This window comes from Ranitomeya variabilis, chromosome 2 (genome assembly GCF_051348905.1).
Source record: "Ranitomeya variabilis isolate aRanVar5 chromosome 2, aRanVar5.hap1, whole genome shotgun sequence".
Lineage (NCBI taxonomy): Eukaryota > Metazoa > Chordata > Amphibia > Anura > Dendrobatidae > Ranitomeya > Ranitomeya variabilis.
Window position 1 is genome coordinate 455394867 of NC_135233.1, and position 576716 is coordinate 455971582.

At 44.6% G+C, this 576716-nt stretch overlaps 1 long non-coding RNA gene across 1 annotated transcript in view; it reads right to left on the reverse strand.

Annotated features, from left to right (window-relative positions):
• The window catches only part of LOC143809582 (uncharacterized), a 22988-nt gene extending 18503 nt beyond the window's left edge, over positions 1–4485 (reverse strand). Inside the window, exon 1 of the long non-coding RNA XR_013222348.1 lies at positions 3957–4485. This is a non-coding gene — a long non-coding RNA (uncharacterized LOC143809582). The remainder of the gene's footprint in view (positions 1–3956) is intronic.
• Between the last annotated feature and the right edge of the window lie 572231 nt (positions 4486–576716).

Sequence of the window (576716 nt, forward strand, 5' to 3'; positions counted from 1 at the left end):
AAGAATGTGAAGGCTGATGCCCTTTCTAGGAGTTTTTTGCCTGATTCTCCGGGAGTCCTTAAGCCGGTTGGTATTCTCAAGGAGGGGGTGATTCTTTCTGCCATCTCCCCTGATTTGCGGCGGGTGCTTCGGGAGTTTCAGGCTGATAAACCTGACCGCTGTCCAGTGGGGAAACTGTTTGTTCCTGATAGATGGACTAGTATGGTAATTTCTGAGGTTCATTGTTCAGTGTTGGCTGGTCATCCTGGGATTTTTGGTACCAGAGATTTGGTTGCTAGGTCCTTTTGGTGGCCTTCCTTGTCGCGGGATGTGCGTTGTTTTGTGCAGTCCTGTGGGACTTGTGCTCGGGCCAAGCCTTGCTGTTCCCGTGCTAGTGGGTTGCTTTTGCCTTTGCCGGTCCCTGAGAGGCCCTGGACGCATATTTCCATGGATTTTATTTCAGATCTTCCTGTTTCCCAGAAGATGTCTGTTATCTGGGTGGTTTGTGACCGGTTTTCTAAGATGGTCCATTTGGTACCTTTGCCTAAGTTGCCTTCCTCCTCTGATTTGGTTCCATTATTTTTTCAGCATGTGGTTCGTTTGCATGGCATTCCGGAGAATATTGTGTCTGACAGAGGTTCCAAGTTTGTTTCTAGGTTTTGGCGGTCCTTTTGTGCTAGAATGGGCATTGATTTGTCTTTTGCTTCAGCATTTCATCCTCAGACAAATGGCCAAACTGAGCAAACCAATCAGACCTTGGAAACCTATTTGAGATGCTTTGTGTCTGCTGATCAGGATAATTGGGTGACCTTCTTGCCGTTGGCCGAGTTTGCCCTTAATAATCGGGCTAGTTCGGCTACCTTGGTTTCGCCTTTTTTTTGTAATTTTGGTTTTCATCCTCGTTTTTCTTCAGGGCAGGTTGAGCCTTCTGACTGTCCTGGTGTGGATTCTGTGGTGGACAGGTTACAGCAGATTTGGACTCATGTGGTGGACAATTTGACGTTGTCTCAGGAAAAGGCTCAACGTTTTGCTAACCGTCGTCGGTGTGTTGGTCCCCGGCTTCGTGTTGGGGATTTAGTCTGGTTATCTTCTCGTCATGTTCCTATGAAGGTTTCTTCCCCTAAGTTCAAGCCTCGCTTTATTGGTCCTTATAAGATTTCTGAAATTATCAATCCGGTATCTTTTCGTTTGGCCCTTCCAGCTTCTTTTTCCATCCATAATGTTTTCCATAGATCTTTGTTGCGGAGATATGTGGTGCCCGTGGTTCCCTCTGTTGATCCTCCTGCTCCTGTGTTGGTTGAGGGGGAGTTGGAATATGTGGTGGAGAAGATTTTGGATTCTCGTTTTTTGAGGCGGAAGCTTCAGTATCTGGTCAAGTTGAAGGGTTATGGCCAGGAGGATAATTCTTGGGTTGTTGCCTCCGATGTCCATGCTGCCGATTTGGTTCATGCTTTTCACTTGGCTCGTCCTGATCGGCCTGGGGGCTCTGGTGAGGGTTCGGTGACCCCTCCTCAAGGGGGGAATACTGTTGTGAATTCCGTTCTTGGGCTCCCTCCGGTGGTTGTAAATGGCACTTTTGTGAATTCTGCCCTTGGGCTCCCTCTGGTGGTTTTGAGTGGAACTGCTGCTCCTTGGGTTTAGCATTAGCAGCTGCTTCCACTGATCGTCTCTCCTGGCTTTGCTATTTAGCCTGGCTCTGGTCTTCAGCCAGTGCCAGCTGTCAATGTTTCTTGGTTGGATTCAGATCTCTCCTTGGATTTCTCTGATAGCCTGTCCATTTCAGCAAAAGATAAGTCATTGCTTTTCTTTTGGTTGTCCACTTGCTGTGGACTTAATCGTTCAGCTCATGTTATGTTTTTTCTTGTCCAGCTTGTCAGTATGATATATTCAGCTTAGCTGGGAGCTCTGGGGAAGCAGATTTGCCCCTCCACACCGTGAGTCGGTGTGGAGTTTTTTTGTAAACTCTGTGTGGATTTTTAGCTTTTAATACTGACCGCACAGTATCCTTTTCTATCCTGTGTATCTAGTTAGAATTGGCCTCCTTTGCTAAATCTTGTTTTCATTCTGTGTATGTCATTTCCCTCTCCACTCACAGTCAATATTTGTGGGGGGCTCTCTTTCCTTTGGGGTTTTCTCTGAGGCAAGATAGCTTTCTGTTTCCATCTTTAGGGGTAGTTAGTTCTCAGGCTGTGACGAGGTGTCTAGGGAGTGACAGGAACATCCCACGGCTACTTCTAGTGTTGGTGTTAGGATTAGGAACTGCGGTCAGTACAGATACAACCTCCTCAGAGCTCGTCCCATGTTGCTTCTTAACCACCAGGTCATGACAGGTTCCCTCATATAAGGTACGGCCTGCACATTTTTAGCATTCTAGTACATTCTAGTATGCAGTACGTCTGTCTCCAATCCCCTATGCAAGGCACAAAAATAGTTCTTTTTTTATAGTCACAGACGGTGCGGTTCGGTCCAGTGGGCATCTCTGTTCTTCGCCCCTTGTGATCTCTGCCCTCCTTCATGTGGATGACATGTCCTACATCATCCACACAGTGATCCTATGATGCTCCTACACAGGCACACTTTCACTTGCCCTGCCAAGGGTTGAGCAAAGCACTGTAGTTCCCATGCACTGGCTTTCTCTACGGGTCATTTGCGCTCTTTGGCCTTTCCTCGCGCATGCGCACTACAGTACTTTGCATTCCTGTCAACAGGCCAGGGAGAAGTATGCCTATGCAGGAGTGCGATGGAGGACATTGTGTGGATGATATAGGAAGCGTCTTCAACATGAAGCAGGGAAGAAGGACGTTAACTATAAGAATTGTGTATGTATAACGTGGCACAGCTGTAAAGGTGCTCAAAAAATGGTTCCCACACCAGATTAATAATAAAGTAATTTTTTGGCACTCAACTTGTAGTATATACTATAGATGAATTTTTATTAGCAGTCTCTGGTATAAACGTTTAAGTCAAACAGCTGACCTTCTTCAGTACACCAATTGCTCATGGGGTGTCTGAGTAGATGAGGCACTAAGAATGTGCAGAGTTTTATGTTTCATGGCATGGACACAGACATGATCCTAAATGGGTCCAATGGTCAATATTGATCAGAGGTGGCTCATAATATGAGTCCAATCTTATTTTTGCATAGGCTGTAAATTTCTGGTCCTCAAAAGGAATCTGGTTCTGTTAGCAGAAGTAGATGAATCTGTGTGTCAAACTGCTGTGCATGGGACCTGTGGGATATAACCACATAATTTACAGCCTATGCAAAAATAAGATTGGACTCACATTATGAGCCACCTCTGATCAATATTGACCATAGGACCCATTTAGGATCATGTTTGTGTCCATGGCATCAAACATAAAACTCTCTGCACATTAGTGCCTCATCTGCTCAGACACCCCATGAGCAGTTGGTGTACTGAAGAAGGTCAGCTGTTTGACCGAAACATTTATACCAGAGACTGCTAATAAAAATTCATCTATACTACAAGTTGAGTGCCAAAAAATTACTTTATTGTTAACTATAAGAAGACCAGGGACACCCATCGGACCAGATCCGAGTGAGCCGTATGTGAGTATAATGAACGCTTATATTCCACTACAAACAACATCTGCAAGGAGTTTACATGTTCTCCTTGTGTTTGCGTGGGTTTCCTCCAGGTTTTCCAGTTTCCTCCCACACTCCAAGGACATACCCATTAAGATTTAGATTTGTGAGACCCAATGGGGACAGAAATGATAATGTCTGTAAAGCCCTGCGGAATCAATAGTACTACATAAGTGGAGCGCCCCCACTGCCGCAGGGCCGAGGGGTACCCGGTACCGGGCCTCTCTGTCTCAGTTCTGGGGTTGTCACGGTAGCTAGACCCGGCCCGTGACCCTGCTGAGGGGCGTCCAATGAAGGTGGAGAGTGATGTTGTTGTGGTGTGGTGCAGGTCGCGGTGAATAACGAGGACACCAGGTTGAAGTCTCTTTACCTCTTTACTGAAGGCTTCAGGATCCTCAGTCCGGAATACGGTTAACCAGGCTACCTGAGTCCGGCCGGTCCGATGGCACCTCCAGAGTTCCCTTTGCAGGTGGAAATCTGTGCTTACCTTCTAGCGCTTGTGTGTTGTGGTCCTCCCCTGCTGTGCTTACGGGATAGTCCCCACAACTGTTTGTGTCTGTTTCTGAAGTTCCCTCACAACCTCGATTATGATGTTCTTCTTCGTCCCCCCAGATGATATGGCTAGGACGCACCCGTATGACGGGTAGGCTTGGAGCTCTTCCAGGACCCTAGTGTCGCCCCTCTCCAAATGTTGCCCCCTATGTCGTCTTAGGTGATTTGAGTGAGACAGCTCGCCTATAACTGACTGTCCTGCCATAGGTTTGAAGTAAGGCCTGGAGCTCAATACTTCCTCGGCGTTTCCGGCCACCGGCTACGCGCCTCAGTAGGATGTTGCCTCGTCTTACAGCACGACTCCTACTGGTATTTCTCCTTGTTGCGTTGATCTCATTTCTCACTCAGCACAATAAACCTCTCTTCTTGTCCTTTCTTGGGGTACTGCCGCGATGAAGTGCAGGCGCGGTCCCGTAACGTTCTTTCTGTTCGCTAGGCCTCTGTCAGGATCCCACCCCTGACAGGGACCCCCCTGAATCTTCCCCTGCAACACCCTCTGCCACAGGATGTTGCCTGGTTCCAACCCAGTCAGCTTCTGACTAACTTCCTATCTAACCCCCAGTTTTACCAGATTGTGAGGAGTGGCCTAATACATAGCACCCTTAGCTCCCCCTGGAGGCCAGACTGTGAAGTGTATTGGTGTCTGTGATACCTGGTCAGGTGAACTCCTTCAGTGCCATCAGACGTACCATAGCCCCCCTTAGCGGCGGAGCATCAGTACTGCAACGACCAGGACTCTGGGGCGCTGCATAAGCAAAAAAAAAAAAGGAAATAAGTGATTGGGAAATAAGTCTGTAAAATTGTGATCTTTATCATTTTATTTACAGTGAATAGATAAGTGCAATACGTTTTTAATCACAAAAAAAGAGAAAATTGAAAGGCATAAAGACAAAAAATCGACTTACTGGTGGAGATGGTGATTTCTGAATCAACGACACCCTTCACGGTATATTCACGGTGTGTGGAGGTGCTTGCTGAAAAACACATATGAAGTAATCCAATAATAAGAAGAAAACAGCCGCACAACTCAAATCTTCCGTGGAATAAAAAACCTTTGTCCTTTATTTCATTTGCACAAAGTGGACAAGGTTATAAGGGAGGGATGTTAGCAGAACACACAGAAAAAGGAGACTACCGCCGTTTCGCGTCTTGCACGCTTCAACGGGTCCTCACATGGACGGTAAGTGATGGAAGATAATTTCACATCATGTCATCTGAGCAGTCAAATCGTCCAGGAATCCCATAAGATTACAAATGGTCAAAGAGAAGCCATGCTGAGTAAATATTTCTATTAAAACCTTGTGAATAAAATGAATTTCATTGAGGTCATCAGATCAGTAATACTATGTATATGCTTCACCTCTCGTTGCATCAAATTCTGCTTTGTTAATGACTTTCATAAAGAAATATTTGCTACATAAGCTGTACAGTGTGTTTCCTTGCAGTACAAAGATGTCTTCATAAATGTATCAAGAACTCCCCTGAGGCAAGGTCACCTCGTCTATGCTTTCATGAATGTTCTTTTCAGCAACCTCACGTAAAAGCCTATAGATTTACATAAGCCTTGGCATCTTGTACATTATATATGAAACTTTACACAACATTAAATGCAATGCATAAAAGAAAAATAAACAGTCATGATCCAGAAATATATCACATGCATGTCAAAAGGTACACAAACTGACAAGTTGGAAAACGATAATTAGTTTAGGTAATTATTTGATTTGTTCATCATGAGGGTTTAGTTCATATTTGCTGACAACCATAGCATAGTATAATCCAAAAATCACCTCAAATAGAAATACTAGAAAAAATAATGCTATAGAAATAACTATGTACAAAAACTTGTGTAGACCCCCTGATGAAGTTAATATGCAAAACGCGCGCCGGGGTACTGGGCACTTTAATGATGGCGAGTGTTGGTGCTACTGGACATTAAACTTTATTTTGAAGCTCTGGTCGGGGTCATCTCTTCTGTATATTAATTATCTTATATCTTATCATCCAGTCTGGTTGTGGTTTCATTGAAGGCTCTATATATGAATTGAGGTTTTTTTTTTATAATAACTATAATAATATAATCATGTTTATGGCCCCTTGACTATTTTTATGTGTCTGATTTTGTGCAAGCATTTTAAAAAACTAATTGTTTTTATTTATTACTGATTTATTTATTTTATTGCCATGTTATGATATACTATTGACCCACTATGCCTTTCCTTTTCTTGGGTTTCATCTGGGTCTTTTTAAGTTTTTATTACTCAAATTTTTTTATTGCCATGTTATGATATACTATTGACCACTATGCCTTTCCTTTTCTTGGGTTTCATCTGGGTCTTTTTAAGTTTTTATTATTCAAATTTTTTTTATTGCCATGTTATAATATACTATTGACCCACTATGCCTTTCCTTTTCTTGGGCTTCATCTGGGTCTTTTTAAGTTTTTATTATTCAAATTTTTTTTATTGCCATGTTATGATATACTATTGACCCACTATGCCTTTCCTTTTCTTGGGTTTCATCTGGGTCTTTTTAAGTTTTTATTATTCCAATTTTTTTTATTGCCATGTTATGATATACTATTGACCACTATGCCTTTCCTTTTCTTGGGTTTCATCTGGGTCTTTTTAAGTTATTATTGTTATTCAAATTTTTGTGTGTTGATAAGTAATTGTGATTAATACAATTATTTTTGCATAGTTTTTTCTATAGCATTATTTTTTCTAGTATTCCTTTGGTGAGTTGATTATTGGTTTATAATGCTTTGTTTGGGAAACACTACTAATAATTTCTATTAGCATGGGTCTTTGGATCAATTATTGGTCATTAACCATAGCATAGTAACATAACAGCTTGTAGGGCTGGAAAAAAAATCTATCCAAATAAACTAAAACAAAGATGTAGAAGAAATAACTGACATTGTGGCTACCTAACCAAATGCCAAAGATCTAAAACCATCCTATTCCTTTTATCTAATCGCGAGTAGAAGACAGTTCTAGAAACCTGTGATAAGATACTTTTTGATTTTAAAAGGCTTAAAAAATAGATTTAAAATAAAAAAATAGAAATGTTAAAACGTTGCTAGAATCCTTGAAAACACAGTTGTCAATCAGGATATTGTAATGATAAGTGGAGACGGAGGGAAAGATTGTTCTTATGGATTAGCGTTAGTATGCCAAAGAATCATTCAGGAATGTATTAGATGAAATTTGAGGCTAGATGAGGATGCAAGGAAAATCTTTAAGCAAAAATTAACATGAAAATTACAGTATACTAAGTATGCAAATTGCCTCTTCTGAGAAAAAGAGGACTTTACTCTATAGCGCCACCTATTGGAAGTAGCGATCCTACAAGTCACAATCAACCCTTTAACGAGTCGTGCAATATGACTTAGGATAAAAGCCAAATCAGTATCTCTGCGAATTGAGATACTGATTTGGCTTTTATCCTAAGTCATATTGCACGACTCGTTAAAGGGTTGATTGTGACTTGTAGGATCGCTACTTCCAATAGGTGGCGCTATAGAGTAAAGTCCTCTTTTTCTCAGAAGAGGCAATTTGCATATTTAAATTCCCAGAGGAGCATTGCACGGCGAATAAGCCTCCTTACCTTGACAAGCCAGAGATGGTATGTCACTCTCCATAAGGAGAAACGTTACCCCTTAGACCCCACTCCAGAGCCTCTCACCTAGCCAAATCAGTTCTCATGCTTCGCACTGACGAGGGCCAATAGCCCGAAACACCGTGTCTGCGAATTGAGATACTGATTTGGCTTTTATCCTAAGTCATATTGCACGACTCGTTAAAGGGTTGATTGTGACTTGTAGGATCGCTACTTCCAATAGGTGGCGCTATAGAGTAAAGTCCTCTTTTTCTCAGAAGAGGCAATTTGCATATTTAAATTCCCAGAGGAGCATTGCACGGCGAATAAGCCTCCTTACCTTGACAAGCCAGAGATGGTATGTCACTCTCCATAAGGAGAAACGTTACCCCTTAGACCCCACTCCAGAGCCTCTCACCTAGCCAAATCAGTTCTCATGCTTCGCACTGACGAGGGCCAATAGCCCGAAACACCGTGTCTGCGAATTGAGATACTGATTTGGCTTTTATCCTAAGTCATATTGCACGACTCGTTAAAGGGTTGATTGTGACTTGTAGGATCGCTACTTCCAATAGGTGGCGCTATAGAGTAAAGTCCTCTTTTTCTCAGAAGAGGCAATTTGCATATTTAAATTCCCAGAGGAGCATTGCACGGCGAATAAGCCTCCTTACCCTGACAAGCCAGAGATGGTATGTCACTCTCCATAAGGAGAAACGCTACCCCTTAGACCCCAGTATACTAAGTAGGATGTATAATAAAAAAATTTAAGAGATGAGAGTCCTCAGTGTTTGATACCTTTTAATGGCTAACTGAAAGATGGTAAATTGAAAGCATTCGAGACTACTCAGGTCTCTTCATCAGGGATAGAACAACAAAATCTGAAGTCACATTTATGTACAAGAGGACACAGGAATAATGCAATAGATAAGACAAGTGATGTGAAGCAGAACTATTAATATGGGACAGTGAGAAAACAGTTGTGGCCATAAATACTGGAGCAGTTCATAGATAAGGAGTGTGAAAACGTTATAATCTGAGGTCTGATCCATGGTTGTGATGCCCCCAAATGGTCTGAAGACCACATTCCTTAGTTGATGTAGAAAGACAAATCCTTGTGACTAGGGTTGAACGAAACGGATCGTTCATTTTCATAAGTCGCCGACTTTTGGCAAAGTCGGCGTCTCATGAAACCCGACCTGATCCCTGTGTGGGGTCGGCCATGCGGTACGCGACTTTCGCGCCAAAGTCGCATTTCAATGACGCTAAAAGCGCCATTTCTCAGCCAATGAAGGTGGACGCAGAGTGTGGGCAGCGTGATGACATAGATCTCAGTCCCCACCATGTTAGAGAAGGGCATTGCAGTGATTGGCTTGCTTTCTGCGGCGTCACAGGGGCTATAAAGGGGCGTTCCCGCCGACCGCCATCTTACTGCTGCTGATCTGAGCGTAGGGAGAGGTGCCGCTTCGTCAGAAGCAGGGATAGTGTCAGGCAGGGTACATAAAGCCACAAACCGCTTGTGCTGCAGCGATTTCCACTGTCCAACACCACCTTTTGTTTGCAGGGACAGTGGAAGCTACATTTTTTTTTCCTCAGCGCTGTAGCTCATTGGGCTGCCCTAGAAGGCTCCCTGACCCTGATAGCTGCGTTGCTGTGTGTGTACGCCGCTGTGCAAACCAAGTGCTTTTTTCAAAGCACAAATCCTGTTGTTCCTTCCTTTCTGCACAGCTATCTTGTGTGTTTGTCCACACTTTTGTGTGCAGCAGTCCTTTTTATAGCTGCCTGCCATACTTTTCTGAGATTACTGCAGGGAGATAAAGATTGGCAAGTCTGCCTCTGTGCCAGTCCTGTGTGTGGCATCTGTCTCATTGTGTGCCACCGAAAACCACTGTGTAATACTGGGCCATTCTTTTTTTGGGGGGTAAATTCTCCCTGTAAAAAAAAAAATAATAGTGGGAGTCTGGGAGATAAAGATTGGCAAGTCTGCCTCTGTGCCAGTCCTGTGTGTGGCATCTGTCTCATTGTGTGCCACCGAAAACCACTGTGTAATACTGGGCCATTCTTTTTTTGGGGGGTAAATTCTCCCTGTAAAAAAAAAAATTAATAGTGGGAGTCTGGGAGATAAAGATTGGCAAGTCTGCCTCTGTGCCATTGCTGTGTGTGGCATCTGTCTCATTGTGTGCCACCGAAAACCACTGTGTAATACTGGGCCATTCTTTTTTTGGGGGGGTAAATTCTCCCTGTAAAAAAAAAAATAATAGTGGGAGTCCGGGAGATAAAGATTGGCAAGTCTGCCTCTGTGCCAGTCCTGTGTGTGGCATCTGTCTCTCATTGTTTGCCACCGAAAACCACTGTGTAATACTGGGCCATTTTTTTTTTCTAAATTCTCCCTGTAAAAAAAAAATAGTTAGTGGGAGATAAAGATTGGCAAGTCTGCCTCTGTGCCATTGCTGTGTGTGGCATCTGTCCCTCATTGTGTGCCACCGAAAACCACTGTGTAATACTGGGCCATTCTTTTTTTTTTGGGTAAATTCTCCCTGTAAAAAAAAAAAATTAATAGTGGGAGTTTGGGAGATAAAGATTGGCAAGTCTGCCTCTGTGCCAGTCCTGTGTGTGGCATCTGTCTCTCATTGTGTGCCACCGAAAACCACTGTGTAATACTGGGCCATTTTTTTTTTTTTCTAAATTCTCCCTGTAAAAAAAAAATAATTAGTGGGAGATAAAGATTGGCAAGTCTGCCTCTGTGCCAGTCCTGTGTGTGGCATCTGTCTCTCATTGTGTGCCACCGAAAACCACTGTGTAATACTGGGCCATTTTTTTTTTCTAAATTCTCCCTGTAAAAAAATAAATAAATAGTGGGAGATAAAGATTGGCAAGTCTGCCTCTGTGCCATTGCTGTGTGTGGCATCTGTCTCTCATTGTGTGCCACCGAAAACCACTGTGTAATACTGGGCCATTCTTTTTTTTGGGGGTAAATTCTCCCTGTAAAAAAAAAAAATAGTGGGAGTCTGGGAGATAAAGATTGGCAAGTCTGCCTCTGTGCCAGTCCTGTGTGTGGCATCTGTCTCTCGTTGTGTGCCACCGAAAACCACTGTGTAATACTGGGCCATTTTTTTTTTTTTCTAAATTCTCCCTGTAAAAAAAAAATAATTAGTGGGAGATAAAGATTGGCAAGTCTGCCTCTGTGCCATTGCTGTGTGTGGCATCTGTCTCTCATTGTGTGCCACCAAAAACCACTGTGTAATACTGGGCCTTTTTTTTGGGGGGGGGGTAAATTCTCCCTGTAAAAAAAAAAATTAATAGTGGGAGTCTGGGAGATAAAGATTGGCAAGTCTGCCTCTGTGCCATTGCTGTGTGTGGCATCTGTCTCATTGTGTGCCACCGAAAACCACTGTGTAATACTGGGCCATTCTTTTTTTGGGGGGTAAATTCTCCCTGTAAAAAAAAAAATAATAGTGGGAGTCTGGGAGATAAAGATTGGCAAGTCTGCCTCTGTGCCAGTCCTGTGTGTGGCATCTGTCTCTCATTGTGTGCCACCGAAAACCACTGTGTAATACTGGGCCATTTATTTGGGGGGGGTAAATTCTCCCTGTAAAAAAAAAAATAATAGTGGGAGTCTGAGAGATAAAGATTGGCAAGTCTGCCTCTGTGCCAGTCCTGTGTGTGGCATCTGTCTCATTGTGTGCCACCGAAAACCACTGTGTAATACTGGGCCATTCTTTTTTTGGGGGGGTAAATTCTCCCTGTAAAAAAAAAAAATAATAGTGGGAGTCTGTGAGATAAAGATTGGCAAGTCTGCCCCTGTGCCAGTCCTGTGTGTGGCATCTGTCTCTCATTGTGTGCCACCGAAAACCACTGTGTAATACTGGGCCATTTTTTTTTTCTAAATTCTCCCTGTAAAAAAAAAAAAAATTAGTGGGAGATAAAGATTGGCAAGTCTGCCTCTGTGCCATTGCTGTGTGTGGCATCTGTCTCTCATTGTGTGCCACAGAAAACCTAGTGTGTATTATTGTTTTGTTTTTTTTTTTTTGTTTTTTTTTTAATTCTCCCAGAAAAAAAAAAAATAATGGGAGATTAAGATTGGCATTTCTGCTTGAGTGCTGGTCCTGTGTGTGCCATCTGTCTCAAATTATTGGGGCACAGAAAACCAAGTGTGTAACATTGGGCCTGATTTTCCTTTCAGTGTCAGGCACCTATAAAGGTATATATAAATCCAACAGAAGTTTTAGTTCACCTTATAAGTTGTTTTACAGTAACAAATACCGTTACTTTGGTTACGTTTTGCAAACAATGAGGAAGTCTAGTGGAAGAGGTCGTGGCCGTGGGCGGTCATTGTCAGCTGGTAATGATGGTAGTGGTGGGGGAGCATCAGGTGGTCATGGTAAAAGCAGTACAGCACCTAAGTGTCGAGTTGTTGAGCCAGGTTCGTTGTCTGGCTACACAAGGCCTCAAACGCTCTCTTTTCTGGGAGTAGGAAAACCACTTTTGAAGCCGGAGCAGGAGGAACAAGTATTGGCTTTCATTGCTGACTCTGCCTCTAGCTCTTTCGCCTCCTCCTCGGAAAGTGCCAAATGTCAGAGCAGTGCATCGTCAGTGGATGCTCCCGGTCAGGAACAAGTCGCTTCCTTGTGTCCTTCACCCGGAAAAACAGAGAAGGATGCGTCAGTCGACACAACAGGTTACTCCATGGAGCTCTTTACACATACCGTTCCTGGGTTAGACAGTGAAACAGTTAACAGGCCATGCCCATTAGAAGTTGAATCGGACATGGAGTGCACAGATGCACAGCCACAGCCAGATTACTATGCTGTTCCTTTGACTCAGACCAGAACATTGCCCTCGCAGTGTACTGAGGCAGAATCAAACCCAGCGGAGACTATGGTGCCCCGTTACGAACGCTATACCACCGGCTTACACGGTGACACAGACGAAGTTGCACATGACATAGAAGAGGAGGTCATAGATGACCCAGTTGTTGACCCCGATTGGCAGCCATTGGGGGAACAGGGTGCAGGCGGCAGTAGTTCTGAAGCGGAGGAGGAGGAGCCACAGCAGGCATCAACATCACAACAGGTTCCATCTGCCGGGCCCGTATCTGGCCAAAAACACGTGGCAAAACCAAAACCAGTTGGAGGACAGCATGGCCATCCGGTTAAAGAAGCTCAGTCTGCAATGCCTGAAAAGGTATCCGATAGTAGAAAGAGTGCAGTCTGGCATTTTTTTAAACAACATCCAAATGATCAGCGCAAAGTCATCTGTCAAAAATGTTCAACTACCTTAAGCAGAGGTCAGAATCTTAAAAGTCTAAATATAAGTTGCATGCATAGACATTTATCCACCATGCATTTGCAAGCCTGGACTAACTACCAAACGTCCCTAAAGGTTGCAGCTCCCTCGGCCAATGAAGCTAGTCGGCAATGCTACATCCCTTCCCTCACTGTAAACCCACCATTTCCCGCACCACCTGCAGTATCTGTGCAGCTTTCGTCGCCAGGCCAAAGCAGTCAGGGAATCACCAGGTTTGCAGTAGGAAACACTGCATGTAGGGCACCGGCAAGAATACCATCTCCAACCCTCTCTCACTCACCCATGTCCACCGGCACCACCGCTAGTTCCAGCTCTCCAGTCCAGCTCACCCTACATGAGACTCTTGTTAGGAAAAGGAAGTACTCATCCTCGCATCCGCGTACACAGGGTTTGAACGCCCACATTGCTAGACTAATCTCATTAGAGATGATGCCCTACCGGTTAGTTGAAAGCAAAGCTTTCAAAGCGCTGATGGACTATGCTGTACCACGCTACGAGCTACCCAGTCGACACTTCTTTTCTAGAAAAGCCATCCCAGCCCTCCAACAGCATGTTAAAGACCGCATCGTCCATGCACTCAGGCAGTCTGTGACTACAAAGGTGCACCTGACAACAGATGCATGGACCAGTAGGCATGGCCAGGGATGTTACGTGTCCATCACGGCACACTGGGTGAATGTGGTGGATGCAGGGTCCACAGGGGACAGCAATATTGGGACAGTTATGCCTAGCCCACGGTCAAGGAAAGAGTTGGCTGTAGGCGTTCGCCCCCCCTCCTCCTCTTCCTCGTCCTCCTGCAGAAGCGAGAGCTCGTCCACAGACCGCAGTCGCACATCCACTCCATCCGCAGCTGCCACTGTTGCACACCAGGTGTGCCATTATGGGACAGCTAGTGGCAAGCGTCAGCAGGCTGTATTGGCAATGAAGTGTTTGGGCGACAACAGACACACCGCGGAAGTTCTGTCCGAGTTCTTGCAGAAAGAAACTCAGTCATGGCTGGGCACTGTACATCTTGAGGCAGGCAAGGTAGTGAGTGATAACGGAAGGAATTTCATGGCTGCCATAGCCCTTTCCCAACTGAAACACTTTCCTTGCCTGGCTCACACCTTAAACCTGGTGGTGCAGTGCTTCCTGAAAAGTTATCCGGGGTTACCCGACCTACTCCTCAAAGTGCGCAGACTTTGCTCGCATATCCGCCGTTCGCCCGTACACTCCAGCCGTATGCAGAACTATCAGCGGTCTTTGAACCTTCCTCAGCATCGCCTAATCATCGACGTTGCAACAAGGTGGAACTCCACACTGCACATGCTTCAGAGACTGTGCGAACAGAGGCGTGCTGTTATGTTTTTGTGGGAGGATACACATACACGGGCAGGCAGTTGGATGGCAGACATGGAGTTGTCAGGTGTGCAGTGGTCGAAGCTACAAGACCTGTGTCAAGTCCTTCAGTGTTTTGAGGAATGCACACGGCTGGTTAGTGCAGACAACGCCATAATAAGCATGAGCATCCCCCTAATGCGTCTGCTGCTGCAAAGTTTGACGCACATAAAGGAGCAGGCGTCTGCAGCCGAGGAAGAGGAAAGCCTTGATGACAGTCAGCCATTATCTGGTCAGGGCCGTGTAGAGGACGCGGTAGCGGGCGAAGAGGAGGAGGAGGAGGACGAGGAGGATGATGGGGATGAGTACTTTTTTAATGAGGAAGCTTCTCCTGGGCCAACAGAAATTAGTGGCGTTGCAAGGCCGGGTTCTGTTTTTTTAAGGGAGACAAGTGACGTAGATTTGCCTGTAACTGCCCCTCAAACCAGCACAACCGCAGATTTGACAACTGGAACTTTGGCCCACATGGCAGATTATGCCTTACGTATCCTCAAAAGGGACCCACGCATTTTTAAAATGATGAGCGATGACGTTTACTGGTTGGCCTGCATCCTTGACCCTCGCTATAAAGGCAAATTGCAAAATATTATGCCACATGAGAACCTCGAACAAATATTAGCAACCAAACAAGCTACTCTTGTAGACCGTTTGATTCGGGCATTCCCAGCACACAGCGCCGGTGATGGTTCTCACACGAGCTGCAGGGGGCTACAGGGCAGAGGTGTTAGAGGTGCACAGATCAGAAGTGGCATTGGACAGAGGGGTTTTCTGACCAGGTTGTGGAGTGATTTTGCAATGACCGCAGACAGGACAGGTACTGCAGCATCTATTCAAAGTGACAGGAGACAACATTTGTCCAGTATGGTTACTAACTATTTTTCATCCCTTATCGATGTTCTCCCTCAACCGTCATTCCCATTTGATTACTGGGCATCCAAATTAGACATCTGGCCTGAATTGGCAGAATATGCATTGCAGGAGCTTGCTTGCCCAGCAGCTAGTGTGCTATCAGAAAGAGTATTCAGTGCTGCTGGTTCAATATTAACTGAAAAGGACTCGTCTGGCTACCCAAAATGTGGATGATCTAACCTTCATTAAAATGAACCACTCCTGGATTTCAAATTATTTTGCCCCACCTTTCCCGGCTGACACCTAGCTTTCCTATAAAAAGGTCTTGATTGTTGACTGGTCTTACTGAGTGTTCCAATCTCTTAATTTGCAGCAGCTGTTTGTCCAGCATACGACATGTTTACACCTCCCTCAATGGGAAAACTCCCCCCACGGGGCCGTGGTCTCGCCACTTGGCGCAAGCACCCGTTAGAGTGCCGTTTGTCTGAAGAGGTGGGTGTGCCCGCTTTTGGTCGACGGCACTGCCACTGGGTCCCTCATAGTACAATAAAGTGTCTCTGGCGGTGGTGGCACGCACCCAACGTCAGACACACCGTTGTAACATGAGGGGCCCTGGGACGGTACCGCCGGCCACAAGAGAGTTCCCCCCCCAGCTCAAACTGTGCTCTACCACGTGCAAAATTATCTCGCACAGCTCCACCAATGTTTAGTCTATGCGCTGACATCATTCAATGCCTGGCACTGACAATACCAATTTGTTGACATCTATGATGCTAGTTAAAGTAGTCTGGGTCAGTGTCCTATATTGACACGAGTAAATACTTACTGCCAAATTACTTTGTCAGAAACTCAGCAGATGAGCCCACCCCTGTACCTAAGTATGCCACACTTTTTTGTTGTTGTTGTTTTGCGAGACATTAACATCTATTTATTTTTTGTGAGTACTAACTGTGTCAGACACTCCTTGCAATCCTCCTCCTCCGCTGACCACAATGCTGCCTGTGTATCCATGTAACCGATTTAAAACTGCCTTGAGCCTATTTTTTGTTATTTTAGGCCTTCGTTAGCCTGTCTGCGGTCCCTCGCAATCCTCATCCACTGACCTCAATGCTGCCTGTGTATCCATATAACCGATTTAAAACTGCCTTGAGCCTATTTTTTGTTATTTTAGGCCTTCGTTAGCCTGTCTGCGGTCCCTCCTTGCAATCCTCATCCACTGACCACAATGCTGCCTGTGTATCCATGTAACCGATTTAAAACTGCCTTGAGCCTATTTTTTGTTATTTTAGGCCTTCGTTAGCCTGTCTGCGGTCCCTCCTTGCAATCCTCATCCACTGACCACAATGCTGCCTGTGTATCCATGTAACCGATTTAAAACTGCCTTGAGCCTATTTTTTGTTATTTTAGGCCTTCGTTAGCCTGTCTGCGGTCCCTCGCCATCCTCATCCACTGACCACAATGCTGCCTGTGTATCCATATAACCGATTTAAAACTGCCTTGAGCCTATTTTTTGTTATTTTAGGCCTTCGTTAGCCTGTCTGCGGTCCCTCCTTGCAATCCTCATCCACTGACCACAATGCTGCCTGTGTATCCATGTAACCGATTTAAAACTGCCTTGAGCCTATTTTTTGTTATTTTAGGCCTTCGTTAGCCTGTCTGCGGTCCCTCCTTGCAATCCTCATCCACTGACCACAATGCTGCCTGTGTAACCATGTAACCAATTTAAAACTGCCTTGAGCCTATTTTTTTTTATTTTAGGCCTTCGTTAGCCTGTCTGCGGTCCCTCCTTGCAATCCTCATCCACTGACCACAATGTTGCCTGTGTATCCATGTAACCGATTTAAAACTGCCTTGAGCCTATTTTTTGTTATTTTAGGCCTTCGTTAGCCTGTCTGCGGTCCCTCCTTGCAATCCTCATCCACTGACCACAATGCTGCCTGTGTATCCATGTAACCGATTTAAAACTGCCTTGAGCCTATTTTTTGTTATTTTGGGCCTTCTGTTGTGAACTCTGTGTTCAGGCTCCCTCTTGTGGTCACTGGTGGTATGGTGTGACTTTTGCTTTGGGCTCCCCCTGGTGGCTTTGTCTGTTATCCTGCTGGTCTCTGGCTATCAGCTGGTTCGTTATCCTCTGGGAGGTTCCTATATAGCTCTGTTTTACTTCCACTCGTTGCCGGCTGTCGATGTAATCAGTGCTACTCAGATTCCTTCTGACTACCTTGCTCCCAGTCCATCCAGCTCAAGCTAAGTTTTGTTTGCTCATTTTTTGATCAGCAGTGTTTTTCATGTTTTCTGTTCCAGCTTGCTAAAATGTAATTCCCTCGCTTGCTGGTTGCTCTAGTGGGCTGAGTTTCTCCCCACACACCGTTAGTTGGTGTGTGGGTTCTTGAAATCTCAGGATGGATATTTTGTAAGGGTTTTTTTATTGATCGCATAGACCCCTGCTCTGTTTTCTGCTTTCTAGTACTAGTGGGCCTCTTTTGCTGAATCTGATTTCATCCCTATGTATGTGCCTTCTTCTTACTTCACTGTTAATATTTGTTGGGGGCTTCTATATCTTTGGGGATTATTTCTCTGGAGGCAAGCGAGGTCTTTCTTTCTCTTTAGGGGTAGCTAGTTCCTCAGGCTGGCTCGAGACGTCTAGGAATTTTTTAGGCACGTTCACCGGCTACCTCTAGTTGTTTTGGATAGGTTCAGATTTGCGATCAGTCCAGTTACCATCTCCCTAGAGCTCGTCCTTAGTTTATTCACTTGCTGGTCTATTTGTGATCCTCAGCCATTAAGGATCATAACAGCCTTCGTTAGCCTGTCTGTGGTCCCTCGCAATCCACTGACCACAATGCTGCCTGTGTATCCATATAACCGATTTAAAACTGCCTTGAGCCTATTTTTTAGTTATTTTAGGCCTACGTTAGCCTGTCTGCGGTCCCTCCTTGCAATCCTCCTCCACTGACCACAATGCTGCCTGTGTATCCATGTAACCTATTTAAAACTGCATTGAGCCTATTTATATATTTTATTTAATATTAATAAAGCCATGATGGACTACGCTGTACCACGCTACAAGCTAACCAGTCGACACTTCTTTTGCGAGAAAAGCCATCCCAACCCTCCACCAGCATGTAAAAGACCGCATTGTCAATGCACTCTGGCAATCTGTGAGTACAAAGGTGCACCTGACAACAGACGCATGGACCTGTAGGCATGGCCACGGAAGGTTACGTGTCCATTACGGCGCAATGGGTTAATGTGGTGGATGCATGGTCCACAGGGGACAGCCTACTAAGTCTGTCTGCAGTCCCTAATTCAAATTGTCCTCCACTGTCTAAATCGGAGCTTCAACCTTCTGGCTCTCATTAAGTGCTTTTTTTTAAAAAATTGGTGGTTGGGGCCTAATAACTCTGTTTGCCGCTCCCTGGTGTTGTCCTCAACTGTATAAAGCTGAGCTTCAGTCTTTAGGCTTTCGGCCTAAAGTATCAGATATTAAACTGCATTTGGCCTTCAACTTTGGTTACGGCCTACTAACGGTGTCTGCCGCTCCCTGGTGTTGTCCTCAACTGAATAAATCTGAGCTTCAACCTTCTGGCTCTCATTAAGTGCTTTTTTTAAAAAAATTGGTGGTTGGGGCCTAATAACTCTATTTGCCGCTCCCTGGTGTTGTCCTCCTCCTGAGTTTTCGCCTCCTCCTTGGTGTTCTCCTCCAGGTTGCCTTGTCTGAGCTTCAACCTTCTGGCTCTCATTAAGTGCTTTTTTAACAAAAAATTGGTGGTTACGGCCTACTAACGGTGTCTGCCGCTCCCTGGTGTTGTCCTCAACTGTATAAAGCTGAGCTTCAACCTTCTGGCTCTCATTAAGTGCTTTTTTAACAAAAAATTGGTGGTTACGGCCTACTAACGGTGTCTGCCGCTCCATGGTGTTGTCCTCCACTGTATAAAGCTGAGCTTCAGTCTTTAGGCTTTTGGCCTATAGTAGCAGATATTAAACTGCATTTGGCCTACTAGTGTGGTTGGGCCCTTAAAACAGTGTCTGCTGCTCCTGGGTTTGCTACTCCACTGAACAAAGCAATGCTGCCTGTTTAGTCCTGTTACCAATTTTGAACTGCATTTAGCCTACTTTATTCTTTGGCTCTATATCTGTGTTTCCTCCTCATCCTGCCCATTGCCCAGCCACTGCTAGATGAGTCTGCTGGTACATTGACCTAGACCACTACATTCCCCTTGCACTCTACACAGCCAGAATCTGACCCTGCTGAAAGTAAGGTTCCCCTTCCCGCATGTTATACCACCTTACACAGGGACAAAGAGGAAGGTGCAGATGAAAGTGCAGGTTCCTTCATCAGGTGGGGGGGCATACTCGTTGGCAACGTCACTGGCACAGGGCCCCTCAGAGTACGCAAAAGTGTCGCTGCTGGTGGGAGGCGCCCCCGCCGTGCAAACACACCGCTGTACTTTGAGGGGCCCTGTGCCAGTGCCAATGCCAACGAGTGGGCCCCCCTGCTTGCTTAGGATCACAGCACTTGCAAATTTGACATACTTACCTCTCACTGCTCCACCGCCGTAACGTAGTCCACGTTTCCTGGGCCCACTAAAACCTTGAACCAGCCCTACCCCCCACAACTTTTGCCAAATGACCCCAAATTTCCAATGCCCAACTATTATTATAAAGTTAATTAAGATTGACAAGCTTCAGAAACAAGAATGGATGTTTTGGGCATTAAAATGGGCACTGTAGGTGTTTTCCTGGCCTCCACTCACTGCCGACTATGCTTCCCCATTGACTTGCATTGGGTTTCGTGTTTCGGTCGATCCCCGACTTTTAGCGATAATCGGCCGACTGCACTCGACTCGACTCTGGACAAAGTCGGGTTTCGCAAAACCCGACTCGATCTTAAAAAAATGAAATTCGCTCAACCCTTCTTGTGACACCTTAATTCCTGCTTTGAGTGTGTCAAAGGTTGTCATAAGTTTGCACTCCAAAATTTTTCTGTCTCTCTGAGATTTGAAGTTACCTTTTAATAGCAGTAATTTCATGTCCGTGGTGCTGTGATCAGGGACACAAAAATGTTTGGCCACATGTAGATCCATTATTTTTTCTTTTCATATGAGGCGATAAGATTTCATCCTTGGTCTAAGTTTTTGTCCTGTCTCCCCCACATACAGACCCCCAGCTGGACATCTGGTACATATAATTAAATATAATACATTAGATGTGATGCAGCTGAAAGTATCTGGGATCTTGTAGTCCTGATGTGAGTTGGGGATCTATATCTTGCCCGTGGTCATTAGAAATGGACAGGTTTGCTATTTTTTCGGGTTGCAGGAAAAGGTTCCTGTAGATGTTGGAGAGGACAGGGAGCTTCTGATAATGATGCTTCTTGGATTTATGGGCTGCCTAAAACACAGAAGTAGGGGGTCTAGAAATATGGATTGTAATCAGGCATTATTTTAGTAAAGGTTGTAGTTTCTGTGCAGCTTCCCTTAGCAACTCCAGATTTAGACTGTATGTGATTACTAGAGGCACCCGTTTGCTTTCTTGTTTAGTTTTGTAATGTAGGACATGATTCCTTGATATTCTTGTGGCTCTTGCAATCTGGTTTTCAATTTTTCTTGGGTGGTAGCCCTGATTCGAAAAGGTCTTTCTGATGCCACTAAGGTGTTTGTCTCTATCCATAGGGTTCAAATATATCTGATTGCGTGTGGCTTGGCTGTAGACAATTTATTTTTTTTTTTATTTGTTTTAGATGAAAACTGTCACATTTAAAAGGTTTGTTTAGAGGAACTCTCTATTTCATCATTCTGAAGCTTAATGATGGTGTCCAAAAGTTTATTTAAGTACAGGAGTAGTTTAGTGTTAAGTTGATGGTGGGATGAAATTGATTAACCCCTTTCTGACCTTGGACGGAATAGTACGTCCAAGGTCAGAAGCCCCGCTTTGATGCGGGCTCCGGCGGTGAGCCCGCATCAAAGCCGGGACATGTCAGCTGTTTCTAACAGCTGACATGTGCCCGTAATAGGCGCGGGCAGAATCGCGATCTGCCCACGCCTATTAACTAGTTAAATGCCGCTGTCAAATGCAGACAGCGGCATTTAACTACAGCTTCTGGCTGGGCGGCCGGAAATGAGTGCATCGCCGACCCCCGTCACATGATCGGAGGTCGGCGATGCTTCTCCATTGTAACCATAGAGGTCCTTGAGACCTCTATGGTTACTGATCGCCGGTAGCTGTGAGCGCCACCCTGTGGTCGGCGCTCACAGCACACCTGCAATTCTGCTACATAGCAGCGAACATCAGATCGCTGCTATGTAGCAGAGGTGATCGGGTTGTGCCTGCTTCTAGCCTCCTATGGAGGCTATTGAAGCATGGCAAAAGTAAAAAAAAAAAAGTAAAAAAAAATGTGAAAAAAAAAAATATAAAAGTTTAAATCACCCCCCTTTTGCCCCATTCAAAATAAATCAATTAAAAAAAATCAAATCTACACATATTTGGTATCGCCGGGTTCAGAATCGCCCGATCTATCAATAAAAAAAAGCATTAACTTGATCGCTAAACAGCGTAGCGAGAAAAAATTTGAAACGCCAGAATTACTTTTTTTGGTCGTCGCGACATTGCATTAAAATGCAATAACAGGCGATCAAAAGAATGTATCTGCACCGAAATGGTATCATTAAAAATGCCAGCTAGGCACACAAAAAATAAGCCGTCAACCGACCCCAGATCATGAAAAATGGAACCGCTAATGATATCGAAAAATGGCGCATTTTTTTATTTATTTTTTTTTTTAGCAAAGTTTGGAATTTTTTTTCACCACTTAGATAAAAAAGAACCTAGTCATGTTAGGTGTCTTTGAACTTGTACTGACCTGGAGAATCATAATGGCAGGTCAGTTTTAGCATTTAGTGAACCTAGCAAAAAAGCCAAACAAAAAACAAGTGTGAGATTGCACTGTTTTTGCAATTTCACCGCACTTGGAATTTTTTTCCCGTTTTCTAGTACACGACATGCTAAAACCAATGATGTCGTTCAAAAGTACAACTCGTCCCGCAAAAAATAAGCCCTCACATGGCCATATGGACGGAGAAATAAAAAAGTTATGGCTCTGGGAAGGAGGGAAGCGAAAAATGAGCACGGAAAAACGGAAAATCCCAAGGTCATGAAGGGGTTAAAGTGTTCATGGAACATTAGCTGTTGCTCAGATGATTAAAATATTGTCAATGCAATGGTAGTAGGTCAGGAGACTGATGAGACATGAGGACAAAAAGTTACTTTCAAGTTTGGCCATGAAAACATTTGCATACAGTGGAGCCATTTTACTTTCCATAGCTGTACCGGTCTCATGCAGATATATGTTCTTATCAAGTTCAAAGTAATTGTGGGTGTGGATGAATTTTCACCACAGAATCAGCATCAATTCCTGAATTTTCCATGAAGACTTTGCAGGCATTTAATCCATCCTGGTGTGGTTCTGGTAGAGGACCTATTTATCTAGACCTTATATAGAGCTTATCTATGACCATTTGGAGGCATCACAACCATGGACCAGACCTCAATCACAGGAAAATAAAACTTTCACATTCATCTATTAACTGCTCCAATATTTACAGTCACAACTGTTTTCTCCCTGTCCCACATTGATACTTGTCTTATCCATTTCATTATTCATGTGCCCTGTTGTACATAAATATGTGGCTCTTCATATTTTGTATTATTCTATGCCTGATGAAGAGACCTGAGTAGTCTCGAGAGCTTGCAATTTTTTTATCTTTTCAGTTAGGCATTAAAAGGTGTCAACCACTGAAAACCCTTAAATCGTAATATTTTTCTATTTACTGGCTAACACGGTACAAAGATATATATTTTCAGTAATAAAAATACATACCGTATATATTTTCTATTAAAACCCAAGTGCAATATTTTCTACAAAAATCCCTGAAATGGCCTCTAGAAAAAAAAAAAGATCAGTGCGAAGGTTGATTCATTGACTAGGAATTGAAAGGTGGATAGTTCAAACCAATGTGAAGAATTTGCTAGCTTACCTGAAAGATACGAGACTGACAATAAACAGATCAATAGACCTTGCCGCAACTTCCACAATACTATTTAAAAGACTGTTCAATTTATTTTGACACATTAACTCCCTTGTTCTGACAGAGAGCCTGTAAAACTTATCTGGATTTTGTTTAGCTCCTCTTATTTGGTTTATGTGAGTAACCAAATTGAAGTTTATCTCAACTTTTATTGTGGTCTGAGGTCATATATGAGTCAAAAGTTTTATGCACCCACAGTTCCCCCACACATTATAAAGTCTCTACAGTGAGCCCCCAGAAAATTTTGCAATCCCACAGTGTCATCTTCCACAATATTATTTCCCTACACAGAATGATGCTTTAACAGTTACCCCCCCACACACACAATATCTCCTCTCTATTGCGATGGCACCACAGTCCCACTCATTCAGTTTGATGCCCTACAGTGACCCCTCTTACACAATATGCTCCCACAGTGACCCTTTCACATGATGCCCCCAAAGTTCATAATTACACAGTATGATGCTGTCACAGCCATTCGACACACATTGTAATGCCCCCACAACCACCACACAATACAATACTGCCGCAATACTTCCGCACAGTATGATTCCTCTCAGTCCAGCCCTCAAGAATTACTGACTGACACATAACCCTATTCTTTTGATGCCCAGTCTGTGTTGTGTGTAAACCAAGGCTCCGTGTAGTAGGTGTAATCTTATGTCAATTGTTACACCTACATCTCTGTGACACAGATGTATTGGCTCAATAGAGAAGCACGGAGCTGATGGCTCCTTGTTCCACCATTGCAATCAACTATACCTGCATCTTGAGGATGCAGATACCATTGAAGTTGAGATGGTGGGTGTGTTGGGGAGATGCTGTTTGGCCCATAGTGGCCTTGTAATCTTCTGCTATTAGCCGTAGGCCAATGGGTATAGGTATTATTTGCTTGCCTTTTGCAACATTGATCAACATTCTTTGTGGTGAGGAAGTTATGACTAGAGTTGAGCGAATATGTTCAGAATCGGTTGCTGAATATGTTCAGAATCTGTCACCGAATCTGAATTTGCCATATTGGTACCCTATTCGTGCCGAATATATGTTTGACGATTGATTCCGAACATACTCATTTCTTTTCCCATTGTCTCCAATGACGTTTGGCTGTGTTTGGTGAGTATTGCAAATACAATATTGGCCGCCGATCGTAATCGGAACCGAATTTTAAAAAATGTGCTCAACTCTAGTTAGGACCCCTTTGTCTTCATCTGGAGGTAGGTATGTAGGAGAAATGTTCTTATAGCTGCTTATCTGAAAACTATAAATATGGTTTTCTCAAGGTGTATGTGCACTTGATTTACTTATCAGTTGACATTGTTTTCATAGCAAACAGATTAACAGAAAGGTGATTCATGTACCAGGAGAAGATAGCCAATTTTATATCCAATTACATTCAGATTGCCTTTCCCGTTTCACCATTTACATTATTATATGTCCTTGTAAGTTGATTTTCTTAAAGGTCGCCCTACGATTACACTATGTAAAAGAGTGAACAAACACTGCTCTAACGTTAACAGTAGCTACCAGAAACATAAAAAGCCTTTCAATAAATTCACCATGACAACTTCTCAGGCAGAGAATTTCACGGCATCACTGCTCATACAATAAAGGCTGTTCTTCTATGTTGATGAAGATACCGCTGGCATAACTACTGTCACTGTTCTCAGATCCTCTAGTTCACATGTATTATCACTTGCAATATTTTTACAGGTGAAATAGCAAGCCATGAATACAAACAAAGGCAAAGACTTGTCTGCTGCTAATTGTACCCTACCATGGTCCAATCATCTATAATCAACAAGTCCCTTCTCTTTGTCTGTATTCTTTTTTGTATTCATTGCCCAAAATTTTTCAAAATGGCGCACAAGGTTCATGCATTTAACCTTGACTGCATTCTATGGATGAAAATAGTCTCATGTTCTGCTAAAATATAGCACAATTTTCGAAAAACTTTTTCATACAAAAATAAAAATCACTCCTGCAGAGAATCGTGGTACAAAAATTTTTTTTTTTAAAGTTAAATAAAAATAATACAGTTATAGTTAAATAAAGTTATATTTGTTGAATCAGCAAATAACATCTCTACCATAAAAAAAGAGGTTAGATTATACTCACCCAGGGGCGGTCCCGCTGCGGTCCGGTCCGATGGGCGTCGTGGTCCGGTCCGGGGCCTCCCATCTTCATAGGATGACGTCCTCTACTTATCTTCACGTTGCAGCCGGGAAAGGTCAGAGAGGCCCGGCGCCTGCGCACTGCGGTACTTTGCTCTGCCCTCAACAGGACAGACAAAGTACGCCTGCGCCGCAGCGTGAAGACAAGAAGAGGACATCATTGTAAGAAGATGGGAGGGCCCAGACCGGACAGCGATGCCCATCGGATCGGACCGCCCCCGCAGGTGAGTATAATCTAACCTCTTTTCTCATCTTTCAGGATACATCGGGGGCTTATCTACACTATGTTCCAAATTATTATGCAAATTACATTTTTATCAGATTTTCCTAAACGGTTGGTGCAAATGACAGTCTGTCTAATAAAAGTCATCACCCGTTAGATTATACATCGAATTTTATTGAAGAAACCTCCCAATGATAACAGTATAATCTCCAAAATGAATAAAAACTCAAAATGCACTGTTCCAAATTATTATGCACAGTAGAATTTCTAAATATTTGATATGTTTTAAAGAACTGAAAATGCTCATTTGTGGAATTTGCAGCATTAGGAGGTCACATTCACTGAACAAAAAAGCTATTTAACTCCAAAACCTCCTAACAGGCCAAGTTACATGTTAACATAGGACCCCTTCTTTGATATCACCTTCACAATTCTTGCATCCATTGAACTTGTGAGTTTTTGGAGAGTTTCTGCTTGTATTTCTTTGCATGAAGTTGGAATAGCCTCCCAGAGCTGCTGTTTTGATGTGAACGGCCTCCCACCCTCATAGATCTTTTGCTTGATGATCCTCTAAAGGTTCTCTATAGGGTTGAGGTCAGGGGAAGATGGTGGCCACACCATGAGTTTATCTCCTTTTATGCCCATAGCAGCCAATGACTCAGAGGTATTCTTTGCAGCATGAGATGGGGCATTGTCAGCATGAAGATGATTTTGCTCCTGAAGGCACGTTTCTGCTTCTTAGACCATAGAAGTAAGTTGTCAGTCAGAAACTCTATATACTTTGCAGAGGTCATTTTCACACCTTACCAGCTGTTTCCCATGATTCTGGCCCAAAACATGACTCCTCCACCTCCTTGCTGACGTTGCAGCCTTGTTGGGACATGGTGGCCATCCACCAACCATCCACTACTCCATCCATCTGGACCATCCAGGGTTGCTCAACACTTATCAGTAAACAAGACTGTTTGGAAATTAGTCTTCATTGTATGTGTGGGCCCAATACAACCATTTCTGCTTGTGAACACTGTTTAAGGGTGGCCGAATAGTAGGTTTATGCACCACAGCAAGCCTTTTGAAGGAGCCTACATCTTGAGGTTCGAGGGACTCCAGAGGCACCAGCAGCTTCAAATATCTGTTTGCTGCTTTGTAATGGCTTTTTAGTATCTGCTCTCTTAATCCGATGAACTTGCCTGGCAGAAATCTTCCTCATTATGCCTTTATCAGCACAAACACATATGTGCTCAGATACAGCCACAAATCTCTTAACAGTACGATGATCACGCTTATGTTTTTGGAAAATTTCTAATGTTTTCATCCCTTCACCAAGGCATTGCACTATTTGATGATTTTCAGCAGCAGAGAGATCCTTTTTCTTTCCCATGTTACTTGAAAACTGTGACCTGCTTAATAATGTGGAACATCATTTTTAAGTAGTTTTCATTTAAATAGAATCACCTGGAAAACCAATTATCACATGCGTTTAAGATTGATTTCAGTGATCCATTGAGCCCTGAGACACAATATCATCCATGAGTTTATTTGAAAAACAAAACAATTAAATCTTTATGACACTTAAATCCAATTTGCATAATAATTTGGAACACAGTGTACAGTATTACAGAATGCTGTAGATAAGCCCCTGATGCCGGTGGGCTTAGCTCAACTTCGATTTTAGAGGTGACTAAATTGGTAAAACCAATAAATCCCAACAATCAGTATAAATCATTTTGAAGGAGATATTTTTTTTTAGATGGCAGGGACCCGCAAAGAGCAGACCGTTCCACATATAGGTTGGTGTTCCTGGATCAAATGTCTTCCGTGCACCGACAGGTATCTGGTTTCCCAAGCAGACATTAGGACAATAGAGATGTAGTTCAGCACTCGAGCAAATCTTATAAAAACATTTCTTCTTTAACCATTTAATTCACAAAAAGCACATCACAAGAAAAAAAAGGTTAAAAAAACGAACTTCAAGTGGACAGACCACCCTAAGGGTATGTGCACACGTTGCGGATTTTGCTGCGGATCAGCAGCAGATTGGCCACTGCGGATTCGCAGCAGTTTTCCCTGAGTTTACAGTACCATGCTGCGGAAAAAAACGCGCGGAAACGTAGCGTTGTTTATTCCGCAGCATGTCAATGGTTTGTGTGGATTCCGCAGTGGTTTTTCACCTGCTCCATAATAGGAATCCGCAGGTGTAAAACCGCAGGTGGAATCCGCACAAAAAAAATAAAAAATTGTGGTAAATCCGCGGTAATTCTGCAGTCTGGAAAAATCTGCACCTCTTTCCGCAACGTGTGCACGAGGCCTTAATCTTAAATATGCATTTAACCATGAGTAATGCTGGTCTATCCACTCTATCCACTTGAAACGCGTTGGTTTTTCTTGGATTTTAGCCTTTTACTTGCAATGTGCTGTTATCCTAAGTTCTTGAAATACTGAAGACATGAGCTGAGGTATTCTACTCTATTTATACAAAAAGTAATAAAAAAATGGCAGATTCATCAGCACCACATGGGAGAAACCGAATACAGTGCACATCATATAAGGAAAAGTGACCATCAAAATATTATCCCTTACAGTGGTGGAGAAAGTCATGCCATTACTGGCTCTTACCCGTATTCATGGGTGAGGGTGTAACACTCGCCCCTACGCACATTTTGCGTCGGCTTCCTCAGGGGGTGAAGAGAACAGAAAATAGCAGAAGCCATTCAAGGTCTCTCTGTCCTGTCAAGAGAAGAGCAAAATACTATAATGCACATGCACAGGGAAAAGGTAAAAAGCGCCAATGCATGCGCACTAAAATACTTTGCTATGCCCTAGCCAGGGGTGAGACAAGTGTGCCTGCGAAGGAGCGTGATGGAAGACTGCAGCATAAGAAAGTTTAATAAAAAGGTTTTTTTTGTTCTGCAGAGTGAATTGGGTACCTATATACAGCAATTTAGAATGCTGTATATAAGGGTGCACAGGTGTTAGCCCTACTTTATGTGGGAAAAACCAGGTGACACGTTTCCTTTAATACATTGGATAAAATGAAGATGTGAGTGTAGTAGTCAAAATAATACAGCTATTCAATTGAGAGGGGAAGTGAGATGGGAGGGGTAGCAACTGCAGTGAGACCGATTGTCCAGTAATATGGTGTTGCCGGCATCTGTCTTGCTGCATTTGAATTACAATAACTTTTTTTCTTCATTCTTTATGCACTATAAAGCAACAAGGCAGCGCAATATTTTTTATAGAAAAAATAATCTGAAATCAGTGTAAGACTGTATATGCTAGTTAATTTTTTGCATTGTTTAATGAAGATACAAAAGAAAATTGCAACTGAATGTCTGACTCAAAATTGTGCAGGCTAACTTTTTGGACAGTTTTTTCTTTTATTCTATTGTGTTATTATATGGCCTGATGGTTACTACTGAGCCGCCCGCTAGGGCCTGGGGGTACTCAGTACCGGGTCCGGCACTTAAAGGGGGATGTCACAATGGCGGCGACCCGGTCCGTGGCCCTGGGTGCACATGTTAAAAAGAATGTCATTAAAGGGGTTTTGAATAAAGTTTGTGTTCGTGATGCCACCTGTGGTATTCGGTCAGTGGGGACTGATGCTGCTTAAATGGGTCCATTGGGTTGATGTTATGGCAGCTGAGATGGTATAACTTCCCACAGGTGAAGTAGGTCCCCAGGGCTCCCGGTATGTAGGTGAAGATGGTGAGCGGTGTAGTAAAGAACAGAGGACACAGGTTTGCTGTCTCTTTACCTGGTTTACTGAAGACTTCAGGCAGCCACAGTCCAGGACACCAGATCACAGGTAGAGGCAGGGTCCGGCCGGTTTGGAAGCGAGTTCAGAGTCCCTTTTACCAGGTGGAGTTAAAAGCCTTCCAACTAGCTGTGCTGTAGGCTCCTACTGCCTATGGCTTATGGCAATATCCTCACAGTTCTCTCAGTCCTCCATAAAGGTGGGACACAGACCCGTATGACAGGTGGCTCGAGCCTTTTTACAGGGTCTCTATCATGACCCGGGCTTTATGCGCCACTGTGTCTTCTGGGTATTAGGAGAACACGTTACGTGTAGTTCAGCTGTCCTGCGAGTTTCTGCTGTAAGTCTTGGAGTTCCTCACAACCTCAGTCTTCCGTGCTACCCTTATCTGCGCTTCGCAGGGAGATAGCCCAATCGCAGTTGTCCTCCCTAGTTGTCACTCGTCTGTGCTGCGCTCTCCTGCACGCTCACTACAAATTTGTTCGTCTTTCTGTGTTATCTCTGTCCAGGAGCTGCAGCTCTTTCTCGTGGCTGCACGGCCCCTTAGTCCTTTATCTCTCTATCTGCCATGTCTGCTCAGCTATACTCCTCTTTTACCAGCTCCACCTAGCTGAAGTTCCGTGACAAGCTCCTCTCTGGCTTCCTCTGACTCACTTACTTTGCTTTGTCCCTCTGACAGACTGACTGCTTTCCCTCCAAGCCAGAATATATATCGTATAGGGGAGCCACCCACAAACTGGGTCAAGGCTCCCCCTTCTTGCCTGGAGTGTGAACATGTTGTGTGCTTTGTGGTAACCTAATGAAAGATCTTCCTTCGCTTCCAAGCGTGACATCACTGTCCCGATGAGGAAAACAATGCCACTGTGACAACCAGGACCCTGGGGTGTCACACTACCAGGTTACCCTCCATTTCTATGGTGAGGTCACTGACACTGCTATGACTGTTTGTGTTAAAGAATTTGAAAGAAAGGGGTTGGATACAGTCTTCGGTAACCTCAGAGTGTTACATACGTAGTTTCATGGCAATTGGAGAGTTTTCACTATTGCAATTCACTGCAAATAGATTAGCCAAGAATGATAAAAAGGAAATGTTGGCAAACCTGGAAAATTGAAATTTCCTAAAATAACTTTCATCTTTATAAATTTCATGAACTGCATGTTCAAAAAACATATAAAGAATGATGATTTACATCACAGACAGGCCAAGATAATTATTAACTAGAAGCAACTTAATAGGGAGAACACGTGATTGTCAGGAAATAAATCACACAAAAGTTCAAAAGTTGACAAGATAAATTGTTTTGATTACATAGATTTGCACAAATTCAGCAAAGTCACAGGGGTTTGCCTCTTTCCTCTGACCTTGAACGTCTTATAGTTGTACCATGCTGTCCCGATTAGCTGTCATCACTGTCCGATGTTTTAGTTGGTTTTATTTGTTGTCTTAAAGTGTTGTTTATTTACTGCTTTTATCTCTTTTTTGCATTTGTAGTGATTATATGTAATACATTGATGTACCCTTCCCCGTTTTCTATACCGGTGGTCTCGTGTGGAGGAGCTATGCCCATCGCTCTTCTTGCATCTATCCATAAGTAACTGCCTGCATATCCTCGTTTTAACTTTTATGGAAGATATTCAGCATCCAGAGAAAGAGGAAGAGAGAGAGAAAAAATGTGACTTTGTGACATATATGGAAAATCTTTTCTACCCTCTTGGGTGGATGTTGACCAGGTCTAAGACTTTATACTTGCTGATTTTTAGCATAATGTATACTGTAGTGATTGTGTATATTTTGCGTGCATGTTATTTGTGCGTTTTGGTGCCTATACGGTGATTGCTCTCTATATAATGCACTTTGTAGTATTTGTTTACGTTTTGGCTGTATATATCAATCACTGTGCAGGCACTAATGCATTTGGCGATCTATATCCCCATAGTTTATGTATGCCCTTGCTATCATGTGTCTTGATGGTCTGTCTGCAGCGGTGACCTGGCGCCGGCCGCTGTCTGTTGGATTGACCGCAGGACCTAGATATGTCAGGGGCATCCTTCCTATTGGGCAGAGTCTATTACGCCCACAAACCTGTATGCTATGTACCATGTACTTTTTGGTTATCCATTGAATATTATTTTTGTAAATGTGTTGTTTGCTATTCTTAGAAGTATATTGTATCATCCGCATATGCCACTGTATATATTTATAGCTTTGTCATCTCCCCCTCTGGGCTACTTATGCGCCTGTGTCCTTGTTATACCAGATGATCGCTCCTGTTCCGATGCCCCTCCTGCTGTGTCTTGCTGCGTGTGTGAGCTGGCGCCGGCCGCGTCACGTGACTATCACTGGGAGGTGGGGCTATGGAGGGGACTTTGCGATCTGGACATCGGCAGGAGCGCTTGCGCCAGGGGCTCTTCCCCACTGGTATAGTTATGTCAGGTGATTCATTACACCTGACATATAAGGAGGGTACTTCCTACAAGTAAAACCACGCCCCCTGAAGAAGGTGATCCCGCACCGAAACGTGCGTAGGGGTGAGAGCACGGTCGCGCCGGTCCATTACTTACCATGGGTAAATATTTATTTTAGGCTGTGTGTACTTCACTTTATTGTATATCATTGTTCAACCTTGGCACTCAGGGGATTACTCAGCAGCTACGACTTGTATTGAATGTAGATCTGTGGCCAGTGCTTTCATCTGGCTGTTACCAGCAGGTGTTAGGTTACTATCACATGTGATCAATTAGTATATTGTCTTACAGTTTAGCCTGCCCCTTATACCACTATTTACTAATTCTATGTAGCGCCCTATCAATCTTGTGTGCCTTAAGGTCGATACACATATATATACAGAAGCCATATATACAATAGAACCCATATATACTGACTAGGTGTACCGTTTGCTCTCTTATCCTTGGAGTGTCATTTCTATCACTTTATTGGTGTTACATTGTTACTATTTTGCTCACGGCTGTGTGCACATTGTGTGCACAATATTGATTTTATGTTTGTATCAACTATTTAATAAAGTTTCTACTAAATTTTGTAATTATTGGTATTTTGACTCTATTTTTCTCCATTTTTGTAAATTCAGCAAAGTATTGAATGGCTTGGGCTACAAAAAAAAGGTTTACTCCTCTTCTCAGCCTTAAGTTTTTCAAAACCAGTCTTAACAGCTTCAGTCCAATCTTCAGTCACAGTAAATCTTCTTCACCAGTCTGCACCCTTCCAGCAATGACTAGGCTTCTCAATATCATTATGTCATGGGCTGGAACACATCATTACTTCACGTGAGGCCTAGTCACCATCCATTCCTTGCCCTCACAGTTTTAGTCCTTTCTTTAGTCACAGCAGGTCTTTGGTCATTTTCACAAGCCCTGTGCAGTCTTCAACACCTCCATTGCTGACTAGGAAGACTGGACCAGAAGTGAAGACCAATTGGGAGCTTTTATTTTTAACCTACTTTTTTATGCCCTGAGGTCTACCGAGACCAAGGTTTGCTAGACTCCCCAACAGATCATGTTTTCAGCATTTCCTTAGTGTTACACAGTTTCTGATGTCTTGATGATAATTCCATCCCCTGTGCAATCCTGAGGAAATCCTGAAAACCCAATCTATCGGGGGCAGAGAGGACTGGGGTTTAGGAAACACTGACCCAAAATAAGACAAATTTGATTCACATTGATTAAAATAGATACAAATCAAATATCTTGGACAAATTCAATAGAATCTGCAAATTAAAATTTTTGAAGATTTTTGGATTTTGTGCAAAGAAAAAAGGGAAGTAATTTTTCTGGCTGATGCTTTCACTTTAGCTGAAAACAAAGGTTTTCTTTTCTCCATCAATGACCATTCTTTGACGTTATTTTTTTTGATGAGTGTCCCCACCTCCCAATAACAAAAGATATATCAAACATCATTTTTCGCAAAATTGTGTCTTCATGGGTGACATGACAGGAGAAAAAATGCCATGTGCAGTTAAAAATAAATATAAGAAAAAAGTACAGACAGAACAATTTAGATGTTGTAAGAGCCCGATGTTACTGATAATACAACGATTTCATAAAATCACCACTGCCAGTGTGAAGAATGAGAACCCTTGAGGAAATGCTACCTACAATACATGCGGAATGATTAACTTGTGGTAACCTTTACAAATATAAATGTTCCTGGGCCTATACAGGGAAAGAATATTACACATGAAAGACAGCCACACAACTCAACAAACTACCTGCTCGAGTTTGGGCCTAGAATTTTGTACAATCAGTTCAAGAAACATTTTGCTGTATGCAAAAATAACCGACAAACTCAACTTACAACTGCTTACAGTCTGTTCACACCCGAGTCAGAGGTTCCTTCAGAAGCCGTTGTTGCGAGTTACCACATTTGATTAGAACAATACTTGAAATTGTTTAGGGATGCATTTTCAAGAAGATACTGAAAAGTTTTTCCTCCCTCAAATTTTTTCTTTCATGCTTCATCCTCATGCTTTAAAACCTCTTTCACAACCTCCAAATGTGCATTTGTTTGCTTGGGCTTCTTCTGGAAGGACCACTTTTGAAGAGACATCGGAAGACTAAGGCCACAGGAGTAGGGATGGGCGTATCCATGGATATTTGGGTTCGTAGGGTTCAAACGAACTTTAGTCCACAGTTCGGTTTGGGTACTGGAACTCTACCTGTACTTGAACTCTAGCCCCATAGAACTCAATGGGGACCCGAACTTTGGTGCTGTAAAATGGTCATAGTAAGGGCTCTCGCTTCTCCTGGAACTCTGAACACTAAAACAGGGAAGTCTGTTTTCAGAATTCCGCACCAGATGCTAGGTGTCTGGTACGAACCCTAAACTTTACAATTCGGGTTCACTAATCTCTACTCAAGAGCTTTGTCAACTCTTCTGGAACTTTGAAAAGTTTCCCCATTTTCTGGTAGCCACCTGTATATTCCAAGAGAGTTAGGAAGTATGGGAAAGAACAGTGCAGCTTGCAGCAATATCCTTTCCATCAAAACAATGGACACCATGATCGGCTCTGGTATTCATTGTGCGATAGATTGAGCATTACATAATGGTTTGCATTTATAACTAAAACTACATAGCAAATGTACACAGAATCTCATACAGTCGCTTTAGGTAAATCCTTAATGTACTATAGAGATTGTCATCAGTCACAGTCTTGAAGGATGCAAATTGCTTTAGCCTCAAATTACACAAAAATTCATATTAAAAGAAGTTTATCTTATCAGATATGCACGAATTCCACAAAGTGGTGAACAGCTGAGATTAAAAAAATTCTACTGTTCTTATAGCTCTATCTTATGGCCATAATGGTATATAATTTTTCTTACCCTTAAAATCCCTTCTACTCTATTGTAGTATGCTTTACACATATACACCGATGTGTCCAGCCTTTTTGTCCTAAAACTCCTTTTTGGCTCCATTGATAGGGCTAGAAGGGATAGCCGTCGAGGAGCAAGTGCAACAATTGCACAGATTGTAGGGTGCCAACCTCCGCTGCAAAGCACGGAAAGTATAGCAAGCTGAACAGGATCAGGCACTGGCCAAAGGATTTTTTCTGTGTGCTGTGTATTTGGCTGATGGTGGTTCTATTCTGGTCTATTCACTTTTTGTCTGGTTGAAGATTTTAAGAAAATCATTAAAAGTTACATTTTATTATATGTTTAAGTACAGAGATGCACGGTCATTGAATACCAATCTGAGTGAGATCAGATTTTTTTCATGGACAGCACTCGGACTAAAAATACAGTTATTAGCATGAGCCCTTTAGGAAACGCAGCAGGGAAAGGTTTCTATACAGTTTTCTACAGCATGAGGACGTGAGAAAATCTCTTTGGGGCGAAAATCAACACGAATAAAAAATAAGGGTAGGATAGAAGCTGTGCTGAAACATAAGCTAGTGAATACACACAGTGTTAGGGCTAGCAGAACGCACCGAGTAAATATAGAGATTTTATTATAATAGATGCGTTCGCAGCCCGGGGTCCACCGTGCAGGAGAACCTGCTGCTAGCAAACGGCGGAACTATATGGCGGTATGAGCTAACCCTGTTACTTCACAGAGTAGCCGAAACTCAAAGCACTGTGCCCTGTTAGACTTCACAGAGGCACAGACTAACTGCCTAAACAAGAGCAGTCAGTGGTCATGCATGCACACAAACTCCTCGCTGGAGGTGCCAGCATTCTAGGGGCTTATTTCAGCCAGGTCCCTGAATACATTCACACCAAATCTCCTCGCCGGAGGTGCCAGCATTCTAGGGGCTTATTTCAGCTGGGTCCCTGAACACAAACTCACATGACCACACTGGCGCAAAGCACATAACATAGAACAATACTAGTGCATGGCCGTGCGGCCATGCGAGCCTTAAATAGTTGCAGCACGTACAGGACCTTCCTAGAAGGACGAATGAGAGGCTGCCACAGAGCGTGAGCACCTACAGGACCTTCCTGGAGGACCAATGGGCTTTGCTGCAGTATCTGATCATGTGACCCTCGATCTCCACTGAGAGATCTTACTCTGGGCATGCTCAGAACGAGAAAAGCAGGACTTAGTCCCAGAAGCATCTGCTCGCCGCTGCCCAGCACTGACTTCAATGGCAGAAGCAGGAAAGGCAGCAGTAACCCTTTGTACAGAGTCAGACTGAGTGAGACGCTGGGACCAACGTCTCCACTGAGCAGGCTCCAATGCGGCAGGAGAAGAATGGGAGACCACAGCGGAGATGAGCCGAGATTCCCCCTGAGCAGAGGCGGGAACTCGACCCCTAACATTCAGCCCTCAAATTCAGCCTATATTTCTGGGAGAAACACTCCCACAAGAAAAAAATTCTGAAGCTTGGATCAAGCTGAAAACTGCACATCAGGGAGACTAAAAATGAATAAAGGAATGAAGAGTGCTGACTGAAACTCGGTGCAACTAAAGTTATCCAGTTAAAAACTAAACCAGCTATAAACTAAAATTAACTAGCATGAAAAAAACTATTTTTTTCCGTATCAAAGGTGTCCGCCATGGGGATTTTAGGTCTTTTAAAGAGTTTATTTGAAGGTGCAAAATGTGGAAAAAACTGTCATACTTACCTAACCAATAATGTTTGTTCTTTCACTATTCCTCCTTTTCAGCAGTGCCAGTAGTAACAGTCCACTGCATTTGATTAAGCCAGTTAATGAAAATAATGAGCAGATAGGAAACAGTTTGCATGGTTTTCGTCCCAAAAGCCACCAATTTATTTGATTTGAGCAAAAAAAATAAAAAATTAAAGATGGTGAATTTATATTTTTTTGTGGGTGAAATTTCAAAGCAGATTTGATTCACCTCAAATCAATTCACTCATCTCTATTTACCAACACAGGACTATAAAACATTTTTATTACATCTTTATTATTATTACTTGACTATTGACCCTTGCATTTCTATACCAAAAAGGCCCTGTGGTTTCCCGAGACGTCCTACTCTCTAAACTTCGATTTATTATTTAGGAAAAGAGATGAGCAAACCCAAACTTAAAAGTTCAGAAGTTCGTTACTGGACAGTGAGAGAGTATTTTCCAGATCAGTTTGGGTAACCATTGTTTTTAATGGGATTCAGGTTCAAGTTTCAAGTTCGGGTACAGCTTTGAAATAAAGTTTGGGTCACTTACTAGAACCCCAACTACCATGATCTGCTCATCCCTATTTTGGAACTTTGCCAGCATTTAATAATTATTCACTTGTTCTAATTTTGATACTTTTATGTTTTTCTTTTTATGTTGATGCGTTTTTATCACGCTTTATATGTTATTATATGCTATATGATGGATTATACTTGAAGTGTGATTTTAGCAGGATGCATGTTTACGGTGTGACTTAGTAGAGAAGCTATTTTATTGTGACTATGAATTGTATATTAAATTGCTATAAACATTTAGAGCAGGAGCTTTTACTACATCTATTTCTGCACAGGATAATCAATTTCTATATAGGTTATTTACGTTTACAAAGGCATAAGAGAATCAAAGCGATTTCCTGGTATGTTGCGGAATATCCATTTAACTCTATGTTGAAAAGCCATAATGGGACAATAACAAAAGCACTGATTACGGGATTGTGATTTTTGCTCATTTTTGTTATGTAACCTTATTCCAAGTCTCCCTGGCAATCAGTAAGATAATGGTCCTCGTTCTTGAGGTTTTAACATCTAATGCTACGGCCCATTTCATCCTCAGATCGTCAGTCATGAAGGGTGACTAATTAGGCCGCCGAGGAAATCATTCTCCTTCAGATTTGTCCACTCTGTCAATATCTGAAAAGTCAAACCCTGACGGGTTATTGTTGCAGTCATAAAACATCACAGTCTCCTATAGTTAATCGGTGAACATCTTTGTATCTGTCACATTTCCATTTTTTCTTGTAATACTAAAAATATTTATTTGCTTAGAAAATGCAGTAACAAGTATGTAAAGTCTCCCTTGGTGCTTTACGATTCTCTTCCAATGCGTCCAGTTCCATGATTAGACACACATGCCTAGATCCTCTTTTCATACCTGGGGCAGTGATTTAAGGGAAAAATAACATCGAAATTAACCTTTCTCATCTCTGTTATACTTATTTACAACCCTAAATTCTGATACAGCATCTGCCATTACTATTTCTTGCTATATTATGTTGAACCGTAAAGAACCCGTTGCTATATTTTCTTGCCCCAAATCTTTATTACTCAGTCAACATACACTTTTACCAGGCTTGGTAGTTATTCGTAAATTCAGAAATAGAGAAATAGATTGATAAAATAAAGAACTAGTTTCCCTAATTAAAAAAATATTGTGTCCTTGATATTTTTTATATGTGAATTCTACAAAATTTGCATAAATCAATGGTACAAGCAAATAAAAAAAACTTGCAGAAAATGATTCTTCATTCTGAACATGAGACACTCATCCCCCCTCCCCCCCCCCCCCCGTTCCCTTTACTCAGTCTTGCTCAAGATAAGATCGGACTGTAACAGGATGTTAAGGTACCTTCACACTAAACGATATCGCTAGCGATCCGTGACGTTGCAGCGTCCTGGCTAGCGATATCGTTTAGTTTGACACGCAGCAGTGATCTGGATCCTGCTGTGATATCGCTGGTCGTTGAACAAAGTTCAGAACTTTATTTGGTCATCAGACCGGCGTGTATAGTCGTGTTTGACACCAAAAGCAACGATACCAGCGATGTTTTACACTGGTAACCAGGGTAAACATCGGGTTACTAAGCACAGGGCCGCGCTTAGTAACCCGATGTTTACCCTGGTTGCCAGTGTAAAATGTAAAAAAAACAAACAGTACATACTCACCTTCGCGTCCCCCAGCGTCCGCTTCCCACACTGACTGAGCGCCGTAAAGTGAAAGTGAAAGCACAGCGGTGATGTCACCGCTCTGCTGTTAGGGCCGGTTACCCGGGGACCTCGGCATCGTTGGTCGCTGGAGAGCGGTCTGTGTGTGCAGCGATCGGCATCGTTGTCGCTATCGCTGCAGCGTCGCTTAATGTGAAGGTACCTTTAAGCTAATCAGGGGAACGACTTTGGCATCGTTGAAACTGTCTTCAACTATGCCGAAGTCCCCCTGCAGCACCCGGGTAACCAGGGTAAACATCGGGTTACTAAGTGCAGGGCAGCGCTTAGTAACCCGATATTTACCCTGGTTACCATTATAAAAGAAAAAAAAAAAAAAACACTACATACTCAGGGTATGTGCACACGTCAGGATTTCTTGCAGAAATTTCCTGAAGAAACCGGAAATTTTCTGCAAGAAATCCGCATTTTTTTTTTTTTGCGTTTTTTTCCCGTTTTTTTCGCGTTTTTTTTAGCATTTTGCAAGCGAAATTAGCTTGCAGAATGCTAAAGTTTTCCAAGCGATCTGTAGCATCGCTTGGAAAACTGATTGACAGGTTGGTCACACTTGTCAAACATACTGATTGACAAGTGCGACCAACTTTTTACTATAGATGCTGCTTATGCAGCAGCAATAGTAAAATGATATCATGCTAAAAATAATAATAATAAAAAAAATGGTTATACTCACCCTCTGCAGACAGCCGATCTCCTCAGCGGCGTCCGTTCCTATAGATGGTGTGTGCAGGACCTTCGATGACGTCGCGGTCAAGTGACCGCGACATCATCGCGGTCATGTGACCGCGACGTCATCGCAGGTCCTTCACGCACACCATCTATAGGAACGGAAGCGGCAGCATGCACCGCTGAGAGGCGGGAAGACTCCGGGGCCATCGAAGGTGAGTATATGATTATTTTTTATTTTAATTCTAATTCCAATTATACGGTGCCCAGTCCATGGAGGAGAGTCTCCTCTCCTCCACCCTGGGTACCAACCGCACATGATCTGCTTACTTCCCGCATGGTGGGCACAGCCACATGCGGAAAGTAAGCAGATCAATGCATTCTTAGGTGTGCGGAATCCCCGCAATTCCGCAAATTTAATGAACATGTTGCTTTTTTTTTCCGCGATGCGATTTTTTCGCGGAAAAAAATGCAACATTTGCACAAGAAATGCGGAATACACTTAAAATAATGGGAGGCATATGTAAGCGTTTTTTTCACGTTTTTTTCACGTTTTTATAGCGAAAAAACGCGAAAAAAACGTGAAAAATGCTGACCGTGTGCACATGGCCTCACATTCTGATGTCTGTCACGTCCCCCGCCGGCGTCCACAGGGTTAAAACTGCTTTCGGCAGGAGCGCTGCTAATGCACGCGCTGCTGCCGAGAGCTTCCCTGCACTGAATGTGTCAGCGCCGGCAGTAACAGCGGTGACGTCACCGCTGTGCTCTGCTTTACTGTCATGTCGGACGCTGTTCAGACCAGGTTGTCCGACAGACAGCGGTAATTCCGCTTTTGACCACTATTTGCTCATTGGCGTCTGCTAGATTTTATCTAGCTGTTCCGGGGTTAATTTATCTAATCCTCAGATTGGAAGCTGGGCCATTCCCATGGCCTTTAAATAGTTCTCCTGTTAATTGGGCGTTGCCGATTATAGCTTCTGTCTTGTGCGTTGTTATCTCGGTCTGGAGAGGAGAGCTGGTTGTTGGAGATTCGTTGCTGGTGGTGTATTTCCCTTTGTCTTATTTACTCCTTCCTATATTTGTATTTATTTTGCCCTGCACATTTATAGTGTGTTCCTGAGTGACTGCGGCGTGGTGTATATTTTCCTTTATCCTTGTCTGTGCTAACTGTGGGTATTGGAATATTACCTCTTCACTGGGTGGAGGGCGGAGGTATCAGCCTAGTGTTAAAACAGGAGTGAGGGTGAGGTTCGAGGCCTGGACATGCACACCATCAGTGTAAACTCCAGGTAGAGGGTCAGTCAGGATTTCCCTAGTCTGAGGGAAACTGCAGGGGTACGGGTTTTTAGCTCTCGCTCACCTAGTCTCCCCGTGACATTATAATCGGCCCAAAAAAAAAAAGGGGTTTCTTTTTTTTGGTTTTGTCATGGATCCCATGACTTCCATAACCCGCCAGTTGGAGGCGCTGTCCCTACAGGTCACTGAGTTGAGGGGGGCAGTGCAGCAACAGGGACTAGCAGTATCTAATGTGCAGGCTGGAGCGACAGGAAGAGTTGCTGAGCCTAAATTTCCTTTGCCTGAAAGATTTACTGGGGAACGCAGTAAATTTGTTTCTTTTCGTGAAGCTTGCAAACTATATTTCCGCATGCGCCCGATCTCCTCGGGTAATGGGGCTCAGCGTGTGGGCCTGGTGTTGTCATTGTTAAGCGGGGATCCCCAAGCATGGGCGTTTTCTTTGCCATCTGATTCTGTTGCATTTGACTCTGTGGAGAGTATTTATCAAGGATTTTTCCATCATTGCTAAACCTCTAACTGATATGACTAAAAAGGGTACCAATTTCTCCGTTTGGCCTGAGGCTGCTGTGCGCCCATTTGAATTTCTTAAGAACAGTTTTGTTTCAGCCCCCATTCTTGTGCAGCCAGATGTATCTAAACCCTTTGTTGTGGATGTCGATGCGTCTGAGGTTGGTGTGGGGGTGGTACTATCTCAAGGCTCATCTTTGAGTGGTTTACGTCCGTGCGCCTATTTCTCCAAGAAACTGTCGTCCGCCGAACGTAACTATGATATTGGCAACAGGGAGTTGTTGGCAATTAAGTTGGCCTTTGAGGAATGGCGACACTTCTTGGAGGGGTCGGTACATCAGGTTACTGTTATTACCGATCATAAGAATCTGCTGTATTTGGAGTCAGCCAAGCATCTGTCCCCCAGGCAGGCTCGCTGGGCATTGTTTTTCACGCAGTTCAATTTTGTGGTCACTTACAGACCGGGGTCTAAAAACACTAAGGCGGATGCTCTGTCCAGGTGTTTTCCGGGGGGAGAACCTCGGGAGGATCCAGTACCCATCCTCTAATAGGGTGTTGTGGTTTCGGCTCTCACTATCGAGGTTGAGGCTGAGATTGCCGAGGCTCAGGAGGAGGTACCATCTGAGCTTCCCATCAACAAATCTTTTGTACCGCTTCATCTCCGCCTAAAGGTTTTGGCGGAGCATCATGATGCTGTCCTGGCTGGCCACCCAGGGGTTAGAGGTACCTTGGAGTTGGTGTCACGTCGGTTTTGGTGGCCCAAGATCCGACAGGACGTGGTCTCATACGTGTCAGCTTGTACCACGTGTGCTAGGGCTAAGACGCCTCGCTCCCGTCCTGTTGGCACACTACTTCCTCTTGAGGTACCTAGTAAGCCTTGGACGGAAATCTCCAAGGATTTCATCACTGATTTGCCCTCATCAGCTGGGAACACGGTCATCTTGGTGATTGTTGATCGGTTTTCTAAAATGTCGCACTTTGTGTCTTTGCCTTCGTTGCCTAACGCTAAGACTCTGGCCCAGGTATTTGTGCAGGAGGTGGTCAGACTTCATGGGGTTCCGTCTGACATCGTGCCTGATAGGGGGTCTCAGTTTGTGGCAAAATTTTGGAGAGCATTTTGCTCATGGCTGTGGATCAAGTTGTCTCATTCTTCGGCGTTCCATCCTCAGTCAAATGGTCAGACTGAGCGTATGAACCAAAATTTGGAACAGTACTTAGGCTGCTTTGTCTCTGATAACCAGGAGGAGTGGTCTACCTTTCTTCCTTTGGCTGAGTTTGCCATCAATAATCACCGCCAGGAGTCGTCTGGAGAGTCTCCGTTTTTTTGTGTTTACGGGCTACATCCTCAATTTTGTACCTTGAGTCATAGGGGCTCTTCCGGCATTCCGGAGGAGGACCAGTTGGGGACACAATTGTCATCAGTCTGGAGGAGAGTTAAGCAGCGCCTGTTGAGTGTGGGTGCTAGGTACAAGCGTGTGGCTGACAGTAGGCATGTGCCAGGTCCGGACCTGAGTGTGGATGACTGGGTGTGGTTATCCACAAAAAACATAAGACTCAAGATACCGTCCCTTAAATTGGGTCCACGGTTTATTGGTCCATTTAGGGTCACCGCCGTCATTAACCCAGTAGCGTACCGATTGGAGCTCCCTACGGTGTATAAGATACACAACGTGTTCCACAGGTCTCTTCTAAAGAAGGTGGTGGGTTCTGTGGACGCGGCGCCTATGCCACCTCCAGTCTTGGTGGATGGTAATTTGGAGTTTGAAGTCTCCAAGGTGGTTGACTCTCGTGTAGTGCGTCGCACTTTACAGTACTTGGTACACTGGCGTAGTTATGGGCCTGAGGAGAGGTCCTGGGTACCAGCCTCGGACATCCATGCGGATTGGCTGGTCAGGTTTTTTCATCGTCGCCATCCAGACAAGCCGGGTCCTATAAGCCGTGAGGGCCCTGGGGTCCCTCGTAGAAGGCGGGGTACTGTCATGTCGGACACTGTTCAGACCAGGTCGTCCGACAGACAGCGGTAATTCCGCTTTTGACCACTATTTGCTCATTGGCGTCTGCTAGATTTTATCTAGCTGTTCCGGGGTTAATTTACCTAATCCTCGGATTGGAAGCTGGGCCATTTCCATGGCCTTTAAATAGTTCTCCTGTTCATTGGGCGTCGCCGATTATAGCTTCTGTCTTGTGCGTTGTTATCTCGGTCTGGAGAGGAGAGCTGGTTGTTGGAGATTCGTTGCTGGTGGTGTATTTCCCTTTGTCTTATTTACTCCTTCCTATATTTGTATTTATTTTGCCCTGCACATTTATAGTGTGTTCCTGAGTGACTGCGGCGTGGTGTATATTTTCCTTTATCCTTGTCTGTGCTAACTGTGGGTATTGGAATATTACTCTTCACTGGGTGGAGGGCAGAGGTATCAGCCTAGGGTTAAAACAGGAGTGAGGGTGAGGTTCGAGGCCTGGACATACACACCATCAGTGTAAACTCCAGGTAGAGGGTCAGTCAGGATTTCCCTAGTCTGAGGGAAACTGCAGGGGCCCGGGTTTTTAGCTCTCGCTCACCTAGTCTCCCTGTGACATTTAAGGCCGGCGCTGACACAGTCAGTGCAGGGAAGCTCTCGGCCGGAGCGCGTGCATTAGCAGCGCTCCTGCCGAAAGCAGTTTTAACCCTGTGGACGCCCGGGGGACGTGACAGACATCAGAATGCGAGTATGCACTTTTTTTTTTTACTTTTACAATGGTAACCAGGGTAAATATCGGCCCTGCGCTTAGTAACCCGATATTTACCCTGGTTACAAGTGAACACATCGCTGGATCGGCGTCACACACGCCGATCCAGCGATGACAGCGGGTGATCAGCGACCAAAAAATGGTCCTGATCATTCCCCAACGACCAACCATCTCCCAGCAGGGGCCTGATCGTTGGTCGCTGTCACACATAACGAGATCGTTAGCGGGATCGTTGCTACGTCACCAAAAGCGTGACATTGCAACGATATCGTTAACGATATTGTTATGTGTGACTCAGCCTTTACTCTTTACCAAGGGCAGGCAAAAGGAATAGTGCAGAGTAGATTACGAAAACAAGCAGAGGCAGATAAAGATTGTGTTGAGATTTTTATCAAGTCTTAGTTTACTCAGACCTGGATTCACATCTACACTGCTCAGTGCAATGTATAATACCCATGCTGCTGTTACTTCTGTGTGCTAAGGCATGAAGAGCATCCCCTGTGTTCTAGGATGAGAAGAGGGGAGAATTGAGGAGCAGAGTGAGAAAACAAGCAGAGGGTGACAGATTATGCTGAGCTTTTTAACAAGTTTTACCTCACCTATATCTGGATTCATATCTACACTGCTCAGTACTGCTGTATAGTATCATCCATGCTTGTGGAATGTACTTGTTATACTCAAAGTACCATTTCCATAGTAGTCTGTTTCTAAATCGGTCCTCAATCGTGCAGCCCAGCTCCTGTCCAGTTGTTTACTTTAGTCAAGTCAGTTGTCCATCTTTAGGGTCAAGGTGCCTAGTCAGTTCAGGAGACACCAAAGACGGCCCAGAAAGACCACATCAGTGACCAGACCAAGGAAAATGGCTAGGTGAGTATTATTGTCACAATTCCTCTGCTCAGTGTGTCTGGGACTCAGTGATGGACAGCACTGGCATTCTATCCTGTGGGGCATGCTATGCGGTTGGTGCTTTGATTGACAGCTCAGTTGATCTGAGACTGGGAGGTGCAGAGATCTCTCCAGATGCTCCCTGTTTTTAGTAATTTCCCTGCTATTTAGGTGAGCTGTGTGGCCCAAATCACTGCCAATCAAAAGATTCATCTCTCAGTGTGTGTTTGCCCGATTCCTGTGCTGTGAATTCTGCTCTACTGCTGCCTGACCTTTGGACCGTGTACTGACCTCACGTTTGTTATTGCACCTTTGCTTATTCGCTGGTTCTCTGGTATTCTGACTCCCGACTGACCTGACTTCTGTCTTCATCTTTTCTCTTAGTTTACTATGTGCTCTCTTGGTACTGACCCCGACATGTCTGACTTATCTGCCTCATGACTTGTCAGTGAGTAATGACTAGTAGTCCATTTTGTTTAGTTTTTTTAACCCCTTCTAGGTCCTTTAAGATGCCACTGTGCTGGATTCACATGAATTGAAAAGCAAAAATATTCTGGCAAATCTGATTTACTTTGTATTAATTTATTTTGGTTTGCCTTGAAGCCACTTAACTATATACTATTTTAAAAAAAGAAAAATACACAACTCAAACAAAGAAGCCACTATATTACTAAGTTATCAGAGACAAAAAAAATGAAAAAAAAGTTTTAAATTATAAGAGTACAGAGATTTTGAAAAAATAAAAGGTCTTGTCCTTTGAGCCCAGTAGAGATGCATCCTTAGGGGCAATGGCAGACACAGACACTAGAGGGCCCGAATGCAAGAAGAGTTGATGGCCCCATTGCAATCCAATTGATCAGAATGCACAATTCTATGTGCTTTGGAGCAGGATGTGGCCCCCTTTACCTTTTGGGCTCCTGTGTGGCTGCACCAATATGTCCATGTTACGAGTGTGCCAGATGCTACAGACAGTCCCTCTGCATCTGGCTGCAGAAGGTCTCTGCACTTGGCATTGCAGATGCCTTCTTAATCCTTCTGACTTTTGGACCCAATGGTACCCTCCCTCCAACTCTAGTTGACAAACCTGGATGACCTGGGTGTTTATAGACTCCCAGTCAGCTTCAGGGAGTCACGGGTGATATTTGCATTTTGCTTTGTGAAGGCTTGGAGCAGTTGGCTGTTTAATATTAATTATTATAGTGCTTTGGAACAAAGCACTATACTGTTATTCCACCGTGGTAAACTTCTTCTTATTCTTATTATTCAGTCCGCACGTAATGCGGCCCGAACCGCTAAACTCACAGACTCCAGTGAGGTGTCATTTCGAAGCCAGCGTTCCTGAGAGGTGTGCTAAGTATTTTTCGTGTCGATCGGATTTGTAGTTTTTGCGCAATTTGTGTTTGAAAAAAGTCTTTCAATGCGTTTCAATGGAGAAATTTTCCTATACGTTTATAATGGGCTGGTTTCTGAGGCAATTTCTAAAAATAACTGCCACCTGGCTGATTAGCTCATTGATATGCGCAGTCAGACCCAGTTACTATGCCAACTCCTATGAAATCTACATCAGCTCACCAGGTCACAAGTTTTGTCAGATAATATCAGCTCTTAAAGTGACAGTACAGCACAATTCCAAACCACTATCCGTAGTCTTATGATTATTAGACTGTGGCCCGATTCTAACTCATCGGGTATTCTAGAATATGTATGTCCACGTAGTATATTGCACAGCCACGCAGTATACAGTGCAGAGCCGTGCAGTACACAGCGCAGAGCCGCGCAGTACACAGCGCAGAGCCGCGCAGTACACAGCGCAGAGCCGCGCAGTACAAAGCGCAGAGCCGCGCAGTACACAGCGCAGAGCCGCGCAGTACACAGCGCAGAGCCGCACAGTACACAGCGCAGAGCCGCGCAGTATAAAGCGCAGAGCCGCGCAGTACACAGCGCAGAGCCGCGCAGTACACAGCGCAGAGCCGTGCAGTACACAGCGCAGAGCCGCGCAGTATAAAGCGCAGAGCCGTGCAGTACACAGCGCAGAGCCGCGCAGTACACAGCGCAGAGCCGTGCAGTACACAGCGCAGAGCCGCGCAGTATAAAGCGCAGAGCCGTGCAGTACACAGCGCAGAGCCGCGCAGTACACAGCGCAGAGCCGCGCAGTACACAGCGCAGAGCCGCGCAGTATAAAGCGCAGAGCCGCGCAGTACACAGCGCAGAGCCGCGCAGTACACAGCGCAGAGCCGTGCAGTACACAGCGCAGAGCCGCGCAGTTTAAAGCGCAGAGCCGTGCAGTACACAGCGCAGAGCCGTGCAGTACACAGCGCAGAGCCGCGCAGTATAAAGCGCAGAGCCGTGCAGTACACAGCGCAGAGCCGCGCAGTACACAGTGCAGAGCCGCGCAGTACACAGCGCAGAGCCGCGCAGTATAAAGCGCAGAGCCGCGCAGTATAAAGCGCAGAGCCGCGCAGTACACAGCGCAGAGCCGCGCAGTACACAGCGCAGAGCCGCGCAGTACACAGCGCAGAGCCGTGCAGTACACAGCGCAGAGCCGCGCAGTATAAAGCGCAGAGCCGTGCAGTACACAGCGCAGAGCCGCGCAGTACACAGCGCAGAGCCGTGCAGTACACAGCGCAGAGCCGCGCAGTACACAGCGCAGAGCCGTGCAGTACACAGCGCAGAGCCGCGCAGTATAAAGCGCAGAGCCGTGCAGTACACAGCGCAGAGCCGCGCAGTACACAGCGCAGAGCCGTGCAGTACACAGCGCAGAGCCGCGCAGTATAAAGCGCAGAGCCGTGCAGTACACAGCGCAGAGCCGTGCAGTACACAGCGCAGAGCCGTGCAGTACACAGCGCAGAGCCGCGCAGTACACAGCGCAGAGCCATGCAGTACACAGCGCAAAGCCGCGCAGTATAAAGCGCAGAGCCGCGCAGTATAAAGCGGAGAGCCGCGCAGTACACAGCGCAGAGCCGAGCAGTACACAGCGCAGAGCCGCGCAGTAGACAGCGCAGAGCCGTGCAGTACAGAGCGCAGAGCCGCACAGTATAAAGCGCAGAGCCGCGCAGTATACCGCGCAGAGCAGTGCAGTACACAGCGCAGAGCCGCGCAGTACACAGCGCAGAGCCGCGCAGTACACAGCGCAGAGCCGCGCAGTACACAGCGCAGAGCCGCGCAGTATACAGCGCAGAGCTGCGCAGTACACAGCGCAGAGCCGCGCAGTACACAGCGCAGAGCCGCGCAGTACACAGCGCAGAGCCGCGCAGTATACAGCGCAGAGCTGCGCAGTACACAGCGCAGAGCCGCGCAGTACAGAGCGCAGAGCCGTGCAGTACACAGCGCAGAGCCGCGCAGTACACAGCGCAGAGCCGCGCAGTACACAGCGCAGAGCCGCGCAGTACACAGCGCAGAGCCGCGCAGTATACAGCGCAGAGCTGCGCAGTACACAGCGCAGAGCCGCGCAGTACAGAGCGCAGAGCCGCACAGTATAAAGCGCAGAGCCGCGCAGTACACAGCGCAGAGCCGCGCAGTACACAGCGCAGAGCCGCGCAGTACACAGTGCAGAGCCGCACAGTACACAGCACAGAGCCGCGCAGTACACAGCGCAGAGCCACCCAGTATACAGCGCAGAGCCGCGCAGTACGCAGCGTAGAGCCACGCAGTATGCAGCGCAGAGCCGCGCAGTATACAGCGCTGAGCCGCGTAGTATACAGCGCAGAGCCCCGCAGTATACAGTGCAGAGCCCCGCAGTATACAGCGCAGACACGCGCAGTACACAGCACGGACACGCGCAGTACACAGCGCAGAGCCGCGCAGTACACAGCGCAGAGCCGCGTAGTATACAGCGAAGAGCCACGCAGTATATAGCACAGAGCCGCGCAGTACAAAGCGCAGAGCTGCGCAGAGCTGCGCAGTATACAGCGCAGAGCCGCGCAGTATACAGCGCAGAACGCGCAGTACACAGTGCAGAGCCGTGCAGTACACAGCGCAGAGCCGTGCAGTACACAGCGCAGAGCCGCGCAGTACACAGCGCAGAGCCACGCAGTATACAGCGCAGAGCCGCGTAGTATACAGCGCAGAGCCGCGTAGTATACAGCGCAGAGCCACGCAGTATACAGCACAGAGCCACGCAGTATACAGCGCAGAGCCACGTAGTTATACTGCCCAGTCACGTAGTATATTGTCCAGTCACATAGTATACTGCATATCCCTGTTAAAAAAAAAAAGAATTAAAATAAAAAAGTTACATACTCACCTCCTGGAGCGGCCGGTATCTGATGGTTGTTGCACCTCCTAGAGCGGCCGGTACACGATGCTTGTTGCACCTGGAGTGGCCGGTACCCGATGCTTGTTGCGCGCTCCGGTCCCAAGAGTGCATTGCGGTCTCACGAGATGATGACGTAGCGGTGTTGTGAGACAGAAAGACGGAAGTGCCCTTAGATAATTAGATAGTAGATTACCCCGCTCACCAATTCGGAACCCGAGAGGCCCGGCCCACCAAATCGGACCCCGAGGGGCCCGGCCCACCAAATCGGACCCAGAGTGACCCCGCCCCCTAAATCAGACCCAGAGTGACCCCGCCCACCAAATCGGACCCAGAGTGGCTCCGCCCACCAAATCGGACCCAGAGTGACCCCTTCCACCAAATCAGACCCAGAGTGACCCCTTCCACCAAATCGGACCCAGAGTGACCCCTTCCACCAAATCGGGCCCAGAGTGACCCCGCCCACCAAATCGGACCCAGAGTGACCCCACCCACCAAATCGGACCCTGAGGTGCCCAGCCCACCAAATCAGACCCTGAGGTGCCCAGCCCACCAAATCGGACCGAGTGACCCCACCCACCAAATTGGTCCCTAAGGTGCCCCGCCCACCAAATCGGACCCAGAGTGGCTCCGCCCACCGAATCGGACCCAGAGTGGCCGCGCCCACAGAATCGGACCAAAAGTGACCCCGCCCACCGAATCGGACCTAGATTTACCCCGCCCACAAAATCAGACCCAGATTGACCCAACCCACCAAATTGGACCGCCTGAGGGGCACCCAAGTGTGAAAGTCTTGCAGGGGCAGCCCGGGCACCATTCCAAAGCACTATCTGTAGTTCCTTCAGGAAATACCCATCTAGTTTATTATTGAATTATTATTACACTCAATTCTGTACTGAACCTCGTGGGATGTTTCACTGACATTACATTAGCTATTCCTGTATATTTAGCTCAGAGTAAAAGTTAACACCATATAGTGAGAACACGTGCCCTATGGGACATATATAATCACGGCTCATAGGAGGGTGGCGGGCTGTCATTTGGGCCTTCTCCTTCGCTCTCTACGGACTTCAGACTCCACACAGATGGAATGAACAGCTGGTGTGTGAGTTAACAATGATGACTTCTACCATACTCTATGACAGAGACAGTAACTATTTCACCTATTTTATGTTTTGCTACAATGATGTTTTTTGGTGGACAATCCAATAAACCATGAGGCATCTGGTAAAGAGTCCTGATTAAATAAATATACGAAATAAGCATACTTAACATTGGCTACCTTCCTCTCTGGTGCTGTTGGAGGATGTTTGGTGTTACCGCTCAGTCTGCTCAAGATAAGTTACTTCCCCCTTGTTTGTCTCCCTTCTCTTTAGTGTGCAGTGGGGACTGACCAGTGTTCATCCCCCCTTCCCTCTTCAGGGCCTAGCTCTAGGGATATACAGGGCTTAGGTTCCTGCTCGGCGATTGGTGTGGAACCAATATAGGGATGATAGGGGAGGCAGGGGGCTATTAGATCTGCCTAGGGGTCTCCACTCCACCTTTCCCCAGGGTTTTGGCTTCCTTCCCCTCATATTGCACTTAGTCTTCCCACAATGTGCGTGACAGTACACCACTGCTTAGGGGATTAACATTCACATAAGGCCATAATTTATGTCTTGCCTGAATGCAAGAAGAGTGGATGGCCCCTTTGCAATCCAATTGATCAGAATGCACAATTCCACATGCTTTGGAGCTGGATGTGTCCTATTTTAGCTCTTGGGCCCCTGCGTAGCTGCACCAATAATATGTCCATGTCACGAGTGTGTCAGATGCTACAGACAGTCGCTCTGCATCTGGCTGCAGAAGGTCTCTGCCTTTGGCATTGCAGACGCCTTCTTAATGCTTCTGACTTATGGACCCAGTGGTACTCTACACCACTGTTTAGGGGATTAACATTCGCATAAGGCCTTAATTTATGTCAACTACTTAACTGTTTAAAAGGGGAATATACAGTGTATATACACCCTGCACCCACAAGGTTAATAATCTATAGACTGGCACATTTTTAACATCAGTAATGAGCCCTTACACAAACGAAAATGTATAGAGGGGATTCAGCAAGTGAAATAATCACATCATTTATAGGACAGAGTTCCTATTCCAAATTCTTACATGTCTAATATCCCCAAATTTTTATCGCCCATCTCGCGGATTTTCAGTAAAGATTTCCTCTCTAATTTGCACATAACATCACTGCACATTTTCTCTTGTACATATAAATTTGGTACCAATTCAATTTTACTTCATTTTGATGGCCCTATGCTTCCATTGCCAAATCCATTACAAGGCTATAAAGTTAACCGCCTGCATAAAATATGACTTCGTTACATCTAAAATGAGCTATCGCTTATTGATTTGAAAGGCTAATCTCCTGTCAAAAAAAAAAAAGCAAGTCTTTTTAAACTCAACCATAAAATGATTATGCATAGTTCAATTGAACTCCACTTAGCAAATCCACATCATCATCAAAATGAGATAAAAGTCCCCGGCCACGTAACCCCATATATCCAGATTGTCTTAAGGACTTCTGTACAATGTCGGAAAGGCGGAAAGGTGTAACACTGTCAAATTCAACTCTACAATGGTAAATTTTTAATAGAAATTCATTTCGTCTGAACTGTCCACATCTCCTGCACCAGGGGACCTGAGTCGCGATGTCACTAAGTGCAGCCTTATGACATTCACCAACAAAGCACCCAAGTATTGACCCAATGAACATTTTTTTGCATCTTCTAAAACCTTTTAGCTCCTTTTTTCCCCAAAGAGTCAGTTTTATTTTTTTTTGTTTGTCTTCCACTGAAACTTGTGATATTGATTCTTAGCAGAACGTGTTAATCGATGGAATTTGCATCGATAGAGTAGAGTGTACGGCGCATAAATATAGGACTAAGAGAACTGGGCAGCAGAATGGGAAACAGCAACAGTTATTAAAAATACCAGAATGGAGAGTCAAGATAAAGCCTTGTAAATAGACTGCAGCCAGCATTCCGACAAAGGACATGTTACGAGTCCTACATGATAAGGTGACTGGAGTCACCTTATATTAGTAGCCTTCATATTAAAGAAGCACTCCTCCTCCCTTCAAAGTAGTTTTTATACTCTTTATGTATTGCAATCATCATATTATACAGCACTGTGTACTTACAATTTCTCATTTTGCCTTTCTACCCAGATAATTCTTCTCTTTTCCATTAGGTCTACAACATCACGTGATTAAAAACTGATAAGCTGAATCCTTCTAAGCTCTATGTAGAAACAGGAGGTTAAATTTCTGTGTACAAGTCATGACAGTGATTGGCTTGCTTTCTGCGGCGTCACAGGGGATATAAAGGGGGCGTGCATGCCGAACGCCCTCTTACTTCTGCCGATCTGAGCGTAGGGAGAGGTTGCTGCAGCTTCGTCAGAAGAAGGGATATACTTAGGGAGGGAAGATTAACCCCCAAACTGCTTGTGCTGTAGCGATTTCCACTGTCCAACACCACCTTTTCTTTGCAGGGACAGTGGAGGCTAGATTTCTGTGCATCAACTCTATAGCTTATAAGGCTGCCTTATAAGGCTCCCTGATAGCTGCATTGCTGTTTGTACGCCGCTGTGCAAACCAACTGCTTTTTTAAAAGCAAAAGTCCTGTTGCTTCTTTCTGCACAGTTCTATTGTTTATTTGTCCACACTTTTGTGTGCAGCAGTCCTTTTTATTGCTGGCTGCCATACTTGTCCTGAGATCATTGTAAGGAGATTGTTATTGTAGTACAGTCCCTTTTTTTTATATATTTCCAGCCACTTTCTGCCACTTATACTGTGTAGTGTAATACAGTGGGCTTAAATTTTGCAGCAGTCTCCCACACATAAAAAGGGAGATTTATATTGCCACTAAGTGCATCTGCGTCAGTCCTGTTTGGCGTATATCTGCCAGCCACTTTCTGCCACTTATACTGTGTAGAGTAATACAGTGGGCCTGTTTTTTTTTGCTGCAGTGTCCCACACATAAAAAGGGAGATTTATATTGCCACTAAGTGCATCTGCGTCAGTTCTGTTTGGCATATATCTGCCAGCCACTTTCTGCCACTTATACTGTTTAGTGTAATACAGTGGGCCTGATTTTTGCAGCAGTCTCCCACACATATAGAAAGGGAGATTTAAATTCACAACAAGATTACATACACCTTCTGCCTTGTTTTACAGTACCATATAACGGTTGTTAGTTTGGTTACATTTTCCCAAGAATGAGGAAGTCTGGTGGAAGAGGTCGTGGCCGTGGGCGGTCATTGCCAGCTGGAAATGATGGTGGTGGTGGTGGACCATCTGGTGGTAGTGGGAAAAGCAAAATAGCACCTAAGGCTCGAGTTGTTGAGCCAGCGTCATCGTCTGGCTACACAAGGCCTTGAAAGCTCCCTTTTCTAGGAAAACCGCTTTTAAAGCCGGAGCAGCAGGAAAAAGTTTTGGCTTTCCTTGCTGACTCAGCCTCTAGCTCTTTCGCCTCCTCTTCGGAAAGTTCAAAATTTAAAAGAAGTGAGTCGTCAGTGGATGCTCCCGGTCAGGAACAAGTTGCTTCCTTGTGTCCTTCACCCAGAATAACAGTGAAGGATGCGTCAGGCGACACAACAGGTTACTCCATGGAGCTCTTTACACATACCGTGCGTGGGTTAGAAAGGGAAATTGTTAACAGGCCATTACAAGATGAATCGGACATGGAGTGCACAGATGCACAGCAACAGCTAGATTATTATGCTGTTCCATTGACTCAGATCACAACATTGCCCTCGCAATGTACTGAGCCAGAATCTGACCCTGATGAGACTATGGTGCCCCGTCCCGAATGCTATAGCACCTTACACGGTGACACAGAGGAAGGTGCACAGGACATTGAAGAGGAGGTGATAGATGACCCAGTTGTTGACCCAGATTGGCAGCCATTGGGGGAACAGGGTGCTGCTGGCAGTAGCTCTGAAGCGGAGGAGTATGAACCACAACAGGCATCAACATCGCAACAGCTTTCATCTGTCAGTCCCGTATCTGGCCAAAACTGTGTGTCAAAACCAAAAACAGTTTTAGGACAGCGTGGCCATCCAGTGAAAGTAGCACAGCGTGCAATGCCTGAAAAGGTATTCGATAGTAGGAAGAGTGCAGTCTGGCAATTTTTTAACCAAGATCCGAATGATCAGTGCAAAGTTATCTGTAAGAAATGCTCAAGGACCTTTAGCAGAGGGCAGAATGTCAAAAATTTAAATACAATGTGCATGCGTAGACATTTAACCAGCATGCACTTGCAAGCCTGGACTAACTACCAAACGTCCTGTAACGTAAGTACACCCGCTCAGAATGAAGCTAGTCAGCAACGCTACATTGCTTCCCTCACTGTAAGCCCACCGTTTAGGACACCACCTGCAGCAAATGTGGAGGTATCGTCGCAAGGCCAAAGCAGTCAGGGAATCACCAGGTTGTTGGTAGGAAACACTGTATTTAGGCCAACAGCCAGAATACCCTCACCAACCCTCTCTCAATCTGCCATGTCCACCACCACCCCCGCTAGTTCCACCATATGCAGCTCTCCAGTCCAGCTCACCCTACAAGAGACTCTCGTTAGGAAAAGGAAGTACTCATCCTCTCATCCGCGTACACAGGGTTTGAACTCCCACATAGCTAGACTAATCTCGTTAGAGATGATGCCCTACCATTTAGTTGAAAGCGAAGCTTTCAAAGCCCTGATGGCCTACGCAGTACCACGCTATGACCTACCCAGTCGCCACTTCTTTGCGAGAAAAGCCATCCCAGCCCTTCACCAGCATGTCAAAGACCGCATTGTCCATGCACTCAGGCAATCAGTCAGTAGAAAGGTGCACCTCACAACAGATGCATGGACCAGTAGGCATGGCCAGGGATGTTACGTGTCCATCACGGCACACTGGGTTAATGTGGTGGATGCAGGGTCAAAAGGGGACAGCCATAGTGGGACAGTTCTGCCTAGCCCACGGTCTTGAAAACAGTTGGCTGTAGGTGTTCGCCACCCCTCCTCCTCCTCCTCCACAGAGCGCAGTCGCACGACCACTCCATCCGCAGCTGCCAGTGTTGCACACAAGGTGTCCCATTATGGAACAGCTAGTGGTAAGCGTCAGCAGGCTGTGTTGGAAATGAAGTGTTTGGGCGACAACAGAGACACCGCGGACGTTCTGGCCGAGTTCTTGCAGCAAGAAACTCATTCATGGCTGGGCAGTGTACATCTTGAAGCAGGCAAGGTAGTCAGTGATAACGGAAGGAATTTTATGGCTGCCATAGCCCTTTCACAACTGAAACACATACCTTGTCTGGCTCACACCTTGAACCTGGTGGTGCAGTGCTTCCTGAAAAGTTATCCGGGGTTACCAGCCCTGCTCCTGAAGGTGCAAAGACTTTGCTCGCACATCCGCCGGTAACCCGTACACTCCAGCCGTATGCAGAACCATCAGCGATCGTTGAAGCTTCCCCAGCACCGCCTAATAATCGACGTTGCAACAAGGTGGAACTCCACACTACACATGCTTCAGAGGCTGTGTGAACAGAGGCATGCTGTAATGTATTTGTGGGAGGATACACATACACGGGCAGGCAGTTGAATGGCAGACATGGAGTTGTCAGGTGTGCAGTGGTCGAAGCTACAAGACCTCTGTCAAGTCCTTCAGTGTTTTGAGGAATGCACACAGCTGGTAAGTGCAGACGACGCCATCATAAGCATGAGCATTACACTATTTTATTCACATATTTTAATGTATAAATATATGAGGGGACAGTACAAAGACCTTTCTGATGATCTTTTTAATCATAGACCTGAGACAGGGACAAGGGGGCATCCTCTACGTCTGGAGGAAAGAAGGTTTAAGCATAATAACAGACGCGGATTCTTTACTGTAAGAGCAGTGAGACTATGGAACTCTCTGCCGTATGATGTTGTAATGAGTGATTCATTACTTAAATTTAAGAGGGGACTGGATGCCTTTCTTGAAAAGTATAATGTTACAGGGTATATACAGTAGATTCCTTGATAGGGCGTTGATCCAGGGAACTAGTCTGTTATGGACCTGCTGGTTATGAGCACCCGAAATGACCTGGTGGTTAAAACCGAAACCTGGGACAAGCTCTGAGGAGGTGGAAACTCTACTGACCGCAATCCCTAATCCTATCACAAACACTAGAAATAGCCGTGGAGCGTGCCTAACTCTCCCTAGACGCCTCTTCACAGCCTAAGAGCTAACTACACCTAAAGATAGAAATAGCAGCCTACCTTGCCTCAGAGAAATTCCCCAAAGTAAAGGTAGCCCCCCACAAATATTGACTGTGAGTTAAGAGGGAAGTAACAAACACAGGAATGAAACAGATTTTAGCAAAGGAGGCCGAATCTTCTCTAGAAAGACAGAGGATAGGAAAGGGAACTATGCGGTCAGTATTAAAAACTACAAAAACCACGCAGAGTGTGCAAAAAGACCTCCACACCGACTCACGGTGTGGAGGTGCAGCTCTGCACCCCCAGAGCTTCCAGCTAGCAAGGAAATATCATAATAGCAAGCTGGACAAGAAAAATAGCAGGTACTGAGAAATATATTCAAACACCAATAAACAGCAAATGAACTAGCAGGGACTTAGCTTCTGCTGGAGTAGACAGGTCATCTGAGAAATCCAAGAGAGATCTGAACCAGTACTGAGACATTGACAGCTGGCATGAACTAACGACCTGGGCAGAGTTAAATAGGGAAGCCAGCAGAAGCAATAAGCGAGGGCAGCTGAGAAAGCCAACCTCAAAGATCAGCAGTTCCACTCAAAGCCACCAGAGGGTGTCCAAGAACAGAACTCACCAAAGTACCATTCACGACCACAGGAGGGAGCCCGAGAACGGAATTCACAACACTAGTCTGACTGCCGTATGTGTACTCTTTGCCACATGGGTTTTTTTTTTGCCTTCCTCTGGATCAACATGTTAGGGCATGTTAGGTTAGGCTATGAGTTGAACTAGATGGACTTAAAGTCTTCCTTCAACCTTAATAACTATGTAACTATGTAACTAATGCGTCTGCTGATGCAAAGTTTGACGCACATTAAGGAGCAGGCGTCTGCAGCCGAGGATGAGGGAAGCCGTGATGACAGTCAGCCATTGTCTGCTCAGGGAATTCTCCTGGACGAGGTGGCGGACGAAGAGGAGGAGGAGGAGGAAGAGGATGATGGGGATGAATATTTATGGGAGGAGGAAGCTTCTCAGGGGGCAATAGAAACTGGTGGCATTGCAAGGTCAGGTACAGGGTTTTTGCTGGAGACAAGTGATGTTGATTTGCCAGAAAGTGCTCCTCAACCCAGCACAAGCAGTGATTTGACACCTGGAACATTGGCCCACATGGCTGATTATGCCTTGCATATCCTAAAAAGGGACCCCCGCATTATCAAAATAATGACCGATGACGATTACTGGTTGGCCTGCCTCCTGGATCCACGCTATAAAGGGAAATTGCAAAATATCATGCCACATGAGAACCTTGAACAAATATTGGCTACTTAAAAAGCAACTCTTGTAGACCGTTTGGTTCAGGCATTCCCAGCACACAGCGGCAGTGATGGTTCTCACACGAGCTGCAGGGGGCAACATGGCAGAGGTGTTAGAGGTGCACAAATCAGAAGTGGCGTTGGACAGAGGGGTTTTATGACCAGGTTGTGGAGTGATTTCACAATGACCGCAGACACGACAGGTACTGCTGCATCAATTCAAAGTGACAGGAGACAACATTTGTCCAGTATGGTTACAAGCTATTTTTCCTCCCTTATCGATGTTCTCCCTCACACGTCATTCCCCTTTGATTACTGGGCATCTAAAATAGACACCTGGCCTGAATTGGCACAATATGCATTACAGGAGCTCGCTTGCCCAGCTGCTAGTGTGCTATCAGAAAGAGTCTTCAGTGCTGCTGGTTCAATATTGACCGAAAAAAGGACTCGTCTGGCTACCCAAAATGTTGATGATCTAACCTTCATTAAAATGAACCAATCATGGATTTCTAATTATTTTGCCCCACCTTCCCCTGCTGACACGTAGCTTTCCTGTAAAAAGGTCTTGCTTTTGGACTCCTCTTACTGACTGCTCCAATTCCTTCATTTGCAGCTGTTGAATGTCCACCATAGGCCATTTTTACACCTCCCTAAATGGGCTGACTCCCCCACCGGGCCGTGGTCACCACTTGGCGCAAGCACCCGTGCGAGTGCCGTTTGCCTGGACAGGTGGGTGTGCCCACTTTTGGCCGACGGCACTGGCACAGGGTCCCTCATAGTTAAATGAAGTGTCTGTGGCGGTGGTGGTGCACACCCAACGTCAGACACACCGTCATAATATGAGGGGCCCTGGGCCAGTACCGCCGCCCACGAGAGAGTGTTCCCCCCCAGCTCAAACAGTGCTCTACCACTTGCAAACCTTACCTCTCACTGCTCCACCACTGTTTAGTCTGTGCTGTTAAATCCTTCAATGGCACTGCCAATACAAATTTGTTGGAAATGATAGATGATAGTAAAAATATACAGGGGCCCTGCCCTCCATTTAGACCTGTGAATACTGCGCGCGAACTACCACTGTCTGCTACTCAGCAGAGGAACCCACCCCTGTACCTAGCTTTGCCACCTGTTTATTTAGGAACATTTTTTTTGCAGACATTTAGCCCACTTTACTATTTTGGCCAACTTACTGTGTCAGCCACTTCTTCCAGTTGTCCTCCACTGAACAAAGCAGTGCCGCCAGTTTACTCCTGTTACCAGTTTAGAACTGCATAGAGCCTACTTTTTTATTTTAGGCCTAGTAAGTCTGCGCCACTCCTTGCAATCGTCCTCCGCTGACCAAACCAATGCTGCCTGTGTACCCCTGTAACCCATTTTAAACTGCATTGAGCCTACTTTTTTAGTTTAGGCCTTGTAAGTCTGCGCCACTCCTTGCAATCGTCCTCCGCTGACCAAACCAATGCTGCCTGTGTACCCCTGTAACCTATTTTAAACTGCATTCAGCCTACTTTTCTATTTTAGGCCTAGTAAGTCTACGCCACTCCTTGCAATCGTCCTCCCTTGACCAAACCAATGCTGCCTGTGTACCCCTTTAACCCATTTTAAACTGCATTGAGCCTACTTTTTTATTTTAGGCCTAGTAAGTCTGCACCACTCCTTGCAATCATCCTCCGCTGACCAAACCAATGCTGCCTGTGTACCCCTCTAACCTATTTTAAACTGCATTGAGCCTACTTTTCTATTTTAGGCCTACTACCTGTGTCTGTCTGCGCCACGCAATACAGCTGTCCTCCACTGAACAAAGCTGAGCTTCAATCTTTAGGCTTTCGGCCTATAGGAAATTTTAAACTGCATTTGGCCTACTAGTTTGGTTGGGCCCTACTAACGTTGTCTGCCGCTCCTTGGTGTTCTCCTCAACTTGAACAAAGCTGAGCTTCAATCTTCAGTCTTTCGGCCTATATTTTGAATATGAAACTGCATATGGCCTACTAGTTTGGTTGGGCCCTACTAACGGTGTCTGCCGCTGCTTGTTGTTGTCCTCCACTGAAAAAAGCTGAGCTTCAATTTTCAGGCTTTCGGCACAGATCAGATATTAAACTGCATTTGGCCTACTTGTTTGGTTGGGCCCTACTAACGGTGTCTGCCGCTCCTTGCTTTTCTCCTCCACTGAACAAAGCTGAGCTTCAATCTTCAGGCTTTCGGCCTATAGGAAATTTTAAACTGCATTTGGCCTACTAGTTTGGTTGGGCCCTATTAACGTTGTCTGTCGCTCCTTGGTGTTCTCCTCCACTGAACAAAGCTGAGCTTCAATCTTCAGGCTTTCGGCCTAGATCAGATATTAAACTGCATTTGGCCTACTTGTTTGGTTGGGCCCTACTAACGGTGTCTGCCGCTCCTTGCTTTTCTCCTCCACTGAACAAAGCTGAGCTTCAATCTTCAGGCTTTCGGCCTATAGGAAATTTTAAACTGCATTTTGCCTACTAGTTTGGTTGGGCCCTACTAACGGTGTCTGCCGCTCCTTGTTGTTTTTCTTCACTGAACAAAGCTGAGCTTCAATCTTCAGGCTTTCGGCTTATATTTTGAATATGAAACTGCATTTGGTCTACTAGTTTGGTTGGGCCTACTAATGGTGTCTGAAGCTCCTTGGTGTTCTCCTGTGCTTTAATCTTCAGGCTTTCGGCCTATATTTACAATATGAAACTGCATTTGGGCTACTTGTTTGATTGGGCCTACTAACGGTGTCTGCCGCTGCTTGTTGTTGTCCTCCACTGAAAAAAGCTGAGCTTCAATTTTCAGGCTTTCAGCCTATAGGAACTTTTAAACTGCATTTGGGCTACTTGTTTGGTTGGGCCTACTAACAGTGTCTGCTGCTGCTTGTTGTTGTCCTCCACTGAAAAAAGCTGAGCTTCAATTTTCAGGCTTTCAGCCTATAGGAAATTTTAAACTGCATTTGGGCTATTTGCTTGGTTGGGCCTACTAACAGTGTCTGCCACTCCTTGCTTTTCTCCTCCACTGAACAAAGCAGTGCCGCCTGTTTACTCCTGTTACCAATTTTGAACTTCATTTGGCCCACTTTATTATTTGGGCCTACTAAATGTGTCTGCCACTCAATACAGTTGTCCTCCACTGAACAAAGCAATGCCGCCTGGTTAGTCCTGTTACCAATTTTGAACTGCATTTAGCCTACTTTATTCTTTGGGCCTATATCTGTGTTTCCTCCTCATCCTGCCCATTGTCCAGCCACTGCTAGATGAGTCTGCTGGTACATTGACCCAGACCACTACATTCCCCTTGCACTCTACATAGCCAGTATCTGACCCTGCTGAAAGTCTGGTTCCCCTTCCAGCATACTATACCACCTTACACGGGGACAAAGAGGAAGGTGCAGATGAAAGTGCAGGTTCCTTCATCAGGTGGGGGGGCATACTCGTTGGCGACGTCACTGGTACAGGGCCCCTCATAGTACGCAAAAGTGTCTCTGCCGGTGGGAGGCACCCCCGCCGTCAAACACACCGCCGTACTTTGAGGGGCCCTGTGCCAGTGCCAATGCGAACGAGTGTGCCCCCCTGCTTGCTCAGGATCACAGCACTTGCAAAGTTGAAATACTTACCTCTCCCTGCTCCACCGCGGTGACGTAGTCCGCGTTTCCTGGGCCCACGAAAAACTTGAGCCAGCCCTACCCCCCCACAACTTTAGCCAAATGACCCCCAATTTTTAATGCCTAACTATTATTATAAGGTAAATTAAGATTGACAAGCTTAAGTAACAAGAATTGATGTTTTTGGCATTAAAATGGGCACTGTAGGTGTTTTCCTGTCCTCCACTCACTGCCGACTTTGCTTCCCCATTGACTTGCATTGGGTTTCGAGTTTCAGTCGGATCCCCGACTTTTCGATATAATCGGACGATTTCACCCGACCTGACTTTTGACAAAGTCGGGTTTCGCGAAACCCGACTCGATCCTAAAAAAGTAAAAGCCGCTCAACTCTACTGATAAGTCAATTTACAGGATTCATGAATTCATGTTATTCCTTCCCATCCTCCCTCTGGCACTACTTCTCACTAGAACTTTTATCAGGTAATTCGCTGATAGTAATTAGGTTTGGAGAGATTCCTCCACTTTATCAGTAATTAAATGTCCACATTTCAGTGATATTTTAATTATACCGTATGTGATGGTGACTCTGAGAATGGTTTCCATACCAAATGAGTTCTTTTACCTCCATTTTCATGTGTTTTAGCTAAGGTTTTAGTAAATAAAATGTATGAGTTTATGATATGTTTGGCTTGTGTAAACCATTTTTTGTATAGGTAGCATATTCAAGACAATACAGGGTGGGCCATGTATATGGATGCACCTAAATAAAATGGGAATGGTTGGTGATATCAACTTCCTGTTTGTGGCACATTAGTATAAGGGAGGGGGAAAACTATTCAAGATGAGTGGTGACCATGGCGGCCATTTTGAAGTCTGTCATTTTGGATCCAACTTTATTTTTTCCAATTTGAAGAGGGTCATGTGACACATCATACTTATTGAGAATTTCACAAGAAAAACAATGGTTTGCTTGGTTTTAATGTAACTTTATTCTTTCATGAGTTATTTACAAGTTTCTCTTTGCTTACAGCCATTGACATGTCGCAGAGGTTAACACGTGAGGAGCGGATTGAAATTGTGTTGATGTCTGGTGAACGCAGTTTCCCGGGTGGGTCATTGCAGCAAATTTCAATTCAATGCAAGACACCCTATGCAGGAAAACTGTCACCATTCCCATGTTATTTAGGAGTATCCTTATAAATGGGCCACCCAAAAAAGTTTGCCTCACCACTGAACATAATGTTCTGTGTAAACTGAGGGTCCTGTTCCAATTTTTGTTTTGCCAATTCTGCAAATTCAGCGTGCCGATCTGGCATCAGTCAAACATCCCTTTGGCGGCTTTTAGCTACTCACAAATGGCACCCTTACAAAATTCAGCTGCTGCAGCATCTCATCGAGGATGACCCAGTTCGGCGTGCTGAATTTGCAGAACGGGCAAAACAAAAATTGGAACAGGACCCTCAATTTACACATTATGTTCAGTGATGAGGCAATCATTTTTGGGTGGGCCATTTATATGGATACACTTAAATAGCATGGGAATGGTGACAGTTTTCTTGTGTAGGATGTCTTTCATTGAAATCTGCTGCAATGAGCCGGGTTATGCGTTCACCAGACATCAACACAATTTCTATCTGCTCCTCACATGTTTACAGCCATTGACAGGTCCCAGAGGTTAAAAAAGGGAAACTTGTAAATATCTCATAAAAGAATAAAGTTACGTTAAAACGTATTGATTTATATAATCAGTTTAGAGTCTATCAAACCATATTGGCGTGCCCATATTGCAAAAACTTAGAAACACAGATCGATGGCGACATAATGAACACTGGACAAGGAGTAGAACAATAACAATAGCAATAGAGAGTTCAAACTTACCAATGCCCTGGTGATGGTGCCACTGCATCTACGCGCGTTTCGGCTGCGTGCCTTCATCAGGGAGAGTGGCATCATGACAAAATCATGATTTTTTTTAGCTTTTTTTCCTGTTTTTCTCGCTTTGCTTTTCAGGATCCCAAAGTTTAGCTTTGCTTCCACCAAACAAGCATAAACAATGCAAGGTGCTAAGCCACCAATTATTTAGTGTCAAAAGATTTTTATGTCTGAAAAATAATGACTATTCTGATCAAAAAAAATGTATGCTTTCATGAAAAAATACATAATTACAAATGAAGCAGCAGCAGGGTGGACACTGGTAACTTTCACACATTGGTCAGCCATTGTGTTGGTCAGGCATTGTTCAATTTCACACATTGGTCAAGCAAAGTTTAGTTTTACACCTTGGTTAGCCATTGAATTGCTCAGGCAATTGTTTGCATTAAAATATCAATAATTTAGTTAATCTGTACTAATCCTAAAAGCCATTCTCAGGTGCAGAGACCAAGACATTATGGTTTAAACATGAGAAAATCACAAAAATAAAGGGGTGTAATATCCTGCTGTACCTGCTTTTTTCACTAAAAATGCAGCAAAAACTGATGGCAACAATTTTTTGCTGCGTTTTTGCTTATTGCTTTCTATGCATGAAAAAAATGCTGCAAAAACCCTAAGGCTATGTTCACAAGTGGCGATTTTACGGCTTTTACTGCAGGAAAACCTACTCTCTTGGCAGTAAAGAACCTGCAGAAAAAAGCTGGTTTTTCTTGTGTTTTTGCTGCATTTTTGTAATACCACATTTGACTCTTGTGCAGGCTGATAAAGTTTAGTGACAAAAAAAAATCATTCTACTTCATAAAGTTTGGCACAAAAAAATGCAACAAAACCTATTTTCACCACCTATTACTTTCAATGGGTAAAAATGCTGAAAAAAACACTGAAAGAAGTGACATGCAGCAGTTTTCCAATTCAGACAGGAAAAAAAATGTGTGCGCAGGAGATTTCTGAAATCTCAGCTTTTGCTGGAACTCTAAAAAGGAGCTTTTAATTTGCATAAAAAAAAGCACAGCAAAAATGTGTGAACATAGCCTAATAGTCTAAGGTGTATGAGGGCCTCCAAAATCTCCCTGAACAGAAGATGTTGTGGAGTGAAGGATCTGAGCTACTGAATTTAAGAGACCGATCCTGTTTAGCAGTGAGGGCTTCTTGCTCCATCCATTAGAGATGAGTGGGATCTGACAAGATTTGAATTCACCAAATTGTGTAAATGTTACTACAAAATTCAATTTGTAGCAAATTTATCTTCAATAAATTGAACGTCCCTTATTATACTCTAAGGACTGGAGAGATAAAGATTCTCTTCTTTTGATTTATTGACTGCAGAACAGTTTTCCATTTTGCCTCGGTCCATTATGACCTTATCAATGAGCTTCGGTCCAGAGAAGACGGCAGCGTTTCTGGATTGTGATGATATATCGCTTTTTCTTTGATTCATAGAGCGCTAACCTGCATTTCTGGATTGCAGGGCAAACTGTGTTCATAATGATTTCTGGAAATATTTCTGAGCCCATGCAACGATTTCCATGACCGATTCATGCCCGTTTATAATTATGTGTCGCCTTACTGCACAGAGATCGCGAGCATCCAATGTTGACTATTGGTCTTCTCCTGTGCACATGGATTTCTCCAGAATTGAAATCTTTTTATATTATGTACTGTAGAGGGTGGAATATAAAAAGTATTTCCAGTTTTACAATTAGGAACATAATTCTGAAACTAATCCACAATTTTTTTCAGATGCAGTTGTTTACAAATTGGTGTACCTCCGACAATATTCGCTTCTGAGAGACTCTGCCTCTCTGACATACTCCTTTCATACAGTATCATGTGACTAGTTGACAGCGGCATTTAACGAGTGCCAGCAGGGTGATCACGTGTTCCCATAAATGAGTCGCCCGACAGGGCAGTGGGGTACTCAGTACCAAGTCTGGTACTTAAAGGGACGAGTCACGGCGTCGGCAACCCAGTTCGTGGCCCTAGGCACCCATGTTAACCCCTTTCTGACCTCGGACGGGATAGTACGTCCGAGGTCAGAAGCCCCGCTTTGATGCGGGCTCCGGCGGTGAGCCCGCAACAAAGCCGGGACATGTCAGCTGTTTAACTAGTTAAATGCCGCTGTCAAATGCAGACAGCGGCATTTAACTATTGCATCCGGCCGGGCGGCCAGAAATGACGGCATCGCCGACCCCCGTCACATGATCGGAGGTCGGCGATGCTTCAGTATTGTAACCATAGAGGTCCTTGAGATCTCTATGGTTACTGATCCCCGGCAGCTGTGAGCGCCACCCTGTGGTCGGCGCTCACAGCACACCTGCAATTCTGCTACATAGCAGCGAACATCAGATCGCTGCTATGTAGCAGAGCCGATCGTACTGTACCTGCTTCTAGCCTCCCATGGAGGCTATTGAAGCATGGCAAAAGTAAAAAAAAAAGTTAAAAAAATGTGAAAAAAATAAAAAAAATATAAAAGTTTAAATCACCCCCCTTTCGCCCCAATCAAAATAAATTAAAAAAAATCAAATCTACACATATTTGGTATCGCCGCGTTCAGAATCGCCCGATCTATCAATAAAAAAAGCATTAACCTGATCGCTAAACAGCGTAGCGAGAAAAAAATTCAAAACGCCAGAATTACGTTTTTTTGGTCGTCGCGACATTGCATTAAAATGCAATAACGGGCGATCAAAAGAACGTATCTGCACCAAAGTGCTATCATTAAAAAGTAATCTCGGCACGCAAAAAATAAGCCCTCAACGGACACCAGATCATGAAAAATGGAGACGCTACAAATATCGGAAAATGGCGCAATTTTTTTTTTTAGCAAAGTTTGGATTTCTTTTCACCACTTAGGTAAAAAATAACCTAGTCATGTTAGGTGTCTATGAACTCGTACTGACCTCCTAGAGAATCATAATGTCAGGTCAGTTTTAGCATTTAGTGAACCTAGCAAAAAAGCCAAACAAAAAACAAGTGTGGGGCTGCACTTTTTTTTTGCAATTTCACTGCACTTTGAATTTTTTTCCCATTTTCTAGTACACGACATGCTAAAACCAATGATGTCGTTCAAAAGTACAACTTGTCCCGCAAAAAATAAGCCCTCACATGGCCAAATTGACAGAAAAATAAAAAAGTTATGGCTCTGGGAAGGAGGGGAGCGAAAAACGAACACGGAAAAATGAAAAATCCCAAGGTCACGAAGGTGTTAAAGGGGTTATTTTTAAAGAAAGTTTGTGATGCCACCTGTGGTATTCGGTCAGGGATGACCGACACTGCTTAAAGGGGTCCTCTGGGGTGATGTTATGGCAGCCAGAGTGTATAACTTCCCACAGGTGAAGTAGGTCCCCAGGGCTCCAGGTGAATAGATGGAGGATGGTGAGTGGTGCAGTAAAGAACGAAGGACACAGTTGTGCAGTCTTTTTACCTGGTTAATGATGGTAGCAGGTAGCCACAGTCCAGGGCACCAAATCACAGGTACAGGCAGGGTCCGGCCGACTTGGAAGCGAGTTCAGAGTCCAGCTTTATCAGGTGGAGTTAAAAGCCTTCCTTCTAGAGCTGTGTTAATATAGTCCCTTTCTGCCTATGGCTTTGTAGCAAGGTCCTCTCAGTTCTTTCTGTCCTTTGTTGAAGTGGGACACAAACCCGTATGACAGGTGACTCGAGCCTTATCTCTATCATGACCGTGGCTCTATGTGTCACTGTGTCTCCTGGGTGTTAGGGCAGACAGGTTATGTGTAGTTTAGCTGTCTTACCGGTTTCTGCTGTACCTCCTAGAGTATGACACAGCCTCGGGGTTCCGGTTACCGGTATCTGTGCTCAATCAGGGAAGTAGCCCAGTTCCCGCTATTCTCCCCTGTTATCTCTCTCCTGTGCTTCACTCTCCTGAACTTTTGCTAAAGGCTGTTCTTCCTTCTGTATCTCGCTATCTAGGAGCTAAAGCACCTCAGGCTGTACGGCCCCTCACCCATCCTTCTGCCTCAGACTGCTCCAGTCAGCTATCTGGCACCAACTGTCTAATTCTTCCCAACTGCCTAGCAACTAACTCCTCCTCCCAATCAGAGAGAGCAGCTCCCCTGAAGTCGGGTGTAGAGCTCCCCCTTCTGGCCTGGAGTCAGAACGGTGTTGTATGTGCTGATTACCTGTCAAAAAGAATCCTCCATCGCTTCCAAGCAAGACATCACTCTCCATGAGGAAAGCAATGCCACTGTAACAACCAGGACCCTGGGGCGTCACACACTTCCATCGGCACCCCCGTGACGTGACTGCGGAGCTCCTATGAGTTGCCATGAGAGCTGTGGGTCTGCTTAAGACCCCCATGTCTGTCATTACTGAGCTCCTGTGAAAGCCAGCCTGTAACTGGTGCTCATAGAAGATTGTAATTTTCTCTACAAATAGTGCTGAACCATTGCTACATATAGCAAAAGCTGGAGAAAAAAAGTTTAATAAAAAAAAAAACAGGATCAAATCAATCCCATTTTTTGCCCCATTAAAAATAAAAATTAAAAATATCACATTTTTAGTATTGCTGTGTATATAAACGTCTGATCTATTAAAATATAAAGTAAATTAATCTGATTGGTAAACGGCGTAATGTGAAAAAAAATAAAAATGCCAAAAATTACGTTGTTTTGGTGGCTACAACATTGCATTAAAATGTAATAAAAGGCAATTAAAACCTTGTATGTATCCCAAAATGGTACCAGTAAAAACATCAGTCCAAATGTTATGGGTCTCTGAAAATGTCGACAAAAGCAAAATTAATTTTAATTTTATTTTTTTCTTTTTACAAATTTTCAAATTTATTTTCACCACTTCAATAAAAAAAAAATATGTTTGTTATTTGTGTACCTGGAGAAATTTATTGTCAAGTTAGTTTTACCGTATAGTGAACATGGCAAATAAACAAAAATAATTTTGCCATTGCAGTATTTTTGCAATTTCAATGACCTTTGAATTTTTCTCCCATTTTTCGTGTAATTCAAAAGTACAACTATGGGTGCAGAAAAATAAAGTTATGGCCCTTGGAAGAAGGGGAGAAGAAAATGAGAAAAAAAAAAAGAAAAATCGCCATGTCATGTAGGGGTTAATCCAGTGCAATTTAAAGTAGTAAATGTGGGCCGCTGTGGTTATCCTTCACCTTTTTCCTTGCCCCCGATACTATCTTATATTCTTTGCTGATTTACTTCCATCGCCTTTCATGCTTCTCTGTGGCAAGAAAAGCTTTAGAATTCTTTGCCCCTTAATGCGATTAGATGGCTACAGTTTTGCAGTCTTCGCACGATATTCGGCACCAGTGAAATTTATAGATAACGCTATGAAATAGATGGGCCTTCTAAAGAGCGAATGATCAAGCTGATGTCACATATATAAGAGATCCGAGCTCACTTTGTGATTGTTCCCATTTATCCATTACTCCGAATGAAATATTATTCTGCGTGTTCTCATCTAACTAATTAAAACTCCATTGCAAATGACATGAATAATCAAAATATTTATTCAACTCCAAATTGGGAGATAATTAAAGATGCTAATATACAGTAAAGCATGAGCTAAACGCTATAATCTCCATTGTGTAAGCCTCTTATGTTAATGACTTCATGCGTGAAAGATTTTAGGTTTAAAAACGGAAATCTATTTATTCCAGATCTAGGGGAAAAAAATGAATCTCGTAGAAGAATGGCGGAACAGCTGGTCAGGGGGAGATGATGGCTTCTGTATCGCATTGTATAGAACGCCGTTTCGAACACGTCAGCGTTAAAGCCTGATGGAAGCATTGTGTAACTAATGCCGGTTGTGAATTTATTATTACAGCTTTGATGTTCTATACATTTTTCTTTATTTGAAAAGCGCACAAGTGGACAAACTGGTAGATGAAGCTTCTACGGGATATCAGCACCAAGGACAGCGCGGCATAGCGGCTCACTGGTAAGACTCTTCACACCTTTGAGATTAGTTCTCCAACATGTCTTGAACAACCTTCCTGCCGAGTGCCTTCAATAGCCGTATGCAACCAAGCCTTGAAGGAAAAGGGTGGTCACGAGTGATGAGCGCAAGTGTTCGTTACTCAAGTTTGGACCGAATATCGCGAATGCTCGAGTGTCATGTTCAACTCCCCACGGCCGTATGTTTCGGGGCTGTTTAATAGCCATAAAACATGCGGGGACTTCCTAACATACAAGGGCAATCCCAGTATGTTTTGTGCTTGTCTAACAGCCCTGAAACATGCGGCCGCATTTACTCTAACATGTCACTCGAGCAGTCGCGATACTCTGTGCATACCCGAGCACCTTGGGCAAACTTTAGTAATGATCACTTGTGCTCATCACTAGCGGTCACACCAAATATCTGATTTATAGATTTCTCTTTTGTTCAGTTAATGGCATTGTATTAGTTGATAAAAAAACTATTTCCACTTCTATTATGAAAGTATTTTTGCTTTACATCCTCCCATCCCACCTGCTTAAAATTTTGCACAATGCTGTAGAGTCACAAATAAGGGGTGCTAAAATCTCCTTTAAATGGAATTAATCAGCTGCTTAGTGCTATGCAATCCGGCAGCAGCGTGGTGTGTGGCCACAGTCCCAATTCCAGCTGTGGTGATAGAGTCAATTTTCTCTAGCAGTGCTCTGAATGCCAAGCTCTGCATAACCCCGCCCACACCACTAATTGGCAGCTTTCTGTGTACACTGTGCATAGGCAGAAAGCTGATAATAAGTGGTGGGGGAGAAGTTGGACCAGGAGGCAGGAGACACCTAGTTCTGTATTAATAATCTCCTGCTGATTAAACACTGATTATATTGAAAAAGCATCGTAAACTCTAAAAATGTTACTATTAGAGGTGCAGTAATACAGAACTGTCCTCTGCCTCTTCATTTATATTCAATAAAACCACTTTTAATTTCCTTTAAGAACATTAATAGGTTTTTTTATTCCCAGTAGAAACATTTTACAGAATATAATCATTCCATATATGGACAAAGTGCCGTAATCCTTTTTGTTCCTTCGCTTAAATGATTCAATAGGGTTTTAACAGCAGTTGAATGATTTTGTAGAGAATTACCGTAGGTTTTAAAGTTAATTTGGAAAAGTCTGGCATTTTACCAACTGGCAGTTTTATTTTTTACTTCAACTGAAAACTTCCTAAAATATCAGATTATTTTGTTATTTGTTTAGATGTTCATTTTTTAGTCTAGCTCAAAAAAATTGGGAATTATCATTGCAAAAAGTGGAAAAAAAAATTCTGGAATTTAAGATCCCTTTCTAGGCATCATTTTAAGAATTAAACCTGTTTCTCTTCCCATGATTTTATGTGTTCCATTTGATATTCACATTATATTTCATGGTGCTGTTTTTTATGGTTGCCTCTGTTAGAGAGGACTGAATAATCGGATAGTTCTATACACTCCACCCTAAACCTCTAAATTATTTCCCTTTTTCTGGTAGCCAAATTCTATGATTCTACCATTCTATGAATGGTTTAGTGGCAGTCCCGACAAGGACAGAACAATCTCTCGCGAAGCTTTGGTGAGGGGAGAGCCTCTGATCACTGATTTTTACAGGGCTTTGTGGTTTGAAAATACAGATTTATTACACGCCTTCTCTGATTTTACAGTGTGTTATGGACCACAGTCTAGAGGATTTTCTGAAAAACTCCTCACGTTATTAGAACTAGTATTAGTATTAGTATTAGTATTAGTATTAGTATTAGTATTAGCACTTGAGTAAAACAATTTTGAGCTTTCTAAAGACTGGTTTTATCTACTGATCGGCTTCTCAGGATTGACATAACTGATTTATGTTTCAAAGCTCTTTAGATGGATTGGCATTATCTGACGATAACCACATAAAAGTGGTACTAGAGAAGATTCCCTTCCTTTTGGGTTTGGATCTATTTTGCATATTTTAAGAGAACATTGTAGTGAAAAGCGCAGGATATTTTATCAGCATCGTAGTATACATTTTATAGAAGGAGTAAGAATTACCCAGCATCTGGGCTTTCATCAATAAAAAAAAAAGGGAACTATTACTGCCATGTACGTGTAATATAGCCAGATTGTCACGAACGCAGGTGGCGCACGTGGTCCGTGGACCCACTGGGCCTTGCTTACATAGGAGGGGTTAGCTAAGTGACTGCCTGGTATCCACTGGAGCTCCTGATGGAGGAGTCAGGCTTGAGCTGTAGGTAGCCCCCAGGTACCACACTTAGGCAGTCCCCGGGACTGCAGCTGATGACCCCAAGGGTCATGCATGCAGACATGGACTTGGGCTCGTGCTCAATTTAGACTATGCAGCTTCTGCGTTCTCAGGCAGAGTGACACTGACACGGAATCACAGACAGCACTGGGTTCGGAGACTGGTTTTAGCAGTTTGAATATAGGGAGCACACGTTCAGGCACTGGCCATACACAGACCAGGGGACGAGGTCCAGGAACTCCCCACACACAGACTAGGGAATGAGGTCCAGGCGCTGGCCACACACAGACCAGGGGTTTGTGCTCAAGCATTGGCCACACATGGACCAAGGGTTGGGGTTCAAACACTGGCCACACATGGACCAAGGGTTCGGGTTCAGGACCTAGCCACACAAGAACCAGGGGACGTAGCATCTCAATAGTAGCACACTTCACTCACTAATGACTCAATGTTGCTTAGGCTGGGTGCCTTTTATCCAAGGTGCCTCACAGTAATTGGCTGAGGGCACCTTAGCAGGTACATGCTGCCCCTTTATGAGCATGGTAGCACACGCGTCCTAGGTGCACCTCCGGGTCACAGCCACAGGAAGCAGGATAGAACTCCGAGAAATATGCCTCATGGCTAGGGCGGTGAGTAAGGAGGGGGGTGGGCATGAGTGTTACACAGATGTATGCCCAAAAGTGTCTTTTTATATAGAGTATACTATTCAATGCAAAGGTACACACACAAAAAAAATTTAACAGGATGCTACACACTGCCCTGCGAAGGAGAGATGAGTGGATAAATTCAAGTAGAAATGCGGATCTTTTGTAATTCCCTTCCATGTGGCTTCAGCCAAATGGCGACGGCTGGCAGTCTGCTCGTTGTCTTATCTTCTGATTCACACTGTGAGCGCTCAAACCCCTAGGTCTCTCACATTGAGCTGTACTTCTCTCTCTGATAAGGCCCCTGATTCTGCCCATCCTGATGTTATTCTCAGAACCCTCCCAGGCCTTATAAGAGCTGGAAGTCTCAGCTCAATGTATGGGGCCCAGGGATTCCAGCGTGAGCAGCGGAGATCAAAAGTTGCGAGGAGAACCGGACAGGTGACCTAGAAGCAGAGGGGCTGGAGAGGTGAGTGGTTAGGCAAATATGAAGAATTTTTGACATTTTACGGTAATTATGCTTTTAGGTCTGGAGAGATCCTGAAGCATAATAAGGGACATTAAATTTGCTGAAAATATTCAAAACCCAAATTTCTTGGGAAAATCAACTTGGATGGTCAAATTCGAATTTTGCCGGATCAACTCCTCTCTGCAGCCAAACAAATAATGGCTCATTGTTTGGGCCTGTTTCAGTAAAGCTTTTTCTCCAGAAAGCTTTTATAAAACCTTTGAAAAATTGCAAAAATTTTATAACTTTTGGCGTTTTCTTTCACCAGTTTGACTCCGCAGTGGCCTTGCATCACCTACATCTGATTCATCCTAAAATGTCAGTGCTTTGCAGGCCAGAAATGCTACTCCAGTCAATGACAGGCGTTGTGTTTTTGTTGTGCAGAGCACAGAGCCGCGTGCCATTTAGAAGGGACGCTGAATTCATTAAGTGTGCCTCTTAACGAATTCAGTACCTTGTATTTTGGCAATGCTGTGCTAGTTTTGATGAATCGGCCCCTTTATGTTATATGGTAGAAATATTGGTGTGTTTTTGAAGCTTGGTCATGCATGGCATGACCGGATATTGATGACTTTCCCAGCAATGGCTGCAGTAAATATGCCTTTATTATCTTGTATCTCTCACAAATATGGGTTTAAATTATACTTGTTTAGAGGATTGTAAAAATATAATACATTAGACTTTTATAACAAAGAACTTACATTATTATTTTAGTATAGAGACAGCTGTGCCTTAGAAGATAGTGATATAAAACAATTCCCTGGATACAATGTGTCAGAGTATGTCAATCTAATTTAAGAGTTTATCCATAATACAATATACTGTAAGAACACCGGGGGATCCATTCAATAAGAAACAGATGTGTGTGTATGAGAGTAATCCTATTTACCCTGAATATCTCATCTGATTATCCCCCTCCGTATGTGCAAGAATAAAAGAATGCCGAAAGTGCCATTGTTATCTCTAGAAATATTAAGGTCTTCATGAGATATTCTGCAGAGTCAGTGGGGTACAGAACGGCCTATTCCCCAACGTCTAGTTTTCTTTACAACCGTTCGGTGTTGATTCAGTAGTTAAAATAAATCTGCAGTTTTCATTTGCTTCTTGACTTTCTACTCCATAAATTAATCCATTTAATATCCTTGTTTATACTTCCCCTCTTCTAATGAGACTCGTTAATTATCCTGGATGTGGATTAGCAGCCATGGAAGATGACAAGAGACTAAAGCAGGCGCATTGTGAAAAGGCAGACTTTTCAATGTTTGCCGAAATAATTCCATTATGGTGTAAAATATTAACTTAGAAAATTACTAATTTCAAGAGTTAGACGTTTAATAGACTACTCCCAGGAGCATTAATTATACACTTAAGGATTCTAAGCTACCATTAAAGAGTGAAGAACTCAAACTTCTCTAATGTAAATCCAGTGCTTCATAGAAAACCAATGTGATTCAGAATAGGAAGAAAATATGGCAGCTCCGAGGTAGTGATGGACCTCCCAACTGGGTAGTTTGGCTATTTGCACTATGCTACTCTCCTTTTTTTCATCTGCAAGCTTCCATAGCTCCTTCTTTATTACCTTTTTTTGTATTATTCAACATCAACACATAGGAAGCATGAGCTTTGCCTACTGAAGTGAGCAGAGAAGAGTCCCCAGTGCATAAGGGATGTTAATTTATTTTTTAAATCTGACCAGTGTCACTTTACGAGATAACTCTGGAACGCTTCAACGGATCCCACTGATTCTGAGACTCTTTTTTCGTCACATAGTGTACTCATAATTGTCCTAACACTTTTTCGATATGACGCGTTTATTTGTGAAAATATTGGTAATTTGGTGAAAACTTACCCAATTTTCATACTTTTACTTCTTATGCTCTTAAAACAGTTATGTCACACAAAATAATTAACAACATTTCCAACTTATCCACTTTACATCTGCATCATTTTTTAAACATTTTTTTTGTTGGAAGGTTATAAGGGTTAAAAGTTGATCAACAATTTTTCATTTTTCCATCAAAATTTACAAAACTAATTTTTTTACGAACCACATCATATTAGACTTTGGGGGGACTTTATGAAAGGAAATACCCAAAAGTGACATTCTAAAAACTGCACTCCTCAAGGTGCTCAAAACCACATTCAAGAAGTGTATTGACCCTTTAGGTGCTTCACAGGAACTAAAGGAATGTGGAAAGAAAGAAATGAACATTTTACCTTTTTTTTTTAAGAAAAATTTTACTCTAGCCAAAAAAAAATTCTTTTCACAGGAGAAAATGGACCCCAAAACTTGTTGAGTAATTTCTCCTAAGTTCACCGATACCTAATATGAGCAAATCTAGAAGTGGGAAACAGTACAATAGGGCAATACCATAGGGAGGTAGAGTAGGAGAGTGCTGGTAGTGGTTATTCTCACCTGATGGAGTTGTGACAGGCACAACTTCTATGTAGGCATGAAGAAAAATAACTGCTGCCTCGTGGCTGGTGGATAAATCCTCCAGGAGATATTGGATCCAGTTGGATAAACACATGGGTGGGCTGCGCTGCTGGAGTGAATCAATTCAAGGATGATGAGAAAACTTTATTCACAATGCGTTTCAATGCCGTAACAGTGTCTTTTTCAAGTGAATAAAAACAACAAATACCCAATGCTAGAGGTAAAAGTTCTGTTTGAGCGCACAGCAGGGCTCAGAAGGGAAGGCGCACCATTTAACCTTTTTGAATGCAAAAATGTCTGAAATCGAGAGCGGATGTCATGTCGCGTTTGGAGAGCCTGTGATGTGACAGTGGAAACCCCCCACAATTGACCCCATTATGGAAACTAGATCCCTTAGGGAACTTATCTAGATGTGTGGTGGCATCTTGAACCCCCCAGGTGCTTCACAGAAGTTTATAATGTTGAGCTGTGAAAATAAATTCCCAGGGTTGGTTGGTGTTCACTATTGCAGGTCCACACTTGGGTACTGCCTTTGTTATGGCGGGTGCCCTGCATTTGGGCATGACAGGGGCAATAGAGACCAAACTATATTACTCATCCCTGTCTCCCATGCTGCCTTCCGAGGGTGATCTCCAGTGAAACGGATGAGATCCCCCCCCAATTTTTAACTTCACTGGTTCATTGTGAGCACTTTTGTATGACAATGTCATACACTTGTTTATTGGTGCTTTAAGTTTTTATCCTTCAGACATTAAAAGTTAAGTTTTATGGTTCCTATGTTACACACCATTGATCTGGGAAAAGTTCAGAGTGACCATATTAGCTCCATTTATTTTGCTGCTATCACACAGTTTTTTTTTAATAAAAAGTTGTTTTTTTCATCATCAAATTCTGACAGCTGTAACTTTTTATTTTTGGCGAATAGAGCTTTATGAGGGCTGATTTTATGTGGGACAAGTTGCAGATATTTTTTAGAAGTAATGCAAATTTGAAAAACAAGTCAGCTCACCTGTCTAGGCTACTCCTCACCTGATCTTTACGTATTCAATGGAATGTGACTTTTGGCTTGCAAACAGTGAATAAGTCCAATTCTCTTGCCAAAGTGACCTATCATCACAGAAGGGAAAGGAAGGAGAGAAGTGCATGCTAAGAACTAACCATCTTCAGAAAAATTGTGAATGACATACATACGATCTCAAACTTTGGATTTACATAGGAAAAATCAATTAGGCGATTTACTTTTCAAAGCTAGTAAAAATATACTGATAAACCTTTTTAGTGACAGAAAAACCCCTGAAAATTAAACTTGCAAATTGTTTAAGAGAAACTATATGCACATAATGAAAGTGTTAACATTGTACCATCTGTCACCTGCTTAACACATTCCTCTCCAGTATGAGCCTGCAGTAGTTGTGTACTCCAATTAAAATAAGTCTAAAAGTCTAAAAGTTAAGAATAAAAGGACTTCTGCAATATAGGGGTTGGAACCTTATAACCACACCATGATGCACCAAGCAAGACCTCCTGGCAAAACTGTAGAGACTGTGAAACGTGCGTCGAGGTGTGGTAAACATTCCCTGAATCCTTTCCATCATGGCAACAGATAATAAATCTCGGCATTAATCCATTTATTCACCATGATCCACTTGTGCATTACTTGTATGGCAATCTAGCCATTACAACTCTAAATACACGATACCTGTGCAACCATAATAGTGTTGTGAACATCTAGCATTACTTAGATCTATGAACCTATTATGATTTACCTGTGCAAATATATGTTTTGATACCAGGTTCAATAATTTCATACCTACAGGTCATATCTACACTGGATGTTCATGTGGTATTTATTCCAGATTTAACCTTACAGGATGTATTGGTTTGTCCTTTTTGGTTTCTGTATATATGTTCCATGTTGACAGTGAGCATACTACTCCTGTAGTTAATATATTTTGCATTATATTTTTATGAATATTTAATAATATTTTAAGCTACTATATTAGATCATGCTGCTCCTTCAATGATGCTTTAGGTATATCATGCACCAAGCGCCTGTACTTGGTTTGAACAGTCATTATGTGTTGACACAGTCCCTTTGCATTTTCTCTTGAGCAGCACAAAGCTTTTCAGTCTTTCACTTTCTGTTTTTTTGGCAGGGTGGGCTCTCCTTCTCTGAGTGACAGTTTTGGTGAGTATCAGAGGTTTAGTATTAGAAGACCTTGTGCTAAGTTTTACTATCAATGGTTTGTGCAACTACAGTGATAGTAGTGTAAACTCAAAAAAGAGATAACTGGGTATTTGAACGAGCACACAGTTAAGGTACCGTCACATTAAGCGATGCTGCAGCGATATAGACAACGATGCCGATCGCTGCAGCGTCGCTGTTTCGTCATTGTGTGGTCGCTGGAGAGCTGTCACACAGACAGCTCTCCAGCGACCAACGATGCCGAAGTCCCCGGGTAACCAGGGTAAACATCGAGTTACTAAGCGCAGGGCCGCGCTTAGTAATCCGATGTTTACCCTGGTTACCAGTGTAAATGTAAAAAAAAACAAACACTACATACTTACATTCCGGTGTCTGTCGCGTCCCCCGGCATCCGCTTCCCTGCACTGTGTCAGCGCCGGCCCTAAAGCAGAGCGGTGACGTCACCGCTGTGCTCTGCTTTACGGCCGGCCGGCGCTGACACAGTGCAGGGAAGCGGACGCCGGGGGACGCGACAGACACCGGAATGTAAGTATGTAGTGTTTGGGTTTTTTTACATTTACAATGGTAACCAGGGTAAATATCGGGTTACTAAGCGTGGCCCTGCGCTTAGTAACCTGATGTTTACCCTGGTTACCAGTGAAGACATCGCTGAATCCGCGTCACACACACCGATCCAGCGATGTCAGTGGGTGATCCAGCGACTAAATAAGGTGCTGGCCTTCTAGCTCCGACCAACGATGTCACAGCAGGATCCTGATCGCTGCTGCGTGTCAAACACAAAGATATCGCTATCCAGGACGCTGCAACATCACGGATCGCTATCGTTATCGTTGTTAAGTTGTTCAGTGTGAAGGTACCTTTATGGCCATTGAGAGCCATGATTAGGATAACTGATCTCAAAGCAGTCAATGCTGCGGACTGATGATTTTGCAAGATTTAAAACAGGAGCTAAGAGGGAGCGGGAGGGAGGACAGCAGCTAACTGCTGTATAGAAATCAAAGGTCAGGTGAAAGGTGGCTGATCTATGCACTATTGGCCAATCTCCATGGAAAACAATCTGTACACTATGTAAAATAAAAGCTGTCACTGCATGAGAGCCAAAGCAGATAAAAAAGCAAGTCAATTGCAAGCTTGCTTATTTTTATGTTGTTTAACAAATGCAATTCAATAACTTGATAATAGCCCTTAAAGGGAATCTGTCACCCCCAAAATCGAGGGTGAGGTAAACCCACCGGTATCAGGGGCTTATCTACAGCATTCTGTAATGCTGTAGATAAGCCCCAGATGTATCCTGAAAGATGAGAAAAAGAGATTATATTATACTCACCCAGGGGCGGTCCCGCTGTTGGTTCGGCGCCTCCTATTTTCATCAGATGACGTACTCTTCTTGTCTTCAGGCTGCGGCTCCAGTGCATGTGTACTTTGTCTGCCCTGCTGAGGGCAGAGAAGAGTACTGCAGTGCGCAGGCGCTGGGCCTCACTGACCTTTCCCGGTGCCTGCGCACTGCAGTACTTTGCTCTGCCCTCAACAGGGCAGACAAAGTACGCCTGCGCCAGAGCCGCAGCATGAAGACCAGAAGGGGACGTCATCGTAAGAAGATGGGAGGCCCCGGACCAGCAGCGGGACCGCCCCTGGGTGAGTATAATCTAACCTCTTTTTCTCATCTTTTAGGATACATCGGGGGCTCATCTACAGCATTACAGAATGCTGTAGATAAGCCCCGATGCCGGTGGGCTTAGCTCACCCTCGATTTTGGGGGTGACAGATTCCCTTTAATATATCCAATGCCTGACCAAAATATTGTTTATGCTTTACACTTGTGTGATTTTGGTTAATTGGCGTGAGGGCTTTTCCTTAGTTATATTTTTAGGCTTCTCATATTAACCCTTGTGTGGATTTTTCCTATAATGAAAAGCATTTTTTCATATTTTTTTGCAAGATTTTTAGGTGTTGTGTTATCATTAGTGTTGAGCAATACCTTCCGATATCGGAAAGTATCGATATCGGATTGGATCAGCCGATATTAAAAAAATATCGGCTATCGCCGATACCGATGCCCAATACCCATGCAAGTCAATGGGACCAAAATATCGGAATTAAAATAAACCCTTTCTTTCCTTGTAGGTTCATTCTACATGAAGGAAAACAACTAAGAATAATCTAGGATGTATTGGGAGAGGTGGCGGAGACATTAAAGGCATAGAGGTTTAGCCCAATCAAATAGAATAGCAGGAATTTTAATTTTGTTTTTTAAGACATTCGGAGTTACAAAGATATTGACTATGTTAAGATTTTTTTTATTTTGTCAGACATTGATGTTTCACTACTTCCATGTCCTTCACCTTCTTTTTTACTTCTCCGACACTTTCTTCTTCATCATCCTCAGCAGCAGCATCTTTGACATCAACTTCTTCTTCACCTTATTCATCTTCTTCTTCATCTTCTACCTATTATTTTTTTTGTTACATTCTTCATATTCTTTTTATTAAACTATTATTCTTCTTCATATTCTACTTCTTCATCATATTCTTATTTGTGACAGGCATTCCTGTAGTTGTTATCTATAACCGTTGGAAGATTACACCTTCCATTCTGCCTGTCACAAAAGAGTTACAACAGGATTTGTCCGCGTTCAGTTAGGCCTGCAGCAGCAGGCTTTTTCCAGGGGCACCACGAGGAGGAATGGACTCACCCCCATACACTGCTTAGTCTTCTTCTGCTTATAATTTAGATAATATCTTTTGATCTGATGTTTAGTCTTGTGCTTAATGTTCTTCTGCTCTTTGTTCTGCAGCCTCTTGTTCTTCTGCTTCTCGGTCTTCCGAGTCGTCGTCTTTAGGGTCTTGAACTTGGAAATGTAGCAGAAGGTACAAGAAGGCTGAGAAAATGCCGATAACCAGCTGATGGAACTGGAACTCAGATGGCTACCCGAAGGTCCAAGAGCCAATGGAACTACCGAGGACCAGCTGATGTTACTGGAACCCGGTTACTAAACAGGAGGTACCCGTGCCAGAAAGCACTACCAAGGACCACCTGACGTTGGTGGAACTCGGATACCCAGAAAGAGGCACCTAAGCCAAAGGCTCTGCCCGGAACCAGCTGACAGTACTGGAACCAGGGGGACCTATTCAAGATTGTCTTCCTAGAGCCCCAACTAGCAGTGTTGGAGCCAAGGGTCAGCAGGGGGAGCAGAGTGTAGGCCGAAGCCTGCACTGGAGGCAGCTTATTGTCTGTTGTGTCTGTGTGGCGTTTGCAGGACAAGTTGCCGGCTACACAGCAGGGGAACAGCTGGTGTTACTGAACCCCACTGACACAGTGGCGGGTGTTTTTCTCTGTGCAGCCAGCACTTCCGAGCACCACCTGGTGTTGTTAGAGCCCAGGGACAGCAGGAGGAGCAGAGTGTAGGCCGAAGCCTGCACTGGAGGCAGCTTAGTGTCTGTTGTGTCTGCGCGGCATTTGCAGGACACGTTGCCAGCTACACAGCAGGGGAACAGCTGGCGTTGCTGAACCCCACTGACACAGTGGCGAGGCGAGTGTTTTTCTCTGTGTAGCCAGCACTTCCGAGCACCAACTGGCAGTGTTAGAGCCCAGGGAATCAAGGAGGAGCAGAGGAGCAGAGTGTAGGCCGAAGCCTACACTGCAGGCAGCTTATTGTCTGTTGTGTCTGCGCGGCGTTTGCAGGACACGTTGCCGGCTACACAGCAGGGGAACAGCTGGCGTTACTGAACCCCACTGACACAGTGGCGGGTGTTTTTCTCTGTGCAGCCAGCACTTCCGAGCACCAACTGGCGGTGTTAGAGCCCAGGGTCAGCAGGAGGAGCAGAGTGTAGGCCGAAGCCTAATTGGAGCAAATTGAAAGGGAACCTTTAAACCCCCCAGGCATTAGTAAGTAGAAGAGCCACCTTGTGCAGCAGTAATGCTGCACAAGGAAAAGGTGGCTCTTTTAATTATGTTCCTTGCACACGCTGAATGAAATACTTCTAAAATTTTGCCCCTCATACCGTGAAACCGTCTAGGAGGCACAGCTGTAAAAAATACCCCCTTGGTGCTGGGCGCAGCCTCCTGAGCGTTGTTTTTTTTTTGTGTTCCGGAGTCTGCGCTGTTGTGTTATCCCTTGGCCATGCGCTGTTACTGCGCATGCCCATGAATCCCAGTCCCGCAGTGTCTTCTGATTTATTCACACTGCCGGGCTGGGATTCATGGCCTTGTGCAGTAAATATCTTCGCCTGTCACTCACGTCCTTACGCCTGCTTTAGACTGTGCGGCGTCAGCTGATCCCTTATCGCATGCCATGGCCGTGAAGCCGCACAGTCTGAAGAAGGCGGAAGGAGATGAGTGACGTGCGAAGATATGCACTGCGCATGCCCATGAATCCCAGCCCCGCAGTTTCTTCTGATATATTCACACTGCGGGGCTGGGATTCACGGCCTTGCGCAGTTAATATCTTCGCCTCTCACTCATGTCCTTACACCTGCTTTAGACTGTGCGGCGTCAGCTGATCCCTTATCCGAAGCCTGCACTGGAGGGAGCTTAGTGTCTGTTGTGTCTGCGTGGCGTTTGGAGGACACATTGCTGGCTACACAGCAGGGGAACAGCTGACGTTACTGAACCCCACTGACACAGTGGCGAGTGTTTTTCTCTGTGCAGCCAGCACTTCCGAGCACCAACTGGCGGTGTTAGAGCCCAGGGAATCAAGGAGGAGCAGAGTGTAGGCCGAAGCCAGCACTGGAGGCAGCTTATTGTCTGTTGTGTCTGCGTGACGTTTGCAGGACACGTTGCCGGCTACACAGCAGGGGAACAGCTGACGTTACTGAACCCCACTGACACAGTGGCGAGTGTTTTTCTCTGTGCAGCCAGCACTTCCGAGCACCAACTGGCGGTGTTAGAGCCCAGGGATTCAAGGAGGAGCAGAGGAGCAGAGTGTAGGCCGAAGCCTGCACTGGAGGCAGCTTATTGTCTGTTGTGTCTGCATGGCGTTTGCAGGACACGTTGCTGGCTACACAGCAGGGGAACAGCTGACGTTACTGAACCCCACTGACACAGTGGCGAGGCGAGTGTTTTTTCTCTGTGTAGCCAGCACTTCCGAGCACCAACTGGCAGTGTTAGAGCCCAGGGAATCAAGGAGGAGTGGAGTGTAGGCCGAGGCCTAATTGGAGCAAATTGAAAGGGAACCCCCCCAGGCGTTTGTAGCTGAAAGAGCCATCTTGTACAGCACTAATGCTGCAAAAGGAAAAGGTGGCTCTTTTATTATGTTCCTTGCAAACGCAAAACTAGACACTTATGTAGTGTGTCCCCTCACACCGTGAGACCGTCCCGGAGGTGGGACTTTCTTTCGTAATGGGACACAGCACAGCCGTCATTCCTCCCCCCTTGGCAACGTGCGCCGCCACCTCAGCATTGTTTTATTCTGTCCCGGAGCCTGCGCTGTTATGTTATCCCTTGGCCATGTGCAGTTAGCGCTGCCCGTCTTCTGACATCATTTGGTGTCAGGCTGGCTGCGCCTGTGCGGCCGCGCTGCCCGAGATCCCACCTCGCAGTGTCGTCTAATGTACTCACACTGCGGGCCTGGGTGTTATGAACTGGTGGTTTAGGAGCAACATGGGACAAGCTCTGGAGGAGGTGGTACCTGTACTAACCGCAGTTCCTGAGCTTATCACAACACTAGAAGTAGCCGTGGGATGTTCCTGTCACTCCCTAGACACCTCGTCACAGCCGGAGGACTAACTACCCCTAAAGATGGAAACAGGAAAGCTATCTTGCCTCAGAGAAAATTCCCAAAGGAAAGGCAGCCCCCACAAATATTGACTGTGAGTGGAGAGGGAAATGACATACGCAGAATGAAACCAGAATCTAGCAAAGGAGGCCAGTCTAGCTAGATAGATAGAACAGGACAGAATGCTGTGCGGTCAGTATAAAAAAAACTAGAAAAATCCACCTCAGAGTTTACAAAAATCTCCACACCTGACTAAAGGTGTGGAGGGTAAATCTGCTTCCCCAGAGCTTCCAGCTTAACTGAATAAATCCATATTGACAAGCTGGACAAGAAAAAACATAGAAAGAGCTGAACGATTAAGTCCACAATATGTGGACAGCAAAAGAACAAGCAAGGACTTATCTTTGCTGAACTAGTCAGAATATCAGGGAAATCCAAGCAGAGATGTGAATCCAACCAGGAACCATTGACAACTGGCCCAGGCTGAAGGATAGAGCCAGGATAAATAGCCGAGCCAGAAAGACAATCAGTGGAAGCAGCTGCTGACTGCTAAATCCAAGGAGCAGAAGTTCCACTTAAAACCACCGGAGGGAGCCCAAGAGCAGAACTCACAAAAGTGCCACTTACAACCACCGGAGGGAGCCCAAGAGCGGAATTCACAACAGTACCCCCCCTTGAGGAGGGGTCACCGAACCCTCACCAGAGCCCCGAGGCCGATCAGGGCGAGCCAAGTGAAAGGCACGAACCAAATCGGTGGCATGGACATCGGAGGCAACAACCCAAGAATTATCCTCCTGGCCATAACCCTTCCACTTGACAAGATACTGAAGCCTCCGCCTCGAAAAACGAGAATCCAACATTTTCTCCACCAAATATTCCAACTCCCCCTCAACCAACACCGGGGCAGGAGGATCAACCGAGGGAACAACGGGCACCACATATCTCCGCAACAAAGATCTATGGAAAACATTATGGATGGCAAAAGAGGCTGGAAGGGCCAAACGAAAAGACACCAGATTGATAATCTCAGAAATCTTATAAGGACCAATAAACCGAGGCTTGAACTTAGGGGAAGAAACCTTCATAGGAACATGACGAGAAGATAACCAGACTAAATCCCCCACCCGAAGCCGGGGACTGTTGTGAGTTTGGTTTTTGGGCTCCCCCGGTGGTCACTGGTGGTACTGGACTTGTGTGCTTCACTTTCTCTGTTCACCTGTTTCCATCAGGATATGGGTGTATCCTATTTAGCCTTGCTGCTCAGTTATTCTAGTGCCGGCCATCAATGTAACCAGAGCCTTTCTGTTGCATGTTCCTGCTTCTAGACTACTATCAGCTAAGTTGGACTCTTAGTCCTAAGTTTGTTTTGCATTTTTGTTCCAGTTCACAGTTATGTTATTTTTCTGTAGCTGGAAGCTCTTGTGGGCCGAAATTGCCACTCCGGTGTCATGAGTTGACACATGAGTCTTAAAGTAATTTCGGGATGGTATTTTAATAGGGTTTTCAGCTGACCGTGAAGTTCCCTATTGTATCTTCTTGCTATCTAGTAAGCGGACCTCGCTTTGCTGAACCTACCTTCATACTGCGTATGTCTTTTCCTCTGAACTCACCGTCAATATATGTGGGGGGCTTCTGTCTCCTTTTTGGGGGAATTTCCCTAGAGGTAAGCCAGGTCTGTCTTTTCCTCTATTAGGGTTAGTTAGTCCTCCGGCTGGCGCTAGGCGTCTAGGGATAAAACGTAGGTACGCCACCCGGCCACTGTTAGTTGTGTGGTAGGTTTAGCTCACGGTCAGTTCGAGATTCCATCATCCAAGAGATGTTCTGTTATTTATGTTCTCTGACATTCCCTTGCCATTGGGAACCATGACAGTATGGCCGGCCAAGGGTTAAAACCGTTGGCAGAAGAAAGGAGAGAAAAAGAAGTCTGCAGATTTTTTTTTTTTTTTTTCCTTCTGAGATTGCTTTTTAGTTGACTCAGTTGCATTTCTGCTCTAATTGCAGCCTTTGTCTCTCTCTCTCTCTCTCTCCTTCTAATCCTTGAATGGCTCTGATCTCACCTGATTAAAATGGATCCTCAGAGTTTGGCTACAGGTTTGAATAATCTTGCTACGAAGGTTCAAAATTTACAGGATTTTGTTATTCATGCTCCTATATCTGAACCTAGAATTCCTATACCAGAATTTTTCTCCGGGGATAGATCTCGTTTCCTGAATTTCAAAAATAATTGTAAATTATTTCTTTCCCTGAGATCTCGCTCCGCTGGAGATCCCGCACAGCAGGTTAAGAAAGTAATTTCCTTGCTGCGGGGTGACCCTCAAAACTGGGCATTTGCATTGGCACCCGGGGATCCTGCGTTGCTCAATGTGGATGCGTTTTTTCTGGCTTTGGGGTTGCTTTATGAGGAACCTAACTTAGAGATTCAGGCTGAAAAAGCCTTGATGGCCCTATCTCAAGGGCAAGATGAAGCTGAAATATACTGCCAAAAATTTCGTAAATGGTCTGTGCTTACTCAGTGGAATGAGTGCGCCCTGGCGGCGAATTTCAGAGAGGGTCTCTCTGATGCCATTAAAGATGTTATGGTGGGGTTCCCTGCACCTACAGGTCTGAATGAGTCCATGACAATGGCTATTCAGATTGATCGGCGTTTGCGGGAGCGCAAACCTGTGCACCATTTGGCGGTGTCTTCTGAGAAGGCTCCAGAAAATATGCAATGTGATAGAATTCTGTCCAGAAGCGAACGGCAGAATTTTAGGCGAAAAAATGGGTTGTGCTTCTATTGTGGTGATTCAACTCATGTTATATCAGCATGCTCTAAACGTACAAAAAAGGTTGATAAGTCTATTTCAATTGGCACTTTACAGTCTAAGTTTATTCTGTCTGTGACCTTGATTTGTTCATTATCGTCAATTACCGCGGATGCCTATGTCGACTCTGGCGCCGCTTTGAGTCTAATGGATTGGTCCTTTGCCAGGCGCTGTGGGTTTGATCTAGAGCCTCTGGAAGTTCCTATACCTCTGAAGGGTATTGACTCTACACCATTGGCTAGTAATAAACCACAATACTGGACACAAGTGACTATGCGTATGAATCCAGACCATCAGGAGATGATTCGCTTCCTTGTGTTGTACAATCTACGTGACGTTTTGGTGCTCGGATTACCATGGTTACCATCTCATAACCCAGTCCTTGACTGGAAAGCAATGTCTGTGTTAAGCTGGGGATGTCAGGGGGCTCATGGGGACGTACCTTTGGTTTCCATTTCATCATCTATTCCCTCTGAGATTCCGGAATTTTTATCTGATTATCGTGATGTTTTTGAGGAGCCTAAGCTTGGTTCACTACCTCCTCACAGAGATTGCGATTGTACCATAGATCTGATTCCGGGCAGTAAATTTCCAAAGGGTCGTTTATTTAATCTGTCTGTACCTGAACATGCTGCTATGCGAGAATATATTAAGGAGTCCCTGGAAAAGGGACATATTCGTCCTTCTTCATCTCCCTTAGGAGCCGGTTTTTTCTTTGTATCTAAAAAAGATGGCTCTTTGAGGCCGTGTATTGATTATCGACTCTTGAATAAAATTACAGTCAAATATCAGTATCCTCTGCCACTGCTGACTGATTTGTTTGCTCGAATAAAAGGGGCTAAGTGGTTCTCTAAGATTGATCTCCGTGGGGCGTATAATTTGGTGCGAATTAAGCAGGGGGATGAGTGGAAAACCGCATTTAATACGCCCGAGGGCCATTTTGAGTATTTAGTAATGCCTTTTGGTCTTTCAAATGCCCCTTCAGTCTTTCAGTCCTTTATGCATGACATTTTCCGTGAATATTTGGATAAATTTATGATCGTGTATCTGGATGATATTTTGATTTTTTCGGATGACTGGGATTCTCATGTCCAACAGGTCAGGAGGGTTTTTCAGGTTTTGCGGGCTAATTCCTTGTGTGTGAAGGGTTCTAAGTGTATTTTTGGGGTTCAAAAGATTTCTTTTTTGGGGTACATTTTTCCCCCTCTTCCATTGAGATGGATCCTGTCAAGGTTCGGGCTATTTGTGATTGGACGCAACCTTCTTCTCTTAAGAGCCTTCAAACATTTTTGGGATTTGCTAATTTTTATCGTCGATTTATAACTGGTTTTTCTGATGTTGCTAAACCTTTGACTGATTTGACCAAAAAGGGTGCTGATGTTGCTGATTGGTCCCCTGCTGCTGTGGAGGCCTTTCGGGAGCTTAAGCGCCGCTTTACTTCTGCCCCTGTGTTGCGTCAGCCTGATGTTACTCTTCCTTTTCAGGTTGAGGTCGATGCTTCCGAGATCGGAGCTGGGGCGGTCTTGTCGCAGAAAAGTTCCGACTGCTCCGTGATGAGACCTTGTGCGTTCTTTTCTCGAAAATTTTCGCCCGCCGAGCGAAATTATGATATTGGTAATCGGGAGCTTTTGGCTATGAAGTGGGCTTTTGAGGAGTGGCGTCATTGGCTTGAGGGGGCTAGACATCAGGTGGTGGTATTGACCGATCACAAGAATTTGATTTATCTTGAGTCTGCCAGGTGCCTGAATCCTAGACAGGCGCGCTGGTCGTTGTTTTTCTCTCGGTTTAATTTTGTGGTCTCATACTTACCAGGTTCTAAAAATGTGAAGGCGGATGCCCTTTCTAGGAGTTTTGAGCCTGATTCCCCTGGTGATTCTGAACCTACAGGTATCCTTAAGGATGGGGTGATATTATCTGCTGTTTCCCCAGACCTGCGACGGGCTTTGCAGGAGTTTCAGGCGGATAGACCTGATCGTTGCCCGCCTGGTAGACTGTTTGTTCCTGATGATTGGACCAGTAGAGTCATCTCGGAGGTTCATTCTTCTGTGTTGGCAGGTCATCCCGGGATCTTTGGTACCAGGGATTTGGTGGCTAGGTCCTTCTGGTGGCCTTCCCTGTCTCGAGATGTACGAGTTTTTGTGCAGTCTTGTGATGTTTGTGCTCGGGCCAAACCTTGTTGTTCTCGGGCCAGCGGATTGTTGTTATCTTTGCCTATTCCGAAGAGGCCTTGGACTCACATCTCTATGGATTTTATTTCTGATCTTCCTGTTTCTCGGAAAATGTCTGTCATCTGGGTGGTGTGTGACCGTTTTTCAAAGATGGTTCATTTGGTGCCCTTGCCTAAGTTGCCTTCCTCATCCGAGTTGGTTCCTCTGTTTTTTCAAAATGTGGTTCGCTTGCATGGTATTCCGGAGAATATCGTTTCTGACAGGGGGACCCAGTTCATGTCTAGATTTTGGCGGGCGTTCTGTGCTAGGATGGGCATTGATTTGTCTTTTTCGTCTGCGTTCCATCCTCAGACTAATGGCCAGACTGAGCGAGCTAATCAGACCTTGGAGACTTATTTGAGGTGTTTTGTGTCTGCGGATCAGGATGACTGGGTTGCCTTTTTGCCATTGGCGGAGTTTGCCCTCAATAATCGGGCTAGTTCTGCCACTTTGGTTTCTCCTTTCTTTTGCAATTCGGGGTTTCATCCTCGTTTTTCTTCCGGTCAGGTGGAGTCTTCGGATTGTCCTGGAGTGGATACTGTGGTGGATACTTTGCATCGGATTTGGGGACAGGTGGTGGACAATTTGGAGTTGTCCCAGGAGAAGACTCGGCATTTTGCTAACCGCCGTCGTCGTGTTGGTCCTCGTCTTCGTGTTGGGGACTTGGTGTGGTTGTCTTCTCGTTTTGTCCCTATGAGGGTTTCTTCTCCTAAGTTTAAGCCTCGGTTCATCGGCCCGTATAAGATTTTGGAGATTCTTAACCCCGTGTCCTTTCGATTGGACCTCCCGGCATCTTTTTCTATCCATAATGTCTTCCATCGGTCATTATTGCGCAGGTATGAGGTACCGGTTGTGCCTTCCGTTGAGCCTCTCGCTCCGGTGTTGGTTGAGGGTGAATTGGAGTACGTTGTGGAGAAGATCTTGGACTCCCGTGTTTCCAGACGGAAACTTCAGTATCTGGTCAAGTGGAAGGGCTACGGTCAAGAGGATAATTCTTGGGTGACAGCCTCTGATGTTCATGCCTCTGATTTGGTCCGTGCCTTTCATAGGGCTCATCCTGATCGCCCTGGTGGTTCTTGTGAGGGTTCGGTGCCCCCTCCTTGAGGGGGGGGTACTGTTGTGAGTTTGGTTTTTGGGCTCCCCCGGTGGTCACTGGTGGTACTGGACTTGTGTGCTTCACTTTCTCTGTTCACCTGTTTCCATCAGGATATGGGTGTATCCTATTTAGCCTTGCTGCTCAGTTATTCTAGTGCCGGCCATCAATGTAACCAGAGCCTTTCTGTTGCATGTTCCTGCTTCTAGACTACTATCAGCTAAGTTGGACTCTTAGTCCTAAGTTTGTTTTGCATTTTTGTTCCAGTTCACAGTTATGTTATTTTTCTGTAGCTGGAAGCTCTTGTGGGCCGAAATTGCCACTCCGGTGTCATGAGTTGACACATGAGTCTTAAAGTAATTTCGGGATGGTATTTTAATAGGGTTTTCAGCTGACCGTGAAGTTCCCTATTGTATCTTCTTGCTATCTAGTAAGCGGACCTCGCTTTGCTGAACCTACCTTCATACTGCGTATGTCTTTTCCTCTGAACTCACCGTCAATATATGTGGGGGGCTTCTGTCTCCTTTTTGGGGGAATTTCCCTAGAGGTAAGCCAGGTCTGTCTTTTCCTCTATTAGGGTTAGTTAGTCCTCTGGCTGGCGCTAGGCGTCTAGGGATAAAACGTAGGTACGCCACCCGGCCACTGTTAGTTGTGTGGTAGGTTTAGCTCACGGTCAGTTCGAGATTCCATCACCCAAGAGCTGTTCTGTTATTTATGTTCTCTGACGTTCCCTTGCCATTGGGAACCATGACAGGGGACCAACACACCGAAGGTTAGCAAAACGTTGAGCCTTTTCCTGAGACAACATCAAATTGTCTACCACATGAGTCCAAATCTGCTGTAACCTGTCCACCACAGAATCCACACCAGGACAATCAGAAGGCTCAACCTGCCCCGAAGAAAAACGAGGATGAAAACCAAAATTACAAAAGAAAGGCGAAACCAAAGTAGCCGAACTAGCCCGATTATTAAGGGCAAACTCGGCTAACGGCAAGAAAGCCACCCAATCATCCTGATCAGCAGACACAAAGCATCTCAAATAGGTTTCCAAGGTCTGATTAATTTGCTCAGTTTGGCCATTTGACTGAGGATGGAACGCCGAAGAAAAAGACAAATCAATGCCCATCCTAGCACAAAAGGCCTGCCAAAGCCTAGAAACAAACTGGGAACCTCTGTCAGACACAATATTCTCCGGAATGCCATGCAAACGAACCACATGCTGAAAAAACAATGGAACCAAATCAGAGGAGGAAGGAAATTTAGGCAAAGGTACCAAATGGACCATTTTAGAGAACCGGTCACAAACCACCCAGATAACAGACATCTTCTGGGAAACAGGAAGATCCGAAATAAAATCCATGGAAATATGCGTCCAGGGCCTCTCAGGGACCGGCAAAGGCAAAAGCGACCCTCTAGCGCGGGAACAGCAAGGCTTGGCCCGGGCACAAGTCCCACAGGACTGCACAAAAGAACGCACATCCCGCGACAAGGAAGGCCACCAAAAGAACCTAGCAACCAAATCTCTGGTACCAAAAATCCCAGGATGACCAGCCAACACTGAAGAATGAACCTCAGAAATTACCTTACTAGTCCATCTATCAGGAACAAACAGCTTCCCCACTGGACAGCGGTCAGGTTTATCAGCCTGAAATTCCTGAAGCACCCGCCGCAAATCAGGGGAGATGGCAGAAAGAATCCCCCCTTCCTTAAGAATGCCAACCGGCTCAAGGACTCCAGGAGAATCAGGCAAAAAACTCCTAGAGAGGGCATCAGCCTTAACATTCTTAGATCCCGAAAGATACGAGACCACAAAATCAAAACGGGAGAAAAACAGGGACCATCGAGCCTGTCTAGGGCTCAGCCACTTGGCCGACTCGAGGTAAATCAGATTCTTATGATCGGTCAAGACCACAACGCGGTGCTTGGCTCCCTCAAGCCAATGTCGCACACCTCAAATGCCCACTTCATAGCCAACAACTCCCGATTGCAAACGTCATAATTGTGCTCCGCAGGCGAAAATTTTCTGGAAAAAAAGGCACACGGTTTCATCAAACAACCAACAGAATTCCTCTGAGACAAAACGGCCCCTGCTCCAATCTCAGAAGCGTCAACCTCAACCTGAAAAGGAAGAGAAACATCCGGCTGACGCAACACAGGGGCAGAAGTAAATCGGCGTTTAAGCTCCTGAAAGGCCTCAACCGCCGCAGAGGACCAATTCGTCACATCAGCGCCTTTCTTCGTCAAATCGGTCAGGGGCTTAACCACACTGGAAAAGTTGGCAATGAAACGGCGATAAAAATTAGCAAAGCCCCAAAATTTCTGAAGGCTCTTCACCGATGTGGGTTGAATCCAGTCATGAATGGCTTGGACCTTAACAGGATCCATTTCTATAGACGAGGAAGAAAAAATAAAACCCAAAAAAGAGACCTTCTGAACTCCAAATAGGCACTTAGACCCCTTCACAAATAAAGCATTATCACGAAGGATCTGGAATACCATCCTGACCTGCTTCACATGAGACTCCCAATCATCGGAAAAAATCAAAATATCATCCAAATACACAATCATGAATTTATCAAGATAATTGCGGAAAATATCATGCATGAAGGACTGAAATACAGAAGGAGCATTAGAAAGCCCGAAAGGCATCACAAGGTATTCAAAATGGCCTTCGGGCGTATTAAATGCAGTTTTCCATTCGTCACCCTGTTTAATACAAACAAGATTATATGCCCCTCGAAGGTCAATTTTAGTAAACCAACTAGCCCCCTTAATCCGAGCAAACAAATCAGAAAGCAAAGGTAAAGGGTATTGGAATTTGACCGTGATCTTATTAAGAAGGCGATAATCAATACAGGGTCTCAAGGAGCCATCCTTCTTGGCAACAAAAAAGAATCCCGCTCCCAATGGTGACGAAGACGGCCGAATATGCCCCTTTTCCAAAGACTCCTTGACATAACTCCGCATGGCGGCATGCTCTGGCACAGACAGATTGAAAAGTCGGCCCTTAGGGAACTTACAGCCAGGAATCAAGTTAATAGCACAATCACAGTCCCTATGTGGAGGAAGGGAACTGGACTTGGGCTCATCAAATACATCCTGGAAATCTGACAAAAACTAAGGGACTTCAGAAGAGGGGAAGAGGAAATTGACATCAAAGGAACGTCACAATGTACCCCTTGACAACCCCAACTAGTCACAGACATAGATTTCCAATCCAGCACCGGATTATGTTCCTGTAACCATGGAAAACCCAGTACAACAACATCATGCAAGTTATGCAACACCAGAAAACGGCAATCTTCCTGATGTGCTGGAGCCATACACATGGTCAGCTGAGTCCAATCCTGAGGTTTATTCTTGGCCAATGGTGTAGCATCAATGCCCCTCAAAGGAATAGGGCTCTGCAAAGGCTGCAAGGAAAAACCACAGCGCCTGGCGAATTCCAAGTCCATTAAGTTCAGGGCAGTGCCTGAATCCACAAATGCCATGACAGAAAAGGACGTTAATGAGCAAATCAGGGTCACATATAAGAGAAATTTAGGCTGTACAGTACTGATGGTAACAGACCTAGCGACCCTCTTAGTACGCTTAGGGCAATCAGAAATAACATGAGCAGAATCACCACAGTAAAAACACAGCTTATTCTGACGTCTGAATCCCTGCCGTTCTGCTCTAGTCAAAATCCTATCACATTGCATAGGCTCAGGACTCCGCTCAGAGGACACTGCCATATGGTGCACAACTTTGCGCTCGCGCAGGCGACGATCAATCTGAATGGCTAGAGACATAGATTCGCTCAAACCAGTGGGTGTGGGGAACCCCACCATAACATCTTTAAGGGCTTCAGAAAGACCCTTTCTGAAAATTGCTGCCAGAGCATCCTCATTCCATTTAGTAAGCACAGACCATTTTCTAAATTTCTGGCAGTATAATTCTGCCGCTTCCTGACCCTGACATAGGGCCAACAAGGTTTTTTCTGCATGATCCACAGAATTAGGTTCGTCATACAATAATCCGAGCGCTTGAAAAAATGCGTCTACATTAAGCAATGCCGGATTCCCTGATTCAAGGGAGAATGCCCAGTCCTGAGGGTCACCACGCAGCAGAGAGATGACAATCTTAACCTGCTGACTGGGATCACCAGAGGAACGGGGTTTCAAAGCAAAAAACAATTTGCAGTTATTTTTAAAGTTCAAAAACTTGGATCTGTCCCCAAAAAACAAATCAGGAGTAGGAATTTTAGGCTCTAAAGCCGGAGTCTGGACAACATAATCTTGATTACTCTGTACTCTTGCAGCAAGTTGATCCACACGAGAAAACAAACCCTGAACATCCATGCCAGCGCCAAAATCCTGAACCACCCAGAGATTAAGAGGAAAAAAAAGACAAAACAGACTGCAAAAAAAAAAAAAATGGCTCAGAACTTTTTTTTCCTTATTTTGAGATGCATTTAATTCATTAGAGGCCAGTTGTACTGTTAAGAACTGGTGGTTTAGGAGCAACATGGGACGAGCTCTGGAGGAGGTGGTACCTGTACTAACCGCAGTTCCTGAGCTTATCACAACACTAGAAGTAGCCGTGGGATGTTCCTGTCACTCCCTAGACACCTCGTCACAGCCGGAGGACTAACTACCCCTAAAGATGGAGACAGGAAAGCTATCTTGCCTCAGAGAAAATTCCCAAAGGAAAGGCAGCCCCCCACAAATATTGACTGTGAGTGGAGAGGGAAATGACATACGCAGAATGAAATCAGAATCTAGCAAAGGAGGCCAGTCTAGCTAGATAGATAGAACAGGACAGAATGCTGTGCGGTCAGTATAAAAAAACTAGAAAAATCCACCACAGAGTTTACAAAAATCTCCACACCTGACTAAAGGTGTGGAGGGTAAATCTGCTTCCCCAGAGCTTCCAGCTTAACTGAATAAATCCATATTGACAAGCTGGACAAGAAAAAACATAGAAAGAGCTGAACGATTAAGTCCACAATATGTGGACAGCAAAAGAACAAGCAAGGACTTATCTTTGCTGAACTGGTCAGAATATCAGGGAAATCCAAGCAGAGATGTGAATCCAACCAGGAACCATTGACAACTGGCCCAGGCTGAAGGATAGAGCCAGGATAAATAGCCGAGCCAGAAAGACGATCAGTGGAAGCAGCTGCTGACTGCTAAATCCAAGGAGCAGCAGTTCCACTCAAAACCACCGGAGGGAGCCCAAGAGCAGAACTCACAAAAGTGCCACTTACAACCACCGGAGGGAGCCCAAGAGCGGAATTCACAACTTCAATTCATGCGCAGTGCATATCTTCGCCTCTCACTCCCCTCCTTCTGGCTTCTTCAGACTGTGCGGCGTCACGGCCGTGGCATGCTATTAGGGATCAGCTGACGGCGCACAGTCTAAAGAAGGCGGAGGGAGATGAGTGAGAGCCTGAGGTGAAGATACGCACTGCGCATGCCCATGGATCCCAGGCCCGCAGTGTGATTAAAGCAGAAGAGACTGCGAGGCGGAATCTCAGGCAGCGCGTCTGCACAGGCGCAGGCAGCCTGACAACAAATTATATCAGAAGATGGGCAGCGGTAAGTGCGCAAGGCCAATGGATTACATAACAGCGCTGGCTATGGGACAGATTCAAACAACGCTGAGGAGGCGGCGCACGGCACCAAAGGGGTAGGAATGACGGCTGTGCTGCGTCCCATTACGAAGGAAAGTCCCACCTCTGGGACGGTCTCACGGTGTGAGGGGACACATTTTATAAGTGTTAAGTTCTGCATGTGCAAGGAGCTAAACTAAAAGAGCTACCATTTCCTTGTGCAGCATTACTGCTGCACAAGGTGGCTCTTTCAGTAACAAACGCCTGGGGGGGACAGGTTCCCTTAAATTTCAGTAGTTGTGTCAGCGTGGCGGTCGCAGGACACATTGCCGGCTACACAGCTGGGGATCAGCTGACGTTACTGAAACCCAATAACACTGGGTCATGTGTTTTGACTGTGCAGCCTGCACTTCTAGGCATCAACTGGTGGTGTTGGAGCCCAGGGATTACAGTTCAGGTGGTAGAAACATGAACGCAACAGGAGACATGGATGCTGTAGCCAACCTATTATTTACTCTGGAAGAGGAGTGGCAAATTCCTGCAAGATCCAGGCCTTGTTCATTTTCAGAAAAGTAAGCCGGTCAACGATATCGGAGGATAGTCGCATGTGACGGTCTGTTAGTACACCACCTGCGGCACTAAAGACGCGTTCCGATAATACACTAGAAGCAGGGCAAGCCAGCACCTCCAATGCATACTGGCTTAGCTCTGGCCATGTATCCAGCTTAGAGACCCAAAATTTGAACGGGGAAGAGCCGTCTGGGAGTACAGTAAGAGGGCAAGACATGTAGTCTGTCACCATCTGACGGAAACGTTGCCTCCTGCTGACTGGAGCCGTCTGTGATGGTGTAGGCATGTGTGGCGGGCACACAAAACTGTGCCACAGTTGGGCCATACTGGTCTTGCCTTGTGCTGAGGCACTGATTTTGCTCCCTCTTTGTGCAGAGCTTCCTCCACTGCCTCAACGCACTGAGCTGCTTTGTAAAGCACTAGCAGCACTGCTCTCACTTGGACTGGAGAAGATGATGGAATTCACCAGTGTGTCTTGGTACTCCCGCATTTTACGCTCCGGTTCAACGGTGTTATGAGGCTTTGTAAGTTGTCCCGGCAGCGAGGATCTAGGAGGGTGTACACTCAATAATCAGCTGTGTTCAGAATGTGGGCGATGCGGCGGTCGTTTCTCAGGCATTGCAGCATGTAATCAGCCATGTGCTGCAGACTGCCAACTGGCCAAGAAATGCTGTCCCCTGCTTGAGGCGTGATCTCTGCCTGCTCTGCATCACCCCACCCTCGCTTTACATACTGACTACTGGAGAATTGTGTAACTCCCTCCTCTGGACCGATGTCTTCCTCCTCCATTGACTCCTCCTCATCCTCCTCACAAAGTGTCCCCTGCCTAGGCCTTTGTGACGAACCACGTAGCGCTGACTGTCCAGAAGCTGATGGAATTGGTGACTCATCCTCCACCTCTTCCACAACATCCTCCCTTAGCGCTTGCAGTGTTTGTTGAAGCAGGCAGATAAGGGGGACAGTCATGGTGACTAGTGCATCATCTGCACTCGCCATTTGCGTGGAATCATCGAAGGAACGCAAAACCTGGCAGAAGTCCTTCATAGTGGCCCACTCAGTGGTTGTGAAGTCTGAACGGCGCGGAGTGCGACTTCTTTGCGCCTGATGCAGCTGGTACTCCATTACTGCTGGCTGCTGCTCACACAACCGCTCCAACATATGTAACGTGGAATTCCTCCTGGTGGGTAGGTCACATATGATGCGATGTTCGGGAAGGCGGAATCGGCGCTGCAGAGATGCAATGCGCGATCTTGCCATGCTGGAATGCCGCAAGTGAGCACACTCTAGGCGGACCTTGTGCGGCAGTGCATCAAGATCCGGATAGGCCTTCAAAAAACTCTGCAAGTTGAGCACATCTGTCAGACATGGGATGTGAGTGAGGTTGCCTAGGGCCAGAGCTGCCACCAGATTTCGGCCATTGTCACACACTGCCATGCCTGGCTGGAGATTCGCTGGCACAAACCACACGTCGCTCTCCTGCTTGATGGCATTCCAGAGCTCCTGCGCTGTGTGGCTTTGATTCCCCAAAGAAATTAATTTCAAGACGGCCTGTTGACGTTTGGCCACAGCTGTGCTCATGTTGGTTGTAACAGGTAAACGTTCACGGGTCCATGTGGAGGTGGACTGTGATGGCTCCTGCAGCGATGATTCTTAGGAACTTGTGTATGAGGAGGAGTCAATGCAGACAGACTGGATTCCTGAAATCCTTGGAGTTGGCAGAACACGTCCTGCGCCACTCGCACGATCTGTACCCGGCTCAACAACATTAACCCAATGGGCAGTGAGGGAAAGTGCCCCTTTCCATGGTGACTGGTCCACGCATCGGTGGTGAACCTTGCTACTGACGGCGTTCAGTAGCGCGTGTTTTATGTGTCACTCCACATGCTTGTGCAGGGCAGGGACGGCTTGCCTGCTGAAATAAAAGCGGCTGGGCACATTGTATTGTGGGACTGCCAATGCCATCAAGTTACGGAAGCTGTCAGTCTCCACCAGCCTGAATGACAGCATTTCAAGGGACAGTAGTTTTGCAATGCCAGCATTCAAAGCCTGTGCTCGGGGGTGGTTTGCCGAGAATGGCCGCCTTTTCTCCCATGCCTGTGCTACTGATGGCTGTAGACTGGGCTGGGAGTGTGAGGATGACTGGGAACGTGGTGCTGCGGGTGGAATTACCGTGGGTCTCTGGACAACAGTGCCAGAAGTTCTTCCATGGCGATCCTGGGAGGAAGCCGAACCAGCTGTGTGTGAGCTGGAGGAAGAGGCAACAACACGAGCTGAAGAGGTGGTAGGTGCCACAGCTGGTTGGCCTAGGTCTTCAGTGTGTTTTTGTAACTCCACCGCGTGCTTGGTCCGCACATGTTTCCACATATTTGTGGTATTGAGGTTGCTGACATTTTTCCCTCTTTTGACTTTCTGATTACATACCTTGCATTTGACAAAGCAAATGTCATCTGCAACTGTGTCAAAAAAGGACCAGGCACTGCAAGTCTTGGGAGCGCCCGTTTTGGCTTTTGGAAGAGGCATGCTCCTAACGGGTGCCGAAGTGGAGGCTACAGGAACCGCAGTCTTCCCCCTCCCTCTCTCTTTGGCCCGTTCGGGGAATCTCTTCCTCAGAGCTGCTCCCACCACCTTCCTGTACCTCACGCCACGATGGGTCAAGGACCTCATCATCTACACTACCCTCTGCCACCAACTGCTCCTCCTGGGTAGTCTCGGCAGCACAGTATGCACCAGAAAGTGGCACCTGAGTCTCATCATCAGATGTGTACTGCGGTGCGGTGACCGGAGGCACTGGCCCACCCGCCTCTTCAGAGTCAGAGAAACAAAACTGTTGGGCATTACTGCACACTGCCTCTTCTTCCATTTCTCCAATGCTGCTTGGCTGGCCCCCTGTTTCCAAGCCAAGAGATTCAGAGAACAGAAGTAGAGATGGCTCCTGTCCTGGGTTCTCTGACTGCCTGGGCAATTTGGCAGGTGGTGAAGAGACAGATGGGTGCTCTCCAGTGCTCTGTGCCTGAGAGCATGTGGCACTAATTGAAGTCGATGCATTAGCTGCCATCCATCTGACAACGGCTTCAATTTGTTCTTCACGCAGCAGAAGTACGGCGATCTCCTACAAAGCTGCACATGAAGGACTGTTCCCTGCTGAAACTGGGTGATGATGAGTCACCGGTGCCCGCAGCAGGCACAGAATCCCCACGTCCTCCCCCTGCTCCGCGCCCACGCCCTCGCCCACGTGCCTTACTCCCTGCCCTCTTCATCTTGGTTGACTGATAAAGATAAGCAGAAAAGTACTAAGGGCTTAGTGTGCTTATTCCTGAACAGCTCCTAACAGGTATAAGAAACACTAATTTTCTAAAGTGTGGACTAGACTTTAATATGAGCTAATGTGGCCTACACAACTGTAAAGTGGTGTGTTTGGTGAACTTTATTTTTTTAATTTTTTTTTTTTTTGCAGAAATGACTACAGAGCGATGTGCACTCACACAGAGACCGTGCAGACAGCCGTAAATGACTCTGCAAGGCCAAAAAATGCTCCTCAGTGTAATCCTATGTAGTGTTTTTCCACAAGTTAGCTGGATACGAGTGGAAAGCCACTAATAGGAAATATTTAAAAAAATGTGAAGCAGGCTGCACTAATTGCAAAAAAGGACAATGGATTTAACGGTATGAGGCAGTGACGCACCCTGAGCTTACTGCAACCGGCTGTGGCTGCGGACAGACTACAGAGCGATGTGCACTCACACGGAGATCGTGCAGACAGCCGTAAACGGCGCTGCAAGGCCAAAAAAAGCTCCTCTATGTAATCCTATGTAGTGTTTTTCCACAATTTAGCTGGATACGGGTGGAAAGCCACTAATAGGAAATATTTGAAAAAAAGTGCAGCAGGCTGCACTAATAGCAAAAAAGGACAATGGATAGAACGGTATGAGGCAGTGATGCACCCTGAGCTGAATACAACCGGCTGTGGCTGCACACAGACTACAGAGCGATGTGCACTCACACAGAGACCTTGCAGACAGCTGTGAACTGCGCTACAAGGCAAAAGCAAGGTTCTCACACAGCGGTTGCTAAATTAGCCTGGGTAAAGCACAATGAAGCAAATCGCTATATCTATACTGGCCCTCAGTCAGAACACAGCGTCCTGTCCCTAACTGAATTCAGAGCAGAGTGAGCCCTAAATTGCGGCAGCGACTTTTATAGTGCATCATGACATCATTTCAGCAGCCAATCACAGCCATGCCAGTACTTCCATGCCCACCATGCAGAACAGGATGTGCCCACACTTCTAATCAGACCTCATTGGCTGAATTCGGGCAGTTTGAATTCTGGGAACTTCCGATTCCGGTATCCGATATACGGAAAATATTGGAACTCGGTATCGGAATTCCGATCCCGCAAATATCGACCGATACCCGATACTTGCGGTTTCGGAATGCTCAACACTAGTTATCATTTCTTATTGTATTTTTATTTGTAATTTTCATTTTTTTCACGGTATTTTTAAATCTTTAGGAAAGACTTAAAAAATTACCTCTGACATGCAGAATATTATTTTTCTGTATGTTTTTTTTTTACTATGGTTATGCCACTATTTTTTTGTAAAACACCAACTACTTGAATTTTGCTAAGCCACCTAAATGATCTGTTATATTTCCACACTGCAGTTACTTGCGATGAAACATTCCAAAAAGACAAGATAAAATAAATTAAACCATTAGAAGTGTATTCAGTTGTATCTCATTATAGAAAAAAAAAAAACTACTGAGGTTAAGATAAAAGCAAATCTATTATACTGCCAGCAAAGTTAAGTATGGTACACTATGTTTTCCTTTGCACTTTCCATTGCATCCAACCAGTTACAAAGTGCATACAATTATACCTCTCATATCATGCTGATGCAGGCTGTGTTCATAAGAACACCACAGGAGCATTCTCACTTTATCTTCACCGTTATAAGAAGCACCTGTGAGAGTGTGATACAATATAATGAGAAGAGATAAGAGGAGCAGCCTTCTATGAAATAAGTAGGCTAGAGTTATCAGACTGTATCTGCTAAAGAGATAAGGTGAAGTTAAATTAGTAAAGGAACACAGGAAAGGAAGCCAGTCGTGTAAAAATAAGCTACTGCACAAAAAGCATGATCTATGGTGAATAATTATGTTTTCTAGTACAACATTTTTGTTACATATGTAGCATTCCTTTAACATATTGAGGATCAGTTCTGTAATTTATTTTTCTTTCAATTTTTGTAGCCGATAAGGTTCTGTGAATTTTTTTGTTGGCAGAGTTGTACTTTCTTTAGGTGACATTTCTTGGCGTATATGCTTTAGTGCTTAACCCCTTCACCCCGAAGCCTGTTTTTACCTTCGTGACCGGGCCAATTTTTCTTCAATTCTGACCAGTGTAACTTTATGAGAACTCTGGAAAGGTTCAACTGATCCTACCAATTCCGAGAATGTTTTCTCGTGACATATTATACTCCAAGATAGTGGTAAAATTAGTTGGATATTTTTTGCGTTTATTTGCGAAAATATTGGAAATTTGGTGAAAGTTTTCAATTTTCAAACCTTTCATTTTTATGCCCTCTAACCAGAGAAGTATATAACACAAAATTGTTAATAAACATTTCCCACATGTCTACATCATATCAGAACAACTTTTGAAACAATTTTTTCTTGTTTGGAAGTTGGAAGGGTTAAAAGTTGACCAGCGATTTCTCATTCTTTTAACATTTTTTTGTTTGTAAGGACCACATCACATTGGAAGTGACTTTGAGGGGTCTGCATGACAGAAAATACCCAAAAGTGACACAATTCTAAAAACTACACCCCTCAAGGTGTTCAAAACCACATTCAAGAAGTTTATTATTAGCAATTCAGGTGCTTCACAGGAAATGAAGCAATGTTGATTGAAAAAAAATGAACATTAAACTTTTCATAAAAATTTTACTTTAGACCCAATTTTTTTTATTTCCACAAGAGTAACAGGAGAAAATGGACCCCAAAATTTGTTGTGCAATTTCTCCCGAGTACGCAGATAGAGGGAAAACCCCTGTTTGGGAAGATGGGTGTCTCAATATGGAAACTGCTGGTGGTACCAGCCTCTTGCACGGGACCACCAGCGGAAAACCATCACACCACACACACTGTATACTCTGTACGCATCACACACAAACACACTGTATATCCCGTATGCACCACACACACTGTATACGCTGTGCGCAGCCTCTTGCGCGATACCACCAGCGGAACACCGTCGAGAACACGCCGTTGCTGGGATCAGCCGAATGATTCACTGACCGACGCCATCTTTGTACAGGAGGAGCGCATGCGCAGTTTTAATGTGACCGCCGCTATCTGTCTGCACAAAGATGGCAGAGTTCTGATTTACTGCGCCTGCACAAATTACGCGAAGGCGCAGTTAATCATTCGGCTGATGCCGGCGGCAGATGCGTGACGTGTGTACAGGCAGAGGAAGCCGGTCACATTAAAGGGGTTTTCCCACGAACAAAAGTTCATTTTAAAAATTGTCTGACCATGTACGGAGCATACCACACTTCCTGGGCAGGGGAGGAAGAAAAAGACAGTACTAACATTACAGCAGGGAATCACAGAGGATTGATTTTGTCAGGTAAAATATTTCACTGACTGTTTTTATACTATATTTTACCTCACAAAATGTATCCTCTGCTGTATTGTCTTTTGTCCATCATGACAATACCGCATCGCATCGGGCCTCCATCTAGTCAGATTATAAGTGTGTTGTGTCAACAGGGTAAAAGCAATGTTATTCATTTGTGGGCATGTAGTATGCTTTGAAGCAATCCTTAATGCAAAGGCCAGGTTTCTCAATGGTGAATTGTGTTTTTTCGGATTCCTCTGTTAGAGCATACTCTGCACTTTTTTTGTGATCTTCCATTCTTCCCTGTTTGAGGTACCTATGATGGAATTACATGGGCACTATCATTTTCAGAAGTCCTGGGACCCTCACCTCCCCGAGTGCCAAACATTAGGGCCTTGATGACTTCCTGTTAGGGGGTCAAGTTCCCGCCTCTGAACAGGGGGAATCTCGGGCCATCTCCACTGCGGCCTCCCATTCTTCTCTTGCCGCAGTGGAGCCTGCTCAGTGGAGACGTCGGTCCCAGTGTCTCGCTCAGTCTGACTCTGTACAGAGAGTTACTGCTGCTTTTCCTGCTTCTGCCATTGATGTTAGTGCTGTGCAGCGGCGAGCAGACGCTTCTGGGACTAAGTCCTGCTTTTCTCGTCCTGAGCATGCCCAGAGTAAGATCTCTCAGTGGAGATCGAGGGTCACATGATCAGACACTGCAGCTAAGGCCATTGGTCCTTCAGGAAGGTCCTGTAGGTGCTTACGCTCTGTGGCAGCCTCTCATTGGTCCTTCTAGGAAGGTCCTGTATGTGCTGTAACTATTTAAGGCTCGCATGGCCGCACGGCCATGCGCTGGTATTGTTCTATGTTGTACTTTGCGCCAGTGTGGTCACATATGATTGTGTTCAGGGACCCAGCTGAAATAAGCCCCTAGAATGCTGGCACCTCCGGCGAGGAGTTTGTGTGTTTGAGTATTCAGGGACCTGGCTGAAATAGGCCCTAGCATGCTGGCACCTCCGGCGAGGAGCTTTGTGTGCATGCATGACCACTGACTGCTCTTGTTTGGGTAGTTAGCCTGTGCCACTGTGAAGGTTAACAGGGCGCAGTGCTTTGAGTTCACGGCTATTCTGTGAAGTAACAGAGGTAGCTCATACCACCATTTAGTTCCACCATTTGCTAGCAGCAGGTTCTCCTGCACGGTGGACCCCGGGCTGCGAACGCATATATTATAATAAAGTCTCTATATCCATTTGGTGCGTTCCGCTAGCCCTAAACATAATACTAGCGCCAGGGTCTGGCTAGTAAATGGCGGACATTCAGCAATCTTTGCGGTATATCCAGCAGCTGGAGGGTAGGTTGGCGGCTCTCGAGAGTTCAACCTCAGCTGTGGATGTAACCGCAGTTGCTGTACAGGCTGCTAGCGTGGCTGCAGCAACCTTGTCCACTGCCACCCCTGTTCCGACATTATCTCGCCTTCCGCTGCCAGAGAAATTTTCTGGAGACAGCAAGTCCTGTAGGGGATTCATGAGTCAGTGCTCTATCCACCTCGAGCTCCTGGCTGCAAGTTTTCCCACAGAGCGAGCTAAGGGGGATTTATTGTGTCCCTCTTGTCGGACAGGGCATTGGAGTGGGCTACACCGCTGTGGGAGCGTGGCGATCATGTGGTGCAGAGTGCTCCGCTGTTCCTGAGCACTCTGAAACAGGTCTTTTTAGGACCTTGAGTCACCCATGACACGGCGCTCCAACTGCTGACATTAACTCAGGGTGAGTCCTTGGTCAGCCAATTTGCCGTCCACTTCCGTACTTTAGCTTCTGAGCTGGAGTGGTCGGATAAAGCCCTTATTCCCATATTTTAGAGAAGGCTGGCTGGTCACGTTAAGGACGCTCTGGCCACTAGGGAGATTCCTGCCACACTGGAGGAGTTAATATCTGTCTCTACTTGTATTGACCTCCGTTTTAATGAGCAGAGGTTAGAGCGAGCTCAGTGTAGGCAGAGGTTTCGGCTGGCTCCCACCTTTGCCAAACCTCTGGAATCTCCGGTCCTGGTTCCTGAGTCACATGAGGCCATGGAAGTGTCACATGAGGGATCTAAGTCCCGGACCGCTTGTGCACACAAGGTCTGTCATGTTTGCCAGCAGTCAGGACATCTTGCCACCAGATGTCCCCAGCGGTCGAGGAAACATCAGCGTCTAGTGGTAGTAGGTGGAGGTACACTAGACACGGCGACGTTTGCCTCCAAATTGTCCTTTAAGGGGACAATAATTATTGGCTCATCCTCCCACTCGGTAGACCTCTGCGTGGATTCTGGGGCGGAGGGCAATTTTATGTCTTCAGCCTTCGCCCAATGTCACGCAATACCCCTGGTTATGCTAGCTCAACCAGTAATGGTATGAGTGGTGAATGGGTCGACACTGCCCTCACAGATAACACACCAGACCATCCCACTTACTCTGTCCATGTCGCCATCCCATCAGGAGATTATATCTCTGCTCGTCATTCCTCAGGGAATTGATGAGGTCCTGTTGGGGATACCATGGCTACGGTACCACTCTCCTCATATCGAGTGGTCCTCAGGCAGAATTTTGGGTTGGGGTGAATCTTGTGGGGGTAGGTGTCAGAGGGAGTGCGTTCAGGTTGCTACAACAGAGGTATCCGCAGATCTATCCTCTCTCCCCAAGCAATATTGGTCTTATGCAGGCGTGTTCGTTAAAAAGGCGGCAGAGACCATTCTGCCCCATCGCCCCTATGACTGTCCTATTGATCTCTTGCCTGGTGCTCAGCCTCCCTGGGGTCGAGTTTATCCGTTATCTCTCCCGGAGATGGAGGCAATGTCTCAGTACATTCAAGAGAATCTGGCAAGAGGGTTCATCAGGAAGTCAGTGTCACCTGCTGGGGCTGGGTTCTTCTTCGTGCAGAAGAAGAGTGGGGAACTGCGTCCATGCATAGACTACAGGGGTCTTAACGCCATCACCGTTAAAAATAAGTATCCTTTGCCCTTGATATCTGAGCTCTTCTATAGGCTTCGTGGAGCAAGGGTGTTTACTAAACTAGATCTGCGGGGTGCTTACAACCTGATTCACATCCGTGAGGGGGACGAATGGAAGACGGCTTTTAACACCAGGGATAGGCACTATGAATATCTGGTGATGCCCTTCGGGCTCTGTAATGCCCCAGCCGTTTTCTAAGACTTTGTGAACGACATCTTCCGGGATATGCTCACCACCTCGGTCGTAGTCTATCTGGATGATATTCTCATCTACTCTCCAGATATTGACTCCCACCGGAGAGATGTTTGCAAAGTCTTCGACCTCCTACGGGCAAACTCCTTCTATGCCAAGTTGGAGAAGTGTATGTTCGAGCACGAGTCCTTACCTTTCCTAGGCTATATCATCTCCGCCCAGGGATTTGCTATGGATCCTGCCAAACTACAGTCTGTGATGGACTGGCAGGAACCTCATTCTCTTAAAGCGGTGCAGCGCTTTATGGGGTTCATTAATTATTATCGCCAGTTCATTAAGCACTTCTCAACTTTGGTAGCTCCCTTGGTTGCCCTCACCAAGAAGGGGGCAAATCCCAAATTGTGGTCTGAGGAGGTCTCCAAGGCCTTAAACTCCATAAAGTCACACTTTGCTAGCGCTCCCATCCTACATCGCCCCGATGTGGATAAGCCATTTATCATGGAGGTGGATGCCTCATCTGTTGGTGCTGGAGCAGTCCTCTTCCAAAAGGATGCTCAAGGTCGGAAGCATCCTTGCTTCTTCTTTTCTAAGACCTTCTCACCAGCAGAGAGGAATTATTCCATCGGGGACAGGGAGTTGCTAGCCATGAAGTTGGCCTTCTCGGAGTGGAGACATCTCTTGGAGGGAGCTCGTTTTCCTTTCCAAGTCTTCACAGATCATAAAAATTTGGTGTACCTGCAGACAGCCCAGTGGTTAAATTCTCGCCAGGCCAGATGGTCCTTGTTCTTCTCCTGCTTTCATTTCACCCTCCACATTTTCTTTCTGGGGAGAAGAACATTCATGCCGACGTTCTCTCTCGCTCCGTTGTGTCATCTGTGGAGGAAGAAGAGGAGCCTCGGCTTATTGTCCCCACTGAGAGCCTGAGAACCATGGCCCCGGTTTCGCTAGAGTCTGTGCCTCCGGGCAAGACTTTTGTACGATCCAGTTTGCGACCGGAGGTTCTCTCATGGGCATACTCGTCCAGGGTGGGTGGACATTTTGGTTCCAAAAGGACATCTGAGTTACTGGCGAGGACATACTGGTGGCCGCATATGGCTCATGATGTCGCAGACTATGTTCGGGGGTGTGTCTCTTGCGCCAAGAACAAGTCCCCTCGGCAACGGCCAGCTGGGTTGCTTTATCCTCTGCCGGTGGCGGACAGGCCCTGGGAGATGGTCGGGATGGACTTTGTGGTGGGCTTACCCAAGTCTCGTAACTGCACCATTATCTGGGTGATCACCGACCATTTTTCCAAAATGGTTCATTTGGTGCCTCTTCCACGGCTACCGTCTGCACGGGCTCTGGCAGCCTTGTTCATCAAGCTTATCTTTCATTTAGATGGTATGCCAGACAAGATTGTCAGTGACCGGGGTCCCCAGTTTGCGTCTCGATTCTGGAGGGAGCTTTGTCGTCTACTCAGTATTGAGTTAAATCTCTCCTCGGCTTATCATCCCGAGACGAATGGGTTGGTTGAGAGGGCCAATCAGACTCTGGTCACTTATTTGCGACATTTTGTTTCTGCCAGGCAGGATGACTGGGCATCCTTGTTACCGTGGGCTGAGTTTGCCCTTAACAACGCTGTAGCCGACTCCACCGGTCAGACTCCTTTCTTCCTTAATTACAGCCAACATCCGCGGGTTCCTGTGCCTATGCCCGTGTCCTCTGCTGATTCCAGGGTGGCAGACTGGGCAGTGGAGGCACGAGACATTTGGGACCGCACTCAGGATGCTATCCAGGCCTCCAAGGAGAGAATGAGGTCCTCCGCCGATGCACATCGGCGCCCTGCCCCGACCTTTGCTCCTGGCGACTTAGTGTGGCTCTCCGCCCGTAACATCAGGCTGCGTGTTGAGTCCACTAAGTTTGCACCTCGCTACTTAGGTCCCTTCAAGGTCCTCGAACAGGTTAACCCTGTGGTCTACCATCTAGCCCTTCCTCCACACCTAGGTATCACCGTCACCTTTCATGTGTCCCTCCTTAAGCCCGTATACATGTCCCGGTTTTCTGAGTCATCTGCCAGGACATCGGGTTCGTCTATGGACGATTGCAAGGTGAACACTATTTTGGGGTGTAAGGTGGTTCGTGGCAAAAAATTTTATTTGGTGGACTGGAAGGGTTACGGTCCTGAGAGCCTGCTGAGCACATTCGGGCTCCACAGCTCATTGCTGCCTTCAAACGTAGCGAGGCCCAAGGGGGGGGGCCCTAGGGAGGGGGGTAATGTTAGGGGTCGAGTTCCCACCTCTGCACAGGGGGAATCTCGGGCCATCTCCGCTGCGGTCTCCCATTCTTCTCCTGCCGCAGTGCAGCCTGCTCAGCAGAGACGTCGGTCCCAGCGTCTTGCTCACTCTGACTCTGTACAGAGAGTTACTGCTGCTTTTCCTGCTTCTGCCATTGGAGTCAGTGCTGGGCAGCGGCGAGCAGACGCTTCTGACTAAGTCCTGCTTTTCTCGTTCTGAGCATGGCCAGAGTAAGATCTCTCAGTGGAGATCAAGGGTCACATGATCAGACACTGCAGCTAAGGCCATTGGTCCTTCAGGAAGGTCCTGTAGGTGCTCACGCTCTGTGGCAGCCTCTCATTGTCCTTCTAGGAAGGTCCTGTACATGCTGCAACTATTTAAGGCTCGCATGGCCGCACGGCCATGCGCTAGTATTGTTCTATGTTGTACTTTGCACCACTGTGGTCACGTATGATTGTGTTCAGGGACCCGGCTGAAATAAGCCCCTAGAATGCTGGCACCTTCGGCGAGGAGTTTGTGTGTTTGAGTATTCAGGGACCTGGCTGAAATAGGCCCTAGCATGCTGGCACCTCCGGCGAGGAGCTTTGTGTGCATGCATGACCACTGACTGCTCTCGTTTGGGTAGTTAGCCTGTGCCACTGTGAAGGTTAACAGGGCGCAGTGCTTTGAGTTCACGGCTACTTTGTGAAGTAACAGAGGTAGGTCATACCACCATTTAGTTCCGCCATTTGCTAGCAGCAGGTTCTCCTGCACGGTGGACCCCGGGCTGCGAACGCATATATTAGAATAAAGTCTCTATATCCATTTGGTGCGTTCCGCTAGCCCTAACACTTCCTCCTGAAACTGAAGGAAGGTCCCTGTATTGCCGGCAGATCAAAACAGCACAAAAGCATTGTACAGTGCCATCTGTACAATGTGCATGACCCATTTTTTATACCATGCTTTAGCTTTTCACATGACACTGTATAGTTTGAGGACCTGATCTGGGAGATCTACACTCCCATGTACGTATTGTAATCCAAAATACAATCTGGTTTTGGGACTTGTGTTGTGGTACCTTGGACAGCGACATGGGAGCTGTTGTCACGTGTATGGTGGTCAAGATAAGGACATCCACCAGCATGTTGTCATTTCATCACAGCGACTGCAGTGAAAGTGGGTAATTTATACTACAATCAGTAAACAAATTAAACAATTCCTAGGTTTTAAAACATTTTTTAAAAATTGGTAACAAAAATGTTTTAAACAATAGTTGTTTTTTTTGAGGACACATCACCTATAGGAACGAAGATACTTTTTAACTAGTAAATTGCAAAGATGATTGTTTTAAAAGTGCTTTGAAATTTTAACCATTTGTTATTAGAGTAACTTTGATTTACGTAACTTATGACCAAAGTTGATAAAATTTTTCATGTCTACCTCCATAAAATTAATTGCAAGTTCTTCTGAGAAAGTCAAGAGAGCTCAGCCTCCTCTAACCCTGTGCTCCTTTCAATATGTTAGAAGGCCATTATTTCTAAAATTGGCATTGGCCATATTTCAGCAAGCAATGGGAAAGGTCATGAGGTCTAAAAGAGAATGTACAGCTGGGTATTTAATGACATTGTGGTTTCCAGTGTGGACTGATATAGTCACTTAAAGGAAATCGGTCATCATGTTAGCTTCTGCTGCCGGAGGGATCTCTGAGGATAGCAAACAATAATGACAGATATACTGATTTCAGTGGTATATTGATTATGTACCTTTAATCTAGTCTTCATGTTGCTTTATTAGTTGCAGCACGATGCTAGTAATGAGAACTAAGAGTCTGGAATATTGATTAGTTTCGGTTCCCCCCTCCCTCTTCACAATGATTGACAGCTTTCTCCTTACTCACAGTAATAGGGAGAAAGCTGTGAATCATTAGTGGGTGGACGAAGGAGAATGTGAATAATTCAACTCTTAGGGCTCATTCAGCCATCAATTTTTTCACATACGAGAACAACAGATGGCGTTTGGCCAGGAGTTTTGTAAGGAGTAGTTTTTAGCAATGAGAGATAAAGTTCCCCTACCTTATTCTATCTAAGGGCTCATTCACATGACTATTTTTGTCCAAATGTTGTACATGAAAAAAATGGACCAAACTCGGACCAATGTCATTCAATAGGGCTGTGCTGATGAGAGTTTTTTACTGAGAAATTCAGCTTGTGAAAAAAAAATGGCAGCATTACATAGCTACGTAGGTTGAATAAAGACCTAGGTCCATCAAGATCAACCTTTCTGAGTTTCTTTAGTAAATCGGATGAGACTCACCCATTTACTTCTATTGGTGCTTTAAAAATAAAAATAAAACGAAAACGCCATATGGAGCTACAGTACAGCATCCGACTTACGGATACATTGCAGTTCTGTAATATCGGAAACGGTAAATGATTAATAGCTGCTGGTCAAAAGCAGATTACACGTGGACGACAAGTCAGGAAATGTCAGGACATCTGTCTGGAAACCCTGTACCACATATATGTAGCTCTGTAGTCTATTTTTGCAGTCAGAAAATTTAGTACATATATCGAAGAAGTAAATTTCCATGATTAAACTGAACATCTTGAACCATTTTGCTTTGGTTAAGAAAGGAGGAATCAGAAGACTTTTCTCTCAATATTGAGAAGCTAAAAATACCTGTGTAGGTAATGAAAAGAGGAATAAGCCTCAGGGGATGAGAAACCCTCATCTTCAAAGCAAAAACGGTAAAAATAAAGTCTCCTTTCTTATGTGGTAATGATTGATAATGTCAAGAATATTTCTGTGTTTGCTTTATAACAAAGTCTGCTACATTTTTCTTTTTTAACTGGTTAATTTATATTAGATCCTATTATCACGATATATACATACAGGCACCATGACTTTCCATATCATTGGTAGGGATGAGCGGAACCGTGGAAGTTCGGGTTCTGGTACCTGACCCAAAACCTTATTCCAAAGTTCCATTCTGGTACCAGAATTGTACCCAAACTTGAACCAGAATACAAACCCCTTTGAAAACAATGGGGAACCAAACTTTTGATCTGGAAAATTCTCTCTCTCTCCTCCCGAACTTCCCTTGTAGCTCCAAACATTGCAACAGACGTCCATGTTCGGTAATTAGCACCGGACACGAACTGTCCGGTATGAACCCCGAATTTTTAAGCTCAGGTTCGCTCATCTCTAGTGATGAGCGAGTGTGCTCGTTACTCGAGTTTTCCAAGCATACATGGGTGTTCTCTGAGTATCTTGGGTGTGCTCGTAGATTATGTTTTTGTCTCCGCAGCTGCATGATTTGCGGCTACTAGACAGCCTGAATACATGTGGGGATTCCCTAACAAACAGGGAATCCCTGCATGTGTTCAGGTTGTCTAACAGCCACAAATGATGCAGCTGCAAAAACAAAAACAATCTACGAGCACACCCAAAATACTCGGAGAACACCCGAGCATGCTCGCAAAACTCAACGAGCACACTCGCTCATCACTACTCATATCTAATCATTAGCTCAACCTGGACCAAGGACTCCCAACGGGTAACATTAAGTGCAGACAATGTAACTTTTGCACGTATCATATTATGGGTAAAACCCTTCAGATTGGCCCCGTTAGTACCACAGTCAGAGATTTTATCTCCTGCAGAACGAAGTTTGTGGTATACGTTTTACTTTGCCCGTGTGGACTATTTTATATAGGTAAAACTATTCGTCCCTTATTTGTTAGGATCAGAGAACATTTTAGGTCTATTAGTACGGGGAAAGGAGTTCCAAAATTGATCAATCATATTCGTACAGTCCATGAGGGGGATGCCACGTTTACGTTTCGCAGGCATAGAAAAAGTCACTCTACCTGAACAGGGAGGAGACCATCATAGGTTGCTTTTACAAAGAGAGGGGAGGTGGATTATGAAGGTTAATGCCACAGGACCTTTAGGGTTAAATGAACGTATGGACATGTCTATTTTCTTGTAAACCTTTTTGTCTATTTTCCTGTAATCTTTTTACATCTATATTAGCGTTGTGTATATGTGCTAGTTTTATCTCTTTCTATTTATAGTTGCTCCATGTGCTTTATTTGTTTTTATTGTATTTTATACTAGTAGGAGTATTTTATTGGTAATGTGGTCAGGTGGGTGAACACTCCCATAGCGGATGTTATCGAATAAATTAGATTACTCACCTGTGGTTACCATCGGACCCGTAGAAGCGCAGGAGCGCGAAACGGCCGTCGTCCTCTTCCACAACTTCTCCCTGCAATGCTCCGCTATTTTATTGTAATGCCACTTGAATAAAAGGATTCTGCACGGACGGTGAGTGCTCCTTTTTCTTCTTCTTTATCATTGTTGGACACTGTTTTTTCCGAGAGAGCACCCTGATCCGTAGTGGCGGATATACGCTTCTTATCTGAAGAGGGGTGAATCAGGAAGATCAGGCTGTATGTGCGCCCATCTGTTTTTCTATTAGTGGATTGTATTGGTCTTATTGGAGCAGCACACAGCTTTTTCCTTCCCCCAAAAAAAACATAAAGTTTTTTAAAAACAAGTTGGAAATTTCCTTAAATTGGACATTTGTATATACTATGGATACTGAAGCGTTGCCACTATCCCATGGCTTACAAGCGGGCAGGGAGAATGTGGACTCCTACTTTTTGGAGGTGGAGCAACAAGATGAGATTTTTTCTTTAAGCACAAAAACTTTAGAACATAAACTGTTTAATCTGGCAGAAAGGGAGGTCAATTTATTTTGGACTAATAAATCGTTGCAGTCCTATGCAGACAATGGCCGAGTCCCTCAGAGTCTATAAGGACATGTCCCAGTTCAAAGAAAACGAAAATTTTGTAAAAGAGTGGGAAAAAATTTTATTAAAATGTTCCCAAGACCTTCTGCAACTAGTTCTACGTCAGAACATCAGTAATTATGAGACAGTGAAAATGGATTTAATAAAAACAAAAGAAGAAATTAAGACACGTCTTACGGAATCACAACGGTCTTCCATGGACAAAAAAATTGGATAATAAATTAGTCATACTTCACTTAGAGATAAAACAAAGGAAACGAGACAAATTCATTCGAGACAAACTTGATTTCGACAATGGTCAGGTTTTCTCCTGGAATAAGAACAAACCTAATGTTCATAGCTTCCGCAGATTTCCTAGATCTAAGGGTAACAGAAATAGAAACTTCAGAAAAACCAGGAGAGATTATTTGACCACGGACTCTGATTCAAGTATGAATGAAGATCCCCCTTCATTAGATCCCTCTTTACCATTATCTTCGATCAGTTTACCCATGAATGAGTCTTCATCGTTGGAGTCTATCCCTTTAGAAGAAAGACGCGGCGGGGCGGCAGGAGATCCAGATTTGGAAAATCGACGCAAAAGGAAGCAGGTGTCCTGGAAACAATCTGCTCCACAGCCACAACGCCGACCCCAATAATAAATTTGTCTTCACGCAGCTTGCATGATGATCATATTGCAGTACTATCTAAAGGTCTAAGTTACTGTTTACCAGCACCTTTCAATATAATTGACTTTAAAATTGATTTATTTAAAGCTACGAGAAAAATACATTTGTCTAAGTTCTTTTCCTCTACAGGGAATGACAATACACGATCTACAGATGATGTGCGGTGTTCTGTTGGCCCATTGGGCTTTATGGTTGACCCCGTTATGGATATAGAAGCACATAATGACGCTCTTTTGTTACTCAGCCTCACGGATTCAGATGTATCTAATGTAACAACAGTTAGACCGCAGAATGGCCCGTTTTTAGGAGGAATAAAATCTACCTTTATGCCACCGACTACATCGGGAAATGTTATCGATATTTTTGAGAGACAAGTAACAAAGGACATTGAATCCTTAGTTTATCGCCAGTTACCTGCTAATCTTTCTGAGTCAGAGAAACGTGCTTTGTATGAGATAAAGGGTTGGCATGATGTTGTAGTTCGGCCCGCAGATAAGGGGGGCAATTTGGTTTTGTTGGCAAAAGACTATTACGTACAGGAAGCTTTGAGACAATTGAATAAATCAGAGACCTATCTGTGGTTGAAATCTGATCCCACGCCTAGATATAAGAACGAGTTACGGTCTTTACTAAGACCGGCAGTGGAAAAAGGTATTATGTCTGCCAAACAAGCAGAAAAATTGTTTCCAGCATTCCCACGTAAACCAGTGTGGTACCACGTACCAAAGGTACATAAATCATTAACAGCCCCCCCAGGTCGTCCTATAGTGTCAGGGGTGGGGGCACTAACAGAACCCTTGTCACGTTACCTAGATTGGCTATTACACCCCCTTCTTTTGGACATTCCATCATACATACGTGACACTAAACATTTTTTAAAAACATTAAAAAGTTTTGATTGGCAGGAAGGTTGTTCCTTCACATCCATAGATGTAGAAAGCCTCTACACTCGCATTCCACAACAATGCGGGGTGGAGGCTGTTAGAGAGATACTTTCTTTCACTCCCACAGATCATAATACAATAGATTTCGTTTGTAATGGCCTTAAATTCATTCTTACTCATAATGCCTTCCAATTTGACTCTATGTGGTTCCTTCAAACCGAAGGTACAGCAATGGGTACACCCGTTGCATGTACCTTCGCAAATTTGTATTTAGCTGCCTTTGAAAAAAGATATCTGCATACAGTTGAAAATCCATTTTTGAAACACATTAGATTTTACGTCAGATTTGTGGACGATATTTTGATTGTCTGGGACGGAGACCAATCGGAGTTTCAGTCTTTTGTAGCGTATTTGGATGCCACAAATAATATGAATATGAAATTTACTTCAGTATTTGGAGGCACCAGCATCGAGTTCTTAGATGTCAAAATATGGGTCAATGAAACAGGTATTCAAACGGAAATCTTTCGTAAACCGTCAGCCACTAACTCCCTGTTACATTTCCACAGTGCACATCCCCACTACACTAAGAGATCACTCCCCTACAGTCAATTTCTTAGAGTCAAGAGGGTTAACAGTAGTGAGGAGGGATTTGTACGGCAGGCACGTGAATTGCATGATAGATTCAGAAATAGAGGCTACCCTTCTTCAATTCTAACACAAGCACTGGCTAGGGTTAATAGTGATAACACTCTGGATAAAACAGAGATTAATACAGTGGGATCCATTAATAAAAACGAAAATAACAGGAGATTTGTCTTTAGTTTTCAGTACGGTCCAATGGACAGCCAGATTAGAACGGCTATACGAAGGAATTGGCATATATTAGAAGGTGATCCATTATTAAAAGATCGAGTTAGGGAAGGTCCATTATTTGCCTGCCGTCAAGGACAGAATTTAAAAGACATTTTAGTTCATAATAGAATAAAATCTCAAAATGATAATTGGTTAACCAAAGGACTCCCAACGGGTAACATTAAGTGCAGACAATGTAACTTTTGCACGTATCATATTACGGGTAAAACCCTTCAGATTGGCCCCGTTAGTACCACAGTCAGAGATTTTATCTCCTGCAGAACGAAGTTTGTGGTATACGTTTTACTTTGCCCGTGTGGACTATTTTATATAGGTAAAACTATTCATCCCTTATTTGTTAGGATCAGAGAACATTTTAGGTCTATTAGTACGGGGAAAGGAGTTCCAAAATTGATCAATCATATTCGTACAGTCCATGAGGGGGATGCCACGTTTACGTTTCGCAGGCATAGAAAAAGTCACTCTACCTGAACAGGGAGGAGACCATCATAGGTTGCTTTTACAAAGAGAGGGGAGGTGGATTATGAAGGTTAATGCCACAGGACCTTTAGGGTTAAATGAACGTATGGACATGTCTATTTTCTTGTAAACCTTTTTGTCTATTTTCCTGTAATCTTTTTACATCTATATTAGCGTTGTGTATATGTGCTAGTTTTATCTCTTTCTATTTATAGTTGCTCCATGTGCTTTATTTGTTTTTATTGTATTTTATACTAGTAGGAGTATTTTATTGGTAATGTGGTCAGGTGGGTGAACACTCCCATAGCGGATGTTATTGAATAAATTAGATTACTCACCTGTGGTTACCATCGGACCCGTAGAAGCGCAGAAGCGCGAAACGGCCGTCGTCCTCTTCCACAACTTCTCCCTGCAATGCTCCGCTATTTTATTGTAATGCCACTTGAATAAAAGGATTCTGCACGGACGGTGAGTGCTCCTTTTTCTTCTTCTTTATCATTAGCTCAACCTGTGCTACCAAACAGGGGCCCAAGGGATAAAGGAGTCACTACCCCTCTCCGATGCAGGTGATATTGTGTATTATGAGGAGTTATTGGACTGCAATGGGCCATATATTGTTCATGCATAAGGGCCTTTTTCTGTGTGTCTACCAGTGTTTTCCATACATGTAGAGATGAGCAGATCACTAAGCGCAACCCCGGTCCATGCTCTAGGTCAGTGCTCTTTGGCCATGAATTTCCTGACCTTCTGGGCTTCTTGGTGCGGCAATTGATTTGGTGGCCTGGTGTGACATCATCTGTGCTTCGTGCAGGAGATGACACTCAAGCACAGCAAAAGACGAGTCGGGTATCTTGGAGGTCCAACCAGTGGCGCTCCCAAACAGTCCTAAGATTGGAGTTCTGAAATTCCAAGAATGGGGCTCTGCAGTAGCCTGAATGGAGCAGAGGTCCACTAATCATTATCTATGGGACTGCTAGAAATAGATACTAGCTGTACTCCGCAGCCCCACAGAATGAATGGAGCAGAGATCATCCATACGTGCCTTTGTTTGTTCCATTCAGTACATGGTCAAAACCTCAAGGGTTGATCCCCACTAAATAAACCTCCCTCTACAGATGAGGCAAATATTGCATATGTAAAATTCAGTCATCCAGTACATGTCCCCCCAAAATGTTTCACTAGTGGATCGGTGTCTTCAGGGGATGGGACATTAGCATTAATGTCTCATCCCCTGATGACGCTTATATATCGGCGAAACATGTTGGGGGGTGGGGACATGTGCTGCATGAATGAATTTAACATATGCAAAATTTGCCCCATGATCTGCTGATGGTACCTTGGGCTGCCACCTTAATATAAGGAGATAAGCTATTGCCACCCAGTATATTGTACACAATGAAATAGCAAGTATAAATTATTATAACCTTCACCTCCTCATATGAACTTTTATATACGAGTATAATAAAGGTTAAATTTTAGTGTCCTACTAGAAAGGGTTTTATATTTAATGGGTTCTTTCCTTTAGGTTGTCTATAGAGTATGCCCTTCCTAGGCCAACCAACATGTTTGCGTTTATAAAGCTCATTCAGTACATGGTTCCCAAGCCCTGACTTCAGGATTGTAGGGGCTTGCAGTGTTCGTAACCCCTGTGAACAGCATATTATCTCCTATCCATTTTATCTGGACTGTCTAGTACTTTACAACTTTCTGAGATTCCCAGAGCCATATTTCCTTTGAATGGTATCCTCCTGTATTCTACCTACTATCCCCCTCCCACCTTCCAAATGGTTTTACATCCATAGCTCCATAAAACTCCCCTGTGGACCCTATATTTTGTCTAGAACCCCCAACTTTTTAATATTCCTTGCATGATTGAGGAGAATTTATCAAACGGACACCAAAAAGTCAAGGTTTTTTGCAATTGGGATTTTGACCAAAATTTTGTGACTTCCATTTTAAAAATGTTCTTAGCCAAGTCGTGCATTGATCAGTGTCCGTCAGAGCAGATTTACTATAATATATGGCAGGCATAACTGAGATGAAATCTTCTCTAGACCATATCTGGTGTAGATTTTCTAGTGCATTGGCATTTACTAATACTCAAATTGCCCCTTCAGAACTCTAATACCACTTTGTGGAAGTAGCAAACCTAAAAGTCAATATTAACCCTTTAACGAGGCTTACCGCATTATATAGGCGTACAACTCAATACATTTGGTGCAAAGTACGCCAATGGGCTGTAGGTACAAACAAAACTGGCATACGAAACACCAAACTATAAAATCTCTCCATAGTTTCAAACTTCTTTTCCTTCTGTACCAGCTAATTGTATGGAACGTTTAAAGGATTATTTGCTCATTTTTTTTTAGTTTAGGAATAGATTTCATTTAGCACTTTGCAACATTGGATGAAAAACAGAGAATTGTATGCTGTATAAAAGAGGGCTTCCATTGGAAAAGGTGGTACCACTTTTTCAGTGACTTCAATGAAATATTTGGGCAGCACGGTGGCTCAGTGGTTAGCACTGCAGTCTTGCAGCGCTGGGGTCCTGGGTTCAAATCCCACCAAGGACAACATCTGCAAGGAGTTTGTATGTTCTCCCCATGTTTGCATCAAATCCCACCAAGGACAACATCTGCAAAGAGTTTGTATGTTCTCCCCGTGTTTGCGTGGGTTTCCTCTGGATTCTCCAGATTGTGAGCCCCATTGGGGACAGTGATGATAATGTGTGCAAACTGTGTGCTGCAGAATATGTTGGCGCTATATAAAAATAAAGATTATTATTATTAAATGTTTAGTTAATGTGATGCCATATTCGCACTGAAACTAAAGAATGAAATAGTGATTGTTGATCAATAAAGTAAGTAAATCAATCAACACAAGCAAATAAGAAACTTTCTATTTTATCTTAAAGAAATATGCTATTTAAATGTTCCAAGACTTTTCCTGCCCCCAGTTTACTTTGAAAAATAGCAGACATATCTCTTGCTCAAGACAAGACAGAGAGCTACCTCACTGAGGGATCAGATTACTATTGCAAGTTTACATCCATTGAGAAAGAGGAAGAAATGGATTATGCAGAGAGAAAGTGCTGCAGCTTTGTAGTCAATGTTTTGTCTCACCACAATGATGGATTCACAGCTACACTGCTCAGTAATGCTGTGTAACATTCTTCAGCAGCTGCTGCTGCTTCTGAACATGTGCTACTTAATGACAAGAGCTGGAGTCCCTCTGTGCAAGGTAAGGAAGACATAACAGCTAGAACTTACCCAGTAGCTCAGACAACTGAAAATTGGAGATAGAGGCTGCAGAGGGGAAAAGTGGTAAAAATGGAGGATACAAGCCAATAAAATGGCCATGATGTAATTCCTCATGTATACACAGGACAATTTATTCTGTAGAGACAGTTTTGCTTTAAAAAAGTATTTTGTTACATCCTCATTAGTTTTATTATTTTACACTATTTATGTTTCATCAAGATTAAATAAGTTACAGTAAAAATTGAGCTTTGAATCCCGGTGCTGTCTACGCTTTGCCTTTCTGTTTTGCAGCTAGATGTAGCAGATTGCCCTAGATTGTAGATCCCAATAATCCATCATTTCACACAATATTTATTGTCAGGCTTCAAAGAAAGTAATAATTTTTTTACTGAAACATGTCTGCAATGTCCATTATTTGTGCTCGCGTAGATTGTTTTGTGCTGCGATGACAGTCAGTGAAGCTTCTAGACTAAGTTCCTAGTCTTTTCTACAATTGGCATGCTATCTAAGTTTGGACCAAACCTCTTATCAATTCACAGGTATATTTTCCCGTTCGTAATAACCACATAATGTAGAATACCGTGTTTTTTTTTATCGATTTATCAATTTAATTCCAGCTGATTTTTATTCCATACACTCAATGTACAGCCGCTCATTACATAAAATTGAGACATTTACAATAATTTTACAACTGTACATCTTCCCATAGCAAATTATATTTATTCCATAAAAGAGCATTGTGGTCAACTCTGCCCTTTTATTAAAAGCGTTGCTGTTTTTATGTTTTATCTTTCGAAGCACACTGATCCTCTGACTCCCAGATTCTTGCTTGCCAGAGGGGAGAAGGGGTGCACTCCTGTAGATTGACAGCTTGCGCCAGCGGCATGGTTGACCATGGTTTCAAACTGTACACACCACAATGCTACTCGCAGTATCATTAGAGGTGCCCAGCCTAAGAGGGGGCTCAGCCTAAGAGGGGGCCCAGCCTAAGAGGGGGCATTCAAACATCCTTAAAAATCGGTCAGAGTTCGAATTGCAATGCACGGACCGGCCGAGAGACTCCCAACAAGAGCGTGAGCTTCATAGAAATATATATGTAGCTCTCTCACTTGGGTTGGGAGACTCGCGGCCAGTCCGTTTATTGAAGTCCGATCTCGTACTGATCGGTACAGACTTCTGAACATGCCCAAAGGAGGTGCGGATCATCGGAGGAGCAGAGGGGCATTGAATATGGCCCGATCCAGTAAAGCGGCCAGCTTCATATCAGTGATTGCAAGCTCTATAGCCAAGAGCTTGCAAGCACGCACTGCTTGCTTAGGAAAGAGGCCCCGGAGGCTGCCACAATAGGCATCTAGCATCAAACTATAGAATTAAAAATCTCTCTGTCATAACAGAGGATTTTTAATAAGAGGTAAACTACAAAGTTCAATTTGCCATTTTAGATGAGAAAACCCTTTTAAATAACTTTGTGGCTGATGAATCAGATTTCAGCTCAGTCTTCTCAGTATTCTTTTTTTATCATTCACATGAGTATTCTCTTTCTGATTGCATTATTCAGTACCAATACTACAAGGATTCCTGAATTCCTGCAATATTATCAGATGCGGCTTATCTTACATTACTATTAGCGTTAGAAGTAGAATGGATTTATTACATTTTATATTATATTCATCAAAAATGAATAAAGAAAAATCAGTCTTCCTCTGATGCCTAGCCCCATTTAACATTACAACCATTGTCATCGATGCCAAGGCCATGCAGCTCTCACAGTCTATTCACGTCAGCATGAGGCATAACGATACATCTTCCAGTCTGCATTCAGCCTTTCCACCATCATAAAATTACTTGCGATTATAGATGAATTTCCCAAAATTTGCTTAGGGATTGAATTGTCCGATTCGGCTGGAATATTTGATTTGGACCGAAATGATTCAGCACTATCCAAAAGTTCTCCAAAGCCACCAATCATCCTAAAAACACCTGTATGACACACTGAGGAATCCTAAGATTGTTTCCAAACCCCTTCAAGCTCTTTAATGCAAAGACAGCCTTGGAAATGTCAAAGTCACCTCAGCATTTTGGCTAACTGTGGTAACAGCATGCTTAATAACATTCTACACAATCTAACTCTTTATGCTTTTTAAAACAAAAAAATGAACCAGAGCCTGCACTGGATATTGAGTGTGGTGCTTCAATAAATAGTTCCAAACTGAAGTAGAATTAACAGCAGTGTTTAAATGCTCATTTGAGGTAGAAAATATAAATTGCAATATTGGGTGCGGCAGACTAACACTGCATAATAACAGATGCAAAAAAAAAAATATATAGTGCCATGATACAAATTTCTAGCAGACAAACAATTAATGGTAGTGTTTAATTCTGCTATTAGTTTGACGCAGAAGGTATAAATAGAAATATTGGGTGCAGCAGTTCAACACCACACATTTAACAGGTTCGGCACTGTTAGCAGCAGATTTCTGTCCCTACCTAACTGTCCCCACCTAAATGTCCCCACCTAACCGTCCCCACCTAACTGTTCCCACCTAACTGTTCCCACCAAACTGTCCCCACCTAACTGTCCCCACCTAACTTACATACACATTAGACTAATGTTGGCTGAACTTGATGAAATATATTTTTTCAACAGACAGTCCAATATGTATGGTGGCCCAGGACAGTTAATTGCTGAGGAAGTCAAGGATCCAGTATGTGATTTTTTTCACTGCAGCTTCTTTTGTTCTTCAAGAGATGTCAGCCTTATATTTCTGATGGCAGCTCTCAGAGAACACAAAAGCTCTGCCGAAGAAAGCACCTCTGTGCAAGCGAGACAATAGATAGCTGCTGGCTTAATGATTGATTAAACCAACAGTTGGGCCTATATCCATGTAATGGTGGGCTTTAAACAGTGTGACACCTCTCCCAACCCAACAACCTCTCGTACTAGCAATCACTTATTTAAATCCATCTATTCTCTTCTCACATTATCTGTATTCTATGTACTATGTCTCTGTGACTGAGCTCTAAGGTCCTCTTTTCTTATCCTCATTCCCCACAAAATGACAGCATCTCCTACATGTGTTGTTATAGTGACTGAGTCCCCAGTGACTTATGAACTACTACAGCTTCTCATGATTGGCTATGTTATAAAAAAAAAGATTGTTCCCCGCAAGTCATCATGGGGAAGTCCGCCAGAGATCATGTCATCCTTCTGTCTTAAGCAATGTGTAACATGGTGGCAGTCATTTTAGGCAACTCATCTGAAATTAATCGCAAATTATTCAGATTTGCAAACAAAAAATTTTTCTATGAAGTTCATTAAAATCGTCCAATCCTGAATAGTGTTGAGCATTCCGATACCGCAAGTATCGGGTATCGGCCGATACTTGCGGGTATCGGAGTTCCGATACCGAGATCCGATACTTTTGTGGTATCGGGAATCGGTATCGGGATTAATATCAATGTGTAAAAGAAAGAATTAAAATAAAAAATAGGGATATACTCACCTCTCCGACGCAGCCTGGACTTTACCGCCGTAACCGGGAGCCGTTGTACCTAAAAATGCACGCTTGAAGGGCCTTAGATGATGTCACTGCGCTCTGATTGGTCCGTAGCGGTCGCGTGACCGCTACTCTACCAATCACAAAGCAGTGACGTCACCTAAGGTCTTTCAAACGCTTGAAAGACCTTAGGTGACGTCACTGCTTTGTGATTGGTCGCGTAGCGGTCACGCGACCGCTACGCGACCAATCAGAAGCTGCGGACGTCTTCTATGGTATTTCAAGCGCTTGAAAGACCTTAGGTGAAGTCACTGCTTTGTGATTGGTTGCGTAGCGGTCACGCGACCACTACGGACCAATCAGAGCGCCGTGATGTCATCTAAGGCCCTTCAAGCGCGCATTCTTAGGTACAACGGCTCCCGGTTACGGCAGTAAAGTCCAGGCTGCGTCGGAGGGTGAGTATATCCCTATTTTTTATTTTAATTCTTTCTTTTACACATTGATATGGATCCCAGGGCCTGAAGGAGAGTTTCCTCTCCTTCAGACCCTGGGAACCATACAGGATACCGTCCGATACTTGGTGTCCCATTGACTTGTATTGGTATCGGGTATCGGTATCGGATTAGATCCGATACTTTGCCGGTATCGGCCGATACTTTCCGATACCGATACTTTCAAGTATCGGACGGTATCGCTCAACACTAATCCTGAATCAATTGCTCATCTCTAGTTGCCATTGATTTTTTGGCTTCCAGTTTCTTCATTTTGTGTTCAACGCCTACAATTACAACTGAAGATTATAAAATTTAACAGGTTTAAAAATGTGCATTATTCAAAGTCAAAATGTAATTGACATTTGTGAGTTGGCAGCCATGGTAAATTATGGTCTTTGTGTGCAATGGCCTCCAAATGTTTTATAATTTCAGTAGTGAAATTAAATGGTCTTCTATATTCACTTCTTGAACCCACTATGCCATAGGGCCAGAACTGCCCAGGAAGGCGCACAGCTAGGCAGCTACCTAGTGTTCACTGGAGCTCCTGATGGTGGAAACAAACTGCGCTACAGGCAGCAGCCAGTTACCACTCCTGGGCAGAGCCGGTATGGCAGCTGCTGACCCCAGGGATCAGGTATGCCGACACCGATAAGGGCTAGGTCGCCGTTCAGTCAAGTTCTAGCACCTCTATAGAATGGTTACTGACATGGATTCGGGCTCAGTCCAAATACTCCAGTCTAGGATACTGGAACAGGCCCTGGCTGCTCTGGGACAAGGGGATAAGGTTCAGGCCCTGGCCGCTTGGGGATCAGGGGACTATGTATACTGAACTGGCTGCTCTGGGACCATGGGACTATGGATACAGGACTTGCCACACCAGGAACAGGTTCAGTACACTGGCCACACTGGGACCAGGGGACCTCACAACTCACTAGTAGTACACCTTACTCACTAATGATTACACATTGCTTGTGTGACGCCCGGGAGACCGAGGTACCCAGCACCAGATCAATGAGGTCCGTCTCTTGAGGGGGATGTCACTAGTGGCTTGACCCGGTGCTGTGGCCTCAGGCGATGCACAATGTAAGGGATATCATGAAGGAACAGACACTTACTTGATCAGCAGCAGGTCCTCTCAGCTGTGATGACCCCGATCCTGGATCGATGGCTATTGTCCAAATGAAAGACTGAGGCGCTGAAACGTTTAACCAGTTTACTTCAACAAAGAGGGATTTGCAACCAATACTGTCACCGTAGTCTGTATGAGCACTCTGAATTACTTTGATCCTGTCAGGATTTCCACCTCTTATTATGCGCAGTTTCTGTATGGCCCTTCTGCTGTGTGTGAACTGGCTGCCGACCCAATCTGTCTCTTCTGTGCTCTGGTTCGACGGACAACCCGAGTCCTTTTTTGTCGGCTTACCCCCTCTGGGAGTACCGCTGAACTCTGTGTCTGTTGCTGCGTCTTACCCTGGTGAAGCTGATATCACCTCACTTCCTTCCGGTTGCTGTATTATATATAATGAATATAGCCACGGATCCGGTATCCGTCTCTGCGCCTATTCTGGGTAGAGGTTATTGCTACCCGGTTCTCACGATGTCCTTTTTCTCTATTCCTCTTTTCCTACTATGGGTATTATGGGCCTATAATCCGTCATAGGGCTGTTAGGAGTTCAGTTATACGACCTCTCACTTTCAGCTCCTCAACCCAACTGCCAGTCCTTTTCTCAGACCAGAATGGATCAAGGGGAGTCTCTGGAGCTCCCCCTTCTGGCCGGAGATGGTAGTGCAATCTTGCTATTTTAGTATTTGTATTTGGTGTTAATAACTATTTTTGTGGCAAGTACCCCTAGGGGCGCCACATTCCCCCTTAGTTAAGAACAGTACTCCGGGACTGTGGGACGATAACATTTTGAAATAACAATTGATATGTACAGAGTCTTAAAAATGAAAAGTTACAAAAACCACTCAAAGAAACAAAAAAAATGGAATTCTGTAAAAAGTCACTTCAAATAGCGTCCATTAATACAGTTCTATCCTTGAAGGTACTAGGAAGCAAAGTTCACAAAGCAGTCTTTCCGGAGCTTTGATTTAGTGTTTCCGGGCTGATAAAAAGTTCAAGTATATGCAAGAAGTTCATACAGGTAAGTCTCTGTAGGTACTGGGCTTAAACGTTACAGAACGATAACAATGACTATAGTCTTATAGTTGGTAATCCACATACCTGGCCGGTAATTGACCCTGGGTACTACGCTGGGATCTACGTAATAGCGGTGTCTCTTTATGTGGTGTACTACTGTCTACTGCGGATATAGTATCTGCCCTCTCTGCTAAAGATAATTCCACCACTATGGGGTTGGCAAGTCCACCGTGAATGGGATCACTCTGATCAGGAATCTGTTCTTCCTGACCTGGAACCTCTTGTAGTACGGGGTCAGCCTCTTCCTGTCTTGGGACTTCTAATATTGGATTCGATGTTGGATAAAAGGCCACCATGGGAACCACTACTGCACCATGGTATGTTAGTAGGGTTTTGGGAAAGTCTCCTATACAGGTGTGATACATTTCCTCCTCTTTTTCCTTTACTGGTTGAACCTGTATAGGTTGAATAACTTCTGATTCTGGCTGGACAACTTCTGGCTCTTTCAACGTTTCCGGACATAATTTAAGATTGTCTCTTGACACTAGTACAGATGTTAAACCTCCGTTTTTGCTAATGAGACACATTTTAGGATTATCCATTCTTGTTGGTAAAACTGTGTAGGGTACGGCTTCCCATTGATTATCCAGTTTATTGGTTTGACGATTCCTCTTGAGTACTTGGTCACCCGGTCTTAATGGAGTTGCTAGAGCATTCTGGTTGAAAGTTCGCTCTTGTCTTTCTCTGGTTTGCTGGAGGCTTCTTTCCACACTCTCTTGCACTTGGCGATACTGCTTTTGCCGTACGACATCCCAATTGGAGTCTTGAACCTCTGCGTCTGGTTTCAGAATTCCCATTTCTAGATCGATTGGCAATTGGCCGGGTCTTGCACGCATAAGATAAGCTGGGGTGCAGTTGGTAGAGCTCACCGGGACATGATTATACAGATCCACCAAGTCAGGCAATTTCTCTGGCCATTGATTCCTTTCCGTTTCAGGTAAAGTCTTTAGTAGGTCTATCACAATATGGTTCATCTTCTCACATAAGCCGTTGCGGATGATAGGCCGTTGTCCGGACCTTTTTGCAACCATACATATTACAGAATTCTCTGAAGATTTCTGATTCAAAGGCTGTACCCTGGTCAGTGAGAACCTGTTCCGGATATCCATGGGGTCTACAAAAGTACGCTTGGAATGCTTTGGCTGCTGTTTTTGCAGTCAGATCTTTTACAGGTACTACTACCAAGAAGCGCGAATAATGATCCACGATGGTCAAGGCATAGACGTAACCGGACCGGCTCGGTGTCAACTTCACGTGATCCATAGCTACCAGTTCAAGTGGTTGTTTGGTGATTATGGGCTGCAGTGGTGCTCTTTGGCTCGTTTGATCGTTCCTTCTGAGGTTGCACGGGCCACAGTTTCTACACCACTGTTAGATTGATTTTCTCATCCCGACCCAATAAAATCTTTCTCTCAGAAGTACTTCTAGCTTTTTCCAACCAAAGTGACCAGCACCATTGTGGTAAGCCTCGAGGACCATCCTCACATCTTGTTTAGGCACGATAATCTGCCAAACCAATTCATGTGTTTTCGGATTGGTGTATCTTCTACAGAGTTTCCCTTGATACAGGAACATTTTGCCTCTCTCTTTCCAGAGTTGATGCGTCTCTTCTGGGGCATCCTCATCGGGATATGCACTTTGCTCAGTCAATAGTTCCTTCACTAGCTTCACAGCCGGATTGCTATCTTGGGTGTCAGCCCATCTATGGTGTGCTAACGGATTAAAATTCACTTCTTGTTGTTTCTGATAGGTATTTGACTGACGATGTTTTACCTTGGGCTGATGAAAGGCTGGTAGTTCGATTTCTTCAAGCTCCCCCGTTTCTTCTTCTACATCTCTCAAGTGTGGCATCCGGGATAGGGCATCGGCATTTCCATTCTTGCGACCTGCTCGATACTTGATCACGAAATTGTAATTAGATAACCGGGCTATCCATCGCTGTTCTAACGCACCTAATTTAGCCGTGTCTAGGTGGGTCAATGGATTGTTGTCAGTATAGACAATAAATTCTGCACCAGTCAAATAGTGTTTGAAACGTTCAGTCACAGCCCAAACTACTGCCAGTAGCTCCAATTTGAAGGAGCTATAATTTTCAGAATTTCTTTCAGTAGGCCGGAGTTTTCTACTTGCAAAGGCGATGACTTTCTCCCGACCTTCTTGCTTTTGTGCCAGCACCGCTCCCAATCCCACATTACTGGCATCGGTGTAGAGGATGAAAGGTTGATGGTAATCCGGGTACGCCAGAACTTCTTCTCCGGTTAGTGCCTTCTTTAGTTGTTCAAAGGAGTCTTCTCTTTCGTCGTTCCACTGAAAAGGAGGGTTTCGGTTTGAAGGTTTCTTCGTCTGCCCTATCAAAGCATCTTGCAAGGGCGCTGCCAATTTGGTAAATCCTTTTATAAATCTACAATAGTAACCCACTAATCCCAAGAATTGCCTCACTTCTTTTGCGTTGGTAGGTCTTGGCCAATCCCTTATGGCAGTTATTTTCTCGGGATCCGGTGCTACTCCCTCCGAACTCACGATGTGCCCTAAGTATTGTACCTTTGGCTTGAGAAGGTGACATTTGGATGGTTTGATTTTCATACCATACTTGGATAAGGCTTCGAACACCTCTGCCAGGTCTGTTAAGTGCTGTTCGTAAGTCTTTGAGTAGACGATCACATCATCTAGGTACAGGAGGACGGTCTCGAAGTTCTTGTGTCCGAGGCAACATTCCATCAGTTGCTGGAAAGTACCGGACGCATTGCAGAGTCCGAACGGCATGCGATTAAATTCGCTTAGACCCATTGGTGTGGTGAATGCCGTTTTTTCTTTATCTCTCTCAGCCACAGGGACTTGCCAATACCCGCTTGTTAAGTCTAAGGTGGAAAAATAATTAGCAGATTTCAAAGCAGTCAAGGACTCTTCTATCCTAGGCAAGGGATAGGCGTCTTTATGGGTGATGTTATTAATCCGCCAGTAGTCTACGCACATTCTCATGGTTCCGTCCTTTTTTTGACAATCACCAGAGGGGCCGCCCAAGGGCTACAACTATCTCTTATTACCCTGGCCTGTTTCATCTCTCTCAGCATGTCCTTCGCGCATTGATAGTGAGCGGGCGGTATGGGTCTATATCTTTCTTTTATCGGGGGATGGTCACCGGTGGGGATTGTATGTTCCACCCCTTCTATCCGTCCGAAGTCCAATGGGTGTTTACTGAAGACCTGTTCATATTCCGTCACTAATCTATACACCCCTTGTCTTTGATGGGTAGGTGTTGAATCTACACCCACGTCTAGCTGTTGGCACCAATCCTCCGATTCTCCATCTGAGCCGTTATTTTCCACCTGACAGGTCGATTCTAAGGGCTCAACGGTTGTGATGGCATTGTTGTCAACAGTATATAACTTTGCCACTGTAGCGTACCTTGGCAAAGTGACCTCTTCCTCTCCACAGTTCAAAAGTCGTACCGGCACCCGTCCCCGGTGTACCTCGACCACCCCTCGTGCCGTGAGTATAGTGGGCCTGCTGTCGGTGTATGCTGGTTCTATTAAGGCTTGATAGTCTCGTCCTTTAGTACCAATGGCCGCTCTACACCATACCAGCATTTCTGTTTTTGGTGGGATTACAATAGACGTTGGATCACTCACCCTCACACTGCCGATTTCTCCACCTGCAACTTCTATCTGTTGCCTTAACATTAATACTTTTATTTCCCTCCGGAGAACTCTCTGCTGGCAGGATCGGGCAGTTTCAGCAATTTGTTGTAAGACAGAAATAACTTCGGAAAAGCCGTTCTCTAACACATTCATTCCTATCAATACAGTTGGTTCACAGTTCTGTCGGTCAACATCAACGACAATTATACCCTGTTTCTTCAATTCTGCTTTACCAATCTTTATGGTCATCTCCCTGAATCCTAGTTTCGGTACCAACTTACCATTACTGGCCCATATATCTAGTTCAACATCATAGGGCCCTTTATCAATATCTACATCAGCCCAGTACCTCTTATAAAGGATATATGGTATAGATGAAATCTGGGAACCTGTATCCAGCAAAGCGTTGAGGGGAATTCCGTCCAGCACGATAGGGATGATGGGTCGTCCTCCGATGTACCTGTCGTGCCAGGGTGTTGGGCCTTGAAAATTCATTCCTGCGAAGCGGCCCGCATTCCCAGGGGATTCCTGTTTAAATCACAATTTCGTGCAAAGTGGCCTGGCTGCTGGCAACGGCGGCAAATGGGCTGTCCATCCGGTTGGTAGCGGTCACGGGGTCGTCCTCTCCATGTCGGGTATCTCCGGGACCTCATCCATGGAACATCCTCTCTACGGTTTGCCAACTCCATCTTGGGTTCTCTCATCTCCTGCATGGTTTTAGCCATTGAAGCAACAACATCAGTTAAAGAGTCAAGCTTTTGCTGAAGAGCCTCATTAGTAATGGGCCCCAGGGACTTAGCACTGGCACCGGACGTAGCTGATGTCACTGGCATTCCCCGTTGCTGAAGTGCATCTGCCATGGGTTGTGTGAGATCCTGATCCCGAGGTGCCTCTGCCAGCTGGAGACGTATAGCGCTCTCCTTTAATTGGGCAAATGTCAATTCAGGGTTCTTAAAAACAAGCATGCTCACATGCCCCCGGTGAGAAGGGGTGTAGAGTCCTTCAATAAATTGGTCTCTTAGCAGTTTATCGGCTCCTGTGTTAAAAATGGGTTCAGCCAGTGTAAGTGATTTAAGGGCTTCCTGCAGGTTTAAGGCAAAATCTCTCACACCCTCATTAGCTTTTTGTTTGCAATTAAAGAATCGTACTTTAGCTTTGCTGCTGGCAGTGGTTTCAAATGTAGCTTTTAATCCAGCAAATATGCGTTGAACAGTACCTTTTAGATCAGTTGCCCATGCCGTGACTTCTCGCTTAGCATGGCCACTTAACTGCATCATCAGGAGACCAACACGCTGAGCTTCACCCACGGGGAACATATCAAAATGAGCCAGCATCTTTTCCCTGAAACCGTCAAGGGTATTAGGTTCACCTTCATACATTGGAAGCCACGGGCCACCCGGGGTATATGGCATCAACACCGGCATGATGGGCGCCACTCCTTGCACTGCTGTGCTGCCAGGCTCTCTATCGACACTCTGTCTTTCAGCTGCATTAGCATCGCCGGGTGCTGCGGCGTCTCCGTGCTGCGACATACTGTACCCCCTTAGTTAATCCAGACCCCTCCGGTCCCAGCTTCCGTCTAGATAATGTAGATTCGTTCCTCCGTGCAGCAGGATGACAATGACGCCCCCTGCTGCCTCTAACTGCCGCACGCTCTGTGATGGTGGATTTTGAAGTTTTTCAGTTAGACTGGGGCTTGGGTAATAACGTAGCTCAATTAACAGTTTTGTGCCTAACGGTTATGAGATGATTACATCAGGGGATGGCGGCCATTTTTACCCCATTATAACCAATGGAGAAAAGTCACTTTCAATAGTTTTCAATGGGGAACGGGATTTTCTTTAATAAAGTCAATTTCCAAGATTTTTCATCCAAATTTTCAAAGTTTCAGACTCCAATTACGGCACACAATACCCAATGTACGGGCTGGCCCAATCCTGTTCGTGACGCCAGTTGTGACGCCCGGGAGACCGAGGTACCCAGCACCAGATCAATGAGGTCCGTCTCTTGAGGGGGATGTCACTAGTGGCTTGACCCGGTGCTGTGGCCTCAGGCGATGCACAATGTAAGGGATATCATGAAGGAACAGACACTTACTTGATCAGCAGCATGTCCTCTCAGCTGTGATGACCCCGATCCTGGATTGATGGCTATTGTCCAAATGAAAGACTGAGGCGCTGAAACGTTTAACCAGTCTACTTCAACAAAGAGGGATTTGCAACCAATACTGTCACCGTAGTCTGTATGAGCACTCTGAATTACTTTGATCCTGTCAGGATTTCCACCTCTTATTATGCGCAGTTTCTGTATGGCCCTGCTGCTGTGTGTGAACTGGCTGCTGACCAAATCTGTCTCTTCTGTGCTCTGGTTCGACGGACAACCCGAGTCCTTTTTTGTCGGCTTACCCCCTCTGGGAGTACCGCTGAACTCTGTGTCTGTTGCTGCGTCTTACCCTGGTGAAGCTGATATCACCTCACTTCCTTCCGGTTGCTGTATTATATATAATGAATATAGCCATGGATCCGGTATCCATCTCTGCGCCTATTCTGGGTAGAGGTTATTGCTACCCGGTTCTCACAATGTCCTTTTTCTCTATTCCTCTTTTCCTACTATGGGTATTATGGGCCTATAATCCGTCATAGGGCTGTTAGGAGTTCAGTTATACGACCTCTCACTTTCAGCTCCTCAACCCAACTGCCAGTCCTTTTCTCAGACCAGAATGGATCAAGGGGAGTCTCTGGAGCTCCCCCTTCTGGCCGGAGATGGTAGTGCAATCTTGCTATTTTAGTATTTGTATTTGGTGTTAATAACTATTTTTGTGGCAAATACCCCTAGGGGCGCCACACTTGGCTATTTCCTAGGGGAGAGGGAGTCTTATACAGGTTCTCCTCTTCTGTCTTTTTAGTGTAGCCTACCTCAAATACTGTATGGTTCTTCTATCCACAAAATAGCCATTCATAGAGGATTTTGTGGCCAGACCTGTCCATCAGAACAGTTCATATGTGAAAGTTTCTCCATTGGAGGCTGAAGGACCAGTCTGGTCACAAACTCTTTCAACATCAGTAATTGTGAGAAGAGGAACACTGTAGTCTGAAAAAGGCTGAACTAAGAAGGAGAACTTGTAAATAACAATTACCACAAAATCATGACCCCAATGCAGTTAAAGTAGCAAAACCCTTTAAATTAAGAATTAATGGCTTTCTATTAGGGTTGAGCGAAACGGGTCGACCATTTTCAGAAGTCGCCGACTTTTGGCAAAGTCGGGTTTCATGAAACCCGACCCCTGTGTGGGGTCGGCCATGAGGTCGGCGATCTTCTGAATCTGGTATCGGAATTCCGATACTGAGTTCCGATATGTTTGTGATATCGGAACTCGGTATCGGAATCCACATTTAAGTGTAAAATAAAGAATTAAAATAAAAAATATTGATATACTCACCTCTCCGACGAGCCCTGGTAGTAATCGGCATCTTCCGTTCCTAAGAATGAGCGCGTCCAGGGCCTTAGAAGACATCACGGCTTTGTGATTGGTCGCGGCGGCCCACGTGACCGCTCAGCGACCAATCACAAGCCGTGACGTAATTCTCTCAGGTCCTAAATTCCTCATTCTAGGAATTTAGGCCATGAGAATTACGTCACGGCTTGTGATTGGTCGCTGAGCGGTCACGTGGGCCGCCGCGACCAATCACAAAGCCGTGACGTCATCTAAGGCCCTGAACGCGCTCATTCTTAAGAAGAAAGGCTGCCGGAAAGAAGCCGAGGGTGAGTATATTCCTATTAGGTATATACTCACCCTCGTACGTGCCCTGCTTCTTTCCGGCAGCCTTCCTTCTTAAGAATGAGCGTGTTCAGGGCCTTAGATGATGTCACTGCTTTGTGATTGGTCGCGGCGGCCCACGTGACCGCTCAGCGACCAATCACAAGCCGTGACGTAATTCTCATGGCCTAAATTCCTAGAATGAGGAATTTAGGACCTGAGAGAATTACGTCACGGCTTGTGATTGGTCGCTGAGCGGTCACGTGGGCCGCCGCGACCAATCACAAAGCCGTGACGTCATCTAAGGCCCTGAACGCGCTCATTCTTAGGAACGGAAGATGCCGATTACTACCAGGGCTCGTCAGAGGGTGAGTATATCAATATTTTTTATTTTAATTCTTTATTTTACACTTAAATATGGATCCCAGGGCCTGAAGGAGAGTTTCCTCTACTTCAGACCCTGGGAACCATAGTATCCCATTGCACTGCATTGGGTTTCGCGTTTCGGCCGACCCCGACCCCGACTTTTTTATAGGATCGGCCAATTTCACTCGACCCGACTTTTGAGAAAGTCGAGTTTCGTGAAACCCGACCCGATCCTATAAAAATAAAAGTCGCTCAACCCTACTTTCTATAGTTTTATGGCCTAGAAAAAGTAAAAAAAAATTGTAATTTTGTATGAAATTTGCAACTGTTCAAAATTGAAAAGGAAAAGGTTCCGCTGTAAGCCGCGTGGTCAACCAAATTCCAACAGATTTACTAAAATTGACACCAGAAATTAAATTATAGCATGAATCTAAGTTTACTCATAGTTGGGAGGATTTCAAATTCTGACAAAGATATACCCAAAATTGTGAGAAGTTTATCAAGTGGTGAGCAATTATTAGTAAATTTCTATCACACATCGGTATTAGACTGGCCTACAAAACATCAAAGTAAATCTTTCTCACTGCGTGTATGACTGAAATCTACAGCTAAGCGTGATGGATAGAACTGGTCGTCATTGCTTTGTAATGTGTTACAAACCCTTGGGTCCTGCTAGAAAGAAGCTCGTCTGAGACAATTACAGTGTATATCTGGAAGACTCAAGCTTTGCTTTAAATGAATCCTTCAAGAAGATAAATGAACTGATTTATACAGACAGCAGCAGATATAACTTGGTGCATTACAGTATGAAAAAGCTAAGGAGCCAAAAGGAGAAGTTTGACAAGATGACCCGCACTAACAAAGCTTTTATATCTGACGAAGCTACACTAGGTGGCAGCTCAACTGGTAGCGTTTCTTTTTCCACAGCTCAATGATACCATCCTCATTAATTCAGTACTTGGTTTTCTCACTTTCACAGTATGGTTTGTCCCTCCCTGGGTGGGGGGGTATCTTGTTATAATAATTACACCTTTATAACCATTTATTAATCATAATTTTGTATGTTTTCTCATAGCTCTATACTAGGTTTGAGAAAGGAGACTCAACAGAAGTTGGTAGGAATTGCCACTTCCAATAGGTGACACTAGAGTTCAAGTCTTCCTCTCTGAAGAGATCATTTGCATATTTAATTTCATAGGGGAGCATGAAAAGCATTCAAGTCTCCTCATATTGGTTTGTCAGACCTAGCATGTCAGTCTCCATAAGGAGAAAACTTACCCCTTAGATCCTAGGAGACTAGCTTGAAATTCCAGTTGGTAAGAGCACAGCAGCTTTTCAAAAAGGTGCACCAAGATAGTATCCAAAAGCATGCAATAGCTGAAAAGGGACAGGATATGGCATTTAATATAGTGCCAACAGAGTCGATTTGGTTGATGAATCCAACCTTTGATTGGTGTCTTTAATGGCTCCAGTGATCGATTACTGGCTCCAGTGATTGGTTGGTTAGGTAGACCATCTAAGTGGCCTTTGGAACAGTCATACACACTGTCCTGACAAAGGTCATCAAAGCTGAAGTGAGGGCAGGTGAGATCTTTATACTGTTGTGTAAAAAATCCCTGGCACATGCCCCCTTTAGCAACATTTTGGAGGTCTAGATGTTAATGAAGACTTTGGATCACGGGGACAAGTTTATGAGTCTGAACTAGCTAATAAAGACATCTCCAAAACAAAGTTTCCTCAAGGCAATGAAGTGGAAAGGCCATTTCATTAGATGGTAAGCATGACTGAAACCCACTGCTTAATGGAAGGCCTAGAGCTGGGTGAAGAGACACCAGATGTTCGGACAGATGACATTTCAGCCATTAAGCCTGTTTAATCAGAGAGATCAGTGGCAATGCACATCTGTTAAGCTTTCTCAAAGGTATTTTCAATGGATTTACTTCTGTCTATAACAGGGGAATTAAAGAACTCTTTCCAGGTTTAAGTATCACAACAATTGTTACTTCTTGCAGGGATAGAGATTATTTCCATTTCCTTGAAGACAAATAAAGTAGAGACAGCCGGGTGGGCCAAATAGTTCACTTTGTTTTTTATGCATGATCTTTCCTACTATTAAGTCCTGACATGTAAATGGATCACCCCCAGTGTAGGGCAATGGGGTACTCGGCACCGGGTCCTGCGGTTCAGGGGATGTCACGGTGGCTGACCCGGTCTGTGGTCCTCAGGGGTGTCCAGTAATAGAGTTTATATATGGGCAAGGTGCAATAAAGAACGAGGAGACAGGTTTGCAGTCTTTTACCTTGTTTACTGAAAACTTCAGATGGTATCCTCAGCCCGGAGCGCCAGATGACAGGGCAGGCAGGGTCCGGTCGGTCTGAAGGCAATTCCAGAGTCCCCTTATCCAGGTGGAAATCAGTAGCCTTCCTACTAGTGCCTGTGTGTTGTAGTACCTCCCTGCTGAGCACCACGGGATAGTCCTCACAACTTTCGTGGATGTTTCTGATGTTCTCTCTCTCTCTGTCCCCCAGATGGTATGGATAGGACAACCCGTATGACGGGGTAAGCCTAGAGCTTATTTATAGGGACCCTAGTGACGCCCCTCTCCCACAATTTGCCTCCGTGTCTTCTTAGGTATTAAGGTCGGGCAGCCAACTTGGAATTGACTGTCCTGCCGGTCTCTGGAGCAAGGCTTGGAGACAGTTACTCCCTCGGTGTTTCTGGCTACTGGCTTCTGCCCCTCAGAAAGGAGCAGCTTGTTCCTAGCTGTTCTCCCTCTGGTATTTCTCTCCTATGCTCCTCTTTCCTGCACTTTCTCTGCAGTATATTCACCTTTTAGTGTTTTTTCCCAGGAGTTGCAGCACGTCATGCCAGCAGAGCTCCTCTCCTTCTCTCTCCTGACAGGAACTGAACTCTTTTTCTCCAAATCAGGATGTAAATAGGGGAGTTCACCCTAAAAAGGCTTAGAGCTCCCCCTTCTGGTCTGGAGTGTGAACATGTTGCATGTGTGTGATACCTGAATGTGGTTGTTTTTCATTGCCTTCAGACATGACATCACTTCTCCCCTGAAAGGATAATGACATCACTGCGACGACCAGGACACTGGGGCGCCGCATGAATTTGAAATGTAAAAAGTTGTGATTAGTACAAGTTCAAACATTGGGCCACTCCGCAGGTCACTGCATCAAGTCAACAAACTAACCAATGTTAGTCATCAGGATTAATTTTCCACATGGATCATAGTTCTTTCGGGGGGGAAAAATGCATCACCCAATATTCTCTTCCTTTTTAAAGGGAACCTGTGGGCAGGATTGTGCACAGTAAACTACAGACAGTGTCAGGTTGGTACCGTGGTGCCGTGATACCTGGTTGATTAAATCCATCTTGTGGTTGTTTAATCTTTATTTTCAGTTTTGAGTTAATGACATGCTCGTGCTCCGAGGTGGCCCGTGGGGAGGAGGGTCTTCACCACATGTGATGCTCTGATTAGCTCTATTCTTAATGCAGACTGCTGACAGGTCACTGATCCCTCATTGACCTGCCCCCTAGTTTACATAATGAATATATATATATATATATATATATCAACTTGCAACAGGCAGGCGCCTGCGCTTCAGCATGATCGTATGTTTACTATCCTAATCATAAATGTGCTTGATGTTATTCAGATAGAACAAAAAAAATAATGCTAAAATGGCGCCCACCTCGCCTGCGCAATAGCAGCTATTGTTGTCTATAGAGGTGATCCAATAGCTGCTATTCCATCACATAAAGACCCCCTTCCAGACTGCCCCAGAGCTTGAGTATATCATTAACTCACAACTGAAAATAAAGATTAAACAACCACAAGACTGATTTAATCAACCAAGATATCATTGTGATCAGTATAACGACACCAACCTGACACTGTCTGTAGGTTACTGTGCACAATCCTGCTGACAGGTTCCCTTTATGGGAAATAACAGTGCATGTAATTATAGAAAGCTCCAGTTCCAATCCTCTTTTCAGAAGAGTAGAGGGAACTGAATGGACCATGGCAGATGTGACTATCCTGATTTCAATGATCACCTTAACCCAACCATGATAGTTGAGTAATTATGTGACACTATTGTTTCAATAGCATGGCATGATTAGCAGTTCCGGAAAACAGAAGAATTAAAAAGCCAAACAGAAGACATCACATATGATTCCTTTCCTGCTACTGTGTCTACAACATTTCCTCCAGTAGATTGTTTTATTCTCATATTCTAAGGATTATTAACACCACATTCATGAAACCTCTGCACTCAATGGCTAAGGCTAAGGCTACATTTACACTGAAATATTTTCACACGCAAACATTCTTAAGAATACTTGTTTCTTTATAATCTTTCCATGTAAAGAGGCAATCGATCACCCTCTAAATTAGCAAAATGCTCATTCATTTGGTGAAATTATAATTCACGCAATGCGGAAAAAGATGGTGGAGCATTGTCAAGTGTAAACAAGACTCACTGTGAAGAGCAATGGCAACCTATGCTCCCTAGTGGATCTTGTTATGGGTTGTTAGTGACCCATCCAAAACAAAGCCGACTCCCTGCTGGGAATGATGAGCGCTTCCACCCCATTTAGAACTACTAAAGTCTCTGAATGTCTCTCCCTGAGGGTTAAATTAGTGTTCAATGGCAAATCCAGTCCCACCCAAAATAATCTCTACCCATTCACCAATTTCAGTCTCTGGCTACAAGTAGGCAGGCTTTCTGTTGCATTAATTTAGTTTGAAATGCCTGTTCACCTATGGTAAACACATTTGCTAACGATCCGTTGAGGATCCAAAAGAGTAGACTCTGATGAGAAGATCTAAGTGATCCAGATCACAAAAGAGAGCTGGATTGTCCATCACTACAGGGGTCGATTGCAGATCGCTCAGTGCTCATCATTCACTTGGGTTTACCTTTGTAAACAGGCTGTTGAATGAACCATAATCTGTAAAAGTTTACCAATTGGTGGTCGTTTGATGCTGCCGGTTGGTCCATTTAAAGGAACACATACATATTATATGCATGTATTACATGCAACTTAGGGCAAATTTAGTTCATAGAATTACCATCATGAATAGATGCTTTCACTCCAACTCAGTGGTCACAACTTGCTTTGTTATCTCTACACATTGCAAAGGAAGTCCTACAAAAAAAATCAAATCCTAGGCCGTCTAGCCACCAACAGTGTTTGCTACCCTATAAATTAAAACAATAAAATTCAGTAGATTAGACTTCCCGATCAATTTAACAAGATTTCCTTGTAGCTCCTAGCATGGATTCCAGTCTTTATATTGTCTATTAATGAGCCCAGCGACTTCATCTAAGATGATTGAGTGTGTCCATAAAACCTGCTTTGGCAGGTAGGCAAGTCCCATTACCAACCTCCCTGACACTTTTTACAAAGCCAGGTGTCACGCTCATGCCCTGACTGGTGGGCGTGAGCTCGGGGGGTTTGTGGCCCCACTGTGCCACAAACCAGACTACCCTGGAAGGGGCATGACTATGACAGCTGCCTGGGTTGTCACTGGAGCCTCTGATGGTGAGGTCAGGCTTATGCAGCAGGCAGCTGCCAGGTGCTACTCCAGGGTGATGTCTGGCTGTGGCTGCTGATCCCACTTGGGAGACAGGAACACCAGGATTAGTGTGGGCATCAGGCAGGACTGGCAGAAGAGCACGGCTGAAACTCAGACGAGTAGGCTGGCACGGCTGAAACACAGGGCTGGCAGAGACATGGCAAAGAACACAGGGCTGGCAGGCACGGCAGAGAACACAGGGCAGGTTGATGTGGGGTATGAAGGAACAGGTAGGGACCTGTTCACACTGGAGGTGCAGTTACAGCTATGTAGTATGGAGGAACAGGTAGGGACCTGTTCACACAGGAGGTGTAGGAATGGATATGAAGTATGGAGGAACAGGTAGGGACCTGTTCACACAGGAGGTGCAGGAAAGGAAACAAGCAGAAAGGAATGAGGAAGGAAGGAACAGGTTGGGACCTGTTCACACAGGAGTTGCAGGTACGGAAACAAGCCAGAAGAAAAGGAGAATGAAGGAACAGGTTGGGACCTGTTCACACAGGAAGAGAACCGCAAGGCTGCGGATAGGAGTGGTAGAGCAGCAAGAGATAGCGCAGCAATAAAAGCTAAGCAGAGCAGAACCACAAGGAATGTGTAGAGGAGCTGCAGCAAGAGATTACTGCAGCTGCAGAAGCTAAGCAGAGCAAAGCCACAAGGAATGTGGAGAGGAGCTGCAGCAAGAGGTTTCTGTAGCAGCAAAGCAGAGTAGAAAGGAGCAGAACCGCAGGAGTGCAGAGCAGAGGTAAAGCCACAAAGGTACAGAGCAGGCAGAGCCGCAAGAGTGCGGAGTGTTAGCAGACTGAGAACACGAGGAAAGACACAGCAGGGAAGGAAGCCACAGACAAGGAGACCGAGATAAGACTAAGTTCAGACAAGGAAATGGAACAAGACAAGAAACAAGAACAAAGACACAGGGACCAGGATATTCTGCCTCCTGGAGGGCGGACAACAAGATCAAGGCAAGAATACAGAGTAAAGCCTCCAGAAAGGGAGTAACGCAGAGCAAGGCCTGGCAAACTCAGAAGCTAAACATAAACTGAGCTAACACATTGCACAGGCCCAGTCCACTGGGTGGAACTGCACTAAATACTGGAGGCCTCCTGGCAATTGGTCAGGAACAGATTAGACAGATGCACCTGATTCCTATAAGAACCAGAGAGTTCAGGCGCCGCCCCCCTATGCACACAGCCAGGAAGCATGCAGAGAAGAGAGACACAGAATATGGAGCTGGTGAGAAACAGAAACCGCAACATGACCTGGAGCAGTGGGTAAGAGTGTGAGAGATGAGAGGCCATGCCGTGAGGCCAGCAGAGTTGTTACACCAGGTCAGTAAAGCTGTGAAACCTAGCTTTCCTGTATTGCACATTTACATATTTATACAGGCAACCAATATTACCCACCTCTCAAAAAAGGACAATCAATGTAATGAAATGAAAATAAGTTGAAAAATTGTATAGTTGTATTTTGTAATACCAGTTAGGTGGCACTATTATATGGCCCACTTGTTATTCAATACTGGTGATGTGGAATGCTTGCACATTCTGGAACATATCTTGAATATAAAAAATCAATGGTTTAAAATAACTTAGGACAAGCCACTGAGCAGTGTTGCCTCCACAGGACTCTCCGCAACTTCACACAATAAGAGTGATAACTAGTGTTGAGCATTCCGATACCGCAAGTATCGGGTATCGGCCGATACTTGCGGGTATCGGAATTCCGATACCGAGATCCGATACTTTTGTGGTATCGGGTATCGGTATCGAAACAACATTAATGTAATAATGTGTAAAAGAGAGAATTAAAATAAAAAATATTGCTATACTCACCTCTCCGACGCAGCCTGGACCTCACCGAGGGAACCGGCAGCGTTCTTTGCTTAAAATTCGCGCGTTTACTTCCTTACGTGAAGTCCCAACTTGTGATTGGTCGCGTGCCGCCCATGTGGCCGCGACGCGACCAATCACAGCAAGCCGTGACGTAATTTCAGGTCCTTCAGGATTTTAAAATTACGTTCTGGCTTGTGATTGGTCGCGTCGCGGCCACATGGGCGGCACGCGACCAATCACAAGTTGGGACTTCACGTAAGGAAGTAAACGCGCGAATTTTAAGCAAAGAACGCTGCCGGTTCCCTCGGTGAGGTCCAGGCTGCGTCGGAGAGGTGAGTATAGCAATATTTTTTATTTTAATTCTTTCTTTTACACATTAATATGGATCCCAGGGCCTGAAGGAGAGTTTCCTCTCCTTCAGACCCTGGGAACCATCAGGGATACCGTCCGATACTTGAGTCCCATTGACTTGTATTGGTATCGGGTATCGGTATCGGATTGGATCCGATACTTTGCCGGTATCGGCCGATACTTTCCGATACCGATACTTTCAAGTATCGGACGGTATCACTCAACACTAGTGATAACCTACAATATCATGCTGAACCCAACTTAAACCCATTTATAAGGTGAGTGTTACTTTAACACTTGTCCCTAGTACTAGAAACTATTCTTTAACCATATCCTCCAACTCTTTCCACTCAGTCCACTACACAACAGGGCTAAAATATATAGCCTACCTCTCAGGGCTGTCCAGCTCTTGTACCTCTAGTAACTCTTGCCTGTTTGTCCAAGGTTGCAAACCTCATGACCCACCAAGGTTTCAGAGACTTCTTGTCACTCACACTGACCCCCAGTCGACCAGCTTTCTCTTGCCATAAAAAAGTTGCTGTGGCCTTCAGCTCAAACACTTTCGCATAGAAGCAGCTCTGGTCTTCAGCTTACCAATGCACCAGAGATAGAAATGCCAAGGCCTAAAGATCAGATAGGCCAATCATGGGTCTTCCATACACAAAATGCAGACCATACACCTTCTTCCCTTTGATGCAATACTATCTATTCTAATCTATTTAATCACCCTCCTCTCTGCCTTTCCTACCATGGATCAGTGTTGAAACAGCACACTCCCAAGTCAACATTAGGTTCTTCCCTGGGCCTACATGACTGCTGGCACTTTCTTCGGTAGTTGACGAAAGGACACTTAATTTGGATTACATATTGTAGTCCCGCCACTGTGTCCAAGGCCAACCATAACATAAAACCAAGGACCTTAAGGCAAGGACCTTTGGCTAGAAATTCAATGCAAATCAAATACATCTTATTCCACTCTGCAGTCTCTCAGCGCCACAAGAGTCACAAAGGCTGAAAATTCCCGTAAAAAGGAAGATGAAGATATCTGTCACCACACCTGAATAAAAAAGAAAATGGAACTGCAGGGAGAAATCAGATGACTGGGAGGCAGGCGGAGGTGTTGGGACATGTGAATAGGGAGAAAAGTACCCTTAAGTTTTCTTAAGCCTTTTCTGTTCTATAGGAGGCTAACAAAATTGTGGCCATTCCCCTAGATTTTTCCAAAGCGAATTGCAAAAATTTCAAATTTGGGAAAAACCTTTTTTGTAAAATTGGAGAGGACTTTGATTAACTTCTGTTAGGTGTCAAGTTCCCGCTTCTGAACAGGGGGAATCTCGAGCAGTCTCCACTGAGGTCTCCCATTCTTTTCCAGCCGCAGTGGAACCTGCTTAGCAGAGACATCAGTCCCATCACCTGGATCAGGCACATACTGTGCATTTGGTTACTGCTGCCTTTCCAGGCTCAGCCATTGTAACCACCACTGATCAGCGGCGAGCAGGCGCTCCTAGGACTAAGTACTGCTTTTCTTCTTTTGAGCATGCCCAAGGGATGACCTCTCATTGGAGGTCGGGGGTCACATGCTCAGGTCCTGTGGCAGCTCCTATTGGACCACCAGGAAGGTCCCGGAGAGCTACAGCTATAAGAGGTTTGCATGGCTACACGGCCATGCGCTAGTATAAACCTTTCATCATGTGTGTGGTGTATGCATGTTTCTGGTGAATGCTCCTAATCATACCCATTCCTAGTGATGTTGAATGTTCGCGAATGATGGAGCTACCTAGCACCTGACAGTGCTATCCAAGCACAAGAGCACGATCCTTACTGTGTCAAACCAGCAGCGACCGCCAGTGGTGGTAAGTGGCATCTGCCAGAGCGGCGCTGTACGCACTCTCGTGCGGTAAATGTTTATTTAGTTTTTCCCTGGCACCGCAGTAGCGCCGCTGAGCACTTGTGGTCTGAGGGACTCTTCCCCCAGTCCTTGGGGCAGAGTTCTGTGACCTCGTCCTAGTGCTCACTTTACGGTTCGGCGACCCTGTGAGGCAACAGAGTTCGTCTCCTTTTTCATACCGGGTGAAGCTATCCTGTGTGTGATCACGTTATACTGCCATATAGTGTCCGCCATTACCGAGCAGCAGGAGTTTCTCTGCACGGTGGACCCCGGGCAGCAAACGCACCTTATACCTTTCATATTATTATTAGGTGCGTTCCGCTAGCCCTAACAACTTCAAATTGATTCACTGATCTCCAATATACAGAACAGCAACTAGATAATGCAATGAATCAGTCTTAATCCAGCGCTGCAGAATAGGACCGGTTATCATCAGGCAACATGCGAATGCTGCTCCCATGTCCTGTCTCTATGTAATATGTTCAGAAGTAGGAACAGCACAGAGTACATTAAAGAGCAGTATTGAGCAGAGTAGCTGTGAATTCAGCATTGTGGTTAGAAACATTTACTAGAATAAAGCAGCAGCATTTGTCTGTAGTGTCGGTGCCTTTTCCAACTCAGCTACAGATCCCATCTTCCAACGACCACCTTCCCTCTCTCAAAACTCCAAAAGGCTGCTGTAATCTGATACCTCAGTAAACTGTTTTAACCAACTTGTTTTGCCAGAAATTTTAGATGTTTTTAAGAATGTACAAATTAAAGAAGAACTCTCGTCAAAGTATTTATCCTGCTAATATATTTCAATCATAGTACATAGCACTGTGTAATTACAATTGCTCATTTGCCTTTCTACCCAGTTAATTCTTCTCTTTTCCATTAGGTCTATGACTAACCGTGATTAAGGTAATTAACAGACTAGCTGAGTCCTTCTAAGCTCTATGTAGAAAGAGGAAGTCTTTTTCCTGCATGAGTTATAATAACTAGAATTATACATCACTGCAAAGCCCCTGGAAGCCCAGCACCACCTTCTCTTCAATTCCTGACCCAGCTGCTTCGCTCCTCCCCCGTTAGGGACATTTTAGTGATGTAGAATTGTAGTTCTAATGATGACCCATGCAGGGAAAAGAGACTTTCTGTATCTAGAGAGCTTAGAAGGATTCATCTAGTCTGTTTTTAATCATGTCATGTCAGACCTAATGGAAAAGAAGAATTAGCTGGGTAGAAAGGCAAAATGAGCAATTGTAAGTACACAGTGCTATACAATATGGTGACTGCAATATATTAAGATAAAAACTTCAATAAGGGGAAAAAAAGAGGCTGATAAGTTGAAAAAGAAGCATATTTTTCTGAGAAGATGTATTTGCAAACTTTCTTAGATTCCCTTGTACTATTGATTAATTCAAAAATTGCTGAATCAACAGTGTCCATAGGAAAGGTTCCTACATGTGTATGAAAAGAATTCAATTAATTGGACATGCTTTAGAAAGGCGCACAAATCTGTAGGTCCCACAGTTAGCTTTATTTTTGCTCTTAAAAAAACTGTATCTGCTGCTGGGAAAATGTAAAATGTGATGTAGGTTGATAGAAGAAAATTAAACACTACAAAACAGTTCATTCTTTGTGGCAGTATTTCACATTTGGTGCATTTTTGGACCCTTAGATTTTCTTCTTTAAATGTATCATCCTTAAAAGGGTTGTCCAGTCTTTTGAAAAAGATTTGCAGTCAGATGTGTAAACTCTGAAAGGATACTTTGCTATAAGTAGTAACTGGCAATGCTGGTGAGAGCGGGCGGTCACAGGACCCAGAGCATACAATTTGCATACTTCTGGCCACATTCCGACTAGACATGCCTTGTTTCTCTGAATAAAAATGAACTGAGAAAAGCTGAGCACATTTACAGTAGTTGTCATATGGCATGCTTGGATTCATGGGACTAACCTGTTTCTCTGGCAATAAAGCTGAATCCTTACACTTTTCGCACCACACAATGCTAGGATTCAGAAGTCTACAGTCACTGAGTGATTGCAGACATTCCGGAAGACCGGACAATACTTTGAAATATAGATAACAATTACTGACGTCTCGGAATCACAGAGTATATTGTCCACACTCCGGGACCCATGGAGCAACTCCCAAAAAATCAATTGATCCTACATGAACAAGGGAGTAATAAACCTCAAAGCAGATTATATACACTGAGGCTACATGCAGAGGTAAAGTGAAAAAGATCTTTATTATTTAGGCGTGTACAACTGCCTACCGTTCCCCTTCCCCACATGGGTAAGCATTAGGTCTTTGGCACTATGGGTGGCACTTTAATCCCTGAAGGGTAGGAGCATATTTAGTGGCAACATACTGACTTGTCCATAAGAACTGGTAGAGGAATTTATTAACCCCTTCATGACCCAGCCTATTTTGACCTTAATGACCTGGCCATTTTTTGCAATTCTGACCAGTGTCCCTTTGAGGTAATAACTCAGGAACGCTTCAACGGATCCTAGCGATTCTGAGAATGTTTTTTCGTGACATATTGGGCTTCATGTTAGTGGTAAATTTAGGTCAATAATTTCTGCGTTTGTTTGTGAAAAAAATGGAAATTTGGCGTAAATTTTGAAAATTTCGCAATTTTCACATTTTGAATTTTTATTCTGTTAAATCAGAGTTATGTGGCACAAAATAGTTAATAAATAACATTTCCCACATGTCTACTTTACATCGGCACAATTTTGGAAACAAAATTTTTTTTAGCTAGGAAGTTATAAGGGATAAAATTTGACCAGTGATTTCTCATTTTTACAACAAAATTTACAAAACCATTTTTTTTAGGGACCACTGTTATGATCCCAATGGCAGAGGATCTCTGATATTCCGGCAAGATAGCAAAAATATAAATACTGCTCTAGGGAGGTGGAAACTGGACTAACCGCATACCTGATCCTGACACAAACAACTAAAAGTAGCCGGTGAATGTGCCTACGTTGGTTCTAGACGTCTCGAGCCAGCCGGAGAACTGACTACCCCTAGAGGGAAAAAATAAGACCTCGCTTGCCTCCAGAGAAATTGAACCCCAAAGATATAGAAAGCCCCCAACAAATAATAACGGTGAGGCAAGAGGAAAACACAAACGTAGAGATGAACTAGATTCAGCAAAGTGAGGCCCAATAGTCTAGATAGCAGAAAATAGATAGTGGACTATGCGGTTAGCAGAAAACCCTACAAAACATCCACGCTGAACATTCAAGAACCCCCACACCGACTGACGGTGTGGAGGGAGAATATCAGCTCCCTAGAGCTTCCAGCGAGTCAAAAATCAAATGTAAAGCAAGCTGGACAAAAACACTGAATAATGCAAACGATCCAAATTGTACAAAACAGACTTAGCTTTTCTTGCATGAGGCAGACTGAAAGGAATCCGGAGGAGACCAAATAGGTCTGGATACAACGATGCCAGGCAAGAGACTGAGTCCAGAGGAGACTCAAATAGGAAACACCCGCTGCTTAATGACACAGCTGGAGCTCAGGCCTGCAACAAGACATACCTAACACAATACCGTTAGTGACCACCAGAGGGAGCCCAGAAACACAGTTCACAACAGTACCCCCCCTTGAGGAGGGGTCACCGAACCCTCACCAAGACCCCCAGGGCGATCAGGATGAGCAGCGTGAAAGGCATGAACCAAATCAGCCGCATGAACATCAGAGGTGACAACCCAGGAATTATCATCCTGACCATAGCCTTTCCACTTAACTAATTACTGGAGTTTCCGTCTAGAGATACGAGAATCCAGAATCTTCTCCACCACGTACTCCAACTCGCCCTCAACCAAAACCGGGGCAGGAGGCTCAACAGCAGGAACCATAGGCACCACGTACCGCCGCGACAAGGACCTATGGAACACATTATGAATAGCAAAAGACGCTGGAAGGTCCAAGCGAAAAGACACCGGGTTAAGGATTTCCAAAATCTTATAAGGACCGATAAAGCGAGGCTTGAACTTAGGAGAGGAGACTTTCAAAGGAACATGCCGAGAAGACAACCAAACCAAATCCCCAACACGAAGTCGGGGACCCACACCGCGGTGGCGGTTGGCAAACCGTTGGGCCTTGTCTTGTGACAATTTCAAATTGTCCACCACATGGTTCCAAATCCGCTGCAACCTATCCACCACAGAATCAACCCCAGGACAGTCAGAAGATTCAACCTGACCCGAGGAGAAACGAGGATGAAAACCAGAGTTGCAGAAAAAGGGTGAAACCAAGGTGGCAGAACTAGCCCGATTATTAAGGGCAAACTCGGCCAGTGGCAAAAAGGTAACCCAGTCGTCCTGATCAGCAGAAACAAAACATCTCAAATAAGTCTCTAACGTCTGATTAGTTTGCTCGGTCTGGCCATTAGTCTGAGGATGAAAAGCCGATGAAAAAGACAAATCAATACCCATCTTAGCACAAAAGGATCGCCAGAATCTGGACACAAACTGGGATCCTCTGTCAGATACAATATTCTCAGGGATGCCATGCAAACGAATCACATTCTGAAAGAACAAAGGAACCAAATCAGAGGAGGAAGGCACACAAAATTTATTTCAGCTCCAATTTGTTTTATTTTACCAAGGGTAACAGGAGAAAATGGACCCCAAAAGTTGTTGTCCAGTTTCTCCTGAGTACGCTGGTACCCCATATGTGGGGGTAAACCACTGTTTGGGCACACGTCGGGGCTCGGAAGAGAGAGAGCACCATTTGACTTTTTCAACGCAAGATTGGCTGGAATCAATGGTGGTGCCATGTCGCGTTTGGTGACCCCCTGATGTGCCTAAACAGTGGAAACCCCTCAATTCTATCTCCAACACTAACCCCAACACACCCCTAACCCTAATCCCAACCCTAACCGCAACACACCCCTAACCCTAGTCTTAACCCTAACCCTAAGGCTATGTGCCCACATTGCGGATTTGTGTGCAGATTTTTCCGCACCATTTTTGAAAATTCTGCAGGTAAAATGCACTGCTCTTTACCTGCGGATTTACAGCGGATTTCCAGTGTTTTTTGTGTGGATTTCACCTGTGGATTCCTATTATGGAGCAGGTGTAAAATGCTGTGGAATCCGCACAAAGAATTGACATGCTGTGGAAAATACAATGCAGCGTTTCCGTGCTGTATTTTCCGCACCATGGGCACAGCGGATTTGGTTTTGCATAGGTTTATGTGGTACTGTAAACGTGATGGAAAACTGCTACGAATCCGCAGCGACCAATCCACTGCGGATCCGTAGCCAAATCCGCACCGTGTGCACATAGCCTAATTCTAACCCTAATTCCAACCCTAGTCCTAATTCTAACCCTAACCCTAATTCTAACCCTAATTCTAACCCTAACCCTAATTCTAGCCCTATCCCTAAGTGCAACCCTATCCCTAAGTGCAACCCTATCCCTAAGTGCAACCCTATCCCTAAGTGCAACCCTATCCCTAAGTGCAACCCTAAGTGCAACCCTACCCCTACCCCTAACCCTACCCCTAACCCTAACTCTACCCCTAACCCTAAAGGAAAAACAAAAATAAATATATTTTCTGTATTTTATTATTGTCCCTACCTATGGGGGTGATAAAGGGGGGGTTTATTTACTATTTCTTTTATTTTGATCGCTGTGATAGAACCTATCACAGCGATCAAAATGTACAGGGAATGAATCTGCCGGCCGGCAGATTCGGCGGGCGCACTGCGCATGCGCCCGCCATTTTCCAAGATGGCGGCACCCATGCGAGAAGACCGAGGACACCGGGAGGGACACCGGGACTAGGTAAGTATGGGGGGGTGCGATCGGACAGCGGGGGGGCGGAGGGGAGGATGGGGGAGAGTCGGAGGGGAGAGGAAGGCGCTTAGGACAGGGCAGAGGGGTTGGGAACAATGACGGCGGCTGCAGATCACCGCCGTCAGTCGGTGGGGGGGCCAGATCGGGGTCTCCAGCCATGGCCGATGCTATTGCAGCATCGGCCATGTCTGGATTGTAATATTTCACCAATTTTCATAGGTGAAATATTACAGATTGCTCTGATTGGCTGTTTCACTTTCAACAGCCAATCAGAGCGATCGTAGCCCCGGGGGTCGAAGCCACCCCCCCCTAGGCTGTAGTACCACTCCCCCTGTCCCTGCAGGTCGGGTGAAATTGGAGTTAACCCTTTCAGCCGATCTGCAGGGACGCGATCATTCTGTGACACAGCATATGCATCACAGGTCGGATTGGCACCAACTTTCATGACGCATACGCTGTGTCACAGGTCGGGAAGGGGTTAAATATGCCCTGCCTGAGGCTTTTCACTGTGTGCAGAATTATTAGACAAGTTGTATTTTAGAGGATTATTTTTATTATTGATCAACAACTATGTTCTCAATCAACCCAAAAGACTCAAATATCAAAGCTTAATATCTTTGGAAGTTGGAGTTGGTTTTTTTTAGATTTGGCTATCTTAGGAGGATATTTGTTTGTGCAGGTAACTATTTCTGTGCAGAATTATTAGGCAACTTAATAAAACCCAAATATATTAACATCTCACTTGTTTATTTTCACTGGGTAAACCAATATAACTGCACAAAATGTAGAAATAAACATTTCTGACATGCAAAAACAAAACCCCAAAAAAATTGTGACCAATATAGCCACCTTTCTTTATGATGACACTCAGCAGCCTTCCATCCATAGATTCTGTCAGTTGCTTGATCTGTTTACGATCAACATTGCATGCAGCAGCCACCACAGCCTCCCAGACACTGTTCCGAGAGGTGTACTGTTTTCCCTCCCTGTAGATCTCACATTTTATGAGGGACCACAGGTTCTCTATGGGGTTCAGATCAGGTGAACAAGGGGGCCATGTCATTATTTTTTCTTCTTTGAGACCTTTACTGGCCAGTAGGGTTGAGCGACTTTCATTTTTTTAAGATCGAGTAGGGTTTTGGGAAACCCGATTTTGTCCAGAGTCGAGTCGAGTGCAGTCGGCCGATTATCGCTAAAAGTCGGGGATCGACCGAAACACGAAACCCAATGCAAGTCAATGGGGAAGCATAGTCGGCAGTGAGTGGAGGCCAGGAAAACACCTACAGTGCCCATTTTAATGCCAAAAACATCCATTCTTGTTTCTGAAGCTTGCCAATCTTAATTAACTGTATAATAATAGTTGGGCATAGGGAATTGGGGGAAAGTTGTGGGGGGAGTAGGGCTGGCTCAAGTTTTTCGTGGGCCCAGGAAATGCGGACTACGTCACGGCGGTGTTGCAGGGAAAGGTAAGTATTTAAAAGTTGCAAGTGCTGTGATCCTGAGCAAGCAGGGGGGGGCCCACTCGTTCGCATTGCCACTGGCACAGGGCCCCTCAAAGTACGGCGGTGTGTTTGCATGGCGGGGGCGCCTCCCACCAGCAGCGACACTTTTGCGTACTCTGAGGGGCCCTGTGCCAGTGACGTCGCCAACGAGTATGCCCCCCCACCTGATGAAGGAACCTGCACTTTCATCTGCACCTTCCTCTTTGTCCCTGTGTAAGGTGGTATAACATGCGGGAAGGGGAACCTTACTTTCAGCAGGGTCAGATTCTGGCTGTGTAGAGTACAAGGAGAATGTAGTGGTCTAGGTCAATGTACCAGCAGACTCATTTAGCAGTGGCTGGGCAATGGGCAGGATGAGGAGGAAACAGATATAGGGCCAAAGAATAAAGTAGGCTACATGCAGTTCAAAATTGGTAACAGGACTAAACAGGCGGCATTGCTTTGTTCAGTGGAGTAGCAAACCCAAGAGCAGCAGACACTGTTTCAAGGGCCTAACCACACTAGTAGGCCAAATGCAGTTTAATATCTGATAGTATAGGGCGAAAGCCAGAATGTGGAAGCTCAGCTTTGTTCAGTTGAGGACAACACCAGGGAGGGGCAGACACCTTTAGTAGGCCGGAAAAGCCTATTGCATTTTTTAAAATGGTAATTTGGAGCAGAAGGTTGAAGCTCAGCTTTATTTAGTTGAGGGCAACACCAGGGAGGGGCAGAAGCCGTTAGTAGGCCCTAACCACCATTTTTTTTTTTTTAAACCACTTAATGAGAGCCGGAAGGTTGAAGCTCAGCTTTATTTAGTTGAGGACAACACCAGGCAGGGGCACACAGACAGACACCTTTAGTAGGCCGGAAAAGCCTATTGCATTTTTTAAAATGGTAATTTGGAGCAGAAGGTTGAAGCTCAGCTTTATTTAGTTGAGGGCAACACCAGGGAGGGGCAGAAGCCGTTAGTAGGCCCTAACCACCATTTTTTTTTTTTAAAACCACTTAATGAGAGCCGGAAGGTTGAAGCTCAGCTTTATTTAGTTGAGGACAACACCAGGCAGGGGCACACAGACAGACACCTTTAGTAGGCCGGAAAAGCCTATTTCATTTTTTAAAATGGTAATTTGGAGCAGAAGGTTGAAGCTCAGCTTTATTTAGTTGAGGACAACACCAGGCAGGGGCACACAGACAGACACCTTTAGTAGGCCGGAAAAGCCTATTGCATTTTTTAAAATGGTAATTTGGAGCAGAAGGTTGAAGCTCAGCTTTATTTAGTTGAGGACAACACCAGGCAGGGGCACACAGACAGACACCTTTAGTAGGCCGGAAAAGCCTATTGCATTTTTTAAAATGGTAATTTGGAGCAGAAGGTTGAAGCTCAGCTTTATTTAGTTGAGGACAACACCAGGCAGGGGCACACAGACAGACACCTTTAGTAGGCCGGAAAAGCCTATTGCATTTTTTAAAATGGTAATTTGGAGCAGAAGGTTGAAGCTCAGCTTTATTTAGTTGAGGACAACACCAGGCAGGGGCACACAGACAGACACCTTTAGTAGGCCGGAAAAGCCTATTGCATTTTTTAAAATGGTAATTTGGAGCAGAAGGTTGAAGCTCAGCTTTATTTACTTGAGGACAACACCAGGCAGGGGCACACAGACAGACACCTTTAGTAGGCCGGAAAAGCCTATTGCATTTTTTAAAATGGTAATTTGGAGCAGAAGGTTGAAGCTCAGCTTTATTTAGTTGAGGGCAACACCAGGGAGGGGCAGAAGCCGTTAGTAGGCCCTAACCACCATTTTTTTTTTTTAAAACCACTTAATGAGAGCCGGAAGGTTGAAGCTCAGCTTTATTTAGTTGAGGACAACACCAGGCAGGGGCACACAGACAGACACCTTTAGTAGGCCGGAAAAGCCTATTGCATTTTTTAAAATGGTAATTTGGAGCAGAAGGTTGAAGCTCAGCTTTATTTAGTTGAGGGCAACACCAGGGAGGGGCAGAAGCCGTTAGTAGGCCCTAACCACCCTTTTTTTTTTTTAAAACCACTTAATGAGAGCCGGAAGGTTGAAGCTCAGCTTTATTTAGTTGAGGACAACACCAGGCAGGGGCACACAGACAGACACCTTTAGTAGGCCGGAAAAGCCTATTGCATTTTTTAAAATGGTAATTTGGAGCAGAAGGTTGAAGCTCAGCTTTATTTAGTTTAGGGCAACACCAGGGAGGGGCAGAAGCCGTTAGTAGGCCCTAACCACCATTTTTTTTTTTTTAAACCACTTAATGAGAGCCGGAAGGTTGAAGCTCAGCTTTATTTAGTTGAGGACAACACCAGGCAGGGGCACACAGACAGACACCTTTAGTAGGCCGGAAAAGCCTATTGCATTTTTTAAAATGGTAATTTGGAGCAGAAGGTTGAAGCTCAGCTTTATTTAGTTGAGGGCAACACCAGGGAGGGGCAGAAGCCGTTAGTAGGCCCTAACCACCATTTTTTTTTATTAAAACCACTTAATGAGAGCCGGAAGGTTGAAGCTCAGCTTTATTTAGTTGAGGACAACACCAGGCAGGGGCACACAGACAGACACCTTTAGTAGGCCGGAAAAGCCTATTGCATTTTTTAAAATGGTAATTTGGAGCAGAAGGTTGAAGCTCAGCTTTATTTAGTTGAGGACAACACCAGGCAGGGGCACACAGACAGACACCTTTAGTAGGCCGGAAAAGCCTATTGCATTTTTTAAAATGGTAATTTGGAGCAGAAGGTTGAAGCTCAGCTTTATTTAGTTGAGGGCAACACCAGGGAGGGGCAGAAGCCGTTAGTAGGCCCTAACCACCCTTTTTTTTTTTTAAAACCACTTAATGAGAGCCGGAAGGTTGAAGCTCAGCTTTATTTAGTTGAGGACAACACCAGGCAGGGGCACACAGACAGACACCTTTAGTAGGCCGGAAAAGCCTATTGCATTTTTTAAAATGGTAATTTGGAGCAGAAGGTTGAAGCTCAGCTTTATTTAGTTGAGGGCAACACCAGGGAGGGGCAGAAGCCGTTAGTAGGCCCTAACCACCATTTTTTTTTTTTAAAACCACTTAATGAGAGCCGGAAGGTTGAAGCTCAGCTTTATTTAGTTGAGGACAACACCAGGCAGGGGCACACAGACAGACACCTTTAGTAGGCCGGAAAAGCCTATTGCATTTTTTAAAATGGTAATTTGGAGCAGAAGGTTGAAGCTCAGCTTTATTTAGTTGAGGGCAACACCAGGGAGGGGCAGAAGCCGTTAGTAGGCCCTAACCACCCTTTTTTTTTTAAAAAACCACTTAATGAGAGCCGGAAGGTTGAAGCTCAGCTTTATTTAGTTGAGGACAACACCAGGCAGGGGCACACAGACAGACACCTTTAGTAGGCCGGAAAAGCCTATTGCATTTTTTAAAATGGTAATTTGGAGCAGAAGGTTGAAGCTCAGCTTTATTTAGTTGAGGGCAACACCAGGGAGGGGCAGAAGCCGTTAGTAGGCCCTAACCAAAGTTGAAGGCCAAATGCAGTTTAATTTCTGATACTATAGGCCGAAAGCCAGAAGGTGGAAGCTCCGATTTAGACAGTGGAGGACAATTTGAATTAGGGACTGCAGACAGACTTAGTAGGCTGTCCCCTGTGGACCATGCATCCAACACATTAACCCATTGCGCCGTAATGGACACGTAATCTTCCGTGGCCATGCCTACAGGTCCATGCGTCTGTTGTCAGGTGCACCTTTGTACTCACAGATTGCCAGAGTGCATGGACAATGCGGTCTTCTACATGCTGGTGGAGGGTTGGGATGGCTTTTCTCGCAAAAGAAGTGTCGACTGGTTAGCTTGTAGCGTGGTACAGCGTAGTCCATCATGGCCTTATTAATAGTAAATAAAATATATAACTAGGCTCTATGAACTTTTAAATAGGTTCCAGGGGTACACGGGCAGCATTGGTGTGGTCAGTGGAGGAGTATTGCAAGTAGGGGCTGCAGACAGGCTATCAAAGGCCTAAAATAACAAACAGTAGGCAGTCATGGCAGTTTTACATCGGTTACATGGATACACAGGCAGGCACTCCAGGCAGCATTGTGGTCAGTGGAGGAGTATTGCAAGTAGGGGCCGCAGACAGGCTATCAAAGGCCTAAAATAACAAACAATAGGTTCATTGCAGTTTTACAGCGGTTACATGGATAGACGGGCAGGCAGCTTGGTGGTGAGTGGAGGAGTATTTAAAGTAGGGACCGCAGACAGGCTATCAAAGGCCTAACATAACAAACAATAGGCTCATGGCAGTTTTACAGCGGTTACATGGATACACGGGCAGGCAGCTTGGTGGTCAGTGGAGGAGTATTTAAAGTAGGGACCGCAGACAGGCTTCAAAGGCCTAACATAAGAAAATGGGCTGGCTGTAGGCACTTTATAATTGGTTCCAGGGGTACACGGGCAGCAGTGGTCTGGCCAGTGGAGGACTAGTGGAAGGAGGGACCGCAGACAGGCTTCAAAGGCCTAACATAAGAAAATGGGCTGGCTGTAGGCACTTTATAATTGGTTCCAGGGGTACACGGGCAGCAGTGGTCTGGCCAGTGGAGGACTAGTGGAAGGAGGGACCGCAGACAGGCTTCAAAGGCCTAAAATAACAAACAATAGGCTCATGGCAGTTTTACAGCGGTTACATGGATACACGGGCAGGCAGCTTGGTGGTCAGTGGAGGAGTATTTAAAGTAGGGACCGCAGACAGGCTTCAAAGGCCTAACATAAGAAAATGGGCTGGCTGTAGGCACTTTATAATTGGTTCCAGGGGTACACGGGCAGCAGTGGTCTGGTCAGTGGAGGACTAGTGGAAGGAGGGACCGCAGACAGGCTTCAAAGGCCTAACATAAAAAAATGGGCTGGCTGTAGGCACTTTATAATTGGTTCCAGGGGTACACGGGCAGCAGTGGTCTGGTCAGTGGAGGACTAGTGGAAGGAGGGACCGCAGACAGGCTTCAAAGGCCTAAAATAACAAACAATAGGCTCATGGCAGTTTTACAGCGGTTACATGGATACACGGGCAGGCAGCTTGGTGGTCAGTGGAGGAGTATTTAAAGTAGGGACCGCAGACAGGCTTCAAAGGCCTAACATAAGAAAATGGGCTGGCTGTAGGCACTTTATAATTGGTTCCAGGGGTACACGGGCAGCAGTGGTCTGGTCAGTGGAGGACTAGTGGAAGGAGGGACCGCAGACAGGCTTCAAAGGCCTAACATAAAAAAATGGGCTGGCTGTAGGCACTTTATAATTGGTTCCAGGGGTACACGGGCAGCAGTGGTCTGGCCAGTGGAGGACTAGTGGAAGGAGGGACCGCAGACAGGCTTCAAAGGCCTAACATAAAAAAATGGGCTGGCTGTAGGCACTTTATAATTGGTTCCAGGGGTACACGGGCAGCAGTGGTCTGGTCAGTGGAGGACTAGTGGAAGGAGGGACCGCAGACAGGCTTCAAAGGCCTAAAATAACAAACAATAGGCTCATGGCAGTTTTACAGCGGTTACATGGATACACGGGCAGGCAGCTTGGTGGTCAGTGGAGGAGTATTTAAAGTAGGGACCGCAGACAGGCTTCAAAGGCCTAACATAAGAAAATGGGCTGGCTGTAGGCACTTTATAATTGGTTCCAGGGGTACACGGGCAGCAGTGGTCTGGTCAGTGGAGGACTAGTGGAAGGAGGGGACCGCAGACAGGCTTCAAAGGCCTAACATAAAAAAATGGGCTGGCTGTAGGCACTTTATAATTGGTTCCAGGGGTACACGGGCAGCAGTGGTCTGGCCAGTGGAGGACTAGTGGAAGGAGGGACCGCAGACAGGCTTCAAAGGCCTAACATAAAAAAATGGGCTGGCTGTAGGCACTTTATAATTGGTTCCAGGGGTACACGGGCAGCAGTGGTCTGGTCAGTGGAGGACTAGTGGAAGGAGGGACCGCAGACAGGCTTCAAAGGCCTAAAATAACAAACAATAGGCTCATGGCAGTTTTACAGCGGTTACATGGATACACGGGCAGCTTGGTGGTGAGTGGAGGAGTAGTGCAAGGAGTGTCTGTCCCAGTACTCCCAAAATATAAATAGATGTTAATGTCTCGCAAAACAACCAAAACAAAAAAAAAGGTGGCATACTTAGGTACAGGGGTGGGCTCATCTGCTGAGTTTCTGACATAGTAATTTAGCAGTAACTATTTAATGGTGCCAATATAGGACACAGACACAGACTACTTTAAGTTGCATCGTAGATGTCTACAAATTTGTATTGTCAGTGCCAGACATTGAATGATGTCAGCGAATAGACTAAAGATTGGTGGAGCTGTGCGACATAATTTTGCATGTGGTAGAGCACATTTTGAGCTGGGGTAGGGGGGAACTCTCTAGAGGCCGGCGGGACCGCCCCAGGGCCCCTCATGTTACAACGGTGTGTCTGACGTTGGGTGTGCACCACCACCGCCAGAGACACTACATTGTACTATGAGGGACCCAGTAGCAATGCCGTCAACCAAAAGCGAGCACACCCACCTCTTCAGACAAACAGCAGTCTCACGGGTGCTTGCGCCAAGTCGCGATACCACGGCCCCGTGTGGGGAGTTTGGCCATTTAGGGAGGTGTAAACATGTCGTATGCTGTACAATCAGCTGCAGCAAATTAGACATTAGAAAAGTAATTCACAGGCAAGAGCCTTTCATAGGAAAGCTAGGTGTCGGCCGGGCAAGGTGGGGCAAAAGATTTCGAAATCCAGTTGTGGTTCATTTTAATGAATGTTAGATCGTCAACATTTTGGGTAGCCAGACGAGTCCTTTTTTCGGTTAATATTGAACCTGCAGCACTGAATACTCTTTCTGATAGGACACTTGCTGCCGGGCAAGCAAGCTCCTGCAATGCATATTCTGCCAATTCTGGCCAGGTGTCTAATTTGGAGGCCCAGTAATCAAATGGGAATGACGGTTGAGGGAGAACATCGATAAGGGATGAAAAATAGTTAGTAACCATACTGGACAAATGTTGTCTCCTGTCACTTTCAATTGATGCAGCAGTACCTGTCCTGTCTGCGGTCATAGCAAAATCACTCCACAACCTGGTCAGAAAACCCCTCTGTCCAACGCCACTTCTGATGTGTGCACCCCTAACACTCCTAGTCTGCTGCCCCCTGGAGCTCGTGTGAGAACGATCACGTGCGCTGTGTGCTGGGAATGCCTGAAGCAAACGGTCAACAAGAGTTGATTGTTTGGTTGCTAATATTAGTTCCAAGTTCTCATGTGGCATAATATTTTGCAATTTGCCTTTATAGCGTGGATCAAGGAGGCAGGCCAACCAGTAATCGTCATCGTTCATCATTTTCGTAATGCGTGTGTCCCTTTTTAGTATACGTAAGGCATAATCCGCCATGTGGGCCAAAGTTCCAGTTGTCAAATCTCCGGTTGTGATTGGTTGAGGGGCAGTTGCAGGCAAATCTACGTCACTTGTGTCCCTCAAAAAACCAGAACCCGGCCGTGACACGCAACCAATTTCCTGTGCCCCCGGGAAAGGTTCGGCATTAAAAATATACTCATCCCCATCATCCTCCTCGTCCTCCACCTCCTCTTCGCCCGCTACCTCGTCCTGTACACTGCCCTGACCAGACAATGGCTGACTGTCATCAAGGCTTTCCTCTTCCTCTGGTGCAGACGCCTGCTCCTTTATGTGCGTCAAACTTTGCATCAGCAGACGCATTAGGGGGATGCTCATGCTTATTACGGCGTTGTCTGCACTAACCAGCCGTGTGCATTCCTCAAAACACTGAAGGACTTGACACATGTCTTGTATCTTAGACCACTGCACACCTGACAACTCCATGTCTGCCATCCTACTGCCTGCCCGTGTATCCTCCCACAAATAAATAACAGCACGCCTCTGTTCGCACAGTCTCTGAAGCATGTGCAGTGTTGAGTTCCACCTTGTTGCAACGTCTATGATTAGGCGATGCTGGGGAAGGTTCAAAGACCGCTGATAGGTCTGCATACGGCTGGCGTGTACAGGCGAACGTCGGATATGTGAGCAAAGTGCACGCACTTTGAGGAGCAGGTCGGAGAACCCAGGATAAGTTTTCAATAAGCACTGCACCACCAGGTTTAAGGTGTGAGCCAGGCAAGGAATGTGTTTCAGTTGGGAAAGGGAGATGGCAGCCATGAAATTCCTTCCGTTATCACTCACTACCTTGCCTGCCTCAAGATCTACTGTGCCCAGCCACGACTGCGTTTCTTGTTGCAAGAACTCGGACAGAACTTCCGCGGTGTGTCTGTTGTCGCCCAAGCACTTCATAGCCAATACAGCCTGCTGACGCTTGGCAGTAGCTGGCCCATAATGGGACAACTGGTGTGCAACAGTGTCATCTGCCGATGGAGTGGTTGGCAGACTGCGTTCTGTGGAAGAGCTGTAGCTTCTGCAGGAGGACGAGGAGGAGGAGGAGGAGGGGGTGCGAACGCCTACAGCCAACTGTTTCCTAGATACCGAGATCCGATACTTTTGTGGTATCGGGTATCGGTATCGAAACAACATTAATGTAATAATGTGTAAAAGAGAGAATTAAAATAAAAAATATTGCTATACTCACCTCTCCGACGCAGCCTGGACCTCACCGAGGGAACCGGCAGCGTTCTTTGCTTAAAATTCGCGCGTTTACTTCCTTACGTGAAGTCCCGGCTTGTGATTGGTCGCGTGCCGCCCATGTGGCCGCGACGCGACCAATCACAGCAAGCCGTGACGTAATTTCAGGTCCTTCAGGATTTTAAAATTACGTTCTGGCTTGTGATTGGTCGTGTCGCGGCCACATGGGCGACGCGACCAATCACAAGCTGTGACGTCACGGGAGGCTGGACACGCGCGCATTTTAAAATGCGCGCGTGTCCTGCCTCCCGTGACGTCCCGGCTTGTGATTGGTCGCGTCGCCCATGTGGCCGCGACGCGACCAATCACAGCAAGCCGTGACGTAATTTCAGGTCCTTCAGGATTTTAAAATTACGTTCTGGCTTGTGATTGGTCGCGTCGCGGTCACATGGGCGACGCGACCAATCACAAGCCATGACGTCACGGGAGGCTGGACACGCGCGCATTTTAAAATGCGCACGTGTCCAGCCTCCCGTGACGTCACGGCTTGTGATTGGTCGCGTCGCCCATGTGGCCGCGACGCGACCAATCACAAGCCAGAACGTAATTTTAAAATCCTGAAGGACCTGAAATTACGTCACGGCTTGCTGTGATTGGTCGCGTCGCGGCCACATGGGCGGCATGCGACCAATCACAAGTTGGGACTTCACGTAAGGAAGTAAACGCGCGAATTTTAAGCAAAGAACGCTGCCGGTTCCCTCGGTGAGGTCCAGGCTGCGTCGGAGAGGTGAGTATAGCAATATTTTTTATTTTAATTCTTTCTTTTACACATTAATATGGATCCCAGGGCCTGAAGGAGAGTTTCCTCTCCTTCAGACCCTGGGAACCATTAGGGATACCGTCCGATACTTTAGTCCCATTGACTTGTATTGGTATCGGGTATTGGTATCGGATTGGATCCGATACTTTGCCGGTATCGGCCGATACTTTCCGATACCGATACTTTCAAGTATCGGACGGTATCACTCAACACTAGTGATAACCTACAATATCATGCTGAACCCAACTTAAACCCATTTATAAGGTGAGTGTTACTTTAACACTTGTCCCTAGTACTAGAAACTATTCTTTAACCATATCCTCCAACTCTTTCCACTCAGTCCACTACACAACAGGGCTAAAATATATAGCCTACCTCTCAGGGCTGTCCAGCTCTTGTACCTCTAGTAACTCTTGCCTGTTTGTCCAAGGTTGCAAACCTCATGACTAGTGTTGAGCGATACCGTCCGATACTTGAAAGTATCGGTATCGGAAAGTATCGGCCGATACCGGCAAAGTATCGGATCCAATCCGATACCGATACCCGATACCAATACAAGTCAATGGGACTCAAGTATCGGACGGTATCCCTGATGGTTCCCAGGGTCTGAAGGAGAGGAAACTCTCCTTCAGGCCCTGGGATCCATATAAATGTGTAAAAGAAAGAATTAAAATAAAAAATATCGCTATACTCACCCTCCGACGCAGCCTGGACCTCAGCGAGGGAACCGGCAGCGTTGTTTGTTTAAAATTCGCGCTTTTACTTGGTTACGTGAAGTCCCGGCTTGTGATTGGTCAGGGCGGCCATGTTGCCGGGACGCGGACCAATCACAGCAAGCCGTGACGAAATTACGTCACGGCTTGCTGTGATTGGTCCGCGTCCCGGCAACATGGCCGCGTGTCCAGCCTCCCGTGACGTCACGGCTTGTGATTGGTTAATGGCGGCCATGTTGCCGGGACGCGGACCAATCACAATGCCGGGACGTAATTTTAAAATCCTTAAGGACCTGAAATTACGTCACGGCTTGCTGTGATTGGTTGCGTCTCCCATGTGACTGCGACGCAACCAATCACAACGCCGGAACGTAATTTTAAAATCCTGAAGGACCTGAAATTACGTCACGGCTTGCTGTGATTGGTTGCGTCCCGGTCACATGGGCGGCACGCAACCAATCACAAGCCGGGACTCACGTAAAGGAAAGAAAAGCGCGAATTTTAAACAAAGAACGCTGCCGCTTCCCTCGGTAAGGTGCAGGCTGCGTCGGAGAGGTGAGTATAGCAATATTTTTTATTTTAATTCTCTCTTTTACACATTTTTACATTAATGTTGTTTCGATACCGATACCCGATATCACAAAAATATCGGATCTCGGTATCGGAATTCCGATACAGCAAGTATCGGCCGATACCCGATACTTGCAGTATCGGAATGCTCAACACTACTCATGACCCACCAAGGTTTCAGAGACTTCTTGTCACTCACACTGACCCCCAGTCGACCAGCTTTCTCTTGCCATAAAAAAGTTGCTGTGGCCTTCAGCTCAAACACTTTCGCATAGAAGCAGCTCTGGTCTTCAGCTTACCAATGCACCAGAGATAGAAATGCCAAGGCCTAAAGATCAGATAGGCCAATCATGGGTCTTCCATACACAAAATGCAGACCATACACCTTCTTCCCTTTGATGCAATACTATCTATTCTAATCTATTTAATCACCCTCCTCTCTGCCTTTCCTACCATGGATCAGTGTTGAAACAGCACACTCCCAAGTCAACATTAGGTTCTTCCCTGGGCCTACATGACTGCTGGCACTTTCTTCGGTAGTTGACGAAAGGACACTTAATTTGGATTACATATTGTAGTCCCGCCACTGTGTCCAAGGCCAACCATAACATAAAACCAAGGACCTTAAGGCAAGGACCTTTGGCTAGAAATTCAATGCAAATCAAATACATCTTATTCCACTCTGCAGTCTCTCAGCGCCACAAGAGTCACAAAGGCTGAAAATTCCCGTAAAAAGGAAGATGAAGATATCTGTCACCACACCTGAATAAAAAAGAAAATGGAACTGCAGGGAGAAATCAGATGACTGGGAGGCAGGCGGAGGTGTTGGGACATGTGAATAGGGAGAAAAGTACCCTTAAGTTTTCTTAAGCCTTTTCTGTTCTATAGGAGGCTAACAAAATTGTGGCCATTCCCCTAGATTTTTCCAAAGCGAATTGCAAAAATTTCAAATTTGGGAAAAACCTTTTTTGTAAAATTGGTGAGGACTTTGATTAACTTCTGTTAGGTGTCAAGTTCCCGCCTCTGAACAGGGGGAATCTCGAGCAGTCTCCACTGAGGTCTCCCATTCTTTTCCAGCCGCAGTGGAACCTGCTCAGCAGAGACATCAGTCCCATCACCTGGATCAGGCAGATACTGTGCATTTGGTTACTGCTGCCTTTCCAGGCTCAGCCATTGTAACCACCACTGATCAGCGGCGAGCAGGCGCTCCTAGGACTAAGTACTGCTTTTCTTCTTTTGAGCATGCCCAAGGGATGACCTCTCATTGGAGGTCGGGGGTCACATGCTCAGGTCCTGTGGCAGCTCCTATTGGACCACCAGGAAGGTCCCGGAGAGCTACAGCTATAAGAGGTTCGCATGGCTACACGGCCATGCGCTAGTATAAACCTTTCATCATGTGTGTGGTGTATGCATGTTTCTGGTGAATGCTCCTAATCATACCCATTCCTAGTGATGTTGAATGTTCGCGAATGATGGAGCTACCTAGCACCTGACAGTGCTATCCAAGCACAAGAGCACGATCCTTACTGTGTCAAACCAGCAGCGACCGCCAGTGGTGGTAAGTGGCATCTGCCAGAGCGGCGCTGTACGCACTCTCGTGCGGTAAATGTTTATTTAGTTTTTCCCTGGCACCGCAGTAGCGCCGCTGAGCACTTGTGGTCTGAGGGACTCTTCCCCCAGTCCTTGGGGCAGAGTTCTGTGACCTCGTCCTAGTGCTCACTTTACGGTTCGGCGACCCTGTGAGGCAACAGAGTTCGTCTCCTTTTTCATACCGGGTGAAGCTATCCTGTGTGTGATCACGTTATACTGCCATATAGTGTCCGCCATTACCGAGCAGCAGGAGTTTCTCTGCACGGTGGACCCCGGGCACCGCACCTTATACCTTTCATATTATTAGGTGCGTTCCGCTAGCCCTAACAACTTCAAATTGATTCACTGATCTCCAATATACAGAACAGCAACTAGATAATGCAATGAATCAGTCTTAATCCAGCGCTGCAGAATAGGACCGGTTATCATCAGGCAACATGCGAATGCTGCTCCCATGTCCTGTCTCTATGTAATATGTTCAGAAGTAGGAACAGCACAGAGTACATTAAAGAGCAGTATTGAGCAGAGTAGCTGTGAATTCAGCATTGTGGTTAGAAACATTTACTAGAAAAAAGCAGCAGCATTTGTCTGTAGTGTCGGTGCCTTTTCCAACTCAGCTACAGATCCCATCTTCCAACGACCACCTTCCCTCTCTCAAAACTCCAAAAGGCTGCTGTAATCTGATACCTCAGTAAACTGTTTTAACCAACTTGTTTTGCCAGAAATTTTAGATGTTTTTAAGAATGTACAAATTAAAGAAGAACTCTCGTCAAAGTATTTATCCTGCTAATATATTTCAATCATAGTACATAGCACTGTGTAATTACAATTGCTCATTTGCCTTTCTACCCAGTTAATTCTTCTCTTTTCCATTAGGTCTATGACTAACCGTGATTAAGGTAATTAACAGACTAGCTGAGTCCTTCTAAGCTCTATGTAGAAAGAGGAAGTCTTTTTCCTGCATGAGTTATAACTAGAATTATACATCACTGCAAAGCCCCTGGAAGCCCAGCACCACCTTCTCTTCAATTCCTGACCCAGCTGCTTCGCTCCTCCCCCGTTAGGGACATTTTAGTGATGTAGAATTGTAGTTCTAATGATGACCCATGCAGGGAAAAGAGACTTTCTGTATCTAGAGAGCTTAGAAGGATTCATCTAGTCTGTTTTTAATCATGTCATGTCAGACCTAATGGAAAAGAAGAATTAGCTGGGTAGAAAGGCAAAATGAGCAATTGTAAGTACACAGTGCTATACAATATGGTGACTGCAATATATTAAGATAAAAACTTCAATAAGGGGAAAAAAAGAGGCTGATAAGTTGAAAAAGAAGCATATTTTTCTGAGAAGATGTATTTGCAAACTTTCTTAGATTCCCTTGTACTATTGATTAATTCAAAAATTGCTGAATCAACAGTGTCCATAGGAAAGGTTCCTACATGTGTATGAAAAGAATTCAATTAATTGGACATGCTTTAGAAAGGCGCACAAATCTGTAGGTCCCACAGTTAGCTTTATTTTTGCTCTTAAAAAAACTGTATCTGCTGCTGGGAAAATGTAAAATGTGATGTAGGTTGATAGAAGAAAATTAAACACTACAAAACAGTTCATTCTTTGTGGCAGTATTTCACATTTGGTGCATTTTTGGACCCTTAGATTTTCTTCTTTAAATGTATCATCCTTAAAAGGGTTGTCCAGTCTTTTGAAAAAGATTTGCAGTCAGATGTGTAAACTCTGAAAGGATACTTTGCTATAAGTAGTAACTGGCAATGCTGGTGAGAGCGGGCGGTCACAGGACCCAGAGCATACAATTTGCATACTTCTGGCCACATTCCGACTAGACATGCCTTGTTTCTCTGAATAAAAATGAACTGAGAAAAGCTGAGCACATTTACAGTAGTTGTCATATGGCATGCTTGGATTCATGGGACTAACCTGTTTCTCTGGCAATAAAGCTGAATCCTTACACTTTTCGCACCACACAATGCTAGGATTCAGAAGTCTACAGTCACTGAGTGATTGCAGACATTCCGGAAGACCGGACAATACTTTGAAATATAGATAACAATTACTGACGTCTCGGAATCACAGAGTATATTGTCCACACTCCGGGACCCATGGAGCAACTCCCAAAAAATCAATTGATCCTACATGAACAAGGGAGTAATAAACCTCAAAGCAGATTATATAAACTGAGGCTACATGCAGAGGTAAAGTGAAAAAGATCTTTATTATTTAGGCGTGTACAACTGCCTACCGTTCCCCTTCCCCACATGGGTAAGCATTAGGTCTTTGGCACTATGGGTGGCACTTTAATCCCTGAAGGGTAGGAGCATATTTAGTGGCAACATACTGACTTGTCCATAAGAACTGGTAGAGGAATTTATTAACCCCTTCATGACCCAGCCTATTTTGACCTTAATGACCTGGCCATTTTTTGCAATTCTGACCAGTGTCCCTTTGAGGTAATAACTCAGGAACGCTTCAACGGATCCTAGCGATTCTGAGAATGTTTTTTCGTGACATATTGGGCTTCATGTTAGTGGTAAATTTAGGTCAATAATTTCTGCGTTTATTTGTGAAAAAAATGGAAATTTGGCGTAAATTTTGAAAATTTCGCAATTTTCACATTTTGAATTTCTATTCTGTTAAATCAGAGTTATGTGGCACAAAATAGTTAATAAATAACATTTCCCACATGTCTACTTTACATCGGCACAATTTTGGAAACAAAATTTTTTTTAGCTAGGAAGTTATAAGGGATAAAATTTGACCAGTGATTTCTCATTTTTACAACAAAATTTACAAAACCATTTTTTTTAGGGACCACTGTTATGATCCCAATGGCAGAGGATCTCTGATATTCCGGCAAGATAGCAAAAATATAAATACTGCTCTAGGGAGGTGGAAACTGGACTAACCGCATACCTGATCCTGACACAAACAACTAAAAGTAGCCGGTGAATGTGCCTACGTTGGTTCTAGACGTCTCGAGCCAGCCGGAGAACTGACTACCCCTAGAGGGAAAAAATAAGACCTCGCTTGCCTCCAGAGAAATTGAACCCCAAAGATATAGAAAGCCCCCAACAAATAATAACGGTGAGGCAAGAGGAAAACACAAACGTAGAGATGAACTAGATTCAGCAAAGTGAGGCCCAATAGTCTAGATAGCAGAAAATAGATAGTGGACTATGCGGTTAGCAGAAAACCCTACAAAACATCCACGCTGAACATTCAAGAACCCCCACACCGACTGACGGTGTAGAGGGAGAATATCAGCTCCCTAGAGCTTCCAGCGAGTCAAAAATCAAATGTAAAGCAAGCTGGACAAAAACACTGAATAATGCAAACGATCCAAATTGTACAAAACAGACTTAGCTTTTCTTGCATGAGGCAGACTGAAAGGAATCCGGAGGAGACCAAATAGGTCTGGATACAACGATGCCAGGCAAGAGACTGAGTCCAGAGGAGACTCAAATAGGAAACACCCGCTGCTTAATGACACAGCTGGAGCTCAGGCCTGCAACAAGACATACCTAACACAATACCGTTAGTGACCACCAGAGGGAGCCCAGAAACACAGTTCACAACAGTACCCCCCCTTGAGGAGGGGTCACCGAACCCTCACCAAGACCCCCAGGGCGATCAGGATGAGCAGCGTGAAAGGCATGAACCAAATCAGCCGCATGAACATCAGAGGTGACAACCCAGGAATTATCCTCCTGACCATAGCCTTTCCACTTAACTAATTACTGGAGTTTCCGTCTAGAGATACGAGAATCCAGAATCTTCTCCACCACGTACTCCAACTCGCCCTCAACCAAAACCGGGGCAGGAGGCTCAACAGCAGGAACCATAGGCACCACGTACCGCCGCGACAAGGACCTATGGAACACATTATGAATAGCAAAAGACGCTGGAAGGTCCAAGCGAAAAGACACCGGGTTAAGGATTTCCAAAATCTTATAAGGACCGATAAAGCGAGGCTTGAACTTAGGAGAGGAGACTTTCAAAGGAACATGCCGAGAAGACAACCAAACCAAATCCCCAACACGAAGTCGGGGACCCACACCGCGGTGGCGGTTGGCAAACCGTTGGGCCTTGTCTTGTGACAATTTCAAATTGTCCACCACATGGTTCCAAATCCGCTGCAACCTATCCACCACAGAATCAACCCCAGGACAGTCAGAAGATTCAACCTGACCCGAGGAGAAACGAGGATGAAAACCAGAGTTGCAGAAAAAGGGTGAAACCAAGGTGGCAGAACTAGCCCGATTATTAAGGGCAAACTCGGCCAGTGGCAAAAAGGTAACCCAGTCGTCCTGATCAGCAGAAACAAAACATCTCAAATAAGTCTCTAACGTCTGATTAGTTTGCTCGGTCTGGCCATTAGTCTGAGGATGAAAAGCCGATGAAAAAGACAAATCAATACCCATCTTAGCACAAAAGGATCGCCAGAATCTGGACACAAACTGGGATCCTCTGTCAGATACAATATTCTCAGGGATGCCATGCAAACGAATCACATTCTGAAAGAACAAAGGAACCAAATCAGAGGAGGAAGGCACACAAAATTTATTTCAGCTCCAATTTGTTTTATTTTACCAAGGGTAACAGGAGAAAATGGACCCCAAAAGTTGTTGTCCAGTTTCTCCTGAGTACGCTGGTACCCCATATGTGGGGGTAAACCACTGTTTGGGCACACGTCGGGGCTCGGAAGAGAGAGAGCACCATTTGACTTTTTCAACGCAAGATTGGCTGGAATCAATGGTGGTGCCATGTCGCGTTTGGTGACCCCCTGATGTGCCTAAACAGTGGAAACCCCTCAATTCTATCTCCAGCACTAACCCCAACACACCCCTAACCCTAATCCCAACCCTAACCGCAACACACCCCTAACCCTAGTCTTAACCCTAACCCTAAGGCTATGTGCCCACATTGCGGATTTGTGTGCAGATTTTTCCGCACCATTTTTGAAAATTCTGCAGGTAAAATGCACTGCTCTTTACCTGCGGATTTACAGCGGATTTCCAGTGTTTTTTGTGTGGATTTCACCTGCGGATTCCTATTATGGAGCAGGTGTAAAATGCTGTGGAATCCGCACAAAGAATTGACATGCTGTGGAAAATACAATGCAGCGTTTCCGTGCTGTATTTTCCGCACCATGGGCACAGCGGATTTGGTTTTGCATAGGTTTATGTGGTACTGTAAACGTGATGGAAAACTGCTACGAATCCGCAGCGACCAATCCACTGCGGATCCGTAGCCAAATCCGCACCGTGTGCACATAGCCTAATTCTAACCCTAATTCCAACCCTAGTCCTAATTCTAACCCTAACCCTAATTCTAACCCTAATTCTAACCCTAACCCTAATTCTAGCCCTATCCCTAAGTGCAACCCTATCCCTAAGTGCAACCCTATCCCTAAGTGCAACCCTATCCCTAAGTGCAACCCTATCCCTAAGTGCAACCCTAAGTGCAACCCTACCCCTACCCCTAACCCTACCCCTAACCCTAACTCTACCCCTAACCCTAAAGGAAAAACAAAAATAAATATATTTTCTGTATTTTATTATTGTCCCTACCTATGGGGGTGATAAAGGGGGGGTTTATTTACTATTTCTTTTATTTTGATCGCTGTGATAGAACCTATCACAGCGATCAAAATGTACAGGGAATGAATCTGCCGGCCGGCAGATTCGGCGGGCGCACTGCGCATGCGCCCGCCATTTTCCAAGATGGCGGCACCCATGCGAGAAGACCGAGGACACCGGGAGGGACACCGGGACTAGGTAAGTATGGGGGGGTGCGATCGGACAGCGGGGGGGCGGAGGGGAGGATGGGGGAGAGTCGGAGGGGAGAGGAAGGCGCTTAGGACAGGGCAGAGGGGTTGGGAACAATGACGGCGGCTGCAGATCACCGCCGTCAGTCGGTGGGGGGGCCAGATCGGGGTCTCCAGCCATGGCCGATGCTATTGCAGCATCGGCCATGTCTGGATTGTAATATTTCACCAATTTTCATAGGTGAAATATTACAGATTGCTCTGATTGGCTGTTTCACTTTCAACAGCCAATCAGAGCGATCGTAGCCCCGGGGGTCGAAGCCACCCCCCCCTAGGCTGTAGTACCACTCCCCCTGTCCCTGCAGGTCGGGTGAAATTGGAGTTAACCCTTTCAGCCGATCTGCAGGGACGCGATCATTCTGTGACACAGCATATGCATCACAGGTCGGATTGGCACCAACTTTCATGACGCATACGCTGTGTCACAGGTCGGGAAGGGGTTAAATATGCCCTGCCTGAGGCTTTTCACTGTGTGCAGAATTATTAGACAAGTTGTATTTTAGAGGATTATTTTTATTATTGATCAACAACTATGTTCTCAATCAACCCAAAAGACTCAAATATCAAAGCTTAATATCTTTGGAAGTTGGAGTTGGTTTTTTTTAGATTTGGCTATCTTAGGAGGATATTTGTTTGTGCAGGTAACTATTTCTGTGCAGAATTATTAGGCAACTTAATAAAACCCAAATATATTAACATCTCACTTGTTTATTTTCACTGGGTAAACCAATATAACTGCACAAAATGTAGAAATAAACATTTCTGACATGCAAAAACAAAACCCCAAAAAAATTGTGACCAATATAGCCACCTTTCTTTATGATGACACTCAGCAGCCTTCCATCCATAGATTCTGTCAGTTGCTTGATCTGTTTACGATCAACATTGCATGCAGCAGCCACCACAGCCTCCCAGACACTGTTCCGAGAGGTGTACTGTTTTCCCTCCCTGTAGATCTCACATTTTATGAGGGACCACAGGTTCTCTATGGGGTTCAGATCAGGTGAACAAGGGGGCCATGTCATTATTTTTTCTTCTTTGAGACCTTTACTGGCCAGTAGGGTTGAGCGACTTTCATTTTTTTAAGATCGAGTAGGGTTTTGGGAAACCCGATTTTGTCCAGAGTCGAGTCGAGTGCAGTCGGCCGATTATCGCTAAAAGTCGGGGATCGACCGAAACACGAAACCCAATGCAAGTCAATGGGGAAGCATAGTCGGCAGTGAGTGGAGGCCAGGAAAACACCTACAGTGCCCATTTTAATGCCAAAAACATCCATTCTTGTTTCTGAAGCTTGCCAATCTTAATTAACTGTATAATAATAGTTGGGCATAGGGAATTGGGGGAAAGTTGTGGGGGGAGTAGGGCTGGCTCAAGTTTTTCGTGGGCCCAGGAAATGCGGACTACGTCACGGCGGTGTTGCAGGGAAAGGTAAGTATTTAAAAGTTGCAAGTGCTGTGATCCTGAGCAAGCAGGGGGGGGCCCACTCGTTCGCATTGCCACTGGCACAGGGCCCCTCAAAGTACGGCGGTGTGTTTGCATGGCGGGGGCGCCTCCCACCAGCAGCGACACTTTTGCGTACTCTGAGGGGCCCTGTGCCAGTGACGTCGCCAACGAGTATGCCCCCCCACCTGATGAAGGAACCTGCACTTTCATCTGCACCTTCCTCTTTGTCCCTGTGTAAGGTGGTATAACATGCGGGAAGGGGAACCTTACTTTCAGCAGGGTCAGATTCTGGCTGTGTAGAGTACAAGGAGAATGTAGTGGTCTAGGTCAATGTACCAGCAGACTCATTTAGCAGTGGCTGGGCAATGGGCAGGATGAGGAGGAAACAGATATAGGGCCAAAGAATAAAGTAGGCTACATGCAGTTCAAAATTGGTAACAGGACTAAACAGGCGGCATTGCTTTGTTCAGTGGAGTAGCAAACCCAAGAGCAGCAGACACTGTTTCAAGGGCCTAACCACACTAGTAGGCCAAATGCAGTTTAATATCTGATAGTATAGGGCGAAAGCCAGAATGTGGAAGCTCAGCTTTGTTCAGTTGAGGACAACACCAGGGAGGGGCAGACACCTTTAGTAGGCCGGAAAAGCCTATTGCATTTTTTAAAATGGTAATTTGGAGCAGAAGGTTGAAGCTCAGCTTTATTTAGTTGAGGGCAACACCAGGGAGGGGCAGAAGCCGTTAGTAGGCCCTAACCACCATTTTTTTTTTTTTAAACCACTTAATGAGAGCCGGAAGGTTGAAGCTCAGCTTTATTTAGTTGAGGACAACACCAGGCAGGGGCACACAGACAGACACCTTTAGTAGGCCGGAAAAGCCTATTGCATTTTTTAAAATGGTAATTTGGAGCAGAAGGTTGAAGCTCAGCTTTATTTAGTTGAGGGCAACACCAGGGAGGGGCAGAAGCCGTTAGTAGGCCCTAACCACCATTTTTTTTTTTTAAAACCACTTAATGAGAGCCGGAAGGTTGAAGCTCAGCTTTATTTAGTTGAGGACAACACCAGGCAGGGGCACACAGACAGACACCTTTAGTAGGCCGGAAAAGCCTATTTCATTTTTTAAAATGGTAATTTGGAGCAGAAGGTTGAAGCTCAGCTTTATTTAGTTGAGGACAACACCAGGCAGGGGCACACAGACAGACACCTTTAGTAGGCCGGAAAAGCCTATTGCATTTTTTAAAATGGTAATTTGGAGCAGAAGGTTGAAGCTCAGCTTTATTTAGTTGAGGACAACACCAGGCAGGGGCACACAGACAGACACCTTTAGTAGGCCGGAAAAGCCTATTGCATTTTTTAAAATGGTAATTTGGAGCAGAAGGTTGAAGCTCAGCTTTATTTAGTTGAGGACAACACCAGGCAGGGGCACACAGACAGACACCTTTAGTAGGCCGGAAAAGCCTATTGCATTTTTTAAAATGGTAATTTGGAGCAGAAGGTTGAAGCTCAGCTTTATTTAGTTGAGGACAACACCAGGCAGGGGCACACAGACAGACACCTTTAGTAGGCCGGAAAAGCCTATTGCATTTTTTAAAATGGTAATTTGGAGCAGAAGGTTGAAGCTCAGCTTTATTTACTTGAGGACAACACCAGGCAGGGGCACACAGACAGACACTTTTAGTAGGCCGGAAAAGCCTATTGCATTTTTTAAAATGGTAATTTGGAGCAGAAGGTTGAAGCTCAGCTTTATTTAGTTGAGGGCAACACCAGGGAGGGGCAGAAGCCGTTAGTAGGCCCTAACCACCCTTTTTTTTTTTTAAAACCACTTAATGAGAGCCGGAAGGTTGAAGCTCAGCTTTATTTAGTTGAGGACAACACCAGGCAGGGGCACACAGACAGACACCTTTAGTAGGCCGGAAAAGCCTATTGCATTTTTTAAAATGGTAATTTGGAGCAGAAGGTTGAAGCTCAGCTTTATTTAGTTTAGGGCAACACCAGGGAGGGGCAGAAGCCGTTAGTAGGCCCTAACCACCATTTTTTTTTTTTTAAACCACTTAATGAGAGCCGGAAGGTTGAAGCTCAGCTTTATTTAGTTGAGGACAACACCAGGCAGGGGCACACAGACAGACACCTTTAGTAGGCCGGAAAAGCCTATTGCATTTTTTAAAATGGTAATTTGGAGCAGAAGGTTGAAGCTCAGCTTTATTTAGTTGAGGGCAACACCAGGGAGGGGCAGAAGCCGTTAGTAGGCCCTAACCACCATTTTTTTTTTTTAAAACCACTTAATGAGAGCCGGAAGGTTGAAGCTCAGCTTTATTTAGTTGAGGACAACACCAGGCAGGGGCACACAGACAGACACCTTTAGTAGGCCGGAAAAGCCTATTGCATTTTTTAAAATGGTAATTTGGAGCAGAAGGTTGAAGCTCAGCTTTATTTAGTTGAGGACAACACCAGGCAGGGGCACACAGACAGACACCTTTAGTAGGCCGGAAAAGCCTATTGCATTTTTTAAAATGGTAATTTGGAGCAGAAGGTTGAAGCTCAGCTTTATTTAGTTGAGGGCAACACCAGGGAGGGGCAGAAGCCGTTAGTAGGCCCTAACCAAAGTTGAAGGCCAAATGCAGTTTAATTTCTGATACTATAGGCCGAAAGCCAGAAGGTGGAAGCTCCGATTTAGACAGTGGAGGACAATTTGAATTAGGGACTGCAGACAGACTTAGTAGGCTGTCCCCTGTGGACCATGCATCCAACACATTAACCCATTGCGCCGTAATGGACACGTAATCTTCCGTGGCCATGCCTACAGGTCCATGCGTCTGTTGTCAGGTGCACCTTTGTACTCACAGATTGCCAGAGTGCATGGACAATGCGGTCTTCTACATGCTGGTGGAGGGTTGGGATGGCTTTTCTCGCAAAAGAAGTGTCGACTGGTTAGCTTGTAGCGTGGTACAGCGTAGTCCATCATGGCCTTATTAATAGTAAATAAAATATATAACTAGGCTCTATGAACTTTTAAATAGGTTCCAGGGGTACACGGGCAGCATTGGTGTGGTCAGTGGAGGAGTATTGCAAGTAGGGGCTGCAGACAGGCTATCAAAGGCCTAAAATAACAAACAGTAGGCAGTCATGGCAGTTTTACATCGGTTACATGGATACACAGGCAGGCACTCCAGGCAGCATTGTGGTCAGTGGAGGAGTATTGCAAGTAGGGGCCGCAGACAGGCTATCAAAGGCCTAAAATAACAAACAATAGGCTCATTGCAGTTTTACAGCGGTTACATGGATAGACGGGCAGGCAGCTTGGTGGTGAGTGGAGGAGTATTTAAAGTAGGGACCGCAGACAGGCTATCAAAGGCCTAACATAACAAACAATAGGCTCATGGCAGTTTTACAGCGGTTACATGGATACACGGGCAGGCAGCTTGGTGGTCAGTGGAGGAGTATTTAAAGTAGGGACCGCAGACAGGCTTCAAAGGCCTAACATAAGAAAATGGGCTGGCTGTAGGCACTTTATAATTGGTTCCAGGGGTACACGGGCAGCAGTGGTCTGGCCAGTGGAGGACTAGTGGAAGGAGGGACCGCAGACAGGCTTCAAAGGCCTAACATAAGAAAATGGGCTGGCTGTAGGCACTTTATAATTGGTTCCAGGGGTACACGGGCAGCAGTGGTCTGGCCAGTGGAGGACTAGTGGAAGGAGGGACCGCAGACAGGCTTCAAAGGCCTAAAATAACAAACAATAGGCTCATGGCAGTTTTACAGCGGTTACATGGATACACGGGCAGGCAGCTTGGTGGTCAGTGGAGGAGTATTTAAAGTAGGGACCGCAGACAGGCTTCAAAGGCCTAACATAAGAAAATGGGCTGGCTGTAGGCACTTTATAATTGGTTCCAGGGGTACACGGGCAGCAGTGGTCTGGTCAGTGGAGGACTAGTGGAAGGAGGGACCGCAGACAGGCTTCAAAGGCCTAACATAAAAAAATGGGCTGGCTGTAGGCACTTTATAATTGGTTCCAGGGGTACACGGGCAGCAGTGGTCTGGTCAGTGGAGGACTAGTGGAAGGAGGGACCGCAGACAGGCTTCAAAGGCCTAAAATAACAAACAATAGGCTCATGGCAGTTTTACAGCGGTTACATGGATACACGGGCAGGCAGCTTGGTGGTCAGTGGAGGAGTATTTAAAGTAGGGACCGCAGACAGGCTTCAAAGGCCTAACATAAGAAAATGGGCTGGCTGTAGGCACTTTATAATTGGTTCCAGGGGTACACGGGCAGCAGTGGTCTGGTCAGTGGAGGACTAGTGGAAGGAGGGACCGCAGACAGGCTTCAAAGGCCTAACATAAAAAAATGGGCTGGCTGTAGGCACTTTATAATTGGTTCCAGGGGTACACGGGCAGCAGTGGTCTGGCCAGTGGAGGACTAGTGGAAGGAGGGACCGCAGACAGGCTTCAAAGGCCTAACATAAAAAAATGGGCTGGCTGTAGGCACTTTATAATTGGTTCCAGGGGTACACGGGCAGCAGTGGTCTGGTCAGTGGAGGACTAGTGGAAGGAGGGACCGCAGACAGGCTTCAAAGGCCTAAAATAACAAACAATAGGCTCATGGCAGTTTTACAGCGGTTACATGGATACACGGGCAGGCAGCTTGGTGGTCAGTGGAGGAGTATTTAAAGTAGGGACCGCAGACAGGCTTCAAAGGCCTAACATAAGAAAATGGGCTGGCTGTAGGCACTTTATAATTGGTTCCAGGGGTACACGGGCAGCAGTGGTCTGGTCAGTGGAGGACTAGTGGAAGGAGGGGACCGCAGACAGGCTTCAAAGGCCTAACATAAAAAAATGGGCTGGCTGTAGGCACTTTATAATTGGTTCCAGGGGTACACGGGCAGCAGTGGTCTGGCCAGTGGAGGACTAGTGGAAGGAGGGACCGCAGACAGGCTTCAAAGGCCTAACATAAAAAAATGGGCTGGCTGTAGGCACTTTATAATTGGTTCCAGGGGTACACGGGCAGCAGTGGTCTGGTCAGTGGAGGACTAGTGGAAGGAGGGACCGCAGACAGGCTTCAAAGGCCTAAAATAACAAACAATAGGCTCATGGCAGTTTTACAGCGGTTACATGGATACACGGGCAGCTTGGTGGTGAGTGGAGGAGTAGTGCAAGGAGTGTCTGTCCCAGTACTCCCAAAATATAAATAGATGTTAATGTCTCGCAAAACAACCAAAACAAAAAAAAAGGTGGCATACTTAGGTACAGGGGTGGGCTCATCTGCTGAGTTTCTGACATAGTAATTTAGCAGTAACTATTTAATGGTGCCAATATAGGACACAGACACAGACTACTTTAAGTTGCATCGTAGATGTCTACAAATTTGTATTGTCAGTGCCAGACATTGAATGATGTCAGCGAATAGACTAAAGATTGGTGGAGCTGTGCGACATAATTTTGCATGTGGTAGAGCACATTTTGAGCTGGGGTAGGGGGGAACTCTCTAGAGGCCGGCGGGACCGCCCCAGGGCCCCTCATGTTACAACGGTGTGTCTGACGTTGGGTGTGCACCACCACCGCCAGAGACACTACATTGTACTATGAGGGACCCAGTAGCAATGCCGTCAACCAAAAGCGAGCACACCCACCTCTTCAGACAAACAGCAGTCTCACGGGTGCTTGCGCCAAGTCGCGATACCACGGCCCCGTGTGGGGAGTTTGGCCATTTAGGGAGGTGTAAACATGTCGTATGCTGTACAATCAGCTGCAGCAAATTAGACATTAGAAAAGTAATTCACAGGCAAGAGCCTTTCATAGGAAAGCTAGGTGTCGGCCGGGCAAGGTGGGGCAAAAGATTTCGAAATCCAGTTGTGGTTCATTTTAATGAATGTTAGATCGTCAACATTTTGGGTAGCCAGACGAGTCCTTTTTTCGGTTAATATTGAACCTGCAGCACTGAATACTCTTTCTGATAGGACACTTGCTGCCGGGCAAGCAAGCTCCTGCAATGCATATTCTGCCAATTCTGGCCAGGTGTCTAATTTGGAGGCCCAGTAATCAAATGGGAATGACGGTTGAGGGAGAACATCGATAAGGGATGAAAAATAGTTAGTAACCATACTGGACAAATGTTGTCTCCTGTCACTTTCAATTGATGCAGCAGTACCTGTCCTGTCTGCGGTCATAGCAAAATCACTCCACAACCTGGTCAGAAAACCCCTCTGTCCAACGCCACTTCTGATGTGTGCACCCCTAACACTCCTAGTCTGCTGCCCCCTGGAGCTCGTGTGAGAACGATCACGTGCGCTGTGTGCTGGGAATGCCTGAAGCAAACGGTCAACAAGAGTTGATTGTTTGGTTGCTAATATTAGTTCCAAGTTCTCATGTGGCATAATATTTTGCAATTTGCCTTTATAGCGTGGATCAAGGAGGCAGGCCAACCAGTAATCGTCATCGTTCATCATTTTCGTAATGCGTGTGTCCCTTTTTAGTATACGTAAGGCATAATCCGCCATGTGGGCCAAAGTTCCAGTTGTCAAATCTCCGGTTGTGATTGGTTGAGGGGCAGTTGCAGGCAAATCTACGTCACTTGTGTCCCTCAAAAAACCAGAACCCGGCCGTGACACGCAACCAATTTCCTGTGCCCCCGGGAAAGGTTCGGCATTAAAAATATACTCATCCCCATCATCCTCCTCGTCCTCCACCTCCTCTTCGCCCGCTACCTCGTCCTGTACACTGCCCTGACCAGACAATGGCTGACTGTCATCAAGGCTTTCCTCTTCCTCTGGTGCAGACGCCTGCTCCTTTATGTGCGTCAAACTTTGCATCAGCAGACGCATTAGGGGGATGCTCATGCTTATTACGGCGTTGTCTGCACTAACCAGCCGTGTGCATTCCTCAAAACACTGAAGGACTTGACACATGTCTTGTATCTTAGACCACTGCACACCTGACAACTCCATGTCTGCCATCCTACTGCCTGCCCGTGTATCCTCCCACAAATAAATAACAGCACGCCTCTGTTCGCACAGTCTCTGAAGCATGTGCAGTGTTGAGTTCCACCTTGTTGCAACGTCTATGATTAGGCGATGCTGGGGAAGGTTCAAAGACCGCTGATAGGTCTGCATACGGCTGGCGTGTACAGGCGAACGTCGGATATGTGAGCAAAGTGCACGCACTTTGAGGAGCAGGTCGGAGAACCCAGGATAAGTTTTCAATAAGCACTGCACCACCAGGTTTAAGGTGTGAGCCAGGCAAGGAATGTGTTTCAGTTGGGAAAGGGAGATGGCAGCCATGAAATTCCTTCCGTTATCACTCACTACCTTGCCTGCCTCAAGATCTACTGTGCCCAGCCACGACTGCGTTTCTTGTTGCAAGAACTCGGACAGAACTTCCGCGGTGTGTCTGTTGTCGCCCAAGCACTTCATAGCCAATACAGCCTGCTGACGCTTGGCAGTAGCTGGCCCATAATGGGACAACTGGTGTGCAACAGTGTCATCTGCCGATGGAGTGGTTGGCAGACTGCGTTCTGTGGAAGAGCTGTAGCTTCTGCAGGAGGACGAGGAGGAGGAGGAGGAGGGGGTGCGAACGCCTACAGCCAACTGTTTCCTAGACCGTGGGCTAGGCACAACTGTCCCTAAATTGATGTCGCCTGTGGACCCTGCATCCACCACATTCACCCAGTGTGCCGTGATGGACACATAACGTCCCTGGCCATGCCTACTGGTCCATGCATCTGTAGTCAGGTGCACCTTTGTACTCACAGATTGCCTGAGTGCATGGACGATGCGCTGTTTAACATGCTGGTGCAGGGCTGGGATGGCTTTTCTGGAAAAAAAGTGTCGACTGGGTAGCTCGTATCGTGGTTCAGCATACTCCATCAGGGCTTTGAAAGCTTCGCTTTCAACTAACCGGTAGGGCATCATCTCTAACGAGATTAGTCTAGCTATGTGGGCGTTAAAACACTGTGTACGCGGATGCGAGGATAAGTACTTCCTTTTTCTAACCAGAGTCTCATGTAGGGTGAGCTGGACTGGAGAGCTGGAGATCGTGGAACTTTCGGGTGTGCCGGTGTACATGGCAGACTGAGAGACGGTTGGAGACGGTATTGTTTCCGCCGGTGCCCTAGATGCAATATTTCCTCCTACAAAACTGGTGATTCCCTGACCCTGACTGCTTTTGGCTGGCAAAGAAACCTGCACAGATACTGCCGGTGGTGCGGAAAATGGTGGCCTTACAGTGACGGAAGGGATGTTGCGTTGCTGACTAGCTTCATTGGCCGAGGGTGCTACAACCTTGAGGGACGTTTGGTAGTTAGTCCAGGCTTGAAAATGCATGGTGGTTAAGTGTCTATGCATGCAACTAGTATTTAGACTTTTCAGATTCTGACCTCTGCTTAAGCTAGTTGAACATTTTTGACAGATGACTTTGCGCTGATCAGTTGGATGTTGTTTAAAAAAATGCCAGACTGCACTCTTCCTAGACTCGGATCCCTTTTCAGGGATTGCAGACTGAGCTTTAACCGGATGGCAACGCTGTGCTCCAACAGGTTTTGGCTTTGACACGCGTTTTGGGCCAGATACGGGCCCGGCAGATGGAACCTGTTGCGATGTTGATGCCTGCTGCGGCCCCTCCTCCACCTCCGCTTCTGAACTACTGCCGCCTGCACCCTGTTCCCCCAATGGCTGCCAATCGGGGTCAATAACTGGGTCATCTATTACCTCCTCTTCGAGCTCGTGTGCAACTTCGTCTGTGTCACTGTGTCGGTCGGTGGTATAGCGTTCGTGGCGGGGCAACATAGTCTCATCAGGGTCTGATTGTGGATCTGTACCCTGAGAGGGCAATGTGGTGGTCTGAGTCAAAGGAGCAGCATAGTACTCTGGCTGTGGCTGTGCATCAGTGCACTCCATGTCAGAATATACTTGTAATGGGCATGGCCTGTTAAATGTTTCACTTTCTAAGCCAGGGACGGTATGTGTAAAGAGCTCCATGGAGTGACCCGTTGTGTCGCCTGCTGCATCCTTCTCTCTTGTTGTAGTTTTTGCTGAGGAGGACAAGGAAGCGACTTGTCCCTGACCGTGAACATCCACAAGCGACGCGCTGCTTTTACATTTACCAGTTTCGGAAGAGGAGGCAAAAGAGCTAGAGGCTGAGTCTGCAATGTAAGCCAAAACTTGCTGTTGCTGCTCCGCCTTTAAAAGCGGTTTTCCTACTCCCAGAAAAGAGAGCGTTCGAGGCCTTGTGTAGCCTGACGACGAAACTGGCTCCACAGCTCCAGACTTAGGTGGAATATTTTTATCCCCACGACCACCTGATGCTCCACTACCACTACCATCATTACCAGCTGACAATGAACGCCCACGACGACCTCTTGCACCAGACTTCCTCATTGTTTTAAAATCTTAACCAAAGTAACTTTATTTGTTGCTGTCAAACAACTTACACGGTGAGCTATAACTTCAGTATGATTTCAATATCCCTTAACAGGTTGGTGAGACCACAAGGAAAATCAGGCACAATGTTACACACTCTGTTTTCTGTGGCACAAAATCACAGAGATGACACACACGCAGGACTGTCACTCAAGCACTAATGTCAATATTAATCTCCCACCTAATTTATTTTTTTTTTTTTCTCAGGGAGACTTTAGAAACCAAATAATATTAAAAAAAAAACAAAAAAAAAAAGGCTTTCTATGGCCCACAATTAGAGAGAGAGAGGTGGCACACCCAGGAGTCAAGACTGGCACACAAGCTGAAAGGGCAATATTACTCTCCCACTGTTTTTTTATGTTTTTTTTTTTTTTTTCAGGGAGACTTTAGAAACCAAATAATAAGAAAATAAATAAATAAATAAATAGGCTTTCTATAGCCCACTGAATGAGAGATAGCACACACAGCAGTGGCACACAAGCCCTGACTGAGGCCAATATTTTTCTCCCACTGATTGATGTAGTGTTTTTGTGTTGAGGTAGATTTTAGAACACAAATCAAGGAAAAAAAAAAAAAAAATGCTTTCTATGGCCCACTGAATGAGAGAGAGGTGGCACACCCAGGAGTCAAGACTGGCACACAAGCTGAAAGGGCAATATTACTCTCCCACTGTTTTTTTTATGTATTTTTTGTTTTTTAAGGGAGACTGTAGAAACCCAATAATATTTAAAAAAAAAAATAAATAGGCTTTCTATGGCCCACTGAATGAGAGGGAGAGAGGTGGCACACCCAGGAGTCAAGCCTGGCACACAAGCTGAAAGGGCAATATTACTCTCCCACTGTTTTTTTATGTATTTTTTGTTTTTTAAGGGAGACTTTAGAAACCCAATAATATTTAAAAAAAAAAATAAATAGGCTTTCTATGGCCCACTGAATGAGAGGGAGAGAGGTGGCACACCCAGGAGTCAAGACTGGCACACAAGCTGAAAGGGCAATATTACTCTCCCACTGTTTTTTTTTTTTAGGTATTTTTTTTTTTTCAGGGAGACTTTAGAAACCAAATAATATTTAAAAAAAAAAAAAAAAAATAGGCTTTCTATAGCCCACTGAATGAGAGATAGCACACACAGCAGTGGCACACAAGCCCTGACTGAGGCCAATATTTTTCTCCCACTGATTGATGTAGTGTTTTTGTGTTGAGGTAGATTTTAGAACACAAATCAAGGAAAAAAAAAAAAATGCTTTCTATGGCCCACTGAATGAGAGAGAGGTGGCACACCCAGGAGTCAAGACTGGCACACAAGCTGAAAGGGCAATATTACTCTCCCACTGTTTTTTTATGTTTTTTTTTTTTTTTAAGGGAGACTTTAGAAACCCAATAATATTTTTTTAAAAAAATAAATAGGCTTTCTATGGCCCACTGAATGAGAGGGAGAGAGGTGGCACACCCAGGAGTCAAGACTGGCACACAAGCTGAAAGGGCAATATTACTCTCCCACTGTTTTTTTATGTATTTTTTGTTTTTTAAGGGAGACTTTAGAAACCCAATAATATTTAAAAAAATAAATAAATAGGCTTTCTATGGCCCACTGAATGAGAGGGAGAGAGGTGGCACACCCAGGAGTCAAGACTGGCACACAAGCTGAAAGGGCAATATTACTCTCCCACTGTTTTTTTAGGTATTTTTTTTTTTTCAGGAAGACTTTAGAAACCAAATAATATTAAAAAAAAAAAAAAAAAAAATAGGCTTGCTATAGCCCACTGAATGAGAGATAGCACACACAGCAGTGGCACACAAGCCCTGACTGAGGCCAATATTTTTCTCCCACTGATTGATGTAGTGTTTTTGTGTTGAGGTAGAATTTAGAACACAAATCACGGAAAAAATAAATAGGCTTTCTATGGCCCACTCAGTGAGATGGCACACACAGGGATGGCACTGTAGCAGAAATGCCAATCTTAATCTCCCACAAAAAAAACAAAAAAAAAACAGGGACTGTCCTACAATTACTATCTCCCTGCAGTAATGTAAGCCAGGTATGGCAGGCAGCAATAGGAGTGGACTGATGCACAAATTAAATAAAAAGTGTGGACAAACAAAAAAGATAGCTGTGCAGAAAGGAAGGAACAAGAGGATATGTGCTTTGAAAAAAGCAGTTGGTTTCCACAGTGGCGTACACACAGCAATACAGCTATCACGGAGCCTTCTAGGGCAGCCCAATGAGCTACAGCGCTGAGGGGGAAAAAAAAAAAAAAATAGCTTCCACAGTCCCTGCACACCGAAGGTGGTGTTGGACAGTGGAAATCGCTGCAGCACAAGCGGTTTGGTGGTTAGTGGACCCTGCCTAACGCTCTCCCTGCTTCTGACGAAGATCAGCAGCAGTAAGATGGCGGTCGGCGGGAACGCCCCTTTATAGCCCCTGTGACGCCGCAGACAGCAAGCCAATCACTGCAATGCCCTTCTCTAAGATGGTGGGGACCAGGATCTATGTCATCACGCTGCCCACACTCTGCGTTCACCTTCATTGGCTGAGAAATGGCGCTTTTCGCGTCATTGAAACGCGACTTTGGCGCGAAAGTCGCGTACCGCATGGCCGACAAGCACAGGGGTCGGATCGGGTTTCATGAGACGCCGACTTAGCCAAAAGTCGGCGACTTTTGAAAATGATCGACCCGTTTCGCTCAACCCTACTGGCCAGCCACGCTGTGGAGTAGTTGGAGGTATGTGATGGAGCATTAACCTGCATGAAAATCATGTTTTTCTTGAACGATACTGACTTCTTCCTGTACCACTGCTTGAAGAAGTTGTCTTCCAGAAACTGGCAGTAGGTCTGAGAGTTGAGCTTCACTCCATCCTCAACCCGAAAAGGCCCCACAAGTTCATCTTTGATGATACCATCCCATACCAGTACCCCACCTCCACCTTGCTGGCGTCTGAGTCGGAGTGGAGCTCTCTGCCCTTTACTGATCCAGCCTCTGGCCCATCAAGAGTCACTCTCATTTCATCAGTCCATAAAACCTTTGAAAAGGCAGTCTTAAGATATTTCTTGGCCCAGTCTTGACGTTTGATCTTATGTTTCTTGTTCAAAGGTGGTCGTTTTTCAGCCTTCCTTACCTTGCCCATGTCCCTGAGTATCGCACACCTTGTGCTTTTTGTTACTCCTGTAACATTGCAGATCTGAAATATGGCAAAACTGGTGGCAAATGGCATCTTGTCGCTTGATTTTCCTCAATTCAAGGGCAGTTATTTTGCACCTTTTTTGCCCAACACGCTTCTTGCGACCCTGTTGGCTATTTGCCATGTAAAGCTTGATTGTTCGGTGATCACGCTTCAAAAGTTTGGCAATTTCAAGACTGCTGCATCCCTCTGCAAGACATCTCACAATTTTATACTTTTCAGAGCCCATCAAATCTCTTCTGACCCATTTTGCCAAAGGAAAGGAAGTTGCCTAATAATTAAGCACACCTTATATAGGGTTTTGATGTTATTAGACAACACCCTTCCTCATTACAGAGATGCACATCACCTGATTTACTTAATTGGTAGTTGGCTCTCAAGCCTGAACAGCTTGGAGTAGTACAACATGTATAAAAAGTATCATGTGATCAAAATACAACTTGCTGAATAATTCTGCACACAGTGTATATATATCAATTATTTATCTATTCTGTGCTCAGTGCAATATGGTATTATGTCACCACCATAGTTAAGTTGGGGGTCAGTAGTGTTCATACGTCCTGGTTCTTTTTCCCTCTCTCAAGCTTTATGTTGTGCTATTGTAATTTTGTGTGATTTTATATTGGGGCTTTTAGGCCCATATTACTTTTTGTGATGTTATTGAATTAATAAAGATCTTTTTCACTTTACCTCTGCATGTAGCCTCAGATTATATAATCTGCTTTGAGGTTTATTATTCCGTTGTTTCATTTCATTTGAAATATATCAGAATCGTGGTTATTTTACAATCCTTAAAAACCCTAACAAGGAAGGAAGCTTACTAATGTACTTATCGGGGAATGAAGGAACATGTGATATTAACACTTTCCCATGATAAAAAGCAAAGAAATCACCAAAAACTGAGAAAACAAATAAATTTAGTAAAAAATGTGTTCAGCTGTATCCAGCCTTCCTCAGGTGTCTAGGAGCTTGACACCTGAGGAAGGTTGGATATAGCTGAAACATGTTGTGGTTTTAATAAATTTTATTTAAAAAAATTTGGGGGTTATTTCTTCACTTTTTATCTATGTGGAAGCGCTTATCACCTCATCTTTCACTCCCAATTATGCTCTGCAAGAATTCTTTTTGGAGAAAATTCCAGGTTAGTTGCACCCATTTGATTAGCTTCTCACAATGCGCATAGGCAGTTGTGCCCTACTTGCACAACCCTACCAAGTGAAAAGTTTATTTTTATCGTTTCATTTATTTAAATCTTTCTACTTTCAGAAAGTGCTACTGTGTCTCTTTTTTCCTTAGGGAAATCCATATATAATGTACTTATCGGGTTTTAGAGTGTTTATACCATGTATGTGTGATCACTCATATCCATAAATTTGCTGCAAGCCTGAGCTTTTTACCTTTTAAAGATTTCTTATTGTCTGGAAAAATATTCTAACCTGATACTCACAAAAATATCAATAAATAGATTTTTTTATCACATAACATTGAACATGAAGTGATTTGACCCAATGTGCTGAACCTTCTAATGAACAGATATAACTTAAAATTATAACATGCATGCATGGCCAAGTTTCGTATATATCTATCTACAATTGTGCTCAAAAGATTACATAGCCCAGCAGAATTTGGCCTTTTTTCAGAGAATATGAATTATAACATCAAAACTTTTTCTCCACTCATGGATAGTGGTTGGGTGAAGCCATTTATTGTCAAACTATCGTTTTCTCTTTTTAAATCATAATGACAACCCAAAACATCCAAATGACCCTGATCAAAAGTTTACATACCCTGGTGATTTTGGCCTGATAACATGCACAGAGTGCAGTGCAGTGTGTGTGCATAACAGCTGAGTGAGTTTCTGGGATCCAGACAGACACACTGATGTTCCTGGATTGTGATAGGAACAAGGTTACACGGCACTCTATAGAGTTATAGAGTTGTGAGTAAAGGTGCTCAAGTAGGGTCTCCAGCTCCAGTTCCTGGATTGTGAGTCATGGGGAAAGCAAAAGATTTATCAACAGATCTAAGGAAAAGGGTAGTTGAACTGTATAAAACAGGAAAGGGATACAAAAAGATATCCAAGGAATTGTCAATGACAGTCAGCAGCATTCAAACTGTGATTAACACATGGAAAATCAGGGGCTCTGTAAGAGCAAAACCACGGTCAGGTAGACCAACAAAAATGTCCACAACTGCCAGAAAAATTGTTCAGGATGCAAAAAAAAAACCACAAGCAATATCAGCTGAAATACAGGACTCTGAAAATTAGCAGTGTGGCTGTTTCAAGATGCACAATAAGGAGGCACTTGAAGAAAAATGGGCTACATGGTCAAGCCATTACTGCACAAATGCCACAAAGTATCTAGCATTCAATATGCAAAACAGCACAGAGACAAGCCTCAAAACTTCTGGAACAAGGTAATTCGGAGTGATGAGAACAAAATTAAACTTTTTGGACACAACCATAAACGTTACATTTGGAGATAGGTCAACAAGGCCTATGATGAAAGGATCACGATTTCTACTGTAAAGCACGGAGGTGTGTCACTTATGTTTTGGGATGTGTGAGCTACAAAGGCACAGGAAACTTGGGCAAAATTGAAGGAAAGATTAAAGCAGCACGTTATCAGCAAATACTGGAAACAAATTTGCACTCATCAGCACGGAAGCTGCGCATGGGAAATACTTGGATGTTGCAACATGATAACGATCCAAAACACAAGGCCAAGTCTTGGCCTACAATTGGCTACAGCAGAACAAAGTTTCTGGAGTAGCCATCTCAGTCCCCTGACCTCACTATCATTGAGCAACTATGGGGAGATCTCAAGTGTGCAAATCATGCTAGACAGCCCAGGAATTTACAGGAACTGGAGGCTTTTTGCCAAGAAGAGTGGGCAGCTTTATCATCTGAGAAAATAATGAACCTCATCCACAGCTACCACAAAAGACTTCAAGCTGTTATTGAAATTAGAAGGGGCAATGCACGGTATTAAAAAATGGGGTATGTGAACTTTTGATCAGGGTCATTTGGATGTTTTTGGTTGTCACTAGGATTTAAAAAGAGAAAGCACAGTAGTTTGACAATAAATGGCTTCACCCAACCACTAACCATGAGTGGAGAAAAAGTTTTGATGTTATTCATATTCTCTGAAAAAAAGCAAGAAAGCAAAAATTCTGCCGGGGTATGTAAACTTTTGAGCACAACTGTATCTACCTATCTCCGAGTTGAAGCAATTGGCTACATTTTGGTCTTCTTGGACCTTATAAAAAGTAAAAACAGGCAAAATGGAAGCTTACCAAAAATAACTATGTAAGTAATAGAGATGAGCAAACTTGTTTGTAAAAAGTTTGCCAATCTCAAATTCGGTACAAACATAGCACTTTTGGATTCGTGTTCGGTTTCAAGAGCATCTTTCCTCAAAGTCAGCAAAATTTGGTCATAGTTCAATAAATGATTGCATTTCCACTAATGCTTTTATTTTGACTTTATCTAGGATAGTGTTCTCTATGATAAGCGGGGGGACATGTTGTATGAGGGGAGGGGGTGTATAGGTAAGAGGAGCTGCGCAGTGTTATTTTTTATAACTTAATATTTGTACATTCTGGCAGCCAATCAGGGCACAGAAACCATGTCATGACATAAGGGCTTCTGTCATTGGCTGCCGTAGTAACATGTCCCTCTCCATATAAAAAACAAACATGTTTTGATGCCACCATTTTCTCAGTTTAACAGCACAGGGAGGCCGATCATGCTGCAAGTTCTCATATAGTTAGCTAGGATCCTGTCCTGTGTGAAATCGACCTTTAAGCATTTAACTAGTTTGGGCAAATTCTGTGCTGCAGTCAGGACTCAGGAGGCCCCATTTGCTAATCTAAACCATTAGGACTAATACTGGGGTGCAGCCAGGAGGCCCCATTTGCTAATCAAAATTGTTAGTTATTAGTGTTGTGCAGGCAGTAGTCCACATTTCCAACTCAAAATCGTTAGGGCTAATATTGCTGTTCAGGAACACTATCTTAGAAAATAAATACTGATTATTCATTTAGTGACAGGTGATTGACAGGTCTGGGTCTAAGGATGTGAAATGACTGGCTAAAAGAGGGGAAGGGTACACACAACATACAGTAAGTTGGAAAAAACGAGGTTGTGGTGGAAGGGGGAATAGGCTTGGTGCTCGATGTGTACATGGGTTAGGTGGTAATGTTAATGAAAGCTCTACTGAACAAACATCATCTCGTTCTATCCAAAGACAGCTGACAACATCTGTTACTGGACAGGTTACTGAATTCCTTTACTTTGGCAGCCGCAAGGCTGTATGCCTTGTAGATGAAGGTGAGAAAGAGCATGTGCTCCAGTGGATGGCAAGCGCTGCATCAAGTGGCCTATCCTCCTCTTCCTCCACCTTAACACACAGTACAATCCTCAGAGGTGTCACCTTAATCACCCTTGTTTCCTCCCACATCACAACTTTCCAACTGCCCAACTGACTGTGGGTAACCACAGATGGGCAAGTCTGCAGAGTTGTTCACACATTCCATTCTATGGGTATCAGAGGTTTTCGCCAAAGACTCATAGAATCCAGATGAGGAACCCATCTGCACCAATGCCCACATTTTTTTCCCCTATTGGCCAGATGAAGTATCCAGTCATCACCAGACGTTAACCCCCGGGAGTGCAGGTGATACTGATGAGACTCAAATACTTGAGACACATGCGGACTGTACTGTACTGTCAGGGCAGGAAGATGAGCAGGATGACTCTCAGAGTGAAGAATGGGAGAACATAGAGGATGACAATGAGGTTGCAGATCCAACTTAGTGTTAAACCAGAAGCATGCAACCGAGTAGCTCAGCAGAGGAGGTTGAGGAGGAAGAAGACGAGGAGGCTACGTTGTGGCTTGCCACACAGACACGGAGTGATGGAACCATGACAAGCATTGCAACCTCAGCCACAACTCTGTCTGTGGCCAGCACTAATAGCAAGTCTGCAGTTCGCAGGGGTGGCAAGGGTTGCCTAACCTGGTCTTTTTTTGAGACTGGAAAGGATTACCCAACCCAATTTGGCTACTACATCTACTACATGCTAGAATCAGAACATGCGCGATCAACATGCCTTAGTCTGGGTGGGGGCAGGCGGTCAAGAGGCAGCTCCAAAAGTCTTGGAATCCCCAAGGATTTCATGGCAAACCTCTACCACTTCCTCTACTGCTTCTGGATCCTCCACATCTGCTCTCAACCCCTACCTTAATGAGACACACGTTTCAACAGTGCAAAGTGAATCCCCCCCCATCTCCATAGTGCAGAGCCAAGGCTCACGGCAATCAAACAGTGTTTGAATTAATATGCCTTGGAGATTGCAGTGACAGCTCAAGATTTGTTGACAGCTATACATGAAAGGTTCGCTCACCTCTAGTAGGCAATTATGGCAATACCACAAATATACATAGTTCAGTGTAACATTCAGAATACTGACCAGTTAAGTGAATACTATTGATTATCTTGTTATTATAGTAACACTTAAGCAAATAATACATTACTGAATATTTCTTATAGATCGGATGCTGATATAATTCAGACCACAAAGATATATACTATATATATATATATATATATATATATATATATATATATATATATATATATATATATATATATATATATATATTTTATGTCAACACAACAGTCTTGTGTAGATGACGTATCAAGAAGTCATGAAATACTTAATACCTGAAAGAAGTTCAAGCTGAAAAAATGAATATGCAGCAGTTGCTTAATGGGTTTGTCCAGGCTTAGCGGTCAAGTCTGCAGTCACTCCTTCTTCTGACTGCAGGCTTGTGAATACTCACAGCGAGCACAGTGCGTGCTGTCAAGATTCTCTGGTGCCGGGAGTTGGCAGTCATGTGACATTCCAACCTCGCTCAATTCACTTGTATTAAGCGAAACTGTGCATGTCTAGTTGGCACGTGACCAATGGCTTTCTATAGGCGTCTTCTTCAGGACCAAATCCAGTTGGCTAAAAAGACTAGATTTATATACAGGGAAGGTAGGGCCATATCTCAGGAACAGGAACAAAAGGAAAACAATGTTGGATTCAGGAGAACAGCATTTACTCCACATAGAAAATTATGTTTATGTATACTGACAGGTCCTTTTTAGAATGGTAGCGTGTACTGGGGAGAACCGCAACACTATGAAATTGCACTATATACAGACACCTTGAACTTTGTTAAATATTATGAAGGTAATGTAAGACATTTATGTAGACATTAACATAAAAGCGCTATTTAGATGTTACTTTCTACGTTTTCTCTATTTCTATATGTTAATAATGCATGCAGTTAATAGCAGAAAATAAAGAACATATAGAATATTGCTATGGCACAAGACATAACTAATCTAATAAAATACTGATCTGGGTTGTAATCCACTTGTATCACTATGGGGAATCTAATTTTGAAAATTGAGATAAATGCATTAGTGATTTGTGAACATAATTTGAACTTTACTGTGAAAGGAATAATGAGACCAGATGTGTGAGCGCAGAGCCCACATGTCGCAGTTACAATAGGACTGCATTGCGTTACCTAGCACAAAATTGGATAAAAACAGCTTAAGTTGAACCCTCCTGTTTGCTTCTACCATTCATGGATCACTGTTGGCCGACAATCCCTGCTATATCTTCACCTCAAAACAGTTCCTCTGCTCTGCACAATATGGGGACCATGTGTATCAGGGTATGTGTACACAATGCGGATTTCCTGCGGATCCACAGCGTTTTTTTCCGCTGCAGATCTGCAAGTGATTTACAGTACAATGTAAATGAATGGGGGAAAAAAATGCTGTGCTAATGGTGCGGAAAAATCCGCACTGAAAACGCAGCAGATTCAAAAAAGGACCATGTCATTTCTTTTTGCGGATCTGCAGCATTTCTGCACCCATTGACTTCCATTAATTCAGTCAAATCTGCAACAGATTGTGTCCATTGGCCGACCGATGATGTGGGTTACTATAGCAGCTGGTCATCTGTTGAAGACCTAAATGCCTGCCATGCCAGCCTGTCTCTGGGCTTCAAAGAAGACCAAGATTTACACTATATACTGTGTTATTACGGTATATATTATAGGCAGATGATCGTAGGTTTGAGTCCCCTAAGGAAAAAATATGAAAACATTTAAAAGCCCAAAAATTTGAATTACACCCCTTCATCCCTCATTAAAAATAGACAAAAAAACCTAATTACCGTAACTGGACTCAAATTCCATAAAGAGAAAAATTCTAAATTTGAAAGGTGAGGTTTTTTTTGTTACCGCAATACTGAAAAAAAAATGCAGTAAAAGGAGATCAGAATGTAAGATCGGTCTCTAAATGGTATATTAAAAAAAAAAATGGCCAGCTCCATAAAAAAAAAAAACAAGCCCGCAAACAGCTCCAGCGGTCCGAAAATGAAAACTTTATGGGTCTCAGAAAACGGACACAATCCCAATTTTTATTATTATTTTTTTTAAATATAAAGTTACGGCTCTTGGAAGATGGGGAGGAAAAGCACAATCATAAAAATGACCATGTTGAAAAGGGATTAAAATCCTTGTAAAGGAGCAGAATGTGTTATGGTTACTACTCCGCTTGTAGTACATGACTTTTCCCAGTTTGACAAAACTTGTGTGAATGCTTTATATTTCCTACTTTTCTCATTAGGACGGACACCTAACGCTCTAGCTTCCTCTTTCTCTGTCTGGACACAATGTACCAAAGCCAAGAAAAATCCTTACAGCAATAGGTTTAAATAATAACGTTTGTGTGTCGCACATGCCCTCACCTGCACTGCTCTGACTCCTTTAGGCCGGTTTCACACGTCAGTGGCTCCGGTACGTGAGGTGACAGTTTCCTCCCGTACCGGAGACACTGACACACGTAGACCCATAAAAATCAATGCATCTGTGCAGATGTCATTGATTTTTTGCGGACCGTGTCTCCGTGTGCCAAACACGAAGACATGTCAGTGTTCGTGGGAGCGCACGGATTACACGGACCCAATAGAGTCAATGGATGCTGTCCGTGTAAAAAACGGACCTCACACGGACATTCTCCGTCTGGGGTCCGTGTGGCGTGCCGGAGACAGCGCTACAGTAAGCCACCAGTGGGGGACTGGTGCTGAAGCCGCGATTCATATGTTCCCTGTAGCAGCGTTTGCTGCAGAGAAAATATGAATAATAGTGTTTAAAATAAAGATCTATCTGTCCGCCGCCCCCCCACCCCCTGTGCTCCCCCCGCTGTCCTGAAAATACTCACCCGCTCCCTCGTTGGCTGTTGCTCCTTCCTGGTCTGGCCGCGGCTTCCACTGTATGCGGTCACGTGGGGCCGATCATTTACAGTCATGGCCCCACGTGACCGCATACACTAGAAGCCGCGGCCAGACCAGGAAGCAGCGAGGGAGGCGGGTAAGTATTTTCAGGACAGCGGGGGGGGGGGGCGCACAGGGGGTGGGGGGGCGGCGCACACATAGATCTTTATTTTAAACACTATTATTCATATTTTCTCTGCAGCAAACGCTGCTGCAGGGAACATATGAATCGCAGCTTCAGCACCAGATGCAGGGGACCAGACGCGTGGGTACCACACGCTCCGTGTGGTACCCACTCGCCATACGGGCGGCACACGTGTGCCGCACGTATGGCCTACGTGAGTTCCCAGGCACACGGACACGGATAACTCCGGTACCGATTTATTCCGGTACCGGAATTATCTGGACGTGTGGGACAGCCCTTAGGGAACAACCAGCCGCCCCTCCGGGGTTTTATAACGAGTTCTGCAAGGGATTGTGGGAGTTTCCATGTGCATAAAAAGCCAGATATCAGTCTTGTGTGGGGAAACAAATGTAACATAATAAAAGTTAAAAAAAAAGCAAAAAAAAAAAACGTAAATTCGCAGCTCAAACCGTAACCCTGGAGGTATTTTCATTTTTGCGTTTTCGTTTTTTTTGCTCCCCTTTTTTCCAGAGCCATAACTTTTTATTTTTCCATCAATATGGCCATGTGAGGGTTTGTTTTTTGCAGAACAAGTTGAAATTTTGAACGACACCATTGGTTTTAACATATCATGTACTGGAAAATGGGAGAAAAATTCCAAGTGCGTTGAAATTGAAAAAAAAGTGCAAACCCACAATTGTTTTCTGTTTGGCTTTTTTATTATGTTCAATAAATGCTAAAACTGACCTGATGTTATAATTCTCCAGGTCATTACGAGTTCATAGACACCAAACATGTCTAGGTTCTTTTTTTATCTAAGTGGAGAAAAAAATCCAAACTTTGTTGAAAACAATAAATACATTTGCTCCATTTTCCTATACCCGTAGCGTCTTCATTTTTTTTCATGATCTGGGGTTGGGTGAGGGCCGAGGTGACGCTTTTAATAAAACCACTTTGGTTCAGGTACGATCTTTTTATTGCTTGTTATTACATTTTAATGCAATGTCGCAGCGACCAATAAAATGTAATTCTGGCGTTTTGACTTTTTTCTCACTATGCCGTTTAGCGATCAGTTTAATCCTTTTTTTATTAATAGATCGGGCGATTCTGAATTTCGGGAACACCAAATATGTGCAGGTTTGATTTTTTTATAATTGATTTAATTTGAATGGGGCAAAAGGGAGGTGATTTGAACTTTTTTTTATATATATATATTTAAAAACATTTGTTTTTACTTTTGGCATGCTTCAATAGACTAGAAGTTGCCATAACCCGATTGGCTTTGCTACATGCAGGCGATGATCAGATTGCCTGTATGTAGCAGAATTACTCACTTGCTATGAGTGCCGATCACTGGGCGGCGCTCATAGCAATCCAACAGTGACAACCATAGAAGTCTGCAGGAGACCTCTGGTTGTCATGCCAAAGCATCGGTGACCCGCGATCACATGATGGGGGTCACCAGTGCATGGATTTACGGCACAATTGCTGGAAGTGCATGTTAAATGCTGCTGTCAGAGTTTGATAGCGGCATCTAACGGGTTAAAAGCTACGGGTGGATACGCCGCAGGGTGCACATATGATGTCACACCAGGATGGCGACTCAAATGCCACTTCGGGCTACCTGGAACCTCAGAACATTCGCACAGTTTGTGTCCACGGCCAGAGAGCACTGACCGGGACCATGGACCTAGGTCATCTCTATATGGGATGGGAGCCATAAATTTCACATTTTCTGCTGACGGAGTTGAGTGCGGACAATTTGTAGTTTTCACTAGATACATACAACATTTTTATCATATATTACTGCATCTATTCTGAGCCAAGATTAATATAAAACAGCAATTCTGTATTTTTTTCTTAGTTTTTATGGTTTGGGCAGTGAAATTAATCCTTTTTTTCCATTTTTCTTTTTGAGCAGCTAAAAAATGATTCACTGGTCGGCTCAGTTTCTGTGTGATGCAAAGGACCGCAGAGATCACACACTGCATATATGTATCAGAGCTGTAACCTCCACCACCTGATCTGAGAAAACAATCTATATATACACCGCGTTCTCTTCACGCAATGCTGTCTGCCCGTTAGCTATAATATTACAAGGAGAACTCACAAGTCGCAAAGAACAGTTCTCACTTATTAGTCTGAAGCTTTCAAAAATCGGATATTTTTTTCTCATACCCCTTATTTTCAGTTCTCTATCATCTGCTTATTTTATATCTCACGCCATTTATCATCTAGGCTATTAGGAAGGTAGAACGACATTCAACATCACGAGCATCCTCTTGCCATTCTACGGCCTTGAAATATGCATACAGGTAATTATTTTGCTAATTAATGATCAAACGTAACTTTTAAACTTTTATAATGTAACCAATGTTACAAGGCAGATTGAGGTTATTACAACAGCATAGCTAGGAAGCAATATCCCAGACCCTAGATGCATAGCAGGGAAGTAAGTCTACCTTTAACCCCTTCACCTACGGGCTATTTTGGAATTTCTGGTTTTCGCTCCCCTTCTTGCCAGAGGCATAACTTTTTACTTTTCCGTCAATATGGCCATGTGAGGGCTTTTTTTTTAGCGGGACGAGTTGTACTTTTGAACGACACCATTGGTTTTACCATATACTGTACCGCAAAGCAGGAACAAAATTCCAAGTGCGGTGAAATTGCAAAAAAAAATTGCAATTCCCCAACTGTTTTTTTCGAATTTTTTTTACCATGTTCACCAAATACTAAAACTGACTTGTCATTATGATTCTCCAGGTCATTACAAGTTTGTAGATACCAAACATGTATATGATCTTTTTAATTTAAGTCAGGGGTAGGGAATCTTTTTTCTGCCAAGGGCCATTTGGATATTTATACCATCCTTCAGGGGCCGTACAAACTCCGCCCACAAAGTACATCCTGACTCTGGCACTGTTGTCAGGATGTAATCTTTCATTGCATGCCCTTCAGTGTTCAGTAGTGAGTACTGTGTGTGTGTGCTAACAGAGCAAGAAGAAATGAATGAGCTGGTTGTAATCAAAAGACACCTCCCTGCCCAAGAATGTGGTCCCTGAGCATCTGCTCGGGGGCCTGATAAAAGGTCATTGAAGGCCTTAAATGGCCCTGAGGTTCCCCACCCCTGATTTAAGTGGTGGAAAAAAATCCAAAGTTTGTTAAAAAAAAAATTGTGTCATTTTCCGAAACCCGTAGTGTCTCCATTATTCCGGATCTGAGGCTGGGTGAGGGCTTATTTTTTTCACACAATATTACAAAAAAATAAAGTGAACTTTAAACAGCCCATATGGCATGGAGACGTTTCGGTTCCAATGAACCTTTCTCAAGCTATATATCTATATATGTAGATATATATCTATATATACAGTATATGTATGTAGATATACAGTACAGACCGAAAGTTTGGACACACCTTCTCATTTAAAGATTTTTCTGTATTTTCATGACTATGAAAATTGTACATTCACACTGAAGGCATCAAAACTATGAATTAACACATGTGGAATTATATACTTAACAAAAAAGAGTGAAACAACTGAAAATGTCTTATATTCTAGGTTCTTCAAAGTAGCCACCTTTTGCTTTGATGACTGCTTTGCACCCTCTTGGCATTCTCTTGATGAGCTTCAAGAGGCAGTCACCGGAAATGGTCTTCCAACAATCTTGAAGGAGTTCCCAGAGATGCTTAGCACTTTTTGGCCCTTTTGCCTTCACTCTGCGGTCCAGCTCACCCCAAACCATCTCGATTGGGTTCAGGTCTGGTGACTGTGGAGGCCAGGTCATCTGGTGTAGCACCCCATCACTCTCCTTCTTGGTCAAATAGCCCTTACACAGCCTGGAGGTGTGTTTGGGGTCATTGTCCTGTTGAAAAATAAATGATGGTCCAACTAAACGCAAACCGGATGGAATAGCATGCCGCTGCAAGATGCTGTGGTAGCCATGCTGGTTCAGTATGCCTTCAATTTTGAATAAATCCTCAACACTGTCACCAGCAAAGCACACCATCACACCTCCTCCTCCATGCTTCACGGTGGGAACCAGGCATGTAGAGTCCATCCGTTCACCTTTTCTGCGTCGCACAAAGACACGGTGGTTGGAACCAAAGATCTCAAATTTGGACTCATCAGACCAAAGCACAGATTTCCACTGGTGTAATGTCCATTCCTTATGTTCTTTAGCCCAAACAAGTCTCTTCTGCTTGTTGCCTGTCCTTAGAAGTGGTTTCCTAGCAGCTATTTTACCATGAAGGCCTGCTGCACAAAGTCTCCTCTTAACAGTTGTTGTAGAGATGTGTCTGCTGCTAGAACTCTGTGTGGCATTGACCTGGTCTCTAATCTGAGCTGCTGTTAACCTGCAATTTCTGAGGCTGGTGACTTGTTTAAACTTATCCTCAGAAGCAGAGGTGACTCTTGGTCTTCGTTTCCTTGAGCGGTCTTCATGTGAGCCAGTTTCTTTGTAGCGCTTGATGGTTTTTGCAACTGCACTTGGGGACACTTTCAAAGTTTTCCCAATTGTTCGGACTGACTGACCTTCATTTCTTAAAGTAATGATGGCTAGGGTTGAGCGACCTTTAGTTTTTTAGGGTCGAGTCGGGTTTTGTGAAACCCGACTGTCTTAAAAGTCGAGTCGAGTGAAATCGGCCGACCACCGTGAAAAGTCGGGTTTATTTTTTTTTTCTCTCTCTCTCTCTCTCTCTCCCCCCTCCGTCCCAGCACTGAAAATTTCCTATTGCACATTCCAAATCCCTACTGCGCACAAACGATAACATGACGATAGGCGTTCACTCCCCTAAGACCTATGTCATCACTCTGCCCACGCTCATTCATTGGCTGAAAAAATGGCGCTAAACGCGTCATACGAAACGCGACTTTAGCGCCAAGATCGCGTACCGCATGGCCGACCCCGCACAGGGATCGGGTCGGGTTTCATGAGACGCCGACTTTGCCAAAAGTCGGCGACTTATGAAAATGCACGACCCGTTTCGCTCAACCCTAATGATGGCCACTTGTTTTTCTTTACTTAGCTGCTTTTTTCTTGCCATAATACAAATTCTAACAGTCTATTCAGTAGGACTATCAGCTGTGTATCCACCAGACTTCTGCTCAACACAACTGATGGTCCCAACCCTATTTATAAGGCAAGAAATCCCACTTATTAAACCTGACAGGGCACACCTGTGAAGTGAAAACCATTTCCGGTGACTACCTCTTGAAGCTCATCAAGAGAAGCCAAGAGTGTGCAAAGCAGTCATCAAAGCAAAAGGTGGCTACTTTGAAGAACATATACATAATAGACATATTTTCAGTTGTTTCACACTTTTTTGTTAAGTATATAATTCCACATGTGTTAATTCATAGTTTTGATGTCTTCAGTGTGAATTTACAATTTTCATAGTCATGAAAATACAGAAAAATATAAAAATGAGAAGGTGTGTCCAAACTTTTGGTCTGTACTGTATACGGTATATATATATATATATATATATATATATATATATATATATATATATATATATATATATATATATATATATATATATATATATTTATTTTTTTTTTAATAATCTTTATTAATTAATGATGAATATACAATCCAAATTTTTTTTTTACAAGACCATAGACAATAATTCATTTTTTTAAATATTCTCTCTATACTTTATGTATGTGTATACTGTATTTATATGTACATATGTGTAGATACACATGGATGTACTGTATATATACAGTATATATACATATATATACATATATATATATATATACTGTATACTGTATATATACAGTACATATATACAGTGATATATAATATACACACACTGCTCAACTTTGAAATTGCAACACATACAAGGAAAAATTGTGAATTTATGCAAAATTTTGAACAGACATGAGTGCAAGCATGCATTTCATATTTTTTAAATATTAAGGCCTTCAAAAACTTACATCCCTATTTTGTCCTATACACCGTGGCGCATTCTTTATGGTCCCAATTATAGCCATTGTTTTCCGACATTCGCCTTTGGTGTCCGGCATGTGACAGATCTGGCGCTGTTGTACTTTTCATGTTTTTGTTCTTATCTCAGGAAATAGAAACAGAAATGTGAGCGCTGCTGTGAACCCAACCTAACCTCTAGTACTAGACATCCACGTTTGATAGGAAAAACAGACATTCCCATTACATCGTGTAGCTGAGAATCACCTCGCCGTAGCCCTACTCTATTTTAACTTTTTTTGTACCGGCTAGACAAAAAAGGAAAAAAGAAAAATTAAAATAATAGAAAAGTAAAAAGTATAGTAATGGATCTATTCTTTTTTATATCTTTTACAACTTGGCCTGTTTGAGGTCACTTGCACTTAATCTACCGACCCAAGTTGTATTTATTGTGCGGCTCCCGCTTTGTGGTCCTCAATTCAGAAGATGACCTTCCTGCTACCTAAACTCATCACATAAAAAATCCAAGACCTTTAAATTGAGAGGAAAATAGGCAGTGAATCTAATGTCTTTTAGGGAATAGGAGAATTGTGAAACCATTAAACGCAACGGCCAAGCTCCGCATAGACTTATATACGTGATAAGAAGCCACACGTTAATTAACTTCACCTAAACGGTTTGGAGCGCGGTGTTAAACATGGCAGGAATAAAATGATTCAAGAAAAGGATATACATTTTCAACATGAGTAGGTATGAATTATTTAAAGAAATTAAGTCTCTGTGGGCAAATAACTAAAAACAGAACAGCTTAAAGCTTTAATTTAAGACAAATATATAGTGAATGTCCACACTGGAACATAATTATTTTTTTGTAATGTTACACAGCTACCGATTATGTGCTACATAATCTCTAAATAAATCTTAATTTGCTTTGGAACTCCATTTTTAAAAAAAATAGAGCTCTGAATAGCAAAGGATTTTTTTTTTGTTAAATGGAATCTGTCACCCCAAAATTCAAGTATGAGCTTCAGCCACCGGCATCAGGGGCTTATCTATAGTATTCTGTAATGCTGTAGATAAGCCCCCGATATACCCTGAAAGATAAGAAAAACATGTTAGATTATACTGACCCAGGGGCGGTCCCGGTTCGGTTCGGGTCTGATGGGTGTCGCGGTCCGGGTACGGCGCCTCCCATCTTCATGCGATGACGTCTTATTCTTTTCTTCCTGCAAAGGCGTACCTTGTCTGCCCTGTTTAGGGCAGAGCAAAGTACTGTAGTACAGGCACCAGGAAAGGTCAGAGAGGCTCAGCGCCTGTGCACTGCAGTACTTTGCTCTGCCCTCAACCGGGCAGACAAAGTACGCCTGCGCAGGAGCCACGACAGGAAGAAAAGAAGAGGATGTCATCGCATGAAGATGGGAGGTGCTGGACCCAGATCGCGACACCCATCGGACCCGAACCGAACCAGGACCGCCCCTGGGTGAGTATAATCTAACGTGTTTTTCTTATCTTTTCAGGGTACATCGGGGGCTTATCTACAGCATTACTGAATACTATAGATAAGTCCCTGATGCCAGAGGCCGCAGCTCATTCTCAAATTTTGGGGTGACAGATTCCCTTTAAACTCTTTCGCTCCAGAGCCTGTTTTCACCTTCCTGACCAGGCCAATTTTTTTCAATTCTGACCAGTCACTTTATGTGGAATGCAAATTGCCTCTTCAGAGAGGTAGGGGATTTGAACTCTATAGCGCCACCTGTTGGAAGCTATAGAGTTCAAGTCCTCTTCCTCTCTGAAATTGCAATTTCCATATTAAATTTCCCAGAGGAGCATTGCATGGTGAATAAGTCTCCTTATCTTGGCATGCCAGAGCTGGTATGTCACTCTCCCTAATGTAAAAAAGACAAAAAACACAAGGCGCCCCCAATGTGTCACACTGTATATAAATAAATACAGACTTTGTAGGGAATGTGCTCACCTATTGCAGTTGTGAAAATAGGTCACAACTCCCATGCAGGTGTAACCGTAGCAGCAGGTCTCCACAGAAATCCGAAAGGATGTTGGGGGTAGTAGTCTTAGGCAAAATGAAGACCGCGCTCACGGAATATATTTTAGATAGTTTATTTGAGCCTACGCGTTTCAAGAGCGTTCTTGCTCTCTTCCTCATGTGGCATGCCCTGAGGAAGAGAGCAAGAACGCTCTTGAAACGCGTAGGCTCAAATAAACTATCTAAAATATATTCCGTGAGCGCGGTCTTCATTTTGCCTAAGACTACTCTCCCTAATGTGAAACGTTACCTTTTAGATTTTATGTGGTAGTAATTCAAGAATGCTTAAACAAGACCTAGTGATTCTGAGAATATTGTACTTCATAACTTAGGTCAATATTTTTTACATTTATTTGTGAAAATATCAGAATTTTGGTGAAAATTTCGCAATTTTCAAAATCTTAATTTTTATGCCCTTAAACCAGATGATTATATCACACAAAATAGTTAATAAATAACATTTCCCATATCTCTATTTTACAGCAGCAATGTTTTTTAAACATAATTTTTGTTTTGTTAGAAAGTTAGAAGGGTTCATTTTTTTCCAACAAATTTTACAAAACAAATTTATTTATGGACCACATCACATATGAAGTGATTTTGAGGGGCCTATGTGACAGAAAATACCAAAAAGTGACACCATTTTAAAAACTGCACCCCTCAAAGTACTCAAAACCACATTCAACAAGATTATTAACCCTTCAGGTGTTACACAGGATTTAAAGCAACATGGGAAGAAAAAGTGAACATTTTACTTTTACCATAAAAATGTTACTTTAGCCCCAAATTTTGCATTTTCACAAGGGTAACAGAGGAGAATGGATTGTACAATTAGTTGTGCAATTTCTCCTGAGTGTCACGCCGCTGCCGCCGCCGCTTACCGCGTCCTCTCATACTTACCTGTCCTCAGCGTCCCGGCGCGACTCCTCTTCTGCAGCATCTCCCCTTCGGCGTCCGCTCCCGCCTCCTGCTGCTCGTCGAGTTCGCGCGCACGACAGGTTCAGCTCTGCGCGCGCGCACTTCTGACCTTTCTCCTGCACCTTCCTGTACTATCCTCTCTACTATCCTGGAGGACCTTCACCCGGAGGTAATGTGCAGCGCCCTCTCAAATATCAGCCTCTTCCCTGTGCCTATGGTCATTTGTACATTCTAGTGCCCTAGACTGCCCTTTGTCTCTGTGCGTGCTCGTGCTCTCTGACTTTTGGTTTCTGTCTCCGTCTCTCCAGTACTCTGCCCGTTCCTGCATCCCTGTGTTGTTCCTGCCAGTCTCTCCGTCTCCGCAGTACCTTGCCGGTTCCTGTGTCTCTACAGTACCCTGCCCGTTCCTGTGTCCCTGCGTTGTTCCTGCCAGCCTCTCCATCTCTCTAGTACCCTGCCTGTTCCTGTGTTCCTGCGTTGTTCCTGCCAGTCCCTGCGTCTCTGCAGTACTCTGCCGGTTCCTGTGTCCCTGCGGTGTTCCTGACAGCTCCTGTGTCTCTGCGGTACTCCTGCCAGTCTCTGTGTCCTTGCATTCCCTGTGTTTCCTGTTGTATCCTTGCCACTTCCCTAGCCTCTGTCGCTCTCGCCAGCCTAGTGTCCCTTCTTTTCCATCTTGGTCCCCCAGCTCCTGTGGCGATAGTCCCTCATGGGCCTGCCCCTAACTCTCCCTGTATAGGGCGTGGTCCATCTGGTTAGCTCGTCCGTGAGGGGTTCGTTGTCGCGGTCCAGAGGGTCCACTTTTTCACCCTAAAGCGTCACACTGAGTAAACAGACACCTCATATGTTGTAGAAAACTACTGTTTGGGTGCACGGCAGGGCTCAGAAGGGAAGCAGCACCATTTGACCTTTGGAACCCCAAATTGGCTGGAATAGATAGCGGACACCATATCATGTTTGGAGAGTCCCTGTTTTGCCTAAACAGTGAAAATCCCCCACAAATGACCCCATTTTGGAAACTGTGGTGAGCTCCTTAAACCCAGAGGTGCTTCACAGAATTTTAAAACGTTGATCAAGAAAATAAGAAAGTCACATTTTTCTTACAAAAAACTTTGAATGCAGAAATAGGCATCAGGACCTGAAATTACATCACGGCTTGCTGTGATTGGTTGCGTCGCGGTCACATGGGCGGCACGCAACCAATCACAAACCGTGACGTCACGGAAGGAAGTAAAAGTGCGCATTTTAAGCAAACAACGCTGCCGGTTCCCTCGGTGAGGTCCAGGCTGCGTCGGAGAGGTGAGTATAGCAATATTTTTTATTTTAATTCTTTATTTTACACATTAATGTTGTTTCGATACCGATACCACAAAAGTATCGGATCTCGGTATCGGAATTCCGATACCCGCAAGTATCGGCCGATACCCGCAAGTATCGGCCGATACCCGATACTTGCGGTATCGGAATGCTCAACACTACTCCTGACATGCCAAAAGAGCATAAACCCCCACAAATGACCACTTTTTGGAAAATACATCTCTTGAGGAATTCATCTAAGGGAGTAGTGAGCATTTTTAATCCTCAGGCAAATTGTATAAGTTTGGGCTGAGTAAATGATATATTACCATGTTTTCTACTGAAATGTTTCTTTGGCCCCAAGTTTGTAAATTTCAAAAGGAGAAAACAAATAGTACAATTTGTTATACAATTTCTCGTGAGTACACATTGGTACACATTGTACTCCTGAGTAAAAATTCCTTTATTGAAGTAAATTAATAAAATTTGACAAGGAGATGAAATATCGCACACCAACCAACACCAACCATTTTGAGGTTCATTCAAACCAAGTCTAAGATCACAGGTAGCATTCGAAATGCGTCTGGTGATGAAACCCCCAAGTCACCCCATCTCACCTTTGATTGTTGGTGTTAGGAGTCGAGTTTCCTCTGCTGCACAGGGGAAATCTCGATCCGTGTCTGCTGCGGTCTCCCATTCTCCATCGGCCTGTTATGGTTCTCAATGGCAAGAGAACATAGCCCAGCAAACATAAGAACTAGCTCTTGGAAGGATGGAAACTAAACTGACCATGAACTAAACCTGCCGCACAACTAACAGTAGCCGGGTAGCGTTGCCTACGTTTTTTATCCCTAGACGCCCAGCGCCAGCCGGAGGACTAACTAATCCTGGCAGAGGAAAATATAGTCCTGGCTCACCTCTAGAGAAATTTCCCCGAAAGGCAGACAGAGGCCCCCACATATATTGGCGGTGATTTTAGATGAAAATGACACACGTAGTATGAAAATAGGTTTAGCAAAATTGAGGTCCGCTTACTAGATAGCAGGAAGACAGAAAGGGCACTTTCATGGTCAGCTGAAAACCCTATCAAAACACCATCCTGAAATTACTTTAAGACTCTAGTATTAACTCATAACATCAGAGTGGCAATTTCAGATCACAAGAGCTTTCCAGACACAGAAACGAAACTACAGCTGTGAACTGGAACAAAATGCAAAAACAAACGAGGACAAAGTCCACTTAGCTGGGAGTTGTCTAGCAGCAGGAACATGCACAGAAAGGTGTTGTGAAGTTGGATTCTGGGCTCCCCCGGTGGCCACTTGTGGAATTGAACTTGTGTGCATCATCCCCTCTGTTCACCTGCTCCTATCAGGATGTGGGAGTCGCTATATAACCTTGCTCCTCTGTCAGTTTCATGCCGGTCAACAATGTAATCAGAAGCCTTCTGTGCTTGTTCCTGCTACTAGACAACCCCCAGCTAAGTTGGACTTTTGTCCCTGTGTGTTTTTGCATTTTGTTCCTGTTCACAGCTGCTGTTTCGTTACTGTGTCTGGAAAGCTCTTGTGATCGGAAATTGCCACTCTGGTGTTATGAGTTAATGCTAGAGTCTTAAAGTAATTTCTGGATGGTGTTTTGATAGGGTTTTCTGCTGACCATGAAAGTGCCCTTTCTGTCTTCCTGCTATCTAGTAAGCGGACCTCGATTTTGCTAAAACTATTTTCATACTACGTTTGTCATTTCATCTAAAATCACTGCCAATATATGTGGGGGCCTCTGTCTGCCGTTTGGGAAAATTTCTCTAGAGGTGAGCCAGGACTGTCTTTTCCTCTGCTAGGATTAGGTAGTTCTCCGGCTGGCGCTGGGCATCTAGGGATAAAAAAACGTAGGCATGCTACCCGGCCACTTCTAGTTGTGCGGCAGGTTTAGTTCATGGTCAGTATAGTTTCCATCTTCCAAGAGCTAGTTCTCATATATGCTGGGCTATGTTCTCTCGCCATTGAGAATCATGACAGTTTGACCGGCCCAAAAAAGGGTTAAATTACTGGCTGAGAAAGGAGAGAAAAAAGAAGTCTGCTACAATTTTTTTTTTTTTTTTTTTTCCTCTAGTTCTGAGTGTGCTCTTAATTGAATCACTTGCTAGTCTGCCTATACTGCAGCCTTCCTCTCTTTCTCTCCTTCTAATCCTTGAATGGCTCTGTGTTCACCTGTTTGAAATGGATCTTCAGAGTGTAGCTACAGGTTTGAGTAATCTCGCCACAAAGGTACAAAATTTGCAAGATTTTGTTGTTCATGCACCTATGTCTGAGCCTAGAATTCCTTTGCCTGAATTCTTCTCGGGGAATAGATCTCACTTTCAAAATTTTAAAAATAATTGCAAATTGTTTTTGTCCCTGAAGTCTCGCTCTGCCGGAGACCCTGCACAGCAGGTCAGGATTGTAATTTCCTTGCTCCGGGGCGACCCTCAAGACTGGGCTTTTGCATTGGCACCAGGGGATCCTGCGTTGCTCAATGTGGATGCGTTTTTTCTGGCCTTGGGGTTGCTTTATGAGGAACCTCATTTAGAGCTTCAGGCGGAAAAGGCCTTGATGTCCTTGTCTCAGGGGCAAGATGAAGCTGAAATATACTGCCAAAAATTCCGCAAATGGTCTGTGCTTACTCAGTGGAATGAGTGCGCCCTGGCGGCGATTTTCAGAGAAGGTCTCTCTGATGCCATTAAGGATGTTATGGTGGGGTTCCCTGTGCCTGCAAGTCTGAATGAGTCCATGACGATGGCTATTCAGATCGATAGGCGTCTGCGGGAGCGCAAACCTGTGCACCATTTGGCGGTGTCTACTGAGAAAACGCCAGAAAATATGCAATGTGATAGAATTCTGTCCAGAAGCGAGCGGCAGAATTTTAGACGAAAAAATGGGTTGTGCTTCTATTGTGGTGATTCAACTCATGTTATATCAGCATGCTTTAAGCGTACTAAGAAGCCTGACAAGTCTGTTTCAATTAGCACTTTACAGTCTAAGTTTATTCTATCTGTGACCCTGATTTGTTCTTTGTCATCTATTACCGCGGACGCCTATGTCGACTCTGGCGCTGCTTTGAGTCTTATGGATTGGTCCTTTGCCAAACGCTGTGGGTATGATTTGGAGCCATTGGAGGCTCCGATACCTCTGAAAGGGATTGACTCCACCCCATTGGCTAGTAATAAACCACAATACTGGACACAAGTGACTATGCGTGTTAATCCGGATCACCAGGAGGTTATTCGCTTTCTGGTGCTGTATAATCTACATGATGTTTTGGTGCTGAGATTGCCATGGCTGCAATCTCATAACCCAGTCCTCGACTGGAGAGCTATGTCTGTGTTAAGCTGGGGATGTAAAGGAACTCATGGGGACGTACCTTTGGTTTCCATTTCATCATCTATTCCCTCTGAGATTCCTGAATTCTTGTCTGACTTTCGTGACGTTTTTGAAGAACCCAAGGTTGGTTCACTACCTCCGCACCGGGAGTGCGATTGTGCCATAGACTTGATTCCGGGTAGTAAATACCCTAAGGGGCGTTTATTTAATCTGTCTGTGCCTGAACACGCTGCTATGCGAGAATATATAAAGGAGTCCTTGGAAAAGGGACATATTCGTCCTTCGTCATCTCCCTTAGGAGCCGGTTTTTTCTTTGTGTCTAAGAAAGACGGCTCTTTGAGGCCGTGTATTGATTATCGACTTTTGAATAAAATCACGGTTAAATATCAATATCCGTTACCACTGCTTACTGATTTGTTTGCTCGTATAAAGGGGGCCAAGTGGTTCTCTAAGATTGATCTCCGTGGGGCGTATAATTTGGTGCGAATCAAGCAGGGGGATGAGTGGAAAACCGCATTTAATACGCCCGAGGGCCATTTTGAGTATTTGGTGATGCCTTTTGGTCTTTCAAATGCCCCTTCAGTCTTCCAGTCCTTTATGCATGACATTTTCCGCGATTATTTGGATAAATTTATGATTGTGTATCTGGATGATATTCTGATTTTTTCGGATGACTGGGACTCTCATGTCCAGCAGGTCAGGAGGGTTTTTCAGGTTTTGCGGTCTAATTCCTTGTGTGTGAAGGGTTCTAAGTGTGTTTTTGGGGTTCAGAAGATTTCCTTCTTGGGATACATTTTTTCCCCCTCTTCCATCGAGATGGATCCTGTCAAGGTTCAGGCTATTGGTGATTGGACGCAACCCTCTTCTCTTAAGAGTCTTCAGAAATTTTTGGGCTTTGCTAACTTTTATCGTCGATTTATTGCTGGTTTTTCTGATGTTGTAAAACCATTGACTGATTTGACTAAGAAGGGTGCTGATGTTGCTGATTGGTCCCCTGATGCTGTGGAGGCCTTTCGGGAGCTCAAGCGCCGCTTTTCTTCCGCCCCAGTGTTGCGTCAGCCTGATGTTGCTCTTCCTTTTCAGGTTGAGGTCGACGCTTCTGAAATCGGAGCTGGGGCGGTGTTGTCGCAGAGAAGTTCCGACTGCTCCGTGATGAGACCTTGTGCTTTTTTTTCCCGTAAATTTTCGCCCGCCGAGCGGAATTATGATATTGGGAATCGGGAGCTTTTGGCCATGAAGTGGGCTTTTGAGGAGTGGCGTCACTGGCTTGAGGGGGCCAGACATCAGGTGGTGGTATTGACTGAAAACAAAAATTTAATTTACCTTGAGTCTGCCAGGCGCCTGGATCCTAGACAGGCGCGCTGGTCGTTGTTTTTCTCTCGGTTTAATTTTGTGGTGTCTTACCTACCGGGTTCTAAGAATGTTAAGGCGGATGCCCTTTCTAGGAGTTTTGAGCCTGACTCCCCTGGTAATTCTGAGCCCACAGGTATCCTTAAAGATGGAGTGATATTGTCTGCCATTTCTCCAGACCTGCGGCGAGCCTTGCAGGAGTTTCAGGCGGATAGACCTGATCGTTGCCCACCTGGTAGACTGTTTGTTCCTGATGATTGGACCAGTAGAGTCATCTCTGAGGTTCATTCTTCTGCGTTGGCAGGTCATCCTGGAATCTTTGGTACCAGGGATTTGGTGGCAAGGTCCTTCTGGTGGCCTTCCCTGTCACGAGATGTGCGAGGCTTTGTGCAGTCTTGTGACGTTTGTGCTCGGGCCAAGCCTTGTTGCTCTCGGGCTAGTGGATTGTTGTTACCCTTGCCTATCCCGAAGAGGCCTTGGACGCACATCTCGATGGATTTTATTTCGGATCTGCCTGTTTCTCAGAAGATGTCTGTCATCTGGGTGGTGTGTGACCGTTTCTCTAAGATGGTCCATCTGGTTCCCTTGCCTAAGTTGCCTTCTTCTTCCGAGTTGGTTCCTCTGTTTTTTCAAAATGTTGTTCGTTTGCATGGTATTCCGGAGAATATCATTTCTGACAGAGGGACCCAATTCGTGTCTAGATTTTGGCGGGCATTCTGTGCTAGGATGGGCATAGATTTGTCTTTTTCGTCTGCTTTCCATCCTCAGACTAATGGCCAGACCGAGCGGACTAATCAGACCTTGGAGACATATTTGAGGTGTTTTGTGGCTGCGGATCAGAATGATTGGGTTGCTTTTTTGCCTTTGGCGGAGTTCGCCCTCAATAATCGGGCCAGCTCTGCCACCTTGGTGTCCCCGTTTTTCTGTAATTCGGGGTTTCATCCTCGATTTTCCTCCGGTCAAGTGGAATCTTCGGATTGTCCTGGAGTGGATGCTGTGGTGGAGAGGTTGCATCAGATTTGGGGGCAGGTGGTGGACAATTTGAAGTTGTCCCAGGAGAAGACTCAGCTTTTTGCCAACCGCCGTCGTCGTGTTGGTCCTCGGCTTTGTGTTGGGGACTTGGTGTGGTTGTCTTCTCGTTTTGTCCCTATGAGGGTTTCTTCTCCTAAATTTAAGCCTCGGTTCATCACCAGTGTTGGTTGAGGGTGAGTTGGAGTACGTTGTGGAAAAGATCTTAGACTCTCTTGTTTCCAGACGGAAACTCCAGTATCTGGTCAAATGGAAGGGATACGGTCAGGAGGATAATTCTTGGGTCACTGCCTCTGATGTTCATGCCTCCGATCTTGTCCGTGCCTTTCATAGGGCTCATCCTGATCGCCCTGGTGGTTCTGGTGAGGGTTCGGTGCCCCCTCCTTGAGGGGGGGGTACTGTTGTGAAGTTGGATTCTGGGCTCCCCCGGTGGCCACTTGTGGAATTGAACTTGTGTGCATCATCCCCTCTGTTCACCTGCTCCTATCAGGATGTGGGAGTCGCTATATAACCTTGCTCCTCTGTCAGTTTCATGCCGGTCAACAATGTAATCAGAAGCCTTCTGTGCTTGTTCCTGCTACTAGACAACCCCCAGCTAAGTTGGACTTTTGTCCTTGTGTGTTTTTGCATTTTGTTCCTGTTCACAGCTGCTGTTTCTTTACTGTGTCTGGAAAGCTCTTGTGATCGGAAATTGCCACTCTGGTGTTATGAGTTAATGCTAGAGTCTTAAAGTAATTTCTGGATGGTGTTTTGATAGGGTTTTCTGCTGACCATGAAAGTGCCCTTTCTGTCTTCCTGCTATCTAGTAAGCGGACCTCGATTTTGCTAAAACTATTTTCATACTACGTTTGTCATTTCATCTAAAATCACTGCCAATATATGTGGGGGCCTCTGTCTGCCGTTTGGGAAAATTTCTCTAGAGGTGAGCCAGGACTGTCTTTTCCTCTGCTAGGATTAGGTAGTTCTCCGGCTGGCGCTGGGCATCTAGGGATAAAAAAACGTAGGCATGCTACCCGGCCACTTCTAGTTGTGCGGCAGGTTTAGTTCATGGTCAGTATAGTTTCCATCTTCCAAGAGCTAGTTCTCATATATGCTGGGCTATGTTCTCTCGCCATTGAGAATCATGACAGAAAGGCTTCTGATTACAATGTTGACCGGCATGGAAGTGACAGAGGAGCAAGGCTAAATAGCGACTCCCACATCCTGATGGGAACAGGTGAACAGAGGGGATGATGCACACAAGTTCAATTCCACCAGTGGCCACCGGGGGAGCCCAAAATCCAATTTCACAACACGGCCGCAGTGGAGCCTGCTCAGCGGAGATGTCGGTCCCAGCGTCTCACTCAGTCTGATTCTGTGCAAAGGGTTACTGCTACGAACCCTCACCAGAACCACCAGGGCGATCAGGATGAGCCCTATGAAAGGCACGGACCAGATCGGAGGCATGAACATCAGAGGCAGTCACCCAAGAATTATCCTCCTGACCGTATCCCTTCCATTTGACCAGATACTGGAGTTTCCATCTGGAAACACGGGAGTCCAAGATTTTTTCCACAACGTACTCCAACTCGCCCTCAACCAACACCGGAGCAGGAGGCTCAACGGAAGGCACAACCGGTACCTCATACCTGCGCAATAATGACCGATGAAAAACATTATGAATAGAAAAAGATGCAGGGAGGTCCAAACGGAAGGACACAGGGTTAAGAATCTCCAATATCTTGTACGGGCCGATGAACCGAGGCTTAAACTTAGGAGAAGAAACCCTCATAGGGACAAAACGAGAAGACAACCACACCAAGTCCCCAACACAAAGCCGAGGACCAACCCGACGCCGGCGGTTGGCAAAAAGCTGAGTCTTCTCCTGGGACAACTTCAAATTGTCCACTACCTGCCCCCAAATCTGATGCAACCTCTCCACCACAGCATCCACTCCAGGACAATCCGAAGATTCCACCTGACCAGAAGAAAATCGAGGATGAAACCCCGAATTACAGAAAAAAGGAGACACCAAGGTGGCAGAGCTGGCCCGATTATTGAGGGCAAACTCCGCTAAAGGCAAAAAAGCAACCCAATCATCCTGATCTGCAGACACAAAACACCTCAAATATGTCTCCAAGGTCTGATTCGTCCGCTCGGTCTGGCCATTAGTCTGGGGATGGAAAGCAGACGAGAAAGACAAATCTATGCCCATCCTAGCACAGAATGCTCGCCAAAATCTAGACACGAATTGGGTTCCTCTGTCAGAAACGATATTCTCCGGAATACCATGCAAACGGACCACATTTTGAAAAAACAGAGGAACCAACTCGGAAGAAGAAGGCAACTTAGGCAGGGGAACCAAATGGACCATCTTAGAGAAACGGTCACACACCACCCAGATGACAGACATCTTCTGAGAAACAGGAAGATCCGAAATAAAATCCATCGAGATGTGCGTCCAGGGCCTCTTCGGGATAGGCAAGGGCAACAACAATCCACTAGCCCGAGAACAACAAGGCTTGGCCCGAGCACAAACGTCACAAGACTGCACAAAGCCTCGCACATCTCGAGACAGGGAAGGCCACCAGAAGGACCTTGCCACCAAATCCCTGGTACCAAAGATTCCAGGATGACCTGCCAACGCAGAAGAATGAACCTCAGAAATGACTTTACTGGTCCAATCATCAGGAACAAACAGTCTACCAGGTGGGCAACGATCAGGTCTATCCGCCTGAAACTCCTGCAAGGCCCGCCGCAGGTCTGGAGAAACGGCAGACAATATCACTCCATCCTTAAGGATACCTGTAGGTTCAGAATTACCAGGGGAGTCAGGCTCAAAACTCCTAGAAAGGGCATCCGCCTTAACATTCTTAGAACCCGGCAGGTAGGACACCACAAAATTAAACCGAGAGAAAAACAACGACCAGCGCGCCTGTCTAGGATTCAGGCGTCTGGCGGACTCAAGATAAATTAGATTTTTGTGGTCAGTCAATACCACCACCTGATGTCTAGCCCCCTCAAGCCAATGACACCACTCCTCAAAAGCCCACTTCATGGCCAAAAGCTCCCGATTCCCAACATCATAATTCTGCTCGGCGGGCGAAAATTTACGCGAGAAAAAAGCACAAGGTCTCATCACGGAGCAATCGGAACTTCTCTGCGACAAAACCGCCCCAGCTCCGATTTCAGAAGCGTCGACCTCAACCTGAAAAGGAAGAGCAACATCAGGCTGACGCAACACAGGGGCGGAAGAAAAGCGGCGCTTAAGCTCCCAAAAGGCCTCCACAGCAGCAGGGGACCAATCAGCAACATCAGCACCCTTCTTAGTCAAATCAGTCAATGGTTTAACAACATCAGAAAAACCAGCAATAAATCGACGATAAAAGTTAGCAAAGCCCAAAAATTTCTGAAGACTCTTAAGAGAAGAGGGTTGCGTCCAATCACAAATAGCCTGAACCTTGACAGGATCCATCTCGATGGAAGATGGGGAAAAAATATATCCCAAAAAGGAAATCTTTTGAACCCCAAAAACGCACTTAGAACCCTTCACACACAAGGAATTAGACCGCAAAACCTGAAAAACCCTCCTGACCTGCTGGACATGAGAGTCCCAGTCATCCGAAAAAATCAAAATATCATCCAGATACACAATCATAAATTTATCCAAATAATCACGGAAAATGTCATGCATAAAGGACTGAAAGACTGAAGGGGCATTTGAAAGACCAAAAGGCATCACCAAATACTCAAAGTGGCCCTCGGGCGTATTAAATGCGGTTTTCCCCTGCTTAATTCGCATAGTTACTTGTGTCCAGTACTGTGGTTTATTACTAGCCAATGGGGTGGAGTCAATCCCCTTCAGGGGTATAGGAGTTTCAAGAGGCTCCAAATCATACCCACAGCGTTTGGCAAAGGACCAATCCATAAGACTCAAAGCGGCGCCAGAGTCGACATAGGCATCCGCGGTAATAGATGATAAAGAACAAATCAGGGTCACAGATAGAATAAACTTAGACTGTAAAGTGCCAATTGAAACAGACTTATCAAGCTTCTTAGTACGCTTAGAGCATGCTGATATAACATGAGTTGAATCACCGCAATAGAAGCACAACCCATTTTTTCGTCTAAAATTCTGCCGTTCACTTCTGGACAGAATTCTATCACATTGCATATTCTCTGGCGTCTTCTCAGTAGACACCGCCAAATGGTGCACAGGTTTGCGCTCCCGCAGACGCCTATCGATCTGGATAGCCATTGTCATGGACTCATTCAGACCCGCAGGCACAGGGAACCCCACCATAACATCCTTAATGGCATCAGAGAGACCCTCTCTGAAATTCGCCGCCAGGGCGCACTCATTCCACTGAGTAAGCACAGCCCATTTACGGAATTTCTGGCAGTATATTTCAGCTTCGTCTTGCCCCTGAGATAGGGACATCAAGGCCTTTTCCGCCTGAAGCTCTAACTGAGGTTCCTCATAAAGCAACCCCAAGGCCAGAAAAAACGCATCCACATTGAGCAACGCAGGATCCCCTGGAGCCAATGCAAAAGCCCAATCCTGAGGGTCGCCCCGGAGCAAGGAAATCACAATCCTGACCTGCTGAGCAGGATCTCCAACAGAGCGAGATTTCAGGGACAAAAACAACTTGCAATTATTTTTGAAATTTTGAAAGCAAGATCTATTCCCCGAGAAAAATTCAGGCAAAGGAATTCTAGGTTCAGATATAGGAACATGAACAACAAAATCTTGTAAATTTTGAACTTTCGTGGTGAGATTATTCAAACCTGCAGCTAAACTCTGAATATCCATTTTAAACAGGTGAACACAGAGCCATTCCAGGATTAGAAGGAGAGAGAGAGAGAGAAAGGCTGCAATATAGGCAGACTTGCAAGAGATTCAATTACAAGCACACTCAGAACTAAAGGAAAAAAAAAATAAAAATCTTCAGCAGACTTCTCTTTTCTCTCCTTTCTCTGTCAATTAACTTAACCCTTTGTGGCCGGTCAAAACTGTTGTGAAATTGGATTTTGGGCTCCCCCGGTGGCCACTGGTGGAATTGAACTTGTGTGCATCATCCCCTCTGTTCACCTGTTCCCATCAGGATGTGGGAGTCGCTATTTAGCCTTGCTCCTCTGTCACTTCCATGGCCGGTCAAACTGTTATGGTTCTCAATGGCAAGAGAACATAGCCCAGCAAACATAAGAACTAGCTCTTGGAAGGATGGAAACTAAACTGACCATGAACTAAACCTGCCGCACAACTAACAGTAGCCGGGTAGCGTTGCCTACGTTTTTTATCCCTAGACGCCCAGCGCCAGCCGGAGGACTAACTAATCCTGGCAGAGGAAAATATAGTCCTGGCTCACCTCTAGAGAAATTTCCCCGAAAGGCAGACAGAGGCCCCCACATATATTGGCGGTGATTTTAGATGAAAATGACACACGTAGTATGAAAATAGGTTTAGCAAAATTGAGGTCCGCTTACTAGATAGCAGGAAGACAGAAAGGGCACTTTCATGGTCAGCTGAAAACCCTATCAAAACACCATCCTGAAATTACTTTAAGACTCTAGTATTAACTCATAACATCAGAGTGGCAATTTCAGATCACAAGAGCTTTCCAGACACAGAAACGAAACTACAGCTGTGAACTGGAACAAAATGCAAAAACAAACGAGGACAAAGTCCACTTAGCTGGGAGTTGTCTAGCAGCAGGAACATGCACAGAAAGGCTTCTGATTACAATGTTGACCGGCATGGAAGTGACAGAGGAGCAAGGCTAAATAGCGACTCCCACATCCTGATGGGAACAGGTGAACAGAGGGGATGATGCACACAAGTTCAATTCCACCAGTGGCCACCGGGGGAGCCCAAAATCCAATTTCACAACACGGCCGCAGTGGAGCCTGCTCAGCGGAGATGTCGGTCCCAGCGTCTCACTCAGTCTGATTCTGTGCAAAGGGTTACTGCTGCCTCTCCAGGCTCTGCTATTGTACCCTGCACTGATCTGCGGTGAGCAGGCTTTTCTGGGACTAAGTCCTGCTTTGCTCACACTGAGCATGCCCAGGGTAAGATCTCAGTGGAGATCAAGGGTCACATGCTCAGGTACTGCAGCCAAATCTATTGGTCCTTCTAGGAAGGTCCTGTAGGTACGCAGGCTCTGTAGCAGTCTCTCATTGGTCCCTTTTAGGAAGGTCCTGTACGTGCTGCAGCTATTTAAGGCTCGCATGGCCGCACGGCCATGTGCTAGTATCTTCCAAAGTTACATGCTTTGCGCCACTGTGGTCATGTGCTTGAATGTGTTCAGGGACCCAGCTGAAATAAGCCCCTAGAATGCTGGCACCTCCGGCGAGGAGATTGTGTATGAGTGTATTCAGGGACCTGGCTGAAATAAGCCCCTAGAATGCTGGCACCTCCGGCGAGGAGTGTTGTGTGCATGCATGACCACTGACTGCTCTCATCTGGGTAGTTAGCCTATGCCTCTGTGAGAGTCTAACAGGGCACATAGCTTTGCTTTCTCAGTCGCTCTGTGAAGTTAACAGAGCTGGTTCTTACCGCCATATTGTGCCGCCATTCACTTAGCAGCAGGATCTTTCCTGCACGGTGGATCCTGGGTTGCGAGCGCACCAATCCCATCAATAAATATATTCAGTGCATTCCGCAAACCCTAACAGTATACTAGCACCAGGATCTGGCTAAGTAATGGCGGGTGAACAGCGGTTGCAGGGGTACATCCAGCTGCTGGAGGGTCGGTTGACGTCTCTTGAGCATGCAACCTCGGCGGTGGATGTTACCGCAATAGCTGTTCAGGCTGCTAGCATGGCTGCAGCAGCTTTACCCACTGCCACCTCTGTTCCGACCGTATCTCACCTCCCATTGCCTGAGAGATACTCTGGTGACAGTAAGTCCTGTAGGGGTTTCGTGAGCCAGTGAGGTATACACCTCGAGCTCCTGGCTGCACGTTTTCCCACAGAGCGGGCAAAGGTGGGATTCATAATCTCTCTCTTGTCGGACAGGGCGTTGGAGTAGGCTACACCGCTGTGGGAGCGCAACGATCATGTGGTGCGGAGTGTTCCTCGGTTTCTGGACACTCTGAAACAGGTCTTTGTAGGACCTCAAGTCACCCATGATGCAGCGCTCCAGCTGCTGGCTTTGACTCAGGGTTCAGACATGGTCAGCCATTTTGCGGTTACCTTCCGGACGTTAGCGTCTGAGTTGGAATGGCCAGATAAAACCCTCATTCCCGTATTTTGGAGGGGGCTGGCTGACCATGTGAAGGACGCTTTGGCTACTAGGGAGATTCCCGCCACACTGGAGGAGCTCATAGCTGTATCAACTCGCATAGACCTTCGTTTTCACGAGCGAGGGTTGGAGCGAGCCCAGTGTAGGCAGAGGTTTCGGCTGGCTCCCACCTTCGCCAGACTTCTGGAATCTCCAGTCCAGGCGTCCGAGTCACATGAGGCCTTAGAGGTGACACGAGCGGGACCCAAGTCCCAGTCCGCTCGTGCACATAAGGTCTGTCATGTTTGCCGGCAGTCAGGACATCTTGCCTCCAAGTGTCCTCAGTGGTCGGGGAAACGTCAGCCTCTAGTGGCAGTAGGAGGAGGTACACTAGACACGGCGAAGTTTGCCTCAAAGTTGTCCTTCAAGGGGACAATTACCTTTGGCCTATCCACTCTTATGGTAGAGCTATGCGTGGACTCTGGGGCGGAGGGTAATTTTATGTCATCTGCTTTCGCCCAGCGTCACGCAATACCCCTGGTTATGCTCGCCAAACCAGTAACCATTCGAGTGGTAAATGGGTCGACACTACCCTCTCAGATTACCCACCAAACCATTCCTATCATGCTTTCTGTGTCTCCATCACATCAGGAGATTATCTCCCTATTAGTCATTCCTGAGGGAATTGATGAGGTCCTGTTGGGGATACCATGGCTACCCTACCATTCTTCTCATATAGAGTGGTCCTCAGGGAGAATTTTGGGATGGAGTAAATCCTGTGAGGGTAGATGTCAGAGGGAGTGCATTCAGGTTGCTACAACTCAGGTACCCGCAGATCTTTCCTCTCTCCCCAAACACTAATGGCCCTATGCAGACGTGTTCTCCAAAAGGGCTGCGGAGACCCTTCCGCCTCACCGCCCCTATGACTATCCTATTGACCTCTTGCCTGGTGCTGAGCCTCCCCGGGGTCGAGTTTATCCGTTATCTCTCCCGGAGACAGAGGCAATGTCTCAGTATATCAAGAGAATCTGGCAAGAGGATTCATTAGGAAGTCAGTGTCACCAGCAGGGGCAGGGTTCTTCTTCGTACAGAAGAAGACAGGAGACTTACGTCCATGCATAGATTACAGGGGTCTTAACGCTATCACCGTTAAGAACAAGTACCCATTACCCCTGATTTCTGAGCTTTTTGATAGGCTACGGGGAGCAAGGGTATTTACAAAATTAGATCTGCGGGGTGCCTATAACCTGATTCGCATCCGTGAGGGGGACGAATGGAAGACGGCTTTTAACACCAGGGATGCGCATTATGAATACCTGGTGATGCCCTTCGGGCTCTGTAATGCGCCAGCCGTTTTCCAAGACTTTGTGAACGACATTTTCCGGGATATGCTCACCACCTCAGTCGTAGTCTATCTGGATGATATTCTCATCTACTCTCCAGATATTGACTCCCATCGGAGAGATGTTCGCAAAGTCTTCGACCTCTTACGGGCAAACTCCCTCTATGCCAAGTTGGAGAAGTGTGTGTTTGAGCAGGAGTCCTTGCCTTTCCTTGGTTATATCATCTCTGCCCAGGGTTTGGCTATGGATCCTGCCAAGCTACAGGCTGTGATGGACTGGCAGGAACCCCATTCTCTTAAAGCGGTGCAGCGCTTTATGGGGTTCATTAATTACTATCGCCAGTTCATTCCACACTTCTCAACTTTGGTAGCTCCCTTGGTTGCCCTCACCAAGAAGGGAGCAAATCCCAAGTTGTGGTCAGAGGAGGTCTCCAAGGCCTTTCTCTCGATTAAGACACACTTTGCTAGCGCTCCCATCCTACATCGCCCCGATGTAGATAAGCCATTTATCATGGAGGTGGATGCCTCATCCGTTGGTGGTGGAGCAGTCCTTTTCCAAAAGGATGCTCAAGGTCGGAAGCATCCTTGCTTCTTTTTCTCCAAGACCTTCACACCAGCGGAGAGGAATTATTCCATCGGGGACAGGGAGTTGCTAGCCATGAAGTTGGCTTCATCTCTCCATTTTCTCTCCGGGGAGAAGAACACTAGTGCCGATGCTCTCTCCCGCTCCGTAGTGTCATCTGAGGAGGAGGAGGAGGAGCCTCGGCTTATTCTCCCTTCTGAGAGCCTGAGAACTGTGGCTCCGGTTTCGCTTGAGTCTGTACCCCCGGGCAAGACTTTCGTACCAGCGAATTTGCGACCGGAGGTTCTCTCTTGGGCTCACTCGTCCAGAGTCGGTGGACATTTTGGGACCAAGAGGACATCTGAGCTTTTGGCGAGGACGCACTGGTGGCCGCATATGGCTCGAGACGTCGGGGACTATATTCGGGCGTGTGTCTCCTGCACCCAGAATTGGTCTCCTCGGCAACGGCCTGCTGGGTTACTTTACCCCATGCCGGAGGCAGACAGGCCCTGGGAAATGGTCGGGATGGACTTCGTGGTGGGCTTACCCAAGTCTCGTAGCTGCACCGTTATCTGAGTAGTCACCGATCATTTTTCCAAGATGGTGCATTTGGTGCCGCTTCCACGGTTACCTTCTGCACGGGCCTTGGCGGCATTGTTCATTAAACATATTTTCCGCCTACATGGAATGCCTGGTAAAATTGTCAGCGACCGGGGTCCCCAGTTTGCGTCTCGGTTTTGGAGAGAGCTCTGCCGTTTACTCAGCATAGAGCTGAATCTCTCCTCTGCATATCATCCTGAGACGAATGGGTTGGTAGAGAGAATCAACCAGACTCTGGTGACATACTTGGGACATTTTGTCTCTGCTAGGCAGGATGACTGGGCATCTTTGCTACCTTGGGTGGAATTTGCCTTGAACAATGCCGTAGCCGATTCCACTGGTCAGACTCCTTTTCTCCTCAATTACGGCCAGCATCCACGTGTCCCTGTGCCCATGCCCGTTTCATCCACCGATTCTAGGGTGGCAGACTGGGTGGTGGAGGCACGTGACATTTGGGATCGCACACAGGATGCCATCGGGGCCTCCAAGGAGAGAATGAGGGTTTCGGCCGATACACACCGGCGCCCCGCTCCGACCTTTGCTCCTGGCGACTTAGTGTGGCTCTCCGCCCGTAACATCAGGCTGCGAGTTGAGTCCACTAAATTTGCACCTCGCTACATTGGCCCGTTCAAGGTTCTGGAACAGGTCAACCCTGTGGTCTACCGTTTGGCTATTCCTCCACGCTTTGGTATCACCGATACTTTTCACGTTTCCCTCTTAAAGCCCGTTCATTTGTCCCGGTTTTCTGAGTCATCTGCTGGGACATCGGTTTCATCCACGGATGAGTTTGAGGTGAAAGCTATCATGGGGTGCAAGGCGGTACATGGCAAGAAATTTTATCTGGTGGATTGGAAGGGTCACGGTCCAGAGGATAGAACCTGGGAGCCTGTGGAGCACATTCGGGCTCCGCTGCTCATTGCAGCTTTTGAGCATAGCGAGGCTCAAGGAGGGGGGGGGCCCTGGGAGGGGGGGTAATGTTAGGAGTCGAGTTTCCTCTGCTGCACAGGGGGAATCTCGATCTATGTCTGCTGCGGTCTCCCATTCTCCATTGGCCGCAGTGGAGCCTGCTCAGCAAAGACGTCGGTCCCAGCGTCTCACTCAGTCTGATTCTGTGCAAAGGGTTACTGCTGCCTCTCCAGGCTCTGCTATTGTACCCTGCACTGATCTGCGGCGAGCAGGCTTTTCTGGGACTAAGTCCTGCTTTGCTCACACTGAGCATGCCCAGGGTAAGATCTCTCAGTGGAGATCAAGGGGCAAATGCTCAGGTACTGCAGCCAAATCTATTGGTCCTTCTAGGAAGGTCCTGTAGGTACGCAGGCTCTGTAGCAGTCTCTCATTGGTCCTTTTTAGAAAGGTCCTGTATGTGCTGCATCTATTTAAGTCTCGCATGGCCGCACGGCCATGCGCTAGTATCTTCCAAAGTTACGTGCTTTGCGCCACTGTGGTCATGTGCTTGAATGTGTTCAGGGACCCAGCTGAAATAAGCCCCTAGAATGCTGGCACCTCCGGCGAGGAGTGTTGTGTGCATGCATGACCACTGACTGCTCTCATCTGGGTAGTTAGCCTGTGCCTCTGTGAGAGTCTAACAGGGCACAGAGCTTTGCTTTCTCGGCCGCTCTGTGAAGTTAACAGAGCTGGTTGTTACCGCCATATTGTGCCGCCATTCACTTAGCAGCAGGATCTTTCCTGCACGGTGGATCCCGGGTTGCGAACGCACCAATCCCATCAATAAATATATTCGGTGCGTTCCGCAAACCCTAACAGTTGGTGTGCAATATTTAATCTTGTCAAATATTTTAAATTTTTTACAATAAAGGAATTTGCTTTATATACACCTTGATCGGAAGATTGATCTTTCCTTCTCCTCCTATAGAATTTTATACCATTAGGGGTGAAGAAAAAATTATTAAATTTTTACCACAAAAATTTTTTTTAACCCCAGATTTTATACTTTCATAAGGGGAAATGGGTAAAAATGGCACCAAAATTTATCACATAATGCCAGCTGAATGTGGCAATACTCCATATGTGGCTATACACTACAGCTTAGCTGCACCGCGAGACTCGGGAGGGATGGAACACTATTTGACTCTTGGAGAAAAAATTTACGTAGAACGGTTTGTGGAGCCCCTAAGTGCCAGAAGATCAGAATCCCCTGCAAATGACCCCATTTTGGAAATTATACCCCTCTGGGAATTTATCTACAAGTGTAGTGACAATTTTGGCTCCATGGGTGATTTCCAAAAACAAGCAGCTATTGATGTTGTTTATCCATTATGTTGCAGAGCCCAGTACATTATAATGCCCATACATTATGCCTAGCTCTTGCTTCTGGACACACACACCACATAAATTAAGCGGGTTTTCACCACTATTGAAATGCCAAACATGTGGCAGCTAAATGTGGTTCAGGTACACTGTGGGGCTCAGAAGGAGGGGGCATTTGGATTTGAGAGAGCAGAATTTGCTGGATTTATTGTGTTTTTGGAAGGGGGAGCTGTAGTGTCTTTATGCTATCAGTAACGTGAAAGCCCTCTATATTTCCATTGATAGATGATGGACTCGAGTGGGAAGTTGTGCATTGAGTTTAAGCTTTTATTGGGAATATTTTACATAACATTTTGAATCACATTAGTCCTGCTGTGGACTTACATCAGGGTTTCCATCTTAGGCCGGGGTCACACTTGCAAGTGCAATGTGAGAATGTCACCTCAATACCTGGCACTGCCGCAGGAACTCGGTACTGGAACGTTCCGCTGCATAGAAATATATGCAGCCGCATGCTCCGGTCCCGAGTGCAGGCGGCAGTGCCGGGTATTGAGGCGAGAGACTCGCGCAAGTTTGTCGCATTGCACTCGCAAGTGTGACCCCGACCATAATCTCTGAATTATGTGATTCTGAAGAAACCCATGAGGGATCCATTCACTATAATGTGGCTGCAGAGTTACTTTAGTCTCAGTCTGGCCTCTGTTCTGCGTTGTCCTTTTTTTTTCAGAGGTACACAAAACTGTTATGGACCGCACTTTTATGCACACTTAAAAAAAAGGACACTGCCAAATCACAGGCCCTATCGCATCCATAGTGCCTCCATCAACCTCATTATAGGGAATCGTCTGATGGTGAACCATCTAAATCACGTATTTACATGGAAACCTCGGTGTAAGCGCTCAGTGTAGAGTGCAGGATAAATGTGGGCTGAGCCTTACTGCGATCTTTGGGGGCAAAATAAACAAATCAACAACAGGTGAAGAATTGGTTTTATTTATTTTTTACGCCATACGTCATGGAGTACATGTGATTAGGCGACTTTATTCTTCTGGTCGGTGCGATTACAGCGATATCAGATTTATACATTTTTTATATTTGGCTACTATCACACAATAAAAGTAAAAAAAAAAAGTTTGTGCACCTCTCTTTTGAGAGCTATAATTTTTTATAGATTTCTGCCCATAGTCATGTAAGGGCTTGTTTTTTGTGGGATGAGTTGCACCCCTATTTACCATGTGATATAACTTTAAAATGGAGGGGCATAGAAAAAAAAAACTGTTGTAGGATCATTGGATCAGGGGCAATTATAGGAACTCTATTTAAAAAATTCAGTCAAAGGTCTTCTTTAAATAATAAAACTTTGGATGCCTGCACTAAGGGCAGGTATGAATTAAAAGGAACTTGTAATCACAATTTAGTATGTTAAAATAATAACTGTATTTTGTTTTAAACTTAAGCTAAGTGCCTCCTCCAATTGCATCTTCTCCACTGATTCTGGAACAGTATTTCTTTTTCTTCTGTCCTCCTCCATTCCAGAGTTATGGAAATAAAGATGCAAATTTTACCGTTAATTAATTGGGTGTATACTACTGAACTTCTCCAGAAGTTTTCCAGAATTTGTGGAACAGCATCAGAACCAATTGGAAGAGGTAACCAGTTTAAAAATTAAATCCAGCAAAATTGGACACATTTCTATGAGCTCCTACGACGGTAAAACTACTAAGCGGCTCGATGCACAACCACCGCATTTCCACAACCTTATCTTGACTCCTGTAGCAATATTGAAGACTTGAGCCAAGTGTGCAACACCAAGAAAACTCACCAACTTCTCCTTCTACGAACAGGACACTTCACAAGATCGCACCACAACATGTTGCTCTTCTTCCTCTAACTCTACGGACTCAAAAACCCATATGTAGCCCCGTTGTTTTTTTTCCAAGATACCACAATAACTTTGTTGAATCAGATCATGCTAATAATGAGGATTAATCATTGTCGTTAGTTATTCTGTCCCTGTTTTTCTTCATGGATCCAACGGGCAACTTCTGAATTGTTGTTTATGACATAAATTGCGAACCCTTAACATTTATTAATATATATTTTCTTAGAAAAGCAATGTAGATGTTTCTTCCAACATTTAAATAGAAAAAAATAACAAAGTAGAGAAAATAAAAACAAAACACACCTTAATTTAATCCTTGGTAGTGACTTTTCAATTATAGATCCTTCTCTTGACTTCTTTGCCCGATCCCCTTGAGTAAATAACTTCCACGATGAATAAAAGAGATTTATATGATGCTTGACGCTATCTTCATGGATCTGAGAGGGATAACGAGGTCTTATCTCAACCTCATTTATCCAAAATGCAAGTTGACAGAGTTTTTTTCCTGGACTGTAGGATGTTACAGGAGGCGATAAGGACCGAGATTGAGAATATACATGTTCTGACCATGCCCCTTTCACTCAACTAAGCCATATATCACACTTCTCCTAGGAGAATTAATGAATAGACGATCTTCTCTAGAATGCAAATGTACATTTCCAACTGAAATAGGATCATTCTTTGATATCAATGATCACGCAGTGATTTTATGGTTTGGAATGTGCGTAAGGTGTTCATGAGGGGTTTGTTTCTAAAAACGGTGTGCTCACACTAAGAGGAAAAGGGAACTATAATTTACCTGTCTGACCTCAGAAATTGACTTGGAGAAATCTCAGAACAAATGTAGTCAATTTGCTCACATAGCAAAACAAATTGAATAAAACAAGAACTGTTCTTCAAAGTTTGCTTTCAGGAAACTTAAGGAAAACTTTTTTGCGCAAGACAATAGGGCATGCATCTTGTTTGCCGAACAACTAGATGTGCATAGATCCAAAGAGAAAATATATTTTTTTCAGATAAGATTCCTATCCCATTCCTTCATTTTTTAGACAGAATTTATCTCCATCATTTGTCCACCGCAGCACAGCCGCTGGGTTTAGAGATTATCTTCAAGACTGTTGTGTGCTATCGGCATGACGTGTCGGCTGCAGCCAACACACTTAGACCCAAGCAGTGGCGGGGAGCTGGCGCTGGACCTAAAGAGGGTGATTACCTGTTCTCTTGGTTATTTTAGGTATTTTTAGTGCATTTGGGCTCCACTTTCCTGAAAGTGGAAAACTCCTTTAACACAATATAATCCTTCAAACATCTCAGATCCACCGCATGGTTGGTCTCTACAGCTGATATAATAAATATCCTGCCACTATGGTGCCTCTTTTAACCTGAGGCACCATGACCTCCTTTGCACGTCAATATTTATGCCAAATTGTTTTAAACAATCCTCTGTGAGTTAATTTACCCAGATTGGGTTGGTATTATTTCACAGAAATTGATTTCTGCTGGCATAAGAAGGTTCTTCATCAGGGGCAGAGGCTGCAATCGCTGCCGGCCCATGTGGAAGGGGGGCTCTCAGACCCAGCTTTTACTTCAACTGGATGTGCGTACAAGAATGCACATTCAGTAGAAGTGTATTGCAGAGTAGGAACCCACTGGCTCCCTGCTCTGCAATACACGCCAAGGCCAATCAGAGGCCGGCAGCTGATGTTGGCGTGCCAGGTATTGACGTCGCATGGCAGTGATGTCATGCGTCCATAGAGCAGGCACACCTATATCAACTGCTACAGAAGAAGACACTGCAAGGTGAGGAAACAAAGGAAGGTGAGTAAAATGTTTTTTGTTTTTTTTTCATATACAAAAACAGTTCATGGAGCATATATACCAGAAAGGGGCCCATGATGGAGGACATATATACCAAAATAGAGGGCATTTATACCAGGACGGGCCCGGGATGGGGGACATGTATACGAGGATGAGGGACATATATTCCAAGATGGTCCCAGGATGAGGGAAATATGTACCAGAATGGGAGACATACATACCAGAATCGGCCAAGGATAAGAGACTTATGACCAGGATGGGGGACATATATAAAAGGATAGGGGACATATATACCAGAATGGGGGACATATATACTAGGATGAATGACATATACAGTGCCTACAAGTAGTATTCAACCCCCTGCAGATTTAGCAGGTTTACACATTTGGAATTAACTTGGCATTGTGACATTTGGACTGTAGATCAGCCTGGAAGTGTGAAATGCACTGCAGCAAAAAAGAATGTTATTTCTTTGTTTATTTTTCTTTTAAATTGGGAAAAGTATTTTCAGAGGGTCATTTATTATTCAACCCCTCAACCCACCAGAATTCTGTTTGGTTCCCCTAAAGTATTAAGAAGTAGTTCAGGCACAAAGAACAATGAGCTTCACATGTTTGGATTAATTATCTCTTTTTCCAGCCTTTTCTGACTATTTAAGACCCTCCCCAAACTTGTGAACAGCACTCATACATGGTCAACATGGGGAAGACAAAGGAGCATTCCAAGGCCATCAGAGACAAGATCGTGGAGGGTCACAAGGCTGGCAAGGGGTACAAAACCCTTTCCAAGGAGTTGGGCCTACCTGTCTTCACTGTTGGGAGCATCATCCGGAAGTGGAAGGCTTATGGAACTACTGTTAGCCTTCCACGGCCTGGACAGCCTTTGAAAGTTTCCTCCCGTGCCGAGGCCAGGCTTGTCCGAAGAGTCAAGGCTAACCCAAGGACAACAAGGAAGGAGCTCCGGGAAGATCTCATGGCAGTGGGGACATTGGTTTCAGTCAATACCATAAGTAACGTACTCCACCGCAATGGTCTCCATTCCAGACGAGCCCGTAAGGTACCTTTACTTTCAAAGCGTCATGTCAAGGCTCGTCTACAGTTTGCTCATGATCACTTGGAGGACTCTGAGACTGACTCTGGTTCAAGGTTCTCTGGTCTGATGAGACCAAGATCGAGATCTTTGGTGCCAACCACACACGTGATGTTTGGAGACTGGATGGCACTGCATACGACCCCAAGAATACCATCCCTACAGTCAAGCATGGTGGTGGCAGCATCATGCTGTGGGGCTGTTTCTCAGCCAAGGGGCCTGGCCATCTGGTCCGCATCCATGGGGAGATGGATAGCACGGCCTACCTGGAGATTTTGGCCAAGAACCTCCGCTCCTCCATCAAGGATCTTAAGATGGGTCGTCATTTCATCTTCCACCAAGACAACGACCCAAAGCACACAGCCAAGAAAACCAAGGCCTGGTTCAAGAGGCACAAAATCAAGGTGTTGCAGTGGCCTAGTCAGTCTCCTGACCTTAACCCAATTGAAAACTTGTGGAAGGAGCTCAAGATTAAAGTCCACATGAGACACCCAAAGAACCTAGATAACTTGGAGAAGATCTGCATGGAGGAGTGGGCCAAGATAACTCCAGAGACCTGTGCCGGCCTGATCAGGTCTTATAAAAGACGATTATTAGCTGTAATTGCAAACAAAGGTTATTCCACAAAATATTAAACCTAGGGGTTGAATAATAATTGACCCACACTTTTATGTTTAAAATTTATAAAAATTTAACTGAGCAACAAAACTTTTTGGTTTGTAAGATTTAAGCATCTGTTAATAAATCCTGCTCTTGTTTGAAGTTTGAAGGCTCTAACTTATTTGCATCTTATTAAACCTGCTAAATCTGCAGGGGGTTGAATACTACTTGTAGGCACTGTATACCTGGAATGGGCCCAGGGTTGGAGACATAAATTCCAAGAATGGGCCCAGGATGGGGAACATACAGTATATACCAAAATGGAAGACATATACACTCACCGGCCACTTTATTAGGTACACCATGCTAGTAACGGGTTGGACCCCCTTTTGCCTTCAGAACTGCCTCAATTCTTCGTGGCATAGATTCAACAAGGTGCTGGAAGCATTCCTCAGAGATTTTGGTCCATATTGACATGATGGCATCACACAGTTGCCGCAGATTTGTCTGCTGCACATCCCAAAGATGCTCCATACAAGGCAGGATGGATCCTGTTGTGAATTTGGTTTCTGGGCTCCCCCGGTGGTCACTGGTGGTACTGAACTTGTGTGCTTCATCTCCTCTGTTCACCTGTTTCCATCAGGATGTGGGAGTTTTCTATTTAGCCTTGCTCCTCAGTCATTTCTATGCCGGCCAACAATGTTACCAGAAGCCTTTCTGTTGCATGTTCCTGCTCCTAGACTACTATCAGCTAAGTTGGACTTGTAGTCCTAAGTTTGTTTTGCATTTTTGTTCCAGTTCTCTGTGATTGAATATTTCTGAGGCTGGAAGCTCTTGTGAGCTGAAATTGCCACTCTGGTGTCATGAGTTGATATTAGAGTCTTAAAGTAATTTCAGGATGGTGTTTTGAAAGGGTTTTCAGCTGACTGTGAAGTTCCCTTTTCTGTCTTCCTACTATCTAGTAAGCGGACCTCAATTTGCTAAACCTATCTTCATACTTCGTATGTCAATTTCCTCTGAAATCACCGACAATATATGTGGGGGCTACTGTCTGCCTTTTGGGGAAAATTTCTCTAGAGGTAAGCCAGGTCTGTATTTTCCTCTGCTAGGGTCAGTCAGTCCTCCGGCTGGCGCTGGGCGTCTAGGGATAAAACGTAGGCACGCTACCCGGCCACTGTTAGTTGTGCGGTAGGTTTAGCTCACGGTCAGCTCGAGTTCCCATCTTCCAAGAGCTAGTCCTTTTGTATGCTTTACTACGTTCTCTTGCCATTGAGAACCATGACAGGATCCATGCTTTCATGTTGTTTACACCAAATTCTGACCCTACCATCTGAATGTCGCAGCAGAAATCGAGACTCATCAGACCAAGCAACGTTTTTCCAATCTTCTACTGTCCAATTTCGATGAGCTTGTACAAATTGTAGCCTCAGTTTCCTGTTCTTAGCTGAAAGGAGTGGTACCCGGTGTGGTCTTCTGCTGCTGTAGCCCATCTGCCTCAAAGTTCGACGCACTGTGCGTTCAGAGATGCTCTTAGGCCTACCTTGGTTGTAACGGGTGGCGATTTGAGTCACTGTTGCCTTTCTATCAGCTCGAACCAGTCTGCCCATTCTCCTCTGACCTCTGGCATCAACAAGGCATTTCCGCCCACAGAACTGCCGCTCACTGGATTTTTTTTCTTTTTCGGACCATTCTCTGTAAACCCTAGAGATGGTTGTGCGTGAAAATCCCAGTAGATCAGCAGTTTCTGAAATACTCAGACCAGCCCTTCTGGCACCAACAACCATGCCACGTTCAAAGGCACTCAAATCACCTTTCTTCCCCATACTGATGCTCGGTTTGAACTGCAGGAGATTGTCTTGACCATGTCTACATGCCTAAATGCACTGAGTTGCCGCCATGTGATTGGCTGATTAGAAATTAAGTGTTAACAAGAAGTTGGACAGGTGTACCTAATAAAGTGGCCGGTGAGTGTATACCAGAAAGGGGCCCGTGATGGGGGACATATATACAACGATTGGGGACATATTGACAAGGATGGGACATATATACCAGGATGGGGCACATACCATATATACAGTACCTATAATACCTAGAAGGGAAACATATATAACATGAGGAGCATACTACTTTATGAAGGAGAGGGGTGAACACTTGTCTTTATAGGATTTAGAATGCAACAAGGGCCCATACATCTGACCAACATGCAGGGAGGGGGCCAGGTCCAAATTTTGCACTGGGGCCCATCAGACTCTAATTACACCACTGTTCTTAAACCTTATTAGACTTGCTTATAATGCGGAGTAAGCATTTGATTGAATTCTTTGAAAATATCTTTAAACCACTTTAACTAAATATGAACTCTCTGCTTCTATTACATCTGATATTTTGTCCTTTACCTAACTCCATCCAATAGATTGTTTACATGTTGTTGCATATCTCAATCTTTTAGGAAACATTTTTAATTAACTGTAAATCAAAATTTTAATTCCTACTTTTACTTTTGTCCAAATTTAATGCTTTTTTTTTTGTAACTTACCTTTATAACGAATTGTATATGTTTAGTATATTTATCCAGATTGTCGTGTTCATCTCTATCCTGCCCTTCCCCTAATTCTTCTTCATTTTTTGGCTATTTTCATTTTCTTTTTACATTTTTAAAGTAAAATTATACTTTGTGTATAATTACGGCTGCAACATTTTTAATAAAAGTTGATTTTGAAAGAAATATATATAGACATTCTGGTTCATATACTCTTTTGCTGTTCAGACTGCAATATTGGAATTTAATAAAATATTTAAGCATAGGACTTAAAGTCATTATCTCTCGGTGACTCAGAAAGAGGTAGATCCTTAGCTGTAGTAAAGGGAATATGCTCTATAGACGAAAACCTCAAATCTCTTGCACAAAACTAATAACAACATAGAGCTATTATTGATTATTGGAAAATCTTGAACAGATGTGTAAGGAGCCATTGCACTGGAAATAAAATACTTTGAAAACAAAACAAAATAACATCAAAGTTTAAGATTAATGCTGCTTTCACACTAGCGTCGTCTGGCGGCCATCACAATGCGTCGGTACGACGTATCGACTGATGCATCAAAAATAGTGAAAAACGGATGCAACGCATACAGTATTTCGACGGATCCATCGTAGATCCGCTAGACGGTTCCGTCGAAACACTGGATCCGTTGCATCCGTTGTGTCCGTTTTTACCATCCGTTTCATCCGTTTTTATGACGGATCCGTTTTCCCTGCCTAAAAATGGGAGTCTCCTAAATGTGATTGGCTGCTGGAAAATAGGGAAAACTATATATTGACTGTTTTTACAGCCCATCTTTGAAAGGATTTAGAGAAAGTGGCAGCGATGGAAGGAGTACTTGTGAGGATTGCAAACGTAGTTACTGATGTGATTTTTGAGACCAATCGGCTGGATATAATAGTTTGGGAGAAGGAGGTGGCAGCAGCAAGACAGAGGATGCTTCTGCAGCGTTGTTGCAGAATATGGATTCATCCCATTAACGCACTGTGGATGACCCGGGGCATCTATTCTACTCTCTACATGGAGTTGCAGCAGAACCCGGAGAAATTTTTAAATTATGTTCGGATGAGGCAGGAGCACTTTGATTTGTTGCTGGAACAAGTTGGGGATGTCATCCAAAGGCAGGACACACGCATGAGGCTTTCCATTACACTGGCGGAGCGGCTGATGGTAACCCTGCGGTAAGCTTATTTTTTTTATTTTTATTTCTTTAATCATTGTTCATATTTAATGCCATGTAAACATGTTTTAACCTATGGAAAACCACATCAGCAGTGAACATGCTGCAGAAAATACTGCGCTGAAACACTGCGTTGCATTTTCTGCAGCATGTTATTTTTTTATTGTTTGGGGCCATTCCACATTTTTTTAACACCTGCTCCATAATAGGAATGCACAGATGTAAAAATGCTGTTTTTAATGTGCACTACAACAGAACAAAAACTTCCGCAGTGCCATGTAATATTTGTGTACATTGCTTAAAAATTTTATGTGGGTCTTTGCAATTTTTACTAATATTTTTATTTGTTTTTCACAGAATCCCTAACTTCCCTACATTACCAGTTCCGCCTTGGAGTATCAACTATTTCCGGAATTGTGAAAGTGACCTGCCTGGCTATATGGGATACCTTGCACACGGAGTACATTCCACATCCGACAAAGGACATCTGGCTTTCAAGTGCAGAACTGTTTGAGAAACTGTGCCATTTCCCAAACTGCTTGGGTGCCGTAGATGGCAAACACATCAGTATTGCAAAACCGGCAGGATCAGGCTCAGAGTACTTCAATTACAAGAAGTACTTTTCAATAGTACTCATGACCATTGCAGATGCCAACTGTAAATTTCTGGCTGTGGACATTGGAGCCTATGGCCGGTCCAACGACTCCCAAGTCTTCAAAACTTCACCGATGGGCCGTTGTTTGTATGGAGACACGTATCATTTCCCACCAGCCAGACTACTCCCGCCATATGTCTGTGTTGGTGATGAGGCATTCTAGTTTTGTGTAATAAACCAAATGTTATACCTTCTAACGTGTGGTGTGTAATTTTTTTTTACATTTAGTTAGCATACTTAAATGAAGGCACTTCACAAAAACTTTGTTTTTAAACCAAACCAAATTTTATTTTAGATATTACAATATAATAAACTTTTGTCATACCTTTTTTTAAAAAAAAAAAAAAAAAATTTTTGGTAAACCTTTTTTTTTTTTTTGGTAAACCTTTTTTTTAGGTAAACTTTTTTTTTTGGGGGTAAACCTTTTTTTTTTTTGGTAAACCTTTTTTTTGTAAACTTTTTTTTGTTAAACTTTATTTTGCTTGGTTACACCCTTTTTTTTAATAAAAATATAACAGCACAAATTTTTTATAAAACATTACAAATCTGTAAAGTGTGGGGTGGAGATACTAGCGGAGGGGCTTGAAGGTTGGACCACGTCGATAGGTGGGGAAAGCCTACTGGGTTGGGGTGTAGTGGAAGGGGGGAACAAACAGGAAGCTGAGCAGGGGGGGTGGTGTTGGGGTAGGTGGAATACTAAATGGGGAAGGTAAGGTGGACAAGGAAGAAAACATTGGGGAAGACATAGGGATTTGGGGCCGGGATGGGAATTGGGACTGGGTTGGGTATTGGGACTGGGCTGGAAATTGGGACTGGGCTGGATATTGGGACTGGGCTGGATATTGGGACTGGGCTGGATATTGGGACTGGGCTGGGAATTGGGACTGGGCTGGGAATTGGGACTGGGTTGGGAATTGGGACTGGGTTGGGAATTGGGACTGGGCTGGGAATTGAGACTGGGCTGGGAATTGGGACTGGGTTGGGAATTGGGACTGGGCTGGGAATTGGGCCTGGGCTGGGAATTGGGCCTGGGCTGGGAATTGGGACTGGGCTGGGAATTGGGACTGGGCTGGGAATTGGGACTGGGCTGGGAATTGGGACTGGGCTGGGAATTGGGACTGGGCTGGGAATTGGGCCTGGGCTGGGAATTGGGACGGGGCTGGGAATTGGGACGGGGCTGGGAATTGGGACGGGGCTGGGAATTGGGACGGGGCTGGGAATTGGGACGGGGCTGGGAATTGGGACTGGGCTGGGAATTGGGACTGGGCTGGGAAAGTTGTAGTGGCTGTGTGGGGAGGTGTGGGAGTTTAGGTTTCGGACATGACCTGCACTAGACCAGCATGGCAGGCTTGCATTACCCGCATCTGCTGGTCAAGAGTGAGCTTTTCCATGCTCCTTCTGAGCATGGATTGAAAAAAAGGTTGCTTGGAGATTGACTTGCATCTGAATGCAGCCTATCCAAGCGACTGCTGTGTTCACTGATGCGTGTTTGCACCATGTTGAACCCAGCAGTCACTTGCTCTCCCAAAATTTTGAAAGAGCTTTGGAAGGCTGCATTCAGATGCAAGAACTCAGGAGCATAGCTCCTTTCCGGACCCCTCTGTCACTGCCGCCACGAACCTAATGGTGGTCTAGAGGTGGCAGGATCAGAGGGGTGTGGTAAAGGGAACGCTAAGTCTTGACCAGCAGCTTCAATTTACGAAGGCTGCGATGATGCTCCAGTGCTTGCGGCGGTGGAAGTGGATGTGGCAGAGGCTCCTGGAAGGGCCAGACGAGGGGTCAGAGGGGTTGGGTCTACTGACGTGGCCCTCGGCGGCAGACTCCTGAGAGATAGCTCCAGAGGGATCCAAGGTAGATGCAGGCTCCCGATGGCTACAGATGGTGCTGTGAAATAAAAATACAATTAATATATTGATAGGAAAAAGCCCTGCCTGAAACCAAAAAAGTTATACAGGTAAACATGGTGATTTATTCAATGGCCTGTTGAATACTTACGTTCGACTCAGCATTGTTTCCCGGAGGAAGGACAGGGTCCGGCCATACTTATACCGAGTCCTTCTACGTCCTCTAGAGCCACTCAGGGCCTGCATCTCCTTGTTAAACTCCCTCTTGAAGCGATTCCCTGAGTGACCGCCACCGCTTCCTAACCCTTTCACCTGTAAAGACAAGAATGAAAATAAAACAAGTGTTAATTACAACACATTCCGTTCAGCTCAAAACATAACTGAAAAGTGAATACTTACATTCTTGAGTCTGCTGCCTTGGCTGAAGGTCCTCCCACCTCGGCAAAACGTTTTGGCCGGCTTCCTCCCAGAGCCGACGGGTCACATGTGTATAAGCATGCCTGCGGTCACCCATGTTCCACAGCGCCCCCCGCTCGCGGACTGCCTCAATGAGGCAGTCCACATCGATGCCGATGTCCTCACCGTCTGAGTCAGGAGCACGCTGTGAATACTTTGAAAAGAAAAAAAAAAATTAATACAATGAAACACAAAACTAACAAGAGAAAGAAAAAAAACTTCACTGCTTGATGACTGCGGCCGCGATTACGCCGCCTCTGGGAGCGGCTGGGAGGATCTTCCTGGCTTTGGCCAGAATGTGCAGCAGACTAAAAAAAAAAAGAATTATGTTTGATGTAGGCATATGTTGAATGCGTACTGTGATGTATGATGAAGTGTTTTGTATGTGTTGGGTGCTCTGTGATGTGTGAAGCGACTGTTTCGGCACAACTTATACTCTGTGCGCCCGCTCCTCCTCCACCCATCTCGTCTTCTTCTGAGAGGCCCTCGGCTGCTTCAGCTTCTTGTGAAAACATAATTAATGCATATAGTAATTAACAGAAATTTTAACTATAGCAACAAAAACTTAAAAAATGTAAAATTACCGCAACACACTGTCGCTGTGGAGGAGGGCTCTCAGAAGAAGACGACATTCTTAATTGCCTTTAGTCCGGGCAGGCGGCTGTGGTCCCTGGTGGCTCTGCAAGTATAAAAACCCTTGTAATCTACTATACACATACATACTTACATCACCAAAGCGGCTGTGGTCCCTGGGGCCTTTTGTCTGGGCAGGCGGCTGTGGTCCCTGGTGGCTGCGGCTGTGGTCCCTAGTGCCTTTTGTCCCTGCAGGCGGCTGTGGTCCCTGGTGGCTCTGCAAGTATGAAGAATTTATCGTTAGAACAACCCCCCAAACTAGCTAATGTCAAAGATTTAATAACCACCCTGCTGAAATGATGTGAGCAATGTTCATGCAGGCCAACAGCAAAAGTTTTGAGAAATAAACCCCCCAAAAAATATACCTAAGGCACACCAGTCTGAGCTGGATTCCCTACTTCAATAGTATGTGTAAGCTGTAAAACCATTTCCCCCAACCCCCCAAAAATAAAAAAAATACCCTCTTGTAAAATTTAAATGCCTGCACACCAGTTGAAAATGTATTGATCACATAAGTGATTTGAAAAGATCCCTTTAAAAATGAATTCAAAAAATTAAATTTACCTTTTACACATTTTTGATTACCTTTTATCTTAAACAATACACCCTAAACCAACTAAGTATTGCATGTGTGGCCATTTGTACATACACCAGGTTAAAATTTACCTTTGTGAAATGATACTACGGACATTTTTAAGAAAATTTTTATTAATTATTTTTTAATTTTCTTTTTTTTTAACATCACAATTAGGAGCTACAATGCTTAAATACTAGTAGTAGTAGGTTTTAAAAAAATAAATAAATAAATTGAAAGAAAAAAACAAAACACACACGCAAGACACATGCTCCCACACTGAAACCACATGCTGCACAGACCACACTAATTGGTAAATACATCACATTAAAAAAAAAAATGCACGTGCACTCACCCAGTCGTATGGACGCATGCATCCGCAATCACCCAGACGCATGCATGAAAGCAAACAGGCGCATGCACAACGAATGCACACGCACAAAAGCACACAGGCGCAGGCATAACGCACGCACACACAGAAAAGCACACAGCCGTACGCAAACACACACAGATGCACACACACAAGCACACAGGCTTATGCAAACACACACAGATGCACAAAAGCACATAGGCGGACAAAACCACAAAGCCACAGACACGCACACACACATATGCATGCATGCACCCACAGACGCACGCAAAAATGGCAGGACACACTCTGTCTGGATGCTGGCAGGCCTGAGGCTGGAGCTGGACGCTCGCTGGATTCACAGTGGCAGGACTCTGGCTGTATTCAGGTTTAGCTCTGGCTGTATTCAGTACGTCATACAGACACAAACACATGCACACGCACACACAGACATGCACACACATGCACACAGACACACACAAAAATGGCAGTACTCACACTGGTTGGAAGGCTGGAGCGTGATGCTGGCTTCTGGCAGCACAGTCAGGCCTCTGGGTAGGTTTTATAGCTGGCTGGCTTTATGCTGGCTGGCTGTATGCTGGCTGGAGTCTTGCTGGCTGGAGTCTTGCTGGCTGGAGTCTTGCTGGCTGGAGTCTTGCTGGCTCATGTCGGGGTGACGCCCCAGGCCAGGTTTATATAGATTTGGGGGTGTCTGGTGAATTTGCTACAAAATCCTGATTCTGAGCATGCTCAGTGCAAAATAACGTATTGCAGCGCTGCATTCCGCCATATGACGTGTCACGACAGATCCTGCGTCCACAGGCTTCCATTCTAGCCAACGACGAATGCCGAAGGATGCGTCGCGACACGTTTTCCCGACGCAGACAAAAAAATGTTATAATCAATGTTTTTCCAGACGACGGGCCGCCAAATTTCGACACATCCGTCGCACGATGTACACGACGCGTGACAATCCAGCGCGATGCGTCACCAATACAAGTCTATGGGAAAAAAACGCATCCTGCGGGAGATTTTGCAGGATGCATTTTTTTCACAAAACGACGCATTGTAACGTCCGCCGAACAACGCTATTGTGAAAGTATGGTTAACAGTAACTGACATGTTGGAAACACATTAGTAGTATTGGTCCTAAACTTGGGACCTAAAGATGAGAGCGCAACCGCAACTCCAAACTGATATATTAAACCTACAAAGAACCAGGAGTGTATACTCTCATGGGTACTAGTTAAGTAAAAAAAAAACAAAATGGTTTAAATATAATATGAAAAAGTCTTTATTACACAAAACTCACTTACAATAAATAGCGGCTGTCTGCCAAAGTACAAAGATACATGACGAAAAGTGAAGGGGGGGAAAAAGATAAAATCACAACAAAATAGCCAATCAAGATGCCTCCATAATGGTTATGGCCAAGAGCAAGTAGAAAAGGTAACATGAGCACCCCTACATACTGGCCAGTTTGTCTATCAATAGGGAACCCACACCGGCTATTGCCGGTCTAATGTAAACAATGTTACATTGCTCATGAACCCAAACCAAGCACGTGCTTACCCATGTGGGAGGGAGAGACCTCGACAGGCTGATTATACAAACCCCGACGTGCGTTTCACGTAGCTGGCTTCCTTGGGGGGCTGTATACTTCACCCAAAAATGCCCAGTATATATACTGTGGGAAATAATGCCCTAATGCAGCTGATCGCCGCGCTCGGTCCGGCGCATGCGCAGTGCGCCTCCCCATGCCCAGGCGTCACATCCGGCCATCCGGGCCACAGCGTGGGTCAAGGAAAATACTCCCTGTGATGTCAAATACCCGCACCGGGTCCTAAGGATGCCTTCGGCAACGCAAGCACAATTGGAGACGCACCGCGCAAGTGCACAACGCGGCGGCCATCTTGGAAACTGGACAAGGTGTGGGCAACAATCCTGAGCATTCCGGTCAGGACAAATTTTGCGGTATGAGACCAATACAACAAATAATAAAGCGCATAAAAACAAAGAGAAAAGAAGACGGAAGAGAGAAGAGGGGAGAGGAAAACACTGAGGGAAAACATAAAGGAGCACAAATAAAGACGATTGTGGAACTGAAGTTGCCTTCATGTAGTCCATTTTGGAGTATGTGGATCCACACACGTCCTCCCATATGCTCCATGAATCATGTCAATGCCAAAAGGAGATGTCATTAAATATCCCTCCATGGTGACTAGCAAGGGTCCCACAGAAGTAGATAGACCTTCAGACCCTCTTATCACTGTACCAATATTAAAAACACCAAACTAGAAAAAAATAATAAATAATTGGAATACATACAACACAACTGAAGGAAACAAAGTGATGTAAATAAACAACAAATAAATATGTAACTAAACAAAAAAACACACAAAACCAAAACCGAACAATATACAGTATATTGTTGTGAATTGCTTTTTGCTCCCTCTAGTGGTTACTAGTTTTTTGACTCTGGTTTTTCTGTCATTCCTTTTATCCGCACCTGGGTCGTTAGTTAGGGGTGTTGCTATTTAAGCTCCCTGGACCTTCAGTTCTATGCCTGGCAACGTAGTTATCAGAGCTAGTCTGCTGTGCTCTTGTCTACTGATCCTGGTTCCAGTTATATCAGCTAAGTCTGCCTTTTGCTTTTGCTATTTGTTTTGGTTTTGTATTTTTGTCCAGCTTGTTCCAAATCTATATCCTGACCTTTGCTGGAAGCTCTAGGGGGCTGGTGTTCTCCCCCCGGACCGTTAGACGGTTCGGGGGTTCTTGAATTTCCAGTGTGGATTTTGATAGGGTTTTTGTTGACCATATAAGTTACCTTTCTTTATTCTGCTATTAGTAAGCGGGCCTCTCTGTGCTAAACCTGGTTCATTTCTGTGTTTGTCATTTCCTCTTACCTCACCGTCATTATTTGTGGGGGGCTTCTATCCAGCTTTGGGGTCCCCTTCTCTGGAGGCAAGAAAGGTCTTTGTTTTCCTCTACTAGGGGTAGCTAGATTCTCCGGCTGGCGCGTGTCATCTAGAATCAACGTAGGAATGATCCCCGGCTACTTCTAGTGTTGGCGTTAGGAGTAGATATATGGTCAACCCAGTTACCACTGCCCTATGAGCTGGATTTTTGTATTCTGCAGACTTCCACGTTCCTCTGAGACCCTCGCCATTGGGGTCATAACAGTTTGCCAGGCCAGTATTAAATGTTTAATGCATTGCAGAAGAGGGATTATAAGAAAGAAGATTCTGAGTTTTTTTTTTATTTTTTCCCCTTCTGCTGTGGAGATGGACCCAGTCTAGGTCCGAGCTATTCTTGATTGGACTCAGCCCTCGTCAGTTAAGAGTCTTCAGAAGTTCTTGGGCTTCGCTAACTTCTACCGTCGTTTTATCGCTAATTTTTCTAGCATTGTGAAACCTTTGACGGATATGACCAAGAAGGGCTCCGATGTAGCTAACTGGGCTCCTGCTGCCGTGGAGGCTTTCCAGGAGTTGAAACGCCGGTTTACTTCGGCGCCTGTTTTGTGCCAGCCTGACGTCTCACTTCCCTTTCAGGTTGAGGTGGATGCTTCGGAGATTGGGGCAGGGGCCGTTTTGTCGCAGAGAGGCCCTGGTTGCTCTGTTATGAAACCTTGTGCCTTTTTCTCTAGGAAGTTTTCGCCTGCCGAGCGAAATTATGATGTGGGCAATCGGGAGTTGTTGGCCATGAAATGGGCATTTGAGGAGTGGCGTCATTGGCTCGAGGGTGCTAAGCATCGTGTGGTGGTCTTGACTGATCACAAAAATCTGATGTATCTCGAGTCTGCTAAACGCCTTAATCCGAGACAGGCCCGCTGGTCATTGTTTTTCTCCCGCTTTGATTTTGTTGTCTCGTATTTACCAGGTTCAAAGAATGTGAAGGCCGATGCTCTTTCTAGGAGCTTTGTGCCTGATGCTCCTGGAGTCGCTGATCCTGTTGGTATTCTTAAAGATGGAGTTATCTTGTCAGCTATTTCTCCGGATCTGCGACGTGTGTTGCAGAGATTTCAGGCTGATAGGCCTGAGTCTTGTCCACCTGACAGACTGTTTGTCCCGGATAAGTGGACCAGCAGAGTCATTTCCGAGGTTCATTCCTCGGTGTTGGCAGGTCACCCGGGAATTTTTGGCACCAGAGATCTGGTGGCCAGGTCCTTTTGGTGGCCTTCCTTGTCAAGGGATGTGCGGTCATTTGTGCAGTCCTGTGGGACTTGTGCTCGAGCTAAGCCTTGCTGTTCTCGTGCCAGCGGTTTGCTCTTGCCCTTGCCTGTCCCGAAGAGACCTTGGACACATCTCCATGGATTTCATTTCTGATCTTCCGCTATCTCAGGGCATGTCCGTTATCTGGGTGATATGTGATCGCTTTTCCAAGATGGTCCATTTGGTTCCTTTGCCTAAGCTGCCTTCCTCTTCCGATCTGGTTCCTGTGTTTTTCCAGAACGTGGTTCGTTTGCACGGCATCCCTGAGAATATTGTGTCAGACAGAGGATCCCAGTTCGTTTCCAGGTTCTGGCGATCCTTTTGTAGTAGGATGGGCATTGATTTGTCGTTTTCGTCTGCTTTCCATCCTCAGACTAATGGACAGACGGAGCGAACTAATCAGACTTTGGAGGCTTATTTGAGGTGTTTTGTCTCTGCTGATCAGGACGATTGGGTGACATTCTTGCCGTTGGCTGAGTTTGCCCTTAATAATCGGGCTAGTTCCGCCACCTTGGTTTCGCCTTTTTTCTGCAACTCTGGTTTCCATCCTCGTTTTTCTTCGGGTCATGTGGAGCCTTCTGACTGTCCTGGGGTGGATTCTGTGGTGGATAGGTTGCAGCAGATCTGGAATCATGTGGTGGACAACTTGAAGTTGTCACAGGAGAAGGCTCAGCGCTTTGCCAACCGCCGCCGCGGTGTGGGTCCCCGACTACGCGTTGGGGATTTGGTATGGCTTTCTTCCCGCTTTGTTCCTATGAAGGTCTCCTCTCCCAAATTTAAACCTCGTTTTATTGGGCCTTACAAGATATTGGAAATCCTTAATCCTGTATCTTTTCGTCTGGATCTTCCTGTGTCGTTTGCTATTCACAATGTATTTCATAGGTCCTTGTTGCGGCGGTACATTGTGCCTGTAGTTCCTTCTGCTGAGCCTCCTGCTCCGGTGTTGGTTGAGGGCGAGTTGGAGTACGTGGTGGAGAAGATCTTGGATTCTCGCCTCTCCAGGCGGAGGCTTCAGTACCTGGTCAAGTGGAAGGGCTATGGTCAGGAGGATAATTCCTGGGTGGTCGCCTCTGATGTTCATGCGGCCGATTTAGTTCGTGCCTTTCATGCCGCTCATCCTGATCGCCCTGGTGGTCGTGGTGAGGGTTCGGTGACCCCTCACTAAGGGGGGGGTACTGTTGTGAATTGCTTTTTGCTCCCTCTAGTGGTTACTAGTTTTTTGACTCTGGTTTTTCTGTCATTCCTTTTATCCGCACCTGGGTCGTTAGTTAGGGGTGTTGCTATTTAAGCTCCCTGGACCTTCAGTTCTATGCCTGGCAACGTAGTTATCAGAGCTAGTCTGCTGTGCTCTTGTCTACTGATCCTGGTTCCAGTTATATCAGCTAAGTCTGCCTTTTGCTTTTGCTATTTGTTTTGGTTTTGTATTTTTGTCCAGCTTGTTCCAAATCTATATCCTGACCTTTGCTGGAAGCTCTAGGGGGCTGGTGTTCTCCCCCCGGACCGTTAGACGGTTCGGGGGTTCTTGAATTTCCAGTGTGGATTTTGATAGGGTTTTTGTTGACCATATAAGTTACCTTTCTTTATTCTGCTATTAGTAAGCGGGCCTCTCTGTGCTAAACCTGGTTCATTTCTGTGTTTGTCATTTCCTCTTACCTCACCGTCATTATTTGTGGGGGGCTTCTATCCAGCTTTGGGGTCCCCTTCTCTGGAGGCAAGAAAGGTCTTTGTTTTCCTCTACTAGGGGTAGCTAGATTCTCCGGCTGGCGCGTGTCATCTAGAATCAACGTAGGAATGATCCCCGGCTACTTCTAGTGTTGGCGTTAGGAGTAGATATATGGTCAACCCAGTTACCACTGCCCTATGAGCTGGATTTTTGTATTCTGCAGACTTCCACGTTCCTCTGAGACCCTCGCCATTGGGGTCATAACAGTATATACTCACAGGGTTAAATAAAGTAGCCATGAAGGAAACTCCACTATCAACAAAAACTAAAGAAACGGGGCAAAGGACAATTTTTCATTGAGCCCGTGCGGAGACATCGAGCCCAAAGTTACGATCCATCGGCACTCCATCTGCGCCAATATAATATATATTTATGATCACCCCCTCTAATGCCACAATGAACTTTGTCTATCCCACAAACTTTAAAAGAGGTGGGATCAGAGCCATGGCGCAGCTTAAAGTGAAGGGGGATCGTTTTTAACTCGGCATTTTCATCCACAAATTTTGCGGCCACGATGTCATGCACGTGCTCTTGTGTCCTTACCCTGAGCTCACGCGATGTGAGTCCAATGTAGATCAGGTTGCAGGCACAGACAACATAGTACACCGCATGGGTAGTATTGCAAGTGATGTAGCTGGTAATACGGTATTCTTTATCCCCACTTGCCGATGACAAGGATGTTGCTCTTACAAAATTGTGACAGACTGCACAAGAGCCGCAAGGAAAAAAGCCCCATTTCTGTTTGCCCATTCCAAAGAGGGTAGGAGGTTTAGCCACATAGTGGCTTCTTGTTAGGATGTCCTTTCAATTTCTACCTCTCCTTGCTGTTAAAAGTGGGCGATCTGGAATCAACCATTTCAGCTTAGGTTCCGTCTTAAAAACTGGCCAGTGTTTCAATAGGATATTACGAATAGACCCCCATTGATCATTAAATGTGGTAATAAAACGAACAGGCTGTTCTTTTTGGGCTCCGATCTTTGTTGTACAGAGGAGTTGTTCTCTCGGTACCCTTTTGGCACGTTGATAACCTTGTTTAATGTTCCTGTTGCTGTACCCCCTCTCCAGGAAACTGCTGGAGAGAGATCACGAGCCTGGGCCTCAAACATTCCATCCAATGAACAACTCCTTTTCATACGCAGAAACTGACCAATCGGGACAGCTCGTATAGTTGAGGAAATATGTGCACTTGATGCATGTAATAATGCATTGACCGACGTCTCTTTACGGAAGACGTCGGTCTGCAGCATACCCAGGTCATCTACTAGAATCCTGATATCCAAAAAAATCTATTGTTTTAGATGCAATCCTGTGCGTCAATTTGATATTATATTGATTCTGATTAAGTTCATGGATGAAATGATGGAGCCCAGACTCGCCCCCCTGCCAAATTATAAGGACATCATCTATGTACCGATACCAGCACTGCGCCTGGGACGCGGCGCATGCGCCATCACCGAAAACCTCCCTCTCCCAGAATCTGAGAAAGAGGTTTGCATAAGATGGCGCACACGTGGCGCCCATCGCAGTGCCACATTGTTGTAAAAAGAAACAATCTTTGAAGGTAAAAAAGTTATGTCAGTACAAATTCAGGCAGTTCAAGGATGAGGGAGCACAGAGCAGGATCCAAATTACTTGATTCCAAATAGAATTTAGTAGCCCTAATACCATCTGCATGGCCAATGCTCGTGTAGAGCGATTCCACATCAATTGTAGCAAGTAACATATCAGGTTCCATCACCAGGCCATTAAGTTTCCTCAGGACGTCCGTTGTGTCCCTGACATAGGAGGGCAGAGTCTCAACTAACGGATGTAAATAGTATTCAATACATTTACAGGCTGGATCACAAAGCCCTCCCATGCCAGAAACAATCGGACGCCCTGGAGGAGTGATGGGGTCCTTATGGACCTTGGGCAAGAGGTACAAAGTTGGTATCACCGGCGTTTTTACACATAATCCATCAAAGACTTTTTTGGGGATGGTACCTTGTTGAAATGCCCTTTCCAATATTTCATAAAGTGCTTTTAAAAATGTTACTACTGGATTCCTAGGCAACAAAGTATATCCCTCCTTATCCCTAAGTTGACGAAAGGCTTCCCTCTCGTACATATCCGCCGGCCAGATGACCACGTTCCCCCCCCTTATTTGCCAGCTTAATAACCACATCTTGCATAGATCTCAATTCTTTCAAAGCACAACATTGGGACCTAGTTAGATTGTCTCTCCCTCTGCTTTGTGAAATAGCCTTAAAATCAGCCAGCACCAATTTGTTAAAAATTTCAATTTGTGGACAAAGGGAAAAGGGGGGGAACGTGGAAGACCTAGGCACGACGGAAGTAGGAAAGGTACCTTGGGTAGGAGTCATACTCTCATTTTCAAGTTCTTCTAAAATGGCCAATGTTTCTCGGTCCATAGTGGTGTCCAGGCCGTCTGCGCCCGCTGACCTGGCGTGGAGTTTACGGAGTGTCACCTTCCGTAAAAAAAAGTTGCAAATCCTTCATGTATACAAAATAATTAAAATTATTAGTTGGAACAAATGTTAAACCTAAATTTAAAACTTCCTCCTGGGATTTTGATAATACATGCCCTGAGAGGTTAATTACCTCCAAATTTGTAGTTGTTTTAGACTTCTTCTCCAACGATTGTGGAGGAGTCAGTTTCCTTTTATTGTAGTTTGATCCTTTCTTATAGGCATGTTTACCAAGTCCCAAGCGTACATTCTGTTGAATAGTAGAGTAACTGCCCGTAGGCACCTCTTCATCCATTGATGAGGCTGAGGAGAAGGAATTACGATGGGGTCTAGACATCATTGTAGGTACCCCTTGCTTCTTCCTCCACCTATATACCCGATTATTAGAGAAGTCTGATACATCACGTTGGTATTTTTTTGTTTTTGAAGATACTATTTCTTTTTCCCATTTGGCAAAATCACCTTCCAATTCCTTATTGAGTTTCGTCAATGCCTCAGCAGACAGTTTGCTCATCAAATCACTCTGTACAGTATTAATGTCTGTTTCTAATTTTCTCAAAGAGATCTAATTTGATTTAATGAGCAGTACCATGAATCCCCTTGAGCAATTTGTAGAAAATTCCTCCCATTCTTTCTTAAAATTTTCATTGTCAATAGAGAAGGATGGGAACACCTGGACTCTTAAGCCTCTAGGTATCAGTCCCTTGGCTATATATCGTTCTAGAAAGGACTTGTTCCACCAAATTCATGTCTTTTTGTTGTATAAATTCTTAAGTTTAGCAATCACATCACCAGTTTCCCTCGTATTAAAAACCACGGGTGGTTCCTCCCCAAACACCTCGTCAAGTTTCGTCAGCCACGTTTTCTCACGTGCTTTATGATCCATAGAGTCAGTAAAAGATGCTGTGAAAATACACAGAATAAATATATGGTTAACAGTAACTGACATGTTGGAAACACATTAGTAGTATTGGTCCTAAACTTGGGACCTAAAGATGAGAGCGCAACCGCTACTCCAAACCAATATATTAAACCTACAAAGAACCAGGAGTGTATACTCTCATGGGTACTAGTTAAGTAAAAAAAAACAAAATGGTTTAAATATAATATGAAAAAGTCTTTATTACACAAAACTCACTTACAATAAATAGCGGCTGTCTGCCAAAGTACAAAGATACATGACGAAAAGTGAAGGGGGGGAAAAAGATAAAATCACAACAAAATAGCCAATCAAGATGCCTCCATAATGGTTATGGCCAAGAGCAAGTAAAAAAGGTAACATGAGCACCCCTACATACTGGCCAGTTTGCCTATCAATAGGGAACCCACACGGGCTATTGCCGGTCTAATGTAAACAATGTAACATTGCTCATGAACGCAAACCAAGCATGTGCTTTGCCATGTGGGAGGGAGAGACCTTGACAGGCTGGATTATACAAACCTGACGTGCGTTTCGCGCAGCTGGCTACCTCGGGGGGCCGTATACTTCACCCAAAAATGCCCAGTATATATACTGTGGGAAATAATGCCCTAATGCAGCTGATCGCCGCGCTCGGTCCGGCGCATGCGCAGTGCGCCTCCCCATACCCGGGCGTCACATCCGGCCATCCATGTGAAAGTAGCCTTATTGTTAGTGTTGAGCATTCCGATACCGCAAGTATCGGGTATCGGAATTCCGATACCGAGATCCGATACTTTTGTGGTATCGGGTATCGGTATCGAAACAACATTAATGTGTAAAAGAGAGAATTAAAATAAAAAATATTGCTATACTCACCTCTCCGACGCAGCCTGGACCTCAGCGAGGGAACCGGCAGCGTTGTTTGCTTAAAATTCGCGCGTTTACTTCCTTACGTGAAGTCCCGGCTTGTGATTGGTCGCGTGCCGCCCATGTGGCCGCGACGCGACCAATCACAGCAAGCCGTGACGTAATTTTAGGTCCTTCAGGATTTTAAAATTACGTTCTGGCTTGTGATTGGTCGCGTCGCGGTCACATGGGCGACGCGACCAATCACAAGCCGTGACGTCACGGGAGGCAGGACACGCGCGCATTTTAAAATGCGCGCGTGTCCTGCCTCCCGTGACGTCCCGGCTTGTGATTGGTCGCGTCGCCCATGTGGCCGCGACGCGACCAATCACAGCAAGCCGTGACGTAATTTTAGGTCCTTCAGGATTTTAAAATTACGTTCTGGCTTGTGATTGGTCGCGTCGCGGTCACATGGGCGACGCGACCAATCACAAGCCGGGACTTCACGTAAGGAAGTAAACGCGCGAATTTTAAGCAAACAACGCTGCCGGTTCCCTCGCTGAGGTCCAGGCTGCGTCGGAGAGGTGAGTATAGCAATATTTTTTATTTTAATTCTTTCTTTTACACATTAATATGGATCCCAGGGCCTGAAGGAGAGTTTCCTCTCCTTCAGACCCTGGGAACCATCAGGGATACCGTCCGATACTTGAGTCCCATTGACTTGTATTGGGATCGGGTATCGGTATCGGATTGGATCCGATACTTTGCCGGTATCAGCCGATACTTTCCGATACCGATACTTTCAAGTATCGGACGGTATCGCTCAACACTACTTATTGTACTTCTCCAACCATAAAAAAAAAAAAATCATCACATGTAAAATCAAAATGGCAATGTAAATTGCTTTGTAAAGTTTGTATTCATTAAAGATTAAAGGGGTTTTCAATTTTTCAATTCATATTGCTAATACTTCAGGGAGAATGAATGAAAAGCTGCATGTACGACTGTCGCCAGGTATTATTTACTCTGAAATATCCCGGCATTTTGCAGTATGTACTGTATATTTTGAAAAGTCGGCTGAGAGCTATGGGGACAATTTATCAAAGCTTTTTTGCTAGGTTTCGCCAAAAAATGCCACTTCTGCCGTTTTCAAGGAATACTTGCCACAGTTCCGACAAATGAAGCTGAGGCAGAACAGAAGCGTGATGACCCCTGCTCATCAAATTCATGATGGTGGCGGCCTTCGCTACTGTGTAGCAGTACATGCCACTAAGAACCTCCCCTGATTCTTTAAGAAGTTTAAGCCTCTTAGTGAATCAGGGGCATCCTCACTCAAACTCCCCAGTCATCAAGACTGATGAGAGAATTGCCTATTTTGATGAATCACAGTGACTCAGCTGACTAGTCCGATTCAGTGGCTTCTCCTCACTTTGACCAATAGATCTCCCCCTATATTCATATGTTGGGAGATACCTGTAAATGAACTGGAGAATTGCGTTGAGAAGCAGAATGGAGACTACATCGAATTAGTCAGCTGAGACACAGTCTCTGATTGGCTTTTTAAAGGATGTTTCCCCCGAAACCCTGAGGCGTTTTATAGCAAATAATACCCAGCGGCAATCACACAGCCAGCCTCAGATTCATGCTGCCCATGGTTCTGGTAGCATGAATCTGATGACAGACTCATCTTCTTTGTTGACAGGCTACAGCAGTGTCATCATGATTACAGCATGCGGGTGTTAGGTGTCGAGTTCCCGCATCTGCACAGGGGGAATCTCGAACCATTTCCGCTGCAGTCTCCCATTCTTCTCCAGCCGCAGTGGAGTCAGCGGAGACGTCGGTCCCAGCGTCTAGCTCAGGCTGATACTGGACAACTGGTTAATACTTCCCTTCCAGGCTCTGTCCTTGTAGCCAGCAATGTTCAGCAGCGAACAGGTCTTTCTGGGACTAAGTCCTGCATTTCATCTTCTGAGCATGCCCAAAGGAAGACCTCTCAGTGGAGGTCTGGGGTCACAAGCTCAGGTACTGCAGTAGCTCCTATTGGTCCTCTAGGAAGGTCCTGAAGTTGCTTAGTTACTGTAGAAGTTCTCATTGGTCCTCTAGGAACGTCCTGAACTTGCTGCAGCTATAAAAGGTTTGCATGGCCGCACGGCCATGCGCTAGTGTATACTTGAAATCGTGTGTGTGTTGATGTGTGAAACTCGCTCATTAATCATCCCCTCCCTTGTGTATGACTGCTCGTACAAGGTGGATGTTTGCTATCTAGCGGCTGACAGAGCCATCAGTACTAAACACACGATACAGCATCAATTGCTGTGACCGTCAGTGCGGCGCTGTGCGCTATTAGAGCGCTTTCCTATCCCAAGTCTGGGTGGTTAGTGGCATCCGCCAAAAAGCGGCACAGCACGCACTCTTGTGCATTTAAATTATATTTTCAGTTACTCTGACACCCCAGTTGCGGTGTCGAGCGCAAGTGGTCTGAACGTACACTAATCCTGTGTCTTGTGATAGAGTCCTGACACTCCTTGCTTGTGCCCTTGGTGCGGGACCGCGGCACTGTGACACAACAGGGTTTGCTTCTTTCACACAGGGTGAAGTTAACCCGTATGTGTATCCACATTGTACCGCCATATAGTCCATCATTACTCAGCAACAGGTTCCATCTCTGCACGGTGGACCCCGGGCTGCGAACGCACCTTATACCATCTCTTATAATTTGGTGCATTCCGCTAGCCCTAACAGTGGGACTACTGCAGCCAATCACCGGACTCCATGGTAATACAGAAATCGCGTCACAAGACCACGGTGCCCAGCTGTAGTTGTGACGTCACCACTGCATCAAAGACTGAAGACAGTAGTGAAGAAGCATTGTGAAGAAGTTGAGGTTGTGCTAAGTTAATTTTCTTATTTCTGAACTCCGCAACCTCAGTTGTCTAGCCATCTCAATTTTGGCCTTGTGAAACTTGTTCAGATTCTTTCAGTTGCCCATTTTTTCTCCACCTTCTAACATATCAATTCAAGAACTGACTTTTTAATTGTTGGCTAAAGTAACCCCACTCTTAGAAAGTGCCATTGTAACATGATAATCAATGCAGTTCATTTCTAATGTCAGAGGTTTTAATATCGTAGCTGATTGATTTATTTCTCTAGTTCGATTGTATAAGGAGCAAAGTAGGATTAAAGGAAAAGAGAGATTAATCCCTTACCATGGAATGGCAGCATGCATTTCCTTTTATAAAAATTTGTAAAAGCTAATTAGTAAATTATGACCCAACACTGTGCCACTGAAAAAAACACTTGTTCCACCAAAAAAAGAATGCCAAACATCTACATCAACAAAAATTAAAGAGTTGACTCTTAGAATAAGCCAATGAAAAAAATCAAAAAAGAAAAGATGCTCAAGGGAGCATCAGGAATAATTTAAGAGCAAAAATATGGCCACTTTTTTATCAGGTGACTGGTCCTCTTTAAGACCCAGTTACCCTGATACTGAGTTAGGGAGGAAGTTTTTTTGCTGTATTTTTTGTGAATGTTTATTGCTTTAAAAAGAAAAAAGTTTGAGAGCCATCTATCCTGGTCAATAGAGATAAGAGAATTTGTTTGAGGTGAATTGAAATCACCATAAATGAAAAAAAAGTTATTCTCCGGAATCTGATTTTTTTGGTCATTCATTTCCTAGATATTTTGTTGAATTGTAAAATGCTGGGAACAGAGTTAAAAAAAAAATAGTACATCTACCGCTACATCAGCTGACCGCCCCGTCCTCTGCTCTGTCCAGTCTTTTCTTTCCTCCATAATCTTCACTTTGTATGAGGGCTTCCCACAGTGACTAGGCTTCTGACAGTCATGATGCATGTTGTTTGAGTTGTTCGGTGTTTGCATTTAGAGAGTTGTTCAGGAGATGTCAGCTTGGAGTTTGTTTGCGTGTTCGTCCTCATCCTCTTCTATTTGATTTCACCTACCTTACCCTCTCCTGTGTTCCACTCTGTTGTTTGGTGAGTGTATTCTGTATGATTGCTGTTTTCATTTATCCCTGTTTGTCTTCCCTTGTCTGCCTGGTTAATACAGTATAATCCTATACACTTCGGCCTCACACCATTCTGGGTGGAAGAGGGAATAGATAAAGGTAAGTCAGGAGCATAGCAAGGCACGTGACCACGGTGTCTCCACCTTCTGGGGTAATTGGGGGACAGGGATAGACTAGGGCACCCTTTAGCGTGAGGGATAGGTAAAGAGCCCCTTTCCCCAAAAATCCTACAACAGTACTGCGACACTTATCAATGTTCCCAGTGGGAAAACATGGAGGACAATCTGTTTTCAAACTATTGCAAGCAATCAAACTATTCTGAAAGTGCAAGCAAATATAGAAATAATACTGAAGGCATAATGATAATAGAGTTCTTACAGCTACTGAAGAACTAAGCCAAGAAAGGACCATGGGCAAGGGCGGACATACCATTGGTGCAACCTATGCAGGGGCACAGGGGCCAAAAAGTTAGGGGCATCTTCTACCTCCAACGTAGGTGGAATTGTGCATTATGATGAGCTATTGGACTGGAAAGAGTGCATAAATTGTTCTTCGATCTGTTTTTGCTTCTGGCCATGGGAATATGCTATTGTTAGCATGCTGGCTTCAATCATGACATATAATGTTTGACACACACTTTGATGATCCTGAATAAACCCTCAGATTACAATGAACTACAAATAAAGTTACTCTGTATGCCTATTACATGATCTAGATTCTGGATGTGATTTTTTTTTCTGAGCTTTGCCTCATCAGAAGCTTGTGCGTTGTGCGTGCAGGAGGTCTTTGTTATAATTCACCACCTGTTACTGTAGTTTTGTAGATGTTAAGCTACAAATTGAATTCTAATTTTCCTAAGGGCAATAAGAAGACCTATCATGGAGATATTTTACGTGAATAAAGCAAACTAGCAAATGCATTGGAACCGCTGTGAGTCCATAAATATTGTAATTAAATGACCCTCAGTGTTTGGTTGGAAACATTTGCCAATAAGTTCAGCTCCTGTGGTGAATGTTAAAAGGTTTCTCTCTAAGATCTGACTGGAACCGACCACTAATGTTTTGTAATAACTTATCGCAGAGTTCACCCAGGAATTAAAATATCTCAATTCTGATTTCTAAAAAGTAACATAGGAGAGGCATAATGCGGACTGAATATTCAACATGATAAATTCGTATAAAGGAAAATAAGTATGAATCACTCTAACTCTCTCACTCAGTGAATAAGCAAATACATACTTCAATAAATTAGCTTTGTTTCCTTAAAATTACATTACATTACAAATTAAATTTCTTCTTTACAGAATCCTTAATTGCCAATCACAAAGTTATGATAATTTTACTACATAGTGGTAGTTTTACCTCCCAATTCCTTAGCCCCGTTTTGTTTTGTACCCATACAATTAATAGTGCACCCCTTGTACCTCCACATAGCTGTATATAGTGTCCCCTCAGTGCTTCCACACAGTAATAGTGGCACTTTTGTGACCTCATGGAAGTTATGTCCCCTTAGTGGCCCCATACAATAATTGTGTTCCATTTTGCAATTACATACCACTTTCTTTATCTCTATACAATAATTATCCTTTCCCTAGTGTTTCCAATAATTAGTCCCCCTCTTTGTTTCTTCATACAATAATTATGACCCCATTATGATAATTAGGTGACCGATATTCTCTCATACCCAATAATTTGGTCCTTCCTTTTCCCAATGCAAAAATTATTTCTTCCTTTGTGCCTCCATACAATAAATAGGTCACCTTTGTGCCACCTTATACTAATGATTACATTCTTTGAGTCCTCCCGTGCTCCGATAGTTAATGAAAAAAAAAGTCAATCTCCCTTCACCCTAAAGGGGCTTGTGATTTGGCTCCCAGCTCAATCATAGTTTTAACTAACTCTTTTTTGAAAATTAACCAAAAGCACAACGGAAATCAGCATGATAAAGACAAATGTCCATTCAGATGTGCCTGAAACTACGTACATATATCATATGCTGATAGAAGAGAAAAGGACTGAATAAGCAGACTAGTCGCTAATAAAGCTATAACAGAACATGGATCACAAGGACCCAGAAAAAACGACCTCTAAGTCCATGTAGAACAATACATCAATAATCTTTATTAACCATTAAAAGTATAAAGGGTACAAAACAGGTAAGGTAGGGTACCACATGGTGTACACAAACACCGCACCGACGTGTAGAATACCAGAGGCACACGGAACCAGGGAAAGAAAATACCTGCATATATCATGCATGCCCCTGAAGAAGGTGTGTGACCGAAATGCGCGTCGGGGTGGGCGCACGGACCCGGGGGAAGCTTATACACTGCACTCTACTAAGAGGTAATGTATACCCTTTATCTTATCTTTGTTGAATGTGAGACTTAGCTTTATTGCCATGTTGTATGCAGGGCTATGGTTGATAATTGTATCTAGCACTGTGCACCTAATACTCCTGTTACAGATGGCATTGCTATATGCATAGATTGTTTGCAATTTGGATATCTGTCCTGGGTAAGCTTTAGTCTTTTTATAAGAAATTGATATATGCGGGTATTTTCATTCCCTGGTTCCGTGTGCCTCTGGTATTCTACACGTCGGTGCGGTGTTTGTGTACACCATGTGGTACCCTACCTTACCTGTTTTGTACCGTTTATACTTTTAATGGTTAATAAAGATTATTGATGTATTGTTCTACATGGACTTAGAGGTCGTTTTTTCTGCATCCTTGTGATCCATGTTCTGTTATATCTTTTTTGAAAATGCAGATAAAGTTAAAAGCAATATCTGCCACGGAATCCTTCGGGAATTTGCCAGTTATAGCTTTGTGCTTCCCTGGTTAAGTATGTGTCTTTCGCTCCTGATTGGTTTTAGTTTTTTCCTGTTTTGATTTCTGCTTATTTTTCTGATACTTATGATTTTGTCCCACCTCTCGGCTTGGCGACCTTTCTTGCCTCTGGATAGCTGCCAGATATAGCTTTGAGCTTCCCTGGTTAAGTATGTGTCTTCTGCTTCTGTTTGCTTTTAGTATTTTCCTGTTTCGATCTCTGTTTATTTTTCTGATTCTTCTGATTTTGTCCTTTACGTGACCTCTCAGTTTGGCAACCTTTCTTGCCTCTGGACAGCAGCCCTTCCATGATTACATTTGTTTTGATTGTGTTTTGAACTTTCATAAAGTCTTATGGAAGCATTCTGACATGAACCTTCAAAGTAAGTACACCGGCTTTATCAAGTCTACAAGATTTTTATATAATGTATCCTGTTGGTGTTATGAAACCTGGTGACAAGCCAAAGCAATAATTAAAAGAAAAACACCAGACTTTACCAGTAGCACGCCGAATGTTATTGTACCTTCAGTGCATCATATGTTTGCATCATAAGAAGGAGGATCGGGCTACAAAATAGAAATGCGTTTGGATTATTAAGGTTGTAAACTTTAATCGCTGCCTCGGAATAACAAGGCGAGTTGACATTTAAGTCGTTTACATGGCTCATAGATCCAGAAGTAACATTTTGTAGCACAAGTGTCTGGACAAATGAAGAAGGATTTAAGGATTTACAAGTCTGTTGGATCAATATAATGAATGCCCTTGTTTGTAGCAGGCTGATCTTTCAAATAAATAACCAAGCACAAATGAAGTTTGTGAACTACAGTGTTTGCATTCTCCAACTCTTTGCCCGATTGACCCAAATAGTTTACTGCACAAAAATCCTTGTGATGAGGGTAAAAAATAAAAAATGTAAAATTGTTGTGGACTGTGGAGGGGTATTTATTATTTTTGTTCCTGAACTTTACGTCTTATAGATTTGTATTTATTTGGTCTGGTCAGTTGCATTGTACATCAATTGGCTGTCGTCGGGGTGACATTCATCGGAGTCAGAAGAGAGTATCTCCTTGCTCTTTTCTCCAGCTTGAATGGAACATCATCACTGCAACCAATCAGCTGTGGCTGATTGACTGCAGTGGTCATGTGACATTCTCTTCTGGAAGAGGAAGTAAGAAGATCAATAGGGGACACAGGCAGTGGTGTGATATTTTTAAATTTATTTATTTTTAATTGTAACACCAGCATGAGGATATTATTAAAGTAAAATGTAACAGGTGAACAACCCTTATAATAAAACTGCTAATTGCCAGCCCTATGATCCAGGTTATAAAAGGGATTCCTAAGTACTGAACTCCTCCAATACTTCTACAATGGGGGCATGTAGGCAGGAGATATCTTCATGAGACAATCCCTTTAAAAAGTATTAATTCTGTTTTCTCATCTGAGAGAATTGGGCCGATTATGGTAATCATACTCTGATTAGAGTTCAATCAGAGTGTAATCATACTGTGATCCGATTTTCTCAGAAGAGGAGAAGATTTTAAAAAACCTTCTGAAAATCAGACGGCACTCAGGTGTGATTTGAGTGCAGTCAGATGTTTTCCATGCACCCATTGACTTTCATGGCCGGATGAAATCTGATAATCACATCCAACTTTTGCATACTGCAATTTTTTCTCGGACCGGTTTGGTCTTGTCGGATTGCATTCGGACTGATAATGCGGTCATGTGCACAAGCCCTTATATAGATACATCTACAGTTATTTTCATGGAAATTATAAGAATGCCTTCCTCTGTTCTTCCACAAAAAGCTGAAGAATACCAAACATAATGTGAGAATAGCACCATGAGCAACTTCTTCTTATGGTATATCACTTGGCACAATTCATTCTGTAACCTTACAAAATGCTCTTTGAAAATATAATTGCTCATTATAGTTAATTCTTTGCTACACTTGATAAACAGCTAATTGTTAATACATGCAAATATATATAAATACACAGATATGTGTATATATATATATATATACAGTGGGTAAGGAAAGTATTCATACCCCTTTAAATTGTTCCCTCTTTGTTTCATTGCAGCCATTTGGTAAATTCAAAAAAGTTCATTTTTTTCACATTACTGTACACTCTGCACCCCATCTTGACTGAAAAAACACAGAAATGTAGAAATTTTTGCATATTTATCAAAAAAGAAAAACTGAAATATCACATGGTCATAAGTAGGGTTGAGCGACCTTTACTTTTATAGGATCGGGTCGGGTTTCACGAAACCCGACTTTTTCAAAAGTCGGGTCGAGTGAAATCGGCCGATCCTATAAAAAAGTCGGGGTCGGCCGAAACACGAAACCCAATGCAGTGCATTGGGTTTCCAATGGTTCCCAGGGTCTGAAGGAGCGGAAACTCTCCTTCAGGCCCTGGGATCAATATTTAAGTGTAAAATAAAGAATTAAAATAAAAAATATCGCTATACTTACCGTCTGACGGGCCCTGGTACTAACCGGGAACCTTCCTTCCTTAGAATCAACCTTCCAGGACCTTGCGGTGACGTCACGGTGACGTCGCGGCTTGTGATTGGTCGCGCGGCCGCCCATGTGACCGCTCGCGCGACCAATCACAAGCCGCAACGTCACCGTGATGTCACCGAAGGTCCTGGAAGGGCTGATTCTTAGGAAGGAAGGCTGCCGGAAAGAAGCAGGGCGTGTCCGAGGGTGAGTATATACCTAATAGGAATATACTCACCCTCGGCTTCGTTCCGGCAGTAGAGAGATGGGAGAAAGTCCCACAAAGTCAACTATCACTGCAGCCCTCCACCAGGCGGGCCTTTATGGCAGAGTGGCCCAACGGAAGACTCTCCTCAGTGCAGGACATATGAAAGTCCACATTTAGTTTCCTAAAAAACACATGAAGGGCTCCCAGACTATGAGAAATAAGATTCTCTGGTCTGATGAGATGAAGATAGACCTTTTTGGTGATAATTCTAAGTGGTATGTGTGGAGAAAACCAGGCACTGCTCATCACCTGCCCAATACAATCCCAACAGTGTAACATGGTGGTGGAAGCATCATGCTATGGGGGTGTTTTACAGCTGCAGGGACAGGACGGCTGGTTGACATTGAAGGAAACATGAATGTGGCCAAGTACAGAGATATCCTGGATGAAAACCTCTTCCAAAGTGCTCTGGACCTCAGACTTGGCTGAAGATTCGCCTTCCAACAAGACAATGGCCCTAAGCACACAGCTAAAATAACAAAGGAGTGGCTTCAGAACAACTCTGTGACCATTCTTGACTGGCCCAGCCAGACCTAAACCCAATTGAGCATCTCTGGAGAGACCTGAAAATGGCTGTCCACCAACAGAGGACGGGGAGACTGCGCATGCGTGCCTGCCAAGTGGTCTTTACCCGAAGTGAATGCCATGCTGATAGATCGATAGTACCAAAACAACCGCATACTTAAGCAAAAAGTGCTCAGGAGAAGGAATATTGTGAATTGATAAATAAATATAATCTATTAATGCTTAAAGTGCATAACTAAAGTCCATTTTATACCTAATATATAAATATAAAAGTAAAATTGAAAATATATGTGATAAAAGCACATAAAGTGCTTAAGTGCAAATCTCAACAAGTATATACTGTATATTGATCAATAGTGATATAAGTGCAGATTTTTAAAATATAAGTGAAAACCTACAATGCTGTGCACAATATGAATGGATATAAATCTAATTATAAAATAGCTAAATGAAGAACATAGTTGTATACCTATTTGTATAAATATAGAAATAACAATATATGTGAACTGAAGCACATAAAGTGCTTGAGTGCAATTCCCAATGAGTATGATATGGATAAATAATAAATCAAGTGCCCATTGTTAATATATACAGTATAAGGTGAATTTGTTCAATACTGTGCACAATACAAATAACAGAATAAGAGACATAAAGTGCCTAAGTGCAAATCTCAATATATTAATTAAATATTGAGAACAGTGCAATTGGTAAATGTATATATATACAGGGTGGAGCGCGGTAATTTGCTTTTTTGCACTGCATGCTGTGGCGGCACTGTCGGTCGAAGAGAGGGGAGAGTGGGTGTGGCTTACAGTGGCTGATGGGAGATTTGTATTCCTCCGCCTTTCAGTTGCCATCATGCAGTGGACACGTGAGGAGAGGTCATTTTGTGTTGAAGCGTATTTTTCAAATGCCCACTCGATCATTGCAGTGCAGCGTGCTTTTCTTTACAATTCGCTGTTCCTCCACGCAGACGTGTTCCTGGACGGCAATCAATTGTAAATTGGGTGAATGCATTCAGAACAGCAGGGAATGTGTCATGTGTACGAAGGGGACCTGAGAGAAGGATTACAACACCACAAAACATCGAGAGAGTTAGAGCAGCAGTACTGCAATCTCCGAAACGCTCTGCTCGGAAGCAATCATTTGCTCTTGGCATTTCAAGACGTTCTCTCCACCGGATTCTTCATGATGAACTGAATTTTCACCCGTATAAAATGTGCGTGGTCCAACAATTGTCAGCACGGGACTATTTGACACGGCGGACCTCTTGTGAAGACATGTTAGCAACGATACCCCGTGACGCAATTGTGTTTTTTTCTGATGAGGCACATTTTCACCTCAGTGGGTGTGTAAACAAACAAAATATGCGTTACTGGAGTGAAACAAACCCCAGAGAAGTTCACGAGAGACCTCTGCATTCGGACCGCGTCACTGTGTGGTGCGCCATATCACGAGTAGGCATCATTGGTCTTTACTTTTTTCAGGATAACGGTCGTGCCATAACTGTGAACTCCGAACGGTACTTGTCTATGATACAGGATTATTTTCAGCCGGCTCTTGAGGCAATGGAACTAGAGGATACATGGTTCCAACAGGATGGTGCCACTGCACACACAGCGAGGGTTACCATGAATTGTTTGAGGCAAATGTTTCCTGGACGGCTTATCTCTTTGAGGGGAGATGTGAACTGGCCAGCACGCTCACCAGATTTAGCCCCATGCGATTTTTTCCTTTGGGGTTACCTGAAGTCTAAGGTGTATATCAACCGTCCCAACACCTTGGAAGACCTAAGGAACAATATTGAAGCTGAAATTGGTAGAATACCAGTGGACATGCTTGTTAGAGTTCATGAAAACTTCAGAAAACGTATGCAGCAGTGTGTGGATAGCGAAGGTCGACATTTGCCAGATACACTATTTAAAACCATGTAATTTAAAAATTCCATTACTGTTCAGTATAATTAAAATATAAAATAAATGTTTCTAATGATCATAATTTTTTTTTCATTCCCAAATCAGCAAATTACCGCGCTCCACCCTGTACAAGTAAAAACCTGCGGTACTATACATAATATAAATAAACATGATTATGAATATAAAATGACAACGAATTAATACCAATAACTACTAAAACCCCCCATTTTGCAATCCTGATAAGGTGAACCTAAAACCACATCTATGAAATAACAGTTGCTCATCTAATAAAATATTTTCAAGATTTTCTGTGGAGTCATCAAAACAGGACCTCAGAGCCAAAAGCTTCAGGGAAGACGTCTCAGGTACATGTAAAGACACGGTTTCATGTTATACCGTAATCCCAAACTGGACAGTCATTTCTAAATACAAAGAAAAAAGTAATTAAAAACAATTAAAAATAGATAGAAGAAATACATAAGCCCCCCTCTAACCCATTAAAAACATGACAATTCCAAAAATGTAGAGAAACCCATGCTTTCATTAAGTCCTGCCGGGCTAAGAGTACCCAGTCGATATATCCAGCGGCACTCCAATGGTGCCAAAGCTCTTCCCATGTCTCCACCTCTCACTCCTGAGTCCCACTGATCAATGGCCTTAACTCGTAGACCCCGAGACTGGCATCCATGATATTTTTTTAAATGCCGTGGTATCGTTTTTAAGAGAACATCATTATCTACCGTAATGGCTTTCTCAATGTCTAAAACGTGTTCTCTTACTCTGACTTTTAATTCCCTGGTAGTGAGACCCACATATATTTTTCCACATGGGCATGTAGCGTGGTAAATTACACCCTTGGAAGTACATGAGAGGTGCGTCCCGATCTCATATGTGCGGGAACCATCCCAATTCACAAATTTTTTTGATTTGTCTAAATTTAGACAGGCCTTACACAGGCCACGAGGAAAAAAGCCTGAGTGTAGTTGTTTGCTTGTAAAGTTTTTTTGGGGGTCATAATGACTGTGCACTAGCAAATCTTTAAAATTAGCTGAGCGATGGGCCACACACTGTGGAAGAGGCGGTAATGTTTGTCTCAACAATGGATCCATTAAAAGAACTTTCCAGTGTTTATTGATAGATTCCTTGAGGTTATTCCATTGCCCATTAAATGTGGAAATAAAACATACCTGTTTATCATCATACTTTGATTGGACCGTTTTGCCATATAACAATTCGTTTCTTGTAACAGAAGTTGCTCGTTTGTATCCCCTTCTGATCATTTTTCGGCTATAGCCTCTGTCCTCAAATCTTCTGGTAAATCATCACATTGCCTCTCAAATTAAACTGAATCAGAACAGATTCTCTTGGCCCGTAAAAATTGCCCTATGGGGATGCCACGGATGGTACTTGTTGGATGAGCCGAGTTGGCATGTAAATAAGAATTTGTAGCTGTCTGTTTTCTAAATACATCCATACAGATCATTCCTTTTTCAGGTACTTCTATCCAGAAGTCCAGGAATTCCAAGCTTCTGCCAGATTTAAATGTTAATTTCACATTAATGTCATTGTTATTGAGCTTCTCCATTAGGATTCCCAATTCTCTATCCGTACCTTCCCAGACAAAAACATTGTCTATATATCTCATCCAACTGTGTACGTTCCCCATTTCTTCAATTCCATCTCCCATAAAGATATCTCTCTCCCACGTTCCCAAAAATAAATTTGCGTACGAGGGGGCACATGAGGCCCCCATCGCCATACCTTGAAGTTGGAGATAAATCTTGATGTTGAAAATAAAGGTATTGTGTCTTAGGATGAATTCCAATAGAACCAGAATGAGGTTTGCCAGTGGACCATCAATATTGCTGGAACGTAGATACCATGCTGCTGCCGCTAGGTAGTCAATATTTTTAAACCAATAATATCCAGTATGTATTTAGGGAAAAAGAGGCATAGGCTATAGATTTCAAATTCATAAAAAAACATATTTTTAATGGATCAACTTTAAAATACAGCAAAGTATGTAAAACAGGAAGAAACTCAAAGTACATATAGCTGGAAACAGTATTCGCACCAGGTAATGTAATAATTGGTAATCTTATATATCAGCAGCATGCAAGCAACAAAATGATGTTCTATATAACCTCATCAAAACACAGTAAAATATATTGCACAATATCAATTGTCATGGAACCTTAGTTCCTAAGGTGCTAAATCCAATTAAGCCTCAGTTATAACATCCTCTGTAGCCTGCTAAATAATATAAAGTGCATAGTGCATGTCCATAAGCTGACATCTAGAGTATAAACTGCAATTTTGATAAAATTAGGTAGTCAATATGTTTGATAGACGTGTACAAGGCTTCTATATCTGCTGTAACTAATACCTGATGGTCTTCCAGTTGAAGTTGATCAATATGTTGTAAAGCTTGATTTGTGTCCCTAATAAAAGAAGGAAGAGTGGAGACAATGGGCTTCAAAAAATAATCCACAAACCCCTGAGATGATTTCACACAATCCTCCATTACCGTCCACAATGGGTCGGCCGGGAGGTTCTAAAGCATTTTTATGAACTTTAGGAATGAGGTATAATATAAGGCAGTCATCATATTATGCAACCTTGTGTCCCTACAATTGCTCATTTTGCCTTTCTATCCAGCAAATTCTTCTCTTTTCTCTGCTCTGTTTAGAAACAGGAAGTCTCTTATCACTGCATGAGTCATCACTCTCTTCAACTCCTGACCCAGCTGCCCCCTCCTATCCCCCCCTACTGACTGATGACAGGGAAAATTGACCTCCTGTTTCTACATAGAGCTTAGAAGAATTCAGCTAGTTGATTTAAAATCACGTAATGTCATAGACCTAATGGAAAAGAGAAGAATTAGCTGGGTAGAAATGGAAATGAGCAATTGTAAGTGCACAGTGCTATATAATATGATGATTGCAATCTATTAAGAAGATAAAAATGGGAGGAGCAAAGCTGATTTAAGTTCACTGCAAAAAAATAATTCTGTCTCTGAAAGTTAAAACAAATGATAAAAATGATAATTACAATAACTGAAAATATAAACAACACTATGGAGAAACATGAACACCTATATGTATGAAAAATGCCCTGTAGTAATATTTTTTGGTCTGGTCATCTGGACAGCTCTTAATGATACAAATTTAGAAAAACACAATTTTCATGTTGCAGCCATTTATTGAATTTGCTGGAACAGATCGCGACGTAGGTTCAGATTAGTGATGTTCCGCTACTCTGACAAGCACCTCGGTGATAAGGTGGCTGAAAGTTGAAGCCTGAAGGGAAATTTGTTTACATTTTCCTCTATTATAACTCTATTGATTTAATGTGTTTCTTAGAAAACATAACACGAAAAATAAGAACAAAAGTTGGCGGCATTTTTAACAAATAATAGTTGCCTTTAGGTGATATCTGCTTTGGCATGAAGGGCAATTTGTAATAATAGGTGACATTGACAAGAAGCTTATCATGGGTGAAACATTAGATTAATGGTTCCACCCTCAGGTATCTTCAGCAAGAAGAGAATGTGGCTGTAAATTAGCCACCCTTAGCATTTGTGGATTTCAAAGGAAATCCGTTTTTATGTTCCTCAAATCCAAATCCGTTTAGCTCCAGGTCTTATAAGTTTACACCGTGAAGATATGTCTCGGTGACATTAAACAGGTATTACACATTCGGAGGTCAAGCCAGTCAATAAATCCACATTTTCAGGCTCATGACAGTCACATATGACATTTGCAGAACAAATGCCATGAACCTCAAGAACAATAACTGTGAATCTGTCATCATCATATCGTTTTAAAAGGAAGGTGTTATCTGAAAATGACCTATTGTTTAAATCAGGTTTTTATGTTAAATATATATTTTTAAGTTTTTATATATTTTGTACATTGTGAGCCCTCTCGGATAAATGCCTGTGAGGTGCAAGAAGTAGCCACACCACAGGAGTTTATAAGCAACTAGATCCTCAAAGACCAATGTCTGAGTAGGCACCCGGGCCATAGGAATCGGTGCAGTAGGCAGCTGGGACACATGGGAAACAGGTAGCAGAGATATGGAAATCTGCAAACAGACAGGAGTCCTGAAACAGGTAGCAAAGGTCTGTAAGACTGGTAAAACATAGCAGAGTCCGGGAAATCTCAGGCGGACAGGAGACATCGTGAAAGCTGCAGGCAAACAGGAGACATCCTGGAAGCTGCAGGCAAACAGGAGTCGTTCAGGAAGCCGCAGGAGTACAGGAGACTGGGAAAAGGTAGCAATGTCCTGGAAGACCGAGAACAGGTAGCAGAGGTCCTGGAAAACCGATGACATGTAGCAGACGTCCAGGAAGCCGCAAGCCGACAGGAGAAATCCTGAAAGCCGCAGTTGTATACTTAGCAGAGATCTTAAAAGAACAGGAACAGGTAGCAGAGGTCCTGAAAGATGGGGAACAGGTAGAAGAGGTCCTGTAAGATAGGGAACAGGTAGCAAAGGTCCTTGAAGACCAGAGACAGGTAACAGACAGAACTCCAGAGCAACTAGAAAATCTTACTAGAAAGATTTAATATCAAGACCCAGGTGTATGTCTTGGTAAGCCTTATATAAACCCAGGCAGATGATCACATGGGATCACGCTGGGTCAAATGCAAAGCCTGACATGTAACATAATAGAGTACAGCGGACCGGGGTAAGCAGAACTTGGATGTGGGGCAGGTGCGTAACACTCATAAAGTATAAATTAAAAAATAATTGTAACCTGTTCAACGAGTAAATATTAAGCTGCCATTTCCTATCAATAGCTAAACACCATCCAGGGTTTTTAGCAGCTAGTTCCAGTAGTTGTAATTTTTGCACATTTCTGTTGTCAGTGTATTGTTTTATTTTTTTTCTTTTTGCCTAAAGCTGAATCCGGTTCTGTGGCTGAGACTGTAAATTTAATGAACAGACTTTGAAGGATTATGTAAGCTGAAAGTGCCAAAATACATTATCCTTTTAGAATTAAACTATACTCTACTTGTATTTTCACTTAATGTTACACTAAAGGTTTAGAGATGTATGGTGACAGTGATAATACAGCAAATGGAGAGGATTACTCTGCATATTTAAAGCCCTAATGTGACTATGAACAGTAGATTTACATTTTTTCCCATTTCTTCTTATCAATGCACAAGAATTTTACTATTCAAATTTTGGATTCGATTTGCCTGAAAGATTATGTAATTAGACAGAGAACATAAATCTAGAATTTAGCATCTTCTCATTATAAAGTTTTTATTCCACTACAGTTTTACGTTCAGAGTTTCAGTTCTCTCTAAATTCACTCAAAATCTTTAAGAACATACAGATGATTCAGGAGATCAGAAAGTGGCCGTTGCTGTTTCTTTCATTTTCTGCTAGCAATGACTTTCTGCCTATTCAAAACAAAAAGTATTTACTTGCATTAACCCCTTAACGATTGCCGATATGCCTTTTAATGGCCGCAGTTAAGGGTACTTAAACCGCAGCGCCGTTAATTAATGGCGCTGTGGAAAAAGTAAATAGCGCCCCCAAGAGTCGGATTTTCTCTGGGGTCTCAGTTGCCGGGGGTTTGCGGAGACACCCTAGAGAACATGATTCGGGGTTTTTTCACCAACCCCCAGGTTGCGATCGCCGGTAATTAACCGTTTACCGGCGGTCGCAAAAAAAATGTGATTTCCCATTTAATTTCTCTGTCCTCCAATGTGATCGCACATCAGAGGACAGAGAAATGGGGTCCCCGATCACCCCCCGACACTCACCTGTCTCCCTCGGTGCTCCTCGTGGCTCCCGATGGGCGCCACCATCTTGTTCCGGCCAAAAAATGGAGGGCGCATGCGCAGTGCGCCCGCCGGCCGGCACCCAGAAGATCTTTGGGGTCTCGGCTGCCGGGGGTAGCTGAGACCCCAAAGAACATGATCGGAGTCTGTTTTTACCAACCCCTGTTTTGCGATCGCCAGTAATTAACTGCTTACCGGCAGCCGCAAAAAAAAAGCGATGTGTCATTCTCTGTCATCTGATGTGATCGCACATCAGAGGACAGAGAAATAGGGGGATTCGGGGACCCTGTTATACTTACCGGTGTCCCTGGGTCCTCCTGCATCCCCTTCTGGCCGCCAGCTTCTTCATCTGGTAAGAAAATGGCGGGCGCATGCACAGGGTCCCCGCCATGATCTGCCGGCCGGCAGCTAGAGAAGTTGGGCTAAAGCTAGGGTTAGGGTTAGGGCTAGGATTAGGGTTGGAGCTAAAGTTAGGGTTAGGGTTAGGGCTAGGGTTAGGGTTGGGGCTAAAGTTAGGGTTAGGGCTAGGGTTAGGGTTAGGGCTAGGGTTAGGGTTGGGGCTAAAGTTAGGGCTAGGGTTAGGGTTAGGGCTAGGGTTAGGGCTAAAGTTAGGGCTAGGGTTAGGGTTAGGGTTGGGGCTAAAGTTAGGGCTAGGGTTGCGGCTAAAGTTAGGGTTAGAGTTGGGATTAGGGTTAGGGTTTTGATTAGGATTGGTATTAGGGTTAGGGTTGGCATTAGGGTTACGTTTGGGATTAGGGTTAGGTTTGAGATTAGGGTTAAAGTTAGGGTTGGGATTAGAGTTAGGAGTGTATTGGGATTAGGGTTAGGTTTGAGGTTAGGGTTGAGATTAGGATTAGGGGTGTGTTGGATTTAGGGTTTTGATTAGGGTTATGGTTTGGGTTGGGATTAGGGTTGTTTTGGGGTTAGGGTTGTGATTGTTAGGGTTGTGATTAGGATTATGAATCGGGTTGGGATTAGGGTTAGGGGTGTGTTGGGGTTAGGGTTGGAGTTAGAATTGGGGGGTTTCCACTGTTTAGGTACATCAGGGGTCTCCAAACGCGACAGCCAATTTTGCGCTCAAAAAGTCAAATGGTGCTCCCTCCCTTCTGAGCTCTGCCGTGCGCCCAAACAGTGGTTTACCCCCACATATGAGGCATCAGCATACTCGGGATAAATTGGACAACAACTTTTGGGGTCCAATTCCAACTGTTACCCTTGTGAAAATAAAAACTTGGGGGCTAAAAAATCTTTTTTGTGGAAACATTTTTTTTTAATTTTCACTCTATATTATAAACTTCTGTTTAGCACTTGGGCATTGAAAGTTCTCACCACACATCTAGAAAAGTTCCTTGGGGGTCTAGTTTCCCAAATGGGGTCACTTGTGGGGGGTTTCTACTGTTTAGGTACATCAGTGGCTCTGCAAATGCAACATAACGCCCGCAGACCATTCTATCAAAGTCTGCATTCCAAAATGGCGCTCCTTCCCTTCTAAGCTCTGCCGTGCGCCCAAACAGTGGTCCCCCCACACATGGGGTATCCGTGTACTCAGGACAAATTGGACAACAACTTTTGGGGTCCAATTTCTCTTGTTACCCTTGTGAAAATAAAAACTTGGGGGCTAAAAAATCTTTTTTGTGGAAAAAAAAATATTTTTTATTTTCACGACTCTGCATTATAAACTTCTGTGAAGCACTTGGGCATTCAAAGTTCTCACCACATATCTAGATAAGTTCCTTGGGGGGTCTAGTTTCCAAAATGGGGTCACTTGTGGGGGGTTACTACTGTTTAGGTACATCAGGGGCTCTGCAAATGCAACATAATGCCTGCAGACCATTCTATCAAAGTCTGCATTCCAAAACGGCGCTCCTTCCCTTCTGAGCTCTGCCGTGCGCCCAAACAGTGGCCCCCCCACACATGGGGTATCAGTGTACTCAGGACAAATTGGACAACAACTTTTGGGGTACAATTTCTCTTGTTACCCTTGTGAAAATAAAAATTTGGGGGCTAAAAAAATCATTTTTGAGGGAAAAAAGGATTTTTTATTTTCACGGCTCTACTTTATACATTTCTGTGAAGCACTTGGGGGTTCAAAGTGCTCACCACACATCTAGATAAGTTCCTTAATGGGTCTAGTTTTCAAAGTGGTGTCACTTGTGGGGGGTTTCCACTGTTTAGGCACATCAGGGGCTCTCCAAAAGTGACATGGCGTCCGATCTCAATTCCAGCCAATTCTGCATTGAAAAAGTCAAACGGCACTCCTTCTCTTCCAATCTCTGCGGTGCGCCCAAACAGTGGTTTACCCCCACATATGGGGTGTCGACGTACTTAGGAGAAATTGCACAACAACTTTTGTGGTCTAATTTCTCCTGTTACCCTTGTGAAAATAAGAATTTGTGGGCAAAAAGATCATTTTTGTGTAAAAAAAATGCGATTTTTTATTTTCACGGCTCTACGTTATAAACTTCTGTGAAGCACCTGGGGGTTTAAAGTGCTCACCACACATCTAGATAAGTTCCTTAAGGGGTCTAGTTTCCAAAATGGTGTCACTTGTGGAGCGTTTCCACTGTTTAGGCACATCAGGGGCTCTCTAAACGTGACATGGCGTCCAATCTCAATTCCAGCCAATTCTGCATTGAAAAAGTCAAACGGCACTCCTTCTCTTCCAAGCTCTGCGGTGTGCCCAAACAGTGGTTTACCCCCACATATGGGGTATCAGCGTATTCAGGAGAAATTGCACAACAACATTTATGGTTAAAATTCTGTTTTTACACTTGTGAAAATAAAAAAAAAATGGTTCTGAAGTAAAATGTTTGCAAAAAAAAGTTAATTGTTCATTTTTTCCTTCCACATTGTTTCAGTTCCTGTAAAGCACGTAAAGGGTTAATAAACTTCTTGAATGTGGTTTTGAGCACCATGAAGGGTGCAGTTTTTAGAATGGTGTCACACTTGGTTATTTTCTATCATATAGACCCCTCAAAATGACTTCAAATGTGATGTGGTCCCTAAAAAAAAAATGATGTTGTAAAAATGAGAAATTGTATAAATATATAAGGTGAGGGGGCACCACGGTCAGTGGGATACACACCAAGACCTATATAGTAGCCAATAGCAGAAAAGAGACAGAATAGGTCATAGACACGGGGATCACCACACAGTATGATATAGCAAAACAGTATAAGCAGCTTTATTGGTATGAAAATTTACAAACAGAAGGCAAAACACAAACATTTAAAAACATTTAAAAAGGGAACATTAAGATACCTTGTACATACAGCCCTTAATGAGGCTTAAACCTGCACTCTACTCAAAGGTACAATAGATAGATCCCCTAAAATAAGGTGCCTATATAGACAGCATGGCCCCCCCAAAAAAATTGTGAATATATAAAGGCAGCCAACACACCTATACATGAATTGGATATATGGTAACTAATAGATACCCTGGCTGAAAAACTAAAGAGGTACGCCGATAATTCCACCTGGTATGATAACAAGATAGAAAAGTAGTGTGATGGATTAACAGTATACAACCATAATACCACTCATAATGAGAGACAAAAACTGCTTGTTGATCAATGAACAGCAGTTAGTAAAAAATCCACCACAAGCCTCAATAAAACCGAGGACTAGAGAAGATAATGAGGCACCATATCCACCTCAAACAAACAACCCTCCATAGTAATTACCCCTGACGAAGCCACCAGATGGTGACGATACGCGTTGGGTAGCCGCTTCTCCTGCATTAGGCTCTGCAAGTCTCTATATATTTCATGGCATCCTATGTGGCTCATTACTATGGAGGGTTGTTTGTTTGAGGTGGAATACTCCTTTAGTTTTTTTTAGTCTTATGTGTACTTTTTTAGTGGGACAAGTAGTATTTTTTTAATTATACCATTTTGGGGTACATAAACTATAATGGGTTAGAAAATGTTTGTTATGGGAAAAAAGAAATTCTCCATTTGTTTAGTTCAATTTTGGGGGTTTCTTTTTCTGGCTTCTACTGTGTGGTATACATAAGGTTAGGTTTTTTCTTTGAGTGATCAGAATTGTAAAATTTATTCTTCTCTTTTGTATAGCCTCAGCCAAATTTCAACAATTGCCATTAATTCCTCTTTAAATTGTGTTATCAGGATCAGACAACTGAACAACTGGGGGGCTGGAGAATCTCCCTTGGGCCTCCAAACTAAGACTGGTCTCTCTGCTTCTCATTCCCAGAACTCTCTTTATTTAGGTGCTGCTAGGTGCATTGGGTCCTGGTGCAATAAATTGTTATGATATAATGTGTGGTGGTACATACACTATCCAGATGCCGACTGACAACCAGACTCATCGTGTGCCGGCCAGCATCTGGAGCAGTCGGATCCTGCCAACAGTCTTTTCCAATCTTTTATGATTTTAATTATGAATCCATGTAAATTGTCACTTGAGGCAGTGCTGATGGAGACTACCGACAAGATGATCTAATTTGATGCTTTATTTAACAGGTTTTTAAAGTCAACGCATTTCGAGGTTACGCAGGAACTCATCCTCAGGACAAAATCCTAATCACAACTGTCCAAACTGTTTGACTTTTACGCAGTCTTTTTTTCAATTTACGCTCTTTTGTTCCCCAGTTTCTTCATCATGATTTTAATTATGTTGCTGCCATTATGGAAATCAATATCTTGGACATATCAACCCTTGAAAGCGCTGATCATAAGTTCTTCCTGCACTAATAAAATGTGTATGAGTGATGTTTTGGGAACATTCACTGAGTTGGCTGAGTGGCTAGGGGCAGTTTTCCTGTCTGTGTAGGTAGCTCAAAGTAGTAGTAATGCCCAAAGTAGTAGTACACCTTTTGTGCTTTTCGGTAGTGGGTAGTGAGCTGATGCAACACGTGATTAATACAGACAAAACAGTGCATGTGGGGAAGAATAAGAATTCTCCCAGCATGTAGGAAGTCATAAAGGTCAATGTTTGCCTCCATGTGGGATCAGTCACAGATGGTATGAACAGTAGATCGGAGCTCTGTATCCTGAATAGCAAACTGACTGTAAGTAGAGTACATTAGTAAATATGCTGTGCCACCCCAGGGTGCAACATAGAGAAGAGATGGCCTATCTGACTGACCCATCAAGGAAGACCTGCTGTCCATGAGTAGAAAGTGACTTTTATACTTTAACAGAGATGTTAGTCTAAGTAAGTCCCACAGAGAACGTTAATTACCTGTGGAAAAGTGGCAAAACCCCTCTATAAGGGGTATAACTCACCTGTCCAGGTTGTGCCTCCTTCCTCTATGGATGACTTCCTCTGTGCTAGTCTGTACCGGGTTAATATGGTATCCTGGCGTCTGGCAAGCACTTGTCGTCACAAACTGGCTTTTAAGGACAGCTCAGGCACCTATGTCTGCCTGAGTATTTAGGAAACAATGTTCTGAGCTATCACGTTTGTTATTATCTCACTTCACTTGGCTCATCTCCAGACAGGTTAATTATCTCTTCAACTACTCCTGACATCAAATTTACTACCAGTGTTACTTCCAAACACATTTCAGCTTATCTTGGTGCAATCCACAACTATTATTCTGCAATAAAAATTTCAGATTACCAATTTCTCACAACTGTTCTAGGTGCTATTCACACATTAGTCTCTGCTACCAAGGTAATACATGCAGTGCCCCAGAGTCCTGGTCGTTGCAGTACTGATGCTCCGCCGCTAAGGGGGCTATGGTACGTCTGATGGCACTGAAGGAGTTCACCTGACCAGGTATCACAGACACCAATACACTTCACAGTCTGGCCTCCAGGGGGAGCTAAGTGTGCTATGTATTAGGCCACTCCTCACAATCTGGTAAAACTGGGGGTTAGGTAGGAAGTTAGGGAGAAGCTGACTGGGTTGGAACCAGGCAACAGGGACCTAGATGCTGCTAGGTGCATTGGGTCCTGGTGCAATAAATTGTTATGATATAATGTGTGGTGGTACATACACTATCCAGATGCCGACTGACAACCAGACTCATCGTGTGCCGGCCAGCATCTGGAGCAGTCGGATCCTGCCAACAGTCTTTTCCAATCTTTTATGATTTTAATTATGAATCCATGTAAATTGTCACTTGAGGCAGTGCTGATGGAGACTACCGACAAGATGATCTAATTTGATGCTTTATTTAACAGGTTTTTAAAGTCAACGCATTTCGAGGTTACGCAGGAACTCATCCTCAGGACAAAATCCTAATCACAACTGTCCAAACTGTTTGACTTTTACGCAGTCTTTTTTTCAATTTGCGCTCTTTTGTTCCCCAGTTTCTTCATCATGATTTTAATTATGTTGCTGCCATTTTGGAAATCAATATCTTGGACATATCAACCCTTGAAAGCGCTGATCATAAGTTCTTCCTGCACTAATAAAATGTGTATGAGTGATGTTTTGGGAACATTCACTGAGTTGGCTGAGTGGCTAGGGGCAGTTTTCCTGTCTGTGTAGGTAGCTCAAAGTAGTAGTAATGCCCAAAGTAGTAGTACACCTTTTGTGCTTTTCGGTAGTGGGTAGTGAGCTGATGCAACACGTGATTAATACAGACAAAACAGTGCATGTGGGGAAGAATAAGAATTCTCCCAGCATGTAGGAAGTCATAAAGGTCAATGTTTGCCTCCATGTGGGATCAGTCACAGATGGTATGAACAGTAGATCGGAGCTCTGTATCCTGAATAGCAAACTTACTGTAAGTAGAGTACATTAGTAAATATGCTGTGCCACCCCAGGGTGCAACATAGAGAAGAGATGGCCTATCTGACTGACCCATCAAGGAAGACCTGCTGTCCATGAGTAGAAAGTGACTTTTATACTTTAACAGAGATGTTAGGCTAAGTAAGTCCCACAGAGAACGTTAATTACCTGTGGAAAAGTGGCAAAACCCCTCTATAAGGGGTATAACTCACCTGTCCAGGTTGTGCCTCCTTCCTCTATGGATGACTTCCTCTGTGCTAGTCTGTACCGGGTTAATATGGTATCCTGGCATCTGGCAAGCACTTGTCGTCACAAACTGGCTTTTAAGGACAGCTCAGGCACCTATGTCTGCCTGAGTATTTAGGAAACAATGTTCTGAGCTATCACGTTTGTTATTATCTCACTTCACTTGGCTCATCTCCAGACAGGTTAATTATCTCTTCAACTACTCCTGACATCAAATTTACTACCAGTGTTACTTCCAAACACATTTCAGCTTATCTTGGTGCAATCCACAACTATTATTCTGCAATAAAAATTTCAGATTACCAATTTCTCACAACTGTTCTAGGTGCTATTCACACATTAGTCTCTGCTACCAAGGTAATACATGCAGTGCCCCAGAGTCCTGGTCGTTGCAGTACTGATGCTCCGCCGCTAAGGGGGCTATGGTACGTCTGATGGCACTGAAGGAGTTCACCTGACCAGGTATCACAGACACCAATACACTTCACAGTCTGGCCTCCAGGGGGAGCTAAGTGTGCTATGTATTAGGCCACTCCTCACAATCTGGTAAAACTGGGGGTTAGGTAGGAAGTTAGGGAGAAGCTGACTGGGTTGGAACCAGGCAACATCCTGTGGCAGAGGGTGTTGCAGGGGAAGATTCAGGGGGTCCCTGTCAGGGGTGGGATCCTGACAGAGGCCTAGCGAACAGGAAAGAACGTTACGGGACCGCGCCTGCACTTCATCGCGGCGGTACCCCAAGAAAGGAGAAGAAGAGAGGTTTATTGTGCTGAGTGAGAAACGAGATCAACGCAACAAGGAGAAACACCAGTAGGAGTCGTGCTGTAAGACGAGGCAACATCCTACTGAGGCGCGTAGCCGGAGGCCGGAAATGCCGAGGAAGTATTGAGCTCCAGGCCTTACTTCAAACCTATGGCAGGACAGTCAGTTATAGGCGGGCTGTCTCACTCAAATCACCTAAGAAGACATAGGGGGCAACAGTTGGAGAGGGGCGACACTAGGGTCCCAGAAGAGCTCCGAGCCTACCCATCATACGGGTGCGTCCTAGCCATATCATCTGGGGGGACGAAGAAGAACATCAAAATCGAGTTGTGAGGGAACTTCAGAAACAGACACAACAGTTGTGGGGACTATCCCGTAAGCACAGCAGGGGAGGACCACAATACACAAGCGCTAGAAGGTAGGCACAGATTTCCACCTGCAAAGGGAACTCTGGAGGTGCCATCGGACCGGCCGGACTCACGCAGCCCGGTTAACCGTATTCCGGACTGAGGATCCTGAAGCCTTCAGTAAAGAGATAAAGAGACTGCAACTTGGTGTCCTCGTTATTTACTGCGACCGGCACCGCACCACAACCTCATCACATTCTCAACTTTCACTGGACGCCCCTCAGCAGGGTCACGGACCGGGCCCAGCCACCGTGACAACCCCAGAACTGATGTAAAGTAAGCTGCGGAGACACCATCACGTGTTTCTCAACGCAAGCAATGAATAGCCAGGCCTTTCTCCGGGAAGGAACAACCACGGGAAGGGCAGCATCCAATAAAGGAGAATATCCAATAAAGGAAGACCACCTATGCCAAGCATGGTATCCATCCACAAATGGATGGATACCATGCTTGGCATAGGTGGTCTTCCTTTATTGGATATTCTCCTTTATTGGATGCTGCCCTTCCCGTGGTTGTTCCTTCCCGGAGAAAGGCCTGGCTATTCATTGCTTGCGTTGAGAAACACGTGATGGTGTCTCCGCAGCTTACTTTACATGCGTTTGCATATTTCCCATAAGGGATGGGGGCAGTGTTCTGGATCACTGCGTTGATTAACACGTGATGGTGTCTCCGCAGTGTTGGATGTTTTGGTCTCCCCGAGGTCATTCATCTGTTCCTTCATAGCCTTTCACCAGGCACTGCTCCTAATAGCCAGTTTCCTACTCCACACTGATGAGGGGCAAAAACCCCGAAACAGCTGTTTGTGGATGGATACCATGCTTGGCATAGGTGGTCTTCCTTTATTGGATATTCTCCTTTATTGGATGCTGCCCTTCCCGTGGTTGTTCCTTCCCGGAGAAAGGCCTGGCTATTCATTGCTTGCGTTGAGAAACACGTGATGGTGTCTCCGCAGCTTACTTTACATGCGTTTGCATATTTCCCATAAGGGATGGGGGCAGTGTTCTGGATCACTGCGTTGAGAAACACGTGATGGTGTCTCCGCAGTGTTGGATGTTTTGGTCTCCCCGAGGTCATTCATCTGTTCCTTCATAACCCCAGAACTGAGACAGAGAGGGCCGGTACCGGGTACCCCTCGGCCCTGCGGCAGTGGGGGCGCTCCAATACATACCTCTTCTACCAAGTTACAAGTTGGCCAATACATTTTGCTAGAGTTTCCTTTTTTTTTTCTCACATCCCATTTTATTAGCCACAACAGTAGTCTGTAGCCGCTGGTTAAGAAAGAGAGTATCACCTCTTACCTTGTGGCGTCTGTTATGACCCCAATGGCGAGGGTCTCAGAGGAACGTGGAAGTCTGCAGAATACAAAAATCCAGCTCATAGGGCAGTGGTAACTGGGTTGACCATATATCTACTCCTAACGCCAACACTAGAAGTAGCCGGGGATCATTCCTACGTTGATTCTAGATGACACGCGCCAGCCGGAGAATCTAGCTACCCCTAGTAGAGGAAAACAAAGACCTTTCTTGCCTCCAGAGAAGGGGACCCCAAAGCTGGATAGAAGCCCCCCACAAATAATGACGGTGAGGTAAGAGGAAATGACAAACACAGAAATGAACCAGGTTTAGCACAGAGAGGCCCGCTTACTGATAGCAGAATAAAGAAAGGTAACTTATATGGTCAACAAAAACCCTATCAAAATCCACACTGGAAATTCAAGAACCCCCGAACCGTCTAACGGTCCGGGGGGAGAACACCAGCCCCCTAGAGCTTCCAGCAAAGGTCAGGATATAGATTTGGAACAAGCTGGACAAAAATACAAAACCAAAACAAATAGCAAAAAGCAAAAGGCAGACTTAGCTGATATAACTGGAACCAGGATCAGTAGACAAGAGCACAGCAGACTAGCTCTGATAACTACGTTGCCAGGCATTGAACTGAAGGTCCAGGGAGCTTATATAGCAACACCCCTAACTAACGACCCAGGTGCGGATAAAAGGAATGACAGAAAAACCAGAGTCAAAAAACTAGTAACCACTAGAGGGAGCAAAAAGCAAATTCACAACAGTACCCCCCCCTTAGTGAGGGGTCACCGAACCCTCACCACGACCACCAGGGCGATCAGGATGAGCGGCATGAAAGGCACGAACTAAATCGGCCGCATGAACATCAGAGGCGACCACCCAGGAATTATCCTCCTGACCATAGCCCTTCCACTTGACCAGGTACTGAAGCCTCCGCCTGGAGAGGCGAGAATCCAAGATCTTCTCCACCACGTACTCCAACTCGCCCTCAACCAACACCGGAGCAGGAGGCTCAGCAGAAGGAACTACAGGCACAATGTACCGCCGCAACAAGGACCTATGAAATACATTGTGAATAGCAAACGACACAGGAAGATCCAGACGAAAAGATACAGGATTAAGGATTTCCAATATCTTGTAAGGCCCAATAAAATGAGGTTTAAATTTGGGAGAGGAGACCTTCATAGGAACAAAGCGGGAAGAAAGCCACACCAAATCCCCAACGCGTAGTCGGGGACCCACACCGCGGCGGCGGTTGGCAAAGCGCTGAGCCTTCTCCTGTGACAACTTCAAGTTGTCCACCACATGATTCCAGATCTGCTGCAACCTATCCACCACAGAATCCACCCCAGGACAGTCAGAAGGCTCCACATGACCCGAAGAAAAGCGAGGATGGAAACCAGAGTTGCAGAAAAAAGGCGAAACCAAGGTGGCGGAACTAGCCCGATTATTAAGGGCAAACTCAGCCAACGGCAAGAATGTCACCCAATCGTCCTGATCAGCAGAGACAAAACACCTCAAATAAGCCTCCAAAGTCTGATTGGTTCGCTCCGTCTGTCCATTAGTCTGAGGATGGAAAGCAGACGAAAACGACAAATCAATGCCCATCCTACTACAAAAGGATCGCCAGAACCTGGAAACGAACTGGGATCCTCTGTCTGACACAATATTCTCAGGGATGCCGTGCAAACGAACCACGTTCTGGAAAAACACAGGAACCAGATCGGAAGAGGAAGGCAGCTTAGGCAAAGGAACCAAATGGACCATCTTGGAGAAGCGATCACATATCACCCAGATAACGGACATGCCCTGAGATAGCGGAAGATCAGAAATGAAATCCATGGAGATATGTGTCCAAGGTCTTTTCGGGACAGGCAAGGGCAAGAGCAAACCGCTGGCACGAGAACAGCAAGGCTTAGCTCGAGCACAAGTCCCACAGGACTGCACAAATGACCGCACATCCCTTGACAAGGAAGGCCACCAAAAGGACCTGGCCACCAGATCTCTGGTGCCAAAAATTCCCGGGTGACCTGCCAACACCGAGGAATGAACCTCGGAAATGACTCTGCTGGTCCACTTATCCGGGACAAACAGTCTGTCAGGTGGACAAGACTCAGGCCTATCAGCCTGAAATCTCTGCAACACACGTCGCAGATCCGGAGAAATAGCTGACAAGATAACTCCATCTTTAAGAATACCAACAGGATCAGCGACTCCAGGAGCATCAGGCACAAAGCTCCTAGAAAGAGCATCGGCCTTCACATTCTTTGAACCTGGTAAATACGAGACAACAAAATCAAAGCGGGAGAAAAACAATGACCAGCGGGCCTGTCTCGGATTAAGGCGTTTAGCAGACTCGAGATACATCAGATTCTTGTGATCAGTCAAGACCACCACACGATGCTTAGCACCCTCGAGCCAATGACGCCACTCCTCAAATGCCCATTTCATGGCCAACAACTCCCGATTGCCCACATCATAATTTCGCTCGGCAGGCGAAAACTTCCTAGAGAAAAAGGCACAAGGTTTCATAACAGAGCAACCAGGGCCTCTCTGCGACAAAACGGCCCCTGCCCCAATCTCCGAAGCATCCACCTCAACCTGAAAGGGAAGTGAGACGTCAGGCTGGCACAAAACAGGCGCCGAAGTAAACCGGCGTTTCAACTCCTGGAAAGCCTTCACGGCAGCAGGAGCCCAGTTAGCTACATCGGAGCCCTTCTTGGTCGTATCCGTCAAAGGTTTCACAATGCTAGAAAAATTAGCGATAAAACGACGGTAGAAGTTAGCGAAGCCCAAGAACTTCTGAAGACTCTTAACTGACGAGGGCTGAGTCCAATCAAGAATAGCTCGGACCTTGACTGGGTCCATCTCCACAGCAGAAGGGGAAAAAATGAACCCCAAAAAGGGAACCTTCTGTACACCAAAGAGACACTTTGAGCCCTTGACAAACAAAGAATTTTCACGCAAAATTTTAAAGACCAACCTGACCTGCTCCACATGCGAATCCCAATTATCAGAAAAAACCAAAATATCATCCAGATAAACAATCAAAAATTTATCCAGATACTTCCGGAAAATGTCATGCATAAAGGACTGAAAAACTGAAGGCGCATTGGAGAGCCCAAAAGGCATCACCAAGTACTCAAAATGACCTTCGGGCGTATTGAATGCGGTTTTCCATTCATCACCTTGCTTAATGCGCACAAGGTTGTACGCACCACGAAGGTCTATCTTGGTGAACCACTTGGCACCCTTAATCCGGGCAAACAAGTCAGACAACAGCGGTAAAGGATACTGAAATTTGACAGTGATCTTATTTAAAAGCCGATAATCAATACAAGGTCTCAAAGATCCGTCCTTTTTTGCCACAAAAAAGAATCCCGCACCAAGAGGGGAAGAAGACGGACGAATATGTCCTTTTTCCAGAGACTCCTTGATATATGAACGCATAGCGGTATGTTCAGGTACCGACAGATTAAACAGTCTTCCCTTAGGAAATTTACTGCCTGGGATCAAATCTATAGCACAGTCACAGTCCCTATGAGGAGGCAGTGCACTGGACTCAGACTCACTGAAGACATCCTGATAATCAGACAAATACTCCGGAACTTCCGAAGGCGTAGAAGAAGCAATAGACACAGGCAGGGAATCCTCATGAATACCACGACAGCCCCAACTTGAGACTGACATAGCCTTCCAGTCCAGGACTGGATTATGGGTCTGTAACCATGGCAGCCCTAAAACGACCAAATCATGCATTTTATGTAAAACCAGGAAACGTATCACCTCGCGGTGTTCAGGAGTCATGCACATGGTAACCTGAGTCCAATACTGCGGTTTATTTGCTGCCAATGGTGTAGCATCAATACCCCTAAGAGTAGGATTTTCTAATGGTTCAAGAGTAAATCCACAGCGCTTAGCAAATGAGAGATCCATGAGACTCAGGGCAGCACCTGAATCTACAAACGCCATGACAGGATAAGATGACAGTGAGCAAATCAAAGTTACAGACAGAATAAATTTAGGTTGCAAATTACCAACGGTGACAGGACTAACAACCTTAGCTATACGTTTAGAGCATGCTGAGATAACATGTGTAGAATCACCACAGTAGTAGCACAAGCCATTCCGGCGTCTATGAATTTTCCGCTCATTTCTAGTCAGGATTCTATCACATTGCATTAAATCAGGTGTCTGTTCAGACAACACCATGAGGGAATTTGCGGTTTTGCGCTCCCGCAACCGCCGGTCAATTTGAATAGCCAGTGCCATAGTATCATTCAGACCTGTGGGAATGGGAAAACCCACCATAACATTCTTAATGGCTTCAGAAAGGCCATTTCTAAAATTAGCGGCCAGTGCACACTCGTTCCAATGTGTCAGCACGGACCATTTCCGAAATTTTTGGCAATACACTTCAGCCTCGTCCTGCCCCTGAGACATAGCCAGCAAGGCCTTTTCTGCCTGAATCTCAAGATTGGGTTCCTCATAAAGTAAACCGAGCGCCAGAAAAAACGCATCAAGATCAGCCAATGCCGGATCTCCTGGCGCCAGCGAAAAAGCCCAATCCTGAGGGTCGCCCCGTAAGAACGAAATAACAATTTTTACTTGCTGAGCAGAATCTCCAGATGAACAGGGTCTCAGGGACAAAAACAATTTACAATTATTCACGAAATTCCTAAACTTAAACCTGTCTCCGGAAAACAGTTCAGGAATCGGTATTTTAGGTTCTGACTTAGGATTTCTGATAACATAGTCTTGTATGCCCTGCACACGAGTAGCCAGCTGGTCCACACTTGTAATCAAGGTCTGGACATTCATGTCTGCAGCAAGCATAGCCACTCTGAGGTAAAGGGGAAGGAGAGAAAAAAAAAAAAAACTCAGAATCTTCTTTCTTATAATCCCTCTTCTGCAATGCATTAAACATTTAATACTGGCCTGGCAAACTGTTATGACCCCAATGGCGAGGGTCTCAGAGGAACGTGGAAGTCTGCAGAATACAAAAATCCAGCTCATAGGGCAGTGGTAACTGGGTTGACCATATATCTACTCCTAACGCCAACACTAGAAGTAGCCGGGGATCATTCCTACGTTGATTCTAGATGACACGCGCCAGCCGGAGAATCTAGCTACCCCTAGTAGAGGAAAACAAAGACCTTTCTTGCCTCCAGAGAAGGGGACCCCAAAGCTGGATAGAAGCCCCCCACAAATAATGACGGTGAGGTAAGAGGAAATGACAAACACAGAAATGAACCAGGTTTAGCACAGAGAGGCCCGCTTACTGATAGCAGAATAAAGAAAGGTAACTTATATGGTCAACAAAAACCCTATCAAAATCCACACTGGAAATTCAAGAACCCCCGAACCGTCTAACGGTCCGGGGGGAGAACACCAGCCCCCTAGAGCTTCCAGCAAAGGTCAGGATATAGATTTGGAACAAGCTGGACAAAAATACAAAACCAAAACAAATAGCAAAAAGCAAAAGGCAGACTTAGCTGATATAACTGGAACCAGGATCAGTAGACAAGAGCACAGCAGACTAGCTCTGATAACTACGTTGCCAGGCATTGAACTGAAGGTCCAGGGAGCTTATATAGCAACACCCCTAACTAACGACCCAGGTGCGGATAAAAGGAATGACAGAAAAACCAGAGTCAAAAAACTAGTAACCACTAGAGGGAGCAAAAAGCAAATTCACAACAGGCGTCCACAGCTCTCTTTTTGATTAGCCTACCTGGCTTGATTTCACCTATGCATTAAGCCGCAATTACAACATCGCACCAGGCCAGGTACTCAAAAAAGAAGCCGAAGATGCCACCAGGTAAGAGGTGGTAGTCTGTTATGATCATAGTGGCAAGGATCGCAAGTTTGACTAGCTAAGTAACTAAACCGACGACCAGCTCTGGGGAAGTGGTATCTGGATTGACCGCAACCTGATCCTATCCGCAAACAACTATAGGCAGCCGTGGAACATTACCTGGAAATCCTAGACGTCTCTTCACGGCCTGAGAAACTACCTATTCCTAGAGGGAAAGTAAAGTCCTTACTTGCCTCAGAGAAATGACCCCAAAGATATAGAAAAGTCCCCCACAAATATTAACGGTGAGTTAAGGGGAAAGCACAAATGCAGAGATGAAATAGATTTAGCAAATGAGGCCCGCTAACACTAGATAGCAGAAAATAGGAAGGGAGCTGTGCGGTCAATAGAAAACCCTAAGCAAAATATCCACGCAGAGATTGCTCGAGCCCCCGCACCAACTAACGGTGCGGGGGAAGCAACTCCGTACCCCAGAGCTTACCAGCAGCAAGAACTCACATATTAGCAAGCTGGACTAAACTCATCATACACTGAAATCATATTGCAGACTGGTGAGCAAAAAATAATCAAACAGAAACTTAGCTTCTCCAGAAGAGACTGAAAACGAAGATAATCAGGGGAGATCAGAATAGCACTGAATACATCGACAGCCAGCAACAAGTGGAGGTGAAGCAGAGCTAAATAGGAAACTCCCTAGTGCATAACGAGGCAGCTGATCCAGCCACAGATCCGCAGGATAACAAACAAAGCCACCAGGGGGAGCCCAAAAACAAAACTCACACAATACCACCTGTGACCACAGGAGGGAGCCCGAAAACAGAGTTCACAACAGTACCCCCCCCTTGAGGAGGGGTCACCGAACCCTCATCAAAAACCCCCAGGGCGATCAGGGTGAGCCACATGGAAGGCACGAGCCAAATCAGCCGCATGAACATCAGAGGCGACAACCCAGAAATTATCCTCCTGACCATAGCCCTTCCACTTAACCAAATACTGAAGCCTCCATCTAGAAATACGAGAATCCAAGATCTTCTCCACCACGTATTCCAATTCTCCCTCAACCAGCACAGGGGCAGGAGGCTCAACCGAAGGAACCACAGGCACCACATACCTCCGCAACAACGACCGATGGAACACATTATGAATAGCAAACGATGCTGGGAGGTCCAAACGAAATGACACAGGGTTAAGGACTTCCAAAATCTTATAAGGACCGATAAACCGAGGCTTGAACTTGGGAGAGGAGACCTTCATAGGAACAAAGCGAGAAGACAACCACACCAAGTCCCCAACGCGAAGTCGGGGACCCACACAGCGACGGCGGTTGGCAAAGCGCTGAGCCTTCTCTTGAGACAGCTTCAAATTGTCCACCACATGATCCCAAATCTGATGCAACCTATCCACCACAAGATCCACTCCAGGACAGTCAGAAGGCTCCACCTGACCCGAGGAAAAACGAGGATGAAACCCCGAATTACAAAAAAAAGGCGAAACCAAAGTAGCAGAACTAGCCCGATTATTAAGGGCAAATTCGGCCAATGGCAAAAAAGCCACCCAGTCGTCCTGATCAGCAGAAACAAAACATCTTAAATAGGTTTCCAAGGTCTGATTAGTTCGCTCGGTCTGGCCATTCGTCTGAGGATGGAAGGCCGACGAAAAAGACAAATCAATGCCCATCTTAGCACAAAAGGTCCGCCAAAATCTAGACACAAACTGAGATCCTCTGTCGGAAACAATATTCTCAGGGATCCCGTGCAAACGAACCACATTTTGAAAAAACAGCGGAACCAACTCGGAGGAGGAAGGCAACTTAGGCAAGGGCACCAAATGGACCATCTTAGAAAAACGATCACACACACCACCCAGATGACAGACATTCTCTGACAGACAGGGAGATCTGAAATAAAATCCATGGAAATGTGCGTCCAAGGCCTCTTCGGGACAGGCAAAGGTAGCAGCAGCAAACCACTGGCACGAGAACAGCAAGGCTTAGCCCGAGCACAAATTCCACAAGACTGCACAAAGGAACGCACATCCCGCGACAAGGAAGGCCACCTGTCATGATCTCCATGGCCAGAGAACTAGCATAAGCCTCAATAGGAACAAGCTCTTGGAAGATGTAACTATACTGACCATGAACTAAACCTACCGCATCATCTAGAAGTAGCCAGGTAGCATGTCCTACTTTTTATCCCTATATGCCCAGCGCCGGCCGGAGAACTAAATAATGCTAGCAGAGGGAAATATAAGACCTGACTCACCTCTAGAGAAATGCCCAAAAAGGAGACAGAGGCCCCCCACATATATTGGCGGTGATATGAGATGAAACAACAAACGCAGCAGGAAAATAGTTTTAGCAAATTTGAGGTCCGCTTTCTAGATAGCAGAAGACAGAAAGCATACTTTCATGGTCAGTAGAAAACCCTAACAAAACACATCCAGAAATTACTTTAGGACTCTGGCATTAACTCATAATACCAGAGTGGCAATTCCTGATCAACAAGAGCTTTCCAGACACAGTAACGAAACTGCAGCTGTGAACTGGAACCAAAATACAAAAACAAAACATGGACGAATGTCCAACTTATCTAGTAGATGTCTGGGAGCAGGAACAAGCACAGAGAGGCTTCTGATAACATTGTTGACCGGCAAGCATCTAACAGAGAAGCCAGGTTATATAGCGACACCCAGATCTAATCAGAACAGGTGAACAGGGAAGATGATGTCACAAGTTCAATTCCACCAGTAGCCACCGGGGGAGCCCAGAATCCAAATTCACAACAGTACCCCCCCCTCAAGGAGGGGGCACCGAACCCTCACCAGAACCACCAGGGCGATCAGGATGGGCCCTATGAAAGGCACGAACCAGATCAGAGGCATGAACATCAGATGCAGTGACCCAAGAATTATCCTCCTGGCCGTATCCCTTCCACTTGACCAGATACTGGAGTCTCCGTCTGGAAACACGGGAGTCTAGGATTTTTTCCACAACGTACTCCAACTCACCCTCAACCAACACCGGAGCAGGAGGCTCAACGGAAGGCACAACCGGTGCCTCATACCTGCGCAATAACGACCGATGAAAAACGTTATGAATAGAAAAGGATGCAGGGAGGTCCAAACGGAAGGAAACAGGGTTAAGAATCTCCAATATTTTATACGGACCGATGAACCGAGGCTTAAACTTAGGAGATGAGACCCTCATAGGGACAAAACGAGAAGACAACCACACCAAATCTCCAACACAAAGCCGAGGACCAACACGACGGTGACGGTTGGCAAAAAGCTGAGTCTTCTCCTGGGACAACTTTAAATTGTCCATCACCTGCCCCCAGATATGATGCAATCTCTCCACCACCGCATCCACTCCAGGACAATCCGAGGATTCCATCTGACCGGAGGAAAATCGAGGGTGGAACCCCGAATTACAGAAAAACGGGGACACCAAAGTGGCAGAGCTGGCCCGATTATTGAGGGCGAACTCCGCCAATGGCAAAAAAGCAACCCAATCATCCTGGTCAGCAGACACAAAACACCTCAGATATGTCTCCAGGGTCTGATTAGTCCGCTCGGTCTGGCCATTAGTCTGAGGGTGAAAAGCAGACGAAAAAGACAAATCTATGCCCATCCTAGCACAGAATGCCCGCCAAAATCTAGACACAAATTGGGTTCCTCTGTCAGAAACGATATTCTCAGGAATACCATGCAAACGAACAACATTTTGAAAAAACAGGGGCACCAACTCGGAAGAAGAAGGCAATTTGGGCAGGGGAACCAAATGGACCATCTTAGAAAAACGGTCACACACCACCCAGATGACAGACATCTTCTGAGAAACAGGCAGATCTGAAATAAAATCCATCGAGATGTGTGTCCAAGGCCTCTTAGGAATAGGCAAGGGCAACAATAATCCACTAGCCCGAGAACAACAAGGCTTGGCCCGAGCACAAACGTCACAAGACTGCACAAAGCCTCGCACATCTCGTGACAGGGAAGGCCACCAGAAGGATCTTGCCACCAAATCCCTGGTACCAAAAATTCCAGGATGACCTGCCAATGCAGAAGAATGTACCTCAGAGATGACTCTACTGGTCCAATCATCAGGAACAAACAACCTATCAGGCGGACAACGATCCGGTCTATCCGCCTGAAACTCCTGCAAGGCCCGCCGCAGGTCTGGAGAAACGGCTGACAAGATAACTCCCTCCTTAAGAATACCTGTGGGGTCAGAGTTGCCGGGTGAATCAGGCTCAAAACTCCTAGAAAGGGCATCCGCCTTAACATTCTTAGAACCCGGTAGGTACGATACCACAAAATTAAACCGAGAGAAAAATAATGACCAGCGCGCCTGTCTAGGATTCAGGCGCCTGGCGGTCTCAAGATAGATCAAATTTTTGTGGTCAGTCAATACCACCACCTGATGTCTGGCCCCCTCGAGCCAATGGCGCCACTCCTCAAACGCCCACTTCATGGCCAAAAGCTCCCGATTCCCAACATCATAATTCCGCTCAGCGGGCGAAAATTTACGGGAAAAGAAGGCACAAGGCCTCATCACGGCGCAGTCAGAACTTTTCTGCGACAACACTGCCCCAGCCCCGATCTCAGAAGCGTCGATCTCAACCTGAAAAGGAAGAGTCACATCAGGCTGACGCAACACAGGGGCAGAAGAAAAACGGCGCTTAAGCTCCTGAAAGGCCTCCACAGCATCAGGGGACCAATTAGCAACATCAGCACCCTGTCTAGTCAAATCGGTCAATGGCTTAACGACATCCGAAAAACCAGAAATAAATCGACGATAAAAGTTGGCAAAGCCCAAAAATTTCTGAAGACTTTTAAGAGAAGAGGGCTGCGTCCAATCACAAATAGCTTGAACCTTGACAGGATCCATCTCAATGGAAGAGGGAGAAAAAATATATCCCAAAAAGGAAATTCTCTGAACCCCAAAAACGCACTTAGAACCCTTGACACACAGAGAATTAGACCGCAAAACCTGAAAAACCCTCTTAACTTGCCGGACATGAGAGTCCCAATCATCCGAAAAAATCAGAATATCATCCAGATACACTATCATAAATTTATCCAAAAAATCGCGGAAAATATCATGCATAAAGGACTGGAAGACTGAAGGGGCATTAGAAAGACCAAAAGGCATCACCAAATACTCAAAGTGGCCCTCGGGCGTATTAAATGCGGTTTTCCACTCATCCCCCTGCCTGATCCGCACCAAATTATACGCCCCACGGAGATCAATCTTAGAGAACCACTTGGCCCCCTTTATGCGAGCAAACAAATCAGTCAGCAACGGCAATGGGTATTGATATTTAACCGTGATTTTATTCAAAAGCCGATAATCAATACATGGTCTCAAAGAGCCGTCTTTTTTTGACACAAAGAAAAAACCGGCTCCTAAGGGAGATGACGATGGACGAATATGTCCCTTTTCCAAGGACTCCTTTATATATTCTCGCATAGCAGTATGTTCAGGCACAGACAGATTAAATAAACGACCCTTTGGGTATTTACTACCCGGAATTAAATCTATAGCACAATCGCACTCACGGTGCGGAGGTAGTGAACCCAGCTTGGGTTCTTCAAAGACGTCACGATAATCAGACAGGAACTCAGGGATTTCAGAGGGAATAGATGATGAAATGGACACCAAAGGTACGTCCCCATGAGTCCCCTTACATCCCCAGCTCAACACAGACATAGCTCTCCAGTCAAGGACTGGGTTGTGAGACTGCAGCCATGGCAATCCCAGCACCAAATCATCATGTAGATTATACAGCACCAGAAAACGAATAGTCTCCTGGTGATCCGGATTAATACACATAGTCACTTGTGTCCAGTATTGTGGTTTATTATTAGCCAATGGGGTGGAGTCAATCCCCTTCAGAGGAATAAGAGTCTCCAAAGGCTCTAAATCATACCCACAACGATTGGCAAAGGACCAATCCATAAGACTCAAAGCGGCGCCAGAGTCGATATAGGCGTCCGTAGTAATAGATGACAAAGAGCAAATCAGGGTCACAGACAAAATAAATTTAGACTGTAAAGTGCCAATGGGAACGGATTTATCAAGCTTTTTAGTACGCTTAAAGCATGCTGATATAACATGAGTAGAATCCCCACAATAGAAACACAACCCATTTTTCCGTCTAAAATTCTGCCGCTCGCTTCTGGACAGAATTCTATCACACTGCATGTTTTCTGGCGTCTTCTCAGTGGACACCGCCAGATGGTGCACTGGTTTGCGCTCCCGCAGACGCCTATCGATCTGAATGGCCATTGTCATGGACTCATTCAGACTTGCAGGCACAGGGAACCCCACCATAACATCCTTAATGGCATCAGAAAGACCCTCTCTGAAAGTAGCCGCCAAGGCACACTCATTCCACTGAGTAAGCACAGACCATTTACGGAATTTTTGGCAGTAAATTTCAGCTTCATCTTGCCCCTGCGATAGGGACATCAAAGTTTTTTCTGCCTGAAGTTCCAAATGAGGTTCCTCATACAGCAAGCCCAAGGCCAGAAAAAACGCATCCACATTGCGCAACGCAGGATCCCCTGGTGCCAATGCAAAAGCCCAATCTTGAGGGTCGCCGCGGAGCAAGGAAATCACAATCCCAACCTGCTGTGCAGGGTCTCCAGCAGAACGAGATTTCAGGGACAAAAATAACTTACAATTATTTCTAAAATTCTGAAAGCTAGATCTATTCCCTGAGAAGAATTCCGGCAAAGGAATTCTCGGCTCTGATACCGGAGCATGAACAACAAAATCTTGCAAACTTTGTACTTTCGTGGCGAGATTATTCAAACCTGCAGTTACACTCTGTAGATCCATTATAGACAGGTGAACATAGAGCCATTCAAAGATTAGAAGGAGAGAGAAAAAAAAGAAAGACTGCAGCATAGACAGACTGGCAAGTGATCCAATTAAGAGCACACTAACTACTAGAGGAAAAAAAAAAAAAAAAAAAAAAAATTTTCAGCAGACTTCTTATTTCTCTCCTTTCTCAGCCAAGGATTTTAACCCTTTAGTGGGCCGGTCAAACTGTCATGATCTCCATGGCCAGAGAACTAGCATAAGCCTCAATAGGAACAAGCTCTTGGAAGATGTAACTATACTGACCATGAACTAAACCTACCGCATCATCTAGAAGTAGCCAGGTAGCATGTCCTACTTTTTATCCCTATATGCCCAGCGCCGGCCGGAGAACTAAATAATGCTAGCAGAGGGAAATATAAGACCTGACTCACCTCTAGAGAAATGCCCAAAAAGGAGACAGAGGCCCCCCACATATATTGGCGGTGATATGAGATGAAACAACAAACGCAGCAGGAAAATAGTTTTAGCAAATTTGAGGTCCGCTTTCTAGATAGCAGAAGACAGAAAGCATACTTTCATGGTCAGTAGAAAACCCTAACAAAACACATCCAGAAATTACTTTAGGACTCTGGCATTAACTCATAATACCAGAGTGGCAATTCCTGATCAACAAGAGCTTTCCAGACACAGTAACGAAACTGCAGCTGTGAACTGGAACCAAAATACAAAAACAAAACATGGACGAATGTCCAACTTATCTAGTAGATGTCTGGGAGCAGGAACAAGCACAGAGAGGCTTCTGATAACATTGTTGACCGGCAAGCATCTAACAGAGAAGCCAGGTTATATAGCGACACCCAGATCTAATCAGAACAGGTGAACAGGGAAGATGATGTCACAAGTTCAATTCCACCAGTAGCCACCGGGGGAGCCCAGAATCCAAATTCACAACAGCCACCAAAAGGACCTGGCCACCAAATCTCTAGTACCAAATATTCCAGGATGGCCTGCCAACACCGAAGAATGAACCTCGGAAATAACTCTGTTGGTCCATCTATCTGGGACAAACAGTCTCTCCGGTGGACAACGGTCAGGTCTATCCGCCTGAAACTCCTGCAGCACTCGCCGCAAATCTGGGGAGATGGCAGACAAAATCACCCCTTCTCTGAGGATACCAGCCGGCTCAGAATCTCCAGGAGAGTCAGGCACAAAACTCCTAGAAAGAGCATCAGCCTTCACATTCTTCGAACCAGGCAGGTACGAAACCACGAAATCAAAACGAGAGAAAAACAACGACCAACGAGCCTGTCTAGGATTCAGCCGCTTGGCCGACTCGAGATAAATCAGATTTTTGTGATCAGTCAAGACCACCACACGATGCTTAGCTCCCTCGAGCCAATGTCGCCACTCCTCAAATGCCCACTTTATAGCCAACAACTCCCGATTACCGACATCATAATTCCACTCGGCAGGCGAAAACTTTCTTGAAAAGAAAGCACATGGCTTCATCACAGAGCCATCAGAGCTTCTCTGCGACAAAACAGCCCCCGCTCCAATCTCAGAAGCATCAACCTCGACCTGGAAAGGAAGAGAGACATCTGGCTGACATAAGACCGGAGCTGAGGAAAACCGGCGCTTCAGCTCCCGAAAGGCCTCCACAGCCGCAGGAGACCAATTAGTAACATCAGAACCCTTCATGGTCAAATCCGTCAAAGGCTTAACAACACCAGAAAAATTAGCGATGAAGCGACGGTAAAAATTAGCAAAACCCAAGAACTTCTGAAGACTCTTAACAGATGTAGGCTGAGTCCAGTCATGAATAGCCTGAACCTTGACTGGGTCCATCTCAATAGTAGAAGGGGAAAAAATGAAACCCAAAAAAGAAACCTTCTGGACTCCAAAAAGACATTTTGAGCCCTTCACAAATAAAGCATTGGCACGCAGGACCTGAAACACCATCCTGACCTGCTTAACATGGGACTCCCAATCATCAGAAAAAAACAGAATATCATCCAGATACACAATCATAAATTTATCCAGATACTCGCGGAAGATGTCGTGCATGAAGGACTGAAAGACAGAAGGAGCGTTAGAAAGTCCAAAAGGCATCACCAAGTACTCGAAATGGCCTTCGGGCGTATTAAATGCAGTTTTCCATTCATCACCCTGCTTAATATGCACAAGGTTATACGCACCACGAAGATCTATCTTGGTGAACCAACTAGACCCCCTAATGCGAGCAAACAGATCAGATAACAATGGCAAAGGATACTGAAATTTGACCGTGATTTTATTTAGAAGGCGATAATCAATACAAGGTCTCAGGGAACCATCCTTCTTAGCCACAAAAAAGAATCCCGCACCCAGAGGGGAGGAGGAGGGGCGAATAAGTCCTTTCTCCAAAGACTCCTTTATATAACTCCGCATAGCAGCATGCTCCGGCACTGACAAATTGAAAAGTCGTCCCTTAGGAAACTTACTACCAGGAATCAAATTTATAGCACAATCACAATCCCTATGAGGAGGTAGAGAACTGAGTTTGGGCTCATCAAATACATCCTGGTAGTCCGACAAAAACGCAGGGACTTCAGAAGGAGTGGATGAAGCAATTGACACCACAGGAGCGTCGCCATGAATTCCCTGGCAACCCCAACTTGACACAGACATTGCTTTCCAATCCAGGACTGGATTATGAGTCTGCAACCATGGCAGACCCAACACGACGACATCATGCAAATTATGCAGAACAAGAAAGCGAATCACCTCCTGATGAACAGGAGTCATGCACATGGTCACTTGCGTCCAGTACTGAGGTTTATTCATAGCCAATGGTGTAGCATCAATACCCCTTAGTGGAATAGGGAATTTTAAAGGCTCCAGAACAAAACCACAGCGCCGGGCAAATGACAAATCCATCAGGCTCAGGGCAGCACCTGAATCTACAAAAGCCATAACCGGGTAAGATGACAGGGAACAAATCAGGGTAACAGACAAAATGAACTTAGGCTGTAAAGTACCAATGGTGACAGATTTATCAACCTTTTTTTTGCACTTAGAGCATGCTGAGATAACATGAGCTGAGTCACCACAGTAAAAGCACAACCCATTTTGCCGTCTATAATTTTGCCGTTCACTTCTGGTCAGAATTCTATCACATTGCATAGACTCAGGTGTCTGTTCAGAAGACACCGCCAAATGGTGCGCAGGTTTGCGCTCCCGCAAACGCCGATCAATCTGAATGGCCAGAGTCATTGACTCATTCAGACCTGCAGGCGTAGGGAACCCCACCATGACATTCTTAATGGCTTCAGAAAGACCCTTTCTGAAATTTGCAGCCAGGGCACACTCATTCCATTGAGTAAGCACCGACCATTTCCGAAATTTCTGGCAATACACCTCTGCTTCATCTTGCCCCTGAGAGAGGGCCAACAAAGCTTTTTCAGCCTGGTTCTCAAGATTAGGTTCCTCATAGAGCAATCCAAGGGCCAGAAAAAACGCATCCACACTGAGCAGTGCAGGATCCCCTGGTGCCAATGCGAAGGCCCAATCTTGAGGGTCGCCGCGCAAGAAAGAAATAATAATCTTAACTTGCTGAACGGAATCACCAGAGGAACGAGGTTTCAAAGAAAGAAACAATTTGCAATTGTTCTTAAAATTCAGGAACCTAGATCTATCTCCAGAAAACAACTCCGGAATAGGTATTCTAGGCTCTGACATAGGACTGTGAACAACAAAATCCTGAATACTTTGTACCCTTGCAGCAAGATGATCTACACTGGAGGCCAAACTCTGGATATCCATGTCAGCAGCTGAACTCAGAGCCACACCAAGATTAAGAGGAGGAGAGAAACTAGACACACAGCAGCTAGACACACGGCAGCAAAAAAAAAAAAAAAAAAATTCCTCAAGGCTTCTCTTCTCCTGCTTCTGCCATGCAATTAACACTTTATGGGCCGGCTGTACTGTTATGATCCTAGTGGCAAGGATCGCAAGTTTGACTAGCTAAGTAACTAAACCGATGACCAGCTCTGGGGAAGTGGTATCTGGATTGACCGCAACCTGATCCTATCCGCAAACAACTATAGGCAGCCGTGGAACATTACCTGGAAATCCTAGACGTCTCTTCACGGCCTGAGAAACTACCTATTCCTAGAGGGAAAGTAAAGTCCTTACTTGCCTCAGAGAAATGACCCCAAAGATATAGAAAAGCCCCCCACAAATATTAACGGTGAGTTAAGGGGAAAGCACAAACGCAGAGATGAAATAGATTTAGCAAATGAGGCCCGCTAACACTAGATAGCAGAAAATAGGAAGGGAGCTGTGCGGTCAATAGAAAACCCTAAGCAAAATATCCACGCAGAGATTGCTCGAGCCCCCGCACCAACTAACGGTGCGGGGGAAGCAACTCCATACCCCAGAGCTTACCAGCAGCAAGAACTCACATATTAGCAAGCTGGACTAAACTCATCATACACTGAAATCATATTGCAGACTGATGAGCAAAAAATAATCAAACAGAAACTTAGCTTCTCCAGAAGAGACTGAAAACGAAGATAATCAGGGGAGATCAGAATAGCACTGAATACATCGACAGCCGGCAACAAGTGGAGGTGAAGCAGAGCTAAATAGGAAACTCCCTAGTGCATAACGAGGCAGCTGATCCAGCCACAGATCCGCAGGATAACAAACAAAGCCACCAGGGGGAGCCCAAAAACAAAACTCACACAATACCACCTGTGACCACAAGAGGGAGCCCGAAAACAGAGTTCACAACAGTAGTCCCTCTCCCATCCAGTGGCCCCAATGACTGTCTTGGCCAATTGAATGGGACAAGCAAATCAATTCACACCAACTGTAATTTCTTCTATTTTACAAGCAAATTCCTACTTTTCCAATACATCACTGCTATCCTGCGGTTATTGTAGTTCTGGACTGCATGTACTTCTATACTGTTTTTCTATACTGTTTCTGTGTTTGACTGCCCTCCAGCATTATCTGTTACTTCTAGGTTTGCTCTCCCATCTGTAGTCATGAACTTTAGTGATCCACTTGCTGTCCTTTTCTGTCGCATCATACCTTCTGATATGTGGGAACAACTGTCAAATTATAAAAAAAAATACATATCTCTGCATGTTATACTTTACCTTGCTCTTGGGCACTACTGCACACTACTTAACTCAAATGAAAAGTAAAACATTGTTGTCAGGTACAATTCACCTACTAACTCATGCCTAGGTCTCAAGTAAAGAAAGGTGGTAGTTACTTGCTCTGCAGACTGCAATCTGAAGCATTACACAGTGTTTTATGTCTGACTCTTGATTGAACATGTTCAAATTGTTTCACCCATTTCAGGTTTTGCTGGTATACAAATCAAACACAAGTTGTTAACAATATGCGGGCCACTAAGATGAGCTTGTGATTGTATTAAATTTGCCTTACTAAATGTAAACATTATCAGAACATTTTTATTTAAATACTTTTTTATGTTTGTTACAATGATCAAACTCATGGTTATTTACTTTAGAAAAAAAAAAGAAAATCTGGTCAGTAGTCAGTACAGAGATGCATACAAAGATCTTGTTATACCTAGATCCATGAATGTATCATTATCCACAGCACTTGGAGATGGAGAACTCTACATAACCATGAATGGGGATTCTTTACTGTAAAAGTAGTAAAGCTAAGGAACTGTCTGCCACAGTGGTAAATTGATTGAACGGGTTTTGAAAGGGTCTGGAAGTCTTTTTTAAAGCAAGTCTGGCACATTCAAAGCTCAATTTAAACCATTCATATTGCCATATAGGGGACTAGTTCCTATAGAAAACATGCCTGTAGTATAATTTTAACTGTCTTTTTTGTGCAGAAAACAAGATTTATTATTAAACAAATGTTTGTGCTATGTGCACCCTTGTAGTGTCACATACCGCCCCTCGGCACCTCCCCATATGAAGATTGAGAGCGCTCGCTTGCCCAGGGTGAGATTTGCCTAAGTTGAAATCTTGAAAATGTGTGCGCACAGGCAGTGTCATTCCGGAAAACAATCAGACACAGTAGATATTCCTCTCTCCTGTCTGCTGCTGGCCTAAACCGACAACTTGGCCCATTGTGTGTGCACAATGACAAGGCAGGACCCGAGTGCACACAGTGTAAGTCTAGAATCCGAGCGGCAGCATAAGACGTTCCTCTCTCTTGTCTGCTGCACCAGCTCAACTTTCGGACTGACCCTATGTGTGCAAACAGATGACCACATTCTTAGGTCAGGGAGCACTCACTCTAGGCTGCTGATTAAATTAATATAATTTGGGGGTAAATAGGATGATTGTTTTTTGTTGCATTTTTTGAAGGAGGTGTAATGACAAAAAAACTGAATTCTGGCATTTTAATTTTTTCTTCTTTATAATATAGGTTAATTAATTTTATATTTTGATAGAGCACATTGTAACCCATGCATGCACAGGCAATTTCTTAATTTATTTGACGCTGTCAGAAATTGACAGTAACATTTAAATGGTTAACAACCGCATCTCCGCCTCTGCTGTTGGACACAGATGCTTGCTATGTAAAATAACCAGCACCAATCTTGCATGGTGGAAGCTAGTTACCTCTCATTAGTAAAATGCATATTTCAGTCTACAATCTTAAATCCTTCATTAATTTTCAGACCCACTGATATGCAGTTTGCTGCCGGATCCAATTTCAGATTTTTCTCTTGTGGGAGTATCTCTTCCTGTAATAAAGACTGAATTGGAGGTCCGTGTAAAACCAGGGTCTGATGGCTTCACTTGCTTTAATGAAACATCACAGTTCCAGAACTGCTATTACATTATCTCAATGTTCTTTCATCAATGCCTATAGTCCATATTCTCTGCTCTCCATAACTGTGTACAACCCTCTTCTCCTTACTGCTATTTTTGCAGCCTCATTTTCACCTACACAAAAATTTGACCAATTTTTATCAGTGTTTTGGATCTGATTTTCATCAGTGCTTGGACAGTTTTTCCCATCAATGTGTCATCAGTTTTTCATATATGTTTCTACTAGCTGATGGTGCCTTCTGAAGCTTTGCCTTAGACCATGTTCCCATGTTCAGTTTTTGGTCACTATTTTACATCAGTATTTGTAAGCCAAAACCAGGAGTGGGTGATAAATACAGAAGTGGTGACGAGTTTCTATTATACTTTTCCTCTGATTGCTCCACTTCTGATTTTGTCTTACAAATACTGATGTAAAACAATGACCAAAAGCTGAACATGTGAACATGGCCTTACAAATTGGGACGGGAAAACCTGTGGTCCATACCGAACACTTAGTGTCCATGCACATACTCTGAATACGAACTTCTCCAGGAAGTCTGTTCTTCTCTTCGGGTTCGGCAGACTGAGCAAAGTTTGTTGAAAGGTTGCAGATTGCCTCTCCGGAATAGAAATTTGGTTCTCCTTTACAAATGCAACCCCACCTATGGGTGGTTTGAGATTGGATGGCTGAGAGTGCCTTCAGGTTCTTCACTTTGTGTTCCACTTGGACCCCTCTTAATCATGGCCCCAGTTCGAACAAACAAAAAACTAGAGACAGAGTACAATTCCATTACCCCTAGCTGAAGTATTCATGCGTGGTTGCCTGCTTTGAACAATAATTTTTTTCAAAGGAAATACTTTGGGCCCCAAAGACCCTAAGGCAACAGCATTGGAAGGGTATCCCAAGGCAAAGTGGGCATCATACTGTGTGAAGGGGCTGTGAGGGAGCATTCATACTATGTTGGGGCCCATCATACTGTGTGGGTTGCTGTAGTGAGTTATGGTGGCCATATGCTAGTGTGTCTTATGGAGGCTTCATACTGTATTGAGGCCATCATTCTGTGTGAGGGGCTGTGGAGACATCATCTTGTGTAGGGGGGACTGTGGGCCATCATACTGTGTGGATGGATGTGAGGGGCCATCATACTGTGTTTATAGATGTGAGGGGCCATCATACTGTGTTTATAGATGTGAGGGGCTATCATACTGTGTGGATAGATGTGAGGGGCCATCATACTGACACTGTGGGGCCATGGAGGAGGATAAATATATGAGCACACTAAGTGTCTTCAATAGGGGCAAAATTATTGTGTACATGTTGCAATATATGTCCCTCTCCATGTCTTTAGAAGTTGGGAGGTATGCCCTTCTATTACTTGGTTCCATCAATTTCTATGTATGCTCCTTGGTTTTGCCTTTATGTTGAAATATGCAGGGTATAAGGAGCTCAGATACCAAATAAATTACATGACCAGCTTCATCATTTTGCTGTTCAGTTTTTTAAAAATCATCTACATTTCTATGTAAGTAAGGGTTAAAAATCTGTTTTTCTACATTACCAAGAATATACCCCACAACTCTCGTTTCCTTTTACTAATCTCTGTGTGTAAAACACATCTAAATGTTTCAATTCTTGGGGTCAGGGACAAATCAAGGTCTTGTTTTTCATAGAAGAAGATAGCAATGTGTGAAAAGCCCTCCTCCTGACGCAGCCCACTGCTTTTAATGAAAACTATTACAAAAGTAAAGGCTGTTTACATGTTTGTGAAAAAGAGAAGCAATAAACCGGCAATGATATACCCTTCATTGAAGAAAGGCCACGTATTTATTGCTTTCAATTTAGGAATTGTGGAGCTTAAAGGTATGTTTGACCTACTCTATCTATTAAACAATTCATAGATTAGAATTTATAAATATAATGTTAGACATAAATTACAATAGATTTCATAAATCCATCTAATGAAAGCATCAATTACAACCAGTGGTGTAACGAGCTAGAACGAGCTAAGTGGACAGGATGCCCGTGTCCCACTCATATGGGTGGTCAACCAGCAAATCGGCAAGCTGGTGAATCCAATGCTCTGCTTCTTCATTTATGTAATGTCACATCTCTGAGCCCCTCCTCCTCAATCCCACAGCCCAGGGTCCTGCCTCCTCAATGTCAAAACTTCCCATCTTCTCAATGTCTCAGCCCATGACACCACCTCCTCAATGTTACACGTCAGAACAGCCTGTTATCTTTTAGCTCCTTACTGCCTGACAGTTCAAGCATCACATACCCACTGCCAAAGACACACAGCCAGAGGGTCACACAGATCCACTCACTGTTACCTTTTTGTCAGGGAACGCAACTCCGCTGTCTCCAATCATCAGGACTATTACCCAATTGTCTGACGATTGATGGATAAGACCACAGCTGCTTCCACTAATAGGCCGGTTATTGGGGAAATTGCAGTGAGTGTATGGTATGTACACCTCCGATTCCATTGCATGGAATATATATATATTCTCTGGTAGGTCACTGCCAACCCCACAATAACCAAATAAACTACTTGATGCCTACACCAATCATTTATAATCATTGGACACCCATTAAAGGTAGCATATAGCTTCGGGGTGTCATGCTTCTGAATTCGAAGCCTTGATCCTGTTCTGTGGTGTCTTTCTGCTGAGCCACAACAGATACACCTTTTCTTTGGGTGTTTTAGTTCTGTTATCTTTGTTTCTGTTGGTTTTGGGTAACAGGTGTTTTTCATTTACTCTGTCTGTCCAATCACCTTTTGGGTGCAGCTTTAAATACTTCCCTTACTGGTGTTTGCTGCTGGTGATAGACTTTGTTGGATTAGTTCACTATGCTGTAGTTTGTGTTGGTTGCAATTGTTTTGTGTGTGATTCCCTTAATCCTCAGGGAACTGTTACTCAAGTGATCCTAGGAGCCGCTAATGACATGCCATTTTGAAATATCACCTGAAATGACAGGTACACTTTAATCATCATTTTCACCTAATTTAAGTTGACATTTTGGGAGATTTGGGAACAGTTTCTAGCTTTTTTTAGTGTTAGTTTGTCAAGTATTCACCAGCTACAATTGTTGTCTTTAGTAGAAATTAACATTGCAACTTGAGGGAGAACTGATGTTACGGAAGTAGCTGCACCGACATTGTGGAGGTTGCTTATAGCTGCGGGAAACCAAGCAGCAGAGCACTTGAATTGTTTTTTCAAGGGGAAGGAAGAAATGTCCATTTACATGGTGGAAAATAAAAGACGAGTAGTAGAGAGGATCTAGAGACAAGAAAAGACCTAGATGAGTCAGGAAGTCACATTCAAACATTTAAAACTTTTTTTTTATTTGTCCAGGGAAATATATAGTATTTAGAAGCTATATTTTCTTTACTATAGTATTTCTGAAGGGAGATAGCAATATTTTCACTAAGTGTCAAGAATAAAAAAAAAAAGCTACCAATTCAATGTTCAAAAAAAAAATTAAATGGAAGGTTCATGCAATTTCTGGAGCTCTATGTGTAGTAGTACCTGGCAGAAGAGGACTCTGATGCATAAACAGTATTTGGGAACCTCTCTAATGTTTTTATATTTTGATCTCATCATGAAATACAACATATTTACCAATCCTGGACGAAAAACAAAAGACTCCTAATAAAACACCAAAATATTAAAAAGAAATAAAAAATAGAAAATGTCTATAAATTTCTCAAAAAATGTTGCACACAATAACTATATGCAAATAGATAAATTATATGAAATAGCAAAAAACAAAACAAACAAAAAAAATCAATGGTAAGTCCTTCAATAGCATAGCTGAATGAAACAGTAAGGGTACAATAGGTAGGGACAATTTTAACAAACATGATACAGAGGTTTAGATTATAATCGATTTTGATTATAAACGTTAGAAATGCATGATTAATGTAAATATGTCTTATATTGACAATATCACAAAAAAAACTTTTTAGGCTTTGTTCTATTGTGATGATGTCATAGTTGTGTTTGTGTTTACTTCTTTGTGTTGTGCTGTGTTCTGTATTGCTTTTAGGAAAATGGTTTATTTGGAAACGTGTATTATTATATTGTTGCTTATTATATATATTTTGATGTCACAATGATATTTCAGATTATCCTATCCTGGGAAAACTACAGAAAGTGCTAGATGTTATCAGAAGCACATCACAATGATCTATTTTATTAGTTAATAGCAAAACTTGTTGGGTGAAGAATTAAGCTCCAGATGATCTGAATCTACAGGCTCATAAATAGTAATTCCATTGCTTGATGTCTTAAGAGGTGTTTCTTTATTCCTCTGTTATGTTCTATGTTTATAATATCACAATGGACTGTGCATTAATTTATATAATGTGCTGCAATGTGATAATGTCAGAATTTTCCATTTATGAGTCATCTCGATGATGACACAAAGCACAATGTACTGCGTTATACTCTGACACATTAATGGCTTTGTTTAGTCCTAAGCTGTGCTCTTTTGTACTAATGTAATTCTCTGTTTTTATGCTGTATTTTATCTTGTTGTGACTGATTATGTCACAGTAATATTTACTATTAGATATTTATAGAGCAAATAAGAATAGATCACCTAATAAAACGAGCCAATATATATTATAGTATCATGGTAAAATGGCAATACACTTTCCTTAAAGGGGTTGTCCAGGCTTGGGGTTCAAGTTTGCAGTCACTTTATGTTACTGCAGACTTGTTAATCCTCACAGTGTGCAGTGCGCACACTATCAGGATTCTCCAGCCCCTGGAGGGGGGAGATTTGCATGCATGTTGTTACGTGTCAACTAGTCGTGAGCGGCCTTGCTCAATACAAGTGAGTTAAGCAATACCAGACACTTCTAGTTGTAATGTGGCAGGAAGTATGCAAATCACATGCTTGTGCTCACATGACCGCCTGTTCCCAGCGATGGCACCAAGGAAGCCTTACAACCAGCACTGTGCACGCTCGGAGGATTCACAAGTCTGCAGTTATTTAGAGTGACAGCAGACTTGAGCCCCATGCCTGGACAACCCCTTTAACCCCTTCACCCCGGGAGCTTTTTTCGTTTTTGTTTTTCGCTCCCCTCCTTCCCAGAGCCATAACTTTTTTATTTTTTCGTCCATATGGCCATGTGAGGGCTTATTTTTTGCGGAACGAGATGTACTTTTGAACAATACCATTGGTTTTACCATGACGTGTAACAGAAAACAGGAAAAAAATTCCAAGTGTGATGAAATTGCAAAAAAAGTGCAGTCCCACACTTGTTTTTTGTTTGGCTTTTTTGCTAGGTTCACCAAATGCTAAAACTGACCTGCCATTATGATTCTCCAGGTCATTACGAGTTCTTAGACACCTAACATGTCTAGATTATTTTTTATCTTAAGTGGTGAAAAAAAATTCCAAATTTTGCTAAAAAAAAAAAAAAAAATTGCGCAATTTTCCGATACCCGTAGCGTCTCCAATTTTCATGATCTGGGGTCAGGTGAGGGCTTATTTTTTGCGTGCCAAGCTGGCGTTTTTAATGATACCATTTTGGTGTAGATACGTTCTTTTGATCGCCCGTTATTGCATTTTAATGCAGTGTTGCGGCGACCAAAAAAACGTAATTTTGGCGTTTTGATTTTTTTTCTCGCTACGCCATTTAGCGGTCAGGTTAATCCTTTGTTTTTATTGATAGATCGGGCGATTCTGAACGCGGCGATACCAAATATGTGTAGGTTTGATTTTTTTTTAATAGTTTTATTTTGATTGGGGCGAAAGGGGTTTGAACTTTTATATATTTTTTATTTTTTTTATATTTTTAACCACTTTTTTTTTTTTATTTTTGGCATGCTTCATGCACAACTCGATCGGCTCTGCTACATAGAGGTGACATACAGATCACCTCTATGTAGCAGAAAGGCAGGTGTACTTTGAGCGCCGACCACTGGGTGGCGCTCAAAGCAATCGGCCATCAACAACCATAGAGGTCTCAAGGAGACCTCTGGTTGTTATGACGATGCACTGCTGACCCCCGATCATGTGACGGGGTCAGCAGTGCGAGCACTTCCGGCCGCGCGGCTGGGAGCGCTAGTTAAATGCCGCTGTCAGCGCTTGACGGCGGAATTTAACTAGTTAATGGGCGCGGGCGGATCGCGATTCCGCTCGCGCTCATTGCGCGCACATGTCAGCTGTACAAAACAGCTGACATGTCGCGGCTTTAAGCTGGGCTCGCCGCTGGAGCCCACCTTAAAGCAGGGGATCTGCCAGCTGACGTACTATTCCGTCAGCTGGCAGAAAGGGGTTAAATGGTAAATTTCATTTCAACAAACTTTTGCTTAAATGAATAGTAAAGTCAAATAAAAGAAACATTGTAATATATATTACAAGGACATTAGCTTCATTTTCCATCTATGAGCTATTACTTCTCTTCTTCATGGGTGTTTGAGCTCATTTTCCACTCCCAATAAAACAGTTCATATTTGTCTTTGTCAAAGCAAGTCAGACTACCAGTGATATGTCAGGTTACAGAGCATATTGAAGTATATGGAGAGGAGATGAGGGGAGAAGAAATAGTAAGTGCTCATCGCCTTACAGAGAGACAGGCAGATCAAGCAGCAGTTTGTAACTAATTAATTTTATTTCCCTGCTGGATTCACAGCTACAAAGCTCAGTATTACTGCGTCTGTCTGTATGCTACAGAGAAATAGAAGCAGGAATCCCCTCATGTCTGCGTGTGGTCTGTGTAAGACTTTATAGCAGCTCTCTACCCACTAGCTCAGAGAGAATTGAAAATTAGAGCCCACAGAGGACTGATGAAAAATGCAGGATACAAAGTCACACAATGACCGAAAAAAGTGATATTTCTTACTTAGACACATGACACACGTATACTTTAAAGGAGTTGTTCACATTTTTTTCAGTCTACACCCCTGTCAAATCCTACCTGTGATGCTAGTCACTACACAAGGACAAGTCGTGTTTTTGGGTAGTCAAGAGGTTTGAGGTCAAAAGCCAGGAGGGTATGTCATAGACAGAGGGATAAGACAAAGGCATAGTCAAGGCACAATCTGGGGTCAGAATTCCAAGAAGGTAGCAGATCACAACAAAAGGGCTAGGCAAACTGATGGTCAAGGCAAATCCAAGGTCAAGCAACAAAGAGCAAAATACCAGACTAGGAGCACAGAGAACACACTCATCTCTTGAGCAAATCTACAATAATTAGCAATCAGAAAGCTGGTTAACTAGTCAGGTAATTACTCTGAACAGGAGACACATGGATGAAGCTTCAGCACACCCTAGTCCTGAATGGATGGCTAAACCGTCACTCAAGGCACTGACAGCTCAGCATGCCCCAGCATTAGATTGGTGGCTGAGCTGTCCATCGCCATACTGACAGCTCAGCACGCCTCTGTCAAGACTGGACAGCAGAGCTGTCATTCCTTGTGTCCAGACACATTGAATGAAAGACACTACCAAGGTCTAAGTCTGGTTAGAGTTTGTATTTCTTCCCACGTTTGTAGCGGATTTCTCCCATACTCCAAAGACATACTGGTAAGAAATTTAGATTGTGAGCCCCAATGGGGACAATGATGGCAATGTAGCATAAGTGCTGCCAATTATATTGGCCTTATGTAATCAAGCATAACTATTTAGTTATTTTTTTCAGGTGAAAAACATTTAGCATACCCGATTCTTCTACAACATGGAATTACCTGTCACAACAAGAACTTGAAGTTTATCTTTTATGTTAGAAACTATTATTCTCTCACTTTGTATTTCTGACATTTTGCACGTTAATGACCGGGCCAATTTTTACAATTCTGACCACTGTCCCTTTATGAGGTTATAACTCTGGAACGCTTCAACGGATCCTAATGATTCTGACATTGTTTTCTCATGACATATTGTACTTCATGATAGTGGTAAAATTTCTTCGATAAGACTTGCATATATTTGTGAAAAAAACGGAAATTTGGCGAATATTTTGAAAATTTCGCAATTTTCCAACTTTGAATTTTTATGCCCTTAAATCACGGAGATATGTCACACAAAATACTTAATAAGTAACGTTTCCCACATGTTTATTTTACATCAGCACAATTTTGGAACCAAAATTTTTATTGTTAGGGAGTTATAAGGGTTAAAAGTTGACCACCAATTTCTCATTTTAACAACACCATTGTTTTTAGGGACCACATCTCATTTGAAGTCATTTTAAGGGGTCTATATGATAGAAAATAACCAAGTGTGACACCATTCTAAAAACTGCACCCCTCAAGGTGCTCAAAACCACATTCAAAAAATTTATTAAGGTGTTTCACAGGAATTTTTTGAATGTTTAAATAAAAATGAACATTTAACTTTTTTTCACCTAAAATTTACTTCAGCTCCAATTTGTTTTATTTTACCAAGGGTAACAGGAGAAAATGGACCCCAAAAGTTGTTGTACAATTTGTCCTGAGTACGCCGCTACCCCATATGTGGGGGTAAACCACTGTTTGAGCGCATGGCAGAGCTCGGAAGGGAAGGAGCGCTATTTGACTTTTCAATGCAAAATTGACAGGAATTGAGATGGAACGCCATGTTGCGTTTGGAGAGCCACTGATGTGCCTAAACATTGAAACCCCCCACAAGTGACACCATTTTGGAAAGTAGAAACCCCAGGGAACTTATCTAGATGTGTTGTAAGAACTTTGAACCCCCAAGTATTTCACTACAGTTTATAACGCAGAGCCGTGAAAATAAAAAATCATTTTTTTCCCAAAAAATGTTTTTTTAGCCCCCAAATTTTTATTTTCCCAAGGGTAACAAGAGAAATTGGACCCCAACTCTAGCCCTAACCCTAGCCCTAACCCTAGCCTTAACCTTACCCCTAACCCTAACCCTAGCCCTAGCCCTAACCCTAGCCCTAACCCTAGCCCTAACCCTAGCCCTAACCCTAACCTTAGCCCTAACCCTAATGGGAAAATGGAAATAAATACATTTTTTTAATTTTATTATTTTTCCCTAACTAAGGGGGTGTTGAAGAGGGGTTTGATTTACTATTTATAGTGGTTTTATTAGCGGATTTTTATGATTGACAGCCGTCACACACTAAAAGATGCTTTTTATTGCAAAAAACAGTTTTTGCGTCTCCACATTTTGAGAGCTATAATTTTTCCATATTTTGGTCCACAGAGTCATGTGAGGTCTTGTTTTTGTGGGACGAGTTGGTTTTTTTATTGGTAACATTTTCAGGCATGTGACATTTTTTGATCGGTTTTTATTCCGATTTTTGTGAGGCAGAATGACCAAAAACCAGCTATTCATGAATTTCTTTTAGGGGGGCGTTTATATCGTTCCACGTTTGGTAAAATTGATAAAGCAGTTTTATTCTTCAGGTCAGTACGATTACAGCGATACCTCATTTATATCATTTTTTTATGTTTTGGCGCTTTTATACGATAAAAACTATTTTATAGAAAAAATAATTCTTTTTGCAACGCTTTATTCTGAGGACTATAACTTTTTAATTTTTTTTACTGATAATTAGTGTTGAGCGATACTTGAAAGTATCGGTATCGGAAAGTATCGGCCGATACCGGCAAAGTATCGGATCTAATCCGATACCGATACCCGATACCAATACAAGTCAATGGGACTCATGTATCGGACGGTATCCCTGATGGTTCCCAGGGTCTGAAGGAGAGGAAACTCTCCTTCAGGCCCTGGGAACCATATTAATGTGTAAAATAAAGAATTAAAATAAAAAATATTGCTATACTCACCTCTCCGACGCAGCCTGGACCTCACCGAGGGAACCGGCAGCGTTCTTTGCTTAAAATGCGCGCTTTTCCTTCCTTCCGTGACGTCACGGCTTCTGATTGGTCGCGTGCCGCCCATGTGGCCGCGACGCGACCAATCACAGCAAGCCGTGACGTAATTTTCAGGTCCTTCTAGGCATTCAGTATTTTAAAATTACGTTCCGGCTTTGTGATTGGTCGCGTCGCGGTCACATGGGCGACGCGACCAATCACAAGCCGTGACGTCACGGGAGGCAGGAAACGCGCGCATTTTTAAAATTACGTCACGGCTTGTGATTGGTTGCGTGCCGCCCATGTGACCGCGACGCGACCAATCACAGCAAGCCGTGACGTAATTTCAGGTCCTGATGCCTATTTCTGCATTGAGGACCTGAAATTACGTCACGGCTTGCTGTGATTGGTCGCGTCGCGGTCACATGGGCGGCACGCAACCAATCACAAGCCGCGACGTAATTTTAAAAATGCGCGCGTTTCCTGCCTCCCGTGACGTCACGGCTTGTGATTGGTCGCGTCGCCCATGTGACCGCGACGCGACCAATCACAAAGCCGGAACGTAATTTTAAAATACTGAATGCCTAGAAGGACCTGAAAATTACGTCACGGCTTGCTGTGATTGGTCGCGTCGCGGCCACATGGGCGGCACGCGACCAATCAGAAGCCGTGACGTCACGGAAGGAAGGAAAAGCGCGCATTTTAAGCAAAGAACGCTGCCGGTTCCCTCGGTGAGGTCCAGGCTGCGTCGGAGAGGTGAGTATAGCAATATTTTTTATTTTAATTCTTTATTTTACACATTAATGTTGTATTTTACACATTAATGTTGTTTCGATACCGATACCCGATACCACAAAAGTATCGGATCTCGGTATCGGAATTCCGATACAGCAAATATCGGCCGATACCCGATACTTGCGGTATCGGAATGCTCAACACTACTGATAATGCTGTATTGCAGCTCATTTTTTGCGGGACAAGATGACGTTTTCAGCAGTACCATGGTTATTTATATCCGTCTTTATGATCGCATGTTATTCCACTTTTTGTTCGGCGGTATGATAATAAAGCATTGCTTTTTACCTCGGTTTTTGTTTTTTTTTAACCGCGTCCACTGAAGGGGTTAACTAGCGGGCAAGTTTTATAGGTGGGGTCGTTACGGACGCGGCGATACTAAATATGTGTACTTTTATTTTTTTTTATTATTTAGATAAAGAAATGTATTTATGGGAACAATACTTTTTTTTTCTTTATTTAGGACTTATTTTTTATTTTTTTACACATGTGAATTTTTTTTTTTTACTTTATAACATTGCCCTGGGGGGGGCATCATTTTATAGGGTCAGATCGCTGATCTGACACTTTGCACAGCACTGGGTCAGATCAGCGATCTGACATGCAGGGCTGCAGGCTTACCAGTGCTTGCTCTGAGCAGGCGCTGGTAAGCCACTTCCCTGCAGGACCCGGATGTAGCCCCACGGCCATTTTGGATCCGGGGCCTGCAGGGAGGAGACGCTCGGTACAAGGTAAGCAAATCGACTTGTACCGAGGGTCTCAGGGAAGCCCGCAGGGAGCCCCCTCCCTGGGCGATGCTTCCTTGTACCGCCGTAACGCTGCGATCATGTTTGATCGCAGTGTTCCGGGGGTTAATGTGTCAGGAGCGGTCCGTGACTGCTCCTGGTACATAGTGCCAGATGTCAGCTGTGATAGTCAGCTGACACCCGGCCACGCTACCCCCGTGAGCACGGCCGATCGCCTATGACGTACTATCCTGTCCCTGGGAATTAAGTCCCAGGTCACCTCGACGGGATAGTATGTCATATGGGATTACGGGGTTAAACTTTTGATGCCTATGGGCATTTGTTTCTGCACAGCTCATTTGAGATGCTAATGGAGAATCCCCTTGAGGTTGAGATCTGGACTTTGACTTAGCCATCCAAAATCTTGTTTTTAACTACTGTAAGATTGTAGTAGCATTGTACGCAGTGAAGAGGCAGTGACCCACAAAGTTCCAACACAAAAGTCTCTTTAATGTGTTTCTTCACAGCATTAAAGTCCAATTCACACAAATGCATATAACTTCAGTGTATATTATCAGTGTTCAGTTCACACCAGTTCATAGCAATACATATCACATGGCTTTAGATTTGCGGTCCCTAAACAGGCCAGACTTCCCTTGTCCAGTTTCCCTGGGCTACCGCATGCCATATTACAGTCTCCATATACACAGCCTCATATGTTGCAGACACTAACCAACCAGCCCCCTCTAACTAGTTCCCACGGGTGTCCTGCATCACTGTATCACAGTCTCTTATAGTCTCTTTACTCACACAGCCTCACACAACCCAGAATATCTACTGAATAGTAGCCTGGCACCATATCCACCTATTTGCAATCGTTACACATGCTGGTCCTCTTTCGGGCACAGGACATCTGCCTCCGGGCACAGGAATGTCCACATCAGACTCCTTCGGGCACAGGACATCCACCTCCGGTCACGGGACTGTTCACATCTGACTCCTTCGGGCACAGGACATCCACCTCCGGGCACAGGACTGTCCACATCCGAAACCAGTACCATGGACGACTTGCATCGCTGTGTACGCTGTGGGTGCCAGGCTATTCAGCTGCCCTCAGTGCTGGCTCCGCTGGCTTGTGCCTCCATGCACTCAGCCAGTGCTCTGCAGGCCTCTGCTCTGCACACCAGCACACTGACATACACCTGACACCAGATGTGCACCTGACACACCCATACTGCTTACTGCAGGGCTTTTAAACACACACAAACCTGTGGCCTTCAGCCACATGGAAAACCCAGACTGGAAATCCATGACTCTCATGCACACCTATGGACTTCATCCGTCTGCCTGCACAACCTGGGAAGAACACACAGCAACCCCTACCTGTGACATGAGTCACTGCCTCACATTGCAATCACAGCTACACCTGCGACTGCCATGCACACCTATGGCCTTCATACGCCTCTGTGCTCATTCTAGGGACCACATACAGCGCCCCTAGCTGTAACAGGGGTCACAGCCTCACACTACTAAAATGTTGGTTTGCTGGAGTGCTTCACCCACTGCCCAAGGGGCTCCATGGTCAGTATACTAGGTCTTCTCATCTCATTTGGGTGAGATCTAAACATTTATTACTGGCACTGTTACTATATTGCACTTTATCACTTGGTAACCATGTGATATCTGTTGTATACCTACAGTGACATGTAAAAGTTTGGGCACCCCTTGTCAAAATTACTGTTATTGTGAACAGTTAAGCAAACATGCATGCTCAGGGTCAGTTCCTGCATCAAAGAGGGGGAGTCAACCTATGAAGTACATATACTTCACGGGTTGTAAAGGGGTTAATGGTTGACGAGATGTTCTTTTCCTGAATTGCATCACTAAAAACACAGTGGGTACAGTTTAGATGCTAAAAATGACATGACAGGTTCCCTTTAATGGTTAGCAAGAATTTTTTTCCTTGAAATTCTGTTCAAAGATTTCCTGCGCTTCAACGGTTCCTAATGACTATTGGTGTCTCTGAATTATAGGGATTTCAAAGCTTCAGCTAAATTTCTGTAGTCACTCCATATGATTGTAGATTACAGAATCCTAATCTTCTACAGGGTTGGATAAAGTCCCAGGAGGTACTTGCAATAGATGAGTCCTGTGCACCACTCTGTTGTCCATGTACACTTAGTGCAACCGTCCACAAGGTTGTTGCAATACAGATAAATCCAGAAACCAGGACACCTTATGACCTCCTTTTGTTAGTACAGAAAAATCACAGTGTTTCAGCCACGCAGGACCTTTATCAAGCCATATCTCTCTTTGCTAAAGCATGATAAAGGCCCTGTATGGCCGAACCGTTGTGATTTTTCTGTACTAATAAAGTTAGCAAAAGGAGAACCCTGGCACCCTGCTTTCTGGATATCTCAATCCTAGGAGATCTCACAATGTCATCCATGTTTTTTTCAGGGCAGTTAGTCTTCAAATCATTTTTTTATTGTGCTAAATCAATTGGGTCGAAATCGAATGCTTTGTCTTGTTCGAAATAATTGAAACCAAAATGAGTTTCAGGAAATTCCTCTCTAATCAGAAGTTATCGCTGTATATGTAATTTTTTTCTTGACCAATTGTGAATTGTTTGGTCTTTCTTGACAAACACATTTGTTCTTTTCTTTATATTTCTTTTTGATTCTAACATTTTCTAAAATAGCAAATCAGCAAAGCTAGCGCTTCATAAATTAAAGAAGACTTAGCATCCGACCTGCATTATTACTTTTCTTTTATAGCGGAAATATGGAAATTTTATTTAATAAGGAGCTGCTTCATCTGTATTATAGCATCAATCTTGGATCTCATAACACATCTCATTCAGGTAAACCCATATAACACATAAACAGCCAATACTAACACTTTCAAACTATTTATTTTATAGAGATATTGAAAAGGCCAAGATTTTTCTCACTTAATTAAAATGGAAATATACCCTAAAGACAAAGATTTAGCATTTAATTTATAAACAGGACTCATGAGCACAGCCAGAATTTTAATGAATCATGACATTTTCCCCAGAACACTATTTTTGTCAAATGCTCAGTGGTGACTGGAACAAGTCAATAATCCAAGCAGAAATTGATAGAAATTAGGCAAAAATTTAAGCTGAAGTCTGGATCTGTCGACTAAATTTTACTTGGCAACTTTATAAAGTGTTACTTCAAAAAGTCCTGTTTTGTTCTTGGCCTTAGATTTCTCATTAATTTGTGATTTCCACTATTGTATTTATCCACTTAATTGATGATGGCTACATTTTATTTTTTGTTCTTTCATCGTCACATTCCAAGAGTCGTAATATTTTAATTTTTTCGTTGCTGTAGCTGTATGAGTTTGATTCTTGTAGGATGAGTTGTATTTCTCAGTGGCAAAATTTTGAGACACATATAACGTGTTGTCTAACTTTTATTAACTTCTTATGGGGAGAAATAGATAAGAACATCAATTCTGCTGTTTTTTAAATCAGGAGAGCAGACTGTCAGTCATTACATGTCTCACACTGGTAACGCTCCACTGTCATTTAACCCCTTCACCCCCAAGGGTGGTTTGCACGTTAATGACCGGGCCAATTTTTACAATTCTGACCACTGTCCCTTTATGAGGTTATAACTCTGGAACGCTTCAACTGATCTTGGCGATTCTGACATTGTTTTCTCGTGACATATTGTACTTCATGATAGTGGTAAAATTTCTTTGATATAACTTGCGTTTATTTGTGAAAAAAACGAATATTTGGCGAAAATTTTGAAAATTTCGCAATTTTCCAACTTTGAATTTTTATGCCCTTAAATCACAGACATATGTCACGTAAAATACTTAATAAGTAACATTTCCCACATGTCTACTTTACATCAGCACAATTTTGGAACCAAAATTTTTTTTTTGTGATGGAGTTATAAGGGTTAAAAGTTGACCAGCAATTTCTCATTTTTACAACACCATTTTTTTTTTTAGGGACCACATCTCATTTGAAGTCATTTTGAGGGGTCTATATGATAGAAAATACCCAAGTGTGACACCATTCTAAAAACTGCACCCCTCAAGGTACTCAAAACCACTTTCAAAAAATTTATTAACCCTTCAGGTGTTTCACAGGAATTTTTGGAATATTTAAATAAAAATAAACATTTAACTTTTTTCACACAAAATTTATTTCAGCTCCAATTTGTTTTATTTTACCAAGGGTAACAGGAGAAAATAGACCCCAAAAGTTGTTGTACAATTTGTCCTGAGTACGCTGATACCCCATATGTGGGGGTAAACCACTGTTTGGGCGCATGGCAGAGCTCGGAAGGAAAGGAGCGCCATTTGACTTTTCAATGCAAAATTGACTGGAATTGAGATGGGACGCCATGTTGCATTTGGAGAGCCCCTGATGTGCCTAAACATTGAAACCCCCCACAAGTGACACCATTTTGGAAAGTAGACCCCCTAAGGATCTTATCTAGATGTGTGGTGAGCACTTTGACCCAACAAGTGCTTCACAGAAGTTTATAATGCAGAGTCGTAAAAATAAAAAATCATATTTTTTCACAAAAATGATCTTTTCGCCCCCAATTTTTTATTTTCCCAAGGGTAAGAGAAGAAATTGGACCCGAAAAATTGTTGTGCAATTTGTCCTGAGTACGCTGATACCCCATATGTGGGTGTAAACCATTGTTTGGGCGCAGGGCAGAGCTCGGAAGGGAAGGAGCGCCATTTGACTTTTCAATGCAAAATTGACTGGAATTGAGATGGGACGCCATGTTGCGTTTGGAGAGCCCCTGTGTTGTGAATTGCTTTTTGCTCCCTCTAGTGGTTGCTAGTTTTTTGACTCTGGTTTTTCTGTCATTCCTTTTATCCGCACCTGGGTCGTTAGTTAGGGGTGTTGCTATATAAGCTCCCTGGACCTTCAGTTCAATGCCTGGCAACGTAGTTATCAGAGCTAGTCTGCTGTGCTCTTGTCTACTGATCCTGGTTCCAGTTATATCAGCTAAGTCTGCCTTTTGCTTTTTGCTATTTGTTTTGGTTTTGTATTTTTGTCCAGCTTGTTCCAAATCTATATCCTGACCTTTGCTGGAAGCTCTAGGGGGGCTGGTGTTCTCCCCCCGGACCGTTAGACGGTTCGGGGGTTCTTGAATTTCCAGTGTGGATTTTGATAGGGTTTTTGTTGACCATATAAGTTACCTTTCTTTATTCTGCTATCAGTAAGCGGGCCTCTCTGTGCTAAACCTGGTTCATTTCTGTGTTTGTCATTTCCTCTTACCTAACCGTCATTATTTGTGGGGGGCTTCTATCCAGCTTTGGGGTCCCCTTCTCTGGAGGCAAGAAAGGTCTTTGTTTTCCTCTACTAGGGGTAGCTAGATTCTCCGGCTGGCGCGTGTCATCTAGAATCAACGTAGGAATGATCCCCGGCTACTTCTAGTGTTGGCGTTAGGAGTAGATATATGGTCAACCCAGTTACCACTGCCCTATGAGCTGGATTTTTGTACTCTGCAGACTACCACGTTCCTCTGAGACCCTCGCCATTGGGGTCATAACAGTCTTAATGGCTTCTTCTACGCCTTCGGAAGTTCCGGAGTATTTGTCTGATTATCAGGATGTCTTCAGTGAGTCTGAGTCCAGTGCACTGCCTCCTCATAGGGACTGTGACTGTGCTATAGATTTGATCCCAGGCAGTAAATTTCCTAAGGGAAGACTGTTTAATCTGTCGGTACCTGAACATACCGCTATGCGTTCATATATCAAGGAGTCTCTGGAGAAAGGACATATTCGTCCGTCTTCTTCCCCTCTTGGTGCGGGATTCTTTTTTGTGGCAAAAAAGGACGGATCTTTGAGACCTTGTATTGATTATCGGCTTTTAAATAAGATCACTGTCAAATTTCAGTATCCTTTACCGCTGTTGTCTGACTTGTTTGCCCGGATTAAGGGTGCCAAGTGGTTCACCAAGATAGACCTTCGTGGTGCGTACAACCTTGTGCGCATTAAGCAAGGTGATGAATGGAAAACCGCATTCAATACGCCCGAAGGTCATTTTGAGTACTTGGTGATGCCTTTTGGGCTCTCCAATGCGCCTTCAGTTTTTCAGTCCTTTATGCATGACATTTTCCGGAAGTATCTGGATAAATTTTTGATTGTTTATCTGGATGATATTTTGGTTTTTTCTGATAATTGGGATTCGCATGTGGAGCAGGTCAGGTTGGTCTTTAAAATTTTGCGTGAAAATTCTTTGTTTGTCAAGGGCTCAAAGTGTCTCTTTGGTGTACAGAAGGTTCCCTTTTTGGGGTTTATTTTTTCCCCTTCTGCTGTGGAGATGGACCCAGTCAAGGTCCGAGCTATTCTTGATTGGACTCAGCCCTCGTCAGTTAAGAGTCTTCAGAAGTTCTTGGGCTTCGCTAACTTCTACCGTCGTTTTATCGCTAATTTTTCTAGCATTGTGAAACCTTTGACGGATATGACCAAGAAGGGCTCCGATGTAGCTAACTGGGCTCCTGCTGCCGTGGAGGCTTTCCAGGAGTTGAAACGCCGGTTTACTTCGGCGCCTGTTTTGTGCCAGCCTGACGTCTCACTTCCCTTTCAGGTTGAGGTGGATGCTTCGGAGATTGGGGCAGGGGCCGTTTTGTCGCAGAGAGGCCCTGGTTGCTCTGTTATGAAACCTTGTGCCTTTTTCTCTAGGAAGTTTTCGCCTGCCGAGCGAAATTATTATGTGGGCAATCGGGAGTTGTTGGCCATGAAATGGGCATTTGAGGAGTGGCGTCATTGGCTCGAGGGTGCTAAGCATCGTGTGGTGGTCTTGACTGATCACAAAAATCTGATGTATCTCGAGTCTGCTAAACGCCTTAATCCGAGACAGGCCCGCTGGTCATTGTTTTTCTCCCGCTTTGATTTTGTTGTCTCGTATTTACCAGGTTCAAAGAATGTGAAGGCCGATGCTCTTTCTAGGAGCTTTGTGCCTGATGCTCCTGGAGTCGCTGATCCTGTTGGTATTCTTAAAGATGGAGTTATCTTGTCAGCTATTTCTCCGGATCTGCGACGTGTGTTGCAGAGATTTCAGGCTGATAGGCCTGAGTCTTGTCCACCTGACAGACTGTTTGTCCCGGATAAGTGGACCAGCAGAGTCATTTCCGAGGTTCATTCCTCGGTGTTGGCAGGTCACCCGGGAATTTTTGGCACCAGAGATCTGGTGGCCAGGTCCTTTTGGTGGCCTTCCTTGTCAAGGGATGTGCGGTCATTTGTGCAGTCCTGTGGGACTTGTGCTCGAGCTAAGCCTTGCTGTTCTCGTGCCAGCGGTTTGCTCTTGCCCTTGCCTGTCCCGAAGAGACCTTGGACACATATCTCCATGGATTTCATTTCTGATCTTCCGCTATCTCAGGGCATGTCCGTTATCTGGGTGATATGTGATCGCTTCTCCAAGATGGTCCATTTGGTTCCTTTGCCTAAGCTGCCTTCCTCTTCCGATCTGGTTCCTGTGTTTTTCCAGAACGTGGTTCGTTTGCACGGCATCCCTGAGAATATTGTGTCAGACAGAGGATCCCAGTTCGTTTCCAGGTTCTGGCGATCCTTTTGTAGTAAGATGGGCATTGATTTGTCGTTTTCGTCTGCTTTCCATCCTCAGACTAATGGACAGACGGAGCGAACCAATCAGACTTTGGAGGCTTATTTGAGGTGTTTTGTCTCTGCTGATCAGGACGATTGGGTGACATTCTTGCCGTTGGCTGAGTTTGCCCTTAATAATCGGGCTAGTTCCGCCACCTTGGTTTCGCCTTTTTTCTGCAACTCTGGTTTCCATCCTCGCTTTTCTTCGGGTCATGTGGAGCCTTCTGACTGTCCTGGGGTGGATTCTGTGGTGGATAGGTTGCAGCAGATCTGGAATCATGTGGTGGACAACTTGAAGTTGTCACAGGAGAAGGCTCAGCGCTTTGCCAACCGCCGCCGCGGTGTGGGTCCCCGACTACGCGTTGGGGATTTGGTATGGCTTTCTTCCCGCTTTGTTCCTATGAAGGTCTCCTCTCCCAAATTTAAACCTCGTTTTATTGGGCCTTACAAGATATTGGAAATCCTTAATCCTGTATCTTTTCATCTGGATCTTCCTGTGTCGTTTGCTATTCACAATGTATTTCATAGGTCCTTGTTGCGGCGGTACATTGTGCCTGTAGTTCCTTCTGTTGAGCCTCCTGCTCCGGTGTTGGTTGAGGGCGAGTTGGAGTACGTGGTGGAGAAGATCTTGGATTCTCGCCTCTCCAGGCGGAGGCTTCAGTACCTGGTCAAGTGGAAGGGCTATGGTCAGGAGGATAATTCCTGGGTGGTCGCCTCTGATGTTCATGCGGCCGATTTAGTTCGTGCCTTTCATGCCGCTCATCCTGATCGCCCTGGTGGTCGTGGTGAGGGTTCGGTGACCCCTCACTAAGGGGGGGGTACTGTTGTGAATTGCTTTTTGCTCCCTCTAGTGGTTGCTAGTTTTTTGACTCTGGTTTTTCTGTCATTCCTTTTATCCGCACCTGGGTCGTTAGTTAGGGGTGTTGCTATATAAGCTCCCTGGACCTTCAGTTCAATGCCTGGCAACGTAGTTATCAGAGCTAGTCTGCTGTGCTCTTGTCTACTGATCCTGGTTCCAGTTATATCAGCTAAGTCTGCCTTTTGCTTTTTGCTATTTGTTTTGGTTTTGTATTTTTGTCCAGCTTGTTCCAAATCTATATCCTGACCTTTGCTGGAAGCTCTAGGGGGGCTGGTGTTCTCCCCCCGGACCGTTAGACGGTTCGGGGGTTCTTGAATTTCCAGTGTGGATTTTGATAGGGTTTTTGTTGACCATATAAGTTACCTTTCTTTATTCTGCTATCAGTAAGCGGGCCTCTCTGTGCTAAACCTGGTTCATTTCTGTGTTTGTCATTTCCTCTTACCTAACCGTCATTATTTGTGGGGGGCTTCTATCCAGCTTTGGGGTCCCCTTCTCTGGAGGCAAGAAAGGTCTTTGTTTTCCTCTACTAGGGGTAGCTAGATTCTCCGGCTGGCGCGTGTCATCTAGAATCAACGTAGGAATGATCCCCGGCTACTTCTAGTGTTGGCGTTAGGAGTAGATATATGGTCAACCCAGTTACCACTGCCCTATGAGCTGGATTTTTGTACTCTGCAGACTACCACGTTCCTCTGAGACCCTCGCCATTGGGGTCATAACACCCCTGATGTGCCTAAACATTGAAACCCTTTACAAGTGACACCATTTTGGAAAGTAGACCCCTTAAGGAACTTATCTAGATGTGTGTTGAGCACTTTGACCCAACAAGTGCTTCACAGAAGTTTATAATGCAGAGCCGTAAAAATAAAAAATCATATTTTTTCACAAAAATGATCTTTTCGCCCCCATTTTTTTATTTCCCCAAGGGTAAGAGAAGAAATTAGACCACAAATGTTGTTGTGCAATTTGTCCTGAGTACGACGATACCCCATATGTGGGGGTAAACCACTGTTTGGGCGCATAGCAGAGCTCGGAAGGGAAGGAGCGCTATTTTACTTTTCAATGCAAAATTGACTGGAATTAAGATGGGATGCCATGTTGCGTTTGGAGAGCCCCTGATGTGCCTAAACATTAAAAACCCCCACAAGTGACACCATTTTGGAAAGTAGACCCCCTAACGAACTTATCTAGATGTGTTTTGATAGCTTTGAACCCCCAAGTGTTTCACTACAGTTTATAACGCAGAGCCGTGAAAATAAAAATTCTTTTTTTTTTCACAAAAATGATTTTTAGCCCCCAGTTTTGTATTTTCACAAGGGTATCAGGATAAATTGGACCCCAAAAGTTGTTGTCCAATTTGTCCTGAGTACGCTGATACCCCATATGTGGGGGGGAACCACTGTTTGGGCGCATGACAGAGCTTGGAAGGGAAGGAGCGCCATTTGGAATGCAGACTTAAATGAATTGGTCTGCAGGCGTCACGTTGCATTTGCAGAGCCCCTGATGTACCCAAACAGTACAAACCCCCCACAAGTGACCCCATATTGGAAACTAGACCCCCCAAGGAACTTATCTAGATGTGTTGTGAGAACTTTGAACCCCCAAGTGTTTCACTACAGTTTATAACGCAGAGCCGTGAAAATAAAAATTCTTTTTTTTTTCACAAAAATGATTTTTAGCCCCCAGTTTTGTATTTTCACAAGGGTATCAGGATAAATTGGACCCCAAAAGTTGTTGTCCAATTGGTCCTGAGTACGCTGATACCCCATATGTGGGGGGGGAACCACTGTTTGGGCGCATGACAGAGCTCGGAAGGGAAGGAGCGCCATTTGGAATGCAGACTTAAATGGATTGGTCTGCAGGCGTCACGTTGCATTTGCGGAGCCCCTGATGTACCCAAACAGTACAAACCCCCCACAAGTGACCCCATATCGGAAACTAGACCCCCCAAGGAACTTATCTAGATGTGTTGTGAGAACTTTGAACCCCCAAGTGTTTCACTACAGTTTACAACGCAGAGCCGTGAAAATAAAAAATCCTTTTTTTCCCACAAAACTTATTTTTTGGCCCCCAGTTTTGTATTTTCCCAAGGGTAGCAGGAGAACTTGGACCCCAAAAGATGATGTCCAATTTGTCCTGAGTATGCTGATACCCCATATGTTGGGGTAAACCCCTGTTTGGGCACACGGGAGAGCTCTGAAGGGAAGGAGCACTGTTTTCCTTTTTCAACGCAGAATTGGCTGGAATTCAGATCGGATGCCATGTCCCGTTTGGAGAGCCCCTGATGTGCCTAAACAGTGGAAACCCCCAATTATAACTGAAACCCTAATCCAAACACACCCCTTACCCTAATCCCAACAGTAACCCTAACCACTCCTCTAACCCAGACACACCCAACCCTATTCCCAACCGTAAATGTAATCCCAAACCCTAACCCTATCTTTAGCCCCAACCCTAACTGTAGCCCTAACCCTAGCCCCAACCCTAGCCCTAACCCTAGCCCTAACCCTAGCAATAACCCTAGCCCTAACACTAGCCATAACCCTAGCCCTAACCCTAGCCCCAACCCTAGCCCTAACCCTAGCCCCAACCCTAGCCCCAACCCTAGCCCCAACCCTAACCCTAGCCCTAACCCTAGCCCTAACCCTAGCCCTAACCCTAGCCCTAACCCTAGCCCTAACCCTAGCCCTAACTCTAGCCCTAACTCTAGCCCTAACTCTAGCCCTAACTCTAGTCCTAACTCTAGTCCTAACTCTAGTCCTAACTCTAGCCCTAATGGGAAAATGGAAATAAATACATTTTTTAATTTTTCCCTAACTAAGGGGGTGATGAAGGGGGGTTTGATTTACTTTTATAGCGTTTTTTTTTAGCGGATTTTTATGATTGGCAGCCGTCACACACTGAAAGACGCTTTTCATTGCAAAAAATATTTTTTGTGTTACCACATTTTGAGAGCTGTAATTTTTCCATATTTGAGTCCACAGAGTCATGTGAGATCTTGTTTTTTGTGGGACGAGTTGACGTTTTTATTCGTAACATTTTCGGACACGTGACATTTTTTGATCACTTTTTATTCCGATTTTTGTGAGGCAGAGTGATCAAAAACCAGCTATTCATGAATTTCTTTTGGGGGAGGCGTTTATACCGTTCCGCGTTTGGTAAAATTGATAAAGCAGTTTTATTCGTCGGGTCAGTACGATTACAGCGATATCTCATTTATATCATTTTTTTAATGTTTTGGCGCTTTTATACGATAAAAACTATTTTATAGAAAAAATAATTATTTTGGTATCGCTTTATTCTCAGGACTATAACTTTTTTATTTTTTTGCTGATGATGCTGTATGGTGGCTCGTTTTTTGCGGGACAAGATGACGTTTTCAGCGGTATCATGGTTATTTATATCAGTCTTTTTGATCGCGTGTTATTCCACTTTTTGTTCGGCGGTATGATAATAAAGCGTTGTTTTTTGCCTCGTTTTTTTTTTATTTTTCTTACGGTGTTTACTGAAGGGGTTAACTAGTGGGGCAGTTTTATAGGTTGGGTCGTTACGGACGCGGCGATACTAAATATGTGTACTTTTATTGTTTTTTTGGTTTTATTTAGCAAAAGAAATGTATTTATGGGAATAATATATATATTTTTTTTCTTTATTTAGGATATTTTTTTTATTTATTTTTTTACACATGTGGGGAATTTTTTTTTTACTTTTTTACTTTGTCCCAGGGGGGGACATCACAGATCATTGATCTGGCAGTGTGCACAGCACTCTGCCAGATCTGCGATCTGCTGTGCAGGGCTGCAGGCTTACCAAGTGTCTGCTCTAAGCAGGCACTCGGTAAGCCACCTCCCTCCCTGCAGGACCCGGATGCCGCGGCCATCTTGGATCCGGGACCTGCGGCGAGGAGGGAGGTAGGAGACCCTCGGAGCAACGCGATCACATCGCGTTGCTCCGGGGGTCTCAGGGAAGCCCGCAGGGAGCCCACTCCCTGCGCGATGCTTCCCTATACCGCCGGTACACCGCGATCATGTTTGATCGCGGTGTGCCGGGGGTTAATGTGCCGAGGGCGGTCCGTGACCGCTCCTGGCACATAGTGCCGGATGTCAGCTGCGATATGCAGCTGACACCCGGCCGCGATCGGCCGCGCTCCCCCCGTGAGCGCGGCCGATCGCGTATGACGTACTATCCCGTCGGTGGTCATACGGGCCCACCCCACCTCGACGGGATAGTACGTCAGATGTCAGGAAGGGGTTAAAATAAGCTCTGGAGGCAGATTCTCAAGGAGATCTATGTTCGGCTCTTAGATCTTATCAGTTAATTTATAATTTAAAGGGGTCATGCAGGACTTTAACATTGATGGCCTATTTTTAGGATAGGTCGTCAATTTTGTGATTATCGTGAGGGTGCGACACCCAGTACCCCCACCAATAAGCTGCTCCAAGTCTCGGCAGCTCAGTCAGCTCCGTCAATGGAATAGTGGCTGCAGCCAGGCACTGCACATCCATCCTCTATTGCTTTGAATAGTTGGCGGATGTGCAGTACCTGGCCGCGGCCACTATCCAGTAATGGAGCTGTGCACCTTCATAACTGAGCAGCTTTAGCTGCCGATACCAGGAACAGCTGATAGGTAGGTGGTATCGGGTGTCGCGAATCCACCAATTAGACATTGATGGCGTATCCTAAGGATAGGCCATCAATGTTAAAGTCCCGAACAACTCCGTTAAGAAAAACATGGTTTCTCTGGAAGACAATAGATGGCAGATATCAAAGTATAATTTTATTCAACTTTCTATGACCTGCATGTCCATATAGATGGCTTCGGAGGGTTGATCCTACTGACAGATTTCCTTTCAGTGAGCTGGCAATAATTGTTCCTTTGACCAATGTTGATTTTAGCTTTTTTTTAGACTAAATGATGAATTCAGGAGTAAAAAAGTAGCTCATAAATGGAGAAAAAAGAGCAGAACTTTTAGTTATATCAAAGTTTAATATATTTGCTAGTACTATTGATTTATGAAAAATGTGTTGAAACAATAGTGATTAGTGCAGGTTCACACAATGTAGTTTGGTGCAATTTTTCATGCATAATTTTTAGCGGAAAAAGAAAAATGACTACATGAAGGCTGATAAATTCCCATTAGTTCCCTTTCTTATTTTGGGAAAAAGATAAATATCAATATTTTTCTACAAGTTCTTTTAACGAATTGAAGCTAAGTTTCCAATTACCGAGTCTAATGGTTCCAGGACATACACTTCAGGGATTCATTTATCTCCATCTCTACCTGCCACATAATGTGGCTCTAAATACACCTAGGTGAAATTTTCAAGTACTGGGCAGCAATAAATAAACATTATTAAAATAAAAAATGTCGGTGGTACAATGGAATTCATATCCAGGAGAAAAGAACAGAAAAGTATCCTTTAAGTTTTGTATTTGCTTTTACTGTCTAATGTGTTTGCTCGCTGATGCGTTTTATAAGAGTTTAATGCATGTCTGCTCCCTAATCCATTTTTTATTTGCTGTGACAGGGTAATGCGTGTTTGTTTATTGTACGATGTGTTCTTGCCTGATATTAATACCACTTATTGACATTTTTAGCCAGGCGTGCCATGGAGGTAGTCAAAGCAATCACCAAATATAATGAGAACACTTATAAAATATTATAGTTTAAAGATAAATCTGGAGGTTCGTTGTCAAACCCAATTGCTTTATGTTTTCTTCCGAGATGGCACAGTAAATAACAATAATAATATAATCTCCTGTGTGCTCCTTCATGGCCCCTTCATGATGTGAAAGATCAGCAGTAACCGGAAGGTTCAACACATTCTAATCCTGCAGCTAAAATGTTATCTTTACAGCTTGCTCTACATTGTGTTTATTCTCATAGAAATTAGTGCCATTTATCCAGCATTTTTTTAATTTGTACCCATTAGGCTCTTACATAAACTCTAGTCAGCCAGTAACACATGGAGTAAATATTCTATTTTCTTTTGTATGTGATAAAGCGAATCTGTCAGCAGGTTTTTGTCACCTTATCTGAGATCATCATGATGTGAAGACAGAGACCCTGGTTCCAGGGATGTGTCACTTAAGGTACCATCACATTAAGCGACGCTGCAGCGATATAGACAATGATGCCGATCGCTGCAGCGTCACTGTGTGGTCGCTGGAGAGCTGTCACACAGACAGCTCTCCAGCGACCCATGATGCCGAAGTCCCCGGGTAACCAGGGTAAACATCGGGTTACTAAGCGCAGGGCCGCGCTTAGTAACCCGATGTTTACCCTGGTTACCAGTGTAAATGTAAAAAAAACCAAACACTACATACTTACATTCCGGTGTCTGTCGGGTCCCCCGGCATCCGCTTCCCTGCACTGTGTCAGCGCCGGCCCTAAAGCAGAGCGGTGACGTCACCGCTGTGCTATGCTTTACAGCTGGCCGGCGCTGACACAGTGCAGGGAAGCGGACGCCGGGGAACGCGACAGACACCGGAATGTAAGTATGTAGTGTTTGTTTTTTTTTACATTTACACTGGTAACCAGGGTAAACATCGGGTTACTAAGCGCGGCCCTGCGCTTAGTAACCCGATGTTTACCCTGGTTACCAGTGAAGACATCGCGGAATCCGCATCACACGCGCCGATTCTGCGATGTCAGCGGGTGATCCAGCGACGAAATAAGGTGCTGGCCTTCGAGCTCCAACCAGCGATGTCACAGCAGGATCCTGATCGCTGCTGCGTGTCAAACAAAACGATATCGCTATCCAGGACGCTGCAACGTCACGGATCGCTATCGTTATCGTTGTTAAGTTGTTCAGTGTGAAGGTACCTTTACTGGGATGCTTACTGTACTTTTGATGAAACCCCTTTTTATCTGTCTTATCTGCTGAAGATCTATTGCTTCCAACCTAATATAAACTATGGTAATCTCTCCTACGTAAAACCTTTGCACTTGACGGCCATGCACTTGTTCCCCCTATCTGGAACGCGAGCTCCATCTGCAATAAACTCCATGTGATCTGTGACCTCCTTACCTATTCTAATCTTACCTTTCTGGGCCTCATCGAAACATGGTTGACACCCTCCAACACGGCCTCCCTTGCTGCACTGTGTTATGGTGGCCTCTTCTTCACTCACGCTCCTCGCCCTGGCAACAGACATGGTAGAGTGGGTCTTCTTTCTATTAACTGCACCTTCAACCCAATTTCAACTCTACTCTCCCTTATTCTCCATTCTTTTGAAGTCCACTCTGTCCATATCTACTCTCCCTCCAACCTCCAAGTGGCCGTCATATACCGACCTCCAGGCCCAGACACTGCATTTATAGACCAATTATCCACCTGGCTTCTTCACTTTCTCTCTGCTGACATTCCCACCATCATCATGAGTGACTTCAACATCCCCACTGACACCCCTCAGTCAGTAGCCTCCAAACTCCTGTCCCTTATTTCACCATTTGGACTTACTCAGAGATTCTCCTCAACCACCCACACAGATGGACATACACTAGACCTTATCTTCATCCAGCTCTACTCCCTTCCTAACCTCACAACCTCCCCTCTCCCCCTATCTGACCACCAACTACTCACTTTCTCATCAGTGTCCTCCTCACCTGTCACCCATCTCCAACAACCAGCACACCCCTGCAGAAATCTCACACATCTAGACACTCACGCACTCTCTGACTTCAAACATGCCACAAACATGCCTATCCTCAAAAAGCCATCCCTTGACCTGACCTCTATATCTAGCTATCGCCCATTATCTCTTCTCCCATTAGTTTACAAACTCCTTGAGCAGTACGTTCATGCTGAACTTTCCTCCCACCTCTCACCTAACTCACAATTCGACAACCTACAATCTGGCTTCCACCCCCACCATTCCACTCAGTCATACTGAAGATTCAGACAGAACTACCAACATAATATTATAGAGCATGAACAGCTGTGCAGAGTGATATATCATTTTGTGGGAAAGGTTCAAAATATCTTGTAATTTATCAATACATAGGAGTGGTCCTAGTCAGTGATTGCAGGCATGCTGAGACAGGGATAGCTGCCAATCATTGAGTGAGACTACCCAATGGATTCCAAGCCTATAAGGAGAAGGAATTTCAGTCAATTAGTTGCACTAAATTTTTTCCGCAAAATTATATAACAATATATTCAACTCCTCCAGCTTTTTAACATAATACGGGTAGATATGACAGTCTTTTATAGTGACATTTTCAATAGACATAGACATTACATTAAAGTCAGCTGAACTCACAATTTTTACAACAACGGTCACCCATCTAAAGTTTATGGAGGCCTCCAACTCTCTTCTTGTAAATGATGTTGGGGCAGAGTACAATTGGGCAGTTGAAATTCCAGTGCCCAATATTTTTCATTTTCAGTGGGTACAAGCTGCTGCCAGATACCTTGATCTCTTCCGGTAGAAAATACATGAATCGAATCTCATGTGTATAGAAGAGTCAGTAGAGTTAGCCGCGTCACCAATGAACATTGGGCCAACAGTTATTTCATGTGTAGCGCATACATCCTTTAAGAGCTCCAGCAAATCCAGTGTAATAGTATGTACTTTATCTGATAGACATAATCTTTTTATGCCCTTATATAAAATTGGAGGTATGAGGAGGTACAATAGATGCCTCAATAGATCTCTATAGCATCCTTTTTTTTTTTTTTTTTAAAGAAAACAGTTATACAGCTTTGTGTATAAGTAGGGGTTGAGGGGTTGAGAAGTTGGTTTACAAAAAACTTCCCAGTTATCAGAATTTTTCTTGATCTATAAAAAGGATTTCTAAAAGTGTATTACAGCTGGTTTTGTCTGGTTCTGTTGGAATAATAAATAGAGGCCCTTAAAGTGGAATTCGCAAGTTGCCTCTTGAGCAGCTCACAGCTCTGCAGTCTCCTTACTTATTTGTTGCTTGGGGGGCTGGTACTCCTATTTGAGTGACAGTTCTGGGGAGTAACTTTGTTTTGCTACAACACATTAACGGTTTGTTAGTGTTCTATATTACATATAGAGATAACACTGCATTTGAGCAAGCATACAGCATAGTAAAGTGAGTGCCATGATTAGGAGAACTGCTCTAGAAGCTGCCGATAGTGAAGGCTAGTGATTTTGCAAGAGTTAAAACAGCAGTTTGTCAGTAGTGAGTGGTAAGGAGGTGAGCAGCAAACTGCTATATAGAAATCAATTAGCTCGAGAGATCTGGCTGGGATCTTAGGAGTTAACTCTTCTCTTAAAATGTAAGGCCAGATTCTGCTGGCTAATTTTCTTGGAAACAAGCTGTACTGTCACGATCCATTTTTGGATTTGTGGCAGATCTGGTTTCCCTCAGTTTAAAACCTTTTTCCTTTCAGGTGATCAGGGGTTAATGCAGTTTCCCCGGTGACCTGCTGGTGTATTGCATTGCTGCTGGGTCAGCTGATGTGGGTGATGACCACTCCCACCATCCTTTAAGAGGTCACCTGGTGCATCAGCTGACTGTCGGTGTTAGTTCATTCTGCAGCGACCAAGCTGGGAGAGGGAGCTTGCTGGGAACTGTTGCTCTTCTGCTGAGTCTGGTGTATCTGGTGTTTTCTTTCCTGCTGTGCTGTGCTTTGCAGCAATAAGCTAAGTGTTGTTTTCCTATACCTTGTCTGTCATACCTTCCTTTTTGTTGTTTTAGTGCAGCGGTGGGACCAGTGTTCTCGCTTGCCAATTACCTACCCATGGATAGGTGCAGGGCAAGCAGGGGCTTAGGTATCCTGCTCGGCGACAGGTTGAAAAAACCTGTAGAGGGAAGTCAGGGAGATCAGGGCACATCCTTAGGAGAGTGCCGGAGGTGTCCATCTCCCTGTTCCCTATCTCAGGGCCCACCGTTGTAATTGTGTCCCAGGTGTTCCCTTGTTTGTTGTACTGCTGGTGACTTACCTACGGTTAGGTCGTGTCACACCGCTTCGGTCACATCGTGACATGTACACTATGTAATATTCTCACAGTAGTAGAATGAAAACAGATAGAAGAAAGCTTGTCAATTGCAAACTTGCATATTTTCATGATGTCTAACTAAGCAAGCAATCTAAAAATATGAGAATATTCCTTTAGTGAACAACAGTTCTTATCCCAGAGTGCATGTGGACAGTTGACTGACTTTTGACACCCATGACACTGAAAATATAGTGAACCAAGTTGACAATATTGTTAATGCCTAGAGCCAGTCTATGAAAGTGAAGTTCATTGAATCTTACAAACTGCTGTGGCAAATGTGTCCAGCAAATGGAACACTAAAAAGGTAAATAAATGTTACCGTCTGAGTGATCCCTCTGTGCAAGGATAGCAGTAATGTTGGAGGTGCGGAAGGAGATGTGATGTGTGCAGCAAAAAAGAACAATCTGATGTACTGCAAAGGAAATGGAGAATGATGCCGCGCAAAATGAGGCGAGACGTGTGCTGCAAAGTGTGGGACAGAAGTAGTAATAAAATAGGGAAGTTGTGTTGCAACACAGATAAATCTAAACTCAAGAAGAAAGTATCATTGCAGAGAGATTACATTTGATCTGTGTAGATTTTTATCTGTTTTGTAGATGGACTCACTATTGCATCTGCACATTTTTCAGATATTTATGCAGATTTATCCAATCATCCGAAGAATGAGCGCTTTGCTCGGCTTGGAGAGATCATCTCATAGTACCAATTTCTTAAAGGGCTCTATATGGTGACGGATTCAATTCCTCGCCTTCTTCTTGTGTCATGCATTAACATTCCTTCAGATATTCTCATATCTACAATCACATTACACTTTTCTCTATCTTATCTAGATTTTAACTGGTTATGAACATTAACAGGAAACAAAACAAGAAATAAAAGGAAATTCATTGTGGCTCGGATCTTCCACACGCACTTTGAAGAATGAAAGTTATTCTTTTCTTCTTCTCTATTTCCATATGGACTGAAAAGCTTAAATACAATGATTGCTTTCTTTTTTGATATTCTCTAACTCAGATCATTGTTTACTTCTTCAGATTTTGGTTTGATTTTCTTGGCAAAAAGTAATTATAATAAATAAAATATCCCTAATGCCCTACTGTATTAAATGTGCAACTTCATTTATTTATTAATTTTTCGTCTTACAGTACAGACCAAAGGTTTGGACACACCTTCTCATTTAAAGACTTTTCTGTATTTCATGACTATGAAATTTGTAAATTCACACTGAAGGCATGAAAACTATGAATTAACACATGTGGAATAATATACTTAACAAAAAAGTGTCAAACAACTGAAAATATGTCTTATATGTCTTATTCTAGGTTCTTCAAAGTAGCCACCCTTTGCTTTGATGACTGCTTTGCACACTCTTGGCATCCTCTTGATGAGCTTCAAGAGGTAGTCACCGGAAATGGTTTTCACTTCACAGGTGTGCCCTGTCAGGTCTAATAAGTGGGATTTCTTGCCTTATAAATGGGGACCATCAGTTGTGTTGAGCAGAAGTCTGGTGGATACACAGCTGATAGTCCTACTGAATGGACTGTTAGAATTTGTATTATGGTAAGAAAAAAGCAGCTAAGTAAAGAAAAACAAGTGGCCATCATTACTTTAAGAAATGAAGGTCAGTCCGAAAAATTGGGAAAACTTTGAAAGTGTCCCCAAGTGCAGTTGCAAAAACCATCAAGTGCTACAAAGAAACTGGCTCACATGAGGACCGCCCCAGGAAAGGAAGACCAAGAGTCACCTCTGCTTCTGAGGATAAGTTTATCCAAGTCACCAGCCTCAGAAATCACAGGTTAACAGCAGCTCAGATTAGAGACCAGGTCAATGCCACAAAGAGTTCTAGCAGCATACACATCTCTACAGCAACTGTTAAGAGGAGACTTTGTGCAGCCGGCCTTCATGATAAAATAGCTGCTAGGAAACCACTGCTAAAGACAGGCAACAAGCAGAAGAGACTTGTTTGGGCTAAAGAACACAAGGAATGGACATTAGACCAGTGGAAATCTGTGCTTTGGTCTGATGAGTCCAAATTTGAGATCTTTGGTTCCAACCACCGTGTCTTTGTGCGAAGAAGAAAAGGTGAAAAGATGGACTCTATATGCCTGGTTCCCACCGTGAAGCATGGAGGAGGAGGTGTGATGGTGTGGGGGTGCTTTGCTGGTGACACTGTTGGGGATTTATTCAAAACTGAAGGCATACTGAACCAGCATGGCTACCACAGCATCTTGCAGCGGCATGCTATTCCATCCGGTTTGCGTTTAATTGGACCGTAATTTATTTTTCAACAGGACAATGACTCGAAACACACCTCCAGGCTGTGTAAGGGCTATTTGACCAAGAGGGAGAGTGATGGGGTGCTACGCCAGATGACCTGGCCTCCACAGTCACCAGACCTGAACCCAATCGAGATGGTTTGGGGTGAGCTGGACCGCAGAGTGAAGGCAAAAGGGCCAACAAGTGCTAAGCATCTCTGGGAACTCCTTCAAGATAGTTGGAAGACCATTTCCAGTGACTACCTCTTGAAGCTCATCAAGAGGATGCCAAGAGTGTGCAAAGTAGTCATCAAAGCAAAAGGTGGCTACTTTGAAGAACCTAGAATATAAGACATATTTTCAGTTGTTTCACACTTTTTTGTTAAGTCTATAATTCCACATGTGTTAATTCATAGTTTTGATGCCTTCAGTGTGAATTTATAATTTTCATAGTCATGAAAGTACAGAAAAATCATTAAATGAGAAGGTGTGTCCAAACTTTTGGTCTGTACTGTATATCATTAAAGTTTTGTTCATTGTAATTCAAAAAGTTATTCAACTTTATTATATTGTCGGGGTCGTAAACGACAATATACCCTCATTCACCAGTCATTCCAAATTAAACTATAAGCATGTGGTACCGGGTAAGAATGAGTCAGACAGGTAGCTGGTTCAATCTCAGTGCATGCTCGTGAATCCACACACATGTGTGTAACGGTCACAGCAACTGGCTTTATTCTAAAAATACACAATACTATATTGAGTGTTAGGGGAAGGCGTGCATTAGGCGGGGTTTAAGCCAGCATTCAGTCTTTCTGATTTGTTCTGACATCTTCTGGTGAATCCTCCTTTTCTTCACATTCCTGAGTTTCGATTCTGAAGAAATGAAAGTTAACTCTTCGAATGCTAACCTGAAACGAAACTGAACACTGACAACCATCTTTAAATACAGTTACATTTGCATTAGCAGGGGAAAACTTATTGTTTCACAGTATAAAAGTATAAAAGTACAAAAAGAGTATAAAGATATATATTTTCACCTTGACAATCCCCCCTAAACACTAAGTTTTTCCCTTAAAGAAAGATCCTTCGAGACTGTCCATGAGATGGGAAAAGGGGAGGTGGATTTCTTCATCCAGACACCTCAGAAACTCTCCCCTAGCGAGAGGCCTCCAGGCATCTGAACCCTTCACTAACCTCACATGGAGTTCTCCCACTGTCCCTAAACTAAATCTCTTAGCATCATCTAAGAATGGGGGGTTTTCTCTACTCTCTTGAGAGGAATATACTTCGGGATCTCCCCTGGATCAGTACCATCGTACTCTGGTAAGTCTACTTCTTGATTGAGGAAGGTGCCAGTCGGAGTTGCTTTGGCAATAACCTTTTTATACAAGGAATAACACAACAGAAAATTATCGATCCAATTATAAGGAGGGCAATTAGTACTAAACAAACTTGTTGAAGGAATCCCTTGATCCCACCTAACCAACTGGAGAAGAAAGATGTGTCTACTCCAGCATACATGACACGTCGTCTTATTGTCCTAATTTGTTCAACTTCTTTAGAAACCTTCAGGTCTTTCGGATCTACATTTCGCCATTCAGGTCTGGCTGTCTATATTTCGTCTCGTATATCTTTGGTCATACCGTCAATGAATGTATTTACCAATACTCTAACATCAAGTGGGTTTATGGGACTGTTTTCCCATTTCAACTGTAACCGTCCAAAGTATAGCTCTACACTCTCTCCTTTGTCACATCTGTAAAAAGTCTAAATTTGCGTCCTAGCACGTCACCTGTTTTTGTGCTCACTAACTACCTAGGCCTGCCTAGGTGCACTTATACATCTATCATATTATCATTATTTGTTTGTAAAATGAGAAAGGTTGGTTCTCAGGGTCAGCCAATTGTTTTTGTGTAGCTAGCTAGTCAGAGGGCCTCCAGGGATAATACTCCTGTATCTGTCTTACCCTACCTGATGTGGTTGGTTCTCTGGTGGTGGGGGCGACATGACATGCTGGTCTACAGCTCCTTCCCAAAAGGATTACTGTCAGCCTACTCCTAAAAGTTAATGTCCCCACTATCCGCCAACCACAATCCTGTGTCAGCTTCTTATATCACTGCATGTGATCTTGTCTGGACAGGATTCAGTGTAATTCTCTTAGGTCGGGTTGCAGCACGGGTCATACAAGTGTTAGGGCCCAAGCCCTCAACTATATCCTGGAAGGCATCACAGCTATAATTGACAAATCTTTGTTCACTGTAATATATATATATTTGATCCATTCAACATTTTTATTAATCTGCACCTGTGGGATTATAGAAGCAATGCCGGCATAGATCTGGTTCTGGGCTTTAAACTGGTCAGGCACCCCCCTTGGCACTCCAATGGTATCAATATATACTAGTGGATCTTCTTCATAACTCATGTGGAGCTGATCAAAACTTCTCCTCTTTCTGGTAGGTTCATCAGGTATCTTTGGTGTACATATATTGTGTATGTTTAATTAGCAAATCAGTATCTAAAGAACTGTTCTCCTTGCAGAAACCTGTCTCGAAGATCCCTACTGGTGTACCTGTGGTGTCGTGGGAATTGTAGCAGGTGTAATTGTCAGCTAATACGGTTACTTCTCCTGGGACCTTTAGTCTGGGTTCCTTATGAATTAATGGGACATGATCTGGGCAATCAGTGGACTTCAAACCTTTCAACAAATTCATGACACAGGCGGTGGTGTTGTCATCAGGAAAAAGCAATGCATGTGTGTAGAGGTGTGTATTCGCAGCAGCACAAGCAATACATCCTACAGAGATATTCTGGACTCTTACATTGTATCTCACCCATTCTAACCATAGGTTTTTCCTTGGGGCTGTTTGTGTTTCTATGGAGAAAACCTCTCGCCAACTGAGACCTGGAATGGGGATCACTTCATTAACTACATTTTGCAAACGCTCACCTGGGCCTGTTTTAGGTGTACTGGTAACAGGGGCCTTGGTTGGTCTGAAACTAATATCCTGGAGCTGTATATGGCCTAAATTCCCATAGTATCCACTACTAAATACATAATTATAATGCCTTCCCAGTACGAACGTCTGCAGATCAGCAGACTAGGGGTTTTCAAGATTCAGGAGGAGGGGGTGACAACTTTTACCCCATTTACAGCCTCTAGGTGGTTGCAGAAGGGCTGTTAGATGCATTTTCACACGGAAACTCCTACCCGTCCCATCCTTAGGGAACATGGCTTCGCTAGGGTTATATCCCCAATCATCTCCCGTATTCCAGGCAGCATCTGTCCAATAATAACAATTATTGTTGTCATTTCTGGTAACACATATATAAAACTGGATGATCCCCTTTACCACCCGTTCAGTCTTGAGGCACTTGACTACATCACAGAAATCAAATCACCAGATATTCACCGGGGCTGTCAGGTTTACCCAGAGAATAGTGGGACCAGAATTCTTATTTTTACAATAGGGACCAAAGAGGTAGTGGCGAGGATAGCCCTCAGTTCCAGGATCAAAAACAACAGCAACATTTCCCTTCAGTCACTACTGTGACTAAACCCTGGTTCGGTCTCTTTTACAGTGTGAAGCGTGAATCCAGGTGCTCTTTCCTTCAAGTTTTACTGCAGTGGGGGGTGACCAGGATCACCGTGTGGAGTCCTTCAAATCTCGTCTGGAGACAATCTCTGCACACAAACTTTTTCACATACACCAGGTCTCCTGGCACAAAGGGATGGTGTCCAGGAACCTTGTCTGGGTCTGGAAGAGAACTGAAGACAGTTAAATGCACTTTGGCAAGGTGTCCATGTAAGGCCTGCACATAGCTAGTCAAGTCCTGGTACTTGAGCTGCAACTGTTGTGGAAAGAAACATTCAAGATTGGGGCCCCTGCCAAACAGAATCTCATACGGTGACAGTCCTGTCTTCCTGTTTGGGGTATATCTTTCTGAAAACAAAGCTAGAGGAAGGCATTCTGCCCATGGTTTACCAGTCTCTGCCATTGCCTTCTGGATTTTAAGCTTAAAAATTCCATTTAGTCTCTCCACTCTTCCACTACTCTGCGGATGGTATGGAGTATGCAATGCTTGACTTACCCCCAGTGCTGCCATTACCTCTGACATGATCTCTCCAGTAAAATGGGAACTCCGATCGCTTTCAATGACTTCAGGAACTCCATACCTGCATATGATCTCAGCCATCAGTTTCTTCGCCGTTGTCCTAGCCGTAGCTTTGGCAACTGGGTAGGCTTTTGGCCAACCTGAAAATAAATCAATGCAGACCAACACATACTCATACGTCCCTACCCTGGGTAACTGAATATAATCAATCTGCAGTCTCTGGAATTGGTTAAAGGGCCGGGGAGTGTGCTTGGATGGGGTTTTCACTGTCCTACCCTGATTATGTGTGGCACATATCATGCAGCTCTGTACCTGCCTTTCTGCGCAGGTGGAAAACCCGGGGGGCAATCCATTGTCTCTGTAGGGTGTCACACATGGCCGTCTTCGAGTGGTGCACATTCCCGTGCAGAACCTGTGCCATCATTGGGTACAGTACCTGTGGTAGGCAGACCTTTTCACCCCTCCCCCATAGTCCGGTAACGGTATCAGAGCAAGCCCCTATCTTTTGCCACCTATCTTTCTCCTCCTTACTTGCCTGTTTTTGTAACCGGGCTAAGATGTCTTTCAACACAAGTGGAGATGGTGGGGTGTCTAGGTGATGTACTTGAGAGGCTACAGGAGTGCTTGCTGCTTTCTTGGCAGCCTGGTCTGCCAGTGCGTTACCCTTTTGTCCATCCATCAGTGCCTTTGCTATGTGCCTTTACCTTTATGATGCCTGCTTAGGTGGGAAACTGTAGTGCATTCATAAGTTGCTGGACTGCCTCAGCATGTTTAAAGGGGTGGCCATTTGCTGTCAGGAGAGCCCTGGCTCTCCAGATAGGCCCATAACCGTGTGCAATGCCAAAAGCATACCTGGAATCAGTGTAGATATTTACAGTCTTACCTTCTGCTAGTTTGCACGCTTCTGTAAGCGCCTTGAGCTTCTGCTTCTTGTGCAGACATATGAGCTGGCATTGACTCTGCCTTGATTACCTCATGTTCTGAGACCACAGCATATCTGGTACAGTAGCGTCCTCAGTCATCTTGGTGACGGGATCCATCTACAAAAAGCTCAAAATCAGCATTAGAATAGGCACACTAGAGACCAGCCGTTTCCTGAGACATCAAGTCTAGATAATCATGTGGTTTGGAAACCTAATCTTGTTCCTCTGGATCCATTCTTAAAAGAAAAAGTGTCCTTGCTCATGTCACCTACTCCTCCCCCCTTTGGATCCAGGGGAACTAGGAGAAAAGTAGCGGGGTTCAGGACAGTGCACCTTTTCAAAGTCACATTAGTAGGCATGAGAATAGCACACTGAAATCGCAGCTGTCTAGCCATGGACATGTGGCTAGGTTGTACTTGATTAAGGATACTATATACATCGTGTGGGGTGTGGACCATCAGTGGATAATCCAAAACAATCTCTGAAGATTTGTGTAGCAACAGCTGGACAGACAACACAGCCCAAACACATAAGGGACTTCCCTCTTGCCACCGTATCCAAGCGGCCACTATAATAAGCAACAGGTCTCTGTTTGTCTCCATGAAGCTGAGTCAGCACACCTGTAGCATGTCCTGCAGGTGAGCTCTGTCTGCAATACTGTGCAGCAGTGCTCGGGTGTCTTGGAATCATATACGGGGCCTGCAGTGTGTAACACTATATCACAGGGTAGATTCCCTCTTTGGGTGGACATAGCGTCTCCTGGATGCAAGGGGCCATGAGCGGCAAGGTAGGCCTGACACTCTTGGGCTATAACTGGGCTTCCTCTTTCTAGCTATCTGTTGAGCCAAACAACCTCTATGTGACAGGGTAGAGTTAGCTGGGTTCACTATGGCTCCTACCTGGTGGGTAATCATGTCCCCATACCCTACTGAGAAAAGAACCTGGGAGCCCTGAGGTGTGATGTAGTAACGTGAATGACAGGGAAACCAAACTTCAGATTCCTAGAAAGTCTGGCCTTGTAGGTGTGTAGGTTTCACGGGAAGAGGAGATGTAGGAGCCTTTCCGGGCTGGGGGGGTCTGGCATTTACACCGATTAAAGCAAGCTCTTGGTCTGAAAATTGACATGACGAAGCTGAGAGGGAGTTAGATTCCTATACAGGGTTAAAGGCGTATTGCAGTGTGAAGCTGGACTTGCATGTACGATAGGAGGGGGCAGAAACTGGAATCTGTTACATGGAGATAAGAAACACTGATCTCGCAGCTGCAGCGATGGGGGCCAGTGAGCGAGCAAAAATTACTACGGCTAGTGATTTAACCCTTATCTTCCCTGCTGGGCTAAATTCTTTTTTTTTTTTTTTTTTTAAAAACTCTTTACTATTTTCAATATATCATCCGGAGTGGAAATCTCAATATCGGATCTACTACAAAAAGGTATGAATGGGCTTTTTATTACAATGGGAATCCCAGATCTTTAAATACTACCATAAGACACCCATAGAACTTCTCGGCAGTCCAGGATATATTGGTGCCTTTTACCAATCTTTCAATTACTTACAAGTTTTCCTCTAAGACTAGACACAGATCTATTTCACTTCCAATTTCATACAGTACTTATTGCTTTAAACACAAATCTCTCAGCGTGTACTGTACCAAGGACAGCGAAAACTTAGAATGCAATACATGCCCCCCCTCCCCCGTAGCCCACAGCACCGAGGGGAGAGATTTCAAGCAGGTCGCGCAGGGGCTCACTCAGCCCCTCCCATCTAGTAACACGGTGATAAGAAAAATCACTGCATTCCACAGCGCACAAGGGAGAATACAAAAGCCCAGATGTATGCCCCCCTTACTCCAGCACGTAGCGCAGATAAGGAGAAAAGAGAAGCTCGCAGCGGTCTGCTCCGCCCCTCCCCTACACTACATAGCACTGATACAAAGCTCCGTATCCTCTACAAAGTAACAAATTACAGCAGTTTTCAGACTTAATTTCTACAAAACGTTCCTATGATCCTCCGTGGTCTGGGCGGAGCCCCAAGGACGGTCCGTACACACACACACGCGGCAGGTCTCCACCCAGGTTGGATTCTGCACAACACAAACAGGACACACCTACACTTCTGGAGATCTCTTTCCGCCGCCATTACAGGGCGCTGGCTGAGACTGCATTTTCATCATCAGTGGCACGGCGGCCATTTTACAATCTGTAAGATCACAGTTCACAGGCATTTTATAACCAAACACGGGCTCTATATTGTCTGATCCTTCCTCTCCATCAACCTATTTTCATCCTTTGTTCTTTAAGCCTCGCGCAACTCGCAGATAAGCTTCTTGACTGTCTCTTGCCCTCCCGTGACTATTGTCTTGACTTCCACAGCATCCTCATCTAACTTGTGGGGCACAGACTTCTTCTGTTTTAAGATACGCAGCTTGGCTCACAGAATACTATGATTTTCTGCAGTAAAACCACTGGCAGCGATCTTCAACACTGTGTTCCACAGTACGGAGCCTCACGTTCGACGTACTAGGAAAAGAGCCTCACGCTCAATGTTTCCTGTCCCTAAACCAGAACACAGTGATTAACAGACTATCCTGCCACGATATTCCAAACCGTTGGGAGGCAGCCTCCTAATGAGACCCCTCCACAAAAATATAGGTGGTCCCCTCACGGAACGTCTTAAGTTACCTATCAGCACAGGTGGTCCCCTCACGGAATGCCTTATTTACCTGTCAGCACAGGTGGTCCCCTCACGGAACGCCTTAGTTACCTGTCAGCACAATATCACAGAGGCTGCGTCTCCTATCCCTTTCTCTAAGCCGCCCCACAATCTACAACTAGCTCAATCTTTCACTCCACTTCACTACTGGACAATAGTCACGGGTAGGGTGGTTGAATGGAGTACAATGACCGGTGGAGGAGGTGTGGTGTACAGAGGACGCACAAAATGCGACGTCTCTCAGTTGCTGGTTCAGAGTGTGGCACAGGATCACATTCGATCTCACCACTCGATCGGTCACCTCCCGGACCCAAAGAGACCACAGACAAACCAATAACGGCTGAGACACTAGCAAGTGTGACATATACAATGTACATGATCGCCACTTACCGTGTACGGAGGGTGATCAGTCCTCGAGGTCAGCCACTACGGGTATCATCCACAGACATCCAGGCATGGGTCCAGAGGGTCTCGGATCGCTGGCCACGCCCCACGTTGGGCGCCAAATTGTCGGGGTCGTAAACGACAATATACCCTCATTCACCAGTCATTCCAAATTAAACTATAAGCATGTGGTACCGGGTAAGAATGAGTCAGACAGGTAGCTGGTTCAATCTCAGTGCATGCTCGTGAATCCACACACATGTGTGTAACGGTCACAGCAACTGGCTTTATTCTAAAAATACACAATACTATATTGAGTGTTAGGGGAAGGCGTGCATTAGGCGGGGTTTAAGCCAGCATTCAGTCTTTCTGATTTGTTCTGACATCTTCTGGTGAATCCTCCTTTTCTTCACATTCCTGAGTTTCGATTCTGAAGAAATGAAAGTTAACTCTTCGAATACTAACCTGAAACGAAACTGAACACTGACAACCATCTTTAAATACAGTTACATTTGCATTAGCAGGGGAAAACTTATTGTTTCACAGTATAAAAGTATAAAAGTACAAAAAGAGTATAAAGATATATATTTTCACCTTGACAATATATTTTGTGTTTCGATTTCTTCGATTTTCCAGATCTGTGAAGTTGGGCTCAAATGTTGAAAGCTAGGGGGTTTGTAGGGGTCTCATGGACTCGGTGTGTTCTGGGGCGACCCTAGAAATGAGTGAAATGGGTCCCTTTCTGTGTGTTTGTGGCAAAGTCTCTTATAAATATTTTTTATTATGCCCTCATTTATTTACTATTGATTGCGCTTGGTAATATAGTGCCATTATATCATATTCCGCAACACTTTACAGACATCATCCCTGTCTCCATTGAACTTACAATTTAAATTCCCTTTTGATATGTCTTTAGGAGTGTGGGAGAAAATTGGAGAACCAGAAGAAAACTGGAGAACCAGGAGGAAACCCACCCAAACTGTAAGATGACAAAACAATCTGGGACCCATAATTGTAGTGCAAAAGAACTTACACCAGGACCATGATACCATCATGACCAACTGAGTGGGGTTTTTTTTTAACAAAAGGGTACAGAGGGTCCGGCAGACAGGCATAAATCCAAAAGCTGGTGGGATTTGTGGGGCCCCATTGCTCAGACTCCAAGCGATCAGTAAGTTACTTACCGTCTATCTTATAGATAGGTGGTAGGTTGCAAACTTGGTGCAAACTTTTCAAGGAATTAAAGCCAGGGGCATAACAATCACAGTTGCAGAAGGTGCCACCGTGACCTGGCCCGTGTGAGAGGGGGGCTCGCTGAGGCAACTGCCAATTTCACCTGGATGAGCATCCTCAAACACACATTCAGTTGGAATGTATTGTGGTGCAGATATCTGCCAGCTCCCTGCACTGCAATACACGCTGCCAACCAATCAGATTGGTAGCAGATATCGGCTTGCCCATAACAGGTGGCCCATGGCAATGACTTCATGCACTGCCTGTGCCATCACGTTGAAGTCAACTGCCAACTTTTGGACCAGCTGTAGATGAAGATTTCACATGTCATGGGAGTGGGGTTAGATAAGAATAATTGTTTGTTTATTTTTAAATGTGTGGAAGAAAAAGGGTCATAGGATGGGGGGTATTGTACCAGGATGAGGAACATTATACTAGGAAGGGGGACATTATACCAGGATGGGGCAAAGCATGGGGACATTGTTATAGGATGGGGCCCAGGATGGGGGGGAAGTTATTACTGGAAGTGCTCAGGATGGGGGATATTATTACAGGAAGTTGCCCAGGATGGAGGACATTATTAAATGAAAGGCCTAGGATGAGGGACATAACATGATGGGGAACATTATACCAGGAAGGGGCCCAGGCTGCGGAACATGGCTATAGCATGGAGCCCAAGATGAGACCCATTATTACTTGAATGGTCCGTGATGGGGACATTATTGCTGTAAGGGGCCCAGGATTGGGAAGATTGTTACAGAAGGGAGCTAGGACAGGGTACTTATTACATGGGGCAAAAACGCATGTATTTATAGGATCTAGAACACTACAAAGGTTCACAGCCCTGACTAATATGTAGGTGGGGGCCCAGGTTAAAATTCTGCACCGAGGGCCATTGGACTCTAGTTACGCCGCTGAATAAAACTTAGACATAGCAGTGGCAGAAGATTGGTAAACCTCGTATAAGGAATCTAGCATCATGTATATCCTACAATTTTAAGAAGAGAAGAGACGTTTCTAATATTAAAATTAACAATTGTTTCTAGTTTCGTAGACTGTTTGAATGTGCACAGTGTTGCAATGGGACTGTATATGGCATGCCATTTTTAGTCTGACGTGCGGTAATTATATTCCTAGAATCCCATCTTCTTGAGATTCTACTTCACATAGTTTTCATCGAGTGTGTAACTTCCAGCTGGCTTTCCAGAATGTGTCACTTCTATTTGGTCACACGGGGAGATTTCCCCTCGGGGGAGCAACTGCTGGTTGTAATCACTGTTTCTCGTCTCCTTTTCTTAAGAGCATTTGTCACAATTACACTTGTGGTCTCTGTTGGCATTTTCTAGGGGGGATCGATAGTGTAGCAATTTCTAATGCTGTCTGTATCCCTTTCCTTCTAAAGCTCCTTACTTTCATGATTCTAATGTTTCAGAAGTCTCGGAATATTAAATTTTAGCTATGGAAAATGCTTAGTGACATTTAAAGTTTTTTTTTTTTTTTTTTAAAGAGTAATGATTAGCCGGGTAGATACAAATGTATGTAATTAAGTGACATTCAAATATATATGCCCGAGAGTGGCCATTTATCATCCTTTTTTTGTAGCGCGGAAAGAAATTACACTTTTTCTTTTTAAGCTTAAGGTTCTAAATGCTAACATTTATTTGACTGCAATGAGGATGATCACGTATCCATTAAATGATAAAATTGAGCATACAGAAGATATGCTTGACAGCGCTACCTGCCTGCACACTCGGATTTCCATTTATTACTTCTTATAAGTAATGACACCTTCAAGGGCAAAATAGAAGTCGGACCAGAGACACTCAACTCCTACATGGTCTCCCCCATAATTATATGATTGATCTATTTAATATAGCATAGTTACAGGATCATCATATCCTGTCGTAGACGGACACATCTAGAATGCCGCACAAATGTCAATCCAACCATTGATCTTTATTTGTTGGGTCGTTAATGTCAAATAGGCATTTAAGTGTGATTTTTGTAATATTAGATCTCTATAGGTTAATTCCATCATGACTTGGCGATTTTCAGTTTTTGTTTTTTTTTTCGTTTTCATTTTTCCTCCCTTTTTTCCAAGACATAACTTTTTTAATTTTCCCCAACAATATAGCCTTATGATGGCATTTTTTAGTGAGACGAGTTGTACTTTTGAATGACACATTCATTCTGCCACATAGTGTACTGGAAAATGGGAAAAAGAATTCCAAGTGCGTTGAAATTGCAAAAAAATTGCAATTTCACCATAGTTTTTTTTTATTATTACTTACCATGTTCGCTATATGGTAAACCTGACTTAGCAGTTTGATTTTCCACGACACTATGAGTACGCAGATACCAAACATGCTGAAAAAAACATTTTTGTCGCTATTTTCTGAGACCTATAACATTTTAATTTTTCCGGATAAGAGTTTGGGTGAGGTCTTATTTTTTTGTGCCTTTAGCAGGCGACTTTACTGATATCATTTAGGGGTAGATACAATGTTTTGATCGCGTCTTATTGAATTTTATTACATTATGGAGTAACCAAAAAATAAAAAATTAATAGTGCTGTCAAATGTTTTCAAGGACTCATAGACTTGCATTGTAAATTTGATCGATCGTAGCATCATACATTTTATTTTAATCACCATAGTCAATAAAAAAAATGGCCCATTTTGGAATAAGTACAATGTATTATAAAACTTTTCCTCATTTTATATTCTGAGAATTGGAAAATAACAGCAATTCTATAGTTTGGGGGGATTTTGTATTAGGGTTTAGTTTTCTGACTTGCAAAGTGCACTTCAACTGTACGTACGATTATGTCATTCTTTTTAATTCTTCCATACACCACGATGTGTAAAGGCCTCACCTTTCAGTTAACTAACATAACAATTTTATAATCTTAGACTTGTTAAATATGCGGCAATACCAAATATGATGAGTTTTTTTTTCTTTTTTTTTACATAATAATTTTTTTGCTTTGTATTTTATAGGAGTAACATTTGTACTGGAAGCTTTATACTGTTAATGCATTTGAAAGTCCTTGGAATTGAGATTCAGTTTACTTTTCTCTCCAATTTTCTCCTAATTTTGTACTTTAGCTAGTCTAATTGCCTTCTCGCAGCTTTAACTGCAAAGCTTATCGTTTACAAATGCAGATTTTGTACCTGTAGAGTATTATTTTTAAATGCATTCTTTTTTTGCATTTATTTGTCTTTTATCCTTTAGTGGAAGCCATATACACTACCTTTTTTGTTTTTGTATTTTACTCCCAATAGATATAAGCTTGCCTGGATATTATAATGGGGTGGGGGGTGGGGCAGTGGTCACAGTCACCAGGCAGCTCTAAAACTGGCTAACATGGAGGAGCTTTGTGCTAGCCACTCTATTTACCAGATTCCAGGGTCTTTAACCCCTTAACAAGAATCTGGATTTCCACAGGGACCCCTGAGCTGAAGCCACGGAGTCAGATGCTGTTCGGTGGTACAGCAGGTCACCAGGTCAAAACCCAGAGGGTAGACAGGGCACAAATATGTCAGGCAAGAGAATGTTCAGTAAATGAGGGTAGGTCAGAAACAGGGACATTCACTATAAATCAAGAGCCAAAAATCAGAGTGTGTGTGTGTGTGTACAGAGCAAGTAGAACTATATCTGGCAGCTACCAGAAGTAAGGAGTGTTGAGATTAGTAGGGAGTGGTGCTGTCCAGTTGGCCAAGGCAGGGAGCTGATTAGTCCAGCTGACAGCACGGACACCCATACCCTAGTCAGTGGCTGGACAGAGCCTGCACTGCTCAGAGCTTCTTATCTGGATGTCTCCCGCCCATCACCAGCATCATCCACAGATTGAATATGGTGGTGCCAAGGATGGGCTTTAAGGAGGGGGAAGAGGTGGAGCCCATTTCCTATGAGAGATGTATATAAAGCACTATGATACTACCTGTGCACTATATCTGTAATTTCTAGGTTTGATAAAGGCCCAATATGGCCAAAATGTTGCATTGTCTTCCTACTGTTGTTATATTTTTTTAAAATACTATGGAATAAAAGTCAAGTTTTTGTACAAGGATTAATCTTTGGTGCCTCAAAATTCTTTAAGTTATATTGTCTTTGACCTAGTGGGAGGCTAAACCAAGAAAGCCCAAAAACCTATCAATGGTGCATGAGATTTGTCCACTGAACATGGTGGATCCTGGTGAAGATGTCACAGGAGCAGGTCCCAGAGCAGATGTGCCATACTGTATATCAGCTTTCTGATCCCTTTAAAAGGGTTTGCCTAACCCTTGCATTTTTAAGATTGCTTCCAATTTTGTAAAATAACAAAAAGAGTAATTCTTACCGTACCCATACTGCCCACTTACTGATGCTTCCCGGTTCCCTGGCATTCTTTGTTCACTCAGCTCCGACGATAACATATTACCTTAAGATGTGACAGCTCCATCACTGGCTGTAGCTACACTAACTTCACACACACAAGATTTTAACATACATTTTTCAGCAGTTTTTTTTTTTTTGCTCTTACAAAACATTCTGTGTGAAAATAGGTGTAAGAAGAAAAACGATCCAGCTTCCAATCCAATAAACGTTAAAAAACATATCCTTCAAAGTAGACCAATGCAGAACACCAAACTCATTTCGAACGCATACTTAAACTTGATCTTGGAGTAAAAAGACAAAGTTTAAGAACGTAGTGTTTGTTCAAAAAATGTTTGGTGCTCTTAGATGTTCTCCTCATACCCCCATACACACTTATGCACAAATGATGTTTGGCGTCTTATGTATTTCTACCGATCTACTTTAAAGTTCTATATTTTCTTTTACCGATTATTAGATTGGAAGCTGAATCATTTTTCTTCTTGTACCTCATCGCTTGGATTTATCGGGACACATTCTCAATTTTTTAGCAATTTCTCCCATTTTTAGTGTGTTGTTTGGGTCCTTCGGATTTTATCTAAACACAGGATTCTTTCGGTGTGACATATTTTTACGGGTTTTAAATGCATGATTGCATTAAACAAAAAAAATGAAAATGATGGAAAGTATTAAAATATTAGAAATCTATTATCTTTCTGTAACAATATTTATTCAGTTAATTTATTTTCCTCCGTAAATATCATAGAAAAGGAATTTCAAACCTTACCTTTTCCGCCATCACCTTTTTTTGCCGTTCGAGGGCAGCCAACAGTGTTTATTTCTGAAAACATTTTTGGATTTGTTTTACTTTTCTTAGTTACTTTCCCCATTTCTAGCTTTTCTGTTTATGCTTGATTTCTACACAATGTATTCCTTTTCTTTGTAGCTTTTTTTTTATAGCGCCTCTTTGCTCCCTTCTTGTTTAAGTAATTTAAAGACTTTCTTTTTTTTCTTATTGATTGCTTCTTTTTCTTATTTATTTAATCACGCTGGTTTTATTTTACAGCTCACGCAGCTCATTTGAGGTGAAGTTGCTGCATATTTACTTTTTTCTCTTTTAACTAGAGAAAAAAATATAGTTTGTGAGAATAAAAGAAAAGTTATCAAATGTTTTTTTCTGCAGATTACAGTCCTCGTTTGGGTAAAATAAAAATGGGTCAACCATGCTCAAAATACATTTTTTGAAAATTACTTGAATGAGTTCTGTAAATCATTTTTAGTAACAGCATGTTTTGTGATTTCACATATTTTGCATCCCTATGTCAAACAGAGGTATAATGAATGCATAGTTGTTTTTGAAGTACGGTAGGTTATTTGTCCGTTCCATATTAAAACGGCAGGGGTTAGTGACAGGGGAGAAATGACAAGAAACTTAAAAATATATAATTTTCTAATTTTTTTCTCAATTATTAGCATCATAGAACCATAGAATGTTAGAGTTGGAAGGGACCTCCAGCGTCATCGTGTCCAAGCCCCTGCTCAATGCAGGATTCACTAAACCATCTCAGACAGATGTCTGTCTATCCTCTGTTTGAAGACTTCCATTGAAGGAGAACTCACCACCTCTCACCATATCTATGGAATTCAATCTAAGAAAAAGTAGACAAGATGTTAGATGGGTATATTAGTCACCCCACTATTTCTTGATTCACCAGAAATAGAAAACATGAGCCGGACTATAAGCTGGTACACATGCAACACGTAACAGCACGTTCACTCTCTGGCCATTTTACAGACAAAACAAATTGGGACATGTTTCGGACATAGGTCTTACTCATGGATAGATTACACAACCATGAGTAAGACGTATGTCTTAGTTTGAAACGCATAGGAAAATCTCATATTCTTTCAATACCAGGAATTACCTTTTTATTCGAATCAACAATAAAATGTTTGCCATTTTTTATATGAAATAAGGCTGAATTCTCTCTGTTTCCCATGTTATTGTTATCACCAAGCAGGAGTGTTTTGGTTTTTTTGCCCCAGCCAATGATCACTGGCAACTGCAATTTTCGTTAGCGGGATCACAATTTTTGCCTGTGTGCATTACCCCTAAAATGTGAAATCAAGTTTGTATAGTTTGCATTATGACATCACTGTGGGCATTATTTCAGCACTGTAACTACTGTGTTCATTATCTCACTATTGTGACATCACTATGTGCACTATACTTCTACTATGACATCACTGTGCGCATGCATTATTCTTATTCCTGGACGTCACTTTTTGTAAAGTCCCTGTGCTTTGACATCAGTGTGGACGTTGCACATTATCTCACTATTGTGACATCACAGTGTAGCTTATGCTTCTACTGTCACATCACTTGACATTATACTACTGCTGTGACATCACTGTGAGCATTATCCTTATACTGTGACATTATGGCTGTGCATTAGGTAGAGAAAACAATGACTGAGCTTTTGTAGAAAATGCTTCTAAATATGTGACTTTGGAGTAGGACCCTATACCAAAATTTGCCATGGAGCCCCATGGTTACATATTAGCCCCCTGTGTGTTTATTAGGGTTAGTGATGGTTCACATGTATCCAAACACTGATATGTAATTGCAAACATGTCTGGATATACAGTAAGACCCTTTGGGTATGGGAGATAAGAAGAAAGGTATCCAAAAATGCTAAATGATTCTCAACTCATTATCTATACATCTGTTATGTGCCTTACCGTTTCCTTGTTCCTTAGTCCATTAATTTTAGCAGTTGGTGGAAAGTCTCTAAATATGTTTATTCATAGCCAAAGAATGCATTAATTTAACTTTTTACATGTCCAGTGGTATATTATATGAACCAGGCTTACCAGAGTTGAGAAGTGTCAATACATCCTATGCTCTTCTGATGTTCCGTCCTTTCAGCAATTCCAAGCTTGGTAACGAAATTACATTGCAATGTCAATTTCTATGTAAACCAGCTTGTTACAAAAGATAATTAAGTTTCTTTGAATGTTTGTGTGCCTCCCTAGTAAGTAATTTTAACAGAATGAAAAAGGCTATTAGCATAATAAATATGTAGGAGAACAAAGAGTAAGCCTCCTAACAAACTTGCAAATTTACAAGAATTGCCTGGAAAACTCATGGTAAGCACCTTAACATGTCTCATTTAATTTGAATAACTTGTGAAAGTGAGATAATTTCCATTTCCTTTAATCTCGATTGGAAAAAAGTAATAACTATTTAGGCACCAGAATTCTTTTAATTGCTGATTACAAATCTTAATGACGAGACTGTTGGACACTACACATCTATTATTTGACATTCGGGTAGAAAACTGTACCCTTCACTATTATCACTGCTCATGAAGTACAGAAGTATTCATTATTAGAATAATTATTACTATGGTATGATATAGTTGCCAACAGTCCAAAATTTGCATCGACTATTCCGAATTTTTGGAAACAATTTCAGCAAATATATGCGTTGGCCCAAAGTATGTAAAACCAACCCAAAAGTGGCCATTCATGCCCAGTTTTCAGCATTCACAGGACAGGGCTGGTTGTGGTGCTTAAATGGTACCTATGATTTTTAGTGTTTTTTTTCTTTTGCATGTTATGCCCCATAAACAAGTTATAAATATGTGTTAGTCTGGGTCTTGAGACCTCACAAAAACAGTGTGAGAAGTGCTCAACTCAGTGGCAGAAATATTGAGCTACTGCATGAGCGAACGCACAATGGTGTACAGACATTTTGGCCCCTATTCATCAAGGTCGGCGATGTTAATAGTGGTGTTGATTAGGGGGCGTACTGGAGTCAGAGGTGCCTGATTCATTAAGAAGCACACAAGTCTTGCTCAATTCCACCCCATCCAACCACAGCTCTGCTCATTTTGGTGGAGATAGGCAAAACTGGCACGAAAACTCAGCACTGTGCATAAAAAATTTTGAATTTTCAAATTGGTTTGCCCCAGAATTCTTCCATAATCGCTTTGATGAAGCAGGAGCTCAGTGCTTATGCCTCCAGAGCTAAGTGTTTCCCCATTAGGTTTTGAAAGATAAGTGGGTATCTCAGTACCTGGACTTCCACTGATTTACAGCAGGATTAAGAGGGTAGTATAACATATTTTTTTTAAAAAATAGTACATTGATGGCATTGATTATGCTATTTTACCAACGAACATGTTGGTAAGTATCACTGACATCTCTGACAAACTGTTGAGTAGACCAGATTCCACTGTTAAGATCTCTGAACACTGATTTTGGCCTGTATTTTACTAAATTTTATTTTCATTAGTCAATTGATTGAGATCATTAACCAAGAGGATAACTAGATTGAACATACAGTATTTTTGTTACACAGTTAATAAAGTTGATCATGCCAAAGCTATAATCTTAGATTGTTGAACCAGAGGATAAACTGTTTAATATTAGTAAGGAAAATTCCTACAATTCCAACACAAGAGTGACAAGACTAAACTTTCTGAGAATTGAACAGTTAAAGTAAATTGAAGATCACCATATCATAGAAAAATATTTTTCTTGGAAATGATGAGCACTGCCAGATCAGAAATTTAAAGGGCACATCAGGTGAGGTGGATTCTGTAAGCCATATATTCGGTTATGATCAGCACAGACCAGAGGTAATAATCCAGCAGAAGTAGGCAGCATGTGGATCAGCGAGGACCAGGAAAGCAGGGCATGCAGGATGGCTAATGAAAAAACAAAGCTTGTAATAGTAGATGCAACTGGTGGGCAGTAATGTACAAGAGCAGTTGAAAAGTATATACCATCAGCAACTTGCAGCAGAAATGTGGTTAACCACAGGATAAACTAATAGGAACTTGCAGCAGGAATGTGGTTAACCACAGGATAACAGAGACATATATGCAATCAGGATCTGCAGTGGATGAACAGCTTCGGTGTTAGCAAAGATTAGTTTGTTATCAAGTATCTTGTTGCAACAGAGTTGAAGGTGGGAACAACATTGTTATTTAGTAAAAATGAGTTTATTGTTATGCACCTTGTTATGCATCAGATTTGAATGTGTGAACACAAAAATTAAACAGACTAAGCTAGGAAGTTGAATGTTGGTAAGCAGACAGGAGTTGCAGGGAAGAAAATAAACCAGCTGGTTGGAGGAAAGTCTGGAGGAAGATGAGGCTATTTCCTTCAAAAGCATGTAATAGCAAGGTTCTACACTTCCTTGAATACTCAGGCAGCTGTAGGCTCTCTGAGTCAGCCTTAAAAGTTCTTGCTTGATGATGTCAGATGGGTTTTCCTGGTTACCAAAGTAGTTGTGGACTAGTGCAGAGGGAGACGAGCCAGCCATAGGAGTAGGGAGCACATGGGTGGGATAAACCCTTATTGCAAAGCATCTGTGTATGTTTGAGTCTCTCTCACTCACTCTGAGAAAATATAATCTAGTCCCTCATTCCATCTTTAGAAGGATTAGTTTTTGCTTTATTTTGGATTAAATGATTAGCTTAACTCAGTGGGACAACAAGTGATTACTCATAAGTGGAGAAACTGTCATATTTTTCTCATATTATTCATTACAGACTTTCTTATATTTCCTTGCAACATTAATTTATGCAAAGTTTCTTGAATCATCACTGACTATTTATTTTAGAGGAAGCTTTATATAGATTGCAGTCTCACTTATAACATCATATTCCCCAACAGGGTACATACCAAGTTTTATTAAATTGTCAAAAATTCCCCCCTCCTACAATTCTAGTTAGACTAAGCGCCATTTTTCAGAAAAAGGAAAAAAAAGTTTTGGCGCACAGAAGACAGAAATCCATGCTTTTACCGTAAAGCAATTATGCCAGGAGATTGGCAGATTTGCATTAATTAGTTTTCCCCTTTTTTGTCTGGACCACTATTTATGCATAATAGTCACTACAGCTTCTGATCTACATGTGAAAACACACATTGAGGCATTACATTAATTTCCATATTTTCGCTACATGCGATAAATGCAAATTTGCTGCTTTATGACTGATCTTAATTTTAAAGCATATGATGCATAAAATACTATAAATAGCTTATTACTATCAATTTTATATCAATCTCCTGAAGATCTGAACTAGGTTATACTGAATTAACGATAACGTTGTACATTTTAATGCCGAGTATATATATATAATTCAGATTTAAGCTGCACATAATAAAATTGTGTTCTGCACTTTAAAATTACGAGGAACCATCTAATATAATAATTGTGTCCCGGAGTCACCAACGTAAAGCATATCAAGTGAAGGGTGTGCAGGATGCAGTTATTAATTGCATGCATCAAGTTGTTTCTGCTTGTTTTACTCCCCCAACTGTATTAATCATGTCTATCACACCCCGATGAGCCAGGAACCGAAGCTTATGTGCCAGGAATATCTAAAGCTCAGATGATAAAGTTAACTCATAGTCATCTGCTAGGTGGTTACTCATAAGAAATTGAAGTCAGATCTGTAAATATTTACCTACCGAAATCCAAATATTACTTTTTCTTCCCCTTTTATCTTTTTTGTGAGTCATGTCATTGGCTTTGCCAAGCCTATAGATACGAGGTGGAATATTTACCTCTAATAATGTGCTGCTGTGCACTTTGCCAAGAAAATTGGCTATTAAAAACAAGTAAAATACTATGAAAAATGCATTTTCATAAATATGCTTAATGTTAAATTAGCTTTTTGCTGGATTTTTAATGATATTTTAACCCCTTCATCCCCAGAGCTTTGTTCAGTTTTGTATTTTCTTTTTTCGCTCCCCTCCTTCCCAGTGCCATAACTTTTTTATTTTTCCGTCAATATGGCCATGTGAGAGGCTTATTTTTTGCGGGATGAGTTGTACTTTTGAACGACACCATTGGTTTTACCATGCCGTGTAACAGAAAATGGGAAAAAAATTCCAAGTGCGGTGAAATTGCAAAAAAAGTGCAATCCCACACTTGTTTTTTGCATGGAGTTTTTGCTAGGTTCACTAAATGCTAAAACTGACCTGCCATTATGATTCTCTAGGTCATTACGATTTCATAGCCACCAAAAATGTCTAGGTTATTTTTTATCTAGGTGGTGAAAAAAAATTCCAAACTTTGCTTAAAAAAAAAAAACAATTACGCAATATTCCGATACCAGTAGCGTCTCCATTTTTCATGATCTCGGGTCGGGTGAGGGCTTATTTTTTGCGTGCCGAGCTGACGTTTTTAATGATACCATTTTGGTGCAGATATGATCTTTTGATCCACGTTATTGCATTTTAATGCAATGTCGTGGTGACCAAAAAAACGTAATTCTGGCATTTTCAATTTTTTTCTCTCTACGCTGTTTAGCAAACAGGTTAATCCTTTTTATTGATAGATTGGACAATTCTGAAAGCGGCAATACCAAATATGTGTAGTTTTTTTTATTATTTTATTTTAAACAGGGCGAAAGGGGGTGATTTGAACTTTTATATATTTTTTTATTTTTTTCATATTTTTAAAAACCTTTTTTTTTTACTTTTGCCATGCTTCAATAGCTTCTATGGGAGGCATGAAGCTGGCACAACTTAATTGCCTCAGCTACATAGAGGCAATGCTCTATGCTCTATGCTTTATGCTCTATGCTCAGACGGGGATCAACGATGCGCGCATTTCCGGCCAGATGGCCGGAAACACTTGATAAATGGGCATGGGCGGATTGCAGTGGTCCAATAACTCCTCATAATGCACAATTCCACTTCCTATGAAGGTGAAAGTGGGTCCCCTTATTTTTGGGTCCCTTTGCCGTGGCAGAGGTTTCACCAATGATATGCCCGTCCCTGCATTTGGTCTCCACCAGAAATTTTTACAGCTGATCGATGGCTGTGCTGGATGCTAGATCCTCTCGAATGTGATATTGGTCATTTCTCCTATAGCCAAAAATAGAGAAGCATTCACAGCACTGTCTTCCTAGAGGGAAGGTCAAAACCATACCGAGGAATCCACTCGGCATAAGCATTTAAAAATAGAGAAATGACAGTGCTGTCATTTCTGCATTTGTAATTATCCTAAGTATACGTCATCAATATATTCTGATTGTACAATCCCTTTAAGTCTATGGAAAATAGAGAAAATGGCACATTCATTATTTTTTAAAATGGCACTGACGTCAAGGACATCACTAAAACATCACAAACCAAAATGATGTCAATAGTGTAGGCATTTACACAATTAGCTGCAGACTCCCAACAACACTCGCAATGCAAAAGAAGGAAAAAAAAGCAACTAAAAGCCAGCAAAAGTAAACCAAAAACCACATATATTAGGAAGTTTGGCACAGATTATGACCATCTTTTTGCCACACCACTATTGGGCGCACTAAGCATGTGGAACTGCAGGAAAAGATGGACTCAAACCATCCGAGGAGGGAAGTGATGGCATATGGGTGCACTGCTAGTGATGGAGAAGAATTCCTAGTGCTAGAAGAGTTAGCAAGAGCGATCCTCTACCCCTACTGAGAACCATGGCTGAAGTTGAGTTCAGTACCTGTGGGAATGACTGTAACCCAGTGGGCTTTATCATATACGTTTGATTGTAATGAACAAGAGATGCCAAAGAAAAATTTGACTGTTTTAATGAATTCACCGTCCCCTGAATTGTTTGTTGTGAAAGTTCTGGAAGATGAAAGCCTGAAGCCAGTGGAGGCCTACGAGCCACAAGTAAATGTGATGCACCCCACACACAGCAGCACTCCGGGACTGGGACATGTTTTGTCTATAGGGTGCAAGAGCAAGCAGATGCAGCGGCTTTACCCCGACTACTTCACTTGGGCTCTTTACACAGTCACACAGAGTGACTGCAGACTTATTCGTTTTGACCAGACAACCCCTTTAACTAACTTTTCCTGCAGATCTGTGGGGGTGAGGTTTTGAGATCTACACCGATCACTCAAAAATCCAATGCTGCTCAGCAGGTGCATGTGCTCGCACAAAGAGCAAAGTACGAGCTCATTAGCATGTCTGAGTTACACACCACTGAGTCCACTGGCTCATGGGCTTTCTGATTAGTCTATGTAGGATGCTAGCAGGTGCATAGGATGCAGTGACACACAGGAGGCAGAGCAAGGGTTAACAGGTTATTTTATGTAGAAACAGTAATGGTACAAGCAGGGGGGTAAAGGATGTGATTAGAGGATGGGGAAAGTCAACTGCAATAGAATATAACAGGTTAACTTATCACAGTCTCTGTGCGCTGGAGCAAGGTGGCTGGAAGATCCCTCGGCGGCACCACAGGCGGCGCAAGATGTCTCAGATCTGGTCCCGCAGATGAGAGATGCACTTTCTCCTTGCGATGACAAATCCTTCTGGTTCTTCAGCACGTGATCTCCTTATCCATGCACACGGTGGGGTAGAGGTGATGGTTGGTGGCACAGAAGAAGAAGCAGAAAGTTCAGTGGGCAAGGCCGCAGTAGAAGCACACAGTTCAGCGGACACAGCCACAGGCACGGGCTGGTCCTTAGCAGGCATTGCAAGGATGGGACTAAGTGGTCCCTCCACAGTGGTGAGCAGAGCCAAGGTAAGTACTCTATCCTGGTCACTACCCAGTGCGGAAGTCTCTCTGGGCTGAGGGTAAGATGTGTCGGCAGTCTGGCCAGCTGGGGGTGTAGGCACAGCTAGCGGGTGTGGGTCCATGGAGAGGGAGCTAACCGTCTCACTACTCACAAGCTCGTTCCCCGCCAAGTGTGTCATCTTCCGGCTCAAACTGCTATTTAACTCGGACCCGTCCTTATCAGTCAGATGCCCTGCACTGCACCGGTGAACAATCTCTTCCCCCTGAAACACGTGACAGCCCCGACGGTTCCGGCCCAGACATGCAGGAGAAACCATTAGCTTGGCTCTCCTCCCTACATCTATACTTCAATGAGTGTGCACTCTCATGCAGGATCTCAGGGCTTCTGCCCACTGAGTATATCAGTACTGGGCTGATTTTAGAGCAATTGATGCTTGAGCGTTTAGAATCTGTAGACATGACGCCATAGGCCCATTCACCTCCTGATACAGAAGTAAGCAGACATGGCCAACCCCAACATGGCAGCAAAACCATTGAAAGTCTGGGTGGCTACACATATAGCATAGATATCTGTTGATAGAATATCATGAAATTATGTTTTTCTTCAAAGCTGATGATCTGACGCCACAGTCCAGCCAAGAACAGAGGTGAAGAAAAGCACATTATATGCCCAATAATATTCTACATTAAAATGCCACTGATAATCGAATATTTCTCAAGTATTTTTCCCACTGTGTAAAATGTTGAATTATATGGTCAGTGTGATTCTGTATGCCAACAGAAAAGTGAGCAATTAAACAACCAGGTAGAAGGAGTACCCTTCTGAAAATGCAGATTGCTAATTAACGCAGCCAGGGCACAAAACTAGAACCAGTGATTAGGGGCAGTCAGTAAAATAAAAGTCAAAGCCAAATTTAGCAGATCAGACGTAGACCAGACTGCATTAATTAGCAAGACGTATTCACAGAAAACTCCAGTAGAAACAGTAATGGAAATCTTCAACTTGTGTAAAATAGTTAGTTATTTTATGCAAACTGTACAATGAAAATGTAAAAAAATATATACTATATAATTATTATTATTATTATTTATTGTTATAGCGCCATTTATTCCATGGCGCTTTACATGTGTGGAGGGGTATACATAATAAAGACAAGTACAATAATCTTAAACAATACAAGTCATAACTGGTACAGGAGGAGAGAGGACCCTGCCCGCGAAGGCTCACAATCTACAAGGGATGGGTGAGGATACAGTAGGTGAGGGTAGAGCTGGTCGTGCAGCGGTTTGGTTGATCGGTGGTTACTGCAGGTTGTAGGCTTGTCGGGAGAGGTGGGTCTTCAGGCTCTTTTTGAAGGTTTCGATGGTAGGCGAGAGTTTGATGTGTTGTGGTAGAGGGTTCCAGAGTAGGGGTGATACGCGAGAGAAATCTTGTATACGATTGTGGGAAGAGGAGATAAGAGGGGAGTAGAGAAGGAGATCTTGTGAGGATCGGAGGTTGCGTGTACGTAAGTACCGGGAGACGAGGTCACAGATGTATGGAGGAGACAGGTTGTGGATGGCTTTGTATGTCATGGTTAGGGTTTTGTACTGGAGTCTCTGGGCAATGGGGAGCCAGTGAAGGGATTGACAGAGGGGAGAGGCCGGGGAATAGCGGGAGGACAGGTGGATTAGTCGGGCAGCAGAGTTTAGAATAGATTGGAGGGGTGCGAGAGTGTTAGAGGGGAGGCCACAGAGCAGGAGGTTGCAGTAGTCAAGGCGAGAGATGATGAGGGCATGGACTAGGGTTTTTGCAGATTCTTGGTTGAGGAATGTACGGATTCGTGAAATATTTTTGAGTTGAAGTCGGCAGGAAGTGGAAAGGGCTTGGATATGTGGTTTGAAGGAGAGATCAGCGTCAAGGATTACCCCGAGGCAGCTAGCTTGTGGGACTGGGGAGAGTGGGCAGCCATGCACTGTAATGGATAGGTTTGTTGGGGGGGTCGCGTGAGATGGGGGAAAGATGATGAATTCTGTTTTGTCCATGTTGAGTTTCAGAAATCTAGCGGAGAAGGATGAAATAGTGGACAGACATTGAGGGATTCTGGTTAGTAGGGAGGTGATATCTGGTTCAGAGATGTAGATCTGTGTGTCATCAGCATAGAGGTGATACTGGAAGCCATGAGATTCTATGAGCTGTCCCAGGCCAAAGGTGTAAATGGAGAAGAGCAGGGGCCCAAGGACTGAACCTTGTGGGACTCCGACAGATAGGGGCGAGGTGAGGAGGTGGTGTGTGAGTGGGAGACGCTGAATGTCCGGTCTGTTAGGTATGATGAGATCCAGGATAGGGCCAAGTCTGTGATGCCAAGGGATGAGAGGGTCTGTAATAATAGGGAATATATAATATATATAATAAAACAGTATGTATTTTGCTTTCACTTTACATTCCCCCTGCCAGACTGCCTGTGAAACGTTTGGGGTGAAGAGGTAAAGGAGACAAATTCTTTTTTGTTTTCTTACTATGGGCTGAAGAACTAACAGGCAGGTACAATTAAAACCAGAAGCTTCCATACTGTAAAAACACACAACTCTGCATGTTTTTCTCAATATCTAACATGAAATCAGAATAAACCTTTCCCGTTTTAGGTCAATTAGGATTACCATAATTATTAATATTTGCCAAATGCCAGAATAATGAGAGAGGGAGAATGTTTTAAGGCATTGTTATTACTTACTGCAAAGTCAAAAGTTTACATACACTAAGAATACTATGCCTTTTCAGTTTCAGTAAAATGTCCAGGCTGGTTTATTAAGACTCAATAAACTGCTCAGGAAACCAAACAAAAGACAGCCTTTTCCAGAACGAAGTGAAAACACAAAGTAAATAGTCCATATAGTTTTGCAGATTCACCCGCTTGGATTAGTGTCCAGATCTTGGATATTACCAAAGACCAACACACTGGAGATCTACACACCTCGAGTCACAGACACTAAATGAAACAACTAGTCTCCATTTTATTTGCAATACAACACCACTGGGATGGGATATGTGAGCAGCCAGTCTCACTCATTTCTTTTATTGCTCTGATACGCGACCCTGATATGCCCTATTAACTCTCTCAGCACTATATGTGCTGAAGCTTGCTTTCCCGGGCTTACAACACTGAAGCTACCAACCTCAATGATACATATCTCCCTTCAAGGACCTGTCCGGTGGCATCTTACAATATGTACATTCTCCTGTAATTACACTTCAATATTTTGTTTTGGGCTCTTTTGCAATCCATCATCTATGACTGAAAACGAGCAAACCACTTTAAGTGCTTTGGATTTGTCTCAAATTTTGCTAATATTATTGTTGTTATTCTTTTTCCATGACTCTAGCAAAATGGCGGCAGGTTGCTCTATAAGGGCCAGGAAAGGTGTATATATATATATATATATATATATATATATATATATATATATTAAACTCTGTTTATTAAATGTATAGTAGTACATACAGGCAATGATATCCAACAAATACCATCATGAACTTAACACTTAAGCCAAAAAAATAAAAAACCCTCCATCCCATCCCCATCGTGTAAAGGTTTACATTTAAAAAAAATATTAATAGCATCCAGCCTTCACCTGTCTTCTTCAGGTTGGCCACCAGTGCCATCAGCACTGAGCAGTGCTCTGTATCTTGTAGCTTATAGTATATTTGGCGTCTTTCGCTACCTATGTCATTTCATAATGTTGCAGCCTAGTCAGCATAGGAAAAAGTAAAAATTTCCAGGGCCAGAAAAAGCCAGAGTTGCTGCCGGTCAGAAGACACCAGATATGGCCCAGTGGAGACTACACCAGTGACCAGACTGAAGCTGGGCTGCATGTCATGTTCGAAGAGACATCTGAGTAGAATAATGTACATTTGATTTGCATCGAATAAGGTTTGTAGCTAATTTGAAGCAAACTACCAAATTCTTATCTCAGATAATCTATTCCTCACTTATATTAAAGGAGTTGTCTAGGTTTGGGTCTCAAGTGTACAGTCACTTTATGTGACTGCTAACTTGTGAACCCTCACAGTGTGTAGTGTGTGCACTGTCAGGATTCTGCTATGCCGACCCTGTGAACGGCAGTCATGTGACTTAAAGTATGCGATTTGCACACTTCTGGTCACATTCCAACTAGAAACTTGTATTGAGTGAGGTCACACATGTCTAGTTGGCATGTGACTGCGTGTATGCAAATCATGGTCATGCGCCCCCGCACTCAAGAATCCTGTCAGCATGCACACTGTACACTTTGAGGGTTCATAAATTTTCCCTTACATAGAGTGACTGTAGCCTTGAACCCTAATATACAAAGAAACCCCAATATATGATATATGTTATGATCTGGTGGCCTAGGAGCAGCATGGATGAGCTCTGGAGTAGGTGGCCTCTATACTGACCGCAGACCCTGAACTTAACACCGCAACTATATGTAGCCGTGGGATGTTCCTGTCACTCCCTCGACACCTCGTCACAGCCGGAGGACTAATTACCCCTAAAGAAAGAAACAGGAAAACTATCTTGCCTCAGAGAAAATCCCCAAAGGAAAGACAGCCCCCCACAAATATTGACTGTGAGAGGAGAGGGAAATTACAAACGCAGACTGAAAACAGAATTTAGCAAAGGAGGCCACGCTACCTAGAAAGAAAAGACAGGACAGAGTACTGTGTGGTCAGTATTAAAATACTACAAAAATCCACCACAGAGAATACAAAAATCTCCACACCTAACTAAAGGCATGGAGGGTAACTCTGCGACTCCAGAGCTTCCAGCTCGGCTGAATAAATCCTTACACAGACAAAGCTGGACAAGAAAAAACATAGCAATTCACTGAACTATAAAGTCCACCGCATGTGGACTGCAAAAACAAAGCCAGGACTTATCTTTGATGATTTGGACAATCCAGCAGGAGAAACCAAGCAGAGATGTGAATCCTCCAGAAAAACAATGGACAACTGGCACTCACTAAAGGGTGAAGCCAGAATAAATAGCCCCGTCCAAAGTGGAAGCACCTGATGACTGCTGTGAAGGACAAACAGCAGCACTACCACTTATAACCACCGGAGGGAGCCCAAGAGCAGAACCCACAACAGAATTCACAACAGTACCCCCCCCCCCTTGAGGAGGGGTCACCGAACCCTCACCAGAGCCCCCAGGCCGATCCGGACGAGCCAAATGGAAGGCACGAACCAAATCGTCAGCATGAACATCGGAGGCAACAACCCAAGAATTATCCTCCTGGCCATAACAGTTCCACTTGACAAGATACTGAAGCCTCCATCTTGAAAAATGAGAATCCAAAATCTTCTCCACAACATACTCCAACTCCCCATCAATCAACACCGGGGCAGGAGGATCAACAGAGGGAACCACGGGCACCACATATTTCCGCAACAAAGATCTATGAAAAACATTATGGATGGAAAAAGAGGCTGGAAGGGCCAAACGAAAAGACTGGATTGATAATCTCAGAAATCCTATGAGGACCAATAAACCGAGGCTTGAACTTCGGGGAAGAAACCTTCATAGGAACATGACGAGAAGACAACCAGACCAAATCCCCAACCCGAAGCCGGGAACCCACACGCCGACGACGGTTGGCAAAACGCTGAGCCTCCTCCTGTGACAACACCAAATTGTCCACAACATGAGCCCAAATCTGCTGCAACCTGTCAACCACAGAGTCCACCCCAAGACAATCAGAAGACTCAACCTGCCCTGAAGAAAAACGAGGATGAAACCCAGAATTACAAAAGAATGGTGAAACCAAGGTAGCAGAACTAGCCCGATTATTAAGGACAAACTCGGCCAATGGCAAGAAAGCCACCCAATCATCCTGATCGGCAGACACAAAGCATCTCAAATAAGTTTCCAAAGTCTGGTTAGTTCGCTCGGTTTGGCCGTTTGTCTGAGGATGAAATGCGGAAGAAAAAGACAAATCAATGCCCAGCTTAGCACAAAAGGACTGCCAAAACCTAGAAACAAACTGGGAACCTCTATCGGACACAATATTCTCCGGAATGCCATGCAAACGAACCACATGCTGAAAAAACAACGGAACCAACTCAGAAGAGGAAGGCAATTTAGGCAAAGGTACCAAATGAACCATCTTAGAAAACCGGTCACAGACCACCCAGATAACAGACATCCTCTGGGAAACAGGAAGATCCGAAATAAAATCCATAGAAATATGCGTCCAAGGCCTCTCAGGGACCGGCAAAGGCAAAAGCAACCCACTGGCGCGGGAGCAGCAAGGTTTGGCCCGCGCACAAGTCCCACAGGACTGCACAAAAGAATGCACATCCCGTGACAAAGAAGGCCACCAAAAGGTCCTACTAACCAAATCTCTGGTACCAAAAATCCCAGGATGGCCAGCCAACACAGAACAGTGAACCTCAGAAATCACTTTACTAGTCCATCTGTCAGGAACAAACAGTTTCCCCGCTGGACAGCGATCAGGTTTATCAGCCTGAAACTCCTGAAGAACCCATCGCAAATCAGGGGAGATGGCAGAAAGAATCACCCCCTCCTTCAGAATACCAACCGGCTCAAGAATCCCAGGGGAATTAGGCAAAAAACTCCCAGAAAGAGCATCAGCCTTAACATTCTTAGAACCCGGAAGATACGAGACAACAAAATCAAAACGGGAGAAAAACAGGGACCATCGGGCCTGTCTAGGATTCAGCCGTTTGGCAGACTCGAGGTAAATCAGATTCTTATGATCGGTCGAGACCACAATACGGTGCTTGGCCCCCTCAAGCCAATGTCGCCACTCCTCAAATGCCCACTTCATAGCCAACAACTCACGATTGCCGACATCATAATTGCGTTCCGCAGGCGAAAACTTTCGAGAAAAGAAGGCACACGGTTTCATCAAGGAACCATCAGAATTCCTCTGAGACAAAATGGCCCCTGCCCCAATCTCAGAAGCGTCAACCTCAACCTGAAAAGGAAGAGAAACATCCGGGTGACGCAACACAGGGGCAGAAGTAAATCGGCGCTTAAGCTCCTGAAAGGCAGAAACAGCCTCAGAGGACCAATGCGCTACATCAGCGCCCTTCCTCGTCAAATCGGTCAGGGGTTTAACCACACTGGAGAAGTTGGCAATGAAACGGCGATAAAAATTAGCAAAGCCCAAAAATTTCTGAAGGCTCTTCACGGATGTGGGCTGGATCCAATCATGAATGGCCTGAACCTTAACCAGATCCATTTCTATAGATGATGGAGAAAAAATGAAGCCCAAAAAAGAAACCTTCTGTACTCCAAAGAGGCACTTAGACCCCTTCACAAACAAGGCATTATCACGAAGGACCTGAAATACCATCCTGACTTGTTTCACATGAGACTCCCAATCATCTGAAAAAATCAAAATATCATCCAAATATACAATCATGAATTTATCAAGATAATTCCAAAAAATATCATGCATGAAGGACTGAAACACAGATGGGGCATTAGAGAGTCCGAATGGCATCACAAGATATTCAAAATGGCCCTCGGGCGTATTAAACGCAGTTTTCCATTCGTCACCCTGCTTAATACGAACAAGATTATATGCCCCTCGAAGGTCAATCTTAGTAAACCAACTAGCCCCCTTAATCCTGGCAAACAAATCAGAAAGCAAAGGCAAAGGGTATTGGAATTTGACCGTGATCTTATTCAAGAGGCGATAATCAATACAGGGTCTCAAGGAGCCATCCTTCTTGGCAACAAAAAAAAAACCTGCTCCCAATGGAGAAGAAGATGGCCGAATATTCCCCTTCTCCAAAGACTCCTTTACATAGCTCCGCATGGCGGCATGTTCTGGCACAGACAGGTTGAAAAGTCGGCCCTTAGGAAACTTACAGCCTGGAATCAAGTCAATAGCACAATCACAGTCCCTATGCGGTGGAAGGGAACTGGACTTGGGCTCATCGAAAACATCCTGGAAATCTGACAGAAACTCAGGAATTTCAGAAGAGGGGGAGGAGGAAATTGACATCAGAGTATCGTCATCATGAACCCACTGACAACCCCAACTAGTCACAGACATAGATTTCCAATCCAACACCGGATTATGTACCTGTAACCATGGAAACCCCAGCACAATAGCATCATGCAAATTATGCAACACCAGGAAAAGACAATCTTCCTGATGGGCTGGCGCCATGCACATGGTTAACTGTGTCCAAAACTGAGGTTTATTTTTAGCCAATGGTCTAGCATCAATCCCCCTCAAAGGGATAGGACTCCGCAAAGGCTGTAAGGAAAAACCACAACGTCTGGCAAATTCTAAGTCCATTAAATTTAAAGCGGCGCCTGAATCCACAAATGCCATGACAGAGAATGACGATAATGAGCAGATCAGGGTCACAGATAACAGAAATTTAGGTTGTACAGTACTGATGGTAACGGAATTAGCGATTCTCTTGGCACGCTTAGGGCAATCAGAAATAACATGAGCAGAATCGCCGCAGTAAAAGCGCAACCTATTCTGACGTCTGAATCCTTGGTGTTCAGCTCTACAAAAAACAAAAATAGGCTGACAGCACTCACTGTTAGGTAGAGCACTCGTTCCACATCCAGGGAACCGTCCTGGATACAGCAGACCAAAAATTGTATTGAACAGCGCTCAATCCAGGTGTAGAAAGTCTTTAAAAGCGAACTTTATTCAAGCCATGGTTCAATGCGACGTTTCGACCATAACATGGTCTTTATCAAGCATACAATAAAACATAGAGGGCAGTCTTAAGTAGTGTGGAAGCTGCACAATGCTCCAATCACCACTCAGTACCGCCCCTCCTATACAATTAGTGAATATCATAAAAATAACAAACAATAGTAATGTATACACATCAAAAATGACAAGAAATACCCATCCAATATATAAAATCAGACATGCCTCCTCAGTATCGCAAATAGATCCCACCGTAACCATATCCGATCGGGCAGTTGTTGTTTATTGTTTAGTGTTTTATTTTGTTTTGTCCTGGTTAGTGGCGCCAAGAAAATCCGCAACCAATCCAAGTGGAGTGCAGGTATGGAGTATATTAGAATCTCTTCTATTGGAGCCGATTGGGGTTTGGGATATTGGGCACATGGATTGGTTGCGGATTTTCTTGGCGCCACTAACCAGGATTGGATGGTGGGTTGCATCACGAGGTCTGCTGAGGGGTGGTTTGTCCCCATGGTGATGTAGTAAACAATAAACAACAACTGCCCGATCGGATATGGTTACGGTGGGATCTATTTGCGATACTGAGGAGGCATGTCTGATTTTATATATTGGATGGGTATTTCTTGTCATTTTTGATGTGTATACACCACTATTGTTTGTTATTTTTATGATATTCACTAATTGTATAGGAGGGGCGGTACTGAGTGGTGATTGGAGCATTGTGCAGCTTCCACACTACTTAAGACTGCCCTCTATGTTTTATTGTATGCTTGATAAAGACCATGTTATGGTCGAAACGTCGCATTGAACCATGGCTTGAATAAAGTTCGCTTTTAAAGACTTTCTACACCTGGATTGAGCGCTGTTCAATACAATTTTTGGTCTGCTGTATCCAGGACGGTTCCCTGGATGTGGAACGAGTGCTCTACCTAACAGTGAGTGCTGTCAGCCTATTTTTGTTTTTTGTGGACTGTTGGAACCTGGACTGACGTGCACCCTGAATATGGAAACTACTGTAAATCTAGAGGTGGGTGATCTAGAGAACGCCATGTTTTTCTCATACACTGATGATGACGCTGCACGCATTTTATCGGGCACAAATATGGACTCAACCTTCTTGAGTACACCAACCTCTGATATGCTACGGAGAAAATGGGAAAATGAGAGAAGGAGACTGGTCTCTTTGGAACTCCATGTTATGACTTTAACGGAATATTATAAAGCAAGGAGGATTCCGAGAGGACTACGGCCTCACTTGAGACCGACTCTGCTACCGGATAATGTGCAGTTTTGCACAAGATTTGAATCAATTTCCAACAAATATGCATTTGACATAATGCTGTTAAATATTGAGTTCCTGAAAAAGGAGATGGAATTGATTAAAAAGAATATATTTGATCTGGAGGAACAGATTAAAAGACAATTGACATTACAGGTCTGGAGCCCTCTGAAAACTAAGGTTGAGGAGAATCTTGTGAAATATAGGGTGGACATTGAGACCACCAAAAGAAACAAGTGGTTCAGAGATGCTGAGGACTATCGTGTGGGCCGGGTCTTCTCTTGGCAGATGAGATCTAACCAGTACTCCGGGGGTGGACGGGGTAGACCGATGGCCCCCCGAAGGTTTAAGAGACAACAAACGAGGAAACAGTCCAATTTTGGCTTTACAACAGCAGAGTCTGACTCTACGGACGAATCCGCGGCAGGGAGCAGTACTGGAGTACCCCATTTTTTGGAGAAAGGAAGAATAGACAAAACCACCCCAGGAGGCGAGGCCGCCGGGGGGGTCGGAAACACAGGAAACGACGGATCATCGAGAGGACAACGCCAGATGCGGAACACCATGATGAAAATGAGGAACAGGAGGGACAACCACTGATGGACAATCAACTGGTGGTAAATATTTCATCTGTTACACTATCAGAGAGTGAGGTTAAAGTGTTGTCGAAGGGTTTATCCTTTTGCCCCACCAACAATCCAGACTGGTTTGGTATTGAAGTTGATTTACAGGCTTTTTTTAGGAGATTGAGACTTTCATCATTTTTCTCCGATAAAGAGACTGTAGGTAATGTGGGGATTGAGGACTCTACTGGTGGTTTCTCTTTACAGAAGGTAGGACTGTATAATAGAAGTAGATTCCAGCCACCCAACAGGAACCACTTTGTGGAGTCCTATATTGAGCTTGTCCAGAGGGACATTGACAAGATGAAGACTAATTTTAGACCCAGACCTAGACACAATATGACTGTATTGGAGAAATCAACCATGGAGACATTGGCTAAGAATACTGCCTTAACTATCAAGCCGGCGGACAAAGGTGGGGCGGTGGTTGTAATGGATACCCTCAAATATAAAGCTGAGATACAACGACAGCTAGGAGATTATTTGGTGTATGAGAAGCTGTCCTGTAACCCTACTGGTCGGTTCCAGAGGGAATTACAACTTATGGTCAGTGACTCCCTTTCTTTGGGACTCATTGACCTTAAGTTGTCAGAATATTTAGTGGTGGATTCTCCGGTGGTGCCTGTGATATATACATTACCAAAGATCCACAAGGACCTATTTAACCCGCCGGGCAGGCCTATCGTGTCCGGCAGAGGTTCATTGTTTAATAAGACTGCGATCTTCTTGGATAAGGTGCTTTGTCCTTTTGCTACCAATGCAAGGTCATACATTAAGGACACAAATGACTTTCTTGAGAAAATTGGTGGGTTGGTGGTCTCTGAGTCTACTATTTTGGCCTCATTTGACGTGGTATCGCTTTATACCTCGATTGAACATGAAAAAGGTTTGGAAGCGGTATCCTCTGTGCTATCGGGCTCTGACATGGCCCCAGAGTGTGCACAACTTGTCCTCTCGCTGTTGGAGTTCATCCTCAGGAGGAATTACTTCCTCTTTGGGGATGATTACTTCCTGCAGTTGAGGGGTACCGCCATGGGGTCCAATGTGGCCCCCACTTATGCTAACATCTATATGGCGGTACTCGAGGACAGGTTTGTGTACAATTCCAACCTCTGGTGCCATGTCAGAGCCTGGTGGCGCTACATAGATGATATCTTTGTTATATGGGATGGCGATCTTAAGGGACTGGAGGCGTTTTGGGGTGAAATTAATGGGGTATACCCTGAATTGAAGTTCACTCTTACCCACTCCACCTCTCAGGTTCAGTTCTTGGATACACTAGTATACAAGGAGGGGTCTGAATTGAGGACGGACATTTATGTCAAGGAGACTGACAGAAACAGCCTTTTGCTATTTAATAGTGATCACCCCAGGAGGATGGTCAGTTCCCTGCCGTGGAGTCAGTTGCTACGGGTTAGGCGCATTGTATCAGATGAGGAAAGGGTGGATCTGCGGTTGGAGGAAATGTGTTCTAAATTTCTGAGGAGGGGGTATCCAAGAATTGAGGTTGACAGGTATAAGGTTAGGGCCCGTGATCTAACTCATGGGAGTATTCAGAATATGTCGGCGAATAGGCAATCTTGTGAGCGCATTCCCTTTGTGTCCACCTATAGTTCTGCTAGTAAACGGATTGGTCAAGTCCTGAAGAAGCACTGGACATTTCTACAATGGGGGCTTCCCACGGTTGTGGGTTTTGGTGCCTTTCCAATGATGTCGTTTAGGAGAGGCCGCAATTTGAGAGACAGATTGGTGAGGTCTGATGTTGGCCCTGAGAAAACTACGGTTCAAAGTTTGTTGAGCGCAGCCAAACATGGAAATTTTCCGTGTTTGGGTTGCGCCTGCTGTAACAATATGCTGAAGGGTGAGTTCTTTTATCACCCCCACACCGGAAAAAAGATTTTTTTGAAACAGAGGTACACCTGTTTGTCAAGCTATGTGGTGTACACGCTAGTGTGCCCATGTGGCTTGACTTACGTGGGTGAGACCACGATGGAGGTGAAGAATCGCATTAGTAAGCATAAGAGCACTATAAGGACGAGCCTGACAGATCTACCAGTCCCTAAGCACTTTATTGAAAAGAGACATTCTGTGAATCAGCTGCGATTTAGGGTCATTGACAGTGTCCCTGTATTAAGGAGAGGGGGTGATAGGGTGCAAATGTTGAAAACGAAAGAGATGAGGTGGATTTATACGCTAGGGTCCCTACATCCTAAGGGTTTAAACCTGGACTTTAACTTACATTCTTGTACCTGATGTGTTTTGGACTGTGCAGTGCAGTTGTTTTGTCAGTGTATGTTGGTTTTAAGTGGAGGTGGGTTTATGTACACTATGCTTATTTTAATCTATTTTTTATCTTTTAGGTTACTCTGGGACAGTCGGTGGCAGGATGGATTGGGTTGAGCTTAAGTTTGGATTTCTTACAATACCTATATTCCATTGTGACATTGAGTGGTATTTATATTTTTGATTTTTCTTTAATGCCGACCGACTGTCTCATGGTACTATGGATAAATAAGTGTGTTCCCCTGTTTTTAGTTTTTTATTTTTTATGCCTCATCTTTTGCCTGCATTTTGCCCCCGTTCTAAAGGGATAGATGAATAGACTCCATATTATGCCAGGTCTTGTCAGGTTATGCCTGTATCATCTGGTCCCAGTGTTCATCTTGGAGATTTGGTGCGCATGCGCTATAGAGCTATGGCCCCTTCTGCGTTGCATTAGGACGGATGGAGGTAGGCGCCTGCGCTGGTGGTGGGGGCGGGCCGGCACTACGGTCATGTGGTGTGGCTCGGGCCGTGCGCTGTGCGCTTGCGCTTCCCTCCGGCACCCTTCATGGAGGCCGGGTGGTTGGCGCGTGCGCGCAGTGACTTGGGAACGGGCGTCGCCTGTGGTCATGTGATGTGGGCTCGTCCACCTCCCCCTGCGTCGGCACTGCTTGATGACGCTGTTGGAGAACTCCGGTTGATCCGGAAGTGGAGTGCAGGTATGGAGTATATTAGAATCTCTTCTATTGGAGCCGATTGGGGTTTGGGATATTGGGCACATGGATTGGTTGCGGATTTTCTTGGCGCCACTAACCAGGATTGGATGGTGGGTTGCATCACGAGGTCTGCTGAGGGGTGGTTTGTCCCCATGGTGATGTAGTAAACAATAAACAACAACTGCCCGATCGGATATGGTTACGGTGGGATCTATTTGCGATACTGAGGAGGCATGTCTGATTTTATATATTGGATGGGTATTTCTTGTCATTTTTGATGTGTATACACCACTATTGTTTGTTATTTTTATGATATTCACTAATTGTATAGGAGGGGCGGTACTGAGTGGTGATTGGAGCATTGTGCAGCTTCCACACTACTTAAGACTACCCTCTATGTTTTATTGTATGCTTGATAAAGACCATGTTTTGGTCGAAACGTCGCATTGAACCATGGCTTGAATAAAGTTCGCTTTTAAAGACTTTCTACACCTGGATTGAGCGCTGTTCAATACAATTTTTGGTGTTCAGCTCTAGACACAATCCTATCACACTGCATTGGCTCAGGACTCCGCTCGGAAGACAATGCCATAGTGTGCACAACTCTGCGCTCACGCAAGCGCCGATCAATTTGAATGGCCAGAGACATAGAATCACTCAGACCTGCAGGCGTGGGGAAGCCCACCATAACATCTTTAACAGATTCAGAAAGACCCTTTCTGAAAATTGCCGCCAAAGCATCCTCATTCCACTTAGTAAGCACGGACCATTTTCTAAATTTCTGACAATATGATTCTGCCGCTTCTTGACCCTGACACAGGGCCAACAAGGTTTTCTCAGCATGATCCACAGAATTAGGTTCATCATACAATAACCCAAGCGCCTGAAAAAAGGTGTCTACATTAAGCAAGGCCGGATTCCCAGATTCCAGGGAAAATGCCCAATCCTGCAGGTCGCCACGCAACAGAGAAATGACAATTTTTACCTGCTGGATGGGATCTCCAGAGGAACGGGGCTTCAGAGCAAAAAACAGTTTACAGTTATTTTTAAAGCTCAAAAAATTGGACCTGTCCCCAAAAAACAGATCGGGGGTAGGAATTCTAGGCTCTAAAACAGAAGTCTGCACGATATAATCAGAAATACCCTGTACTCTAGCAGCAAGTTGATCCACCCGAGAAGCAAGTCCCTGAACATCCATGTCAGCGCCTAACTCCTGAGCCACCCAGAGGTGAAGAGGGGAAAAAAAAACACAACAGAGTACAGAAAAAAAAATGGCTCAGCACTTTCTTTCCCTTCTTTTGAGATGCGGTTAACTCATTGTTGGCCAGTTGTACTGTTATGATCTGGTGGCCTAGGAGCAGCATGGACGAGCTCTGGAGTAGGTGGCCTCTATACTGACCGCAGACCCTGAACTTAACACCGCAACTATAAGTAGCCGTGGGATGTTCCTGTCACTCCCTCGACACCTCATCACAGCCGGAGGACTAATTACCCCTAAAGAAAGAAACAGGAAAACTATCTTGCCTCAGAGAAAATCCCCAAAGGAAAGACAGCCCCCCACAAATATTGACTGTGAGAGGAGACGGAAATTACAAACGCAGACTGAAAACAGAATTTAGCAAAGGAGGCCACGCTACCTAGAAAGAAAAGACAGGACACGGTCAGTATTAAAATACTACAAAAATCCACCACAGAGAATACAAAAATCTCCACACCTAACTAAAGGCATGGAGGGTAACTCTGCGACTCCAGAGCTTCCAGCTCGCCTGAATAAATCCTTACACAGACAAAGCTGGACAAGAAAAAACATAGCAATTCACTGAGCTATAAAGTCCACCGCATGTGGACTGCAAAAACAAAGCCAGGACTTATCTTTGATGATTTGGACAATCCAGCAGGAGAAACCAAGCAGAGATGTGAATCCTCCAGAAAAACAATGGACAACTGGCACTCACTAAAGGGTGAAGCCAGACTAAATATCCCCGTCCAAAGTGGAAGCACCTGATGACTGCTGTGAAGGACAAACAGCAGCACTGCCACTTATAACCACCGGAGGGAGCCCAAGAGCAGAACCCACAACAGAATTCACAACAGATATAGAAAGAACTATTAGAACTATGACATTATTATTAAATTAAATATTTTATTAAATGAAAAATAATAATATGCTGTAGAAATAAATATTACAAATATAAAAAACATTACAATATTCTTATTACAATCAAATATATAATAAAATAAATAATAATATTGAAACATAACAAACATTACAATAATTACAATTTAGGAAAATTAAATATAATATAAAGTTAAGGCTAAAAATAAGAATTAAATATGAAAAAATATTACACATTTTACAATATTATTATTCAAATAAAATATATTAAACAATGAAAAATAATAACAGACATTTTACAAATATTACATTATTTGTATTATAATTATGAAATATTCTTAGTATTAAATATTACAAATATTTAAAAAAAAATAATACAGAAATAAAAAATACAATTTATAGGTCCACTTAGTATTTGCATATATTCGTACATAAAGTTTTCTCCTGAAATACTAAGTGTAAGCGTCCAAGCGGTAATTAATATCAGCCTTTTCCGTGCACTCCTGTAAGTGGATGGAACAATTATATAAAAAGAAGTATTTGTGAGCTGTCTAACTTTTCATTTTGGCAGCTTCGCTGTAAACACCCTATAAACAGGAAACCTCATAGTTCCGTTACAATGTTTGTTGCTTCTGGTTCTATGGGATTTCATTTTCAATCTTCTTGTCGTAAGAGAAAAATTGGCTCTTCAAGCTCCAGTGAGCAATAATTGCTGGGATCATAGTAATATACAGCAGACATCCACTTTAGAATGTTTTCATTGACCTAAATTTAGCTGATATTTAGAGTGTGAGCTGCTAAGTCAAGAGGTGACGTGATTTAAAATAATATTAATTAAAAAAAACACTTGTCGTAATTGATGGTTAGAGTAACCTATAGACATAGAGGTGATAAATAAATTAGTGCTGCAATTATATATAAAGGTTGAAAGGTCACATCTAGAAGGAACAGTTACCTCCTGAAAGTTATTATGGCGCGCTCATCTAATGTCTCCCTGTATTTAAGCTGCAAAGTAAAATCTATATTTTTTTAAGAGTTTCATTATATGTTTCGATGCCGGCGATACTGTTTGCTTCTGTATCTATTGACATATTACGAGCAATCACTTATACAACATCTAGTAAAAGATCTATAAAATCGACACTACAAATATAATGAAACCATAGATCAATGTCCAGACGTAACAAATGCTCTAATGTAAAGCATTGTTATAAAAAAGACCTTTCTATTTATTCTTGTTTTTTTTTTTATTTTAAATCATCTTTAATCCAGTAATATAAATGTAGTCAACTTTATCTTTTAAGTGTTAAAGATGAGTTTGTAGTTTGTACAATTCACCATAAATCTGTGTTATTACGAGCCATTAGATAAGCTAGGGGATTATACTACTACACTAACTTCAGGTATTAAAACGGTCCACATGTGCTATACCCCTATCTATTAGCCAGAGTGGAGATCCACTAAAAAAGAGATTCCGGTATAACACACAATCAAGTACAAATGAGTGAATTGATTAATGACGGATTTCACATTTTTTACGTAGTGTCCCTAAATTTGATATTCTAGTGCAGGGGTCCCCAGCCTGTAGCTCGCGAGCCACGTGTGGCTCGCCTGTTCCTAAAATGTGGCTCTCTGACGGTCACCGGAAAGAAGACTGTATTAAGTCCCCAGGGAGCCGCCCCACCACCTGTAATACCCGCCCCGCCGATGGTAATATGACGCCACTCCTGTGTCAATCACTGACTGCATTCACTTCTGCGCAGTAGTCACTGTGCTCTATTGAAGCCGCACAAAGTCTCGCAAGACTTCACAAATCTCGCAAAACTTTGGTTACTGCGGCTTCAATACACACAGTTACCCACACCACCAGGGCTGCCATCAAGGCATTACTGCCCTGACTTGCAAAGGGGGCCTGATCAGCAGAGGAGGCCCACATCGGGCCCCGTCTCTTCTGCTGATCGAGCCCCAGCGGCAGGCTTCTGCTCCGTGCAGTAACTGAACCTGCGTCCGAGACGCAGGTTCAGTTACGCTATTGCAGTGTGGGCCCAGGCCCGCACGGCAATAGTTAAAGCCGCCAGCCAATCAGAGGCTGGCAGCTGACGTCAGCGCGCACTTCACCGGCGTATGACGTTATTGTTATTCTCCGGCAAGTATGCGCTTGAGACGTCTGCAGGGATCATCATCGCCACAGGAGCGCGCCAAGGTACGAAGAAAGTTGTTTTTTTTAAAGCAAAATGTTTCACTGGCAGGATGGAGACACATGGACCATGTGTCTCCATCCATGTGTCTCCATCCTGTCCGGGGCAGAATAGAGACACGGGTGCAGGATGGGAGACAAGGGGGCAGAATGGAGACAAGGGGGCAGGATGGGAGACACAGGGGCAGGATGGGAGACAAGGGGGCAGAATGAAGACAAGTGGCAGGATGGAGACACGGGGTTAGAATAGAGACATGGGGAAGAATGGAGACAAGGGGCAGGATTGGAGACACGAGTGAGAACAGAGACACAGAGGCAGGATGGGAGACACAGGGCAGGATGGGAGATACGGGGCAGGATTGTAGACATGGGGCAGAATGGAGAAAAGGGGCAGAATGGAGACAAGGGGCAGAATGGAGATAAGGGGACAGAATGGAGACAAGAGGCAGAATGGAGACAAGGGGCAGAATGGAGATAAGGGGACAGAATGGAGACAAGAGGCAGAATGAAGACAAGTGTAATAATTATAGGGGATAACTCAGGAGACTCTTTGTGTGGAACAAGACAACTACAGGACACAGTTTTATAAGTGGTAAAGTCTATATTATCACACGGTGATTCAAACAGGTGCAGAGAGAAACTCAAGTCCACAACACTTGGTGCATATATCAAATGCAGCTCAGCAGTCTATAGGAAACTTCAGAGGAAAATGCAATCACGCAGAAAGTCTATGAAGCACAATTATTCTTGAGGATACTTGACACGAATAAGTCCTTGCTTAGTTCAAACCACAGATAGATATGCTTATAAGGCAGTTCAAATAATATCTTAGCTCAACCAGGGAGGTCTGGGTAATAGTCTCAGGTTCTTGCAGAGCAGCAAACAGCTTACATGTCCAGCAAATGCAGATGGAAGTAAACACGAGCAGCAGATGAATGAGGATTACTGGAACTGGTGTATGCAGCAGGAACTCAGAGCAGAGTAGCAGGATAACCACCCAGGTTCACAGGAGCAGGTATATAGCCAGGGAGTCACCTGAGGTCAGGAGCTGGATGCAAGGCAGAATACTCTAGCACAGACGGAAGGCTGGGGTGGAGTTTTATAGCAGGAAGACACAGTGCACATGAGACCAAAGACACCATCTTGGAAAAGGGCAGTAATGCACAAAAAGGTAATAAAAAATGTTCAGAGTCCTGACAACAAGGGTCCGAATGGAGACACGGTGGCAGGATGGGAGAAACGGGTGGAATAGAGATGGGGCAGAATGGACACAGGGGGCAGGATTGGAGACACAGGGCAGGATGGAGACATGGTGCAGGATGAAGACAGATGGGGCAGGATAGAGACAGATGGTGCAGGAACATGGGACAGGATGGAGACAGATGGTTCAGGATCATGGGGCAGGATGGAGACAGATGGGGCATCATCATGGGGCAGGATGGAGACACAAGGTGCAGGATCATGGGGCAGGATGGAGACAGATGGTGCAGAATCATGGGGCAGGATGGATACGATGGAGATAGATGGGGCAGGATCATGGGGCGGGATGGAGACACATGGTGCAGGAATATGGGGCAGGATGGAGACAGATGGTGCAGGATCATGGGGCAGGAAGGAGACATGGGGCAGGATGGAGACAGATGGGGCAGGATCATGGGGCAGGATCATGGGACAGATGGGGCAGGATCATGGGGCAGATGGGGCAGGATCATGGGACAGATGGGGCAGGATCATGGGACAGGTGGGGCAAGGTCATGGGACAGATGGGGCAGGATGGGATATCACATGGAGGCAGGATGGGAGAACATGTGGCTGGAGCAAGGGATTAGACACATGGGGGCCAGGATGGGGGATATTATTACTGCAGTGAGGTATTTATTTTATTTTTTGAGGATAGTGTTTTAAATGGGGGAGGCGGTCCTGTTACTGTGCAGAGCAACACTGTGGCCTTTTTTTCTTCATCTGGTGTAGTTTAGAATTTGGAGGAAAAAAAAGTAATGTGTTCTGCAAGCGGAGCTCTAGATAACTGTGTTATTTCCTGCAGAGACGAGCCCTGGCTGGAAGAAGTAACGGTTGTCTGTGCTGGATGAAGATGAAAAGCAAAGATGTAGGACTTCACGTACAGACGTCACTGGTGACTCAGTACACTGACACTACTGCACTATAATGTGGCTCTCGACCAACTTTCATAGCAGAATGTGGCTCTCAAGGTAAGAAAGGTTGGGGACCCCTGTTCTAGTGAATCCGAAATTTGGGCCATTAGATTTGTAAAAATCCAGCAAAATGTCAGCCAGTAATTATTTTAAGAGCTGGGAATAGGTTAAAATAAAAATAAAAAATCTATCCTTGTGTCCTAGGCCTGCCCCTCAAATGGCCTGCATCTCCTCGCTCAGTACTCTGCTTCTTGCGCCAAATGTCACTGTGTGAAGTCTAGTCAGCGCTAGAAGATTTGAAGACCAGAGAAGGTGAACGAAAGACTGGGTTTTAGGACAGTATTGTCTTTCATTATTTTTTAACCCCTTCAATTCCCCAACCCGTGTTAAATATGATATGGGGTTTCAAGAGACCTTAGAATGATAAACAGATGATAAAAAGAATGATTGGACCCGCTCTGACCCTCGGTGGCTTTTGAGCCCGCGCCTGAGGATGCCCTGAATCAGATGCTGAGTCCAAGCAGTAATTCCCACCCTACACTGACAAGCTGTCAGGAAAGCGCACTGATTGCGCATGGTGCCGTATAAGCGGGTACTCCAAGGGCACTGTAACGTGTGCTTAGTGTGCAGATGGCACTGTCGGGTGCTAGATAGCAAACATCCACCATACGCGAGAAAAAAAACAAAACTAGGAAGGGGATGATTAAAGAGCGACTTTCACACATCTACACACAAACGTTTTCAAGTATACACTAGCGCATGGCCAAGCGGCCATGCAAACCTTTTATAGCAGTAGTGTTACGGGACCTTCCAGATGGTCCAATAGGAGGTGCAACAGGACCTGAGCATGTGACCCCTGACCTCCAATGGGAGGTCGTCCCATGGGCATGCTCAGTATGGGAAAAGCAAGATTTAGTCCCAGAAAGACCTGCTCGCTGCTGATCAGTGATGGCTACAAAGGCAGAGCCTGGAAAGGAAGCAGTAACCAGTCACATAGTATCAGCTTGAGCCAGACACTGGGACCGACGTCTCCGCTGAGCAGGCTCCACTGCGGCTGGAGAAGAATGGGAGACTGCAGCGACGTAGTTCGAGATTCTCCCTGTGTGGAGGCGGAAACTTGACACCTCACAGAGAACATCTTAAGATGAGGATGATAATTAGAGAGTAGTGTTGAGCGATACCTTCCGATATCGGAAAGTATCGGTATCGGAAAGTATCAGCCGATACCGTCAAAGTATCGGATCTAATCCGATACCCGATCCCAATGCAAGTCAATGGGACGAAAATATCGGAATTAAAATAAACCCTTTCTTTCCTTGTAGGTTAATTCTACATGAAGGAAAACAACTAAGAATAATGTAGGATGTATTGGGGGAGGTGGCGGAGACATTAAAGGCACAGAGGTTTAGCCCAATCAAATAGAATAGCAGGATTTTTATTTTTTTTTATGACGTTCGGCGTTAGAAAGATTTTGACTGTTATTTTTTTTTTTTTTTTGTCAGATATTGATGTTTCACTACTTCCACGCCCTTCACCTTCTTTTTTACTTCTCCCACACTTTCTTCTTCATTATCCTCATCATCAGCTTCTTTGACATCAACTTCTTCACCTTATTCATCTTCTTCTTCATCTTCTACCTATTATTTTTTTTGTTACATTGTTCATATTCTTTTTATTTTACTATTATCTTCTTCATATTCTACTTCTTCATCATATCCTTATTTGTGACAGGCATTCCCGTAGTTGTTATCTATAAAATTTTGAAGATTACACCTTCCGTTCTGCCTGTCACAAAACAGTTACATTTGTCCGCGTTCAGTTTGGCCTGCAGCATCAGGCTTTATCCAGGGGCACCACGAGGAGGAACGGACTCACCCCCATACACTGCTTAGTCTTCTTCTGCTTATAATTTAGATAATATCTTTTGCTCTGATATTTAGTGTTATGCCTAATGTTCTTCTGCTCTTTGTTCTGCAGCCTCTTGTTCTTCTGCTTCTCGGTCTTCCAGGTCGTCGTCGTCTCCAGGGTCGTCGTCTCCGGGGTCGTCGTCATCGGGGTGGTCTTCAGGGTCATCGTCTCCAGGGTCGTCGTCATCACGGTGGTTGTCGTCTCTGGTGTCGTCGTCATCTTAGGGGTGGTCTTCCGGGTCATTGTGTTTAGTCTCTTGAACTTGGAAATGTAGCAGAAGGTACAAGAAGGCTGAGAAAATGCGGAGAAACAGCTGATGGAACTGGAACTTCGGATGGCTACCCGAAGGTCCAAGAGCCAATGGAACTACCGAGGACCAGCTGACGTTACTGGAACCCGGTTACTAAGCAGGAGGTACCCGTGCCTGAAAGCACTACCAAGGACCACCTGACGTTGGTGGAACTCGGATACCCAGAGGGAGGCACCTAACCCAAAGGCTCTGCCCGGAACCAGCTGACGGTACTGGAACCAGGATGGGGAGCAGAAGGTACAAGAGCAAAAGACACTGCCGAGAACCAGCTGATGGAACTGGAACTCGGATGGCGGAACCCGGATGGGTAGCCGAAGGTCCAAGAGCCAATGGAACTACCGAGGACCAGCTGACGTTACTGGAACCCGGTTACTAAGCAGGAGGTACCCGTGCCTGAAAGCACTACCAAGGACCACCTGACGTTGGTGGAACTCGGATACCCAGAGGGAGGCACCTAAGCCAAAGGCTCTGCCCGGAACCAGCTGACGGTACTGGAACCAGGATGGGGAGCAGAAGGTACAAGAGCAAAAGACACTGCCGAGAACCAGCTGACGGTGCTGGAACCCGGATGGGTAGCCGAAGGTCCAAGAGCCAATGGAACTACCGAGGACCAGCTGACGTTACTGGAACCCGGTTACTAAGCAGGAGGTACCCGTGCCTGAAAGCACTACCAAGGACCACCTGACGTTGGTGGAACTCGGATACCCAGAGGGAGGCACCTAAGCCAAAGGCTCTGCCCGGAACCAGCTGACGGTGCTGGAACCAGGATGGGGACCTATTCAAGCTTGTCTTCCTAGAGCCCCAACTAGCAGTGTTGGAGCAAAGGGTCAGCAGGAGGAGGAGAGGGAGCAGAGTGTAGGCCAAAGCCTGCACTGGCGGCAGCTTTGGGTCTGTTGTGTCTGCGTGGCAGTTGCAGGACACGTTGCCGGCTGCACAGCAGGGGAACAGCTGGCGGTGCTGAACCCCACTGACATATTGGCTGGTGTTTTTCTTTGTGCAGCTAGCAGTACCGGGCCCCAACTGGCGGTGTTAGAGCCCAGGCTCTGCAGGGGGAGCAGAGTGTAGGCCGAAGCCTAATTGAACCAATTTCAAAGGTAACCTTTAACACCCCCTCAGGTGTTACAAAGTAGAAGAGCCACAGCTTATGCAGCAGTAGTGCTGCACAAGTCAAAGGTTGCTCTTTTAATTTTTCTCCTTGCACACGCTGAATGAAACACGTATAACATTTAGCCCTTTATACAGTCAAACTGTGTTGGAGGCGCGAGTTCCCTTTGTAATGAGACGCAGCACAGATGTCAAGAATCCCACCTTGGCCCTGGGTGCAGCCTCCTGAGCGTTGTTATTTGCTGTACAGGAGTCTGCGCTGTCGTGTTATCCCTTGGCCTAGCGCTGTTAGCGCTGCCCATCTTCTGACATCATTTAATGTCGGCCGGTGCGGTTCGCGATGACCATGAATCCCAGCCCCGCAGTGTCTTAACATTGTTAAAACACTGCGGGGCTGGGATTCATGGCCTGGCGCAGCACATATGTTCGCCTCTCACACTCGGGTCCTTACACCCGCTTCAGACTGTGCGGCGTCAGCTGATCCCTTATCGCATGCCACGGCCATGAAGCCGCACAGTCTGAAGAAGGCGGAAGGAGATGAGGGACAGGCGAACTGATGCACTGCTCATGCCCATCAATCACACCCTCGCAGTCCCAATAAATAAGACCCCGAGGGGCGTTGTGTGGGTCAGGGCGGCCGCAGAGGCGCAGGCAGCCAAACAATGATGCCAGAAGACGGGCAGCGCTACCAAGGGGGTTGCAGCGTGTCATTACAAAGGAAAGTCACACCTCCGGGACGGTTAAATGGTCACACAGAGGACACATTTTAGACGTGTTTTCAGTTCCACATGTGCGAGGAGAATACGTTTATGAGCCACCTTGCACACATGCAGCATTACTGCTGTACAAGGTGGCTGTAAAACATACAAACGCCTGGGGGAGGGGGGACAGGTTCCCTTCAATTTCAGTTCTTGTGTCTGCGTGGCATTTGCAGGACACGTTGCCGGCTACACAGCAGGGGAAAAGCTGGCGGTGCTGAACCCCACTGAAACATTGGCGAGGTGTTTTTCTCTGTGCAGCTAGCAGTACCGGGCCCCAACTGGCGGTGTTAGAGCCCAGGGTCAGCAGGAGGAGAGGGAGCAGAGTGTAGGCCGAAGCCTGCACTGGCGGCAGCTTTGTGTCTGCGTGGCAGTTGCAGGACACGTTGCCGGCTGCACAGCAGGGGAACAGCTGGCGATGCTGAACCCCACTGACACATTGGCTGGTGTTTTTCTCTGTGCAGCTAGCAGTACCGGGCCCCAACTGGCGGTGTTAGAGCCCAGGCTCTGCAGGGGGAGCAGAGTGTAGGCCGAAGCCTAATTGAACCAATTTCAAAGGTAACCTTTAACCCCCCCTCAGGTGTTACAAAGTAGAAGAGCCACAGCTTATGCAGCAGTAGTGCTCCACAAGTCAAAGGTTGCTCTTTTAATTTTTCTCCTTGCACACGCTGAATGAAACACGTATAACATTTAGCCCTTTATACAGTCAAACTGTGTTGGAGGCACGAGTTCCCTTCGTAATGAGACGCAGCACAGCTGGCAAAAATACCACCTTGGTGCTTGGCGCGGCCTCCTGAGCATCGCATTTTGATGTACAGGAGTCTGCGTTGTTGCGTTATCCCTTGGCCATGCGCTGCCCATCTTCTGACATCATTTCATGTTGGCTGGTGCAGTTCGCGATGCCCATGAATCCCAGCCCCGCAGTGTCTTTACAGTGTTTCACACTGCGGGGCTGGGATTGATGGCCTGGCGCAGTACATAGGTTCGCCTCTCGCTCGTGTCCTTACACCTGCTACAGACTGTGCGGCGTCAGCTGATCCCTTATCGCATGCCGCGGCCATGAAGCTGCACAGTCTGAAGAAGGCGGAAGGAGATGAGTGACAGCCTGGCGAAGATATGCACTGCTCATGCCCGTCAATCACACCCTCGCAGTCAAAATAAATAAGACACCGAGGGGCGTTGTGTCGGGCAGGGCGGCCGCTGTTATGATCCCAATGGCAGGGGACCTCAAAGATTACAGCAAGGTCTGCAAAACATAAATACCAGCTCATAGGGAAGTGGTAACTAGGCTGACCATATACCTGATCCTAGCGCAAACACTAACAGCAGCCGGGGAACGTGCCTACGTTGATCCTAGACGTCACGCGCCAGCCGGAGAACTAACTACCCCTATCAGGGAAAATAAGACCTCTCTTGCCTCCAGAGAAAAGACCCCAAAGTAATACAAGCCCCCAACAAATAATAACGGTGAGGTAAGAAGAAAAGACAAACGTAAGAATGAACTAGATTTAGCAAAGAGAGGCCCACTGACTAATAGCAGAATATAGTAAGAAGACTTATATGGTCAGCAAAAAACCCTGCAAAATATTCACGCTGAATATCCAAGAACCCCCAAACCGACTGACGGTGTGGGGGGAGAATATCAGCCCCCCTATAGCTTCCAGCAATAACAGGAATCACATATTGTACAAGCTGAACAAAAAATATGAACAATGCAAATGATCAAGAGTACGAAAGCAGGACTTAGCTTATCTTGCAAAGAACCAGGGCCTGAAGACAGGAGCAAACAGAAGTGAACTGATTACAACGATGCCAGGCACTGGACTGAGAATCCAGGAAGTTTAAATAGCAACATCCCAGGCCTAACGAAGCAGGTGAGCACCAACCTGGTAAAAGACAATCCAAGTGCCAAATCACTAGTGACCACAAGAGGGAGCCAAAAAGTATAGTTCACAACAGTACCCCCCCTTTAAGGAGGGGTCACCGAACCCTCACCAAGACCACCAGGGCGACCAGGATGAGCAGCGTGGAAGGCACGAACCAAATCGGCCGCATGAACATCAGAGGCGGCCACCCAGGAATTATCCTCCTGACCATAGCCCTTCCATTTGACCAAATACTGGAGCCTCCGTCTAGAGAGATGAGAATCCAAGATCTTCTCCACCACGTACTCCAACTCGCCCTCAACCAACACCGGAGCAGGAGGCTCAACAGCAGGAACCACAGGCACAACGTACCGCCGCAACAAAGACCTATGGAACACGTTGTGAATGGCAAACGACACCGGAAGATCCAAACGAAAAGAAACCGGGTTAAGAACTTCCAAAATTCTATAAGGACCAATAAAGCGAGGTTTAAACTTAGGAGAGGAAACCTTCAGAGGGACATACCGAGAAGACAACCAAACCAAATCCCCAACACGAAGTCGGGGGCCCACACCGCGGCGGCGGTTGGCAAAACGCTGAGCCTTCTCCTGTGACAACTTCAAGTTGTCCACCACATGATTCCAAATCCGCTGCAACCTATCCACCACGGAATCCACCCCAGGACAGTCAGAAGACTCAACATGACCCGATGAGAAACGAGGATGAAAACCAGAGTTGCAGAAGAATGGCGAAACCAAAGTAGCGGAACTAGCCCGATTATTAAGGGCAAACTCTGCCAATGGCAAGAAGGTCACCCAATCATCCTGGTCCGCAGAAACAAAACATCTCAAATAAGCCTCCAGTGTCTTATTAGTTCGCTCCGTTTGACCATTAGTCTGAGGATGGAAGGCTGATGAAAACGACAAATCAATGCCCATCTTAGCACAAAAAGATCGCCAGAATCTGGACACAAACTGGGATCCTCTGTCGGACACGATATTCTCTGGAATGCCGTGTAAACGAACCACATTCTGAAAAAACAAAGGAACCAGATCGGAAGAGGAAGGCAACTTAGGCAAGGGTACCAAATGGACCATCTTGGAAAAACGATCACACACCACCCAGATGACAGACATTCCCCGAGACACCGGAAGATCAGAAATGAAATCCATGGAAATGTGCATCCAAGGCCTCTTCGGGACGGGCAAGGGCAAAAGCAACCCGCTAGCACGAGAACAACAAGGCTTAGCCCAAGCACAAGTCCCACAGGACTGCACAAATGACCGCACATCCCGTGACAAGGAAGGCCACCAAAAGGACCTAGCCACCAAATCTCGGGTACAAAAAATTCCCGGATGCCCTGCCAACACCGAGGAATGAACCTCGGAAATGACTCTGGTGGTCCATTTATCAGGAACAAACAGTCTGTCGGGTGGACACGAGTCAGGTCTACCAGCCTGAAATCTCTGCAACACACGTCGCAAATCCGGAGATATGGCCGACACGATCACTCCCTCTTTAAGAATACCAGCTGGCTCCGAGACTCCAGGAGAGTCAGGCACAAAGCTCCTAGAGAGAGCATCAGCCTTAACATTCTTCGAACCAGGCAGGTATGAGACCACAAAGTCAAAACGAGAGAAAAACAATGACCAACGAGCCTGTCTAGGATTCAGGCGCTTAGCAGACTCGAGATACATCAGATTTTTGTGATCAGTTAAGACCACCACACGATGCTTAGCACCTTCGAGCCAATGACGCCACTCCTCAAATGCCCACTTCATGGCCAACAACTCCCGATTACCAACATCATAGTTCCGCTCAGCAGGCGAAAACTTCCTAGAGAAAAAGGCACATGGTCTCATCACAGAACAACCAGAGCCTCTCTGCGACAAAACAGCCCCAGCACCGATCTCAGAAGCATCCACTTCAACCTGAAAGGGAAGTGAGACATCAGGCTGGCACAAAACAGGCGCCGAAGTAAACCGGCGCTTCAGCTCCTGGAAGGCCTCCACGGCTGCAGGAGCCCAATTAGCCACATCAGAACCTTTCTTGGTCATATCCGTCAAAGGTTTAACAACGCTAGAAAAATTAGCGATAAAGCGACGGTAGAAATTAGCGAACCCCAAGAACTTCTGAAGACTCTTAACAGACGTGGGCTGAGTCCAATCATGAATAGCTCGGACCTTGACTGGGTCCATCTCCACGCCAGAAGGGGAGAAAATAAAACCCAAAAAGGAAACCTTCTGCACTCCAAAGAGACACTTTGAGCCCTTCACAAACAAAGCGTTATCACGCAAAACCTGAAACACCATCCTGACCTGCTTTACATGAGAATCCCAATCATCCGAGAAAACTAGAATATCATCAAGATACACAATCAAAAATTTATCCAGATACTTCCGGAAGATATCATGCATAAAGGACTGAAACACTGAAGGGGCATTAGAGAGCCCAAAGGGCATCACCAAGTATTCAAAATGACCTTCGGGCGTATTGAATGCAGTTTTCCATTCATCTCCCTGCCTAATGCGCACAAGGTTGTACGCACCACGAAGATCTATCTTGGTGAACCACTTGGCGCCCTTAATCCGAGCAAACAAGTCTGACAATAGCGGCAACGGATACTGAAACTTAACAGTGATTTTATTCAGAAGCCGATAGTCTATACAAGGTCTCAAAGACCCGTCTTTCTTGGCCACAAAAAAGAATCCCACACCGAGAGGGGAAGAGGATGGACGAATATGCCCCTTCTCCAAAGACTCCTTGACATAAGAACGCATCGCGGCATGCTCGGGTACAGACAAATTAAATAATCGTCCCTTAGGAAATTTACTGCCAGGAATCAAATCTATAGCGCAGTCACAGTCCCTATGAGGAGGAAGAGCACTGGACCTGGACTCACTGAATACATCCTGATAGTCACACAAATACTCAGGAACTTCTGAAGGAGTAGAAGTAGCAATAGACACCGGCGGAGAATCGCAATGAATTCCCTGACAACCCCAACTTGAGACAGACATAGCCTTCCAATCCAAAACAGGATTATGGGTCTGTAACCATGGCAGACCTAAAACGACCAAATCATTCATTTTATGCAGAACAAGAAAACGAATCACCTCCCGATGTTCAGGAGTCATGCACATGGTCACTTGTGTCCAATACTGTGGTTTATTTTCCGCCAGTGGCGTAGCATCAATTCCTCTGAGAGGAATCGGAACCTTTAATGGCTCCAGGACAAAACCGCAGCGCTTGGCAAACGACAAGTCCATAAGACTCAGGGCAGCACCTGAATCCACAAATGCCATAACAGGGTAGGAAGACAATGAACAAATTAAAGTCACAGACAAAATAAATTTAGGCTGCAAATTACCAATGGTGACAGGACTGACAACCTTGGTTAGGCGTTTAGAGCATGCTGATATAACATGTGTAGAATCACCACAGTAAAAACACAGCCCATTCTGACGTCTATGATTTTGTCGTTCGGTTCTAGTCAGGATTCTATCGCATTGCATTGAGACAGGTGTCTGTTCAGACAACACCGCCAGAGGTTTAGCGGATTTGCGCTCCCGCAAACGCCGATCAATCTGAATAGCCAGCGCCATAGAATCATTCAGACTTGTAGGAATTGTAAAACCCACCATCACATTCTTAATGGCTTCAGAAAAGCCATTTCTGAAATTTGCGGCCAGAGCACATTCATTCCATCGAGTAAGCACGGACCATTTCCGAAATTTTTGGCAGTACACCTCAGCTTCATCCTGGCCCTGAGAGATGGCCAGTAGAGCTTTTTCTGCCTGAATTTCAAAATTAGGCTCCTCATAAAGCAATCCGAGCGCCAGAAAAAACGCATCAACATCCGCCAATGCAGGATCTCCTGGCGCTAACGAGAAAGCCCAATCCTGAGGGTCGCCACGCAAGAAGGAGATAATAATTTTAACTTGCTGAGCTGAATCTCCAGACGAACGAGGTTTCAAAGATGGAAACAATTTACAATTATTCCTAAAATTCCTAAATTTAAATCAATCTCCAGAGAACAGCTCAGGAATAGGTATCTTAGGCTCTGACATAGGACTGCTAACAACAAAATCCTGAATGCCCTGCACACGTGCAGCAAGCTGATCCACACTAGTAATCAAGGTCTGAACATTCATGTCTGCAGCAAAGCTTCAAGCCACTCAGAGATAAAGGGGAGGAAGAAAAAAAAAAAAACTCAGAACTTCTTTTCTTTTAATCCCACTTCAGCAATGCATTAACTATTTATAGGCCTGGCATACTGTTATGATCCCAATGGCAGGGGACCTCAAAGATTACAGCAAGGTCTGCAAAACATAAATACCAGCTCATAGGGAAGTGGTAACTAGGCTGACCATATACCTGATCCTAGCGCAAACACTAACAGCAGCCGGGGAACGTGCCTACGTTGATCCTAGACGTCACGCGCCAGCCGGAGAACTAACTACCCCTATCAGGGAAAATAAGACCTCTCTTGCCTCCAGAGAAAAGACCCCAAAGTAATACAAGCCCCCAACAAATAATAACGGTGAGGTAAGAAGAAAAGACAAACGTAAGAATGAACTAGATTTAGCAAAGAGAGGCCCACTGACTAATAGCAGAATATAGTAAGAAGACTTATATGGTCAGCAAAAAACCCTGCAAAATATTCACGCTGAATATCCAAGAACCCCCAAACCGACTGACGGTGTGGGGGGAGAATATCAGCCCCCCTAGAGCTTCCAGCAATAACAGGAATCACATATTGTACAAGCTGAACAAAAAATATGAACAATGCAAATGATCAAGAGTACGAAAGCAGGACTTAGCTTATCTTGCAAAGAACCAGGGCCTGAAGACAGGAGCAAACAGAAGTGAACTGATTACAATGATGCCAGGCACTGGACTGAGAATCCAGGAAGTTTAAATAGCAACATCCCAGGCCTAACGAAGCAGGTGAGCACCAACCTGGTAAAAGACAATCCAAGTGCCAAATCACTAGTGACCACAAGAGGGAGCCAAAAAGTATAGTTCACAACAGTACCCCCCCTTTAAGGAGGGGTCACCGAACCCTCACCAAGACCACCAGGGCGACCAGGATGAGCAGCGTGGAAGGCACGAACCAAATCGGCCGCATGAACATCAGAGGCGGCCACCCAGGAATTATCCTCCTGACCATAGCCCTTCCATTTGACCAAATACTGGAGCCTCCGTCTAGAGAGACGAGAATCCAAGATCTTCTCCACCACGTACTCCAACTCGCCCTCAACCAACACCGGAGCAGGAGGCTCAACAGCAGGAACCACAGGCACAACGTACCGCCGCAACAAAGACCTATGGAACACGTTGTGAATGGCAAACGACACCGGAAGATCCAAACGAAAAGAAACCGGGTTAAGAACTTCCAAAATTCTATAAGGACCAATAAAGCGAGGCTTAAACTTAGGAGAGGAAACCTTCAGAGGGACATACCGAGAAGACAACCAAACCAAATCCCCAACACGAAGTCGGGGGCCCACACCGCGGCGGCGGTTGGCAAAACGCTGAGCCTTCTCCTGTGACAACTTCAAGTTGTCCACCACATGATTCCAAATCCGCTGCAACCTATCCACCACGGAATCCACCCCAGGACAGTCAGAAGACTCAACATGACCCGATGAGAAACGAGGATGAAAACCAGAGTTGCAGAAGAATGGCGAAACCAAAGTAGCGGAACTAGCCCGATTATTAAGGGCAAACTCTGCCAATGGCAAGAAGGTCACCCAATCATCCTGGTCCGCAGAAACAAAACATCTCAAATAAGCCTCCAGTGTCTGATTAGTTCGCTCCGTTTGACCATTAGTCTGAGGATGGAAGGCTGATGAAAACGACAAATCAATGTCCATCTTAGCACAAAAAGATCGCCAGAATCTGGACACAAACTGGGATCCTCTGTCGGACACGATATTCTCCGGAATGCCGTGTAAACGAACCACATTCTGAAAAAACAAAGGAACCAGATCGGAAGAGGAAGGCAACTTAGGCAAGGGTACCAAATGGACCATCTTGGAAAAACGATCACACACCACCCAGATGACAGACATTCCCCGAGACACCGGAAGATCAGAAATGAAATCCATGGAAATGTGCGTCCAAGGCCTCTTCGGGATGGGCAAGGGCAAAAGCAACCCGCTAGCACGAGAACAACAAGGCTTAGCCCGAGCACAAGTCCCACAGGACTGCACAAATGACCGCACATCCCGTGACAAGGAAGGCCACCAAAAGGACCTAGCCACCAAATCTCGGGTACCAAAAATTCCCGGATGCCCTGCCAACACCGAGGAATGAACCTCGGAAATGACTCTGGTGGTCCATTTATCAGGAACAAACAGTCTGTCGGGTGGACACGAGTCAGGTCTACCAGCCTGAAATCTCTGCAACACACGTCGCAAATCCGGAGATATGGCCGACACGATCACTCCCTCTTTAAGAATACCAGCTGGCTCCGAGACTCCAGGAGAGTCAGGCACAAAGCTCCTAGAGAGAGCATCAGCCTTAACATTCTTCGAACCAGGCAGGTATGAGACCACAAAGTCAAAACGAGAGAAAAACAATGACCAACGAGCCTGTCTAGGATTCAGGCGCTTAGCAGACTCGAGATACATCACATTTTTGTGATCAGTTAAGACCACCACACGATGCTTAGCACCTTCGAGCCAATGACGCCACTCCTCAAATGCCCACTTCATGGCCAACAACTCCCGATTACCAACATCATAGTTCCGCTCAGCAGGCGAAAACTTCCTAGAGAAAAAGGCACATGGTCTCATCACAGAACAACCAGAGCCTCTCTGCGACAAAACAGCCCCAGCACCGATCTCAGAAGCATCCACTTCAACCTGAAAGGGAAGTGAGACATCAGGCTGGCACAAAACAGGCGCCGAAGTAAACCGGCGCTTCAGCTCCTGGAAGGCCTCCACGGCTGCAGGAGCCCAATTAGCCACATCAGAACCTTTCTTGGTCATATCCGTCAAAGGTTTAACAACGCTAGAAAAATTAGCGATAAAGCGACGGTAGAAATTAGCGAACCCCAAGAACTTCTGAAGACTCTTAACAGACGTGGGCTGAGTCCAATCATGAATAGCTCGGACCTTGACTGGGTCCATCTCCACGGCAGAAGGGGAGAAAATAAACCCCAAAAAGGAAACCTTCTGCACTCCAAAGAGACACTTTGAGCCCTTCACAAACAAAGCGTTATCACGCAAAACCTGAAACACCATCCTGACCTGCTTTACATGAGAATCCCAATCATCCGAGAAAACTAGAATATCATCAAGATACACAATCAAAAATTTATCCAGATACTTCCGGAAGATATCATGCATAAAGGACTGAAACACTGAAGGGGCATTAGAGAGCCCAAAGGGCATCACCAAGTATTCAAAATGACCTTCGGGCGTATTGAATGCAGTTTTCCATTCATCTCCCTGCCTAATGCGCACAAGGTTGTACGCACCACGAAGATCTATCTTGGTGAACCACTTGGCGCCCTTAATCCGAGCAAACAAGTCTGACAATAGCGGCAACGGATACTGAAACTTAACAGTGATTTTATTCAGAAGCCGATAGTCTATACAAGGTCTCAAAGACCCGTCTTTCTTGGCCACAAAAAAGAATCCCACACCGAGAGGGGAAGAGGATGGACGAATATGCCCCTTCTCCAAAGACTCCTTGACATAAGAACGCATCGCGGCATGCTCGGGTACAGACAAATTAAATAATCGTCCCTTAGGAAATTTACTGCCAGGAATCAAATCTATAGCGCAGTCACAGTCCCTATGAGGAGGAAGAGCACTGGACCTGGACTCACTGAATACATCCTGATAGTCACACAAATACTCAGGAACTTCTGAAGGAGTAGAAGTAGCAATAGACACCAGCGGAGAATCGCAATGAATTCCCTGACAACCCCAACTTGAGACAGACATAGCCTTCCAATCCAAAACAGGATTATGGGTCTGTAACCATGGCAGACCTAAAACGACCAAATCATTCATTTTATGCAGAACAAGAAAACGAATCACCTCCCGATGTTCAGGAGTCATGCACATGGTCACTTGTGTCCAATACTGTGGTTTATTTTCCGCCAGTGGCGTAGCATCAATTCCTCTGAGAGGAATCGGAACCTTTAATGGCTCCAGGACAAAACCGCAGCGCTTGGCAAACGACAAGTCCATAAGACTCAGGGCAGCACCTGAATCCACAAATGCCATAACAGGGTAGGAAGACAATGAACAAATTAAAGTCACAGACAAAATAAATTTAGGCTGCAAATTACCAATGGTGACAGGACTGACAACCTTGGTTAGGCGTTTAGAGCATGCTGATATAACATGTGTAGAATCACCACAGTAAAAACACAGCCCATTCTGACGTCTATGATTTTGTCGTTCGGTTCTAGTCAGGATTCTATCGCATTGCATTGAGACAGGTGTCTGTTCAGACAACACCGCCAGAGGTTTAGCGGATTTGCGCTCCCGCAAACGCCGATCAATCTGAATAGCCAGCGCCATAGAATCATTCAGACTTGTAGGAATTGTAAAACCCACCATCACATTCTTAATGGCTTCAGAAAAGCCATTTCTGAAATTTGCGGCCAGAGCACATTCATTCCATCGAGTAAGCACGGACCATTTCCGAAATTTTTGGCAGTACACCTCAGCTTCATCCTGGCCCTGAGAGATGGCCAGTAGAGCTTTTTCTGCCTGAATTTCAAAATTAGGCTCCTCATAAAGCAATCCGAGCGCCAGAAAAAACGCATCAACATCCGCCAATGCAGGATCTCCTGGCGCTAACGAGAAAGCCCAATCCTGAGGGTCGCCACGCAAGAAGGAGATAATAATTTTAACTTGCTGAGCTGAATCTCCAGACGAACGAGGTTTCAAAGATGGAAACAATTTACAATTATTCCTAAAATTCCTAAATTTAAATCAATCTCCAGAGAACAGCTCAGGAATAGGTATCTTAGGCTCTGACATAGGACTGCTAACAACAAAATCCTGAATGCCCTGCACACGTGCAGCAAGCTGATCCACACTAGTAATCAAGGTCTGAACATTCATGTCTGCAGCAAAGCTTCAAGCCACTCAGAGATAAAGGGGAGGAAGAAAAAAAAAAAAACTCAGAACTTCTTTTCTTTTAATCCCACTTCAGCAATGCATTAACTATTTATAGGCCTGGCATACTGTTATGATCCCAATGGCAGGGGACCTCAAAGATTACAGCAAGGTCTGCAAAACATAAATACCAGCTCATAGGGAAGTGGTAACTAGGCTGACCATATACCTGATCCTAGCGCAAACACTAACAGCAGCCGGGGAACGTGCCTATGTTGATCCTAGACGTCACGCGCCAGCCGGAGAACTAACTACCCCTATCAGGGAAAATAAGACCTCTCTTGCCTCCAGAGAAAAGACCCCAAAGTAATACAAGCCCCCAACAAATAATAACGGTGAGGTAAGAAGAAAAGACAAACGTAAGAATGAACTAGATTTAGCAAAGAGAGGCCCACTGACTAATAGCAGAATATAGTAAGAAGACTTATATGGTCAGCAAAAAACCCTGCAAAATATCCACGCTGAATATCCAAGAACCCCCAAACCGACTGACGGTGTGGGGGGAGAATATCAGCCCCCCTAGAGCTTCCAGCAATAACAGGAATCACATATTGTACAAGCTGAACAAAAAATATGAACAATGCAAATGATCAAGAGTACGAAAGCAGGACTTAGCTTATCTTGCAAAGAACCAGGGCCTGAAGACAGGAGCAAACAGAAGTGAACTGATTACAACGATGCCAGGCACTGGACTGAGAATCCAGGAAGTTTAAATAGCAACATCCCAGGCCTAACGAAGCAGGTGAGCACCAACCTGGTAAAAGACAATCCAAGTGCCAAATCACTAGTGACCACAAGAGGGAGCCAAAAAGTATAGTTCACAACAGTACCCCCCCTTTAAGGAGGGGTCACCGAACCCTCACCAAGACCACCAGGGCGACCAGGATGAGCAGCGTGGAAGGCACGAACCAAATCGGCCGCATGAACATCAGAGGCGGCCACCCAGGAATTATCCTCCTGACCATAGCCCTTCCATTTGACCAAATACTGGAGCCTCCGTCTAGAGAGATGAGAATCCAAGATCTTCTCCACCACGTACTCCAACTCGCCCTCAACCAACACCGGAGCAGGAGGCTCAACAGCAGGAACCACAGGCACAACGTACCGCCGCAACAAAGACCTATGGAACACGTTGTGAATGGCAAACGACACCGGAAGATCCAAACGAAAAGAAACCGGGTTAAGAACTTCCAAAATTCTATAAGGACCAATAAAGCGAGGCTTAAACTTAGGAGAGGAAACCTTCAGAGGGACATACCGAGAAGACAACCAAACCAAATCCCCAACACGAAGTCGGGGGCCCACACCGCGGCGGCGGTTGGCAAAACGCTGAGCCTTCTCCTGTGACAACTTCAAGTTGTCCACCACATGATTCCAAATCCGCTGCAACCTATCCACCACGGAATCCACCCCAGGACAGTCAGAAGACTCAACATGACCCAATGAGAAACGAGGATGAAAACCAGAGTTGCAGAAGAATGGCGAAACCAAAGTAGCGGAACTAGCCCGATTATTAAGGGCAAACTCTGCCAATGGCAAGAAGGTCACCCAATCATCCTGGTCCGCAGAAACAAAACATCTCAAATAAGCCTCCAGTGTCTGATTAGTTCGCTCCGTTTGACCATTAGTCTGAGGATGGAAGGCTGATGAAAACGACAAATCAATGCCCATCTTAGCACAAAAAGATCGCCAGAATCTGGACACAAACTGGGATCCTCTGTTGGATATTCTCCGGAATGCCGTGTAAACGAACCATATTCTGAAAAAACAAAGGAACCAGATCGGAAGAGGAAGGCAACTTAGGCAAGGGTACCAAATGGACCATCTTGGAAAAACGATCACACACCACCCAGATGACAGACATTCCCCGAGACACCGGAAGATCAGAAATGAAATCCATGGAAATGTGCGTCCAAGGCCTCTTCGGGATGGGCAAGGGCAAAAGCAACCCGCTAGCACGAGAACAACAAGGCTTAGCCCGAGCACAAGTCCCACAGGACTGCACAAATGACCGCACATCCCGTGACAAGGAAGGCCACCAAAAGGACCTAGCCACCAAATCTCGGGTACCAAAAATTCCCGGATGCCCTGCCAACACCGAGGAATGAACCTCGGAAATGACTCTGGTGGTCCATTTATCAGGAACAAACAGTCTGTCGGGTGGACACGAGTCAGGTCTACCAGCCTGAAATCTCTGCAACACACGTCGCAAATCCGGAGATATGGCCGACACGATCACTCCCTCTTTAAGAATACCAGCTGGCTCCGAGACTCCAGGAGAGTCAGGCACAAAGCTCCTAGAGAGAGCATCAGCCTTAACATTCTTCGAACCAGGCAGGTATGAGACCACAAAGTCAAAACGAGAGAAAAACAATGACCAACGAGCCTGTCTAGGATTCAGGCGCTTAGCAGACTCGAGATACATCAGATTTTTGTGATCAGTTAAGACCACCACACGATGCTTAGCACCTTCGAGCCAATGACGCCACTCCTCAAATGCCCACTTCATGGCCAACAATTCCCGATTACCAACATCATAGTTCCGCTCAGCAGGCGAAAACTTCCTAGAGAAAAAGGCACATGGTCTCATCACAGAACAACCAGAGCCTCTCTGCGACAAAACAGCCCCAGCACCGATCTCAGAAGCATCCACTTCAACCTGAAAGGGAAGTGAGACATCAGGCTGGCACAAAACAGGCGCCGAAGTAAACCGGCGCTTCAGCTCCTGGAAGGCCTCCACGGCTGCAGGAGCCCAATTAGCCACATCAGAACCTTTCTTGGTCATATCCGTCAAAGGTTTAACAATGCTAGAAAAATTAGCGATAAAGTGACGGTAGAAATTAGCGAACCCCAAGAACTTCTGAAGACTCTTAACAGACGTGGGCTGAGTCCAATCATGAATAGCTCGGACCTTGACTGGGTCCATCTCCACGGCAGAAGGGGAGAAAATAAAACCCAAAAAGGAAACCTTCTGCACTCCAAAGAGACACTTTGAGCCCTTCACAAACAAAGCGTTATCACGCAAAACCTGAAACACCATCCTGACCTGCTTTACATGAGAATCCCAATCATCCGAGAAAACTAGAATATCATCAAGATACACAATCAAAAATTTATCCAGATACTTCCGGAAGATATCATGCATAAAGGACTGAAACACTGAAGGGGCATTAGAGAGCCCAAAGGGCATCACCAAGTATTCAAAATGACCTTCGGGCGTATTGAATGCAGTTTTCCATTCATCTCCCTGCCTAATGCGCACAAGGTTGTACGCACCACGAAGATCTATCTTGGTGAACCACTTGGCGCCCTTAATCCGAGCAAACAAGTCTGACAATAGTGGCAACGGATACTGAAACTTAACAGTGATTTTATTCAGAAGCCGATAGTCTATACAAGGTCTCAAAGACCCGTCTTTCTTGGCCACAAAAAAGAATCCCACACCGAGAGGGGAAGAGGATGGACGAATATGCCCCTTCTCCAAAGACTCCTTGACATAAGAACGCATCGCGGCATGCTCGGGTACAGACAAATTAAATAATCGTCCCTTAGGAAATTTACTGCCAGGAATCAAATCTATAGCGCAGTCACAGTCCCTATGAGGAGGAAGAGCACTGGACCTGGACTCACTGAATACATCCTGATAGTCACACAAATACTCAGGAACTTCTGAAGGAGTAGAAGTAGCAATAGACACCGGCGGAGAATCGCAATGAATTCCCTGACAACCGCAACTTGAGACAGACATAGCCTTCCAATCTAAAACAGGATTATGGGTCTGTAACCATGGCAGACCTAAAACGACCAAATCATTCATTTTATGCAGAACAAGAAAACGAATCACCTCCCGATGTTCAGGAGTCATGCACATGGTCACTTGTGTCCAATACTGTGGTTTATTTTCCGCCAGTGGCGTAGCATCAATTCCTCTGAGAGGAATCGGAACCTTTAATGGCTCCAGGACAAAACCGCAGCGCTTGGCAAACGACAAGTCCATAAGACTCAGGGCAGCACCTGAATCCACAAATGCCATAACAGGGTAGGAAGACAATGAACAAATTAAAGTCACAGACAAAATAAATTTAGGCTGCAAATTACCAATGGTGACAGGACTGACAACCTTGGTTAGGCGTTTAGAGCATGCTGATATAACATGTGTAGAATCACCACAGTAAAAACACAGCCCATTCTGACGTCTATGATTTTGTCGTTCGGTTCTAGTCAGGATTCTATCGCATTGCATTGAGACAGGTGTCTGTTCAGACAACACCGCCAGAGGTTTAGCGGATTTGCGCTCCCGCAAACGCCGATCAATCTGAATAGCCAGCGCCATAGAATCATTCAGACTTGTAGGAATTGTAAAACCCACCATCACATTCTTAATGGCTTCAGAAAAGCCATTTCTGAAATTTGCGGCCAGAGCACATTCATTCCATCGAGTAAGCACGGACCATTTCCGAAATTTTTGGCAGTACACCTCAGCTTCATCCTGGCCCTGAGAGATGGCCAGTAGAGCTTTTTCTGCCTGAATTTCAAAATTAGGCTCCTCATAAAGCAATCCGAGCGCCAGAAAAAACGCATCAACATCCGCCAATGCAGGATCTCCTGGCGCTAACGAGAAAGCCCAATCCTGAGGGTCGCCACGCAAGAAGGAGATAATAATTTTAACTTGCTGAGCTGAATCTCCAGACGAACGAGGTTTCAAAGATGGAAACAATTTACAATTATTCCTAAAATTCCTAAATTTAAATCAATCTCCAGAGAACAGCTCAGGAATAGGTATCTTAGGCTCTGACATAGGACTGCTAACAACAAAATCCTGAATGCCCTGCACACGTGCAGCAAGCTGATCCACACTAGTAATCAAGGTCTGAACATTCATGTCTGCAGCAAAGCTTCAAGCCACTCAGAGATAAAGGGGAGGAAGAAAAAAAAAAAAAACTCAGAACTTCTTTTCTTTTAATCCCACTTCAGCAATGCATTAACTATTTATAGGCCTGGCATACTGTTATGATCCCAATGGCAGGGGACCTCAAAGATTACAGCAAGGTCTGCAAAACATAAATACCAGCTCATAGGGAAGTGGTAACTAGGCTGACCATATACCTGATCCTAGCGCAAACACTAACAGCAGCCGGGGAACGTGCCTACGTTGATCCTAGACGTCACGCGCCAGCCGGAGAACTAACTACCCCTATCAGGGAAAATAAGACCTCTCTTGCCTCCAGAGAAAAGACCCCAAAGTAATACAAGCCCCCAACAAATAATAACGGTGAGGTAAGAAGAAAAGACAAACGTAAGAATGAACTAGATTTAGCAAAGAGAGGCCCACTGACTAATAGCAGAATATAGTAAGAAGACTTATATGGTCAGCAAAAAACCCTGCAAAATATCCACGCTGAATATCCAAGAACCCCCAAACCGACTGACGGTGTGGGGGGAGAATATCAGCCCCCCTAGAGCTTCCAGCAATAACAGGAATCACATATTGTACAAGCTGGACAAAAAATATGAACAATGCAAATGATCAAGAGTACGAAAGCAGGACTTAGCTTATCTTGCAAAGAACCAGGACCTGAAGACAGGAGCAAACAGAAGTGAACTGATTACAACGATGCCAGGCACTGGACTGAGAATCCAGGAAGTTTAAATAGCAACATCCCAGGCCTAACGAAGCAGGTGAGCACCAACCTGGTAAAAGACAATCCAAGTGCCAAATCACTAGTGACCACAAGAGGGAGCCAAAAAGTATAGTTCACAACAGGCCGCAGAGGCGCAGCCAGCCAAACAATGATGTCAGAAGAAGGGCTGTGCTACCAAGGGGGTCGTTGCGTGTCATTACAAAGGAAAGTCACACCTCAGGGACGTTTTAATGGTCTCAGGGGACACATTGTAGACGTGTTCTGTTCCACGGGTGCAAGGAGAATAAGCTTATGAGCCACCTTGCACACATGCAGTATTACTGCTGTACAAGGTGGATGTAAAACATACAAACACCTGGGGGTGGGGCGACAGGATCCCTTCAATTTCAGTTCTTGTGTCTGCGTGGCTTTTGCAGGACACGATGCCGGCTACGCAGCAGGGGAACAGCTGGCGGTGCTGAACCCCACTGACACATTGGCGAGGTGTTTTTCTCTGTGCAGCCAGCACTTCCGGACAGCAACTAGCGGTGTTGGAGCCCGGGCTCTGCAGGTGGAGCAGAGTGTAGGCCGCAGCCTGCACTGGAGCAAGTTGAAAGGGAACCTTTAACACCCCTTCCAGGCGTTTGTAGCTGAAAGAGCCATCTTGTACAGCACTAATGCTGGAAAAGGTAAACTTAGCTCTTTTAATTATGGTCCTTGCACATGCTGAACCTAACACTTTTGAAATGTGTCCCCTCACACGGTTAAACCGTCCGGTCGGTGGAACTTTCCTTTGTCATGTGACGCAGCACAGCCGTCATTCTTACCCCCTTGGCGCCGTGCGCCTCCTCCTCAGCGTTGTTTGATTCCGTCCCGGAGCCTGCGCTGTTATGTTATCCCTTGGCCAGGCACACTTAGCGCTGCCCGTCTTCTGACATCATTTGGTGTCAGGATGGCTGCGCCTGTGCGGCCGCGCTGGAGGAGATCCCGCCTCGCTGTGTCATCTAATGTAATCACTCTGCGGACCTGTGATCCATGGGCATGAGCAGTGCATATCCTCGCCTCTCACTCCCCTCCCTACGGCTTCTTCAGACTGTGCGGTGTCACGGCCGTGGCATGCTATTAGGGATCAGCTGACAGCGAACAGTCTGAAGAAGGCGTAGGGAGATGAGTGAGAGGCGGAGAATCAGATATGCACTGCTAATGTCCATGGATCACAGGTCCGCAGTGGGATTAAATCAGAAGACACTACGAGGCGGGATCTCGTCCAGCGCGGCCGCACAGGCGCAGCCATCCTGACACCAAATGATGTCAGAAGACGGGCAGCGCTAAGTGTGCCTGGCCAAGGGATAACATAACAGCGCAGACTCCGGGACAGATTCAAACAACGCTGAGGAGGAGGCGCACGGCGCCAAGGGGGTAAGAATGACGGCTGTGCTGCGTCACATGACAAAGGAAAGTTCCACCGACCGGACGGTTTAACCGTGTGAGGGGACACATTTCAAAAGTGTTAGGTTCAGCATGTGCAAGGAGCACCACGAAAAGAGGCACTTTTTCCCTTTGCATCATTACTGCTGCACAAGGTGTCTCCTTCAGTAACAAACGCCTGAGGGGGGGGGACAGGTTCCCTTAAATTTAACTTGTTGTGCCTGCGTGGCGGTCGCAGGACACGTTGCCGTATACACAGCAGGGGAGCAGCAGGCATTACTGAACCCCACTAACACATTGGCGAGGTGTTTGGCTCTGTGCGGACAGCACTTCTGGATGGCAACTAGCGGTGTTGGAGCCCAGGGACAGGTGGAGGAGGAGGAGGAGGTGGAGGAGATAGGAGGGATTGCCACACACACAGCAGGGGAACAGCTGACGTTACTGAACCCCAATAACAGAGGAGGGACTGTTGGGACTGTGCGGACAGCACTTCTGGACGGCAACTAGCGGTGTTGGAGCCCAGGGACAGGTGGAGGAGGAGGAGGTGGAGGAGATAGGAGGGATTGCCACACACACAGCAGGGGAACAGCTGACGTTACTGAACCCCAATAACAGAGGAGGGACTGTTGGGACTGTGCGGGCAGCACTTCTGGATGGCAACTAGCGGTGTTGGAGCCCAGGGACAGGTGGAGGAGGAGGAGGTGGAGGAGATAGGAGGGATTGCCACACACACAGCAGGGGAACAGCTGACGTTACTGAACCCCAATAACAGAGGAGGGACTGTTGGGACTGTGCGGGCAGCACTTCTGGACAGCAACTAGCGGTGTTGGAGCCCAGGGACAGGTGGAGGAGGAGGAGGTGGAGGAGATAGGAGGGATTGCCACACACACAGCAGGGGAACAGCTGACGTTACTGAACCCCAATAACAGAGGAGGGACTGTTGGGACTGTGCGGGCAGCACTTCTGGATGGCAACTAGCGGTGTTGGAGCCCAGGGACAGGTGGAGGAGGAGGAGGTGGAGGAGATAGGAGGGATTGCCACACACACAGCAGGGGAACAGCTGACGTTACTGAACCCCAATAACAGAGGAGGGACTGTTGGGACTGTGCGGACAGCACTTCTGGACGGCAACTAGCGGTGTTGGAGCCCAGGGACAGGTGGAGGAGGAGGAGGTGGAGGAGATAGGAGGGATTGCCACACACACAGCAGGGGAACAGCTGACGTTACTGAACCCCAATAACAGAGGAGGGACTGTTGGGACTGTGCGGGCAGCACTTCTGGATGGCAACTAGCGGTGTTGGAGCCCAGGGACAGGTGGAGGAGGAGGAGGTGGAGGAGATAGGAGGGATTGCCACACACACAGCAGGGGAACAGCTAACGTTACTGAACCCCAATAACAGAGGAGGGACTGTTGGGACTGTGCGGGCAGCACTTCTGGATGGCAACTAGCGGTGTTGGAGCCCAGGGACAGGTGGAGGAGGAGGAGGTGGAGGAGATAGGAGGGATTGCCACACACACAGCAGGGGAACAGCTGACGTTACTGAACCCCAATAACAGAGGAGGGACTGTTGGGACTGTGCGGACAGCACTTCTGGACGGCAACTAGCGGTGTTGGAGCCCAGGGACAGCAGGAAAAGCAGAGGAACACAATGTAAGCCGAAGCCTGATTGGAGAAAGTCGAAAGGGAACCTTTAACCCCCCCCCCCCAAGGCGTTTGTAGCTGAAAGAGCCAGCTTGTGCAGCACAAAAGATGCAAAAGGAAAAGGTGGCTCTTTTCATTATGCTCCTTGCAAACACAGAACTAAACACTTATAAAATGTGTCCCCTGAAACCGTGAGACCGTCCCGGAGGTGGGACTTTCCTTCGTAATATGATGCAGCACAGCCGTCATTCTTACCCCCCCGGCGCCGTGCCACGGCTCCTCAGCGTTGTTTGATTCCGTCCCGGAGCCTGCGCTGTTATGTTATCCCTTGGCCAGGCACACTTAGCGCTGCCCATCTTCTGACATCATTTGGTGTCAGGCTGGCTGCGCCTGTGCGGACGCGCTGGCCGAGAGCCCGCCTCGCAGTGTCGTCTAATGTAATCCCACCGCGGGCCTGGGATCCATGGCCATGCGCAGTGCATATTCTCGCCTCTCACTCCCCTCCCTACGGCTTCTTAAGACTGTGCGGTGTCACGGCCGTGGCATGCTATTAGGGACCAGCTGACACCGCACAGTCTGAAGAAGCCGTAGGGAGATGAGTGAGAGGTGGAGGTTCAGATATGCACTGCGCATGTCCATGGATCTCAGGCCCCCAGTGGGATTAAATCAGAAGACACTGCGAGGCGGGCTCTCGGCCAGCGCGGCCGCACAGGCGCAGCCATCCTGACACCAAATTATGTCAGAAGACGGGCAGCGCTAAGTGTGCCTGGCCAAGGGATAACATAACAGCGCAGGCTCCGGGACGGAATCAAACAACGCTGAGGAGCCGGGGCACGGCGCCAAGGGGGTAGGAATGACGGCTGTGCTGCGTCATATTACGAAGGAAAGTCCCACCTCCGGGACGGTTTTACGGTATCAGTGGACACATTTTATAAGTGTTAAGTTCTGCGTGTGCAAGGAGCTAAACAAAAATAGCTACCTTTTCCTTGTGCAGCATTACTGCTGCACAAGGTGGCTCTTTCAGTAACAAACGCCTTGGGGGGGGGGACAGGTTCCCTTACATTTCAGTTGTTGTGTCAGCGTGGCGGTCGCAGGACACATTGCCGGCTACACAGCTGGGGATCAGCTGACGTTACTGAAACCCAATAACACTGGGTCGTATGTTTTGACTGTGCAGACGGCACTTCTGAGCCTCAACTGGCGGTGTTGGAGCCCAGGAATTTAAGTTCAGGTGGTAGAAAGATGAACACAACAGGAGACCTGGATAACGTAGACAGTGACCTAATTATTTAATCAGGAAGTGGAGTGGCAAATTCCTGCGAGATCCAGGCCTTGTTCATTTTCAGGAAAGTAAGCCGGTCAACGTTATCGGAGGATAGTCGCATGCGACGGTCAGTTAGTACACCACCTGCAGCACTAAAGACACGTTCCGATAATACACTAGCCGCAGGGCAAGCCAGCACCTCCAATGCATACTGGCTTAGCTCTGGCCATGTATCCAGCTTTGAGACCCAAAACTTGAAAGGGGAAGAGCCGTCTGGGAGTACAGCAAGAGGGCAAGACACGTAGTCTGTCACCATCTGACAGAACCGTTGCCTCCTGCTGACTGGAGCCGTCTGTGATGGTGTAGACTTTTGTGGTGGGCACAGAAAACTGTGCCACAGTTCGGCCATACTGGTCTTGCCTTGGGCAGAGGCACTGCTTCTGCTCCCTCTTTGTGCAGAGCCTCCACCACTGCCTGGACGCACTGAGCTGCTTTGTAATGCACTAGCAGCACTTCTCTCAGTTGGAATGGAGAAGATGATGGAATTCACCAGTGTGTCTTGGTACTCCCGCATTTTTCGCTCCCGGTTCAACGGTGTGATGAGGCTTTCTACGTTGTCCCGGCAGCGAGGATCGAGGAGGGTGAACACCCAATAATCAGACATGTTGAGAATGTGGGCGATGCGGCTGTCGTTTCTCAGGCACTGCAGCATGTAATCCACCATGTGCTGCAGACTGCCAACTGCCCAAGAAACGCTGTCCCCTGCTGGAGGCGTGATCTCTGCCCGCTCGTCATCACCCCACCCTCGCTGTACACACTGAGTACTGGACAATTGTGTAACTCCCTCCTCTGGACGGATGTCTTCCTCCTCCATTGACTCCTCCTCATCCTCCTCACAAACTGTCCCCTGCCTACGCGTTTGTGAGGAACCACGTGGCACTGACTGTCCAGAAGATGATGGAAATGGTGAATCCTCATCCTCCACCTCTTCCACAACATCATCCCTTAGCGCTTGCAGTGATTTTTCAAGCAGGCAGATAAGGGGGACAGTCATGCTGACTAGTGCATCATCTGCACTCGCCATCCGCGTGGAATAATCGAAGGGACGCAAAACCTGGCAGACGTCCTTCATAGTGGCCCACTCTGTGGTTGTGAAGTCTGAACGGCGTGGAGTGCGACTTCTTTGCGCCTGATGCAGCTGGTACTCCATTACAGCTTGCTGCTGCTCACACAACCGCTCCAACATATGTAACGTGGAATTCCACCTGGTAGGTAGGTCACATATGATGCGATGTTCCGGCAGGTGGTGTCGGCGCTGCAGAGCCGCAATGAGCGCTTTTGCCGTGCTGGAACGCCGCAAGTGAGCACACTCTAGGCGGACCTTGTGCAGCAGTGCATCAAGATCCGGATAGTCCCTCAAAAAACTCTGCACGACCAAATTGAGCACATGTGCCAGACATGGGATGTGAGTGAGGTTGCCGAGGCCCAGAGCTGCCACCAGATTTCGGCCATTATCACACACTACCATGCCTGGCTGGAGATTCGCTGGCACAAACCACACATCGCTCTCCTGCTTGATGGCATTCCAGAGCTCCTGCGCTGTGTGGCTTCGATTCCCCAAAGAAATTAATTTCAAGACGGCCTGTTGACGTTTGGCCACAGCTGTGCTCATGTCGGTCGTAACAGGTAAACGTTCATCACGGGTCCATGTGGAGGTGGACTGTGACGGCTCCTGCAGCGATGATTCTGAGGAACTGGTGTAAGAGGAGGAGTCAATGCGTACAGAATGGATTCCTGCAATCCTTGGATTGGGCAGGACACGTCCTGCGCCACTCGCACGGTCTGTACCCGGCTCAACGACATTAACCCAATGGGCAGTGAGGGAAAGGTATCGCCCCTGTCCATGTTGACTGGTCCACGCATCGGTGGTGAGGTGGACCTTGCTACTGACGGCATTCAGTAGCGCGTGTTTTATGTGTCCCTCCACATGCTTGTGCAGGGCAGGGATGGCTTGCCTGCTGAAGTAAAAGCGGCTGGGCACATTGTACTGTGGGACTGCCAATGACATCAAGTCACGGAAGCTGTCAGTCTCCACCAGCCTGAATGACAGCATTTCCAGTGACAGAAGTTTGGCAATGCCTGCAGTCAGAGCCTGTGCTCGTGGGTGGTTTGACGAGAAAGGCCGCCTTTTCTCCCATGCCTGTACTACCGATGGCTGTAGACTGGGCTGGGAGTGTGTGGATGACTGGGAAAGTGGTGCTGCGAGTGGAATTACAGCGGGTCTCTGGACAACAAGGCCAGAGGTTCTTCCACGGCGTTCCTGGGAGGAAGCCAAACCAGCTGCGTGTGAGCTGGAGGAAGAGGCAACACGAGCTGAAGAGGTGGTAGCTGCCGCTGTTGGTTGGCCTAGCTCTTCAGTGTGTTTTTCTAACTCCGCCGCGTGCCTGGTGCGCACGTTTCCACATGTTGGAGGTATTGAGGTTGCTGACATTTTTCCCTCTTTTGACTTTATGATGACACACCTTGCATTTGACATAGCAAATGTCATCTGCAACTGTGTCAAAAAAGGACCAGGCACTGCAAGTCTTGGGAGCGCCCTTTTTGGCTTTTGGAAGAGACATGCTCCTAACGGGTGCCAAAGCGGAGGCTGCAGGATCCGCAGTCTTCCCCCTCCCTCTCCCTCTTTGGGCCGTACGGGGAATCTCTTCCTCAGAGCTGCTCCCACCACCTTCCTGTCCCTCACGCCAAGATGGGTCAAGGACCTCATCATCTACACTACCCTCTGCCCCCAACTGCTCCTCCTGGGTAGTCTCAGCAGCAGAGCACGCACCAGTAAGTGGCACCTGAGTGTCATCATCAGCTGATGCGGCCTGCGATGTGGTGACCGGAGCCACTGGCCCACCCGCCTCTTCAGAGGAAGAGAGAAAAAGCTGTTGGGCATCACTGCACCCTGCCTCTTCTTCCATTTCTCCAATGCTGCTTGGCTGGCCCCCTGTTTCCAAGCCAAGAGATTCAGAGAACAGAAGTAGAGACGGCTCCTGTCCTGGGCTCTCTGTCTGCCTGGGTAATTTGGCAGGTGGTGAAGAGACAGATGGCTGCTCTCCAGTGCTCTGTGTCTGAGAGGATGTGGCACTAATTGAAGTTGATGCATTAGCTGCCATCCATCCGACAACGGCTTCAATTTGTTCTTCACGCAGCAGCGGTGTACGGCACTCTGCGACAAAGCTGCGCATGAATGACTGTTCCCTGGTGAAAGTGGGTGCTGATGAGTCACCGGTGCCCGCAGCAGGCACAGAATCCCCACGTCCCCTCCCTGCTCCGCGCCCACGCCCACGTGCCTTACTCACTGCCTTCTTCATCTTGGTTGACTGATAAAGATAAGCAGAAAAGTACTAACGGTTTTGTGTGCTTATTCCTGAACAACTCCTAACAGGTATAAGAAACACTAATTTTCTAAAGTGTGGACTAGACTTTAATATGAGCTAATGTGGCCTACACAAATGTAAAGTGGTGTCACTGGTGTGTTTGGTAAACTTTATTATTTATTTATTTTTTGGGGGCTGAACTGACAACAGATAGAGCTGCAGTCACACGGAGACCGTGCAGACAGACCGTGCAGACAGCCGTAAACGGCGCTGCAAGGCCCAAAAACCCTCCTCTACGTTATCCTATGTAGTGTTTTTCCACAAGTTAGCTGGAGACGGGTGGAAAGACACTAATAGGAATTTTTTGAAAAAATGTGCAGCAGCCTGCACTACTTAAAACAAAATGAAAATTGATTTTGCGGTATGACGCAGTGAAGAACCCTGAGCTGGAGACAACCAGGCTATGGCTGCTCACAGACTACAGGGCGAGCTGCAGTCACACGGAGACCGTGCAGACAGCCATAAACAGCGCTGCAAGGCCCAAAAACCCTCCTCTACGTTATCCTATGTAGTGTTTTTCCACAAATTAGCTGGAGACGGGTGGAAAGACACTAATAGGAATTTTTTGAAAAAATGTGCAGCAGCCTGCACTACTTAAAACAAAATGAAAATTGATTTTGCGGTATGACGCAGTGAAGAACCCTGAGCTGGAGACAACCAGGCTATGGCTGCTCACAGACTACAGGGCGAGCTGCAGTCACACGGAGACCGTGCAGACAGCCGTAAACGGCGCTGCAAGGCCCAAAAACCCTCCTCTACATTATCCTATGTATTGTTTTTCCACAAATTAGCTGGAGACGGGTGGAAAGACACTAATAGGAATTTTTGGAAAAAATTAGCAGCAGACTACACTACTTGGAAAAAAAAAAAAAAAAGAACAGTATGAGGCAATGAACCACCCTCCCTGAACTGAATACAACCAGCTATGGATGGCCTATGTGGCTGCACTCAGACTAGAGAGTGGGCTGCACTCACACACACACACACGCAGACCTTGCAGATCGCTGTGAAAATAGCACTACAAGGCAAAAGCAAGGTGATTAGTAGGTGAACACAGCGGTTGCTAAATTAGCCTTGGAAAAGCACAAAGAAGCAAATCGCTATCTCTAAACTGGCCCTCAGTCAGCAAACAGCGTCCTGTCACTAACTGAATTCACAGCAGAGTGAGCGCAAAATGGCGCCAGCGACTTTTAAACTGCATCATGACATCATTTCAGCAGCCAATCACAGCCTTGCCAGTAGTTTCATGCCCTCCATGCTGAACAGGATGTGCCCACACTTGGAATCATTCTCATTGGCTGATTTCGTACAAATTTGTGCAGTTTGAATCCTGGGAACTTCCGATTCCGGTATCCGATACGCGGCAAGTATCGGATCTCGGTATCGGAATTCCGATACCGCTAAGTAACGGCCGATACCCGATACTTGCGGTATCGGAATGCTCAACACTATTAGAGAGCTGTGTTAAGTGACTAGAAGAGCACTGTCCCCTGATGACATCCTGTTTCAGTAGAAGTGATAGATATTGCGGGAAAATGAGTGCAGCCCCAGCCTCCTGTGATGTCCCATTTTTTACTGCTCTCAAATGAAACATCACAGGAATTGAAGTTTAAATAACATATTTAGGGATTAGCCGGATAGAGAAGGGCAGGGTAACTTATAATAAAGCTAATTATAAAAGGGCTTAGGGTTTAAAAATAGGTATTTATAAACGACACTAAAGGTATTATCCACTCCCCCCTTTAAATTCCTCAACCTTTTATTCTGATGACAACTTTATAACCCCTTGATATTTTCTCAAACAGCTTAATTGGGTAGTCACCTGGAATGGCTTTTGAAAAGTCTTAAAAGACTTCCCAGAAGTTAACCTCATATAACTCCTCAGTGGGCTTTGATACATTAAAAAATAATAAATAACATACATGCTTATGTACATGTGAAAGATACTTGCTCTGAAGGTTGATCATGTTTATCCACACTCAGGATCATAAGAGACAAACTTCATCCTTTTTGTTAGACTGGACAAGGCATTATGGATGAATTTATACCTTTTCAGATCCCTAGGTTGAACTTGAGGGAGGTGTTGTTTTTTTGTAACTATATTCAGTAGCTGACGTGAGCACATGGACAGAGTGACTTCTGAAAATGATCCTGGTACATACACTACAAACACTTAAATGTTGCAGTCAGAGAGTGAACATAGATCTTAGAGGCGGGTGTTGGCTGCATAATATTGCCAGCAACCGCCTCAAAAATCAACGTTCAAACTCTGCAACATTTCAGCATTGTGATCCACTTGGATCTGTTCCAGTGCCAATTGGTTACTTTTGCAGCCAGTAGTCTACTTAGAACCAACCCCAGTCAGCGCCATTTGGTTACACCTATAAAACCCAGCCACACAATATTCAGCAGTTCAAGAGATTAATTAGGTTCAGTTATATGGGGACTAAAATAGTAGACAAAAAGTAATTTTAACTAGTTTCTAAAGGTATTTTTAAAAAATGTTAAAAAATATTATTTTACTCTCCTTTTTCCCAAACCAAAAAATAAGGTTTTAAAAAAATGCATATTTGGAAATAGCTATGTCTATAAAAAGCCAATATATCAAAATATAACATTCTTTAATCCTTCCAGTAAATATGGTAAAGAAAAAAATTAAAATGCCAGAATTGATCAATTTCAATCATGCTACATTCTCCCAAAAATACAATAAAAATGTCCCCAAATGTATATACCATATTTTTGGGATTATAAGACATACTTTTTATCCCCAAAATTTGGGAGGAAAGTGGGGGTGCATTTTATAATCCAAAGGTAGCTTACCTGAGGGATGTCAGCAGTGGAGTGGGGTCACAGAAGGCAGGATCTCTGATTCAGGAGGCCGGCAGCAGGAGTGGGGCGATGCTGGGGGCCTTGGGCTCTCATAAGATGTTTCTCATTGATTTCCCTGTGGCAGCCAGAAAATGGCAACCAGAGGTGGAGCATGTGTAGATTGAGATCTTCGGAGACAAGATCTCGGGAAGATGAGATCTCGTTTTTTGAGATCTGAATCTGCTCTGGCTGCCATTTTCCCAAAGCCCACCACAGGGAAATCAATGGGAAAGGTGACTCCGTTCACTGGTGCCAACATCTTATGAAAGTTGAGGGCTTGCAGCCTTGCACCACCTGGATGCTCCCTCTTCCCAACTCAGGGTCGCAGCATCGCCCCACTCCTGCCGCCGCCAGCCTTGTGAAGCAGCGACCCTGCCTCCTGTGACTCAACTCCACCACCATCCAATGATAAGCTACCGTTAAAACGGACTATAATATGCACCACCATTTAATTTTTTTTTTTATTCAATTTCCCCCCCAAAATTTGGGGTGTGTCTTATGGTCCACAAAATGCGGTGCTCCAAAATGGCTGAAATAAAAACTCCTCACTCAAGAAACAAGATCTCATATAGTTCCATTGATGTAAAAGTAAAAAAAAGTAATGGTTCTCAGAAATTGTTGAAATGGAAATGAGCTGAAGAATATTGTTCCCAGGTCATTGCGTGGCATAAAAACTGAACAGAAAAAAATACAATGGCAGAATTGTGTTGTCATGTTGGACGCTATTCACACTAGGGCGTCCGACAGACAGCGGTAATTCCACATTCATCCACTATACGCTCAGTGGCGCCGGCTAGACTTTATCCAGTTATTCCGGGATTAATCTAGCTGGTAATCGGGTTGGAGGCTGGGTCACGCCCGTGGCCTTTAAATAGTCATTCTGGACTTTGGGCATCGCCGATTATAGCTTGTGTCTTGTGCCTGGTGATCTCGGTCTGGAGAGGTGGTCTAGGAGAATAAATATCATATCTGGTGGTGTATTATCCTTTGTCATATTTCTCCTTCCTATATTTGTATTTGTTTTGCCCTGTGCACATTATAGTGTTTTCCTGTGTATCTGGGGCGTGTTGCATTTTTAGTTTTTCCCTGTCTGTGCTTTCTGTAGGGGTTGGTGTGTGGTCTTATCACTGGGAGGCGGGTGGAGGTTTCAGCATAGGACTGAAACAGGAGTCAGGGTCAGGCCTGGCGGCCCAGACAAGCACACCATCAGTGTAAATTCTGGGAGAGGGACAGACAGGGTTTTCCCTAGTCTGAGGGATATCGCAGGGGCCCGGGTAATCAGCTGTAGTCTACCCAGCACCCGCGTGACATTATAATCAGCCCAAAATAAATTTTGGATGCCATGGATCCCATGACTTCCATAACCCGCCAGTTGGAGGCGCTGTCCTTACAGGTCACTGAGTTGAAGGGGCAGTTCAGCAACAGGGTCTGGTAGTATCTAATGTGCAAGCTGAAAATGCAGGTAGAGTTCCAGAGCCAAAGATTCCTTTACCTGAGAGGTTTGCTGGGGAACGCAGTAAATTTGTTGTTTTTCGTGAAGCTTGCAAATTATATTTTCGTATGCGCCCGGTTTCCTCAGGTAATGAGGCTCAGCGTGTGGGCCTGGTATTGTCATTACTGAATGGAGACCCCCAAGCATGGGCATTTTCATTACCATCTGATGCAGCTGCATTTAACTCAGTGGAGATTTTTTTTCCTGCTCTTGGACTCATATATGATGATCCTGACAGATTGGCTCTAGCAGAATCTGAAATACGCGCTCTCCGCCAGGGGGAGCGAATGGCGGAGGATTACTGTTCTGAATTTCGCCGCTGGGCGGTGGACACACAATGGAATGACCCGGCGCTGCATAGTCAGTCTGTTCATGGGGTTTCGAGAAGGGTTAAACAAGCCCTCCTGATGTATGAGACTCCTGCTTCTCTAGAGTCTGCCATGAGTCTTGTTGTCTGCATTGATCGCTGTTTGCGTCAGGGGGTGCAAGAGACGCCACTTATGGGGGAGGACGTAGGTGCACGTGAGGCTGCTGCAGGTGAGCCCACGGAGCCTATGCGAATCGCAGGGGTGTCACATCATCGAGCCCCCCTCATTCAGGAATCAGGGAGCCTGTTTTTGCTGTGGTAAAAAAGGGCATTATGTTAATGCTTGTCCTCTGTTTTCTAAGAAAAGCGCAACGGCGGAAAACTACTAAGCTCAGAGGGTGTGGAGGAGGCCAATCTGAGCTTATGCATATCCTCCATTGTGGTCTCTCAATGTATGCTTCCTGCCAGAGTTATGGTCACTGGCAGAGAGCTGCCAATCACTGTTTTTGTGGATAGTGGGTCGGCCACTAATCTCATTGATGAGGAGTTTGCGCGCACGGCCGGGTTCACGGTCGAAAAACTGCCTCATCCTATCCGGGTGGTCACCATCAATGCTACTCCACTCCCACATGGGGAGATTACTGAGTTTGTGGCTGAGGTTAAACTCCACATTGGGGTCCTACATTCGGAGCAAGTTACATGTAGGGTGCTCAGTAATCTTCCTGCACAAATGGTTCTGGGTTTTCCATGGTTGTCTGTGCACAACCCGGTGATTGACTGGAAGACTCAGGACATAATTCAGTGGAGCGGATTCTGCCAGGAGAATTGCCTGGCCACATGTGTGTCCGCTGTGACTCCTAGCATTCCTGAGTCACTGCTGGATTTCGCAGATGTGTTCTCTGAGAAGGGTTGCTCAGAATTGCCACCACATCGACCCTATGACTGAACTATTAGGTTTAAACCAGGGGCCAAATTGCCGAAAGCTAGGTTGTTTAACATCTCTGGTTCTGAGAGGCAGGCTTTAAAAGATTACATTGCTGAGAGTTTGAGCAAAGGGCACATCAGGCCTTCATCCTCGCCGGTGGCAGCGGGGTTCTTCTTCATTAAGAAGAAAGATGGCGGACTACGTCCATGTCTGGATTTCAGGGAGTTAAACCAGATTACGGTTCGTGATCCATACCCTATGCCACTGATACCTGATTTGTTCAACCAGGTGGCTGGTGCTAAGTGGTTTTCCAAGCTTGACCTCAGGGGGGGCGTACAACCTCGTAAGAGTCCGTCAAGGTGATGAGTGGAAGATGACTTTTAATACTCCTGAGTGTCATTTTGAAAATTTGGTGATGCCATTTGGGTTGACAAACGTGCCTGTTGTATTTCAACATTTCATAAATGATGTGTTCTCGCATGTCCTGGGGAAATTCGTTATTGTGTACCTAGATGACATTCTCATTTATTCATGCGACCGTGATACTCATTTAGAGCATGTGAGGCAGGTGTTACAGCTACTCAGAGAAAATAAGCTCTATGCAAAACTGGAGAAATGTGTTTTTTCGGTTCAGGAGTTGCCTTTCTTGGGTTATGTTGTGTCTGCTTCAGGGTTTAAAATGGACGCCGCTAAGGTGCAAGCGGTGCTGCATTGGGAACAGCCTGATAACCTAAAAGCACTCCAGCGGTTCCTTGGATTTTCTAATTATTATAGAAAATTTATCAAAGATATTTCTACCATTGCTAAACCGCTTACTGACATGACGAAAAAGGGTACCAATTTCTCCGCCTGGCCTGAGGCTGCTGTGCGCGCATTCGAATTTCTGAAGAACAGTTTTCCTTCGGCCCCCATTCTGGTGCAACCAGACATATCAAAACCGTTTACTGTGGAAGTTGATGCGTCTGAGGTTGGAGTGGGGGCGGTGCTGTCACAAGGCTCATCCTTGGGCGAGTTGCGTCCATGCGCCTACTTTTCCAAGAAGCTGTCGCCCGCCGAACGTAACTACGATATCGGCAACAGGGAGTTGTTGGCTATCAAGTTGGCTTTTAAGGAATGGCGACACTTCTTGGAGGGGTCGGTCCACCAGGTTACAGTTATCACTAGTGTTGAGCGATACCTTCCGATATTCAAAAGTATCAGTATCGGATTGGATCGGCCGATATCCAAAAAATATCGGATATCGCCGATAACGATACCCGATACCAATACAAGTCAATGGGACACAAATATCGGAAGCTATCCTGGATGGTTCCCAGGGTCTGAAGGAGAGGAAACTCTCCTTCAGGCCCTGGGATCCATATTCATATAAAAAATAAAGAATAAAAATAAAAAATATGGATATACTCACCCCTCCGACGGACCCTGGCTCTCAGCGGTGCAAGCATCTGCCTCTGTTCCTAATAATGCAGTGAGTGAAGGACCTTCGATGACGTCGCAGTCACATGAGCGGTCACGCGACCAATCACAAGACCGCGACATCATCGCAGGTCCTACACTCACTGCATTCTTAGGAATGGAGGCTGCCGGTTGCACCGCTGAGGTCCAGGGTCCGTCGGAGGGGGGAATATATCCATACTTTTTATTTTTATTCTTTATTTTTTATATGAATATGGATCCCAGGGCCTGAAGGAGAGTCTCCTCTCCTCCAGACCCTGGGAACCATATGCACCGCACACGCCTGGGAACTTATAGGAACTTCCGATTCCGATTTCCGATATCACAAAAATATCGGAACTCGGTATCGGAATTCCGATAAAGCGAATATCGGCCGATACCCGATATTTGCAGTATTGGAATGATTAACACTAATTATCACCGACCATAAAAATCTGCTTTATTTAGAGTCAGCCAAGCATCTGTCCCCCAGGCAGGCTCGCTGGGCATTGTTTTTCACGCGTTTCAACTTTTTTGTTACGTACCGACCGGGGTCTAAGAACACTAAGGCAGGTGCTTTATCCAGGTGTTTTCCTGGGGGAGAACCGCGGGAAGATCCGGTACCCATCCTCCAAAAAGGTGTAGTGGTCTCGGCTCTCACGACAGAGGTTGAGGCTGAGATTGCCGAGGCTCAGGAGGAAGTACCACCAGAGCTTCCCATTAACAAATCATTTGTACCGCTCCATCTTCGCCTAAAGGTGTTGGGTGAGCATCATGATACTGTTCTGGCTGGTCATCCAGGGGTTAGGGGTACCTTGGAGTTGGTGTCGCGTCGGTTTTAGTGGCCCAAAATCGAACAGGACGTGGTCTCGTACGTATCGGCATGTACCACGTGTGCTAGGGCTAAGACGCCCCGCACCCGTCCTGCTGGCTCATTACATCCTCTAGGGGTTCCCAGTAGGCCATGGACAGAGATCTCCATGGATTTTATTACAGACCTGCCCTCCTCAGCTGGGAACACGGTCATCTTGGTGGTTGTTGATCGGTTCTCAAAGATGTCGCACTTTGTGTCCTTGCCTTTGTTGCCTAACGCGAAGACTCTGGCTCAGGTTTTTGTGCAGGAGGTGGTCAGACTTCACGGGGTCCCGTCTGACATAGTGTCGGATAGGGGTACTCAGTTTGTGGCAAAGTTTTGGAAAGCATTTTGCTCACGGCTGGGGATCAAGCTGTCGCATTCTTCGGCATTTCATCCTCAGTCAAATGGTCAGACCAAACGTATGAACCAGAATTTGGATCAGTACTTACGCTGCTTTGTTTCTGACAACCAGGAGGAGTGGTCGACGTTCCTTCCTTTGGCTGAGTTTGCTATTAATAATCATCGCCAGGAATCGTCTGGGGAGTCCCCGTTCTTTTGTGTTTACGGGTACCATCCTAAATTTTGTACTCTGCGTCAGGGTGGCTCTGCTGGCGTTCCGGATGAGGACCAGCTAGGAGCACAACTGTCAGCCATTTGGAGGAGAGTGAAACAGCGCTTGTTGAGCATGGGTGCAAGGTACAAACGAGTGGCTGACAGTAGACGTGTGCCAGGTCCGGACCTGAGTGTGGGTGATTGGGTGTGGTTGTCCACAAAAAACATAAAACTCAAAGTACCATCCCTGAAATTGGGTCCAAGGTTTATTGGTCCATTTAGGGTCGCCGCCATCATTAACCCGGTAGCCTACCGATTGGAGCTTCCTACGGTTTATAAAATACACAACGTGTTTCACAGATCTCTTTTAAAGAAGGTGGTGGGTTCCGTGGACGCGGCGCCGATGCCACCTCCAGTCTTGGTGGATGACAATTTGGAGTTTGAAGTCTCCAAGGTGGTTGACTCTCGTATTGTGCGCTGCACATTACAGTATCTGGTACACTGGCGTGGTTATGGGCCGGAGGAGAGGTCTTGGGTACCAGCTTCGGACATACATGCAGACCAGCTGGTCAGTATGTTTCACCGCCACCATCCAGACAAGCCGGGTCCTATAAGTCGTGAGGGCCCTGGGGTCCCTCGTAGAAGGCGGGGTACTGTCATGTCGGACGCTATTCACACTAGGGCATCCGACAGACAGCGGTAATTCCATATTCGTCCACTATACGCTCAGTGGCGCCGGCTAGACTTTATCCAGATATTCCGGGGTTAATCTAGCTGGTAATCGGGTTGGAGGCTGGGTCACGCCCGTGGCCTTTAAATAGTCATTCTGGACTTTGGGCGTCGCCGATTATAGCTTGGGTCTTGTGCCTGGTGATCTCGGTCTGGAGAGGTGGTCTAAGAGAAGAAATATCGTATCTGGTGGTGTATTATCCTTTGTCATATTTCTCCTTCCTATATTTGTATTTGTTTTGTCCTGTGCACATTATAGTGTTTTCCTGTGTATCTTCGGCGTGGTGCGTTTTTAGTTTTTCCCTGTCTGTGCTTTCTGTAGGGGTTGGTGTGTGGTCTTATCACTGGGAGGCGGGTTGAGGTTTCAGCATAGGACTGAAACAGGAGTCAGGGTCAGGCCTGGCAGCCCAGACAAGCACACCATCAGTGTAAATTCTGGGAGAGGGACAGACAGGGTTTTCCCTAGTCTAAGGGATATCGCAGGGCCCGGGTAATCAGCTGTAGTCTACCCAGCACCCGCGTGACATGTGTATTTTTGCACCGTTCTCAATTTGTTAATTTTTTTGCCTATTTTTTCAGTACATGGTAAAGTGAATGGTGTCATTCAAAACTATAACTCATCTCATAAAACAACAAGTTGTTATGACTATGTCACCAAAAAAAGAAGGGGAGGAAAAGGTTAAATCTTTACATATGACTGATGTTAAATTTACCAGATTATATTTACCTGGTCTTATCTTTTTACCTTTCACAAATATTGATACAATTTCACGCTCTTGTTTCCTTCAATCCTGCTACAATTACCATGTTCTATGAGCATCCGAGAGAATGAAATATAAAGGTTCATCAATTACTGAGCTCAATTCCCTAGTACACATAGATAAATGGCATCTGGGCCAGGGGCTTTATCAATATTTTATTTGCTCAGACGGAGCTGTGCTTTCTCCTGTGCTAAGTACTATTGAATGGACAACCTTTATTACTGTCCTTCTTAATGATATCTGACACTGGCAGCTTACTGCTAAAAACATAGATAAGAATAGAGATGAGTCAGTCAGACAAAATTCGAAATTGCCAAATTGCGTGGACTTTGCCATTAAATTCAACTTGCAGAGAAGTTGTTCTCCACAAATCGAATGCCCCTTATTATATCTTTAGACCCCAGAGAATTATTAACATAAGATGTATAAAATGAAAAAAAAATATGCTCACCTTACTGCTTACCGCTCCAGCCCCTCCACTCTTCACAGCCTTTGCGCATTATCTTATCACTCACTCTGAGCGCTGAATCCGATCCTCAGTCTAGGCCAGGTCTTCCGGCTCTGATGAGGACCAGTACATTTCTGCACAAGCATGGGTAAGTCTATGACTAGATTTGAGTGAATATGCTCGGAATCAGTTGCTGAATCAGAATTTTCCATATTCGTGCCCTATTGGTACCCAACTTGTGCCGAATTTATGTTTGATGATCAATTCCAAACTTAGGGTATGTGCACACGTCCAGAAAGTATGCAGAAATTTCCTGAGAAAATCCTGAGGCTTTCCGCAAGAATTCTGCACGTGTTTTATTGCGTATTTTGCTCGTTTTTTGTGCGGATTTTTTGCGTTTTTTCTGGAGGTTCCCGATGCAATAATATAGTGGGAAATCCACATAAAATCCGCAAAATTAATGAACATGCTGCGTATTTTTCTGCATGCGTTTTTTTGCGGAAAAAACGCAACATGTGCACAAAAATTGCTGAAACCATTAAAAATGATGGGATACTTAATATATGCATTTTTTAAGCATTTTTGCCTCGGAAAGCCGCCGAAAAACGTGCAAAAAATGCGAAAAATCCGCGAATAATCCGGAACGTGTGCACATACCCATACAGTACCAGGGCCGGACTAGGACTAAAATTCAGCCTGGCATTTGAAGTTACACAGGCCCATTTGTCACATGGTGACTGTATAATATCTTTGTAAACTTGTAGGTTACAAGAAGTGAGTGGAGTGTAACACGACTACATAACATATAATCATAGCTGTATCCAGCATTACAGCTCGGTTCTATTTATTGCTTTTAGTTGCAGTACCAAGAAAAGCCGCTACTTTACCTACATAACTGGATCTCGTAGATAATGAAGGGATTTAGACGACAAAAGAACCTCATTCTGATGCTCCATAAACTTTGCCTACAGCCACTTTTGGTTCCGTTGCACAGCATGAGACCCGGTGACTCTGAAAAGCGATGACATCAGTAACGTCACGGCTCTTCAGATATTCCAGGTCTTGCGCTGAGCTCGGCGACTGTGAAGAGCGGTATTGTTACTACCATGACTGCCCTTCAGAGTTGCTGGATCTCACCAGGTCTGGGCTATTAGTGGGGATATCTGATAGACACCTCTCCATTACTAACACCAGGAATTGATAGCAGCTGACATTACGCAGCTGACATTAACCCTAAAAATCATTACACATACCAGAATTAAATGCTCTGGCGGCTGGGAAAAGCAGTAGAGTTAGCGCTATTCCCAGGCGACGGGTGCTAACTCCAACTGTCATCATCCTTGCCTGGTCTCCCTGCGCAGCATTTCTGCTGTATTTACGTGCACTGATCTCAGGCCACTAAACGAGTGTGATCGACAATACTGAAGTCGTTCGCTTGTTTCCTGGCCTCTTTACACCATCTGAGAAAGAATGATGGAGACAGAACAATCAAAATTAGATCAATCTGTCCCCATACAATATCATGTTATCAGCAGCACATCTACAGTTTACACCGGTGATGTGCTGCTGAGAACAAGGATTTCTGTTCCCACATAAACAATCCAATCACTCGATGAATAGGCAGCATTTTGCTTGTTTAGTATAATACACCCCATAGTCCTCCATATATTATAATGTGCACCTCAGTCCTCCATATAATATAATACACTCCTCCATATAGTATAATACACTCCTCAGTTCTCCATATAGTATAATACACTCCTCAGTCCTCCATATAGTATAATACACTCCTCAGTCCTCCATATAGTAATATACACTTCTCAGTCCTCCATATAGTATAATACACTCCTCATACTCCTCCATATATTAAAATACACTGCTCAGTCCTCTATATAGTATAATACACTCCTCAGTCCTCCATATAGTATAATGTACCGCCATTGTCATCCATGTAGTACAATTCCCTTCCCATAGTACAATGCACCCCACAGTTCTTCATGTAGTATAATGTATTGTCCATAGTCCTCGATACAGTATAATGCAGCCCACATACAGTATAATGATGCCACTCCAGAGTATAATGCAGCCACCTCACAGAATATATTGTAGCCCCCTGAGTATAATGTAACCCCCAGAAAATATAATGCAGCCCCCTCATATAGTATAATGCAGCCCCTGCATATATATTGTAGCCCCCTCATAGAGCATAATTCAGCCCCCATAGAATATAATGTAGCCCCTCCATAGAATACAATGCAGCCCTCCTCATATAGTATAGTGCAGCTCCCCATAGAATATAATGTAGCCCCCTCATAGAGTATGATGCAATCACCCCTCATAGAATATAATACAGCCCCCCATAGAATATAATGTAGCCCCCAGAGAATGTATTAAGCCCCCCATAGAATATAATACAGCCCCCATAGAATATAATACAGCAACCAAAGAATGTAATACAGCCCACCTCCCCACAGAATATAATACAACCCCCCATGGAATATAATGTAGCCCCCATTGAATGTAATACAGCCCCCCCATAGAATATAATACAGCCCCATAGAATAAAATATAGCCCGCCATAGAATGTAATACAGCCCCCCCATAGAATGTAATACAGCACAGTCCCCACATAATGTAATGCAGCCAGCCCCCATAGAATGTAATGCAGCCAGCCCCCATAGAATGTAATGCAGCCAGCCCCCATAGAATGTAATACAGCCAGCCCCCATAGAATGTAATAAAGCCCCCCATAGAATGTAATACAGCCCCCCCAATTGCTCCACAATCCAGTTATCACCCACTGATATATTTAAAAAAACCACCCTCCTCACCTCTCCTCGTGCCCCACGCTGCTCCCGGCTCCGGTCTCAGCAGCTGCCGTCTACCCGGCCACACAGCAGGTGCGCTATGATATGACATCATTGCGCACTCGCAGTGTCAGTGCGAGCCAGAGCGGGGAATGATGGGAGAGGGAGTGACAGCAGAGGCTCTCTCTTCCATCATTGCATTCAATTGTACCGGGTCATAGACGCCGGTTTAGTTGAATGCGATTGGGGGGGTTGAGTCGGTGCTGGTGGGAGCAGTCAGCCCTGGCGCCGCTGATAGCAGCAGCGGCCCACTCCTGGCACCGGCCCCTCTGGCATTTGCCAGAAGTGCTCGATGGCCAGTCCGGCTCTGTACTGTATTTGGTCATTTCTACTCCCATTGACTCCAATGACGTTCAGCTGTGTTCGGCAAATATTTCAAAAACAATATTCTCCACCGATCGTAATCGGAACGAAATTTTGAAACATTCGCTCAACTCTAGTCATGACGTCACAACATGCGCCGCGACTTTGCGTAAGAATGCACAAAAATGTCTTGGGTTTTAGCAGAACTGGAAGTCTTGTCCTGACATAAAGGGTACAAGAAATTCAGCAATTTGTGGCCGGGATAAGATGTGCCAAGGACTTGATAGGGACAGTGTTGAGTGTAGGGTTCAGACAGGTGAGCGGTAAGGCAAGTAAAAGTATTTTTTAGTTTTAATCTTTTCATGGCCCTTTACGGTTCAGCAAAATGGCAGCCAGATGGTTGACATTTTTATGAATCCCATTTTGGCATATGCAGATTTTTGTAATATTTGATTACAAGTGAATATGACTTGCATATACTAGTTCATCTCTACATAAGAAGTATATTTTTAATATCTCCGCCTTCCTCCTCCATGATTTCTGTGGGCACCTTTTGGGGAACTGACAATATCAGATTTTGTTCAGTTTCATTTATATATTTGTTGACATTTATTTTGACTAATTGATTTTAACTTGTCCCAAATGCATCTAGAAAATGTCAAGGAATCGCATTTTTGAAATTCAATGTGAAAAACTGAAGGTAACTTAAAGTGTACTTTCACAAATGGGAGAAGTGTAGCTAACAAAATAGCTAACAAATAAAGTTACAATATATCGCTAAAATGTGAAAACATGAAATATATGAATTGGAATTGTATTGCTGCTTTTGAAAATAGGAAAAAAAGAAGATACTTAGTCCATAAATTGGCCAATTCATGTATGCCCAACAGCCGTGACAAGGCGATCTTTATTGCTGGGAACCTAATCTAGTATGACTCCTCTCATGGGCTGATAGTGTACATTTAAATGTGAGTAGATAGGGTTGTGCTGTGAGTAAAACTGCCGTAGGCTGATGGGTGGATTGCTCGGTCAGAGAGCCTATGTAAACAAATATCAAAAATTGAGCGCCACTTCCAAACAGAAAACTGGTGTGCACAGGTGCATACTAAGAGTAGCTGTTGTCATTTGGTTACTCCCCGCAGGTTTAAGAACCCTTATCCTTGCTTCTTTCTTAGCCAGCGATAGATTACCACTTCCTAGTTTGGAATTGAAGGAGAGTTCAGCGTTAGAAGCAGGAATTGGAGTTGTTTTCAAGAGATTACTTCCTATTTAGTTGGTCCCACCAATCTCTCTCTTAATTTCCACTCAGTCATTTTTGTGAGTGTAGTTGTATGATTGTGGTTTTCTTTTATCCCTGTCTGTTTTTCCCTATCTGTCAGAGTTGTGTTATTTTATATGCTTCTTTCCCACACCTCCCTAGGTTGGGGGAGGAAATAGCTAAGCGTTCATATAGGAGTATGGCAAGGTATGAGACCCCGGCATCACCACCATCAGGGGTAATCTGGGGGACTGAGATAGTCTAGGGTACCCCTAGCATGAGGGACAGGGTTTGAGCACATTGTCCCTGGAAATCCTAATGCAATATCATGACATGTAGACTATCAGCCCATGAGAGGAGTCATAGTAGATTAGGTTCCTAGCAATGAAGATCACCTTGTTGCAGCTGCTGAGCATACATGAATTGGCCATTTTATGCGCTAATTATCTTAGTTATTTCCTATTTTCCAGAGCAGTAATGCAATTCCAATTTCATATATTTCATGTTTGAATGCTATAGCATTACAGAGTGCAACTTGGTTAGTTATATATGGAGATGGCTACTCTTAGGATGCACTTGTACACATCAGTTCTCTGTTTGGAAGTGATGGTCAGTCTTTGATATTATTAGGGTTGAACAATTAATATAAATGTTCAATTCTCTAGTTGCCTACTCCTGGCCTAATGGATATTGATCATGTGCACTAAAGAAATACACCAGACACAGTCAGCTGTAACTCTCCTTGATCAAAGTGTGGCACAGCTCCAAGAAGAAATTTATTAGTCAAACACAATGTTATATATCTCCTGTAAGGGGGCTCGGTTAGCTCTAAAATGGGAGTGATCGGATGTATTCCATTGGTTAGTGGGTTGGGCATGAGCAAGTCTATGGGCGGATCCATGAGGTCATCTAGGTGGGTTGGTCCGTGAGGTCATCAGAGTGGGCGTCGCTGTGGGTGGATCCATGAGGTCATCGAGGTGGGCGTCATCTTGGATACCAGACCGCATGGTCTGGTGAAACAGGAAATGGCAGCCATCTTCAGTGTCTTCATTGTTCATCAGACCGCATGGCTCTGGTATAGGAGATGGCAGCCATCTTAAGTGTCTTACTTTGTCTGAGGAAAACTTATGTAAGGTTAAACAATACATGTTATAGGTTGCTTTCCTCAATTACCTTATGTGTTGAGGTTAATTAAGTATTTGATCTTATGGCTCTCCTCAACAGTCCCCCCTAAATACTTTATTAACCTTTTCTTTTATCTTGATCCCACCGTGGTTCCCTAACCCATCGATGTTAAGTGTTATTATGACATCAGAGGCTTCATGACAATATGGATGCTATAGACACCAGAGAATGTGTGACCGATTAGGGTATACTGAAGAGGTATATCGGAGCGTGTTACCAGTGTCCTCGGGACTTCCCAACCTGCTGGATCTATTACTCTCCAATCTCCCATCTCCATGGTTACTTGGACTAAAATACACATGTGACTAACCCTGATGTACACATCCTAGATCTGACCGTCTTGCCCGGGAGGGGGAATTGGAGTTTTCACCAGTTTGAGACAAGTTTTCCCTTGTGGAAAACCTCCCTTTGTAGCTGGACTTTGACAAGCAGGTCAGATCCTACTCTGTCCCTAACTGTCTAACAAGTTTACAATGTGAGAGATGGATCCAGGAGGCGCTCAGCAACCCTGACCGAAGTAGGAGTAGTCAGGAGCACTTGGTAGGGACCCTCAAATCTCGACTCCAGGAATGTCTTTCTGATGAACGTCTTTACCAGCATGTAGTCACCAGGTTAGAAAGTATGGGTACCGTCACTGGAATCTGGACCTGGAATGGATGATAAAACTTGTACATGTGTTATTGACAGTTCTTTAGTAACAACAATTACATATTTTACAAGAGTATCACTTCCTAAGGCTAGCTGTTGTGGAAAATATTGACCCAATCTTGGAGGCCCCCCAAAAAGAATCTCGTATGGTGTGAGTTTAGTGGGACCCCTTGGAGTGTTTCTGACTGAGTATAAGGCAACGTGCAAAATGTCTGTCCCAAGTCTGACCTCCTAACTGGCTTTCAGTATTTTATTTTTCAAGGTGCCATTCAGTGTTTCTACTTTCCCACTGCTGTGTAGGTGATATGGAGTATGTAAACCCAAATCCGCTCCCACTAATGTTCATAGTTCCTTAGACAGTGCTGCAATGAACGCAGGTCCTTGGTCACTCTCAATTACTCTGGGACCCCATATCTGCAGACTACTTCAGTCATCAGTCTCTTAACAGTCACTCTGGCAGTCATGTTGGTTACTGGATAGGCTTCGGGCCATCCTGAGAACATGTCAGTCACTACCAGTACGTACTCGCACTTCCCTACTTTTGGCATTTGAATACGATCGATCTGAACTCTCTGAAAGGGATAGTGGTTTAGCCAAATGTTTCTGAGGCGGTGCTGGATTGCATGTTGCACACACAAGGCAGGACTTGCAATATTTTTGGGTGACAGTAGAAATCCCAGGTGCCATGTAGGTCTTCCAAATCAGGTCATTCATCCGATTCTTGCCTCTGTGGGTGATACCGTGTGCCCATTCTGTCACTGAAGGGTACAGATTACGGGGTAGACCTTTGTGTTCACCCTCCAGACTCCATCTTCATCTTTTTTTAGTTCCTCCTTCTTGCCATGACTTCTTTTCATCATCTGATGTCTTGTCTTGATGTAGATGGATAATCCTCATAAGAGAGGCTTTAGTCCCTTCTTCAGTGTCTCGTGACACGTACACCGCTGCTTTCTCTTTCCTAAATGGATCCACAGCATAGGTTTTTTCTGTTTTGTCAGCAAAGAAGTTCCCCCTTGCTTCTGGAGAATCCAATCTCCCGTGAGCTTTGATCTTGATCACTGCAACCTCTGAAGGTAGATTCAGAGCGACCACAAGTTCTTGTATGATAGCAGCATGTTTTACAGGAGTTCCACTGGACGTTAGGTATCCTCTGGCTGCCCAGATACTGCCGAAGTCATGAGCCACTCCAAAAGCGTATCTTGAATCCGTGTAGATGTTAACCACCTTCTCCGTCGCTTCCTGACAAGCCAACGTCAAAGCTTTAAGTTCCGCTTCTTGTGCAGACATGTGCGGTGGTAGCGATCCAGCTGAGATGACCTGGTCATGTGTAACCACGGCATACCCCGTATGGAATCTTCCAGTTTCATCTGCAAATCTGGAACCATCAGTGAAGAACGTCAGCTCAGCATGTGGGAGTGGGTCTTCAGACACGTTTTTCTTGGAGGCTGCTTCTTCCTGCATTTGTTCGAGACAGTCATGATCCTCTGAGTGTGTAGAGGCATCTTCTCCGAGAGCATCAGTATCATCCACATCCCCCCTGGAAAGAGGAAGCAGCGTGGACAGTTTGAAGATGCTGCAGCGGACAAGAGTGACATTATCCGGAACCAAGAGCGAACATTGGAGTCTCATATGATGCTGCACCAACAGATGTTTAGGTTCCAACAAAGCAATTATGTCGTGTGGAGCCATTAAGAGAACTGGATGTCCTCAGATGATATCAGAAGTTTTGTCCAGAAGCATATGTGCAGCATGAACAGCTCTGAGGCAAGTCGGGGAAGCTTGAGACACAGAGTCCAGGCGGGCAGAGTAGTAGCCGATTGGTCTTGTTCTTCCCCCATGTTTTTGTGCTAGGACTCCGGAAGCATGTCCTGCTACTTCACTGACAAACAAGTAAAAAGGTAGTTGATAATTTGGGATTCCAAGAGCTGGTGCAGACTGTATGGCCTGTTTAAGAGCGTAGAAAGCTTCCACGGATTTAGTACATAGTGGAAACGCTGACGTCTTGAGGTCATTGTACAATGGCTGCATCAGCTTTGAGGCATCTGGAAACCTTTGGCAACAATAATAATTGATAGGTCAGCCAACTCATCCGAGGCCCTTGTCTTAGGTTCTTGGCAGAACTCAACACCAGAGTCCCATGTCTCGTCATGCTCCTGTAGAAAGGCATCGGCTGTTTTTCTGGATCTAGAACTTGGTTCAACAGAGTAGCAGTGTGCCGGGGTGTAAACTTGACACAGATGGTGGGCTCCTCAGACATGAGCATTGGCACTGTTGGCGGTGGCGCCTGAAGCGGGAGTAGAGATGGCACCGGGAGTGCAGATGTAGTCCCTTGTGTATGAGGAGCCGGAGGAGGTAACAGTCCTGGAATGAAGGGCTCTATTTGGGCAGCTCCAGTATCATGGTATGGGCTCCAGGTGACGCAGGCAGTCTTAAAAGCTTTAACAGTCCTGTCCTCATTAATGCGAGTTATTGCTGCACGAAGTTGTTGAGCACTAACGTCTGGATGAATAGGGTCATAAGTAGGGGTCACAGCATGTATGATCATTCTACACAGGAAGATTGCCAGCTTTAATCACCGCTATGTCCCCAACAGCTATCTGACCACGTGACTCAACAATGATATGACTGTCAGCTTGAATAGTCGCCCCTCCTGCTTCCACTATAGCTCTAGCTACACCTCCATTGTGCTCTAACTGAGAATTGGCAGCATTAACAATAGCGTCTGTCTCCATTGTTGTTATGTCACCCTTTTCCACCACTAACAAGGGTCCCTCAGGAAGTTCTTTTTCAAAAATAGGTTGCCAACATTCCCTCCCCTTTGTGCTTCCTGTGCTATTGGTATCCCCCTCCCACATTGAGCCCCCCCTTGATACAGTCGCCACCGTCCCATACAGGTGTGCGCTTGGCTGCGAGACAGCCTGTGAGGTACTGGGCATAGGGTTATGTAGGCTGCGTGAGAGTGCTGTTGTGGAAGCATTGGGAGGAGAGGCCGCTGCTTGGAGCATCTCATGTGGGTGTGCGGCTAAATTGGCAGTGGAAGTGACAGTAGAAAGGGTAGGTGCTGGGGACGATCCAGGTGGGAGGACTGCTGGATCCACAACAGGAGTGATAGGGGAAAGGGTTGGTGCTCCATTGGAAACAACAGAGATAGGAAACATGGGTAAAGCCTGTTCACTTCCCGAAGGAATATAGTATTGGCCGTTAGTGGTCATTACTGGGTAACAAGGATTTGGTGATGTGGCGTGTAACCTTAATCTGAGATGTTCACCACCAGGAGCAGCACATTCGCCATCCACAACATGGCTGCCTTCAGAATTATATTTACCACCACCAAGATGGCTGCCGTCAGAATTATATTTACCACCACCAAGATGGCTGCCATTAGAATTATATTTACCACTACCAAGATGGCCGCCATTAGAATTATATTTACCACTACCAAGATGGCCGCCATTAGAATTATATTTACCACTACCAAGATGGCCGCCATTAGAATTATATTTACCACTACCAAGATGGCCGCCATTACATTTAGCACCTGGCTCTGGGCCACCATTTTGGCTGCCATTACATTTAACACATTGGCCATTAACAAAATGGCGACCATTACATTTACCACATGGCTCTGAGCCACCATTTTGGCTGCTATCACATTTAACACATTGGCCATTAACAAAATGGCGACCATTACATTTACCACATGGCTCTGAGCCACCATTTTGGCTGCTATTACATTTAACACATTGGCCATTAACAAAATGGCGACCATTACATTTACCACATGGCTCTGAGCCACCATTTTACGGTGGTGGCCGCTCACAAGATATATTTTTGTAATACACAACTCAAAACTCTATTCTTTCTATTCCTTTTCTCTTCTACCCAATTTCCAATTTTTCCTTTTTTTTTTTATATATATATGTACTTTCAGAGACTCTTTCTCCTGCCCTAGCAATAGACAACAATCCATTATCTTCTAGGATACCTTTTCTTTTATCTCAAGACAAGCTTCCACTCCAGGGGCTGTAACCATCCCCCCTTCTGGCATTCCACACAATTTCCACTAATTTGCATGAGTCTAACTTGCCATCTGAATTTGGCTTAGTGCCCATACGGCAGAACTGCATTAATTTCTCCATCTTTCTATAGATACACAGTATATATATATCTATCTATCAAGATAACAAACACCAAACAAACAATAAGACGGGGGAGATGACTCAAACCTGAGATTCTAAAGGGAACTGAGTCTGCAGTACTCAGCTCCTATGCCTTCTTGTCACGTGGTCCCTGTCTGACTTCCGTGCTCCGTACTTTACAAACCAATTGTTCCCTACTTTGTCAAATTGCTCCCTAACTCACCGGTCCCCGTGCAGAGTCAATTACTCGATGTCACGGGGCAAAAAAAGAAAAACTATAAATTTAATTGGCTCAAACTGAGCCAATTGCTCCAAGTTTCAATGAGCCGCTACACAATTTATTATGCCCGAACTGAGCCAATTGCTCCAAGATTTACCGGGCCCCTAGGCCGAGTCAATTACTCCAGGTCCTAGTCCCTCTTGTACAGAACTGAAAATCTTATCACAGGCGACAACCGTATACCACAGACAAAAATTATTTTTATTTTTTTTTTTTCCTACACTTGCTTTCTTTCCTTCTTTAAAAACAAAACCTGTTTTTCTCGTCCTACCACATGCTTTGCTTTCTGTAAACACTTGCTTTGACTTTCCTAGAAACCTTGCTCCAAACACAATGACTACCAGTCATACCCCTCTGTAAAAACCAGTTTTTCTTGTTTTATCACTTGCCTCTAGCCCCCTTTTTTTTTTTCCTTTCTTTCTTAGTAACCTGCTTTGACTGTCCTTACACAATGCTTCTTTTCTTTACTACCAATCATCTCCCCTCTTCACAACATGTAACAGGCAGTAGGCAACTAAAACGTGACGGTTCTTGCAATTAAATGACCAGCAGCGGAGATACCCTTTCTGCCGTCTTACAGATACCAAGAAAACCGGACACGGTCAGGCAATCTGCACAGGATACCCCGAAGGACACAGGTAAAGACTACAGATTATAAAAAAATCAGCAGACTTACCGTGTTCTGTTAAGGAGGTGATCAGTCTCCATTGTTCGGGGTACTCAGTGCATCCAGCCGTTCCACTCGCCGGTTTTACAGGGTTCAGGGCTCTTCCTCTGCTGGTCCCAGGTTGGGCGGCCAAATATTAGGGTTGAACAATTAATATAAATGTTCAATTCTCTAGTTGCCTACTCCTGGCCTAATGGATATTGATCATGTGCACTAAAGAAATACACCAGACACAGTCAGCTGTAACTCTCCTTGATCAAAGTGTGGCACAGCTCCAAGAAGAAATTTATTAGTCAAACACAATGTTATATATCTCCTGTAAGGGGGCTCGGTTAGCTCTAAAATGGGAGTGATCGGATGTATTCCATTGGTTAGTGGGTTGGGCATGAGCAAGTCTATGGGCGGATCCATGAGGTCATCTAGGTGGGTTGGTCCGTGAGGTCATCAGAGTGGGCGTCGCTGTGGGTGGATCCATGAGGTCATCGAGGTGGGCGTCATCTTGGATACCAGACCGCATGGTCTGGTGAAACAGGAAATGGCAGCCATCTTCAGTGTCTTCATTGTTCATCAGACCGCATGGCTCTGGTATAGGAGATGGCAGCCATCTTAAGTGTCTTACTTTGTCTGAGGAAAACTTATGTAAGGTTAAACAATACATGTTATAGGTTGCTTTCCTCAATTACCTTATGTGTTGAGGTTAATTAAGTATTTGATCTTATGGCTCTCCTCAACAATATTAGTTAACAAAAGAAGACAGATGTGGTACTGGAGGAACAGATTTATGAAACTGATGTTACTGAGACCAGGTTGGACTCTTCATATGAGAGGACTGTCAATGTTCAAGGTCTTACACTCTTTTCGAAAGACAGAGCTCAGACTGGTAAAGTAGTGATTATGGAATATTTGACTTTGGTTATAATTTTCCTTAAACTAAAAAGAAAATAAATCTTCAGCTTGTAGAAAAATGGGTGGCTTGTGGAAGATCTAACTAGAAGATTCTCTGTAGGGTCTGGTCATTTTTTACAATTTGGAGCTTGTTTGAAATGTTCACAAGTCTTGGCAATAGTGACCAAAATATTTTTCATTTTGTCTTAAAGGGTACCTGTCACTATGAAAATTGTGTCCAATATGAAGGCATCATATTATAGAGCAGGGAAAGCAGAATAAATTGATGTATAGATTTGTAAGAAAAGATTCAGTATCACCTGTGATTTGATAGTTTAACCCTTTGCACTTTCTGGGATCTTCAGTCCAGTGGGAGGTCCTGTCAGTAATTGACATCTTTCATACTTTGAGTTGGCATAGAGAAATAACTGTCAATCACTGATAGGACTGCCCACTGGACTGAAGATGCCAGAAAGAGCAGAGATTTAGATGATTAAAACACGGGTTATGCAGAATCTATTCGCATCAAACTATATATCTATCATGATCCAGACCGGGTTTTGAGTCCTGTTTTCCCTTTTTTCCTGGTCTGGTCATGTCAAGAGTTAACTTTTCTCAGCCTCTGTCTGGGTTCAGGTTGGCTATTTATCGCCGCTGCTTCCTGCAGCCGATGTCAGTTATAGTTTTTGCCTATTGCTGCTGTAGCTGACTCTGATTGCTCTGATTTGTCCTGCTGCGTTGGTGTCTGAACCCAGTGTCTCTGTTTTCCCTTATTCCCATCTTGACTGTGTTTCCCATTAGTGTGCTGACTCCCTGGTTTGGACTTGGCTTGTATCCTGACTTGCTTCTGTCTTTCGGCTTATCCGCTCCTGACAGTTACTGACTCCCCTGGCTTGTCCCTGACCGTGAGTTTGCTTATACCTTTGGTACTGTGCTACAGTCTAGGATTTGACCCTGCTTGTTTGACTATTCTGCTGCACTGCAGGCCAGCTCTGTATAGGTGCAGTCCTGCTTCCACTCTAGTGCCATCTAGTGGAGCCTGCACCTACCTGCATTGCAGCAGCATGACAATATCAATCTTCTCTGCTCCTCTTTCTCTATAACATGGTGCCTGCAAATTGGACTGTATTTTCATGCTTTCAGGATCTCTTTATATAATAAACACCATCAGATCGCTTAATTGAAATACGGCCAATTTCTTCATCTTGAAGGCTGTAATTTAGGACTGGTAGCAACAATAGTCAGATTGCGATACAAGTGATAAATGTGAGTGTTATTCTACTTCGGATAAATAATGCAAAAGTTGTTCCTATAGGTATTAAATATAAACAACTAAAAATAATCCTTACATGGCTAAAATAAATTGTTAAAAGATGAATAAAGGACAGAAAGGCATTTAAAAAAGAAAAATCTGAGACTGTAAATTTCACAGAGCATAAAGGGGTAAAAGTAGTAAATCTTATGGCTATGGTAAGTGGTCGGACTCAACGTCAACTTGCTGTTTATAAACTTACATTGCTCTTGAAGTTAAATTTGCATTGAGCCTCTGTGATTCCGCCGTGGTATATAACTAAACTGGATGAGTCATTTGAGCAATACAATTTAAGTGTCTGAATTTGCTTTTGACCACAAATTGTATTGATGTAAATTTAAGCACTTTCGGTCCTTTGGAATGAAATTCAACTGGCTGGGTAATCGGAGAGAACTGATTAGTCGTGCTTACTGAATGCAAACTGCATTGTGACATTTAAATATCCAACTGAATGGTGTGTTTCCGTTCTATTGATTTTTCCACAATTTTTCTTCTCTTTTGGGTCAGCATTTGGGCACATATTGTTCCTATAACATACCTCTACTAGTTTATAGCAATTTGACAAATTAGATAATCAAGACACACATGCTTTAAAGTCTTTCCGAAATAGGTGTGACTCCTTACAGAATCCACACTTGGCTGCAGATCAGTTTGGCAAGTATAGCCATAATAGCGTTAGTGGAAACCAAGCTGGTATTAATTAAACTATGCTGAAAATTTCTGAAAAAATTGTTTCCTTGGAGTTAAATATGTTTACGCGTTAACGAACCTTAGAAAAAACGAAGAGCACAAGAAGTATCAGGGACAAACTTTAGAGTCAACATTGCCCTTGATAAAACCACATCTGTAACACCAGTACCTTGGCCCTATGGGTCATTTGGACATCCATGCACATCAGTCTGAGAATGGACTGCTATTGCATGGGCTAGCCATGGGTCTCAACTTGAGTATGACTCCTTTGTATATTTCTAAGTAGCAGTCATGCTCAGATCGGGAGACTGGCAGCCAGTCCATGCATTATGGTCTGATCTTGGATCGACTTGCACGAATGTCACAATGAGCCTTTATTATTGATTCTTCTTTACCCCCATTTCATTTATTTTCCCTTTTGCAAGTCTCATTACTTTTTTAACACTGATGTAGCCATGTGAGGACTTGTTTTTGTGGGAACAGTTGTAGTTTTGATTGACACCATTTATTTTGCCACAACTGCACTGAAAATAGCAAAAAGTTAGATTATACTCACCCAGGGGCGGTCCGGTCCGATGGGCGACGCGCTCCGGGTCCGGCGCGTCCCATCTTTGTGCGATGACATCCTCATCTTTGCTTTCTGTCTCGGCTCCTGCACAGGCGTGCTTTATCTGCCCTGTTGAGGGCAGAGCAAAGTACTGCAGTGCGCAGGCGCCGGGAAAGATAATAGAGGCCCGGCACCTGCGCACTGTAGTACTTTGCTCTGCCCTCAACAGGGCAAATCAGTACACCTGTGCAGGAGCCACAACAGAAGCAAGGAGGATGATGACAACATATGAAGATGGGAGGCACCAGACCCGGACCTGCGACGCCCATCGGACCCGAACCGCCCCTGGGTGAATATAATCTATCTTGTTTTTCTTATCTTTCGGGGTGTAAGGACTTGGACTGTATATCGGTTTCTGTCTGCTGTTGCCCTCAGTTCAGTTACTTTTGCCTTTACCTAAGATGGAGTCACGAGGGCCATCTTGCTTCCTGTGAGACTTTTCCTGTTCCTGTCTGTGGTGTATATAAGGGAGCTCTGTATACTACTCATTGCTTGAGAATCTTGTTCCTGACTTGTGATCAAGCTGGAAGAACTGCTATCTTGCTGGTTTCTTCGTTACTTTGGGATACCCCGCCTGTCTCCGGATCTATGTCTCTTCGTTGTAAGACTTGTTTCCCTGGATCTGCGCTGCACTCATCTCTGCTGCTGGACTGCTCCCTGCTAGGAGGCCTGGTCCGGTCTCCAGGTCTCTGGACCTGACATACTTGGACTTCCATGGTCTGTACACATGCTTACTGCCTATCCAGCTCTGTCTGCTACTAACCTGCTGTGTCAAAGCTGTTTACCTGCATACCATCATAAATATTCTTGAACTCTTAACCTGTTGTCTCTCGGCCTCTTTTCTGACCCATGATATTGATCTCCACTGCATTTATCACTAAGTTTATTACATAATACTCAAGCAATGAGTAATATACAGAGCTCCCTTATATACACCACAGACAGGAACAGGAAAAGTCTGACAGGAAGCAAGATGGCCCCCGTGAGGCCAGTGACTCCATCTTAGGTAAGGGCAAAAGTAACTGAACTGAGGGCAACAGCAGACAGAAACAGATGTACAGTCCAAGTCCTTACATGGGGGCTTATCTACAGCATTACAGAATGCTGTAGATAAGCCCCTGATGGCAGTGGCCTCAGTTTATAGAGCCAAAATGAAATGACAGATTCCCTTTAATTGTACTGCTGAAATTACTAGGCAACATAATTTTCCATTCCAGTCTGCTTAAAGAGATACCAAACTTGTAACTTTTTTATTTTAAATGAAGAAAAAAAAATTGGAAATTTGTGAAAAATGTTAAAAAAATTCGGCATTTGCCAGAAGTAATTTGTTTTGCGCAGCTTCGGCAAAATGGCAGCTGCCATTTTTCTGAACCATAAAAGGAAAAAGGTAAAAAAAATCCTTATACCGTATTTTCCGGCATATAAGACGACTGGGCGTATAAGACGACCCCCCAACTTTTATAATAATATATAAATATAAAATCTTCTTAAAAGTCGGGGGTCTTCTTATACGCCGTATGTCATCTTATAGGGCCGGTGAATATGTGCCTTTTGGCGTGGGGAGTGGTCCTGATGACGAAGAGAGGGGGCATCTCACAGTAAAGTGTGAGTGGAGTATATCCCCCTATTACCTCATTGCGGCAGCGTGGGGGTCTCTGTGCTGGGAGTGGCAGCTCCTCTTCGTGCCGCGGGTGCTCTGTGCCGTGGGTGCTGTGGGGCAGCGGCGGCGCATCTTCTTGCAGCGTCGGGGCTTCTCCGGCATCTCCTCCAGGCCCGGAGGCAGTCCGGCAGCCCCATTGCTGTGATGCGGTGGCCTCCGGGAAAATGGCCGCTGCTCAGATTCAGATCTCGTCTCCCGAGATCTCAGGAGAGGAGATCTGAATCTGAGCAGCGGCCATTTTCCCGGAGGCTGCGATGCGGTGGCCTCCGGGAAAATGGCCGCTGGGGGCGGCGCATGCTCAGATTCAGATCTCGTCTCCCGAGATCTCGGGAGACGAGATCTGAATCTGAGCAGCGGCCATTTTCCTGGAGGCCACCGCATCACAGCAATAGGGCTGCCGGTGCCTCCGGGCCTGGAGGAGATGCCGGAGGAGCCCCGACGCTGCAAGAAGATGCATCGCCGCCGCCGCCCCACAGCACCCACGGCACAAAGATGCGCCACCGCCCCACAGCACAGAACACCCACGGCACGAAGAGGAGCTGCCGCTCCCAGCACAGAGACCCCCACGCTGCCGCAACGAGGTAATAGGGGGATATACTCCACTCACACTTTACTGTGAGACACCCCCTGTCTTAGTCATCGGGACCACTCCCTCCCCCACCCACCATATGCACATTTTATCTGTACCCGGCGTATAAGACGTCCCCCGACTTTTAAGAAGATTTTGAGGGGTTAAAAAGTCATCTTATACTCCGGAAAATACGGTACTCACCTTACTGCTCACTTCTTCTGCCCCTCTAAAGTGATCAGAAGATGCGATGAGGACTGAGTGGGAGACGGAGAGGAGCGAAGAGGTCAGAGAGGTGAGAGGTAAGAATAGTATAAGAGTTTTATTAATTTTACTTTTTACCTATTATGTTTATTATGCTCTGCGTAGAGACCCCAGAGCATAATAAAGGACATTAAATTCCTTTATATTTCCTATAAATAAATGCACAAAATTGCAAATTAGAATTTTTCCTGATTCTCTCATCTCTAATTTTAATTTTATACTCGGAAAAAAATGTGCACATTTTTGTTTTTGCTGTGTAAGAAGGAATATCCATATTCTTCTAGTGGATTTATCATGTTACATCCACTATTTAGCTACAATATACAGGTGCTTCTCACATAATTATCATCAAAAAGTTAATTTATTTCAGTTCTTCAATACAAAAAGTGAAACTCATATTATATAGAGTCAATACAAAGAGAGTGATTTATGTCAAGTGTTTATTTCTGTCAATGTTGATGGTTATGGCTTACAGCCAATGAAAACCCAAAAGTCATTATCTCAGTAAATTAGAATAAATAACAAAAAATACCTGCGAAGACTTCCTAAGTGTTTAAAAAGGTCCCTTAATTGTTTCAGTAGACTCCACAATCATGGGGAAGACTGCTAACTTGACTGATGTCCAGAAGGCAGTCATTGACACACTCCACAAGGAGGGTAAGTCACAAAAGGTTATTGCTAAAGAAGCTGGCTAATCACAGAGTGCTGTATCCAAGCATATTAATGGAAAGTTGAGTGGAAGGAAAAAGTGTGGTAGAAAAAGGTGCACGAGCAACCGGGATAACCGCAGCCTTGAAAGGTGATAAAACCTTCATTGTAAGTAAACAACAACTGACATGTGACACATCCTTGAATTCTTTGTTTTAACCCCTATCTCATACTGTCTTCAGAATACAGAGCACAAACCTGCTAACAAATTCCCTTTAACACATTAAAAAAAACAAGTCTCAACCAAGTCTTCTTCTTCATGTCCAAACACTGGAGGAGTAATGCGGTGCCCATGGCGGGATGCTGACATCAACTTGTCCCCGCCGTCCTGTGGGCTGAAGGCGACTTGATCTATCCAAGATGGAAAGCACTATGGCAGGGATTCTTATCCCTGTTAGGTATCACAATTACCGCACTGACTCTGAATATAGTTAAAATGATATGTATACCATATTGTGAAGGCTGTAAAAGCAAAATGATTTTAAAAAAAGCAGAATTCAGTTTGTTTACTTTGCATTTCAATCCAACCAAATACAGGTTACTTAAGGTTATCTAATTCAAATGGTACTATTAACAATGTAAGGCTACTTTCACACTAGCGTCGTGCACTGCACGTCACTATGCATCGTTTTCTAGAAAAAAACGCATCCTGCAAAAGTGCTTGCAGGATGCGTTTTTTCTCCATAGACTAGCATTAGCGACGCATTGCCACACGTCGCAACCGTCGTGCGACGGTTGCGTCGTGTTGCGTCAGAGCGTAGCCACCAAAAAACGTTGCATGTAACGTTTCTTGGTGCGTCGTGTCCAGCATTTCCGACCGTGCATGCGTGGCCGGATCTCCACCCCCTCCTCCCTGCACCTCACAATGGGGCAGCGGATGCGTTGAAAAACAGCATACGCTGCCCCCGTTGTGCGGCGCATTCACTGCTAGCGTCGGTACATCGCAACGACGCAATTCGTCGTGCGTCGTACGACGCTAGTGTGAAAGTAGCCTTAGTCATGGTGTAGGAGATAAAAGTTGTTCTTTCATGCATATTTAGGTTCCGGAGAAGACATTATGTTGTCATGATAGGGTCTGCAGATGCAGAGGGAGCAATCTGTAGAAGCTGCAGAAATCTTTTTATTGGCAGCGATGGCACAATAGGTGGGTGCTACCATTGATCTGCATTTTTTTTCCTACTACATTTGGGGGACATTTTTGCCTCTAGTTTTGAAGAACAAATACACCTTCCAGCATTTTCTTTAATCATCTTGGGTCATTATCTTGAGTCTGCAACCACAATGCTGAGCATTTTCCAGCAACTGTTTCAATAAATCATTCTTGTTTTGTTCTTTAAACATTGACTGGATTTCCTATACTGTACTCTCTCGTCATAGAATCATTGATTTTGATCATTGATATTTCTCTGCTCGATATTAAACTGCATAAATGAAGAGGAAGCCGCAGTCTTCTCTAACGATTCGCTCACCTGGAACAATGACTTTATTACTGCAGTCACCTAACACAAGCTGGATTTAGGTGAGCAATCTGAAGAATTTGCTGGTCTTCTCCTTTTAACCAGAGATAGTTACATGGAATCCTAAATAATTCTCATCAGTGCAAATGGTATGGTATCAAGTTGACTGGTCAAGTAAAATACAAGTGCTATCCAAATATGACGAAGCTTGGAAGGAAACTAGTTATAGTCAGTGGAGAGTTAAAGTTTAAAATTAGAAAACCATCAGTGTAGGGTTTAACTTGTGACGTGGACCCACTGAGCTCCAGGTCCAGATTGGTAAACGGACCCCCTGGCATTGGTGAAATTGGAATGGCATGCGGGCAGCATGGAGTCCAAGAACAGCAGGCAGGAAGGATGAAGAGAGGTCAACAGAGCAACAAGGATTGAAGCAGCTTAGCACGGTGTGCATAAAAGCTGGGGAATACTAAACTAGAGTTTTGAAAAACAATCCAAAAACACAGGTGTGTTTCCGGATGTACCTTAAAAGGCCAAGAGAGATGATGTCACACACCTTGCAACCTGCAAAGCCCAAGGTGGAGCTCAACAGAGATCAGCAAATTGAGGTGAGTGGAGCAAAATTCAGGCCAAGGATCACTGTATAACATTTAGGATTCAGGCAAAATATTCATTAGGTCAAGGCTTGTGTATTATCAGAAACAAGTCACAGAGTAATGCAGGTGAAACACGGTGGATACCAAGTATAAAAATCAAAGGGTAAGACTAGAGCTGAGAAGATTAATCACAAAGAATCGAGTTTGAGTCAAATGTCCTGAAATTCGCAGTTTCATGTGAACACTTTGAAATTTCATTTGCAGTTCATAGAGAAACAATCGTGTCCAGCACAGTTTCCTACACTGCTGGAGCATCGAAGATTGGACTAATATCATTATGCCCTGCAGCTATGACATATTACAGTGGGGGGTCAGTATCGGGGCCATTACAGATCAATGGTTCCCAGTGGAACACAGTTTGTACGGCAGAGGGATTTTCCATCTCCAGAGTCACTGGGTAAGTCTCTCTCCACTGTAGAGTGTAAGCTCTTATGGTCAGTGGGGTACTCTCTCTCTCCTGTAGAGTGTAAGCTCTTATGGTCAGTGGGGTCCTCTCTCCTGTACAGTGTAAGCTCTTATGGTCAGTGGGGTCCTCTCGCTCTACTGTAGTGTAAGCTCTGATGGTCAGTGGGGTCCTCTCTCTCTACTGTAGAGTGTAAGCTGATGGTCAGTGGAGTGCTCTCTAATGTAGAGTGTAAGTTCTTATGGTCAGTGGAGTCCTCTCTCCTGTAGAGTGTAAGCTCTTATGGTCAGTGGGGTCCTCTCTCTACTGTAGAGTGTAAGCTCTTATGGTCAGTGAGGTCCTTTCTCTCTAATGTAGAGTGTAAGCTCTTATGGTCAGTGGGGTCCTCTCTCTCTACTGTAGAGTGTAAGCTCTGATGGTCAGTGGGGTCCTCTCTCTACTGTAGAGTGTAAGTTGGTGGTCAGTGGAGTCCTCTCTCTCTAATGTAGAGTGTAAGCTCTTATGGTCAGTGGAGTCCTCTCTAATGTAGAGTATAAGCTCTTATGGTCAATGGGGTCCTCTGTCTACTGTAGAGTGTAAGCTCTTATAATCAGTGGGGTCCTCTCTCTAATGAAGAGTGTAAGCTCTTAAAGTCAGTGGGGTCCTCTCTAATGTAGAGTGTAAGCTTTTATAGTCAGCGGGGCTCTCTCTCTTCTGTACAGTGTAAGCTCTTATGGTCAGTGGGGTCCTTTCTCTCTAATGTAGAGTGTAAGCTCTTATGGTCAGTGGGGTCCTCTCTCTCTAATGTAGAGTGTAAGCTCTTATGGTTAGTGGGGTCTAATCTTTTAATCTGTAAGGTGAAAGATCTTATGGTCATTGAAGTTCCCTTTCTCTCTCCTCTCTCCCACGTATATTTTACGAGCAATTACAAAGTTTCAAGTACTGAAATTTTTGCAAATGTAGTAGCTACAAATCAAATTTTGGCAAATCTCTAGTTAAGACAGATGCATTGCCATGAGTATGTCAAGTTTAGAACCAGGTAACACACAGCAGAGGAGTAATAGTATAGATTGGGTACTCTGAAAAGTTGTCTAAGACTAGAATGGGTCAGAGAGACACCAAGTATGGGAATTAGCCATCCAATAGTTGGCACAGAAGCCATAGAAATCATACAGCACTGCCAATTCTGCAACTGGTTGGATGGCTGGGCACTGTTGTTACCCGCCAATAATCCTGATTGGCCAATTGACTGAATCCCTTGTATTACCCAAGAAGTCATGCATTTTGGGGAATCAACTGACCAGCCCCACAATGATTCTTATTGGCTGACATAGACAACATTGGAGCGCTATGTTATATCAGCATTGGAGAACTGAAAAATTGTATCATTAAGTTCTATTTCCAGAAGATTTGAGGCTCTGTATCAGCAAAAATGTAAGGAATTTAATTGTCCTACTTAGATAAAAGAAATAAAGTAGCATTTCAGGGCGGCTCTTCACTTTTCTGGCTTATTGTAAATTTTAGATACAGAAGACAACCTGAAAATATCTGTATGTCAATGAGAAGTTCTTCCCTAAGCACATTGTTCAATCTTCCTTCTTTATTGGAAAGCTGGGAATAACATACTTTTCTAAGTGGGAGACAATTAGATCAGTATGTTTTTCGTAACTTTGATTGTTTGAATAATTTAGTATTTCTTCTCCACATTCTTCTCTAATTTAGTCCTTTGCAAATCAACTTTAATTTTTCTGCTTCATTATAACTATAAAAAAAAAATCCCCAGGGAACTTCTGCTCCTCGGAAATATCATTGTCATTGACTTTTACATATAAATGAGACTGAATTCATTTTTGCTTTGTAGGAAAGTCCATACAAAACAGTGCAGTAATTGACAGAAATGAATATTATTGAATGGCGGTGATTGAATGTTGTGTTGTATGATTTGCATCTTCTATGTGCTGCCCGGTTGTGGCTTGTATAAACTGGAAAGGAATTGCAACAATAATAACAATATAAATGCATAATGTACTATCGCATTACAGCTGTAGACAAAGTGGTGTATAAAAACAGAATGTGGGCAATTTGAAGGAGTGTTTAGATTTGAGTGCAGGCAATGCCACCATTATAAGAATCGTCTCCAAGTTCTATCATTCAGATGTGAGTATATTACTGTACTTATAAATAGTGCAAATCAATTACCGTAGTTGCACTTTGAAGATTTGCTTTTCTGATCATTTGTCTAAAATCGGATTTACGTCAGCCTACTGGTGGTTATCAGTATCCGTCGACTGACAACATGTTTACCTATCAGCAGTCGCTTAATTGCCTATTTAGACAAGCAGACCTGGCTTCAGTGCTCACAGAACAATCAGTAATTGATCCTTCAGTGTGTATAAGATGTGATTGCTCTCAGTAGCACAGGTTCTGTTTACACTGGACAATGTGCTGCCGAGAATGATGCTTTTTTAACAAGCCATAAGATCATTTCAACTGATGAATATATATTTTGCTCATTTGGTGAGTGATCAGCAGCCTGCTCATTCTCAGAAATTGATACCCACCTGTCTCTGGTATTTCAAGCTCCACTTCCTTCCTCTGGGTCCATTGCCCTCTGTTGTGCTCCACGTCGGCTTTGTTAAGTTGCTCGGTGTGGCTTGATGACATCATCTCCCCAGACCTATTTATGGCACATTAAGTGCAGGTTCACATGAACTTTTAAACATTTTTTCAGATTTTCATCCAGAAAAGTGTGATGTTTTTTTTCTCACATGTCGTCCGTGTGCAACCTGTTTTTTTACACAAGCAACTATTAATCATTTACAAGACAATTTACAATAACCTATATTACAGTATTCCAATGGATCCATAAAAATCGGATATTATATTGTGGCATACTTTTTTTTTTTAGCGCACCCATAGACTTAAATGGGTGAGTCTCATCTGCTCATCTGGTTTATAGATGAAAATAATGCATGATGGAATTTTGTTTTTCACATGCTGATCCAGCGTGGTCCAAATGTAATTAAAGAATCTCTCTCCACTTGACATCTATAGAAATTCAAATCTAAAAAAAAATGAAATTTATGTTCTACATTTACTCATATTAATACAAATGTTCCCACATTAGCTAAGAGATCTTAGAAATGAAAATTTCTTTCAAACGTTATCAATATTTCAATTTATTTTCTGTTGACTTATTCTACCTCTAATAAGCAAAAAATTGAAAACCTATCCCAACTGAGAAGAAAATAATTTGTAATGATGATTCTTTAAAGGGGCGGTCCAAAGTCAAACTAAATTTCATCCTAAATCCCTATCTATTTAGTCCCATAATCTAAGCTATTTTCTAATATACTTGAATTAAAAATTCCCTACCTTTCCCTAACTACACTATCTAACTGCTATTCTAGTTTTTTCCCTATTTCCACAGACCCTCCAACCCCTTCCCTGAAACAAAGCATTTTTTATGTTCTGAAAAATTAGAAAAAGGGAAATAATTCAATTCTGCCCCAGTATTTTGGGTTTTATTTTTCCAACATTCATTACATAGCAAAAGTGAACTGGTTACTTGATATAGGGTTTTTTCTAATGGTGTAAAAAATTCAATCTTGACAATGATTTTTGAATATATCGAAAATATATAGAAAACAAAATATAAACAGTTACCATTAAATTTTAATTTCTAGAATTCTACATTAGACCGGATTACTTTTTACACTGTTTGCTCTACCTATTAGGTTTGCATAGACCATATCTTGACGATAGATAAAATGCGACCTTGCATAAAGTGCTGGTACTCCAATAAACACCGGATTACGTACCGGTAATGCTCTTTTATAGAGCCACGACAGCACCCACTTGAGAGAGGGGATCCGCCCCTTAGGAACAGGAAACCCTATGGAGAGAATAAAAGGGGCGGTCCCCCTCGCTCCCACAGTTGGGTTACAGAGAATGAGAGGAACCGCCCACCAGTATTAGTAGGCAATCCAATATCATCGTTTATCTTTAGTTAACATAAGTATAGCTAACTACAAGAACCATTCACCCTTATCAGTGCTCATATATAAAATTTACTTATTAGGGAGGGATGTGAATGGGTGCTGTCGTGGCTCTATAAAAGAGCATTACCGGTACGTAATCCGGTGTTTTCTTTTCGCCACGACAGCACCCACTTGAGAGACTTACAGAGATAGTCATTTGGGAGGGATCACCGTGTTAAGAACTGATCTACCGAAACACAAGTTAGAGGAGGAAGACAAGTCCAATCTATAGTGAGTATAGAAGGTAGTAGGAGAAGACCAAGTTGCGGCCTTACATATCAGTTTTATTGGAACCTCCGCTCTCTCAGCCCAGGATGAAGACATCGCCCGGGTAGAGTGTGCTTTTACAGTCTCAGGCGGATTCTCCCCTTTTGCTGAATAGGCCAGACAAATTGCGTCCTGAATCCATCGAGACAACGTGTTCTTCGTGACACCAGAACCTTTCTTGTGGCCCTGGAAGGAAACAAAGAGAGACCTGCTCTTCCTCCAGGGGCTAGTTCTGTCTAGGTAAGCTATTACTGCTCTTTTTACATCTAAAGTATGGTACCTTTCGTCTTCCTGATTTGTGGGATTACTATAGAAGGAAGGAAGGAAGATCTCTTGGGATCTGTGAAACTTGGACCCTACTTTAGGTAAGTAAGAAGGGTCTGTTTTTAAGACAATCCTATCCTGGAAAAATGACAGAAAGGGAGGATCTACCGATAATGCCTGAATATCGCCTACTCTTCTGGCTGATACTAAAGCAACAAGGAAAGTTGTTTTAAGAGTAACATATTTTATATGGGCTGAGTGTATAGGCTCGAATGGTCCTCCTGTTAGGGCCTCTAGAACTAGATTAAGATCCCATGGTGGCATGTGGGGAATCTGGATTGGTTCTGCTTGTTGGCATGCTGAGATGAACCGTGCTACCCATCTGTCTCCTGCAATATTGTGACTATACAGAGCTCCTAGAGCAGAAATCTGCACTTTTAGTGTACTGACCGATAAGCCTAAGTCACGTCCTTTCTGAAGAAATTCTAAAATTGCAGAAATAGGAATTTCTTCTGATAGAGCTGCAGGGTAGAAAGTTAAAAATTATTATTATTTTTTTTTTTTTTCCCATATTCTCACATATATGGTTGTTGTAGACCTCTTTCTACTGAGTAGAAGGGTATCAATCAATCTCTCTGAAAACCCCCTTAGTTTTAATAGTTGCCTTTCAAACACCAGGCTGTCAACCGTAAGCCCTTCACATGAGGGTGGTTACAAGGACCCTGAGAGAGAAGGTCCTGAGTCTCTGGAAGGATCCATGGATCTGCAACCGACATGGCCCTGAGGCACAAAAACCATTGCCTCTTGGGCCAGAATGGTGCTATTAGGATTATGCTCGCTTTGTCTTCCCTTATCTTCCTGATTACGGTCGGAAGGAGTATTAATGGAGGGAAGGCATAAGCTTGTCGGAATGTCCATGGAACTTGGAGAGCATCTAGGATATCTGGGTTGTCGGACAGGAACAATGAAGCGAACCTTTTGACCTGTCTGTTGCCTCTTGTTGCAACAGGTCTATGTCGGGGGTGCCCCACTTCTTGGCTATCATCTTGAAGATATGCCGACTGAGTACCCACTCTTCTTGGTGGAGAGTGTGACGGCTGAGGAAATCTGCCTTCGAATTTTCCACTACTCTGACATGCAATGCCGACAAAGACCGGAGATGTATCTCGGCCATAGATAGGATCTCGTCTGTTATAGACATGAGAGCTCCTGATCTCGTTCCTCCTTGATGGTTTATATATGCAACGGATGTCATGTTGTCTGACAGTATCCTTGTGTGAGTTCCGTGTAAGGAATTTCCATATGGCATGATAAACTGCTTTCAGCTCTCTTTCATTAGAGGACTCATTCGACTCACTAAGAGACCATTGGCCCTGAACTATCTGGTCTTCCAAATGTGCTCCCTAACCAGTAGGACTGGCGTCAGTAAAAATTATTTTTGAAGGTTTAATCACCCAGGGGACTCCACCGATCAGATGGTCTGGTTCTAACCAGCAGTGGAGAGATTCTAACACATTTAATGGGAGGCAGAGGCGACTACTCAAATGGCCTTGTAATTTTTCATCTTCCCATAAAATTGTGTATTGTAACTGCCTAGTGTGGAATTGAGCCCATGCAACCGCCGGATTATATGATGTAAAGGAACCCAAAAGAGACATACCTTCTCTAAGGGAAAATTACCGGGTTATTAATAACGGATTGTACTTTCTTTTTTATTTTTAACTGTTTGGATTCTGGGAGGAAGCATCACTGACATTCAGAGTCTAGGATAAGACCCAGAAATGTCTGACGGGTTGTTGGAGATAATCTGGATTTTTCCCAGTTAATTAACCATCCCATTTCCTGTAGAGATGAGATTGTATCAGATAGGCGCTGTTCACATTGTGAGGGGGAGTTTCCTACCACCAGAAGGTCATCTAAACATGGAACTATGAGGGTATCTTTTAATCTTTAAAAACAACATTACTTCCGACATTAGTTTAGTAAAGACTCTGGGAGCTATTGACAGTCCGAAGGACCTTGCTGTGTATTGAAAATGACGCATTTGCCCCTTGATCATGATTGCTACACGCAGATATTGCTGGTGTTCAATATAAATTGGTAGATGGTAATGTGTATCTTTTAGGTCGAGGACTGCCATAAAGCACCCAGGGAATAGAAGTTTTACTGTGGACCTAATTGATTCCATCTTGAAGGTTTGATTTACTAGAAAGAGATTAATTTTTTTTTTTTTTTTTTTTTTATTTATTATAGTCCTATATGATCCGTCAGGCTTTGGGATAAAAAATAAAGGGGGGTAAAAACCTTTTTCCCTCTGATGGAACGGAACTTCCACTAATACTCTCTTGGATAGGAGATGAATTATTTCATGTTCCAAAAATTATTGTTGGGCTTGAGACTTTAAAGAAGTCAATAGGAATGAGTCCGGAGGGACTCGGGCAAACTTTAATTTTAAGCCTGAAGTTATGCGGCTAGTCGCCCAGGAGTTAGATGTTACTGCACACCATTGTGTGGTGAAAAAAGGACAATCTGCCACCTACTGGCAAATCTGCACTAGCGCGGTTTGTCTTCCATTTTAAATGGACATTTCCCGAAAAAAGAGCCTCTTTATTTGTTATCTCTATTGGCCCAGCGGTTTTGTTTTTTTTTTTTTTTTTAAATCCCTTCTTTTATGAAGGATGGGTCTTCGGAATGCTCTCCCTGGCAAGGAAGGCCACATAATTTGGTTTTTGTTTGGGCGTCTCCCTTCCAACCTTTTAGCCACAGGGCGCGACGGGCCGTGTTAGTGAGGCCTGCTGACTTGGCAGCCAACCTGATAGAGCCTGCAGATGAGTCCGCTAAAAATGCTGTAGCGCCTCTGATTAGGGGTAATGAAGAGATCAGTTTTTCTCTAGACAGGCCCCCTTTTTGACCTTCCTCCAGGTCATTAAGCCAGACTAACATGGACCTTGCCGTACATGTAGCTGATATAGCCGGTTTGAATGCCCCAGTACATGATTCCCATGCCCGTTTTAACAAAGAGTCAGCTTAACGATCTAGGGGGGCTTGTAAGGAACCAGAATCTTCCACAGGCAGTAAGGATTTTTTGGACGTAGATGCCACCGCTGTGTCTACCTTCGGGGTTTTAACCCACGCAGACATGTCCTCATCCTTAAAGGGATAACGCCTCTTTGATGATGATGGTAATCCTCTCTGCCCCTGACTCTCCCATTCTTTCTTAACCAGATCTTTCATTGGTGTTATTACGGGAAAGGTAGGCCTTTTTTTTTTTTTTTTCTAACAATCCTGCGAACATTATATCTTGCGATGTCCTAAGGTCTTTACTTTTTTATACCCATGGTGTTACATACAGACCTGACAAGATTATCTATACTGTCTGTAGGAAAGCACATATCTTGCTCCCCTTCTGAGGAATTATATTCCAGGGACACATCCGTATCTTCCTCATCAGAAGAATGATCTGATCTTGGAGAATTACACTATCTGCTCTTAGTTTCAGGAATACTTTCTGAACTACGGAACGCTCGTAACTCGTCCCTGAACATCTGTCTGATGTCCTCGGATCTTACAGAGGCTTCCTCACGTAAGGTGCTCTCAATACAGGCATAACACATTTTCTTTGTGTAATTATCCAGGAGGGGCTGGGTACATAAGGCACATTGTCTGTGCTTCGATTTTTCCGATCACTTTTTTGCCTAGGGTATATAAATAAGAGGGGCCATGATTGGCTTAATAGGGAGGGTACACACTCACCCCAGTGAAGCAGATGGTCAAGGTACCGGCCGTAGAGGAGGAGATGCAAGCGCAGGCTGAGATGAAGATCGGTCAGATCTCTTCTCTTTTGTGCTCTTTGAGGAGGGTTTTCGTCCGCTGCTTGTGCTGCTGCGAGGGAAGTTAGCTGTGACCTCTGAAGGCACCGCTGAGTCCTGAGGTGGCGTCGCCATGCTTGGACGCCGAGGAATCAGAGCCGGCATCATTCAATGCTGGGCGCCGCCATCTTCTTCCTGTTGAACCCGGAAGTCCTCACCACTTCCGGGTCGCGGCCATCTTGGATCTTGTGTGCACCAACTGTGGGAGCGAGGGGGACCGCCCCTTTTATTCTCTCCATAGGGTTTCCTGTTCCTAAGGGGCGGATCCCCTCTCTCAAGTGGGTGCTGTCGTGGCGAAGAGAAAAAATGGAGTTCTGTTGTAAATTATGTGGCACGGTGAGGAAGGTAACTTTAGGTATTCTTGGATTTAAGGACTTCTTTTCATGAGGCTAGCAGCTAGAATTCTCTTAATTTTGCGAAGAGTGATAAGAATGAAGTGTGAATTCCAGACGGAGGTTGGTAGAAACCTAGAAAAATAATTGGAGTGGAGTGTGAAGTATTTCTTCTCTTCAAAAGTAAGTAACCCTTCGGTGGCAAGCATTGTCTTATTTCTCCACTTTATATTTTTATAGCTTCTTTTTGGAATTTCCCCAGCAATTTTATGTTACATAACATTCATGTCTAAAGCTTGAGACGAGCATTTAATTATGGTGGAAACACACTTAAACAAGTTATTGGAAGGTACCGTATTTTTCGGCGTATAAGACGACTGGGCGTATAAGATGACCTCCAACTTTTTGGGGGTCATTTTATACAGCGGGTGTCGTCTTATACCGCGTGTGCAGGGAGCAGTCCCGGATGGTTCCCAGGGTCTGGAGAAGAGGAGACTCTCCTTCAGGCCCTGGGATCCATATTCGTGTAAAAAAAAAGAATAAAAATAAAAAATATGGATATACTTACCTTCCGACGACCCCCGGAGTTCTCCCAGATCTCCGCGATGCATGCAGCAGCTTCCATTCCCAGGGATGCATTGAGCGCCACGAAGGACCTTTGTCGCCGCATGCATCGCGGAGATCCGGGAGAACTCCGGGGGCCGTCGGAAGGTAAGTATATCCATATTTTTTATTTTTATTCTTTTCTTTTACACAAATATGGATCCCAGGGCCTGAAGGAGAGTCTCCTCCAGACCCTGGGAACATCCGGGACCTCTCCCTGCACCATATGCGGCGACCTCAGAGCTCTGCACATGCCGTACCCGGCGTATACGACGACCCCCGACTTTTGAGAAGATTTTCAGGGGTTAAAAAGTCATCTTATAAGCCGGAAAATATGGTACATATTTCAAATATTCTGCCTACTGAAAAATAAGTGCCCCGAGATGTCAAATAAAAATGCTGAATATAATTTTATTTGAAAAACAAAGAATATTTCCAATACAATTGCAATAAAAGATTGTTGTGAAAAATAGTCATTGTTGTTTCAATAAACCTATCTCGGTTTCAAAGCCAGCGTGCTAAATAGCAAAATTGGAAATCACTTAATTTACAGAACATGTGGTCTTACCCCTGTAAAAAAAAATTGGCCTAATGTGCTGGCCACTAGGTCTCTGTCCTCTTTACATCAATTTACTGTCGACTGCCTGTTGTTACATCCCAGCCATCTCTAGGAGCAGAAAAACATGCTGGCCACTAGGTCTCTGTCCCTTGTACAGTAACTTGTTGACTGCCTGTTAGATCACATTCGTCTCTATGAACAGATAAACATGCAGCATGCTGGCCACAAGATCTCTGTCCCCTGTACAGTAAAGGTACCGTCACACTCAGCAACTTTGCAAAGAGAACAACAACAATCCGTGACGTTGCAGCGTCCTGGATAGCGATCTTGTTGTGTTTGACACGCAGCAGCGATCTGGATCCCGCTGTGCCATCGCTGGTCGGAGCTAGAAGTCCAGAACTTTATTTTGTCGCCAGGTCGGCGTGTATCGTCATGTTTGACATCAAAAGCAACGACGCCAGCAACGAGCATAGGGGGCGTCGCAGCATCTCCTTCTAGCCAGTCGGTACACTCCGGCTGTTTGACATGGAGCTAACAACCAGCGAGAACGAGAAGTGAGTCGCCGTTACATCACTGGATCGCTCCTGCATCGTTCTGGAGTTGCTGTGTTTGACGTCTCTACAGCGACCTAAACAGCGACGCTCCAGCGATCCAGTTTAGGTCGGCTCGTTGTCTATATCGCCGCAGCGTCGCTGAGTGTGACGGTACCTTAACTTGTTTTCCACTATCTGTTAGATCACATTCCTCTCTATGAACAGAAAAACATGCTGGTCACCAGGTCTGTGTCCCATGTACAGTAACTTGCTGTCAACTGCCTGTGGTCAGATCACATTCATCTGTTTGAACAGAGAAATATGGCAGCCAATAGGTTTATGTCCCTTGTACAGTACTTGCTATTGACTGCCTGTTGTCAGATCAACTAATTTCAGCCAGTGGTATAATCCAATTAATTATTTGTATATACGTCAAGGATTAAAACATAATACGATGCTAAAAAGGTAAAGACAATACAATCACCATAAGAAAGTGCAAGGTGCATACAGTAAACAAACAACACTAAGCAACCAATGAATTGCACCAGGACTTAATGTGAGGGTTTTTTACCCAGATTTCAAGACACTAGTCCTAAATTGGACCTACTTACAAGTAGCTTATACACTTCTTTAGCCACATGTAGTTACCGCTTATTTAACTGTCCAGTATACGGTCCTTTATACGGTGCAAACCATTCTAAGGTAATCAACTCATGCCCTAGGCTGTGCAGACCATACCATCATCATTTGTCCACATATTAAACCAGCCCATAAAAATGAGTACGATTCCACCTTATCACAGATTTCAAATAAAACATCTGTAAACGACCACAGCCGCCATTACCCTAGACTACAGGGTTTCATACACAAAACCCCAGCCTATATTGGGTTAACAAGATCCCAGGATGAATCACCAGGCAACCCCTATTATTACGTGGACACTCTCCTGTGCCCACTGGTTGTCTGCCAAGCAGAGTCCAATAACTCATGACTCTAAACGATTCATCCTAAGAGAAATAGACTGGCATATAGACATAGAACGATCTCACCTGCTTATTCTGATACGATCACTGCTCCTGTAATGGCGGTGGATCCTTTCCCCCTTTCCTGTTCCCTGCGTTTCGTCTAGCTCATCAGGGGATACCGTTGGGGTAAAAGTAATTATGCCATCCAACAGACGCTGTCTTGTGCACCAGAAAAGAAAAGAAGAAAAGAAGCACCATATTGGAGTTCAGATTTTGCTGCAATGGTTTTAGGGTGCCATGTCACATTGGCAGAGCCCCTGAGGTGCCAGAACAGCAGAAACCCACCGTAAGTGACATCATTTTACAAACTACACCCCCAATGAATTCAACTAGGGGTGCAGTGATCATATTAACACCACACGTGCCTCATAGAATTTTATACCATTGGGCAGTGAAGAAAGAATAATTACATTTTTACCACTGAAATGTTGCTTGGCTGAATTTTTTTAACTTTTCTAAGAGCTAATAGGAAAAATGGTCCTCAGTTTGTTGTAAAAAATTCTCTTGAGTGCGCCAATACCCTACATGAATACAAATATCAAAAGACTGACCGTCACTTCCAAACAGAAATCAGATGCTTACTAAGTGTAGCCATCTCCATATATAACCAAAAAAAATAAAGTAGTGCTATAGCATGCAAACATGAAATATAGGAAATTTTAACTGCATTACTGCTCTAGAAAATTCGAAAATTGAGAATACTTAGTACATAAATTGGCCAATTCATGTGTTCCTAGTAGCCGTGATAAATTGACCCTCGCTGCTGGGAAATTGCAGGACTTGGAAAAGAAGAAGAGTCATTTGGCTTTTGGAGTATATTTTGCTGAAGTGGAGTTTGAGCAGCAAAATTAATTTGCTGACGATCCCATTATATACCAGTAAAGTGGAGATTCTCAAAATGTGACCCCTATTTTGAAAACTACACCCCTTAAAAAATCACCTTTTTGATTTAAATCTTCAAATTTTTTACATTAATTAATATTGAGTTGTGAAAATGAAAAATTAAATATTTGCCAATATTTATTTTTATTTGAAATACCTTAACTTTCAAAAGGGTAATAAGAATTCACCAACTCCCAGAATTATGTATCTGGTAAACTATAGACAGAAGCTATTATCTTATTACTAAGTATATGAGACCCTGTTAATTTACATAATTGTCTTACCAGATGTATAATAGCAAAAACAACTTTGTTCAGTAAAATTTCACTTTTAATGAGGCAATTAAAACGAAACTGCACATAGAAATATACAAAAGACTGAATGTGCTTCTTGAAAAAAACAAACAATAAATGTAAAATATACAGTATTTATTGAGCAATATTCAGTAATATTTGTAAGCAACCTCACACATGAATGGTTTTAGGATGATTTAACCCTTTCACCCCGAATCCTGTTTTCACCTTCCTGACCAGGCCAATTTTTTTAAATTCTGACCACTGTCACTTTATGAGATTATAGCTCTGTTACTCCCAGTGATTTTGAGATTGTTTTTCGTGACATATTGTATTTCATATTGGTGGTAAGTTTAGGTCGATATGATTTTTGTTTATGAAAAATTCGAAAATTAGACAAAAAATTTGAAAATTTTTATGCCATTAATCCAGATAATTTTAACACACAAAATAGTTAATACTACTACTTTACATCAGCATTATTGTAAAAACCATTTTTTTTCTTAAGAAGTTAGAAGAGTTCAAAGTTATCAGTAATGTGCCATTTTTTCGACAAAATTTACAAAACCAATTTTTTAGGGTCCATATTCCATTTGAAGTGACTTTGAAGGATCTATGTGACAGTAAATACCCAAAAGTGGCACCATTTTAAAAACTACACCCCTCAAAGTGCTCAAAACCACATTCAAGAAGTTATTAACCCTTTATGGGCTTCACATGAATTAAAGCAATGTGGAAGGATAAAATGAAAATTTTACTTTATCCCACCAAAATATTGATTTAGCCCCGAATTTAGCATTTTTAAAACTATAGTAGTAGAAATGAACCATGCAATTTGTTGTACAGTTTCTCCTGAGTAAAATTATGCCCTATATTTGGTGGAAAACTACTGTTTGGGCGCACAGCAGGGCTCAGAAGGGAGAGAGCACCCTTCAAGTTTTGGAGTGCAAAATTCACTGAAATAGAAAGAAGATTCCATGTCACGTTTGCAGAGCCCCTGATGTACCTAAACAGTGGAAATCACCCACAAATAACCTCAATTTGTAAACTACACCTCTCAAGGAACTTATCCAGATGAGTGGCATGCTGTAGCTGGCTGACCCGAAGATCGGCCGCAATTTCAGGGGCACAACTTCTGTGCTCTTCATAATCGCCATTACATACTATACATCAAAGTTTGGGACCCCCTTCCTGACCATGACATATAGGTAGGTCAAAGGACATGATGGTGTGAATATTGGCATGATAGAGAACTTATGGTAGTGTTCACCTTTTCTTCTCTGGACAATTATTCTTCCAGACAACCCAAGCTGTCTGAAGGGGTTTCATCAGAGAAAAGAAATTTAACCCTGTCCTCTGATCCTTGTACTTTCTGCAAAGTTGTTTCCTCTGATGAAGCCTTCTTCAAACTGTTTGAGACATTTGGAAGAATGATTGTCTGGAGAAGAATAAGGTTGAGCCTACCATGAGTCCTGTATCATGCCAACATTAAAACAACCTGACACCATTCATGTGTGGAGGCTTTTCATCCATGGAGGGGCTCACTCATAATTTTATCTAAAAACACTGCCATGAATAAATAATGGGACCTAAACATCCTCCAAGAGCAACTTCTTCAAACTATCCAAATGCATATTTGGTTAACAGCAATGTTTTTTTCCAGCATGATGGATAACATGTCACAAAGCAAAAATGTATAACTAAGTGGCTGAGGGAACAAAACCTTAAAATTTTGGGTCCATGGTCAGCCAGTAAGCTCCCCAGATATCAATTCCATTGAGAACTTGTGGTCAATCTTCAAAAAGAGCGAGGACAGAGAAAAACACAGAAATTGTGATAAACTCCAAGTGCTGATTAGTCAAAAATGTATTTAGAATTGAGAGTTCTCAGTGGTTGATACCTTTTAATGGCTAACTGAAAAGATGGTAACAAATTGCAAGCTTTCGAGACTACTCCGATCCCTTCATCAGGCATAGTCAAAAATGTGTCATCAGTCAGAATTTGTTCTATAAGCACATCTTGAAAAATAATGGCCAGTGCTGTAAATATTAAGTCTTTACTCTTTACATAAACTTAATGTATTTGTCAAAAAATGTATAAAATGGTATTAAACACTGATAATTGTATTTCTGTAACCACAGAAACACCCGACTAAAAGATCTAAAAACACTGAAGCAGCAATTTTTAAAAAACAAAATTTGTGACAGTCTTAAAACTGTTGGCCACAATTGTACACTCAAATTTCAATACTTAAAAGCAGTGTGGATTGTATTTTGCATGAGTAAAAAAGCCAGCATTGTCCCAAAATACAGAAGAGGTACTAATGTTTTAACCTTTTTTTTAGCTTATGAATTTTGTAATTGGAGATAAGTGAATATTTTGGAATTCACTGACTTCGCTGAATTGGCCCCAAAATTTTGTTTATGGTGAATAAATTTGTGCGAATCTCAATACTGGAAAGGTTATAATTGCTCGGAAAATACATGTGGTGTAAGAGGAGAAAGACAGGACCCTACTGACTATAAGAGCTTACACTCTGCAGGAGAGAGAGGACCCTGCTGACCATAAGAGCTTACACTCTACAGGTGAGAGTGAGGACCCCCGCTGGCCATAAGAGCTTACACTCTACAGGAGAGAGAGAGAGGACCCGCTGGTCATAAGAGCTTACACTCTACAGGAGAGAGAGAGGACCCCGCTGGCCATAAGAGCTTACACTCTACAGGAGAGAGAGAGAGGACCCCACTGGCCATAAGAGCTTACATTCTACAGGGGAGAGAGGACCCTGCTAAACATAAGAGCTTACACTCTGCAGGAGAGAGAGAGGACCCCACTGGCCATAAGAGCTTACATTCTACAAGGGAGAGAGGACCCTGCTAATCATAAGAGCTTACACTCTGCAGGAGAGAGAGACCCCACTGGCCATAAGAGCTTACACTCTACAGGGGAGAGAGAACCCTGCTGGCCATAAGAGCTTACACTCTGCGGGAGAGAGAGGACCCCGCTGGCCATAAGAGCTTACATTCTACAGGGGAGAGAGGACCCCGCTGGCCATAAGAGCTTACACCCTACAGGAGAGAGAGAGAGAGGACCCCGCTGGCCATAAGAGCTTACACTCACCATAAAAGCTTACACCATACAGGAGAGAGAGGACTCCACTGACCATAAAAGCTTACACCCTACAGGAGAGCAATAGGACTCCGCTGACCATAAAAGCTTATACTCTACAGGAGAGAGAGAACCCTGCTGACCATAAGAGCTTACACCCTAAGGCCGGCATCACACTGGCGAGTTTTACGGACGTATGAGCGCAGAAAATACATCCGTAAAATACGCATAACACACGGCACAATGATTCCCTATGTCCCAGCTCCTATCAGCCGTATTTTACTGATCCGTATTATACGGTCCTCTACTGCATGCTGCGTTTGTCGGCGTATTGCGCAAATAAATCGCCAATGAAAGTCTATGGGGGCGAGAAAAATACGGATTCCACACGGACCAGCAGTGTGACTTGCGAGAAATACGCAGCGGTGTTAGTGAAAAGCCGGTAATTCAATTGCCGGCTTTTCATTTCTCCTGCCTAAACCCGACATATGAGACATGGTTTACATACAGTAAACCATCTCATATCCCCATTTTTTTTGCATATTCCACACTACTAATGTTAGTAGTGTGTATGTGCAAAATTTGTGCTCTGTAGCTGCTAAAATAAAGGGTTAAATCGCGGAAAAAATTGGCGTGGGCTCCCGCGCATTTTTCTCCGCCAGAGTAGTAAAGCCAGTGACTGAGGGCAGATATTAATAGCCAGGAGAGGGTCCATGGTTATTGGCCCCCCCGTGGCTAAAAACATCTGCCCCCAGCCACCCCAGAAAGGCACATCTGGAAGATGCGCCTATTCTGGCACTTGGCCACTCTCTTCCCACTCCCTGTAGTGGTGGGATATGGGGTAATGAAGGGTTAATGCCACCTTGCTATTGTAAGGTGACATTAAGCCAGATTAATAATGGAGAGGCGTCAATTATGACACCTATCCATTATTAATCCAATTGTCTGAAAGGGTTAAAAAACACACACACACGTTATTAAAAAGTATTTTAATGAAATAAACAAATAGGTTGTTTTAGTATTTTATTGCTCTCTCAATCCATCCGGAACACCCTCGCTATAATTAACCCCTTCAGATGGATTACCTCGTGGGACCTGACAGATCCTCGCTAAAGATCCTCGCTAAAGCACTCGCTCGTGTCTGTAATCCCCGGGTGATGAAATGAAAGCTGGGTGATCTGTACTTACATTGAGTTGCGGTGAGGCGCCCTCTGGTGGATGAACTCATGAACTGCAGCCTTGGAAAAGTTCCCACGCTCCAGTTCATATGAGTTCATCCACCAGAGGGCGCCTCACCGCAACTCAATGTAAGTACAGATCACCCAGCTTTCATTTCATCACCCGGGGATTACAGACACGAGCGAGTGGTTTAGCGCAGCTCATGCCTGTAAAATAATTAACCCCTTCAGATGGATTACCTCGTGGGACCTGAAAGTTCATCAGAGGGTATGTATATTGTGTGTTTATTATTTTGCCAAGCGAGGGTGTTCCGGATGGATTGAGAGAGCAATAAAATACTAAAACAACCTGTTTGTTTATTTCATTAAAATACTTTTTAATAACGTGTGTGTGTTTTTTAACCCTTTCAGACAATTGGATTAATAATGGATAGGTGTCATAATTGACGCCTCTCCATTATTAATCTGGCTTAATGTCACCTTACAATAGCAAGGTGGCATTAACCCTTCATTACCCCATATCCCACCGCTACACGGGAGTGGGAAGAGAGTGGCCAAGTGCCAGAATAGGCGCATCTTCCAGATGTGCCTTTTCTGGGGTGGCTGGGGGCAGATGTTTGTAGCCAGGGGGGGCCAATAACCATGGACCCTCTCCTGGCTATTAATATCTGCCCTCAGTCACTGGCTTTACCACTCTTGCGGAGAAAATTACACGGGAGCCCACGCCAATTTTTTCCGCGATTTAACCCTTTATTTTAGCAGCTACAGCGCACAAATTTTGCACATACACACTACTAATATTAGTAGTGTGGAATATGCAAAAAAAAGAGAAGAGGGATATGAGATGGTTTACTGTATGTAAACCATGTCTCATATCCTGTCGGGTTGGGGAAGGAGAAATGAGAAGCCGGCAATTGAATTACCGGCTTTTAACATATATCGCGCTGAATTAAATATAAATACAGAATATATATATATATGTGTCTCAATGACATATATATATATATATAAATATATATATATATATATATATATATATATATATATATATATATATATATACTGTATATATGTTTTCCCGAACATTTGAGCACATAAATCCATTAGATGTCGGTTTTGCAAGCCTGCGAGAAAATATCGCAGTACGGATGCCATACGGATTACATACGGAGGATGCCATGCGCAAAATACGCTGACACACCCTGCCTACGGAGGACATACGGATCACTATTTTGGGAACATTTCTCCGTATTACGGCCGTATTACGGCCGTAAAAAACGGACCGTATTGTCTTACGCTGAGTGTGACGCCGGCCTAAAGGAGAAAGAGAGAACCTTACTGACCATAAGAGCTTACACTCTACAAGAGAGATTTACCAAATGACACTAGAGATGGTAAACGACTCTGCTGTATAAATTGTGCTCCACTGGAAATCGCTGATCTGTGATGGCCCCAGTGCTATCCACCACTGTACAAGGTATGATAATCCATAAGATGTGAAAGCTGCAGGACATTGGGATCAGTGTGAGATAAGGTGCAGATCAAGTTTCTTAGTTTTTTTTGCAAATTGCTAATCAAATCTCAAATTGTTAAAATTTGCATGAAACCGCGAATTTCAGAAAATTCAATGCATACTCAATCCTCCAAGGATCGATCTGCTCATCTCTTCTTGTAATAGGGGTTAGGCTTTTTGGCCTCCCACTCCTGCATTCCACATTCCATAGGTATGTAGTATACGGGTATACTCCGCTACTGTTAAATGTTATATATGTGTACTATCACTCTCTGATAATAACTATGTGCCATATTTTGGTGTAGACTTTTGGTTTTGCGGGTATGTGTGGCCAATTATGCCCTTTGTAGGCTGTCCATGACCGCTATGGGCACTTTTCACCTTCCCACATTGTGCTATTTACCTGTTTTATATACACTGTTTTAATTGTTATTTAATAAAGTTTCTATTTTTATGGGACCTGTACGACTGCCTTTTCTGTGGTTGTTTGGTGTGCATACATATTTGCAGTTGGGCCCTATTTGGTCTATATTTACATGTAAATTGTAAATTATATATTATATCTATTGGTTATTTTGGAGGTATTCTACATGTAGTATGCTTGCTACAATTATTTTCTATTGTAATAGCCAGTACTGTCCGAATATACATCCATGTAAAAACAGCATCAGTGACTCTTGCAAGAATATTCGCTAAATGAATAATGTAAATGTGTAATGGAAATATGAAGGAATCAGCAAAAATGTTGTTACTATTAAATTGATTTCTCATTTAACTTTACAAAGGTGAATACTCATTAAAGTTTGCAGAATTAAATTAAACCACCAAATTGTAAAAGTTCTCCCTAGTGTCAGATCTCAGAAAAAAATAGCTATAATATTTCTTATGTGACTAGTGAGGTCCTTCTCCTAGATTAAATGTTCAAATAATCTGTTTAATAGAACACAATAAGAGAAATGGCAAGATTAGGCTACTGCCCGTTCTCTGCTGCCAGCGTAGAGAACCGTTATATAAAGCAGGGGTGGGCAATTAATTTTCCAGAGGTGCCATACAAGAGACTATAACATGTGTGGAGGTCTGAACTAATTAACTGAAATTAATTATGCTCAATATTAATATTAACATATTAATTACAATTATAATTATTTTTTTATATTATCACTTAATATTGAGCAGAATTAAGTATGCTGAAATCTCCCTATATACAGCGTGAGCCCCCACACAGCCTCCCTATTACAGTATGAGCCCCCACATAGCACCCTATATACAACATGAGCCCCAGCACAACATCCCTATATACAGCATGAGCCCCTTTACAGCTTCTCTATATACAGCATGAGACCCACACAGCCTCCCTATATACAGCATGAGCCTCCACACAGCCTCCATATATAAAGCATGAGCCCCCACATAGCCTCCAATATACAGCATGAGATCCTATATGGACTCCAACATACAGCAAGAGCCCACAAATAGCTTCACCATATACAGCATGAGCCCCTCACAGCCTCCCTATATACAGCATGAGCCCCCACATAGCCTCTAATATTCAGCATCAGATCCTATATAGACTCCGATATACAGTATGATCCCTTATATAGACTCTAACATACATCATGAGCACCAACATAGCCTCCAGTATACAGCATGAGCCCCCTACATAGCATCCCTATATACAGCATGAGCCCCCACATAGCCTCCCTATATACAGCATGAGCCCCCACATAGCCTCCCTATATACAGCATGAGCCCACACATAGACTCCAATATACAGCATGAGCCCCACATAGCCTCTGTATATACGGCACTGTCCTCTACCAATGTATTCACAACTGTCTGCATCCTAAGGATGTGGAGAGCGGAGACAGCGGGAAGCGGCAGACAGGCGTTAAGGGGCATGGTGCGGCTTGTGGGCCACTGTTTTCAGCCCCTTGGCTGTCTCAGTCCACAAGCCGGACTGGAACAATGAGATGGCCAGATGTTGCCTGCGGCTGTACTTTGCCGGATCTGATATAGAGGCATACAGTGGTGTAACTTGAAGTGTGTTTGCCCCATTGCAAAATATCCAACAGATTTTCCCGTACACCCAGTTATGAAATCAACTTTAGGAAAAAAATGAGGACTTAATGGAAATCAATGACAAGAAATGGAACTAACAGACTAGGAAAAGTGATCGAGAAGCCGTGAGGACACATTATTATGTTCTACAGTATGTCATCTGTTGGACGCTATTCATTATTGCTCACTAATGAGAGTAAAGCACACTGCAGTACTGAAGTGATCAATTAAAACAGTTATTAATCTACTGTCACATTGTCAGGGACAGCATTTGAAGATAGCGGTTACCCTTCATTTGACAGATGCTGTTCTTAAGTAATAAGTTATTCATTTCCAAAAATGACTATGTTTGTGATGCTGTAAGATTTATAGAGCCATGTAGCCTACTGCTGATAAACTCCAGTCCATTCATCTTCTCTAATGAGAACCTACAAAAAGTCAAGTGCATGTGCATGAGCCTTGTTTGAGAGAATTTTGCAAAAGACTGATTACATAGGAAATCATCATAAGCATTAAATGGGACGAATCTGCCAAAATTCAAATTTGGCAGAATTGCTCAAAGTTGGCGGGGTAATTTAATTTGCATCAGGTGTATTCAGTGCTAATCAAATAGCTCCCAATTTTCACTGAAAAAGGCGTTTATTATATTCTGAAGTCTACTGAACCGCAAAGTATAATAAATGGAAGGGGTTCAAAATTAATAAAGTATTATAGTAACCTAGCCCTTCATCTATCCTTGCCTGTGCTGCTCCCTGACTGTCTTCTGCTGGCTTCCAAAGGCACCCAATCTTCTCTTAACTCTTTGCTGGCGCTTCATCCGCCAGCTTGGCTTTGATTCATTAAGGGGCTTCTGCTCTGTGGTAGCCCCTTGGATACGCAAAGGGTTTTTATATCAAAACTGAATAAAGTTTATTGTCCTGCATAAAATTTACTGCTCCAAAAAGAAAACAGACTTTCTTCAGCACAAATGAATGACAACACCATTCTTTCTCTGGGTAACGTAAAGTAAATCAAAACAGCCTCACTCACTTGAAATTACAGGAACTTCTCAGTCTCTAGCATAGACTGGCCACCATTAACGGTTTTTCTCCAGCTCCAACACAACACTGCCAAGCTAACCCAGCTGCTGGTTATTAGGCCTGTACTGGAGTATGGGAATGACTTTTCCCACCCAGACTCTTTTGGTTGCTCCTAAATCCTGGACCCAGAACCCATCTAAAAAAAACTTTCTTAGTAACCTAGTGTTACTGGTACAGACGTTCTGGAACTTACATTAACGAGTTCAGCACCTCAGTGACACATACCTGGCAGTCAAGACCCTACCTCTTGCTTTCTTACATGCACATTATGACTTCAAGACATCAGGGCAGAGAGGAGCAGGTGCCTTGGGAAGCCAGTTGAGAATGGGCGGGCGAAGAGCTAGGACAGATGAGGAGCAAGGTGAGTTTGATAATTTAAGGTTTTTATCCCCATCCAGGCCAATATGAGTCAAACTGCCATTTTTTTGGATCCATTCATTTTTTTATACACTAGAATCCATAAATTTGGGAAATTCTAAATGAATCTGATTTATTTAGAATCGATTCACTCAACTATCCATGGTTCATGCTTTCTGATATTTTAGGTTTCTAAATAAAAGCTTAAAAGGGGCATTCTCAAGTTCTTTTATTGCCTTAATTAGGCAGCATGGAAATAAGCAAGTTTGTAATTGACTTTTTTTTTTTCTATTTGTTGCCAGAATATAGTAGTCTAAGTTGCCGCAATAAACTAATAAAATGGCAGATTTCTTTCACAACATGTTATATTTCAAGCAACTAGGAAATGTGTTTGGCAGAAAAAGAGTTTTCTCTTTATTTTGGGTTTAAAATTCGGAAAGGGTGCTGATCGTTGGAGTGGGAAAGAGAAGATAGGTGACGCTAGCCTGTAGGAGTTAAACCTGATTTGAACACCGTAAGTTTAATTAAGATAGTTGACCTGGACCTGATATCTAGATTTGTTTTTATTTTTTTGTCACTACTGATTTTGATGTGCTTTATTTTTCCACATGAAATGAATAAAGTTGGTTGAGATGAATTCCAAAACGAAAATCCTTTGTGTTGGAGTGTCTGGGTGTGCCTGCATGTCTAGTTCCCAGAGACGACAATCCTATTAGCTTCCTGAGTTATGACAATACCTAATGTAACAGTAACAGTATACATATAGGCATAAGGTGTAGGCATTCATATGTGATATATTTACACTCATATAATTAGCACCAACCATACAGCTTTTTCAAATAAGCCCAGTAATCACAGGAACCGTAACCCATGTGTAACGCTGAGTGAAGGACAAGTAAGTGCAAAACAAGGGGAAAGGGAGAGGGGAGCCCAAACACTAGGGAAGTGAGGAGTGGAGACCCCTAGGCAGATCTAAAATCACACTGTTTGTCCTAACTGTCCCTATATAGGTTCTGCACCTATTGCCAGAAATCTTATCCCTGTCTGACCCTAGCGATAGGCCCTGGTTAGGGAGGGGATGTGGTGCCACTAGTCAGTCCCCACTGCAACTAAAGACAGATAGGGTAGACGAATAAGGGGACACTTAGCTTGACAAGATGTCATGCCAGCAATCCTCCAAGAGTCCTCTGAAAAGGAACTAACCGACTGTTAGTACTTCCAACTAGACAGAAGCAAGTAAGAGCTAACATTAGCAACATGCTGCAGACACGGAATGAATATAAACCTTCAGCAAAGGTGTCTAATTAGCAGCAAAAGGTGGAGGTAATCGTTGAGTCCTAAAGGTAGAGGGATATTGCTCCATAACAGAGATACAAAAATCAAGAAGGTGCTTGAGCTAATCACAAAGACCTTCTACAGCCGGATTCAGGATGAGTGTCAGTCATCCCTGACACACCCGTGACACCATGTTTTTATGGAAAAAAATACAATTTAGCAGATAGATAGACCTTTCTTTGAGAGAAAAATTGAAAACTTAGTAAAGAGACATTGGTGAGATGATGGAAGACAGAAGTGTTCCCATATACATGAAACTGCCAGTGGGGCCTGTCAATAATGGTGAGGCCCCACCAGCAAGACTATTATTGGTCTTTGTCAAGCATATCTATGTGTAATCGTGTAATCACTGTGTTTTTATACCTTCCTCCATGAAAAGGAATCAGTTATAAGATTATCAACACAAATATAAAATAACAAACAAACTACCACGGATATTATACACTTAATATTTACACACATAAAAAAGATACATCTTCATCAAGTTCAACTTAGGGTTACTAGGAGAGGATATTGAATGATGGGAAGGGGTATAGGAACAACCATAATGCATAAACCTACCTGACCTGCAAGAGTAAATGTTCCCTCATGATCCTGAGTGAGGGTTGTTCAGCTGGTTCATTCAGAACCAAAATTGTCTAAATTTACATAACCATTGCTTATTTTCACCTAACTGTTAGGTTTGGCGGAATGCACCGAATATATATATTAGAATTAGTTGGTGCGTTCGCAACCCGGGGTCCACTGTGCAGGAGAACAACCCACTGCTAGAAATGGCGGCACTATATAGCGGTATAAGCGAACTCTGTTACTTCACAGAGTCACAGAGAAATGAAGACGCTGTGCCCTGTTAACCTCACAGAGACACAGCAACCTAATTGAGCAAAGAGTGGTCATGCAGTCAGCATACCACACAAGCAACTCCTCTCCGGTGGAGCTGCAATTCTAATGGCAATATGCCAGCCCTGAATTCACATACAAAACTCCTCACCGTAGGTGCCGGTATTTTAGGGGCTTATTTCAGCCAAACCCTGACCACACACAAACATGACCACAATGACGCTGAGCTCACAACATAGGTTGATACTAGCGCATGGCCGTGCGGCCATGCAAACCTTTTATAGCTGCAGCAACTTGAGGACCTTCCTAGGGGACCAATGGGAGCTGCTACAGTACCTGAGCAACTTCAGGACCTTCCTAGAGGACCAGTGGGAGCTGCCACAGTACCTGAGCATGTGACCCCCGACCTCCAATGAGAGGTCTTACCCCGGGCATGCTCAGAAGGGCAAAAGCAGGACTTAGTCCCAGAGACATCTGCTCACCGCTGACCAGTACTGGCTACAATGGCTGAGCCTGGAAGGCAGCAGTAACCATCTGCACAGTATCAGGCTGAGCCAGATGCTGGGACTGATGTCTCCGCTGAGCAGGCACCACTGTGGCTGGAGAAGAATGGGAGACCACAGCGGAGATGGCTCGAGATTCCCCGTGCAGAGGCGGGAACTCAACCCCTAAGGCTATGTGCACATGTTCAGGATTTCTTGCAGAAATTTCCTACAAGAAATCCGCATGCGGATTTTTCCGGAGTTTCCCAATGCAATAATATAGTGGGAAATCAGAAAAAAAAACACAAAATGAATGAACATGCTGCGTTTTTTACCGCGATGCGTTTTTTTTCCACGAATCATGTGCACAAAAATTGCAGAATGCATTCTAAATGATGGGATGCATAATGTATGCGTTTTTATAGCGTTTTTATAGTGAAAAAAACGCGAAAAATCTGCAACGTGTGCACACAGCCTAACACTAACATCCTTCAAAAAGCATATACATTCTACCGAAAAAAAACTTCCGAACACATGACTACAGTAAACCATCCATTTTTGGATTCTGTGAAGGATGACTTTGTCGTTTAGCCATCTGTTTGAAATGCTGTGAATCATCTTTTTTAATAGATTTTGGATGTCCTCTAGACTTGGAAATTACACTGATTTGCACCCAGAAGTTGTATTGCTAAAGACAATACCAAGCCAAGTTATAAAAATTTGGATTGTCCAGTTTGAAAAAGCAAGGGTTTAGCCCATTTCTGCCAGCTGACGGAATAGTACGTCAGCTGGCAGAACCCCCGCTTTGAAGTGGGCTCCGGCGGTGAGCCCACCTCAAAGCCACAACATGTCAGCTGTTTTGTACAGCTGACATGTGCGCGCAATGAGCGCGAGCGGAATCGCGATCCGCCCGCGCCCATTAACTAGTTAAATGCCGCTGTCAAACGCTGACAGCGGCATTTAACTAGCACTCCCGGCCGCGCGTCCGGAAGTGCTAGCACCGCTGACCCCCATCACAAGATCGGGGGTCATCGGTACATTGCCATAACAACCAGAGGCCTCCTTGAGACCTCTATGGTTGTTGATGGCCGATTGCTTTGATCGCCAAAAATATAAAAAAATAAAAAAATATATAAAAGTTCAAATCACCCCCCTTTCACCACAATCAAAATAAAACAATTAAAAAAAAATCAAACCTACACATATTTGGTATCGCCGTGTTCAGAATCACCCGATCAATAAAAACAAAGGATTAATGTGATCGCTAAACGGCGTAGCGAGAAAAAAATCAAAACGCCAAAATTACGTTTTTTTGGTTGCCGCAAAATTGCATTAAAATGCAATAACGGGCGATCAAAAGAACGTATCTGCACCAAAATGATATCATTAAAAACGTCAGCTCGGCATGCAAAAAATAAGCCCCCACCTGACCCCAGATCACAAAAAATGGAGACACTACCGTTATCGGAAAATTGCGCATTTTTTTTTATAAGCAAAATTTGGAATTTTTTTTAACCACTTAGATAAAAGAGAACCTAGACATGTTTGGTGTCTATGAACTCGTAATGACCTGGAGAATCATAATGGTTGGTTAGTTTTAGCATTTAGTGAACCTAGCAAAAAAGCCAAACAAAAAACAAGTGTGAGATTGCACTGTTTTTGCAATTTCATCGCACTTGGAATTTTTTTCACGTTTTCTGTTACATGACATGGTAAAACCAATGGTATCGTTCAAAAGTACAACTCGTCCCACAAAAAATAAGCCCTCACATGGCCATATTGATGGAAAAATAAAAAAGTTATGGCTCTGGAAATAAGGGAAGCAAAAAACGAAAACGAAAAAATGAAAAAAGCTGCGGGGGTGAAGGGGTTAGGGTCGATCTTATTGCAATGCACAAATACAAGGTGACAGTACAGAGATCTTTCTAATCATCTTTTTACACCTGGGTCTGAAACGGGGACAAGGAGGCACCCTCTACGTCTAGAGGAAAGAACTTTTAACCATAAACACAGATGCAGATTCATGAATTATTTACTGTAAGAGCAGTGAGACTATGGACTTCACTTCCAAATGAGGTTGTAGTGGTTTGTTCACTACAAAAGTTCAAGGAGGTCCTAGAGGCCTTTCTTGAAAATTGAAGATTACAGATTATGGGCAGTAGATTATGTGATGGGACATATATCCAGGGAACTAGTCTGATTTCCGCATGTGGAGTTGGGAAGGATTATTTCCCCTAGTATGGAGTTATTAGTGTCTGCCCTATAAGGTTTTTGCCTTGATCTGGATCAACATGTTAAACTATAGGTTGAACGTGGTGGACTTGCGTCTATTTTCAACCTTAAAAACTATGAAACTATGAGTTCTTCTGTTTTTTCGAAAGGTGGGTAATACATATAGCCTGCATGTAGTTAAAATGACCAAACAACAATGTATCAATCAAATGACCGGCTTGAATACAGAAAAAATAACATATTGATGCTTTTAAAATAAAAAGGATAAAAAAGATCAAAGGAACATTGTCTGCTCTAGCCCCCGTTTGCTGGAATAGAGGACATTAGTCCCCTTCTTACCTGCATGAGAGCATGAGTGGTTTGTACAGAGCAGCAGTCAAGAATGGATTCAGTATAGAGTCAAATGCACTTCTTTTCTTAAAGACATTACATTTTATCAAATTCTTTGATAGGAATTTAGGAATAGATCACATAGACATTAACCCCCAAGCAATAAATATAAAGAACAAAATTCTATATAAAAATAGCCATAACGTAAGGGTGACTAAATGATTAAATATCGATATTTCTCTGCAGCTGATATCATCTAGGTAATTTCTTGGTGAAAGTTGTGATTAGGACGATGAAAGGGGAAAGGAAAAAGGAATTTCTAAATGAAAAGTGTGCTTTCTAAGCCATCTCAAGTGAACTGGGGATTTTCAAATTTATGCCTATCGACTGGAAGCGCCTTAACAGCTTGTTCAATCAATAGCTTTGCAAGTTGCCTCAAGAAAATCCTGTGTGTCTATCAATAACTCAGCGATACTGCCCTTGAAATTATTTATGGTGCCATGTGTGGTCTGGATGTCAAGGAGAGACAATTTTCCACTGTTTTGTGGCTATTTTAGAGTTGTCACTTATTAAATAAGTTCGAATAAAAGATTACTATTTCCAAGAACAGCTGTAAACGTGAGGGAATTGTGTTAAGCTTTCAGAAACATTGGTTACCATTTTCCAAGTTGTAATCAATGTGAGAATCTAATAGATTTTCTTCTTAGTATTCCATTTTATAACATCTCTACGTGTGATGCTCTAAAAGATAATTTTTTAACGCGTGAATAAGGTTTGACCATTAAACACAACGTCATCCCACCTACTGTCAACAATAAAGGAAATTCCAATGGGACAATTTCTAAGAACGAGCATTAAAAATAAGAGTGCGGAACACGTAAGGGACATAGAAAAATCCACTGTGATTGACGATATTAGTACCCTTAAATCTCTGCCGAAACATTTTAAGCTATACCACGGCAGTAACCCACAGATCTTAAAATTAAAGCCTTAGACCAAATCACCATGGGCAGTAGAAGAGATGATAGTGGCAAAATACTGGCCCAGACAGAGAGTAGATGGATTTATAGACTAGGAACTCTCTCCCCACAGGGCCTAAATGAAAACCTGGGATTCAACGCCTTTTTGTAAATTTTGCAGATTTAGTAATTCCCTCAATGTTTTCTTTACTCATCACATCCTGGTATAGTGTGTTTTTAATTCCTTTTTCTAACTTTTAACCTCTTTTATTGTCTTTTTTTTTTGCTCTTTTATATTTCTTTACCATATCCTTGATGTCCATATAGTCTTCTTCCATTCTTTCTTCAACCAATGATGAATGCCTTGAGGAATCCTTATGTCCTTTTCTTCTAGGAAACTGGATGGAAGACATATGCCAGGCCTATATAGTCAATAAGGAGACTTGAAAGATACATCCATCTGGCCTCCAAAATGACATACTGTACATCACCCACTCTGGGCATATTAAGAATGGAAATATTATGAGTATTTTTGACTAAATCAATATATTTGATATTGACCTCTTTGATCACTGTTTTTTTTTAAAGGTCTACCTCCTCTTGGTTCCACTTTTACATATGTAATTGGCGGAATATTTTTTGAACATTTTGATTGGCAATTGTTGTTACCTCTGCTTTTATAATGTTTCTGTATATGTCACAAAGTAAGTGCTCTGAGACATCACGCTGCGTTCCATCCATTTATAGTGGTGACACAAGTTTATGCTCAACATCATTGACTAATGTTATTGTATTACTGGCTGTATTTAATGAAAGGTTTTGTTGCTATTTATCTCGCTCAGCTATTTCTCTTTATATTATACTTTTTACTTTTATTTTTCTCCACTATTTATTTTGTCTTTGTACAAAGCCTTGTTGATATACGCACAAAAAGAATGGTACTGTTTACACCTCTTATTGTATATTTTTTTTATCTCAGTTGACTTCCCACTATTTTCGCATATTTCGTATCTTGTGTCCTTTGTCCCTAGTCAACAATACCCACAAAGATATATATATATATATATATATATATATATATATATATATATATATATATATATAATTCAAACATAATAATAACCTAATATAGGATGTTATGGCACAATCTGCACATAAGGATTATTTCCATCCAGCACTTCACACTACAGTATGACATATTTCACTTTATTTCCATTTTCCCATTAGGGTTAGGGTTAGGGCTAGGGTTAGGGCTAGGGTTAGGGTTGGGGCTAGGGTTGGAGCTAAAGTTAGGGTTAGGGTTGGGGCTAAAGTTAGGGTTGGGGCTAAAGTTAGGGTTAGGGTTGGGGCTAAAGTTAGGGTTAGGGCTAAAGTTAGGGTTAGGGTTGGGGCTAAAGTTAGGGTTAGGGTTTGGATTACATTTAGGGTTGGGATTAGGGTTGGGATTAGAGTTAGGGGTGTGTCAGGGTTAGGGGTGTGGTTAGGGTTACCGTTGGGATTAGGGTTAGGGGTGTGTTTGGATTAGGGTTTCAGGTAGAATTGGGGAGTTTCCACTGTTCAGGCACATCAGGGGCTCTCCAAACGCGACATGGCGTCCAATCTCAATCCCAGCCAATTCTGCAGTGAAAAAGTAAAACAGTGCTCCTTCCCTTCCGAGCTCTCCCATGTGCCCAAACAGGGGTTTACCCCAACATATGGGGTATCAGTGTACTCGGGACAAATTGGACAACAACTTTTGGGGTCCAAGTTCTCTTGTTATCCTTGGGAAAATAAAAATTTGGGGGGCTAAAAATCATTTTTGTGGGAAAAAAATAATTTTTATTTTCACAACTCTGCGTTATAAACTGTAGTGAAACACTTGGGTGTTCAAAGTTCTCACAACACATTTAGATAAGTTCCTTGGGAGGTCTAGTTTCCAATATGGGGTCACTTGTTGGGGGTTTCTACTGTTTGGGTACATCAGGGGCTCTGCAAATGCAACGTGACGCCTGCAGACCAATCCATCTAAGTCTGCATTCCAAATGGCACTCCTTCCCTTCCGAGCTCTGCCATGCGCCCAAACAGTGGTTCCCCCCACATATGGGGTATCATCATACTCAGGACAAATTGGACAACAACTATTGGGGTCCAATTTATCCTATTACCCTTGTGAAAATAAAAAATTGGGGGCAAAAAGATCATTTTTGGGAAAAAATATGATTTTCTATTTTTACGGCTCTGCATTATAAACTTCTGTGAAGCACTTGTTGGGTCAAAGTGCTCACCACACATCTAGATAAGTTCCTTAAGGGGTCTACTTTCCAAAATGGTGTCACTTGTGGGGGTTTTCAATGTTTACGCACATCAGGGGCTCTCCAAACGCAACATGGCATCCCATCTCAATTCCAGTCAATTTTGCATTGAAAAGTAAAATGGCACTCCTTTCCTTCCGAGCTCTGCCATGCGCCCAAACAGTGGTTTACCCCCACATATGGGGTATCAGCGTACTCCGGACAAATTGTACAACAACTTTTGGGGTCCATTTTCTCCTGTTACCCTTGGTAAAATAAAACAAATTGGAGCTGAAATAAATTGTGTGAAAAAAAGTTAAATGTTCATTTTTATTTAAACATTCCAAAAATTCCTGTGAAACACCCGAAGGGTTAATAAACTTCTTGAATGTGGTTTTGAGCACCTTGAGGGGTGCAGTTTTTAGAATGGTGTCACACTTGGGTATTTTCTATCATATAGACTGTTATGACCCCAATGGCAGAGGGTCTCAAAAGTACATACCAAGTCTGCAAACATAAAAAACCAGCTCATAGGGCAGTGGTAACTGGGCTAACCGCATATCTAATCCTAGCACCACAAATAGCAGCAGCCGGGGAACGTGCCTATGTTGGTTCTAGACGTCTCGCGCCAGCCGGAGAACTAACTAACCCTAGAAGGGAAAAGATAGACCTTTCTTGCCTCCAGAGAAAAGACCCCAAAAGTTGGATACAAGCCCCCCACAAATAATAACGGTGAGGTAAGGAGAAAAGACAAACGTAAGAATGAACTAGATATTTAGCAAAGAGAGGCCCACTGACTAATAGCAGAATATAGTAAGATGACTTATACGGTCAGCAAAAACCCTATCAAAATTTCCACGCTGGATATTCAAGAACCCCCGAACCGTCTAACGGCCCGGGGGGAGAATACCAGCCCCCTAGAGCTTCCAGCAAAATCAGGAATCACATTTAGTACAAGCTGGACAGAAAATAAGAGCTATACAAATAACCAAAAAACAAGAAAGCAGGACTTAGCTTAATTTTGCAAGAACCCGGACCAGCAGACAGGAGCAAACAGAAAGGATCTGATTACAACGATGCCAGGCACTGGACTGAGAATCCAGGAAGTTTATATAGTGACACCCCTGGACTAACGACCCAGGTGGGTGCCAAACTGAGGAAAGACAATCCCAGAGTCATATCACTAGTGACCACAAGAGGGAGCCAAAAAAGTCTAATTCACAACAGTACCCCCCCTTTAAGGAGGGGTCACCGAACCCTCACCAAGACCACCAGGGCGATCAGGATGAGCAGCGTGAAAGGCACGAACTAAGTCGGCCGCATGCACATCAGAGGCAACCACCCAGGAATTATCCTCCTGACCATAGCCCTTCCACTTGACCAGATACTGAAGCCTCCGCCTGGAGAGACGAGAATCCAAGATCTTCTCCACCACGTACTCCAACTCGCCCTCAACCAACACCGGAGCAGGAGGCTCAACAGAAGGAACCACAGGTACAACGTACCGCCGCAACAAAGACCTATGGAACACGTTGTGAATGGCAAACGACACCGGAAGATCCAAGCGAAAGGACACAGGATTAAGGATTTCCAATATCTTGTAAGGACCGATGAAGCGAGGCTTAAATTTAGGAGAGGAGACCTTCATAGGAACAAATCGAGAAGACAGCCATACCAAATCCCCAACACGAAGTCGGGGACCCACACCGCGGCGGCGGTTGGCAAAACGCTGAGCCTTCTCCTGTGACAACTTCAAGTTGTCCACCACATGATTCCAGATCTGCTGCAACCTATCCACCACGGAATCTACCCCAGGACAGTCAGAAGGCTCCACATGTCCCGAGGAAAAACGGGGATGGAAACCAGAGTTGCAAAAAAAAGGCGAAACCAAAGTAGCGGAACTAGCCCGATTATTAAGGGCAAACTCAGCCAACGGCAAGAAGGTCACCCAATCATCCTGATCTGCAGAAACAAAACACCTCAAATAAGCCTCCAGAGTCTGATTAGTTCGCTCCGTTTGTCCATTAGTCTGAGGATGAAAGGCAGACGAAAACGACAAATCAATGCCCATCTTAGCACAAAAAGATCGCCAGAACCTGGAAACAAACTGGGATCCTCTGTCAGACACAATATTCTCAGGAATGCCATGTAAACGAACCACATTCTGAAAGAACAAAGGAACCAGATCGGAAGAGGAAGGCAGCTTAGGCAAAGATACCAAATGGACCATCTTGGAAAAGCGATCACATACCACCCAGATGACAGACATGCCCTGAGACACCGGAAGATCTGAAATGAAATCCATGGAAATGTGTGTCCAAGGCCTCTTCGGGACAGGCAAGGGCAAGAGCAACCCGCTGGCACGAGAACAGCAAGGCTTAACTCGAGCACAAGTCCCACAGGACTGCACAAATGACCGCACATCCCGTGACAAGGAAGGCCACCAAAAGGACCTAGCCACCAGATCGCTGGTGCCAAAAATTCCCGGATGCCTTGCCAACACCGAGGAATGAACCTCGGAAATGACTCTGCTGGTCCACTTATCAGGAACAAACAGTCTGTCAGGTGGACAAGAGTCAGGTCTACCAGCCTGAAATCTCTGCAACACACGTCGCAAATCCGGAGAAATGGCTGACAAGATAACTCCCTCTTTAAGAATACCAACTGGTTCTACGACTCCAGGAGAGTCAGGCACAAAGCTCCTTGAAAGAGCATCAGCCTTCACATTCTTTGAACCTGGTAAATACGAGACCACAAAGTCAAAACGGGAGAAAAACAATGACCAGCGGGCCTGTCTAGGATTCAGGCGTTTAGCAGACTCGAGATACATCAGATTTTTGTGATCAGTCAAGACCACCACACGATGCTTAGCACCCTCGAGCCAATGACGCCACTCCTCAAATGCCCACTTCATGGCCAACAACTCCTGATTGCCAACATCATAATTCCGCTCAGCAGGCGAAAACTTCCTAGAGAAAAAGGCACATGGTCTCATTACAGAGCAACCAGGGCCTCTCTGCGACAAAACGGCCCCTGCCCCAATCTCAGAAGCATCCACTTCAACCTGAAAGGGCAGTGAGACATCAGGCTGGCACAAAACAGGCGCCGAAGTAAACCGGCGCTTCAACTCTTGGAAAGCTTCCACGGCTGCAGGAGCCCAGTTAACAACATCAGAACCTTTCTTGGTCATATCCGTCAAAGGTTTAACAACGCTAGAAAAATTAGCGATAAAACGACGGTAGAAGTTAGCAAAACCCAAGAACTTCTGAAGACTTTTAACTGACGTGGGCTGAGTCCAATCATGAATAGCTCGGACCTTGACTGGGTCCATCTCCACCGCAGAAGGGGAAAAAATAAAACCCAAAAAGGGAACCTTCTGTACTCCAAAGAGACACTTTGAGCCCTTAACAAACAAAGCATGCTCAAGCAAAACCTGAAACACCATCCTGACCTGCTCTACATGCGAGTCCCAATCATCAGAAAAAAACAGAATATCATCCAGATAAACAATCATAAATTTATCCAGATACTTCCGGAAAATATCATGCATAAAGGACTGAAACACTGAAGGAGCATTAGAGAGCCCAAAAGGCATCACCAAGTACTCAAAATGACCTTCGGGCGTATTAAATGCAGTTTTCCATTCATCTCCTTGCTTAATGCGCACCAGGTTGTACGCACCACGAAGATCTATCTTGGTGAACCACTTGGCACCTTTAATCCGGGCAAACAAGTCCGACAACAGAGGCAAAGGATACTGAAATTTAACAGTGATTTTATTCAGAAGCCGATAGTCAATACAAGGTCTCAAAGATCCATTCCTTCTTGGCCACAAAAAAGAATCCCGCACCAAGAGGGGAAGAGGATGGACGGATATGCCCCTTCTCCAGAGACTCCTTGATATACGAACGCATTGTGGTATGCTCAGGTACAGACAGATTAAATAGTCTTCCCTTAGGAAATTTACTACCTGGAATCAAATCTATGGCGCAGTCACAGTCCCTATGAGGAGGCAGAGCACTGGACCTGGACTCGCTGAATACATCCTGATAATCAGACAAATACTCAGGAACTTCCGAAGGAGTAGAGGAAGCAATAGATACCGGCGGGGAATCACCATGAATTCCCTGACAGCCCCAACTTGACACAGACATTGCCTTCCAATCCAAGACTGGATTATGGGTCTGTAACCATGGCAGACCCAAAAAGACCAAATCATGCATTTTATGCAGAACAAGAAAACGAATCACCTCCCGATGTTCAGGAGTCATGCACATGGTTACCTGTGTCCAAAACTGCGGTTTGTTTTCCGCCAATGGCGTAGCATCAATACCTCTAAGAGGGATAGGATTTACCAAAGGCTCAAGAACAAAACCACAGCGCTTGGCAAATGACAGATCCATAAGACTCAGGGCAGCACCTGAATCCACAAACGCCATAACAGGGTAGGAAGACAATGAGCAAATTAAAGTCACAGACAAAATAAATTTAGGTTGCAAATTACCAATGGCGACAGGGCTAACAACCCTTGTTAGGCGTTTAGAGCATGCTGATATAACATGTGTAGAATCACCACAGTAAAAACACAACCCATTCTGACGTCTATGATTTTTCCGTTCATTTCTAGTCTGAATTCTATCACATTGCATTAAATCAGGTGCTTGTTCAGACAACACCACCAGAGGATTAGCAGTTTTGCGCTCCCGCAAACGCCGGTCAATTTGAATAGCCAGCGCCATGGAATCATTCAGACTTGTAGGAATGGAGAAACCCACCATCACATTCTTAATGGCTTCAGAAAGGCCATTTCTGAAATTTGCGGCCAGAGCACACTCATTCCACTGAGTAAGCACGGACCATTTCCGAAATTTTTGGCAATACACTTCAGCTTCATCCTGGCCCTGAGAAATAGCCAGCAAGGCTTTTTCTGCCTGAGTTTCAAGATTGGGTTCCTCGTAAAGCAATCCGAGCGCCAGAAAAAACGCATCAATATTTGCCAATGCCGGATCTCCTGGCGCTAGCGAGAAGGCCCAATCCTGAGGGTCGCCCCGTAAGAAAGAGATAACAATTTTAACTTGCTGAGCTGAGTCTCCAGATGAACGGGGTCTCAGAGATAGAAACAATTTACAATTATTCCTGAAATTCCTAAACTTGAATCGGTCTCCAGAGAACAACTCAGGAATAGGTATTTTAGGTTCAGACATTGGACTACTGGTAACAAAATCTTGTATGCCCTGCACACGAGCAGCAAGCTGATCCACACATGTAATCAAGGTCTGGACATTCATGTCTGCAGCAAACACAAGCCACTCAGAGGTAAAGGGGAGGAACAAAGAGAGGAAAAAAAAAAAAAACCTCAGAATTTCCTTTCTTATTATCCCACTTCTGCAATGCATAAACATTCAACTTTGGCCTGGCATACTGTTATGACCCCAATGGCAGAGGGTCTCAAAAGTACATACCAAGTCTGCAAACATAAAAAACCAGCTCATAGGGCAGTGGTAACTGGGCTAACCGTATATCTAATCCTAGCACCACAAATAGCAGCAGCCGGGGAACGTGCCTACGTTGGTTCTAGATGTCTCGCGCCAGCCGGAGAACTAACTAACCCTAGATGGGAAAAGATAGACCTTTCTTGCCTCCAGAGAAAAGACCCCAAAAGTTGGATACAAGCCCCCCACAAATAATAACGGTGAGGTAAGGAGAAAAGACAAACGTAAGAATGAACTAGATATTTAGCAAAGAGAGGCCCACTGACTAATAGCAGAATATAGTAAGATGACTTATACGGTCAGCAAAAACCCTATCAAAATTTCCACGCTGGATATTCAAGAACCCCCGAACCGTCTAACGGCCCGGGGGGAGAATACCAGCCCCCTAGAGCTTCCAGCAAAATCAGGAATCACATTTAGTACAAGCTGGACAGAAAATAAGAGCTATACAAATAACCAAAAAACAAGAAAGCAGGACTTAGCTTAATTTTGCAAGAACCCGGACCAGCAGACAGGAGCAAACAGAAAGGATCTGATTACAACGATGCCAGGCACTGGACTGAGAATCCAGGAAGTTTATATAGTGACACCCCTGGACTAACGACCCAGGTGGGTGCCAAACTGAGGAAAGACAATCCCAGAGTCATATCACTAGTGACCACAAGAGGGAGCCAAAAAAGTCTAATTCACAACAATAGACCCCTCAAAATGACTTCAAATGAGATTTGGTCCCTAAAAAAAAATGGTGTTGTAAAAATGAGAAATTTCTGGTCAACTTTTAACCCTTATAACTCCCTAACAAAAAAAAATGTTGGTTCCAAAATTGTGCTGATGTAAAGTAGACATGTGGGAAATGTTACTTATTAAGTATTTTGTGTGACATATCTCTGTAATTTAAGGGCATAAAAATTCTAATTTGGAAAATTGCTAAATTTTCAAAATTTTTGCGAAATTTCCTTTTTTTTCACAAATAAACGCAAGTTATATCGAAGAAATTTTACCACTATCATGAAGTACAATATGTCTCGAGAAAACAATGTCAGAATCGCTAAGATCTGTTGAAGCGTTCCAGAGTTATAACCTCATAAAGGGACAGTGGTCAGAATTGTAAAAATTGGCCCGGTCATTAACGTGCAAACCACCGTCGGGGTTAAGTAGTTGTATGTGGTGTATGGCATTGCCTATTAAGCAGTGGTCTGGTGTATGGCATTGCCTATTAAAGGGAACCTGTCACCCCCAAAATCGATGGTGAGGTAAGCCCACAGTCATCAGGGGCTTATCTACAGCATTCTGTAATCCTGAAAGATGAGAAAAAGAGGTTAGATTATACTCACACAGGGGCGGTCCCACTGTGGTCCGGGTCTGATGGGTGTCTCAGGTCCGGTCCGGCGCCTCCCATCTTCATTCCATGACGTCCTCTTCTGGTCTTCACGCCGCGGCTGCGGCGCAGGCATACTTTGTCTGCCCTGTTGAGGGCAGAGCAAAGTACTGCAGTTTGCAGGCACCGGGAGAGGTCAAAGAGGCCCAGCGCCTGCGCACTGCAGTAATTTGCTCTGCCCACAACAGGGCAGACAAAGTACGTCTGCGCCGCAGCCGCGGCGTGAAGACCAGAAGAGGACATCATGGAATGAAGATAGGAGGCTCTGGACCGGACCTGAGACACCCATCGGACCCGGACCGCAGCGGGACCGCCTTAGGGTGAGTATAATCTAACCTCTTTTTCTCTTATTTTAGATAACATCGGGGGCTTATCTACAGCATTACAGAATGCTGTAGATAAGCCCCTGATGACGGTGAGCTTACCTCACCATCGGTTTTGGGGGTGACAGGTTCCCTTTAAGCAGTTGTCTGTGGTGTATGGATTTGCCTATTAAGCAGTTGTCTGTGGTGTATGGCATTGCCTATTAAGCAGTTGTATGTCGTGTGTGGCACTGAATATTGTGCAGTTGTCTTTGGTATATGGAATTGTGTATTAAGCAGTTGTCTGTGGTGTATGGCATTGCCTATTAAACATTTTTATGTGGTGTATGGAATTGCCTATGAAAGGGAACCTGTCACCCCCAAAATGGCTGGTGAGGTAAGCTCACCGGCATCAGGGGCTTATCTACAGCATTCTGTAATGCTGTAGATAAGCCCCCGATGTTACCTGAAAGAGGAGAAAAAGACGTTAGATTATACTCACCCAGGGGCGGTCCCGCTGCGGTCTGGTCAAATGGGTGTCTCCGGTCCGCTCCGGCGCCTCCCATCTTCATTCCATGACGTCCTCTTCGGGTCTTTACGCCGCGGCTCCGGCGCAGGCGTACTTTGTCTAGGGCAGAGCAAAGTACTGCAGTGCACAGGCGCCGGGCCTCTCTGACCTTTCCGGCGCCTGCGCACTGCAGTACTTTGCTCTGCCCTGAACAGGGCAGACAAAGTACGCCTGCGCCGGAGCCGCGGCGTAAAGACCCGAAGAGGACGTCATGGAATGAAGATGGGAGGCGCCGGAGCGGACCGGAGACACCCATTTGACCAGACCGCACCGGGACCGCCCCTGGGTGAGTATAATCTAACGTCTTTTTCTCCTCTTTCAGGTAACATCGGAGGCTTATCTACAGCATTACAGAATGCTGTAGATAAGCCCCTGATGCCGGTGAGCTTACCTCACCAGCGATTTTGGGGGTGACAGGTTCCCTTTAAGCAGTGGTCTGGTGTATGGCATTGCCTATTAAGCAGTTGTCTGTGGTGTATGGAATTGCCTATTAAGCAGTTGTCTGTGGTGTATGGCATTGCCTATTAAGCAGTGGTCTGATGTATGGCATTGACTATTAAGCAGTTGTCTTTGGTGTATGGAATTGCCTATTAAGCAGTTGTCTGTGGTGTATGGCATTGCCTATTAAGCAGTTGTCTTTGGTGTATGGAATTGCCTATTAAGCAGTTGTATGTGGTGTATGGCATTGCCTATTAAGCAGTGGTCTGGTGTATGGCATTGCCTATTAAGCAGTTGTCTGTGTCTGTGGTGTATGGAATTGCCTATTAAACAGTTGTATGTGGTGTGTGGCATTGAATATTGAGCAGTTGTCTTTGGTATATGGAATTGCCTATTAAGCAGTTGTCCTTGGTGTGTGGCATTGCCTATTAAGCAGTTGTATGTGGTGTACTGCATTGGCTATTGAGCAGTTGTCGTTGGTATATGGAATTGTCTATTAAGTAGTTGTCTTTAGTGTATGGCATTGCTCATTTAGCAGTTGTCTTTAATGTATAACATTGCCTGTAAAACTCCTGCACCTCATGCTCCTCCTTTATATACAGCACTCTCAATTTCCCCCCACTCCACTATTTTCCCCTCACTCCTCTCATTTTCCCCTCACTCCTCTCATTTTCCCCTCACTCCTCTCATTTTCCCCTCACTCCTCTCATTTTCCCCTCACTCCTCTATTTTCACCTCATTCCTCTCATTTTCCCCTCACTCCTTTCATTTTCTCCTCACTCCACTATTTTCCCCTCACTCCTCTCATTTTCCCCTCACTCCTCTATTTTCACCTCATTCCTCTCATTTTCCCCTCACTCCACTATTTTCCCCTCACTCCTCTCATTTTCCCCTCACTCCTCTATTTTCACCTCATTCCTCTCATTTTCCCCTCACTCCACTATTTTCCCCTCATTCCTCTCATTTTCCCCTCACTCCTCTCATTTTCCCCTCATTCCTCTCATTTTCCCCTCACTCCTCTCATTTTCCCCTCACTCCTCTATTTTCACCTCAGTCCTCTCATTTTCCCCTCAGTCCTCTCATTTTCCCCTCACTCCTCTCATTTTCTCCTCAGACGTGCACAGCAACTTCCTGTTATGAGCACAGCGGTGTACTCCATGAGGCTCCTCCCTTTCCCTTGGCGTCTTGCCTCACAGGAGAAACTCCATTCTAGACACGACGGAGATAGATGTGTCCTGTGCCTGCTGCCCACTGATACTCTGAAGGCGGTGGCCCTGATTGTAGCTCGCAGCGGCTGGGACGTCGCAGCCGGTGATGCAGGGTGGCTTTCATGGTGAATGTGTCTCCGCCCGTGTGCGCTAACAACATGGGCCGTGTGGACGGGGCTTTGCATTTGGAGTGAGTGTGGCTATGTGGAGTGGGCGGGGCTTTACATAGCTTTATATATATAACTAGCTGTACTACCCGGCTTCGCCCGGGTTAATGACTGCTGTTAGCAAAATAGAATGTGTTAACAAAAATTTATTCTGCACACAAAAACCACAAAACAAATAGATAGAAATGTAATTATTAAAAGGCAAAAACCAAGCTAAATAGAAGAATTTCACAACATATATTAGCTTTGTGATACTGAGAATGTCTTTGTTGCCTATATTAACCAATCAGAGCTCAGGTTAATTAACTGTAGCAAAATAGAAGCTGAGCTGTGATTGGTTGCTATTGGCAGCCTGATAAATCCCCAGCCAACAGGAAGCCCTCCCCCCTGGCAGTATATATTAGCTCACACATACACATAATAGACAGGTCATGTGACTGACAGCTGCCGTATTTCCTATATGGTACATTTGTTGCTCTTGTAGTTTGTCTGCTTATTAATCAGATTCTTATTTTTGAAGGACAATACCAGACTTGTGTGTGTTTTAGGGCGAGTTTCATGTGTCAAGTTGTGTGTGTTGAGTTGCGTGTGGCGACATGCATGTAGCGACTTTTGTGAGATGAGTTTTGTGTGGCGACATGCGTGTAGCAACATTTTGTGTGTCGAGTTGCATGTGACAGGTTAGTGTAGCAAGTTGTGTGCAGCAAGATTTGTGCATGGCGAGTTTTGCGCGTGGCGAGTTTTATGTGTGGTGCGTTTTGAGTATGTGCAAGTTTTGTGTGAGGCAACTTTTGCATGTGGTGCAACTTTTGTACATGTGGCAATTTTTCTGTGTGTGCAAGTTTTGCATGAGGTGAGTTTTCCATGAGGTGAGTTTTGCGCGTTGCGAGTTTTGAGTGGTGACTTTTGTGTTTCGACTTTTATGTGGCGAGGTTGGTGTGTGTGTGGTGAATTGTGTGCTGAGGGTCGTATGTGTGTTCAAGCACGTGGTAGTGTGTGGTGCATTTTGTGTTTGTGTTCATATCCCCGTGTGTGGTGAGTATCCCATGTCAGGGCCCCACCTTAGCAACTGTACGGTATATACTCTTTGTCGCCATCGCTCTCATTCTTTAAGTCCTCATTGTTCACATCTGGCAGCTGTCAATTTTCCTCCAACACTTTTCCCTTCACTTTTTCCCCATTATGTAGATAGGGGCAAAATTGTTTGGTGAATTGGAACGCGCGGGGTTAAAATTTCACCTCACAACATAGCCTATGACGCTCCCGGGGTCCAGACGTGTGACTGTGCAAAATTTTGTGGCTGTAGCTGCGACGGTGCAGATGCCAATCCCGGACATACACACATACATACATACACACATTCAGCTTTATATATTAGATATACCTGTATGTAATCTCCTGTATATAGTATATATCTGTGTGTCATCTCCTCCTGTATATAGTATATACCTGTATGTCATCTCCTCCTATACATAGCATATACCTGTATGTCATCTCCTCCTGTATATACTATATACCTGTAGGTAATCTGCTCCTGTATATAGTATATACCTGTGTGTCATCTCCTCCTGTATGTAGTATGTACCTGCATGTCATCTCCTCCTCTATATAGTATATACCTGTGTGTCATCTCTCCTGTATATAGTATATATCTGTGTGTCATCTCCTCCTGTATATAGTATATACCTGTGTGTCATCTCCCCTGTAAATAGTATATACCTGTGTCATCTCCTCCTGTATATAGTATATAGCTGTATGTCATCTCCTCCTGTATTAGCCCTCGTTCACACGTTATTTGGTCAGTATTTTTACCTCAGTATTTTTAAGCTAAAATGGCAGCCTGATAAATCCCCAGCCAACAGTAAGCCCACCCCCTGGCAGTATATATTAGCTCACACATACACATAATAGACTGGTCATGTGACTGACAGCTGCCGGATTCCTATATGGTACATTTGTTGCTCTTGTAGTTTGTCTGCTTATTAATCAGATTTTTATTTTTGAAGGATAATACCAGACTTGTGTGTGTTTTAGGGCGAGTTTCGTGTGTCAAGTTGTGTGTGTTGAGTTGCGTGTGGCGACATGCATGTAGGGACTTTTGTGAGATGAGTTTTGTGTGGCGACATGCGTGTAGCAACTTTTTGTGTGTCGAGTTGCATGTGACAGGTTAGTGTAGCAAGTTGTGTGCAGCAAGTTTTGCGCATGGCGAGTTTTGCGCGTGGCGAGTTTTATGTGTGGTGCCTTTTGAGTATGTGCAAGTTTTGTGTGAGGCAACTTTTGCATGTGTTGCAACTTTTGTGCATGTGGCAATTTTTCTGCGTGTGCAAGATTTGCGTGTGGCGAGTTTTCCATGAGGTGAGTTTTGCACGTGTGGCGAGTTTTGCATGTGGAGAGTTTTGCGCGTGGCGAGTTTTGAGCGGCGACTTTTGTGTTTCTACTTTTATGTGGCGAGGTTGGTGTATGTGTGGTGAAATGTGCGCTGAGGGTGGTATATGTGTTTGAGCACGTGGTAGTCTGTGGCGCATTTTGTGTGTGTGTTCATATCCCCGTGGTGGTGTGGCGATTATCCCATGTTGGGGCACCACCTTAGCAACTGTACAGTATATACTCTTTGGCGCCATCGCTGTCATTCTTTAAGTCCCCCTTGTTCACATCTGGCAGCTGTTAATTTGCCTCCAACACTTTTCCTTTCATTTTTTCCCCATTATGAAGATAGGGGCAAAATTGTTTGGTGAATTGGAAAGCGCGGGGTTAAAATTTCACCTCACAACATAGCTTTGACGCTCTCGGGGCCCAGACGTGTGACTGTGCAAAATTTTGTGCCTGTAGCTGCGACGCCTCCAACACTTTTCCTTTCACTTTTTCCCCATTATGTAGATAGGGGCAAAATTGTTTGGTGAATTGGAAAGCACGGGGTTAAAATTTCACCTCACAACATAGCCTATGACGCTCTCGGGGTCCAGACGTGTGACTGTGCAAAATTTTGTGGCTGTAGCTGCGACGGTTCAGATGCCAATCCCGGACATACATACATACATACATACATACACACACACACACATTCAGCTTTATATATTAGATATATAGATAGATATAAAACATTTCAGGTCTCAGAAAATGGCGACTTTGTTTTTTTTTACCACAAAAAAAAAATAAAATTTGGTATGGCCATAATTGTATTGACCCAGAGAATCGTGTCACCCGGTCATTTTAACCACAGAATGAATGTCATAAATAGGAAAAAAAACAGCAAAATTGTTTTTTTCAGTCATTTCACTGCACTGTGAATTATTTTATTTTTCCTTTTTTTTCAGATTTTATGGTAAAATGAACAAAAACTAAAAATGGCTGCATTGGGAAGGGGTTAATGGGAACGCTCCAACATTTGGGGCTGTGGGATGAATTTACGGGGGGCTTTTAACACAAGATGACACTCAGCCGCCCATCAGACAGGGAAACAAACACTTCACAGCACAGGTAGAACATATGATATCAGTTGTGTTTTCACATTTCACGGCAGATTACACGAATAAAGACCAATAACGGTGACATTTACCTCAGAAACCATTAATATTAGCAGCATTCACCACAAGGAGAGAACTACCTGTGTCATCATTCACCTCAGGAGCATTTCCCGCCAAGAAATAGGACAGAATCTGAGGAAAGCCAGCAGTTTTCACAATGATTGCTGGGAGTCGTAGTTTAATAATCACTTCTGTGCATTAGATAACAGCAGACGTAAACTACAGTTCCCAGAAATCCATGCGCCACAAATTGCTTCTAGGAACTGTTGTCCAGAGAATGCAGCAACAAACGCTGGACGGGGACAGTTAAGGTACCTTCACACGAAACGACTTTGGAACGATATCGCTAGCGATCCGTGACGTTGCAGCGTCCTCGCTAGCGATATCGTTTAGTTTGACACGCAGCAGCGATCAGGATCCTGCTGTGATATCGCTGGTCGCTGAATAAAGTTCAGAACTTTATTTGGTCGTCCGATCGCCGTGTATCGTTGTGTTTGACAGCAAAAGCAACGATACCAGCGATATTTTACACTGGTAACCAGGGTAAACATCGGGTTACTAAGCGCAGGGCCGCGCTTAGTAACCCGATGTTTACCCTGGTTACCAGTGTAAAATGTAGAAAAAACAAACAGTACATACTTACATTCGCATCCCCCGCCGTCTGCTTCCCACACTGACTGAGCGCCGCAAAGTGAAAGTGAAAGCACAGCACAGCGGTGACGTCACCGCTGTGCCCTGCTACTGCCGGCGCTCAGTCAGTGCAGGAAGCGGACGCCGGGGGACGCGAAATGTAAGTATGTGCTGTTTGTTTTTTTTACATTTTACGCTGGTAACCAGGGTAAACATCGGGTTACTAAGCGCGGCCCTGCGCTTAGCAACCCGATGTTTACCCTGGTTACCCGGGGACCTCGGCATCGTTGGTCGCTGGAGAGCGGTCTGTGTGACAGCTCTCCAGCGATCAAACAGCGACGCTGCAGCGATCGGCATCGTTGTCGCTATCGCTGCAGCGTCGTTTCGTGTGAAGGTACCTTTACACTACAAATCCCAGAAATCATTGCGGGATCAATTCTAGGAGTGAAATAGAGGTTGTTGATGAGGAGAGCTCTCTTACATGAGAGGAGGGTGGAGCGCATAGTATGAGTGACTGCTGGGGCTTGTAGTTCCCCTGTAGCTAACAAGCCATTCTCCTCAAATTATATAGATAATGTTAGTCAGCGCTCAGCATCATGAATGTATAAATTGCACCATTATTATTAACCCCTTTCTGACCTCGGACGGGATAGTACGTCCGAGGTCAGATCCCCTGCTTTAATGTGGGCTCCGGCGGTGAGCCCGCATCAAAGCAGCGACATGTCAGCTGTTTTGAACAGGTGACATGTGCCCGCAATAGCGGAGGGTGGAATCGCGATCCAACCGCCGCTATTAACTAGTTAAATGCATTTAACCGCCGCTTCTGGCTATCGGGCTGGAAATGAGCACATCGCCGACCTCCGTCACATGATCGGGGGTCAGCGATGCGTCTGCATAGTAACCATAGAGATCTCCTTGACACCTCTATGGTTGCTGATGCCAGATTGCTATGAGGGCCACCCTGTGGTCGGCGCTCATAGCAATGCAGGAATTCAGCTACATAGGGGCGATCTGATGATCGATGATATGTAGCAGAGCCGATCCAGTTGTGCCAGCTTCTAGACTCCCCTGGAGGCTATAGAAGCATGGCTAAAGTTAAAAAAAAAAAGTTAAAAAAATGTGAAAACAATAAAAAAAATATAAAAGTTTAAATCACCCCCCTTTCACCCCATTCAAAATAAAACAATAAAAAAAAATCAAACCTACACATATTTAGTATCGCCGCATTTAGAATCGCCCAATCTAACAATAAAAAAAAGGATTAACCTGATCGCTAAACAGCGTAGCGAGAAAAAAATTCGAAACACCAGAATACTTTTTTTGGTCGCCGCGGCTTTGCATTAAAATGCAATAACGGGCGATCAAAAGAACATATCTGCAGAAAAGTGGTATCATTAAAAAATTCAGCTCGGCGCGCAAAAAATAAGCCCTCAACTGACCCCAGATCACGAAAAATGGAGACGCTACGGGTATCGGAAAATGGCGCAATTTTTTTTTTTTTTTTAGCAAAGTTTTGAATTTTTTTTCACCATTTAGATAAAAGAGAACCTAGACATGTTTGGTGTCTATGAACTCATAATGACCTGGAGAATCATAATGGCAGGTCAGTTTTAGCATTTAGTGAACCTAGCAAAAAAGGCAAACAAAATTTGCACTTTTTTTGCAAATTCACCGCACTTGGAATTTTTTTCCCGTTTTCTAGTACACAACATGGTAAAACCAATGATGTTGTTCAAAAGTACAACTCGTTTTGCAAAAAATAAGCCCTCACATGGCCATATTGATGGAAAAATGAAAAAGTTATGGCTCTGGGAAGGAGAGGGAGCGAAAAACAAACACGGAAAAATGGAAAATCCCAAGGTCATGAAGGGGTTAAGCACATTCGCTGTCGAAAGCGCCATCACAGGAGGGAGAGGGAGAGAGATCTATCCTTACATGGTACATACAGTTTAATCTCATATATTATTTTGCACTCTGCACTATTTGTGATATTTTGTTATATTAATAGATAGGGATATCAAGCACCTTGGATCAGAAAAAAAGCTTATAGGACACTTTATCTGATTACATTATCCTTTTTCTGGGTGACTACTTATTCTCTATTTACATCATAATTTGTGCAGTGTGCTCCTCCACCTTCATTTATTTTATTTTTTCTTGTCTGCCTTGTCATACATCGTTTTAACTAATTTATCTTGTCCACTTTGTATATTATAAAGATGATTTTAATGTTTCATTACTTGTCCTGTGTTGGATACTTGTTGGTGTCATTAAGAGTCTTTGGATCAAAGCTTGAAAGGTTTGTTTTGTTTTTTACCGATCATGTCAATCGCTGACCAGCAATGGACGTGAGGTCACAGTAGAAACTTTTGATGTTCGAAATATTGGGATATTCAGCATGATTTTGGTTCAACGCATATGTAATTCTGCCACTTGCCACCATTAAGGCACCTGAACACTATGAGTCCCATCAGCCAGGTATCCTGTAATCAGTTTAAAATAAGTGTCCAAAGCAGAAAACCCCTTTAGGGACTTCACTGGGCTGATTAATAAAGGAACATGCCTCCAATTAATTTATTAACAACAACCTCTGATGAAGCTTGATGTGAAACACGCATCAGGTGTGTTTTCTATGAAACGTAAAGTGTACTCCATGGCACTGCACATTATTATCATTATGTGAACTTTTATATTATATCACTCTCTCCCTGTTTATCTGTATGTACATTAAAGGGCCTTAACTTATATGGCACTGGCTAATTTGGCTTGTACCTTTTGAATATCCGTCCTCAATACTGTGATTGTATTGATTTGTAGTATTCACAAAAGGGAGTTTAGTTATTATCACTTACATATCTTTAGTATTTTATATTTCTGACTTTTGTATGTCTATTTTTATGCTTTTAATTATTTTGCAATCCAACAAAGGATACATTTTTTATTGATTTTGAGCGTTGCTCTTTTCTATACAGGTATTCTTCACTTATTATCAAGTAAAACCCCTTTTTGAAGCATGATTGGATCATTTATAAGGGTCATTAAATAATTGTAGTTGCCAACACATCCCCCTTATAAACTGGTTGTACTGTCGATGGTGTGGATGCCAAGAAGACTTTCTTTTGGATGACTGTCTTATGGCTAGGTGAGAGGCTCTGGACTGAGTTCTAAGGGGTAATGTTTCTCCTTGTGAAGAATGACATACTGACTCTGGCATACCAAGGTAAGGAGGCTTAGTCACCGTGCAGCACTCCTCTTAGAAATTTAATATGCAAATTGTCTACTTAAGGGAGCATTCCATTATTTTTTTATTGGCTAAACCTATGTAAATTGTAGTGTAGTGTAAGTGTGTTAATATACTCACTCATTGCCATATTCTCCTGAGTCCAGCCTCACTCTGTTCCTCATTGAAGTCCCGTGAGATTGATTCTGGACTCTCCAGATAACACTGTGCTCTATGTGAGCAATGGAAGTCTCATTTACAATGTAAGGTTATTGAGCATCGTTCGGACTCTCCATAGGCTTACATCGTAAAAGCCACTTCTACCTCTCATATAGAACCCAGTGTGAGCCAGCAAGCCGGAAGATCCATCACGTGACTTAGAGGAGGACCGGAATGGCGCTGAACACCAGAGAAGATCGTGATGTGTGAGTATGTTAACACACTGGTACTACACTATGATTTACACAGGTTTAAGGATTCAAAAACTAATGGAGTTCTTCTTTAAGTACTGTTATCCAATTCTTGACTTTCCCGACTACATTTACAATCAATTTCCTCACGGTACAGCATACATTTCTGTCTGAAACTTTGTTCCCTCCTTCTGGACTGTCTGAACATACTTGTGCTCCCATTTTTCACAATATCCTTCTCGGTGATTTTACTTACGACATTCCCCTACGACCTTTAAATTTAGATTTTATTTAAGAAATTGAACAGAGGAGCAGATTAATTAATATTGCATGAATGGAGATTGCTATCAGTGAAACTATGCCATTTAGTTTTCTTAGCGATCACGGGAATCAGAATTTCAAGTCACACTGACTTCTTCATCAGATCGGTCACGTAACAATTGACTAATGTGAAACAAAAGAGAAACTGGGCAATAAAAGGCATATTGTGGTCACGATATCATAAATCAATGATGATTAAAAAAAATTGCATGGATTTTTAAAAGCCATTTAAAAACTTAAAAAAATATGATCTCAGGAGGATCATCCAAGAAGGAAAAATGTAATGTTGATCAACTGTGAAGCATTGGGCAAGTACACTAAAATGGCTCTGAGATGACCACTCAAAATTACGTGAAGAAGTAATCTTCTAGGAGAGTCGTCTTCTCAAAGAATATTCAGTGCAACTGGACATCTGTTAAAAGAGATCTGGTCTGGATTCGAAAAGGAGTGGATTTTGGAAAGGTTTTATTGTATTTGACAATGAGAAAGAATTCATAAATAATTCATTTATGTTACATCAGGTGAGACCGTGTTGCATGCATTTCATATCACCCTAGAAACTTTAATTTATTCAACTAAATTCAACATTTATTTACTAAAAATTCATTTTTTTGACACATCGGCTCTTGTGAGAAGCAAATACACCTACTGAAGCCAGTCTCGATGCTCTAAATCATAGAAAGACGCTCTAAAGTGAAGCCATAGTATGCATGAATGAATATACATCTTCGGAGCACGCAGACACAATATTCCAATGTTTTGACAATTCTGTCACCGAACAGAGAACAGCATGCAGCAAAATCATCCAATCCCCAGACAAATTGTCTCTAAATGTAAACCTTTTAATGTCTTTTCAACCTTACCTATATACATGTTGGATTTCAGACTAATATTTTAACACTGAATGTGGTGACTGAGTGAGTTCGGCGCCAGACTGGGACTACAACGTAGTCTTGATGCAATGAATGAGGAATACGGTGGTTCAAAGTCCACGCTGCCCAAGGTTCCAAAAATGAGACCGACATTGGGACTGTATTTCTGAACACCTTCATTGATAGTGGTAATAATGGGAGATAAAAATTCACATCTCGTATTATTGTGACCTTATAAACCCCCGTTGTGAAAAAAATTGACTGCTGTAGCCAAAGTCAAGGTCAAGTGAATCAAGTTCAGAAAAGTCTATTATTTTATATACCTCCCACTGTGTCATCTTTAGTGCATCGTTTTGCCCTATTCACACTTGGGATAATTAGCAATATTGACCTTCCTGGGACCAACCCAGAACCAACTACCAGTGGATAGCACCACCAATTCCATTATTAACAAGGGTGTTTACCAATGTCAAATTTGCCCCTTTGTACCTTATGTGTAATGCATCCAGGCTGCAGCGGACCAGAACCAAATACTAGTGGCTAAATACCCAATATTAGCCCTGTCAGATAAAAACTGTCACCAAACCATGCGAGGGCTGTCATCAGAATAGAGCAGGGGTAGGCAATACATTTTCCCAAGGGACCACTTGAGATACTGTGACTGTTGTGGAGGCCGAACCAACCGGCTGAACTTAACTCTGCTTGTTAGTATTGTTTTATATTAATTGTATCACTTAATATTGAGCATAATTAATCCTGTTTACTCGCTGATACATGATACAATGCTATTTATAAAGTTTATGTAAATCAGTAAATCATATGCTCCTGTTATTCAGCCCTTGTATTTTGATCAACAGCTCTTAATACAATATGATGTCTCCACACAGAACTTTTACGCAGTATAATGCCACCATACAGCCCCCTACACAGTATTATGTCCCCACACAGTCAACTTACATAGTATTACGTACCCACACAACCTCCCACTGAGAATAATGCACAGAATTATGCCCCCACACAGCCCTCTTACATCGTATTATGCCGCCATACAGCCCTCTACACAGTATTAGGTCCCCACACAGTCACCTTACATAGTATTATGTACCCACGCAGCCTCACACTGAGAATAATGCACAGAATTAAGCCCCTACACAGCCCTCTTACATAGTATTGTGCCACCATACAGCACTCTACACAGTATTTGGTCCCCACACAGTCACCTTACACAGTATTATATCCTCACACAGCCTCCCACTGTGAATGATGCACAGTATTATGCCACCGTACAGCCCCCTACACAGTATTATGTCCTCACACAGCCTCCCACTGAGAATGATGCACAGTATTATGCCCCCACACAGCCCTCTTATTTAGCATTATGCCACTATACAGCCCCTACACAGTATTATGTCCCTCCCCACACAGTCGCCTTCCACAGTATTATGTCCCCATACAGCCACCCACTGAGAATGGTGCACAGCGTTATGCCCCCACAGAGCCCTCTTACACAGTATCACAGAGCTCTCTTACACAGTATCATGTCCCCACACAGCCACCTTGCACACTACTATGCCCCCTACAGCCGCCCTTATGCAGTATTACATCCCCTCACAGCCCAATTGTGCAGTATCAAATCCCCACCCAGACCCGTTACACTATGTCCTCACACAGACACAGACTCCCATGCAAAATGATGTCCCCACACAGCCCCCTTACACAGTATTATGTCCTCACACACACTCTTTCAGAATGATGCCCCCACATAGCTCCCCACTTAGAATGATGTCCCCAAACAGAATGATGTCCTCACACAGCCACCTGATACAGTATGATGTCCCCACAAAGCCACCCACTCAGAATGATGCCCCCACATAGCCCTCCCATTGAGAATGATGTCCTTATATAGCCCTCTCATGCTGTATTATGTCAACTTCTTCCCGAAGAATGATGTAAAAAATAAAATAAATTAATCTACTCACTTAACTGTTGGCGCGATGTAGTGACAACACTAGACATAAGTGAACCTGAACGGTAAAGTTCTGGGATCGTACCGGACATGGTGTCCGGTGCTGAACTCCAAACAAGGAGAGAGGCTGACTCTTTGGGGGTACTCTGCTTCCTTTGGCAGCTTCTTAGCCCTTACTAGGACAATATTATAGCACAAAAGTTCAGATCCTATTGACTTTTATGGGGTTTGGGTTCAAGTTTAGGTAGAATTCTGGTACCTGAACCAAATTTTGGACAAAGTTTGGTCCAACCTGATGAACCTGAACATCCACGGGTCCGCCCATCCCTTATCATCTCTACTGCTGTGCTCTCAGATGCCTGTTCCATCACTGTATTCACAGATATCAGTGAAAGGATGCAGATATCAGTGAACGTTAGTTGCCTTGCTTCACCAGTATCGTAACAGGATACTCAAGCAATGATTGAGGGTTCCATGTGGCTTTAAGTAGGAATCTGCCATCCTGATAAATGGTGATTGAAGAAAACACTGCAGCCTCCAGTGGTAGGGAGTGGAAATGCAGCACAATTATCAAGATAAACAATAGCAGCCACTAGTGGTCAATCAGCAGAAGGACAACAGGAATATAGTCTTGTGATATAAAATTCAACATACTTGAATGTGTTTTCATAAAATGTGTCATTATTGGGTCATCTACTGAATGCTTTCACTGCAAAAGGTCCAATCTCACAAAAGTAGAAAAAATATGCCTTAAATGTTGTACCGTTCTAGCTATTCTTATCTAGTTCTAAGGCCATCACACAATAGGTTTGTTCCTTAGTCCTGGAGACGATTCATATGGTGCAAAAATATTATACTGGATTGATTCCATATATGAGAAAAGAGTTGGAAATGACTTCTTATGCCGAATGTTGCAAAAGTGAGAATTGATTTGCTAAAGGCCAAGCTTCATACAATAGGTAGAAAAGAAGGAAAGAATCTGGCGAGCAGGTGGGAACCTCTGGATTATTTATTACACATGGGTCCAGCACATTACAGCTGTCATCTGTGCATATAGTTCATTTCACAATTGGATCTTAAGCAATGTAAAACATTAGCTAAATTAGTATTACAGCATTTATTACATCAGAAACAGAGATTTAATCATGTCATATGTTATGCTGGATTTGAGATATGAAACAAAGCAGAAAGTGAATTTTCTGTCTGTCTTGTATCAATTATTAATGCCCCAGTCCCCATTAATGTCTAAATTATAAGCATTATTTATCATACTGTAGTCCTTGGTGTTCAAAAGAAGGAAAAAAATAGAAACGCAAATGTCTGAAATAGTGAAGATTGTGTTATTTTATATGTCGCATAGCCCTTTGTTGATCAGTAAAGTTGAGAATCTGATTTAAGTACCCTTTCACAGTTTCCAAACTCATGTAATTAAAAAAGAATATATAAACCTCTTGGGGTGCACTGGATAATTCAGCCTGTATGAGGCTTATTAAGGCTTATTGCTGGGTCTATTAATGCAGCTACCGCATTTTACAACTATTATAATTTACAGCTGTAATGAGATTTATTTAGGGGCTAATTGTAAATGTGTAAGAAATAAAAACAACAAGAGCCTCCTTCAACCTCATATATTCGAATATTTTAGCTGTGGAAAAGCGTATTTCAAGCTAGTTGGATATAGTAAAGTAAAAATTCATCTTTATAGATGCTTAAGTAAATCAAACGTAGTGAACCTATAATAGTGGTGACCATACAGGTCCTATAGGAGAAATGTAGTATACAATCATGGCCGAAAATGTTGGCAACCTCTAAATTGTTCCAGAAAATGAAGTATTTTTAACTGAAAATTGTTGCAATTATACATGTTTTGTTATACACATGTGTGAGGCAGTGACTGGTGTTACATGTAGGGGTCGCTGTGTGTTTCCCCAGGATGTGCACGGAGGAGTATTGAGGCCATGGGAGTGCACTGCAGTCACAGGCGTAGCTGTGGTTGCAATGCAGACTAAAGTGAGTATAGGTTTTGGACATGTTGGTTGTCCAAGGCAGATTTAGGGAAAACCTGCTCTGGGCTTTTGTGTTTTGAAACAGACTGCAGGATGGTAGTCATGCAGTCTGTTTCCTTCCTGGCCGGGTTTTTCATGTGGCTGAAGGCCACAGATTCCAGTTAAAAGCCATGCAGTAAAAGGTTTGGGTGTGTCAGGTTCAGAGTCAGTGTCAGTCTGGTGTTTGCTAGAGTGCATAGCAGACAGCTCTGCAGAGCTCCACCTGTGTGAGGCAACACAGGCGAGCGGAGCCAAACAGCCAGGGGAGCTGAGAGGTCTTTCACCCACAGCGTGCACGGCGGTGCAGTCGCCCACAGCAACTGGTCTCGGAGGTGGAAAATGGCTGCTGGGGGGTGGCACATGCGAATATGGAGAGCTTAGAGCTGCAAAGTTGGCTCAGCAACAAAAAACCAATGGTGCAAAGCTGAGTGACACAGCAATTACATCAGAAAAACTGGTCCAGGGGTATAGCAGAGTTATTTCAGTAATATAGCAGAAACAAATCGGTTTCTATGTACAAAATAAAGCTGACACAGTGAGAAGGTAGAGTTATTTGGCGATATAGCTGGGCTAGGTTTGCCACAGAGTCCAAAGCTGAGTTGGTACAGCAATAAGGCAGAGTTACCCAGGTAACATGGCTAGGTTTGTCATAGAGTCCAACACAGAGTTGATACAGTGATAAAACAATGCTTTCCAGGAATATAGCGGAGCTTAGTTTGTTACAGAGTCCAAGGCAGAGCTGGTAAAGTATTAAGGCAGCGTTACCAAGTGATATACCAGAGCTTGGTTAATCAGAGTCCATGTCTGTGATTGGACAGCAGTGTAACAGAGACAAGTAGTATAAGTGGTCCAAGAACTAGGAGACAATCCACGGTATTAGGGTGGACACCAACTACCTTAATACTCATTTGGCATTCGGCCACCTAAGACTGCCAACAAGTCCTGAGCAAGCGAAATCACAGGAGTAAACAGGGTTGCCATGATAACCTGAAACACAAAAGACTAGAAGGAACAGGCCAAAACAAGATAAAGATACAGCACCCTGCACTGGATCCATGAGAGACAAGCAGCATGAACATTTTGTTAGTTTGATAAGAAGAAATATATATTGCACAGTGTTCACTCTAAATGGCTGTACTACCAGAATTGTAGATTTCAAAAATCGCACAGCATGTATGCCATCTATGAAAGTACAGCTAACAAGTAAGTCAAAATACATTATTTCCTTGAAGAACAATCCAGCAAACATAGTTTTCTGAATCATCTGATTTTGTTAGATGGTCCAGATATATTGTCAGATTTAAAGGTCCAAGAGCATTTCACCAGTAGTGACCATAATGTAGCATGTTAGAAATGATATTCAATAAAAGAGTAAAAAAGGGAACTACAAAAATATATTTCAATAGACAAATAGAAGAGCTTAAGGTACCGTCACACTAAACGATATCGCTAGCGATCCGTGACGTTGCAGCGTCCTCGCTAGCGATATCGTTTAGTTTGACACGCAGCAGCGATCAGGATCCTGCTGTGATGTCGCTGGTCGCTGAATAAAGTCCAGAACTTTATTTGGTCGTCCGATCGCCGTGTATCGTTGTGTTTGACACCAAAAGCAACGATACCAGCGATGTTTTACACTGGTAACCAGGGTAAACATCGGGTTACCAAGCGCAGGGCCGCGCTTAGTAACCCGATGTTTACCCTGGTTACCAGCGTAAAAGTTAAAAAAAACAAACAGTACATACTCACCCAGCGTCATACCTCCCCCAGCGTCTGCTTCCTGACACTGACTGAGCGCCGGCCCTAAAGTGAAAGTGAAAGCCGCTGTGCTGTTAGGGCCGGAGCTCAGTCAGTGTCAGGAAGCAGAAGCTGGGGGACGCTGGGTGAGTATGTACTGTTTGTTTTTTTTACTTTTACGCTGGTAACCAGGGTAAACATCGGGTTACTAAGCGCGGCCCTGCGCTTAGCAACCCGATGTTTACCCTGGTTACCCGGGGACCTCGGCATCGTTGGTCGCTGGAGAGCGGTCTGTGTGACAGCTCTCCAGCGATCAAACAGCGACGCTGCAGCGATCGGCATCGTTGTCGCTATCGCTGCAGCGTCGCTTAATGTGACGGTACCTTAAGTCTTGTATACTGGGGACATGCTCTGGTACATAGAGATACAGAAGATAAATGGGGAATTTGACAACATATATTCTAGGAATTGTATGTAAGGTTATAACCTCTGATAAAATGTCCAGTAATACAAAGAAAGACATTTTTATGCTGAATACAAAAGAGTTGAATATAATAAGAATAAAACATTGAAGGCTGAAGGTTCAAACAAACAAGGCTTAGAAAGGAAAGCTAAAATAAAATCCGGTTAGCACAGAAAAACAAATTGCTAGCGGCATTAAAAAAAGAAAAAAAAACTTACAAAATTATATATGTGTGTGATGACGGTAAATCCTGGCTAGCCTTACCCTGGAGGGGCGTAACACTAGAGCCTCTGTTGGTGAGGATAGGCTTGGGATGTCAGAGTGGTCACCATGACAGTCCCCGATCTGCAGCAACCGACCAATGGCCCAAATGCAAAATACAAAGCTCCGAGGACAAAGACAGATCCGTGGTCAGGAAGTTCAAGGTCAGATCGGGCAGCACAGATTCAGAATACAAAGCCGGGGTCAGGAACGAAGAGGTCAGGCAAAACAAGTAAACAAGGCAGGTCAGTGACAACAGAGACTAAACAGTAAAGAACCTTGACAGGGAACTTGACACAAACTGATACTAGGGCCTTTAGCTATGGCATGGTGTGGAGGCAGGAACTGCCTAATATATTTACTGCTGGATGGGGATAGGCCAGGGAAGCCTCCCTACAGGCCCTGTCTCCCTATAGCCGGGTGGAGCCTCTCCAGCAACACAACACTGATGAGGCAGCTCAGAGAGATGGTTTGATATTGAGAAGAGCAGAGCGGTGCACGCAGTGAGTAGAACGACAGTCATAAACTGGCATGACTATATATATATATATATATATATATATATTTATATATATATATATATATATATATATACAAACATTGAGTATGTGAAAATTAAACTGCATTATTGCTATATACTGTAGACTATGCTTATAAAATGAAATAACTTAGTGTACAAATTGGCTAATATGTGTCTGCCCACCAGCCATGACAAGGCAAGTTTTCTCTGATAGGACCTTAACCAAGATTGCCTTGTCATTGCTGGTGGGTACACACAAATTGGTCAATTTGTGTGCTAAGTACTGCTTCACTCTTTGATTTTTATATAATAAAGTAATTGCAGCTTGCACTTGTTCACACTTGCTTCATTCTGTTAGGAGGAGTTGGTCAGTTTTTGTTGTTTTATCGTATACATTTGGAGGTAGCGACTGACTCCTTAATTGGCTAAGCATGCCTCCCATTAGTCTAAACCTGTTTCTAATGAGCATTGGATCCTAACTTTAAATGTGTAGGCTTTTCGCCCGGGAGAGACAAATCTGATATATACATGGTTTTGATCTCATCAGAGAAAAGTCTCCTTGTCATGGCTGGTGGGCACACACAAATCGGCAAATTTGTGCTCTAAGTATCTTCAATTCATGACTATATTGTATTTAGCACTAATGCAGTTTAAATGTAACTTATTCCATGCTTGCTTATATATTAGCACACAGAGTGCTGCTGTATTCTTTGGTTTGCATTTAGTACAGCCACAGCAGCTTGCAGCTGTTCACACCTGCTTCATTTGTTAGGAGGTGCTGGCCAGCTTTTTGTTGTTTGTTTTTTTTTGTGGTACATAAATACTGTATATATACTATACAGTGTATAAAGAAATGATGATCATGGGACTAAAATTTAGAGTCGTCTGAGATATTAAACAAGTACTAATCTGTGGTCTCCAGTGAGCTGTTAGTGCTAGACATCATTCATGATGACAATATACAAGGTTCTTCACCCAATATTACTTACTTAACGCAGGAAGAAATATAGCTGTATCTGAGCGAATTACATATTGATCATGCCTGTGGCCCAGATGATATTTATCTCCAGGTTTTAAGGGAATTGAGTTTAGTAATTGATAGACCATGGGATCTCATTTTCTTTGACTTTCTTCTAACACGGACAATATTGGAACATTGGAGGATGGCTGATATTGTATCAATACCTAAGAAGGGTGAAAAAGGTGAAAACTACAGTATGTAACTACCGTCAGATAAGTTTAATATCGGTTATGTGTAAAATATGTTAAAGGATTCTAAGAAATAACATGCAGAAGTTTATGGAGGAGAACAATTTAATAACTCATAACCAGTAATGATTCATGATGGAACATGAAGATGTCTTGCCTAACCAATGTACTGGATTTCTTTGAGAAATTAGAGGGAACCTGTCACCAGGTTTTTTCAATATAAAGTATGACCTGCACCTAAGTTTTCTGTTACTCCTTTCTAGTATGCAGTATATACGTCCCCAATTTCCAATGCAAGGCACAAAAAGACCTTTTAATATACTCAGAGGCGGTGCGGTCCAGTCCGGTGGGCGCCCCTGGTTTTGATCCGGCACCTCCTCTCTTCTTATGAATGCCATCCTCCTTCCAAGTTTTATGTGGAGGACGCGTCCTACGTCATCCACACAGCGTCCATCATCATGTTCCTGCTCAGGCATACTTCTCTCTACCCTGCCAAGTACTTTTGTGGCATGTGTGCACCTGCAAAAGCCAAAGAGCACCGATGACCCGAAAGTAAAGCCGGCACATGCGCCTTACAGTACTTTGCTCTACCATCGGCGGGGCACAGAGAAGTATGCCTGAACGGGAGCGCAATGGAGGACACTGTATGGATGATGTAGGACACATCATCCACATGAAGCAGGGAAGGGAGATGGCGATCGTAAGAAGAAATGAGGCACCGGATCAAGACCAGAGATGCCCATCGGACCAGACAGCGCCGTCTGTGCTTATGATAAAAGGTCTTTTGTGTGTCTTGTAGAGGGATAGGGAACATGCATACATCGAATTAAAGAGGGCTGAAAGGCGCTGACTTTATATTGGTAAAACGAGGTGACAGGTCCCCTTTAAGTGCAAGTCTAAATGTTGTTCAAGCAACATGTGATGTAACTGAATCTGTAAATTATGTTCCGCCAAGCCTACAGCTCAGAAGAGGTGCTGGGGATTACGGCAGGTAGGAGCTTGTTCGCCAGGCTAAATCCATGACCACGGACTACTGACATGGCCTCTGGACCAGGATCCTGTGAAAATACTCACTCTTCTCTGTTTAATTGATTACATTTAATTGTTCATAACATTCATTATTAAGAATTATATTAATTTGATATTTCTTAAAATTAATTCATTATATTTGATTTTTCGCAAAACTCATTAATTGATAATATTTATTTCATCAATCATACTGTTCAGTAGTTTCTTGCATTTATTTGACCACAATAGACTTTCCATTCATAGTCAATACGTAAATTTTAATCTTAAATTACAAAGCGTAATATGTCGATTGTACAAGTGGCATTACATAAATGTTATTTTTTATTACACTATTTTTATTGATTTTACTAGTAAATACAAACATTTAGTATATAAGTGCACGTCTACAATTTACAGGAGCCAGAGCTGTCAATCAAGAAAGGGGAGGTGGAGATACATGTAAAGTGGGTAGGAGGTGAACTGAGCCGTTTGGCCCCACCAAGGGTGCACAAAGGATCTCATTACACATCAATGGACTATAATATTAAGATTTTTATTAGGGCAATGTCCACTAAAAGGTGATGTGTTTAGGATGGACACTTATTTTGGTCTGAGTCTAACAGACTCCCTTGAACCCCTTAACGCAAATCAACATATATATATATGGGTTTTTTTCTGGGGTGCCTAAGAATGGCGTTGGCTCAGAAGATCCACACATGTGGGAAATGCCGGCTGTGTTACACAGCCAGCATCTGTGTCTTACAGCAGCAACCAGAGTTGAGCTCCGATCACTGCTGTTAACCACTTAAATGCTGCTATCTCTGACAGTGGAAAGTAAATAAAATATGCGTGGGTGCTCATGCACACTGGCTTTCATCGGTCTCCTATGATGCAATTGAGGGGCACCAATGAATTACCATGACAGCAGGGGGCCTACTGAAGGACAGAAAAATAAAAAAATATATATCACATTCCTCTCTATGTTAAAGGGAATTTGTCATTGAGTTTTTGATACCTAATCTGATGGCAGCATAATGTAGAGAAAGAGATCCTGATTCCAGCGATGTGTCACTTACTGGGCTGCTTGCTGTCGTTTTGATAAAACCACTCTTTTATCAGCAGGAGATTATCACTACAGGACTAGTAAACCTGCTGCTATGTAGTCCAACTCCGCCCCCAGCACTGATTGGCAGTTTTTGCTGGTGTGGGCGGGGTTATACACAGCTCAGCATTCAGAGAACTGTGAGATCTGCAGCAGATAAAACACAGATTTTATCAAAACTACACTAAAGGTACCTTCACACTAAACGACGCTGCAGCGATATCGACAACGATGCCGATCGCTGCAGCGTCGTTGTGTGGTCGCTGGAGATCTGTCACACAGACAGCTCTCCAGCAACCAACGATGCCAAAGTCCCTGGGTAACCAGGGTAAACATCGGGTTGCTAAGCGCAGGGCCGCGCTTAGTAACCCGATGTTTACCCTGGTTACCAGTGTAAATGTAAAAAAACAAACACTACATACTTACATGCGCGTCCCCCGGCATCCGCTTCCCTGCACTGTGTAAGCGCCGGCCCTAACAGCAGAGCGGTGACGTCACCGCTGTGCTTTGCTTTCCGGCCGGCACTGACTCATTCAGTGCAGGAAGCTCTGTGCAGCAGCGCAGACGCCGGGGGACGTGACAGACATCAGAGGGTGAGTATGTAGTGTTTTTTTTTTTTACTTTTACAATGGTAACCAGGGTAAATATCGGGTTACTAAGCACGGCCCTGCGCTTAGTAACCCGATATTTACCCTGGTTACCTTTGTAAAACATTGCTGGCATCGTTGCTTTTGCTGTCAAACACCGACGATACACGGCGATCTGACGACCAAATAAAGTTCTGAACTTTCAGCAACGACCAGCGATATCACAGCAGGATCCAGATCACTGCTGCGTGTCAAACACAACGATATCGCTATCCAGGACGCTGCAACGTCACGGATCGCTATCGTTATCGCTGCAAAGTCGGTTAGTGTGAAGGTACCTTAAGCAGCCCAATAATTGATACATCGCTGGAATCAGGGTCTTTGCCCCTATGTAATGCTGCTTTTAGATGGGGTTAAAAAAAATTTGGTGACAGATTCCCATTAATTAGAACATTAAATATCCCTTTAAGGAATACAAAACATTTCTCAGTAGACATACTGACATTCCATAAAAAAAAATTACACTACACTTCAGATTAACAGCAATAGCTGGGATCAGATGGCAAATATGTAGAGAAATGACGCAAGCTGCGAATCCGAGCATACAAGACGGATTCCATGTCATATTCATTAGCAGCATATGAATACCAGGGAGAGAAATATATCAATACCCAGGCATTCATCTTACAGACCGCAATCATTCATTACATGAGGCAGAAAACCATTTTGCCAATATTTCCTCTGCAAATGCATGAGGGTATTCTAAGACATGAAAATAATGAACCTGCAAACATCCTCTATTGTACATTTGTAGTAAAATGTGTATTAAATGACATACATTACACACAACTCACAGCCGTCACCTGGTTACTAATGTTCGTGCTGCATGACGTTGCTAGGTTTGTGCAGACAGAAGCTCTCTCCGTCTCTCTAGATATATATATATATATATATATATATATATATATATATATATATATATATATATATATATATATATATATATATATATATATATATATATATATATATATATATATATATATATATATATCATCGATGGTACGGTACGCATGTGTTCTTATGACATTGTACGATGCAGCATCCCAGGGGGCTTGCAGTCTTCTAACATGAATATAATGAAATCATATGGGGAACAGGTGCAAATTTTATGAGTTTTAACAAAAAAATTTTTTTTCCAAGAATTATTCTCTTCATCCATCTTCATAGAAATGCAAGCATCTCACTGATGGTGATAAATGCAGTACGGAATTTGCAATTAATAAAACCAGCAATCTTTCTCAGAGTAAGACTAATTGCTTGAGATCAAAAACTGCGCATGATGGAAAGCGTGGAGAATTTTAATATTGTATTAGGTGAACACATCCAGACATGAGGACTGAACTATCTGATACTGCCCCTTCTTGTCTCTACAAAGAGATGGACATACTTCCCCTTGAAGAACATGCGTATTGCTTTATTGGGTAATGTGAACTGTGATATGCGTTAATAGTGTTGGTATTCTGCTCTTCTCGACGGTAGGGAGAATTAGAGTTAATGAATGGGACCAGTCCAGAGTGGGAGGGGCTAATATGAAGGGACAGAGATAGTTTCATGTCAGATAGGGACCAGTGTGCGTCTGAAGAAGACCTAAGGTCTGGAGAGTAGGTAGAGCCACACAAAATGGGTGTCCCTGAGTGGAAAGAGCTAAGATGAAGGGACAGAGACAGTTTCCTGTCAAAACATCAGATAGGGCTCTGTGTGCATCTGAAGTAGACCAAAGGTCTGGACAGTAGGCAGTGCCGCATGTCGTGGGTGTCCCTGTGTGGAAGGGGCTAAGGTGAAGGGACGGAGACAGTTTCCTGTCAAAATATCAGATAGGGCCCAGTGTGCATCTAAAGTAGACCAAAGGTCTGGACAGTAGGCAGTGCCGCATGACATGTGTGTCCCTGAGTGAAAGGGGCTAAGGTGAAGGGACAGAGACAGTTTCCTTTCAAAACTTTAGATAGGGCCCAGTGTGCGTCTGAAGTAGACCTAAGGTATGGACAGTAGACAGTGCCTCATGACACGAGTGCCACATGAGGTGGCTAGCGTGAATCAGTAAAGAAAGTAGGAAAACCAATAGGAGGACAGGGTGATCAATTGGTGATGGGTCCAGGGAGAGGACACCTAGCAGTACAGCCCAGAGTCTGTAACTCAGACAGGTAAAGGATCAAGACGGCACATAGTACAGGAGAGGAAGAGAGTGCCGATGGTGTGAGTTCCAGAGCGTCAGTAGCAGATAAGCCACCAGCCATATTGGCAAACTAGTTCCTTTTGAGAGGAAAGATGATGCGGAATCGCGGGTTGAGAATTGGACTCCTGCTATCTAGACTGTGATACTGAGCTGAGTTGTGGTGAAGTACAATGAATCATTGGAGATGAAGAACAAACAAGTGAAGAAAAAGGAATTAAAATCATGTGTGAAGATGCTCCGTATGGTGAAGAAAACATTTTTAAAGTTGTGTATCCGCTACCTATTGTCCATAATTCCCACAAAGTTATTATCAAGTAAAAAGTTTTTTCGACTGGTGGTCTCCCTCATTGAAGTCCTCAACATCATGTCCTGGCAAACCAAAATCATTAATAACATGCGGCATGCAAGGGTGTTGTGCCCCCAAAGCACAAGTCAATATACCCAGCCAGGATCCCCACTTTCATGTAATGTGCCAGGGTGTAAGAGAAGAGCACCTCGCTCACGGCTACTGCCCCGCACCACGTTACATCTCTATAAAAAAAATTCTTGTGCAAGTCAACAAACGTAGCCAGAGAAAAAGAGAAGTCACTGGATCCGACGGACACTGTCTGACTACTAATCTATACTGCCCTGCTTAGGAGAGTGTAGCAGGAGCATCATTATCCTCTTATTCCCTGTCCCTAGATTGCAAATAATAAATTGAAGAAACAGACTGGCTTCCTGTCATCTCTTTAGGTGCCCAAAGAATAATGCCACACTTTGGAAAAATAACTAAACAAATGTGACGACCATGTATTCTGTTGTCACGTCAAACATTTGTCGAGTGTCCATAGAGTTTAATAATAAAATACTATTGATCAATAATCAATTCACTATTTGCTTATCTCTAGATTGTAAATAGTGTATTGAAGAAGAGCCACAGTGGATACATGTCATGTACTTGGCTGCCCAAAGAACAATGCCATACATTAGCCAAATAACTATGTGCTGTCAAGAGTGGTGTGAAAATGCCAGAAATGGCATATTTTGAGCAAACTGATGTTGCCGAAAAAGTAGGAACTTTTCAAAGCTTTTTTCACCAGAAATCTAGCAAAAAAGCTCTGATGGTAACGCCCCTTTCTTTTAAAATAAGCTGTGGAGACAGATTCTTAGTGAGATCTAGGTCCAGCCCATAGATCTTATATAAAAAAAAAGACGTGGGGTCCCCTCTATTTTTGATAATAAGCGCAGGAAAAACAGACAGCTGTGGATTGCAGCCCTCAGCTGTCTGGTTTATCTTGACTGATTATCACAAATAGAGGGACCCACATGCTGTTTTTTTAAATTATTTAGATAAAAAATTTAAAAAAACGGTGTGGGGTCCCAAATATTTTTCATAACCAGCCAAGGTTAAGCAGACAGCTGGGGGCTGGTATTCTCAGGCTGGTAAGGTCCATGGATATTTCGCCCTCCGCAGCCTAACAATAGCAGCAGCCCCAGAAAAGGTGCATCCCTTAGGGTACCGTCACACAGTGCCATTTTCATCGCTACGACGGCACGATTCGTGACGTTCTAGCGATATCGTTACGATATCGTAGTGTCTGACACGCTACTGCGATCCGGAACCCTGCTGAGAATCGTACGTCGTAGCAGATCGTTTGAAACTTTCTTTCGTCGTCTAGTGTCCCGCTGTGGCGGCATGATTGCATCGTGTGACACAGGTTGTATACGATGTGCGCACAGTAACCATCGGCTTCTACATCGCAAATACGTCATGAAATTATCGCTCCAGGGCCGTGTATTGCAACGTGTGACCGCAGTCTACGACGCTGGAGCGATAATCATACGACGCTGCAACGTCACGAATCGTGCCGTCGTAGCGATGAAAATGGCACTGTGTGACGGTACCCTTAGAAGCCCAAATCTGGTGCTTTGTTTGGCTCTTTCTGCTTGCTGTGTTAAGTTGGGAAGTGGGGTAATGGTTTTGGAGTTGATGTCAGCTGTGTAATATCCGCTGACCTCAAACCCAAGGGTTAGTAATGGAGAGTCATCTATATGACACCCCCATTACTAACCCCATAGTCAAAAGTATTAAACACACACTGAGAAAAGTCCTTTAATTGTACAAAACACTCCTGACCCTCTTTTGCCCATTTATTACCTTTAAAAAATAATCAAAGGGGTCCTCCGTAAATCTGTCCCACTGCGATCCCCGACTATGCTACATCCGGATGCAGTGCTGAGCGATGACATCAGTAATTAGAGTGGCTCTTCCGTGCACATATTTGAAATTTAGAATGAGAGTACTAATCATCAGCTGGTGCCTAAAGCTTTTCAAAGCTTTTTTCACCAGAAATCTAGCAAAAAAGCTTTGATGGTAACGCCTCTTTCTTTTAAAATAAGCTGTGGAGACAGATTCTTAGTGAGATCTAGGTCCAGCCCATAGATCTTATATAAAAAAAAAAGACGTGGGGTCCCCTCGATTTTTGATAATAAGCGCATCCCTTAGAAGCCCAAATCTGGTGCTTTGTTTGGCTCTTTCTGCTTGCTGTGTTAAGTTGGCAAGCGGGGTAATGGTTTTGGAGTTGATGTCAGCTGTGTAATATCCGCTGACCTCAAACCCAAGGGTTAGTAATGGAGAGTCATCTATAAGACACCCCCATTACTAACCCCATAGTCAAAAGTATTAAACACACACTGAGAAAAGTCCTTTAATTGTACAAAACACTCCCGACCCTCTTTTGCCCATTTATTACCTTTAAAAAATAATCAAAGGGGTCCTCCGTAAATCTGTCCCACTGCGATCCCCGACTATGCTACATCCGGATGCAGTGCTGAACGATGACATCAGTAATTAGAGTGGCTCTTCTGTGCACGTATTTGAAATTTAGAATGAGAGTACTAATCATCAGCCGGTGCCTAATCGGAGGTAATCTTTACACTGCCGGTCACAGCTGTTGACTCACACGCTGTCCTGTGTGATAGCGTGGGAACCCACAGAGGTCCGTGATACTCAGCGGCTGTGACTGGTGGTGACTTCAGTAAGGTTACCTCCAGTCAGAGACGATGTTTCCATGCTGTCAAACAGAAGTAATAGAACCGTCGGAACACCGGATATTCGGGTCCCCATTCACCTGAATGGGGTCCTGGTTTGGGATCAAGTTCAGGTACCGTTTTTGTACCCAAACCAAAACTTTTTAAAGTAAAACTTGGCAGAACCCAACAAAACAGAACATCCACTTGTCGCCAATCCCCAGTCTTAATAAAAACAACTAGGTTTGTTCCTTTCTTGTGAACATCTCTGCTACAATTTATTTCTATTATCACTGTCCTCCAATTCACCCACACCCCTCGCCCTGGCAACAGACATGGTGGAGGAGTGGGTCTTCTCCTTTCTTCAAACTGCACCTTTAACCCAATCCCACCTCTTCCTCTCTTATCCCTCCCTCTTTTGAAGTCCACTCCGTCCGCTTCTTCTCTCCCTCCAACCTCCAAGTGGCCATCATATACCGACCTCCGGGCCCGGCCACTGCCTTTATTGACCAATTCTCCACCTGGCTTCTTCACTTACTCTCTGTTGACATTCCCACCATCATCATGGGTGACTTCAACATCCCCACTGATACCCTTCAGTCAACAGCCTCCAAACTTCTGTCCCTTACTTCATCTTTTGGACTTACTCAGTTGTCCTCCGCAGCCACCCACACAGACGGACATACACTAGACCTGGTCTTCACCCATCTCTGCTCTCTATCTAACTTCACCACCTCCCCTTTCCCTCTATCCGACCACCATCTGCTCACCTTCTCATCCCTGACCTCACAGGTCACCCATGTCCAGCAACATGCACACCCCCGCAGAAACCTTGCCCACCTAGACACCCACACACTCTCTGACTCTATCCTACCACTGGCATCCATATCCTCACTCCATGACACAGACAATGCCACTGCTTTCTACAATGCCACTCTCGCATCAGCTATTGACACGGTTGCCCCTCTCGTTCATGGCAGAGTGCGACATATCAATAGAAAACCCTGGCTCAATAACACCACTAAAAAGCTCCGGCATGTGTCTAGGGTTGCAAAGCGGCATTAGAAGAAAACACATTCGCAAGACGACTTCACTGCATTCAAACAGGCAACACTCGCTTTTAAATCTGCTCTCATCTCTGCTAAACAGACCTACTTCACAACCCTCGTATCTTCCCTATCCTACAACCCTAAACAGTTATTCAAAACCTTTAACTCCCTCCTCCGCCCCCACTGCCCCCTCCAACCTCCCTCATCTCTGCTGAGGACTTTGCCACACACTTTAAAAATAAGATCGACCAAACAAGGCAAGTCTTCATTGTAACATAGTAACATAGTAACATAGTTATTAAGGTTGAAGAAAGACTTTAAGTCCATCTAGTTCAACCCATAGCCTAACCTAACATGCCCTAACATGTTAATCCAGAGGAAGGCAAAAAAAAACCATGTGGCAAAGAGTAAGCTCCACACTGGGGAAAAATTCCTTCCCGACTCCACATACGGCAATCAGACTAGTTCCCTGGATCAACACCCTAACAAGGAATCTAGTATATATACCCTGTAACATTATACTTTTCCAGAAAGGCATCCAGTCCCCTCTTAAATTTAAGTAATGAATCACTCATTACAACATCATACGGCAGAGAGTTCCATAGTCTCACTGCTCTTACAGTAAAGAATCCACGTCTGTTATTATGCTTAAACCCTCTTTCCTCCAGACGTAGAGGATGCCTCCTTGTCCTTGTCTCAGGTCTATGATTAAAAAGATCATCAGAAAGGTCTTAGTACTGTCCCCTCATGTATTTATACATTAACATAAGATCACCCCTTAGCCTTCGTTTTTCCAAACTAAATAGCCCCAAGTGTAAGTGCAGCGCCCCAGAGTCCTGGTCGTTGCAGTATCATGGCTCAGCCACTAAGGGGGGCCATGGTGCGTTCGATGGCACTGAAGGAGTTCTCTGAGCAGGTATCACAGTCACCAATACATTTCACAGCTGGGCCTCCGGGGGGAGCTAAGGGTGCTATTCATTAGGCCATTCCCCACCATAGTGGGTAAACTGGGGGTCAGGCAGGAAGTTAGTGAGAACGCTGACGGGATTGAACGGAGCAACACCCTGTGGCAGGGGGTGTTGTGAAGGGAGAGACTGTAGGGTCTCTGCCAGGGGTGGGATCCTGGCAGAGGCTTGGCATTGAGAGAACGTAACGGGTCCGCGCAGGCTCCTGGAAGCGGCGGGACTCAAGAAAGGACTAGAAGCGAGATAGATTGTGCTGAGTGAGAAACGAAATCAAGCGAAAGGAGATACCAGTGAGGGTTGTGCTGAAAGAGGCAGCACCTTACTGAGGCACACTACCGGTGGCCGGAACGCCGAGGAGGTAAAGAGTTTCAAGCCATACCTCAGACCTACGGCAGGGCAGTTAGCTTTAGGCGGACTGTGTCACGCATCACCCAGGAAGGCAAAGGGGGGTACCAACAGGAGAGGGGCGCAGATAGAGTCCCGGAAGATCTCCGAGCCTCCCCGTCATACGGGTGCGTTCCTACCATAGTATCTGGAGGGACGAGGAAGATCATTGCGAATTAAGTTGTTGTGAGGGAACACGAGAAACAGACACAACAGTTGTGGGGTACTTTCCGTAAGCACAGCAGGGAAGGACTGCAACACATAGCGCTAGAAGGAAGGCACCGATTTCCACCTGCAAGGAGAGCTCTGGAAGTGCCATTGGACCGGCCGGACTTGCGCAGCCTGGTGAGCCGTATTCTGGACTGAGGACCCAGAGAGCTTCAGTAAAGAGGTAAAGAGACTGCAACCTGGTGTCCTCGTTATTTACCGCGACCTGCACCCCACAACTGCACCGCTACACCGTTACTACACCACTTATTGCACCGGACGTCCCCCACTGACAGGCAGGGCCACGGACCGGGTCTAGCCACCGTGACAACCCCAGGACTGAGACCTAGAGGCCCGGCTCCGGGTACCCCTCGGCCCTGCGGCGGTGTGGGGGCGCTCCAACTTGGCGTCACGAACAGGATCTACTTAAGCCTGAAGAATCAGGTCATGTGTGCCTAGAGACTGTGATTTACTGTACTTTATTGCAAGATTGTACTGCGCCATTGGTCGCCAGAAGTTCCCGCCAAAAGGCGCCGCCATTGCTACACCCCAGGAGAAGGAGGGTGTGTTATGGGCGGAGACTCTCAGTGTGGCGCGAGAAATGGCTACCGCCCCCTGCACTTCTGGCTGCAAAGAGATGACCTGCCCCAAAACAGAAGACAACCCCCTGAGATGCAACGGCGGGAAGCGGGTGATGGAGAAGCCCGACCTCAGAGAAATGGCGGAGTTAGGTGCATGCACTGCCAGCGACTATCAGGCGGCAATGATGAACGGCGAGTGCCTGAGCGAGGAAGAAGCAGTTCAGGCCTGCCTTTCTTCACCGGAGATGGACCGGAAGCATGCGGAGCCGACAGCGGAGTTACGTCCACCAATCCCGACCTCGGAGTTAGAGGAGGAGGAACCACAGCCAGCGGAGCCGAATCCGAGCATCCCATTGGAGGAACCCCGGTCCGGGCTGCAGCAGACTCTAGCGTCCTCGTTAACGGACCGGAGCGACACCGATGGAACCACATTAGACGCAGGTATGGCCGACGCCCCTGCTCCCCTTCACGAGCCCGCTTCCATGGCCCACCTCCATCGCAGTAGGGAGCGACTTATCTCGGCAGGGCTAATGGTGCTATCCCCCGATGACCTGGGAAGGATGGTGCCACCGCTGTCGACTGGAGTGGGGGAGCCTGTGGATGTGAGCTTAGATGGAGTAGTTCTTCGGTGGGACACCCCCTGGTTTAGAGCAGATGGATCCCGGGAGAACGGGTCCACTCTTGCGGTGCTTACATGGGAACAATATAGACAGTGCTTGATTCTACAGTGGAAAGGCCGGAAAGAGGCCGAGTCGATGGGCCCATCGAAAGTACAACAACCCCCTCCGGCATGGGATGACAGAGATGTGACAAGGCGGGGCACTGTGTTGGCCTACCATGCAAGAAGAGGGTGGGGCCTCATACACGAGCCAGGATTGGATACTGACGTTTTTGTTGCGCATTGTAACGTGAGGGCTCCCTGCTGTGGCCGAAGTGGAGAACCATTGAAAAAGGGGGATTCGGTGACCTACAGCCGCCACCAGAACCCGCTCGGGTGGTATGCACGGAATGTTCGGCGGTGTATGTCTGGAGCCGCGACCCTTACCGCCTCGGACCTGGTCCCCGGAGCACCCGATCTTGTCACCATCGCAACGGTGCGCCTGGTTGCGGCCACCGAGTTGGCCAGTCGAGTTCATCTTCACGTTCGAACCGCGGACGCTGGTACCCCGGTGGCTGGGGGGCAGGAGCCCAAGCCACCAGAAGAAGAATAAACCTCGATACCATGGAAAATGTAAATAGTTAACTGTTCATTCCTTTAACTGTTCCTGTTTGCTACTAAACCCGTCTAGGGTTAAAGGTGACCCCTTGTTGACCCGGGGCCACTATTGTTGTTCTCAAAGTTTTGCACAAGTTTAAAAGAACTGCAGAAATCATGGACTGTGCATGATTCGAACTTCCCTTGTAAATAGTTTGCACCTTCTTAAAGGTGCTCCCTACTGGTTTTAGCCAAAGACACTTTGCGAAGATATTTGCCCTATTTGTTTTAGCCAAAAGACACTTTGCGAAGATTCCTTCTCTACTGGTTTTAGTTAAAGACACTTTGCGAAGAAACCTTTCCTACTAGTCCTAGTTAAAGACACTTTGTGAAGATCCCGGGCTGGAACTTTGCATAAGACTGGTAGGCTGAGAAGACGAGCTACCTCAGAAAGACTTGGTCCCCTCTTAAAGGGGATGTGACGAAGTAAATTTGAAAGAGATACTGTTACCGAACAGTAATGTGATAATGATGCCTTGAAAAAGAAAATGTAACTGTTTTACATGCCGAGTTATATGTGTTGAAGTTGTTGAAATGTGAAATCTGAATAATGTTTCGTAGAAAGGAAAGATGCAGAGAGCCCGTAGGGGTAGATGTAGAAGCCTGCATAGTTGAAAGTAAAAGAAGTAATAATGAAAGTGAGGATAGAAGGTAAACCCCGCGTCCCCATTGAAAAGTTACTTTGTTACTAAGGACAGAGAGTGAACCCGTAGGGGTTAGAGAGTGAGTCCTTAAAGGAGCCGAGTAGAGCTGGCTCAGAGTTCTTCAACCGAAAGGAATGTTATGTCTATACTGTGTATAGTAGCGAAAAGCAGTAGGCCCTGGCTGAACAGGGCGGTCCTGTAGAAGAAAGGAGAGGCAGTAGGCCTGGTGCCGTAGGGACAGGCGGTCCTGCAGGTTCACAAGAAGGAGAATGTAAAGTTGAAATGCCTTATAATGTGATTATAGGAAGGCCTTTGATAGACTAAGAGTGTGAGTTTCTTAAAGGCAATGTTAAGTTATTGTTCCAAAAATTGCACTAAGTAGAATACCCGGTTGGGTAACAGAAGTTATTTATGCTCTGTAATTTATAATGTTGATTATGTTTGTAACGTTAAAAGTGTCCTCACCTCCCATAAAGGGAAGCCTCCTTAAGTATACTTACTGTTATTTGCACTCAACAAAATTGTATGTCTTTTTGCTAACCTGTATTGTTGTTTTTCTTCCCAGTCCCGGAGTACTGTGTTTAACCGGGGGGGAGTGCAGCGCCCCAGAGTCCTGGTCGTTGCAGTATCATGGCTCAGCCACTAAGGGGGGCCATGGTGCGTTCGATGGCACTGAAGGAGTTCTCTGAGCAGGTATCACAGTCACCAATACATTTCACAGCTGGGCCTCCGGGGGGAGCTAAGGGTGCTATTCATTAGGCCACTCCCCACCATAGTGGGTAAACTGGGGGTCAGGCAGGAAGTTAGTGAGAACGCTGACGGGATTGAACGGAGCAACACCCTGTGGCAGGGGGTGTTGTGAAGGGAGAGACTGTAGGGTCTCTGCCAGGGGTGGGATCCTGGCAGAGGCTTGGCATTGAGAGAACGTAACGGGTCCGCGCAGGCTCCTGGAAGCGGCGGGACTCAAGAAAGGACTAGAAGCGAGATAGATTGTGCTGAGTGAGAAACGAAATCAAGCGAAAGGAGATACCAGTGAGGGTTGTGCTGAAAGAGGCAGCACCTTACTGAGGCGCACTACCGGTGGCCGGAACGCCGAGGAGGTAAAGAGTTTCAAGCCATACCTCAGACCTACGGCAGGGCAGTTAGCTTTAGGCGGACTGTCTCACGCATCACCCAGGAAGGCAAAGGGGGGTACCAACAGGAGAGGGGCGCAGATAGAGTCCCGGAAGATCTCCGAGCCTCCCCGTCATACGGGTGCGTTCCTACCATAGTATCTGGAGGGACGAGGAAGATCATTGCGAATTAAGTTGTTGTGAGGGAACACGAGAAACAGACACAACAGTTGTGGGGTACTTTCCGTAAGCACAGCAGGGAAGGACTGCAACACATAGCGCTAGAAGGAAGGCACCGATTTCCACCTGCAAGGAGAGCTCTGGAAGTGCCATTGGACCGGCCGGACTTGCGCAGCCTGGTGAGCCGTATTCTGGACTGAGGACCCAGAGAGCTTCAGTAAAGAGGTAAAGAGACTGCAACCTGGTGTCCTCGTTATTTACCGCGACCTGCACCCCACAACTGCACCGCTACACCGTTACTACACCACTTATTGCACCGGACGTCCCCCACTGACAGGCAGGGCCACGGACCGGGTCTAGCCACCGTGACAACCCCAGGACTGAGACCTAGAGGCACGGCTCCGGGTACCCCTCGGCCCTGCGGCGGTGTGGGGGCGCTCCATAATAACCTATCTTGGTATTGTAGACCCCCCAGTCCTCGAATAACCTTGGTCGCTCTTCTGTGCACCCGCTCCAGTTCAACCACCAGAATACCTTTGTATACCAGACCAATGCCCAAACCCCATAACCTCCCTATCCAACATCACTGAAGGGGGCTTAATTGTCTCCTCTCCAAATCGCACCTCACCACTTGTGCGCTCGACCCCATCCCATCCCACCTCCTCCCCAACCTCACCATCACACTTATCCCATCCCTAACCCACCTCTTCAACCTATCACTAACTTCTGGCACCTTCCCTTCTGCTTTCAAACATGCCACAATCACGCCTATCATTAAAAAGCCAACCCTCGATCCAACAGCTATGTCCAGCTATCTCCCAATATCGCTGCTCCCATTTGCTTCCAAACTCCTGGAGCAGCACGTCCACGCTGAACTTTCCTCCCACCTCTCATCTAACTTGCTCTTTGACAATCTACAATCTGGTTTCCGCCCCCATCACTCAACTGAGACAGCCCTGACTAAAATTACTTACGACCTACTTACAGCCAAAGCTAACGGACAATACTCTGTACTCCTCCTTCTGTCCTCGCTTTTGACACAGTTGACCACTGCCTCCTACTACAGATCCTCTCCTTCTTTGGCATCAAAGACCTCACCCTATCCTGGATCTTTTCATACCTTTCCAACTGCACATTCAGCATCTCCCACTCCCACACTACCTCCTCATCCCATCCTCTCTCTGTTGGAGTCCCCCAAGGCTCTGTTCTAGGACCCATACTCTTCTCAATCTATACACTTGGCCTGGGGCAACTCATAAAGTCTCATGGATTCCAGAACCATCTTTATGCTGATGACACTCAGATCTACCTTTCTGGCCCAGACGTCACCTCCCTGCTGTCCAGAATCACAGAGTGTCTATCAGCCATATCCTCCTTCTCCTCTCGCTTCCTCAAACTCAATGTGGACAAATCTGAACTAATCATCTTTCCTCAATCTCATAGATCTTCCTTACCTGACCTATCTATCACAATTAACGACATTATGCTTTCCCCCACACCAAAAGTCCGTTGCCTCGGAGTAACCCTTGACTTCGCCCTGTCCTTCAAACCGCACATCCAAGCTCTTTCCACCTCCTGTCGCCTCCAGCTCAAAAATATCTTCAGAATCCGTCCTTTCTTCAACCGTCAATCTACTAAAATGCTTGTGCATGCCCTCATCATCTCCCGCCATGACTACTGCAACATCCTTTTCTGTGGCCTCCCTGCTAACACCCTTGCACCTCTCCAGACCATCCTTAACTCTGCTGCCCGACTAATTCATCTCTCACCTCACTACTCCCCCACTTCCCCCCTCTGCAAATCTCTCCACTGGCTCCCATTCCCTCAGCGTATCCAGTTCAAATTACTAATACTGACCTACAAAGCCATCCATAACCTGTCTCCTCCCTCCGTATATCTCTGAACTAATCTCCCGATATCTTCCCTCACGTAATCTCCGGTCCTCCCAAGACCCCCTTCTCTCCTCCACATTTATTCACTCCTCACCCAACCGCCTCCAAGACTTCTCCCAAATATTCCCCATCCTCTGGAATTCTTTGCCCCAACACGTCCGACTATCAACTACATTCGGATCCTTCAGATGGAACTTGAAAACCCACCTCTTCAGGAAAGCCTACTGCCTGCACTGACCCCGCTGCCTCCTCACCACTACCGAAGCTACCACCTCACCAACACCGGAGCTCCTACAACCCTCAACCTACTGTCTCCTTCCCCACCATCCTGTAGAATGTAAGCCCTCAAGGGCAGGGTCCTTGCCCCTCTGTATCAGTCTGTAATTGTTAGTTTGCTTACTGTAAGTGATATCTGTAATTTCTCATGTACAGCACCATGGAATCAATGGTGCTATATAAATAAATAATAATAATAATTACTATTTTAAGTGTCTAATACTGTATGTGGTTGTTTGTCTTCCTATACAGTTCGGTTTACATGCACTAGTGTTTCCCTGTATCTAGCATCCCATGGAGAATTACCATATACTGTATGTGCTTTCTATCTTTTTACCTAATGAAGAAAAGCTAACAAATAAGAAAATGTAAATGCTGGGTATGAGAAAAATGAAATGTAAGAAATATAAAAAAAAGCATTTAATCAACACTGATGAAATTATGCACTTATGCACTTTTATATATTATTTGTATTTTCTGCGAAAAGCTCTTAATATTATTTCTACAATGTAATTATCTTATTTGTCCTATTAATTATGTTTTCTTCACATATTTTTCTCAGTAATGTTATTATTATAATCACAAGGCATATCTTAGCTTGATGTATTGTTGCCATTCTCAGCAGTTGGTGCACGTGTGCACTCAGCCTCCACGCCTCACTTCCTGTCTCTATTGTCTGTATGCAGCTGTGCATTCCTGGTATGCGATATTATACACCCTCACCCGAGATATGCACAGTTTGGCTTGACTAACAGGAAACATCTCAAGAGCTGTGAGATCAGGTGCACATGTGCCACCAATTATGCTGTGACTGGCTGATTTCTGATCATATGAAGGACAGACTGGACTGAATATTTAGGAAGCTTTGGGGCTGATTACAACTATGACCCCTGAAGAAGCTGCACATGCGAAACACGCATTGGGGGTTGGTAGCTGGCTAGCAATTTTGGCACAATGTGTGTAAAGATTATCCTTGGATTTTTGTCTATATGTGGTGTGATGTTCTGTATAGCACTTGCATTTTGTATAATTGCATTTGTTCACATCCATATGTGATTTATGGTGACCTTTATTATTACATTCCTACATTTATATACATCCACAATTTGTAATTTTAATCTTACAATCTCTCATTTGAATCTGTGTTATTTCTGATGATCACACAATTCAGAAATCATTTAAAGAAGCACTCCCATCATAGTTTTTATTATTTTACTATATTGCAATCATCATATTATATAGCACTGTATACTTACAATTACTCATTTTGCTATTTTACCCAATTAATTCTTATCTTTTACATTAGGTCTATGACATCACATGATTTAAAACAGACTATATGAATCCTGCTAAGCTCTTTGTAAAAAAAAACAGGAAGTCTCTTTTCCCTGAATGAGTCATCAATAGAAGTACAATTCTACATTACTGCAAAATAACTAGCAGGCAAGCTCAATCTCCTCTTCAACTTCTGACCCAGCTTCTCCACTCCATCCCCTGCCAGGGGATTTGCAGTAATGTAAAATTGCAGTTCTAATGATGACTCATACAGGGAAAATTGACCTCCTGTTTCTACATAGAGCTTAGAAGGATTTAGCTAGTCTGTTTGTACTCACATGATGTCATAGACCTAATAGAAAAGAGAAGAATTAACTGGATAGCAAGGCAAAATAAGCAATTGTAAGTACCCAGTGCTCAATAATATGATGACTGCTATCAGGCTCGGACTGGCCCACTGGAGAACCGGAGGACTCTCCAATGGGCCCAGGCACTGACACCTGCTGGCATACTGGCCAGCAGCTGCCTAGGGCCCCCTCTGCTCCAGTGGCCCCCAGCCAGTGGCTATGGGGCCCCTGAGTCAAGGGGGCCAGCCCTGTGCCAGCGTAGCAGCAGCTGGAGACAGGATCCTGTCCCCGCTGCTAAAGCAAAATGAATATTCACGCTTTCCCATGCCCCTATGGGCGTGGAGAGGTGTGAATACCATTTCTCTTTAATAGCGGGCAGCATTAGCCGCAGGCTGCAGCTAACACTGCCCGCATGTAAAGCCGCACCCCACACACACACACACACACACACACACACACACAGCACCGCACACATACACACACATGCAGGCACACAGACTCACACAGAGCAGCTCACCTCCTGGCGTCCTGCTTCCTGTCTGAGACAGCCCAGCTGGATGACGTCATCATCCAGCGTGCTGTCTCAGACAGAAAGCTTCCAGCGAGGAAGAGGCTGCTGGGATGAGCTGCTGCTGCGGGGAGGTGAGCTGTGCTGTGTGCCTGCGTGTGTGTGTGCCTGTGTGTGTGTGTCTGTGCCTACATGTGTGTGTGTGAGTGTGTGAGAGTGTGCGTGCCTGCGTGTGTGTGTGATGAGGTGCTGCTGCGGTGAGGTGTGTGTGTGTGTGTGTGTGGTGGTGAAGGACAATATTGGTGGGGGGAGACAATGATGGATGTGATGGGCAATTATGGTGGTGGGGGGAGACAATGATGGAGGTGATGGGCAATGATGGAGGTGATAGGCAATGGAGGTGATAGGCAATGATGGTGGTGGGGAGGCAATGATGGAGGTGATGGGCAATGATGGTAGTGGGGAGGCAATGATGGAGGTGATGGGCAATGATGGTGGTGGGGAGGCAATGATGGAGGTGATGGGCAATGATGGAGGTGATAGGCAATGGAGGTGATAGGCAATGATGGTGGGGAGGCAATGATGGAGGTGATGGGCAATGATTGTGGTGGGGGAGGCAATGATGGAGGTGATGGGCAATGATGGAGGTGATGGGCAATGATGGAGGTGATAGGCAATGATGGAGGTGATGGGCAATGATGGTGTTGGGAGAGGCAATGATGTAGGTGATGATGGAGGTGATGAAATGGACAATGATGGTGGGGGAGGAGGCAATGATGCAGGTGGTGGAATGGGCAGTGATGGAGGTGGTGGGGGAGAATGATAGGGGTGGAGGGGGGAGAAGACAATGATGGAAGTGGTGATGAGGACAATGATGGGGGTGGAGAGGGGCTGCATTATACTTTATGAGGGGGCTACATTATATTCTGTGGGGGGACTGCATTATTCTCAGGGGACTACACTACATTATATTATGGGGCTACATCATTCTATATGAGGGGGCTACAGTATACTCTATGGGGGGCAGCATTATATTCTGTGGTGGGGCTGCATTCTCTCAGGCAACTACATTATATTCAGTGGTGGGCTGCATTATACTATATGAGAGGGGCTGCATTATACCCTATGAGGGTGCTACATTATATTCTATGGTGGGGACTGCGTTATACCTGAGGGGGTTGCATTATATTTTGTGAGGTGCTTCATTATATTCTATAAGAGGGGACTACATTATATTTTATGAGGGGGCTACATTATATTCTGTGAGGGGGCTACCCCAACCCTTGCTACATAAGTAAGAAGTGAACTACCATATATTATACCCTGATATTAGCGCTTTTTACAGCACAATTGGTGGTCTTGTATCTATTTCTATGTAGCTACATAGTGGGCCCCAAGAATGAGTTTCTCTGGTGGGCCCAAGGTGCTCCAGTCCGACGCTGACTGCTATATATTCCGAGAATACAAGATTTGATAGGAGTGCTACATAAACATTTAAACTTTACTTTATGTGCAGTTTATTCATTTGTTCTGAACTTATGTATAGCTATATGGATATTGATTAGCGATAAGCCGATCTTTTGACATTCAAATTCTCCATCTTCACCAAAAAATTTGATTTGCGGCAAATAATTTTGCACGAATCTCAACACTGGAAAGCTTGTACTTACGTGAAACATACACATAAGGGAGAGGATAAATAGGGAGAGAGAAAACCCTATAAGGGTATGTGCACACGTCAGGATTTCTTGCAGAAATTTCCTGAAGAAAACCGGAAATTTTCTGCACGAAATCCGCATTTTTTTTTTGCGTTTTTTTCCTGGGTTTTTTGCGTTTTTTTAGCATTTTGCAAGCGAAATTAGCTTGCAGAATGCTAAAGCTAAAACTGACTGACAGGTTGGTCACACTTGTCAAACATAGTGTTTGACAAGTGTGACCAACTTTTTACTATAGATGCAGCCTATGCAGCATCAATAGTAAAAGATAGAATATTTAAAAGTAATTAAAAAAAATGGTTATACTCACCTGCAGACAGCCGATCTCCTCAGCGGCGTCCGTTCCTATAGATGATGTGTGTGTGCAGGACCTTCGATGACGTCGCGGTCACGTGAGCAGTCACATGACCAGTCTCGCGACCAATCACAAGACCGCGACGTCATCGCAGGTCCTTCACCACACACCAGCTATAGGAACCGAAGCGGCAGCATGCACCTGAGAGGCGGGAACACTCCGGGGGCCATCGAAGGTGAGTATATCACTATTTTTTATTTTTATTCTTTTTTTTTACCAATTATATGGTGCCCAGTCTGTGGAGGAGAGTCTCCTCTCCTCCACCCTGGGTACCAACCGCACATAATCTGCTTACTTCCCGCATGGTGTGCACAGCCCCGTGCGGGAAGTAAGCAGATCAATGCATTCCTAGGTGTGCGGAACGCCGCAATTCTGCAAATTTAATGAACATGTTGCTTTTTTTTCCGCGATGCGATTTTTTCACGGAAATAAATGCAACATTTGCACAAAAAATGCGGAATACCCTGAAAATAATGGGAGGCATATGTTAGCGTTTTTTTCGCCTTTTTTTCGTGTTTTTATCACGTTTTTATAGCAAAAAAAACGCGAAAAAAACGCGAAAAATACTGAACGTGTGCACATGGCCTAAGAGCTTACACTTTACAGGAGAGAAAGAGAGAGTCTACACCCTACAGGAGAGAGAGAGAGGACTCAGCTGACCAAAAGTGCTTACACTCTATAGGAGAGAGAGGATCCTTCAAGCCATAAGAGCTTAAAATCTACAGGGGAGAGAAACAACCCTGCTGACCATAGGAACTTACACTCTACAGAAAAGATAGAGGACTCTACTGACCATAGGAACTTACACTCTACAGGAGAGAGAGGATCCTGCTAACCATAAGAGCTTAAAATCTACAGGGAAGAGAAACAGCCCTGCTGACCATAGGAACTTACACTCTACAGGAGAGAGTGGATCCTGCTAACCATAAATGATTACACTCTAAAGGAGAGGGAGAAGACCATGATGACTAGTGTTGAGCATTCCGATACCGCAAGTATCGGGTATCGGCCGATACTTGCGGGTATCGGAATTCCGATACCGAGATCCGATACTTTTGTGGTATCGGGTATCGGTATCGAAACAACATTAATGTGTAAAATAAAGAATTAAAATAAAAAATAGGGATATACTCACCTCTCCGACGTAGCCTGCACCTTACCGAGGGAACCGGCAGCCTTCTTTGCTTAAAATGCGCGCGTTTACTGCCTTCCGTGACGGCACGGATTGTGATTGGTCGCGTGCCGCCCATGTGGCCGCGACGCGACCAATCACAGCAAGCCGTGACGTAATTTTCAGGTCCTGAATGCCTAATTCTAGGCATTCAGGATTTGAAAATTACGTTACGGCTTGTGATTGGTCGCGTCGCGGTCACATGGGCGGCGCGACCAATCACAAGCCGTGACGTCACGGGAGGCAGGAAACGCGCGCATTTTAAAATTACGTCACGGCTTGTGATTGGTTGCGTGCCGCCCATGTGACCGCGACGCGACCAATCACAGCAAGCTGTGACGTAATTTTCAGGTCCTGAATGCAGAATTAGGCATTCAGGACCTGAAATTACGTCACGGCTTGCTGTGATTGGTCGCGTCGCGGTCACATGGGCGGCACGCAACCAATCACAAGCCGTGATTGGTTACACTGCTTACACTCTGCAGGAAAGAGAGTATCCTGCTAACCATAAGAGATTAAAATCTACTGGGGAGAGAAACAACCCTGCTGACCATAGGAACTTACACTCTACAGGAGAGAGAGGATCCTGCTAACCATAAGAGCTTAAAATCTACAGGAGAGAGAGGACTCCACTGACCATAAGAGTTTACACTCTACAGGAGATAGAAAGAAAGCACTCCACTGAACATAAGCATTTACACTCTGCAAGAGAGAGAGAGGACCCTTCTGACCATAAGAGCTTACATTGTACGGGACAAAGTGAGGACCCCACTGACTGTAAGAGCTTACACTTTACAGGAGAGAGGACATCTTTAACCAACAGAGCTTACACTCTACAGGAAAGAGAGAGGACAACACTAACCATAAAACTTACATTCAACATGAGAGAGTGAGGACCCCACTGACGATAAGAGCTTACACTCTACAGGAGAGATAGAGGACTGTTGTGAACTCTGTTTTCAGGCTCCCTCTTGTGGTCACTGGTGGTATGGTGTGACTTTTGCTTTGGGCTCCCCCTGGTGGCTTTGTTTGTTATCCTGCTGGTCTCTGGCTATCAGCTGGTTCGTTATCCTCTGGGAGGTTCCTATATAGCTCTGTTTTGCTTTCACTTGTTGCCGGCTGTCGATGTAATCAGTGCTACTCAGATTCCTTCTGACTACCTTGCTCCCAGTCCATCCAGGACAAGCTAAGTTTTGTTTGCTCATTTTTTGATCAGCAGTGTTTATCATGTTTTCTTGTCCAGCTTGCTAAACTGTGATTCCCTCGCTTGCTGGATGCTCTAGTGGACTGAGTTTCTCCCCACACACCATTAGTTGGTGCATGGGTTCTTGAAATCTCAGGATGGATATTTTGTAAGGGTTTTTTATTGATAGCATAGACCCCTGCGCTATTTTCTGCTTTCTAGTACTAGTGGGCCTCTTTTGCTGAATCTGATTTCATCCCTACGTATGTGCCTTCTTCTTACTTCACCGTTAATATTTGTTGGGGGCTTCTATATCTTTGGGGATTATTTCTCTGGAGGCAAGCGAGGTCTTTCTTTCTCTTTAGGGGTAGCTAGTTCCTCAGGCTGGCTCGAGACGTCTAGGAATTTTTTAGGCACGTTCACCGGCTACCTCTATTTGTGTTGGATAGGTTCAGATTTGCGATCAGTCCAGTTACCATCTCCCTAGAGCTTGTCCTTAGTTTATTCACTTGCTGGTCTATTCATGATCCTCAGCCACTAAGGATCATAACAGTACAGCTGGCCCATAAAGTGTTAATTGCATGGCAGAAGCAGGAGAAAAGAAGCCTTGAGAATTTTTTTTTTTTTTTTGCCGTGTGTCTAGCTGCTGTGGCTGGCTTCTCTCCTCCTCTTAATCTTGGTGTGGCTCTGAGTTCAGCTGCTGACATGGATGTCCAGAGCTTGGCTTCCAGTCTGGATCATCTTGCTGCTAGGGTTCAAAGTATTCAGGATTTTGTTGTTCACAGTCCTATGTCAGAGCCTAGGATACCTATTCCGGAGTTGTTTTCTGGAGATAGATCTAGGTTCCTGAATTTTAGGAACAATTGTAAGTTGTTTCTTTCTTTGAAACCTCGTTCCTCTGGTGATGCCGTTCAGCAAGTTAAGATTATCATTTCCTTTTTGCGTGGTGACCCCCAAGATTGGGCCTTCGCATTGGCGCCAGGGGATCCTGCATTGCTTAGTGTAGATGCGTTTTTTCTAGCCCTTGGATTGCTCTATGAGGAACCTAATCTTGAGAACCAGGCTGAAAAAACGTTATTGGCCCTCTCGCAGGGGCAAGATGAAGCAGAGGTGTACTGCCAGAAATTTCGGAAATGGTCGGTGCTTACTCAGTGGAATGAGTGTGCCCTGGCTGCAAATTTCAGAGAAGGTCTTTCTGAAGCCATTAAGAATGTCATGGTGGGGTTCCCTACGCCTGCAGGTCTGAATGAGTCAATGACTCTGGCCATTCAGATTGATCGGCGTTTGCGGGAGCGCAAACCTGTGCACCATTTGGCGGTGTCTTCTGAACAGACACCTGAATCTATGCAATGTGACAGAATTCTGACCAGAAGTGAACGGCAAAATTATAGACGGCAAAATGGGTTGTGCTTTTACTGTGGTGACTCAGCTCATGTTATCTCAGCATGCTCTAAGCGCAAAAAAAAGGTTGATAAATCTGTCACCATTGGTACTTTACAGCCTAAGTTCATTTTGTCTGTTACCCTGATTTGTTCCCTGTCATCTTACCCGGTTAATGCTTTTGTAGATTCAGGTGCCGCCCTGAGTCTGATGGATTGGTCATTTGCCAGGCGCTGTGGTTTTGATTTGGAGCCTTTAAAATTCCCTATTCCACTAAGGGGAATTGATTCTACACCATTGACTACGAATAGACCTCAGTACTGGACACAAGTGACCATGTGCATGACTCCTGTTCATCAGGAGGTGATTCGCTTTCTTGTACTGCATAATTTGCATGATGTCGTCGTGTTGGGTCTGCCATGGTTGCAGACTCATAATCCAGTCCTGGATTGGAAAGCTATGTCGGTGTCAAGTTGGGGTTGTCAGGGAATTCATGGTGACGCTCCTGTGGTGTCAATTGCTTCGTCCACTCCTTCGGAAGTCCCTACGTTTTTGTCAGACTACCAGGATGTATTTGAGGAGCCCAAACTCAATTCTCTACCTCCTCATAGGGACTGTGATTGTGCTATAGATTTGATTCCCGGTAGTAAGTTTCCTAAGGGACGACTTTTCAATTTATCTGTGCCGGAGCATGCTGCCATGCGGAGTTATATAAAGGAGTCTTTAGAGAAGGGACATATTCGCCCGTCCTCATCACCTCTTGGTGCAGGATTCTTTTTTGTGGCTAAAAAGGATGGTTCCCTGAGACCCTGTATTGATTATCGCCTTTTGAATAAAATCACGGTCAAATTTCAGTATCCTTTGCCATTGTTAACTGATTTGTTTGCTCGCATTAGGGGGTCTAGTTGGTTCACCAAGATAGATCTTCGTGGTGCGTATAACCTTGTGCGTATAAAACAGGGTGATGAATGGAAAACTGCATTTAATACGCCTGAAGGCCATTTTGAGTACTTGGTGATGCCTTTTGGACTTTCTAATGCTCCTTCGGTCTTTCAGTCCTTTATGCATGACATCTTCCGTTAATATCTGGATAAGTTTATGATTGTGTATCTGGATGATATTCTGGTTTTTTCGGATGATTGGGAGTCTCATGTTAAGCAGGTTAGGATGGTCTTTCAGGTCCTGCGTGACAATGCTTTATTTGTGAAGGGCTCAAAATGTCTTTTTGGAGTCCAGAAGATTTCTTTTTTGGGTTTCATTTTTTCTCCTTCTACTATTGAGATGGACCCAGTCAAGGTTCAGGCTATTCATGACTGGACGCAGCCTACATCTGTTAAGAGTCTTCAGAAGTTCTTGGGGTTTGCTAATTTTTACCGTCGCTTCATAGCTAATTTTTCTGGCGTTGTTAAGCCTTTGACGGATTTGACCAAGAAGGGTTCTGATGTGACTAATTGGTCTTCTGCGGCTGTGGAGGCCTTTCGGGAGCTGAAGCGTCGGTTTTCTTCGGCTCCGGTCTTATGTCAGCCAGATGTCTCACTTCACTTCCAGGTGGAGGTTGATGCTTCTGAGATTGGAGCGGGGGCTGTTTTGTCGCAGAGAAGCCCCGATGGCTCTGTGATGAAGCCATGTGCTTTCTTTTCAAGAAAGTTTTCGCCTGCCGAGCGGAATTATGATGTCGGTAATCGGGAGCTGTTGGCTATGAAGTGGGCATTTGAGGAGTGGCGACATTGGCTCGAGGGAGCTAAACATCGTGTGGTGGTCTTGACTGATCACAAGAATTTGATTTATCTCGAGTCGGCCAAGCGGCTGAATCCCAGACAGGCTCGTTGGTCGTTGTTTTTCTCTCGTTTTGATTTCATGGTCTCGTACCTGCCGGGTTCGAAGAATGTGAAGGCTGATGCTCTTTCTAGGAGTTTTGTGTCTGACTCTCCTGGGGATTCAGAGCCGGCTGGTATCCTTAGTGAAGGGGTGATTTTGTCTGCCATCTCCCCAGATTTGCGACGTGTGCTGCAAGAGTTTCAGGCGGATAGACCTGACCGCTGTCCACCGGAGAGACTGTTTGTCCCGGATAGATGGACCAACAGAGTCATCTCCGAGGTTCATTCTTCGGTGTTGGCGGGCCATCCTGGAATATTTGGTACCAGAGACTTGGTGGCCAGGTCTTTTTGGTGGCCTTCCTTGTCGCAGGATGTGCGTTCCTTTGTGCAGTCTTGTGGAATTTGTGCTCGGGCGAAGCCTTGCTGTTCTCGTGCCAGTGGTTTGCTGTTACCTTTGCCTGTCCCGAACAGGCCTTGGACGCACATTTCCATAGATTTTATTTCAGATCTCCCTGTCTCTCAGAGAATGTCTGTCATCTGGGTGGTGTGTGATCGTTTTTCTAAGATGGTCCATTTGGTGCCCTTGCCTAAGTTGCCTTCCTCCTCCGAGTTGGTTCCACTGTTTTTTCAAAATGTGGTTCGTTTGCACGGGATTCCTGAGAACATTGTTTCTGACAGAGGATCCCAGTTTGTGTCTAGATTTTGGCGGACCTTTTGTGCTAAGTTGGGCATTGAATTGTCTTTCTCGTCGGCCTTCCATCCTCAGACGAATGGCCAAACCGAGCGAACTAATCAGACCTTGGAGACTTATTTAAGATGTTTTGTTTCTGCTGACCAGGACGACTGGGTTACTTTTTTGCCGTTGGCCGAGTTTGCCCTTAATAATCGGGCTAATTCTGCTACTTTGGTTTCTCCTTTTTTTTGCAATTCGGGGTTTCATCCTCGTTTTTCCTCGGGTCAGGTGGAGCCTTCTGACTGTCCTGGAGTGGATGTTGTGGTGGATAGGTTGCATCAGATTTGGAATCATGTGGTGGACAATTTGAAGTTGTCACAAGAGAAGGCTCAGCTCTTTGCCAACCGCCGTCGCTGTGTGGGTCCTCGACTTCGCATTGGGGACTTGGTGTGGTTGTCTTCTCGCTTCGTTCCTATGAAGGTCTCCTCTCCTAAGTTCAAGCCTCGGTTTATCGGTCCTTATAAGATTCTGGAAGTCCTTGGTCCTGTGTCATTCTGTCTGGACCTCCCGGCATCATTTGCTATTCATAATGTGTTCCATCGCTCATTGTTGCGGAGGTATGTGGTACCTGTGGTTCCTCCTGTTGAGCCTCCTGCCCCGGTGCTGGTTGAGGGAGAATTGGAATACGTGGTGGAGAAGATCTTGGATTCTCGTGTTTCTAGTCGGAGGCTCCAGTATTTGGTCAAGTGGAAGGGCTATGGTCAGGAGGATAATTCTTGGGTTGTCGCCTCTGATGTTCATGCGGCCGATTTGGTTCATGCCTTCCATGTGGCTCATCCTGATCGCCCTGGGGGTTTTCATGAGGGTTCGGTGACCCCTCCTTAAGGGGGGGGTACTGTTGTGAACTCTGTTTTCAGGCTCCCTCTTGTGGTCACTGGTGGTATGGTGTGACTTTTGCTTTGGGCTCCCCCTGGTGGCTTTGTTTGTTATCCTGCTGGTCTCTGGCTATCAGCTGGTTCGTTATCCTCTGGGAGGTTCCTATATAGCTCTGTTTTGCTTTCACTTGTTGCCGGCTGTCGATGTAATCAGTGCTACTCAGATTCCTTCTGACTACCTTGCTCCCAGTCCATCCAGGACAAGCTAAGTTTTGTTTGCTCATTTTTTGATCAGCAGTGTTTATCATGTTTTCTTGTCCAGCTTGCTAAACTGTGATTCCCTCGCTTGCTGGATGCTCTAGTGGACTGAGTTTCTCCCCACACACCATTAGTTGGTGCGTGGGTTCTTGAAATCTCAGGATGGATATTTTGTAAGGGTTTTTTATTGATCGCATAGACCCCTGCTCTATTTTCTGCTTTCTAGTACTAGTGGGCCTCTTTTGCTGAATCTGATTTCATCCCTACGTATGTGCCTTCTTCTTACTTCATCGTTAATATTTGTTGGGGGCTTCTATATCTTTGGGGATTATTTCTCTGGAGGCAAGCGAGGTCTTTCTTTCTCTTTAGGGGTAGCTAGTTCCTCAGGCTGGCTCGAGACGTCTAGGAATTTTTTAGGCACGTTCACCGGCTACCTCTATTTGTGTTGGATAGGTTCAGATTTGCGATCAGTCCAGTTACCATCTCCCTAGAGCTTGTCCTTAGTTTATTCACTTGCTGGTCTATTCGTGATCCTCAGCCACTAAGGATCATAACAGAGGACTTCACTAAGCATAAGAGCGTACACTGTACAGGAGAGAGAGAGGACCCCGCTGAACATAAGAGCTTACACTCTACAGGAGAGATAGAGGACTTCACTAACCATAAGAGCTTACACTGTACAGACGAGAGAGAGGACTCCGCTGAACATAAGAGCTTACACTCTACAGGAGAGAGAGGACCCCACTGACCATAAGAGCTTGCACTCTACAGGAGAGAGAGGACTCCACTGACCATAAGAGCGTACACTGTACAGGAGAGAGAGAGGACCCCATTGACCATAAGTGCTTACGTTCTACAGGGGAGAGAGAGGACCCTACTAACCATAAGAGCTTACACTGTACGGCAGAGACAGAGGACCCCACTGACCATAAGAGCTCACACTCTACAGGAGAGAGAGGACTCCACTAACCAGGGCCGGACTGGCCATAGGGCACTTCTGGCAAATGCCAGAAGGGCCGGTGCCAGTGGTGGGCCGCTCAATCCGCCGCCCCCGCCGTCGCATTCAACTATACCGGCGTATAGACGCCGGTACAGTTGAATGCAATGATGGAGGAGAGAGCGTCTGCAGACGCTCCTCTCCCATCATTCCCCGCTCTGCCTCTGACACTGCGGGTGCGCGATGATGTCATATCATCGCGCACCTGCTGTGTCCCGGGCAGACTGCAGCTGCTGAGACAGGAGCAGGAACCAGGAAGCAACGCTGGGCACGAGGAGAGGTGAGGAGAGTTTTTTTTTTTCTGGACTGTGGGGCCATTCTCGGAGGAGGTGAGGGGAGGAAGAGAAGAGATGTGGGCTGTATATAGTCCTCTGTGGGCTGTGCTCTGTGCTGTATACTGCTGTGGGCTGTATATAGTTCTCTGTGGGCTGTGCTCTGTGCTGTATACTACTGTGGGCTGTATATAGTTCTCTGTGGGCTGTGCTCTGTGCTGTATACTGCTGTGGGCTGTATATAGCTCTCTGTGGGCTGTGCTCTGTGCTGTATACTACTGTGGGCTGTATATAGTTCTCTGTGGGCTGTGCTCTGTGCTGTATACTGCTGTGGGCTGTATATAGTTCTCTGTGGGCTGTGCTCTGTGCTGTATACTGCTGTGGGCTGTATATAGTTCTCTGTGGGCTGTGCTCTGTGCTGTATACTGCTGTGGGCTGTATATAGTTCTCTGTGGGCTGTGCTCTGTGCTGTATACTGCTGTGGGCTGTATATAGTACTCTGTGGGCTGTGCTCTGTGCTGTATACTACTGTGGGCTGTATATAGTTCTCTGTGGGCTGTGCTCTGTGCTGTATACTGCTGTGGGCTGTATATAGTTCTCTGTGGGCTGTGCTCTGTGCTGTATACTGCTGTGGGCTGTATATAGTTCTCTGTTGGCTGTGCTCTGTGCTGTATACTGTTGTGGGCTGTATATAGTTCTCTGTGGGCTGTGCTCTGTGCTGTATACTACTGTGGGCTGTATATAGTACTCTGTGGGCTGTGCTCTGTGCTGTATACTACTGTGGGCTGTATATAGTTCTCTGTGGGCTGTGCTCTGTGCTGTATACTGCTGTGGGCTGTATATAGTTCTCTGTGGGCTGTGCTCTGTGCTGTATACTGCTGTGGGCTGTATATAGCTCTCTGTGGGCTGTGCTCTGTGCTGTATACTACTGTGGGCTGTATATAGTTCTCTGTGGGCTGTGCTCTGTGCTGTATACTACTGTGGGCTGTATATAGTTCTCTGTGGGCTGTGCTCTGTGCTGTATACTGCTGTGGGCTGTATATAGTTCTCTGTGGGCTGTGCTCTGTGCTGTATACTGCTGTGGGCTGTATATAGTTCTCTGTGGGCTGTGCTCTGTGCTGTATACTACTGTGGGCTGTATATAGTTCTCTGTGGGCTGTGCTCTGTGCTGTATACTACTGTGGGCTGTATATAGTTCTCTGTGGGCTGTGCTCTGTGCTGTATACTACTGTGGGCTGTATATAGTCCTCTGTGGGCTGTGCTCTGTGCTGTATACTGCTGTGGGCTGTATATAGTTCTCTGTGGGCTGTGCTCTGTGCTGTATACTGCTGTGGGCTGTATATAGCTCTCTGTGGGCTGTGCTCTGTGCTGTATACTGCTGTGGGCTGTATATAGCTCTCTGTGGGCTGTGCTCTGTGCTGTATACTACTGTGGGCTGTATATAGTTCTCTGTGGGCTGTGCTCTGTGCTGTATACTGCTGTGGGCTGTATATAGTTCTCTGTGGGCTGTGCTCTGTGCTGTATACTGCTGTGGGCTGTATATAGTTCTCTGTGGGCTGTGCTCTGTGCTGTATACTGCTGTGGGCTGTATATAGCTCTCTGTGGGCTGTGCTCTGTGCTGTATACTACTGTGTGCTCTGTGCTATATATAGTTCTCTGTGGGCTGTGCTCTGTGCTGTATACTGCTGTGGGCTGTATATAGTTCTCTGTGGGCTGTGCTCTGTGCTGTATACTGCTGTGGGCTGTATATAGTTCTCTGTGGGCTGTGCTCTGTGCTGTATACTACTGTGGGCTGTATATAGCTCTCTGTGGGCTGTGCTCTGTGCTGTATACTACTGTGGGCTGTATATAGTTCTCTGTGGGCTGTGCTCTGTGCTGTATACTGCTGTGGGCTGTATATAGCTCTCTGTGGGCTGTGCTCTGTGCTGTATACTACTGTGTGCTCTGTGCTATATATAGTTCTCTGTGGGCTGTGCTCTGTGCTGTATACTGCTGTGGGCTGTATATAGTTCTCTGTGGGCTGTGCTCTGTGCTGTATACTGCTGTGGGCTGTATATAGCTCTCTGTGGGCTGTGCTCTGTGCTGTATACTACTGTGTGCTCTGTGCTATATATAGTTCTCTGTGGGCTGTGCTCTGTGCTGTATACTGCTGTGGGCTGTATATAGTTCTCTGGGCTGTGCTCTGTGCTGTATACTGCTGTGGACTGTATATAGTTCTCTGTGGGCTGTGCTCTGTGCTGTATACTACTGTGGGCTGTATATAGCTCTCTGTGGGCTGTGCTCTGTGCTGTATACTACTGTGGGCTGTATATAGTTATCTGTGGGCTGTGCTCTGCTGTATGCTACTGTGGGCTGTATATAGTTCTCTGGGCTGTGCTCTGTGCTGTATATAGTTCTCTGTGGGCTGTGCTCTGTGCTGTATACTACTGTGGGCTGTATATAGTTATCTGTGGGCTGTGCTCTGTGCTGTATGCTACTGTGGGCTGTATATAGTTCTCTGTGGGCTGTGCTCTGTGCTGTATATAGTTCTCAGTGGGCTGTGCTCTGTGCTGTATACTACTGTGGGCTGTATATAGTTATCTGTGGGCTGTGCTCTGTGCTGTATGCTACTGTGGGCTGTATATAGTTCTCTGTGGGCTGTGCTCTGTGCTGTATATAGTTCTCTGTGGGCTGTGCTCTGTGCTGTATACTACTGTGGGCTGTATATAGTTCTCTGTGGGCTGTGCTCTGTGCTGTATACTACTGTGTGCTGTATATAGTTCTCTGGGCTGTGCTGTATATAGTACTCTGTGGGCTGTGCTCTGTGCTGTATACTACTGTGTGCTGTATATAGTTCTCTGTGGGCTGTGCTCTGTGCTGTATACTACTGTGTGCTGTATATAGTTCTCTGTGGGCTGTGCTGTATATAGTACTCTGTGGGCTGTGCTGTATATAGTACTCTGTGGGCTGTGTTGTATATAGTACTCTGTGGGCTGTGCTGTATATAGTACTCTGTGGGCTGTGCTGTATATAGTACTCTGTGGGCTGTGCTGTATATAGTACACTCTGGGCTGTGCTGTATATAGTACTCTCTGTGCTGTGCTTTATATAGTACTCTGGGCTGTGCTGTATATAGTACTCTGGGCTGTGCTTTATATAGTTCTCTGTGGGCTGTGCTTTATATAGTTCTCTGTGGGCTGTGCTGTATATAGTTCTCTGTGGGCTGTGCTGTATATAGTTCTCTGTGGGCTGTGCTGTATATAGTACTCTGTGGGCTGTGCTGTATATAGTACTCTCTGGGCTGTGCTGTATATAGTTCTCTGTGGGCTGTGCTGTATATAGTACTCTGTGGGCTGTGCTGTATATAGTACTCTCTGGGCTGTGCTGTATATAGTACTCTCTGTGCTGTGCTTTATATAGTACTCTGGGCTGTGCTGTATATAGTACTCTGGGCTGTGCTTTATATAGTTCTCTGTGGGCTGTGCTTTATATAGTTCTCTGTGGGCTGTGCTGTATATAGTTCTCTGTGGGCTGTGCTGTATATAGTTCTCTGTGGGCTGTGCTGTATATAGTACTCTGTGGGCTGTGCTGTATATAGTACTCTCTGGGCTGTGCTGTATATAGTACTCTCTGGGCTGTGCTTTATATAGTACTCTGGGCTGTGCTGTATATAGTACTCTGGGCTGTGCTTTATATAGTTCTCTGTGGGCTGTGCTGTATATAGTTCTCTGTGGGCTGTGCTGTATATAGTTCTCTGTGGGCTGTGCTGTATATATTACTTTGTGGGCTGTGCTGTATATATTACTTTGTGGGCTGTGCTGTATATATTACTCTGTGGGCTGTGCTGTATACTACTGTGTGGACTGTGCTGTATACTTCTACGTGGGCTGTGCTGTATACTACTGTGTGGTCTGTGCTGTATACTACTGTGTGGTCTGTGCTGAATACTGCTGTGTGGGCTGTGTTATCTACTACGCGAGCTGTGCTATAGTATGCAGGCTGTGCTGTATACTATGCGGTTTGTGCTATATAATATGCGGGCTTTGCTATATACTATGGGGAGTATATTATATTCTATGGGGGAGGCCATGTTATGTACTATGTGGCTGTGTTATATACTATTGTGGGGGTATATTATATTCTATGGGGGAGGCTGCGTTATATACTATGGGGGGCTGCATTATATTCTATGGGGGGCTACATTATATATTATGGGGAGGTGGGCTGTATTATATTCTATGGGGGTTACATACTCTGGGGTGGCTGCATTATACTCTGGGGTGGCTGCATTATACTCTGGGGTGGCTGCATTATACTCTGGGGTGGCTGCATTATACTATATGTGGGCTGCATTATACTGTATCGAGGACTATGGGGAATACGTTATACTATATGAAGAACTATGGGGTGCATTATACTATGGGAAGTGAATTGTACTACATGGATGACTGTGGCGGTGCATTATACTATATGGAGCACTATGAGGATTGTATTATGCTATATGGAGGACTATGAGGAGTGTATTATACTATGTGGAGGACTGAGCAGTGTATTTTAATATATGGAGGACTATAGGGAGTGTATTATACTATATGGAGGACTATGGAGCACATTATAATATATGGAGGACTATGGGGTGTATTTTACTAAACAAGTAAAATGCTGCATATTCGGATTGTTTTTGCTGGAACAAAAAGCCTTGTTGTCAGCAGCACATTGCCAGTGTAAACTGTAGATGTGCTGCTGAAAACATGATACTGTATGGTGATCTATTAGTGATCGTTCTGTCTCATCATTATTCCTCAGCTGGTGGAAAGAGGCCGGGAAACAAGCGTTGAACAACTTCAGTATTGTCGATCAAACTCGTTTAGCGGCCTAAACTCAGCGCACGTAAATACAACAGAAAGGCTTCTGTGTGATGTGCAATATGTTAGCATTTGGGGACCCATTTTAAACTTTACCTAGGGCCCCACTTTGCCTAAAACCGGCCCTGCCTACAAGTGTACAAAGATATTATACAGTCACCATGTGACAAGTGGGCCTGTGTAACTTCAAATGCCAGGGCTGAATTTTAGTCCCAGTCCGGCCCTGCCACTAACCATAAGAGCTTACACTGTACAGGAGAGAGAGAGGACCCCGCTGACCATAAGAGCTTACACTCTACAGGAGAGAGAGGAGTCCACTAACCATAAGAGCTCCCACTCTACAGGAGAGAGAACCTCACTGACCATAAGAGCTTGCACTCTACAGGAGAGAGAGAGGACCCCATTGACTATAACAGCTTACACTCTACCATATGCAGAGACTTACCCAGTGACTCTGGAGATAGAAAATGACTCTCTGGTATAAACTGTGCTGACCACCACTCTAGAAGGTATGATAATCAGCTAGATGTCATAGCTGCAGGGCATTATGGGAGACCCACATGGCAATGCAAAAAAGTCATTATCCCAATCTCTGATGCTTCAGCAGTGTGGAAAAGGGAAAGTTAACGACAACGAACAGCAAGAATGTCATCAATGAGTCAATGATTTATCTGTACAGGAACACATATATATGATCTGCAGAGCACTGGTGTAGCACTGATATCTACCATTATAAGTTCAATGTATGTTTGTATTATCAGGCTTAGTACAGAGTTTTAGCTTAAGATCAGTATGGTGGTATCACTGCTGAATGCTGGTAATATGTGGCTATGGTCTGGCGATATTATTTGCCCCTTTTATTGTAGTACTGATGTTAATAACGGTCTTGGTACAGTCGTGATGGTAATGTTTAGTATAGTGGCATTATTATGTCACTACATAGTGGTATTATGTGATGATAGCGTGGTAGTATTATTTACCCTTACATTGCAGAAATGTTTGTATTATTCGTCTTGCAATGAATTTGTATTTCCTCCAACATTAGTCAAGGTCATATTTGTGATGGAGAGAGACCCCCATCTAGGGAAGTGAATGTGTGGTGGGGAGGGCTTTGTTCTTTCTAATGCCAGAGCTTAATTTCAGTCCCAGTCTGGCTCCGCATATTACAAACACTGCAAAATATGGATCCAATTATTAGTGTACATGTATAATCATCACATTATATTTTATTATTATTTTTGTCATCATGATGATGATTATTATTATAAATTAGTTTTTCAGCCACTTAAAATAAACCCTCTTCACAAATAATTAGTTCAGCGCTCACACGTTTATGCCACTCACATCAGAGTCACTTAGAACATTGCCAGTAGCATTTTTGTCCATTATAATTACTATCATTTTTTTTTATGAAGCTTTGACAGACAACGGCCGTTTATTTAACATGTGTTTTATTTTATCACTAAAACCTTCTCATCATAGAAAATGAGTGGGAAGAACATGTCACGGCAGATGTCCTGCTAATATTGTGTTACGCCATTCTGGTAGTGGAGCTGATTGTGCCTTGTACTTTATATTTTTTATTAATTTAGACTAAATTTCCAAGAAGAGACTTAGAAAAATTTGATTTATTTGCTATTCTATTTACTTTTTAACCCAAAGCCTCCGATTCATTAGGAATTACATTATGTATCTAAATAACGAGGTTGCTGGAATGAAATGCACCAAGTTCATTAAGAGGCATGCGCCGGTTAATGGATTTAGTGCATTTTTCAGCTGCCGCATGTCACCACCAGAAATATACACTGGCCTGTCGTAATTTACTGCACTTTTATGGCAATGATGATAATGAATTTGTTGGACACATTTGGCAAAACTCCATCCAAGCTACTCCCACTTTTCAAAAAGCAGGCAGAGCTGGCCAAGACTGCGTAAAAACACCAAAAGTGACAACTCTTTACATTAAAAAATTGCAAATTTTCAAACAATTTTGTTAGAATTCTGAAAAAGCTGATTGATTAATTAGGTTCCAAGGCATAATGTCATTTCCCAATGTGGAAAAACTCACCCAACATACATAATTTACCTGCTGTATTTACCACTATTTATTTTTTTCTTTCCTTTTCTTTTCAAAGTAAGTATTGGAGCTCAATCATGAAAAAGAAAATCTTCCAAAATGAATGCTTTTTCTATTACCTGTTACAATCTTATTTGTCCTTAAAAAGTAACTTTAGCCTTATACACATTGCAAAACCGTATAGATAAATTGGCACACACAGCGTGGGGTTCGCCTACAGGCACAGTAGGCTCTTTATTAAAGGCAGCTCTGATGGAAAATTAATATATGGATATGCAAAGTTTTACAAATTGTTGGGATTTTTTTGGCCTCATCCCCCATAAAAAGTTACCAGTATTTTTCATGTGCATTTTCATCGTGTTATTTTATTTAGTCAGTAACAAACATTTTTTTAATCCAATCATCCTCCAGAAAGAGCACAGTTTAGAACTTTTATACTATGCTTCAGTATATTATTTTGCTTTCTTCTTGTCCAAACACTATGCCACAGTGCTGTTTCATGTTCTTTTATATTCTGCTTTTAACTGCTTCTCAGCAAGATCACTACATAATTTTCTTAAAGTTTGTGTATGAGACTTTCCATATCTGAGGCTTTTTGCTCTCATGTTTTAACAGGGGAGGGGAATTCTGATTGTTTGAAAATAGTATGTAGATCTTACCAAACAACAGTTGAAAGATGTGTATGTATGTGTGCCTATCACTATGAATCCCACTATTGGGACTGCAAGAGAATCCTGAGAACAAGGCTCTTCAATACCCTTGTATGAATGGAGCATGGGTCCAGTATTTTTCATACTGCCGCATTCATTGCCAAAATCTCTACTTGACTATCTCCAGATATCTCACTAATAAAAATGGAACCCTCAGCAGAGGTCTTTTCTCAGGATTGGTGGTAACCCGTCCCCAGCAATCAGTAAGTTGTCACCTATACTGTGTAAATGTGATAACTTGCTGACTTGGAACAACACCTTTAAGTTTGTTACATTCATTGTGTCATGTTGAGCTATGGCTGTGCTTTTCTCTTAGATTCTCAAGGTTTGTGATTTTGTGTTAAACAGGAGACATAGAGTTTGAGAGAACTGAACTTAATGTCATGTTCCTGAAGGCTAGTGCCTATGGAAGAGATGGGCTTGTTGTGGCATATTGGCCTATGCATGTAGGTTAGCGACTAGAGCTGGGTGGTCATCTGGATGTTTGGGTCTGACAGGTTTGGCCAAACAGTTCCAAAAAGTTCAGGTTCGGGTACAAGAACAGTACCCGGACATGAACCTGAACCCCATTCACTTGAATGGGGTCCCGAACATCCAGTGTTTGGCAAGCTTTCATATGCATGACAGCGCAGCAAACACCGCTTCTGATCGGCGGTGAAATCATCACCGCCGGTAAGACAGCCGTGGTTCCCATGGTGTCAAAAGACAGCGTGAGTGTGCAGCTGTGATTGGAGGTATAAAGTTTACTTGGTGTCAGCTGATGGGAATACTGCTCCCATCAGCCTACGCCTGCTGCCGCTATAACAGTGAGGACTGTTGAAGTCCATTCTCGATGTCCGTGCCCGAACTGTAGGTGTTCGGTATGGATGCCGAACTTTACTGTTCGTGTTCGCCTATCTCTATTAGTGACATGACATTGGGTGTGTAATGGTGTGGCCTATAAAAATGGTGGAGCTGGTATACTAGAGAGTTGAGTGGATACCTGTTAGTGTAAATTGATCGCCATTCTTAGAAAGAGCTTTCATCATAGAGCAAAGTACCATGTCAGGGGTTTCACAGAGCTCCTGTGAGTCCAACTACAGTAGCGATGTTTTGAGGCTATAACGAGCTGGTGGAGAAAGAGCCATCCTATGTTACAAATTCGAGGTTGAGATTGGAATTCTTGATTGAGAGGTTAGGCAGACTGAGAATGACGTACCCTTCCTCTTGAGAGAGAGAGAGAGACCTATAGGTATGTCCTAAGAGTTGTTGGCTATCAGAGTACTATAATGGACTTAAAAGGATGTTACCACCACCAAGCTCATTGTTATTGCATTAAATATAAACAGCCTATAATATGCCTATCCGTGAGCACCATAAAACTCATGTGCCTCATCAATCAATGTTTGTATTTATATATAACCTACGTACTCACAGGAAGACACACATGGGATTTGGTATTGGAAGGAGCCAGAAGGACATGTGAATGTTCTACTTTATTTATATAAAAGCAAATATTTTAACTCTTTCATAGGGTTGTCGATTTTAAAATATTATTAGCCCATAGGCTCAAAGATGTATAAAACAATGAAGTCCTTTTTTACTCCCTCTTCCCCACTACTTTGGCCTTTAATGATAGGCTGTAGCAATGATACCATGTCAATAGTAGAGTTGAGCACATTTTTCAAAATTCGGTTCCGATTACGATTGGAGGTGAATATTGTATTTGCAGTATTCGCCGAACACAGTCGAATGTTATTGGAGTCAATGGGAGTAGAAATTACTGAATATGTTCGGAACCAATCATCAAACATAAATTCGACTTAAATAGGATAGCAATATGGCAAATTCATATTCGGTGACCGAACCCGAACATATTCGCTCAACTCTAGTTGACAGCACTGCAGCCAATCGTTGATCTCAGTGACTCATGCTGCTTATATTAACATAGATGCAAACCTCAGTGGTTGACTACTGATGTGACATCACCATCCGTAGTGTCTAGAGCAGTATTTCCCAACTCCAGTCCTCAAGAACCACCAACAGATCGTTTTTCAGGATTTCCTTAGTATTGCCCAGGTGATAATTCCATCACATGTGCAATAGTAAGGAAATCCTAAAAACTCTTGAGGACCAGAGTTGGGGAACAATGGTCTAGAGAGAGACAAATAGGGAATTTTCAATCCATGGAGAATAACTTGACTTTCGGTAAAATCCGCACAATTTGGCAAATTTGCATTTTGATTGATTTTTTCATCTCTAGTTCTGAACCATGCTATATTTTCATCGAGACCAGAATGAGATGTTAATATTGTTTTTTATGCAAATTTTCACAATCACTGCAATTAATAAAACCTATATTAAGAGTAGAGTATATAACGTGGTACACGCTAAACAATTCTGATATGCCGTGGATATTAAATCATATCCAAGAAAAGAAATCTATCATGCTCCATAATTATTTCACCTCCTTTAGCTTCCCAATAATAGCATGGGCAGCGTAACTTCTCAGCATGAAGTTATTATTAGCGAAGGAGACAAAAGATTACTGAGAATAACAAGACGACATTGTTAGCGCTACAACAGTGCGCCACATAGATGACATACATAATACGGCTGTAAAAATAGCCAGAGACTATAATTAAGACTTTAAGGTCATCTCTGTTGTACAATGGCAAGTAAGCCAGTACCCAAAGAGGTAAAAAGCTAAAAAAAATTCCTTTTGCCGTTGAAGTAGAGAAATAATAAAGTAAATGTAACATATAATAAAACTTACTCGTCTATATTCAATAATAAAAGTATGAGCATTATCAGTGGTAGGTCAAGCTTTGTATATGCGGTAATTGGGACATATACCTTGGTTATAATGAAGGCATTCCCTGCGGAGGTGTTACCACTGACTTGTGTCTCTGCTGTTTTATGTAGCTCTTTCTGATAGCTTTAAGCTTCGGAGCTTGTATCACACCAGGGGCAGGAAAGGTCCACAGCAGCAGAAATCAAGGGCACCGCGTTATTCTCATGTGTACCGTCGCAGTACTGATACATAATGTAATGTGGCATGCAGTGATTTCTAGTGTTCTTGATGTGAGAATAAAATATCATCCATATTACTTAAGCGCAAAACAGACTGACATATGCATTGGTGTATGTAACACGCAACACTAGAATTGGGGTGAGATGAAAAAATAGGCTTTGTTTCTGAAAACAGCTTCTGGCGTATATTACATTAAAGCTGTCAGGCAGCTGGAAGCTCGGCCCTCTCCCGCTAAGTCCCACTCACTTTTGAGCAAATCGGCAAGAGAGGTGTAAAAGCTTCAAAAAGTTAACATTTGTAACTTTTTCTCACAAATATTCTAGTGTAAAGTCAATACATTTTACATAGTTTTTTATAAAAATTAGAAACAGTGATCAAGGGCGTACTTGTCAGAGGAAGATCATGTCATCAAGAGAGGGCAGCCATTTGTTTTTTGATCTTAGTTGTTGCCATTGTACACACAGGACATGCTGTATTATTAATGAGATCTAACAACTTTCCATGAATCAGCTCAACTTAAAAATATAACCAGAAGTTCATTTGATAGACACCTGTCCCAGGACTGGGCTATGCTCCCCTCACACTGGTCCGGTTAACTCTGTTGTGTTCCGTGTCGGGCTTTGCAAGTGGTCTGGCATGCTCCCATGTGATCGTCTGCTTAGGCCTTACCACCAACATACACACCTATGTCTTGGTATTAAGACTCTTAGTTTCAACTGTGTGTGTCCTGTCTCCAGTGCTTCCAGTCCTTGTATCCTGCATGCCTTACCTGCTGCAGCAATGTCTGTGGCTCGTGTGCCAACCAGACCAGGGACTTGGAGGATCCACTTCACCAGGTGAGCCGTAACATAAGTGATTGGCACCAAAGTCAACTCCAAATAAAGTTGTGCTCTACTGGACCATGAAGCACCATAATTGTAGAGACTTGGCCCTCTGGATTGTCCCCTGGTTGTCTGGAGGGCCAGTGTTACCCTCAGTTTTCTGGCATAGGCTCTATCCAGTCACTGAGAGTAGGATGGCCGAGATCTATAGTGGTTAACTCACCTGGACAGCGCTCACACCCTTCCTGCCTGCTGAAGTAATCAGTTCCATGCTTCAATCAACTGGACAGAACAACACCCTACTAAAGCTCTCAGCTTACTGTTGGTAGCTTCCAGTTGTAGCTCGCTCTTCTTTTGGTTTGTCGCTGCCTCTCATCTCCTGTTTAGTCCACATGTTCATTGTTCTGAACTCAGCCTATTGACTATTTTTCTGCCTTCTGATTTTGTACATTGTCTGCACTCCTAATTCTAACCCATTCTACCTGGCAATTTCTGCCAGCTTGCATCATCAGCCAGTAGCTTACTCCATTGCCCCAACTCAAAGGCCCTGTACAATTTCACATCCCTGTGTAGGTGTTAAAGGATGAAGGCTAGGGCAACACATGGGATCTGATAAACAGTGTGACTAGCGCTAAGCCTGTCCATGGTAACCATTTTTACATCTGCCAGGTGACCACTGACAAAGCCCCATTACAGGCCGAATGTGACAATACACTTTAAAGAAAACCTGCCACCCACAAAATTGAAGGTGAGCTAAGCCCACGAGCATCAGGGGCTTAGCTACAGCATTCTGTAATGCTGTAAATAAGCCCCCAATGTATCCTGAAAGATGAGAAAGAGAGGTTAGATTATACTCACCTGGAGGGGTCCGGTCCAATGGGTGTCGCGGTCCGGTCTGGGGCCTCCCATCTTCTTACGATGACGTCCTCTTCTGGTCTTCATGCTGCGGCTCCTCAGGTGCCGAGAAAGGTCAGAAAGGCCCAGCGCCTGCGCACTGCAGTACTTTGTTCTGCCCTCAACAGGGCAGACAAAGTACGCCGGAGACGCAGCTTGAAGATAAGAAGAGGACGTCATCGTAAGAAGATGGGAGGCCCCAGACCACGACGCCCATCGGATCGGACCGTCCGCCTGCCCAGGTGAGTATAATCTAACCTCTTTTTCTCATCTTTCAGGATACATCGGGGGCTTATCTACAGCATTACAGAATGCTGTAGATAAGCCCCTGATGTCAGTGGGCTTAGCTCACCTTCGATTTTGGGGGTGACAGCTTCCCTTTAAACAGATTTCTATCCTTTGTGTTAAAGCCATTTTGTTATATATTCAGTATAGTAAAGAGCTCATGTAAGGTAATGTTCATTCAAAGTGTTTCATTTTAAAGTTTTAATTCAGCATCATCCAATATGTGCTGGATAGAAATAGGTGTTTTACTATATGATAAAATAAAATATTAAAATAAAAAACATATAACATAATAAATAAATATAATAAATAAAAAAATAAAAAATATTGGGGTCATATTTACCAATTCTTTCTCATTATTAGAAAGTGATTACATAGGGGGGCAAGTATCAAGGTTTTATATCACTTTTCTGACATCAAAAAGTTGCACGTTTTCGAGCAATTTTAGATAAAAATAATGTGACCTTTTGCATTTTAATGCAGCTCTCACCAGTCACCACTTTTCAAAAAGGTAGATAGCTAGGAAAATAAGGTTTTAGCCAGATTTATGAATTATGACTTGTAATCTTGCAAAAAAAGGGAAAGTCACTCCTATAAGGGTTTGATGTAAAAAAGTAGAGTAACATTTCTAGACAGAATTAATGTGCCATAAAATTTGTCAAATTTAACAACATAGCCCCAAGGAAAAATGACTTTAAAAAGTCTCCTCCGAATAACTTTACCCCTTTTTACTAGACATTAACATTAGCCAGATATATTACAGGGGTTCAAATCTACTATATAATTGTCTAAGGGTCACTTCCGTCTGTCCTTCTGTCTGTCTGTCTGTCACGGATATTCATTGGTCGTTGCCTCTGTCTGTCATGGAAATCCAAGTCGCTGATTGGTCGCGGCAAAACGGCCACGACCAATCAGCGACGGGCACAGTCCGATGGCAAAATGGCCGCTCCTTCCTCCCCGCAGTCAGTGCCCGCTCCATACTCCCCTCCACTCAGCACTCACACAGGGTTAATGGCAGCGGTAACGGACCGTGTTATGCCGCGGGTAACAAACTCCGTTACCGCTGCTATTAACCCTGTGTGACCAACTTTTTGCTATTGATGCTACCTATGCGGCATCAATAGTAAAAAGATCTAATGTTAAAAATAATAATAAAAAAAAAAAATCGTTATATACTCATCATCCGTCGGCCCCCGCATCCAGAACCGGCCTTTCCCGTTCCACGCGACGCTCCGGTGACCCCTCCATGCATTGCAGTCTCGCGAGATGATGACGCAGCGGTCTCGGACCGCAATGCACTTTTGGGACCGGAGCGCGCGAGGCGCATCGGTAAACGCTTCACCTGGATTCGGGGCCAAAGGAAGGTGAGTATATAACTATTTTTTATTTTAATTCTTTTTTTTAACAGGGATATGATGCCCACATTGCTATATACTGCGTGGGCTGTGCAATATACTACGTGGGCTGTGCAATGTACTATGTGGGCTGTGCAATATACTATGGGGGCTGTGCAATGTACTACATGGGCTGTGCTATATACTACGTGGGCTGTGCAATATACTGCTTGGGCTGTGCAATGTACTACGTGGGCTGTGCTATATACTGCATGGGCTGTGCAACATACTGCTTGGGCTGTGCAATATACTGCGTGGGCTGTGCTATATACTGCATGGGCTGTGCAATATACTGCGTGGGCTGTGCAATATACTGCGTGGGCTGTGCTATATACTGCGTGGGCTGTGCAATATACTGCGTGGGCTGTGCAATATACTACGTGGGCTGTGCGATATACTGCGTGGGCTGTGCAATGTACTATGTGGGCTGTGCAATATACTACGTGGGCTGTGCAATATACTACGTGGGCTGTGCAATATACTGCGTGGGCAGTGCAATATACTGCGTGGACTGTGCTATATACTATGTGGGCTGTGTTATACACTACGTGGCCTGTGTTATACACTACGTGGCCTGTGTTATACACTACGTGGGCAGTGTCATACACTACGTGGGCTTTGTTATACACTACGTGGGCTTTGTTATACACTACGTGGGCTGTGTTATATATACTACGTGAGCTGTGTTATATGCTACGTAGGCTGTTATAAACTACGTGGCTGTGTTATATGCTATGTGGGCTGTTATACACTCCGTGGGCTGTGCTATATACTACGTGGCTGTGCGTTATACACCGTGGACTGTGTTATATACTATGTGGCTGTGCTATATACTCCATGGGCTGTGCTATATACTCTGTGGGCTGTGCTCTATACTACGTGGCTGTGCTATATACTACGTGGCTGTGCTATATACTACGTGGCTGTGCAATATACTACGTGGCTGTGCTATTTACTACGTGGGCTGTTATATACTACATGGCCGGCCACGAACAATCAGCGACAGGCGCAGTCCGGCCGCGAATTGGCGCGGGATTTGAACCACGCTTCGCTAATTGGTCGCGGCAGGCCGAATCCTGTGTATTCAATGTATTATTCTAAAATCTTCATAAATAAACTACATACATATTCTAGAATACCCGATGCGTTAGAATCGGGCTACCATCTAGTAGTTTGATAAATATGGCACATTTTTAGACTGTATAATTTAAGTTGAGCTGCTAATCACTGCTGGGGGTGGAGTTGGATCAGGTCTCATGTGGGCACCAGTCCAGATAGTGACAGCCTACTAAGTGACACATCCCTGAAATCAGTGCCTCATCCCCTAAATCATGCTACCCTCAGATTACATAGCAAACACCTGCTGACAGATTCCCTTTTATATGGAATTCAAGGTCTTTATTGTAAGTCAGGTTGTTGTTATACTAATACTGTATTGTGTGTCGCTATGTGTTATTTAGCTGTTAACACTTTTATAGAACTTTTTGTTATACTGGATTTTTTTTATCTTGACAAAAGACAGAAAAAAACATAACTTTAGGCTATGGAGTCTTTGTGCTAAATTTTCAAAGCAGAAACTGAGCAGAAACACCAAGTTTTTGAGATTTCAAGCGTTTCCGTTTGGCTCCTGCCCCAAAACTCCAGTCCCTAATAAGTTTTTCTGTGCTATCTGTGCTAGTATCTCTACTAACCATTTTAAATTTTCTAAAAAAATAAAAAAAAATTGTGAATGATTCTTTTGAAATACTGTCAAATTTTTCCACTACTATTATCCAATTCGATAGACCTCTCTAATCGAAATAAGTCGGAATATTGTTTGATAACCATTTATACTCGATATTAAATTTTGCCAAAAACAAGAATAGCAGAGTCAACCTCACATCTTCACCACTCTCGATTTTTCCTTTTGTGTAAAATTATTAAAGTAGGATTCATCATGTCCAACCAATTCCGATGTAATTTTGGGTATTTCCATATCGAGTGCAAGAGGTAGAAATACATATTTGTAAGCACTAGGAAGAATTTCGTCTTTCCGGTTACAGTATGTGCTGCAGATTCTCAGACGTTCAGCTTTCCGGCAGTTGATAGAAATTCAGCATTTGATTCTTCTATCTGATCTTCTAAATTCCCTTAATCTCAGGGTCAAAGACAGATCCTTGAGAGACCAAAAACAGCTTTATTTCGCATTTGACAGCTCTATTACCGCATTACTGGGAGGCATACGACCAGAACACCACCTTTTCTAATGATTCCAATGTTCTTATTGTTTTAAATTAATCAGCTAAAGAGAATGCATGGTACTTGTCTTTTATAATCTATCTACCAATATTTCTCAATTAGTACTACCGAAGAAATTGATATGTTCTATTGTATAGAGGAAGAGTAAAAGATCATTTTAATTTCTTAGTTCTAAATTTATTTATTATTTTATTAAATCTAGCTATTACTGAAGCTCAAAGTGGATTTTCCTCCACAACATTTTACATCTTAACAGTCTGAGCCTCACTGATGATATCAAGATTAGGAATAGGTCCTTTTCCCTTTTCCCGGGAAAGGACCTATCCGTCCACGTCACCAGCATGTCGCTTAGATGCATGAGCCCCAGTAGCATGACTAAAAAAAACACTGATAAAATATATAAATCTCAACGAAAACTCAGCAACAAGATTATTTTCTAAGTAATAGTTCTAATCAAGTCAGTTACCAAATAAATATTATCGCCGAACTGTTACTGAACAAAATCCACTATCCCAAAACCAATATTACCAATATCCCAGTACAATGGAAAAATAATACCACCACAACATGGCCTGTTATGATCCCGATTCATCAAAGCTTTCACGCCAGAATTCTCGAGTAAAACCTTTGAAAAGTTGCAACATTTTGGCAAATTTTTGAGACTTTTAGCATTTTCACAACAGTTTCTCCCAGCTCTGCCAAAATAGATGGAGCTGGATCGGGATGGCATATGGCGTTTGCTGGATGCCACAGATCATCTAATTCATGATGAGCTGTGGCGTTCCGTATAACAGAAATCTCACTCCAGTATTTGACTGGAATGAGATTTCTGGCATAGCGCACGGAGGCGCACACCACTCGTCAGACTCTCCAGATTCGTGAGGAATCGTGCACTTCTTCAGGAATCAGGCGCATCTGACTCCAGCACGCCCCATCATCAAGACCAGCATGAACAACGCCAGTCTTGATGAATCGGGCCCATAGTGTCTGATTATAACCATTATCCTATAAATGAAGACATGCCTGGCACGCCTTAGTAAATGGATGCTCAAGTAAATCTCCACTCCATCTTTACTATAGGCAAAAAAAACATGGTACTACAAATGGATGCAAAAATCAAGAATAGTTTTTTTCAGGACAGTAATCCTCTCTGTTTACAGTTTAACGTTTCAGCAGTCATTCAGGCTTTTATCAGAAACAGATTGCAGAACATAAGAGAAAAACCAAGAGATGCAGTGTTTCTGATGAAGGCCTGAATGACGGCCAAAACGTTAAACTGTATATATAGAGGTATGGGGTCCGGAAATAAACTGTTCTTGAAGTTTGAAGTGCCAAGTTTTTTGCCTACACAGCAACTATCCTGTTACTGAACAAAGTTCAGTATATCAAAACCAATATACGAATAATGTATCATATGTGACGTTGCGCTCACTAACGGGTTGGGGGAAACTCGCATGACCGCGATATTCAGGCACACAGGAACGGTTACTCACTTAAGCTGGCAATCCGGTTTATTTAAATTCAGCATAAACCAGATAGAGTACAGTCTGTTTCATTACATCCACGAAAGATTATAGGACATCAGTCAGTTCATATAGCAGATACACTTCTCTGCCGTATATTACAATCCCCTTGTCCGGGGTTACCTTCCAGGAACTCCGCTCCTCATGCCGTCTCTTTGTCAGTCCTGTCTTTGACCACACAGAAGCCGTTCCAGGCTGTACAGGTACATGGTCTCTCCAGGTGCTTCCAGGAAGACTCCACTCCCAGGAGCTTCCAACACAGACCATCCAGTACAGACCATTCAGGTCCAAACACTCTCAACACCATGTGATCCACACCCTGGTCATATTATGAAGCCCTAACCACCACCACAGGTGGGAGGTGTGTGTGGCTAGTTCGACCCGTCCAGCTTTCAGAACTAGCCCTGCCAGCCTCCCTCTAAAATAACATAATTACTTGTGGGACTACAGGTCCCAGAACAACCTTACTTCAGGCTGGCAGTGCAGAGTGTCTTCTTCTGCGACACACATACTGGCCATTCACAATAATGCCGGACTTTGTCTCATCACCACAGTTATGCCTGCGATTGCCATGCATTCCTATAGTCTCAATATGCCTCCATGCATATTCTCGTAAGACCATGCAGCACCCCCTACCTGTAACAGGGGTCACTGCATCACACATACAAGAGACAAATAATGTCACACAGTGACAATATATTGCCAACATATAAAGTCGCAACCAAATATTACCGCCATACTGATCATTAACAAAAGCCACTATACTATCACTAATATTTCCACTAGTGACAGTTCTAAACAGGAGCTCTGTAGACCATATAAATGTAAATCCACTTGACTTACCGGTGACGCCTCCACATGAAGTAATTATTTTCACATACCATATATTCATCATCCGACATAGACTGCTACTATATGACTTCTTCAAGCCATAACTCTTCCCCGCAGAACACACAGACATCTATGGCTGATCACTTCTAGCATGGGCTCCTACTAATGCCCTACTTCTACACTGCCACTATGCCACACCGAATGCCCTACACATTAATATGTCCTCCCTTTAGTTCCCCTCAAAGTAACAGTATCCCCAAAAATAAAATACTCTCCTCGACATTGGAATAGCAACACCAATGAGAGAAAGTAAAGGAATTATAGAAATCACAGGATGGATAAACATGTTAATGATCTGCAAATGCTGAAAATAATGTAAACAACATTTTGAAAACATCTCAATTTATTCAGTATCGATCATGAGTTCCTCACGCAGAAATCCCTGCACGTACAACCTCGTCTGCTATCAATGAGGTTATTAATGGTTGTTTGAGAAATGTTCTGCTACACTGAATGCACTTAGGCAAATCATCAAGATCCGCTGCTGGAAGTGCCCTGTTCAATTACTAACCAAAGACAGCCTATATGTACTCGATAGGAGACAAGTCCATTCATGTTGGAGAGGAAGCAGAGAAAACATAGATTGAAGAGCCTTGGACTAAAGGCAAAGACCTGACTAGTCCAATGACGCCCCATCGGGGACCAGCTTCTCCTTGCACTGTTCTTGTTGATTGACAGGACTCTCCCTATGTACACCCATGGGACAGACATATCAATCAAATTGAGCATTGGGTGGGAAAAGCCATCTGGAAGCGTCACTTTACTAGTCACATCACTTATTTTAGTACCCAGTTCTTTAAATCACGTTTTTGTTTTAAATGCCGGAGAATTTCAGAGAAAAACATACCTGGCTGCAATCATGCAAACAGGCTCTGATTCTTGCTGCCCATGATTTAGGAGTATGAATCAAGAGACAAATTCCCTTTAAGCCAAAAAGCTTTTTTTTCTTTGTTGGAGAGACAATCAATACTTTTTTTGTGCAACCACAGAAATACCATGAAAATATTCTGACCACGGGAGACTGAACAAAAAAAATTGCATATTTCTGTGCAAATCTACCTAACAATGTCAAATAACGATATCGGCTTTTATTAAATTGCAATTCTTTTATAGTGTCGGATTCCATCTGAAGGAAAATAAAAATTTACATTAGCTTGGAAATCTGCAATAAAAAACAAATTTACAATAAATATTTTCTGCAGCAATCAGAAGTGTCACATAAATACAAGAAATGTCTTAAAATGATTACAAACTCTTGTTGGCAAAACTATGAAATTTGTAGTGCAGCCAAAATCACATTATATTTTCTTCCAATGAGCTATGTGTACCAACTCTTGAAATGTAAATATGCATAAGATGAAACTTTGTGAACTTTCCTAATCCAGCAGCAAAAAAATAGCAAATAATATATAGTTTTTGGCACTTTTTTCTATGCAATATTGACAAAAGTACGTGGACATCACACCAATAAGAGCTTTCTGGACAGCACTTCACTCGGACAGCATGTCACCCAGACATGAACTCAACCAAGACAGCACATCATGCGGACAGCACATCACCCGGACATGAACTCAACCAGGACAGCACATCACGCGGACAGCTCGTCACTAGTGTTGAGCGATACCTTCCGATATCGGAAAGTATCGGTATCGGAAAGTATCGGCCGATACCGTCAAAGTATCGGATCTAATCCGATACCGATACCCGATCCCAATGCAAGTCAATGGGACGAAAATATCGGAATTAAAATAAACCCTTTCTTAACTTGTAGGTTCATTCTACATGAAGGAAAACAACTAAGAATAATGTAGGATGTATTGGGGGAGGTGGCGGAGACATTAAAGGCACAGAGGTTTAGCCCAATCTAATAGAATAGCAGGATTTTGTTTTGTTTTTTATGACGTTCGGCGTTAGAAAGATTTTGACTATGTTAATTTTTTTTTTATTTTGTCAGATATTGATGTTTCACTACTTCCATGCCCTTCACCTTCTTTTTTACTTCTCCCACACTTTCTTCTTCATTATCCTCATCATCAGCTTCTTTGACATCAACTTCTTCACCTTATTCATCTTCTTCTTCATCTTCTACCTATTTTTTTTGTTACATTGTTCATATTCTTTTTATTTTACAATTATCTTCTTCATATTCAACTTCTTCATCATATTCTTATTTGTGACAGGCATTCCCGTAGTTGTTATCTATAAAAGATTGAAGATTACACCTTCCGTTCTGCCTGTCACAAAACAGTTACATTTGTCCGTGTTCAGTTTGGCCTGCAGCATCAGGCTTTATCCAGGGGCACCACAAGGAGGAACGGACTCACCCCCATACACTGCTTAGTCTTCTTCTGCTTATAATTTAGATAATATCTTTTGCTTTGATATTTAGTCTTATGCTTAATGTTCTTTTGCTCTTTGTTCTGCAGCCTCTTGTTCTTCTGCTTCTCGGTCTTCCAGGTCGTCGTCGTCTCCAGGGTCGTCGTCTCCTGGGTCGTCGTCATCGGGGTGGTCTTCAGGGTCATCGTCTCCAGGGTCGTCGTCATCTCAGTGGTTGTCGTCTCTGGTGTCGTCGTCATCTTAGGGGTGGTCTTCCGGGTCGTCGTCTTTAGGGTCTTGAACTTGGAAATGTAGCAGAAGGTACACGAAGGCTGAGAAAATGCCGAGAAACAGCTGATGGAACTGGAACTCGGATGGCTACCCGAAGGTCCAAGAGCCAATGGAACTACCGAGGACCAGCTGACGTTACTGGAACCCGGTTACTAAGCAGGAGGTACCCGTGCCTGAAAGCACTACCAAGGACCACCTGACGTTGGTGGAACTCAAATACCCAGAGGGAGGCACCTAAGCCAAAGGCTCTGCCCGGAACCAGCTGACGGTACTGGAACCAGGATGGGGAGCAGAAGGTACAAGAGCAAAAGACACTGCCGAGAACCAGCTGACGGTACTGGAACCCGGATGGGTAGCCGAAGGTCCAAGAGCCAATGGAACTACCGAGGACCAGCTGACGTTACTGGAACCTGGTTACTAAGCAGGAGGTACCCGTGCTGAAAGCACTACCAAGGACCACCTGACGTTGGTGGAACTCAGATACCCAGAGGGAGGCACCTAAGCCAAAGGCTCTGCCCGGAACCAGCTGACGGTACTGGAACCAGGATGGGGAGCAGAAGGTACAAGAGCAAAAGACACTGCCGAGAACCAGCTGATGGTACTGGAACCCGGATGGGTAGCCGAAGGTCCAAGAGCCAATGGAACTACCGAGGACCAGCTGACGTTACTGGAACCCGGTTACTAAGCAGGAGGTACCCGTGCCTGAAAGCACTACCAAGGACCACCTGACACTGGTGGAACTCGGATACCCAGAGGGAGGCACCTAAGCCAAAGGCTCTGCCCGGAACCAGCTAACGGTGCTGGAACCAGGATGGGGACCTATTCAAGCTTGTCTTCCTAGAGCCCCAACTAGCGGTGTTGGAGCAAAGGGTCAGCAGGGGGAGCAGAGTGTAGGCCGAAACCTGCACTGGAGGCATTTGTAGGTCTGTTGTGTCTGCGTGGCTGTTGCAGGACATGTTGCCGGCTACACAGCAGGGGAACAGCTGGCGGTGGTGAACCCCACTGACACATTGGCTGGTGTTTTTCTCTGTGCAGCTAGCAGTACCGGGCCCCAACTGGCGGTGTTAGAGCCCAGGGTCAGCAGGAGGAGAGGGAGCAGAGTGTAGGCCGAAGCCTGCACTGGCGGCAGCTTTGTGTCTGCGTGGCTGTTGCAGGACACGATGCCGGCTACACAGCAGGGGAACAGCTGGCGGTGCTGAACCCCACTGACACATTGGCTGGTGTTTTTCTCTGTGCAGCTAGCAGTACCGGGCCCCAACTGGCGTTGTTAGAGCCCAGGGTCAGCAGGAGGAGAGGGAGAAGAGTATAGGCCGAAGCCTAATTGAACCAATTTTAAAGGTAACCTTTAACCCCCCCTCAGGTGTTACAAACTAGAAGAGCCACGCCTTATGCAGCAGTAGTGCCGCACAAGTCACAGGTTGCTCTTTTAATTTTGTTCCTTGCACAAGCTGAATGAAACACGTACAACATTTTGGCCCTTATACAGTCAATCTGTCTTGGAGGCGGGAGTTCCCTTTGTAATGAGACGCAGCACAGCTGGCAAAAATACCACCTTGGTGCTGGGCGCGGCCTCCTGAGCATCGCATTTTGCTGTACAGGAGTCTGCGTTGTTGCGTTATCCCTTGGCCATGCGCTGCCCGTCTTCTGACATCATTTCATGTCGGCTGGTGCGGTTCGCGATGCCCATGAATCCCAGCCCCGCAGTGTCTTTACAGTGTTTCACACTGCGGGGCTGGGATTCATGGCCTGGCGCAGTACATATGTTCGCCTCTCGCTCGTGTCCTTACACCTGCTACAGACTGTGCGGCGTCAGCTGATCCCTTATCGCATGCCACGGCCATGAAGCCGCACAGTCTGAAGAAGGCGGAAGGAGCTGAGTGACAGCCTGGCGAAGATATGCACTGCTCATGCCCGTCAATCACATCCTCGCAGTCAAAATAAATAAGACACCAAGGGGCGTTGTGTCGGGCAGGGCGGCCGCAGAGGCGCAGCCAGCCAAACAATGATGTCAGAAGAAGGGCTGTGCTACCAAGGGGGTTGTTGCGTGTCATTACAAAGGAAAGTCACACCTCAGGGACGTTTTAATGGTCTCAGGGGACACATTGTAGACGTGTTCTGTTCCACGTGTGCAAGGAGAATAAGTTTATGAGCCACCTTGCACACATGCAGCATTACTGCTGTACAAGGTGGCTGTAAAACATACAAACACCTGGGGGAGGGGGGACAGGTTCCCTTCAATTTCAGTTCTTGTGTCTGCGTGGCTGTTGCAGGACACGTTGCCGGCTACACAGCAGGGGAACAGCTGGCGGTGCTGAACCCCACTGACACATTGGCTGGTGTTTTTCTCTGTGCAGCTAGCAGTACCGGGCCCCAACTGGCGGTGTTAGAGCCCAGGGTCAGCAGGAGGAGAGGGAGCAGAGTGTAGGCCGAAGCCTGCACTGGCGGCAGCTTTGTGTCTGCGTGGCTGTTGCAGGACACGATGCCGGCTACACAGCAGGGGAACAGCTGGCGGTGCTGAACCCCACTGACACATTGGCTGGTGTTTTTCTCTGTGCAGCTAGCAGTACCGGGCCCCAACTGGCGTTGTTAGAGCCCAGGGTCAGCAGGAGGAGAGGGAGCAGACTGTAGGCCGAAGCCTAATTGAACCAATTTTAAAGGTAACCTTTAACCCCCCCTCAGGTGTTACAAACTAGAAGAGCCACGCCTTATGCAGCAGTAGTGCCGCACAAGTCACAGGTTGCTCTTTTAATTTTGTTCCTTGCACAAGCTGAATGAAACACGTACAATATTTTGGCCCTTATACAGTCAATCTGTCTTGGAGGCGGGAGTTCCCTTTGTAATGAGACGCAGCACAGCTGGCAAAAATACCACCTTGGTGCTGGGCGCGGCCTCCTGAGCATCGCATTTTGCTGTACAGGAGTCTGCGTTGTTGCGTTATCCCTTGGCCATGCGCTGCCCGTCTTCTGACATCATTTCATGTCGGCTGGTGCGGTTCGCGATGCCCATGAATCCCAGCCCCGCAGTGTCTTTACAGTGTTTCACACTGCGGGGCTGGGATTCATGGCCTGGCGCAGTACATATGTTCGCCTCTCGCTCGTGTCCTTACACCTGCTACAGACTGTGCGGCGTCAGCTGATCCCTTATCGCATGCCACGGCCATGAAGCCGCACAGTCTGAAGAAGGCGGAAGGAGCTGAGTGACAGCCTGGCGAAGATATGCACTGCTCATGCCCGTCAATCACACCCTCGCAGTCAAAATAAATAAGACACTGAGGGGCGTTGTGTCGGGCAGGGCGGCCGCAGAGGCGCAGCCAGCCAAACAATGATGTCAGAAGAAGGGCTGTGCTACCAAGGGGGTTGTTGCGTGTCATTACAAAGGAAAGTCACACCTCAGGGACGTTTTAATGGTCTCAGGGGACACATTGTAGACGTGTTCTGTTCCACGTGTGCAAGGAGAATAAGTTTATGAGCCACCTTGCACACATGCAGCATTACTGCTGTACAAGGTGGCTGTAAAACATACAAACATCTGGGGGAGGGGGGACAGGTTCCCTTCAATTTCAGTTCTTGTGTCTGCGTGGCTGTTGCAGGACACGTTGCCGGCTACACAGCAGGGGAACAGCTGGCGGTGCTGAACCCCACTGACACATTGGCTGGTGTTTTTCTCTGTGCAGCTAGCAGTACCGGGCCCCAACTGGCGGTGTTAGAGCCCAGGGTCAGCAGGAGGAGAGGGAGCAGAGTGTAGGCCGAAGCCTGCACTGGCGGCAGCTTTGTGTCTGCGTGGCTGTTGCAGGACACGATGCCGGCTACACAGCAGGGGAACAGCTGGCGGTGCTGAACCCCACTGACACATTGGCTGGTGTTTTTCTCTGTGCAGCTAGCAGTATCGGGCCCCAACTGGCGTTGTTAGAGCCCAGGGTCAGCAGGAGGAGAGGGAGCAGACTGTAGGCCGAAGCCTAATTGAACCAATTTTAAAGGTAACCTTTAACCCCCCCTCAGGTGTTACAAACTAGAAGAGCCACGCCTTATGCAGCAGTAGTGCCGCACATGTCACAGGTTGCTCTTTTTAATTTTGTTCCTTGCACAAGCTGAATGAAACACGTACAACATTTTGGCCCTTATACAGTCAATCTGTCTTGGAGGCGGGAGTTCCCTTTGTAATGAGACGCAGCACAGCTGGCAAAAATACCACCTTGGTGCTGGGCACGGCCTCCTGAGCATCGCATTTTGCTGTACAGGAGTCTGCGTTGTTGCGTTATCCCTTGGCCTAGCGCTGTTAGCGCTGCCCATCTTCTGACATCATTTAATGTTGGACGGTGCAGTTCGCGATGACCATGAATCCCAGCCCCGCAGTGTCTTTACATTGTTAAAACACTGCGGGGCTGGGATTCATGGCCTGGCGCAGTACATATGTTTGCCTCTCACACTCGGGTCCTTACACCTGCTTCAGACTGTGCGGCGTCAGCTGATCCCTTGTCGCATGCCACGGCCATGAAGCCGCACAGTCTGAAGAAGGCCGAAGGAGATGAGGGACAGCCTGGCGAAGATATGCACTGCTCATGCCCGTCAATCACACCCTCGCAGTCAAAATAAATAAGACACCGAGGGGCGTTGTGTGGGCCAGGGCGGCCGCAGAGGCGCAGCCAGCCAGGGGCGTAACTACCGCGGTCGCAGCGGTCGCCATTGCGACCGGGCCCTGCAGGTCAGGGGCCCAGGGCCGGCTCCTGACCTGCGGGGCCGGACTGGCCATCGGGCACTTCTGGCAAATGCCAGAAGAGCCGGTGCCAGTAGTGGGCCGCCCGCTGTACTGTTCCCCCCGCCAGTGCCGCCGCCGCATTTAACTATACCGGCGTCTATGACACCGGTATAGTTCAATGCAATGATGTCGGAGAGAGCGTCTCCTGACGCTCCCTCTCCCATCATTCTCCGCTCTGCCTCTGACAGTACACTGCGGGTGCGCGATGACGTCATATCATCGCGCACCTGCTGTGTCCTGCGCAGACTGCAGCCACCGAGACAGGAGCAGGGACGAGCAGCGTGGGCAAAAGGAAAGGTGAGGAGAGTGTTTTGTTTTTTTCTTTTTAACCGGACTGTGGGGCCATTATCGGGGGTGGTGGGATGAGATGTGGGCTGTGCTCTATATACCCCTGTGCGGGCTTTGCTGTATATACCCCTGTGCCGGCTGTGCTGTATACATCCCTGTGCGGGCTGTGCTGTATATACCCGTGCTGGCTGTGCTCTATATACCCCTGTGCGGGCTGTGCTGTATATACCACTGTGCGGGCTGTGCTCTATATACCCCTGTGCGGGCTGTGCTGTATATATCCCTGTGCGGGCTGTGCTGTATATATCCCTGTGCGGGCTGTGCTGTATATATCCCTGTGCGGGCTGTGCTCTATATACCCCTGTGCGTGCTGTGCTCTATATACCACTGTGCGGGCTGTGCTGGATATACCACTGTGCGGGCTGTGCTCTATATACCACTGTGCGGGCTGTGCTGGATATACCACTGTGCGGGCTGTGCTCTATATACCCCTGTGCGGGCTGTGCTGTATTTACCCCTGTGCGGGCTGTGCTGGATATACCACTGTGCGGGCTGTGCTGGATATACCACTGTGCGGGCTGTGCTCTATATACCACTGTGCGGGCTGTCCTGGATATACCACTGTGCGGGCTGTGCTCTATATACCACTGTGCGGGCTGTGCTCTATATACCACTGTGCGGGCTGTGCTGGATATACCACTGTGCGGGCTGTGCTGGATATACCACTGTGCGGGCTGTGCTGGATATACCACTGTGCGGGCTGTGCTCTATATACCACTGTGCGGGCTGTGCTCTATATACCACTGTGCGGGCTGTGCTGGATATACCACTGTGCGGGCTGTGCTCTATATACCACTGTGCGGGCTGTGCTCTATATACCACTGTGCGGGCTGTCCTGGATATACCACTGTGCGGGCTGTGCTCTATATACCACTGTGCGGGCTGTGCTGGATATACCACTGTGCGGGCTGTGCTCTATATGCCACTGTGCGGGCTGTGCTCTATATACCACTGTGCGGGCTGTCCTGGATATACCACTGTGCGGGCTGTGCTCTATATACCACTGTGCGGGCTGTGCTCTATATACCACTGTGCGGGCTGTGCTGGATATACCACTGTGCGGGCTGTGCTGGCACCCAACACCATGTTGCAGTGCAGGAGATTCCTGCAACAGTCCGAGGCGTATCTAGGGGAATGTGGGGGGGGGGCCCATTTGGAAGTTCACACCGGGGCCCATAGCTTTGTAGTTACGCCACTGCAGCCAGCCAAACAATGATGCCAGAAGACAGGCAGCGCTGCCAAGGGGGTTGCAGCGTGTAATTACAAAGGAAAGTCACACCTCAGGGACGGTTTAATGGTCACAGAGGACACATTTTAGACGTGTTCAGTTCCACATGTGCAAGGGGAATAAGTTTCTGAGCCACCTTGCACACATGCAGCATTACTGCTGTACAAGGTGGCTGTGAAACATACAAACGCCTGGGGGAGGGGGGACAAGTTCCCTTCAATTTCAGTTCTTGTGTCTGCGTGGCTGTTGCAGGACACGATGCCGGCTACACAGCAGGGGTACAGCTGGTGTTGCTGAACCCCACTGACACATTGGCTGGTGTTTTTCTCTGTGCAGCAAGGCACATCTGGGCGCCAACTGGTGGTGTTAGAGCCCAGGGTCAGCCACAACCCCCCCCCCCCCCCCCGCCCAGGGGTTTGTAGCTGAAAGAGCCATATTGTACAGCACTAATGCTGGAAAAGGTAAACTTAGCTCTTTTAATTATGGTCCTTGCAAACGCTGAACTTGACACTTATGAAATGTGTCCCCTCACACCGTTAAACCGTCCGGTCGGAGGGACTTTCCTTTGTCATGTGACGCAGCACAGCTGTCATTCTTACCCCCTTGGCGCCGTGCGCCGCCTCCTCAGCGTTGTTTGAATCTGTCCCGGAGCCTGCGCTGTTATGTTAGCCCTTGTCCATGCACACATTTTGCGCTGCCCATCTTCTGACATCATTTGGTGTCAGACTGGCTGCGCCTGTGTCAAGTTCAAGTTCAGCGTGTGCAAGGAGCACCACAAAAAGAGCCACTTTTTCCTTTTGCATCATTATTACTGCTGAACAAGGTGGCTCTTTCAGTAACAAACGCCTTGGGGGGGGGGACAGGTTCCCTTAAATTTAAGTTGCTGTGCCTGCGTGGCGGTCGCATGACACGTTGCCGTATACACAGCAGGGGAACAGCAGGCATTACTGAATCCCACTAACACATTGGCGAGGTGTTTGGCTCTGTGCGGACAGCACTTCTGGACAACAACTAGCGGTGTTGGAGCCCAGGGACAGAAGGAGGAGGAGGAGGTGGAGGAGAGAGGAGGGATTGCCACACACACAGCTGGGGAACAGCTGACGTTACTGAACCCCAAAAACAGAGGAGCGACTGTTGACTGTGCGGACAGCACTACCAGGCAACAACTAGCGGTGTTGGAGCCCAGGGACAGCAGGAGGAGGAGGTGGAGGAGAGAGGAGGGATTGCCACACACACAGCTGGGGAACAGCTGACGTTACTGAACCCCAATAACAGAGGAGCGACTGTGGACTGTGCGGACAGCACTTCCGGACAACAACTAGCGGTGTTGGAGCCCAGGGACAGAAGGAGGAGGAGGAGGTGGAGGAGAGAGGAGGGATTGCCACACACACAGCTGGGGAACAGCTGACGTTACTGAACCCCAATAACAGAGGAGCGACTGTGGACTGTGCGGACAGCACTTCCGGACAACAACTAGCGGTGTTGGAGCCCAGGGACAGAAGGAGGAGGAGGAGGTGGAGGAGAGAGGAGGGATTGCCACACACACAGCTCGGGAACAGCTGACGTTACTGAACCCCAATAACAGAGGAGCGACTGTTGACTGTGCGTACAGCACTACCAGGCAACAACTAGCGGTGTTGGAGCCCAGGGACAGAAGGAGGAGGTGGAGGAGAGAGGAGGGATTGCCACACACACAGCTGGGGAACAGCTGACGTTACTGAACCCCAAAAACAGAGGAGCGACTGTTGACTGTGCGGACAGCACTACCAGGCAACAACTAGCGGTGTTGGAGCCCAGGGACAGCAGGAGGAGGAGGTGGAGGAGAGAGGAGAGATTGCAACACACACAGCTGGGGAACAGCTGACGTTACTGAACCCTAAAAACAGAGGAGCGACTGTTGACTGTGCGGACAGCACTTCCGGACAACAACTAGCGGTGTTGGAGCCCAGGGACAGAAGGAGGAGGAGGAGGTGGAGGAGAGAGGAGGGATTGCCACACACACAGCTGGGGAACAGCTGACGTTACTGAACCCCAATAACAGAGGAGCGACTGTGGACTGTGCGGACAGCACTTCCGGACAACAACTAGCGGTGTTGGAGCCCAGGGACAGAAGGAGGAGGAGGAGGTGGAGGAGAGAGGAGGGATTGCCACACACACAGCTGGGGAACAGCTGACTTTACTGAACCCCAATAACAGAGGAGTGACTGTTGACTGTGCGTACAGCACTACCAGGCAACAACTAGCGGTGTTGGAGCCCAGGGACAGCAGGAGGAGCAGAGGAACACAGTGTAGGCCGAAGCCTGATTGGAGAAAGTCGAAAGGGAACCTTTAACCCCCCCCCCAAGGCGTTTGTAGCTGAAAGAGCCAGCTTGTGCAGCACAAAGGATGCAAAAGGAAAAGGTGGCTCTTTTCATTATGCTCCTTGCAAACACAGAACTAAACACTTATAAAATGTGTCCCCTGATACCGTGAGACCGTCCCAGAGGTGGGACTTTCCTTCGTAATATGACGCAGCACAGCTGTCATTCCTACCCCCTTGGTGCCGTGCCCCGGCTCCTCAGCGTTGTTTGATTCCGTCCCGGAGCCTGCGCTGTTATGTTATCCCTTGGCCAGGCACACTTAGCGCTGCCCATCTTCTGACATCATTTGGTGTCAGGCTGGCTGCGCCTGTGCGGCCGCGCTGGCCGAGAGCCCGCCTCGCAGTGTCGTCTAATGTAATCCCACCGCGGGCCTGGGATCCATGGCCATGCGCAGTGCATATCCTCGCCTCTCACTCCCCTCCCTACGGCTTCTTCAGACTGTGCGGCGTCACGGCCGTGGCATGCTATTAGGGATCAGCTGACGGCGCACAGTCTGAAGAAGGCGTAGGGAGATGAGTGTGAGGCGGAGGTTCAGATATGCACTGCGCATGTCCATGGATCTCAGGCCCCCAGTGGGATTAAATCAGAAGACACTGCGAGGCGGGCTCTCAGCCAGCGCGGCCGCACAGGCGCAGTCAGCCTGACACGAAATGATGTCAGAAGAGGGGCAGCGCTAAGTGTGCCTGGCCAAGGGATAACATAACAGCGCAGGCTCCGGGACGGAATCAAACAACGCTGAGGAGCCGGGGCACGGCGCCAAGGGGGTAGGAATGACAGCTGTGCTGCGACATATTACGAAGGAAAGTCCCAGCTCCGGGACGGTTTTACGGTATCAGTGGACACATTTTATAAGTGTTAAGTTCTGCGTGTGCAAGGAGCTAAACAAAAATAGCTACCTTTTCCTTGTGCAGCATTACTGCTGCACAAGATGGCTCTTTCAGTAACAAACGCCTTGGGGGGGGGGGGACAGGTTCCCTTACATTTCAGTTGTTGTGTCAGCGTGGCGGTCGCAGGACACATTGCCAGCTACACAGCTGGGGATCAGCTGACGTTACTGAAACCCAAGAACACTGGGTCGTATGTTTTGACTGTGCAGACGGCACTTCTGAGCCTCAACTGGCGGTGTTGGAGCCCAGGAATTAAAGTTCAGGTGGTAGAAAGATGAACACAACAGGAGACCTAGATACTGTAGACAGTCACCTAATTATTTAATCAGGAAGAGGAGTGGCAAATTCCTGCGAGATCCAGGCCTTGTTCATTTTCAGGAAAGTAAGCCGGTCAACGTTATCGGAGGATAGTCGCATGCGACCGTCAGTTAGTACACCACCTGCAGCACTAAAGACGCGTTCCGATAATACACTAGCCGCAGGGCAAGCCAGCACCTCCAATGCATACTGGCTTAGCTCTGGCCATGTATCCAGCTTTGAGACCCAAAACTTGAAAGGGGAAGAGCCGTCTGGGAGTACAGCAAGAGGGCAAGACATGTAGTCTGTCACCATCTGACGGAACCATTGCCTCCTGCTGACTGGAGCCGTCTGTGATGGTGTAGACTTTTGTGGCGGGCACACAAAACTGTGCCACAGTTGGGCCATACTGGTCTTGCCTTGGGCAGAGGCACTCCTTCTGCTCCCTCTTTGTGCAGAGCCTCCTCCACTGCCTGGACGCACTGAGTTGCTTTGTAATGCACTAGCAGCACTTCTCTCAGTTGGAATGGAGAAGATGATGGAATTCACCAGTGTGTCTTGGTACTCCCTCATTTTTCGCTCCCGGTTCAACGGTGTGATGAGGCTTTCTACGTTGTCCCGGTAGCGAGGATCGAGGAGGGTGAACACCCAATAATCAGACATGTTGAGAATGTGGGCGATGCGGCGGTCGTTTCTCAGGCACTGCAGCATGTAATCCACCATGTGCTGCAGACTGCCAACTGGCCAAGAAACGCTGTCCCCTGCTGGAGGCATGATCTCTGCCCGCTCGTCATCACCCCACCCTCGCTGTACACACTGAGTACTGGACAATTGTGTAACTCCCTCCTCTGGACGGATGTCTTCCTCCTCCATTGACTCCTCCTCATCCTCCTCACAAACTGTCCCCTGCCTACGCGTTTGTGAGGAACCACGTGGCGCTGACTGTCCAGAAGATGATGGAAATGGTGAATCCTCATCCTCCACCTCTTCCACAACATCATCCCTTAGCGCTTGCAGTGATTTTTCAAGCAGGCAGATAAGGGGGACAGTCATGCTGACTAGTGCATCATCTGCACTCGCCATCCGCGTGGAATAATCGAAGGGACGCAAAACCTGGCAGACGTCCTTCATAGTGGCCCACTCTGTGGTTGTGAAGTCTGAACGGCGCGGAGTGCGACTTCTTTGCGCCTGATGCAGCTGGTACTCCATTACAGCTTGCTGCTGCTCACACAAACGCTCCAACATATGTAACGTGGAATTCCACCTGGTAGGTAGGTCACATATGATGCGATGTTCCGGCAGGCGGTGTCGGCGCTGCAGAGCCGCAATGCGCGATTTTGCCGTGCTGGAACGCCGCAAGTGAGCACACTCTAGGCGGACCTTGTGCAGCAGTGCATCAAGATCCGGATAGTCCCTCAAAAAACTCTGCACAACCAAATTGAGCACATGTGCCAGACATGGGATGTGAGTGAGGTTGCCGAGGCCCAGAGCTGCCACCAGATTTTGGCCATTATCACACACTACCATGCCTGGCTGGAGATTCGCTGGCACAAACCACACATCGCTCTCCTGCTTGATGGCATTCCAGAGCTCCTGCGCTGTGTGGCTTCGATTCCCCAAAGAAATTAATTTCAAGACGGCCTGTTGACGTTTGGCCACGGCTGTGCTCATGTCGGTCGTAACAGGTAAACGTTCATCACGGGTCCATGTGGAGGTGGACTGTGACAGCTCCTGCAGCGATGATTCTGAAAAACTGGTGTAAGAGGAGGAGTCAATGCGTACAGAATGGATTCCTGCAATCCTTGGAGTGGGCAGGACACGTCCTGCGCCACTCGCACGATCTGTACCCGGCTCAACGACATTAACCCAATGGGCAGTGAGGGAAAGGTATCGCCCCTGTCCATGTTGACTGGTCCACGCATCGGTGGTGAGGTGGACCTTGCTACTGACGGCGTTCAGTAGCGCGTGTTTTATGTGTCCCTCCACATGCTTGTGCAGGGCAGGGACAGCTTGCCTGCTGAAGTAAAAGCGGCTGGGCACATTGTACTGTGGGACTGCCAATGACATCATGTCACGGAAGCTGTCAGTCTCCACCAGCCTGAATGACAGCATTTCCAGTGACAGAAGTTTGGCAATGCCTGCAGTCAGAGCCTGTGCTCGTGGGTGGTTTGACGAGAAAGGCCGCCTTTTCTCCCATGCCTGTACTACCGATGGCTGTAGACTGGGCTGGGAGTGTGTGGATGACTGGGAAAGTGGTGCTGCGGGTGGAATTACAGTGGGTCTCTGGACAACAGGGCCAGAGGTTCTTCCACGGCGATCTTGGGAGGAAGCCGAACCAGCTGCGTGTGAGCTGGAGGAAGAGACAACACGAGCTGAAGAGGTGGTAGCTGCCGCTGTTGGCCTAGCTCTTCAGTGTGTTTTTCTAACTCCGCCGCGTGTCTGTTGCGCACATGTTTCCACATGTTGGAGGTATTGAGGTTGCTGACATTTCGACCTCTTTTGACTTTGTGATGACACACCTTGCATTTGACATAGCAAATATCATCTGCAACTGTGTCCAAAAAGGGCCAGACACTGCAAGTCTTGGGAGCGCCCTCTTTGGCTTTTGGAACAGACATGCTCCTAACGGGTGCCAAAGTGGAGGCTACAGGCTGCGCAGTCTTCCCCCTCCCTCTACCTCTTTGGCCCGTTCTAGGAATCTCTTCCTCGGAGCTGCTCCCACCACCTTCCTGTCCCTCACGCCACGATGGGTCAAGGACCTCATCATCTACACTACCCTCTGCCACCCTCTGCTCCTCCTGGGTAGTCTCAGCAGCAGAGCACGCACCAGAAAGTGGCACCTGAGTGTCATCATCAGCGGATGCGGCCTGCGATGTGGTGACCGGAGGCACTGGCCCACCCGCCTCTTCAGACCCAGAGAGAAAAAGCTGTTGGGCATCACTGCACCCTGCCTCTTCTTCCATTTCTCCAATGCTGCTTGGCTGGCCCCCTGTTTCCAAGCCAAGAGATTCAGAGAACAGAAGTAGAGACGGCTCCTGTCCTGGGCTCTCTGTCTGCCTGGCCAATTTGGCAGGTGGTGAAGAGACAGATGGCTGCTCTCCAGTGCTCTGTGTCTGAGAGGATGTGGCACTAATTGAAGTCGATGCGTTAGCTGCCATCCATCCGACAACGGCTTCAATTTGGTCTTCACGCAGTAGCGGTGTACGACGCTCTGCGACAAAGCTGCACATGAAGGACTGTTCCCTGGTGAAACTGGGTGCTGAGGAGTCACCGGTAGGGTTTAGCGAAACGGGTCGACCATTTTCAGAAGTCGCCGACTTTTGGCAAAGTCGGGTTTCATGAAACCCGACCCGACCCCGTGTGGGGTCGGCCATGAGGTCGGCGATTTTCTGAATCTGGTATCGGGATTCCGATACCGAGTTTTGATATGTTTGCGATATCGGAAATCGGTATCAGAATCCACATTTAAGTTTAAAATAAATATCTAAAATAAAAAATATTGATATGCTCACCTCTCCGACGCAGCCTGGACATCGCCGCTGGTAACCGGCATCTTCCGTTCCTAAAAATGGCGCTTGAAAGACCTTTCGAATGCTTCACGGCTTGTGATTGGTCGCTGCGGAAAGAAGCCGAGGGTGAATATATTCCTATTAGGTATATACTCACCATCGTATGCGTCCTGCTTCTTTCCGGCAGCCTTCCTTCTTAAGAATGAACGCGTGAAGGACCTTCCGATGATGTCACGGCTTTGTGATTGTTCGCGGCGGCCCACGTGACCGCTCAGCGACCAATCACAAGCCGTGACGTAATTCTCATGTACCTGAGAACCAGAACAGGACCTGAGAATTACATCACCGGCTTGTGATTGGTCGCTCAGCGGTCACGTGGGCCGCCTCGACCAATCACAAGCCGTGAAGCATTCGAAAGGTCTTTCAAGCGCCATTTTTAGGAACGGAAGATGCCGGTTACTACCAGGGTGCGTCAGAGGGTGAGTATATCAATTTTTTTTATTTTAATTCTTTATTTTACACGTAAATATGGATCCCAGGGCCTGAAGGAGAGTTTCCTCTCCTTCAGACCCTGGGAACCATAGTATCCCATTGCACTGCATTGGGTTTCGCGTTTCGGCCGACCCCGACCCCGACTTTTTTATAGGATCGGCCGATTTCACTCGACCCGACTTTTGAGAAAGTCGGGTTTCGTGAAACCCGACCCGATCCTATAAAAATAAAAGTCGCTCAACCCTAGTCACCGGTGCCCGCAGCAGGCACAGAATCCCCACGTCCTCTCCCTGCTCCGCGCCCACGCCCACGTGCCTTACTCCCTGCCTTCTTCATCTTGGTTGACTGATAAAGATAAGCAGAAAAGTACTAATGGCTTTGTGTGCTTATTCCTGAACAGCTCCGAGTCCTAACAGGTATAGGAAACACTAATTTTCTAAAGTGTGGACTAGACTTTAATATGAGCTAATGTGGCCTACACAAATGTAAAGTGGTGTGTTTGGTGAACTTTATTATTTATTTATTTTTGGGGGGCTGAACTGACAACAGAGAGAGCTGCAGTCACACGGAGACCGTGCAGACAGCCGTAAACGGCGCTGCAAGGCCCAAAAAACCTCCTCTACTTTATCCTATGTAGTGTTTTTCCACAAGTTAGCTGGATACGGGTGGAAAGTCACTAATAGGAATTATTACAAAAAATGAGCAGCAGACTACACTACTTGAAAAAAAAAAAAAAAAAAAGAACAGGCTGCACACAGACTAGAGAGTGGGCTGCACTCACACACACACACACACAGACCTTGCAGATCGCTGTAAAAACAGCGCTGCAAGGCAAAAGCAAGATGATTAGTAGGTGAACACAGCGGTTGCTAAATTAGCCTTGGAAAAGCACAAAGAAGCAAATCGCTATCTCTAAACTGGCCCTCAGTCAGCAAACAGCGTCCTGTCACTAACTGAATTCACAGCAGAGTGAGCGCAAAATGGCGCCAGCGACTTTTAAACTGCATCATGACATCATTTCAGCAGCCAATCACAGCCTTGCCAGTAGTTTCATGCCCTCCATGCTGAACAGGATGTGCCCACACTTGGAATCATTCTCATTGGCTGATTTCGTGCAAATTTGTGCAGTTTGAATCCTGGGAACTTCCGATTCCGGTATCCGATACGCGGCAAGTATCGGATCTCGGTATCGGAATTCCGATACCGCTAAGTATCGGCCGATACCCGATACTTGCGGTATCGGAATGCTCAACACTACTCGTCACCCAGACATGAACTCAACCAGGACAGCACATCACGCGGACAGCACGTCACCCAGACATGAACTCAACCAGGACAGCACATCATGCGGACAGCACATCACCCGGACATGAACTCAACCAGGACAGCACATCACGCGGACAGCTCGTCACCCAGACAAGAACTCAACCAGGACAGCACATCACACGGACAGCTCCTCACCCAGACATGAACTCAACCAGGACAGCACATCATGTGGACAGCTCGTCGTCACCCAGACATGAACTCAACCAGAACAACACATCACGTGGATAGCACATCACGCAGATATGAGCTCAACCAGGACAGCATATCACCCAAACAGCATGTCACCCTGACATGAGCTCAACCAGGACAGCACATCGCACGGACAGCACTTCACATGGACAGCACTTTACCCAGACATGACATGACATGAACTCAACTCGGGCAGCACATCACCCAGACACTACATCACCCAGACATGAGCGAAGACCAGACAGCACATCACCCGGGCAGCACATCACCCCGACACGAGCTCAACCAGGACCGCATATCACCCAGATAGCACATCACCCCGACATGAGCTCAACCAGCACAGCATATCACCCAGACAGCACGTCACCCAGACATGAGCTCAACCAGGACAGCATATAACCTAGACAGCACATCACCCAGACATGAACTCAACCAGGACAGCACATCACCTGGACAGCACGTCATCCAAACATGAGATCAACCAGGACAGCACATCACCCAGACAGCACATCACCCAGACATGAGCTCAAACAGGACAGCATATCACCAAGACAGCACGTCACCCAGACATGAGTGCAACCAGGACCGCACGTCACACGGACAACACATCACACAGACACGTACTCAACCCAGACAGCACATCACCCGGACAGAACATCATCCAGACATGAGCGCAACCAGGGCAGCACATCACCCAGACAGCACGTCACCCAGACATGAACTCAACCCGGACAGCACATCACCTGGATAGCACGTCACCCCGACATGAGCTCAACCTGGACAGCACGCCACCCAGACAGCACATCACCCTGACATGATCTCAACCCGGACAGCACATCACTTACAGGGCTGTATGCTATCATTTTGATAAAATCGCTGTGTGTACTGCACAACTATCAGTTCCATAAATGCTGAGCTCTGTATAATCCCGCCCACACCATTGATTGGCAGCTTTCTGAGTACGCTGTGCATAGGCAGAAAGGTGCCAATCAGTGGAGGGGGTGGGGTTGGACTATATGGCAGCAGGTTTTCAAGTCTTCTAGTAATAATCTCTTGCTGATAAAACAGTGATTTTCTCAAAAGTACAGCAAGCATCCCAGTAAGTTAGACATCGCTGGAATTAGGATCTCTGCCCCTGCATCATGCTGCTTTCAGATTACAAATCCTACAAAAGAACACGGAGTCAAAGTTCACTATCAATGATGAATAATTAATTTTATTAACACATTTCAAAAAGTGACACAAAACGTACATGATGAGTAAATAAAACATGTGTGAAAACTTGGGAGACTAAGTGTGTACGGTCTGTACACATGGTATGGGGAGGGGCAGTAAGAGTAAAAATTAGCAGATGATGTATGCATACACATTCAATAATAAACAGAAAATGGAAATAATAGAAATATCAGATGCGCACATATACACTGGATAAACTGTCACTGTAGAGTTACTAGTCACTCAGCCATTGCTCTCTGTGTCAGAACCATGAACCATCAGCCCTGACGCGCGTTCCACGTGAGCTTCCTCGGGGGCTATGTAATACCGTACCAGTTCAGATGATTTTGACTATGCTCTCAGATTAGGTGGCAAAAACGTGGTGACAGATCTGTTCGCCAGGATTTTTCAAGGATTCTGGCTAGTGGTTCTGCAATTTCCTCTGCTAACTCTTTGAGCACCGTAGGATGTAATTCATCTGGAGCAGGAGATTTAAACTCATTTAAATTAACTAAGTGTTCCCTCACCATCTCTCTGTGTATAGATAGTGTGGATTATTTTATTCTTTTGATGGCACCGTGAAGATCAGTTGATGTTACAATTGCATTCTTAGAGAACACTGATGCAAAATAGGATGCAAAGTAGGAACCTCATCTGCAGTGCACCTAAATCCCTGGACCTGGCTCTGTTTACAACATTCACTTAAAACTTCAAATAATGCTATTTTTTTAAGTTGTATCCATATTGAGTGTTATGGTTGATGCTCCATTTTATATTTCCCTCTACAGTCATTACCTATAGTAACCTGAAAAAATATAATACATTGCCTTACTTACTTAACGCGTCTTGTTAGCTCAAAACTCCATGATCTGACTAAAACCTTCTTATGGACGGTATAAATTATTATTTGCTCTCAACTTGGCATAAAAATCAGTTTATTACACTCAGAATGCTACTTTACTGGCTTGTCTATGACCTTTAAAATGGCTGACTATAACAATGTTTTTAGCACTAAAAATCTTTTGTTGCCTTCTAAATTTCTCCCAGAACAGTAGATCTAATAAAACATGTAATATTTTATGCTTAAAGCCTACGGACAGCTTTAACATGGAAAAAAAATTATTACTTGTGTCTGGTGCTTGCCTTTAGTTAATAAATATAATAAATATACATTTTTATTCTACAATCTTCATCTCTTCATTCATAATTCATTTTCATACCCTCCTATATCCAATTTACAACTTCACTCAAGTTTCTAATTTCTCTTTTGTGGGAGCATCACGCCCAGTAATGTAGGCTGGATGGTATATCTGTGCGTATCCAGGGTACTGCTGTCTTCACTAGCAGCAAAGCTTCTATCCTGCACTTATTTCCTCTTCATGTGCTTCCTTCATCTGAAATCTGCTTTCTCTGCCCTCTCTGAGACTGTTAATACTTTCATCCCTCTACGCACTGTGAAGAGCTGCATGCAACCTCCCCACCCTCAGTGCTGCTATCTCTAAGGCCGGGGTCACACTAGACCGTAATACGGACGAGTGCTATGCGATAAAAAATCGCATAGCACTCGGCCCAATGTTAATCTATGGTTCAGCTCCCATCATCCGATATTTTCTCCACCGTATTTCGGATCCGAGGGAACTCGCAGCAGGCTGCGATTGTCAGCGTATCTCGGCCGAGACTCGCCAATGCAAGTCTATGGGTGCGAGAAAAAATCGGATTACACACGGACCATGCGTGTGCATTGCGAGAAATACGCAGCGGTGTTCTATAGAAAAGCCGGTAATTCAATTGCCGGCTTTGCATTTCTCCTTCACAAACCCGACAGGATATGAGACATGGTTTACATACAGTAAACCATCTCATATCCCCTTTTTTTTGCATATTCCACACTACTAATGTTAGTAGTGTGTATGTGCAAAATTTGGCCGCTGTAGCTGCTCAAATAAAGGGTTAAATGGCGGAAAAAATTGGCGTGGGCTCCCGCGCAATTTTCTCCGCCAGAGCGGTAAAGCCAGTGACTGAGGGCAGATATTAATAGCCAGGAGAGGGTCCATGGTTCTTGGCCCCCCCGTGGCTAAAAACATCTGCCCCCAGCCACCCCAGAAAAGGCACATCTGGAAGATGCGCCTATTCTGGCACTTGGCCACTCTCTTCCCACTCCCTGTAGCGGTGGGATATGGGGTAATGAAGGGTTAATGCCACCTTGCTATTGTAAGGTGACATTAAGCCAGATTAATAATGGAGAGGCGTCAATTATGACACCTATCCATTATTAATCCAATTGTTTGAAAGGGTTAAAAAACACACACACACACATGATTTAAAAGTATTTTAATGAAATAAACACAGCGGTTGTTTGAATATTTTATTGCTCTCTCATTCCATTTTCAGACCCTCGCTTGGCAAAACAATAAACACACAATATACATACCCTCTCTGATGAACTGTCACGTCCCACGAAGTAATCCATCTGAAGGGGTTAACTAATATTACAGGCAGAGCTGCGATAATCCACTCGCTCGTGCCTGTAATCCCCGGGTGCTGAAAGGAAAGCAGTGATGTGTACTTACCTTCAGTCGCGGTGATGCGCCCCCTGGTGGATGTCCTCATATGACCTGGAGCGTGGGAAAAAGTTCCCAGGCTGCAGTTCATGAGAACATCCAGCAGGGGCGCATCACCGCGACTGAATGTAAGTACACATCACTGCTTTCCTTTCAGCACCCGGGGATTACAGGCACGAGCGAGTGGATTATCGCAGCTCTGCCTGTAATATTAGTTAACCCCTTCAGATGGATTACTTCGTGGGACGTAACAGTTCATCAGAGAGGGTATGTATATTGTGTGTTTATTGTTTTGCCAAGCGAGGGTCTGAAAATGGAATGAGAGAGCAATAAAATATTCAAACAACCGCTGTGTTTATTTCATTAAAATACTTTTTAATCATGTGTGTGTGTGTTTTTTAACCCTTTCAAACAATTGGATTAATAATGGATAGGTGACATAATTGACGCCTCTCCATTATTAATCTGGCTTAATGTCACCTTACAATAGCAAGGTGGCATTAACCCTTCATTACCCCATATCCCACCGCTACAGGGAGTGGGAAGAGAGTGGCCAAGTGCCAGAATAGGCGCATCTTCCAGATGTGCCTTTTCTGGGGTGGCTGGGGGCAGATGTTTTTAGCCACGGGGGGGGGCCAAGAACCATGGACCCTCTCCTGGCTATTAATATCTGCCCTCGGTCACTGGCTTAACCACTCTGGCGGAGAAAATTGCGCGGGAGCCCACGCCAATTTTTTCCGCCATTTAACCCTTTATTTGAGCAGCTACAGCGGCCAAATTTTGCACATACACACTACTAACATTAGTAGTGTGGAATATGCAAAAAAAATGGGAATATGAGATGGTTTACTGTATGAAAACCATGTCTCATATCCTGTCGGGTTTGTGAAGGAGAAATGCAAAGCCGGCAATTGAATTACCGGCTTTTCACAGATATCGCGCTGAATGAAATATAAATACAGAATATATATATATGTGTCTCAATGACATATATATATATATATATATATATATATATATATATATATATATATATATATATATATATATATATATATACTGTATATATGTTTTCCCTAACATTTGAGCACATAAATCCATTAGATGTCGGTTTTGCAAGCTTGCGAGAAAATCTCGGCATACGGATGCCATACGGATGTCACACGGATGTCACACGGATCATTTGATGCGAGGAAATTGCATCCTCGCACTGCACACGGATCACTGTTTTTGAAACATTTGTGCGATTCTCGGCCGTGAAAAACGGACCGTTTTTTTATACGTTAAGTGTGTCCCCGGCCTAACACAGAGAGAAGGGAGAAAGAATTCAGGGACAGCCATCAAAGTATCTTTATCGGTTTTGCAAAAACACTTAGTTAGATAAAGGACCTACAGACACTTTACAGCAGCAAAATGTTAGCATTTTTAATTAAAATTGTTTGAAAAGTTGCCTAATTTAGCATTTAGTAAGTAAATAAACAATAAAATAAATTGTGTACAAACTTGTACAAAATCTTTAAAGGGATTTACAACTTTTAAATTAAAATGTAAAAGAAGAATTAATTAAGATGCATTGCAAAGGATGCACAAAGGACTGCAGACTTATACAAGGAGCAACGGGTATACCTCGCTAAAGCAGAATCATATTGTTAATAGAATCCAGTAATAGCTAATAACTTCTACACCAACGGGTGTCCAATCACTGAGAATCAAACTGATTGCCAAAAAGTGTGACTTTTTTTCCTTTCTTTAAATGTTGTTGCAGTGCTCAACTGTTGCTCCATGCATTCTCTATGGGACTTTTGGAAATAATGGTGGTCAGTGACAAGCTTATTAGTTAGCCATCCATTGATCTACAAGTTAGCACCTATCCTGTGGATGAGTGACAACTTTTTTGTCAGTATACCCCTTTAATTCACAGTACTATATCATAACCTACATATTGTCAATTTCATGGATCCGCTTCAGGACAGTCCTTCTTCTGCCTTGAGTTCAAAACAAGGAAAATTGATGTCAATGATTCCAAATGTAAAATAAAGCACTTAGAAAGAAATAATCCTTTGTCAGATCATCATATTTGGTAATTAAATGTTAGCCAGGACTTTAGGACAGAAGAATTTAGAGTGACTGATTTCCAACAGCTTCAAAATAAATTAATAGTAAGGTCAGGAGGTAAGGAAAGTAAGTAGGATGCTTACCTGTATAGCTCAAAGTACAACCGCCAGAAAGATGGAGATTATTATACTAGTGTATTGTCACGGGTGTGTCTGAGGCTGCAGACAGTCGCACTGCATCTGGCTGCAGAGGGTCTCAGCGGTTGGCCTTGCAGACTAGTGGCCACCTCCCCTGGCCTTAATGGTGTCACCTGGATCTGGGTGTTTATAACTCCCAACCTCCTGTTTGGGAGTTGCTGGTGTTATTTTCTATTTGCACTTCCCCGTTGAGGCTTGGAGCTGCAGCAGTCAGCTAGCATCCTCTTTGGAGTTTGAAGGACAACAGCGTTTCTCTCTGAGTCTACTCAAGCTAAGTTTCCCCTTGTTTTGTGTATCCTAGCTGTCTGTAGTGTTAGTGGGGTCGACCAGCGCTCACCCCTTCCTTACCTAAGCAGGGCTTACCACTAGGGTCTGACAGGGACTAGGTATCCTGTTCGGTGATAGGTGCAGAACATATTTAGGGTCTCTTAGGGCAGAAAAGAGTGACGCTAGTTCTGCCTAGGGTGTCCCAACTCCCATTTCCCTAGTGTTAGGCCACCTTCCCCTTATCCCTTAATGTTGCACTTAGTCTTTCCTACTCTGTGCGTGACATGATAGTACAATTCCCAAATGCATATTGTGAAGTCAGAAGTGTTGCAAACAATGGCACGCACCCCCGAGCTCACTTAATCCACTCCAAAAAAACATCATATAAAATAGGAGAAAAAACGGAGCATCGATGAACAAGATAACAAAGTTTATTTCATGAATAATTCAAGTTAAAATTAATTAATATTATACAGTAATTCACAAGATAGTGCCTAGAAACGCTGAAATCCCCCCCCAACAAAAATCCCACTCAAATGGTGTCCCCTCAAAGGAGAACACCAAAAGGCCCCATAGTCTGATTAAGTCCATTGCTCCACATGCTATAAGTAAGAGTCTAAATAGAATTAGCCATGGCCCCATATAGAGACACCTCACAGAAGTCTATTATATGTAACTCCATCCCATCACACATAGAGGAGGGTCAGGTAATGGATGCCAGACTTACCAAAAACAGGGGCAGGGTAGAGAAACAGCCGGAGAATGGACCCCGACGTGCGTTTCGCGGCAACACCGTACCGCTTTCTCAAGGGGATCATGTGCGTGACATGTATAGAGATGTGACATCACAAATAGATAACTCTGTTCCAAAACTTATTAGGAAAGAACTACTTAGTTTATATATCCTTATGGAAATGTACTCAAAATGTGCTTTGAGTTATCCAACACCCTATGTAGACAAAAACACATCATAAATCCACAACATGGTAAGAACCAAATGTCTCCATCTTCTCCATTATGTCAGTGCGTGGAATTCTAACTGCACTTAGATGACATCCAAGTGCAGTCTGATGTTTTCCACTCCCTCATTGACTTCTTTGGCCGAGTGCGATCTGAATATTGGGTCAAACTCAGACATTCAGTGTTATTTTTTCCTCGGACAGACTCTGTCTGAGTAAAACAATCGTACATGGGCACAGCACCATAAAATAGCTTTGGTCCAGGTACAATCCGATGTTTTGTCAGTTTGCATTCAGACCAATAATACGGCCCTCTGCATGAGCCAATAGAAGCTTGGAAGAAATTTTCAAGAGATGTAATTGGATAATGAACAGTAAGTGAATGTTTCCATGCCCAGGATAAGCATATTTCTATCCTAATTTGAATAAGAAACTTCTTCTCTTTCCGTGCCTCCATAACTATCATTCTTCCCTAGGCACCAATCGGTCATATTGGACTCCACACACGTTATCAGCGTCAATAATATGCGTTGTACCCTAGGTGAGGGAAATAAAGAAAAGAAAATGGACAGAAGATTAAGGAACTGGTCAGAAGACCGACTGCGGCATTAGAGGAATTGGGAGAGCCATGTATAGGTGAATATAAAGGGGTAGGTTTAACTCCTTACTGACTGTTTCAATTCTTATTGAATTTATTGAATGCAATTTGTGTTTTCCAGCAGAATTCAAGCAAATCTGTCAAATTTGAATTTTAAGCATGTACCCTGCTGCAAGTAAGCATACCAACTTGTGCTCCGGCTCATTTACTTGGTTTTGCTGTAGTTTCTTGTAGTTTGTACAAACAGGGGTGTGGCCCTCTTTTTTGAGCTAGACAATTCATTTATATGCTCTGCCTCCATCTACTATGAGGTCGTCTGACACAAGATGAGGTTTTAATACTAGAGGATCAGAACATCCCGATTGGGGCACACTTTGTCATGGTTGGATGGCTTTCACACAGTGTTTTCTAAGTATCCTATGTTATTTATATGTACTATCTCTATTCATTTACTTCCTACAGGGTATGTGCTCATTTTGTTTTTGTCTTGGGTTTTGTATGTTAAATAGCCACAGTGTGAACGTTCTCTTATATGTTGTATGTATACCAACTTGTGCTCCAGCTCATTTCCTTGGCTTTGCCGTAAATTAAAATTTTGGCAACATTTTCTGATCTCAGCTACTAACCATGATTGACTTGGATACCGATCCAGACAAAAACTGTATATGCCACTAACCACAGAAAACAGGGCTAATAGTGGCAACTAACTTAAGATAAAGCAGGGAGCACGCAGCAATTTATGGGGGTGCTGGCCCATACGGTGACATAATAGTCAAACCTTCGGAAACAGTTCCTTTAATGGGTGATAAAAATGTATACAAGAAATCCTACATAGGACGGATAATTATATAAAACATAATTATGTAAAAATCCTGGTTAACGGTCTGTAATACCATCGTGAATGTGAAATTGTAATATCTTTTACATAGTTTAACAGTAGTAACTTCTAATGAAAATTCCCTTTAAGCATTTAAGTAAGCCATTTAGTCTGATGGCTCCCCGAAATACAAAAAAAAATAAAAAAATAAAAATGAAAATGCAAATAGATTCATGTAGTTAGAAGTATTTTAATATGAAGGATTAGAAAAGAACTGAAAAATCCAGATGGTAATGCAGTTTTAATCACTGAATGAGATATTAGATTTCAGCCTCATACCAGACCCTTTCGGTAGCACACATGGATAAATCCATTGTAAGGGAAGCATGAAGCAATTACCCATATGTTCCAAGCTTTCAATTCTGTATGACACCAATTAAAATCACTGATAGTATAAAAGGCAATCGAATGAGAGTTGTGCAAAAAACTATAAAGTGCATATAGCAAATACATCAACAAATGCAGACATTACTTATATACAATGCATCCAACATAACCGCTACAAGACTGCGTTCACATGGTGCAGTTACATTGCATTTGTTTCCAAAATTGAGGAAAGAACTTTGCAGGTCTATTGTGATTGCAGAAAAAAAAAGCAAACGGTCGAAGGTTCAAATTCCTCTAGAGGGACTAAAAAAGGAATAGAAAAAAATGTTTTAAAAGTATTACAAATATCCAAAAGTTTACATAAAAAAATTAAATTAAAAAATAAGCCTATTTGGTATTGTCGTGTCCCCAAAAAATCCAATCTATCAAAATAGAAATTAAACGCCGAAAGGAAAAAAAAGGAACAATAATATTGTCATTTTTAGATTGCCGTACTTCCCCTAAAAAAATGCGATAAGTGTCAAATACATCACAAAGTGTCAATAAAAAGGACAGCTCAGGGTGCAAAAAATAGCCGTCACGCAGCTCCATCGATTGAAAAATCAAACGTTTATAAGTCCCAAAAAATCTTAACCAAAACTATTTTTTTCAAGGAAATATGAAAAAAATTAGCATTTATAAAATAAGAAAAAGAAAAAGTTTGGTTTTACAATAATACAATAAACGCTGTAAGAACAGGACCCAAAAAACAATGGCAGAATTGCTTTTTTTTTCACCGCACTTGGAATTTTTCATCGCACTTGGAGTTTTTTCCCGGTTTCCAGTACATTATATGGTAAAATTAAAAACTAGAACTGATCTACCCCAAAAAATAAGCCATAAAAAGTTATGGCTATTGGAACAGGAAAAAATTACAGCACAAAAATGAAAAAAAAAAAAAAAATACCCTGGCCATTACAGGGCTAAGGATAAATGCTCTATTTACACTGGTCACTTCGATTTACCACCCTATCGATTACAATTACCATCACTAGACATCATCTATCCTCCATTATCCTGCCTGCTATTTTACACAATACTGCCAATTTTATCCAATAAAAACATATTCATCATGGATCTATCAGAAACCAAAGTCTCGACAAAGAAGTAAATAGAGCCTGAGCTCGTGCTCACACAATGCAGCTTTTCTCTATGTTTTATGTCTTCTTTTAACTGTACTGTACTTGTCATTTCAGGCAACTGTTTAGTATCAACTGTCACGTGTGTACATGATATATCCTGTATTTTATACTAGCTTTCTCCTCTTCAGGCTCTAACTCTAATTGTCAGTTGTCTCAGAGCTAGGAGGTGGAGACTAACCACTATGGTGTTTCTCATACACAGCACACACAGACAGATCAGAAACAATCCTGATTTCCTGCCTCTATGTATCACATGTTTAGAATCAGCAGCATGGAGCGCATTATACAGAAGCACTAATCACTGTAGCTGTGAATCCAGCTCTGGTGTGAGATTAAACACTTACTAGGAAGCAGCAATATTTCTCTTTGTGTATTTCTGCTTCTTTTTACTCCTCTTGGCTCATAATAGAAAAAGAAGCATATTTCTTTGCAAAAAATTTAAGACAAAGTTTCCTAGATTTACCGTACTATCTCTATGGATTTATGCAACGTTTGTTGAAACAACCTTGATGCTTTAAAGACGAGATTAGTAGTAGATGGTGGGAAATGCATAATTTATAGAAATGTTTTAATTTTTTTCCTTTTTTTTTACAAAACACAGCTCAGCACCAAAACAATGTAGACGAGGCTCATATTCTGATGATAACATTTTCTTGTTCAAGGCATCCCTCAATTATAAGCAATTGCCTTGAAGAGCAGAAATTCTCCTTGACATTTAATATATTAAGCTTAAGACCTGCAGCACCACAGATTTACCCTTCAGTGCCCCTTTTATTCTGCATGCCGTAGCATGTGATGTACATATATATTAGACAATTAAAGATATTAATATTCTCTGTGTCAGACAGGGCAATGCTCCAAGGGGATTCTGTCTGCTAATTAATTGTTTATCAGCTTGTTTCTTTCATTAGACTTTACCGCTGTGACAAATACAGAGGCTAATGAAAAATGTTTCTCATCTGATTTAATATTTCCCAGATCTTTCCTTTAAGCTGGGTTAACGTTAGATTTTTAACATATTAGGTGACACACTTTATCTTTTCAAAGCAACCTGTTCCCAAGTTTTCTCAAGATGTGGTTAAAATATCTGAGCTTAAAGGGGTTGTCCAGCCTTTGGCTACAAATCTACGGTCACTTAAAGTGACTGCAGACTTGTGAATCTTCACAGTGCGCAGTGTGCATGCTGTCAGGATTCTCCATTGCCTGCGCCGGGAGCAGCGGGCCAGTGACTGCAAGTATGCGGTTTGCATGCATGACGGCACATAATGTCTAGACGTGCGCAGCCTCGCTCAATGTAAATGAATTGAACAGGGCTGAATACAGTGGGGAGAATAAGTATTTGATACACTGATGATTTTGCACATTTTACCATCTACAAAGAATGGAGAGGTCTGTGATTTTTTATCATAGATACATTTCACCTGTGAAAGACAGAATCTAAAAATAAAAATTAGAAAATCACATTGTATGATTTCTATATAAATTGCATTTTATTGCATGAAATCAGTATTTGATGACCCACAAACCAGCAAGAATTCTGTCTCTCACAGAGCTGTTAGTTTTTCTTTAAGAAGCCTCCTACCCTGCACTCATTACCTGTATTAATTGCACTGGTTTGAACACGTTATCTGTATAAAAGACACCTGTCCACACACTCAAATCAATCACTCTCCAACCTCTCCACCATGGGCAAGACCAAAGAGATGTCTAAGGACACCAGGGACAAAATTGTAGACCTGACACGTTTTGGATGGGCTACAGGACAATAGGCAAGCATCTTGGTGGGAAGGTAACAACTGTTAGTGCAATTATTAGAAAATGGAAGAAACACAAGATGACTGTCAATCTTCCATGGTCTGAGGCTCCATGAAAGATCTCACCTCATGGGGTAAGAATGATTCTGAAAACGGTCAGAAATCAGCCCCAAACTACAGGGAAAGACCTGGTTAATGACGCGTAGAGAGCTTGGAATATAGTCTCAAACATTACCGTTAGTAACACACTATGTCGACATGGATTAATATCCTGGAGAGCATGCAAGGTCTCCTTGCTCACGCCAGCACATGTCCATGCCCGTTTTAAGTTCACCAATGACCATCTAGACGATCCAGAGGAAGCAAGGGAGAACGTCATGTGGTCAGATGAGACTAAAATAGCACGTTTTCGTATCAACTTCACTTGTGTTTTGAGGAAGAAGAAGAATCAGTACAACCTCAAGAACAACGTCCCTACTGTGAAGCATGGTGGGGGAAGCATCATACTTTGGGGGCACTTTTTTGCAAAGGGGACAGGACCACTGCACCATACTGAAGGGAGGATGGATGGGGTCATGTATCGTGAGATTTTGGCAAACAACCTCCTACCCTCAGTAAAAGCATTGAAGATGGGTCGTGGATGGGTCTTCCAGCATGACAATGATCTGAAACACACAGCCAGGGCAACTAAGGAGTGGCTCCATAAGAAGCATTTCAAGATCTTGGAATAGCGTAGCCTGTCTCCAGACCTGAACCCAATAGAAAATCATTGTAGGGAGCTGAAACTCAATGTTTAACAGCAACAGCCCCGAAACTTGAAAGATCTGGAGAAGATCTGTATGGAGGAGGGGGCCAAAATCCCTGCTAGCATACTTCGTCAAGAACTACAGGAAACGTCTGACCTCTGTAATTCCAAACAAAGCTTTCTGTACCAAATATTAAGTTCTGTTTTTCTATTGTATCAAATACTTATTTCATGCAATAAAATGCTAATTAATTATGTAAACATCATACAAAGTGATTTTCTGTTTTTTTATTTTTAGATTCCGTCTCTCACAGTTAAAGTGTACCTATGATAAAAATCACAGACCTCTCCATTATTTGTAGGTGGGAAAACTTGCAAACCTGGCAGTGTATTAAATAGTTATTTTCCCCAATGTATGTCTAGTTGGAATGTGGCCAGAAGTATACGAATTGTAAACTTGCATTCACATCCTGCCTGCTCCAGGCACCGCAGAATCATCACAGCATGCACTGAGCACGCTGCTAGGATTCAAGAGTCTGCAAACTTGTACCCCAAGGCCGAACGAAGTTCATTACATACATCAGTTTTTTCATTGTAATGCTTCATTCAACTTTTATATAGAATTAACTCTTTGTTTGCTTATATTAGATAGGTTTTTGGGTTTAGGGTCAATACATTGAGCAAATTTATCAAAATTGTATTTTTTCAGGCTCTCTCAATTCAGTTGTGAAATTTCAATTGACAGCTAATAAATATGATGCAAATTGAATTAGCTAGGTTTAAAAATATACCTTGTATACTTACCTGTCTTCGGCCCTCATCGTTCCTGTCCCACCAGTTAGTCCTTCCATCTGCTCGTCTATCTTCTTTCTTCTATCTTCATTCTGGCCTTCTCTGTTCCTGTCCCAGTGCCGCCAGTCCATCCATCAGCTCTTCTATCCTCATTCTGGCCCTCTCTGTTCCTGTCCCTGTGTCGCCAGTTTTTCCATCAGCTCTTCTATTCTCATTCTGGCCCTCTCTGTTCCTGTCCCAGTGCCGCCAGTCCTTACATCAGCTCTTCTATCTTCATTCTGGCCCTCAATGCTCTTGTCCCACTGCCACCAGCCCTTCCATCAGCTCTTCTATCTTCATTCTGGCCCTCAATGTTCTTGTCCCTCCGCCACTAGTCCCTTCCATCAGCTCTTCTATCTTCATTCTGGCCCTCAATGTTCTTTTCCCTCCGCCACTAGTCCCTCCATCGGCTCTTCTATCTTCTTTCTTCAATCTTCATTCTTAACTTCTGGCTATTTCCGACCTGGTCTTTTATTCACTATTCCCCACATCATTACCCAGGGCATGAGCCACGTAATTAATTTGCATATCACCGTATGTGGTCTATCTATTGCCCATCTTCTTTTTGGGTTTCCGGCAACCTTTGGTCCAGTCTTCTGTTCACTGTGCCCATGCCATCACGTTACAAATTACGATATGAGATAGAAATAGAAAGCAGGAGACCCAAATCAAAGGTATGAGAAAGACATGGAGAGGCCGAGGGGATTTTTTTTTTAACCTTACCATCTTCTATAATTCAGCAAATTTGGTCTTAATGGTCATTTTGCTAGGTTTGTCAAACTAAATTGCAAAATAAAAATTTAGTAAAATTTGATTCTTTCATCGCTACTGTATATTTTTTCTTTCAATTCTTACTATTTGCTACGTCCCTTTTTTTCATTTTCAATGAATGAGAACATGTTTAGATTTGATCAGAAAGCTGAAACCACGTACGTATATAGTGAAATGCTTCTCTCTGCTGAGAGTTTGCTATAATCGTATCCAGCCCAGACAATTTTCTGGCAGCTAAGTACATAAGTAACACAGCTCTGTCTCTCGTCACTGTAGGTAAAATGCATTAGTCTGTAATCTACGTTTCATAAACTTATAAACAGAGGCGAAACAAAAAGCTCCTTGACCTCAATGTTAAAGGCCATGTTCACACTTTGCGGGTGACCTCTGCGGGTTCTCCCGCAGCGGATTTGATAAATCTGCAGGGCAAAACCGCTGCGGTTATCCCTGCAGATTTATCGCGGTTTGTTCCGCGGTTTCCGCTGCGGGTTTCCACCTATACTATTGATGCTGCATATGCAGCAATATGCAGCATCAATAGTAATGTTAAAATTAAAAAAAAAGTTTATATACTCACCCTCTGACGTCCGATCTCCTCGGCGCTGCACCCGGCGTTCCGGTTCCAAAGATGATGTGCGAGAAGGACCCTTCGTGACGTCACGGTCATGTGACCGCGGCGTCATCACGGTCATGTGACCGCGACGTCACCGCAGGTCCTGTTCGCACAGCAACTCTGACCGGCAGGCCGCGTGCAGCGCTGAGAGGTGAGTATAACATGATTTTTTATTTTTATTCTTTTTTTTACCCCAAATATGGTTCCCAGGGCCTGGAGGAGAGTCTCCTCTCCTCCACCCCGGGTACCACCCGCACATTATCCGCTTACTTCCCGCAACGTGGGCACAGTCCCATGCGGGAAGTAAGCGGTTCAATGCATTCCTATGGGTGCAGAATCGCAGCGATTCTGCACAAAGAAGTGACATGCTGCGGGTTGTAAACCGCTGCGTTTCTGCGCGGTTTTTCCCGCAGCATGTGCACTGCAGTTTGCGGTTTCCATAGGGTTTACATGTTAATGTAAATGCAATGGAAACTGCTGCGGACCCGCAGCATCAAAATCGCCGCGGATCCGCGGTAAAACCCGCAAAGTGTGAACATGGCCAAAATCTATTTTTACATGGCATGAAAACTTGGGCTCCCTCAGGCACAAGGACTTGGACATACCTGCCTCTGAACCCCTGAAGCAATTCCTCTGCAATAGAGGTTTATGTAGATCGCTATCAGGGATCAGACCCTAGTAGATCACAAGGTCCGTCTTAGGGCTCATTCCCACTTGCGATGAAATCGGATGAATGCAATCTGATAAAAAATCGGACTGTATTCGGACCAATGTTATTCTATGATTGTGTGTTCATCGGGGGGGGGGTCAGCTAGGATCGGATCACGATCGGACTGGAAAAAAGTCACAGCATGCTGCTGTAATCGGAAATCTGAACGCATCCCGCAATAGGTGTGAGAAAAAAAATCACAGCACTCGGACCATGCGAGTGCCGTCTGATTTTTACACACCAATCGCATTTGAAAATCCGGCAATTAATGTGGCGCATATAGTAATATCACAGCGTGACAGGTTAGAATAGAATGGATAGAATAGATATACAGTATACACATAGAATACATAGATATATAGATATCAGTGGCACACACATATATACATGTATTTAGATTACATAGATAAATAGAAGAAAAGCCAGCAATTCAGCAGCTGCATAGTGTAAAATCACTGCAGGAGCCGACAGGATAGAAGACATGGATTACATATAATACATACAAATATAATAGTTAGATATACAGATATCAGTGACAAATACAATTAGTACAATGTGTATGTGTAGCGCCCCCCACTGCCGCGGGGCCGAGGGGTACCCGGTACCGGGCCTCTGAGTCTCTGCTCTGGGGTTGTCACGGTGGCTAGGCCCGGTCCGTGACCCTGCCGAGGGGCGTACAGTGATAGATATGATGTAGATGGTGGTGATGAGGCTGTAGTGGTGCAGTGCAGTAAATAACGAGGACACCAGGTTGCAGTCTCTTTACCTCTTTACTGAAGATCTCTGGGTCCTCAGTCCAGAACACGGTTCACCAGGCTGCGCAAGTCTGGCCGGTCCAATGGCACCTCCAGAGTTCTCTTCACAGGTGGAAATCGGTGCCTTCCTTCTAGCGCTATGTGTTGTGGTCCTTCCCTGCTGTGCTTACAGAAAGTCCCCTGTTATGACCCCAATGGCAGAGGGTCTCAGGAATCAATACCAAGTCTGCAAACACAAAAAACCAGCTCATAGGGCAGTGGTAACTGGGCTGACCATATATCTAATCCTAGCACCACAAATAGAAGTAGCCGGGGAACGTGCCTACGTTGGTTCTAGACGTCTCGCGCCAGCCGGAGAACTAACTAACCCTAGAAGGGAAAAGAAAGACCTTTCTTGCCTCCAGAGAAAAGACCCCAAAAGTTGGATACAAGCCCCCAACAAATAATAACGGTGAGGTAAGAGGAAAAGACAAACATAAGAATGAGCTAGGTATTTAGCAAAGAGAGGCCCACTAGCTAATAGCAGAATATAGTAAGATGACTTATATGGTCAGCAAAAACCCTATTAAAATATCCACGCTGGATATTCAAGAACCCCCGAACCGTCTAACGGCCGGGGGGAGAACACCAGCCCCCTAGAGCTTCCAGCAAGGACAGAAATCACATTTAGTACAAGCTGGACAAAAATAGTAGCAAAGCAAGTAACTCAAAAAACAAAGAAGCAAGACTTAGCTTAATTTTGCAAGAGCCAGGACCAGCAGACAGGAGCAACAGAAGGATCTGATTACAACGATGCCAGGCACTGGACTAAGGATCCAGGAAGTTAATATAGCGACACCCCTGGACTAACGACCCAGGTGAGTGCCAAACTGAAAAAAGACAATCCCAGAGTCATACCACTAGTGACCACAAGAGGGAGCCAAAAAGTCTAATTCACAACAGTCCCCCACAACTGTTGTGTCTGTTTCTTAAGTTCCCTCACAACTCGATTAGATGATGTTCTGCTAATCCTCCGTCCCTCCCTGTTGTTCTGGTTGGGACGGCACCCGTTTGACGGGTAGGCTCGGAGCTCTTCCGGGACCCTAGAGTCGCCCCTCTCCACAAGTTGCCCCCCAAGACTGCATAGGTGATTTAAGTTAGACAGCCCGCCTTAAACTGACTGTCCTGCCGCTGTTTGGAGTATTGCTTGAAGCTGAATGTTATGATACTCCCTCGGCGTTCCGGCCACCGGTAGTGCGCCTCAGTAGGATGTTGCTTCGGTCTTACAGCACGACTCCTACTGGTATTTCTCCTTTTGCGTGATCTCGTTTCTCACTCAGCACAATCTATCTCTCTTCTAGTCCTTCCTTGGGCACCGCCGCTACCCGGAGCAGGCACGGTCCCGTTACGTTCGTTCAAGTTGCCAAGCCTCTGTCAGGATCCCACCCCTGACAGAGACCCTACTGTATCTTCCCCTACAACACCCTCTGCCACAAGGTGTTGCCTGGTTCCAACCTAGTCAGCTTTCTGATCTAACTTCCTGCCTGACCCCCAGTTTACCCACTATGGTGGGGAGTGGCCTAGTGAATAGAACCCTTAGCTCCCCCCGGAGGCCCGGCTGTGAAATGTATTGGTGTCTGTGATACCTGATCAGATGAACTCCTTCAGTGCCATCAGACGCACCATAGCTCCCCATAGTGGCGGAGCCACAGTACTGCAACGACCAGGACTCTGGGGCGCTGCACTCCCCCCTGGTTAAACACAGTACTCCGGGACTGAGAAGAAAACAACAATACAAGTCAGCAAAAAGACATACAGTTTTGTTGAGTGCAATAACAATAAGTATACTTAAACAGAGCTTCCCTTTATGGGAGGTGAGAACACTTGAACGTTACAAACATGGTTAGATATCATAGCAACATGCTATAAATAACTTTTCTTACCCAACCGGGTATTCTACTAAGTGCAAAATTGTTGAACAATAATTTAACATTGCCTTTAAGGACATACACTCTGAATCCACTAAAGACCTTCCTATAATCACATTATAAGGTAATTTAACTTTTCCATTCTCCTTCTTTAAATCTGCAGGACCGCCTGTCCTAACGGCACCAGACCTACTGCCTCTCCTTTCTATGCAGGACCGCCCCGTTCAGCCCGGGCCTACTGCCTTTTCCACTACTATACACAGTATAGAGCATAACATTACTTTCAGTTTAAGAGCACTGAGCCATCTCTACATGACTCCTATGAGGACTCAGGGTTTACCTTCTATCCTAATTATCTATCAAAGTTATCAACCATTTTCTTTATATAACATCAAACCTTCTCATTATCTTTCTCACTAACATGCATGCTGGACACCACGTCTACCCCTACGGGCCCACTGCATCCTTCTGCTATCTTTCACTTTTTCTTTTCAGAGAACATCATCAGCATTTCTTCACAATTAACTAGTTGAATACATATAACTTACTCATGTAAACATTATCATCACTTTCTTTCGTCAAAACATTATTGCTACCTGTCTTAAAGCAATATCATCGTTTTTAAGTGCGACAAATGAACATCCCCTTTAAGAGGGGACCAAGTCTCTATGAGGTAGCGCGTCTTCTCAAGCTACCAGTCCATACTCAGCAAAGGTTCCAGTGTGGTATCTTCACAAAGAGTCCTTCTTTAAGTAAAACCAGTAGGGAGCACCTTTAATAAGGTGCAAACTATGTACAAAAAGTTCGTATCATGCACTGTTCATGATTTCAGCAGTTCTTTTCAACTAAAAACTTGTGCAAAAACTTTGGAAAAACAAACAAAAACAAAACAATAGGGATCCCGGGTCAACAGAAGGATCCCCTTAAGAGTTAACCCTAGACGGGTTTTAGCAGCAACATAAGAGAACTGTAACTATTTACATTGCTCAGTGTATCGAGGTTTATTCTTCCAAGTCTGGGGGTGGCTTCCGTGAGCACCGCCCTCCTCCCGCCACCACATAAAGGGCGTCTGCACCCCGGATTGGGGTCTGGGTACTCACGGTTCTCCTCGGAGTGATGGTCCGTAAACATTTGGCACACAGGGAGATTGGGGCAATGACCGCTGGTCTCAGTGAATCATCGGAGGATGGTACTGTCACTTCTGGCTTGTATCTGCGCACGTGCAGGGCATACCACCCCTTATCTCCCCAGTGGCGAGTGTACCGAACTCGGTCTCCTGGGTAGAGGTCCCGGCCTGGGTGTCCCTCAATGAGGTGCGCCTCTACATCCCGCCGGTTGACAAACACTTCCAAGGCAAGACCGGGCTCCTTAATGAAGCCCCAACCTCCCTGCAGCCGGAAGGTGCTGATCACGCCATAGCGCTGCGGGCCCCAGTTCTCAGCAGCCTGCCTGACCTGGGCTTTGATTTGGAGGTCCTTCTCCCGCTCAGCCTGACGCCGGAGCTCCTTCTTGCGGGCCCACTCCTCTTCTTGCTGGCGCAGCTGCTGGCGGTATTCCCTCTGGCGGATGACCTCAATACTCTCCCCTTCCTCCTGGGCATCCCCTGGAAACCCCATCAGGTTGGTGGTGGCCGGGCGGGTCCACTTGAAGGTTACCCATTCTCCCTGGAGCTGCGGGGGCTGCTTGATGGGTCGTAGGGGGCTATCGGCTGTCTGCAGGGTTTCCCAGGGCCTCTCGCACTCGATGCGGCTACACACCCGTCCGGGTGGTCGTGGTGGGGGCGAGTCTACATCCACCAGCAGGGGCTCTTCGATCGCCACGCCCAGGTTGGCGCCGTTACCTGCTTCCGCCGCATCTCCGGTGCCGGTCTCCTCTGTGGTCAGCTGCGGGATCGATGCCTGGTGCGGGTGCGGCTCCTCACTAGGGATGGTTGCTCGCTGACAGAGACTCCGGAACTGCCGGCACAGCTCCTCCACCTCTGCCCCGAGGATCTCCTGATTAGCGCAGCCTGGTGCGAACTCCGTCGGCTCCCATTGGCGGGGCCTGGTACGGGTCTTCTCTCCCTCTCCGGGGTGACTTCCGCGCTCCATGCTGCCAATCGGATTCTGCCTCGTGGCATCCAGAGGCTCTTGCTCCTCCCCGTCCGGAGGACGGCCTTTCTCTCCTCCACCATCCCACACTAGGAGGCGGGCCCTTCTCCTTGATGGGCATATTTTCTGAACATAGTAGTATCTGTGAGGGGTGGGCTCCATCTTCGCGCCGCTCTTCCAAGCCACGCCCACGATGACACGCCCCATGTTCCCTGCGCGCCACATAGTACTATAATGGCGACGGTTTTGGCGGGGAATGTCATAGCACAGTCTTTGCAACATAATACAGTCCTAGCACAATAAATCTCAGTTCCAAGGCACACATGACCTGATTCTTCAGGCTTAAGTAGATCCTGTTCGTGACGCCAGGTTGTAGCGCCCCCCACTGCCGCAGGGCCGGGGGGTACCCGGTACCGGGCCTCTGAGTCTCTGCTCTGGGGTTGTCACGGTGGCTAGGCCCGGTCCGTGACCCTGCCGAGGGGCGTACAGTGATAGATATGATGTAGATGGTGGTGATGAGGCTGTAGTGGTGCAGTGCAGTAAATAACGAGGACACCAGGTTGCAGTCCCTTTACCTCTTTACTGAAGATCTCTGGGTCCTCAGTCCAGAACACGGTTCACCAGGCTGCGCAAGTCCGGCCGGTCCAATGGCACCTCCAGAGTTCTCTTCACAGGTGGAAATCGGTGCCTTCCTTCTAGCGCTATGTGTTGTGGTCCTTCCCTGCTGTGCTTACAGAAAGTCCCCCACAACTGTTGTGTCTGTTTCTTAAGTTCCCTCACAACTCGATTAGATGATGTTCTGCTAATCCTCCGTCCCTCCCTGTTGTTCTGGTTGGGACGGCACCCGTTTGACGCGTAGGCTCGGAGCTCTTCCGGGACCCTAGAGTCGCCCCTCTCCACAAGTTGCCCCCCAAGACTGCATAGGTGATTTAAGTTAGACAGCCCGCCTTAAACTGACTGTCCTGCCGCTGTTTGGAGTATTGCTTGAAGCTGAATGTTATGATACTCCCTCGGCGTTCCGGCCACCGGTAGTGCGCCTCAGTAGGATGTTGCTTCGGTCTTACAGCACGACTCCTACTGGTATTTCTCCTTTTGCGTGATCTCGTTTCTCACTCAGCACAATCTATCTCTCTTCTAGTCCTTCCTTGGGCACCGCCGCTACCCGGAGCAGGCACGGTCCCGTTACGTTCGTTCAAGTCGCCAAGCCTCTGTCAGGATCCCACCCCTGACAGAGACCCTACTGTATCTTCCCCTACAACACCCTCTGCCACAAGGTGTTGCCTGGTTCCAACCCAGTCAGCTTTCTGATCTAACTTCCTGCCTGACCCCCAGTTTACCCACTATGGTGGGGAGTGGCCTAGTGAATAGAACCCTTAGCTCCCCCCGGAGGCCCGGCTGTGAAATGTATTGGTGTCTGTGATATCTGATCAGATGAACTCCTTCAGTGCCATCAGACGCACCATAGCTCCCCATAGTGGTGGAGCCACAGTACTGCAACGACCAGGACTCTGGGGCGCTGCATATGCAGATTACTGTACATGTATTTAATTAATAAAAGATTATTTTTCTAAAAAAATGGCGTGGGCTCCCGTGCAATTTTCACTACCAACAGAGGGAAAGCCGACAGCTGGGGGCAGATGTTTATAGCTTGGGAAGGAGTTGATACCCATCGGAGCTGCCCAGGCTATTAATATCAGCTGACAACTGTATACTTATCCTTTACTGGCTATTAAAATGGGGGACCCCCAAACAATGACATGGGGTCCCCCTATAATTAATAACCAGCAAAGGCTATGCAGATAGATACAGGCTGATATTAATAGCCTAGGAAGGGGCCATGTATACTGGCACCCCAGGCTTAAAACATCATCTCTCAGCTGCCCCAGAAAAGGCGCATCTCCAAGATGCCCCAATTCTGGCACTTAGCCTTGCTCTTCCCACTTGCCTTGTAGTGGTGGCAAGTGGGGTGATAGTGAAGGGGGGTTGATGTCACCTTTGTATTGTTGGGTGACATCAAGCCCGGAGGTTAGTAATGGAGAGGCGTTAATAAGACACCCCTATTACTAACCCCATAGTCACATTGTAAGAAAACATAGAAACCAGAAAAAAGTCCTTTAATTGAAAGAATGACATAGACTCTTTTAATATTCTTAATTAAACCATACTTACGACCTCGCCCATTCCCCCGATGCTCTTGTCATCTGCACAAGAGGTAAAAAAAAACAAACAACAATATTCTTCACCTTTCCGCATTGCAGTCGGATAGCAATCACACTGCATTCGGATGTAAATAGGATGCTAGATGTGAAAAATAGGATTGTACTCACATAAAAAATGCATGACACTTGCATGACACTTGCTTTCCACTTGTCTGACTCTCCTACATCAAAATGAGACCGACTTTAAAATCTCTAGTATGACTCCAGCCGTACACTCACTCAATCGATGTATGCCATTCTGATAGCACTAATAATATGAATTCTCTACTAAAACTACAAAAAATCCTAAAAAACAAAATAGCTGTTACACACCAGTCCTGAGTATCCTGGGCTCTGCTTCCTTCCTCTGGGTCTGCTGCCTTCTGTTGTGCTCCACGATGAGTTTTACAAGTTGCCTGGCATGGATCAATGATATCATCCCCCTAGACCTAATTAAGGTCCATTAAAACAGTCACCTGTCTCTTGGGATTGAGACTTTAGACCTTTATGTTTGGTGTGCCTCACCTTCCATGCTTACTGTGCTTTAACTTGCCTCCATCGCTGCTGGACTCCAATTCATTCATCCTACTGCCCCTGAAATTCCTGGTTGTGCCAAGTCAACACTGCCTATGTGCCTTCCTGCTTGCTGCATGAATGCCTGGGGGCCGTGTACCCACCCAGACCTGAGGCTTAAAGGATCCACCTCACCTGGTGGTGAGATTATTAATAGGTCTTGTAAGCAAATATGTTTTATAAGTACAGTGCCATTTTTACTGTTGTAATCCTTCTAGACATTTAATATTATTCCAGTCGGTTGCTATGTTTCCATCGTTGCCAATCCCTGATCTAGACAATAGAAACTCACAGAGTAACAGAGCAAGGTCTAAACAGTTTTTAGTCTTCTGAGGCATTTATTCACTGCCAGAAAATAGAATTGTGAGACACGGTAAAAAAAAAAAATAATAATGTAAAATAAAAATGAAAATAAAAAGTATATTCGACATCTGAAAAAAATTTCTCATCCTTAATGTGTGCTTAAAGGGGTATTCCCATATTCAAGATCCTATCCCAATATGTAGAAAGGTGTAATAATAATAATAATATTAACAAATGCTTCCAATTAGAAGTATAGTTTTTCTGATTCGTTACGGAAATGGAAAATGGATGTATGATACCTCCTGCGGCTGTGGATGGGGAGATGAGGGAACGGCGGAGCTGCAGGTCACAGGAGGCAGGAGCTGGCTGCTGGCTAACCCCTGTGCCCACTGTTAAAGAGAAATGAATATTCACTGCTCCATGCGCTTCTTACAAGCATAAATCAGCTGCTGGCATCAGAACCAGGACGCTACGAGGGAGTGCAGGGAAGGTAACTAGAATAGTTTATGGTGTTTTTTATATTTTTCTCATGGGGCCCATGCATACCAGGATTGGAATGATGGGGCCATGCTAGATCTGCAGCAGATAAAATTATTTTTAATCAAAACTGCAGCAAGCAGTCCATTAAATGAAAAATTGCTGGAATCAAGCTCTGACCCTACATTTTGCTGCTCGCAGATGGGGAAGCAAAAACTTAGTGACAGACTCCCTTTAAATAATGTGATTTCTGGTGGACCTGCTTCTCGACATGATCATGAAGCCAATGATTTTTGCATGTGGATGGAAAAATAAAAATGATGGCTCTTCGAACACAGGGAGGAAAAAAAAAAAACATAAAGCACAAATGCAAAAAAAAATTCCAGGTCTTTAACGGGTTAAATACAAGACCATTTTCTGAGTACACATTGCCTTTAATCCATATAGTTGGTCACATCAATGTTAGTCACCCACAGACCTTAATGCGTCACGATAGTGAAGCAAAACAAAAGAAATGTTGCCGTAGCCTTAAAGTGCACCTGTCTGTGCGTATTTTTATTTTTCCATATTCGGAGCAGAACAAACTCACTGCTCACAAAGAAAACAAAACAAACAAATTCCTCTTGATAGAGCGATTCTAGCTTCTAAAATGTATAGTTCATCCATAGCGGTGACCCAATGTGAACCTGTGATGTGTTTGGCCATTAGAATCAGGCTTCAGCAAAGCCGGCATTTACCGAGCGAAATGCCCTTAACCGGAGCCACACCGAGCTGCACTCTGATAGAGATTACTACATTTATGTTACTCTGGAGACTAAAGATAGGTCAGCTCAGATTAAAACATCTTCTTTTTGTAGCAGTTGCTCAAACTTCAGTCACTACTGCCTTTATAGAAAAAAAATGCCCATTTTCATATATTTTGCTTTTTAACTATATTAGTTAAGAAAACAATTTATTCAAAAGCATATTAACATTACTGTCATTATTTATTTTTTTACATTTCCATTATTATTATTATCTAGAGATAAATTAATCTCCAAATTTGGATGGTTAATTTGATTCATGGCATATTAATGCACCGCAAATCAAATTGCTCGTAAAATTCATTTCTTATTCTTTGAGATCAATCCATAGAGGGGTTCCTAATTAAGAAATATTATACTCACCTTGCCCATTACCTATACTGGCACTGCAACTTCTAGCCCAGTCCTTATCTGACTCCATTCCTCCTGCCTCCAGTCTCCTCTTCCAGCTTGAGTCTTCTTCATGCTTTGGTGCCTCCAGTGGTCATTAGATCCCACCAGACAGAATTGAGCCCCTATACAAGAAGAATATATGGGCTGTTTGCAGTCCAATGGGTCCTCATAAAGCACAATTTCACCTGCTTTCGAGGTGGAAATGGGTCCCTTTTCTTACCGGGCCACTCTGCGGCCACACAGGCTACACCAATGGTACATCCGTCCCTGGCCCTCACACAACATCATGACACAAGACACCCCATGACATTTTGTCACTTGTAAACTAGGTAGTGCCAGAGATACCAAGTAGTAGAGACGGAAGACTGGAGCCGAAGGGAAGAAAGTGAGGATGGGGATTTGGAACACCAAGACAGATAATGATCAAGGAGATTAATTTTTTAAAATTTTTTAAAATGTTCCTGGCCTTAAAAAGAGTCGAGCCAGTAGGCTGCCAGTTTGCTTGGTTTGAGAGAATCAAATTCCCTCAAAATTTGGCATCCATTAAATAAAAACTAAATTGTGACATTCCAAACAATTTAATATTACCTCCAATCATTCTGCTCATCTCAATAATCAGCATTCTAATTTGAGATGAGAGAATCGATTTGCCGGACCCTATTTGGGTCAATATTCCATGACCACCGGATGGAAGCCCTGTGAACCGCCCTCTTCCTGCCTACATCTGTATCTCCTCTTTTGATTAGCCGGTCTGGTGCAATATCATTATTGCATTGTAACGCACAACTTGACGTTGAGCCAGGCCGGCTAGCCAAAAGAGGTGCCGCGAATGTCAGAAGGTAGGAGGGAGTTTTCAAGGCTCCGGTCCAGTGACCACGGAATATTGAATGGTCCACTAGCCCAGGATCCTGTGCATTTATTCGCTCATCTCTAATTATAATTAATATTATGATGATTTCTTCGAAAAAGTGTCACTATATAACTGAAGAACAGCATATACGGTAAGCCCAGAGCAGTGATATCGCAATCACTTCCATTTATGTATGTGAGTCGTGTATCTGCCTGCAGCTTTCAGGCAGACCTTCTGCAGTGCACTGTATTTTCCATTCGGTTTTATATATGATATCATTTACAAGATTAGGAGCACATGATAGGATATGCAATAGGAAGAATATATAAGAAACAGATCCCCCAGTGTATAATGCAATCTTATTAGCTCCTGCTTGTTGCATAACCTTTCTTTTATCCACGTAGAATCTAATATTTCATTCTATCTCCGTCCCGGTGGAGATAAGAGTTGAGACATTGTTTTCTTTCTTTGCATCTTGCCTTCTGTATTCATGGAAAATATTCCCCAATGCATCAGTGAAAATTGTTTTCATGCGCCCCCAAAAAATAACAGACGATCGCCTTAAGTGCAAATTTGTGGAAATGTAGAACACGCCGCGTCCTGCCTCGTTGTAATAAAATGCAAATATATGCATGGCATTAGACATTTGTTACTCAAAAGTGGAGCAATATCATACAGGTGCTTTTTCTTTCCTCCTTCTAACTTTTGAGTTCTTAAGAATAAGACCATGTAATCATTGCAGCACTGTGTGCAGGGAGCTGTAGGCAGCAAACAGTCCCCCGGAGCTCTGTTCTGCAGAGCTTTATGCACTCTGTGTGCCGCCATATGGTGCTCTCTGCGGTATCGTATGTCAGATATATGCTTACCTGGAGGCAATGCTAGGGCCTCGCATTAGATTCTCTACAGCACATGAAATTGGAGGTATGCTGAGGTCAACAGTCTTTTGGTTTTGTTGGTTGAGTATCCAAGAGTATATGAATTATATAATGCAAGAGGGAAAAAGAGAGCATCTGTGTAAAATATAATAAGGATACACAAGCAAGGCTGTATTTAGAGTTTCTGCTGCCCTAGGCACTTTTAGTGCTGCCTCCCCATTGTTGAGTATGACACTATCGCCAGTGACTTTGGCAAAAATCGCTGATGTGGAAGTCGCCTTTTGCAGCAGATCGGGCAGTTTTTCCACATCTGCCGCGTAACGGATCACTTATAGCAACACTGCGTTCGGCCTCATTCATTCCCTATGGGACTTGCGGACATGTGGGCACTTGCGGTTTTGCCGCGATCCGGCAAATGCAGTACTTGCAGCAATGGAAAAAAATGCTGCTAGCAGTGTTTTTTTGTCTCACTGCAAGTGCAAAACCACAAGTGCCATCACTACCTGTCCCTGCACCTTGCTAGCTCATCCCTAACCATCCCTCCCTTACCTAAAACTACACTATAAAGCTTTACAAAAACAATTTATTAACTGACATATTCCTACGATAATGAAGGCTCCAGGCTATGGCGTAGACTGGGAAGGTCAGTCTCCGGGTCTCCATTCTCTGTGCACACCCTCAGTCCCTGCCTCACTGCCTGTGCTGCACTGTGCACAGACCTCCCTCCACCGGACCCGGTAATCCCCGCTCGCAGTAGCATACCGGCAGAGGTGACTGTCGGTTTTCTGGCACCCGGGGAAAGAATTCATTTTGGTGCCCCCCAGGACATATGCGATTGCACACTTAGTCATGTACCAACGACCTCGTCTCCCTAATGCTCTCAATGTTCAGTGAAAAACTGAGAGAAGCAGAAGAGAAGCTCGTTGTCACAGGACCATAAGTATGAAAGTCGCATGTGAGTGAAGTGTCCATGTGACGACTACTGGAACCTGCAGAGCTGAATCCTGACATCACAGGCTTCTGAGTTCTCACAACGCATGCACTGCACACTTAGGATTCTCCCTTGCCGGTGGATAGTCATGTCAGCACAAGCATGTGATTTGTATACTTCTGACCACATTCCGACTTGACGTGCCCGGCCTCACTCAGTTCATTTTCATTGAGTGAGGCCACACATGTTTAGTCAGCATGTGATCGCATGTATGTAAATCGCCGGAACGAGAGAATCCTGACAGCGTGCAGTGCGCACTGTGAGAAGTCAGAAGTCTGGAGTCACAAAGAATGACTGCAGACTAATTACAAACCTGGACATCTCCTTTAATGCTCCTAACATAAATAAAACATGAGAGTTAGTCAGTATCACAAATTACATTTACATCCAGGTACCTGATAGATGACGTCACCTCTGGAGCCGTTCTCCTTCTTTTCTTCATCTTGTCCAGACCCCATGATGAGTTTTCTCATCCACAGCCGTCTCTGCAGATTTCCATCTTCTCCGCTCTCCACATGATGCCCTTAAAGATACAAGTGTCATTATAATGCTCCTGATCCTGAATGAAAAATTGCCCCTCACTATATTGTCTGCACAAAACATGACCCTCACACTGTCCCTTTTATGGTACATGCTCTATACACTGACTTCTCCTTTCCATACCGGCCCCCTCTTCACACTCTCCACTCACATTCCGTCCCCCCTATAGGGCCCAGTATTTATACTGTACTCTATCATCACACTCCCCCTCCTTGGTATACTGTCCGCTCCTGGCTGTGCCCTTACACTGTCCCCGATGCTACGAACCCACTACTCAGTTTCTATTCTGTGCCCACTCACTTTTCTCCCCCATACTGTCTCATCACACTATTCCCCTCCCTCCTCATACTGTCTCCTCTCACATCCCTCCTGTTCACCATACTGTCTCCTCATGTATTTACCCCCTCGCTTTCTATACTGCCTGTGCACCTGACTCCCCATACTGTGTCTGCACACATCCCATCACCCTCACTCCCCGTACTCTGTCCACATACTTTTTTACATCGCTACTCATACTGTGCCGGCATACATTCCCCCGTTCGCTCCCCATACTGTCTGCACCAATCCCCCCATACTGTTTCCTCATACATGCCCCCTATTGCCCATAAATGCCCCTCATTCCCCAGTACTGTTTCTTCATACATGCCCCCATTCCCCCGTACTGTTTCCTCAAACATGCCCCCATTGCCTAGTACTGTTTCCTCATACATGCCCTCCATTCCCCAGTACTGTTTCCTCATACATGCCCCCCATTGCCTAGTACTGTTTCCGCAAACATGCCCCCATTCCCCCGTACTGTTTTCTCATACATGCCCCCCATTCCCCAGTACTGTTTCCTCATACATGCCCCCCATTCCCCAGTACTGTTTCCTCATACATGCCCCCCATTCCCCCATACTGTTTCCCCATCTCCCCCTTTGCTCTTCATTTTGTGTCCTTAAATATCCCCCCACACATTAAATCCTCCATCCCCACTCCAATTCTCCCCACACATAATAAATCCCCCTATCCTCACTCAAATTGTCCCCACACGCAATAAATCCCTCCATCCCCACTCCAATTGTCCCCACACATAATAAATCCACTCATCCCCACTCAAATTGTTCCCCCCTCCCATCTTGTATGAATGGCTGAGCTTCCCCCCTTGTATGAATAGCTCAGCTGTCCTCCCCCTTGTATGAATGGCTCAGCTTCCCCCCCTTGTATGAATGGCCTAGCTCCCCCCCCTTGTATGAATGGCCCAGCTTTCCCCCCCTTGTATGAATGGCCCAGCTCCCCCACTTGTATGAATGGCCCAGCTTTCCTCCCCCTTGTATGAATGGCTCAACTTTCCCCCCTTGTATGAATGGCTCAGTTGTCCAACCCTTGTATGGATGGCTCAGCTTCCCCCCCTTGTATGAATGGCTCAGCTTTCCTCCCCCTTGCATGAATGGCTCAGCTTTCCTCCCCTTGTATGAATGGCTCAGCTTTCCTCCCCCTTGTATGAATGGTTCAGCTTTCCTCCCCCTTGTATGAATGGCTCAGCTCTCCCCCCCTTGTATGAATGGCTAAGCTCTCCCCCCCTTGTATGAATGACTCAGCCTTCTCCCCCTTGTATGAATGGCTCAGCTTTCCTCCCCCTTGTATGAATGGCTCAGCTTCCCCCCCCTGTATGAATGGTTCAGCTTTCCTCCCCCTTGTATGAATGGCTCAGCTTTCCTCCCCTTGTATGAATGGCCCAGCTTTCCTCCCCCTTGTATGAATGGATCAGCTTTCCTCCCCCTTGTATGAATGGTTCAGCTTTCCCCCCCTTGTATGAATGGCCCAGCTTTCCCCCCCTTGTATTAATGGCTCAGATTCCTCCCCCTTGTATGAATGGCCCAGCTTCCCCCCCTTGCATGAATGGCTCAGCTTTCCTCCACCTTGTATGAATGGTTCAGCTTTCCTCCCCCTTGTATGAATGGCTCAGCTTTTCTCCCACTTGTATGAATGGCTCAGCTCTCCCCCCTTGTATGAATGGCTCAGTTTTCTCCCCCCCCTTGTATGAATGGCTCAGTTTCCTCCCCCATGTATGAATGGCCCAGCTTTCGTTACCCCCCTTGTATGAATGGCTCAGTTTCCTCCCACTTGTATGAATGGCTCAGCTCTTCCCTTTGTATGAATGGCTCAGCTTTCCCCCCTTGTATGAATGGCTCAGCTCTCCCCCTTGTATGAATGGCTCAGCTCTCCCCCCTTGTATGAATGGCTCAGCTCTCCCCCCCTTGTATGAATGGCTCAGCTTTCCCCGGCTTCTGCTCCCATCTTGCACGCATGGCTCGCTCCCCCATCCTCCCTCCACCCTCCTTCATCCTCCCCCCGTCCTCCCTGGCTGTTATACTC